The sequence below is a fragment of the Heptranchias perlo genome, chromosome 13 (assembly GCF_035084215.1).
Source record: "Heptranchias perlo isolate sHepPer1 chromosome 13, sHepPer1.hap1, whole genome shotgun sequence".
NCBI classification, from domain to species: domain Eukaryota; kingdom Metazoa; phylum Chordata; class Chondrichthyes; order Hexanchiformes; family Hexanchidae; genus Heptranchias; species Heptranchias perlo.
The window spans coordinates 23,395,636-23,972,351 of record NC_090337.1 but is presented as its reverse complement, the minus strand read 5'-3'; the positions used below and the strand labels follow the sequence as shown (position 1 = coordinate 23,972,351).

The 576,716-nt window shown below is 42.9% G+C and overlaps 5 protein-coding genes and 1 long non-coding RNA gene across 13 annotated transcripts; 4 read left to right on the top strand and 2 right to left on the bottom strand.

Annotated features, from left to right (window-relative positions):
- Positions 1-58,338: 58,338 nt before the first annotated feature.
- LOC137331409 (uncharacterized) lies at positions 58,339-76,480 on the top strand. The gene is made up of 3 exons (XR_010965467.1): positions 58,339-58,449; positions 64,730-64,846; positions 76,375-76,480. It is a non-coding gene; the product is annotated as an uncharacterized lncRNA (long non-coding RNA).
- A 17,212-nt stretch (positions 76,481-93,692) lies between these two features.
- On the top strand, positions 93,693-186,072 carry LOC137331105 (mucin-4-like). Its single transcript, XM_067994709.1, has 53 exons — positions 93,693-93,761; positions 93,874-94,355; positions 94,441-94,656; positions 94,711-94,899; positions 95,170-95,601; positions 95,791-96,434; positions 96,520-96,708; positions 97,195-97,487; positions 97,654-97,815; positions 98,005-98,243; positions 98,626-98,922; positions 99,760-100,130; positions 100,543-101,355; positions 106,938-107,071; positions 108,220-108,384; positions 114,033-114,188; positions 114,998-115,128; positions 117,050-117,138; positions 118,586-118,768; positions 119,325-119,462; positions 119,570-119,689; positions 121,076-121,284; positions 121,476-121,551; positions 122,965-123,135; positions 123,758-123,859; positions 126,601-126,831; positions 127,123-127,266; positions 128,058-128,236; positions 129,814-129,976; positions 138,645-138,764; positions 141,739-142,740; positions 148,579-148,712; positions 149,641-149,805; positions 151,933-152,088; positions 152,896-153,026; positions 154,943-155,031; positions 156,443-156,625; positions 157,182-157,319; positions 157,427-157,546; positions 159,131-159,339; positions 159,524-159,599; positions 160,997-161,170; positions 161,913-162,014; positions 164,771-165,001; positions 165,282-165,425; positions 166,217-166,395; positions 168,148-168,310; positions 168,428-168,526; positions 179,062-179,230; positions 180,709-180,897; positions 181,933-181,982; positions 183,080-183,186; positions 185,238-186,072. Exons 1-53 carry the CDS (start codon positions 93,693-93,695, stop codon positions 185,292-185,294), a joined length of 10,974 nt encoding a protein of 3,657 aa, XP_067850810.1. The 3' UTR covers positions 185,295-186,072.
- Positions 186,073-218,551: 32,479 nt separating this feature from the next.
- Positions 218,552-287,395, top strand: LOC137331104 (mucin-4-like). The gene is made up of 30 exons (XM_067994708.1): positions 218,552-218,561; positions 227,058-227,162; positions 227,541-227,633; positions 230,254-230,349; positions 232,219-235,059; positions 236,779-237,025; positions 242,986-243,009; positions 243,627-243,786; positions 247,119-247,244; positions 248,130-248,315; positions 249,030-249,063; positions 250,543-250,758; positions 252,951-253,181; positions 254,267-254,317; positions 255,190-255,309; positions 257,870-258,081; positions 259,483-259,552; positions 261,975-262,142; positions 264,015-264,131; positions 264,269-264,532; positions 264,938-265,084; positions 266,491-266,675; positions 267,122-267,302; positions 267,829-267,954; positions 268,718-268,840; positions 270,562-270,701; positions 280,437-280,526; positions 282,879-283,014; positions 286,036-286,223; positions 287,315-287,395. The coding sequence occupies exons 1-30, from the start codon at positions 218,552-218,554 to the stop codon at positions 287,393-287,395; spliced, it is 6,768 nt and encodes a 2,255-aa protein (XP_067850809.1).
- A 2,533-nt stretch (positions 287,396-289,928) lies between these two features.
- LOC137331395 (mucin-4-like) lies at positions 289,929-301,381 on the top strand. 2 transcript variants are annotated; one of them, XR_010965450.1, is made up of 5 exons: positions 290,618-290,694; positions 294,033-294,201; positions 296,239-296,418; positions 298,553-298,608; positions 300,859-301,381. XR_010965450.1 is itself a non-coding variant. In XM_067995166.1 (4 exons), the coding sequence occupies exons 1-4, from the start codon at positions 289,965-289,967 to the stop codon at positions 298,605-298,607; spliced, it is 414 nt and encodes a 137-aa protein (XP_067851267.1). In that variant the 5' UTR covers positions 289,929-289,964; the 3' UTR covers position 298,608. The 2 variants fall into 2 exon arrangements, 1 of the variants encoding a protein (XP_067851267.1); XM_067995166.1 differs by lacking the exons at positions 290,618-290,694; positions 300,859-301,381 and adding an exon at positions 289,929-289,974.
- Positions 301,382-306,268: 4,887 nt separating this feature from the next.
- On the bottom strand, positions 306,269-501,803 carry tnk2b (tyrosine kinase, non-receptor, 2b). 6 transcript variants are annotated; one of them, XM_067995162.1, is made up of 16 exons: positions 501,689-501,803; positions 362,917-363,094; positions 360,831-360,901; positions 356,326-356,538; positions 354,797-354,949; positions 353,750-354,027; positions 351,517-351,643; positions 350,791-350,937; positions 349,865-349,959; positions 342,502-342,696; positions 340,473-340,564; positions 337,871-337,990; positions 327,890-329,343; positions 313,735-313,830; positions 311,444-311,571; positions 306,269-310,908 (listed from the first exon to the last, which is right to left on the bottom strand). In XM_067995162.1, the coding sequence occupies exons 2-16, from the start codon at positions 363,077-363,079 to the stop codon at positions 310,902-310,904; spliced, it is 3,339 nt and encodes a 1,112-aa protein (XP_067851263.1). In that variant the 5' UTR covers positions 363,080-363,094; positions 501,689-501,803; the 3' UTR covers positions 306,269-310,901. The 6 variants fall into 6 exon arrangements, with proteins under 6 accessions (XP_067851263.1, XP_067851258.1, XP_067851260.1 ...); XM_067995157.1 differs by lacking the exon at positions 501,689-501,803 and adding an exon at positions 385,337-385,718; XM_067995159.1 differs by lacking the exon at positions 501,689-501,803 and adding an exon at positions 385,337-385,717 and having other exon boundaries at positions 337,946-337,990.
- Positions 501,804-524,085: 22,282 nt separating this feature from the next.
- Positions 524,086-567,731, bottom strand: LOC137331389 (transferrin receptor protein 1-like). 2 transcript variants are annotated; one of them, XR_010965448.1, is made up of 20 exons: positions 567,673-567,731; positions 559,181-559,240; positions 558,491-558,704; positions 555,808-556,018; positions 554,366-554,509; positions 550,752-550,863; positions 548,385-548,507; positions 544,389-544,484; positions 543,813-543,952; positions 542,940-543,106; positions 542,492-542,608; positions 541,348-541,433; positions 540,004-540,067; positions 538,118-538,185; positions 537,259-537,335; positions 535,132-535,216; positions 533,824-534,045; positions 530,799-530,939; positions 528,022-529,997; positions 524,086-527,986 (listed from the first exon to the last, which is right to left on the bottom strand). XR_010965448.1 is itself a non-coding variant. In XM_067995156.1 (19 exons), exons 1-19 carry the CDS (start codon positions 567,673-567,675, stop codon positions 529,755-529,757), a joined length of 2,373 nt encoding a protein of 790 aa, XP_067851257.1. In that variant the 5' UTR covers positions 567,676-567,731; the 3' UTR covers positions 524,086-529,754. The 2 variants fall into 2 exon arrangements, 1 of the variants encoding a protein (XP_067851257.1); XM_067995156.1 differs by having other exon boundaries at positions 524,086-529,997.
- Positions 567,732-576,716: the final 8,985 nt, after the last annotated feature.

Genomic DNA, 576,716 nt, shown 5'->3' with positions numbered 1-576,716 from the left:
GGGAATCAAGGCGGATAAATCCCCTGGACCTGATGGCTTACATCCCAGGGTCTTGAGGGAAGTGGCAGTAGGGATTGTGGATGCTTTGGTAATAATTTTCCAAAATTCTCTGGACTCTGCAAAGGTCCCGGCAGATTGGAAAACTGCTAATGTAACACCCTTATTTAAAAAGGGTAGTAGGCAGAAGGCTGGAAATTATAGACCAGTTAGCCTAACATCTGTGGTGGGTAAAATTTTGGAGTCTATTATTATGTGCATCTGGGAGGAGCATGGGCCACTACCAGCAACCGCTTGCCCTCCCTCCCGATGTCCCGATCGCCCCCCATCCCGGTCACCGAATCAATCCCCCTTCCCCATGTCCCAATCGCCCCACTCCTAATCACGTTCCCTTTTCCAGTCGCCCCCTCCCCGCTCTCGATCGCATCCCCTTCCCCATTAACAATCTACCTGAGGGCCATTGCTGGCAACGCAGCGGTCTGAAATTCAAAGCCTCTTCGCTGGCACGCTGCATGGGGACACCTAGCAGGTGTCTGCAGCTTGCCGGTCTCATTTAAACGAAGACCAAGGCCCAATATTGGGTGTGCCTCGTGCCTACCCATTTAGGTGCAGGGACCGTTCCCTGTGCCCAGTTCACGCCAGCCTGCCAGCACAAAAGAATTTCTAGGCTGTAGAGTCGACAAGTTTTTGAATTTTGAAATCATTTGAATGCTAGAATGACAAATGGGAATGATAGAATGTGTTCGCAAAATATGTAAGCAGGCAGAACAGTGACAGATGAAATTTAATACAGACAGATGCACAAAGTATTGCGCATAGGAAGAAAAAATGGGCAATGCACATAATCCCTGAATGGTGTTGTAATAGCTAAGGATGAAGTTGGATTGGAATTTTCTTCGGCGTACTCCTAATCGGCCACTGCAGCTTTGGCGGGTGATTGGTGGAAACCCTCTTCATGCAGTGTATCCGGGGTTTCTGCCAATCTTCGACCAAAGTTTTGGCAGCCGATCAGGAGAACCCCAGAGGAAATTTCTGGTGTTGGTCTCCTGGTAGTCATGACGACCAACATGTTCAACCAATGAAGAGCAGCAATCAATAAAGCCAATAGAATGTTAAACTATATAGCCAAAACAGTAGAATACAAATCAGAAGAAATTCTGAATAAACTGTGGAGTGCTCTGGCCAGATCACACCTTGAACACTGTGCCCAGTTCTGGTTACTGAGACACAAGTGTTGCCAGCAGTGTTGGCCACAAGGCTGATCCCAGCATTTGCAATATTTTGCATTTGGTTCACAAGCCTGATCCCTAGAGATAGACTGGAGAAACTAAGATTCTTCAGCCTTGAAAGGAGGTGTCTGAGAGGTGACCTTACAGAAACTGTAAATGTTATGGAAAGGTAAAATTAAATTGCATGAAGAGGACAAGAGAGCAAATAGGTTCAAAAACATCCAAAGGAAATTTAAGACTGACATCAGGAACCTTTTCTTCACACAAAAAGTGATCAACTCATTGAATGGACTTCCAGAGAAATGGAGGTGAAATCTCTGGAATCATTTAAGAAACAAATGGTAGATTTTCAAAATGCCGCCCAGGCGAATTAAGGGGTACCGAATGCCCTTTCGTATCCGTAATTATCTCATGACAGCAACTAGAATCATAACAATAAGGTAGATTTCACCTTCAAAAATCTTTGAATGCTAAAATATCATTTTATGTTTTTATATCGGAACTTTTTTCCAGTTAGACCCTTTTCATTCCTTTTTCTGAAAGTAAGTTAGTTAATTATAGAAGCTATAATTCCAAGTTAAGTGTTTGTTTTAACACAATGCAACTTTTAAATTGCAAATATCAAGGTGAACAGGTTTGTACACATTCCAGCGTTATGAAATGTCAAGCACTGGGTGTAGTGGTTACAAACTGAAATCAGTGTTCGATCTCGTGGCAGTGAGAATAACCCCCTCGTGATTTGTTCAAATTACTGTATCTTACAATGTTGTTTTGTCCTTGCTTTATTTTTGGAGGAACACACGTTAGGTAGAAATTCCTTTGAGTGTGTTTTCGTGTGCAGAACGGACGTTGCACTCGGAGCTCGCGCCCAATCACATGGCCAGAAAGAAGACCCCCAACTTCGTGGAACTGATTAATTAAAAGAAAATAGGCAGGTTGCCAGCGCTACTCGTGCTGTTGATCAGCAGTTCGTCTGATTTTGGTGGGGGGGCGGGGTGCGCCAATTTTGCACCTGATGCAATTTAAAGGCAGCCTGCACCTCTTAAAGGGGCGGTGCACCTTGGTTGCTGGCACTTATCACAGAGGACTGTGGGAAATGGCAGGAGCAGGAGAAGCAGCAAGAGCACCCTAGCTTCTGGACATTGCATTAGAAGTTATGGTGGAGGAGGTCAGCAGGCAGAGGGGCATCTTTTATCCAATAGGCGGCAGGAAGATTTCCAGACAGGCTACCCGGCGCGAGTGGGCAGAGATGGAAGAGTGCGTCAGTGCCCCAGCTCTCACCACCCTTCCCTCCCTCAATTACTAATACTCTCCTACAATCACTGCAACACACTTCATTCAGGCTCCTTCAGCTACTACTGCAGCACTCTGCACCTGCTACCCTCCTCACTATTACTTCCTTCACCTCCTCACACTTCTGCTTTCTTACATACAGCACCAACACTATTGCATGCTGACTTGCACGTACTTTAAACTTCTCACTGCTCTAACACTGACACACTTCCTTCTTTCTTGCAGGGCAAGGTGACACACAATAACAGTAGGGAAGGAAGCCACAGGAGGAGGTCCATGCTTCATCCACGTGCTGTCTCCAACTTGAAGAGCAGGTCATGGACATTGTGGGCAGAGGGTGTGTCAGGAGAGTGGCATCTGGCGAGGTGAGGCTGGAGGATATGTCCTGCAGGGTTTTCAACCATCTTCTCCCCCTCCCCTTCTCACAGATTGCAGCTGCTTTCAGAAGCCACTCATCTGTCTCTGCTTACCCATGCCACTAAATGTCAACTCTTCTCCCTTTTGTTACATTTCAGGTTCAGCGGGTGCACACAGCCCTCAGGCAGAAGAAGAAGAAGGGCAGTGCTGCAGAAAATGAGGCGTCACTCGACCTTACACCTGAAAACACCAGTTCAGAGACTGGCACTGTGTGTAGTTCGGAGGGTAGGCTAGAGGGGTTTGCAAATGGAGATTCACTCAGCATGAGTGTGCAGGAGCAAGGGCAGGGGGATAGGACAGCGCAGGAAGCAGCTTGCCAGAGAGAGAATTCACCTCCTAGGCCTTCTGCACAGGATACTGTTGACCGGAGGTCACCGGTTACGGTTACTGGCTTAGTACAAAGAGGAGAAGAGTCAATTCTCTCTTAACTCTCAACTCACTTTATTCACGCCGTTAGATCATATACATATTTTTGTATAACCATAGGATATCGCGGATGTAACATGCCCATTGGGGGACAATGACAACCTCAGGAGTGGTACACAGAAAGGGAGAGTAATGATCCTAAGATAAGCATCTTCTCCTCTTTGTACTAAGCCAGTAACCGTAACCGGTGACCTCCGGTCAACAGTACAGATGGAGATATCAGGGACCAACCATACATAAGAAGACTGATGGCAATCCACTTGGACCTTCTAAGTGCACTGGGCAGCCAGAGAGCTTGCACACAATGTCAGAGAGGATGGAACAGTGCAGCTGCACCTTGTGTGCGATCATTGTGCATGACGTCGAAACCATGCAGTCAAACCTGGAGCGAATGGTCAGCTCCATAAGCACTGCAGGGGCACCCACAGCCATCTGGTGACAGCTCTGACTGCTTTGTTGAAAGCTCAGACAGCTGCCAACTTGGCTCTGGGGTCCAGCATCTCCTCTGGCTTATAAAACATATAGAGAGCATGGAGAGGGGCTTCTGGAGCCTCCCAACATGCCTGCACTCTGTTCACGAGCACTGCAGTGGGAGTACTGAGGCTCCACTCTCTGAGAGTGGCATTGGCTCCATGGAGCAGGCACCTGCTGTCCTCTCTCAGGATGATAGCATGCCTGCACCCCCTGCAGCCTCTCAACCAGTGCTCGTGTGGGTGCCAGACAGCCAGTTGGGCCAGACTGCCCCAGCTGAAGCCAAGTCCCAGCAGGTTGTAGCCGGCTCCTCAATGGTCAAAGATTCATGAGGTCACCCAGCTCAAGTGCCCCCAGCAGAATTTCAGTAGCCTTCCACCTCCCAACCTGTAACCACTGGGGAACCACCTCGTAGGGGCACTAAAGATTTGCACAAAGATGACTTGTAAATAACCAGTTATATAAGTATTTGTCAAGTTAATTTGTAAAAGATTATTTCCAAGTTTCTAAATCAATAACAAGGAGGCATAAATTTAGGATTAATACAGAAGCATAAAGGGGAAGTGTAAAATATTTTTTTTACACAAAGGATTGTGAAATATACCAGCATAATAACTATTGAATCTGAGTCATTCACAATAGAATCATAGAAAGGTTACAGCACAGAAGGAGGCCATTTGACTCATTGAGTCTGCGTCGTCAAATATTTAAGAGGAAAATAGATAAGTACTTAAAGACATACAAATAAAAGAGCGAAAGAAAGTCTGTCTCTTTCAGTTGTGTTGCAACTGGACAATTTGAAAATGAATCCTCTTCACCCATCAGCATCCACGTAATTTCCAGGACGAGGCAAAATTTATTTTTTAAAAACCCTAGGCCAATTCAGGTTAAGGATAATTCTGGGAAACTCTTCTCTGCGACCACCGCCCCCTCAACCCCAACTAAAGGCAATCAGAAACAAGTTCCAGGCAATAACAGCGGTGCATCAGCCAATATCTCACCTACCTTTTGTATGCAGTGATATCAGCCTCCTCCAGCAACTTTTCCAGTTCCCATTTGAACTTTTGCAGCGAAGCCGCTCTCACTGCATGAGCCAGAAACTTATTCCAGAGGTCAATGATTCCCTGTGAAAAGAAAAGCCTTCTGACATCTGACCTAGTCCTTTGCTTACGTAATTTGTACGCATATCCCCTTGTTTTCCCTGATTTATCTAATTCGAATAATTTTTCCACATTGACACAGTCTAGACCCTTCACTATTTTAAATACTTCAATCAAGTCACCTCAAAGTCTACGCTTGTCTAGAGTAAAAAAAATCAGCTTTGATCCTATTGTAAGGATTTAGAAATTGACTTCTTTTGCTGCTTACTTTGCCATCATGCCTTGCGTAGATGGATTGATCTAGTTTAAACCTAAAAACAACGACTGATGCATCAAGAGGGAACAAAGACTGTTGGAACTTGAATACTAGTCAGAAGTTAATCACTTCAGGAGGTCATCATCAGATATGGAAGTGCAAGTATTTGTGATTACCTGAAAAAATGGGAAAAGCAGAGCTGGTAAACAGATGGCCCTGATTACATCAACTGGGTTGTGAGTGAAACATCTCATGTTCTTGAGAGATGCTGAGTAGGAAACAAAGGTTAACTTAATCAAGCAGACAATTGAGAAAGCAGACAGTATATACACTGCCTGATATGGTCAAGTGACTGAAAGGGGTATAAATACACACATGTAGAAGCATCTAGGGCAGAGACGCCAGTGAAGGACATTGAGCTGAGAGAAGCAACATCATGCTAGGTGCGACCTATGCAAAGGCCCTGTGGGGAAAGGCCACCGTACAATGCCACCCCACCTTGTATTGTACAGAATGAAATAGAAAATATGTTTTAAAATTGTAACAATGAGATCATAAGGGCTCAATTTTACCACGGCTGCGGAGGAGGTGGGGGGGTGGGGGAAGGGTGAAGGTGCGCAAGGCAAACCTGCATGAACCAAACTTACACGATCGCATGTTCATTGATGATGATTAACGTCCTCTCCGGGTTTCGCGCCCAGCAGCTAGCCTGATTGACAGGCTGGCTGCCGTCAGGAGCTGCAATGCCAAGGTGGGGGGAGACCGGAGGGGAGAGGAGAAGATCGGGGGAGAGAGAGGAAAATGGGGGGGGTGAAGGGAAGTTCAGGGGTGAGAGGGGAAGATCGGGGGAGGAGAGGAGAAGATTGGAGGAGGAGAGGGGAAGATCATGGTGGGGAGAGGCGAAGATCGGGGCGGAGAGGGGAAGATCGGGGGAGGAGAGGGAAAGATTGGGGGAGGAGAGGGGAAGATCATGGGGGGGAGAGGGGAAGTTCAGGGGAAGAGACGAAGATCGGGGGGAAATGGGGGAAGGTTGGGGGGGACATCGGGGGAAGATTGGGGGGACATCGGGAGGGTGAAGAGGGGGACATCAGGAGGGTGAAGAGGGGGATATCAGAAAGGTAAAGAGGGGGACATCAGAGTGGGAGACATCGGACATTGGAACAGATTTCAAAGGTAGGTTCATTTAGTGTCATCACTTCCTTCCATGGTTTTTTATTTAGTTTATTTAGTTTCTTTTTCCCTGATCCGGCCCTTCACGTCTCCTGTCACAGGTAAAGTTCCTTACGTATCTCAACGCGATACATTTGGCTCTTTAACTGTTATTGATTTCCACGATTTTTGGAGTCCCCCTGCCCCAAACGCACCCGCAATTACCTCCTAAAATCACCCCCATAGTGTGCACAATTTGCACTGTATTGCTTCAAACTGCTGTGCTGTATTTTGTGTCCTTTATTTGAACTGTGTGTAAACTGTGTGTATCTTTAAATTTTATGAAATAAAGTATATTTTGATATTGAAAAAAAGCAACATCATGCACTCTGCCCGGGGACCGAATGGGTAATATGGTTCAGATCTCAGTGTATGCTATTGCTTAAAAATTAAGTATGTCAAATGTTCGGATTAGTAAACAATAATAATCACTGGTAACCATACTGGTGTCAAGACTGAATCAATCCCACACTATTATGATAACTAAAGGTATCAATCTAGTGGTCCTCGTCTGAACTGATGATTTTGAGACCTCCTGCTAGTGGAAATTGCCCAGTAGCGCCCCGAAAATAGAGGGGTATGACTGACTGCCCCGTTCTCGCTAAAGATGTGGCCGATGCTATATTTCCAAGGGCCCACCGCTGTGTGGCCTGGGCGCCCACCTGAGTCAGGTGGCGGGACCTTTTAGTATCCAAATCGGAGTCCTGTGATGAACATAAGCCCTCGATTGCCATTTTAGGACTCATCTGGGTGGAGCTCTGCACAGTTTCAGCTGACAATCCAGCTAAAGAGACGCCCAGAAGGTAAGTTTTTTTATTTTTGTGGAGATGGTGAAGCACTCATGCTCCTGTGAGCGCCAGAAAAACAATCCCCCCACTTTATCCCCAAGAACAATCCACCTCCCCCCTGGACCTATCTTTTTCCAAGCCCAGAGGCTGTCCTGGTGCACTTGTTTTGCACTCGCAGCCCACTCTACTAGCCAGCTGCCAGAAAAATGCATGGAGGGCAAATCTCCCCCTATATCTGGTTGTGAACCTTTAGAGATTCATGAACACCTATGTCTCTTTTCCACTCAACAGATTGTCATCCATTCGTGACAACCCTCGGTCGACGTGAATGTAACCAATTCCCTGTCCAACCCAGGATCTGCTCAATCCCAAAGAACTGTATCTTATATGGTAACCTATTATGTGGTAGCTTCTCAAAAGCTTTTTCAAAATCGAAACATACAGGCCTCGATATTAAACCCCCAGCGACGGGCGGGAGAGGGTGGGAATGGAGGGGGGGGGGGTTAAAATTTTAAAACAGGAACGTGTCCCCAACTCATCGTGTACGCGCCTGCCAACATTTTTATGGTGGTGAGTAGCGAGGCGTGTGAGAGTTCTGCCTCAGAGAGACACATGTGTTTCCCAGGGCTCGGGAAACCCGGCAGTGAGAGGGAGGCTGAAACTGCCGGCTCAGGAAGGTAAGTGCCTTTTACAGCACTCCTGGTGGGGCAGGAGGAGCAGAGTGCTCCTCCCGACCCCTCAAGGAAGCCTTCGGCCTTCCCTCTGCCGATCGCAGCCTCTCTCTCTCCCCCATGCTGCGATCAGCAACCTCCCCTACTCCAGCACCGATCTCTCACTCCCTCCTTCCCGATTGCCGGGGACCGTCACGGAGGGCCTGGTCTCCTGCCACTGGCTTTCCCACCTGGCGGCCGGAGAGCCTGTTAAGCCAGCCAGCTGCTGGGTGGGAAACAGAAGAAAATGATTATAATGAGATCCTGCTCCCGGCTACCCTGGCCCCTCTTCTCTGGCCTCGAGATCTCCCTCTCCCTCGGCCTTGATATCGCCCTCACCCCCGGCCCGGAGTTCTCCCTCAACCATGGCCCCAAGATCTCCCTCATCCCTGGCCCCGAGATCTCCCTCACCCTCGGCCCCGAGATCTCCCTCTCCCTCAGCCTCGAGATCTCCCTCACCCCCGGCCCCGAGATCTTCCTCAACCTCGGCCCCCAGATTTTCCTCAATCGCGGCCCCGAGATCTCCCTCACCCCCGGCCTCGAGATCTCCCACACCCCCAGCCCCGAGATCTTCTTCACCCTCGAGATCTCCCTCACCCCCAGCCCCGAGATCTTCCTCACCCTCGAGATCTCCCTCACCCCCGGCCCCGAGATCTTCTTCAACCTCGAGATCTCCCTCACCCCCAGCCCCGAGATCTTCCTCACGCTCGAGATCTCCCTCAACCCCAGCCCCGAGATCTTCCTCACCCTCGAGATCTCCCTCACCCCCGGCCCCGAGATCTTCATCACCTTCGGCCTCGAGATCTCTCTCACCCCAGGCCCAGAGATCTTCCTCACCCTCGGTCTCGAGAGCTCCCTCCCCCCGGCCTCGAGATCCGGTGCTGGAATGGAAGACCGGGGGTAGGGGGGGAAGAGGGGCAGATAGGGGGAGGGAGAGGGGAAAATGGGGGGAGGGGAGAAGGGAAGTTCGGGGGGAGAGGGGAAGATCGGGGGGGGAGAGGGGAAAATCGGGGGGAGAGACGAAGATCGGTTGAAAAACGGGGGAAGGTTGGGGGGACATCGGGGGAAGATTGGGGGGACATCGGGAGGCTGAACGGGGGACATCGGGAGGGTGAAGAGGGGGACATCGGGGGTACAACGGGAGGGTGAAGAGGGGGACATCGGGAGGGTGAAGAGGGGGATATCGGGAAGGTGAAGAGGGAGACATCAGAGTGGGAGACATCGGACATTGGAACAGATTTCAAAGGTAGGTTCATTTAATGTCATCACTTCCTTCCATGGTTTTTTATTTAGTTTATTTAGTTTCTTTTTCCCTGATCCGGCCCTTCACGTCGGCTGTCACAGGTAAAGTTCCTTACGTATCTCAACGAGACACATTTGGCTCTTTAACTGTCATTGGCGGGTTGGAGCCAGATTCCGAACCCAAATGGGATTTCCACAATTTTTGGAGACCCCCTGCCCCCAACGCACCCGCAATTGCCTCCTAAAATCATCCCCATAGTGTACACAATCTGCACTGTATTGCTTCAAACTGCTGTGCTGTATTTTGTGTCCTCGATTGCCATTTTAGGACTCATCTGGGTGGAGCTCTGCATAGTTTCAGCTGACAATCCAGCTAAAGAGATGCCCAGAAGGTACGTTTTTTTATTTTTGTGGAGATGGTGAAGCACTCATGCTCCTTTGAGCTCCAGAAAAACAATCCCCCCACTTCATCCCCAAGAATGATCCACCCACCTGGACCTATCTTTTTCCAAGCCCAGAGGCTGTCCTGGTGCACTTGTTTTGCACTCGCAGCCCACTCTACTAGCCAGCTGCCAGAAAAATGCATGGAGGAGAAATCTCCCCCTATATCTGGTTGTGAACCTTTAGAGATTCATGAACACCTATGTCTCTTTTCCACTCAACAGATTGTAATCCATTCGTGACAACCCTCGGTCGACGTGAATGTAACCAATTCCCTGTCCAACCCAGGATCTGCTCAATCCCAAAGAACTGTATCTTATATGGTAACCGATTATGTGGTAGCTTCTCAAAAGCTTTTTCAAAATCGAAACATACAGGCCTCGATATTAAAACCCCAGCGACGAGCGGGAGAGGGTCGGAATGGAGGGGGTGGGGTTAAAAATTTTAAAACGGGAAACGTGTCCCCAACTCATCGTGTACGCGTCTGCCAACATTTTTATGGTGGTGAGTAGCGAGGCGTGCGAGTGTTCTGCCTCAGAGAGACACATGTGTTCCTCCCGACCCCTCAAGGAAGCCTTCGGCCTTCCCTCTGCCGATCGCAGCCTCTCTCTCTCCCATGCTGCGATCAGCAACCTCCCCCCCCTCCAGCCCCAATCTCTCACTCCCTCCTTCCCGATTGCCGGGGTCCGTCACGGAGGGCCTGGTCTCCTGCCGCTGGCTTTCCCACCTAGCGGCCGGAGAGCCTGTGAATCCAGCCAGCTGCCGGGCGGGAAACAGAAGAAAAAAATTATGATGAAATCCTGCTCCCGGCTACCCTGGCCCCTCTTCCCTGGCCTCGAGATCTCCCTCTCCCTCAGCCTTTAGATCGCCCTCAACTCCAACCCCGAGACCTTCGTCACCCTCGGTCTCGAGATCTCACTCACCCCCGACCTCGAGATCTCTCTCACCCGAGGCCCCGAGATCTTCCCCAACCTCGGCCTCGCGATCTCTCTCACCCCCGGCCCCGAGATCTTCCCCACCCTCGGCCTCGAGATCTCCCTCACCCCAGGCCCCGAGATCTTCCTCTGGTGACCAATCCGCTCTCAGGAGGTGGGTCAATGAGTAAAATCTTTTAAGGAGGCTGCGGACCTCCATTTTAATAGCTTTTTTATTTTTAACTCCTGATTCCCTGGCCTTCTGATTCTCGCCACGTAAGAGGAGACGAGAAGGCTGTTGAGGCTTGGGGGTCAATTGAAAATTTCAAAACTGAGATTGATAGATTTTTGTTAGGCAAGGGTATTAAGGTTTACGGAGGCAAGATGGGTAGATGGACTTAATATTCCGATCAGCCATGATCTAATTAAATGGAGGAACAGGCTCGAGGTGCTGAATGGCCTACTCTTGTTCCAATGTTCCTTGACCTTCATAAGACCACAAGAGATAGGAGCAGGAGTAGGCCATTCGGCCTCTCGAGCCTGCTCCGCCATTCAATGAGATCATGGCTGATCTGATTTTTACCTCAACTCCACTTTCCTGCCTTTTTCCCCATATCCTTTGACTCCCTTGCTGATCAAAAATTTGTCTAACTCAGCCTTGAATGTATTCAATGACTCAGCCTCCACAGCTTTTTGGGGTAAAGAATTCCAAAGATTCATGACCCTCTGGGAGAAGAAATTCCTCCTCATTTCCATCTTAAACGGGCGACCCCTTATCCTGAGACTATGCCCCCTAGTTTTAGATTCCCCCATGACCCCATGAGGGGTAACATCCTCTCAGCATCCACCCTATCGAGTCCCCTCAGAATCTTGTATGTTTCAATAAGATCTCCTCTCATTCTTCTAAACTCCAATGAGTATAGACCCAACCTGTTCAATCTTTCCTCATAAGACAACCTTTCCATACCCGGAATCAACCCAGTGAACCTTTTCTGAACTGCCTCCAAAGCAAGTATATCCTCCCTTAAATAAGGGCACCAGAACTGTACGCAGTACTCCAGGTGTGGTCTCACCAGCACCCTGTACAGTTGTAGCATGACTTCCCTGCTTTTATACTCCATCCCCCTGGAAATAAAGACCAATATCCCGTTTGCCTTCCGGATTACCTGCTGCACCTGTATGTTGACCTTTTGTGTTTCATGTTCAAGGACGCCCAGATCCCTCTGTACCGCAGCATTTTGTAGTATTTCTCCATTCAAATAATATTTTGCTTTTTTATTTTGCCTCCCAAAGTGCTTGACTTCATATCTTCGCACATTATATTCCATCTGCCAAATTTTTGCCCATTCGCTTAACCTGTCAATATTCCTTTGCAGACACTTTGCATCGCAACTTGCTTTTCCACCTATCTTTGTGTCATCAACAAATTTGGCCACAAGACACTCTGTTCCTTCATCCAAGTCATTGATATATATTGTAAATAGTTGAGGCCCCAGCACTGAGCCCTGCGGCACCCCACCAGTTACAGATTGCCATTTTGAAAATTACCCTTTTATCCCGACTCTTTGTTTTCTGTTCGTTAGCCAATCCTCTATCCATGCCAGTATATTACCCCCAACAGCATGAGTTCTTATCTTGTGCAGTAATCTTTTATGTGGCACCTTATCGAATGCCTTTTGGAAATCCAAATATACTGCATCCATTGGTTCCCCTTTATCCACCCTGCCTGTTACTTCCTCAAAGAACTCTAATAAATTTGTCAGACATGATTTCCCCTTCATAAAACCATGTTGACTCTCCTTGATTGTATTATGAGTCTCCAAATGTCCTGCTACTACTTCCTTAGTAATGGATTCTAGCATTTTCCCAATGACAGATGTTAGGCTAACTGGTCTATAGTTACCTGCTTTCTGTCTCACTCCCTTCTTGAATAGGGGTGTTATATTTGCGGTTTTCCAATCCGCTGGGACCTTTCCAGAATCTAGTGAATTCTGAAAGATTACAACCAATACATCCACTATCTCCGTAGCCACTTCCTTTAAGACACTCGGATGCAAGCCATCAGGTCCAGGGGACTTGTCAGCCTTTAGACCCATTAGTTTACCTGGTACTTTTTCTCTAGTGATAGTGATTGTTTTTAGTTCCTCCATCCCCTTTGCCCCTTGATTTTCTATTATTATTGGTATGTTATTCGTGTCTTACTGTGAAGACAGATACAAAATATCTGTTCAATTCCTCTGCCATTTCCTTGTTTTCCATTATTATTTCCCCAGTCTCATCCTATAAGGGACCAATCTTTACTTACCCTCTTCCTTTTTACATACTTGTAGAAGCTTTTACTGTCAGTTTTTATATTTCTTGCTAGTTTACTCTCATAATTTATTTTCTCCCTCTTTATTATTCTTTTAGTCATCCTTTGCTGGTTTTTAAAGTTTTCCCAATCTTCGGGCTTACCAGCAATTTTTGCCATGTTGTATGCTTTTTTTTTAACCTGACACCATCCTTGACTTCCTCAGTTAGCCATGGTTGGTTCCCCCTTTTTGTGGAGTCTTTCCTCCTCACAGAGATACATTTTTGTTGCGAGTCATAAAATATCTTTTCAAATGTTTGCCACTGCTTATCCACCATCATACCATCTAATCTGTTTACCCAGTCCACGTTAGTCAATTCCGCCCTCATTTCTTTATAATTGCCCTTATTTAAGTTCAATACAGTAGTTTCAGACCCAAGATCCTCGCTCTCAAACTGGATGTGAAATTCTATCATGTTATGATCACTGCTTCCCAAGGGATCCTTTACTATGAGATCATTAATTAATCGTGTTTCGTTACCCATTATCAGATCCAAAATGGCCTGTTCCCTGGTTGGTTCCTCGACATAGTGGTCGAAGAAACAGTCCCTGATACACTCTATGAACTCTTCCTCAGGGCTATTTTTGCCAATTTGATTTGTCCAATCTATGTGAAAGTTAAAATCGCCCATGATTATTGCATTACCTTTTTTACAAGCCCCCCTTATTTCCTGATTAATATTTTGCCCGACAGTGCAGCTACTGTTAGGGGTCCTATATACTACTCCCACCAGTGATTTCTTTCCCTTGCTATTTCTTACCTCCGCCCAAATTGATTCGACATCTTGATCTTCTGAGCCAAGATCATTTCTCACTATTATACCAATTTCATCCTTTATTAACAGAGCTACCCCACCATCTTTACCTTTTTTCCTATCCTTCCGAAATGTTAAATAACCCTGAATATTTAGCTCCCAACCTTGGTCATCTTGCAACCCACATCTCTGTAATGGCCACGAGATCATACCCATTTGTTTCTATTTGTGCCGTCAATTCATCTATCTTATTATGAATGGTACCACCATCTCCAAGTCTGCCACTAACGCCTTGGGGATTATCAGCAACCAGAATTTTAACTGGGCTATCCACATCAACAAATAGCTACAAGAGGAGGACAGTAGCTGGGTATTCTGTGATGAGTGTCTCACCTCCTGACCCCTCAAAGCCTCTCCACCACGTGCAAGACTCAAATCACAAGTACAATGGAATATTCTTCACTTGTTTGGATGGGTGCAGCCGCAACAATACTCCAGAAGATGGACACGATTCGGAACAGAGCAGTTCACTTGATCGGTGTCCCGTGCCACTGGACTCGATATTTAATTTGTCCACCAATAGCTCGTAGTGGCTGCAGTATGTATGATCTGCAGGATGCAATGCAGCAGCTCACAAAGTTCTTTCTACATCACCTTCCTCTTCTGCAACCTCTACCGACAGGAAGGACAAAAGCAGCAATGTCCTGGGAACACCATCGTCTGTAAGTCCTTCTCCAAGTCACACACCTTCCCAACATGGACATATGTTTCTTCATCGTTGCTGTGTCAATATCCTGGAATTCCCTACCCAACACCATTATGGGAACACCATAATCACATGAACTGCAACAGTTTAAGGAGAAAGTCTATCATCACCTTCTCAAGACAACTAGAGATGGGCTAGCTCTGCAGTCCTCCCACAACCAGTCAAGAATGCTGTTGGACAACGAGGCAATTAACTGGAAGAGGAGGCTCTGTGATCATCTCCATCCTCAATCATGGTGAAACCCAGTATATGATCGGAAGAGACAAAACTGAAGCATTTGCATGTTTATTCAGTCAAAACTACCAAGTGGATGAACCTACTCAACCTCCTCCTGAGGTCCCGACCATCATGGATGTAACTATATATTCAGTTCAGTTCAATCGATGTGGTATCAGGCGCTGAATGCACTGGACACAGCAAAGTCTATGGGCCCCGACAATATCATGGCTGTAGTGCTGAAGACCTTTGCACAGAGCTGGCTGCTTTTCTAGCCAAGCAGTTTCAGTACAATTATAACACTCGCCTCTACCTAACAATGTGGATGATTGTGCAGATATGTCTATCCATAAAAAAACAAGATAAATCTAACCTGACCAATTATTGCCCCATCAGCCTCTTGCTGAGTAAAGTGATGGAAGGAGTCATCAATAGTGCTATCAAGCAACACCTACTCACCAATAACCTGCTCACTGATACTCAGTTCAGATTCCATCAGAACCATTCAGGTCCAGACCTCATCACAGCCTTGATTCAAACATGGACACAAGAACTGAATGACAGGTGAGAGTATGGCACCAAGGAGCCCGAGCAAAACTGAGGTCAAAGGGGGTGATGGGGTGAAAGGGAAAACTCTCCAGTAGCTGGAGTCATAACTGACACAATGGAAGGTGGAATTGGTTGTTGGAAGCCAGTCATTGCAGCCCAGGACATCACTGCAGAACTTTTTGACTCACCGTGAACAGTGCTATGGAAGATCGATGGTTTTTTCTGTTTTCAGATGTTGAAGGACTTGCTATGTATTTAGTATTTTTTATTTTTATTTTAGAATGTCAGCTCATTTGTTTGTATTTTTGATAAAATAATTGACATGCATGGAATAGTTTTATTCGTTTAGATGTTACCGTACGAACATACAATAGAAGTTTTGTTACGAGAAAGATCGGACTATTCAACAGGTGTGGTTCAATATTTTTAGCTACTTTTGTTTTCCCAGCTATAGGAATATGTGTTCTGTTATGCATTGAAAGATCGAATGATATAACATAAGCTAAGCAATTTGTAGAAAAGGTCAAATGGGCAGATTCTTAAACTAAGGTGTGCAGTTGACATTGGTTCCTTTCTTCAGCACTGTCCTCCTCTCTTTCACAACTGCCATCATCACCCCTCCCTAAAAAGCCACCCTCGACACCTCATGATCACCCAATCTCCATGCTTCCTTCCCTCTCCAAGGCCCTTGAAAATTTAGACTCTTACTTTCCAAGCAGTATGTGGCCTTCTTATTCTTCCTACCAAAATGCATCACCTCCCATTTATCTATATTGAAATTCATTTACAAATTACAAGCCCATTCTGCAAATTTATTGATATCTTTTTGTATTTTGTCACAGTCCTCCTCAGTATTAACTATACCCCCCAATTTGGTGATGTCCCCAAATTTTAAAATTGTATTTCTGATTCTCGAGTCCAAATTGTTTATGTAAATGATGAACACGAGTGGTCCCAGCACCGATCCTTGCGGAACACCACTTCCCACCTTTTGCCAGTCTGAGTATTTACCCTTAACCCCAACTCTCTGTTTACTGTTTTGTAGCCAGCTTGCTAGCCATTCTGCTACTTGTCCCCTGACTCCACATGCTCTGACCTTAGTCATGAGTCTACTATGTGGTACCTTATCGAAAACCTTTAGAAAATCCAAATCTACTGTAAGCCAAATTACATCTACTGCAGTACCCTTGTCTATTCTTTCTGTTGTTTCTTCAAAGAAGTCAATAAGGTTGATCAAGCATGACCTTCCCTTTTGAAAACTAGTTTAACATTCTAGTGATCATTCACACTGATTGCTCGTGCGGCAATTCTATTCATTTGAACTCAGCAAGGGCCAATGCCAAGTTAGGCTAATGGATTCCACACTTGAAATGGAGGGTAGTCAGTTTGACACAGGAATCAGGTGGACTTGAGAAAACATTGAGAAAACGCATTTACAATTTCACTCTACGTAGTGATCAGAGGAAGTCTTACCCCTCTCAGTATAATTTAGTACTTTGTGTTAGACCATTATAAAAGAAAGCTGCACACGGTGTCAACAAGATGAAAACTGTCACTAATTGGTTATACTGGCAAAGCCATTAACCTTCTATGATTCAATTGCAACAACTTACATTCAAGCTATGAAAAAATTCTCATCCTTGTTTTCAAATCCCTCCATCTCTGTAACCTCCTCCAACCCTCCAACCCTCTGAGATCTCTGCACTCCTCCAATTCCGGCCTCTTGCACATCCCCGATTTTCACTGTTCCACCATTGACGGTCGTACATTCAGCTGCCTAGGCCCTAAGCTCTTTCCTCCCTAAACCTCTTCCTCCTCCTTTAAGACGCTCCTTAAAACCTATCTCTTTGACCAAGATTTTGGTTACCTGTCCTAACATCTCTTTATGTGGCTCGTGTCAAATTTTGTTTGATAACACTCCTGTGAAGGGCCTTGGGACGTTTTACTACTTTAAAGGTGCGATATAAATGCAAGTTGTTGTTGTAACAAAAGGTTAAAGATTTCAATGCTATGGAACTGAGGTAATGACAGGATTAGGTTATGTTACTGAGGTGCAGTCTTGGTGATAGATGTAATATAGTATTTGAAATTCAGCTTGTGGTCTAACAGCACACTGAGCGGTAGATTTAGACTTTGTGCGATAATGTAAAATAAGTGATAGCGAATTGGCAGCCCGTTTTACATCTGTCCCTATTTTTATTTCCATTGAAGTCACCCTTGTGCAACCCATAAGTACCTGTCTTCTGTGCTCGTGTAGCTAACCTAGTGCTCCTACAAAGTGTTGCCACAGAGGCTACAGCTTGGGAGGTGGAAGGCTGCTGACCTCCCATTGAGGATATGTCACATGGTCGTGGCAGATGACCTCGAGCAGCTCTAGGTCTTGAAGGTCTGATTGCACACTAGCAGCATCTCGCCATGGGCTGTGGCATTCTGGCCTAGCTGGCTGTATTGTACTGACAAGGGCACTGGCAGAGTGGGTAGCGAAGGGGCAGGCATGCTGTCATCCTGAGTGAGGATAGCAGGTGCCTCTACCATGGAGCCAAAGCCATTTTCCTGGGACTGCACCTCAGCACTCCTACAGCTCTGCGTGAGAACAGTGCAGTAGTGATGTGACACTCTGGAAGTCCCTGTAAACACTGGTCCCCAAAGCCAAGATAGCAGCTGTCTGAGCTTCTATGGCAGCAGTGCGAGCTGACATGGAAGCTGTCAGAACTGTTGGCAAAAGCTCTATCATGGTGGACGCCTCTGTCTTATTTATGGAGCTGACCACTCGCTCCATGTTGGGCAGAATGGTCTCCATGCTTTGATCGAAGCCCTGGCACAAGTTGGAGCTGGACGTCTCCATGCTCTAAGCCATTGCATGTAAGATCACTAGCAGGCTGCCCAGTGCACCGTGCATTTCCATGGCCATCAGCCTCCTTTGGCAGCCTCGAAGTCTGTATCCAAGTCCTCTGCAGCAGAGCCCCCTCAAACAGGCATGCAGTGATAAATAGTGTGGGTAGCGCCGGCTGCAGGCCTGACTCATGATAATGAGCTGGCAGTCCTGCCTCCTTCATGCCCGTTTTTGGGTGAGATCAAATTTCAAGGCCATTACCGCCTCACACTTGCTTTAGAGTTTGGTGGGGGGGGGGTCTGGGGGGGTACCCCTCCGCCATTTCCCTTCCTCCTGTTTCCTCTATCTCACCTCCCCCACCTCTGCAAGTCGCACGATGCAACACGAAAAGCTGCCGACTGCAGCACAGCTGAACCTGGATGACTTTCTGGCTTTAGTTCATTTGCTCAGATGGTCTTCACCTTGGCAGGAATATTGAACGTGAATTGGCTGGAGTCCCAGATTGAGAGAGGGAAGATAAGGACTGCATCAGCACAAATTCCTATTAGTTTCTGGGCATTGTGGCAACTGTCAACAGCAGCCCTCCGTCCTTCCGGCTTCTCTTTTCTGGCCCACAAAAAAAATTCTAACTAACCTCTCTACAGGTCTGAAAGGGTTGTGGAAGCCATTTTGAGATCCTCCTTCTGAAGGGGCTAGCAACAACCTCTAATGCCTACTTATTCTGGGTGATCCTCTACAGAACTATCTGCCCAGCAGAAATCCACGATAGTGACGCAGGAGGTGTTATGGCATCACCCTGGTCTCATTCACGTTAAAGTTAAATGCCTCCACATGTTTCAGGTGGGAGCTTCCTGCTCACACCAGGCAGTGCCTCCAGAAATGTATGCCAAGTGCAAAGAGATTGGAGGGCATCATAATGGGCTCTGCCCCTTTTTATTCATCAGAACTCCCCAGAATTAACTGCCAGCATGTTGTTCTGACACAGAAAATCAGCCCCAGTTTGTTCTATTGCTTCTTTCTAACCACCATTCAATCTTTTTCACCATAAGAATATCTCAAAAGATTTGCTTTATAGTTGATGGAAATAAAGGAGGTATTTTATTCATAGTCTTTTTTGCTTCAATTGCAAAAGATTACCTTCCAAACCAGAGAAAGAGAAACTAGATTTTTTTCATGGCTGTTTTGTTTCGTCTCATCATGACATCCCAATCTAACCTAAAACAGATCAGAGCAGCAGTAATAGTTTCCTGCCGTGCATTTTTTCAGGATGACCTTTGTTGTTTAGATACTCATCAATCATTCTTAATGACGTATTAGTAAAGAACAAAGCAGTAAATTCCATGACTATAAGCTACTTACTTGGAATGTTTTATGGGTGTTCATAGTATCATAGTAGGTGCAGGACAGGAGGAGGCCATTCTGCCCATCATGCCTGTGCCGGCTCTTTGAAAGAACTATCCAATTAGTACCGTCCCTTGCTTTTTCCCTATAGCCCTGTAAATTTTTTCCCTTCAAGCATTTATCCAATTCCCTTTGAAAGTCACTACTGAGTCTGCTTCCACCACCCTTTCAGGCAGTGCATTCCAGATCATAACAACTCCCTGCGTAATAAAATATTTCCTCCTGTCGCCTCTGGCTCTTTTGCCAATCACCTTCAATCTGTGCCTTCTGGTTATCAACACATCAACCCGTATTCAAAGCTTAACAATCTCCTCATAGTTCGTTGGAAGTCATTCTGTTGTGTTGGAATCTTTGATCCAACTGACCCTGACATAAGAATGCGAGTAGAAGTGCAGTCAAAAGGACACTCCAGCACACATTCTGGTCCTGCCATTGTCCCAGCCCTTCGAGACAGACATTCTTATAACCATTGGATATCAAATATTTCATTCCTCCAACTCCATGGCGGTTTGGCCTGCTACAGGGAGATGAGGAACCCAGCAGCAGCCTAAAGCATTAACCATAGAATCAAGTAGGTGCTTTACACAGTCTTCAAGGAAGTTCAATATCCCCCAAAGGAAACCGGCAAATAAAGCATCTGGAAAACATTTGCCAATCTGAGTGTATGATATATAGGGTGTACTTGGAGGTAAGAAGGCAGCAGAAAATATGGGCTTCCCTTCCTGCAGGCATACTCCACCAGTGCCTACGCAGACCCTCCCTGAGTCCCCTCGTTCACAGGGAGCTGAAGACCAATCAATTTCTTTTTTGGAACCCCTAAGCACCCATGAGCAACACATACTGCCCAAAGCAAAAGCCAAATAAGGTTGGACCCTTATCGTGTCAATCACTAAAATGTAGAGAACCATACAAGACCTTCATTGAATGTTCTTGCAAGTGTCACGCCATTTTAAATTGTAGCATGTATTTACTATGAACCATAGTCTGAGATATTTGTAATTGTTTTTGTTCTGTTATCCAATTAAAAGAATAATAATTTTCTCTGGTAAATTCACATGTTAAAATCCTTTGTGCGTTATTTTATTGCAGTTATTAATCTGTGGGCAGTGCCCTGAATGGTCTACGAGTTTAATTTAAAAGCACAAGATAGGAGATTGAGAATGTAAGCATCTCAGCTCTGCATATTTTCCTTTTTTAAGCTTTTCTTAATTCTGATTATACCATCATATCCATAAGGTAGTCAATCACAAGCTCTTCCAAGATGCTCTGCCTTTTGCTGTGTTGGTTTCATTTCATGAGGAATTTTATTTTCTTTTATTGCTGTAGATTGGGTGTAAAACTGGCTTTGAGGATTGGCGCTTGTTATAGAATCATAGAAGTTTACAACATGGAAACAGGCCCTTCGGCCCAACATGTCCATGTCGCCCAGTTTATACCACTAAGCTACTCCCAATTGCCTGCACTTGGCCCATATCCCTCCATACCCATCTTACCCATGTAACTGTCCAAATGCTTTTTAAAAGACAAAATTGTACCCGCCTCTACTACTGCCTCTGGTAGCTCGTTACAGACACTCACCACCCTTTGAGTGAAAAAATTGCCCCTCTGGACCCTTTTCTATCTCTCCCCTCTCACCTTAAATCTATGCCCCCTCATTATAGACTCCCCTACCTTTGGGAAAAGATTTTGACTATCGACCTTATCTATGCCCCTCATTATTTTATAGACTTCTATAAGATCACCCCTGAACCTCCTACTCTCCAGGGAAAAAAGTCTCAGTCTATCCAACCTCTCCCTTTAAGTCAAACCATCAAGTCCCGGTCGCATCCTAGTAAATCTTTTCTGCACTCTTTCTAGTTTAATAATATCCTTTCTATAATAGGGTGACCAGAACTGTACACAGTATTCCAAGTGTGGCCTTACTAATGTCTTGTACAACTTCAACAAGACATCCCAACTCCTGTATTCAATGTTCTGACCAATGAAACCAAGCATGCTGAATGCCTTCTTCACCACCCTATCCACTGACTCCACTTTCAAGGAGCTGTGAACCTGTACTCCTAGATCTCTTTGTTCTATAACTCTCCCCAACGCCCTACCATTAACGGAGTAGGTCCTGGCCCGATTCGATCTACCAAAATGCATCACCTCACATTTATCTAAATTAAATGTTATAGAAATTGTTATAGAAACCGCTCGATTTTCATTTCAAATTAAATCAATGGATATAAAAATTAGGCAGTTTCTATGCTGTGCGACCGATCTGCTACGTCAGTTTTACACCCTGGTGGCAAGGTGAAAATCTATCCCTCGTTTCTTGTCATTTTTCATCAATATATTTATTTAGCTCTCAGATTACCACTCATATCTTTATTTTTCACCTCATCTGTCTGTGGAGTGATATTGAAAATAAAGGGGGAAGATTTCCTATATTTGCTATGTCTAATAAAATCACAAATATTATGATGAACAAGAAGATACTAAGAAACAAAGTAAAATTAATAAACCTAGTAGTAGTGATTATTCGAATAGTAAGTGCACATGCCTGGCTTCACACAGACATGGTCAGGTATGGGGAGGAAAGAATGGCATGTTGTACGAGAAATGCCTTAAGAATTGCCTTAAATATGTCCTCAAAATGGAGTCAGGAGTCAGACTGAATTCTAGGAAGGGAAAGGGCTAACGGTCATTTAAACATGAAGGCTGATGGCATTGATAAATATTCTTGTCAGGGTATATATCCCAGTGTTCTTACAGTGTTGATTTTTAATTTGTAATAAACTTAAGTATTTCTGTTAACAGAAAGTATGTAAATTTTATGAACAATTGCTAATTACATTTCCAAAACATTTTTTGTGATAGTTGTATGTGTAACATTTGTTTATTGTTGCAAACAAAGTGCAAATTGTTGTGCTGTTAATATTTTCCTTTACTGCAGGGTGCATGCTGCATCGAGTTAAATCGAATCTACAGCACAGAAACAGGCCATTCAGCCCAACTGCACTATGCTGGTGTTTATGCTCCACAAGAGTCTCCCACCCCTCTTCATCTAACCCTATCAGCATACCCTTTCTCCCTCGTGTGCTTATCTCGCTTCCCGTTAAATGCATCTATGCTATTTGCCTCAACGACACCTTGTGACAGCACATTCCATATTCTTACCACTCTTTGGGTGAAGAGATTTCTCCTGAATTCCCGATTGGATTTATTAGTCACTATCTCATATCTTTGACGTCTAGTTTTGGACTCCCCACAAGTGGAAACATTTTCCATATGTCTACCCTATCAAGCCATTTCATTATCTTAAAGACCTCTATCAGGTCACCCCTCTAGAGAAAAAAGCCCCACCGTGTTCAGCCTTTCCTGATAAGAATATCCTCTCGGTTCTGGTATATTCCTTGTGAATCTTTTTTGCACCTTTTCCAGTGCTTCTGCATCCTTTTTATAATATGGAGATCAGAACTGTGCACAGTACACCAAGTGTGGTCTAACCAAGGTTCTATACAAGTTTAACATAACTTCTCTGCTTTTCAATCTCTTTTCAATTCCCTCCAGAAATGAACCCGTGGTTGGTTTGCCTTTTTTTGGCCTCATTAACCTGCGTCGCTACTGTTAGTGATTTGTGTATCTGTACCCCTTTGCTCCTCGACTCCAGTTGGACTCTTATTATCCAAGTTGTACCTGGCCTCTTTATTCTTCCCACCAAAATGCACCACCTCACTTATCTATATAGAAAATGTAGGGTGCGGTAGCATAGTGGTTATGTTACTGGACTCGTAATCCAGAGGCCTGGACTAAAATCCCGAGTCATGAGTTCAAATCCTGCTACGGCAGCTGGCGAATTTAAATTCAATTAATTAAATAAAAATCTGGAATTAAAATACTAATATCAGTAATGATGGCCATGAAACTACCGGATTGTCGTAAAAACCCATTTGGTTCACTAATGTCCTTTAAGGACAGAAACCTGCTGTCCTTACCTGGTCTGGCCTATATGTGACTCCAGACCCACATCAATGTGGTTGATTCTTAATTGCCCTCAACGACGCCCACATCCCATGAACGAATGGAAGATAAAAGAAAAGGCCTTGTTGACTCATGACGAAGTGTGGAGTCAGGGGACAGGTAGCAGAATGAATAGCAAGCTGGCGAGAAAACATCAAGGAGCGGTTAAGGGTGATTACTCAGACTTGCAAAAGGCAGGAAGTGGTGTTCCACACAGATCGGTGCTGGGACCACTGTTGTTCAACTTTTACATTAACGATTCAGACTCAGGAATCGGAAGTACAATTTCAAAATTTGCAGACAACACCAAATTGGGGGTTGAAGCTGATACAAAGGAAGACAATGACAAAATCGAAGAAGACATTAATAAACTTGCAGAATGGGCGTGCAATTGGTAAATGAATTATTTTTTTTATTCGTTCATGGGATGTGGGCGTCGTTAGCGAGGCCAGCATTTATTGCCCATCCCTAATTGCCCTCGAGAAGGTGGTGGTGAGCCGCCTTCTTAAACCGCTGCAGTCCGTGTGGTGACGGTTCTCCCACAGTGCTGTTCGGAAGGGAGTTCCAGGATTTTGACCCAGCGACAATGAAGGAACGGCGATATATTTCCAAGTCGGGATGGTTTGTGACTTGGAGGGGAACGTGCAGGTGGTGTTGTTCCCATGGGCCTGCTGCTCTTGTCCTTCTAAGTGGTAGAGGTCGCGGGTTTGGGAGGTGCTGTCGAAGAAGCCTTGGGGAGTTGCTGCAGTGCATCCTGTGGATGGTACACACTGCAGCCACTGTGCGCCGGTGGTGAAGGGAGTGAATGTTTAAGGTGGTGGATGGGGTGCCAATCAAGCGGGCTGCTTTATCTTGGATGGTGTCGAGCTTCTTGAGTGTTGTTGGAGCTGCACTCAACCAAGCAAGTGGAGAATATTCCATCACACTCCTGACTTGTGCCTTGTAGATGGTGGAAAGGCTTTGTGGAGTTAGGAGGTGAGTCACTCGCCGCAGAATACCCAGCCTCTGACCTGCTCTCGTAGCCACAGTATTTATATGGCTGGTCCAGTTAAGTTTCTGGTCAATGGTGACCCCCAGGATGTTGATGGTGGGGGATTCGGCGATGGTAATGCCGTTGAATGTCAAGGGGAGGTGGTTAGACTCTCTCTTGTTGGAGATGGTCATTGCCTGGCACTTCTCTGGCGCGAATGTTACTTGCCACTTATGAGCCCAAGCCTGGATGTTGTCCAGGTCTTGCTGCATGCGGGCTCGGACTGCTTCATTATTTGAGGGGTTGCGAATGGAACTGAACACTGTGCAGTCATCAGCGAACATCCCCATTTCTGACCTCATGATGGAGGGAAGGTCATTGATGAAGCAGCTGAAGATGGTTGGGCCCAGGACACTGCCCTGAGGAACTCCTGCAGCAATGTCCTGGGGCTGAGATGATTGGCCTCCAACAACCACTGCCATCTTCCTTTGTGCTTGGTATGACTCCAGCCACTGGAGAGTTTCCCCCCTGTTTCCCATTGACTTCAATTTTACAAGGGCTCCTTGGTGCCACACTCGGTCAAATGCTGCCTTGATGTCAAGGGCAGTCACTCTCACGTCACCTCTGGAATTCAGCTCTTTTGTCCATGTTTGGACCAAGGCTGTAATGAGGTCTGGAGCCGAGTGGTCCTGGCGGAACCCAAACTGAGCATCAGTGAGCAGGTTATTGGTGAGTAAGTGCCACTTGATAGCACTGTCGACGACACCTTCCATCACTTTGCTGATGATTGAGAGTAGACTGATGGGGCGGTAATTGGCCGGATTGGATTTGTCCTGCTTTTTGTGGACAGGACATACCTGGGCAATTTTCCACATTGTCGGGTAGATGCCAGCATTGTAGCTGTACTGGAACAGCTTGGCTAGAGGCGCAGCTAGTTCTGGAGCACAAGTCTTCAGCACTACAGCTGGGATGTTGTTGGTTCCCATAGCCTTTACTGTATCCAGTGCACTCAGCCGTTTCTTGATATCCACTCGGCACTTCTGGCTGAAGATGGTTGCAAACGCTTCAGCCTTGTCTTTTGCTCTCACGTGCTGGACTCTGCCATCATTGAGGATGGAGATGTTTGCAGAGCCTCCTCCTCCTGTTAGTTGTTTAATTGTCCACCACCATTCACGACTGGATGTGGCAGGACTGCAGAGCTTTGATCTGATCCATTGGTTGTGGAATCGCTTAGCTCTGTCTATAGCATGTTGCTTCCGCTGTTTAGCATGCATGTAGTCCTGAGTTGTAGCTTCACCAGGTTGGCACCTCATTTTTAGGTACGCCTGGTGCTGCTCCTGGCATGCTCTTCTACACTTCTCTTTGAACCAGGGTTGATCCCCTGGCTTGTTGGTAATGGTAGAGTTTGGAATATGCCGGGCCATGAGGTTACAGATTGTGCTCGAATACAATTCTGCTGCTGCTGATGGCCCACAGCGCCTCATGGATGCCCAGTTTTGAGCTGCTAGATCTGTTCTGAATCTATCCCATTTAGCACAGTGGCAGTGCCACACAACACGTTGGATGGTGTCCTCAGGGCGAAGACGGGACTTCATCTCCACGAGGACTGTGCGGTGGTCACTCCTACCAATACTGTCATGGACAGATGCATTTGCGACAGGTAGATTGGTGAGGACGAGGTCAAGTAAGTTTTTCCCTTGTGTTGGTTCGCTCACCACCTGTCAGGCCCAGTCTAGCAGCTATGTCCTTCAGGACTCGGTCAGCTGTGGTGCTACCGAGCCACTCTTGGTTATGGACATTAAAGTCCCCCACCCAGAGTACATTTTGCGCCCTTGCTACCCTCAGTGCTTCCTCCACGTGGTGCTCAACATGGAGGAGGACTGATTCATCAGCTGAGGGAGGACGGTCGGTGGTAATCAGCAGGAGGTTTCCTTGCCCATGTTTGACCTGATGCCATGAGATTTCATGGGGTCCAGAGTCAATGTTGAGGACTCCCAGGGCCACTCCCTCCTGACTGTATATCACTGTACCACCAATCTCTGGTGAGTCAGGACATACCCAGGGATGGTGATGGAAGAGTCTGGGACGTTGGCTGAAAGGTATGATTCTGTGAGTATGGCTATGTCAGGCTGTTGCTTGACTGGTCTGTGGGACAGCTCTCCCAATTTTGGCATAACTCCCCAGATGTTAGTGAGGAGGACTTTGCAGGGTCAGCTGGCCTTGCCTTTTTCGTGTCCAGTGCCTAGTGGTCCATCCGGTTTTATTCTTATTGTGACTTTTTGTAGCCAGATTTTACAACTGAGTGGCTTGCTAGGCCATTTCAATGGGTTTCGAGTCACATATTCAGCCAGACTAAAGGACATTCGTGAACCAGATGGGTTTTTATGACAATCCAGTAGTTCCATGGCCACTATTACTGATACTAGTTTGTTTTTATTCCAGATTTTATTTGATTAATTGAATTTAAATTCCCCAGCTGCCATGGCGGAATTTGAACTCATGACTCCGGATTATTAGTCCGGGCCTCTGGATTACTCATCCAGTAACATAACCACTATGCTACCGCACCCGTTAAAATCCAAATATATTACATCTACTATGTTACCCTTGTCTTCTCTTTCTGTTGCTCCTTCAAAGTATTCAATAAGGTTGGTCAAGCATGACTTTCCCTTTTGAAATCCGTGCTGTTTATTCTTCATTATATTTTTGTTTTCTAGATACATCTTTGAGTAAAGATTCCATTATCTTTCCTACCACTGACGTTAAGCTAACTGATCTATCGTTCCCTGGACTTGTTCTATCTCCCCTTTTAAATATAGGAATAACATTAGCTATCTGTCAGTCCTCTGGCACTATTCCCTTTTCTAATGAATTTTTATATATATGTAATATTGCCCCTGCTATCTCTTCCCCAGCTTTTTTTAATATTTGTGGATGCAATCCATCTGGATCCTCCCTAAGTTTGATTTGTTTATCAATTACCTCCCCCCTTTCTATCTTAAACTTCTTTAAATCTTTTTTGCTCTCTTCTTCAAATGTCATGCCCACCATGTTCGTCTCCCTGGTAAATACTGAGGCAAAGTAACAATTCAATATTATTGCCTTTCACTGTCATTACCTGTGAGTTTATCTTGCATCCTGATTTTTCTTTTCAAAAGCAAAATACTGCAGTTGCTGGAAATCTGAAATAAAAACTGAAAATGCTGGAGAAGCTCAGCAAGTCAGGCAGCATCTGTGGAGAAAGAAACAGAGTTAACGTTTCAGGTCGAAGACCTTTCATTAGAACTGGAAAATGTTAAAAGAGTTAAAGTTTTTGAGCAAGTACGGAGCCTACTTCCTCGGTATTGATTTTTCTTTTGTTATTTATGTGTCTGTAGAACACTTTACTATTTCTTTTTATATTCCTTGATAATTGAAATTCATAGTTTCTCTTTGCTTTCCTAATTTTTTTTTGACTTCTTTCCTAACCTCTTCATATTCCCTTTCGTCATCCTCTCCTTTATTGTCTATGTACTTAGACTATGCCTTTTTTCTTTAGTTTCATTTTTACCCTTATCTCTTTATTCATCCATGTGTTTCATTATTGGCTAGTTTATTCACGTTTTTTGGAGGAATATATTTCTCCTGAACTCTATTGATCACTGTTTTAGATATTTCCCACTGCTGTTCCATCTCCTTGTCTGTCAATTTTTTTTCCAGTTTACATTCCACAGTTCCATTCCCATCCCCTCAAAATTAGCTTTTTTCCAATCTATTACTTTGGTCTTTGTCTTACTTATGTCTTTCTTAATCATTATTTTAAACCTTGTTATGTTATGATCGCTGTTGCCCAGATAATCCCTTATGCTTACTTCTCTGATCTGCTCCGGTTCATTTTCCATTACTGGATCCAGCAGTGATTCCTTGCTTGTTGGGCTTCTCATATACTGGGTAAGAAAGTGTTTTTACACACTGTAAAAACTCCATTCCCTTTTCCCCTTCACCTACCTCTCTTGCCAGTTTATTTGGGGGTGGTTGAAATCTCCCATGATTATTATTTGATGTTTTTTACTCATTTCATAGATTTGCCTACACATTTCTTCCTCCCCTTCCCTTCCACTATTGGATGGTCTGTACACTATACCTATTAACTCGTCCGATCCCTTCTTATCCTTGGTCTCAATCCATATTTTGTTAAGTTTAGTAAATAAACTAATAAATTGAGGCATGGCAGGGCAGCTCAGACCCGTTAAATGCACAGCCTGTGCCATGTGGGAACTCTAGGATGCTTCCCGTGTCCTTGAAAACCACATGTGCACGTGGTGTCGCCAGCTGGAGGAGCTTGAGATTCGGTTTTTGGAGCTTGGGCAACAGCTGGCGTCACTGCAGTGCATCCACGAGGCTGAGAGCTACGTGGATAGCACGTTTCAGGAGGTGGTCACCATGCAGCTTAAGAGAGTGCAGGCAGAGACTGGGTGACCGCCAGACAGACAAGGAGGACCAGGCAGGTTGTGCAGGAGTCCGCCGGGGGCATCTCGCTCTCTAATCAGTATTCAGTTCTGAATACTGGTGAGGGAGAGGGTTCCTCTGGGGAGTGCAGCCGGAGCCAAGGCCACAGCACCATGGGTGGCTCAGCTGTGGGTGGGGAGGAGGAGAAAGGTCAGGAGCGCACTACTGATAAGCGATTCTATAGATAGGGGAACAGACAGCTGTTTCTACGGCCGCAAACGTGACTCCAGGATGGTATGTTGCCTCCCTGGTGTCAGGATCAAGGATGACACTCAGCGGCTGCAGAACATTCTGGAGGGGGAGGGTGAAAAGCCAGAGGTCTGTTCTCATCTCATTGAAATTTGCCCACCCACTGTCGCAATAAGCAAAACTATACCACAAACTGAAATGCAACATTTTGGTACCAGACTTCAATCACAGACCAGTGTAACAATGATATTAGGAACATAGGAACATAGGAACAGGAGTAGGCCATTCAGTCCCTCGTGCTTGCTCTGCCATTTGATAAGATCATGGCTGATCTGTGATCTAGCTCCATATACCTGCCTTTGGCCCATATCCCTTAATACCTTTGGTTGCCAAAAAGCTGTCTATCTCAGATTTAAATTTAGCAAATGAGCTAGTGTCAATTGCTGTTTGCGGAAGAGAGCTCCAAACTTCTACCACCCTTTGTGTGTAGAAATGTTTTCTAATCTCACTCCTGAAAGGTCTGGCTTTAATTTTTAGACTGTGCCCCCTACTCCCAGAATCCCCAACCAACGGAAATAGCTTCTCTCGATCCACCCTATCTGTTCCCCTTAATATCTTATAAACTTTGATCAGATCACCCCTTAACCTTCGAAAATCTGGAGAATACAACGACAATTTGTGTAATCTCTCCTTGTAACTTAACCCTTGAAGTCCGGGTATCATTCTAGTAAACCAACGCTGCACTCCCACCAAGGCCTATATGTCCTTCCGAAGGTGCGGTGCCCAGAACTGCTCACAGTACTCCAGGTGTGGTCCAACCAGGGTTTTGTATAGCTGCAGCATAACTTCTGCCCCCTTGTACTCTAGTTCTCTAGATATAAAGGCCAGCATTCCATTAGCCTTATTGATTATTTTCTGCACCTGTTCATGACACTTCAATGATCTATGTACCTGAACCCCTAAGTCCCTTTGGACATCCACTGTTTTTAACTTTTTACCATTTAGAAAGTACCCTGTTCTATCCTTTTTTTATCCAAAGTGGATGACCTCACATTTGTCTACATTGAATTCCATTTGCCACAATTTTGCCCATTCACCTAATCTATCAATATCGCTTTGTAATTTTATGTTTTCATCTACACTGCTTACAATGCCACCAATCTTTGTGTCATCGGCAAACTTAGATATGAGACTTTCTATGCCTTCATCTAAGTCGTTAATAAATATTGTGAATAATTGAGGCCCCAAGATCGATCCCTGCGGGACTCCACTCGTCACATCCTGCCAATGTGAGTACCTTCCCATTATCCCTACTCTCTGTCACCTTTCGCTCAATTTCCTAACCAAGTCCGTACTTTTCCCTCAATTCCATGGGCTTCTATCTTAGCTAACAGTCTCCTCTGTGGGACCTCATCAAATGCCTTCTGGAAGTCCATCTAAATAACATCCATTGACATTCCCCTGTCCACTACTTTAGTCACCTCTTCAAAAAATTCAATCAGGTTTGTCAGGCATGACCTACCTTTCACAAATCCATGCTGGCTCTCTCTGATTAACTGAAAATTCTCAAGGTTCAGTCACCCCATCTTTAATTATAGACTCCAGCATTTTCCCCACAACAGATGTTAGGCTAACTGGTCTATAATTCCCCGGTTTCCCTCTCTCTTCTTTCTTAAAAAGAGGAGTGACATGTGCAATTTTCCAATCTAGAGGGACAGTTCCTGAATCTAGAGAACTTTGAAAGATTATAGTTCGGGCATCTGCAATCTGCTCACCTGCTTCCTTTAAAACCCATACGGTCTCTGTTGGCTGCTTACCTCTCGTTATATCCTCCTTTATCATTGAAGTGATTTCATCTCTAGTCACTGAGGCTACTCCTCCCCCTCTTCCATTTTCCCTATCTCTCCTGTAGATCTTATAACCCGGTATATTTAGTTCCCAATCCTGACTATCCTGCAGCCATGTCTCAGTAATAGCTATCATGTCATATCCTCCAATTTGAATTTGAACCTGTAGTTCATTTAATTTATTCCTTATACTCTGTGCATTTGTATATAGAACTCTTAGTTGGGCCACACACCCAGCTTTGATGCTGGGTTAATCGCCTTACACCTTCTAGTTTTCATTTTATCTGTAGTGCCTAAAGTACACTTTCTTTCTGCTGCTCTACGCTTTTCCCTTTCACTTGTTCTTGAACAACTGATTTTACTATTTGTGTTGTCAATTTCCCCTGGGTCTTCCCCTCTCTTGCTGCTCTCAACTTTAATCCCTTCTGACTCCCCGCTCAGGTTCCCATTTGCTTGCCACTCTAGTTTAAACCTTCCCTAACAGCACGAGCAAACTGCTCGGGTGTAACCCATCTCACTTGTATTGAGTAACATTAAGAGCCGGCGGGCGGGCGGGGGTGGCGGGGGGGGGGGGTTGTGGGGTTGTGGGGGTGGGGGGGAGTGGGGTGGTTCCTGTACTAATTAGAGACAACATAATGACAGTAGAAAAAAGGGACATAACTAATATTAAGATAGAAACAGAATCCATATACAATCATAGAAAGGTTCCAGCACGGAAGGAGGCCATTCAGCCCATTGAGTCCATGCCGGCTCTTTGCAAGAGCAATCCAGCTAGTCCCACTCCCCTGCCCTATCCCCGTAACCCTGCAATTTTTTTCCTTTCAAGTACTTATCCAGTTCCTTTTTGAAGGCCATGATTGAATCTGCATCCACCTCCCCTCTGGTAGTGCATTCCGGATCCTAACCACTCGCTGTGTAAAGAAGATTTTCCCTCAGGTCACCTTTAGTTCTTTTGCCACTCACCTTAAATTTATGTCTTCTGGTTCTTGACCCTTCTGCCAATGGGAACAGTTTCTCTCTATCTACTCTGTCTAGACCCTTCATGATTTTGACTACCTCTATCAAATCTCCTCTCAACTGTCTCTGTTCCAAGGAGAACAACCCCAGCTTCTCCAATCTATCCACGTAACTAAAGTCCCTCATCCCTCGAATCTTTCTAGTAAATCTCTTATGCGCTCTCTCTAAGGCCTTCACATCTTTCCTCAAGTGCGGTGCTCAGAACTGGACACAATACTCCAGCTGTGGCCGAACCAATGTTTTATAAAGGTTCATCATGACTTCCTTGCTTTTGTACTCTATGCCTCTATTTATAAAGCCCAGGATCCTGTTTGCTTTTTTAACCGCTATCTCAACCTGTTTAAACTAAAGGGCACAATTCTAAAAAGGGTACAGGAACAGAGAGATCTGGGGGTATACGTACACAAATTGTTGAAGATGACAGGGCAGGTTGAGAAAGCTGTTAGTGGAGGTATAGCCCTCACTATACCTCACTATTTTAACAGAGGTATAGGCCTCCCTCCACTATTTTAGGTGATGTACTAAACCATAGAGCCATGGTCCTGAAATTAGTGCGACACACCACCAAACGAAGGGTTAATGCAATCGTCTGAAATTTGTCTCGCCATTATTTTAACTCATGGTGGGGAGAGAATTTGTGCATTTATCTGCTGGTATGCTACAGTGGAACTTGACATGTTACAAATGATTTCAATTTAACTTTATCGCTTGTAAAATGGAGAACTAAATGCAATTACATCCAGAATGTTTTAAACACAATAAACCTCAGATATAACTTTACACAGCGAGTGGTTAGGATCTGGAATGCACTGCCTGAGGGGGTGGTGGAGGCAGATTCAATCATGGCCTTCAAAAGGGAACTGGATAAGTACTTGAAAGTAAAACATTTGCAGGGCTACGGGGATAGGGCGAAGAAGTGGGACTAGCTGGATTGCCGAACCACAACTCACAGGCCACACACACTGGCAGCTATTCATAGATGACAGGCACATTGCCCAGACCCACATCCCGCTTTCTTGCAGGAGAAGGTAGCGCATATCAGTAGGCAGCAAGTGGCAGCGGCATTCAGCCCCTTGAGCATGTTCCGCCATTCAATGAGATCATGGTGGAGCTGTGACCTAATTCCATATTTCCGCCTTAGCCCCATATCCCTTAATACCCTTGGTTCACAGAAATCTATCAATCTCATATTTAGAATTCACAATTGAGCTAGCATCAACTGCCGTTTGCAGAAGAGCATTCTAAACTTCTCCCAACCTTTTCAGGAGGGCAAAAAGGGGACATGAGATTGCTTTGGCAGATAAGGCAAAGGAGAATCCAAAGAGCTTCTACAAATACATAAAGGGCAAAAGAGTAACTAGGGAGAGAGTAGGGCCTCTTAAGGATCAACAAGGTCATCTATGTGCGGAACCACAAGAGATGGGTGAGATCCTAAATGAATATTTCACATCGGTATTTACGGTTGAGAAAGGCATGGATGTTAGGGAACTTGGGGAAATAAATAGTGATGTCTTGAGGAGAGTACATATTACAGAGAGGGAGATACTGGAAGTCTTAACGCGCATCAAGGTAGATAAATCTCCGGGACCTGATGAAATGTATCCCAGGACGTTATGGGAGGTTAGGGAGGAAATTGCGGGTCCCCTAGCAGAGATATTTGAATCATTGACAGCTACAGGTGAGGTGCCTGAAGATTGGAGGGTAGCAAATGTTGTGCCTTTGTTTAAGAAGAGCGGCAGGGAAAAGCCTGGGAACTACAGATCGGTGAGCCTGACATCTGTAGTGGGTAAGTTGTTAGAGGGTATTCTGAGAGACAGGATCTACAGGCATTTGGAGAGGCGGGGACTGATTAGGAACAGTCAGCATGGTTTTGTGAGAGGTAAATCATGTCTCACGAATTTGATTGAATTTTTTGAAGGGGTGACCAAGAAGATAGATGAGGGCTGTGCAGTAGACGTGGTCTACATGGACTTTAGCAAAGCCTTTGACAAGGTACCGCATGGTAGGTTGTTACATAAGGTTAAATCTCACGGGATCCAAGGTGAGGTAGCCAATTGGATACAAAATTGGCTTGACGACAGAAGACAGAGGGTGGTTGTAGAGGGTTGTTTTTCAAACTGGAGGCCTGTGACCAGCGGTGTGCCTCAGGGATTGGTGCTGGGTCCGCTGTTATTTGTTATTTATATTAATGATTTGGATGAGAATTTAGGAGGCATGGTTAGTAAGTTTGCAGATGACACCAAGATTGGTGGCATTGTGGACAGTGAAGAAGGTTATCTTGGATTGCAACGGGATCTTGATAAATTGGGCCAGTGGGCCGATGAATGGCAGATGGAGTTTAATTTAGATAAATGTGAGGTGATGCACTTTGGTAGATCGAATCAGGCCAGGACCTACTCCGTTAATGGTAGGGCGTTGGGGAGAGTTATAGAACAAAGAGATCTAGGAGTACAGGTTCATAGCTCCTTGAAAGTGGAGTCACAGGTGGATAGGGTGGTGAAGAAGGCATGCAGCATGCTTGGTTTCATTGGTCAGAACATTGAATTCGGGAGTTGGGATGTCTTGTTGAAGTTGTACAAGACATTAGTAAGGCCACACTTGGAATACTGTGTACAGTTCTGGTCACCCTATTATAGAAAGGATATTATTAAACTAGAAAGAGTGCAGAAAAGATTTACTAGGATGCGACTGGGACTTGATGGTTTGACTTAAAGGGAGAGGTTGGATAGACTGAGACTTTTTTCCCTGGAGAGTAGGAGGTTTAGGGGTGATCTTATAGAAGTCTATAAAATAATGAGGGGCATAGATAAGGTAGATAGTCAAAATCTTTTCCCAAAGGTAGGGGAGTCTATAACGAGGGGACATAGATTTAAGGTGAGAGGGGAGAGATAGAAAAGGGTCCAGAGGGGCAATTTTTTCACTCAAAGGGTGGTGAGTGTCTGGAACGAGCTGCCAGAGGCAGTAGTAGAGGTGGGTACAATTTTGTCTTTTAAAAAGCATTTGGACAGTTACATGAGTAAGATGGGGAAAGAGGGATATGGGCCAAGTGCAGGCAATTGGGAGTAGCTTAGTGGTATAAACTGGGCGACATGGACATGTTGGGCCGAAGGGCCTGTTTCCATGTTGTAAACTTCTATGATTCTATGATTCTATGTAGAAGCATTTCCTATCTTCACTCCTGCACGTCCTGGCTCTAAATATTAGGCAATGTCCCTGCGTCTTCATATTCAAGTGTAGGAGACCGCCAAAAACAGTTGTAAATGTGTGGGCAGCCAAAAGTAATAATCCAGCCACTAACCTGTAAATCCTGCATAGTCCCTTTTAATAACAGTGGTAGGGGGTCCTCCTGGCACTCTAACACACGTTCGGGTTAAGATTGTGCGTTGAGTTGAGCATTAAGTCCCAAAATCGTGTGTATCACTTTAAATCAGCGTTGTGCACTGATTGAAGCCATTTTCTCCCTATTTTACATGATTCCAGCGTTCGTTATCTGCGCCTGCGCTAACTCCTATACCAAGATGGCGTCTGGCGCACGTCACGCTGGAAACATGCGTGCGCATCCAAGACGCCATCTTGGATGTCGGAGAGGCCGTGTAGCGCCGAAACAACGGGCGTTACATGGCCCAATTTAGCGCCCCAGGTGTTCAGGAAAGATAGGGAAGGAAAGGAAGGAGTGGGGGGTGGCAGTATTGAGTAAGGAGAATATTGCAGTACTAGAGAGAGAGGATGTCCTGGAGGGGTCAAGGACAGAATCTATTTGGTTAGAGTTAAGAAATAAAAGATGTACCATTACTGGGTGTATTCTACAGGCCATCAACTAGTGGGAAGGATTTAGAGGAGCAAATTAGCAGGGAAATTACAGAGAGGTGCAAAAGCTAGGCACATTCCCATGAGGCAGAAAGGTAGGGCAACTAAAGCCAGAGCTCCCTGGATGATAAAAGAGATAGTGAGTAAGATGAAAAGGAAAAAAGGGGCAACCCGTCTGGCCTGTACAGGTCCCGCCTTCCCCAATGCTCCAGGAATCCAAAACCCTCCCTCCTGCACTATCTCTCCAGCCACATATTCATCTGCTCTATCCTCCTATTTCTATACTCACTAGCGCATGGCACTGGGAGTAATCTGGTGATTACTACCTTTGAGGTCCTGCTTCTTAATCTCTTTCCTAACTCCTTAAAATCTGTCTGCAGGACCTCATCCCTCTTTCTACCTATGTCTACATATGCCAAATGAGGGGCCAGGGAATTCATTACAGAGTATACTGTGATCTAGTGCCTAAACACCTTGAAAAGGAGCCAATGATTTTTGAGCATTGTGTAATAAAATAAATCATATGACAGATGTCAGGTTGATAACACAAGTGAGAACCAAGCAAAATACAGAAAGTTTAGAGGGGAAGTGAAAAAGGAAATAAAAGGGGCAAAAAGAGAGTATGAGAATAGATTGGCGGCCAACATAAAAGGGAATCCAAAAGTCTTCTTCAGGCATGTAAACAGTAAACGGGTAGTAAAAGGAGGGGTGGGGCTGATTAGGGACCATAAAGGAGATTTAGTCATGGAGGCAGAGGGCATGGCTGAGGTACTAAATGAGTACTTTGCATCTGTCTTTACCAAGGAAGAAGTTGCTGCCAGAGTCTCAGTAGTCATGATGTGGAGATGCCGGTGATGGACTGGGGTTGACAATTGTAAACAATTTTACAACACCAAGTTATAGTCCAGCAATTTTATTTTAAATTCACAAGCTTTCGGAGATTAAATTCACAAGCTCCGAAAGCTTGTGAATTTAAAATAAAATTGCTGGACTATAACTTGGTGTTGTAAAATTGTTTACAAGAGTCTCAGTAAAGGAAGATATAGTTGAGATACTGGATGGGTTAAAAATTGATAAAGAAGAGGTACTTGAAAGGCTGGCAGTACTTAAAGTAGATAAGTTATCCGGTCCAGATGGGATGCATCCTAGGTTGCAGAGGTAAGGGTGGAAATTGCGGAGGTACTGGCCATAATCTTCCAAACATCCATAGATACAAGGGTGATGCCAGTGGACTGGAGAATTGCAAATGTTACACCCTTGTTAAAAAAGGGTGTAAGGATAAACCCAGCAACTATAGGCCAGTCAGTTTAACCTCGGTGGTGGGGAAACTTTTAGAAACGATAATCCGGGACAGAATTAACAATCACTTGTACAAGTGTGGATTGATTAGGGAAAGCCAGCACGGATTTGTTAAAGGCAAATTGTATTTAACTAACTTGATAGAGTTTTTTGATGAGGTAACAGAGAGGGGAGATGAGGGCAATGCAGTTGATGTGGTGTAAATGGACTTTCAAAAGGTTTGATAAAGTGCCGCGTGGTAGGCTTATCATTAAGATTGCCGCCCATGGCATAAAGGGGGCAGTAGCAACATGGATACAGAATTGGCTAAGGGACAGGAAACAGAGAGTAGTGGTGAACGGTTGTTTTTCGGACTGGAGGGAGGTGTACAATGATGTTCCCCTGGGGTCGATGCTGGGACCACTGCTTTTCTTGATATTTATTAATGACATGGACTTGGGTGTACATGGCACAATTTCAAAATTTGCAGATGACACAAAACTTGGAAGGGTAGTAAACAGTGAGGAGGATAGTGATAGACTTCAAGAGAATATAGACAGGCTGGCGACATCAGTCGTCGGGAAAATGCTGGAATCCATGATTAAGGAAATGGTAACAGGGCACTTAGAAAATCATAATATGATTAGGCAGAGTCAACATGGTTTTATGAAAGGGAAATCGTGCTTGACAAACCTATTAGAGTTTTTTGAGGATGTAACAAGCAGGGTAGATAAAGGGGAACCAGTGGATGTCGTATATTTGGATTTTCAAAAGGCATTCGATAAAGTGCCACATAAAAAGTTGTTATGCAAGGGCTCATTGGCTTAGGGGTAAAGTATTAGCATGGATAGAGGATTGGTTAACGGACAGAAAACAGAGAGTAGGGATAAACGGGTCATTTTCAGGCTGGCAGGCTATAATTAGTGGGGTGCCAGAAGGATCGATGCTTGGGCTTCAGCTTTTTACAATCTATATTAACGGCTTAGATGAAGGGACTAAGTGCAAAGTTTCCAACTTTGCTGACGATGCAAAGCTAGGTGGGAAAGTAAGCTGTGAGGAGGACACAAAGAGTCTGCAAGGAGATATAGACAGGTTAAGTGAATGGGCAAGAAGGTGGCAGATGGAGTATAATGTGGGGAAATGTGAGGTTATTCACTTCGGTAGGAAGAATAGAAAAACAGAATATTTTTTAAATGGTGAGAAACTATTAAATGTTGGTGTTCAGAAAGTCTTGGGTGTCCTCGTACAAAAAACATAAAAAGTTAGCATGCAGGTACAGCAAGCAATTAGGAAAGCAAATGGAATGTTGGCCTTTATTGCAAGGGGGTTGGAGTACTAAAGTAAGGAAGTCTTACTACAATTGTACAGGGCTTTGGTGAGACCTCACCTGGAGTACTGTGTATAGTTTTGGTCTCCTTATCTAAGGAAGGATATACTTGCCTTCGAGGTGGTGCAGCGAAGGTTCATTAGATTAATTCCTGGGATGAGAGGGTTGTCCTATGAGGCGAGGTTGTGTAGAATGGGCCTATACTCTCTGAGGTTTAGAAGAATGAGAGGTGATCTAATTGAAACATATAAGATTATGAGGGGGCTTGACAGGGTAGATGCTGAGAGGTTGTTTCCCATGGCTGGAGAGTCTAGAACTAGGGGGCATAGTTGCAGAATAAGGGGTCGACCATTTAAGACTGAGATGAGGAGGAATTTCTTTACTCCGAGGGTTATGAATCTTTGGAATTCTCTACCCCAGAGGGCTGTGGATGCTGAGTCGTTGAATATATTCAAGGCTGAGATAGACAGATTTCTGGACTCTAGGGGAATCAAGGGATATGGGGTTCAGGCAGGAAGGTGGAGCTGAGGTCGAAGATCAGCCATGATCTGATGGAATGGTGGAGCAGGCTCAAGGGGCCATGTGGCCTGAAGGGATTAGCAAAATTTCACATGTTCCCCCCACCCCGAAGATTTATTGGAGTTATTAAAGAAACCCTGGTGTGACTGTTTTAAAAAATCCAAGGTCTCTCAAAATGGCTGCAGTCAGACACATGGCCGAGGACCGGCAGATTTGAAATTGCATTCTCAACAACTCGGCAGGCTTCGTGTTTCAGACAGGTTTCTTTAAACAATGCAGCTGCATTCTAGCCCTGAGGCAAGCTATCAACATGGCCGGCCAACACATCAAAATTCGAGCAGGAAGTGATCGCAGGACAAAAGGTGAACCATCAAGGTACATTCGGAACAATGGTAAAGCAGTTAGCGAACAGATCGATACAGGAACCGGCCATTAATGTAAATGGGCCAGAAATTAGGTCCTTTGTCTTAAAGCAGTTATGGAACTCAGAAATACAGGAATTGGCCATTAATGTAAATGGGCCAGAGATGGGGTCCTTTGTCTTACGTTTCGTGCTTAAATCAAACAATGAAGCAAGCTGATGAGGTATGAAAAAAACCTGTTACCAAGAGGGTATAACTGGGGCTGCCCAGTATCTCTCCTTTCTTCTCTCTTCGCCTCTTGGCCCTGTCCTGTCTGTCTGCTAGCACCTAAGAAGGAAGGCCATTCAGTAAACCTCGCAACCATATGTCGACGGCAACAGCAGGCACAGAGGCCAGGCCTTTTCATCTGTTTCACCGGTGAGCATTAATTTTCTGGCCGCCACAAGACAACCTAGCATAAGTGTAAGGGTGGGGGTTAAAGGGGATATTGCTAAACTTGTGATTTTAGAATTTTCCCTCGATGTGTCCGTTTCTTCCAACCCGTTAAGCGTAAGACTGTATTACATCCATAGCGATTTCTTTTTATCTTCTGTATTATACTGTTTACTTTGTAGTTTTTAGTTTTCTTATTAATAAACATTGGTTTTCCTTGTACCAATCCACTGGTCTGTTTGTCTGTCTTTGTTACCACTCGATAAGTCCTCAGCTCAGAATCAGGAAGGGGTAAGCGATTCGCAACCACACTGCGGGCAGGGCAGCTCAGGAAAACATAACTGGCTGACCTATTATAAGCCCGAGAAACAGTAAAAAAAAGAAACCCCTTACAGGCCTACTCCTGCTCCTATTTCTTATGTTCTTATGTTGATAGGCCATTACAAAGCTTTCACCTTCCTTACATGTAGAAGTAGGTGGGGGCCCTGAACGTAATTGCCTTCAGACACGAACAGCACTCTGAATGGCAAAGCTGGCAAGAATAAACTGTCAAAAATGAGAGATTTAGGAAAAAATTACTCAGAACAATTTCCAAACTGCTGGGGTGAGGCTCCTCAGCTTTAATAGTCCCTTTGTTGGCCCCCCAGGACCAATGTGAAATGAGCCTTGGGCCTCCAGCTTGGGGCACTCTCTGTTTATATGTTTGAAAATGGGCCATACCCAATTTCTACCCTGATATTTTTTGAGATAATCGGGCAAGTGGAGTAATGTACAAAAACATTAGGAAGGCAATTGAATTTGTAGGCTGTGATATCCAGTTCAGATCACAAGAAGGTCTGACTGTTACATCCTTGGGTTGCACTATCACATAATTAGACATTGGGCAGTACAGGAACAATACTGGATACAAGACACTCGAACTGCTTACGGGAGTGACCTGTATAACCGAACCCAGGAGTATATCTGGGGCAGACCCAAATTTTGTAACAGCAGTATCCTGTAATCTAGCTCTGTACATAATAATCTGGAATATATATGAACTGTTGTTTTCTGATAATAGACAATACATTATACCTGAATACATTATGGGTGATTACAATTTAAAAAGGAGGAGCTTTTGTGTCCGTTGGGGGAAGAGACATCCGTATTTTTTTTATCATTTGATTGCAATTTGGAACATTTACTATTTAAGAGTGCAGTGATACATAAGGAATTCATCCATGTAACAAATCTGTTAACATGTTTGGGTGAAAATCCTTAATTAGCTACTTCAATGTATTTATCTTTATTTTAAATGAGTTACCAATTTCATTAAAATAGTGAATGGAAGAATGTCACTTGAACATATTGGCCACAAATGGTGCACATGTGATTGTTGTTCTTTAAGCGGCTGTGCCCTTTTAAATTCTAGCTACAACCCTTTAAGGACTGTTAACTCACCAGATATTCTTCCTCTCCCCGACCTATTTGGCTCACATCTGGAGTATTGTGTGAAGTTTTGGTCTCCTTATCTGAGGAAGGATGTCCTTGCCATGGAGGGAGTGCAACGAAGATTTACCAGACTGATTCCTGGGATGGCAGGACTGACGTATGAGGAGAGATTGGGTCGACTAGGCCTATATTCACTAGAGTTTAGAAGAATGAGAGGTGATCTCATCGAAACATATAAAATTCTAACAAGACTAGACAGACTAGATGCAGGGAGGATGTTCCCGACGGCTGGGGAGTCCAGAACCAGGGGTCACAGTCTCAGGATACGGGGTATGCCATTTAGAACTGAGATGAGGCGAGCCGAGCCGAGCGGAGGGAGCGTCCGATAAAAGGCGGGATTTCAGAGCGCTGAGAACAGCTGAGAGGAGCCGAGCCGAGCGGAGGGAGCGTCCGATAAAAGGCGGGATTTCAGAGCGCTGAGAACAGCTGAGAGGAGCCGAGCGGAGCGGAGGGAGCGTCCGATAAAAGGCGGGATTTCAGAGCGCTGAGAACAGCTGAGAGGAGCCGAGCGGAGCTGCGACCGAGTTCGAAGTGACGTCAGGAATCAGATCGGGACGCGACACAGGGGAGGCACCTGATTGGTGAGTAGGTTCAGGTGAGTATTTCTCCTTATCGACAGTAACTGAAGTAAAAGGAAAGGGAAGGTCTGCAGGTCTTATAGGAAGTAGCGTTTATTTTTTAGTGAATCAAGGTCCCTAGTGTAGTTAACATTCTCTAAATTGAGAACAATTTAAAGGAGTAAACTCCTTAAAGGGAGTGGTAAGTAGTTTTTCTTTCCTTTTTTTTTCTCTTGACATTGTAGTTGTTCTTAAGCTAATTTAAGGGTTACGTCATGGCAGGAGATCCCAGCGCCGTGTCATGTTCCTCTTGTGGGATGTGGGAATTCAGGGCTCCTTCCTGTATCCCTGATTCCTTCACCTGCGGGAAGTGTGTCCAGCTGCAGCTATTGTTTGACCGCTTGACGGCTCTGGAGCTGCGGATGGACTCACTTTGGAGCATCCGCGATGCTGAGAAAGTCGTGGATAGCACGTTCAGTGAGTTGGTCACACCGCAGATAAAAATTACTGAGGGAGATAGTGAATGGGTGACCAACAGACAGAGGAAGAGTAGGAAGGCAGTGAAGGGGTCCCCTGCGGTCATCTCCCTCCAAAACAGGTATACCGTTTTGGATACTGTTGGCGGAGATGGCTCACCAGGGGAAGGTGGCAGTGGCCAGGTTCATGGCACCGTGGCTGGCTCTGCTGCACAGGAGGGCAGGAAAAAGAGTGGCAGAGCTATAGTGATAGGGGACTCGATTGTAAGGGGAATAGACAGGCGTTTCTGCGGACGCAACCGAGACTCCAGGATGGTATGTTGCCTCCCTGGTGCAAGGGTCAAGGATGTCTCGGAGCGGCTGCAGGACATTCTGGAGGGGGAGGGTGAACAGCCAGTTGTCGTGGTGCATATAGGCACCAACGATATAGGTAAAAAACAGGATGAGGTCCTACAAGCTGAATTTAGGGAGTTAGGAGTTAAACTAAAGAGTAGGACCTCAAAGGTAGTAATCTCAGGATTGCTACCAGTGCCACGGGTTAGTCAGAGTAGGAATGACAGGATAGCTAAGATGAATACGTGGCTTGAGAGATGGTGCAAGCTGGAGGGATTCAAATTCCTGGGCCATTGGAACCGGTTCTGGGGGAGGTGGGACCAGTACAAATTGGACGGTCTGCATCTGGGCAGGACTGGAACCAATGTCCTAGGGGGAGTGTTTGCCAGTGCTGTTGGGGAGGGTTTAAACTAATGTGGCAGGGGGATGGGAACCGATGCAGGAAGTCAGTGGGAAATAAAGTGGTGACAGAAACAAAAGGCAGTAAGGGAGAGTGTACAGAACATGACCGGACAGATGGTCTGAGAAAGCAGGGCAAAGACCAAGGGAAGTCTAGATTAAACTGCATTTATTTCAATGCAAGAAGTCTGATGGGCAAGGCAGATGAACTCAGGGCATGGATGGGTACATGGGACTGGGATGTTATAGCTATTACTGAAACATGGCTAAGGGAGGGGCAGGACTGGCAGCTCAATGTTCCAGGGTACAGATGCTATAGGAAAGATAGAGCAGGAGGTAAGAGAGGAGGGGGAGTTGCGTTCTTGATTAGGGAGAACATCACGGCAGTAGTGAGAGGGGATATATCCGAGGGTTCGCCCACTGAGTCCATATGGGTAGAACTGAAAAATAAGAAGGGAGAGATCACTTTGATAGGATTGTACTACAGACCCCCAAATAGTCAACGGGAAATTGAGGAGCAAATATGTAAGGAGATTACAGACAGCTGCAAGAAAAATAGGGTGGTAATAGTAGGGGACTTTAACTTTCCCAACATTGACTGGGACAGCCATAGCATTAGGGGCTTGGATGGAGAGAAATTTGTTGAGTGTATTCAGGAGGAATTTCTCATTCAGTATGTGGATGGCCCGACTAGAGAGGGGGCAAAACTTGACCTCCTCTTGGGAAATAAGGAAGGGCAGGTGACAGAAGTGTTAGTGAGGGATCACTTTGGGACCAGTGATCATAATTCCATTAGTTTTAAGATAGCTATGGAGAAGGATAGGTCTGGCCCAAAAGTTAAAATTCTAAATTGGGGAAAGGCCAATTTTGATGGTATTAGACAGGAACTTTCAGAAGTTGATTGGGAGAGTCTGTTGGCAGGCAAAGGGACGTCTGGTAAGTGGGAGGCTTTCAAAAGTGTGTTAACCAGGGTTCAGGGTAAGCACATTCCTTATAAAGTGAAGGGCAAGGCTGGTAGAAGTAGGGAACCTTGGATGACTCGGGAGATTGAGGCACTAGTCAAAAATAAGAAGGAGGCATATGACATGCATAGGCAGCTGGGATCAAGTGGATCCCTTGAAGAGTATAGAGATTGCCGGAGTAGAGTTAAGAGAGAAATCAGGAGGGCAAAAAGGGGATATGAGATTGCTTTGGCAGATCAGGCAAAGGTGAATCCAAAGAGCTTCTACAAATACATAAAGGGCAAAAGAGTAACTAGGGAGAGAGTAGGGCCTCTTAAGGATCAACAAGGTCATCTAAGTGCCGAACCACAAAAGATATGTGAGATCCTGAATGAATATTTCACATCGGTATTTACGGTTGAGAAAGGCATGGATGTTAGGGAACTTGGGGAAATAAATAGTGATGTCTTGAGGAGTGTACATATTACAGAGAGGGAGGTGCTGGAAGTATTAACGCGCATCAAGGTAGATAAATCTCCGGGACCTGATGAAATGTATCCCAGGACGTTATGGGAGGTTAGGGAGGAAATTGCGGGTCCCCTAGCAGAGATATTTGAATCATCCACCGCGACAGGTGAGGTGCCTGAAGATTGGAGGGTAGCAAATGTTGTGCCTTTGTTTAAGAAGGGCGGCAGGGAAAAGCCTGGGAACTACAGACCAGTGAGCCTGACATCTGTAGTGGGTAAGTTGTTAGAGGGTATTCTGAGGGACAGGATCTACAGGCATTTGGAGAGGCAGGGACTAATTAGGAACAGTCAGCATGGTTTTGTGAGAGGAAAATCATGTCTCACGAATTTGATTGAGTTTTTTGAAGGGGTAACCAAGAAGATAGATGAGGGCTGTGCAGTAGACGTGGTCTACATGGACTTCAGCAAAGCATTTGACAAGGTACCGCATGGTAGGTTGTTACATAAGGTTAAATCTCATGGGATCCAAGGTGAGGTAGCCAATTGGATACAAAATTGGCTTGACGACAGAAGACAGAGGGTGGTTGTCGAGGGTTGTTTTTCAAACTGGATGCCTGTGTCCAGCGGTGTGCCTCAGGGATCGGTGCTGGGTCCGCTGTTATTTGTTATTTATATTAATGATTTGGATGAGAATTTAGGAGGCATGGTTAGTAAGTTTGCAGATGACACCAAGATTGGTGGCATTGTGGACAGTGAAGAAGGTTATCTAGGATTGCAACGGGATCTTGATAAATTGGGCCAGTGGGCCGATGAATGGCAGATGGAGTTTAATTTAGATAAATGTGAGGTGATGCATTTTGGTAGATCGAATCGGGCCAGGACCTACTCCGTTAATGGTAGGGCGTTGGGGAGAGTTATAGAACAAAGAGATCTAGGAGTACAGATTCATAGCTCCTTGAAAGTGGAGTCACAGGTGGATAGGTTGGTGAAGAAGGCATTCAGCATGCTTGGTTTCATTGGTCAGAACATTGAATGCAGGAGTTGGGATGTCTTGTTGAAGTTGTACAGGGCATTGGTGAGGCCACACTTGGAGTACTGTGTACAGTTCTGGTCACCCTATTATAGAAAGGATATTATTAAACTAGAAAGAGTGCAGAAAAGATTTACTAGGATGCTACCGGGACTTGATGGTTTGACTTACAGGGAGAGGTTAGACAGACTGGGACTTTATTCCCTGGAGAGTAGGAGGTTAAGGGGTGATCTTATAGAAGTCTATAAAATAATGAGGGGCATAGATAAGGTCGATAGTCAAAATCTTTTCCCAAAGGTAGGGGAGTCTATAACGAGGGGGCACAGATTTAAGGTGAGAGGGGAGAGATACAAAAGGATCCAGAGGGGCAATTTTTTCACTCAAAGGGTGGTGAGTGTCTGGAACGAGCTGCCAGAGGCAGTAGTAGAGGCGGGTACAATTTTGTCTTTTAAAAAGCATTTGGACAGTTACATGGGGAAGATGGGTATCGAGGGATATGGGCCAAGTGCAGGCAATTGGGACTAGCTTAGTGGTATAAACTGGGCGACATGGACATGTTGGGCCGAAGGGCCTGTTTCCATGTTGTAACTTCTATGATTCTATGATTCTATGATTCTATGAGGAGAAATTTCTTCACTCAGAGGGTGGTGAACCTGTGGAATTCTCTACCACAGAGGACAGTGGAGGCCAAGTCATTAGATGTATTCAAGAAGGAGATCGATATATTTCTTAATGCTAAAGGGATCAAGGGATATGGGAAAAAAGCAGGAACAGGGTACTGAGTTAGACGATCAGCCATGATCATTTTGAATGGCGGAGCAGGCCCGAAGGGCCGAATGGCCTACTCTTGCTCCTATTTTCTATGTTTCTATGTGAGTTGTCAGCAGAAGATCTAATTCAGGCTAGGCACAAGTCTTAGCATTTGGACCAGAAAATTTACCTCGGACCAGGATTTATCATTTATGTCCAGTATTTCTTATATAATGCCTTAATTAGCTCATTTGAAGAGTCTTAAGTAATCCAATCAAAGTTCACAAAAAAAAATCCAAATATTTTATTCCTTCCTCTTTTCTACCATTGTGCAAATCACAAGGCCTCTTAACAATGCTATTAGCCCAAGGGCCATGGCACATCGATCTGCCTTTTTAGTTCAGTATTGACAGTTCATCTTTGACAGTAGTAATGGGCTAATGAGTCTGCACCAGGACACATATATAAAATGCAAGAACTAACCTTTAATTTGAGCTTCTCTTACAAGAGAATAAAGCACAGGGAAAATTAGGGTAATGCCAATGGTGAATGGAGATTGCTAAGGAAATGCTCTTTTTGGATTTTGATTGAATAATGTGGATGAACAGAGGACTTGAACATTTCAGCATTTTAACACTTGGCTTGTTACAGACAAGTTTACTTCTCTGGCCATAAGGCCCCTTTTGGGGACTGACAATAAATATATATATGCCCATCAATAGGCCTTTCCTATTTGGATATCATGAGATTTATTTGTTCTTCCATATTTATGATGTGACTGTATCAATCTTGAAATCTTTGCCATTTGATTGGCAGACAAAAAATAGCCTTTGGAGTTTTAGACAATCAAATGGCATTGTTTTTCAAGAGTTCTCTCAAATAATTGATCATTGCAACGAAAAAGAAGAAGAAAGTGAAATATTTTAATATTAGTAATATTAGAAAAAAGTCAGTACAATAGATTAGACAGGGAAAGAGTAAAATTAAATTTGAATATGGAAGTTGAGCCAAAGGATTGGAAGGTTACATCGAGTTACAACGGGTCTACGGCACTGAAACAGGCCATTCGGCCCAACTTGTCTATGCAGGTGTTTATGCTCCACACGAGCCTCCTCTCTCTCTATTTCATCTAACCCTATCAGCACATCCTTCTATTCCTTTCTCCCTTGTGTGCTTATCTAGTTTCCCCTTAAATGCATCTATGCTATTAGCCTCAATTACTCCTTGTGGTGGCGTGTTCCACATTCTTACCACTCTTTGGGTAAAGATGTTTCTCCTGAATTCCCTATTGGTTTATTAGTGACAACCTTATATTGATGACCTCTAGTTTTGGACTCCCCGCACAAATGTAAACATTTTCTCTACATCTACCCCATCATTATCTTAAAGACCTCTATCAAGTCACCCCTCAGCCTTCTCTTTTCTAATGAAAAGAGCCTCAGCCTGTTTAGTCTTTCCTGATAAGTATATCCTCTCAGTTCTGGTATCATCCAGAAGGTTGTCAATGTAGCACCTCTGTTCAAAAAGTGAGAAAGGGATAATCTAGGTAACTTTAGACCAATCAGCCTAACACTGGGAGTTGGTAAACTTATAGAGACCATAATATGGGATAACATTAATACTCACCTATAAAGACACAGTTTTATTAAAGACAGCCTGTATGGATTTGTAAAGACAAGTTGTGTCTGACAAATATTGATAAAAGAAAAGCACTGGATGTTCTTGAAATGGATTTTCAAAAAGCATTTGATATGGTGTGGAATAGGAAACTTATTGATAAAATGAAGACACACAGTATTAAAGGGGATATGGCAACATGGATAGGAAATTAGTTAAAGAACAGAAAAGAGAGTGCAGTGGTTAATGCATGTTATTGGCCCTGAGGGATCTAAAGAGTTGTGTTCCCCTAGGAGTCAGTGTTGCTGTTCTCATATATATAAATTAGCTGTACTGGGAATATCAAAATTTGTACACAACTCAAAAATAAGGAGCATGATTAACTGTGAAGAGGAATGCAAGTGACTTCAAGAGGACATAGACAGGTTAATAAATTGGGCAGATTGATGTCAGATGAAATTTAATGTGGAGAAATGTGAAGTGATATATTTTGGGAGGAAGATTAGGGAGAGGACGTATGTGTTAAAATTTTAAAAGGAGTAGAGAAGCAGAGAGACTTTGGGGTTAAGGCACACAATCTTTCAAAGTGCAAGGACAATTTGATAAAGATGTAAAAGAGAACATATGGGATTCTAGATTTTCTAAATGGGGCACATAAAGAAGTAATGCTAAACCTACACAAATCATTGGTTAGTGTGCAGTCATGATATTGTATCATGGTTTGGGTGCCCTACTTTAGGAAAGATGTCAAGGCCATGGAGAGAAAGCAGAAGAGATTGATTAGGATTATACCAGGCTTTAGTTATGAGGAGAGACTGCAGAAATTGGGGTGGTTTCCTTAGAACAAAGATGGTTAAGAGATCTGATAGAAGTGCTCATAATCATGAGGAGTTTCATTTCGGTAAGTCAGGGGGGTGGGAGGTGGGAGGAGGAGAACTATTTCCACTGGTCAGTGAATTGGTAACTACAAGATTATCACCAAAGAACAAAGTCATTTCTATTACACAGATGATTGTTGAGACATGGACAGCCGTACCAAAAAAACTGGTGGCAGCAGAATCTAAAATAGTTTTTAAAAGGGAAGTGGATAAATATTTGAGAAAGAAAAATTTAAAAGGCAATGGGGAAATGGCAGAGGAATGCAAAGACGTCAATAGCTCTTTTAGAGAGCTAGCACAGGTGCAATGTCTGAATGGCCTCTTTCTCTGCTGTGCAATTCCATGATCCTATAATTTTAAAATAAAAATAGGACTAAGAGGATAGACGGAAAAATTGAACAGCAAGTTAGAATCATAGAATGGTTACAGCATAGAAGGAGGCCATTCAGCCCATCGAGCCTGTGCCGGCTCTTTGTAAGAGGAATCCAGTTCGTCCCATTCGCCTGCTCTTTCCCCGTAGCCCTGCAAATTTTTTCCCTTCAAGTATTTATCCAATTCCTTTTTGAAAGCCACGATTGAATTTGCTTCCACCACCCTTTCAGGCAGCGCTTTCCAGATCACAACTACTCGCTGCGTAAAAAAGTTTTTCCTCACGTTACCTTTGGTTTTTTTAACCAATCACCTTAAATCTGTGTCCTCTGGTTCTCGACCCTTCGAACAATGGGAACAGTTTCTCTTTATTTACTTTATCTAAACCCTTCATGATTTTGAACACTTCTATCAAATCTCCTCTTAACCTTCTCTGCTCTAAGGAGAACAACTCCAGCTTCTCCAGTCTATCCACGTAACTGAAGTCTGTCATCCCTGAAACCATTCTAGTAAATCTTTTCTGCACCCTCTCTACGGCTTTCGAGTCCTTCTTAAAGTGCGGTGCCCAGAATTGGACTCAACACTCCAGCCGTGGCCGAACCAGTGTTTTATAAAGGTTCAACATAACTTCCTTGCTTTTGTACTCTATGCCTCTATTTATAAAGGCCAGGATCCTGTATGTTTTTTTAACAGCTATCTCAACCTGTACTGCAACCTTCAAAGATTTGGGCACATTTACCCCCAGGTGTCTCTGTTCCTGCACCCCCTTTAGAATTGTACCATTTAGTTTATCTTGCCTCTCCTCATTCTTCCTGCCAAAATGTATCAATTCGCACTTCTCTGCTTTAAATCTCATATGCCACGTGTCCGCCCATTCCACCAGTCTGTCTATGTCCTCTTGAAGTCTATTACTATCCTCCTCACTGTTTACTATCCTTTTGTGTCCTCTGCAAATTTTGAAATTGTGCCCTGTACACCCAAGTACAAATCATTAACACATATCAAAAAAAGCAGTGGTCCTAGTACCGACCCCTGAGGAACACCACTCCCTGTTTCCTGTCTCTTAGTTAATTTTGTATCTGTGCTGCCATTGCCCCTTTTATTCCATGGGCTTCAATTTTGCTGACAGCCTATTGTGTGGCACTTTAAAATGCCTTTTGAAAGTCCACATACACAATATCAACCACATTGCACTCATCAATCCTTCTGTTACCCCATCAAAAAACTCAATCAAGTTAGTTAAACATGATTTGCCTTTAACAAATCTGTGCTGGCTTTCCTTTATTAATCCACACTTGTCCAAGTGACTATTAATTTTGTCCTGGATTATTGTTTATAAAAGTTTCCCCACCACCGGGGTTAAACTTACTGGCCTGTACTTGGCGGGTTTAACCTTACACCCTTTTTTGAACAAGGGTGTAATATTTGCAATTCTCCAGTCCTCTGGCACCACCCCCATATCTAAGGAGGATTGGAAGATTATGGCCAGTACGTCCACAATTTCCACCCTTACTTTCCTCAGCAACCTAGGATGCATACCATCTGGACTGGGTGACTTATCTACTTTAAGTACAGCCAGCCTTTCTAGTACCTCCTCTATCAATTTTTAGCCCATCCAGTATCTCAACTACCTCCTTTTTTACTGAGATATTGGCGGCATCTTCTTCCTTGTTAAAGATAGATGCAAAGTACTCATTTAGTACCTCAGCCATGCCATCTGCCTCCGTGCTATTTATATGCATTCCCTTTTATGTTGGCCGCCAGTCTATTCTCACGCTCTCTCTTTGCCCCTCTTATTTCCTTTTTCACTTCTTCTCTGTACTTTCTATATTCAGCCTGGTTCTGATTTGTATTATCAACCTGACATCTGTCATACGCCCCCCTTTTTCTGTTTCATCTTACTCTCTATCTCTTTCGTCATCCAGGGAGCTCTGGCTTTGGATGCCCTACCTTTCCCCCTTATGGGAATGTACCTAGACTGCACCCGAACCATCTCCTCTTTAGAGGCCGCCCATTGATTACAGTTTTGCCTGCCAATCTTTGATTCCAATTTACCCAGGCCAGATCTGTTCTCAACCCATTGAAATTGGCCCTCCTCCAATTAAGTATTTTTACTCTAGATTACTCCTTGTCCTTTTCCATAACTAATCTAATCCTTATGATACTGTGATCACTGATCCCCAAATGTTCCCCCACTGACACTTGCTCCACTTGACCCACTTCATTCTCCAGAACATTTTTTTTTATTCGTTCATGAGATGTGGGTGTCACTGGCAAGGCCAGAATTTATTGCCAATCCCTAATTTCCCTTGAAAAGGTGGTGGTGAGCCGCCTTCTTGAACTGCTGCAGTCCATGTGGTGAAGGTTCTCCCACAGTGCTGTTAGATAGGGAGTTCCAGGATTTTGACCCAGCGCGATGAAGGAACGGTGATATATTTCCAAATCAGGATGGTGTGTGGCTTGGAGGGGAACGTGCAGGTGGTGTTGTTCCCATGTGCCTGCTGCCCTTGCCCTTCTAGGTGGTAGAGGTCGCGGGTTTGGGAGGTTCTGTCGAAGAAGCTTGCCGAGTTGCTGCAGTGCATCCTGCAGATGGCACACACTGCAGCCACGGTGCGCCGGTGGTGAAGGGAGTGAACGTTTAATGTGGTGGATGGGATGCCAATCAAGCAGGTTGCTTTGTCCTGGATGGTGTTAAGCTTCTTGAGTGTTGTTGGAGCTGCACTCAACCAGGCAAGTGCAGAGTATTCCATCACACTCCTGACTTGTGCCTTGTAGATGATGGAAAGGCTTTGAGGAGTCAGGAGGTGAGTCACTCACCGCAGAATACCCAGCCTCTGACCTGCTCTTGTAGCCACAGTATTTATGTGGCTGGCCCAGTTAAGTTTCTGGTCAATGGTGAGCCCCAGGATGTTGATGGTGGGGGATTCGGCGATGGTAATGCCGTTGAATGTCAAGGGGAGGTGGTTAGACTCTCTCTTGTTGGAGATGGTCATTGCCTGGCACTTGTCTGGCGCGAATGTTACTTGCCACTTATCAGCCCAAGCCTGGATGTTGTCCAGGGTCTTGCTGCATGTGGGCACAGACTGCTTCAGTATCTGAGGGGTTGTGAATGGAACTGAATACTGTGCAATCATCATCGAACATCCCCATTTCTGACCTTATGATGGAGGGAAGGTCATTGATGAAGCAGCTGAAGATGGTTGGGCGCAGGACACTGCCCTGAGGAACTCCTGCAGCAATGTCCTGGGGCTGAGAAGATTGGCCTCTAACAACCACCACTATCATCTTCCTTTGATCCAGGACTAGATCCAGCAATGTCTCCACCCTCATTGGGCTGGAAACATACTGATCAAGAAAGTTCTCCTGAACACATTTCAGAAATTCCTCCCCCTCTTTGCCCTTTACACTATTGCTATCCCAGTCTATATTAGGATAGTTGAAGTCCCCATTATCGCTACTCTATAGTTCTTGTACCTCTCTGTAATTTCCCTGCAAATTTGCTCCTCCATACCCTTCCCGCTAGTTGGTGACCTTTCGAATACACCCAGTGGTGTAATGGCACCTCTATTGTTTCTTAACTCTAACCAAATAGATTCTGTCTTTAACCCTTCAAGGATAGCCTCTCTCTCCAGTACTGCAATATTCTCCTTAGTCAATACTGCCACCTCCCCTCCTTTTTTTCCTTCCCTGTCTTTCCTGAACAGCTTGTATCCAGGAACCCTTAGTACCTTATCCTGCCCTTTTTCGAGCCAGGTCTCCGTTATCGCCACTACATCATATCCCCATGTGGCTATTTGCGCCGGCAGCTCACCAACCTTATTTACCATGCTTTGTGCGTTTACACACTTGCACTTTAAACCTATCATAGACCTACTTATATTCCCTCTTAGTCTGATCCCACCTAATACTGTACTATTTCTCACTCTAGTACTATCTGTCTCTCCCAATCCTTTGTGCACCTTGATTTTCCTTTCTAATGCTACATCCTGGTGCCTATCCCCCTGCCAAATTAGTTTAAACCCTACCTCACAGCAGTAGTGAATCTCCCCACGAGGACATTGGTCCCAGCTCTGTTGAGGTGCAACCCGTCCGTCTTGAACAGCTCCCTCCTGCCCCAGAACTAGTTCCAAGAATCAGAAGCCCTCCTTCTTGCACCTTGTCTCTAGCCACACATTAACCTGCCTTATCTTCCTATTTCTGTACTCACTCGCGTCTGGCACTGGGAGTAATCCAGAGATTACTACCTTTTGAGGTCCTGCTTTTTAACTTCCTCCCCAGCTCGTGAAACTCTGACCGAAGGACCTCATCCCTTTTCTTTCCTATTTCGTTGGTACCCACACGGACCTCTACTTCTGGTGGTCCCCTACCCCCCGCAGAATTTTCTGCACCCTCTCCGTGATGTCCTTTACCCTGGCACCAGGGAGGCAACACACCATGCGGGACTCACATTGGTGGTCACAGAAACGCCTGTCGGTCCCCCTGACTATTTTAGGAACATAGGAACAGGAGTAGGCCATTCAGCCCCTCGTGCCTGCTCCACCATTTGATAAGATCATGGCTGATCTGTGATCTAACTCCATATTCCTGCCTTTGGCCCATATCCCTTAATACCTTTGGTTGCCAAAAAGCTATCTATCTCAGATTTAAATTTAGCAATTGAGCTAGTATCAATTGCCATTTGCGGAAGAGAGTTCCAAATTTTTACCACCCTTTGTATGTAGAAATGTTTTCTAATCTCGCTCCTGAAAGGTCTGGCTCTAATTTTTAGACTGTGCCCCCTACTCCTAGAATCCCCAACCAGCGGAAATAGTTTCTCTCTCTCCACCCTATCTGTTCCCCTTAATATCTTATAAACTTCGATCAGATCACCCCTTAACCTTTGAAACTCCAGGGAATACAACTCCAATTTGTGTAATCTCTCTTTGTAACGTAACCCTTGAAGTTCGGTTTTCATTCCAGTAAACCTACGCTGCACTCCCTCCAAGGCCAATATGTCCTTCTGAAGGTGCGGTGCCCAGAACTGCTCACAGTACTCCTGGTGCGGTCCAACCAGGGTTTTGTATAGCTGCAGCATAACTTCTGCCCCCTTGTACTCTAGTCCTCCAGATATAAAGGCCAGCATTCCATTAGCCTTATTGATTATTTTCTGCACCTGAACCCCTAAGTCCCTTTGGACATCCACTGTTTTTAACTTTTTACCATTTAGAAAGTACCCTGTTCTATCCTTTTTTGATCCAACGTGGATGACCTCACATTTGTCTACATTGAATTCCATTTGCCACAATTTTGCCCATTCACCTAATCTATCAATATCGCTTTGTAATTTTATGTTTTCATCTACACTGCTTACAATGCCACCAATCTTTGTGTCATCGGCAAACTTAGATATGAGCCTTTCTATGCCTTCATCTAAGTCGTTAATAAATATTGTGAATAATTGAGGCCCCAAGACAGATCCCTGCGGGACTCCACTAGTCACATCCTGCCAATGTGAGTACCTACACTACTCTCTGTCGCCTTTCGCTCAGACAATTTCCTAACCAAGTCTGTACTTATCCCTCGATTCCACGGGCTTCTATCTTAGCTCGCAGTCTCTTATGTGGGACCTTATCAAATGTCTTCGGGAAGTCCATATAAATAACATCCATTGACATTCCCCTGTCCACTACTTTAGTCACCTCCTCAAAAAATCCAATCAGGTTTGACGGGCACGACATACCTTTCACAAATCCATGCTGGCTCTCTCTGATTAGCTGAAAATTCTCGAGGTGTTCAGTCGCCCTATCCTTAATTATAGACTCCAGCAATTTCCCCACAACAGGTGTTAGGGTAACTGGTCTATAATTCCCTGGTTTCCCTCTCTCTCCTTTCCTAAAAAGCGGAGTGACATGTGCAATTTTCCAATCTAGAGGGACAGTTCCTGAATCTAGAGAACTTTGAAAGATTATAGTTCGGGCATCTGCAATCTGCTCACCTATTTCCTTTAAAACCCTGGGATGGAAACCATCTGGCCCTGGGGATTTGTCACTCTTTAGTGCGATTATTTTCTTCATTACTGTTGCTTTACATATGTTAATTTTATCGAGTCCCTGTCCCCGATTCAATATTAGTTTTCTTGGGATTTCTGGCATGCTATCCTCCTTTTCGACTGTAAATACTGACGCAAAGTAATTGTTCAACATGTCCGCCATTTCCCCATTGTCAATGACAATATCCCCACTTTCAGTTTTTAAGGGGCCAACACTGCTCCTGACCACCCTCTTTTTCCTAATGTAACTATAAAAGTTCTTCGTATTGGTTTTGATATCTTGCAAGTTTCTTTTCATACACTCTTTTTGTAGCTCTTATATCTGTTTTGTGACCCTTTGTTGATCTTTGTATCTTTCCCATTCGCCAGGATCTGTGCCATTTTTTGCCTTTTTGTATGCCCTTTCCTTATGTCTTATACTGTCCCTTACCTCTTTAGTTGTCCATGGCTGTTTTTTTTGGCAAGTAGAGTTCTTGCCCCTCAGGGGTATAAACCGATTCTGTATCACGTTAATTATTTCTTTAAACATTTCCCACTGATCATCAGTCGTTTTACGCATTAACAGATTTTCCCAGTTTACTGTGGACAGCCTCTGTCTCATCCCATTGAAGTCGGCCTTGTCCAAGTCTAGAATCTTAGCAGCTGATTCACTTTTTTCCCTTTCAAACACCACATTGAACTTGATCATGTTATGATCACTATTGGATAGATGTTCGCGTACAGTTAAGCCGTTAACTAAATCTGGTTCATTACTCATTACTAAATCTAGTATGGCTTGCCCCCTTGTTGCCTCGAGGACATACTGCTGTAGAAAACTATCCCGGACACACTCAAGAAATTCACTACCTTTCTGACAGTTGCTCGTCTGCTTTTCCCAATCTATGTGAAGGTTAAAGTCCCCCATTAAGACCACTATGCCTTTCTTACACGCTTGTCTAATCTCTGCGTTTATACAATCTAGCACTTCAGAGCTGCTGCCAGGGGTCCTATACACAACTCCCACTATAGTCTTAGATCCTTTCCTATTTCTCAATTCAACCCATAAGGTCTCTGTTGGCTGCTTATCCCTCATTATATCCTCCTTTATCATTGAAGTGATTTCACTGAAGCGATATTGAATCCCCTATGATGATTGCTTTTCTACACTTCACTGTGACCCCCTGTGCAGTCCTTTGCCCCATGGTGCCATTCTCAGGACTGCATTCCTTCGAGCTGTCGTCACGCTCACTGGTATTCAATGCTGAAAAACGGTTTGAGAGTGCCACACACCCAGAAGATTCCTGCATTGCCTGCCTCTTCCTACCCTTTCAGATGGCCACCTACTTGCTATCCTGAACTCTCTGTGGCTGTGGGGAGACCACCTCCTGGAACGTACGATCCAGGAAACCTTCAGCCTCCCTTACACTCTGCAGTGACTCCAGCCACCCCTCGAGCTCAGAAACCCTCAGCTTGAGCTCGAGCAACTGGAGGTATTTCCTGCACATATGGTCCTCCAGGATACATGAAGCATCCTGAAGTTCCCACATGGTGCAGGAATTGCAGGCAATGGGCCTCAGCTACCCGTCTATTATACTTGGAAACTTTTTTTTTCTAAACGCCCTTCAGACACTCGATTATTATTAATTTACTTACTGTTTACTTACCCCGATTAACCGACCCTTTTATTTCAGGTCTCTCACAGCTCCTCCTCTCTGTTCAGTGTGACTTCACTGTGATGTCACTCTCTGTTTTTAGTGAATGGGAAATGGGGCTCCTCCCCTGGTCTCAGTCCCGCTTCTCTCTACTCCACTCCGCTCCCGCTTTTGTACTGATACCTGGGGCTCCTCCCCTGATGCTCTGCACCACTTCTCTCCACTCTCTAGTCCGTTCTCCCCGCCGCTCCTCTTGTTCTCTCTGATCCGCTCTCCCCGCTGCTCCTGTTTCATTGGTTTACTTTTATTTAAAATTATAGCTTTAGTGTAGTTTAGAGTTGGACATAGTGTCTGAGTATAGCAATAAGAAAGTATTTGTTTGTCAAGGATCACAGTGTATGAGCCAGAGGTATACAAAACAGGTGAGCTCAGGGAAGAATTTCCTTGGTTATGTAAACAGTCACAATATTACTGAAAATCGGGAGGCTTTAATATCAGTTGGGTGAGCCGCTCTGCCAAATTACTGCTCAAGCAGTGAAAGTGAAAGTGAAAGTGAAAATTGTCTTCTATGTCTCTTAACATTGAGTACAACACTGAGTGATATACAACATAACTCTTGCCAAAGAATGAGTCATACACAAACACTAATTTAATCTACTACCTCTATTACAATATGATTAACCTCATTGACCATGGCTTAGTCAATAATCCATATATTTTGGCCAGGGTTTTGTAAGATGTTGCAAAGCAGATTAATTTAAGCATCATATGTGGAAACTTTAGGCATAAGTGGTAAATCCAGATCTAATTTTCATATATAAGTATATATTGCTTGTGTACGTGAGACAGTGAAGGGGAAGATTTGTCCGTTTCTGTGAGTTACATATTGAGATTTTCTGATACAGTATTTTGCGCATTGTGTAGAATTTAGTGTTTATACTTCTTACAGCCTGCACCTAATTCATAAAAATCCATTCATAATAAAATAGCCCATTAATTAACAACATTTTACTTTTCGGCAATTACATTAACCAAATGGCAAACATTAAACCAAATACAATTCAAATAATGTGGGTGAAATCACATTTTTCAAATTATGTTAGGGTTTGCTCACCCTAAACAACTTCAGAGCAAATTATACTTCAAATGAGTTGCTATATCTTTCTGTAAACTTATTTTCTGTATTTTGATAAGTTTTTAGCGACCCTTTTAACTGACACTCTCAGATTCGAGGCATATGTCTGACACAAGATATAAGTTAAGGTTTAATGCCTTAAAAATTCATACACACAAAATAATTTTCAAAATGCAATTTAAGATTGTTTAAATATCCACCCACTTCTCTCCACACACACTTAAGACCATAAGAAATCTATCGCGAACAAGGGAAACCAGTTTCGATGAAGCCTTAAATAAGATGTGACTCCGTGTATCTCCTTTGGTAATTACAACAAATCAAGAACCTTAATATTAGACTTTAAAAAGTTAAGGAGATTGGGGAGTGAGTCCAAATGTTCATCTAGCAGGTAGAGAATCACTCACGTAAAATAAGCCAAATAAAACCGGTCTGATATTGACACACAGATAGGAGTAGGAGATAATGGTATGAATAATACAAAAACATCCAAACTCCGCCTTTATTCAAGGAATATAAATGGTCAACCCGGGAAAAGAAGTCTCAACTCTGGCATAACAGGCAGGTGCACTTGTTAACTCGTTTCAGATGGTATTTACCGTTTCTTATTTTCTAGCATTTCCATAGAAAGAACGTTTGAGAAGAGTTGAAGTATACAGAGGCTGTGGACAAGATGTGGTTTTACTGCATTCTGTTATTTGCCTTGGCTCAGGAGCCATGTAGGGCTCAAAACAACGCTCAGGGTAAGAATTAATTAATTCCTCATCCCTCCCTATCTCTGTAACCTCCTATGCCCCTGCAATCCTTTCCTGGCACTGGCCTAATGTCTATACCCTCACCCCCGATCAGCCCACCATTGGCAGCCTTGCCTTCAGCCACCTAGGTGCTACCCTGCCTAAACCTCTCCACCTCTCTCCTCCTTTAAGACCCTCCTTTAAATTTACCTCTTTGTGAAAGTTTCTGGATAAACCCACTCCGAATAAATTTTCCTTTTTTGGCTCTTGTCCACTTTCCCCCTGCCTCTGTGAAAACCTTGGGACATTTTTCTACATTAAAGGTGTTGTATAAGTGCAAGTTTTTCTTGTTGAGCACATGAAACAAATCTGCAGAACTTGGAACATGTTTTTAAAAAACTGTGATTTAGTTGGATAACAGAAACTCGGATATACCAGGACACTGTGTGTGGATGATCAAAATACCAGGGTATCGATGTTACTGACAGCAAAACCTGTACGGGTAAACTAGAGGAGGTGGAAGGGTGATAATATGGGTAGGAGGGGACACTACAACCATAGATGTAATACAAATACTTTGGCAGCTTCAGCAAGAGTGCAGATAGAAGTCATGAATAGAAAAAGAAAGGTAACAGTGGATGTTGTTTTAGATCTGGATGGGAAAGGGGAAGACAGGGAAATGTAGAAGGATTGTTTCTTCACTCAGTTTGTTGTACAATCAAAATGATACCAGGATGATCACAATAATAATTAAGTTATATGAAAATAAAAATGTAGAAGCAGAAAATAGCTTACTTTGACTTAATGCAAATGTTAAAATAAAGGTTTGTTGGAACAAAATAATGGTTAGGAAATCAACATAGAACTATAAAAATTATAATCTCCTATGACTTGCTGTACTTTTTTATCATTCCCTGTGGCTCGCTGCACTTTTTATCATCCCCTGTGGCTCACTGCACTTTTTATCATTCCCTGTGGCTCACTGCACTTTTTATCATCCCCTGTGGCTCACTGCACTTTTTATCATCCCCTGTGGCTCACTGCACTTTTTATCATTCCCTGTGGCTCACTGCACTTTTCATCATTCCCTGTGGCTCACTGCACTTTTTATTATTCCCTGTGGCTCACTGCACTTTTTATCATTCTCTGAGGCTCACTGCACTTTTTATCATCCCCTGTGGCTCACTGCACTTTTCATCATTCCCTGTGGCTCACTGCACTTTTTATCATTCTCTGAGGCTCACTGCACTTTTTATCATTCTCTGAGGCTCACTGCACTTTTGATCATTCCCTGTGGCTCACTGCATTTTTTATCATCCCCTGTGGCTCACTGCACTTTTTATCATCCCCTGTGGCTCACTACTTTTTTATCATTCCCTGTGGCTCACTCTACTTTTTATCATCCCCTGTGGCTCACTACTTTTTTTTATCATTCCCTGTGGCTCACTCTACTTTTTTATCATTCCCTGTGGCTCACTGCACTTTTTATCATCCCCTGTGGCTCACTGCACTTTTTATCGTTCCCTGTGGCTCACTGTACATTTATCATTCCTTGTGGGTTGATGCACTTTTCCTTGGGAAAGGTGACAATCCTGTTCCCTGCCTATACCAGCAGTCAGTGACTTCCTCTCACTAAGTTTCAGAAAGAAGCTTTACAAAAGCTTATGAAAACAAAAACTCTATAAAGGCAGAACTTTCCAAATTCGAAATGAGGAAAATGTTGCAGGACTGGTTTTCCCACCTTACCCTTCTCCATTCATGCACAAATACATTTCATGCCATCTGAGTCACACTGATTATGGCTGCTGCATTTCACAACTTTAACTGCCTCACCTCCAGGATGAAAGAACTGTGGCAGAAGAAAGCAGGGGAAGATTAAAACAAGTAAGAAAAGCAAAAATATTTTGCAGGTCAGGTAGCCTTGGGAGTATTCCTGTGTAAAACAAATAGCGGAAAAAACATTTTTGTATATCAGGATAATTAAAGGTCCTTTGATAGTTTTACTATATGTAAGGTTCCCATCTGGACATAATCAGAAAGAGTTTTCCTCTCTCATAGAGCTCACATTAAAACAATCATGTTCTAGTAAAGCACATATTGCTCACCACACATTTTATACCAGCTCACCAATGTATTAAATAGATGAACTATTTACCTCACCAGTTCCATTTTTCAATTCAACGGCTGTACATATAGTGTATACAAATTCCACCATTGGGAAATTTAGAGAACACAACTTAATTATCTTTGGGACAATTCTTTATCGCAGATTTCCTTCGTCTTAGTTTCCTTGTTTCTCATTTTGCTATTTCTGCTCTGTAATTCCAGGCTGACCACCATGAAGTTTCTTTTCAGTTCACCAAAATATCAGACTATTACAAAATTATACAAAACAGCAAACTAGAAACCAAGAGGGCGCAGTCATTTGTGACCTTCTTAAACCAACATGAAGCATGACTGATAATAAAACTCTCAAATTTTGATTCCTATAGGATAATCTGATTCAAACTGGCCTTCACTATTTTCAGCTCCTCTTGAAACAGTATTATACAAATTATTCAACCTCATGAGTGGGAATTCATCAATCTCATCACACTGAGGAGAAGAACACAAAGAGTCTGCAAAGAGATATAGACAGGATAAGCGAGTGGACAAGAAGATGGCAGATGGAGTATAATGTGGGGAAATGTGAGGTTATTCACTTTGGTAGGAAGAATAGAAAAACAGAATATTTTTTAAATGGTGAGAAACTATTTAATGTTGATGTTCAGAGAGACTTGCGTGTCCTCGTACAAGAAATACAAAAAGTTAGCATGCAGATACAACAAGCAATTAGGAAGGCAAATGGCATGTTGGCCTTCATTGTAAGGGGATTGGAGTACAAAAGTAAGGAAGTCTTACTACAATTGTTCAGGGCTTTGGTGAGACCTCACCTGGAGTACTGTGTACAGTTTTGGTCTCCTTAAATAAGGAAGGATATACTTGCCTTCGAGGTGGTGCATTGAAGGTTCACTAGATTAATTCCTGGGATGAGAGGGTTGTCCTGTGAGATGAGGTTGAGTAGAATGGGCCTATACTCTCTGGAGTTTAGAAGAATGAGAGGTGATCTAATTGAAACATATAAGATTATGAGGGGGCTTGACAGGGTAGATGCTGAGAGGTTGTTTCCCATGGCTGGTGAGTCTGGAACTCGGGGACATAGTCGCAGGATAAAGGGGTCAGCCATTTAAGACTGAGATGAGGAGGAATTTCTTCACTCAGAGGTTTGTGAATCTTTGGAATTCTCTACCCCAGCGGGCTGTGGATGCTGAGTCATTGAATATATTCAAGGCTGAGACAGACAGATTTTTGGACACTAGTGGAATCAAGGGATATGGGGTTCAGGCAGGAAAGTGGAGTTGAGGTCGAAGATCAGCCATGATCTGATTGAATGGCGGAGCAGCCTTGAGGAGTTATGTGGCCTACTCCTGCTCCTATTTCTTATGTCTTATGTCTTATTGAAGACTTCCTAATATTACTTTATTCAAAGTCAATATTGTGTGAGATCACTGTATGATGACTTATCTGCCAATTTTCCTTTAGTCCTTGGGAAGACCTGCCTTGTTTCTACTTGTAGTCTTCTATTGTCTCACCAAGGTCAGGATCTTCAGTGATAAAATTTTCTCCATTTAAATTATATTTAATAATCTAATTATCTAATTAGTCCATTGAGAGGAAATTTGATTGAGGTATTTAAAATTCATGAAGGGTCTAGACAGAATAGATGGAGAGAAACTGTTCCCATTGGCGGAAGGGTCAAGAACCAGAGGACATAGATTTAAGGTGATTGGCAAAAGAACCAAAGGTGACATGAGAAAAAACTTTTTTACACAGCGAGTGATTATTATCTGGAATGCACTCCCTGAGGGGATGGTGGAGGCAGATTCAATCATGGCTTTCAAAATGGAACTGGATAAGTACTTGAAAAGAAAAGAATTGCAGGGCTACGGGGAAAGGGCGGGGGAGTGGGACTAGCTGGATTGCATTTGCATCGAGCCCAGGCGGACTCGATGGGCTGAATGGCCTCCTTCTGTGCTGTAACCTTTCTACGATTCTACGATTTGTGACAATGGGCATTTGTATAGTCTGGTTATTGGTCATCATCATTAAACCACCTGCCTACAAGAAAATAAGTATAATATGGACCAGTTATAATGCACAATTTTCATCAATTCAATGTTTTTGCACTGCACCAACACATAATCTGTAATTTAATTGAATTTCATCGTTAACTGATTAGAATGGAAATCGCTTTATCAGCAGTGGTGCGATAGCACCTGGAAGAGGTGCTTTGACTTCACACCAGTTCCAGGATAACTGCAATTGTTGTAAAGCCAAACTTTGAAACAGGGCAGTCCGTTGCTTACTAATATTAAAAATGGCTTTTAGACAAACGGACCGAGGCGAACAACGCTCTGCTTTGAGTAAGAAACAATGTGAATAGGCAATATAACTCAGAATTGTCCCTTCACACTGTCAAGCAGTTAGTCGTGCACTAAAATGACAGAATCAAACTAATAAAATTAGAACTGTTCAGAGTAGAATGCATCAAAAATAATCACTAATAACTGGGAATAATAAATAACTGAACAAAAACAAATTCTGAGAATATCTAGGATGAGATAACAGATTGCTACCGCCTTATTAGACGTTCAGATCGTTTCTTTTCATTAAAACGTGTGTTCTCAGTTTGTTCTTTGGTGTATTTTAAACATGATTGGAAACTTTTTAGAACATGTATCTTCGAGAAATTATACCAAAAAAAAACACAAAACTAATGCAAACCGTTGAGAAATCACAGAATTGAGAACTGAGGCTGTTCAATGACTGACTCTGAAGGATATTATTTAATTATTGTCAAAAACGAAAAAAGGTCCGGCTGGTTAAACATTTCCCAGAAATGCTCAGCACACTTAAAAGGCTACAAAACGTGTTGTTCCTAAAGCTGAAGACAAAATATACTTATTCAAAGCATTAATTGCTCAACGATGCTTACAGAATAGGGGGGAGAGGGGAAGATCGGGGAGTGGGGGGAGACGGGAAGATAGGAGGGACGGGGGGGGGGGGGGGGAGAGGGGAAGAGAGGAGGGACGGGGGGGGCGGGGAGAGGGGATGAGAGGAGGGACGGGGGCGGGGGGGGAGAGGGGAAGAGAGGAGGGACGGGGGGTGAGGGGAGGATCGGGGGACATCGAGGGGAAGGGGGGTGATCGGGGTGGGGGGGGGGGGGGGTGGGCTTTCATCCTTCTCTTTCAGACATTGATGAATGCAATAGTAGTTCTACATGTCCCCAAAATGCAGACTGTCTCAATTTAATGGGAAACTATTCATGTGCGTGCAAGTCTGGATATGAAGGGGAGCCATACAGGTTCTGCATTGGTATGATATTTTTTTTATTTCACTGTTTAATAAGCAAACACTAAAGCACATTTGAATGTGTACACATTCAGCTACAAATAGAACATTAAAACAAAATGCATCTGAACTGTGTTTCACTCAAAGGGTGGTGAGTGTCTGGAACGAGCTGCCAGAGGCAGTAGTAGAGGTGGGTACAATTTTGTCTTTTAAAAAGCATTTGGACAGTTACATGGGTAAGATGGGTATAGAGGGATATGGGCCAAGTGCAGGCAATTGGGACTAGCTTAGTGGTATAAACTGGGCGACATGGACATGTTGGGCCGAAGGGCCTGTTTCCATGTTGTAAACTTCTATGATTCTATGATTCTAACAACATTTTTTCACACCATTACCAACAGCATATAATTGTGCCCATTCTGTCCATCGGATGCACAAACCATTCCCATTGTACTTTTCACTCAAGTCTCTTTTAACCAGGAGGCTTTTATCCTTCTATCCTGAGCTCAGTCAAACCAGGTTCCAGAGACGATGTTCAAGTTTGTCATACTGATCAATCTCTCCATCTGAAAGAAAGATTTACATCTTATCATGTCTCTCAAATGTCTCAAAGCACTTCACATAAAACAAATTGCTTTGGTGCACTGATTGTTATTTAGGCAAGCATAAAAACTCTATCTTCCACACTTAGCTTTTAGTTTTCAATTCTACATTACCGTAATATTGATGAGCTCAATTAAGAAATTTATCTTTAACTCCACTGCAATCGCTTTTTTTGTCAATTTTTCACATTTTCGTGGGAGATTTCAGTTGTCAACGATATGTTTTCTTATAATTTAACACTGTACAAACTACTATACCATACTACTTTTCATTGTTTTTCTACTTATTCCATCAGATGTGGATGAATGTCTTGACAATAATGTCTGTTCAGGGGATAATTCCATCTGTACTAATACTGAGGGCTCTTTCAACTGTATATGTCTAAGGGGATATGAAGGAGCCAACTGTTCAGGTGAGGAATATATTTATATATAAGACTGTGCCCCTGGAAGAATTGATCTTGTAACGGCAGTTTCTCGCGTTCTTTCTGCTCTAAATAAAATCACTAGTTTCGTCACTTTTTAATCAAAAAGTATATTTACAACAAATGGTTTCGACGTAATGGGGTAGATTTTCAACTTGTCACCCGGGCGTAAAACTGGAAATGAAAATCATGCAGTTTCAATAACAGCAGTTGAAAATCTACCAAATGTGTTCTCAGCGGTACATATCATTTGCCTTCTCTCATGCCTATTCCATGCAACCTGCTCTGTTTCCTGAGGTTCCTCTATCTGATTCACCCATGTTTCTCAAGATTCCTTCCTCTGCTCTATATGTGCTCGAAATTATTGTTGGCAATGTTATATGAACATTTGCAGGACTGCACCAAAGTTCTCTGTCTGCTATTTTAACAAAGGCATTTATCCATTTAAAGTAAATTAATTAATGCTTCCTTTGCAATAGTGGAACAGGAGTTTGATGTGAGCACAAGAACATTGCAGACTATAATTTCTATCCTTATATCTTTTAACCGCTATTGTTTCTATGGGGGAGATTTTAACTACCAGCAGGTTGCAGCTTCTGTTAGATTCCTACCGCCTGCAGCAGAATGAAGTCATGGCAATTTTAACCATGGAGCCTCATTAGCAGGCTGCTGGCTGACTTCTTGCTCGGAACGGGTGGGAATTGTCTGCTGACCGTGGAAATTCCAGCACTCAGGGAAGTGTTCTGGGGGTCTCACAGTATGGAAGGAGGAGGAGTCCAGGGCAAGGGAGGCCAGAAACTTTCTTTATGGGGCCGGGAGAACTGCTTACCTTGAATGGCCACTTATACTTCCGATCCTCTCCTGTCTTGACTTTAGCTGACGGGAAAGCCACAGCGGCTACCCCGCTCAGGTCAGAGTTAAAATTACGGTCAGGGCCCGATGATGTAATTGGACTCTGATCTGCATTTTTAAAAAGGAACCTGCCTGCTTCAGGCGGGTGCTTTTGCCGCCTGCTCAGAAAAGTAGGTTCAAGTTGAAGACGGCGGGATCCAGGCGAGATATCGGTGGGTAAGCCACCCAGTCGATTTTTAACTGCTTAGACTCCTGGGGCCCGATTTTAGCACCCGCTATCGGGTGCGTTCTCGGCGGGGGGGCCCCGAAAATCCCGAAATCCAGGTGCGGGACCGGATCGCGCCTCGATCCCGCCCACTTCCGGGTTCCACGCCGACGCGCCGGCGTGCGCGCGCTGACCCCGCAGGTGGGAATCCCGCAGGCAATTAAAGCCAGCAGGGTTCCACTTGAGAGTATTTATGTAGCTATTTCAGGTCATTAAATGACCTGATTGAGCTGTTTTTTTAACAAGTGTGGGATTTTATGGTGAAATGAGACTGTTTCCCATACTGGGGGAAACACTCTCACTCCCAACGGACGTGTTGCAGCCAGCAGCCTGTGGCAGCTGCCAAGGTGCATTCCACAGGTTGGGGGGGAGAGCCTTCACCAACGCAGGAGGACACTCCGTAACATTGGGCAACGCCTGCCCTCCACCACCCTCCTCCAAGCAAGAAGATTCACCGACGTGGAACTGCAACCCCTGTGCGAGGACACACTTTTCTACCGTGCACAACCCCGCAGACCTACGCCTGCCAGATGGGGGCTGCGTTGACATCCTCGGAGGACGAACAGCATGACCAGCCTCAGCAGCCTCGCAGTCCACGCCGTCCGCCTCAGAGACGTGCATCCCCACAACACGGTGCTGTGGCACATCCACCTGCACAGCAGGATGGAGGGCAACCGCAGAGAGAGATGCGTCGCAGGAGGCACTACCCTCCGCACAGGGTCTACAGACCGAGGCTCAGCTTCATGGACCTCTCTGAGCAGCAGTGCATACATAGGCTCAGAGTCACTCGCCAGGTAGTCGCCGACATCTGCAGCCTCCTTAATGACGAGCTGCTCCCGGATGGACCAAGCAGCATCTTCTTACCCGTCGCCGTCAAAGTCACCACTGCCCTCAACTTCTTTGCCTCCGGATCCTTCCAGGGTGCCACAGGGGACATCACCGGGGTCTCTCAGTCGTCTGCACACAAGTGCATAAGGCAGGTCACCAGTGGGTTGTTCCACAGGGCCTCGAACTACATCAACTTCGCCATGGATGAGCGCAGCCAGACGGAGAGGGCGGTTGGATTCCATGATGTGGCTGGCTTCCCACGGGTGCAGGGTGTAATCGATTGCACCCACATAGCAATACGGGCACCTCCACACGAGCCAGGGCTGTTCATCAACAGGAAAGGGTATCACTCCATGAACGCCCAGCTCATTTGTGACCACCGCCAGAGATTCCTACACGTGTGCGCCAGATACCCTGGCAGCTGCCACGATGCCTTCGTCCTCAGGGAGTCCACCGTCCCGCCCCTCTTCCACGCACCCAACGCCGGCAACGGCTGGCTCCTTGGCGACAAAGGATATCCCCTGCACACGTGGCTTATGACACCTCTGAGGAACCCCATTACCGAGCCGCAGCATCGATATAATGACAGCCACATTGCTACCAGGTCTACAATTGAGCAGGCTATAGGGCTGCTCAAGATGCACTTCAGGTGCCTTGATCGTTCTGGGGGAGCGCTCCAATACACGCCACTCCGAGTGGGACGAATTATAGTTGTCTGCTGTGCCCTGCATAACATGGCACTACAGAGAGGGGTGCCGCTGGAGGAGGCCCCATGCACACCCGCCACCCACATTGAGGACAACAATGAGGAGGAGGAGGAAGAGGAGGAGTACGAGCGAGAGGAGGAGGAACGACCCATGGGCCGAACACCGGCTCACCTGCGTGCTCGTCAGGCCAGGGAGGCACTCATATGCCAACGGTTCTCCTAACATCACACTGTGTGAGGCGTTCACCTATCATAACGTGCACAGACGAGGGTCCATACAGGCTCCCTCCACAGAAGAGTGGTGCCTGTACACCTGCACCCACTGTATTATGCCCAATGGGTGGGACGGGGTGGTCGTCGTCATGATGAGGCGCACGGAAGGGACATATTGCACAAGCCGCAGAATAATGGACAAGAGGTGGCAGCATTGGTGAGAAAAAGTGAGTTTATTTTGTGGTGCTATTCAAAGGCTAGAAATAAAAAGATAACAAATAGACAAACACCCTGGTGCAATCCCTGTGTGCTCACGGAACTTTGGGTTTTCGTTTCCTGGTACCCCTACATGGTGCTACCCCTGTGGCTCCAGCAGAGGTGGTGGCAGGTTGCTCCTGTTCGTGCCCTGACCTGGTAGAGGCTTTGGGCCGACGCCCCCTGGGTTTCGGTGCCCGTGAGGGCACCTCCACAGACTGCTCCTCCTGCACCTGTGCAGGGGCAGACTCGGCCACCTGGAGAGGAGGGATTATTGCGGGCACTGGTTGAGAGGGGGCAACGGGTGAGACGTGGGGGCGCCTTGAGTAGCATCCACACTTCCATTTCCCCGTTCACCATCTTCCCTCTCATGGCCTAGGCCCACATCACCCCTTCCACCCTGCTGGATGGCAGTTTGGATGACGTGGGTGAGACCTTGCAAGGCCACCTCCAATGTATCAGTCAACCTGTTGATGGCGGCAGAATGTTGCTCACCCTGAATCCAAACAGCCGTTGTGAGGGCCTGGATGGACTCATTGGTGAGCTGTGCGTGACACTCGAGGGAGGCTAGCCTGTCCTCCACCGCAGACATTCCCACACCTACCCGCGACACTATTTCAGAGATGCCTTCACGTCCCTGCGACACTATCTCGGCGATACCCTCCTGCTCCTGTGCCACCATTCCCCTCATGCAGGAGTTGGACTCCTCCATCCTCCGTGCGATTGTGGAGAGTGCGCGTGGCACCTCTGCCAGTACCTCGGCAATGTGCTGGTGCCCCTCGACGACTCTCCTTTTGACTGGTGGCCCCCTGGGTTCAGCATCTGGGTCCGGCTGAGCAGAGCCTGGAGAAGAGTGCTCCCACCGACGCGGACCCTCCGCGGCTGACCCTGCCACCAGGGTCTGCTCATGCTCACGTGTGCGCGGTGACTCACCATGTGCAATCCCAACTAATTGAGGGGGGGGACCCACCGAGGTGTGTGTATCTGCGCTGGTGGATGCAAGGCTCATGTGTGATGATGCACCCTCAGAGACGAGCATGTCCTCTGAGGAATCGCCCTCAACCGAAACGTCGATTGCAGACGGCCCTGTAAGACAACAGAGGGCAATATCAGGCATGTGACCAAATGTGGCGGTGCGGCATATGCCATGTGATGCTAAGATCATTCGTGCTCATGAGTGCTGAGTGCCAGCTTTCCCTTACCGGCCGTTTCGCCAGAACCAGCCTCGCCATCCGCCACGGACAGGCAATGTAGCTTGTGGCTGATCTCCAATGCCTCGACCTCGGCGTCTGTCAGAGCCACCTCGTGTGGCGGGCCCCCTCCGGTGCGTGCCCTTTCGCGTGCGTTCTTGCACCTCTTCTCCTGTGAGGGCAAAACACAAAAACGTTATTGAGTGATGATTGCAATGTGAGACGCTTCAAGCATTGGTGTGAGTGGGTTGAGCGTGTGGCAGATGGATGGGAGGATGCGTGTGCCACATGGCCATCCCATTGTATGGGCATTGGGGTGTGTGGTAGTGGTCGAGTGGGGACAGGGACGGTGGGTACGTGCAGGCACTGTAAGGATGATAGTTGGGTGGCTGTGAGGATTGGTGCGGGAGCGCAGTGCTGTCAGTGGAGATGGGGTTGTGAGGTGTTTGAGGTGATGTGGAAGACGGAGTGACGCAGAGTGCGTTAGTGTACTCACTTTCCCGGACCAGGTGAGGTCATTGAATCTCTTCCGGCACTGAATCCAAGTCCGGGTGGTGTTGCCCCTGCTTGTGACCTCCGACGCCACCTCCTCCCATGCCCTCTTGGTGGCGCTGCCAGGGCACCTCCTTCCATTGGTCGGGAACAGCGTCTCCCTCCTCATACGGACCCCGTCCAGCAGCACCTGGAGGGCATGGTCCGTGAATCGGGGAGCAGCCTTACCCCTGCGCACCTCCATCTTGCATGGACTCCAGGTTGTGGCTGGAGGGGCTTTGGTGGACTGCCCCTTTAAATAGAGCTCCACCATCGCTCAGACGTCAATGCGCATGCGCAGGCCGCCGGCACGCAGCTGAGAAGCGGAGAACCCGTAACTGCTGGCTAATTGCCTCAATTATGCCGCGATCGCGCGCGCAACGCACTCAATTCGGACGGCGCGTTTTTCACGCGCCCGACTGACCACCCGCCGAGAACCTGCACCCCTGGTAAAATCGGGCCCCTGGTCTCCATTAAAATCGGCCCCATGTCACAGAGATTTTCCCACTTATTCTGGGTCCATGAGGTTTTCCCCTCCTTCATTCTCCATGGAGTCAATGGGCTCGATGTTACCAGGGCTGTGCGCTCGCGGCGGAGGGATATTGGACACGTGAGTAACGCGCCCAGCGAAATCAGTCTGCCCCACGTGCGATCGCAGCCTAATTGGATCCATTTACCTGGTCTTCCGGGTTCCCCACTGCTGAACTGCGCGTCGGGCGGACTTCACATGCGCAGTAAGGTCTGTCAGCTGGAGGAGCACCATTTAAAGGGGCAGTCCTCCACTGACAGATGCTGCAACAAACAGCAAAAATTACAGCATGGAGCAGCCCAGGGGGAAGGCTGCTCCCAGTTTAATGATGCCTCACTCCAGGTATCATTAGATGGGGTGAGGAGGAGGGGGAGGACAGAGATATTCCCCCCGGCGGGCGGGAGGAAGCGGCCTGCCTCTGCCACCAGGAAGGCCTGACTCGAGGTGGCAGAGGAGGTCACCAGCACCACCAACATATCGCCCACCTGCACACAGTGCAGGAGGCGCTCCAATGACCGAAGTAGGTCAGCCAAAGTGAGTGCACTTACTCATTCCCCAACACTCCATCTGCCACATCACTGCCCCCACCCCACATCTCCTTCTGCACTGCCAACACTACTCTGTCACATCACCCCTCATACCCACTCAAAGCTCATCCTCATCTGACCTGCACTTACTCACCTCGCCAGTACTCATCCCGCCACTACCACTCAACCCAATCCTCATACAATCTCATGACTCCATCTCATACTCACCCTCTCGTGCATCTCTTTCACGGTCAGCCTCACTCAACCTGCCACCACCTGTGCTGCTGCCACAGGGCATGCATCACATATGTGCAGTAGGCAGCGTAAAGCAAACGTGTCGTGAGCATGAAGGGGATGCACAAGGGTGTTTGAGGGTTTGTCATGGTTTTTACTTATATTGAATTTCTGACCAACTCACATTACATATTATATTGGCACCACAACTGCCACATCTTTGCGAATCTTGTCTGGTTTGTGCAATAATGCCCTTTCCTGAGGATCACAATGAAGACCCACAACTGATGCCACCCATTGTGTCACTGCAGAGTGGTGTAGGTGTATTTGAAGGGCTCTTTTGTGCAGACGACTGAGAGACGTCGGTGATGTCCCCGGTGGCACCCTGGGAGGATGCGGAGGAGAAGTTGTTGAGAGCAGTGGTGACTTTGACAGCGACAGGTAAGAAGATGGTGCTCGGGCCTGCCGGGAGCAGCTCAGCATGAAGGAGGCTGCAGATGTCCACGACTACATGCCGAGTGACTCTGAGCCTCCGTGTACACTGCTGCTCAGAGAGGTCCAGGAAGCTGAGCCTCGGTCTGTGGACCCTGTGGCGAGGATAGTGCCCTCTGCGACGCGTCTCTCTCTGCGGTAGCCCTCCCTCCTGCTGTACAGGTGGATGTGTCACAGCACTCTGTTGTGGAGCTCCACATGTCAGAGGTGGACGGCGTGGCTGGCGAGGCTGGTGAGGCTGGTGATGCTGTTCGCCCTCCAAGGCGGTCATGACTGCAGCTATGGCGGCCCCCATCCAGAAGATGTACATCTGAGGGGGTCCGCAAGGTAGGTACATGTCCCTGGACCCCGGGGTAAGTGTGGACGTTGGTGAAATTTCTTGCCAGGAGGAGGGTGGTGGAGGCCAAACTTTGTCCCAAGTGACAGAGTGGCCTCCTGCAATGAGTGAGGGTCTCCCCCCCCACTCCGCCACCTGTCAAATGGACCTTTGCAGTTGCCACAGGCTGACAGCTGCAACACGTCCATTTCAACTGAGAGTGCTTCCCCCAGTGTGGGAAACAGTCCCAGTTGTGTGTAAAATCCCACCCCTCCTCACATAATCCCTTAATCAGGTCTGTTAATGACCTGAAATAGCAAGGTAAATATTGTCAAGTGGCACCCAGCTGGCTTGAATTGCCTGCAGGAGTCGCACATGCGGGGGCTGCGCGCACACGTTGGCGCGTCTGTGGGGAACCCGGAAGTGGGCGGGTTGGAGCCAGGCTCCGGACCCACTCCAGGATTCCCCGATTTTCGGAGACCCCCGCCAGGAACGCACCCGATAGCGGGGGCTAAAATGAAGCCCAATATCCCTGCAAAATGTTTCTGAGATCCCCAAGTGTTCTGCATATCTCCAATTTCCCCCCTCCCACTCCCCATTTGTGAATCTCCAAGGTTTCCCCCTCCTTTCCTTTTCATGTCTCCTAAAAACTCGATGTCTACAGGCTTCCTCTCTGCTCCACTCTCCTTGAGCTCATTTTGAAATGGTGGTGGGTTGGCAGTGGGGGGTGGGGGTGAAGGTGCGCCTGGCAAACCCGAATATAAAAAACTTACTGTTTCCGACACGATCGCAATGTAATTGATGGTGATTAAAGTTCTTTCTGGGTTTCGTGCCCGGCAGCCCCTGATTGACAGGCTGACTGCCAACAGGAGCTGCAACGCCAAGGTGGAGGGGAGAGAAAGAGAGAGAGACGTCATCCGGGGCAGGAACGTAAGATCAGGGTGGGGGGAGAGGGGAAGATCGGGGGTGGGGGTGTAGAGAGGAAGACGGGGGGGGGAGAGGGGAAGATCGGCGGGGGGTAGAGGGGAAGATCTGGGGGGAGAGGGGAAGATAGGAGGGACGTGTGGGGGGAGAGGGGAAGATCAGGGGGACATCGAGGGGAAGAGGGGGTGATCGGGGGGGCTTTGGGGGGGGAAGAGGTGGAGATCAGGGGGACATCGAGGGGGGAAGTGGGGGAGATCGGAGAGGGAGACATCGGGGGGCTGAGAGGGACACCGGAGAGGGAGACATCGGAGCAGGGTGGAAAAGGAGGTTGATTTTGTGTTTTAACTTTGTGCAGTGGTTTTTTATTTAATTTTATTTTGTTTATTTTTGCCTGATCCGGCATTTCACACCTGGTTTCACGCCCAGGTAAGTTAAAAATCGTTCTAATTACCTAATATGTCACAAGTAAAGTGCCTTAAGTACCTCAATGAGGTACATTTGGTTCTTTAACTCTCATCCTGCCGGTTTTAATTGCCGGCGGGACTTCCGGATTCGGGATGCCCGTGCGTACACAGGTGCGTCTGTGGGGAACTCGGAAGTCAGCAGGTTGGAGCCGGCTTCCGAACCCGCTCTGCATTTTTGCAATTTTCGCAGCCCTCCCGACCCCCACACACCCACAATTTAAGTTTAAAATTGAGCCCCTTGTCTCTGAAAATGTTCTCACCCTCTCCATGTGGATGAAATTCTCCCTCCTGCCACCTGATGTCTCTAAGAACTGTCTTCACCCCCTCCTTGTCTTTCAGGTCTCCTCTCCTTCATTCATGTCTTTGAAGTGCTCTTCCCCTCTCTGACATTTTTGCTTTGCTCCATACGTTTCAAATCCTCCCTTCACAATACCAGTGTCATTTCTCTGTCTCTGTCAAAAGCCCTTTTGCACCTGTTAACCCAATTTCAAATCCACCCCTATTCACTTCATGCCTCTTGCTACCTTTCTTTTCATTGCCATGATCCCTCTCTCATGTTCATACAAGACAGAGATTGTCATAACATTAGCATTAATGAATCCTGCCTTATCCCATCACTGGCACTCTCAATGCTGGGAAATTCCCTTTCCCCATTTCAGCAAACAGCCAAGGACAGGAAAATTGCACTTCAGATACACTGGGCCCGATTTTAGCAGGCCTGCGGGTTTCCGGCGGGTTGGGTTTCGGGTGCGTGGTCAACGTGCCCGGTGAAATTAGTGGGTTTCCCGCGCGATCGTAGCAGGCAACCCACTAATTGGATCCACTTACCTGCTCCTCCGGGTTCCGCGCCGCTGGTCTGCGCGTCGGGCAGGCTGTGCATGCGCAGTAAGATCTGTCAGCTGGAGGCGCTCTATTTAAAGGGGCAGTCCTCCACTGACAGATGCTGTCAGTGGAGGACTGCCCCTTTAAATAGAGCGCCTCTAGAATATAAGAGCAAGGAGGTTATGATGGAGCTGTATGAAACACTGGTTAGGCCACAGCTGGAGTACTGAGTTCTGGTCGCCACACTACAGGAAGGATGTGATCGCTTTGGAGAGGGTGCAGAGGAGATTCATCAGGATGTTACCAGGGCTGGAGCGCTTCAGCTATGATGAGAGACTGGGAAGATTGGGTTTGTTTTCCTTGGAGCAGAGGAGGCTGAGGGGGGACATGATTGAGGTGTACAAAATTATGAGGGGCACAGATAGGATGGATACTAAGGAGCTTTTTCCCTTCGTTGAGGGTTCTATAACAAGGGGGCATAGATTCAAGGTAAAAGGCGGGAGGTTTAGAGGGGATTTGAGAAAGAACTTTTTTACCCAGAGGGTGGTTGGAGTCTGGAACTCACTGCCTGAAAGGGTTGTGGAGGCAGGAACCCTCACAACATTCAAGAAGCATTTGGATGAGCACTTGAAATGCCATAGCATACAAGGCTACGGACCAAATGCTGGAATATGGGATTAGATTAGACAGGGCTTGATGGCCGGCGCGGACACGATGGGCCGAAGGGCCTCTATCCGTGCTGTATAACTCTATGACTCTATGACTCTATAACCAACAGCAAAAATGACAGCGTGGAGCAGCCCAGGGGGAAGGCTGCTCCCAGTTTAATGATGCCTCACCCCAGGTATCCATACATGGGGTGAGGAGGAGGGGGAGGACAGAGATCTTCCACCCGGCGGGCGGGAGGAGGCGGCCCGCCTCCGCCACCAGGAAGGCCGGGCTCGAGGTGGCAGAGGGGGTCACCTGCGCCACCAACATATCGCCCACCTGCACACAGTGCAGGAGGTGCTCCAATGACCTCAGTAGGTCAGCCACAGTGAGTACACGTAGTCCTCCCCCTACACCCCGTCTGCCACAGCACTGCCCCCACCCCACATCTCCATCGGCACTGCCAACACTACTCTGCCACATCACCCCGCATACCCACTCAAACCTCATCCTCACCTTACCTGCACCTACTCACCTTGCCAGTACTCACCCCGCCACTAACACGCAACCCAATCCTCATACAATCTCATGTCTCTCTCTCATACGCACCCTCTCGTGCATCTCTCTCACGGCTAGCCTCACTCAACCTGCCACCACCTGTGCTGCAGCCACAGGGCATGCATCACATATGTGCAATAGGAAGCGTAAGGCAAACGTGTCGTGAGCATGAAGGGGATGCACAAGGGTGTTTGAGGGTTTGTCATGGTTCTTACTTCTATTGAATTAAAGAACAACTCACATCACACATTATATTGGCACCACTACTGCCATGTCTTCGCGAATCCTGTCCGGTTTGTGCAATAATGCCCGCTCCTGGGTATCCCTATGAGGACCCACCACTGATGCCACCCAGTGTGTCACTGCAGAGTGGGTGTAGGTGTATTTGCAGGGCTCTTCTGCGCAGACGACTGAGAGACATCGGGGATGTCCCCGGTTGCAGCCTGGAAGGCTGTGGAGCAGAAGTTCGGGAGGGCAGTGGTGACTTTGACAGCGACATGTAGGAAGATGGTGCACGGGCCAGCCAGGAGCAGCTCGGTATGAAAGAGGCTGCAGATGTCCATGGCTACATGTCGACTGACTCTGAGCCTCCGTGTGCACTGCTGCTCAGAGAGGTTCAGGAGGCTGAGCCTCGGTCTGTGGAACGTGGGGCCCCCCGCCGAGAACGCACCCGGTAGCGGGTGCTAAAATCGGGCCCACTGTGCCTGTCAGGCACCCACCAGACACCCATGGAGAAAATATTATCCTTTCCTCTGCTTGTTTTTTGTAACAAAATTGAAGGCATTCCTTTGCTTGCATTTATGATTTTGTTACAGTTAATGAACAGAGAACCTCTTACCCCATAGTTGAAATCAGGGTTTTGCCATATGGGGAAATCACACATCCAAAGCTACAACTTTCTTCTCCACAGTGTAACTATTTGTAGATCAATGCACTGTACCAGCATACTCTCCTAATATAACTGTTGAAGAAAGTATTGTATTCGATTAAAATTGAAAGGAATGTCTTATAAATTCTACATGTGAAAACACCATAGGCAAAAATTGGACTTTTATCCTATACCATGATATATATCTTACTTCTTATAATGGATGTTTGAGAGGAAAAGGAGGCTATAAAATTAAACACTGTGATAGTCACTGTTTTAATCCTTCTCTTTCAGACATTGATGAATGCATTAGTAGTTCTGCATGTCCCCAAAATGCAGACTGTCTCAATTTAATGGGAGACTATTCATGTGCGTGCAAGTCTGGATATGAAGGGGAGCCATACAGGTTCTGCATTGGTATGATATTTTTTTTATTTCACTGTTTAATAAGCAAACACTAAAGCACATTTGAATGTGTACACATTCAGCTACAAATATAACATTAAAACAAAATGCATCTGAACTGTGTTTCACTCAAAGGGTGGTGAGTGTCTGTAACGAGCTGCCAGAGGCAGTAGTAGAGGCGGGTACAATTTTGTCTTTTAAAAAGCATTTGGACAGTTACATGGGTAAGATGGGTATAGAGGGATATGGGCCAAGTGCAGGCAATTGAGACTAGCTTAGTGGTATAAACTGGGCGACATGGACATGTTGGGCCGAAGGGCCTGTTTCCATGTTGTAAACTTCTATGATTCTATGATTCTAACAACATTTTTTCACACCATTACCAACAGCACATAATTGTGCCCATTCTGTCCATCGGATGCACAAACCATTCCCATTGTACTTTTCACTCAAGTCTCTTTTAACCAGGAGACTTTTATCCTTCTATCCTGAGCTCAGTCAAACCAGGTTCCAGAGACGATGTTCAAGTTTGTCATACTGATCAATCTCTCCATCTGAAAGAAAGATTTACATCTTATCATGTCTCTCAAATGTCTCAAAGCACTTCACATAAAACAAATTGCTTTGGTGCACTGATTGTTATTTAGGCAAGCATAAAAACTCTATCTTCCACACTTAGTTTTTAGTTTTCAATTCTACATTACCGTAATATTGATGAGCTCAATTAAGAAATTTATCTTTAACTCCACTGCAATCTCTTTTTCTGTCAATTTTTCACATTTTAGTGGGAGATTTCAGTTGTCAACGATATGTTTTCTTATAATTTAACACTGGATAAACAAATATACTATACTACTTTTCATTGTTTTTCTACTTATTCTATCAGATGTGGATGAATGTCGTGACAATAATGTCTGTTCAGGGGAAAATTCCATCTGTATTAATACTGAGGGCTCTTTCAACTGTATATGTCTAAGGGGATATGAAGGAGCCAACTGTTCAGGTGAGGAATATATTTATATATAAGACTGTGCCCCTGGAAGAATTGATCTTGTAACAGCAGTTTCTCGCGTTCTTTCTGCTCTAAATAAAATCACTAGTTTCGTCACTTTTTAATCAAAAAGTATATTTACAACAAATGGTTTCGACGTAATGGGGTAGATTTTCAACTTGTCACCCGGGCGTAAAACTGGAAATGAAAATCGTGCAGTTTCAATAACAGCAGTTGAAAATCTACCAAATGTGTTCTCAGCGGTACATATCATTTGCCTTCTCTCATGCCTATTCCATGCAACCTGCTCTGTTTCCTGAGGTTCCTCTATCTGATTCACCCATGTTTCTCAAGATTCCTTCCTCTGCTCTATATGTGCTCAAAATTATTGTTGGCAATGTTATATGAACATTTGCAGGACTGTACCAAAGTTCTCTGTCTGCTATTTTAACAAAGGCATTTATCCATTTAAAGTAAATTAATTAATGCTTCCTTTGCAATAGTGGAACAGGAGTTTGATGTGAGCACAAGAACATTGCAGACTATAATTTCTATCCTTATATCTTTTAACCGCTATTGTTTCTATGGGGGAGATTTTAACTACCAGCAGGTTGCAGCTTCTGTAAGATTCCTACCGCCTGCAGCAGAATGAAGTCATGGCAATTTTAACCATGGAGCCTCATTAGCAGGCTGCTGGCTGACTTCTTGCTCGGAACGGGTGGGAATTGTCTGCCGACCGTGGAAATTCCAGCACTCAGGGAAGTGTTCTGGGGGTCTCACAGTATGGAAGGAGGAGGAGTCCGGGGCAAGGGAGGCCAGAAACTTTCTTTATGGGGCCAGGAGAACTGCTTACCTTGAACGGCCACTTATACTTCCGATCCTCTCCTGTCTTGACTTTAGCTGACGGGAAAGCCACAGCGGCTACCCCGCTCAGGTCAGAGTTAAAATTACGGTCAGGGCCCGATGATGTAATTGGACTCTGATCTGCATTTTTAAAAAGGAACCTGCCTGCTTCAGGCGGGTGCTTTTGCCGCCTGCTCAGAAAAGTAGGTTCAAGTTGAAGACGGCGGGATCCAGGCGAGATATCGGTGGGTAAGTCACCCAGTCAATTTTTAACTACTTAGACTCCTGGTCTCCATTAAAATCGGCCCCATGTCACAGAGATTTTCCCACTTATTCTGGGTCCATGAGGTTTTCCCCTCCTTCATTCTCCATGGAGTCAATGGGCTCGATGTTACCAGGGCTGTGCGCTCGCGGCGGAGGGATATTGGGCACGTGAGTAACGTGCCCAGCGAAATCAGTCTGCCCCACGCACGATCGCAGCCTAATTGGATCCATTTACCTGGTCTTCCGGGTTCCCCACTGCTGAACTGCGCGTCGGGCGGACTTCACATGCGCAGTAAGGTCTGTCAGCTGGAGGAGCTCTATTTAAAGGGGCGGTCCTCCACTGACAGATGCTGCAACAAACAGCAAAAATTACAGCATGGAGCAGCCCGGGGGAAGGCTGCTCCCAGTTTAATGATGCCTCACTCCAGGTATCATTAGATGGGGTGAGGAGGAGGGGGAGGACAGAGATATTCCCCCCGGCGGGCGGGAGGAAGCGGCCTGCCTCTGCCACCAGGAAGGCCTGGCTCGAGGTGGCAGAGGAGGTCACCTGCACCACCAACATATCGCCCACCTGCATACAGTGCAGGAGGCGCTCCAATGACCTAAGTAGGTCAGCCAAAGTGAGTACACTTACTCATTCCCCAACACTCCATCTGCCACATCACTGCCCCCACCCCACATCTCCTTCTGCACTGCCAACACTACTCTGTCACATCACCCCTCATACCCACTCAAAGCTCATCCTCATCTTACCTGCACTTACTCACCTCGCCAGTACTCATCCCGCCACTACCACTCAACCCAATCCTCATACAATCTCATGGCTCCATCTCATACTCATGCTCTCGTGCATCTCTTTCACAGTCAGCCTCACTCAACCTGCCACTACCTGTGCTGCTGCCACAGGGCATGCATCACATATGTGCAGTAGGCAGCGTAAAGCATGAAGAGGATGCACAAGGGTGTTTGAGGGTTTGTCATGGTTTTTACTTATATTGAATTTCTGACCAACTCACATCACATATTATATTGGCACCACTACTGCCACGTCTTTGCGAATCTTGTCTGGTTTGTGCAATAATGCCCTTTCCTGAGGATCACGATGAAGACCCACACCTGATACCACCCATTGTGTCACTGCAGAGTGGGTGTAGGTGTATTTGCAGGGCTCTTTTGTGCAGACGACTGAGAGACGTCAGCGATGTCCCCGGTGGCACCCTGGAAGGATGCGGAGGAGAAGTTGTTGAGGGCAGTGGTGGCTTTGACAGCGACAGGTAAGAAGATGGTGCACGGGCCTGCCAGGAGCAGCTCAGCATGAAGGAGGCTGCAGATGTCCACGACTACATGCCGAGTGACTCTGAGCCTCCGTGTACACTGCTGCTCAGAGAGGTCCAGGAAGCTGAGCCTCAGTCTGTGGACCCTGTGGCGAGGGTAGTGCCCTCTGCGACGCGTCTCTCTCTGCGGTTGCCCTCCCTCCTGCTGTGCAGGTGGATGTGTCACAGCACTGTGTTGTGGAGCTCCACGTGTCAGAGGTGGACGGCGTGGCTGGCGAGGCTGGTGATGCTGTTTGCCCTACGAGGCGGTCATGACTGCAGCTACGGCGGCCCCCATCCAGCAGATGTACATCTGAGGGGGTCCGCAAGGTAGGTACATGTCTCTGGACCCCGGGGTAAGTGTGGACGTTGGTGAAATTTCTTGCCAGGAGGAGGGTGGTGGAGGCCAAACTTTGTCCCAAGTGACAGAGTGGCCTCCTGCAATGAGTGAGGGTCTCCCCCCCCACTCCGCCACCTGTCAAATGGACCTTTGCAGCTGCCACAGGCTGACAGCTGCAACACGTCCATTTCAACTGAGAGTGCTTCCCCCAGTGTGGGAAACAGTCCCAGTTGTGTGTAAAATCCCACCCCTCCTCACATAATCCCTTAATCAGGTCTGTTAATGACCTGAAATAGCAAGGTAAATATTGTCAAGTGGCACCCAGCTGGCTTGAATTGCCTGCGGGAGTCGCACATGCGGGGGCTGCGCGCACACGTCGGCGCGTCTGTGGGGAACCCGGAAGTGGGCGGGTTGGAGCCAGGCTCCGGACCCACTCCAGGATTCCCCGATTTTCGGAGACCCCCGCCAGGAACGCACCCGATAGCGGGGGCTAAAATGAAGCCCAATATCCCTGCAAAATGTTTCTGAGATCCCCAAGTGTTCTGCATATCTCCAATTTCCCCCCTCCCACTCCCCATTTGTGAATCTCCAAGGTTTCCCCCTCCTTTCCTTTTCATGTCTCCTAAAAACTCGATGTCCACAGGCTTCCTCTCTGCTCCACTCTCCTTGAGCTCATTTTGAAATGGTGGTGGGTTGGCAGTGGGGGGTGGGGGTGAAGGTGCGCCTGGCAAACCCGAATATAAAAAACTTACTGTTTCCGACACGATCGCAATGTAATTGATAGTGATTAAAGTTCTTTCTGGGTTTCGTGCCCGGCAGCCCCTGATTGACAGGCTGACTGCCAACAGGAGCTGCAACGCCAAGGTGGAGGGGAGAGAAAGAGAGAGAGACGTCATCCGGGGCAGGAACGGAAGATCGGGGTGGGGGGAGAGGGGAAGATCGGGGGTGGGGGTGTAGAAAGGAAGACGGGGGGGGAGAGGGGAAGATCGGCGGGGGGTAGAGGGGAAGATCGGGGGGGAGAGGGGAAGATAGGAGGGATGTGTGGGGGGAGAGGGGAAGATCAGGGGGACATCGAGGGGAAGAGGGGGTGATCGGGGGGGCTCTGGGGGTGGAAGAGGTGGAGATCAGGGGAGCATCGGGGGGGGGAAGTGGGGGAGATCGGAGAGGGAGACATCGGGGGGCTGAGAGGGACACCGGAGAGGGAGACATCGGAGCAGGGTGGAAAAGGAGGTTGATTTTGTGTTTTAACTTTGTGCAGTGGTTTTTTATTTAATTTTATTTTGTTTATTTTTGCCTGATCCGGCATTTCACACCTGGTTTCACGCCCAGGTAAGTTAAAAATCGTTCTAATTACCTAATATGTCACAAGTAAAGTGCCTTAAGTACCTCAATGAGGTACATTTGGTTCTTTAACTATCATCCTGCCGGTTTTAATTGCCAGCGGGACTTCCGGATTCGGGATGCCCGTGCGTACACAGGTGCGTCTGTGGGGAACTCGGAAGTCAGCAGGTTGGAGCCGGCTTCCGAACCCGCTCTGCATTTTTGCAATTTTCGCAGCCCTCCCGACCCCCACACACCCACAATTTAAGTTTAAAATTGAGCCCCTTGTCTCTGAAAATGTTCTCACCCTCTCCATGTGGATGAAATTCTCCCTCCTGCCACCTGATGTCTCTAAGAACTGTCTCCACCCCCTTCTTGTCTTTCAGGTCTCCTCTCCTTCATTCATGTCTTTGAAGTGCTCTTCCTCTCTCTGACATTTTTGCTTTTCTCCATACGTTTCAAATCCTCCCTTCACAATACCAGTGTCATTTCTCTGTCTCCGTCAAAAGCCCTTTTGCACCTGTTAACCCAATTTCAAATCCACCCCTATTCACCTCATGCCTCTTGCTACCTTTCTTTTCATTGCCATGATCCCTCTCTCATGTTCATACAAGACAGAGATTGTCATAACATTAGCATTAATGAATCCTGCCTTATCCCATCACTGGCACTCACAATGCTGGGATATTCCCTTTCCCCATTTCAGCAAACAGCCAAGGACAGGAAAATTGCACTTCAGATACATTGGGCTCGATTTTAGGGTCGGGTTACCTGCGGGTTTCCAGCGGGGGGGCCCCGAAAATCCCGATCTCCGATCACGTGACCGGATTCGGACGAAATCCCGGCCACTTCCGGGTACCGCGCTGACGTGCGGGGCTGCGCGCGAAAGCCCCGCTGGTGGGAATCCCGCAGGCAATTAAAGCCAGCGGGGTTCCACTTGAGAGCACTTAACTTGCTCGTTGTGGTCAGTTAATGAGCTGAAGCAGCTGTCAAAAGAGGAAGTGTGGGATTTTAGGTTCAACGCAGTCAGTTTCCCACACTGGGGGAAACAGTACCCTTCAAACCAGGCGTGTTGCAGCCAGCAGCCTGTGGCAGGTGCCAAGGTGCGCTCCACGGGGGACAGCCCTCACCCACGCAGGAGGCCACCGCGTCACATAGGGCAACCCCTGCCCTCCACCAACCCCCGCCAAGCCAGAGGACAGACCGACACGAAACCGCAGCCCCAGTCCGAGGACCCACCCACCTACCCTGCACAACCCCTCACACCAACACCTGCCAGATGGGTGGTGCGTTGACATCGTCGGAGGACGAACAGGATGACCAGCCCCAGCAGCCTCGCAGTCCACGCCGTCCGCCTCGGAGAGGTGGCGCCCCCCAACACGGTGCTGCGGCACACACACCTGCACAGCAGGAGGGAGGGCAACCACAGAGAGAGATGCGTCGCAGGAGGCACTACCCTCCGCACAGGGTGTACAGACCGAGGCTCAGCTTCATGGACCTCTCCGAGGAGCAGTGCATACGGAGGCTCAGAGTCAATCGCCAGGTAGTCGCCGACATCTGCAGCCTCCTTAACGACGAGCTGCTCCCTGATGGACCAAGCAGCATCTTCTTACCTGTCGCCGTCAAAGTCACCACTGCCCTCAACTTCTTCGCATCCGGTTCTTTCCAGGGTGCCACCGGGGACATCACCGGGGTCTGTCAGTCCTCTGCACACAAGTGCATAAGGCAGGTCACCGATGGGTTGTTCCGCAGGGCCTCCCACTACATCAACTTCGCCATGGACGAGCGCAGCCAGATGGAGAGGGCGGTTGGATTCCATGCCATGGCCGGCTTCCCACGGGTGCAGGGTGTAATCGACTGCACCCACATCGCAATACGGGCACCTCCGCATGAGCCAGGGCTGTTCATCAACAGGAAGGGGTATCACTCCATGAACGCCCAGCTCATCTGTGACCACCGCCAGAGATTCCTACACGTGTGCGCCAGATACCCCGGCAGCTGCCACGATGCCTTCGTCCTCAGGGAGTCCGCCGTCCCGCCCATCCTGCAGGCACCCAACGCCGGCAACGGCTGGCTCCTCGGCGACAAGGGGTATCCCCTCCACACGTGGCTCATGACACCTCTGAGGAACCCCATCACCGAGCGGGAGCGTCGGTACAATGACAGCCACACTGCTACCAGGTCTACAATTGAGCAGACCATAGGGCTTCTCAAGATGCGCTTCAGGTGCCTTGATCGTTCTGGGGGAGCGCTCCAATACACACCATTCAGAGTGGGACGAATCATAGTTGTCTGCTGTGCCCTGCACAACATGGCCCAACAGAGAGGGGTGCCGCTGGAGGAGGCCCCATCCACACCCGCCACCCACATTGAGGAAGGCGAGGGCGAGGAGGAGGAGGAGGAGGAGGAGGAGGCGGAGGAGGAGGAGGCGGAGGAGGAGGACGCGCCCGAGGATGTTGGACGACCCATGCGCTGAGCCGCGACTCACCGGGATGGTCGCCGGGCCAGGGACGCACTCATACGTCAACGGTTCTCCTAGAGTCAGACACTGCGAGGCGCTCGCATCTCCTCACCTGCACATGCGAGCGGCCATACCAGCCCCCTCCACTGAAGAGTGCTGCCAGTAATCCTGCACCCACAGCAGTGTGCCCAATGGGTGGCAGCAGGTGTTCGCCGTCATGATGGCCTCCACGGAACGCACCTATTGCACAGGCCGCGGAAGAATGGACGAGAGGTGGCAGGAGTGGTGAGAATAGACTATTTAATATCTGGAATGTGACATTATATAAGAAACAAAGTACAAAATAATAAACACCCTGGTGTATTCCCTTTGTGATTATAAGGCCTTTGCAATTCTTCTCCGGGAACCCCTACGTGGTGCTACCCCTGTGGCTCCAGCAGAGGTAGTGGCAGGTTGCTCGTCTTCTTGCCTTGACCGGGTAGATGCTTTTGGCGGACGGCCCCTGGGTTTCGGTGCCCGTGAGGGCACCTCCACAGACTGCTCCTCCTGCACCGGGGCAGGGGCAGACTCGGCCACCTGGAGAGGAGGCACCATTGCGGGTACTGGTTGAGAGGTGGGCGACGGGTGGGACGTGGGGACGCCTTGAGAGGCGTCCCCGCTTCCATGTCCCCGGTCACCATCATCCCTCTCTTGGCCTCGGCCCACATCACCCCTTCCACCCTGCTGGACGGCAGTTTGGATGGCATGTGTGAGGCCTTGCAAGGCCACCCCTAATGTATCCCTCAGCCTGTTGATGGCGGCGGAATGTTGCTCACCCTTAATCCGTACAGACGTTGTCAGTGCCTGCAAGGACTCGAAGTGGAGCTTTGCGTGACGCTCGAGGGAGGCCAGCCTGTCCTCCACCGCAGACAGTCCCGCACCTACCCGCGACACTGTGTCGCCGGTACCCTCCTGTGCCTGCGCCACCAATGCCCACATGCAGGAGGTGGACTCCTCCATCGCCTGCGCTATTGTGGACAATGCACGCGGCACCTCTGCCAGTACCTCAGCAATTAGCTGGTGGCCCTCGACGACTCTCCTTTTCACTGGTGGCCCCCTGGGTTCAGCATCTGGGTCCGGCTGAGCAGAGCCTGGAGATGAGTGCTCCCTCCGTCGCGGACCCTCCGCGGCTGCCCCTGCCACCAGGGTCTGCTCATGCTCACTCGTGCGCAGTGACTCACCAAGTGCTACCCCAACTAGTTGGCGAGGGGGGACCCACCGAGGTGCGTGTCTCTGCGCTGGTGGATGGTTGGCTCTGATGTGACGATGCACCCTCAGAGACCACCATGTCCTCTGAGGAATCGCCCTCCACGCTCGCTTGACCCAAAGACGGACCTGCAAGAGAACAGAGGGCACTTTGAGGCATGTGGACCAACTTGACAGTGCGCCTGATGGCAGGTGATGAGACGGTAACTCGCGATCATGGGTGTTGAGTGTCAGCTTTCCCTTACCGGCCGTTTCGGCAGCGACACACTCGCCATCGGCCACCGACAGGCAATGTCGCGTGCGGGCGAGGTCGAGCGCCTCCACCTCTGCGTCGGTGAGCTCCACCACTTGCGGCGGCCCACCTCCGGTGCGTGCCCTTTCCCTATTGTTCTTGCTTCTCTTCTCCTGTGAAGGCAAAACACAGATGTGTGAGTGGGTGCGTCTTGCATCGTGAGACGCATCGAGGATCGGTGTGGTTGGGTTGAGCGTGGCGCGGAACGGATGGGAGGAAGCGTGGGCCACGTGCCCATCCCATTGCATGGGGATTGGGGTGTGTGGTAGTGTTCGGGTGGGGTCAGGGACGGTGGGTACTTGCGTGCACGGCGAGGATGGTGAATGAGTGGCTGTGAGGATTGCTGATGGAGCGCAGTGGTGGCTGTGCAGGAGGGGGTTGTGATCTGCTTGGCGTGATGGTGGGGACGGGATGTGGGAGGGTGCGTTGGTGTACTCACCTTGCCAGACCTAGTCAGGTCATTGAAGCGCTTGCGGCACTGCTCCCAAGTCCTTGGGGTGTTGCCCCTGCTGCTCACCTCCGCCGCCACCTCTGCCCATGCCTTCCTGGTCGCGGCGGCAGGGAACTTGCGCCCATCTTCTGGGAAGAGTGTTTCCCTCCTCCTCCTCACGCCCTCCAGTATCAGCTGCAGTGCCAGATCTGAAAAACGGGGCGCAGCCTTTCCCCTTTGTTGAGCCATTCTCCCAGACCTCTTGCTTGCAGCAGGAGGGGCTTTGGGAGACTGCCCCTTTAAGTGGAGCTCCTACATCGCGTCGACGGTACTGCGCATGCGCAGCCGGCCGGCACGCAGCTGGGGAGCGCAGAACCCGGAAGCAGGGCTTAATGGGTCCAATTATCCCGCGATCGCGTGGGGGACGCACGCAATTACCCGTCCGCGTTTTCCACTCTCCCGGAGGACCACCCGCTGGGAACCCGCAGGCCTGCTAAATTCGAGCCCATTGTGCCTGTCAGGCACCCAGCAGACACCCGGAGAGAAAATATTATCCTTTCCTCTGCTTGTTTTTTGTAACAAAATCGCAGGCATTCCTTTGCTTGCATTTATGATTTTGTTACAGTTAATGAACAGAGAACCTCTTACCCCATAGTTGAAATCAGGGGCTCGATTTTATCGGCGGTTTTCCTGTGCGTTTCCAGCGGGGGGGCCCCGAAAATCCCGATATCCAGGCACGTGACCGGATCGCGGCACGATCCCGCCCACTTCCGGGTTCCCCGATGACGTGCGGGGGTGCGTGCGCAGCCCCCGCTGGTGGGAATCCCACAGGCAATTAAAGCCAGCGGGATGCCACTTGAGTGTATTTATTTTGCTTGTTCAGGTCATTAACTGACCTGATTCAGGGACTGTGTGTGATTTTGGAGAAACATGGGACTGTTTCACACACTGGGGGAAACAGTCCTAGTTGAACTGGACGTGTTGCAGCCGTCAGCCTGTGGCAGCTGCAAAGGTCCATTTGACAGGTGTGGGGGGGAGACCCTCACCCATTGCAGGAGGCCACTCTGTCACTTGGGACAAAGTTTGGCCTCCACCACCCCCCTCCTGACGGTCAAAGTCACCAACCTGCACACTCACCCCGGGGTCCGGAGACATGTGCCTACCTTGCGGACCCCCTCAGATGTACATATTGCGGATGGGGGCCGTCGCAGCTGCAGTCATGACCCCCTCGGAGGGTGAACAGCATCACCAGCCTCGCCATCCACGCCGTCCACCTCTGACACGTGGAGCTCCACAACACAGTGCTGTGCCACATCCACCTGTGCAGCAGGAGGGAGGGCTACCGCAGAGAGAGATGCGTCGCAGAGGGCACTACCCTCGCCATAGGGTCCACAGACCGAGGCGCAGCTCCCAGGACCTCTCCGAGCAGCAGTGCACACGGAGGCGCAGATTCACTCGACATGTAGTCGTGGACATCTGCAGCCTCTTTCATGCCGAGCTGCTCCTGGCTGGCCCCAGCATCATCTGCTTACTTGTCGCTGCCAAAGTCACCACTGCCCTCCACATCTTCTCCCCCGCATCCTTCCAGGGTGCCACCGGGTACACCGCCGATGTCGCTCAGTCGTCTGCGCGGAAGAGCCCTGCAAATACACCTGCCCCTACTCTGCAGTAACACAATGGGTGGCATCAGTGGTGGGTCCTCATAGTGATACCCAGGAGCGGGCATTATTGCACAAAACAGACAGGATTCGCGGAGACATGGCAGTGGTGGTGCCAATATAATGTGTGATGTGAGTTGTTCTGAAATTCAATATAGGTAACACCCATGACAAACCCTCAAACACCCTTGTGCATCCCCTTCATGCTCACGACACGTTTGCCTTACACTGCCTACTGCACATATGTGATGCATGCCCTGTGGCTGCAGCACAGGTGGTGGCAGGTTGAGTGAGGCTGGCCGTGAGGGAGATGCACGAGAGGGTGAGTATGGGATAGAGCCATGAGATTATATGAGGATTGGGTTGCATGTTAGTGACGGGGTGAGTACTCGCGAGGTGAGTAGGTGCAGGTAAGATGAGGATGGGGTTTGAGTGGGTATGAGGGGTGATGTGACAGAGTGGTGTTGGCGGTGCCGAAGGAGATGTGGGGTGGGGGCAGTGTTGTGGCAGACGGAGTGTCGGGGAAAGACTACTTGTTCTCACTGTGGCTGACCTACTGCGGTCATTGGAGCGCCTCCTGCACTGTATGCAGGTGGGCGATATGTTGGTGGTGCAGGTGACCTCCTCTGCCACCTCGAGCCAGGCCTTCTTGGTGGCAGAGGCAGGCCACTTTCTCCCGCCCGCCGGGTGGAAGATCTCTGTCTTCGCCCTCCTCCTCACCCCATCTGATGATACCTGGGGTGAGGCATCATTAAACTGGGAGCAGCCTTCCCCCTGGGCTGCTCCATGCTGTAATGTGTTCTATTGGTTGCAGCATCTGTCAGTGGAGGACTGCCCCTTTAAAACGAGCGCCTCCAGCTGACAGTTCGTACTGCGCATGCGCAGCCCGCCCAACGCGCAGACCAGCAGCGCGGAGCCCGGAAGAGCAGGTAAGTGGCTCCAATTAGTGGATTGCCTGCTACGATCGCGCGGGCAACCCACTAATTTCACCGAGCGTGTTGACCACGCTCCCGAAACCCAACCCGCCGGAACCCCGCAGGCCTCGTAAAATCGGGCCCCAGGGTTTTGCCATATGGGGAAATCACACTTCCAAAGCTACAACTTTCTTCTCCACAGTGTAACTATTTGTAGATAAATGCACTGTACCAGCTTACTCTCCTAATATAACTGTTGAAGAAAGTATTGTATTCGATTAAAATTGAAAGGAATGTCTTATAAATTCTACATGTGAAAACACCATAGGCAAAAATGGGACTTTTATCCGATAATGGATATTTGAGAGGAACAGGAGGCTATAAAATTAAACACTGTGATAGTCACTGTTTTAATCCTTTTCTTTCAGACATTGATGAATGCAATAGTAGTTCTACATGTCCCCAAAATGCAGACTGTCTCAATTTAATAGGAGACTATTCATGTGCGTGCAAGTCTGGATATGAAGGGGAGCCATACAGGTTCTGCATTGGTATGATATATTTTTTTATTTCACTGTTTAATAAGCAAACACTAAAGCACATTTGAATGTGTACACATTCAGCTACAAATATAACATTAAAACAAAATGCATCTGAACTGTGTTTCACTCAAAGGGTGGTGAGTGTCTGTAACGAGCTGCCAGAGGCAGTAGTAGAGGCGGGTACAATTTTGTCTTTTAAAAAGCATTTGGACAGTTACATGGGTAAGATGGGTATAGAGGGATATGGGCCAAGTGCAGGCAATTGGGACTAGCTTAGTGGTATAAACTGGGCGACATGGACATGTTGGGCCGAAGGGCCTGTTTCCATGTTGTAAACTTCTATGATTCTATGATTCTAACAACATTTTTTCACACCATTACCAACAGCATATAATTGTGCCCATTCTGTCCATCGGATGCACAAACCATTCCCATTGTACTTTTCACTCAAGTCTCTTTTAACCAGGAGGCTTTTATCCTTCTATCCTGAGCTCAGTCAAACCAGGTTCCAGAGACGATGTTCAAGTTTGTCATACTGATCAATCTCTCCATCTGAAAGAAAGATTTACATCTTATCATGTCTCTCAAATGTCTCAAAGCACTTCACATAAAACAAATTGCTTTGGTGCACTGATTGTTATTTAGGCAAGCATAAAAACTCTATCTTCCACACTTAGTTTTTAGTTTTCAATTCTACATTACCGTAATATTGATGAGCTCAATTAAGAAATTTATCTTTAACTCCACTGCAATCTCTTTTTCTGTCAATTTTTCACATTTTAGTGGGAGATTTCAGTTGTCAACGATATGTTTTCTTATAATTTAACACTGGATAAACAAATATACTATACTACTTTTCATTGTTTTTCTACTTATTCTATCAGATGTGGATGAATGTCTTGACAATAATGTCTGTTCAGGGGATAATTCCATCTGTATTAATACTGAGGGCTCTTTCAACTGTATATGTCTAAGGGGATATGAAGGAGCCGACTGTTCAGGTGAGGAATATATTTATATATAAGACTGTGCCCCTGGAAGAATTGATCTTGTAACAGCAGTTTCTCGCGTTCTTTCTGCTCTAAATAAAATCACTAGTTTCATCACTTTTTAATCAAGAAGTATATTTACAACAAATGGTTTCGACGTAATGGGGTAGATTTTCAACTTGTCACCCGGGCGTAAAACTGGAAATGAAAATCGTGCGGTTTCAATATCAGCAGTTGAAAATCTACCAAATGTGTTCTCAGCGGTACATATCATTTGCCTTCTCTCATGCCTATTCCATGCAACCTGCTCTGTTTCCTGAGGTTCCTCTATCTGATTCACCCATGTTTCTCAAGATTCCTTCCTCTGCTCTATATGTGCTCGAAATTATTGTTGGCAATGTTATATGAACATTTGCAGGACTGTACCAAAGTTCTCTGTCTGCTATTTTAACAAAGGCATTTATCCATTTTAAAGTAAATTAATTAATGCTTCCTTTGCAATAGTGGAACAGGAGTTTGATGTGAGCACAAGAACATTGCAGACTATAATTTCTATCCTTATATCTTTTAACCGCTATTGTTTCTATGGGGGAGATTTTAACTACCAGCAGGTTGCAGCTTCTGTAAGATTCCTACCGCCTGCAGCAGAATGAAGTCATGGCAATTTTAACCATGGAGCCTCATTAGCAGGCTGCTGGCTGACTTCTTGCTCGGAACGGGTGGGAATTGTCTGCCGACCGTGGAAATTCCAGCACTCAGGGAAGTGTTCTGGGGGTCTCACAGTATGCTTGCACATTTACCTCCAGCTTGCCGCAAGGTTCCATCCTTGGCTTCCTTCTATTCCTCATCTACATGCTATCACTCAAGGACATTATCTATAAGAATGTGATCAGCTTCCATATGTATATTGATGACAGCCAGCTTTATCTTACTGCCACCACCCTCGGCTCCACAACTGTAATTGTGTCATTCCACTGTCTGCCCAACAATAAGTCATGGATGAATCAGAACATTCTCCAGTTCAACAATGGCAAGACTGAAGCTACCAAGTAACTCCACACCGTAATCCCCTACTCTAAATAAGCTTCTCACTGAGACTGAGCCTGATGGTGCATAATCCCAGTATCCTGATTGGCCCTAAACTGAACTTCAAATCCCACCCGAGCCATCACCAGGAAAGCCTTCTTTCAGCTTTAAAGCATCACTTACCTCTGTGCCTATTTCACCCCACCTCCTTTGAAATCCTCAGCCATGCCTTTTTCACTTCCAGGATCAATCTCCAACATTCCCCTCATTCTTCTGCACTAAGTTCCACTCATCTGTCTTCTCTTTCTTCTAGGACCTCCACTGGTACCCACCCCCAGCATCTTGATGTCTAAATCCTCATCCTCATCTACAAATCCCTCCATAGCCCCTATCTCTGCAATCTCCTCCTGCTCTAATTTCCAGCTTGTACCTTCCTCTCTTGCTTCAAAAGCCTCCTCAAAATATACCTCTTTGACCACGGCATTAACTTCCCTTAACTCTTGCCCTATATTTTGAAATGTTTTTGGGTGTCTCATTATATTAAAGTCATTATATGACTGAAAGCTGTTGTGTTGTTGAAGAATGCAAAGCAGCAATTATGGAGCTATAACTAGCTTATCCCCTTGAAAGGCAAATTGAATGGTAGGTTGTTCTGAATGCTTTCCCTCCCCATTTGCAATCTGTCCTGGCCCCTTCCATGGCACCTCCTGGCAGCTCTTCAATGCTGATGTAGCAGAAAAAGAGAATATTGAAAGGCTGATTGTTGCTTATTTTATTCTTTTGAGGTGGGAATTAGTGCTGTTAATAGACATCTAATTTAGTCTTAGGTTTTATATTGAAGAACATTAAATGAATGTAACTTTGGATGTTTTTTCATAGACACAACTGAATTAAACACCATGTCGACCACAACATTACCGAGTACCAGAAACCATTCCAGCACTTTCATACCAATAATCACAACAACCAATATGAAAAGTGTTAACACAACTTCTACAGGCCTTCCCACAGTCACCGTTTCAACATCAAGTACTTCAAGTGCATCAACCAATCAAACATCTAATCCTACATCAATACTTGTATCCTCAACAGGTAGTACCACAGTTGCACCTACCACTGAAACCTCCACCACTGAAACCTCCACCACTGAAACCTCCACCACTGAAACCTCCGCCAGCGAAACCTCCGCCACTGAAACCTCCACCACTGAAACCTCCACCACTGAAACCTCCACCACTGAAACCTCCGCCACTGAAACCTCCGCCACTGAAACCTCCGCCACTGAAACCTCCGCCAGCGAAACCTCCACCACTGAAACCTCCACCAGTGAAACCTCCACCACTGAAACCTCCACCACTGAAACCTCCACCAGTGAAATCTCCACCACTGAATCCTCCGCCACTGAATCCTCTACCTCAGTACCAGCAGTTGCAATATCAACAAGTAGTACCACAGGTGCATATATCACCAGTTCTATTACTACTATACCAGCAGATGCAACATCGACAGTTAGCACTACAGGCACATCTACCAGTGCTGCTCGAGAAATAAACACTGGACCTTCTATCGCTGCACCAACCTCAACTGTAATTACATCTACTACAATGGCAACATCAGAGAAAACCACAGGAACAAATGCAAATAGGGCAGCAGCTCTTACAGTTACATCATCTACAACTGTAGGCCCTACAACAAGTACAACCGCAGGAATCCCCACGACTGCTCCGACCGCAGGAATCCCCACGACTGCTCCGACCGCGGGAATCCCCACGACTGCTCCGACCGCAGGAATCCCCACGACTGCTCCGACCGCGGGAATCCCCACGACTGCTCCGACCGCAGGAATCCCCACGACTGTTCCATCCGCAGGAATCCCCACGACTGCTCCGACCACAGGAATCCCCACGACTGCTCCGACCGCAGGAATCCCCACGACTGCTCCATCCGCAGGAATCCCCACGACTGCTCCGACCGCGGGAATCCCCACGACTGTTCCATCCGCAGGAATCCCCACGACTGTTCCATCCGCAGGAATCCCCACGACTGCTCCGACCGCAGGAATCACCACGACTGCTCCGACGGCAGGAATCCCAACGACTGCTCCGACGGCAGGAATCCCCACGACTGTTCCATCCGCAGGAATCCCCACGACTGCTCCGACGGCAGGAATCCCAACGACTGCTCCGACCGCAGGAATCCGCACGACTGTTCCATCCGCAGGAATCCCCACGACTGCTCCGACCGCAGGAATCCGCACGACTGTTCCATCCGCAGGAATCCCCACGACTGCTCCGACCGCGGGAATCCCCACGACTGCTCCGACCGCTGGAATACCCACGACTGTTCCATCCGCAGGAATCCCCACGACTGCTCCGACGGCAGGAATCCCCACGACTGCTCCGACGGCAGGAATCCCCACGACTGCTCCGACGGCAGGAATCCCCACGACTGCTCCGACCGCAGGAATCCGCACGACTGTTCCATCCGCAGGAATCCCCACGACTGCTCCGACCGCGGGAATCCCCACGACTGCTCCGACCGCGGGAATCCCCACGACTGCTCCGACCGCAGGTATCCCAATGACTGCTCCAACCGCAGGAATCCCCACGACTGCTCCGACGGCAGGAATCCCCACGACTGCTCCGACGGCAGGAATCCCCACGACTGCTCCGACGGCAGGAATCCCCACGACTGTTCCATCCGCAGGAATCCCCACGACTGCTCCGACGGCAGGAATCCCCACGACTGTTCCATCCGCAGGAATCCCCACGACTGCTCCGACCGCAGGAATCCCCACGTCTAATCCGACCGCAGGAATCCTCACGACTGCTCCGGCCGCTGGAATCCCCACGACTGCTCCGACCGCAGGAATCCCCACGACTGCTCCGACGGCAGGAATCCCCACGACTGCTCCGACGGCAGGAATCCCCACGACTGCTCCGACGGCAGGAATCCCCACGACTGCTCCGACGGCAGGAATCCCAACGACTGCTCCGACCGCAGGAATCCGCACGACTGTTCCATCCGCAGGAATCCCCACGACTGCTCCGACCGCGGGAATCCCAGCGACTGCTCCGACCGCGGGAATCCCCGCGACTGCTCCGACCGCGGGAATCCCCGCGACTGCTCCGACCGCGGGAATCCCCACGACTGCTCCGAACGCGGGAATCCCCACGACTGTTCCATCCGCGGGAATCCCCACGACTGCTCCGACCGCAGGAATCCCCACGACTGCTCCGACCGCAGGAATCCCGACGACTGCTCCGACCGCAGGAATCCCCACGACTGCTCCGACCGCAGGAATCCCCACGACTGTTCCATCCGCAGGAATCCCCACGACTGCTCCGACCGCTGGAATCCCCACGACTGTTCGATCCGCGGGAATCGCCGCGACTGTTCCGACCGCGGGAATCCCCACGACTGCTCCGACCGCGGGAATCCGCACGACTGTTCCGACCGCGGGAATCCCCACGACTGCTCCGACCGCTGGAAACCCCACGACTGCTCCGACCGCGGGAATCCCCACGACTGCTCCGACCGCAGGTATCCCAACGACTGCTCCGACCGTGGGAATCCCCACGTCTAATCCAACCGCAGGAATCCCCACGACTGCTCCGACCGCAGGAATCCCTACGACTGTTCCATCCGCAGGAATCCCCACGACTGCTCCGACCGCAGGAATCCCCACGACTGCTCCGACCGCAGGAATCCCCACGACTGCTCCGGCCGCAGGAATCCCCACGACTGTTCCATCCGCAGGAATCCCAACGACTGCTCCAACCGCAGGTATCCCAAAGACTGCTCCGACCGCGGGAATCCCCACGACTGCTCCGGCCGCTGGAATCCCCACGACTGCTCCGACCGCAGGAATCCCCACGACTGCTCCGACCGCAGGAATCCCCACGACTGCTCCGACCGCAGGAATCCCCACGTCTAATCCAACCGCGGGAATCCCCACGACTGCTCCGACCGCGGGAATCCCCACGACTGCTCCGAACGCGGGAATCCCCACGACTGTTCCATCCGCGGGAATCCCCACGACTGCTCCGACCGCAGGAATCCCCACGACTGCTCCGACCGCAGGAATCCCCACGACTGCTCCGACCGCAGGAATCCGCACGACTGTTCCATCCGCAGGAATCCCCACGACTGCTCCGACCGCGGGAATCCCAGCGACTGCTCCGACCGCGGGAATCCCCGCGACTGCTCCGACCGCGGGAATCCCCGCGACTGCTCCGACCGCGGGAATCCCCGCGACTGCTCCGACCGCGGGAATCCCCACGACTGCTCCGAACGCGGGAATCCCCACGACTGTTCCATCCGCGGGAATCCCCACGACTGCTCCGACCGCAGGAATCCCCACGACTGCTCCGACCGCAGGAATCCCGACGACTGTTCCATCCGCAGGAATCCCCACGACTGCTCCGACCGCTGGAAACCCCACGACTGCTCCGACCGCGGGAATCCCCACGACTGCTCCGACCGCAGGTATCCCAATGACTGCTCCGACCGTGGGAATCCCCACGTCTAATCCGACCGCAGGAATCCCCACGACTGCTCCGGCCGCTGGAATCCCCACGACTGCTCCGACCGCAGGAATCCCCACGACTGCTCCGACGGCAGGAATCCCCACGACTGCTCCGACCGCAGGAATCCCCACGACTGCTCCGACGGCAGGAATCCCCACGACTGCTCCGACGGCAGGAATCCCCACGACTGCTCCGACCGCGGGAATCCCAACGACTGCTCCGACCGCAGGAATCCGCACGACTGTTCCATCCGCAGGAATCCCCACGACTGCTCCGACCGCGGGAATCCCAGCGACTGCTCCGACCGCGGGAATCCCCGCGACTGCTCCGACCGCGGGAATCCCCGCGACTGCTCCGACCGCGGGAATCCCCGCGACTGCTCCGACCGCGGGAATCCCCACGACTGCTCCGAACGCGGGAATCCCCACGACTGTTCCATCCGCGGGAATCCCCACGACTGCTCCGACCGCAGGAATCCCCACGACTGCTCCGACCGCAGGAATCCCGACGACTGCTCCGACCGCAGGAATCCGCACGACTGTTCCATCCGCAGGAATCCCCACGACTGCTCCGACCGCGGGAATCCCAGCGACTGCTCCGACCGCGGGAATCCCCGCGACTGCTCCGACCGCGGGAATCCCCGCGACTGCTCCGACCGCGGGAATCCCCGCGACTGCTCCGACCGCGGGAATCCCCACGACTGCTCCGAACGCGGGAATCCCCACGACTGTTCCATCCGCGGGAATCCCCACGACTGCTCCGACCGCAGGAATCCCCACGACTGCTCCGACCGCAGGAATCCCGACGACTGCTCCGACCGCAGGAATCCCCACGACTGCTCCGACCGCAGGAATCCCCACGACTGCTCCGACCGCAGGAATCCCGACGACTGCTCCGACCGCTGGAATCCCCACGACTGTTCGATCCGCGGGAATCGCCGCGACTGTTCCGACCGCGGGAATCCCCACGACTGCTCCGACCGCGGGAATCCCCACGACTGCTCCGACCGCTGGAAACCCCACGACTGCTCCGACCGCGGGAATCCCCACGACTGCTCCGACCGCAGGTATCCCAATGACTGCTCCGACCGTGGGAATCCCCACGTCTAATCCAACCGCAGGAATCCCCACGACTGCTCCGACGGCAGGAATCCCCACGACTGCTCCGACGGCAGGAATCCCCACGACTGCTCCAACGGCAGGAATCCCCACGACTGTTCCATCCGCAGGAATCCCCACGACTGCTCCGACGGCAGGAATCCCAACGACTACTCCGACGGCAGGAATCCCCACGACTGCTCCGACCGCAGGAATACCCACGACTGTTCCATCCGCAGGAATCCCCACGACTGCTCCGACGGCAGGAATCCCCACGACTGCTCCGACCGCAGGAATCCCCACGACTGCTCCGGGCGCAGGAATCCCCACGACTGCTCTGGGCGCAGGAATCCCCACGACTGCTCCGGGCGCAGGAATCCCCACGACTGCTCCGACCGCAGGAATCCCCACGACTGCTCCGGCCGCGGGAATCCCCACGACTGCTCCGGCCGCAGGAATCCCCACGACTGCTCCGACCGCGGGAATCCCCAAGACTGCTCAGACCGCGGGAATCCCCACGACTGCTCCGACCGCAGGAATCCCCACGACTGCTCCGACCGCGGGAATCCCCACGACTGCTCAGACCGCGGGTATCCCCACGACTGCTCCGGGCGCAGGAATCCCCACGACTGCTCCGGGCGCAGGAATCCCCACGACTGCTCCGGCCGCTGGAATCCCCACGACTGCTCCGGCCGCAAGAATCCCCACGACTGCTCCGACGGCAGGAATCCCCACGACTGCTCCGACGGCAGGAATCCCCACGACTGCTCCGACCGCAGGAATCCCCACGACTGCTCCGACCACACGAATCCCCACGACTGCTCCGACGGCAGGAATCCCCACGACTGCTCCGACCGCAGGAATCCCCACAACTGCTCCGACCGCAGGAATCCCCACGACTGCTCCGGGCGCAGGAATCCCCACGACTGCTCCGGGCGCAGGAATCCCCACGACTGCTCCGGCCGCAGGAATCCCCACGTCTAATCCGACCGCGGGAATCCCCACGACTGCTCCGACCGCTGGAAACCCCACGACTGCTCCGACCGCGGGAATCCCCACGACTGCTCCGACCGCAGGTATCCCAATGACTGCTCCGACCGTGGGAATCCCCACGTCTAATCCAACCGCAGGAATCCCCACGACTGTTCCATCCGCAGGAATCCCCACGACTGCTCCGACGGCAGGAATCCCCACGACTGTTCCATCCGCAGGAATCCCCACGACTGCTCCGACCGCAGGAATCCCCACGACTGTTCCATCCGCAGGAATCCCCACGACTGCTCCGACGGCAGGAATCCCAACGACTACTCCGACGGCAGGAATCCCCACGACTGCTCCGACCGCAGGAATCCCCACGACTGTTCCATCCGCAGGAATCCCCACGACTGCTCCGACGGCAGGAATCCCAACGACTGCTCCAACCGCAGGAATTCCCACGACTGTTCCATCCGCAGGAATCCCCACGACTGCTCCGGCCGCAGGAATCCCCACGACTGCTCCGACGGCAGGAATCCCCACGACTGCTCCGACCGCAGGAATCCCCACGACTGCTCCGGGCGCAGGAATCCCCACGACTGCTCCGACCGCAGGAATCCCCACGACTGCTCCGGCCGCGGGAATCCCCACGACTGCTCCGGCCGCAGGAATCCCCACGACTGCTCCGACCGCGGGAATCCCCACGACTGCTCAGACCGCGGGAATCCCCACGACTGCTCCGACCGCAGGAATCCCCACGACTGTTCCATCCGCAGGAATCCCAACGACTGCTCCGACGGCAGGAATCCCCACGACTGCTCCGACCGCAGGAATCCCCACGACTGCTCCGACCGCAGGAATCCCCACGACTGCTCCGACCGCAGGAATCCCCACAACTGCTCCGACCGCAGGAATCCCCACGACTGCTCCGGGCGCAGGAATCCCCACGACTGCTCCGGCCGCAGGAATCCCCACGTCGAATCCGACCGCAGGAATCCCCACGACTGTTCCGGCCGCTGGAATCCCCACGACTGCTCCGGCCGCTGGAATCCCCACGACTGCTCCGACCGCAGGAATCCCTACGACTGTTCCAACCGCAGGAATCCCCACGACTGCTCCGACCGCAGGAATCCCCACGACTGCTCCAACCGCAGGAATCCCCACGACTGTTCCATCCGCAGGAATCCCAACGACTGCTCCAACCGCAGGTATCCCAATGACTGCTCCGACCGCGGGAATCCCCACGACTGCTCCGGCCGCTGGAATCCCCACGTCTAATCCAACCGCGGGAATCCCCACGACTGCTCCGACCGCAGGAATCCCCACGACTGCTCCGGGCGCAGGAATCCCCACGACTGCTCCGACCGCAGGAATCCCCACGACTGCTCCGACCGCAGGAATCCCCACGACTGCTCCGACCGCGGGAATCCCCACGACTGCTCCGACCGCGGGAATCCCCACGACTGCTCCGACCGCGGGAATCCCCACGACTGCTCCGACCGCGGGAATCCCCACGACTGTTCCATCCGCAGGAATCCCAACGACTGCTCCGACCGCAGGTATCCCAATGACTGCTCCGACCGCGGGAATCCCCACGACTGCTCCGGCCGCTGGAATCCCCACGTCTAATCCAACCGCGGGAATCCCCACGACTGCTCCGACCGCAGGAATCCCCACGACTGCTCCGGGCGCAGGAATCCCCACGACTGCTCCGACCGCAGGAATCCCCACGACTGCTCCGGGCGCAGGAATCCCCACGACTGCTCCGGCCGCAGGAATCCCCACGACTGCTCCGGGCGCAGGAATCCCCACGACTGCTCCGACCGCAGGAATCCCCACGACTGCTCCGACCGCAGGAATCCCCACGACTGCTCCGGCCGCAGGAATCCCCACGACTGCTCCGGGCGCAGGAATCCCCACGACTGCTCCGACCGCAGGAATCCCCACGACTGCTCCGACCGCAGGAATCCCCACGACTGCTCCGACCGCGGGAATCCCCACGTCTAATCCAACCGCGGGAATCCCCACGTCTAATCCGACCGCAGGAATCCCCACGACTGCTCCGACCGCAGGAATCCCCACGACTGCTCCGGCCGCAGGAATCCCCACGACTGCTCCGACCGCAGGAATCCCCACGACTGCTCCATCCGTAGGAATCCCAACGACTGCTGCGACCGCAGGAATCCCCACGACTGTTCCATCCGCAGGAATCCCCACGACTGCTCCGGCCGCAGGAATCCCCACGACTGTTCCATCCGCAGGAATCCCAAAGACTGCTCCGACCGCGGGACTCCCCACGACTGCTCCGACCGCAGGAATCCCCACGACTGCTCCGACCGCAGGAATTCCCACGACTGTTCCATCCGCAGGAATCCCAAAGACTGCTCCGACCGCGGGAATCCCCACGACTGCTCCGGCCGCTGGAATCCCCACGTCTAATCCAACCGCGGGAATCCCCACGACTGCTCCGACCGCAGGAATCCCCACGACTGCTCCGGCCGCAGGAATCCCCACGACTGCTCCGGGCGCAGGAATCCCCACGACTGCTCCGGCCGCAGGAATCCCCACGACTGCTCCGGGCGCAGGAATCCCCAGGACTGCTCCGACCGCACGAATCCCCACGACTGCTCCGACCGCAGGAATCCCCACGACTGCTCCGACCGCAGGAATCCCCACGACTGCTCCGGCCGCAGGAATCCCCACGACTGCTCCGGGCGCAGGAATCCCCACGACTGCTCCGGGCGCAGGAATCCCCACGTCTGCTCCGACCGCAGGAATCCCCACGACTGTTCCATCCGCAGGAATCCCCACGACTGCTCCGACCGCAGGAATCCCCACGACTGCTCCGACCGCAGGAATCCCCACGACTGCTCCGACCGCAGGAATCCCGACAACTGCTCCGACCGCGGGAATCCCCACGTCTGCTCCGACCGCAGGAATCCCCACGACTGTTCCATCCGCAGGAATCCCCACGACTGCTCCGACCGCAGGAATCCCCACGACTGCTCCGACCGCAGGAATCCCCACGACTGCTCCGACCGCAGGAATCCCCACGACTGCTCCGACCGCACGAATCCCCACGACTGCTCCGACCGCAGGAATCCCCACGACTGCTCCGACCGCAGGAATCCCCACGACTGTTCCGACCGCAGGAATCCCCACGACTGCTCCGACCGCAGGATTCCACACGACTGCTCCGGGCGCAGGAATCCCCACGACTGCTCCGGCCGCAGGAATCCCCACGACTGCTCCGACCGCAGGAATCCCGACGACTACTTCATCCACAGGAATCCCCACGACTGCTCCGACCGCAGGAATCCCCACGACTGCTCCGACCGCAGGAATCCCCACGACTGCTCCGACCGCAGGAATCCCCACGACTGTTCCATCCGCAGGAATCCCCACGACTGCTCCGACCGCAGGAATCCCCACGACTTCTCCAACCACTTCAACTGCAACAAACTTCAAAATTACTTCAACCACAGTCCCCACAACGCCGACAACCACAGCAACCACTTCAACTACCTCAACTACTACAACCACTTCAACTGCATCAACTACTACAACCACTTCAACTGCATCAACTACTACAACCACTTCAACTACCACAGCTGCAATTACTACTGTCTCTGGTATTGCATGTAAGTACTTTCATTATCTATGATAAACTGATATGAAGTTTGATGTAAAACATGAACCAAGTTGTAATCATTATCGGGTAAATTTTCATCTTTAGTGCTCCAGGTACAGAAACGCATATCAGGAATTAGGCTGCGTAGCCCTCATCATAGTTTTCCATTCTCAAAAGAGGTGATTTCACAGTCCTGCACTTGCAGCAAGGCACCTTGGGAGTCCATGATTTTCTGTCCAGTGGAGTGCCAGATCTCGAAATGTGTCCCCGCCTCACTAAGCTCTTCATGGGGAGCACAAAAGACAAAGGGAGAGAATTTCCACCAGGTTGTCCCAGTCAACCACCGTAACTTCCATTTTTAGCCACTTACACCATTTCTCTGAGGGATTCTGCCAATCTCCAGCCAGAAAACGTGCATTGAATATCCAGGTGAAAATTTTCAATTAATGGACCGGATTGTGTAGTGAGCGACACCACTGGTTAGACTTGCCTTTGCCCATAAACTTTCTGTGAGATTTTGCATGGCAAGTTACTGCACGTTAGAAATCCAAAAAGCCCAACGCCCTCTACAGGGCATCTGGGACCTGTGTGAACAGGGCAAGCAGCTGTGTATCTCCTGAACCAATCGGATTGAAGCATCATTAATGAGCTGCGCAGAGACTGAACCAGGAAGTGGAAGTTAGAATAGTGAATTCAATGTCAAATCAAGTACAGAAAGCACAATAAAGAGAGGGGAAGAAATATTGAATTCAGAGACAGAGTTGAAAGAGACAGAAAGAAATAGTAAGAAAAAAATGTTAATTTAAATTTTTTTTTAAATGTCCAATAATAATTAACACCTGAAGCAACGAGACTACAGTTGATTTTCAGTGCCAGAGAGGTTGTTTGGCACTAATTAAGACGTATAACGCTCTTAAAATGGTAATTACACTGGAATAGGCAAGCCCTAACAATTTTGGCGAGTTTAGTCTGTACCTATCAGGTACAAGAACTTCACGCTGGTCAATATGGGGAGCCAGACAGCGTTTAACTGCGCGTGTGCGGTCACCGGAAGTTGCTGTCCAATTTGCACGTGAATAACGGTAGCATAGTGGTTATGTTACTGGACGAGTAATCCAGAGGCCTGGACTAATAATCCGTTCATAGTCATGAGTTCAAATCCCGCCATGGCAGCTGGGGAATTTACAATTCAATTAATTAAATAAAATCTGGAATATAAAAAAACTAGTATCAGTAATGGTGGCCATGAAACTACCGGATTGTTGTAAAAACCCTATCTGATTCACTAATGCCCTTTAGGGAAGGAAACCTGTCGTCCTTACCCAGTCCGGCCTATATGTGACTCCAGACCCATAGCAATGTGGTTGATTCTTAATCGCCCTCTGAAATGGCCTACCAAGTACTCAGTTGTACAATCGTGCAACGAAAAGTCACAAGAATAAAACCGGACGGACCACCCGGCATCAGACTACTAGGCACCGGACACGACAAAGGCAAACCAAGCCCAGTCAACCCTACAAAGTCCTCCTCACTAACATCTGGGGACTTGTGCCAAAATTGGGAGAGCTGTCCCACAGACAAGTCAAGCAACAGCCTGACATAGCCATACTCACAGAATCACACCTTTCAGCCAACGTCCCAGACTCTACGATCATCATCCTGGGTATGTCCTGACCCACCAGAGTTGGCAGTACAGTGATATACAGTCAGGAGGGAGTGGCCCTGGGAGTCCTCAACATTGACTCCGGTCCCCAGGAAATCTCATGGCCTCAGGTCAAACATGGGCAAAGAAACCTTCTGCTGATTACCACCTACCGCCCTCCCTCAGCTGATGAATCAGTCCTCCTCCATGTTGAGCACCACTTGGAGGAAGCACTGAGGGTAGCAAGAGCACAGAATGTACTCTGGGTGGGGGACTTCAATGTCCATCACCAAGAGTGGCTCGGTAGCACCACTGCTGGCCGAGTCCTGAAGGACATAGCTACCAGACCAGGTCTGCAGCAGGTAGTGAGCGAACCAACACGAGTGAAAAACATACTTGACTTCGTCCTCACCAATCTACCTGTCGCAGATGCATCTGTCCATGACAGTATTGGTAGGAGTCCTTGTCGAGACAAAATCCTGTCCTCATACGGACACCATCCAACGTGTTGTGTGGCACTACCACCGTGCTAAATGGGATAGATTCAGAACAGATCTAGCAGCTGAAAACTGAGCATCCATGAGGCGTTGTGGGCCATTAGCAGCAGCAGAATTGTAATCCAGCACAATCTGTAACCTCATGGCCCAGCATATTCCTCATTCTAACATTACCAACAAGCCAGGAGATCAACCCTGGTTCAATGAGGAGTGTAGAAAAGCATGCCAGGAGCAGCATCAGTCGTACCTAAAAATGAGGTGCCAACCTGGTGAACCGACAACACAGGACTACATGCATGCTAAACAACGGTAGCAATATGCTGCTGACAGAGCTAAGCGATTCCACAACCAACGGATCAGATCAAAGCTCTGCAGTCCTGCCACATCCAGTCGTGAATGGTGATGGACAATTAAACAACTAATGGGAGGAGGAGGCTCTGTGAACATCCCCATTCTCAATGATGGCAGAGTCCAGCACATGAGTGCAAAAGACAAGGCTGAAGCATTTGCAACCATCTTCAGCCAGTAGTGCTGAGTGGATGATCCATCTCACCATCACAGAAGCCAGTCTTCAGCCAATTCGATTCACTCCACATGATATCAAGAAACGGCTGAGTGCACTGGATACAGCAAAGGGTTTGGGCCCCGACAACATCCAGGCTGTAGTGTTGAAGTCTTGTGCTCCAGAACTAGCTGCGCCTCTAGCCAAACTGTTCCAGTACAGCTACAACACTGGCATCTACCCGACAATATGGAAAATTGCCCAGGTATGTCCTGACAACAAAAAGCAGGACAAATCCAATCCAGCCAATTACCGCCCCATCAGTCCACTCTCAATCATCAGCAAAGTGATGGAAGATGTCGTCAACAGTGCTATCAAGCGGCACTTACTCACCAATAACCTGCTCACCGATGCTCAGTTTGGGTTCCGCCAGGACCACTCGGCTCCAGACCTCATTGCAGCCTTGGTCCAAACATGGACAAAAGAGCTGAATTCCAGAGGTGAGGTGAGAGTGACTGCCCTTGACATCAAGGCAGCATTTGACCGAGTTTGGCACCAAGGAGTCCTAGTAAAATTGAAGTTAATGGGAATCTGGGGGAAAACTCTCCAGTGGCTGGAGTCATACCTAGCACAAAGAAAGATGGTAGTGGTTGTTGGAGGCCAATCATCTCAGCCCCAGCACATTGCTGCAGGAGTTCCTCAGGGCAGTGTCCTTGGCCCAACCATCTTCAGCTGCTTCATCAATGACCTTCCCTCCATCATAAGGTCAGAAATGGGAATTTTCGCTAATGGTTGCACAGTGTTCAGTTCCATTCCCAACCCCTCAGATAATGAAGCAGTCCGTACCCACATGCAACAAGACCTGGACAACATCCAGGCTTGGGCTGATAAATGGCAAGTAATATTCGCACCAGACAAGTGCCAGGCAATGACCATCTCCAACAAGAGAGAGTCCAACCACCTCCCCTTGACATTCGATAGCATTACCATTGCCGAATCCCCCACCATCAACATCCTGGGGGTCACCATTGACCAGAAACTTATCTGCACCAGCCACATAAATACTGTGGCTATAAGGGCAGGTCAGAAGCTGGCGAGTAACTCACCTCCTGACTCCCCAAAGCCTTTCCACCATCTACGAGGCACAAGTCAGGAGCGTGATGGAATACTCTCCACTTGCCTGGATGAGTGCAGCTCCAACAACACTCAAGAAGTTCGAAACCATCCAGGACAAAGCAGCCCGCTTGATTGGCACCCCATCCACCACCCTAAACATTCACTCCCTTCACCACCGGCATCAAGTGGCTGCAGTGTATACCATTTACAGGATGCACTGCAGCAACTCACGAAGGCTTCTTCGACAGCACCTCCCAAACCCGCGACCTCAATCATCTAGAAGGGCAAGGGCAGCAGGCGCATGGGAACGACACCACCTGCACGTTCCCTTCCAAGTTACAGACCATCCCGAAGTGGAAATAAATCACCGTTCCTTCATCGTCGCTGGGTCAAAATCCTGGAACTCCCTACTTAACAGCACTGTGGGAGAACCTTCACCACACGGGCTGCAGCGGTTCAAGAAGACGGCTCATCACCACCTTCTCAAGGGCAATTAGGGATGGGCACTAAATGCTGGCCTTGCCAGCGATGTCCACATCCCATGAACAAATTTTTAAAAAAACAATGAGTGCTGTTAGTCTCACCGTTATTTTTACAGCAAAATCCGGCCCAATGTGTTCTCTGTGGGAATTACCAAGTTCTTTGTAAAATCCAAAACATGTACAAGTTCTGCAAGAAACTAGCTCTGATAATTTAAAAATTATAATGTAGGCAATTTGAATAATGCATGTGAGATTTTCCACTTCAGAAAATTAAAGTGAATGAATGGAAAATCATGGACTGGGGGTGAGCTATTTCCCGTAAGTGCCCTCAGTGTGTGCCAGGAGCACCACAGCAAAAAAATTCCCTTAAGATAAATAACTGTTACAAAAGTCACTATTTTAACTAAATCCAATGAAACAAATATAGAATAGCATAATCTTCATATGTAAAATACTCTGCCCTCAAAGTTATATGCTTGAAATCTAACAGTGACCAGGTTGAAAAGGTTCGCACACATTTGATGGATTTGTACTATTCAGGTGTTCCATTTGAACCATCCACAAGTATGAAATTAATATCAAATCCACAGTCTGAGAAAATGTTTTATCAAATCCGTAAGCTAAATTGTCTTACAGACAATTTACAGTATAATCCACCTGTCCCTCAGACTAGAAAGTGCAGCAATTATCCGCTGACGGCTTAAATGGTTCATCTGATTCTACACATAGAAGAATAAATTCACCAATTCTGGACTCCAGGCAGGACGTACAGGTTGTTGAATCGATACTACAGTGTTGTCGTCTTATCGTCGACCCATAGTCCTTTGGAGCTTGCCTCTTTGCTGAGGAAGAATTTAGAACTCAGTTACTTCTTTCCCCTGTCACTCATAACGACGTAAATTGAAAACATACCTTCCTCATTCAGATTGTTTTCTCTAAGTTAACTCAAATCACCGAAGGGCACCAAACACAAGAAAGCTGAACAAGTGATCATTTAAATTATGGTTTGCCTCCAATGCCCTTTATGTCAATAAAGGAAGCTGATCACCTTGTGGTTTTGATGGTGGATTTAATACAGTGTCATTGTGCCACTCAAGTCTCACATCAACATGGTTGACTATTAACTGTGCTCAGAAGTAGGCTAGCAAGCCACTCAGTTGTATCAAACCAGCTTTGGTTCAAGATGATGTCCCACCACCACCTTCTCAGGACAGTTAGGAATGGGCAATAAATGCCGGCCTTGCCAGTGATGCCCACAACCCGAGAATGAGTGTTTAAAAAAATTAGTTTCTACCTTTTTTGGTGAAAATGTTTCTCTTATTTCATATTCTCATTTATTTTTCTTTTGTTTAGCTGCCAGACTTTTTGAATATGGAGAGAAAGCTGGTGATCAAATGCTGACGTCAACTGAATCTGATGTCTCCTCTCCTATTTTTAAGCCAGAATATTCCTTTCCTTTTGGGAAAACTCTGAACCCTTTACTTTATGTAAGTATTGTAAACAATTTTACAACACCAAGTTATAGTCCAACAATTTTATTTTTAATCCCACAAGCTTTCGGAGGCTTTCCCCTTGCTCAGGTGGTGTGGAAGGGGGAAGCCTCTGAAAGCTTGTGGGATTAAAAATAAAATTGTTGGACTATAACTTGGTGTTGTAAAATTGTTTACAATTGTCAACCCCAGTCCATCACCGGCATCTCCACATTATGTAAGTATTCAAAGTGATTTCAACTATAGCATTAGTTCATCACAGATTGAATACAAGCAGAATGCTAATAAAGTGATTAATATCTATTATAATGGAGTAATCCAGCAGCACGGTGCATAATGTATAATTATGCTTTACCATGCACAATTGAGGACCCGCAACTAAATCATCAGAGAGAACTGCCAAACAAAAGTGATGCACTTTCCCAGGCAGAGCAAAGTAAAGTTATAGGCCCCATTATTCCTCTCCAAAGTGCTTGGGAAATGCTTTCAGAATTCCAGGGCTTCCCCAGCTCGGTGGACCTGGACCTGCGCTTACAACAGGCACAGGATAAGGGCAGTCATGGAAACGAGGTGGGAGGGGATGTTCCCAGCCCTCCTGCCTCAATTTCCTGTGCAACAAAAGGAAATATATCTTGAGGGCTTCTCCAATAGCAGCCAGAAGACCCAGAGACTGGCAGCTAGTCCTGCAATGGCAAGCCTCTCAGGCCTGCAGCTGCACCTATATTCCTGCCCCCAGGCACAAAGCCCTGACAGGGGGTGGGCCTATACCGAAAGAGCAACCTGACCATGCAAGTGACCCAGTGCACCAAATTCGAGTCCTCTGGGCCTGCAGAGACGCAGTGCACTTCATCTCTGCTGTGCCTATCCAGCACCTGGATGGAAAATTAGTGCCTTGGGATATGAGTCTAATCATCCTCACACACCTCCTAATGGTCAGCCAGCCAAATGCCATTTCTTCAATTTTATACAATTTTTCAGATAACTAATATCTGGAGTATTACATGTCTATCAAATTAATAAGGTTGACAATATTGTTCATAATTGGATTCATTAAATTTTGAAATTCATCTGTGTCAACACTCCCATTGTTTATATTACCTTTATACTACTTATTTAAGCCACTAAAAGTCTTTTTTGATTGATAGTTTACAGATAATGGATTGATAGTTTTTCCACCATCAGAGTCTGAGGTCTTCAATTATACCAATCCATTCTTAAATGGATTTACTACAAGTTCTAAACCACCCATGATTGCTGTGTTCTGGAGTGATGCAGACCTCTCAGCTGGTGTTGGAGCAGTTTTTTATCAGGTAGAATTAACATTGAACATTGTTAGTAATTTCTATTGCGAACAGGCTGAATTAAAATGAGATCAATGGAATGCTTAATGATGAAAAAAAACTGATACGCTGGTCAAGGTGTTGCTGGAAAATATTGAAAAATAAGTGAGGTTATTGGTAAAGTGTAGGGTGACTTTTTTGCCAGACTGTAACACGTGCCTGAGTACAGTAATTAGTATACTGGTGAAACAAGATCCATGCAGCAAAGTCAGCAGCAGACAAAATAATTGAACATTTGAAGCTAATTTGTTATGATTTCCCACAGAGTTTATGCACAACCTAAAAAGAAAGAAGTTGCAATTAATATAGTGCTTTTCACTTTCTCACAATGTCCCAAAGCACTTCATGGCCAATGAATTACTTTGGAAAAGTCATGGTTGTAATGTATGGAAACATGGCAGCCAATATGCACACAGCAAGGTCCCACAAATAGCAATGAGATACATTACTAGACAACCTGTTTTAGTGGTGTTGTTGAGGGATGAATATTGACCAGAACACTGGGAAAACTCCCTTAATCTTCTTAGAATAGTGCCATGGGATCTTTTACGTCCAGCTAAAAGGGTTGACAGGGCCTTGGTTTAATGTCTAATCTAAAAGACAGCACCTCCAAGAGTGTAGCTGTCCCTCAGTATTACACTGACGTATCAGCCTAGATTGTAAAAAAACTAAATCTATGGTAGTTGGACCTCACTCTTATCTGAGAGATAATGGGGCCAAATTTCCTGGAACCCCACAGAAAACAGGAGAGACTTAGTTGTGCTACCAACTATTTCACCAAAAATAGTACTGTCTTTTGGCACATTAATAACATTATTTGCATTTAATTATGCAAAATGTTGATTCTTTTTCTGGATGAAAGGAAGGGATTAATATTTAATTGATGAGCAGGGTTGCTGGGAACTGTCAGCTGCACCAAACTCAGCTGGCAGCAATGCAATGTTTTAATCGATCTCCACACCCTCAGTTCAGAGGGTAAAAACCAACTGAGTTTCCTGTTGCTGATTGTTATTGAATGGGCTCTGCCTTCTGAAGCAGAGATTAAAACAGGAGAAAATTGGAAAAAATAGTTTTGCACATGTATTGAAAGGAGGTATAGAAACATATTTAGGAACAATTTTTATTTTCATACATTACAACAGTGACTACACTTCAGAAGTACCTTGTCGCCTGTGAAGCAGTTTGGGTCATCCTGAGGATGTGAAAAGTGCTATATAAATGAAAGTTTTTTTATTCAGTATTATATGATGTTTGCTGAGTTTGATCAAACTATGATTTATTTAATCATACTGCTCACTTTATTTTATGATGTGGAGATGCCAGTGATGGACTGGGGTGGATAAATGTAAGGAATCTTACAACACCAGGTTATAGTCCAACAGTTTTATTTGAAAATCACAAGCTTTCGGAGATTATCTCCTTCGTCAGGTGAGTGAGTGAAAGGTTCTCAAATCGCATATCTTATATTAGGCTGGGACACGATCACACCAATCAAAGGTGTCGTTGGTGTTCAGACAGGTTAGCCACGGAAAACAGTACATCCCAGTATACTGAATACACAATGGGTCAGATTACACAGACAGATAGAGACAGACACCCGAAAGGCAGAGAGAGAGAGAGAGAGAGCGAGAATGTCCAGTTGTATTAAAGACAGATAACTTTTTTATCCTGCTAGTGGGGTTACGTGTAGCGTGACATGAACCCAAGATCCCAGTTGAGGCCGTCCTCATGGGTGCGGAATTTGGCTATCAATCTCTGCTCGACGATTTTGCGTTGTCGTGTGTCTCGAATGCCTCCTTGGAGAACGCTTACCTGAAGATCGGAGGCTGAATGTCCTTGACTGCTAAAGTGTTCCCCGACTGGGAGGGAACCTTCTTGTCTGGCGATTGTTGCGCGGTGTCCGTTCATCCGTTGTCGCAGTGTCTGCAAGGTCTCGCCAATGTACCGTGCTCCGGGGCATCCTTTCCTGCAACGTGTGAGGTAGACAACGTTGGCCGAGTCACAGGAGTATGAACCATGTACCTGGTGGGTGGTGTCCTCTCGTGTGATGGTGGTATCTGTGTCGATGATCTGGCATGTCTTGCAGAGGTTGCCGTGGCAGGGTTTTGTAGTGTCCTGGACGCTGTTCTCCTGAAAGCTGGGTAATTTGTTGCAAACGATGGTCTGTTTGAGGTTGCGTGGCTGTTTGAAGGCGAGTAGTGGAGGCGTGGGGATGGCCTGAGCGAGGTGTTCATCATCATCGATGACATGTTGAAGGCTGCGGAGAACATGGCGTAGTTTCTCCGCTCCGGGGAAGTACTGGATGACGAAGGGTACTCTGTTGGTTGCGTCCCATGTTTGTCTTCTGAGGAGGTCGATGCGATTCTTTGCTGTGGCCCGTTGGAACTGTCGATCGACAAGTCGAGCGTCATATCCCGTTCTTACGAGGGCGTCTTTCAGCATCTGTAGGTGTCCATCGCGTTCCTCCTCGTCTGAGCAGATCCTGTGTATTCGCAGGGCCTGTCCATAGGGGATGGCCTCTTTGACGTGGTTAGGGTGGAAGCTGGAAAAGTGGAGCATCGTGAGATTGTCCGTGGGCTTGCGGTAGAGTGAGGTGCTGAGGTGTCCGTCTTTGATGGAGATTTGTGTGTCCAAGAAAGAAACCGATTCTGAGGAGTAGTCCATGGTGAGTTTGATGGTGGGATGGAACTTGTTGATGTTATCGTGTAGTCTCTTCAGTGATTCTTCGCCGTGGGTCCATAGGAAGAAAATATCGTCGATGTATCTGGTGTATAGTGTTGGTTGGAGGTCCTGTGCAGTGAAGAAGTCGTGCTCGAACTTGTGCATGAAAATGTTGGCGTATTGGGGTGCGAGTTTGGTCCCCATGGCTGTTCCGTGTGTTTGGGTAAAGAACTGGTTATCGAAGGTGAAGACATTGTGATCCAGGATGAAGCGGATGAGTTGTAGGATGGCGTCTGGAGATTGGCTGTTGTTGGTGTTGAGTACTGAGGCTGTTGCAGCGATGCCGTCATCGTGGGGGATACTGGTGTAGAGTGCCGAGACGTCCATCGTGGTGAAAAGTGTTCCTGGTTCAACTGGTCCATGGGTGCTGAGTTTTTGTAGGAAGTCTGTAGTGTCGCGACAGAAGCTGGGGGTTCCCTGTACGATGGGTTTCAGGATGCCCTTGACGTATCCAGAGAGGTTCTCACACAGGGTTCCGTTGCCTGATATGATAGGACGTCCGGGTGTGTTGGCTTTGTGTATCTTTGGGAGGCAGTAGAAGTTTCTCACGCGGGGAATACATGGGATGAGAGCGCGTAGGATGCTTTGAAGGTCTGGATCGAAGGTCTTGATCAGTTTGTTGAGCTGGTGGGTGTGTTCTTTGGTCGGATCTGTGGGTAACCGTCTGTAGTGTTCCTGGTTGTCCAGTTGTCGGTATGCTTCTTTGCAATACTCCATTCTGTTCTGTATGACGATGGCTCCTCCTTTGTCCGCTGGTTTGATGACGATGTTGCGGTTGGTCTTGAGAGCGTCGATGGCGTTGCGTTGTGCTCGGGTGACATTCTGGACTGTCTTGTGAGTGCGGCTGATGAATCTGGCTGATAAACCCCAATACGCCAACATTTTCATGCGCAAGTTCGAGCATGACTTCTTCTTCACTGCACAGGACCTCCAACCAACGCTATACACCAGATACATCGACGACATTTTCTTCCTATGGACCCACAGCGAAGAATCACTGAAGAGACTACACGATAACATCAACAAGTTCCATCCCACCATCAAACTCACCATGGACTACTCCTCAGAATCAGTTTCTTTCTTGGACACACAAATCTCCATCAAAGATGGGCACCTCAGCACCTCACTCTACCGCAAGCCCACGGACAATCTCACGATGCTCCACTTTTCCAGCTTCCACCCTAACCACGTCAAAGAGGCCATCCCCTATGGACAGGCCCTGCGAATACACAGGATCTGCTCAGACGAGGAGGAACGCGATGGACACCTACAGACGCTGAAAGACGCCCTCGTAAGAACGGGATATGACGCTCGACTTCTCGATCGACAGTTCCGACGGCCACAGCGAAGAATCGCATAGACCTCCTCAGAAGACTAACACGGGACGCAACCAATAGAGTACCCTTCGTCATCCAGTACTTCCCCAGAGCGGAGAAACTACGCCATGTTCTCCGCAGCCTTCAACATGTCATCGATGACGACGAACACCTCGCTCAGGCCATCCCCACGCCTCCACTACTCGCCTTCAAACAGCCACCCAACCTCAAACAGACCATCGTTCGCAGCAAATTACCCAGCTTTCAGGAGAACAGCGTCCACGACACCACACAACCCTGCCACGGCAACCTCTGCAAGACATGGCAGATCATCGACACAGATACCACCATCACATGAGAGGACACCACCCACCAGGTACATGGTTCATACTCCTGTGACTCGGCCAACGTTGTCTACCTCATACGTTGCAGGAAAGGATGCCCTGGAGCATGGTACTTTGGCGAGACCTTGCAGACACTGCGACAACGGATGAACGGACACCGCGCAACAATCGCCAGACAGTCGAGTTCCCTCCCAGTCAAGGACATTCAGCCTCCGATCTTCGGGTAAGCGTTCTCCAAGGAAGCCTTCGAGACACACGACAACGCAAAATCGTTGAACAGAAATTGATAGCCAAGTTCCGCACCCATGAGGACGGCCTCAACCGGGATCTTGGTTTCATGTCACGCTACACGTAACCCCACCAGCAGGAAAAAAAGTTATCTGTTTTTAATACAACTGGACATTCTCTCTCTCTCTCTCTCTCTCTCTCTGCCTTTCGGGTGTCTGTCTCTATCTGTCTGTGTAATCTGACCCATTGTGTATTCAGTATACTGGGATGTACTGTTTTCCGTGGCTAACCTGTCTGAACACCAACGACACCTTTGATTGGTGTGATCGTGTCCCAGCCTAATATAAGATATGCGATTTGAGAACCTTTCACTCACTCAACTGACGAAGGAGATAATCTCCGAAAGCTTGTGATTTTTAAATAAAACTGTTGGACTACAACCTGGTGTTGTAAGATTCCTTATACTTCATTTTAAATATTCAAAAAGGTATTTAATAACTACAGCAAGGTTATCCAGATATCAGAGATGCTGCAGGAAAGGGACAACCAAATTGATACCAGCTTAAGGCATCTGAGCAATGAGAAGAGGCTGAAAAGCTTGTGATTCTTTATTCTGGAGCAGAGAAGGCTCAGGGAAAATTATATTCATGTAGTCAAGGTCCTTAAGGGATGGATAAATTGAACCCTGATATATTTGAGCTTACCATAAACTGTAGAACCAAAGGACACAAACTCAAGCTCAAAAGATAGTTCAGATTTAACTACTTTATTCAGAAAGTGGTGAACATGACTGCCCAGAGATAAAATGGAAGCTGATAATGTGGAAAAATTTAAAGGATAATTGGATGGACATTTAAGGGGTATTTGTTTTTGGGACTGGACGAGAGTTTTCTTCAGCCCTGTATTTTCTTACATATCTATTGTAATCATTTAGCATTAGATAATGTACATTCCATAATCACCTGAGGTGGGTTTTATTTGTTAGAATTGTATTTCTTTTGTTTTATAGGAATACAAAACTTTTGGATCTGAATCTCCTGGCCTAATACAGGAAGTAGAAACGACAATAAAAAAGTACTCCAAGCTTCAATATAAGGCAAAATGGACCTTAAAGATAACCTGGGATAAAGTACCTGCGTACCCTGCTGCTGAAACAAAAAACAAGGTATTATTATCTAATTTAAGTATATTAATGTTGTGATTATATCAGCAAGACCCATCATCAGGTTAGCACAATTGAAAAAAAAATTCTGGTTGAATAGGCCAAATATTGGTTATAGGTGGCCATAGTTTTTTTATCCAAATAAAATATTAGAGATTTCCAAAATCTGCAGTATTTTGCTTTTTGTTTTCCTAAATTTTGTGCCTTCTTTCCCTGACTCTTTGTCATCGGGCTTGTAGCATCTGGCCAGTTGGATTGGTGTTCCTTACTCTGTAATGCCCAAATCTACAGCACTTTTGTTGAGTGCCTTCCCAGCACTATTTTTTACATAGAATTTACAGCACAGAAATCCAGCCCGACTAATCTATGCCGGTGTTTATGCTGTACACGAGCCTACTTCATCTAACCCTATCAGCATATCCATCTATTCCTTTCTCCCTCATGTGGTTATCTAGCCTCCCCTTAAATACATCTCTGCTATTCGCCTCAACTACTCCATGTGGTATTTGAGGTGCTTGATTGCAATTCACAGCTGATAAAAAGGATTAGTGCTTCTCCCTTTAAATAAGACTGCCTACTGTGTGGGGGATATTTATAATCCACAGATTGAAAACAGCAAAACCATGCTCTATTATTCCCAAGAACCTTTAGTAACCTACAATTAACCCCTGAAATATGTAACAAAGATTTCTAGCATTGTGTTACACACCTGCATTAATATGTGATAATTTTAAATCATAATTAGTTTCATTATTTTTAATATCAGATCAGAAATCTAACAATTATGTTCAAATGTCACATCTTAATTGTAGACAAACACCTACCAAGCAGTTGTAACTACAGATGGCTATTATTCATTCGTTTTAATGTTGTATGAGTCTGGAGGAATGAACTGGGATGTATCAAGACTTGCTTCTAAAAATGTTGTTATTGGCTTCAACAGGTAGGTTCAGCTCTCTGTGTAGTAAATTACTGTACTCCTTTAGAAACTGTTCAGAGATAGACCATAATATCACCATTGTTTACATTTTTTTATTAATCAGGCATTTACCACCTGGACCAGTGCTGGAAATTTTCTAACAACAATCTTTTCCTTAATCTCATTCAGATTTATTTTTTGCTTATACACAGTACCGGGACAGGTAACACTAAGAATTGCGCTTTTTTTTTTGCACCCTTTCAAAGTGTTTAGAACATACGAATATGCAAAAATAGGAGACAGGAAAAGACCGTCTGGTTAAACAAGGATGTCCATACAGTCATGGTGCAACTTAGCATTTTTTTATTCATTCATGGGATGTGGGTGTCGCTGGCAAGGCCAGCATTTATTGCCCATCCCTAATTGCCCTTGAGATGGTGGTGGTGAGCTGTCTTCTTGAACCGCTGCAGTCCGTGTGGTGAAGCATCATGATCCCCCATGCCCTCCACCCACCAGCAACTACATAATCTCCTGGCAGAGGCAAAAGCACAGATGTTTTAAAGAAAACCTTGGTCAAGTCAGGGGGAAAAATCTGAGAAATTCCTCTCTGACCCCAAAGGCAATCAGAACCTTCAGGAGATCACAGTGATCATAAGGCACATTTCCCAATACCCCACTTACCTTTCACCACATTTATCTTAAAGCATGGCCACCACAAGACGCCCAACTTCAGTGGCAGACTAAGATAACTTTGGCAGCGCTATTCAGAGGTCCCAAAACACTTGAAGAAGTGATTGTTCTAGGGACTGTAAAGGCAGAGGAAGTAGGAATGTGAATATTTGACTCTTCTAGTGCCAGCCAGCAGTTTAAAACAAAATGGACTCAAAACTGTCATTAGACCAGCCAGACCAGTAATGAATGAGAACATGTATCCAATGTTCATTGGAATGTCAGTGGCTGGAGACAACCCATATGAGGCTGTCATTTCTTAGGACAGTCGCACATGTGAGGCATCCAGCCTTCCCACCAGAGCACCAGAAAGGTGACACATCGGACGGGATACCAGGCTACCCATGCAGAAGCTCCAGAGATACAGCCAGCAGTAGCTTCCTCCCAGGAGCTAGCTGCCATGAGAGGAGAGCCACCTCAGTCCCGTCTGCTTTTTGTATCAGAGGAGCAGCCAACCACCTCTCATGATACTGGCTCTTAGGTTGCATCTGGGAGAGGTATTGAAATAGGAGAAATAAGGGCACATTTAGACGTGTGCCTGGTGTGAGGAAAGAATAGGTTGGCTCATGATTCTTTTTGCGTTCCTTGTATTAAAAGAGAATGTGCATTTATTTCATGCTCTGTTATTCATGGAGATTATCATCATACAGGAAAGGCTGCGTGTATTTCGTGCTGAAATATTAAATCTGATGATTAAGATTTGCCTGGCCATATTTGGCCAAAGACATATGATGTGATGTGATGTTCTAGGATAGGTACTGGATGGAGTACATTTATTTGAAGGTGAGGGAGGAGTAATGGCAGTGGTGACAAAAGGTAAACCATATTTAACAGATGAGAACACTGCATTGATAAGTTGAGTCATCCAGTTGATGGTCCTCCTGATCTTCTACTCCATGCTGTTCTACCTCCAAAGCAGCTGGGGCCACCATCCCAGGAATGTCCATGTTCAGGCCCTTTTTGATGTGCAGGGCACAGCAAGCTAAAACCATATCAGATACTCAATATGGATTATATTGCAAAGCCCCTCCTGATCTATCAAGGCAGCTAAAACACTCCTTTAAAACCCCATTGGTTCTCTTGATGACCACTCTGGTAGAGGCATGTGCCTCGCAGTAGCACTCCTCAGCTGCTGTTCTTGCAACTCCTCGATGGGTCATTATCTATGTCAGCAAAGGATACACCTCGTTATGCATGTTTCTTATTTTTATCATAGTGGTGATGGATTCTTTAAGAACGATGAACAAATGAACCTTACTGATGCTGAAAGCTATCGGCCTGATAAATATCATGGAACAAATACAGGTTTATCTCCATTTATTCTATGTTAACAAGAAATGATAGAAAATGAAGAAAATATCTATAACTAAGTTATAGAACACAATGAAGTTAAGGTTTTATGCAAAATAAGTAGATATTTGATGATCTAAAGCATTGAATTGTTCTAAGATACAATCACAATGTGGCACTCAATGTCTAAAGTTTAATAGCCTAACAAATATATTCCAATTTCAAAATTAGATCATATAACTTTATAATACTGTTAATCATTGGCAGCAAAAAATCAGTGGCTCGACAAACACAGGGCAGTCATGGCAGAATCACGTTCACCACTGGCCTCTAGCACTGACCCCACCAAAGTGTGAGGGGTCAGGGGAGATTACCTCACTTAAATATAAATCAGAGATGGTAAAGGGGAGATTTAATAGAGGTGTTCAAAATTATGAGATGTTTTGATAGAGTAGATAGGGTGAAACTATTTCCACTGACAGACTGGATGGAAGTATACAGTGGTGTTCCCCAGTAGTCGATATTTGGTCCACTGCTTTTTTTGGTTTATATTAACAGCCTGGACTTGTGTATAGAGTAGTGAAGCAGATTCAATAGTAACTTTCCAAATGGAATTGGATATATCATTGAAAAGGAAAAATGTTCAAGGCTATGGGGAAAGAGTTGGGGGGTGGGGTGGTTTGTTGGGGCTAAGTGGATAGCTCTTTCAAAGAGCTGGAACAGGCATGATGGGCCAAATGGCCTCCTTCTGTGCTGTATGATTCTAATTTGGCCAGCGGGTGTCGGACATATATCTGATGCCTGCCAGTTAGGGGAGGCCAGAAATCCCAGCAGAAGGGAAGCCAAACTTGCGAGGGTGGAAGAGGGCACCGGAAATGTTCTTTGAAAGGTTGAATTGTACCCGGTATAAGGAGACCAAAAATTGTTGCCCAATTTTTAAAGATCTTCGTGAGTTCAGGCCATGACCCAGGCTTGGACCTCCTTGATCGGCTCCACAACTACCATTGAAGAGGCCAGTACATCTCTTTCTTCTCAGGGAATCAGCCAGGCAAGGGATGTGGGAAATTCCAGCGTAGTGAGTTCCCATCATGGCCCTGCCCCCTCCACATCAGTGGCCTTATTTTGGGCTGGTGGAAGTTCTGCCCCAAATTAAAGGCCACATGAATTCCTCATGTAAGCCTGGGGCCCGGCATATCCTGGTCCCAGTCTAGTTTGCAGCCCTTCCTCTGCACTCCCACCAGAACTATGGCAGGAGTGTGCCAAGGGAACCAAGGATTTTTGGTGCCCAGATGTTTACACCAAAATTTATAATTAAATTTGACTTAATTTAATTTCAATCCAAGATCACGTAAAGAGAAATATATATATATATATGTTAAATATACATAATCATTAATTTTTGAAGAGTAACACTGAAATTTGCTTACATTTAAATACTGACCTATTTTATAATTCTTTTTAGATTTGAAAGGCCTGTGGCAGTATAATCTGACTCAGGGTATTCCACTGAAAAATTACAAAGCAGAATGTCTGAACTGGTTTGCATTAGAGCCAGAGCCATCTCAATGGAACCAAAATTTACTTTCCTGTCCCTGCACCTTTTCCCAAGGAAAGGAGGACAATCGATTCCAGCAATACGAAACAGGTTAGGAATTCTATGGCTGCTGTGGAATTTTTGAATACAAACCATGACCCAGTTATTATTTCTTTTAGATTCGAAATGAACAAAATGGTTAAAATTCAGTATATATATTGTAGTCTACAAGTCAAACAAACTAAGCCAAATAATGCTAATATGTATCACGTTGTATGTTTAGAATGGTTAAGATCTCTCAGGTTTGAAAGTACATTCTTAAGACTTCCTCAAATTCCAAGAAACATTAGGGAAGCTGTAAGGCTATAATGGTAAAAGTAACAGAATTCCCTATTGCTAATACAGCATTTTATGAAGCATTTTATAAGTGAGTGTATCGTCAATTCAAGTTATTTTCCATAAATACATACATATCTGATGCTTTACCTCAATCTTCTTATCATAGCACAGTTTGAGCAATAGAAAGCATGGCTATTGACAAGGAAGTTGCAGGACACCATTTCCATCTTGCACGAGAAGATGGTACTTCCAATTATCAGGAAAACCGCAATGATTTGTGACATGATTATATGATTAATTCTAAGCAATCTTTGTTGAATTTGTACAGCTTCAACCAAGTTTCTTCGTAAAGCCAGTCCAAATGCATTTAATGCTGGTCAAAGGTGTGCTTACAACAAGAAGAATGCACTTTTGGAAGGTTGGCAGGAACGATACTGGACGTCATCCAACTCAACCAAGAACCAAGGTAGGTTTTTATTTGAAATTGTTGCAAAATATTTTTCGACTTTGTTTTCCATTTTCGCAGTTAACACAAGTGCACAATTGACATACTTTATCAATCTTCCCACACAGAATTCGACCTGAAACCATACGACTGGTGCTGCAAAAAAATAGACAACCCAGCATTTTGTGAATATTACAGGCAGAAAAGACCAAGCATTACCTGTGAAAACCACAAGCCACCATCCCGAGGTAACTTACTTTATTCAAGCTACAGAGCTGAAAATCTCCTCTTTAAAGTTACAATATTAAAAGTTATGAGTGGGTTGCAACATTCTGTTCCAGCATACATTGAAAACTCTTATGTCAGACTCTGTGTATGGCAAAATCTATTTTAACAGTGCCAATATGTGGGTGTAGTACCAGTTATGCCTGTAGGTGGTGCTGTGATATACTTTTACAATAGTTACAAATCCAATCATGCAATGTTAATTGCATAACCCATAACTGATATTATGCACTGACCCAGAGTCTGTGGCAGAATTTTAAAACCTGCGTCACGTGTCATCAATACAGAGTCCGAAAGGTAGACATCTTGACCGGATAAAAAAAATAACTTTTATTTAATTCTGTCAGAAATTCAGGCATCACCTGTGCTTGAAACTCAAAGCAATGGCAGCCACAGCGACAGTTCCATTTCTGTTTCACCTGACCGCAGGTCCACAGCGACCCCATCACTGAACTCTGAATGAACCCCCATCAGCAGAGTTTATCACACGCAATAACTTCATTTTAAGAGTTAGCTGCTCCCTCTCCTACCCACTCCCTCCACCTGTCACATATGTACTTTTACTGCCCAAGCATCTTTGCACATAATTCTCAGCCTGGATTTCCCCCATCAGTGGCTGCTCTCACCTGCACAGTACCTTTTTTCCTGAGCCCAATTGATTTGGCTTCTTCCAGGCTGCACCCCTCTCCAACACCAAGCAGAGATTCAAATCTGAGACTGGATTAGGCCAGGTGAGCTGAATTTCCCCCTCCCCAGCCAGCTTGAAATCGGGGAGAGGAGAAGGGAATGGAATCTCAATATGACCCCCCACCCCCATCCCTCACTCTTCCCTCTCTGTCACCCTTCTTGTTCCCCCAACTTTTCTATCTCCTCATCCCCCTCTCCTCTCTCCCAGCCCCCTCCTCTGCCCATCCTCCTTTCTCCCTCTCCCCCCATCTATTTTCTCCCCACCCCACCTGGGTTGACTTATTCCCCCAGTTCTAACTCTGCTTGACCTGACTAATGCACTCGGGTCTTGACTCCCTCTGTGTTACATCACATGAGATCGACTCGTTGATTTTAAAAGCAGCAAGATATTGGTTTAATTGTTTCTTTTGGAAAGTTTCTGCTCTCTTGTATCCTCAATGCAAAACTTTTGCTCTAAATTGTATTTAATAGGAATGAGGTTTAAGATTGGTTCTCATTCTGAATTCAGATCAATTTAGATGATGTAAATAGCTAAATCCAGTTGTAGGCTGTAGGTTGAAACAAGGAGCTACTCTGAAATTTCATTTTGGATAATGTTAATGTTTTGAAGTTTAATACATTGTTAAATCTTCACATGTTCTTTTTGTGTGTTGCTATGATAGCCATGATGAATGGAGACCCCCATTTCATCACCCTTGATGGGCTTTCCTACACTTTTAATGGCCTTGGTGATTTTGTAGTGCTTAATGTTAATGATTCCAATGGGACAACCATTTTTAAGCTCCATGGTCGCACATCCCAAACTGGTACAGCTCAAGCCACACACTTCAAGGCATTCACAGCCCAGCACATCTCAACCAAAACGACCACAGTGAGTAAAGATTTTATATCAAAACAGAAAAGCATAAGAATAAACAAATAAAATTGCATATTCGCCTTGGTATATGGTATATGCACCGGAAATGGCGAGGAAATTCAACCGCCTTGGTATTATAGGTGCTGTGACTATTATAGATGCTGTGACTATTGTTTTAATTGGTGATGTTCATGATTTCTCGGCAGGTCCAGATGATTTTGAACGGCAGTGACTCAATTGATGTACTATTAAATAATAAGAGTTACAAGCCTCTTACTGAAGGTGAGACTAATTTATTCTTCTTACTGTTTCAAAACGATACAAATTTGTTGTAAACTGATTATAATGTTGAAGGTTACAGTGAATCATTTGTGAACTTCGATACAAGTCAAACATTAAATTATAATTAAACATGAGCAATACAGGGGTAGAATTTCCTGCCCCCCCCCAACTTCCGTGCTGTTCCTGCCCTGACCCAGGATCAATCCATTAGACAGGACCCAGGGCAACTGTGGCTAAGGTATACCATCCCTTCCCACCAAACCTCCCCCCCCGCCACCGCTTCCAAACCAGGGCCTAACGGCAGCAGAACGGGCAGGAAATGTAAACGTAGCTAAAGGCCTCCAATTGCAGGTCATTACGGAGAGCAGCAGCCAGAAAGCCTTGATTACCTGAAAACATCCTGGTTGTTGGGGGGTGGGGGTGTGTGGGGGGTGCCGGTGCAGTGGGTGGAGCAGAAAAACAAAAAAAAAACTTCCCTTTCCATCTTCGGTCGCCAGCCAGTAGTGGGTATGGGGGCAGGCCATAACACCATTGCCAGAACTAACTACTTCAACAGAGGTGTAAAACAGGCGATATCAGATTGGCCGCCTGTCACACATCCCACCCGTATTTTGTTTCCATCTGTATTTCCAGCAGACTCTCTCTATAACTTCGGCAGATGTCCGTTGGAATCATGTCGAAGTTTCTGGACTGGCCTTCTGCGAGAGCATTGATGTAAGGAGGGGTGGGGCCAAACATCAGAATTTCCACACCCCAGGCTTTCCTCTGGGCCTGGCGTATGGTCAGCGCAGGTAAACCGGATTGGACCAGATGTACCAGCTGACCAAGGAACCCCACATGTGCCATGCAAATTGTAGGACCTCCCCTTCACCCAGCCAACTTTGACAGGGTCAGCAGTGGAGATCTGGGGTGGACGTATCTCGATCAAGATGTGCCACCCGTGGTTCTTTGGGCCCGATCATATTGCACTGCATAGGACATTGGTCAGAAATAAAGATGAAAAAAGTTTTCTTCCACTTTTTCAGTACTTCACTATCTTGCCTAAACTTGCTTAAAATTCTAAATAAATGTACTATTAAGACAGCTTTCTGATATGGCAATCTAAGTGTAAAATGCAGCAGCCCAGCCTAGAAAGGTAAGTAAGTATAGCCTAGAAATTGCTGTTGGTGATATTAATGGACAAACACTTAAAATGTTCATATGACATTCTTGTGTCCGCTGTTTCAGAGGAGGTGATAACCCATTTAAAATAGCAGAGGAAGGAATGTCATTGTAATGCATTCAGCTTTCGTCTGCTAATATCGTTAGCTATCATTTCCAGGTTTAAATGTTTTTGGAGAATCTTTGTGTCAAATGAAATATAAAAATAAATAATGTCTCCCTGAATATCCACATGTTGTTTTATCCTCACAGATAACAAAGAAATATATCGTGAAGGTACTTTTTATTTGAAGATTGGAAATGCATCAGTGACAGCTTCATTTGGTGGTGGAATTTCATTAACAGTATCAGCAAAATATGGGATGTTATCTGCGATCACCAATTTGCCAGAAGATTATATGAACAAAACAAAGGGTCTTCTTGGTAAGTCACTTTTTGCTGATGACAAATGTGGGTTCCCTTTCCCACCTTTTTAAGAAACAGACAGATTACCTTAGAATGTTTACTTTCTGTAGAAAGAAATGCACCAAATGTAGTTTATCTATTACTTTATCATTCTATAATTCCATCTGAAAGCCATCTGACTTTGTTTTGTTGAGTTGATTCAGCTAAAGGTAATGGAAGAATTAAACAGCATTATAATCGTCGGAAACTTATATAAAGATCCTGAAAACTATCCAAATTTTAACACAGAAAAGGGCCCTGCCTCATATTCTTGCCCATGGTTCCTCCAAGCTCCTCAAGCTGCTTCAGCTTTACAGTTCGACAATTTCCCTTATTCCTAACTTCCTTTACCTACCTGTTATCATCTGGAGCTTTTTCATAACTATACATAGAAATGCAAATTGATTTGGTTGTTTAGTACAATAGATGGCTGCATGGTAAGTTTGTAATTTAAAAATTAAAATGAGTTCATGTTGTTACTGGAAAATTTGCACAGTCTTTCAAAGCAATTCCTGTCAAATTTGACAATTATTTTTGTAACACTGTTAATCAAAATCCAAACCTGTTACCAACTTATTTCTTGTTCTCTATTTGCTTATAGGTGTATGGAATGGAAATCCAAATGATGATTTCACAATGCCTAATGGGTCTGTTATTCCAGCCAATAGCACGGAATCCACAATTTTCAATTATGGACTAACATGTGAGTTCAGCAAAGTTTCTGAAGTAATAGTTTAGCTGTAAAGAATGTTTGGATACAGCAAAAACAACTTACATTTATATACAAGGGGAAGATTTTAACTGTTGTTACTCAAACAAATACTTTGTGGTTTCACTAGTGTTTTGAAGCTTTGCTGTATCCAGTACAGAACTTTGATTGAAATGTGCATTCTGTTCATTGTAAACTCAGATATTGTGAAATGTGATTTGCAGCAAATCATTTGTAATGAACTCATTCACATATCATATAACATAGTCACGTAAAGAATTCTTATGGAGGATACTCTATGGGAAAGAATAAGGTTCTAATGAAGACAGAACACTGATGGCGAAAACCCAAATGGTTTGTTAGTCATTGAACTCTGAGACTAAATTGCTGCTGTGATTCTGCATGATTAGATTTATTAAAAATTTCTGTTGCCCTTGATGCAGCTTTTTGCCATTGGATGAGGCAGCAGTATGATATAGGACCTCACGGATTATCAGGTCATGACACAACATAATGTGGGACCTCAGGAAAAAAATAGTGCTCTTCCAGAAAATAAAATCACTGTTCACTGTTTAATCCATTCAAGGCAATAATTGAAGTCCTAAGCATCCATCATTTAGCCTTTAAGCAATAATTGGGATGTTCCTCATGCTATCAGCAATTATAAACAGGCTTATTATAATGCACCTGTTCTCAGAATGCAGTGTTTAACTTTTAGTTGGTTATTTTGTAACTCAGGAATAATGACATTAGATCCCGCAATAACCTCAGTTATTAAGAGGTAAGTAACTGAGCCTTAATGACCAGGAAGGCGCAGGTTCTATTACCAACCTGTGCTGATCTAGTCAATCTTAGTCAAAGGTAGGGGAACTACAGTTGGCTTTGGAATCACCTGATTGGGAGGAGTGAGAGAAACTGGCTAAGGTTACTGTACCTGATTGTAATCCAACAACCCCCAATGAAAAGTATGTGTGGTGTAACTATTGAGCGAGAACAGGATTGGGTTTGTCGTGTGACGCTCTGCATTGTCAAATAGCCTACGAACACTAAGGGGGTGATTTTCAACCCCAAGAACAGGTGGGATGGGGGCGGGTGGGAGTTGAAAATAGTTGTTTTTTGGGTCGGGTCCCCAACCTGGGTTTAACGTCAGCGTGGAAAAGTACATGCTTTCCATTGGGAATGCCAAGTCCAAAAATTTTGCGGTCGCGACCCAAAAAACAACTATTTTCAACTCCCACCCACCCTTGGGGTTTAAAATCACCCCCTAAGTGTGTAAGATTACAAGTGAAGAATGGCCACTCGAATGAGATATTAGATTTTCTGGATTCATTCACCAGTATCAATCAGCACCTTCAGGAGAGGTGAAGAAGAAAAATAAGGAATAAAGAGACACCGTTTTCCATTCCACTCTCAGAATTTTTTTGTACATCCCATAACTTCTGGCTGTAATTCAACATATCCTGAGCTGGGAACTGACTTGAATCTTTTCTCATTTTTTTTCTAAGTTTGTGTCATTTGGGGAACCAGTTTAAAGCAGCAGTGGAATGATGCCGCTTTAAGCTGAATCTGCATTGGCTCAAGTATGAGTTCCCAATGGTGATATTAGATTTTTTTTGTCATTATTAATTCCTAAATGGGGGTGAAATCCATCTTGGGCAGTAGCACAAAATGGAAAAGAAAATTGGGCTGCCGATTCGCTATCGCCTGTTTTGCGCTATGCCCAAGGCAAATTTGTAATAACTAATAAAAAGCTTATGTAGAAATGTGAACAACAAATGGATTGCCTACCTTTGTCATGTCTTCTTCATTCTTTCGCACACCGCAAGAAACTAACCCTAGAGCTGGTGGTCTTGCAGAAAGCAGATGAGTAACTTGAACAATGTCATGTCATAAAGCAATTGGCTGTTCACGCCCTCTATAAAAGACAATCAATATACTGAGCGTTATTTTATTACAGTATTTGGATAGTGATACATCGTAATTGTAAACAAAAATAACACTTTTCCGAGCTTGTAGGGGTGATTGGGAGGGAGGGCAGTGTGTGAAGAATGCTTCGCTTGAAGAACGAAGATCACCCTACCAAGATAGGTATTGCAACTATTTCCTTTATCTTGCACTTTCCACACCTTCCAGGGGCTTAAATAGGCCATGCCCATCTAGGTGATGGCATCAATTATGATGTTTGAACCCTTTCATCAGGATTGGCAAAGCCATCATGATTAGTTTACTGACTGTAACCTCTGATGCAATTTCAGTTCCTCCTTTTTTCTTGTTCTAAAAAGAAAAAAGTTGATGAGCAGAAAAAAAAACCCGTGAAGAATCAATAATAAGCTTAGCTTGTAATCTCACACAAAAGCTGGGGGAAAATGAACTGACACTCAGGTACACTGTTTACCTTGTATAGAGAGCATGAACAGCTAATGACATATTGACAATAGCTTCAATTTCGTACGAGTGTCCAAGTGATTTTTCAGGACCAATTGAACAAGAGACAGACTCCTGCAGAGAATGCTGAATGAAGAAGAATAAAGAGTTATTCAAACATGATAAATTACTACACAGTGATACTATTACTACATAAACAGAACACTTGTGTCATGTGTTGAATATATGCATGGGAAAAATACAACTTCCTTTATAACAACACAAAGCTCTTATCACAGTTTTGCACATGCAATATGTAGTATCCATCAGCCTAATCCATTACTCATTTCTCTCATTATCTTGACCAACAGGGGAAGTGCCCAGTAACCGTTCTGTTTTGTTAAGAGCTGCAAGCAATTCATTTAAACCTCTCTTTCTGCATGATCCCCAACAACAGAATGAGACCTTGTTTAACATGTTGGCCACTGAGTGCAAAAATAACACTGAATGTATTTTTGATGCAATAAGTACAGGAGAAACAAACATCGGATTGGCCACAGCAGCGGACATCACAGAATTTGCTCAAGTCAATGAAAGACTAAGTAAGCAATTGTAACTCTAAAATAAAGAGCTATTATTTACTTAGAATGTGGCTTAATATCTATCTGTGTAAGGTACAAAGAAAACCTTTCTATTCACATCAGGGCTGACATTTGCTTGTAAACTTAGTATCCTGAATAGATTTTATATAGTTGGAAAGCAGCTAGTTTGTCTGAGAAACTTTGAGTTGCATTGTGCCTGCTTGACATCATTGAGATTACACTCATGAGAATTTAATGTCTGCACACTCAGCAGTATTTAATCATTTGTTTCACATTTTCATCCTATTTTAGACTCATATCCACCTACCATTCAAGGAAAGTCTGTGATTTATACAAAACTGCATCAGCAAATAATTTGTTACTACACAGCAACGGATAAAATGGGAAATACTTCTCTATTTAGCCCTTATGTATCCCCAGATCTGAATGTAACAGGTAATGTTTTATCTAAAATAGTGTTCATTTTAAAACACTGTGGCTTATAAAAACAAACTCATTTTTTGGATTCAAACCCAAAATGAGATGACTGTACGTTCCCTGCAATGATTGCTAATGATTCCGAGTAAATCGGGTCTGGGCAGTTTTAATCACAGTTTCCAAGTAAAGATGAGTTTACAGCACAAAACTTCATGATTTGGACAGTTACACTGCAGAGAATAAAGTAATAGATAGCACAGTGCAAATTGTCACACTGGTGCAGGAGGAGCTGCTTCTCTTCAATGAGGATTAATATTCTTATTATAATGCAATTTTAGGAGTGTTGGTACACAATCATCTGCCAAAATCTAGTCCCAAAAATGTACATATAATAGCACTCGTGGCAGTTAATAAACAGACACAACTATAACCACAAGAACTTATGGAAAATAACTGCCCTGATTCAAAGTATTCTGCTTTGAACAATAAAAGGTTACCACACCAGACAAACTCCACTGTTAAAAGGGAAACTCATTTTTACATTGAGACTTTAATATTTTACAAATTCTGCAAATGAGCTTATTGAATATGGTGTTTATGCCATTTGTGATGAAGACTTGCATAAAATTTACTCCCAGCTGGCTTGAGATCTCCCTCATTCAATGGAATAAACTTCATATTCAACAATTTTTTGTCAAGGTCAATTATTTGTATTGATAAATGTTAATAATGAGTGAGATTAATTAAAACAAGTCATTCCGTCTGTTTTCACACCTCTTTTAATCGACTTTTTTTTTTAAACTCAACAGAAAATGGAACTTTAACCTGGCTTCCAAAGACCACAAATGAAATATCGTTAGAAATTGAAGCAGTTGGGTCCAATAAACTGTTCTCAGTCATTAGACCCCAGTTAGTGGTATGTGACTGTGGTGGGAATGGACAGTGCATTAGAAACGAAACCACTCGCATCAATGGCTCCTCTCTCTATGTGAGTGTGCAAATGAAAAAAATTGATTTAGACATAACTGACCTATAAACAACTTTGGTACTATTGCGATTTGATAAGTTACAACACTAGCAGTAGAACATGAAATGCAATGGAACTGGTGAAACCCAAATATTTACAGGTGTGAGTCCTGGAGCAGCCAGCTCACTCTAGCATCAGGAACAGGGAAAAGTTATTAGGCCTAACAATTCTATCCTTTTTTCATAGATCTTAAATCTATCTTCCCGCCTTCTTACCATATCCCTCAATCCCTCTGTATCCAGAAAAGTTTCAAGTTGCCTGTTGAACCCACTTATGCTATCCACTTCAATGGCCTTCCCAAGTAATTTATTTCACAAGTCTATTACCTTTGAGTAAAAATGTTGCACCAAACTTCTTACTCTTAAGTTCTAACCTATGTTCCCTGTTATTTGAACCCTTCACTGGAATTAACATTTTGCCTGGTTCAGCTTTGTAAGTTGAACTGCACAGAAGAACAGATTTGATGAATTTGTGCTCTGACATGTACTTCATGCACCAAGAGTACCTGTCGGAATTTGGAGCCTTCTGACATGCAGCAAAATTCCAGACATGCATTCCTGGTGCATGAAGCTCCTCACCAGGAGTGCAAATTTGAAAAATCGACCCTAGAGTGTTTTGCATTCAAACTGTGGACTCACCTAGTAAATAAACTTATTTATTAACATGTTCCTCAACTACCCTCTAGATGGACCCTTGTACATCAGAAAAATTAAATTCAGAGTAAAGCAAAACAAAAAGGTGAAACCAATCTATCTCAGAGAAACCGGGGGAAAGATTTCCTACGTGTTTTCAATGCAGCAAACTGTCAGAGTTCTTTCTAACCCCCTATATAACTGCTATATGCACATCAAACTGCTGTTAGTTACTGAATTGTGCTGCATTTTACATTGGCGTACACAATAGAGCTTTACTTGCTAGAACAGTGAAGCATTTTATATTAAATAACAGGAAAATTACAAAGCATATTATTCTTTTAGTGCTCACTGAGATGTTTTGACGCAATTACATCATTCAAGTTTGTACTGAGGAGGAGGAAATCTGGTTATTTTTAAATAAGATGTATTTTCTTCCTTTCTCCTCTAAAACCAACTGCAAAAGTATGTGTAGAATCAGCTCACGTGACTCTCCTTCCATTTTTCCAGGAACACTGGATGTAGAATGACACGGGTAGGCCAGACTTGCTGTTAGCAAAGCTCCAACGGTTGACCCACAGGGCCCCAGATAGTTGCTGTGCGCCACCTTAAACCCGCGAGTCATACATTATTGCCATGGGAAATACCCATACCTGCCCTATCACTTCTGGCACCCGTGTTTTCCCTTTTTCTCTCTGGGAGGCCATCTGGTCCCATCTTGGCACACATTTCCAGTGATACAGCTTAGACGAGGAAATCAGCGTATATTAAATCCCATCACTCAGTCAGAACATTGTGCCTTCTCATAAGCCTCCACTTTGTTTTATTTGTAAATGCTTAACTTTCAATTTCCTCATGAATAATATTTACAGCAACCCAAAGATTTTACTCATTGCTTTTCTACAGAAAACTGCTTGTAAGTGTGCACCTGGATTCACTAGTAGTGACTGTCGATCTACAATTGGACGGTGTCAGAGTGCCAGCTGCTTCCCTGGAATAAACTGCAACTCCTCTTCTGGTTGTGGGTCCTGTCCCGCTGGACTCACTGGGGATGGTACACGTTGCTCAGGTAACCTATCTTTAATTCTCCTATTTCAGAAAGATTGAGCAAAATTTGTAATATCCCAACAGATATAGATGAGTGTAAGGACAACAACCCGTGTCCTCCAAATGCAACATGTATCAACATTGTGAAATGTTATAATTGTACTTGCAACCCAGGATTTTCAAGTAAGTGTAATGTAAATAATATGTAATGTAATCATGTACATGTTTTTGTATAATTATTAATATTCCTCAAGCACAACTTCAGTAAATTCATTAACTATATAGTTCCGCTATGTTGAAAGTCATACCTTGCTCTTTATAATATAGCTAAACTTTATTAAATGATTTTGAATAGGCACAAATTCATTACACTTCCTGTCATTCTTAATCATAGTCAAATTTATCCAAATATTTTCATTTGATTGGATGATTATAATTTTTTTTTCCACTTCAAGTAAGTTTCTTCCAGCTGAATGGATGGTTTGCAAATTTATTCCTATATTAATTTGTTAAAAAGATAGCCAGAGATTAACAAATTGTTAAAAACATTTTTCAAATCCACCATTCTTTTCTGATGTCAAAAATAACATTTTAAACATGACAAAACATTTTTTAAATGATATACTTCACAATAACAGAATTAAATTTATCTACAAGATAAAGACCTGGACTGGTCTTTATTATCATGACTGGTCTTTATAAGAAGTGGATGTACTTTCTCCCTCTATCCTCCCTTGAATCATGTTTCCCAGCTTGTTTCTTTTCTTGTCACCTGCTTTGGTTTGTGGAACAGATGCTGTACTGCAGGTGCGGGGCAAGTGCCATTGTGGAATATGTAGATATTCCTGATGATCTGCTACAATTGGTGAATCACACTTACACTCGACCTATTGGCACCATCATTCCTATCACCTGGTCCAATCCCTACCGCTCCCAGCTGCCATCATTGAGTCTCTCAACTGACCCCAATTCTTCTGTTACCTTCCCAGTGGTTTTCTGGCTGGTTGATTAAAGTTTCCTCCCCATTAATACTACCATACCCTATTCCCCAAAAATACTGTCACACCTCAACACACCAAAACTACACCGAGTTTTCCTTCAATTGTGCCAGACCCTACCTCCACCCCATGTGTTCTACTCCTCAATCCCCCAAAGCCCTTGGATACCCTCTCCCAATCCCAGACCACGACCCAATCACGTTTTCCACGATTCCCCCTACCAATACTTCCAAACTCCAGAATTACCCTGCCAATAGTCTCACTCCCAAAAACCACCTTCCCAATGTTTCCTGACCCTAGCAACCCAAACCCTTCCATTCCTTCCCATTGCTTCCAGACACTCGATACCACTCAGTTCGACCCAACTCACCACTCACTCCCGATACTACCTAACCCCCAGGACCACCCTTGGTCCTGGTAAATCAGGTTTCAGAAAGTGAAGATCCTGCATGACAATCTTCCCAAACTATGTTTAGGAAGTGACAACCCAAGTGGACTGTGGGAAATTCTATAACGTGGTGCACTCAGATTTTCAAAAGGCATTTCACAGAGTTCTATCCCAAAGGTACCAGTTATATTCAAAGCTGAGCGGGTGTTGGGAATGGCTTCAGAAATTTGATGAAATTACCAATACAAACTTTTGTTAACTAATTAGTTGGTCTCCTGCAGCATTGCTCCTTGTAAATCAGATGACAAGGAGAAATTCCACAGGAGACCAACTAATTCGTTAACAAAAGTTTATGTTGGTAATTTCAGGAGTATTACACAATGTAACAAGCAGTGACCCTGAATGCCCTCAAAAGCTGGGGTGTAATTCCAGAGTGCAGGGTTTGACAGAGGACCAGCAGAGGCAGGACCCAGAAATGCTGGGTGTATCTGCTCCAATGTGCAAAAAAAGGAAATTTCCTCTCGGGGCTGAGACCATTCACCCCATAGGTTGCCCAAAGTATTAATTTGAGTGGTCTCCATTCAGGTGCTAGTCAGCATGACTCAACAGTAACATTTTAATAGATGATAAAACATTTTAAAAATGACATACTTCACAATAACAGAATTAAATGTATTTACAGAATACAGACCTGAACTGGTCATTATTACCATACCTGGTCTTCATAATTGTAAACAATTTTACAACACCAAGTTATAGTCCAGCAATTTTATTTTAAATTCACAAGCTTTCGGAGATTTTCTCCTTCCTCAGGCAAATGTTTCAAGATCTCCTTGAAGCCTACGCATTTATACATATTGAACAATAATACATGGTGTTTACAGACTGCCCCTGCAACTGCCCGTTGCCAAGGCAATCACCGTGTTCAGACAGAGAGGTGTTACCTGCAGAACCTCCGAATACACATTCAACAAAAAAACAAACAGGGAAAAAAAAACAGAGAAAAAAAAAACACAGAGAGAGGCAGAAACATCCGGAAGGCAGAGAGAGCCAGCAAATGACCCATTATATTAAAAACAGATAACATTTGTTCGCTGGTGGGGTAACGTGTAGCGTGACATGAACCCAAGATCCCGGTTGAGGCCGTCCTCATGGGTGCGGAACTTGGCTATCAATTTCTGCTCGACGATTTTGCGTTGTCGTGTGTCTCGAAGGCCGCCTTGGAGTACGCTTACCCGAAGGTCGGTGGATGAGTGTCCATGACTGCTGAAGTGTTCCCCGACTGGGAGGGAACCCTCCTGTTTGGCGATTGTTGCGCGGTGTCCGTTCATCCGTTGTCGCAGCGTCTGCACTGGTCTTCATAAGAAATAGTTGTAGTTTCTCCCTCTATCCTCCCATAAATCATGTTTCCCAGCTTGTTATTTTTGGTGTCATCTGCTTTGGATTATGGAACAGGTGCTGTACTGCTCAGGTGCGAGGCAAGCACCATTGTGGAACATTAAATTTATTCCTGATGATTTGCTTCGATTGGTGAATCCTATTTACCCTCTACCTGTTGGCACCATCATTCCTATCACCTGGTCCAAGCCCCACCACTCCCAGCTGCTGTCATTGTGCCTCTCAATTGGCCCCAACTCTTGTGTTACCTTCCCAGTGATTTCCTGGCACTGAGCCGGTTAACTAAAGTGCATGGTGCACTTTTACTGGCAAATACAGTATGAAAAATTAATCTACTAATAGCTGGTTCCCGGATCACTACTAAATAAATAGCTTCAGAATAATTGTAAATTTCCAGGGAAATGGATGAAGGTTCACTTCTCCATTCTTTTGCATTTCCTCCCCCTTAATAACAATATACCCTATTCCCCAAAAATACCGTCAGACCTCAGCACCCCAAAACTACACCTAACTTTCCTTCAATAGTGCCAGACCCTATTGTTCCCCCCCACCTCTCACAATCCCATGTGTTCTTCTCCCCAGTTCCCGCAAGCTCTTGGTTACCCTTCCCCCAATCCCATACCACAGCCCAAACCCATTGTCCACGATTCCCCCTACCAATACTCCCAGATCCCAGAATTACCCTGCTAGTAGTCTCACACCTAAAGACCACCTTCCCAATGATTCCAGACCCTAGCACCCCAAACCCTCCCATTGCCTCCAGACACTCAAGAAACCATTCTCAATGCTCCCAGACCGTAAGATTCCATCTCAATTTTCTCATATCCCAAAACTCCCTGCCCAATCTTCACATACTCTGGGACTCCCAACCCACTTCTCCCAGATGATGTGAACTGACTCCCAGATCACAATACTTCAACATTACAGGATCCCCTCATGTTCTATCATACCGCAACAACTCTCCCAAAGTCCAAAATACTCCAACCTCCACCACATCTATACCTCAGCAAGTTCACGATTACCACATACTACAATCCTCCCCCCAGTACTCCAAGACCTCAGCAGCCCCACTCATTCTAAATCTTAACATCCTCACCATAGTCCTACAAAACCCCTGAACCCACTTCAGTTCTACAAAACACAAGACCGCTCACTCCCGATACTACCTAACCACAGGACCACCCCTAGTCCTGGTAAATCAGGTTTCAGAAACTGCACGACAATCTTCCGGGACTACTTTTAGAAAGTGGCAACCCAAGTGGACTGTGGGAAATTCTATAAGGTGGTGTATTTAGATTTCCAAAAGGCATTTGACAGAGTTCTACCCCAAAGGTACTAGTTATGTTCAAATGATGCTGGATAAATCTTGGGAATGGCTTAAGAAATTAAATGAAGGGTAGAAAACACCGGGTATTTGTTAGAGGAGTTATATTCGGGTGAGGAGAAGGACTGAGTAGGGTTCCCCAGGGCTTAATGTTGGGAACACTACTGTTTCTAATTCACATCAATGACTTAGATTCAGAAACTCAAGGCAAGTTAGTCAAGTTTGCAAATGGGCATCCATGAGACACTGTGGGCCATCAGCAGCAGCAGAATTGTATTCCAGCACAATCTGTAATCTCATGGCCCAGCATATTCCTCACTCTACCATTACCAACAAGCCTGGGGATCAACCCTGGTTCAATGAGGAGTGTAGAAGAGCATGCCAGGAGCAGCACCAGGCGTACCTAAAAATGAGGTGCCAACCTGGTGAAGCTACAACACAGGACTACATGCATGCTAAACAGCGGAAGCAACATGCTATAGACAGAGCTAAGTGATTCCACAACCAACAGATCAGACCAAATCTCTGCAGTTCTGCCACATCCAGTCGTGAATGGTGGTGGACAATTAAACAACTAACGGGAGGAGGAGGCTCTGTAAACATCCCCACCCTCAATCATCGCAGAGTCCAGCACGTGAGTGCAAAAGGCTGAAGATGGAAGCTTTTGCAACCATCTTCAGCCAGAAGCGCCGAGTGGAAGATCCATCTCAGCCTCCTCCCGATATCCCCACCATCACAGAAGCCAGTCTTCGGTCAATTCGATTCACTCCACGTGATATCAAGAAACGGCTGAGTGCACTGGTTACAACAAAGGCTATGGACCCCGACAACATCCCGGCTGTAGTGCTGAAGACTTGTGCTCCAGAACTAGCCACGCCTTCAGCCAAACTGTTCCAGTACAGCTACAACACTGGCATCTACCCGACAATGTAGAAAATTGCCTAGATATGTCCTGTCCACAAAAAGCAGGACAAATCCAATCCGACCAATTACCGCCCCATCAGTCTACTCTCAATCATCAGCAAAGTGATGGAAGATGTCGTCGACAGTGCTATCAAGCGGCACTTACTCACCAATAACCTGCTCACCAATGCTCAGTTTGAGTTCCGCCAGGACCACTCAGCTCCAGACCTTGTTGAAGCTTTTGTCCAAACATGGGCAAAAAAGCTGAACTCCAGAGGTGAGGTGAGAGTGACTGCCCTTGACATCAAGGCAGCATTTGACCGAGTGTGGCACCAAGGACCCCTAGTAAAATTGAAGTCAATGGGAATCGGGGGGGAAACTCTCCAGTGGCTGTGGTCATAGCTTGCACAAAGGAAGATGGTAGTGATTGTTGGAGTCCAATTATCTCAGCCCCAGGACATTGCTGCAGGAGTTTCTCAGGGCTGTGTCCTAGGCCCAACCATCTTCAGCTGCTTCATCAATGACCTTCCCTCCATCATAAGGTCAGAAATGGGGATGTTCGCTGATGATTGCACGGTGTTCAGTTCCATTCACAACCCCTCTGATAATGAAGCATTCCGTGCCCACATGCAGCAAGACCTGGACAACATCCAGGCTTGGGCTGATAAGTGGCATGTAACATTCACACCAGACAAGTGCCAGGCAATGACCATCTTCAACAAGAGAGAATCTAAGAACCACCCCTTGACATTCAATGGCATTACCAGCGTGGAATCCCCCACCATCTACATCCTGGGATCACCATTGACCAGAAACTTAACTGGACTAGCCACAGGTCAGAGGCTGGGTATTCTGTGACGAGTGACTAACCTCCTGACTCCCCTGAGCCTTTCCACCATCTACAAGGCACAAGTCAGGAGTGTGATGGAATACTCTCCAATTGCCTGGATGAGTGCAGTACCAACAACTCTCAAGAAGCTTGACACCATTCAGGACAAATCAGCCCACTTGATTGGCACCCCATCCATCACCCTAAACATTCACTGCCTTCACCACCAGTGCACCCTGACTGCAGTGTGTACCATTTGCAGGATGCACTTCAGCAACTCGCCAAGGCTTCTTCGACAGCAACTTTCAAACCCGCGACCTCTACCACCTAGAAGGACAAGGGAAGCAGGCACATGGGAACAACACCACCTGCACGTTCCCCTCCTAGTCACTCAGAATTCCGACTTGGAACTATATCGCCGTTCCTTCATTGTCGCTGGGTCAAAATCCTGGAACTCCCTACCTAACAGCACTGTGGGAGAACCTTCACCACACGCACTGCAGCAGTTCAAGAAGGCGGCTCACCACGACCTTCTCAAGGGCAATTAGTGACAGGCAATAAATGCTGGCCTTGCCAGCGACACCCACATCCCATGAACGAATAAAAAAAAAGATGGTACCACAGTAGGAAAGGCTATGAAATCAAGGAGACAGCTCAGAAGTTACAGAACAAGGTGGACAAAATATTTATGTGAACCGAACAATAAAAGATGAAGTACATTAGGGCACTTTAATTCCATGGGGGTAACTGCCAGAACCCTCAGGGAAATGGCGTTAATGGCAGTTTTCTACCTTTTACGCTGTCTCCTTGGGCTTTTCGCCAATCTCCTGCCGGAGATTCGGGAGACTGGGAGAACCCCTGCAGAATTTCAGAGCCAATTATTGTGAGAACATGATTACCATATACTTGAAGAAATACTCCAAGACGAAGCCTGCAATTGGCTTATCTTCAAGTATTCACTTGTACCTTTTAAGTGATAACTGATAATTTCTAAGTAATTTTTAACTCGTCATGAGGTTGCGACCTTCTTGAATGAACCACCAATGGCATTATGTTTATTGTGGGGTAAAGCTGCTTCTCTAAGTTTAAAAAACATATGATGGATAAGAATTTATGATTAATACACACTTTGCAGTACTAAAATCCAATGTTCCATTTCTCATACCATTCTCGGCAATGGAACATTCTGCAGTGACATTAATGAATGTGACAGTTCACCGTGTTCGCCCAATTCTGTCTGTAGTAACAGAGCTGGAAATTTCAGCTGCACATGTAATCAAGGATTCACAGTTAAAATAGTAACCAATTCGATGAGCCTTAACATGCTTTAAATGAAACTTTCATATCGAAGTTAACCCAGTCCTAACAGGTGCAGAATTCATAAAATTGCATTCAGGAGAACTTTTTCAGCCAGGAGGTAGCAAGCCCAACAAGGTGGGGGGGCGGGGGGCAGTTCTGCATTTAGCTTTAGGAAATGAAGCTGGGCAGGTGGAAGGAGAATCAGTGGGAGAGCATTTTGATGGTGTAAGATTCTCAAAATTCACAGATCCCCCAAAACCTCAGAGAAAAACCCTAAATAAATTCACCTTTACCCTGAGTATGGGAAAACTTTGGCCATTGACTATAATCCTAAAATGGAAGGATAGTTGAGAGGTCACCAGACGAAATCTCCAACCCACACGTGGAAGGTGGGAGAATTACTGCTTCAGACATGTCTCTGTTTTAATGCAAAACGGACAGCAGGGGGTCGATAAGCACTCCCATTGAAAGAGATAACTGTTTCCAGACTGGTGGGGCCATGCTTTTGTTTTAATGCAAAACCTATCAACACCTAGGATGTTGGATACAAAAGGAAGCCTTATGTGACAAGCTCTAAATCAGAATTAAAAACAATGACACATTGGGAGAAGCAATTTGCAATATGATTGGGACCATCAAAAGGCCATCAAAGAACTTTGTAAGAACTGTTTAAACAGACCATTGTAGAAGAGACAGCCACAAGGCGAAAGCTCTCTCTCTCTCTCTCTCTCTGGCTTGCTGGCTCTGGTGGGCTGCTTGTGTTGGTTCTGCCTGTGTCTGGAAAGAAGAGCAGTTTCCAGCAGACAACAAGGAAAGCAGTTCGACAGGGAAGGACAGCAGCTCTAGAAGCAGGCTGACACACAAGAAGAAACCAGAGCAACAGTCCCAGTGACCATCAGACACCTCGCGGCAACAAGGGCCTTACGAAACAACCAACCGAATATTACCACCAACCAACCGGGTAATATTGAGCCACCGCGACCAAAGAAAACCAACTCAGGAGAAAACCGAAGATCTGCAAAGTTTCCACTCTACAATCTATTTCTGATCTACCTCTGGGTGAATTACTGTCAAGGTTTCGTTTGGTGAGCATTATCCCTGGTCCTTTCGAGTCCAACCTAACTAGTACAGTGGGATTTGGGAGGGGTGAGGTATCTTTCTACTGTAATTTCCCTCGCGTGTACTGTAGTGTTCCCCATTTTATTAGAGTGTTAAGATTGTTGTGTTGTATTTCCTCTCTTGAATAAAGGTCAAAGTTTCTTGCACCAAAACCAGTTGTCTGCTGCACTTTGTCACAACCCCCAAATAAGTCCAAGGTCTAGAACCCAGGGAGTGGGAGCGATTCGAACCGCTCAGTCGTCAGAGGTGAAGCTGACACACACCACCACCCCCTACAAAGTTGGAGCTCTATAAAATTTAACCCAGCCTCTCAGGAGTAACAAATGCAGATGTACCACAAACACAGCATTGTAAAATACAATTGTAACCATAGATCATCCCTGATTTTCTTGGAATGAATAACAATATTATTTTTCTGCTTTATCCCTTCAGATGTGGATGAGTGTATTGATAGTAATGTCTGTTCAGGGAAAAATAATTCCACGTGTGTCAATACTAAGGGCTCTTTCAACTGTACATGTCTAAAGGGATATGAAGGACCCAACTGTACAGGTGAGGAATATATTTAAACACTGGACTGCGTCCTTGGAAGAATTGGTCTTGTAACAGCTGTTGTTCACATTTGCCTTTCTACTCTGTATAAAATCACCAGTTTAGTCACCTTTTATCAAAAACATACATACAAAAGATGGATTAGAATAATGTGTTCTCAATAAGATTTTGCCTTCTTTCATGTTATTGTACAAACATTCAGACCAAATTCCCTTCTCTACTATTTTAACAGAGGTGTTAATCCATTTAGAATGAATGGTTAATAGTTCCTTTATAATGGTTGGAAAAGGAATTTACATTGAGTGCATTAAGCATATGCACAATATCACCAACAGTAATATCTACCTTTATATCTGAGATACTGGCAAATAAGATGTGATGTGGGGAAGCATGGCATGTTCTTTATTTTGTAACATTCTACAAAGATAACTTGTACTGATTGACCCAAGTGAATATTATAATAACTATTCCCTCATGTGAAATGAAGCAGCTTACTGATTTGTATCAAGCCTCACCTCACCAAATGTTTTCTCGGTCCATCTTCGGAGAGATTGAAGAAGTACATGCGTGAAAGAAGTGAATATCTGGTCCAGATCACAAGGGTTGTTTATTGTCCTGCCTCTGGGTTATACTATCATGCAAGTGGATATCGGGTAGCATGAGTCTACTCTCACAAAATTAAGGCACTTGGGTAGATTTTCAACTTGCTGTCCAGGCGTAAAACCAGCGTTGTGGATCCGCCGTTATTGACACCACCCAATTTTCCTTTTTATTCAATTCAATGCAAAAGAAAATCAGGTGGCAAGTTGAAATCTACCCCACTCAGACAATTATGTGAACAACTGATGTCACTGAACCCTAGAAGGATTTGTAATAGATACTCATGTCTTTCTTTCCTCTATTTTACCTTGCGTTTATGTATGAAAAGATAAGGCCATGTGGGAATGGTTGGATTTCATCATTATAAAATAGCAGTCACCAAAGTGCCAAAATGATGGGGGCCAAATCGCCTGCCTTTAGCTATGGAGACCAGCAGGTTCCCTGTACAATGTTCAAAGTACAGAGATGTGTGTATAGAGGGAGTGGACTCAGAAGGTAATGAAATTCTGAGTATATTGCCTGAGCCATTCACTGGGGTCAGCACAGAACCAAAATTAGGCAGTGTGCAATGTAGCTTGAAAACACAAAACCAATGCCAAGATACTGCTACCCTATAAAGATTGCATCAGGGGGAAAAGTTTTATGTTCAACAATCAATGTGGTTTATTATTGAGTGATGGCAGAAAGACCAGTGACTATGAGGAGACCTTTTCCCTTTGTATAAAAACGAGTTAAGAATTGGGTGGGTCAAGGAACAAGTACAAAACTAGTTTCATGAAGTTATGCACTCTATTTTATGTACTCAGGAAGTACAAACACAGAAGGAAATGGTATCCTATGTGACTGTTACTGTAAACTATTATCTCTCCTGGTCCTCCTAAACCTCTCTTTGGCCTTCAGTATTGTAAACCACTCCACCTTCTTTCAATGCCTGTCCGACTCCTGCTACACTTCCATAGCACCATTCTCTCATGGTTCCATTCATATCCCATCAGAGCCAGTACATCTTCTGTAATGATGTCTCCACCCATGCTTGCACATTTACCTCTAACTTGCCCCAAGGTTCCATCCTTGGCTTCCTTCTATTCCTCATCTACATGCTATCACTCAAGGACATTATCTATAAGAATGTGATCAGCTTCCATATGTATATTGATGACAGCCAGCTTTATCTTACTGCCACCACCCTCGACTCCACAACTGTAATTGTGTCATTCCACTGTCTGCCCAACAATAAGTCATGGATGAATCAGAACATTCTCCAGTTCAACAATGGCAAGACTGAAGCTACCAAGTAACTCCACACCGTAATCCCCTACTCTAAATAAGCTTCTCACTGAGACTGAGCCTGATGGTGCATAATCCCAGTATCCTGATTGGCCCTAAACTGAACTTCAAATCCCACCCGAGCCATCACCAGGAAAGCCTTCTTTCAGCTTTAAAGCATCACTTACCTCTGTGCCTATTTCACCCCACCTCCTTTGAAATCCTCAGCCATGCCTTTTTCACTTCCAGGATCAATCTCCAACATTCCCCTCATTCTTCTGCACTAAGTTCCACTCATCTGTCTTCTCTTTCTTCTAGGACCTCCACTGGTACCCACCCCCAGCATCTTGATGTCTAAATTCTCATCCTCATCTACAAATCCCTCCATAGCCCCTATCTCTGCAATCTCCTCCTGCTCTAATTTCCAGCTTGTACCTTCCTCTCTTGCTTCAAAAGCCTCCTCAGAATATACCTCTTTGACCACGGCATTAACTTCCCTTAACTCTTGCCCTATATTTTGAAATGTTTTTGGGTGTCTCATTATATTAATTGTAAACAATTTTACAACACCAAGTTATAGTCCAGCAATTTTATTTTAAATTCACAAGCTTTCGGAGATTTCCTCCTTCCTCAGACATTTGCCTGAGGAAGGAGGAAATCTCCGAAAGCTTGTGAATTTAAAATAAAATTGCTGGACTATAACTTGGTGTTGTAAAATTGTTTACAATTGTCAACCCCAGTCCATCACCGGCATCTCCACATCATTATATTAAAGTCATTATATGACTGAAAGCTGTTGTGTTGTTGAAGAATGCAAAGCAGCAATTATGGAGCTATAACTAGCTTATCCCCTTGAAAGGCAAATTGAATGGTAGGTTGTTCTGAATGCTTTCCCTCCCCATTTGCAATCTGTCCTGGCCCCTTCCATGGCACCTCCTGGCAGCTCTTCAATGCTGATGTAGCAGAAAAAGAGAATATTGAAAGGCTGATTGTTGCTTATTTTATTCTTTTGAGGTGGGAATTAGTGCTGTTAATAGACATCTAATTTAGTCTTAGGTTTTATATTAAAGAACATTAAATGAATGTAACTTTGGATGTTTTTTCATAGACACAACTGAATTAAACACCATGTCGACCACAACATTACCTAGTACCAGAAACCATTCCAGCACTTTCATACCAATAATCACAACAACCAATATGAAAAGTGTTAACACAACTTCTACAGGCCTTCCCACAGTCACCGTTTCAACATCAAGTATTTCAAGTGCATCAACCAATCAAACATCTAATCCTACATCAATACTTGTATCCTCAACAGGTAGTACCACAGTTGCACCTACCACTGAAACCTCCACCACTGAAACCTCCACCACTGAAACCTCCACCACTGAAACCTCCGCCAGCGAAACCTCCACCACTGAAACCTCCACCACTGAATCCTCCGCCACTGAATCCTCTACCTCAGTACCAGCAGTTGCAATATCAACAAGTAGTACCACAGGTGTATATATCACCAGTTCTATTACTACTATACCAGCAGATGCAACATCGACAGTTAGCACTACAGGCACATCTACCAGTGCTGCTCGAGAAATAAACACTGGACCTTCTATCGCTGCACCAACCTCAACTGTAATTACATCTACTACAATGGCAACATCAGAGAAAACCACAGGAACAAATGCAAATAGGGCAGCAGCTCTTACAGTTACATCATCTACAACTGTAGGCCCTACAACAAGTACAACCACAGGAATCCCCACGACTGCTCCAACTGCAGGAATCCCCACGACTACTCCAACCGCAGGAATCCCCACGACCACTTCAACTGCAGGAATCCCCACGAGTACTCCATCCACAAGAATCCCCACGACTACTTCATCCACAGGAATCCCCACGACTACTCCATCCACAGGAATCCCCACGACTGCTCCAATCACTTCAACTGCAACAAACTTCAAAATTACTTCAACCACAGTCCCCACAACGCCGACAAACACAGCAACCACTTCAACTACCTCAACTCCTACAACCACTTCAACTACCTCAACTACGACAACCACTTCAACTACCACAGCTGCAATTACTACTGTCTCTGGTATTGCATGTAAGTACTTTCATTATCTATGATAAACTGATATGAAGTTTGATGTAAAACATTAACCAAGTTGTAATCATTATCGGGTAAATTTTCATCTTTAGTGCTCCAGGTACAGAAACGCATATCAGGAATTAGGCTGCGTAGCCCTCATCATAGTTTTCCATTCTCAAAAGAGGTGATTTCACAGTCCTGCACTTGCAGCAAGGCACCTTGGGAGTCCATGATTTTCTGTCCAGTGGAGTGCCAGATCTCGAAATGTGTCCCCGCCTCACTAAGCTCTTCATGGTGAGCACAAAAGACAAAGGGAGAGAATTTCCACCAGGTTGTCCCAGTCTACCACCGTAACTTCCATTTTTAGCCACTTACACCATTTCTCTGAGGGATTCTGCCAATCTCCAGCCAGAAAACGTGCATTGAATATCCAGATGAAAATTTTCAATTAATGGACCGGATTGTGTAGTGAGCGACACCACTGGTTAGACTTGCCTTTGCCCATAAACTTTCTGTGAGATTTTGCATGGCAAGTTACTGCACGTTAGAAATCCAAAAAGCCCAACGCCCTCTACAGGGCATCTGGGACCTGTGTGAACAGGGCAAGCAGCTGTGTATCTCCTGAACCAATCGGATTGAAGCATCATTAATGAGCTGCGTGGAGACTGAACCAGGAAGTGGAAGTTAGAATAGTGAATTCAATGTCAAATCAAGTACAGAAAGCAAAATAAAGAGAGGGGAAGAAATATTGAATTCAGAGACAGAGTTAAAAGAGACAAAAAGAAAAAGTAAGAAAAAAATGTTAATTTAAATTTTTTTTTAAATGTCCAATAATAATTAATACCTGAAGGAACGAGACTACAGTTGATTTTCAGTGCCAGAGAGGTTGTTTGGCACTAATTAAGACGTATAACGCTCTTAAAATGGTAATTACACTGGAATAGGCAAGCCCTAACAATTTTGGCGAGTTTAGTCTGTACCTATCAGGTACAAGAACTTCACGCTGGTCAATATGGGGAGCCAGACAGCGAGATGCCATTTTCACACGGCTTTTGGAGGAGCACCGCATCTTGGACAGCAACTTTCCGATTTCCACGTTTAACTGCGCGTGTGCGGTCACCGGAAGTTGCTGTCCAATTTGCACGTGAATAACGGTAGCATAGTGGTTATGTTACTGGACGAGTAATCCAGAGGCCTGGACTAATAATCTGTTCATAGTCATGAGTTCAAATCCCACCATGGCAGCTGGGGAATTTACAATTCAATTAATTAAATAAAATCTGGAATATAAAAAAACTAGTATCAGTAATGGTGGCCATGAAACTACCGGATTGTTGTAAAAACCCTATCTGATTCACTAATGCCCTTTAGGGAAGGAAACCTGTCGTCCAGTCTGGCCTATATGTGACTCCAGACCCATAGCAATGTGGTTGATTCTTAATCGCCCTCTGAAATGGCCTAGCAAGCACTCAGTTGTACAATCTTGCAACGAAAAGTCACAAGAATAAAACCGGACGGACCACCGGCGTCAGACTACGAGGCACCAGACACGACAAAGGCAGACCAAGCCCAGTCAACCCTACAAAGTCCTCCTCACTAACATCTGGGGAATTGTGCCAAAATTGGGAGAGCTGTCCCACAGACAAGTCAAGCAACAGCCTGACATAGCCATACTCACAGAATCATACCTTTCAGCCAACGTCCCAGACTCTACGATCATCATCCACCAGAGTTGGCAGTACAGTGATATTCAGTCAGGAGGGAGTGGCCCTGGGAGTCCTCAACATTGACTCCGGTCCCCAGGAAATCTCATGGCCTCAGGTCAAACATGGGCAAAGAAACCTTCTGCTGATTACCACCTACTGCCCTCCCTCAGCTGATGAATCAGTCCTCCTCCATGTTGAGCACCACTTGGAGGAAGCACGGAGGGTAGGAAGGGCACAGAATGTACTCTGGGTGGGGGACTTCAATGTCCATCAACAGGAGTGGCTTGGTAGCACCACTGCTGGCCGAGTCCTGAAGGACATAGCTACCAGACCGGGTCTGCAGCAGGTGGTGAGCAAACCAACACGAGTGAAAAATATACTTGACTTCGTCCTCACCAATCTACCTGTCGCAGATGCATCTGTCCATGACAGTATTGGTAGGAGTCCTTGTGGAGACAAAATCCTGTCCTCACACTGAGGACACCATTCAACGTGTTGTGTGGCACTACCACCGTGCTAAATGGGATAGATTCAGAACAGATCGAGCAGCTCAGAACTGAGCATCCATGAGGCGTTGTGGGCCATTAGCAGCAGCAGAATTGTAATCCAGCACAATCTGTAACCTCATGGCCCAGCATATTCCTCATTCTAACATTACCAACAAGCCAGGAGATCAACCCTGGTTCAATGAGGAGTGTCGAAGAGCATGCCAGGAGCAGCAACAGGCGGACCTAAAAATGAGGTGCCAACCTGGTGAACCTACAACACAGGACTACATGCATACTAAACAACAGAAGCAACATGCTATACACAGAGCGAAGCGATTCCACAACCAACGGATCAGATCAAAGCTCTGCAGTCCTGCCACATCCAGTCGTGAATGGTGGTGGACAATTAAACAACTAATGGGAGGAGGAGGTTCTGTGAACATCCTCTTTCTCAATGATGGCAGAGTCCAGCACATGAGTGCAAAAGTCAATGCTGAAGAGTTTGCAACTATCTTCAGCCAGAAGTGCTGAGTGGATGATCCATCTCGCCATCACAGAAGCCAGTCTTCAGCCAATTCGATTCACTCCACGTGATATCAAGAAACGGCTGCGTGCACTGGATACAGCAAAGGGTTTGGGCCCCGACAACATCCAGGCTGTAGTGCTGAAGACTTGTGCTCCAGAACTAGCTGCCCCTCTAGCCAAGCTGTTCCAGTACAGCTACAACACTGGCATCTACCCGACAATATGGAAAATTGCCCAGGTATGTCCTGACAACAAAAAGCAGGACAAATCCAATCCAGCCAATTACCACCCCATCAGTCTACTCTCAATCATCAGCAAAGTGATGGAAGATGTCGTCGACAGTGCTATCAAGCGGCACGACTCACCAATAACCTGATCACCGATGCTCAGTTTGGGTTCCGCCAGGACCACTCTGCTCCACACCTCATTACAGCCTTGGTCCAAACATGGACAAAAGAGCTGAATTCCAGAGGTGAGGTGAGTGTGACTGCCCTTGACATCAAGGCAGCATTTGACCGAGTGTGGCACCAAGGAGTCCTAGTAAAATTGAAGTCAATGGGAATCTGGGGGAAAACTCTCCAGTGGCTGGAGTCATACCTATCACAAAGGAAGATGGTAGTGATTGTTGGAGGCCAATCATCTCAGCCCCAGCACATTGCTGCAGGAGTTCCTCAGGGCAGTGTCCTTGGCCCAACCATCTTCAGCTGCTTCATCAATTACCTTCCCTCCATCATAAGGTCAGAAATGGGAATTTTCGCTGATGATTGCACAGTGTTCAGTTCCATTCGCAACCCCTCAGATAATGAAGCAGTCCGTACCCACATGCAGCAAGACCTGGACAACATCCAGTCTTGGGCTAATAAATGGCAAGTAATATTCGCACCAGACAAGTGCCAGGCAATGACCATCTCCAACAAGAGAGAGTCCAACCACCTCCCCTTGACATTTGATAGCATTACCATTGCCGAATCCCCCACCATCAACATCCTGGGGGTCACCATTGACCAGAAACTTAACTGGACCAGCCACATAAATGCTGTGGCTACAAGGGCAGGTCAGAGGCTGGGTATTCTGTGGCGAGTAACTCACCTCCTGATTCCCCAAAGCCTTTCCACCATCTACAAGACACAAGTCAGGAGCGTGATGGAATACTCTCCACTTGCCTGGATGAGTGCAGCTCCAACAACACTCAAGAAGTTCGAAACCATCCAGGACAAAGCAGCCTGCTTGATTGGCACCCCATCCACCACCCTAAACATTCACTCCCTTCACCATCGGCGCAAAGTGGCTGCAGTGTGTACCATCTACAGGATGCACTGCAGCAACTCGCCAAGGCTTCTTCGACAGCACCTCCCAAACCCGCGACCTCTACCATCTGGAAGGGCAAGGGCAGCAGGCGCATGGGAACAACACCACCTGCACGTTCCCCTCCAAGTCACACACCATCCCGACTTGGAAATAAATCACCGTTCCTTCATCGTCGCTCGGTCAAAATCCTGGAACTACCTTCCTAACAGCACTGTGGGAGAACCTTCACCACTCGGACTGCAGCGGTTCAAGAAGGCGGCTCATCACCACCTTCTCAAGGGCAATTAGGGATGGGCAATAAATGCTGGCCTTGCCAGCGATGTCCACATCCCATGAACAAATTTTTTTTAAAAACCAATCAGTGGTGTTAGTCTCACCGTTATTTTTACAGCAAAATCCGGCCCAATGTGTTCTCTGTGGAAATTACCAAGTTCTGCAAGAAACGCGCTCTGATAATTTAAAAATTATAATGTAGGCAATTTGAATAATGCATGTGAGATTTTCCACTTCAGAAAATTAAAGTGAATGAATGGAAAATCATGGACTGGGGGTGAGCTATTTCCCGTAAGTGCCCTCAGTGTGTGCCGGGAGCACCACAGCAAAAAAATTCCCTTAAGATAAATAACTGTTACAAAAGTCACTATTTTAACTAAATCCAATGAAACAAATATAGAATAGCATAATCTTCATATGTAAAATACTCTGACCTCAAAGTTATATGCTTGAAATCTAACAGTGACCAGGTTGAAAAGGTTCGCACACATTTGATGGATTTGTACTATTCAGGTGTTCCATTTGAACCATCCACAAGTATGAAATTAATATCAAATCCACAGTCTGAGAAAATGTTTTATCAAATCCGTATGCTAAATTGTCTTACAGACAATTTACAGTATAATCCACCTGTCCCTCAGACTAGAAAGTGCAGCGATTATCCGCTGACGGCTTAAATGGTTCATCTGATTCTACACATAGAAGAATAAATTCACCAATTCTGGACTCCAGGCAGGACGTACAGGTTGTTGAATCGATACTACAGTGTTGTCGTCTTATCGTCGACCCATAGTCCTTTGGAGCTTGCCTCTTTGCTGAGGAAGAATTTAGAACTCAGTTACTTCTTTCCCCTGTCACTCATAACGACGTAAATTGAAAACCCACCTTCCTCATTCAGATTGTTTTCTCTAAGTTAACTCAAATCACCGAAGGGCACCAAACACAAGAAAGCTGAACAAGTGATCATTTAAATTATGGTTTGCCTCCAACGCCCTCTATGTCAATAAAGGAAGCTAATCACCTTGTGGTTTTGCTGGTGGTTTAATACAGTGTCATTGTGCCACTCAAGTCTCACACCAATATGGTTGCCATGATGTGGAGATGCCAGTGATGGACTGGGGTTGACAAATGTAAGGAATCTTACAACACCAGGTTATAGTCCAACTGTTTTATTTGAAAATCACAAGCTTTCGGAGGCTTTCTCCTTCGTCAGGTCCACTCACCTGACGAAGGAGGAAGCCTCCGAAAGCTTGTGATTTTCAAATAAAACAGTTGGACTATAACCTGGTGTTGTAAGATTCCTACCAATATGGTTGACTATTAACTGTGCTCAGAAGTAGGCTAGCAAGCCACTCAGTTGTATCAAACCAGCTTTGGTTCAAGATGATGTCCCACCACCACCTTCTCAGGACAGTTAGGAATGGGCAATAAATGCCGGCCTTGCCAGTGATGCCCACAACCCGAGAATGAGTTTTCTTTTAAATTAGTTTCTACCTTTTTTGGTGAAAATGTTTCTCTTATTTCATATTCTCGTTTATTTTTCTTTTGTTTAGCTGCCAGACTTTTTGAATATGGAGAGAAAGCTGGTGATCAAATGCTGACGTCAACTGAATCTGATGTCTCCTCTCCTATTTTTAAGCCAGAATATTCCTTTCCTTTTGGGAAAACTCTGAACCCTTTACTTTATGTAAGTATTCGAAGTGATTTCAACTATAGCATTAGTTCATCACAGATTGAATACAAACAGAATGCTAATAAAGTGATTAATATCTATTATAATGGAGTAATCCAGCAGCACGGTGCATAATGTATAATTATGCTTTACCATGCACAATTGAGGACCCGCAACTAAATCATCAGAGAGACCTGCCAAACAAAAGTGATGCACTTTCCCAGGCAGAGCAAAGTAAAGTTATAGGCCCCAATATTCCTCTCCAAAGTGCTTGGGAAATGCTTTCAGAATTCCAGGGCTTCCCCAGCTCGGTGGACCTGGACCTGCGCTTACAACAGGCACAGGATAAGGGCAGTCATGGAAATGAGGTGGGAGGGGATGTTCCCAGCCCTCCTGCCTAAATTTCCTGTGCAACAAAAGGAAATATATCTTGAGGGCTTCTCCAACAGCAGCCAGAAGACCCAAAGACTGGCAGCTAGTCCTGCAATGGCAAGCCTCTCAGGCCTGCAGCTGCACCTATATTACTTCCCCCAGGCACAAAGCCCTGACAGGGGGTGGGCCTGTACCGAAAGAGCAACCTGACCATGCAAGTGACCCTGTGCACCAAATTCGAGTGCTCTGGGCCTGCAGAGACGCAGTGCACTTCATCTCTGCTGTGCCTATCCAGCACCTGGATGGAAAATTAGTGCCTTGGGATATGAGTCTAATCATCCTCACACACCTCCTAATGGTCAGCCAGCCAAATGCCATTTCTTCAATTTTATACAATTTTTCAGATAACTAATATCTGGAGTATTACATGTCTATCAAATTAATAAGGTTGACAATATTGTTCATAATTGGATTCATTAAATTTTGAAATTCATCTGTGTCAACACTCCCATTGTTTATATTACCTTTATACTACTTATTTAAGCCACTAAAAGTCTTTTTTGATTGATAGTTTACAGATAATGGATTGATAGTTTTTCCACCATCAGAGTCTGAGGTCTTCAATTATACCAATCCATTCTTAAATGGATTTACTACAAGTTCTAAACCACCCATGATTGCTGTGTTCTGGAGTGATGCAGACCTCTCAGCTGGTGTTGGAGCAGTTTTTTATCAGGTGGAATTAACATTGAACATTGTTAGTAATTTCTATTGAGAACAGGCTGAATTAAAATTTGATCAATGGAATGCTTAATGATGAAAAAAAACTGATACGCTGGTCAAAGTGTTGCTGGAAAATATTGAAAAATAAGTGAGGTTATTGGTAAAGTGTAGGGTGACTTTTTTGCCAGACTGTAACATGTGCCTGAGTACAGTAATTAGTATACTGGTGAAACAAGATCCATGCAGCAAGGTCAGCAGCAGACAAAATAATTGAACATTTGAAGCTAATTTGTTATGATTTCCCACAGAGTTTATGCACAACCTAAAAAGAAAGAAGTTGCAATTAATATAGTGCTTTTCACTTTCTCACAATGTCCCAAAGCACTTCATGGCCAATGAATTACTTTGGAAAAGTCATGGTTGTAATGTATGGAAACATGGCAGCCAATATGCACACGGCAAGGTCCCACAAATAGCAATGAGATACATTACTAGACAACCTGTTTTAATGGTGTTGTTGAGGGATAAATATTGACCAGAACACTGGGAAAACTCCCTTAATCTTCTTAGAATAGTGCCATAGGATCTTTTATGTCCAGCTAAAAGGGTTGACAGGGCCTTGGTTTAATGTGAGAGGGGAGAGATACAAAATGGTCCAGAGGGGCAATTTTTTCACTCAAAGGGTGGTGAGTGTCTGGAACGAGCTGCCAGAGGCAGTAGTAGAGGCGGGTACAATTTTGTCTTTTAAAAAGCATTTGGACAGTTACATGGGTATAGAGGGATATGGGCCAAGTGCAGGCAATTGGGACTAGCTTAGTGGTATAAACTGGGCGACATGGACATGTTGGGCCGAAGGGCCTGTTTCCATGTTGTAAACATCTATAATGTCTAATCTAAAAGACAGCACCTCCAAGAGTGTAGCTGTCCCTCAGTATTACACTGACGTATCAGCCTAGATTGTAAAAAAACTAAATCTATGGTAGTTGGACCTCACTCTTATCTGAGAGATAATGGGGCCAAATTTCCTGGAACCCCACAGAAAACAGGAGAGACTTAGTTGTCCTACTAACTATTTCACTAAAAATAGTACTGTCTTTTGGCACATTAATAACATTATTTGCATTTAATTATGCAAAATGTTGATTCTTTTTCTGGATGAAAGGAAGGGATTAATATTTAATTGATGAGCAGGGTTGCTGGGAACTGTCAGCTGCACCAAACTCAGCTGGCAGCAATGCAATGTTTTAATCGATCTCCACACCTTCAGTTCAGAGGGTAAAAAACAGCTGAGTTTCCTGTTGCTGATTGTTATTGAATGGGCTCTGCCTTCTGAAGCAGAGATTAAAACAGGAGAAAATTGGAAAAAATAGTTTTGCACATGTGTTGAAAGGTGGTATAGGAACATATTTAGGAACAATTTTTATTTTCATACATTACAACAGTGACTACACTTCAGAAGTACCTTGTCGCCTGTGAAGCAGTTTGGGTCATCCTGAGGATGTGAAAAGTGCAATATAAATGAAAGTTTTTTTATTCAGTATTATATGATGTTTGGTGAGTTTGATCGAACTATGATTTATTTAATCATACTGCTCACTTTATTTTAAATATTCAAAAAGGTATTTAATAACTGCAGCAAGGATATCCAGATATCAGAGACGCTGCAGAAAAGGGACAACCAAATTGATACCAGTTTAAGGCATCTGAGCAACGAGAAGAGGCTGAAAAGCTTGTGATTCTTTATTCTGGAGCAGAGAAGGCTCGGGGAAATTATATTCATGTAGTCAAGGTCCTTAAGGGATGGATAAACTGAACCCTGATATGTTTGAGCTTACCATAAACTGTAGAACCAAAGGACACAAACTCAAGCTCAAAAGGTAGTTCAGATTTAACTACTTTATTCAGAAGGTGGTGAACATGACTGCCCAGAGATAAAATGGAAGCTGATAATGTGGAAACATTTAAAGGATAATTGGATAGACATTTAAGGGGTATTTGTTTTTGGGACTGGACAAGAGTTTTCTTCAGCCCTGTATTTTCTTACATATCTATTGTAATCATTTAGCATTAGATAATGTACATTCCATAATCACCTGAGGTGGGTTTTATTTGTTAGAATTGTATTTCTTTTGTTTTATAGGAATACAAAACTTTTGGATCTGAATCTCCTGGCCTAATACAGGAAGTAGAAACAACAATAAAAAAGTACTCCAAGGTTCAATATAAGGCAAAATGGACCTTAAAGATAACCTGGGATAAAGTACCTGCATCCCCTGCTGCTGAAACAAAAAACAAGGTATTATTATCTCATTTAAGTATATTAATGTTGTGATTATATCAGCAAGACCCATCATCAGGTTAGCACAATTGAAAATAAAATTCTGGTTGAATAGGCCAAATATTGGTTATAGGTGGCCATAGTTTTTTTTGTCCAAATAAAATATTAGAGATTTCCAAAATCTGCAGTATTTTGCTTTTTGTTTTCCTAAATTTTGTGCCTTCTTTTCCTGACTCTTTGTAATAGGGCTTGTAGCATCTGGCCAGTTGGATTGGTGTTCCTTACTCTGTAATGCCCAAATCTACAGCACTTTTGTTGAGTACCTTCCCAGCACTATTTTTTACATAGAATTTACAGCACAGAAATCCGGCCCGACTAGTCTATGCCGGTGTTTATGCTGTACACGAGCCTACTTCATCGAACCCTATCAGCATATCCATCTATTCCTTTCTCCCTCACGTGGTTATCTAGCCTCCCCTTAAATACATCTCTGCTATTCGCCTCAACTACTCCATGTGGTATTTGAGGTGCTTGATTGCAATTCACAGCTGATAAAAAGGATTAGTGCTTCTCCCTTTTAATTGGACGGCCTACTGTGTCGGGGATATTTATAACCCACAGATTGAAAACAGCAAAACCATGCTCTATTATTCCCAAGAACCTTTAACCTACAATTAACCCCTGAAATATGTAACAAAGATTTCTAGCATTGTGTTACACACCTGCATTAATATGTGATAATTTTATATCATAATTAGTTTCATTATTTTTAATATCAGATCAAAAATCTAACAATTATGTTCAAATGTCACATCTTAATTGTAGACAAACACCTACCAAGCAGTTGTAACTACAGATGGCTATTATTCATTCGTTTTAATGTTGTATGAGTCTGGAGGAATGAACTGGGATGTATCAAGACTTGCTTCTAAAAATGTTGTTATTGGCTTCAACAGGTAGGTTTAGCTCTCTGTGTAGTAAATTACTGTACTCCTTTAGAAACTGTTCAGAGATAGACCATAATATCACTATTGTTTACATTTTTTTTATTAATCAGGCATTTACCACCAGTGCAGTGCTGGAAATTTTCTAACAACAATCTTTTCCTTAATCTCATTCAGATTTATTTTTTGCTTATACACAGTACCGGGACAGGTAACACTAAGAATTCTGCTTTTTTTTTGCACCCTTTCAAAGTGTTTCGAACATACGAATATGCAATCGTGGGAGACAGGAAAAGACCGGCTGGTAAAACAAGGATGTCCATACAGTCATGGTGCAACTTAGCATTTTTTTTATATTCGTTCATGGGATGTGGGTGTCGCTGGCAAGGCCAGCATTTATTGCCCATCCCTAATTGCCCTTGAGATGGTGGTGGTGAGCTGCCTTCTTGAACCGCTGCAGTCCGTGTGGTGAAGCATCATGATCCCCCATGCCCTCCACCCACCAGCAACTACATAACTAACCTCCTGGCAGAGGCAAAAGCACAGATTTTTAAAGAAAACCAGGGGGAAAAATCTGAGAAATTCCTCTCTGACCCCAAAGGCAATCAGAACCTTCAGGAGACCACAGTGATCATAAGGCACATTTCCCAATACCCCACTTACCTTTCACCACATTTATCTTAAAGCATGGCCACCACGAGAAGCCCAACTTCAGTGGCAGACTAAGATAACTTTGGCAGCGCTATTCAGAGGTCCCAAAACACTTGAAGAAGTGATTGTTCGAGGGACTGTAAAGGCAGAGGAAGTAGGAATGTGAATATTTGACACTTCCAGTGCCAGCCAGCAGTTTAAAACAAAATGGACTCAAAACTGTCATTAGACCAGCCAGACCAGTAATGAATGAGAACATGTATCCAATGTTCATTGGAATGTCAGTGGCTGGAGACAACCCATATGAGGCTGTCATTTCTTAGGACAGTCGCACATGTGAGGCATCCAGCCTTCTCCACCAGAGCACCAGAAAGGTGACACATCGGACGGGATACCAGGCTACCCATGCAGAAGCTCCAGAGATACAGCCAGCAGTAGCTTCCTCCCAGGAGCTAGCTGCCATGAGAGGAGAGCCACCTCAGTCCCGTCTGCTTTTTGTATCAGAGGAGCAGCCAACCACCTCTCATGATACTGGCTCTTCGGTTGCATCTGGGAGAGGTATTGAAATAGGAGAAAGAAGGGCACATTTAGACCCGTGCCTGGTGTGAGGAAAGAATAGGTTGGCTCATGATTCTTTTTGAGTTCCTTGTATTAAAAAAGAATGTGCACTTATTTCATGCTCTGTTATTCATGGAGATTATCATCATACAGGAAAGGCTGCGTGTATTTCGTGCTGAAATATTAAATCTGATGATTAAGATTTGCCTGGCCATATTTGGCCAAAGACATGTGATGTGATGTGATGTTCTAGGATAGGTACTGGATGGAGTACATTTATTTGAAGGTGAGGGAGGAGTAATGGCAGTGGTGACAAAAGGTAAACCATATTTAACAGATGAGAACACTGCATTGATAAGTTGAGTCATCCAGTTGATGGTCCTCCTGATTTTCTACTCCATGCTGTTCTACCTCCAAAGCAGCTGGGGCCACCATCCCAGGAATGTCCATGTTCAGGCCCTTTTTGATGTGCAGGGCACAGCAAGCTAAAACCATATCAGATACTCAATATGGATTGTATTGCAAAGCCCCTCCTGATCTATCAAGGCAGCTAAAACACTCCTTTAAAACCCCATTGGTTCTCTTGATGACCACTCTGGTAGAGGCATGTGCCTCGCAGTAGCACTCCTCAGCTGCTGTTCTTGCAACTCCTCGATGGGTCATTACCTATGTCAGCAAAGGATACACCTCGTTATGCATGTTTCTTATTTTTATCATAGTGGTGATGGATTCTTTAAGAACGATGAACAAATGAACCTTACTGATGCTGAAATCTATCGGCCTGATAAATATCATGGAACAAATACAGGTTTATCTCCATTTATTCTATGTTAACAAGAAATGATAGAAAATGAAGAAAATATCTATAACTAAGTTATAGAACACAATGAAGTTAAGGTTTTATGCAAAATAAGTAGATATTTGATGGCACTCAATGTCTAAAGTTTAATAGCCTAACAAATATATTCCAATTTCAAAATTAGATCATATAACTTTATAATACTGTTAAACATTGGCAGCAAAAAATCAGTGGCCCGACAAACACAGGGCAGTCATGGCAGAATCACGTTCACCACTGGCCTCTAGCACTGACCCCACCAAAGTGTGAGGGGTCAGGGGAGATTACCTCACTTAAATATAAATCAGAGATGGTTAAGGGGAGATTTAATAGAAGAGTTCAAAATTATGAGATGTTTTGATAGAGTAGATAGGGTGAAACTATTTCCACTGACAGACTGGATGGAAGTATACAGTGGTGTTCCCCAGTAGTCGATATTTGGTCCACTGCTTTTTTTGGTTTATATTAACAGCCTGGACTTGTGTATAGAGTAGTGAAGCAGATTCAATAGTAACTTTCCAAATGGAATTGGATATATCATTGAATAGGAAAAATGTTCAAGGCTATGGGGAAAGAGCAGGGGGTTGGTGGGGGGGGTGGTTTGTTGGGGCTAAGTGGATAGCTCTTTCAAAGAGCTGGAACAGGCATGATGGGCCAAATGGCCTCCTTCTGTGCTGTATGATTCTAATTTGGCCAGCGGGTGTCAGGGACATATCTCTGATGCCTGCCAGTTAGGGGAGGCCAGAAATCCCAGCAGAAGGGAAGCCAAACTTGCGAGGGTGGAAGAGGGCACCGGAAATGTTCTTTGAAAGGCTGAATTGTACCCGGTATAAGGAGACCAAAAATTGTTGCCCAATTTTTAAAGATCTTCGTGAGTTCCGGCCATGACCCAGGCCTGGACCTCCTTGATCGGCTCCACAACTACCATTGAAGAGGCCAGTACATCTCTTTCTTCTCAGGGAATCAGCCAGGCAAGGGATGTGGGAAATTCCAACGTTGTGAGTTCCCATCATGGCCCTGCCCCCTCCGCATCAGTGGCCTTATTTTGGGCTGGTGGAAGTTCTGCCCCAAATTAAAGGCCACATGAATTCCTCATGTAAGCCTGGGGCCCGGCATATCCTGGTCCCAGTCTAGTTTGCAGCCCTTCCTCTGCACTCCCACCAGAACTATGGCAGGAGTGTGCCAAGGGAACCAAGGATTTTTGGTGCCCAGATGTTTACACCAAAATTTATAATTAAATTTGACGTAATTTAATTTCAATCCAAGATCACGTAAAGAGAAATATATATATATGTTAAATATACATAATCATTAATTTTTGAAGAGTAACACTGAAATTTGCTTACATTTAAATACTGACCTATTTTATAATTCTTTTTAGATTTGAAAGGCCTATGGCAGTATAATCTGACTCAGGGTATTCCACTGAAAAATTACAAAGCAGAATGTCTGAACTGGTTTGCATTAGAGCCAGAGCCATCTCAATGGAACCAAAATTTACTTTCCTGTCCATGCACCTTTTCCCAAGGACAGGAAGACAATCAATTCCAGCAATACGAAACAGGTTAGGAATTCTATGGCTGCTGTGGAATTTTTGAATACAAACCATGACCCAGTTATTATTTCTTTTAGATTCGAAATGAACAAAATGGTTAAAATTCAGTATATATATTGTAGTCTACAAGTCAAACAAACTGAGCCAAATAATGCTAATATGTATCACGTTGTATGTTTAGAATGGTTAAGATCTCTCAGGTTTGAAAGTACATTCTTAAGACTTCCTCAAATTCCAAGAAACATTAGGGAAGCTGTAAGGCTATAATGGTAAAAGTAACAGAATTCCCTATTGCTAATACAGCATTTTATGAAGCATTTTATAAGTGAGTGTATCATCAATTCAAGTTATTTTCCATAAATACATACATATCTGATGCTTTACCTCAATCTTCTTATCATAGCACAGTTTGAGCAATAGAAAGCATGGCTATTGACAAGGAAGTTGCAGGACACAATTTCCATCTGGCACTAGAAGATGATACTTCCGATTATCAGGAAAACCGCAATGATTTGTGACATGATTATATGATTAATTCTAAGCAATCTTTGTTGAATTTGTACAGCTTCAACCAAGTTTCTTCGTAAAGCCAGTCCAAATGCATTTAATGCTGGTCAAAGGTGTGCTTACAACAAGAAGAATGCATCTTTGGAAGGTTGGCAGGAACGATACTGGACGTCATCCAACTCAACCAAGAACCAAGGTAGGTTTTTATTTGAAATTGTTGCAAAATATTTTTCGACTTTGTTTTCCATTTTCGCAGTTAACACAAGTGCACAATTGACATACTTTATCAATCTTCCCACACAGAATTTGACCTGAAACCATACGACTGGTGCTGCAAAAAAATAGACAACCCAGCATTTTGTGAATATTACAGGCAGAAAAGACCAAGCATTACCTGTGAAAACTACAGGCCACCATCCCGAGGTAACTTACTTTATTCAAGCTGCAGAGCTGAAAATCTCTTTAAAGTTGCAATATTAAAAATTATGAGTGGGTTGCAACAATCTGTTCCAGCATACATTGAAAACTCTTCTGTCAGACTCTGTGTATGGCAAAATCTATTTTAACAGTGCCAATATTTGGGTGTAGTACCAGTTATGCCTGTAGGTGGTGCTGTGATATACTTTTACAATAGTTACAAATCCAATCATGCAATGTTAATTGCATAACCCATAACTGATATTATGCACTGACCCAGAGTCTGCGGCAGAATTTTAAAACCTGCGTCACGTGTCATCAATACAGAGTCCGAAAGGTAGACATCTTGACCGGATAAAAAAAATAACTTTTATTTAATTCTGTCAGAAATTCAGGCATCACCTGTGCTTGAAACTCAAAGCAATGGCAGCCACAGCGACAGTTCCATTTCTGATTCACCTGACCGCAGGTCCACAGCGACCCCATCACTGAACTCTGAATGAACCCCCATCAGCAGAGTTTATCATATGCAATAACTTCATTTTAAGAGTTAGCTGCCCCCTCCCCTACCCACTCCCTCCACCTGTCACAGATGTACTTTCCCGCCCAAGCATCTTTGCACATAATTCTCAGCCTGGATTTCCCCCATCAGTGGCTGCTCTCACCTGCACAGTACCCTTTTTCCTGAGCCCAGTTGATTTGGCTTCTTCCAGGCTGCACCCCTCTCCAACACCAAGCAGAGATTCAAATCTGAGACTGGATTAGGCCAGGTGAGCTGAATTCCCCCTCCCCAGCCAGCTTGAAATCGGGGAGAGGAGAAGGGAATGGAATCTCAATATGACCCCCCACCCCCATCGCCTCGAGTTCAAAATATGGAAAAGGGGAGGAAAGGGGGTTCAATGTTACCCTTTCCCTCACAGAAATTTTAAAAAAACTGCCTGTGGGGGGAAAGCAATCTGTCTGCAGGCATCTCCCCAACCTACTGAGATGCAAATCAAGGCCTATGGAAAGCAAGGCATGTTCTTAGCAACCTTTCCCTCACTGATAGCTTCCCTGCTCTTGCTATCCCCAACCCCCTCACTCTCCCCTCTCTGTCACCCTTCTTGTTCCACCACCTTTTCTATCTCCTCATCCCCCTCTCCTCTCTCCCAGCCCCCTCCTTTCTCCCTCTCCCCCCATCTATTTTCTCCCCACCCCACCTGGGTTGACTTATTCCCCCAGTTCTAACTCTGCTTGACCTGACTAATGCACTCGGGTCTTGACTCCCTCTGTGTTACATCACATGAGATTGACTCGTTGATATTAAAAGCAGCAAGATATTGGTTTAATTGTTTCTTGGATAGTTTCTGCTCTCTTATATCCTCAATGCAAAACTTTTGCTATAAACTGTATTTAATAGGAATGAGGTTTAAGATTGGTTCTCATTCTGAATTCAGATCAATTTAGATGATGTAAATAGCTAAATCCAGTTGCAGGCTGTAGGTTGAAACAAGGAGCTACTCTGAAATTTCATTTTGGATAATGTTGATGTTTTGAAGTTTAATACATTGTTAAATCTTCACATGTTCTTTTTGTGTGTTGCTATGATAGCCATGATGAATGGAGACCCCCATTTCATCACCCTTGATGGGCTTTCCTACACTTTTAATGGCCTTGGTGATTTTGTAGTGCTTAATGTTAACGATTCCAATGGGACAACCATTTTTAAGCTCCATGGTCGCACATCCCAAACTGGTACAGCTCAAGCCACAAACTTCATGGCATTCACAGCCCATCACATCTCAACCAAAACGACCACAGTGAGTAAAGATTTTATATCAAAACAGAAAAGTATAAGAATAAACAAATAAAATTGCATATTCGCCTTGGTATATGCACCGGAAATGGCGAGGAAATTCAACCGCCTTGGTATTATAGGTGCTGTGACTATTATAGGTACTGTGACTATTGTTTTAATTGGTGATGTTCATGATTTCTCGGCAGGTCCAGATGATTTTGAACGGCAGTGACTCAATTGATGTACTATTAAATAATAAGAGTTACAAGCCTCTTACTGAAGGTGAGACTAATTTATTCTTCTTACTGTTTCAAAACTATACAAATTTGTTGTAAACTGAATATAATGTTGAAGGTTACAGTGAATCATTTGTGAATTTCAATGCAAGTCAAACATTAAATTATAATTAAACATGAGCAATACAGGGGTAGAATTTCCTGCCCCCCCCCCAACTTCCGTGCTGTTCCTGCCCTGACCCAGGATCAATCCATTAGACAGGACCCAGGGCAACTGTGGCTAAGGTATACCATCCCTTCCCACCAAACCCCCCCCCCTTCCAAACCAGGGCCTAACGGTAGCAGAACGGGCAGGAAATGTAAACGTAGCTAAAGGCCTCCAATTGCAGGTCATTATGGAGAGCAGCAGCCAGAAAGCCTTGATTACCTGAAAACATCCTGGTTGTTGGGGGGGTGTGGGGGGTGCCGGTGCAGTGGGTGGAGCAGAAAAACAAAAAAAAACTTCCCTTTCCATCTTCGGTCACCAGCCAGTAGGGGGTATGGGGGCAGGCCATAACACCATTGCCAGAACTAACTACTTCAACAGAGGTGTAAAACAGGCGATATCAGATTGGCCGCCCGACACACATCCCACCCGTATTTTGTTTCCATCTGTATTTCCAGCAGACTCTCTCTATAACTTCGGCAGATGTCCGTTGGAATCATGTCGACGTTTCTGGACTGGCCTTCTGCGAGAGCATTGATGTAAGGAGGGGTGGGGCCAAACATCAGAATTTCCACACCCCAGGCTTTCCTCTGGGCCTGGCGTATGGTCAGCGCAGGTAAACCGGATTGGACCAGATGTACCAGCTGACCAAGGAACCCCACATGTGCCATGCAAATTGTAGGACCTCCCCTTCACCCAGCCAACTTTGACAGGGTCAGCAGTGGAGATCTGGGGTGGACGTATCTCGATCAAGATGTGCCACCCGTGGTTCTTTGGGCCCGATCATATTGCACTGCATAGGACATCGGTCAGAAATAAAGATGAAAAAAGTTTTCTTCCACTTTTTCAGTACTTCACTATCTTGCCTAAACTTGCTTAAAATTCTAAATAAATGTACTATTAAGACAGCTTTCTGATATGGCAATCTGAGTGTAAAATGCAGCAGCCCAGCCTAGAAAGGGAAGTAAGTATAGCCTAGAAATTGCTGTTGGTGATATTAATGGACAAACACTTAAAATGTTCATATGACATTCTTGTGTCCGCTGTTTCAGAGGAGGTGATAACCCATTTAAAATAGCAGAGGAAGGAATGTCATTGTAATGCATTCAGCTTTCGTCTGCTAATATCGTTAGCTATCATTTCCAGGTTTAAATGTTTTTGGAGAATCTTTTTGTCAAATGAAATATAAAAATAAATAATGTCTCCTTGAATATCCACATGTTGTTTTATCCTCACAGATAACAAAGAAATATATCGTGAAGGTACTTTTTATTTGGAGAAGATTAGAAATGCATCAGTGACAGCTTCATTTGGTGGTGGAATTTCATTAACAGTATCAGCAAAATATGGGATGTTATCTGCGATCACCAATTTGCCAGAAGATTATATGAACAAAACAAAGGGTCTTCTTGGTAAGTCACTTTTTGCTGATGACAAATGTGGGTTCCCTTTCCCACCTTTTTAAGAAACAGACAGATTACCTTAGAATGTTTACTTTCTGTAGAAAGAAATGCACCAAATGTAGTTTATCTATTACTTTATCATTCTATAATTCCATCTGAAAGCCATCTGACTTTGTTTTGTTGAGTTGATTCAGCTAAAGGTAATGGAAGAATTAAACAGCATTATAATCGTCGGAAACTTATATAAAGATCCTGAAAACTATCCAAATTTTAACACAGAAAAGGGCCCTGCCTCATATTCTTGCCCATGGTTCCTCCAAGCTCCTCAAGCTGCTTCAGCTTTACAGTTCGACAATTTCCCTTATTCCTAACTTCCTTTACCTACCTGTTATCATCTGGAGCTTTTTCATAACTATACATAGAAATGCAAATTGATTTGGTTGTTTAGTACAATAGATGGCTGCATGGTAAGTTTGTAATTTAAAAATTAAAATGAGTTCATGTTGTTATTGGAAAATTTGCACAGTCTTTCAAAGCAATTCCTGTCAAATTTGACAATTTTTTTGTAACACTGTTAATCAAAATCCAAACCTGTCACCTGACGAAGGAGGAAAGCTCCGAAAGCTTGTGATTTCAAATAAAGCTGTTGGACTATAACCTGGTGTTGTAAGACTCCTTACATTTGTCCACCCCAGTCCATCACCGGCATCTCCACATTACAACTTATTTCTTGTTCTCTATTTGCTTATAGGTGTATGGAATGGAAACCCAAATGATGATTTCACAATGCCGAATGGGTCTGCTATTCCAGCCAATAGCACGGAATCCACAATTTTCAATTATGGACTAACATGTGAGTTCAGCAAAGTTTCTGAAGTAGTAGTTTAGCTGTAAAGAATGTTTGGATACAGCAAAAACAACTTACATTTATATACAAGGGGAAGATTTTAACTGTTGTTACTCAAACAAAAACTTAGTGGTTTCACTAGTGTTTTGAGGCTTTGGTGTATCCAGTACAGAACTTTGATTGAAATGTGCATTCTGTTCATTGTAAACTCAGATATTGTGAAATGTGATTTACAGCAAATCATTTGTAATGAACTCATTCACATATCATTTAACATAGTCACATAAAGAATTCTTATGGAGGATACTCTATGGGAAAGAATAAGGTTCTAATGAAGACAGAACACTGATGGCGAAACCCAAATGGTTTGTTAGTCATTGAACTCTGAGACTAAATTGCTGCTGTGATTCTGCATGGTTAGATTTATTAAAAATTTCTGTTGCCCTTGATGCAGCTTTTTGCCATTGGATGAGGCAGCAGTATGATACAGGACCTCACGGATTATCAGGTCATGACACAACATAATGTGGGACCTCAGGAAAAAAATAGTGCTCTTCCAGAAAATAAAATCACTGTTCTCTGTTTAATCCATTCAAGGCAATAATTGAAGTCCTAAGCATCCATCATTTAGCCTTTAAGCAATAATTGGGATGTTCCTCATGCTATCAGCAATTATAAACAGGCTTATTATAATGCACCTGTTCTCAGAATGCAGTGTTTAACTTTTAGTTGGTTATTTTGTAACTCAGGAATAATGACATTAGATCCCGCAATAACCTCAGTTTATTAAGAGGTAAGTAGCTGAGCCTTAATGACCAGGAAGGCGCAGGTTCTATTACCAACCTGTGCTGATCTAGTCAATCTTAGTCAAAGGTAGGGGAACTACAGTTGGCTTTGGAATCACCTGGTTGGGAGGAGTGAGAGAACCTGGCTAAGGTTACTGTACCTGATTGTAATCCAACAACCCCTAATGAAAAGTATGTGTGGTGTAACTATTGAGCGAGAACAGGATTGGGTTTGTCATGTGACGCTCTGCATTGTCAAATAGCCTACGAACACTAAGGGGGTGATTTTAAACCCCAAGAACGGGTGGGATAGGGGCGGGTGGGAGTTGAAAATAGTTGTTTTTTGGGTCGGGTCCCCAACCTGGGTTTAACGTCAGCGTGGAAAAGTACATGCTTTCCATTGGGAATGCCAAGTCCAAAAATTTTGCGGTCATGACCCAAAAAAACAACTATTTTCAACTCCCACCCGCCCTTGGGGTTTAAAATCACCCCCTAAGTGTGTAAGATTACAAGTGAAGAATGGCCACTCGAATGAGATATTAGATTTTCTGGATTCATTCACCAGTATCAATCAGCACCTTCAGGAGAGGAGAAGAAGAAAAGTAAGGAATAAAGAGACACCGTTTTCCATTCCACTCTCTGAATTTTTTTGTACATCCCACAACTCCTGGCTGTAATTCAACATATCCTGAGCTGGGAACTGACTTGAATCTTTTCTCATTTTTTTTCCAAGTTTGTGTCATTTGGGGAACCAGTTTAAAGCAGCAGTGGAATGATGCCGCTTTAAGCTGAATCTGCATTGGCTCAAATATGAGTTCCCAATGGTGATATTAGATTTTTTATTGTCATTATTAATTCCTAAATGGGGGTGAAATCCGTCTTGGGCAGCAGCATAAAATGGAAAAGAAAATTGGGCTGCCGATTCGCTATCGCCTGTTTTGCGCTATGCCCAAGGCAAATTTGTAATTACTAATAAAAAGCTTGTGTAGAAATGTGAACAACAAATGAATTGCCTACCTTTGTCATGTCTTCTTCATTCTTTCGCACACCGCAAGAAACTAACCCTAGAGCTGGCGGTCTTGCAGAAAACAGATGAGTAACTTGGACAATGTCATGTCATAAAGCAATTGGCTGTTCACACCCTCTATAAAAGACAATCAATATACTGAGCGTTATTTTATTACAGTATTTGGATAGTGATACATCGTAATTGTAAACAAAAAAAACACTTTTCCGAGCTTGTAGGGGTGATTGGGAGGGAGGGCAGTGTGTGAAGAATGCTTCGCTTGAAGAACGAAGATCACCCTACCAAGATAGGTATTGCAACTATTTCCTTTATCTTGCACTTTCCACACCTTCCAGGGGCTTAAATAGGCCATGCCCATCTAGGTGATGGCATCAATTATGATGTTTGAACCCTTTCATCAGGATTGGCAAAGCCATCATGATTAGTTTACTGACTGTAACCTCTGATGCAATTTCAGTTCCTCCTTTTTTCTTGTTCTAAAAAGAAAAAAGTTGATGAGCAGAAAAAAAAACCCGTGAAGAATCAATAATAAGCTTAGCTTGTAATCTCACACAAAAGCTGGGGGAAAATGAACTGACACTCAGGTACACTGTTTACCTTGTATAGAGAGCATGAACAGCTAATGACATATTGACAATAGCTTCAATTTCGTACGAGTGTCCAAGTGATTTTTCAGGACCAATTGAACAAGAGACAGACTCCTGCAGAGAATGCTGAATGAAGAAGAATAAAGAGTTATTCAAACATGATAAATTACTACACAGTGATACTATTACTACATAAACAGAACACTTGTGTCATGTGTTGAAGTCATGTGTTGAATATATGCATGGGAAAAATACAACTTCCTTTATAACAACACAAAGCTCTTATCACAGTTTTGCACATGCAATATGTAGTATCCATCAGCCTAATCCATTACTCATTTCTCTCATTATCTTGACCAACAGGGGAAGTGCCCAGTAACCGTTCCATTTTGTTAAGAGCTGCAAACAATTCATTTAAACCTCTCTTTCTGGATGATCACCAAAAACAGAATGAGACCTTGTTTAACATGTTGGCCACTGAGTGCAAAAATAACAATCAATGTATTTTTGATGCAATAAGTACAGGAGAAACAAACATCGGATTGGCCACAGCAGCAGACATCACAGAATTTGCTCAAGTCAATGAAAGACTAAGTAAGCAATTGTAACTCTAAAATAAAGAGCTATTATTTACTTAGAATGTGGCTTAATATCTATCTGTGTAAGGTACAAAGAAAACCTTTCTATTCACATCAGGGCTGTAAACTTAGTATCCTGAATAGATTTTATATAGTTGGAAAGTAGCTAGTTTGTCTGAGAAACTTTGAGTTGCATTGTGCCTGCTTGACATCATTGAGATTACACTCATGAGAATTTAATGTCTGCACACTCAGCAGTATTTAATCATTTGTTTCACATTTTCATCCTATTTTAGACTCATATCCACCTACCATTCAAGGAAAGTCTGTGATTTATACAAAACTGCATCAGCAAATAATTTGTTACTACACAGCAACGGATAAAATGGGAAATACTTCTCTATTTAGCCCTTATGTATCCCCAGATCTGAATGTAACAGGTAATGTTTTATCTAAAATAGTGTTCATTTTAAAAGACTGTGGCTTATAAAAACAAACTCATTTTTTGGATTCAAACCCAAAATGAGATGACTGTACGTTCCCTGCAATGATTGCTAATGATTCCGAGTAAATCGGGTCTGGGCAGTTTTAATCACAGTTTCCAAGTAAAGATGAGTTTACAGCACAAAACTTCATGATTTGGACAGTTACACTGCAGAGAATAAAGTAATAGATAGCACAGTGCAAATTGTCACACTGGTGCAGGAGGAGCTGCTTCTCTTCAATGAGGATTAATATTCTTATTATAATGCAATTTTAGGAGTGTTGGTACACAATCATCTGCCAAAATCTAGTCCCAAAAATGTACATATAATAGCACTAGTGGCAGTTAATAAACAGACACAACTATAACCACAAGAACTTATGGATAATAACTGCCCTGATTCAAAGTATTCTGCTTTGAACAATAAAAGGTTACCACACCAGACAAACTCCACTGTTAAAAGGGAAACTCATTTTTACATTGAGACTTTAATATTTTACAAATTCTGCAAATGAGCTTATTGAATATGGTGTTTATGCCATTTGTGATGAAGACTTGCATAAAATTTACTCCTGGCTGGCTTGAGATCTCCCTCATTCAATGGAATAAACTTCATATTCAACAATTTTTTGTCAAGGTCAATTATTTGTATTGATAAAATGTTAATAGGAGTGAGATTAATTAAAACAAGTCATTCCGTCTGTTTTCACACCTCTTTTAATCGACTTTTTTTTAAAAACTCAACAGAAAATGGAACTTTAACCTGGCTTCCAAAGACCACAAATGAAATATTGTTAGAAATTGAAGCAGTTGGGTCCAATAAACTGTTCTCAGTCATTAGACCCCAGTTAGTGGTATGTGACTGTGGTGGGAATGGACAGTGCATTAGAAACGAAACCACTCGCATCAATGGCTCCTCTCTCTATGTGAGTGTGCAAATGAAAAAAATTGATTTAGACATAACTGACCTATAAACAACTTTGGTACTATTGCGATTTGATAAGTTACAACACTAGCAGTAGAACATGAAATGCAATGGAACTGGTGAAACCCAAATATTTACAGGTGTGAGTCCTGGAGCAGCCAGCTCACTCTAGCATCAGGAACAGGGAAAAGTTATTAGGCCTAACAATTCTATCCTTTTTTCATAGATCTTAAATCTATCTTCCCACCTTCTTACCATATCCCTCAATCCCTCTGTATCCAGAAAAGTTTCAAGTTGCCTGTTGAACCCACTTATGCTATCCACTTCAATGGCCTTCCCAAGTAATTTATTTCACAAGTCTATTACCTTTGAGTAAAAATGTTGCACCAAACTTCTTACTCTTAAGTTCTAACCTATGTTCCCTGTTATTTGAACCCTTCACTGGAATTAACATTTTGCCTGGTTCAGCTTTGAACGGCACAGAAGAACAGATTTGATGAATTTGTGCTCTGACATGTACTTCATGCACCAAGAGTACCTGTCGGAATTTGGAGCCTTCTGACATGCAGCAAAATTCCAGACATGCATTCCTGGTGCATGAAGCTCCTCACCAGGAGTGCAAATTTGAAAAATCGACCCTAGAGTGTTTTGCATTCAAACTGTAGACTCACCGAGTAACTAAACTTATTTATTTACATGTTTCTCAACTACCCTCTAGATGGACCCTTGTATATCAGAAAAATTAAATTCAGAGTAAAGCAAAACAAAAAGGTGAAACCAATCTATCTCAGAGAAACCGGGGAAAAGATTTCCTACATGTTTTAGATGCAGCAAACTGTCAGAGTTCTTTCTAACCCCCTATATAACCGCTATATGCACATCAAACTGCTGTTAGTTACTGAATTGTGCTGCATTTTACATTGGCGTACACAATAGAGCTTTACTTGCTAGAACAGTGAAGCATTTTATATTAAATAACAGGAAAATTACAAAGCATATTATTCTTTTAGTGCTCACTGAGATGTTTTGACGCAATTACATCATTCAAGTTTGTACTGAGGAGGAGGAAATCTGGTTATTTTTAACTAAGATGTATTTTCTTCCTTTCTCCTCGAAAACCAACTGCAAAAGTATGTGTAGAATCAGCTCACGTGACTCTCCTTCCATTTTTCCAGGAACACTGGATGTAGAATGACACGGGTAGGCCAGACTTGCTGTTAGCAAAGCTCCAACGGTTGACCCACAGGGCCCCAGGTAGTTGCTGTGCGCCACCTTAAACCCACGAGTCATACATTATTGCCAAGGGAAATACCCATACCTGCCCTATCACTTCTGGCACCCGTGTTTTCCCTTTTTCTCTCTGGGAGGCCATCTGGTCCCATCTTGGCACACATTTCCAGTGATACAGCTTAGACGAGGAAATCAGCGTATATTAAATCCCATCACTCAGTCAGAACATTGTGCCTTCTCATAAGCCTCCACTTTGTTTTATTTGTAAATGCTTAACTTTCAATTTCCTCATGAATAATATTTACAGCAACCCAAAGACTTTACATAAGAACATAAGAAATAGGAGCAGGAGTAGGCCAATCGGCCCCTCGAGCCTGCTCCGCCATTCAATAAGATCATGGCTGATCTGATCCTAACCTCAAATCTAAATTCATGTCCAATTTCCTGCCCGCTCCCTGTAACCCCTAATTCCCTTTACTTCTCGGAAACTGTCTATTTCAAATTACTCATTGCTTTTCTACAGAAAACTGCTTGTAAGTGTGCACCTGGATTCACTAGTAGTGACTGTCGATCTACAATTGGACGGTGTCAGAGTGCCAGCTGCTTCCCTGGAATAAACTGCAACTCCTCTTCTGGTTGTGGGTCCTGTCCCGCTGGACTCACTGGGGATGGTACACGTTGCTCAGGTAACCTATCTTTAATTCTCCTATTTCAGAAAGATTGAGCAAAATTTGTAATATCATTGTACATAAGCATATTACACAAACAACTACATTCAAACTTTATTATATATTTCCCAACAGATATAGATGAGTGTAAGGACAACAACCCGTGTCCTCCAAATGCAACATGTATCAACATTGTGAAATGTTATAATTGTACTTACAACCCAGGATTTTCAAGTAAGTGTAATGTAAATAATATGTAATGTAATCATGTACATGTTTTTGTATAATTATTAATATTCCTCAAGCACAACTCAGTAAATTCATTAACTATATAGTTCCGCTATGTTGAAAGTCATACCTTGCTCTTTATAATATAGCTAAACTTTATTAAATGATTTTGAATAGGCACAAATTCATTACACTTCCTGTCATTCTTAATCATAGTCAAATTTATCCAAATATTTTCAATTGATTGGATGATTATAATTTTTTTTTCCACTTCAAGTAAGTTTCTTCCAGCTGAATGGATGGTTTGCAAATTTATTCCTATATTAATTTGTTAAAAACATTTTTCAAATCCACCATTCTTTTCTGATGTCAAAAATAACATTTTAAATATGACAAAACATTTTTTAAATGACATACTTCACAATAACAGAATTAAATTTATCTACAAGATAAAGACCTGGACTGGTCTTTATTACCATGACTGGTCTTTATAAGAAGTGGATGTACTTTCTCCCTCTATCCTCCCTTGAATCATGTTTCCCAGCTTGTTTCTTTTCTTGTCACCTGCTTTGGTTTGTGGAACAGATGCTGTACTGCAGGTGCGGGGCAAGTGCCATTGTGGAATATGTAGATATTCCTGATGATCTGCTACAATTGGTGAATCACACTTACACTCGACCTATTGGCACCATCATTCCTATCACCTGGTCCAATCCCTACCGCTCCCAGCTGCCATCATTGAGTCTCTCAACTGACCCCAATTCTTCTGTTACCTTCCCAGTGGTTTTCTGGCTGGTTGATTAAAGTTTCCTCCCCATTAATACTACCATACCCTATTCCCCAAAAATACTGTCACACCTCAACACACCAAAACTACACCGAGTTTTCCTTCAATTGTGCCAGACCCTACCTCCACCCCATGTGTTCTACTCCTCAATCCCCCAAAGCCCTTGGATACCCTCTCCCAATCCCAGACCACGACCCAATCACGTTTTCCACGATTCCCCCTACCAATACTTCCAAACTCCAGAATTACCCTGCCAATAGTCTCACTCCCAAAAACCACCTTCCCAATGTTTCCTGACCCTAGCAACCCAAACCCTTCCATTCCTTCCCATTGCTTCCAGACACTCGATACCACTCAGTTTGACCCAACTCACCACTCACTCCCGATACTACCTAACCCCCAGGACCACCCTTGGTCCTGGTAAATCAGGTTTCAGAAAGTGAAGATCCTGCATGACAATCTTCCCAAACTATGTTTAGGAAGTGACAACCCAAGTGGACTGTGGGAAATTCTATAACGTGGTGCACTCAGATTTTCAAAAGGCATTTCACAGAGTTCTATCCCAAAGGTACCAGTTATATTCAAAGCTGAGCGGGTGTTGGGAATGGCTTCAGAAATTTGATGAAATTACCAATACAAACTTTTGTTAACTAATTAGTTGGTCTCCTGCAGCATTGCTCCTTGTAAATCAGATGACAAGGGGAAATGCCACAGGAGACCAACTAATTCGTTAACAAAAGTTTATGTTGGTAATTCCAGGAGCATTACACAATGTAACAAGCAGTGACCCTGAATGCCCTCAAAAGCTGGGGTGTAATTCCAGAGTGCAGGGTTTGACAGAGGACCAGCAGAGGCAGGACCCAGAAATGCTGGGTGTATCTGCTCCAATGTGCAAAAAAAGGAAATTTCCTCTCGGGGCTGAGACCACTCACCCCATAGGTTGCCCAAAGTATTAATTTGAGTGGTCTCCATTCAGGTGCTAGTCAACATGATTCAACAGTAACATTTTAATAGATGATAAAACATTTTTAAAATGACATACTTCACAATAACAGAATTAAATGTATTTACAGAATACAGACCTGAACTGGTCATTATTACCATACCTGGTCTTCATAAGAAATAGTTGTAGTTTCTCCCTCTATCCTCCCATAAATCATGTTTCCCAGCTTGTTATTTTTGGTGTCATCTGCTTTGGATTATGGAACAGGTGCTGTACTGCTCAGGTGCGAGGCAAGCACCATTGTGGAACATGAAATTTATTCCTGATGATTTGCTTCGATTGGTGAATCCTATTTACCCTCTACCTGTTGGCACCATCATTCCTATCACCTGGTCCAAGCCCCACCACTCCCAGCTGCTGTCACTGTGCCTCTCAATTGGCCCCAACTCTTGTGTTACCTTCCCAGTGATTTCCTGGCACTGAGCCGGTTAACTAAAGTGCATGGTGCACTTTTACTGGCAAATACAGTATGAAAAATTAATCTACTAATAGCTCGTTCCCGGATCACTACTAAATAAATAGCTTCAGAATAATTGTAAATTTCCAGGGAAATGGATGAAGGTTCACTTCTCCATTCTCTTGCATTTCCTCCCCCTTAACAACAATATACCCTATTCCCCAAAAATACCGTCAGACCTCAGCACCCCAAAACTACACCTAACTTTCCTTCAATAGTGCCAGACCCTATTGGTCCCCCCTACCTCTCACAACCCCATGTGTTCTTCTCCCCAGTTCCCACAAGCTCTTGGTTACCCTTCCCCCAATCCCATACCACAGCCCAAACCCATTGTCCACGATTCCCCCTACCAATACTCCCAGATCCCAGAATTACCCTGCTAGTAGTCTCACACCCAAAGACCACCTTCCCAATGATTCCAGACCCTAGCACCCCAAACCCTCCCATCGCCTCCAGACACTCAAGAAACCATTCTCAATGCTCCCAGACTGTAAGATTCCATCTCAATTTTCTCATATCCCAAAACTCCCTGCCCAATCTTCACATACTCTGGGACTCCCAACCCACTTCTCCCAGATGATGTGAACTGACTCCCAGATCACAATACTTCAACATTACAGGATCCCCTCATGTTCTATCATACCGCAACAACTCTCCCAAAGTCCAAAATACTCCAACCTCCACCACATCTATACCTCAGCAGGTTCACAATTACCACATACTACAATCCTCCCCCCAGTACTCCAAGACCTCAGCAGCCCCACTCATTCTAAATCTTAACATCCTCACCATAGTCCTACAAAACCCCTGAACCCACTTCAGTTCTACAAAACACAAGACCGCTCACTCCCGATACTACCTAACCACAGGACCTCCCCTAGTCCTGGTAAATCAGGTTTCAGAAACTGCACGACAATCTTCCGGGACTACTTTTAGGAAGTGGCAACCCAAGTGGACTGTGGGAAATTCTATAAGTTGATGTATTTAGATTTCCAAAAGGCATTTGACAGAGTTCTACCCCAAAGGTACGAGTTATGTTCAAATGATGCTGCATAAATCTTGGGAATGGCTTAAGAAATTAAATGAAGGGTAGAAAACACCGGGTATTTGTTAGAGGAGTTATATTCGGGTGAGGAGAAGGACTGAGTAGGGTTCCCCAGGGCTTAATGTTGGGAACACTACTGTTTCTCATTCACATCAATGACTTAGATTCAGAAACTCAAGGCAAGTTAGTCAAGTTTGCAAATGGGCATCCATGAGGCGCTGTGGGCCATCAGCAGCAGCAGAATTGTACTCCAGCACAATCTGTAATCTCATGGCCCAGCATATTCCTCACTCTACCATTACCAACAAGCCTGGGAATCAACCCTGGTTCAATGAGGAGTGTAGAAGAGCATGCCAGGAGCAGCACCAGGCGTACCTAAAAATGAGGTGCCAACCTGGTGTAGCTACAACACAGGACTACATGCATGCTAAACAGCAGAAGCAACATGCTATAGACAGAGCTAAGTGATTCCACAACCAACAGATCAGACCAAATCTCTGCAGTTCTGCCACATCCAGTCGTGAATGCTGGTGGACAATTAAACAACTAACGGGAGGAGGAGGCTCTGTAAACATCCCCACCCTCAATCATCGCAGAGTCCAGCACGTGAGTGCAAAAGACTGAAGATGGAAGCGTTTGCAACCATCTTCAGCCAGAAGTGCCGAGTGGATGATCCATCTCAGCCTCCTCCCGATATCCCCACCATCACAGAAGCCAGTCTTCGGCCAATTCGATTCACTCCACGTGATATCAAGAAACGGCTGAGTGCACTGGTTACAACAAAGGCTATGGACCCCGACAACATCCCGGCTGCAGTGCTGAAGACTTGTGCTCCAGAACTAGCCACGCCTTCAGCCAAACTGTTCCAGTACAGCTACAACACTGGCATCTACCCGACAATGTGGAAAATTGCCGAGATATGTCCTGTCCACAAAAAGCAGGACAAATCCAATCCGGCCAATTACCGCTCCATCAGTCTACTCTCAATCATCAGCAAAGTGATGGAAGGTGTCGTCGACAGTGCTATCAAGCGGCACTTACTCACCAATAACCTGCTCACCGATGCTCAGTTTGAGTTCCGCCAGGACCACTCAGCTCCAGACCTTGTTGAAGCTTTCGTCCAAACATGGGCAAAAAAACTGAACTCCAGAGGTGAGGTGAGAGTGACTGCCCTTGACATCAAGGCAGCATTTGACCAAGTGTGGCACCAAGGAGCCCTACTAAAATTGAAGTCAATGGGAATCAGGGGGGAAACTCTCCAGTGGCTGTGGTCATAGCTAGCACAAAGGAAGATGGTAGTGATTGTTGGAGTCCAATTATCTCAGCCCCAGGACGTTGCTGCAGGAGTTTCTCAGGGCTGTGTCCTAGGCCCAACCATCTTCAGCTGCTTCATCAATGACCTTCCCTCCATCATAAGATCAGAAATGGGGATGTTCGCTGATGATTGCACAGTGTTCAGTTCCATTCACAACCCCTCAGATAATGAAGCAGTCCGTGCCCACATGCAGCAAGACCTGGACAACATCCAGGCTTGGGCTGATAAGTGGCATGTAACATTCACGCCAGGCAATGACCATCTTCAACAAGAGAGAATCTAAGAACCACCCCTTGACCTTCAATGGCATTACCAGCGTGGAATCCCCCACCATCTACATCCTGGGATCACCATTGACCAGAAACTTAACTGGACCAGCCACAGGTCAGAGGCTGGGTATTCTGTGGCGAGTGACTAACCTCCTGACTCCCCAGAGCCTTTCCACCATCTACAAGGCACAAGTCAGGAGTGTGATGGAATACTCTCCAATTGCCTGGATGAGTGCAGTACCAACAGCACTCAAGAAGCTTGACACCATTCAGGACAAATCAGCCCACTTGATTGGCACCCCATCCATCACCCTAAACATTCACTCCCTTCACCACCGGTGCACCCTGACTGCAGTGTGTACCATTTGCAGGATGCACTTCAGCAACTCGCCAAGGATTCTTCGACAGCAACTTTCAAACCCGCGACCTCTACCACCTAGAAGGACAAGGGAAGCAGGCACATGGGAACAACACCACCTGCACGTTCCCCTCCAAGTCACTCAGAATTCCGACTTGGAACTATATCGCCGTTCCTTCATTGTCGCTGGGTCAAAATCCTGGAACTCCCTACCTAACAGCACTGTGGGAGAACCTTCACCACACGCACTGCAGCAGTTCAAGAAGGCGGCTCACCACCACCTTCTCGAGGGCAATTAGTGACGGGCAATAAATGCTGGCCTTGCCAGCGACACCCACATCCCATGAACGAATAAAAAAAAAGATGGTACCACAGTAGGAAAGGCTATGAAATCAAGGAGACAGCTCAGAAGTTACAGAACAAGGTGGACAAAATATTTATGTGAACCGAACAATAAAAGATGAAGTACATTAGGGCACTTTAATTCCATGGGGGTAACTGCCAGAACCCTCAGGGAAATGGCGTTAATGGCAGTTTTCTACCTTTTACGCTGTCTCCTTGGGCTTTTCGCCAATCTCCTGCCGGAGATACGGGAGACTGGGAGAACCCCTGCAGAATTTCAGAGCCAATTATTGTGAGAACATGATTACCATATACTTGAAGAAATACTCCAAGACGAAGCCTGCAATTGGCTTATCTTCAAGTATTCACTTGTACCTTTTAAGTGATAACTGATAATTTCTAAATAATTTTTAACTCGTCATGAGGTTGCTACCTTCTTGAATGAACCACCAATGGCATTATGTTTATTGTGGGGTAAAGCTGCTTCCCTAAGTTTAAAAAACATATGATGGATAAGAATTTATGATTAATACACACTTTGCAGTAATAAAATCCAATGTTCCATTTCTCATACCATTCTCGGCAATGGAACATTCTGCAGTGACATTAATGAATGTGACAGTTCACCGTGTTCACCCAATTCTGTCTGTAGTAACAGAGCTGGAAATTTCAGCTGCACATGTAATCAAGGATTCACAGTTAAAATAGTAACCAATTCGATGAGCTTTAACATGATTTAAATGAAACTTTCATATCGAAGTTAACCCAGTCCTAACAGGCGCAGAATTCATAAAATTGCATTCAGGAGAACTTTTTCAGCCAGGAGGTAGCAAGCCCAACAAGGTGGGGGGGTGCAGTTCTGGATTTAGTTTTAGGAAATGAAGCTGGGCAGGTGGAAGGAGAATCAGTGGGAGAGCATTTTGATGGTAGTGATCATAATTCAGTTCGATTTAGCATAATTGTGGAAAAGGACAAAGAACAGGAGTAACAGTTCTAAATTGGGGAAAGGCCAATTTTACTCAGCTGAGAAGTGATTTAGAAAAGTGGACTGGAAACAGCTATTTGAAGTTAAATCAGTGTCAGTGCAGTGGGAGACATTCAAGTGGGAGATTCAAGGGGTTCAGAGTAAACATGCTCACACAAAGAAAAAGGGTGGGACTGCCAAATCTAGAGCCCCCTGGATGACAAGGAGCATACAGGGTAAGATAAGGCAAAAAAGGAAGCTTACGTCCGACACCAAGAGCTCAATACTGCAGAAAGCCTAGAGAAGTATAGAAAGTGCAGGAGTGAAATTGAAAGGAAATTAGGAAAGCAAAGAGAGGGCATGAAAAAATACTGGCAAGTAAAATTAAGGAAAACCCAAAATTGTTTTATAAATATATAAAGAGCAAGAGAATAACTAAGGAAAGAGTAGGGCCTATTAGAGGAGGCGGAAGATGTGGGTATGGTTCTTAATGAATACTTTGCTTCTGTCTTCACAAAAGTGGGGGACAATGTGGACATTGTAGTTAAGGAGGAGTGTGAAATATTGGATGGGATAAACATAATGAGAGAGGAAGTATTAAGGGAATTGGTATCTTTGAAAGTAGATAAATCACCAGGCCCAAATGAAATGTAAACCAGGCTGTTAAGAGAAACAAGGGAGGAAATAGCGGAGGCTCTGACCATCATTTTCCAATCCTCCCTGGCTACAGGAGTGGTGCCAGAGGAGTGGAGGACTGCTAACGTTGTACCGTTGTTTAAAAAGGGAGAAAGAGATAGACCGAGTAATTATAGGCCAGTCTAACTTCGATGTGGGCAAATTATTGAAATCAATTCTGAGGGACCAACATAAATCGTGATTTAGAAAGGCACAGGTTAATCAAGGACAGTCAGCATGGATTAGTTAAGGGAAGGTCATGTCTGACTAACTTGATTGACTTTTTTGAGCAGGTAACAAGGAGGGTCGATGAGGGTAATGCGTTTGATGTAGTGTACATGGATTTTAGTATGGCTTTTGACAACGTCCCACATGGCAGACTGGTCAAAAAAGTAAAAGCCCATGGGATCCTAGGGACAGTGGCTAGTTGGATCCAAAATTGGCTCAGTGGCAGGAAGCAAAGGGTAATGGTTGACGGCTGTTTTTGCGGGCCTAATACTGAGCCTTGTAGGGTCCTGCAAGGCTCAGTACTAGGAACCTTGCTTTTTGTGGTGTATATTAATGATTTGGACTTGAATGTGGGGGGGCTTGATCAAGAAGTTTGCAGATGATACAAAAATTGGCCGTGTGGTTGATAGTGAGGAGGAAAGCTGTAGACTGCAGGAAGATATCAATGGACTGATCAGGTGGGCAGAAAAGTGGCAAATGGAATTCAATCCAGAGAAGTGTGAGTCAATGCATTTGGGAAGGGCAAACAAGGCAAGGGAGTACACAATAAATGGGAGGTACTGAGAGGTGTAGAGGAACAAAGGGACCTTGGAGTGCATGTCCACAGATCCCTGAAGGTAGCAGGACAGGTAGATAAGGTGGTAAAATAGGCATACAGGATACTTTCCTTTATTAGACGATGCATAGAATATGAGAGCAGGGAGGTTATGCTAGAACTGTATAAAACATTGGTTAGGCCATAGCTTGAGTACTGCGTACAGTTCTGGTCACCACATTACAGGAAAGATGTGATTGCACTAGAGAGGGTACAGAGGAGAGTTAAGAGGATGTTGCCAGGGCTGGAGAATTTTAGCTATGAGAAAAGATTGGATAGGCTGGGGTTGTTTTCTTTGGAACAAAGGAGGCTGAGGGGAGATTTAATTGAGGTATATCAAATTATGACAGGACTAGGTAGAGTGGATAGGGAGGACCTATTTCCCTTAGCAGAAGGATCAGTGACCAGGGGGCATAGATTTAAAGTAATTGGTAGAAAGATTAGAGGGGAGCTGAGGAGAATTTTTTTCACCCAGAGGGTAGTGGAACTCACTGCCTGCAAGGTTGGTAGAGACAGAAACCCTCAACTCATTTAAAAAGTACTTGGATATGCACTTGAAGTTCCGTAACCTACAGGGCTACGGACCAAGTGCTGGAAAGCGGGATTAAGCTGGATTGCTCTTTATCAGCTGGCACGGACATGATGGACCAAATGGCCGCCTCCTGTGCTGTAACTTTCTATGATTCTGCGCTAAATTTCATCTGCCACATGTCCGCCCATTCCACCAGCCTGTCTATGTCCTCTTGAGGTCTATCACTATCCGCCTCACTGTTTACTACACTTCCAAGTTTTGTGTCACCTACAAATTTTGAAATTGTGCCCTTTGCATCCAAGTCCAAGTCATTAATATATATCAAGAAAAGCAGTGGTCCTAGTACCGACCCCTGGGGGACACCACTGTGTACCTCCCTCCGGTCCGAAAAACAACCATTCACCACTACTCTCTGTTTCCTGTCACTTAGCCAATTTCGTATCCATGCTGCCACTGCCCCTTTTATTCCATGGACTTCAACTTTGCCTTCAAGCCTATTATGTGGCACTTTATCAAACGCCTTTTGGAAATCCATACACACCACATCTACCGCATTGCTCTCATCAACCCTCTCTGTTACCGCATCAAAAAACTCAATCAAGTTGGTTAAACACGATTTGCCTTTAACAAATCCATGCTGGCTTTCCTTAATTAATCCATATTTGTCCAAGTGACCGTTAATTTTGTCCCGGATTATCATTTCTAAAAGTTTCCCCACCACCGAGGTTTACACTGACTGGCCTGTAGTTGCTGTGTTTATCCTTACACCCTTTTTTGAATAAGGGTTTAACATTTGCAATTCTCCAGTCCTCTGGCACCACCCCGGTATCTAAGGACGATTGGAAGATTATGGCCAGTACCTCCGCAATTTCCACCCGTACTTCCCTCAGCAACCTAGGATGCATCCCATCCAGACCGGGTGACTTATCTATTCTAAGTACAGCCAGCCTTTCTATTACCACCTCTTTATCAATTTTTAGCCCATCCAGTATCTCAACTATCTCCTCTTTTACTGTGACTTTGGCAGCATCTTCTTTCTTGGGAAAGACAGATGCAACGTACTCATTTAGTACCTCAGCCATCATTCCCTTGATTTGGTCTTTTTCCCCTCAAATGTGCCCCTTTCCTATGTATTATCATTAATGTCTACTATAATCAATTATCAATACACTATTTGATTTGCTAGACTGGCCCCGATACTTACGGGGAGGCGGGGAGGGAGCAGGGCACGTGTTTACGGCAGGGAAACCTGGAAATGCCGGCGACACGTAGGTCCTGTCGAATTTAACGTCAACATTTTTTAATTCCTTTCCCGCCCGGCAGCCAGCCAGATTGCGAGGCTGACCAGCTGCCAGGCAGGAAAGCCAGCAGTGCAAGGCCGCAGCTCGCGACCCTTGGGGATGGTCGCCGGCAATTGGAAAAGATTGGGGCGTGGTGGGTGGAGCTCGGAGCGCAGAAAGGAGGCATAGTGGTAAGGGTCGGCAGATCGCGGGGAAGGTCGGAAGATCAAGAAGGGTCAGTAGATCACGAGTAGGTCGGCGGATCGCCGCACAAGATTTGCTTGAAGGGCCGGGGGGAAGCACTCCTGCTCCTCCTGTCTCACAAGCAGTGCTGGAAAAGCACTTACCTGCTGGAGCCGGCACCTCCCGCCTCCCTTTAGCTGCCGGGTTTCCCAAGCCCTGGGAAAACCGGCCCGCAGCCGGTAAATTGAAATGTATCCCAAAATCTGAGGAACGGAGTCTCATTTAAATATTGTAATCATGGACCTGCCTCTCCAGAACAGGTTACTCGCTCTCCACCAAACCTGCCAATGTTAAATCAGAAATAGGCGCGTTCGCGGTGGGTTGGAGTTGGATTTCACATATTTACCGATTTAACCCACCCCACCCCGACCATCTCCTGTCTGTCATGGGAGAGGTTAAAATTACCCCCACTGAATCAAAATATTGAATGGTTTCTTTCTTATTACAGTATCATTCAACGAGCTACTGAATCACTTCAGCTGCAATGACACTAAATTTGCTGGTTACGAGCTTCAGTGGGCTGACCAAAGTGGAGTGATTTGCCGATCTCCCTGTTACATCGCTTATTGTCTGAATCAGGCAGAGTGCAAGCATCCGACAACTGGACCTGTGTGCATGTATGAAATACACTTATTCTAAAACGTTGAGCAGTTCCTCACCAAAGTAGAAGGAAATTATCTTTATTTGCATACACGTCGTTACGGCAACATATGCCAACCTCACACTATAAAAAGTGATATCTCAAAATGTGTTCATATCATTTGCATATTTTTTTTTTAAATAATTGCTCTTCTCCTTGAAAAGTACTTCCAAATAAAAGTTGAATGAAAAATCCAACCCACATTCCGCCTTCAAAATCTAATCCTCACACTTTTATTCAAAGTTCTAGTCAGTGAAACCAGTCCACCAAAATAAAAACTGAAAATGCTGTAAATACTCAGCCGATCAGGCAGCATCTGCAGAGAAAGGAAGGTAGGTTTAACATTTCAGGCCTATGACCCTTCATCAAAATTCTATCCACCATTTCTCAGATGCCTCTGGGTTATCTCAGAAAGACTGCCAGACAGTGCTTCAAACATCATTCCCCAGAATACTTCTTCAATTTCAGCAAACTGTGTTAAACTCAAGAGAGTCTCTCAAATTGTACTCACCTAACGAGCCAACAAGAACGACCTGAGATTGTTTCATTTTGCTTTAGTGAACTTTTTGGCTTGGTTTATCAGCTAAGTACACAGATTTGGTGGTTCCAAAAATTTTAAATTTAGCTAACATGGAAATTTAGCTTTGTTGGGAAGGGCTTCTAAAGTTTTCAGAAATGGCCCAGCTGATTGCTACTTTGCTTCTTTGCTTCTTTGCTTCTTTAAATATTGTACAATAAAGCAAAAAGATAGTTAAAGTACTTCTCACATGGACCTCCTGGCTTACAGCAGTCCTTACATACTGGATTAAATGCCATTAAAGTGACAAATTTGCACGTATTCAGACTGCATGTGGCAGGACAACTTTGCACAGCCATGCCCTAAAAATACAGTTCCCTAGAGGCTGGTATGTCCAGTGAAAGGAGGTGCAGTGTCCCCTGGAGCGGCAGTTGTGGGGCCCACCTTGAGGTCCAGGCAAGAATTTGGCCTAGGCCCGAAGAACAGGCCTTTTTAAAAAATTATTAGTTGTGACTCACTTACAATGGGAGCCACTGTTTCCGGGGACTGCAGAAACTCCCGGTCTTGGGAGACCTTACCACCCGCTCAGCCCCACCCACTCTGTGGCAAGTACTTTGTTTGGGGTGGTGGAGACTCCTCCCACAACAAAAACTGCAGTAAATTTCCAGACTTTATATTTCCATATTATCATTTCTTGACTGCTACTTATCTACCCATGGTCATCAAAGACTGAAAATGTAAATAGTAATTGAATTCATTGTGTATCATTATGATGGGTAGATTTTTATGGCCAGTGCCCTTGATATGGTTGGTCTGAACATTTAAAAGTTTTCAAATCAAAAGTTTCCAAAGAGACAATATTAAGATCTATAGTGGTATCTTGCTAGGTAGGATTTCAATGATATCAGTGCCTGATGCTGTTTGGTGTTTGTTTACAGATGTGTTCCAAGAACAATATATTCAAGTTACGGTGATCGCTGTGAACATCTAACCATAAACCTTGGAGCATTTTTTGGCATTCTATTTGGAGCCTTAGCATTCCTGTTCTTACTGATGTTAGCCATATTTTTAATTGTATGGAAATATAGAATACGTGGAAGAGAAAGACTCATAAATGACACATGCAGGTATACTACATTGCTTTATATTCCTAAGAACATTGCAGGGGATTATACAAAATGTTACTACTTTTGTATCTTAGGCTATGTGCAAAATTATAATAAAGTACTCAAACCCATGGTGGGGAATTATGTAATGTTTATCACCAAGCCATGAATCACAAGATTGTGCCCTGAATTTATGCTACACTGCCAATCTAACTGAGTTGCAATTCCAACTGTTGAAAAACAATTGCTACTGAATGGAGAATTAATTTGACTGCTTTGAGCACATTTAGATCTATTTGTGGTTGAAAATGTATCAGCAGTGTGACCTGTGAATTAACTTCAACTTTTGGGTGTGAAATTCTGGTCTGGCCCAAGGCACAACTAGGGCAGATCTCCAATCAAGGGACCAGAAAATGGTGTGGAACCCAGGTTACGTCTGAATTCCACTTTTTTTTAGCTTCAACCATTTTTTGGTTGGGGGTCTTCCGCCCATCCTCCCTATGGAAAGGGGCGTGTCTGGGGAAATTGCCTGGATGCCCCAAGAATTGTACTCTTTACGCCCTCCGTAGACCTCAGTAGAACCAGCTGAGATCTGTGAAAAGGTCCTAAACCTTTACGAGAGTAAGGTAATTGATCCCAGAGGGGATCACTAACTTCCTAAAGAGACCCGCTTGCTCCACTGGGAGCAGATGATGTGAAGAGAATAGGGCCTCCCTGGGCCTCCTTTCTGCTGGCAATTTGGAACAGGCGCTGCTGTTGCGCCTTTGCAAGCACAGCCTGCCTCGGTCCTGCAGATGACCCCATCCCTGAGATTTGGGACGAGATCTCCAGCCTGGGGTAGGGGTTCCAACAGAGTGGACCCCCAAGAATTTCAGGCCCTTTTAATTTTTTTATGTCAGATAGTCAATAATTCTTGGGAATTGAGATTGTTGCAATCATTGCATAAGGCTGAATTGAAAAAAAAATCACTGATTTCTTGGACTGTTTATTAACAATCCAAAGGGTGATATAGTACCACTCAGGTTTACTAACAGCTCAGAGGTTTTTTTTTAACAGCACTGAAAATGCAGAACACCACACAACATTCTCTTGGCAAAAGAGTCCGTGTAAGTGTTATAGTTATAATCTTACATGTTTTATACCTCAGGCTCACCAGACCAAGCATGAGTAATAGTTCTGTGTGTGTTAGATCATCATGTTTAACTCAGCCTTTGTATCGCTGTTGCATTTTTTGAATGTGTATATATTTTTTGTTGCCGATGTAGCGTAACCTTGCGGGATTCATTGAATAGCGGGGTTCATTTCAGTTATGATAGCAAACAAATACAAGTATTTTAGTGCAACACTTATGGCTATGATATTCTTTGTCATAAGACCTGATACAGTACAGCCTCACAAGTTGACCAACCCCTCTAACTTGACCATGATACAAAGCTAACTGTCTATTTCTTTAAATCCTGTTTTAAAATTAATATCAGGAAATCAATTTTGTCCCATTAACTCAACCACCTTCCAATTCGGAGAGTTGGATTTTCTGCCCTGCTTTTGGGCAGTAATTAGGAGGTTGGGACATGAGATGGGACAGGAGTTTTCATTGGCTCCCTGGAATCCGCCACGACGTCCAGGATTTCCTGCTGGAACTAACAGCAAAAATAGAATATATCTGCCCATATTTGGGCAGCACATTTAAATCAGACATTAATGAGGGGACAATGCCATATGGCAGATTTTCCATCATTAGCAGCTTAGCAACCACTGAGCATCAGGAATGCTGGTATGTTTATGGCATCCAGCATTGCTAGGATAGCAGAGGGGGGGTTTCAAATATAAAGAGATACCTTGCTCAATGTAGACTGATCAATTGCACTCGGCAAGGTGAGAAAATCAAAACTCAGCCGGCATCATCAACCACACTATGCTGCAGGAGGCACCACAGCCATTTCCCAGCAGTGGTACAAGTAACATTGGCATAATAAGTGAATCAGTTACGCATTAGTCAAATTGAACATACGTCACTGAACCTCTGTTGTTCTTTTCATGTGCTATGTGCATATTATTAAAATAATTGTGGCAATCCATCATTTAGTGAATTTTTATTTTGATGTCTTGAGTTTACATAACTGTTTGCTGAAGCTTATTCACGTTATTTCAACATGGTACCTATTGAATGTAATTTTTAAATCAAATTTATTTACTCTTTCAGTTTCTTCCAAGTTTCAAGATACCTATGTGTTGCCTTCATTGGACAATAAGAATCTGTCTTCTATGACCTGGAAACCATCTCTTGATAACGTCAGCCCAGCTGCAGAGGTATAAAACAACACATAACTTGCCACTGATTCTCACGGTGATATGGATATTGTAATATGTGAAATATAACAGGCATCGTTCTGTGGCTTACTTCGTTCATATCTGTTCACTAATGGTTTCTAATCCTGGTACAGTAATATTGTGGTAAAACCATTAACCTCACAAACCACAGTATTAATGTCCACTTCCAATATTACACATAAAATGACAAATGTAAGGAATCTTACAACACCAGGTTATAGTCCAACAAATTTATTTTAAAATCACAAGCTTTCGGAGATTATCTCCTTCGTCAGATGATTGAATGAAAAGGTTCTCAAATCGCATATCTTATACGATGTTGGGACAGCATCACACCAATCAAAAGGTGTCGTTGAGGCCGGGATCTTGGGTTCATGTCACGCGACACGTAACCCCACCAGCGAAAAAAGAGTTATCTGTTTTTAATACAACTGGTCATTCTCTCTCTTCCTTTCGGATGTTTCTTTCTCTCTCTCTCTCTGTCTTTGGGTTCGGACCGTTTGTATATTCAGTAGTCCTGTATGTAATGTCTCTCTATCTGATTGCCTTGACAACGGGCAGTTGGAAAGATGATCTGTAATCACCAGGCATTGTTCTCTGACTATATATGCGGTAACCTTCATGGAATCCCACACTCACCTGATGAAGGAGAAAGCCTCCAAAAGCTTGTGATTTTCAAATAATACTGTTGGACTATAACCTGGTGTTGTAAGATTCCTTACATTTGTCCACCCCAGTCCATCACCGGCATCTCCACATCATGGCTCTTTCACTCATGCACACGTGTACATAGACTGCAGAACAAAAAGACTACAGAAGTCTGTCACAGGAGGATAGCTTTAAAATAATTTTGTTGTTATTTAGTAGAGATGTGAATAAACCATTCACTGATCTCAAGAAGTTACTGATTTTTTTTACAATTTTGAAAATTGTGTGCATTTTTCGGATTAGGCCATTTCTCCCCTCGGCCCACTTTGAGATTCCTCTTTCCTGCTTGTTACTTGTCTCCAAGATCCAACCTTCTGCCTGCTCTAATGTCTTTGAGATTTCCACCAACTTCTATCTTTAAGATCCTCCACTATCTCTCTCTCATTGGAATTCTCAACGTTCTCTGTGTCTCTCGAATCCATCACCCTTTCTGTATCTCTGAGATCCTCCACCCTTTCTTTGTCTCTGATGTCTCTCATCCTTACTTTGTTTCTGAAATTCCCTACCCTCTCTGTCTCTGAGATTGTGCCTAGCCTTTTATTACCTCTGACATTTTCCAGCACTTTCACATCACCAAGTTGCGACTCCTAGCTCCATGCTTCCTTTACCCTCTCCTACATCAGCATTTAAAAGGCCCTTTGTGTCAAAAAAATCCTCCTGTGCCCTCCACGGCTCTAAAATGTTCTCTTTAATTCAGATGCCTCATTTGCATGTTTGCTCAATTCATGCAGTTCAGTTTCAAACCATTATAACTAAAGCTTCTCATCCTTGCTATCCTCTTAATGAATCTCTTCTGCACCCTCATGGCTTTGACATCTTTCCTAAAGTAAGGCACTCAGAACTAGACTATTGTAACTGTGGCCTAATCAATGATTTGTACAGATTTAGAATAACCTCTATGCTTTTGTGCTCTATACCCCTCTTTATATAACATAGGATCCCATATACAGTTTTTATACTGCAATATTAATTTGATTTGCCAGATACTTGTTGACTATTGCTGATTCATATAATGTAGTCTTGTTAAATTGTGTTCACAGCAAAAATAAAAATGCACAGAAAACTGCAGCCTCAGTATAGTATAGGAGTGATTCCATGATCCCATCTCAGCAGGAAAGCTGTACTTACAGGGAGCACATGCTGAGGATTTGGCTATATCACTTTAGCTGCTAGTCTCTGACCTAAGATCCCTCTGAGCAAAGCTTCCCATTGGAAGCTCAAAATCATCTCTTATATTCTCTCTCTTACATTTAGCCATTCGTGGTATATTGAAACCTTAAGTACAGTATCTACCATACCTAATGAACATACTCAATTTTTAGATAAAAATTGAAAGACCATCACTCAAGAAGAATGGTATTGATACAGATGTGCCGTAAATCCAGCAACATAGCACTGAAGAATTCAAGGAAGCTTCTGTCTGTAGTTTGCGAAAAGTGACACACTGGCATAAAGGAAGTGCTGCACCGAGAACGTACTATAAATATACGGGTTACTTAGATATGTATACTTGAATCAGTTTTTTGTTATCTATCCTCTAAATCAACAATATCTTCCAATATTATATCATGTAGTAAACACTTTACGTTCAAATTAGTAACTCGTACTCTCCATAACAATGCTGTCAGTAAATTCCATAAAGGTTCATATGAATTAAAGGGGTGTGTTTTGTTCCTGGTGTCTGGTGATATCATCACCTTATCATTTACAGTCAATTGCCATTCATTACTTTGTGAGAGTTATCAATAGAATACCAGCTGTTGAGAATACTGTTACCATAATATATAACATCTCAATATTTCTTCAATGTTGAAATTTACAAATCATATTTACAATAATCATTAAAACATGTATATGTATCATTTTAGAGCACTACTTTTATAATGTTTGCATTACTATATTTGATATATGAATATTTGGTCATCAAATTACACGTAATGTTACTATAATTAGAATCTGATTTTTTTGTGATAAGTAAAATACAGTTTGAGTGTGTAAGGTGTATTTTATTTGGTGAAGGGCAACAAAACTTATTTCTATGAAAAGCACTGGAGACGGAGTCATGTGTAATTTATTCTAAAGCAAATCATTTAAAAATTCTATACAAAATATATATAAAAATTTCAAAGATTTAAATAAAGCAACCAATTGATCTAATCAGTGGAAGATTTTTTACTTGCTCTTGGGCTACGGGTAACACAGCAATGCCACATTTATTTTCTATCCCTCGTTGCCCTGGGGGCATTAAGAGTCAACCACTTAGCGCAGGACTGGAGTCTTGTGTAGGCCAGACCAGTTGGGGGTGGTGAGTTCCAGTTAGATTTCTTTATGTAACTTCAATGGTCATTTTTCCTGGTGCCAGCACACTAATTACCAGATTTATTGAATTCAATTTCACAACTTGCCACGGCGGGATTTGAACCCGCAGACCTTGCTTCATCAGTGACCTTCCCTCCATCATAAGGTCAGAGGTGGGCTGTTCGCTGATGATTGCACAGTGTTCAGTTCCATTCGCAACCCCTCAGATAATGAAGCAGTCCGTACCCACATGTAGCAAGAACTGGACAACATCCAGTCTTGGGCTGATAAATGGCAAGTAATATTCGCACCAGACAAGTGCCAGGCAATGACCATCTCCAACAAGAGAGAGTCCAACCACCTCCCCTTGACATTCGATAGCATTACCATTGCCGAATCCCCCACCATCAACATCCTGGGGGTCACCATTGACCAGAAACTTAACTGGACCAGCCACATAAATACTGTGGCTACAAGAACAGGTCAGAGGCTGGATATTCTGCAGCGAGTGACTCACCTCCTGACTCCCCAAAGCCTTTCCACCATCTACAAGGCACAAGTCAGGAGTGTGATGGAATACTCTCCACTTGCCTGGATGAGTGCAGCTCCAACAACACTCAACAAGCTTGACACCATCCAGGACAAAGCAGCCCGCTTGATTGGCACCCCATCCACCACACTAAACATTCACTCCATTCACCACTGGCGCACAGTGACTGCAGTGTGTACCATCTACAGGATGCACTGCAGCAACTCACCAAGGCTTCTTCGACAGCACCTCCCAAACCTGCGACCTCTACCATCTAGAAGGACAAGGGCAGCAGGCACATGGGAACAACACCACCTGCACGTTCCCCTCCAAGTCACACACCATCCCGACTTGGAAATATATCGCCGTTCCTTCATCGTCGCTGGGTCAAAATCCTGGAACTCCCTTCCTAACTGTGGGAGAACCTTCACCACACAGACTGCAGCGGTTCAAGGCGGCGGCTCACTACCACCTTCTCAAGGGCAATTAGGGATGGGTAATAAATGCTGGCCTCGCCAGCGACACCCACATCCACATCACATGAACAAATAATAAAAAGAAAACTGGGTTTTTCCTTTGAATTACTGCCCATTTGGGGGCAGATTTGGGGTGGTCAACAGAGGAAAGTGCTTTCTTAAAGGCTATCAACTCAAATACCCACACAAAAAAAATTGCACCTGAATTCTCCTCCCAAAAACTCACCAGTTCCCTTCAAAGCCTGCCGCATGTCTATTCTGCCACATTTAATTGCAGTCAAGAGGGTGTGGCTGAACCGTCCCCTCCATTTCTGCCCCAAACCTGACCCAAATAATTACTACTGTGATATCAGTGATGGTAAAAACTACTGCAATGTATGCGAGTTGGATACCACATTGAGGTGGCCATTTTGCATACTGCTACTAAAAGTTGGTGTTTCTTTACCTTCATAGCAACCATTTTACTACTTTGAGTATTGAGTGAAGACCTTTGCAACAACTTTTTCTCAGCACTGCTCAAAGTAATGCTCTGCACTCTAAACATGGATTACTCAATGGAAATACATTTATTTTGATGTTATGAAGATGAGAAGGATGAACACATGAAAGAGGTTAGGTTGGAGGCTCTTAGAGTTAGGCAGCAGCAATGGTGTCTCCTCCCTACAAGTAAACACTCAATTCCATGGTCGACATACCAAGGGGTCTTACTTAGGGATCCCCACAGCATGAAGAGGATTCACAAGAATGAGAAGAAGTGGAACAAGAGAGCCGGCAGCCTGCTGCCAGAGCAAAGAGAGCACAAATTAGAGCCCAAAACTTTCAAGAAGTTACTGTTGACTCAACAAATAAAGTCACTTCACACTTCCTCCCACACACCCTCACAATGTTCTTCACTTTCCAAGACTTCTGCCAAGGTCCTTCATAAGAAGACGACTACATTTCCTCTGACATCATCCAACTCTCAAAAGCAGTTTGAAAGCAGACACAGAAATGAACTCTCAACTCGATCTGATTATGCTATCTTTATCATATGACACAGCACAGAAGGAGACCACTCGGTCCATCGTGGCTGTGCTGGCTCTTGAGGAGAGCTCACCAATTAGTCCCCACTCCCTTGCTCGTTCCCCGTAGCCCTGTAATTTTTTTCCTTTCAAGTATTTATCCAATTCCCTTTTGAAAGTTATTATTGAATCTACTTCCACCACCCTTTCAGCAGCACATTCCATTACTTGACGCAACAACATTCACCAGGAAGTAACAACTAAACATATGCTCACTCTCTACAGATACTTTTTAAACAGTGACTACACTTTCTGGAATCTAACTTACTTATTCTAAGACTACATTTCCCCTGCCATCATACACATCCCAATTCCTTAGACTGAGCGGAGCATAAAGGGGGCCTCGCGAGGAATCAAAAAGTCAAAAAGTGATGTCACAAGACAAGAAGAAGTACCGAGGATGAGGCAGTAAGTATTTAGTTCATTGGTTAGAGTTTTTAGTGGTTATTGTTCTCAATGGTTAGTATCTTTAGTGGCTGGTTAGTGTTTTTTAGTGAATCATAGAATCATAGAAAGTTACAGCACAGAAGGAGGCCATTCGGCCCATCGTATCCATTCCGGCCGAAAAAGAGATATCCAGCTCTTAATCCCACTTTTCAGCACTTGGTCCGTAGCCCTGTAGGTTACGGCACTTCAAGTACACATCCAAGTACTTTTCAAATGAGTTGAGGGTTATTACCTCTACCACCCTTTCAGGCAGTGAGTTCCAGACCCCCACCACCCTCTGGGTGTAAAAAATTTCTCCTCAGCTCCCCTCTAATCCTTCTACCAACTACTTTAAATCTATCCCCCCTGGTCACTGACCCCTCTGCTATGGGAAGTAGGTCCTCCCTATCCACTCTATCTAGTCCTGTCATAATTTGATATACCTCAATTAAATTTGCCCTCGGCCTCCTTTGTTCCAAAGAAAACAACCCCAGCCGATACAATCTTTTCTCATAGCTAAAATTCTCCAGCCCTGGCAACATTCTCATAAATCTCCTCTGTACCCTCTCTAGTGCAATCACATCTTTCCTGTAATGTGGTGACCAGAACTGTACGCAGTACTCAAGCTGTGGCCTGACCATGGTTTTATACAGTTCAAGCATAACTTCCCTGCTCTCATATTCTATGCCTCGTCTAATAAAGGAAAGTATCCCGTATGTCTTTTTAACCACCTTATCTACCTGTCCTGCTGCCTTAAGGGATCTGTGGACATGCACTCCAAGGTCCCTTTGTTCCTCTACAGCTCTCAGTATCCTCCCATTTATTGTGTACTCCCTTGCCTTGTTTGCCTTCCCCAAATGCATTGACTCACACTTCTCTGGATTGAATTCCGTTTGCCACTTTTCTGCCCACCTGACCAGCCCATTGATATCTTCCTGCAGTCTACAACTTTCCTCCTCACTATCAACCACACGGCCAATTTTTGTATCATCTGCAAACTTCTTGATCAAGCCCCCCACATTCAAGTCCAAATCATTAATATATATCACAAAAAGCAAGGGCCTAGTACTGAGCCTTGCGGAACCCCACTGGAAACAGCCTTCCAGTCTCAAAAACACCCGTCAACCATTACCCTTTGCTTCCTGCCACTGAGCCAATTTTGGATCCAACTAGCCACTTTCCCTTGGATCCCATGGGCTTTTACTTTTTTGATCAGTCTGCTCTTGTCAAAAGCCTTGCTAAAATCCATGTGCACTGCATCAAACGTGTTACCCTCATCGATCCTCCTTGTTACCTGCTCAAAAAAATTCTATCAAGTGGTTAGTGTTTTAGTGTTAGATAAACAGTAAATTGCCTTAAAGCTAAACAAACAGTTTAAATAACATTAACCAACATGACAGGACAGCTGGGGCCTGTCGCACGCACATCCTGTGCCATGTGGGAACTCCAGAACACTTTGTGTGTCCTCGAAAACCACATGTGCAGGAAGTGCTGCCAACTGTTCGAGCTGAAGCTCAGAGTTTCTGGGCTTGAGGGACGGCTGGCATCATTACAGTGCATACAGGAAGCTGAGAGTTTTGTGGATAGCACGTTTCAGGAGGTGGTCACCCCGCGGCTACAGAGAGTTCAAGCGGAGAGGGAGTGGGTGGCCATCAGGCAGATTAGGAGGAACAGGCAGGCAGGAGTCCCCTGGGAGTGTGCCACTCACAAACCAGTATTCAGTGCTGAATACCAGTGAGGTTGTTGACACCTCGGGGGAGCGCAGTCACGGGCAAATCCACGGCACTGTGGGAGACTCGGCAAAAGAAATGCAGTTGTTGTAGGGGATTCAATAGTCAGGGGGATAGACAGGCGTTTCTGGAACCGCCGTGAGTCCCGCATGGTTTGTTGCCTCCCAAGGGCCAGGGTAAAGGACATCACTGAGAGAGTGCAGAACATTTTGAGGGGGAGAAGGTGAACAGCCAGAAGTCGTGGTCCATGTGGGAACCAATAACACAGGAAGGAGAAGGATTGAGGTCCTGCAGTCAGAGTTTCAGGAGCTAGGAAGGAAGTTAAAAAGCAGGACTTCAAAGGTAATAATCTCCGAGTGCCACGCGGTAGTGAGTACGGGAATAGTAGGATAAGCCAGGCTGGAGGAATAGTGCAGGAGGGAGGCTTCAGATTCCTGGGGCATTGGGACCAATTCTGGGGCAGGAGGGATCTGTTCAACATGGACAGGTTGCACCTAAATAGAGCTGGGACCAATGTCCTCGCGAGGATATTAACTAGTGCTGTGGAGGAGGGTTTAAACTAATTTGGCGGTGGGTTAGGCACCAGGATGAAACATTAGAGAGGAGAAACAAGGTGCACAGAGGACTGGGAGGGATAAGTAGCACTAGAGTAAAGATTAGTTCAGAAATAGGAGGGATCAGACAGGGGGCAAATGCGAGGCAGTCTAAGATGAATTTGGAGTGCATGTCTATAAATGCACGTAGCGTGGTAAATAAGGTTGGTGAGCTGCAGGCTCAAGTCGCCACATGGGATTATGATATAGTGGCAATAACAGAGACCTGGCTCAGAGAAGGGGAGTTTTGGGTACTTAATATTCCTGGCTATAAGGTATTCAGGAAAGATAGCGAAGGAAAGAAAAGGGGGCCAGTATTGATAAAAGAAACTATTATAGCATGGGAAAGGGATGATGTAGTTGAGACGTCAAAGACAGGATCTATTTGGTTAGAATTAAGGAACAATAGAGGAGCTATTACGCTACTGGGTCTTTACTATAGGCCACCAAATAGTGGGAAGAAGATTCCTACGAGGTGGAAAGGAAGAGCATCCAAAGCTAGAGCTCCCTGGATGACAAAAGATATAGAGACTAAAATGAAACAGAGAAAGGAGGTTTATGACGAATGTAAGATGCATAATACAGTAGAGAACCAGGCTCAATACAGAAAGTACAGAGGAGATCTAAAAAAGGGATTAGGAGGAGCAAAAAGAGAGTACAAGAATAGATGAGTGGCTAACATAAAAGGGAATCCTTAAGTCTTTTATGAACATATAAATAGAAAAAGGGTTGTCAAAGGAAGGGTGGGACCGATTAGGGACAAAAAAGGAGATTTTCTTTTGGAGCCAGAGGGCATGGTTGAGGTACTAAATAAATACTTCGTATCCATCTTCACTAGAGAAGAAGATGCTGTCATTGTAGCAGTAAAGGAGGAGGTAGTAGCGATATTGGATAGGATAAAAATAGAAAAAGATAAGGTACTTAAAAGATTAGCAGTACTCAAAGTAGAAAAGTCACCCGGTCCAGATGGGGTGCATCCGAGGTTACTGAGGGAAGTAAGGGCAGAAATTACGGAGGCTCTAGCCACAATTTTCCAATCCTCCTTAGATGGGGGGACGGTGCTGGAGGACTAGAGGATTGCAAATGTTACAACTCTGTTCAAAAAAGGGGTGAAGGGTAAACTGGGCAATTACAGGCCAGTCAGCCTAATGTCAGTGGTGGGGAAACTTTGAGAGACAATAATCCAGGACAAAATTAATTGGCACTTGGAGAAGTATGGGCTAATAAATGAAAGTCAGCACGGATTTGTTAAAGGCAAATTGTGTTTGACTAACTTGATTGAGTTCTTTGATGAAGTAACAGAGAGGGTTGATGAGGATAGTGCGGTTGATGTGTATATGGACTTTCAAAAGGCATTTGATAAAGTACCACATAATAGGCTTGTTAGCAAAATTGAAGCCCATGGGATTAGAGGGGCAGTGGCAGCGTGAATACAAAATTGGCTACAGGAAAGAAAGCAGAGAGTAGCAATGAATGCTTGTTTTTCAGACTGGAGGGAAATATTCAGTGGTGTTCCCCAGCGGTCAGTATTAGGGCTACTGCTCCTTTTGAAATATATTAATGACCTGGACTTGGGTATAGAGGGTATAATGTCAAAGTTTGCAGATGACACAAAACTAGGAAATTTAGTAAACAATGTGGAGGATAGTAAAAGACTTCAAGAGAACATAGACAGGCTGGTGAAATGGGCAGACACATGGCAGATGAAATTTAACGCAGAGAAGTGTGAAGTGATACATTTTGGTGGGAAGAATGAGGAGAGGCAATATAAACTAAATGGTACAATTTTAAAGGTGGTACAGGAACAGAGAGACTTGGGGGGGTGCACATATACAAATCTGTGAAGGTGGCAGGACAAGAAGGTTGTTAAAAAAGCATATGTAATCCTGGGCTTTATTAATAGAGGAAACGAGTACAAAAGCAAGGAAGTTATGCTAAATCTTTATAAAACACTGGTTAGGCCGCAGCTGGAGTATTGTGTTCAATTCTGGGCACTACACTTTAGGAAGGATGTCAAGGCCTTAGTGAGGGTGCGGTAGAGATTTACTAGAATGGAACCAGGGATGAGGGTCTTCAGTTATGCGGAGAGATTGGAGAAGCTGGGGTTGTTCTCCTTAGAACAGAGAAGGTTAAGGGAAGATTTGATAGAGGTATTCAAAATCATGAACGGTTTTGATAGAATAAATAAAGAGAAATTGTTTCCAGTGGCAGAAGGGTCAGTCACCAGAGGACACAGATTTAAGGTGATCGGCAAAAGAGCCAGAGGCGACATGGGGAAATATTTTTTTATGCAGCAAGTTGTAATGATCTGGAATGCACTGCCTGAAAGGGTGGTGGAAGCAGATTCAGTAGTAACTTTCAAAAGTGAATTAGATAAATACTTGTCGGGAAAAATCTACAAGGCTATGGGGAAAGAGCAGCGGAATGGGACAATTGGATAGCTCTGTCAAAGAACCAACACAAGCTCGATGGGCCAAATTGCCTCCTCCTGTACTGTACCTACTATGATACTGTAATGATACTCCTACAAAATGCTCTCTGAGAGCCATGAGACTGAGCTGTGAGTGACTGGGTTGGTTCCTCTGGAGCCTTAGCGACAGAGGTGAATCTCATCTCAGGATAGCTACTCTCACAGAAGGACCAACTTCTGGCAGTCTGACACTTGCAGTAATGAGGGGTGCCAAGCCCATGTCTGAAGCTCCCTTGTGTGAAGACTTGGTGAGGGCCTTCTCGAGAGAGAGTGAGACAGTGACATCTGTGCCTACTGTTTGCAGCCCAGTGGTGCTAGACACAGACTCAGAGGTGCTACTGGTTGGTGTTATCACAAAACTAATAATCCCAATGAGATCTTGGAAGCCCTGTAAAACTATTCCGTTCAAAGCATCCATTGAAGCATTGGTAACTGCCACTAGAGAAGCCACCGATATCATGAGAAGCACTTCCTGGTATCTTGATGCTCCAGTAATTTCCCAGGCTGTCAAAATCTCCAGGGTGTTCCGCAGTCCACTACCTGCAATATGTAGCAGATGTGGGTAGTGGATTGCTCCCACTTATCCATCATAGAAAGAAAGAAAGAAAGAATTTGCATTTATATAGCATCTTTCATGTCCTCAGCCAATGAAATACTTTGGATGCGTATTAACTGTTGTAATATAGGCAAAAACAGTAGCTAATTTGTGCACAGCAAGAGGCCATAAACAGCAGTGAGATAAATGACCAGATAATATGTTTTGGTGCTGTTGGTTGATGATAATTGTTGGCCAGGACATCGGGAAAACTCCCTTTGTCTTCTTAGAATAGTGCCATGGGAACTTCTATGTCCACCTGAGAGGGCCTCAGTTTAACGCCTCATCTGGAAGATGGCACCTCTGACAGTGCAGTACTCCCTCAGTACTGCAATGAAGTGTCAACCTAGATTATGCACTCAAGTCTCTGGAGTGAGCTTTAGAAGTCCTGATCTTTTGACTCCAGGGCAAGAGTGCTACAACTGAGCTCAGACTGACATCATTACAACCTCAGTGGAGGAAACCACCTCCACTGCCTGCATCAGATTGATGCTCCCAAATCATTGTTCTTTTCAAGACTTGGCCCCAATGATCTGGGTCCCTAGGATCCTTAGGTAATTTCTCCCCTCTACATGGAGAAATGACACTCTCCCTCTCTTCCACTCCCAGATCCTCAATCTCATTTAGTGCTTAGTAAGTGACCTGGTGAGAACCCTTGTAACAGTCCAACTAATTCCTTGCGAGTGGTTGTTTCTGTGCTGGTGCTTGCACAGGTAAGATGCTTCCACAGTGTAATACAATTTTACACATCAGTATTGTCCCAACCTATATACTCGACACTAGTGAACTAACACTCCCCAGTATTTGCAGTACTGCTGCATATCCTTTGCCTTAATTTCTAACTGTTTTGTTCTGGTACTTCCACTATTTTTATTACAAGTTTTAAAAAATTACTGAACTGCTGTATCATTTAGTGACTAAAAATTAATTTAACAACATTTTTTGGTACATTCTGTAGCTCAGATGTAATAGAGATCATAATTCTCAAGGTCCAAAGTAACTTTTCTCTGCATTTTGATCCATTAGGCTGCAGTGACTTACAATTTCATTCCCTTCAGCCGATTCTTTTTTCTGACTACACTAAAATCACTACACTTCTGACAACTTAGTTTACCTCTTTGATTGTTTATATTATGCACGCAAAGCCAGAGGCTTCAGCTAGAAGAGTTGTTGTTGCCCCAAGCACTACATTCAGCTCTCACAATAACTGGTGTTACATAATGCAAGTATGTGCAGGTAATTGTTCAGCCTTTACTGCACTTCAGGCTCAGGATGTTTCTATGGACACATGATCCAATTCCATCATGACAATACACAGATGAACAAGCAACTTGCCACACACAATGCAGAAACAATTGATTGGATAATTATCAGAAAATGTGCTACAAAACTACACCAACACACATTCCAAAAAAATAGAAAGGGAAGCAAATGAACCCCAAAAGAGCCATTATGTAACATACAAACTTCTGCACCATTGACTATCTTGCCCCTGAATCTGTAGAGTTTAACAAATGTTCTTATGTCTACTTCAAAAACACACCTTAAACCACAACACTTTGCCATTATTTTGTGAAATAATAGAACCCAAGGAGCAAGTTTACAGATATTCAAAATTTTTCCAACAGTATCATAACATCCATAAATTTGAGTGGTACGTGTTTTGACATATTATGGTTGGAGGTTATAAAGTCGGAATTGGATTGTCAAAGCTATCAGCAAAACTCGCTTTAACAACAACATGCATTTATATAGCATCTTTAATGTAGTAAAACGTCCCAAGGCGCATCACAGGAGCGTAATCAGACAAAAATTGACACTGAGCCAAAGAAGGAAACTTTAGGACAGGTGATCAAATGCTTAGCTTAGGGCCTCGATGGCTGAAAGCACGGCCGCCAAAGGTGAGGTGAAGAAAGTGGGGGATGCACAAGAGGCCAGAGTTGGAGGAACGCAGAGTTCTCGGAGGGTTGCAGGGATGGAGGAGGTTATAGAGATAGGGCAGGGTGAGGTTATAAGAACATAAGAAATAGGAGCAGGAGTAGGCCATATGGCCCCTCGAACCTGCTGCGCCATTCAATAAGATCATGGCTAATCTTCGACCTCAACTCCACTTTCCCGCCCGATCCCCATGTCCCTCGATTCCCCTAGAGTCCAGAAATCTATCCATCTCAACCTTGAATATATTCAATGACTCAGCATCCACAGCCCTCTGGGATAGAGAATTCCAAAGATTCACAACCATCTGCATGAAGAAATTCCTTTTCATCTCAGTCTTGAATGGCCGACCCGTTATCCTGCGACTATGCCCCCTAGTTCTAGATTGTCTCGCCAGGGGAAGCAATCTCTTGGCATCTCCCCTGTCAAGCCCCCTCATAATATTACATATTTCAATTAGATCACCTCTCATTCTTCTAAACTCCAGAGAGAATAGGCCCATTCTACTCAACCTCTCTTCATAGGTCAACCCTCTCATCCCAGGTATTAATCTAGTGAACCTTTGTTGTACCGCCTCCAAGGCAAGTATAACGTTCCTTAGATAAGGAGACCAAAACTGTACGCAGTACTCCAGGTGAGGTCTCACTAAAGCCCTGTACAACTGTGGTAAGACTTAATTACTCTTGTACTCCAAACCCCATGCCATAAAGGCCAACATGCCATGTGCTTTCCTAATTGTCTGCAGTACCTGCATACTAACTTTTTGTGTTTCTTGTACGAGGAAGCCGAAATCTCTGAACACCAACATTTAATAGTTTCTTACCGTTTAAAAAATATTCCATTTTTCTATTCTTCCTACCAAAGTGAATAACCTCCATTTGCCACCTTCCTGCCCACTCACTTAACCTGTCTATATCCCTTTGCAGACTCTTTGTGTCCTCCTCACAGCTTACTTTCCCACCTAGCTTTGTATCATCAGTAAACTTGGACACATTACACTGGGTCCCTTCATCTAATTCATTAATATAGATTGTAAATAGCTGAGGCCCAAACACCGATCCTTGCGGCACTCCGCTAGTTACAGCCTGCCAATCTGAGAATAACCCGTTTATCCCTCCTCTCTGTTTTCTGTCCTTTAACCAATCCTCTATCCATGCTAATATATTACTCTCAGCCCCATGAGCCCCTGCCTTTTTTAACAACCTTTTATGTGGCACCTTATTGGATGCCTTTTGAAAATCCAAATATTATGGAGGGATTTGAACACAAGGATCAGAATTTCAAAATTGAGGCATTGGTGGACCGGGAGCCAAAGTCGGCCAGTGAGCACAGGCATGGGTGATGGGTGAACGGGACTTGGTACTAGTTAGGATACGGGCAGCAGAGTTTTGGATGAGCTCAAGTTTATGAAGAGTGGAAGATGGGAGGCCAGCCAGGAGAGCAATAAACTCCATAACTGGGTGTTGATCCAATTATAGCAGACAACAAACTGAAGGAGCTTGTATACTTGTCATTTATAAGGTCAAGCTCAGAGCAGCCCCTAAGAGCAAAGCAATATAGAATCTTGTCTATTTATAACTGCCATCACCCTTGCAGATGAAGAGTAGGATGAATGGACGGGAGTTTAGGAAAATTTGATTAACACTTATTTAGGTTAAGGAAATCTCTCATGTGAAGGCAGAAAGGTAGTATGTCAGCATGTAACAGTATTATCTATGTGCAAGTACTGCAAATCAGACAATTTTATCCATAAATCAATCCTTGATAGGTGGCAGTATGTTTTCTAACTCATTGCGGACTTCACTTTCTAACCAAATAATTTTCAACGAAAGCTTTTTTTTGATGGCAATGTTCTCCGACACGAAGCCAACTGCAAACATTCTGTAAAACCTGTCCGGCTAATTCGTACTTATTAATTCACTCCTGGTAGTAAGGCGAACCATTCAGTTGAATATTGAATGCAATCAAACAGGTTGAACAACTCAAGCTTTACTTTTACTTTTAAAAGCATTAAAAGGAGAGAGCTTAAACAGCCATTTACCTACAGGAAGTGGGCATTGTAATTCCTGGGCTAAAAATATCAAGTTAATTAATAAAATTGAAAAAATGAAAAGAAACAGAAAAGGAAACAACTCAACGAACTCAGAAAGGTAGCAGTGTGAAAATAGCTCCAAATAAAGGTCTGCAAAATAGGGACAATAGTGGAATCACCCGTATCGTTCTGCATCATTAATTGGATATTCTGTGAACTTCTGTGTCATTTCCACATCATCCGAAGGCAGAGTGACTGTTACAGGATTTAAGATGAATGCATCAAATATAACAATGTAGATCAAGAGGTAGAGTTAAGGGCAGTAATTCAATCTGAGCCTGCTCAAGTTTCATCTTTGTGGATTATGCAATCTTCTAAATTAGATTAGTTCTTTGTAGTCCATTCCCTCCAATCCTCTATCTTTTGTATTTCTATCCATGAAAAATATATATCAAAAAGAGAAAAAAAGAGAAACCAGGTATTTAGGAAAGATAAGGAAGGAAAAAAAGGTGGGGGGCTGGCAGTATTGATTAAGGAGAATATTGCAGTGCTGGAGAGAGAGGATGGCCTTGAGGGGTCAAGGACACAATCTATTTGGTTAGAGTTAAGAAATAATAGCGGCACCATTACACTACTAGGTGTATTCTATAGGTCACCAAGTAGTGGGAAGGATATACAGGAGCAAATTTGCAGGAAAATTACAGAGAGGTGCAAGAACTATAGAGTAGTGATAATGGGAGATTTTAACTATCCTAATATAGACTGGGACAGTAATAGTGTAAAGGAAAAAGAAGGGGAGGAATTTCTGAAGTGTGTTGAGGCGAACTTTCTTGAGCAGTATGTTTCCAGCCAAACGAGGAAGGAGACATTGCTGGATCTAGTTCTGGAGAATGAAGTGGGTCAAGTGAAGCAAGTGTCAGTGGGGGAACATTTAGGAAACAATAATCACAGTATCATTAGGTTTAGATTAGTTACAGAAAAGGACAAGGAGCAATCTAGAGTAAAAATACTTAATTGGAGGAGGGCCAATTTCAGTGGGTTGAGAACCGATCTGGCCCGGATAAATTGGAATCAAAGATTGGCAGGCAAAACTGTAATCGTACAATGGACGGCCTTTGAAGAGGAGATGGTTCGGGTACAGTCTGGGTACTTTCCCATAAGGGGGAAAGGTAGGGTAACCAAAGCTACAGCTCCCTGGATGACAAAAGAGATAGAGAGTAAGATGAAGCAGAAAAAGGGGGCATATGACAGACGTCAGGTTAATAATATAAGTGAGAACCAGGCTGCATGTAGAAAGTTCAGAGGAGAAGTGAAAAAGGAAATAAGAGGGGCATAGAGAGAACATGAGACTATACTGGCGGCATAAAACATAAAAGGGAATCCAAAAGTCTTCAATAGGCATATAAATAGTAAACGGGTAGTAAGAGGAGGGGTGGGGCCGATTAGGGAACAAAAAGATCTACACATGGAGGCAGTGGGCATGGCTGAGGTACTAAATGAGTACTTTGCATCTGTCTTTAACAAGGAAGAAGATGCTGCCAAAGTCACAGTAAAAGAGGAGGTAGTTGAGATACTGGATGGGCTAAAAATTGATAGAGGAGGTACTAGAAAGGCTGGCTGTACTTAAAGTAGATAAGTCACCCGGTCTGGATGGGATGCATCCTACGTTGCTGAGGGATGCAAGGGTGGAAATTAAGGAGGTGTTGGCCGTATCTTCCAAACCTTCTTAGATATGGAGGTGGTGCCAGAAGACTAGAGAACTGCAAAAGTTACACCCTTGTACAAAAAAGGGTACAAGGATAAACCCGGCAACTACAGGCCAGTCAGTATAATCTTAGTGGTGGGGAAGCTTTTAGAAATGATAATCTGGGATAAAATGAATAGTCACTTGGAGAAGTGTGGATTAATAAAGGAAAGCCAGCATGGATTTGTTAAAGGCAAATTGTGTTTAACTAACTTGATTTGAGTTTTTTGATGAGGTAATAAAGAGGGTTGATGAGGGCAATGCAGTTGATGTTGTGTGTATGGATTTTCAAAAGGCGTTTGATAAAGTGCCACGTAATAGGCTTGTCAGCAAAATTGAAGCCCATGGAATAAAAGGGGCAGTGGCAGCATGGATACGAAAATGGCTAAGTGACAGGAAACAGAAAGTAGTGGTGAACGGTTGTTTTTCGGACTGGAGGAAGGTATATAGTGGTGTTCCCCAGTGGTCGGTTCTAGGACCACTGCTTTGTTTGATATATATATTAATGACTTGGACTTGGGTGGAGGATAGTAATAGACTTCAAGAGGACATAGACAGGCTGGTGTAATGGGCGGACACATGGCAGATGAAATTTAACGCAGAGAAGTGTGAAGTGATACATTTTGGCAGGAAGAATGAGGACAGGCAATATAAACTAAATGGTACAATTCTAAAAGGGGTGCAGGAACAGAGAGACCTGGGGGTATATGTGCACAAATCTTTGTAGGTGGCAGGGCAGGTTGAGAAAGTAGTTACAAAAGCATACGGGATCCTGGGCTTTATAAATAGAAGCATAGAGTACAAAGCAAGTAAGTTATGTTGAACATTTATAAAACACTGGTTTGGCCACAACTGGAGTATTGTGCCCAATTCTATGCACCGCACTTTAGAAAGGATGTGGAGGCCTTAGAGAGGGTGCAGATAAGATTTATTAGAATGGTTCCAGGAATGAGGGACTTCAGTTACGTGGATAGACTGGTTGTTCTCCTTAGAGCAGAGAAGGTTATGAAGAGATTTGATGGAAGTATTCAAAATCATGAAGGGATTAAATAAAGTAAATAAATAGAAACTGTTCCCATTGGCAGAAGGGTCGAGAACCAGAGGACACAGATTTAAGGTGATTGGCAAAAGAACCAAAGGCTTTATGAGGAAAAACTTTTTTATGCAACGAGTAGTTATGATTTGGAATGCGCTGCCTGAAAGGGTGATGGAAGCAGATTCAATTGTGGCTTTCAAAAAGGAATTGAATACTTGAAGGGAAAAAATTTGCAGTGCTACGGGGAAAGAGTGGGAGAAGGGGACTAACAGGATTGCTCTTACAAAAAGCCGGCATGGGTTCGATGGGCCGAATGGCCTCCTTCTGTTTTGTAACCATTCTATGATAGGCTAAAACTAAAACCTGAAAAAGAATTATTGAGGGGTATTTAGGATATTCCTAAAACAAAGCTGTAAGAACAGGTGAATAATTAATTTAACCCAAATACTTGAGAGGTAGTGTGTACATTGGGCAGAGTCTCAATTCATTATATCAAGCAAGGGGATAAGTTAGGATACTTATTTGTATGGCAGTTTATAAAGAATGAGTTCTATGGTTCAGGTTTTTTACACACCGTTTCTCTGACAACAGTGGTACCAAATTCCGATCAGGTGAACCTTCTCCTTGTCCAGAGTTAGCAATTACTTTACTTTGCAGTAACACTACATGCTTGAAATTGAGCAGTATTTAGACTATGTTTTCTGTAATCTGAAAGATGAAAAATATCATACTCAAAATTGACTTAATAAAGGCTGAAACTACCAATCAAATTAATTTACATATAGGGTATGTCCTATGACATTGTCTCACCATGACCAGAGAATGTGGCAAAGAAATTGGACATGTACCCAAAGCGGCAGCAAGTCAGCGAAGCAATTGATGGACCCCAGGGGTCTGAGGCCCAATCAAAATTTGGCCTTGGCCTCATTTGCATTAAACAGGCGAGCTGCAGATGCCAATTGGGAGTGCTAACGCTGCTCTCCGGTCAGGGCTTTGACTAATTCCAGCCATCTCTGATGCTGAGCTGACCCGCAGACAGGTCTAGGAGGGAGGGAGGGAAAGTGAAGTGGAAGGATGCGAGCCTGGGCTGGCAGCAACCTGCAGTATTTTTGTGGAGCCAGGAAAAACACTCTTGCTCCTCCTGGCTCCACAGAAATGTAACTGGCAAAATGTTTTCTGTCGGTTTTTTGAGCGGCCTCCAGAGGTTAAGCTGCTCAAGACACTGGAACAACTGGGTAGAGCATGCGTGACATAAGCTCAGCCCATTTGTACACAAATTTTATTCAGGGTCTTACAACCGGTGTTAGGGCCCTGATTTGCATTTGCAAGGCACTTAACAGCCGTTTTGGGCGGACGCCCTGAACATCCAAAAGTCATCAGCTTCCAATTTAGTAGCCAGCACATTGCCGGGGCATGTCAGGTACAGGAGATCACGACCCAAACTTTGTCCCCAAACCCTTCATTTTATGCCCAAAAATGGATGAAATAATATTTAATTTCTCCCCGTTTCTTCATAATTACAGAAGCATTATACCATGTAATACACAATCTGTTATTATATAATGTTGATGTTCCATGGCCTAGCTTAGGTACAAAAACCTCTTTTACAGTCAACCTAAGAGGGCAGACATGTAGATTTAACATCTCAATCAAAATGTAGGTACCTCAGACAGTGCAGTGCTCCCTCACTATGGCACTGAAGTGTCAGCCTAGATAATGTGCTCAAGTCTCTGGAGTGGGACTTGTACCCACAATCTTCTGACCCAAAGCTGACATGAAAGCTGCCAGATTGTCGTAAAAACCCAGCTGGTTCATTAATGTCCTGCAGAGAAGGGAACCTGCCACCCCTACTCGGACTGGTCTACATGTGACTTTAGTCCCACACTACATGGTTGACTCTTAATGCCCTCAGGGCAACAATGGATGGGTAATAAATGTAACCTTGCTAGTGTCACCCACATCCTGAGAACAAATATAAGTAAATTAAATTTAGAACAATTTAATACTTCATCTATTAGGAAGTAATGAATGAATCAGCTCTGAAAGAGTTTAGGGCTCATCAAAACCCCTTTTAATGAATAACCACCAACATAAATCACCATAACAACTGGATTCAAACAGTTATGTTGCATGCTGCAGGACTACTTACATTATATTGGAAATTCACAATGACCAGTGTTAGATTTCAGGAAATCCTCAGATCACAATGCAGTGTTCTGCGTCAATCAAGAATGATGTAGATGTTTGTGACTATGAAGCCTGGCAACAGATTAGCTATATAATCTAATAATTGTTGGGGGTAAAATTCCTTTTTGCATGCAGACATTGTATTAAAGCAGTGAGAAATTCATGCAAGATCGCAATCACTGCAACAATGATCAACCAGTCAGAATGCATCTGCACTAATGCTGCTAACCCACTCATTAAGTATCAAATGAGCCACTTAGATGGTAAAAAACACGTTTGTAAATCCATATACAGCAAGTGCAATATTAAGTGGTAATAGAGCAGAAGAAGATGCAAGTTTCAATGTTTTTTGTGGATGCAGTGATGGAGCAGCAAAATGTCCCCTTTGGCATGCAAGAGCACCCACCAATAGCAAGGGCAATAAGTCAGGCATAAAAAGAAGTGACAGAGAGGGTGAATGCAGTGTTATGCACCATCGAGCATAGTAGGAAGAGCACACAAACAGACTGTTGATGGGAGGGAGAGCAAAGAGACTGAGGTTGTCAGTCAACAAGAGAAAGGCGAGGCCATGACTAGTTAAATATTTATGAGCGTATTTACTGTTAAGGATTTTGGCTACATTTGTTGTACCTTTGTGAAATTGCTCTCCCTCCACCAAGATTTCTCTCTCTTCTCCATCTGCAAAATGGTCTCTATCTCTCCTATGTCCCCCTCATCAGGGTCTTCCTCTGTCTAAGTTCCAAGTGATAAAGATATTTGGTTGATTAGCTTTATAAACATAACAGTTAATAAAATATATCAAGCAAAGTGTAGCACAAAGGTAGGAAATTAATATCGAACCAGATTTTGCTGTGAGCAGCAAACAAAGGCGCCAGCCATTCATTAGATTTGCACTTGCCCATAGACTTTCTGTGAACTTTTGCACGGCAAGTTACTGTCAACAGGACAGCCAAACAATGTGGCGCCCTCTACAGGGCATACAACTGTGTATCTCCTTAACCAATCAGATTGAAGAATCATTAATGAGCAGCGCAGAGCCTGAACCAGGAAGTGTAAGTTAGAATAGTGAATTCAATGTCAAATCAGGTACAGAAAGCAAAATAAAGAGTGGGTAAGAAAGATTGAATTAAAAAACAGAGATAAAAGAGGCAGAAAGAAAAAAAATTTAAAATTTAAACATTTTTCAAATGTCCCACAATAATTAAAATCTGAAGGAATGAGGCTCCACACTTATAAAGGTTAATTTTCAGTGCCAGAGAGGTGGTTTGGCAGAAATAAAAATTAACCACGCTGTTAAAAGAGTATTTTGACTTGAAATGACAACTTTCTCAGGCGAGCTTAGTCCGTATCTTTGAGGCAAGTACAGGAACTTGAAACTATTCAATATATTTGAATGGTGAGTCAGAGAGCGAGATGCCATTTTCGCACAGCTTTCGGAGGAGCAGACTGGAAAAGCTTTCCTTAGAGCAGAGAAGGTTAAGAGGAGATTTGATAATTTGATCATCAAAATCATGAAGGGTATAGATAAAGTAAATAAAGAGAAACTGTTCCCATTGGCAGAAGGGTCGAGAACCAGAGGACACAGATTTAAGGTGATTGGCAAAAGAACCAAAGGTGATATGAGGAAAAGCATTTTTTACGCAGTGAGTGGTTATGATCTGGAATGCGCTGCCTGAAATGGGTGGTGGAAGCAGATTCAATTATGGCTTTCACAAAGGAATTGGATAAATACTTGAAGGGAAAAAATTTGCAGGGCTGCAGGGAAAGAGCTGGGGGATGGGACTAACTTGGTTGCTCTTACAAAGAGCCAGCACGGGCTCGATGGGCTGAATGGCCTCCTTCTGTGCTGTATCAATTCTATGAGCTGGGGAAGCTAAAATTTAAATGGTTGCTTTGACTGAGGTAATCGATTACCTTAATCAAAGAGGGAATTCTAAGAATTTGAAACTTAAAAAACAATGTTTTTATCTTCAGCTGGCATCGTTGCCCATGCAACATTGCAGCAAGTCACCAAAGCAATTTCCCTCCCTCTCACCTGAGACAGTCACCCCAGCATTGCTGTAAATGGCCCTAGTGCTTGCTTTCAATACGTAATTGCCCCTGATCCCAGAAAATAAGGCAGGGTCAGGAGATCAGGCAAGGGGCAGATGTAAGACTGCGGCCATTGCAGCATCAAAAAAAAATCCATCCTGATGTCTATAAAGCTGCAGCTGCAGCTCGGCGACTCCAAAGGGAAGGCTTCCTTTAACTCAAATAACTATTGTATGATTTGTACCCAAGCGACTATAGCACTGCAGACTACTTGCATGCTCCATACTGATCCTTTCATACCAGGTCGAAGTAAGCTTGTCATTGGGGTGCTCCTTATGTTACATCCTGATACTGAAAATATCCTTTTCATCAGGTTTTAAAGAAGATGTCAGCCCACAACCATGGGCAGAGAACCCACATTGGTGGCAGACCAGCTAACTTGCACCACCCCAAATCAAAAAGGGTAAGTCAAGAAGCAAGGGATTACAAGCAGTAATTCGATCTGGACCTTTCAGTTGGCATTTCAGCTGCTCAAATTTCAATCTTTTTATTCAGCAATACTCTAAACCTCTCAATTAGATTACGTCCTCGTAGTGCAGTCCCTTCTCTCTAATATCCTCTACATTCACACACGGGTACCAAAGGGAAGCATGGTGCTAAGAAACAGTAGGCATGTACACACACTATGAGTTAAAGGAAGAAAGAACTTGAATTTATGTAGTCTTTCCGACCTCAGGACATGGCAAAGCTCAGCACATCACAGCCAATGAAGTATGTTTGAAGTATAATCACTTGTAATGTAGGGAAATGTGATAGCCAATTTGCACACAGCAAGGTCCCACAAATAGCAATGAGATAATTGACTGGACAATCTGTTATTTAGCAGAGTTCCCTAAGGGATAAATGTAGGCCAGGATACCAGGAGAACTCCCCTGCTCTGCTTCGAGTAGTGCCATCTACCTTTTACATCTATCTGAGAGAGCAGATGGGGTTTAACATCTCCTCCAAAAGATGGCACCTTCGACAGAGCGGCATTTCCTCAGTACTGCACTGAAGTATCAGCCTAGATTATGTGGCCAAGTCTCTGGAGTGGAGCTTCGAATGCACACCCTTCTAACTTAAAGACGAGGGTGCTACCATTGAGACAAGGCTGTGTAGACACAAAGCCCTGAAAATTACCTTAAGGGGGGTCCTCAAAATGGAGTCAGTAGCCAGATGGAACTGTGGGATACTAAACAGCGAAGAGCTTGTGCAAACAAGAGATTTTCACAGAATTGAGAGAAGCCATCAAGGCCACCAGCCCAAAGATAGCTCAGTAGGAAATATACTTGTGACTGACTGACTGACAACAGAACACCTATTCTTGATACTGAGGGACTGAGCAGCTAGGGGAATGAATTATCACCTGACATGTCTGGGTTTTGCAGTTACCAGCAACTTGAGGTCACCAGGGGGCACTAATATGACTGCTTGAGATGACTGACACCAAAAAGGTGAACTCTTCTGACACAAGTGTCACTCAAATTGGTCAATGGAATGGAGGGGGTTTCTTTGAAAATCAAGAGTATATAAGAGGGTGTTTTGACACACCTTCAGGCTTTTAGGCTTTTCATGCATTTGTTGGTTTTCTTTGCTTTTTCGTTCTTTTGCTTTGTTTTAGTAATCTTTACCTAGTGTATGTAGAAGGGTGTCTCTAAAAAGGTACATCTATGATAAAGGGGGAGAGATTATAGAAGTCACATTGTACGGCTATACCAGCTAGTGACAGGCAGATATAAGAGTGCCACTCTTACGTTTTACTATATGTTCCTTCCTGTTCACCACCTAGGTGACACTTAGCGCCCAGACGATAAAGACAAAAATCTACCTCAATGTATTTGAGACAAGCTCCCAGTGGGATATTTCTGACTCTGTAATGGAGCTTGCTGGGAGGAGGAGAACACAAAGTGGCTGTGGTGGGCTGCAGCATAGATTCAACATTGGCTTCCAGGGTTGGTCGCAAAGTGAAATTTAAAAAGGAATACCCCCTCCCCAAACACAATAGGGAATGCAATTAATCATCCTGCAGTGGAGGTGGGCTGTAGGTGAATGATATGCACAGAAAGAGGCCATTCGGCCTATCGTGCCTGTGCAGGATCTTTGAAAGAGCTATCCAATTCATTCCACTCCCCTGCCTTTTCTCCATAGCCCTGCAAATCTTTCTGCTTCAAATATTTATCCAATTCCCTTTTGGAAGTTATTATTGAATCTGCATCCACCACCCTTACAGGCAGTGCATTCCAGATCATAACAACTCGTTGCGTAAAAAAATGTCTCCGCACCTTGCCTCTGGTTCTTTTGACAATTACCATAAATTTGTGTCCTCTGATTACTGACCTTTCTGCCACTGGAAACAGTTTCTCCCTAGTTACTCCATCAAAACCCTTCATGATTTTGAACACCTCTGTTAAATCTCCCCTTAACTTTCTCTGCTCTAAAGGAGAACAACTCCAGTCTCTCCATTTAATTGAAGTCCTGCATCCTGGCACCATTCTAATAAATCTCCTCTGTTATCTTCTCTAAAGCCTTGACATCTTTCCTAAAGTATGGTGCCCAGGATTGGACACAATACCCCAACTGGGGCCTAACCAGTGATTTATAAAGGCTTAGCATACCTTCCTTGCTTTTATACTCTACGCCTCTGTTTATAAAGCTAACTCTGCTTTTTTAACAGCCTTCTCAACTAATCCAGCCATTTTCAAAGATTTGTGTACGAACACCCCCAAGTCTCTCTGTTCCTGCACCCCCTTTGAAATTGTACCATTTAGTTTATATTGCCTCTCCTCATTCTTCCTGCCAAAATGCATCACTTCACACTTCTCCATGTTAAATTGCATCTGCCATATGTCTGCCCATTTCACCAGTCTATGTCCTCCTGAAGTCTGTTACTATCCTCCTCACTGTTTACTACATTTCCGAGTTTCGTGTCATCTGTAAACTTTGAAATTATACCCTGTATACCCAAGTCCAGGCCATTAATATATATCAAAAAGAGCAGTGGTCCTAATACCAATCCCTGGGGAACACCTCTAGTCTGAAAAACAACCGTTCATCACTACTCTCTGCTTTCTGTCCCTTAGCCAATTTTGTATCCATGATGCCGCTGTCCCTCTAATCCCATGTTTATCAGCATTGATACAAGTTTTGGGATAGGCCTTGTGGTCTGGTATCATTATTGAAACTGAAGAAAAATATGCCACTAAATTCCTTTATTTGCAACTCTTGTACATTTCCCTCCACATTTTTTCTTTCTTTATAGCTATCCCTTGAATATCTCCCAACCAGGTTCCCAGCTTTTTCTGTTTTCATTTTAGACCTGCACCTGCAGGCTTTTCTGTGTCCTTTTTTCCAATTTTCCCCCATTTGCTCAACTTTGTTCTTGGATGAGCCTTTCACTGTCTTAGATCTTAACACAGTCCTTTGTTTCTTTAATGTACTTAATTTCTTCAATAATAAAAAATAGGAAAAAAAACATTGAACAAATTAAAACGAAAGCAAAATACTGCAGATGTTGAAAATCTGAAATAAAAACAGAAAATGCTGGGGGAAAAAACTCAGCAGGTCAGGCAGCTTCTGTGGAGAGAGAAACAAAGTTAACATTTCAGGTCAATGACCTGTTCTGATGAAAGATCATCGACCTGAAACATTAACTTTGTTTCTCTCTCCACAGATGCTTCATGACCTGCTGAGTGTTTTCCAGCATTTTCTGTTTTTATTTCAGATTTTCAGCATCTGCAGCATTTTGCTTTCGTTTTAATTTGTTCAATGTATTTTTCCTATTGTTTCATTGAGATTATCTAATGTAGGATCATTCAATCGCCTGCTTTTAAGATGGTTGCCAGTCGTTCAACTACTAACTCCATCTCTGTGCTTGGAGGTGCCCCACCCTTTCCATATTTTTCTAATTCAATTAAAACGCTTGCCTATCTTTCAGCTTTCAGCTGTGAAGAAGGGCATTGTCCAAAAAGTTGATTCTACTTTTCTCTCCACTGTTGCCCGTCTTTTGTCATATAAACCTCCCAAGGGCTTGGAATACTGAAAGTATTTCTCTCCTTTCTTCTTTTTTTTAAATGAATCCTTGACAACACATTATAATCGCTTTGAATACTCTAGATGGAATGCTGCTAATTGCAAAATAATTAGTATCTGTTTAGTATTTAGAGCATGCCTGACCAGGTTTCCAAGCACCTCGAATGAAGCATTATGTTTCCTATTGAAATGTACTCTATTGATTACATCTGTTACCTACGTCTGTTCAACCAGAATGGAAAGCAATTTCCACCCTTATTTGCATAAGTTGTTCAAGTCATTATAAGAAAACGGTGCTTGTGATTTAATTCAGTATATGAAGGTTTGGGCAGAAACAACATGTTGTGGATTCGCTGGACTCTCGTATTTGCTTTAGCTCATGGGCAATTTTCGCCAGGTAAGAAACAAATACTTAAATCTCTTCAGTCGGCATTGTGGTTCTCCTACCTTTTTGCAACCTTTGGTTTAAAGTTTTGAAAAAGGCAAGAAAATGTACAAAAAGATTACAAGCATTCAATAAAAAAAGTTGCAAACAACAGAATTAGTATTGAACTCCAAAGCAATTGTAGTTCAGTGAGATTTCAGCTTTATCTCCCTACAGTTTCCCTTGTTGCACAGGTCCTGCTGGGGTACAACCCTCTAGTACTTCACTCAAGCAGCCATACTGCATGCGTGATCTGAAGCAGTGAGTGTCAGCATGTTGACCATGAAAGACATCACAGCCAAGCCTGGTCCTGTCTTCCTCCTATAACCACATATACCAATTTTCAGCAGAGTCAGTGGATTATGACCATGTTAGAGAATCCTGGCTGATACCCTTTCATAACCTGAGGGCAATTATAGTGCACCAGCTGATGCCCTGCAGAAATCAGATAACTCAGCACAAAACAAGAATCATAACTGGGATCCCTATTGGTTTGTGCCTTTCCCCTGCAGACTATTGGGGAACTTCAATCCCAGGAGATAAATAAGGAAATTAAAAAATGTAGATGGCTTTCATGTGCTGAACTCAGAATCTGTCCCTCTTGTCTTCACAGATAAGGGATGAGTGTGTTCCAGGAGTATCAAATGAACCCTGTTTAGGGAAGGAGCTAACAAATGTATAGGCACAGTATGGCCACCCTTAAGATTTTTAAACCCACCACAACAGATCAGGAATTAGCATACTTACAGCCACACCTCAAAAAAAGGAGACCCCTCACAGTGGGGTGAGATGGGATGGGTGCATGGATAAAGGTCTTTGTCCCACTCAAAGAATGGGGTGAGGATACATACCTCTCTAGTCCACTGCCAATTCTCCCAAGCAGGTATCTGGTGAAACTATTATGATCACTAGGGGGCTACGCTGAAGTGCTGAGCCTATTTGAGAAAGGAGGGGTGTAAAGTTTGGCTATTTATTCTTAAGGAGCAGTAGGGAAGTCCATATTTTACACAGCAAATTAATTCCAGAAACATGTTGGTCTTTAATTCATGAAAATTAACTTCATGAGATATCATTTCCCATCAATGTAATTTTTATGTAATTATTAATTCTTTTGCAATTAATGTGCTAGTGTCATCATTAAATAACACTAATATAAAACTTTATGCATGTTATGTACTACTAGAAAATTTTTAATAACTCAGGATTTTTCCTTTATATTTGCACTCCTTTCCAAATCCACTGGAGTGGAATTTCCTTGAAACAAATTACACTGCTGTTGCCCCTTTTAAAATTGAATTGCACCCATTGGTTGCCTGTAGAGGTCGACATATGAGTTTCCAGGGTCTGATCATTTGCATTGCCAGCAGTGAACTCATTGGTGTAAAAGTGGGTATAAGTAGCTAAACTACCTGGAAACTTCTGTGCAGCCTTTAAAAAAGTGTAGCCTATACCCTTCAGCAGCAAACTAGGGCATGGACACGTATCATCGTAGGTGCAGCACAGGAGCAGCCCATTTGGCCCATCATGTCTGTGCTGGCTCTTTGAAAGAGCTATCCAATTAGTCCCTTTTCCCCTCCTCTTTCCTCATAGCTCTATAATTTTTTCCCCTTCAAGTATTTATCTAATTCCATTTTGAAAGTTACTATTGAATCTGCTTCCACCATCTTTTCAAGCAGTGCATTTCAGCCAGATCATTACAACTCGCTGCATAAAAAAATGTTTCTTCATGTCACCTCTGGCTCTTTTGCCGATCACCTTGAATCCGTGTCCTCTGGTTTCCGACCCTTCTGCCACTGGAAACAGTTTCTCCTTATTTACTCTATCAAAACCGTTCATGATTTCGAACACCTCTATCAAATCTCCCCTTAACCTTTTCTGTTCTAAGGAGAAGAACCCCAGCTTCTCCAGTCTGTCCACATAACTGAAGTCCCTCATCCCTGGTATCATTCCAGCAAATCTCTTCTGCACCCTCTCTAAGGCCTTGACATCCTTCCTAAAGTGTGGTGCCCAGAATTGAACACAATACTCCAGCTGCGGCCTAACCAGTGTTTTATAAAGGTTGAGCAAAACTTCCTTGCTTTTGTACTCTATGCCTCTAATAATAAAGTGCAGGTTCCCATATGCTTTTTTAACAGGTTTCTCAATTTGTCCTGCCACCTTCAAAGATTTGTGTATGTGCGCCCCCCTATACCCCCTTTAAAATAGTACCATTTAGTTTAAATTACTTCTCCTCATTTTTCCTACCAAAATGTATCACTTCACATTTCTCTGCATTAAATTTCATCAGCCATGTGTCTGTCCATTTCACCAGTCTGTCTATGTTCTCTTGAAGTCTGTTACTATCCACCACATTGTTTACTACATTTCCGAGTTTCGTGTCATGTGCAAACTTTGACATTATACCCTCTATACCCAAGTCCAGGTCATTAATATTTTACAAAAAGAGCAGTGGTCCTAATACTGACCCCTTCGGAACGCCACAGTATACTTTCCTCCAGTCTGAAAAACAACCACTCACCGCTACTCTCTGCTTTCTGGCCCTTAGCCAATTTTGTATCCACGCTGCCAGCGTCCCTTTAAACCCACAGACTTCAATTTTTCTAACAAGTCTATTATGTGGTATTTTATCAAACATCTTTTGAAAGTCCATATACACATCAACCACACTACCCTCATCAACCCTCTCCGTCGCTTCGTCAAAGAACTCAATCAAGTTAGTCAAACATGATTTGCCTTTAAGAAATCCGGGCTGATTTTCATTTATTAACCCATACTTCTCAAAGTGCCAATTAATTTTGTCCCGGATTATTGTCTCTAAAAGTTTCTCCACCACTGACATTAGGCTGACTGACCTGTAATTGCCGGGTTTATCCCTCTCCCCTTTTTTGAACAGGGGCGTAACATTTGCAATCCTCCAGTCCTCTGGCACCATCCCCATATCAAAGGAGGATTGGAAGATTGTGGCCAGAGCCTCCGCAATTTCCACCCTTGCTTCCCTCAGTAACCTAGGATGCGTCCCATCTGGATCTGGTGACTTTTCTACTTTGAGTACTGCCAATCTTTAAAGTATCTCTTCTTTATCTATTTTTATCCTATCCAATATCGCTACTACCTCCTTCTTTACTGCTACTTTGGCAGCATCCTCTTCTGTAGTGAAGACAGATACAAAGTATTCATTTAGTACCTCAGCCATACCCTCTGCCTCCACAAGATGGTCTCCTTTTTTGTCCCTAATCGGTCCCACCTTTCCTTGGACTATCCTTTTACTATTTATTTGTCTATAAAGAACTTTTGGGTTCCCTTTTATGTTAGCCGCTGATATATTCTTATACTCTCTCTTTGCCCTCTTATTCCCTTTTTTAGATCTCCTCTGTACTTTTTTATTCAGCTCGGTTCTCTACTGTATTATGAACCTTACATTCATCATAAGCCTCCTTTTTCTGTTTCATTTTAATCTCTATATTTTTAGTCATCCAGTGAGCTCTAGCTTTGGATGCCCTTCATTTCCCCCTCATAGGAATATGTCTATTCTGTACCTGAATCAACTTGAAGGCCTCACATTGTTCAATTACTGTTTTGCCTGTGAATTTTTTATTCGAATCCACCTGGACAAAATCCCTTTTTAACTTATTGAATAAGCCCTCCAGTTAAGCATTTTCACATTTGATTGTTCCTTGTCCTTTTCCATAACTATTCTAAACCTGACGAAGTTATGATCACTGTTCCCCAAATAGTCCCCCACTGAAACATGCTCCAACCGCCCGAGATCATTCCCCAGAACTAGATCCAGCACTGTTTCCTTCCTTGTTGGGCTGGAAACACACTGACCCAGAAAGTTCCCTTGAATACATTCAGGAATTCTTCCCCTTCTTTGCCCTTTACACTGTTATTGTCCCAGTTATATTGGGATAATTGAAGTCCCCCATTATCACTACTCTATAGTTCTTTCAGTAATTTGCCTGCAAATTTGCTCCTCTATCTCCTTTCCACTATTTGGTGGCCTATAGTATACACCCAGTAGCGTGATAGCTCCTTTATTGTTCCTTAATTCTAACCAAATAGATTCTGTCTTTGATCCCTCAACAACATCATCCCTTTCCATTGCTATAACCGTTTCTTTGATCAATACTGCCCCCCCACCACCCTTTTTTTCCTTCCCTATCTTTCCTGAATAGCTGTTAGCCAAGACTATTAAGGCCCTCAATCCTCCCCTTCTCTGAGCCAGGTCTCTGTTATTGCCACAATATCATAATCCCATGTGGCGACTTGAGCCTGCAGCTCACCAACCTTAATTACCACGCTACGTGCATTTACATACATGCACTCTAAACACATTCTAGATTGCCTTGCATTTGCCCCCTGTCTGATCCCTCCTATTTCTGAACCATTCTTTACTCTCGTGCTACTTATCCCTCCCAATCCTCTGTGCACCTCGTTTCTACTCTCTAATGTTTCATCCTGGTGCCCACCCTCTGTAAAATTAGTTATCTAAACATCACAATACGGTCAAAAATCCAACACTTTCACAATATTTCTAGTGACAACAGCAATAACCACTTCTGCTCTCCACCTTTGTATAATACAAGTATCAGTAATGGTGGCCGTGAAATTACTGGATTGTCGTAAAAACCCATCTGGTTCACTAACGTCCTTCAGGGAAGGAAACCTGCCCTCCTTACCCGGTCTGGCCTATATGTGACTCCAGACCCACAGCAATGTGGTTGATTCTTAAATACCCTCTGAAATGGGCTAGCGAGTTATTCAGTTCTACAATCTCGCTAAAAAAAAGTCACAATAAGAATAAAACCGGACGGACCACCCGGCATCGGACCACCAGGCACTGGACACGGCAAAGGCAAACCAAGCTCAGACGATCCTGCAAAGTCCTCCTCACTAACATCTGGGGACTGGTGCCAAAGTTAGTCCCACAGACTAGTCAAGCAACAGGCTGATATAGCCACACTCACAGAATCATACCTTTCAGCCAACGTCCCAGACTCTTTCATCACCATCCCTGGGTATGTCCTGTCCCACTGGCAGGACAGACCGACCAGAGTTGGCGGTACAGTAATATATGGTCAGCAGGGAGTGGCCCTGGGAGTCCTCAACATTGACTCTGGACCCCATGAAATCTCATGGCATCAGGTCAAACATGGGCAAGGAAACCTCCTGCTGATTACCACCGACCGACCTCCCTCAGCTGATGAATCAATCCTCTTCCATGTTGACCACCACCTGGAGGAAGCACTGAGGGTAGCAAGGGCACAGAATGTATTCTGGGTGGGGGACTTCAATGTCCATCACCAAGAGTGGCTCTTAGCACCACTACTGACCGAGCTGGCCAAGTCCTGAAGGACATAGCTGCCAGACTGGGCCTGCGGCATGTGATCAGTGAACCAACACGAGGGATAAACTTACTTGACCTTGTCCTCACCAATCTACCTGTCGCAAATGCATCTGTCCATAACAGTATTGGTAGGAGTGACCACCGCACTGTCCTCGTGGAGACGAAGTTCCGTCTTCGCACTGAGGACACCATCCAACCTGTTGTGTGGCACTATCACCGTGCTAAATTGGATAGTTTCAGAACAGATCTAGCAACTCAAAAGTGGGCATCCATGAGGCGCTGCGGGCCATCCGCAGCAGCAGAATTGTATTCCAGCACAATCTGTAACCTCATGGCCCGGCATATTCCTCACCCTACCATTACCAACAAGACAGGGGATCAACCCTGGTTCAATGAGGAGTGTAGAAGAGCATGCCAGGAGCAGCACCAGGCGTACCTAAAAATGAGGTGCCAACCTGGTGAAGCTACAACTCAGGACTACATGCATGCTAAACAGCGGAAGCAACATGCTATAGACAGAGCTAAGCGATTCCACAACCAACGGATCAGATCAAGGCTCTGCAGTCCTGCCACATCCAGTGGTGAATGGTGGTGGACAATTAAACAACTAACGGGAGGAGGAGGCTCTGTAAACATCCCCATCCTCAATGATGGCGGAATCCAGCACGTGAGTGCAAAAGACAAGGCTGAAGCATTCGCAACCATCTTCAGCCAGAAGTGCCAAGTGGATAATCCATCTTGGCCTCCTCCCGATATCCCCACCATCACAGAAGCCAGTCTTCAGCCAATTCGATTCACTCCATGTGATATCAAGAAACGGCTGAGTACACTGGATACAGCAAAGGCTATGGGCCCTGACAACATCCCGGCTATAATGCTGAAGGCTTGTGCTCCAGAACTAGCCGCCCCTCTAGCCAAGCTGTTCCAGTACAGCGACAACACTGGCATCTACCCGACAATGTGGAAAAATGCCCAGGTATGTCCTGTCCACAAAATGTAGGACAAATCCAATCCGGCCAATTACCGCCCCATCAGTCTACTCTCAATCATCAGCAAAGTGATGGAAGGTGTCGTCGACAGTGCTATCAAGCGGCACTTATTCACCAATAACCTGCTCACCGATGATCTGCTTGGGTTCCGCCAGGACCACTCGGCTCCAGACCTCATTACAGCCTTGGTCCAAACATGGACAAAAGAGCTGAATTCCAGAGGTGAGGTGAGAGTGACTGCCCTTGACATCAAGGCAGCATTCGACCGAGTGTGGCACCAAGGAGCCCTAGTAAAATTGAAGTCAATGGGAATCGGGGGAAAACTCTCCAGTGGCTGGAGTCATACCTAGCACAAAGGAAGATGGTAGAGGTTGTTGGAGGCCAATCATCTCAGCCCCAGGACATTGGTGCAGGAGTTGCTCAGGGCAGTGTCCTTGGCCCAACCATCTTCAGCTGCTTCATCAATGACCTTCCCTCCATATAAGGTCAGAAATGGGGATGTTCGCTGATGATTGCACAGTGTTCAGTTCCATTCACAACCCCTCAGATAATGAAGCAGTCTGTGCCCGCATGCAGGACAACATCCAGGCTTGGGCTGATAAGTGGCACGTAAAATTCGCGCCAGACAAGTGCCAGGCAATGACCATCTCCAACAAGAGAGAGTCTAACCACCTCCCCTTGACATTCAATGGCATTACCATCGCCAAATCCCCCACCATCAACATCCTGGGGGTCACCATTGACCAGAAACTTAACTGGACCAGCCATATAAATACAGTGGCTACAAGAGCAGGTCAGAAGCTGGGTATTCTGCGGTGAGTGACTCACCTCCTGACTCCCCAAAGACTTTCCACCGTTTACAAGGCACAAGTCAGGTGTGTGATGGAATACTCTCCACTTGCCTGGATGAGTGCAGCTCCAACAACACTCAAGAAGCTCGACACCATCCAGGACAAAGCAGCCGCTTGACTGGCACCCCATCCACCACCCTAAACATCCACTCCCTTCACCACCGGCGCACTGTGGCTGCAGTGTGTACCATCCACAGGATGCACTGCAGCAACTCGCCAAGGCTTCTTCGACAGCACCTCCCAAACCCACAACCTCTACCACCTAGAAGGACAAGGGCAGCAGGCACATGGAAACAACACCACCTGCACGTTCCCCTCCAAGTCACACACCATCCCGACTTGGAAATATATCGCCGTTCCTTCATCATCGCTGGGTCAAAATCCTGGAACTCCCTTCCTAACAGCACTGTGGGAGAACCTTCACCACACGGACTGCAGTGGTTCAAGAAGGCAGCTCACCACCACCTTCTCAAGGGCAATTAGGGATGGGCAATAAATGCTTGTTTTGCCAGCAACGGCCACATACCATGAACAAATATTTTTAAAAATTTACTGATCCACCAAACTGACATGCTTTCTGAAGAATATCTCAATATATAAAAAAGAGATTCATATGGTTAAAGCTTCATATTTTTAATATTATCGCTGATTTACGACAAACTTCATGACATCATCATTACTTTTAAAATGGAAACAACACAATAAATATCATGACTACATTTTTATAAATTCACCATTATTGTTCTTAACACAACCCTAGTCTAAATATTTGAAATTATGTCATTAATCTTACATTTGCCATTTGTTTCAACTAATAATAAAATGGGTAAGAGATTGGCTTTGTTTAACTGGCATTTCTCTTTGCATCAACAGACACTACATTATCATCTGAAACACCAGAATCGAGCATACCAACAGACCAATTGACAAATGTCACCAAATCTTCAACCAATTTAACACCATCTTCTGACTCAACAGGTATGAATAGTGTCAACATGACTGGTGCACATCACAGCACGATTGAAAAATCACAAATGATAAAATTTAATTCTTAGTGACACGTAGGCCCTGATATTTACGAGGAGGCAGAGAGCATGTGGTGGAACGCCATAGCGTGGGGAAAATCTGGCAAGGCCAGGGACACAGGATTATAATTTTTTTCTTCTGCTTCCCATCTGGCAGCCAGTCAAATTGACAGGCTGGCTGGCTGCCGGGTGGGAAAATCAGTGGGAGGAGGCCACAGCCGGGGACCCTTAGGGACGGTCCCCAGCAATCAGGAGGGGAGAAAGAGAGAGAGAGATTGGGGCTTGTGTGGTGGGAGGGGGGGGGGGGAAGGTGGCATCGTAGGAAGGAGGGAGCAAGAGATCAAGGCTTGCAGAGGGAGGGGGGAAATTCAGCAATCGAGGGAGAAAGGTAGTGAGAGATCGGGGCTTGGGGTGGGGGTAGGAGTCGGCCATCGCGGGAGGGAGGAAGGCTGGAGATTGGGGCTGACGTTGGGGGGAGGGTTGTCTGCGATCACGGCAGTGGGGTAGAGAGGCCCCAATCAGGAGAGGGGAGGATGAAAGCTTCTTTGAGAGGCCGGAGGAAGTGTGCCTGCTCCTCTTGGCCCACAGGGAGTGCTGGAGAAGGCACTTACCTTCTTGAGCCGGCAACTCCCGCCTCCCTTACACTGCCGGGTTTCCCGAGCCCTAGGAAACCCACGTGGCAACTGTTAAATTTAAATCAAGCTCCCAATTGCCCTATGGGAGCCTGATTTAAATATGTTAATGAAATGTCCCGCCTTCACTCACGTCATGAAACCCATCGCCGTAAAAATGGCAACAGGTGCGTACGTGGCGGATTGGGGACGCATTCTCCAATTCCCCCCCCCCCCCGACCCTCTCTCACCCGTCGTGGGGGCTAATATTGAGGCCATAGAGTTGCCACTTATGTTCTTATGTCACTGTTGTTACTTATGAATGTAACATTTACTTTTTCCATTGTAATCTGGATTTTTGTTCATTACAGAAAATAAGAGGAACCTTAGCATCACAAATTTCATCCAAATTCCATTGAATTAATGGATGTTTAGATTATTCTAACCCACACTTCTTCACTGTAGTGACACCACAATCAGCAACAGAAGAATTAGAAACAGGTTCACCAACAGAATCACTGACAACAGAGATTCCTTCCTCATCTATCCCACCAACAGATATCTATTCCGCACCATAGCATGGCAGAATAAAATGATAGACATTGACAATGTTTCTGATTAATTGGTCATACATCTCAATGATGTTTGTTGTATTGCTGTGTGCAAACTGACTCTCTCACTTGCCTACATAACAATATTGACTACACTTGAAAATAATGCAATGGCTGTGAAGCACTTTCAGAAGTTACAAAGGTGTAAAAGGTGCTATATAAATGCACCTACTTTTAATCTTGTTTTTATCGTTCCACAAATTATGATACTATCAGTAAGATTTTAGTTTGTTTAACTAACATTGGGGCAGAAATCGCTCATTAAATAACGGTGAGCTCAACAGCGCTCTCCGTTATTAGTGGCGAAATGGAGGAGCAAGTACCAGCGTTCGCACATGCACAGTGAAACAAAGAAACTTGCTCCTACTGGTTCGCCAGTGATATGACAGCTTCGAATTAAAGGTATATCGCTCGCTGCTATCAGAGAAATCGTTGAAAAAGAACAAACTTGCTTTTCTGCCCAGCTGGAAAGTAACTAATATCGCCACAAAACAGGTGCACTTAAAAATACCTGGTCTAAACTAAGTTTCAACAGTGCATTAAGTCTTGCTGACTGCCAAACTAAAAATGAACTTTTAAAAATGTGGAGTCTCATTACTCCTTATTTTAATAGTTTTTGGTCATTAAAAATTTTTTTTAAGTAAACATTTTTTTTTAACTTTTCCCTTCTATTTTATTTAATTCAGTTATTTCGTGCCCTCTCTTATTTCGCTGTCCATAACTGTTTTTATATTGATTTAAAATGTTGTACCTTTCACTTCCTGGTTTAACAATCCAAGCCGGCAGAGACAGTGAACGCAACTGTCAAAAATGCTGCGATCTGATTGGTCGAGGGAGGAGATCGCTCCTCTCACTTCTCCCAGGGTCCTAGCTTCACCTGAACTGACGCTGGGATTTTTTCCCGCTTCCTATTAGAGGAAGTGGCCGACGAAAAGACCGCGGTAAGTTAGTGGATTAGTATAAGTGAATGGAGTGGCGAGGAGTGTTGGTTCGCCGCTCCAAGCGATTTATCATAGAATCATAGAAAGTGACGGCACAAAAGGAGGCCATTCGGCCCATCTTGTCCCTGCCAAATTCTACCCCATTATCTCAGACAACAGGTATTAATAGTGTTATCCTGATTCGTGCACATCATAGCATGTTTGAAAAAGCACAAACAATAGATGTGTTCTTCGTGACACAGATGCGGGCAAATTATTCAGAGCTGCTGCCACTTCACCAGTGTTACTATGCCGGAAGTGCAGCTGAAACGCCTTTTACGCTCGTAAGCGGGGTTTCTGCCACACTTCCAGGAAAGTAATGCCGGCAGAGTAGGAGCAGCTTCGAGGAATTTATCAGCCACATGATTGCCAGTTATTTCATCATTACTCTTAAAATGTGTCAGGTGTCAGCCTTGGCTCAGTGGTAACATTCTCGCCTCTGAGTCAGAAGGGTTGGACTTGAGCAAAAAAACCCAGGCTGACACTGCACTGAGGGAGTGCTGCACTGTTGGAGGTGCTGTCTTTTAGATGAGATACTAAACCGAGATCCCATCTGCCCTATCAGGTTGACATAAAAGATCCCATGGCACTATTCAAAGAGCATCGACATTCTCTCGGTATCCTGGCCAATATTTATCCTTCGACCTACATTACCAAAAAACAGATTATCTGGTAATCTATTGCATTGCTGTTTGTGGGACCTTGCTGTGTGTAAATTGGCTACCGCGTTTCCTTATATTACAACAGTAATACTTCATTGGCTGTAAAGTGGCTTGGGACATCCTGAGATCATGGAATGCTCTGTACAAATGCAAGTTCTTTTGTTCTAAAATGGAAACAAAAGTAGAAATATCATATCAAGATTACATTTTAATAAAATCACCGCGGCTGTTCTTAACACAACTCTAGTCCAAATATTTGAATTTATGTAATTAAACATGTGTGAATTAATTAAGGAAATCCAGCATGGATTTTTTAAAAAGGCAAATCGTGTTTAACTAGCTTGATTGAGTTTTTTGATGAGGCAACAGAGAGGGTTGATGAGGGCAATGCGGTTGATGTGGTGCATATGGATTTCAAAAAGGCGTTTGATAAAGTGCCACATAATAGACTTGTCAGCAAAGGTGAAGCCCATGGAATAAAAGGGGCAGTGGCAGCATGGATACAAAATTGGCTAAGTGACAGGAAACAGAGTAGTGGTGAACAGTTGTTTTTTGGACTGGAGGAAGATATACAGTGGTGTCTCCAAGGACACCACTGTATATCCTAGGACCATTGCTTTTTCTGATATATATTAATGACCTGGACTTGGGTGTACAGGGTACAATTTCAAAATTTGTAGGTGACACAAAACTTGGAAGTGTAGTGAACAATGAGGAGGATAGTGATAGATTTCAAGAGGATATAGACAGGCTGGTGGAATGGGCAGACACATGGCAGATGAAATTTAACACAAAGAAGTGCGAAGTGATACATTTTGGTAGGGAGAACGAGGAGAGGCAATATCAACTAAAGGGTACAATTCCAAAGAGGGTGCAGGAACAGAGATACCTGGGGGTATATGTGCACAAATCTTTGAAGGTGGCAGGGCAGGTTGAGAAAGCGGTTAAAAAAGCATACCGGATCCTGGGCTTTATAAATAGAGGCATGGAGTACAAAAGCAAGGAAGTTATGATGAACCTTTATAAAACACTGGTTTGGCCACAACTGGAGTATTGTGTACAATTCTGGGCACCGCATTTTAGGAAGGATGTGAAGGCCATAAAGAGCATGCAGAAAAGATTTACTGGAATGGTTCCAGGGATGAGGGACTTCAGTTACGTGGATAGACTGGAGAAGCTGGGTTGTTCTCCTTAGAGCAGAGAATGTTGAGAGATTTGATAGAGGTGTTCAAAATCATGAGGGGTCTAGACAGAGTAGATAGAGAGGAACTGTTCCCATTGGCGAAGAGTCAAAAACCAGAGGACACAGATTCGAGGTGACTGGCAAAAGAACCAGAGGTGACATGAGGAAAAGACTTTTTACGCAGCGAGTGGTTATGATCTGGAATGCACTGCCTAAGGGAATGATGGAGGCAGATTCAATTGTGGCATTCAAAAGGGAACTGGATAAGTACTTGAAGGGGAAAAAATTGCAGGGCGACGGGGAAAGGACGGGGGGGGCGGGGGGACTAGCTGGATTGCTCTTGCATGGAGCCGGAACGGGCTCGATGGGCCGAATGGCATCCTTCTGTGCTGTAACCATTCCATGATTCTATGATTCTATAAACATAGCTTTGACATTTGTTGCAACAAGCCATGATATTGGTACTTTGCTTTGTTTAACTGGCATTTCTCTTTACATCAGCAGCCATTACATAATTATTTGAAGCATCAGAATCCAACACCCCAAAAATGAAGGGTTTTGAGAATTATTTCCCCAATTTAATAACAGGTATACATAGTGTCAACTTGATTAGTGCATATCGTAGCATGATCAATTTAATTCTTGGTGACACAAAGTTGCCACTTATGTTCTTATTGTTCTACTGTTACTTAAGAATATAACACTTACTTTTTTCCCTATTTTATAGCTGTCTGGATTCTTGTTCATGGCAGGAAATAAGAAGAAACTTTGGATCAAAACTTTCACACAAATTCCATTGAATTAATACAAATTAAGAGGAGTAGGCCATTCGGCCCCTCAAGCCTGCTCTGCCATTTGATAAGATCACGGCTGATCTGATTATGACCTCAACCCTACTTTCTCGACTACCTGCTGTAACCTTTGACTCCCTTGTTAATCAGGAATCTATCTAACTCAGCCTTAAAAATATTCAACGACTGTGCCGCCACCACTCTCTGGGGAAGGGGGTTCCACAGACTCACGACCCTCAGAGAAAAAAATTCTCCTCATCTCCGTCTTAAATGAGAAACCCCTTATTTTTAAACTGTGTCCCCTAGTTCTAGTCTCTCCTACAAGGTGAAACATCCTCTCAGCATCTACCCCTTCAAGTCCCCTCAGGATCTTATATGTTTCAATAAGATCACCTCTAATTTTTCTAAACTCCAATGCTTACAGGCCCAACTTGTCCAACCTTTCCTCATAAGATAACCCCCTCATCCCAGGAATCAATCGAGTGAACCTTCTCTGAACTGCCTCTAAAGCAATTATGTCCTTTCTTAAATAAGGAGACCAAAACTGCACACAGTATTCGAGATGTAGTCTCACCAATGCCCTGTACAACTGTAGCAAAACATCTCTACTTTTATATTCCATTCCCCTTGCAATAAATGACAACATTCCATTTTCCTTCCTAATCACTTGCGGTACCTTACCTCGCGTCGGAATCAGTAAGGTTTGTTTATTCGGGTTTGCCACGTGCACTTACACCCCTCCGCTGCCAACCTGCCACCATTTCAAAATTGAGCCCCTTATGTCCTCTTCACAACTTACTTTCCTACCTACCTTTGTTTTTGTGACTCATGTACGAGGACACCCAGTTCCCTCTGTGCCTCAGAGTTCTGCAATCTCTCTCCATTTAAATAACATACTGTTTTTCTATTCCTCCTGCCAAAGTAGCCATTTTCCCACATTATACTCCCATCTGCCAAATTTTTACCCACCCACTTAACCTAACTATATCCCTTTGCAGACTCCTTGGGCTCGATTTTCCAAGGAGATCACAGGTACATTGGGGGGTGGGGGGACTCTGAAAATCGGGGAAATCCAGTTTGGGTTCGGAACCCGGCTACAACCCGCCAACATCCGAGTTCCCCACGGACGTCCCTGTGTGCACGCAGGTGTCCCGAATCCTGAAGTCCCACCGGCAATTAAAGCCGGCGGGATGATAGTTAAAGAGCCAAATGTACCTCATTGAGGTACTTAAGGCACTTTACATGTGACATAGTACGTGGTTAGAACGATTTTTAACTTACCTTGGTGGCTTTCCCATGTCTTCTGATTCATGCCTGGAAGGGCTGGATCAGGCAAAAAGAAACAAAATAAATTACATAAAAAACCATTGCACGAAGTTAAAATACAAAATCAACCTACCTTTCCACCCTGCTCCGATGTCCGATCTCCCCTTCTTGACACCCCGCCTCGATGTCTCCCCAATCTCCCCTTCTTCACCCCCCCCCGATCTTCCCCTCTGCCACCTCAATCTCCCCCTCTTTACTCCCCCGAACTTCCCCTCTCCCTCCCCCACCGATCTTCCACTCTCCACCCACCCCCCCCCACCCCCGAATCTTCCGTTCCGGCGCTGGATGATGTCTCGCTCTCTCTCTTTCTCTCCACCGCTCCCCTCGCGTTGCAGCTCTTGATGGCAGCCAGCCTGTCACTCAGGCTGGCTGCCAGGCATGAAACTCGGAGAGCATGTTAGTCACCATCAATTACAATGCAATCGCATCGGAAACGGTAAGGTTTGTTTATTCGGGTTTGCCACACGCACCTGCTGCCAACCTGCCACCGTTTCAAAATTGAGCCCCTTATGTCCTCTTCACAACTTACTTTCCTACCTACCTTTGTGTCATCAGCAAATTTAGCAACCATACATTCGGTCCCTTCATCCAAGTCATTAATATAGATTGTAAATAGTTGAGGCCCAAGCACTAATCCTTGTGGCACTCCACTCGTCACATCTTGCCAACCTGAAAATGACCCATTTATTTAATAAATTAGTCAAACACGATTTCCCTTTCACAAAGCCGTGTTGACTCTGCCTGATTGCATTGACATTTTCTAAGTGCCCTGCTATAACCTCCTTAATAATAGATTCTAGCATTTTCCCTATGACAGATGTTAAGCTAACTGGCCTGTAGTTTCTGTCTTTCTGTCTCCCTTCTTTCTTGCATAGAGGAGTTACATTCGCTATTTTCCAATCTGATGGGACCCTTGCAAAATCTAAGGAATTTTGGAAAATTAATACCAATGCATCCAATATCTCTGCAGCCATTTCTTTTAAGACCCTAGGATGAAGTCCGTCAGCATCTGGGGACTTGTCAGCTTTTAGTTCTAATATTTTTTTCAGAACTCTTTCCCTGGTGATTGTAAATGTTTTAAGTTCCTCCCTCCCTTTCACCTCTTGATTCACAATTATTTCAGGCATGTTATTTGTATCCTCTACAGTGAAGACGGACACAAAATATCTGATCAATTCATCTGTCATTTCCTTATTCTCCATTATTAATTCCCCAGACTCACTCTCTAGAGGACCAACACTCACTTTACTTACTCTTTACCTTTTTACATACCTGTATCTGTTTTTATATTTCTAGCTAGCTTTCTCCCTCCTTATTATTCTTTTAGTCATTCTTTGCTGTTTTTTTATATTCTGTTCAATCTTCTGACCTGCCACTAATCTTTGTGGAATTGTATGCTTTTTCTTTCAATTTGATACTATCTTTAACTTCCTTAGTTAGCCACGGATGGTACATCATTCCCCACAGTCTTTCTTTCTCACTGGAATGTATCTTTGCTGAGTGTTATGAAATATCTCATTAAATGTCTGCTACTGCATCTTTGCTGACCTATCCCTTAACCTAATTTCCCAGTTCACTTTAGCCAGCTCTGTCTTCATGCCCTCATAATTGCCCTTATTTAAGTTTAAAACACTAGTCTTAGACCTACTCTTCGCTCCCTCAAACTGAATGCAAAATTCAATCATATTGTGATCACTGCTACTTAGAGGCTCCTTTACAATGAGGCCATTAATTAACCCTGTCTCAATACAAATTATCAGATCTAGAATAGCCTGCTCTCTGATTGGCTTGAGAACATGCTGCTCTAAGAAACTGTCCTGAAAGCACTCTATGAACTCATCTTCCAGGCTACCTTTGCCAATCAGATTCTTCCAATCTATATGTAGATTAAAATCACCCATGATTATCGCTGTTCCTTTCTCAGAAACCCCCATTATTTCTTCCTGTAAACCCAGTCCTACAGTGTGGTTATTGTTAGGGGGCCTATAAACTACTCCCACAAGTGACTTCTTGCCTTTATTATTTCTTATCTCTACCCAAACTGATACATATTTTTGATTATTCTAACCCACACATCCATTTATTATCTTCACTGTAGTGACACCACAAACAGCAACGGAAGAATTAGATACAAGTACACCAACAGAAGCACTGACAACAGAGATTCCTTCCTCATCAAGTCCACCAACAGGCATTGGCAAATCCAATCTAATTATTACACACCATAGCTCCGCAGAACAAAATGATGGACATTGACAATATTTCTGATCACAAAAGCAGTACCCACTTCAGCTGTCCAGACTTAGTCCCTAACAGTATAAATGCACACATCCTTAATATTTACTAATCTAGCTAAATTGATAAATATCCCTTATTATTGTGATCCAATATTTTCAAAAGCAGATTTATGTGAGAAACATGGATCAGTTTCTAACGATTATTGTACAATTGTGGCAAACAGTAGGACATCTGCAGTCTAACAATGTAAACATCACAATGGGCAAGAATTCTACTCTTTTCCATGTGTGTCAACATCATGAATGTGTTTCAAAGATTTGTCTGTTCAGTATTTCTAACTAAATCTAGTGTGTTTATGATTTCACTAAAAATAGGAAAGGAAATCATACAAATATATTTGTGATGTCACCACACATAATGATCAGATGAATTCTTACTCTGATAAATATCAAACTAACACTAGAAGTTTTACAAAATCAACATTGTTGTTCTTAAGACAATGATTATAACAGTATTTGAACTCAAATCATTCAGCTGTTGGCTCGGTAGGACCACTCTTGCCTCTTAATCAAAAGATTGTGGATTTAAACCCCATTACAGGACATTTGTCCCTTAACTAACACCACTGAAACACATTAACTGGTCATTTATCTCATTGCTGTCTGTGGGAAGTTCTTGCATGTAAATTGTCTGCTGCATCTACCTACATAACAACAATGACTACAGTTCAAGGTATGCTTATGAAGTACTTTGGGACATTCTAAGGATATTAAACATACTATATAAATACAGTTTTATTCTTTTATTCGTACTTTTATCATTTCACAAATTATGACTCTACAGTATCAATAAGATTTTGGTTTGTTTAACTAACATTCTATGAATATTACCAGAAAAACCATTAGTTCCTCAAACATCAGAATCATTCACATCAACAGATGCATCTGCAACTGCCATTGCTTCTTCAACTAGTTTTGTATTATCAACTGAAACAACAGGTATTGCTAATACTAACTCAATACCAGTTTAACCATCAGAACCAAGCACATCAATAGAACCATCTACAACTATGGTCCCTTCTACAATAATTTTATCATCAATAAATTAAATTCTAGAAATTAACACTTTTAACCTAATATAATTCTGACTTCATTCCTAATGACACATTAAGTGGTTACTTATGCTCTGAATTGCTATTGTTTCTTAAGACTTTAAAATCAGCATTTTTACATTCTTTACCAAACAGTCAAAGGTATATATCCATCTTTTACAACAAAAACAGAAACCTTGTATTGAGAATTTCTCATAAATTCAATTCAATCAAAACAAGTATTTGATTCTTCTCACTCTAACTTTCAAAATGATCTTCCCTTCAGTGACACCACCAACAACTGATGATGAAGAATCCAATACGGGAACAGAACCATCAAATACAGAAATCCCTCCTTCAACATTTCTACCATCAACAGGTATCAACAATTCCAATCTAATTATCACATAGCAAAATATGGCTGAAAGTTCAAAAATCATGGATCTGGACAATATTTCTAATCACTGCATCAGTGGGCACTTCTGCTGTCCATGGTTGGCCCCAAACAATATAAATGCACACATATGTAATATTTACTCAATTAATCAAATAGATATATATTCCTTATAATAATACAAATAATAAATATATTTTCAAATCAGGTTCATGTGATAAACATGGTATAATTTCTAATAATTATTATGCAGTGATGGCAAACATCTTGATATCTGCTCTTTGAAAAGGGAGACATCCCAATGTGATAAGAGCACCTCAGGTTTCTATGTGTATCAACATTATAAATGTGTTTGGAATATTTGGTCTGATCAGTATTTCTAAGTAAAACTAGTATGTTTATGATTTCACTAGAAATAGCAGAGGAAATGGCCACAAAAGTGTTTGTGATGTTACCACACATAGTGACCAGATGAACTCTTAATCCATTAAATTTCAAATTGGCATTAAACTGTTATAGAATCAACATTGTTGTTCTTAACACAACTATAGCCAAAATATATTTATCCCAATCACTGATCTGCTTGGCTCAATTGCAGCTCTCTTGCCTCTGAGTTAAAAGGTTTTGAGTTTAAGCCGCATTGCAGGCCTTGAGCACATAATCTAGGTTGACATGTCAGGGCACTACTGAGAGAAGGCTGCATTGTTCAAGATCGAAATCTTATTGATACTGTAGGATGAGATATTCAACTAAGGCCCTGCCCCCCTGTTCAGAAATGCATAAAAGATCCCACAGCAGTAGTAAAAGAAGGGTGATAGAGCTGCACCACCCTACATTAATCCCTCAACTAACACCACCAAAACAGATTAACTAGTCATTCAACTCAATGATGCCATGTGCAAAATTACTATCTTGTTTGCCTACATAACAATATTGACTACATTTCAAAATAATTCAATGGCTGTGAAGCATTTTCTAAAGAAGTGAAAGGTGCTGTATAAATATAGTTTTATTCTTTTAATCTTACTTTTATAATTTCACAAATTATGATGCTATCAGTAAGAGCTTTGTTTATTTAACGAACATTCTATGAATATTACCAGAAACAGCATTATTTCCTCAAACACCAGGACCAGACACATCAACAGATCTACCCGCAACTGCCATTACTTCTTCAACAAGCTTAGTATCAACAACTGAAAGAACAGGTATTACTAAAAATGACACAAAACTAGTTCAACCATCAGAATCAAGAGTATCTTCTACAACTGTGGTCTCTCTGCAATAATTTTATCATCAATAAATGAAACATCAGGGGCACAATTTTAAAAGGAAAAGCGGGTGGGTTGGGGGCGGGGGGCATTCAAAATCGCAACCATTTCGGATCCGCCCCCAACCAACCTATTTCTGGTTTTCACCGGGGTGGGACAAGGGGTGGGCTCCCAGGAGGTGGGTTGGCGATTAAAACCTTTCAAGGAGGCTGCAGGCCTCCACTTTCTCACAGTTTCTGATTTCAATCCCAGGGGGCTAGGATTCCCAGGCCTTCTCTTTCACGCCCAAGACTAACAGGTAGGTGCCTTTCTGGCACAGCTTGTGGGCCCAGAGGAACAGGAGTGCTCCCCCCAGGCCCAACAAGCCTACCTGCAGCAACCCCACAACGATTGCAGCCCCCCTGATCTCCAACCCCCACAACGATCGCGGAACCCCTCGATTCCCTACCCCACCCTAACGATCGCGGACCCCCACTCCTGATCCCCCCCCACTCCTGATCCCCCCCACAACGATCGCGGCCCCCCCGATCTCCAACCCCCCAACGATCATGGAACCCCCTCCCCCGATCCCCTACCCCACCCTAACGGTCGCGGATCCCCGCGATGACCCCCGATCCCTCCCCCCATGACTGATTCCCCCCCGTGCCAACCCATGCCCCCTGCCAACCCAGGCCCACCCATGACCCCCTCCATCCATACAAACAAAGACTTACCTGAACACGTCCTCACCCTGGCTGCTCTCCCGTCTGACTGAGACCAGCCTGTCAATCTGGATAGTCAGTCCGACAACAAACCAACAAAAAAAAGACTTCCTTATGTCAAAATCATAAGTACATCCGGGTTTCCCGTCCGCAATTTGATCCCCCGCCCCCTTCCCGGCTCGGAGTCAAAATCATGCCCCAGGTATTAACACTGTTAAGCTAATATAATAGATGTGAACTTCATTCCTCATGACACATGAAAGTGGTTACCTATGCTCTGAATTGCTTTTGTTGCTTTAAACTTTAAAATCAGCTGTTACATTCTTTATTCGAAGAAGAGGAGGGGAGTTCTCCAACTATATTGGAGTTAAGCCAATATATATCGCTCAACTAACATCACTAAAAACAGATTATTTATTCAGTTTTCTCATTTCTCTTTGTGGACTTTGTTCTGTGCAAAATGGCTGTTACATTTCTCTACCTATCACAAGTGACTACACTTCAGGATAATTTCATTAGCTGTTAAGTGCTTTGGGACATCCTGAGGTCATGAAAGAGGCTTTGTAAATGCAATGTTGTTTATTTGTTCGTTCTTTCTCCCAACTTCAAATTTGAAAATTACCTTCACAATAGTGACATTAACAACAATAGCCAAACAAGTAGAATCCAGTACAGGGACAGACCCATCAACAGCAGAGATCCCTCCTTCAGCAATTCCACCATTAACAGGTATTAACAATTACAATTTAATTATCATACATCACGTATGGTGAAGAATCATACGCTTTCACAACATTTCTAATCAAAACAGCACTAGCTCCTTCTGTTCTCCAGAAGTGGCCCATAACACTATAAATATACACTTGGAGAAATTTGCTAATCCACCAAATGTATGTGCTTTCAAAAGAATATCTCAATATATAGAAAATGTAGATTCATGTTCCATAAGCTTCATATTTTAATATGATTGCCGATTTATGACAAATATTATGATGTCACCATCACTCTTAAAATGGAAATACATGATGGGGTAGAAATTGGAATGCATTGCGCCTTTTTTTGGGCCTAAAACGGGTGCAAAGCATGCCAAGTTAATAGTGGGACAGCCTGCGCAAGCAATGGGCTCACTACCAAATTTGAGGGGTCCATTTATTAGGCATGAATTTGTAATTTAGGGGCCTAACACCTGTTAAAGAACCCCTTTCACAAATTGGTCACTTCATGAGCAGGCCTTCCCCGCTCTGCATTCTTCAGCAGCCCCAATGACATGTATAGTTGGAGTTATGCTCCATATTATTATTAAGAAAGTAAAATCAGTCCTTTTACAAGCAACTTTACCCTCAGAATTCCATTGAGTCAATACAAGTGCATAATAGTATTTATTGTAACTCAAAAACTTTCAGTTATCTTTAATGACATCATCAGCAGCAATTAGAAAATTAGAACCAATTACAGCAACAATATGTTCTACAGGGGGAGAATCTTTCTGAAACATGTCATTAACAGTATCAACAGTACCACTGAGGGGGAAGAATTCCTTATTGCGTTAATTGTAACAAAATCGTAAATGCACTTACAAGGAACACATTTACAATTTCACTATGCCTCGTGTGCAAATCTTCTCACAAATCATGGCTAAATAATCCAAAGTGATAGATCGTGACAATTTTTCTAAGTCACAAAAGCACGAGCTAATTCCACTATCTACAGTTGGTCCCCAGTTTTATAAATATAAATATTATTTAATAATCTCACCCCAAATTGTTTTTCAAAATATTTAATATGATTTGAAAATATCCTTCTAAGGAAGGATATACTTGCTCTAGAGGTGGTGCAACGAAGGTTCACTAGATTGATTCCTGGGATGAGAGGGTTGTCCCATGAGGAGAGATAGAGTAGAATGGGCCGATACTCTCGGGAGTTTGGAAGAATGAGAGGTGATCTCATTAAAACATACAAGTTTGTGAGGGAGCTTGGCAGGATAGACAGGTTGTTTCCCATGGCTGGAGAGTCTAGAACTAGGGGGCATAGTCTCTGGATAAGGGGTCAGCCATTTAAGACTGAGATGAGGAGGAATTTCTTCACTCAGAAATTTGTGAATCTTTGGAATTCTCCCCCAGAGGGCTGTGGATGCTGAGTCGTTGAATATGTTCAAGGCTGAGACAGACAGATTTTTGGACACTAGTGGAATCAAGGGCTATGGGGATCGGGCAGGAAAGTGGAGTTGAGGTTGAAGATCAGCCATGATCTTATTGAATGGCGGAGCAGGTTCAAGGGGCCGGATGGCCTACTCCTGTTTCTATTTTTTATGTTCTTATGTTTATGCCGTCATTAGAATGAATATTAGATTCATGTGATAATATGCTCGAATTTTTAATGGATATTTCATTTGTGACAAAAATTATAGTTTCTGCTTCACATGGAAAGTGGATACATCATAAGCATCAAGTAAACACTAAACTTTTATAGATTGAACACTGTTGTTCTTAACACAACTACAGTCCAAATATTTGAATTCAGTTCATCATTTTTCATAAGTTATGAGGAATCAGCAAGAGCATTGCTTTCTTTAATTAACATTTCTCTTAACATCAACAGCCACATCATCATCATCATCGTCCATATCAGAGCAAAGCACGTCAACAGAGCCATCTACAACTGAAACTGATTCTTCTATCACATTACTCTCAAAAACTGAAACAAGTATTAACAGAACAAAACCAGTACCAACTAAAATGTCAGAACCAAGCACATCAACAGAGCCATCTACAACTGAAACTGATTCTTCTATCACATTACTCTCAAAAACTGACACAATGAACAACAAAACCAAACCAGTACCAACTAAAATGTCAGAACCAAGCACATCAACAGATCCATCTACAACTGAAACTGATTCTTCTATCACATTACTCTCAAAAACTGATACAATGAACAACAAAACCAAACCAGTACCAACTAAAACATCAAGACCAAGCACATTAACAGAGCCATCTACAACTGAAACTGATTCTTCTATCACATTACTCTCAAAAACTGATACAATGAACAACAAAACCAAACCAGTACCAACTAAAACATCAAGACCAAGCTCATCAACTGAGCCATCTACAACTGAAACTGATTCTTCGATCACATTACTCTCAAAAACTGAAACAAGTATCAACAGAACCAAACCAGTACCAACTAAAACATCAGGACCAAGCACATCAACAGAGCCATCTACAACTGAAACTGATTCTTCTATCACATTACTCTCAAAAACTGATACAATGAACAACAAAACCAAACCAGTACCAACTAAAACGTCAGGACCAAGCACATTAACAGAGCCATCTACAACTGAAACTGATTCTTCTATCACATTACTCTCAAAAACTGATACAATGAACAACAAAACCAAACCAGTACCAACTAAAATGTCAGGACCAAGCTCATCAACCGAGCCATCTACAACTGAAACTGATTCTTCTATCACTTTACTCTCAAAAACTGATACAATGAACAACAAAACCAAACCAGTACCAACTAAAACATCAAGACCAAGCACATCAACCGAGCCATCTACAACTGAAACTGATTCTTCTATCACATTACTCTCAAAAACTGATACAATGAACAACAAAACCAAACTAGTACCAACTAAAATGTCAGAACCAAGCTCATTAACAGAGCCATCTACAACTGAAACTGATTCTTCTATCACATTACTCTCAAAAACTGATACAATGAACAACAAAACCAAACCAGTACCAACTAAAACATCAGGACCAAGCTCATCAACCGAGCCATCTACAACTGAAACTGATTCTTCTATCACATTACTCACAAAAACTGACACAATGAACAACAAAACCAAACCAGTACCAACTAAAACATCAGGACCAAGCACATTAACAGAGCCGTCTACAACTGAAACTGATTCTTCTATCACATTACTCTCAAAAACTGAAACAATGAACAACAAAACCAAACCAGTACCAACTAAAACATCAGGACCAAGCACATCAACAGAGCCATCTACAACTGAAACTGATTCTTCTATCACATTACTCTCAAAAACTGATACAATGAACAACAAAACCAAACCAGTACCAACTAAAACGTCAGGACCAAGCACATTAACAGAGCCATCTACAACTGAAACTGATTCTTCTATCACATTACTCTCAAAAACTGATACAATGAACAACAAAACCAAACCAGTACCAACTAAAATGTCAGGACCAAGCTCATCAACCGAGCCATCTACAACTGAAACTGATTCTTCTATCACTTTACTCTCAAAAACTGATACAATGAACAACAAAACCAAACCAGTACCAACTAAAACATCAAGACCAAGCACATCAACCGAGCCATCTACAACTGAAACTGATTCTTCTATCACATTACTCTCAAAAACTGATACAATGAACAACAAAACCAAACTAGTACCAACTAAAATGTCAGAACCAAGCTCATTAACAGAGCCATCTACAACTGAAACTGATTCTTCTATCACATTACTCTCAAAAACTGATACAATGAACAACAAAACCAAACCAGTACCAACTAAAACATCAGGACCAAGCTCATCAACCGAGCCATCTACAACTGAAACTGATTCTTCTATCACATTACTCACAAAAACTGACACAATGAACAACAAAACCAAACCAGTACCAACTAAAACATCAGGACCAAGCACATTAACAGAGCCGTCTACAACTGAAACTGATTCTTCTATCACATTACTCTCAAAAACTGAAACAATGAACAACAAAACCAAACCAGTACCAACTAAAACATCAGGACCAAGCACATTAACAGAGCCATCTACAACTGAAACTGATTCTTCTATCACTTTACTCACAAAAACTGACACAATGAACAACAAAACCAAACCAGTACCAACTAAAACATCAGGACCAAGCACATTAACAGAGCCATCTACAACTGAAACTGATTCTTCTATCACATTACTCTCAAAAACTGATACAATGAACAACAAAACCAAACCAGTACCAACTAAAATGTCAGGACCAAGCTCATCAACAGATCCATCTACAACTGAAACTGATTCTTCTATCACATTACTCTCAAAAACTGATACAATGAACAACAAAACCAAACCAGTACCAACTAAAACGTCAGGACCAAGCACATCAACAGAGCCATATATAACTGTAAGCGATTCTTCAACCACTTTACTCTCAAAACCTGAAACAACTATCAACAAAACCAAATCGGAACCAACTAAAACGTCAAGACCAAGCACGTTAACAGATCCATCTACAAGTGTAACCGATTCTTCAATCATTTTACTCTCAAAAACTGAAACAAGTATCAACAAAACCAAATCGGAACCAACCAAAACGTCAGGACCAAGCACATTAACAGAGCCATCTACAACCGTGATTCCTTCAACAACAATTCCATCACCAAGTAAAATAACAGGTATTTATAATGGGTCAGATTTTGCCGTAAAAAGTGGTGAGGCTAACAGCGCTCACCGTTATTTATGTGCAAATTGGACAGTAACGTCCGACGACTGCACATGTGCAGCTAACACGGAAATCCGAAAGTCGCTATCTGAGATGCCCTGTTCCTCCAAAAGCTGCACGAAAACAGCATCTCGCCGTCTGACTCACCATTCAAATGTATTGAACGGCGTGAAGTTCCTGTAGTTACCTCATAGATACAGACTAAACTCACCAAAAAAAGTTAGGGCTTGTCCATTCCAGTGTAAGTACCCTTTTAATGGTGTAGTAAGTCTTAATTACTGCCAAACACCTCTCTGGCACTGAAAATTAACTTTACAAGTGTGGAGTCATATTCCTTCATCTTTTAATTATTGTTGGGCATTTAAAAAAAATGTAAATAAAAAAAATGTTCTTACTTTTTCTTTCTGTCTCTTTTATCTCTCTCTCTTAATCCAACCTATCTTCCATTCTCTTTCTTTTGCTTTCTGTGCCTGATTTGACATTGAATTCACTATCCTAACTTACACTTCCTGGTTCAGACTCTGCGCGGCTCATTAGTAATTCTTCAATCCGTGTGTTAAGGAGACACACAGTTGCTTACCCTGTTCGCACAGGTCCCAGATGCCCTGTAGGGGGTGCTGTGCTTTTTGGCTGGTTGGCTGACAGCAACTTGCTGTGCAAAACCCCATAGAGAGTCTATGGGCAAATACAAGTCTAACGAACAGCTAGCACCATTCGTTTGTTGCTCACAGCAAAATCCGGCCTGTTGAGTTCAAGGCCAAGCTTTTAGGAGAGGCTGAGGGCTTCAACTAAAAGCTTAATGAAGGCATTAAAAGGTACAAAAGAGAATACCTTTTAATATTAATTATTTTCTTCTTTCTGCTATTATAATCTCATTAGTCACTGGTTGGGTTAAAATTGAAGGGTTAATCACTAACTTGATTTATACATGTTAAGATATGGATACACGTAATAATTTTACAGATGAGCATTGCACAATCTGATCGGTAAAATTTAAAGTGCTGTTTTAAAATGTATATATACTGTTGATTTTTATTTGACTCTGATGTATCCACTTGCGCCAATACATATGGGAGTTTGATAGCGGAAGCTTTTGGAAATATTTGTTTAATTTTGAATAAATAAGCAGGTCGCACATGCAAACTAAATGCAAAAAGGCAAAGAAGAGCCTAGGAGGAAGTACTTTTTGATCAAAGTAGTCCCCCAATTTATAAAACAAAATATAATCTCCAATTTTTTTCCAAAAATGTCACATTTTCTTGTCTATGTGGAAACCCTTGAGTCAGGTCTCGTTTCTTGCCGTGTTGCTCCAGTGATGTCACCACTGCTTTCAGGACTGGGCCCATTATGAGTATTGAATAGGGGGGAGTATGTTTTCAACCTGAGAGCATTTCTGGAGTTGCCTGGCCCAGGAAATCATACTAGAGACCAGGAATATTCCTTGGAAAAGTGATACTGTTGGGAGATATTCATTGCTGTGCATTAGGGTGCCTCCATTAGCTTCATAAGATCATAAAGTATACAGAGAGGATATACCTGGAGTCCTGGCCGTTCAGTTATTGTGCTGTTTGTGGAAGGTGGGGAACTGCTGGAGCCAAGCTCATTAGTTTGCTTGTGATCTTCTTTTGTGTGAATTTGTTATGCATTTGTTGTGAACTCAGTTTTCTTTTAGAGATATGGATAGCAAGCTTGGCAAGAAACTATCGTGGCAGCTATAACAGAGATATTTTTGACAGGAGAAACCTCTTTACCCAGAGAGCTCTTTTCTCCCGTCAGGCAGCCAGCCTGTCAATCTGGCAGCCTGGTGTGTGGGAAACCCGGAAGCACAAATACTCACCTTCAGTTGAGTTGCGATTGCAGATTGTGACGCACTTGTTTCGCTTCCGGGTTCCCCACGTGAATATCTACGGACACGCAGGGTACCCAGCTCGGAGATAAATTGATGCCCATGGACTTGGTATGCCATACAGGATTTAAACAAAAGGATGAGAATTTTAAATTTGAGGTATGGTGGGGTCGGGTCTGGGCGCCACTGTAGGTCAGCGAGGACAGGGTGATGTGTGAGCAGGACATAGTGTGGGATACGATATAGGCAGCAGAGCTCAAATTTACAGAGGGTGTGCAATGGGTTTTGTTCAGTCTGGAGGTGACAAAGTTATGGAGGAGGGCTTCAGCAGCAGGTGGGCTGAGGTAAGGGCAGAGGCAGGTGATGTTAAGGAGGTGAAAGTAGGCGGTCTTTGTAATGGAGAGGATATAGGGTCAGAAGCTCAACTTGGGGTCAAATAGGATGTTGAGGTTGAGAACAGTTTATCTTAGCTTGAGACAGTGGCGAGGGAGGGGGTTGGAATTGGTGGCAAGGGTATGGAATTTGTGGCAAGGGCCAAAGCTGATGGCATAGGGCTTTCCAATGTTTAACTGGAGGAAATTGCAGCTCCTCCAAGACTGGATGTTGGACAAGCAGCCTAACAACACAGAGGCTGTGGCAGTGTAGGGGTCGAGAGAGGTGGTGGAGTTGTGGGGCTGAGTGTCACCAGGGTATATGTGGAAGCTGACGCTAGGTCTATGGATGATGTCATCAAGGGACAGCATGAAGAGGAGGATGCCAAGAATAGATCCATTACATCTAGTGAAATCATAAACATGTTCTTGATACATTTTTCTTCAAATAGCAAACATAGGAAATGTCGCTAACTGATTATGACCAAGCAAAACCTTTTGCCAACTTTTAACCCAGAGAATGACAAATGGCAGTTCAGCCCATCTGTTTCAGGTCCTGATCTGACCATATTTCAGTTCCTTCCTATTCTTCTATTGCCTCATTTTGGAGGAATCAATTACATAATAGAGCTAACCGCTAGAGGGAAGGCATTAAAGTGGAGCCTTAAACAGGTGGAGGCAGAGTTGATGAGTTTACTGAAAGGATGATTTTTCTGGCAAATCTATTATTGATGTAGCTTTGTTTAGCAAATTAAGAGCTTGTCTAATTTTACTGTTTTATATTAGTCTGATTAACCTTTTCTTCATTTAAATACAGTAACTAATAACTGTGCAAGCAAGCCATGCCAACATAATGGGTTCTGCCAGAACCACATTAATAACTACACTTGCATATGTCCTGACAATTGGGCAGGCAAAGACTGCAATACAGGTACAGTAATGAGAAGTATTTTGTTTTATTTACATCTGATTTAATACAGTAAGTAAAAAAAATATGGAAATCGAGTCAACAAATTGAATATATTAAAGCAACTGAGTATTCAAAGTACAATTATTTTTTTTTTGCTAGTTATATTCAATTAAATTATAATTTTAAGTTAGAATTTGAACCCCAATCTTCTGTTGAGCAATAATCATATACAAACATAACTTAGTGTAAGCCTATGCGATGATGTAACATATTGTTGTTCCAATGCATTAGAATAGAATCACAGAATAATACAGAAAAGAAGGAGGCCTTTTGGCCCATCGTGCCTCTGCTGCCTCTTTGAAACAGTTATCCATTAGCCCCACTCACCTGCTCTTTCCCCATAGAATGGTATGAAATAGGTTTGTGACCAACATTATACACATGTGAGTTTCAAATCGAACATCCGATGATGGGAGGGGAGGAAAGGGAATTTACATTTTTTCCACAGAGACAATGAGAAAGGAAGGGTAGGTTAATGTTTGTGTCACTTAAGTATCTTTTATTAACCTCTCACGCTCATAGTGCACAAAATAATGCACCACCTGAAGAGATCTTAAGAGCAGGAACAAATGGCAGCCTAGTACATTGAGAAATAGGTTATTTCTAATATTTCAATGCTAAATACACCTTGTCACAGACATTACTCATTCTAGTTGCATGTTGATATGTTAGCCCCCTTGCCCTGTAAACTACCAATTGCTATTCCTAATCTATTTATATGAATGCTTGCAGTATACAAATAGCATTTTAGATTGTATAGTGACTATTACTATTAAACAGATGCACAGAGAAATAATTTAATATATTTTTAAACATTTTAAAATTTGTTTTACTGGTCAGATGTTGATGAGTGTTCCTATGGTAAGCACAGGTGTGACCAAAGTGCTGGAATATGTAAAAACACACTGGGATCCTACACATGTTCTTGTATGGAAGGATATGAAGGTGATGGCTTCATTTGTAAAGGTACAGTAATGCATGGTGATCTAGTGCCTCCATTACACAGCAATGTAACGTATGAATGTATTGTAACAGCTACACATAAATATTTTGCAAATAAAATTTATTACATTTGAACAACAACTTGTTGACTTGCCATTGCATTACTCACAGATAACATTTTTAAAGGACATATAAGGTAGCCAAACTTAGTGGGAGGATAGAAGATTGGGAAGTCTTCAAAAGACAGCAAAAAGTAACTAAAGGATTGATTAAGAAAGGGAAGATAATGAAAATAAATTAGCAAAAAATATAAAAACAGATAGCAAGAGTTTCTATAGTTATATAAAAAGAAAAAGGGTGGCTAAGGCAAACGTAGGTCCCTTAGAGGATGAGACCGGGAAATTAATGGTGGGAAACATGGAGATGGCAAAAATGCTGAACAAATATTTTGTTTCAGTCTTTACGGTACAGGACACTAAGAATATCCCAACACTGGACAAACAGGGGGCTCTAGGGGGGAGGAGCTAAATACGATTAAAATCACTAAGGAATTGGTACTCAGTAAATTAATGGGACTCAAGGCAGATAAATCCCCTGGACCCGATGGCTTACATCCTAGGGTCTTGAGGGAAGTGGCAGTAGGGATTCATAGAATCATAGAATCATAGAAGTTACAACATGGAAACAGGCCCTTCAGCCCAACATGTCCATGTCGCCCAGTTTATACCACTAAGCTAGTCCCAATTGCCTGCACTTGGCCCATATCCCTCTATACCCATCTTACCCATGTAACTGTCCAAATGCTTTTTAAAAGACAAAATTGTACCCGCCTCTACTACTGCCTCTGGCAGCTCGTTCCAGACACTCACCACCCTTTGAGTGAAAAAATTGCCCCTCTGGACCCTTTTGTATCTCTCCCCTCTCACCTTAAATCTATGCCCCCTCGTTCTAGACTCCCCTACCTTTGGGAAAAGATTTTGACTATCGACCTTATCTATGCCCCTCATTATTTTATAGACTTCTATAAGATCACCCCTTAACCTCCTACTCTCCAGGGAAAAAAGTCCCAGTCTGTCTAACCTCTCCCGGTAGCATCCTAGTAAATCTTTTCTGCACTCTTTCTAGTTTAATAATATCCTTTCTATAATAGGGTGACCAGAACTGTACACAGTACTCCAAGTGTGGCCTCACCAATGCCCTGTACAACTTCAACAAGACATCCCAACTCCTGCATTCAATGTTCTGACCAATGAAACCAAGCATGCCGAATGCCTTCTTCACCACCCTATCCACCTGTGACTCCACTTTCAAGGAGCTATGAATCTGTACTCCTAGATTGTGGATGCTTTGGTAATAATTTTCCAAAATTCTCTGGGCTCGGCAAAGGTCCCGGCAGATTGGAAAACTGCTAATGTAACACCCTTATTTAAAAAGGGTAGTAGGCAGAAGGCTGGAAATTATAGACCAGTTAGCCTAACATCTGTGGTGGGTAAAATTTTGGAGCCTATTATTAAGGAGACAGTAGCAGAACATTTGGATAAACATAATTTAATAGGACAAAGTCAGCATGGCTTTATGAAGGGGAAGTCATGTCTGACAAATTTGCTTGAGTTCTTTGAGGACATAACGTACAGGGTGGATAAAGGGGAACCAGTGGACATAGTGTATTTAGACTTCCAGAAGGCATTCGACAAGGTGCCACATAAAAGATTATTGCTCAAGATAAAGAATCACTGGATTGGGGGTAATATTCTGGCATGGGTGGAGGATTGGTTATCTAACAGGAAGCAGAGAGTTGGGATAAATGCTTCATTCTCGCACTGGCAACCAGTAGCCAGTGGTGTTCTGCAGGGGTCGGTGCTGGGTCCCCAACTCTTTACAATCTATATTAACGATTTGGAGAAGGGGACCGAGTGTAACGTATCAAAGTTTGCAGATGATACAAAGATGGGAGGGAAAGTAGAGAGTGAGGAGGACATAAAAAACCTACAAGGGGATATAGACAGGCTGGGTGAGTGGGCGGAGATTTGGCAGATGCAATACAATATTGGAAAATGTGAGGTTATGCACTTTGGCAGGAAAAATCAGAGAGCAAGTTATTATCTTAATGGCGAGAAACTGGAAAGTACTGCAGTACAAAGGGATCTGGGGGTCCTAGTGCAAGAAAATCAAAAGGTTAGTATGCAGGTGCAGCAGGTGATCAAGAAGGCCAACGGAATGTTGGCTTTTATTGCTAGGGGGATAGAATATAAAAACAGGGAGGTATTGCTGCAGTTATATAAGGTATTGGTGAGACCGCACCTGGAATACTGCATACAGTTTTGGTGTCCATACTTAAGAAAAGACATACTTGCTCTTGAGGCAGTACAAAGAAGGTTCACTCAGTTAATCCCGGGGATGAGGGGTGGACATATGAGGAGAGGTTGAGTAGATTGGGACTCTACTCATTGGAGTTCAGAAGAATGAGAGGCGATCTTATTGAAACATATAAGATTGTGAAGGGTCTTGATCGGGTGGATGCGGTAAGGATGTTCCCAAGGATGGGTGAAACTAGAACTAGGGGGCATAATCTTAGAATAAGGGGCTGCTCTTTCAAAACTGAGATGAGGAGAAACTTCTTCACTCAGAGGGTGGTAGGTCTGTGGAATTTGCTGCCCCAGGAAGCTGTGGAAGCTACATCATTAAATAAATTTAAAACAGAAATAGACAATTTCCTAGAAGTAAAGGGAATTAGGGGTTACGGGGAGCAGGCAGGAAATTGGACATGAATTTAGTTTTGAGGTTCGGATCAGATCAGCCATGATCTTATTGAATGGTGCAGCAGGCTCGAGGGGCCGATTGGCCTACTCCTGCTCCTATTTCTTATGTTCTTATGTTCTTAAAAATGAAATTAAATAGACCCCAGCAGCTGATACTTCTGCCTAGCTGCTAATAAATTGAGTGCCAAACTGGTCCAACTTGGTTAAAATTTCATTTAGAACTTGAATGTTAAATGCGTATAGTTATTTTGATTTATTTAGTTACAATTTTAGCTTCTGGGCTTTATAAATAGAGGCATAGAGTACAAAAGTAAGGAAGTCATGATGAACCTTAATAAAACACTGGTTCGGCCACAACTGAAGTATTGTATCCAGTTCTGGACACTGCACTTTAGGAAGGATGTGAAGACCTTAGAGGAGATTTACTAGAATGATTCCAGGGATGAGGGACTTAAATTATGTGGATAGACTGGAGAAGCAGGGATTGTTCTCCTTGGAACAGAGAAGGTCGAGGAGATTTGATAAGGGTGTTCAAAATCATGAAGGATCTAGACAGAGTGGCTAGAGAGAAACTGTTCCCATTGGTGGAAGGGTCAAAAACCAGAGGGCATAGATTTAAGGTGATTGGCAAAAGAACTAAAGATAATATGAGGAAAAACATTTTTTACACAGCGAGTGGTTGGGATCTTGAATGCACTGCCCGAGGGGGTGGTGGAGACAGATTCAATCATGGCCTTCAAAAGGGAACTGGATAAGTACTTGAAACGAAAAATTTGCAGGGCTACGGGGATAGGGCAAGGGAGTGGGACTGGCTGGAGTGCTCATGCATAGAGCCGACACGGACTCGACGGGCCGAATGGCCTCCTTCCGTGCTGTAACCTTCTATGATTCTATACAACTTCTAAACAATCATTTCAACTTACTTAAATCAGCATTTGCTGTGGAAATGTAGTGAGTGCTTTCTGTGTTTGTTGTGGCATGTGTTTCTCAGATCTGATTCGTCCCCACAAACCAGGTAAGTGGAAATACCACCTGGTTAGCACAGACCAATCAGAGAGCAATTTGGAATGTTGTACTCATTGGGGGGGAAGTTTTGTCTTCACTGCATTGGCACCAATCTGGCGGTGGGGACTGCCCGCCTGTTATAGAATCCGCCTGAGTTTCATCCCATTGAAATCAATGAGTAGCATCCCATTGAAATCAATGAGTAGCATTGTCCTTTTAACCAAATGCCATGATTCTCCTGCTTTTACACAAAACTGTCCTTTGATTTTTAGGTAAATTCCCCCGTGACAATTCACTAACCTTAACAATGGAAAAGGGTTCAAATAGAAGTTTAAAAATTAGAAAAGAAGAAGGGAGGCCAGGTGGAATATTTTTACACAAGTGGTAATATGTTTGTAGAATACTTTACCAGGGAGAGGCCTTTAAATAGCATTTATATAAACAAAAATGTCTATTTTGGTGGTAAGCTTTGAACACTTTTTGATATACTAATATGTTATCAAGCATTCATCCTCTATTCTCTCTCCCCCCAGTAATTAATTACACAGGTGTTAGCTGAAAATACAGTCTTCTCTTCAATGTAATCTTTGTAAAAAAAATATTAACTGTTTTAGATTTATGACACAGATATGCTAATTATATTTTTTCCATAGAGAAACGGCTATTTAACTATGGACAAGATTTTGGAGATATAAAACTCTTCGGAGTACAACGTGACTTCAACTCTCCGATCATTAACATCCCACAAGGTTTTCCCTTTGATGATGCATTTTACTACAGATTATATGTATGTCTAAGATTTTCCTTTTTCAAAATGAGTTTTACTATAAAATCTTCTTTAGCGCATGCTAGCATAAGCCTTTCCAGAAACCTTATTTAAACCTTTCTTGCTGAATCTATTTTACAATGGCAATGAAAGTCAAGTTTAGTTACTAAACAGTCAAAAAGCTTACCACTATGTAATTGCTATTTTCCCTTGGAATATATCAAGTTAATGATTTTTTTAATATTTAAAATATATGAGGATCATACTCCCCTGACAGCTCAGTTGTTAAGTGCGATGCTTAATATGGATTGAGTCAAACAGACCAGGAGGACTCAGTTTTGATCTCTTGTCTGTACTGACTTAGCTGATTCCAGTCTGGGTGGCAATAGAGTGTTGTGATTGGTTCCCGTTCCCAAGACAAAGGAAGGGAAAAATCAGCAAATACTCCTGCTCCTGGGCACTGCCAATGATTTATGCTGAAAGTGTAAATATGTGCACAAGGAATGAGGATAGGATTCTGATAGCCCCCCATGACAGAATAACTTACGAACGCCCATTGCCTAAAGTGAAGTATGGTCCTTTTGGAGAGGTTTTGACTGGTACCTATGGAACCATGCCTCAGCAGGATGATGCAAAAAACACAGTACGCAGCTATAAATCATAACAGAAGTACAAATTTGTTGTCTCAAGTGTGGTATTTACTTTATAGCAAAATGAGTAGAGCTCTGAGAATAATCAAACAAAAATTATAATAATTGATATTAGAAGTACTGGGGGGGGGGAGAAATTGGATAGGGGCCGTTTTTGGGCGCAGATAGCGTGATGTGCTATTACCCCGCGCCCAATGACCCCTGGGCAGGCAGGATGCAAGTTTCGGCCCACCCGAGGACTCACCTGCAATCAGCGTTCGTTCCATTCCGGGCCTTGCACGTGGAATCAATGCAATTTGCACTTTCCACCACCAGAGGGAGCTCAATCTCTTAAAGGGAGGATGTTACCTGGAAATCTCAAAGGTCGATGGCACCTGTTATTTGCTGAAAATAACAGTCTACTGTCTGCACAGAGTCTGAACAGAGATCAGACATCGCACACGTAAAACACAGATGCAGGTCCCATCCCGATGTTTACACACTGATGAGTTATGTTAATTGTAAACAATTTTACAACACCAAGTTATAGTCCAGCAATTTTATTTTAAATTCACAAGCTTTCGGAGGCTACCTCCTTCCTCAGGTGAACGATGTGGAAATTTCCACATCGTTCACCTGAGGAAGGAGGTAGCCTCCGAAAGCTTGTGAATTTAAAATAAAATTGCTGGACTATAACTTGGTGTTGTAAAATTGTTTACAATTGTCAACCCCAGTCCATCACCGGCATCTCCACATCAGAGTTATGTTAAAACATTGAATAAAGGTTGCGCACTACTAAATCCCGCATCGTCCAATCTGCACACCAGACCTCACCAATCTGCCGATCTGAGTTGGTACCAGGTCTGCGAGAGTGCATGCACCAAGGTTCTCTGCTGACGCTCTGGAGGCTTTGGTGCAAGAGGTGGACAGAAGGAGGAACATCCTGTATCAATGGGGGAGGGGGGGCAAGAGGCCCGCCAGACATATATCCAAAAGGCAGCGGGGGACGAAATCAATGCCAGGTGCACACAACAAGAACACGGATGCAGTGCAGGAAGAAGACATGAGTGGTCAAGTGAGGTCAACTGTCAAGTGGTGTCTCCTACCAATTGCATCATGCACTACACCCCCCATCACCAACATACCAACAAACTCTTTCCATCAGTACTCAACTCTTCCAACCAGATGCTTCTGCTCACCCTTACACATTACCACTGTTGCAAGCCGCCCACTCGCAACTCACAGGCCACACACACTGGCAGGTATTCAACCATGACAGGCACATCACCCAGACACACGTCCCACTTTCTTGCAGGGGAAGGTGGCGCATATCAGGAGGCAGCAAGTGGCAGTGGCATTTAGCCCCTTGAGCCTGTTCTGCTATTCAATGAGATCATGGTGGACCTGTGACCTCACTCCACATACCCGCCTTAGCCCCATATCTCTTAATACCCTTGGTTCACAGATTTAACATTCACAAGTGAGCTAGAATCAACTGCTGTTTGCAGAAGAACGTTCCAAATGTCTCCCACCCTTTGCGTGTAGAAGCATTTCCCAACTTCACTCCTGCACGTCCTGGCTCTAAATGTTAGGCTATGTCCCCACATCCTAGTATTCAAGTCTAGGAGACCTCCAGAAAACAGTTACAAATGTCTCGGCAGCCAGAAGCAATAATCCAGCCACTAACCTGTAAATCCTGCATGGACCTTTTAAATAGCGCTGGTGGGGGGGTCCTCCAGGTACTCTAAGACATGTTCAGATGGTCGGGGTTAAGACTGTGCATTGTGTCTTTAACACAGGTGTGCCATTTTATTCTGGTAACTATAACAACAGAATATAAAACTCAGTATAATGAACTATCTTTATATAGTTTTCAGATAATGGACTGATTATATTTCAAAGACACAACGATTATCGGCAGTATATATATTCAAATCCATTCTGGCGATTCAGTCGCTACTTTTATCGGGGGACTCCACCAATGATTGCTGTTTTCTGGGATGATGCAGACTTGACAAGAGGGATGGGATCCATTTACTACCAGGTATAGAGGATCAGATTTCATATTTGTTACAGAATAAGTGGTTGGTCGGTCATGTATGAGTTTGAGAAATATAATTTAAGAAGTACTAAATTTAATGTTCTGCACAGTGCTGCAGTTACCCTTCGATAGGACAGTCCCACGCTGACATAATGGGGAACTCCCAGGAACAGTAATCAATAGGGAATTAATAACATGGCATAAGAAGAGCAGCACCAAAAAAGCCAGCTCCTCCATGCAAGCCAGGTCATGGACTTTCAACAGCTCGTCAACAAATTCTAGGGTCTAGAGTCAACCCATTCCACTACCTCCAAATTAAGCACTAATTTTGGTAGCCAGGAACACAAACTCAAACGCCAACGGTTTAAAGATTGAAGACTCCCCACCATGTGTACATTAGTGCATCACTCATGGTCGGAAGGTCCACCTCTTGATGTGAAGTGCAATCTCTTGCACAATAAAAGCACGTGAAAAGTAGGTCAATCTGAACAGTGACGTGTAGCCTCCTTTGGAATTGGAGAAACACCATGTAATCTGGGCAAAATTCTCAAATTCTCAAAAGAAAGGATGGCCAGTTCAATGCAGCAGCAAAAAAGAGCAGCACCCCACAGTAAGCTCCCCAATGGGACTAAGTCCAGGATACTTAGGAGTAAAAATTTGCCTGTGCCCGTTTTCCCACCCAGACTCGACGCAACGCAGGCAGCATGTGCCCCAACCGGCCCGAAATTAGGCCTCAGGCCTTATTAACATTTTTTGCGGCAGCTACTGTTGCCTGTCGGGTCACTTGCCTTGTTGGCAGGGGCCTGAAGGTAAGTCCTGTGGTGGAGGTGGAGCGGGTAACAGGACTGGGTGGGGTGGGGGGGGGGGGGCGCTGATCACGACGACCGCGGAGTAAGGGGAGCAGTCCTGCTCTTCCTGGCTCCACAGGAAGGTTTTTGTAAAAATTTCTATTAAATAAAACATTATCTTTAGTTGGTGGTCACTAAAGAATCCTGAGCAAGGCAAGCCCAATGCCTGCCTCATCTCATCGCTGCCCAATTTCTGAGGGCACCTAAAACAGGTGTTAGGCCCCTCATTTACATAGGTAAGGGGCCTAACGCCTGTTTTAGGTGGCTGCCACGGATGCCTGAAAAATCGCCCGATGAAATTTTGAGCCAGACGTTTTTCTGGCGTCCTTGGGGTACCGGGCTTTGGTCACCGAAACGGGCACAATGAGGTCCAATTCCTACCTCTCAACCTGCAGAGCCGTTGTCAATAATCAGCTTCAACTGCTTCTGTGCAGAACATAATTCAAAAAATGTCCAACACCACCAGTACACACTTGTGTAAAGTATAACTGGACGAAGTCCTGTGTGAAGACAGTACATATTAAATACATGTTTAAAAAAAATTGTTTTCTCTGCCTGGAAATAAATTAATAAATAATTAATAAGAAATATAGAACCATATGATCCCTGACTGATATAGTAACAGTTGTTCAATCAGTTGAAAAAATAGAGGACCATAGTTATTAAACCACAGCATTTTGAGGACAACGGTTATTAAACTACATGTATCATTGAACAATGTGCAATTTGTTAATAACCAATTCCAGTACACAGCTAATTTCACAATACAGTCTTTGTAATTGTGCAAAGGAAAGATAAACTAAAAAAGGCAAATTTAAAAAATAACTTTTTTTTAAACCATCTCAGGTGTATGATTTCCAAGTCAGAACTGATGCTCACAGTCAGACTTTTCAGAATGACCTTAAGAAGCAAGTGAATGATTACTATGGGCCAGAACTTAATATTTCAAGCTTCACGCCCAAATGGGCACTCAAGATCACCTGGGAAAATGTCCTCCCATACACTGGATATCAAAACACAGACCCTCAGGATGTATGTATTTATTAATTTCCATTTACTGTACCTTGTCTGCCATTCTACAATTATAAAATGTATACACCTTGCTGCTGACTACTTCTGATTACAGAATGTGATTAATCCTGAACTATGCTGCGAAAGATTGTATTTTCAATGCCAAACTCACATCCATAGTAAAGGAAAAACTAAATTTCTACGGTCCTCATTCTGAATTGAGTTATAGTGACTTTAATCTTTTGATTAATTGAGGATACACGATCAGATGCAACAATAAAAAAGTTACTATTCCATAGTGTTTTTGACTAATATCATGATGATGCAATATATGGAGAATTCTTTGTGCACAAAAATCAGTTCTCAGAACTTTGAAGTTGGCTCAGAATAGAACCAAACGCTGTCTAGTTATTTTAGGTATGAGTTCTACATAGACAAATAGGTAACATATTTGCCTTGAAATCTGATTGCGCATAGCCTGTTTTTCGGTCTCAGTCCGCACTGGAAATGCTATATTGGTTAGGGTGCCCTGTAGACGTCCAGGGCACCCGCCTGAAAATGGTGTTGGGCCTACTGCTTATGCAAATCAGGTTTATTTTCTTTGATGTTTATAGGTTTGACTGAAAACCTGTTTCTCTTGAGTTTTCCTTACCTTGCTTTGAAATTTTGATTGTGCGTTTCCCCCTTAATTTTACATTAATAGATGACAAATGTGACAACATTTTTCTTTTTCAGACCAATACATACCAAGCAGTTCTCACAACTGATGGTATCTTTTCCTTCTGTTTAATTCAATTCAAAGACGGTGGAATGAACTGGAAATATTACATAAGGCCTTACCACAGAAATTATGCTCTCATGGGATATTATAGGTATTTATAACTTACAGTCTGTACTATATTTTAAAACAGATATCCAATAGATAACAGTAGACTAGTTATAAATATTACTATTTATTACTACCCCAAAACAAATGTTGACCTTGCATGAGCTTCCATGAGATCATGTTACTTTGCTTGATTCATGCAATTTTTGCTTTCCCATCCTCCTCCTGTTTATCCAGGCACCACTCCTGAATTTCACTTCAATAGTTGTATTACTAATTAATGTATTTCATTTTTTAAAAATTTATAGCGGGTCCATGCGATCATATCTTGATTCAGGCGGGTTTCCAGCCTTTAATGACCCTCACACCAGGTTTTATGCATCATCTGAAAAAATCTACCAACCAGATAAGTATCCTGGGTTCAAAACAGGTACGTTATCCTTTTTTAAGTACAGCATTGTTCCAAAAGTTATCTTGAACAGATATTATCTTCATACAGTAATGCAAATTAAAATTTTGAAAGGTCTTTAAAGTATTCAGTATACTTCAAAAGTCTTAGAAAAGTTTCTAAATTCCAGTTTTAACATTTATTAAATAAGCATGATTCAATATGGTTAACAGAAAATTAAGATGACTCAATTTTAAAAAAAATCTCAACCCCCTCTTTACCTGAAAGGACTAAATCATACTGTTCCACACCACGAGCAGCTTCCCAATACTTTTCCCACCGGCCATTCTTCATGTGTGATGCTGGACAATGAGCATTAGCAAGCTATTTGACTGTAATGGCCATTACAGATAACCCCAATACTCTCTTCACCCAGTATCCATACATATATCCAGAGATGGTCACTGGATAGCGAGCAGAAACATTGACTAATTTGCCCCCTCTTCAGGCCAGCTGTAGCAATTACATCGGCACCCTGACTGAAATGAGCTAATTTAGCACAAATCAGGAATCAAACCCGAGAGATCCTTCATCTTCAGTCCCACAACATGTGCTGCGCATTTACCCATTGGGGACGAGTCCGCCAAAGGGTTAATGATGGAGAAGCCAATATTAATCTAGTGGAGAAGCCAATATTAATTTCATATTTGAATTTACCTCAATGGGAGGAAAGATTATCAACAGACAAGTTGCATAGTTGCCAAATATTACCTTTTAACAAGAAACTGGCAGAATGTTGTTATCTAAGAGGTGCATTGGTCAGTATCCTTACAGCATTTTGTTGGTACAGCAAAAAATAATTATGGAGAACATCTTTTCTTACATCATGAGCCATTAAAAAATAAAAGTGTCTCTTAAAACATGGATAATAACTACAGCCTTTGCCTTTAGCTACAACCCTTGAGTGGTTAAATGTGCCTTTTGGCGATTGCAGCGTCTATATTTTAATCTCTGTAACCTTATTATATTTACAGGTAAAAATGGACGGTGGGCTTACCGACTAGAAAGAAATGACAATTCCACAATAAACCCAAGACAAAAATGCATGGACTGGTATTTAAGGGAATCTGAGGCATACTGGAGATACACTTCCATTTGTCCCTGCTCCTTTTGGCAGGCTATATTTGATAATGCCTTTGCATGGGGAGACAGTATATATCATTATGGATTTAGTGTTAAAGAACCTCAAGGTAATAGTTAACTTCCTTATTTTGTGATCATATAGTCAGAACTAATAAGTGAGAAGATTCAAAATTATTTCTCTTAATCCAGTGAAGGCTGCTAGGCCTTCCACTTAGTTGACTATAATTATCAGTGGAATAAAAATTACTGTAGGCAACATGGTAACTATATCATTTTGCAGTAGATTCTCAAATAGGATTGTGAGTTTTAATCTCTGCCTCAATTAAAATCGTCTTAAAGGCAATTTTTGTAGCCCAAATTCGGCCAAGATTTTTCAAGTCGATGATCTTACGTTACATAGAATTACACAAAATTTATAGCACAGAAACAGGCCATTCTATGCCGGTGTTTATGCTCCACACGAGCCTCTTCCCATCCTACTTCATCTAACCCTATCAGCTGATCCTTCTATTCCTGCATTCCGTGGATGGTCTGGCTCATATTCTTCATTGTTGGGTTTCACAGCAACCAGAATCTATACAGTAAATTAATTATCAATGCTTCTTGGTCCAAGTGAAACCAGTTTATTATGGAATACAGTCATATTCTGAGGCTACACCTTGAGTATTGTATTCATAACATTCAAGCCATGGAAGTTGCGCTGAGAAGAGCCACAAAGCTATTCCCTAGCATCAAAGGATTAAGTTATGAGGCAATAATGAAAGAGTAGGTTATAAAAAATGTTGAAACAAATAGCAAAGGTGATCCAGAACACTACTTCAAGATATACCAGGATACCAGAACAAGGAGACATAGGTTAAAACTGTGAAAGGAAATTTTAAGACAGATGTCAGGAAAAACACCTTCATGCAAAGAGTGTTGAACATTTGGAACGTCTGTCCAGGTAGGACAGTGGAGACAAAGCGAGTTAAATTGATCTTCATCGGTACCTCGGAACAGGTGATAACGAATCAGCAGTCTGTTTTACACTCCGCCTGATTTTATTTTCTTTTGATATCAATGGAAGAGAAAATCAGGTGAAGTGTAAAACAGGCGGCTGATTCACAATCACCCATTTCACACCATCACCCGAGACAAATTTCACCCCTAAAAACTTTAGACTCAATTCCATCGACGGTTAGATAACATGATGGTAGGAATGTAATTTTTAAAATTCTGGATGGATGAGCTATGCAGGGTTGAATGGCCTCCCTTGTTTGCATATATCTTGCACTTTTGTGAATATGTAATATAGAAGTTCAAACACTGATGGGCAGGACCACTGATTTATAGTGCTTGATTTACATGATTCTTTCCATTTTTCACTAAAAATCACAAATCAGTGACTTTTTTGATAGTCATTGCTCATGTTCCCCAGTATAGATGATGGTACTACATAAGCCCTATTGAGAGTCATTACCTATGCCAAGGTGCATTAGTAGTACTATGGCCATTTGAGGATTTTCTGCTTTGTGTAGTATGATGACAATCAGGAATCAGGAAACAAACCTCTGTGAGATGATAAGATTGTCTGGGTCACAACACATGAAAACCTTAAATTCTTAGACACTTGTTCCTATTTCCCTGGAAGGTGAATCTATATGTCTATGTCAGTTTGTTTAGGAGATAGGGGAAAAGCTGTCCAAAAAGAGGACTGTATCACTGTAGTTACCTGCTAGGTCAAACAAGGAGTGACCTTGATGTCATTTTGGGCAGTGAGTGTTGGCAAACTATCTGCAGCACCATTACAGTCAAGTCTAAACTTGCCAATACTCAATATCTACACTCTTGCATTTCCAGCATATGTCATTGGATAATGATCAGCATGAATAATATAGCAGCAAAACATGAGGCAAAAAAACTAAGCACAACAACTTGACAGACATCAAACATAATTCACTAGACAGTTTGAGAGAAGATGTCAGGCAGCAGAACTATGTGCAACTTCTGTCATGCAAATCGAGGAAAGAGAAAAGAATAAAGTGTGGGGGGGTTGCTGATACCCAACCCCGACCACACCAAACCCCCACCCCACCTTCTGAGCAATCAAGCCTACAGCACTCCAAATGTCTGAACCTAGAGCAGAAAAAGTCAGAACAGGAACCCGAACAAAGCACTTTCTGAATCAAACACAAGTTACACTGAATTTAATGGTAGCGAATTTGAGTATAGATCACCTTATCGTTTTTTTCATTGCAGCAGAGATACCGAGAGGCAAGCTTAAATTAATTTAAATATAAAAGACATTTTTTTTTTCCAGCGTCATATCTCACAATGCAAAGCAGATTCCCTAACAGTGATGGTTCTGGAGTGAGATGTTACTATTCATGGAATGGCGGTTTAGTCTACGGTGAAAAAGAAAAATTCCTCCCAACACCATGGACTCACTTCAACTGGTGGGCTTGGTGGTGGAGAGGATACTTTTATTATAGACAGCAATGGAACAACTTTTGGTACAATGTTTTACCACCTCTGAGAACTGAATACAAAGGTAAGAAAAAATACCTGCTGCTTTAAGTAATGTTTTCAAATCCTACTAAAACAACCAAAGAAAAGTATTGTACTTTCCAGTCATTTTAATATCCATGTTTTATGCTTTGTACATATTTTAATGGGCATTAATTCTACATGCATGCTAAACAGCAAAAGCAGCATCTTATAGACAGAGTTAAGCAATCTCACAACCAACGGATCAGGTCAAAGCTCTGCAACCCAGCTGCATCCAATCTTGAATGGTGGTGGAGACAATTAAGAAGCTAACAGGAGGAGGAGGCTCCATGAACACCTCCATCCTCAACAATGGAAGAGCCCAGCACACGAGTGCAAAGGACAAAGCTGAAGCGTTTGCAACCATCTTCAGCCAAAAGTGCTGAATGGATGATCCTTCTCAACCTGCTCCTGTAGTCTCCACCATCACAGATGCCAGTCTTCAGTCAAATCGATTCACTCCATGTGACATCAAGAAACGGCTAAGTGCACTAGACACAGCAAAGGTTACAGGCCCCAACAACATCCCAGCTGTAGTGCTTAAGACCTGTGCTCCAGAACTAGCTGCACCTCAAGCTAGGGTGTTCTAGTACAGCTATAACACTGGTGTCTATCCGACAATGTGGAAAATTGCCCAGGTACATCCTCCCACAAAAAAAACAGGACAAATTCAACCCAAATCCAATTATCGCCCTATTGGCCTACCCCCAATCATCAGCAAAATGATGGAAGGAGTCAGCAAAGTGCTATCAAGGGGCACTTTCTCACTATTAACCTGCTCAGCGATGCTCAGTTGGGGTTCTGTCAGAACCACTCGCCTCCAGACCTCATTACGTGGAGATGCCGGTGATGGACTGGGGTTGACAATTGTAAACAATTTTACAACACCAAGTTATAGTCCAGCAATTTTATTTTAAATTCACAAGCTTTCGGAGGCTACCTCCTTCGTCAGGTGAACGATGTGAAAATGAAATCCTCGAGGATTTCATTTTCACATCGTTCACCTGACGAAGGAGGAAGCCTCCGAAAGCTTGTGAATTTAAAATAAAATTGCTGGACTATAACTTGGTGTTGTAAAATTGTTTACAGACCTCATTACAGTCTTGCTCCAGGCAATGACACAAGACCTGGATTCCAAAGGTGAGTTGAGAGTGACTACCCTTCACATTGAGGCAGTATTCGACTAAGTGTGGCACCAAGGAGCCCGAGTAAAACATACATTCAAGGTACAAGTCAGGAGTGTGACGTAATCCTGTCCACTTGCCTGGATGGGTGCAGCTGCAACAAACTCAAGTTCAGTGCCATCCAGGATATTTTACTTGATCAGCACTTCATCCACTAGCCTGAAAATTGACTCCCTCCACCACCGGCGTACTGTGACTGCAGTGTGTACTAATCACAGGATGCACGGTAGCAGCTACTGAACTAGGGTTGGGCAAGAAATGCCTGCCTTGCTAGTGACGCCCACATCGCGTGAATGAATAATAGAAAAAAGTCTCTCCTTTGGAAGTTGTGTTTTGAAGAAGATCTATATTCTTTTTATTTTCATCAAGTTTTAAAAACAGCTTAACTATTGTGAGCAGATTATTAGCCAATCAAAATTTCACACTTTTATTTTCATTTTGCAGTCTCTCTGTCTGACATTGTGAGAATGAGATCAATTTATTTTAGATATAGATGCTGTATGTATTTTAGGAATTGATGCTGGAAAGAGGCTGAACCATTTTCAGCAATCAAGGGCGGCAGGTCTGCGATTTCCCAGTTTATGCTCCCTGCAAGCGCCACTCCACGCTGGGACACTAATGTTATTTTTATATTTGTGGTTTAGTTTTAGGATAAGGTGGCCTTTATAGATTTTCATCATCTCCTTTCTTAGCAGGACTGAAACTAGAATTGTTACTTGCCAGGAAATGTCAGGAACCCCCCTATCTAATGCTAGTGTGGAATATGTTTGTTGATCATCCTGTTGGTTTACGTTCATGAAGTTAGTTATTTTCTCTGTCATTGTTTAGAAATGGAAGTTGACCCTTATCATGACTGCTGCAGAGACTCTGGTGATGATTATTACTGTGATCTTTACCGAAGGAAGAGACCTCTGGACTTCTGCTTTGGATACATTCCTCCACGGATAGGTGTGTAATTTTTACTTTTTAAAAATGTTTTTTTTAAACTACTAATATGTAGATTTTACTCATTTAAGCCTGGAAATTTTGTGTGTGATATTACCTTTCAAATAAATGGATTAAAATCATTAAAATTGAAGATTGGAAATTTGATATAAATGTGTTAAGCATTCATATTGTACATCAACATTTCCAAGCCTCATTTCTTAATTAGAAGACACATGATAACTACTGATCAAGAAATCAGAGGAGATCCTAGATCAAGATTGTTTCACTCATTTTAATTGCCGATTGACACATTCAATGAAAATAGCAACATTTCCTGTAATCTGAAAATAACAAGTGTTGTTCATTGAGATTCTCTTATCACACTTGGGAAAGGCAATGCCAGTTTACATTGATATAAGCACTCATTAAATACAACATAATGTCACAGCATTTTATAGAGCAGTAAATAAAGAGAGGACACCAAACAGGAGGAAAAAGAAAAAGGAGTTAGGAGACAAAATCATCTTCAAAAGCAGGATATTAAGGAGTCATTTCAAGGCAGGGAAGGGGGTGACAAGGTAGAAATGCTGATGGAGGGAGTTCCAGAAGATAGCAGTATAGTGGCTGAAGGAGCAGCCACCAATGGTGGAGTCGAGGGAATGGCAAATAAAAAGTAGGCCAGTTTCAGAGGAGTGGAATATGCACCCGGTGACAAAGGGTTGGAGGCGATTGTGGAGGTAGTGAAGAGTGAAACCATGGAAGGATTTGATGGTGTAGATAAGAATTTTAAAAGTCAGTTCTGTGGGACATGGGGAGTCAGTGGAGGATAGGGATGATGGGATGCATGCCGTAGTACAAATGAGAATTCTTTTTTATATTCGTTCCCAACAATTATTGCCCATCCCTAATCGTCCTTGAGTAGGTGGTGGTGGGCCTTCTTGAACTGTTCAAGTCCATGTGGTGAAGGTACTCCTACAGCGAGTTGTTATGATCTGGAATACACTGCCTGAAAGCAGATTCAATAGTAACTTTCAAAGGGAATTGGACAAATACTTGAAGGGAAAAAATTTACAGGGCTATAGGGAAAGAGCAGGGGAATGGCATTAATTGGATAATGTCAAAGAGCCGGCATAGGCATGATGGGCCGAATGGCCTCCTCCTGGGCTGTAACTACAATGATAGCTGTTAGGCAGGGAGGTTCCAGGATTTTGACCCAGCGATGATGAAGGAGCAGTGTAATATGTCCAAGTCAAGATTGTCTGTGACTTGGAGGGCAACTTGGAGGTGATGGTGTTCCCATGCACCTGCTGCCCTTGTCCTTCTAGGTGGTGGAGGTCGCGCGTTTAGTAGACAGTACACATTGGAGCCACAGTGCGTCAGTGGTGCAGTGAGTGGATGTTTAAGCTGGTGTATGGAGTGTCCATCAAGCAGACTGCATTGTCCTGAATGGTGTCAAGCTTTGGATTTGCCCTGCTTTTTATAGACAGGATATACCCAGACAATTTTTCACATTGTCGGGTAGATGCTAGTGTTGTAGCTGTACTGGAACAGCTTGTTAAAGGTTCTAGATTGTGCTGGAATACAATTCTGCTGTTGCTGATGGCGCACAGTGCCTGATGGATGCCCAGTTTTGAGCTGTTATTAATCTATCCCACTTAGTACGATGGTAGTGCCACATGATACGATTGAGGCAGTCGTCAGTGTGAAGACAGGACATGGTCTCCATGAGGACTGTGCAGTGGTCACTCCCCACAATACTGTCATGGACAGGTAGATTGGTGAGAACAAGCTCAAGTAGGTTATTCCCTTGTGTTTGTTTTCTCATCACTTGCTGCAATCCCAGTCTGGCAGCTATGTCCATCAGGACTCGGCCAGCTCAGTCAGTGGTGATATTACCAAGGCACTCTTGGTGATGGACATTGAAGTCCCCCATCCAGAGTATATTCTGCACCCTTGCAACCCTCAAGGCTTCCCCCAAGTAGTGTTCAACATGGAAGAGTACTGATTCATCAGCTGAGGGAGGACGGTAGGTGGGAATCAGCAGGAGGTTTCCTTGCCCATGTTTGGCCTGAAGCCATGAGAGTTCAAAGGGTCAGGAGTCAATGTTGAGGACTCCCAGAACCACTCACACCTGACTGTATATCACTGTGACCCCATCTCTGGTGGGTTTGTCCTGCTAGTGGGACAGGACATACCCAGCGATGGTGATAGAGGAGTGTGGGACATTGGCTGATATGTATGATTCTGTGAGTATGACTATGACTGTTGCTTGACTATGGGACTTGTCTGTGGGACAGCTCTCCCAGTTTTGGCACCAGTCCCCAGATGTTAGTGAGGAGGACTTTGCAGGGTTGACTGGGCTGGGTCTGCCTTTGTTGTGTTCTGATTCAATGCCTAGGTCGCAGCCGAATGGTCAATCCGTTTTTTTATTCTTATTCTTTGTAGCAGTTTGATAGACCACTTCAAAGGTCATTTAAGAGTCAACCATATTGGTGTAGGACTGGAGTCACATATAGGCCAGATATATTTAACCTAAAATAATAAATTATTTATCAGAAATAAATTCTTTCTAACTCACCAGGTTTCTTCTTTGGAGATCCTCATGTGGTGACCCTGGATAGTGTAAAATATACCTTCAACGGTCTGGGAGAATTCATCCTATTAAATGTGAGAGATGACAATGATACACTGACGTTTAGCTTACAGGGACGAACCCTCAGAGCTGGAGAAAATAGAACATCACAGGCGACAAGCTTTGTGGCATTGGCAGCACAAGGATCAAGTGGAACAAAGGTGATTAGTGTTGGTTATAAGAGATTCACAGAAAACTGCGCAATGACTAAGCTGCACAATTTTAGCTGGATAAATGCCAGCAGTACCCCTGCTCACACTTGGAGGCCACTAAGCCTTGACTTTTGCCAACCTGTTCTCTGGGTTTAGAGGTGTCTCATGAAGAGAAAATGTGCACTCCATACCAGGCAAGTAGAAATTCAGCTTGTATGGATTCTGCAGTTGTTTGGCTTAGAGGTGATGGGTTGCTACGGGTCATATACCTGAGACACCTGTTTGGCTTCATAACTCCTTAAGTACATATACCCGAGCGATGCCTAAATCTAAAAGAAGTGTTGCCTTAATGTTTTCCTGTTAATTAAATCTTCTCATCTTATGCTGTTGAATGCAATAATGTACAATATTTTACATGGCTAGGCCTGTTTTTGTTCTAATTCATTGCTTGGTGGAAAGCAGTGAAGCACAGTGACATCAAGCTTTACTCCACATTTGGTTGTGCTATATATGTCTAAAAGAAAATTATAGGCCTAGAAATTTAGCCACACAGCCCCCGTTTTTCAGGCGCTAAACAGCCTACTCAGCTCCCAATATGGCAAGCAGGAAGTGCACGAACATTTCCCAATATCGGGGGCACCTTGGGCCTCACCATTCAGGCCCGATGATTGTACAATGCACCCACCCGCATACCTAAAAATGGGCATTCCCGATTTCTAGGCCATAGTGCCCAATTGCCGAGTTCACTGGAAGAATTGTGCAATGAGATATTTGTGCATTTGTCTACCTGCCTGAAGCAGCTGATCTCTTGCTGAGATATAATGTATCTGGATGTGTGAATACAGGGCTTCAGTTACCTCCTCAGTGGATTTGTACATGGCATGATAACACTGCTGAGTTATTCCTTGTGGTTAATTGGAAGGCCCGTGTGGAATAAAAGTAATGATCTTCACTGTCACTGACAGTACATTGCAAATGGCCGACTGTCCCTTGAGAGCCTTGTTGCCTGGTGACATCCTCCAGTTCCAACCTCTCTGAGCCTGAGCATCTTCAGGCACAGCTCCTTCACCATGCCCAAGTAGCTGACTCTATTGCAGTAGACTTACAGTTCAGGGCAGTACTTTCTGCAATGTGTAAGCCTCCCATGTCCTCTACGTTTCTGAACTACCATCTCTTCTTTCACAGAGATATACCTGGCAATCCCCTGTGCTCATCACGGCCCTGCCTATACTCAAAAATCTTCACATTTGTAAGGGTCACTTGCAACACATCTGAACTTCTGAAAAATGCTCACCTTTTAATGTGCCTCTATAGCTGTGGAATGCCTCCTTACTGTATCTGCAAAGAGTATCTGGAACTTTCTATTTGGTTAACGATAATTACAAGTTAAGAAATTATTTTCTGTTGCAGGTTCAGTGGAATCTCAAGGATGACGATGAAATAAGTTTGATGGTTGATGGCAGGATTGTAAATGTTACAGGTTAGAACAACTGGTTTAATTTTAATCATATCCATTCCTATTTGAGGCATCTACAAGTAAAATACATTAGGGATATTATGATATGCATTTTAATTTAGAAGATATCTAATATGCTAACAATGACGCTCAAAGATATTTTCTATCAAATGAAAATTTGGTGGGATTATTCTTCTCATTTAAATCGGTAGCTGCAACGTTGAAAAGGGTTCAGCTAAAGAAAATGGGGGAACAATTCGATACAGGCCGTTTTTGGACGTAGGTAGCGTGATGTGCTATTACTCCGTGCCCAACGGCCCCTGTGCAGGCAGGACGCAAGTTTGGACCCACTGGAGCACTTACCTGCAATCGGCGTTCCTTTCCAAGCCTTGCACATGGAATCAATGCAATTTGTACTTTCCACCACCAGGGGGAGCTCAATCTCTTAAAGGGAGGATGTTTCTTAGAAATCTCTTAAAGGTAGCTGGTACTTGTTATTTGCTGAAAATAACAGTCTACTGTCTGCAGGTCCCATCCCTATGTTTACACATTGATGAGGTCTGTTAAAACATTGAATAAAGGTTGCGCACTACAAAATCCCACATCGTCCAATCTGCACGCCAGACCTCACCAATCTGCCGGTCTGAGTTGGTACCAGGCCTGCGAGAGTGCGTGCTCCAAGGTTCTCTGCTGATGCACTAGAGACCAAGAGGTGGACTGAAGGAGGGACATCTATATTCGCAGGGGGTGGGGGGGGGGGGGGGGGGGGATGGTGGCAAGAGGCCCTCCAGACATATACTCAAAAGACAGTGGGAGGCAGCGGGGGACGAAGTCAATCCCAGGCGCACAGCATCATGAACATGGATGCAGTGCAGGAAGAAGTTCAATGCTTTGACATGAGTCGTCAAGGTGAGTGAGGTCAACTGTCACACGGCATCTCCTACCAACTGCACCACACACTACACCCCCCATCCCCCACATACCAATAAACTTTTTCCATCAGTACTCAACTCCTCCAATCAGATGCTTCCTCTCACCCTTACACATTACCACTGATTCAAGCCGCCTACCCACAACTCACAGGCTACATACACTGGCAGCTATTCAACCATGACAAGCACATCACCCAGACACATGTCCCACTTTCTTGCAGGAGAAGATGGCGCATATCAAGAGGCAGCAAGTGGCAGTGGCGTTTAGCCCATCGAGCCTGTTCCGCCATTCAATGAGATCCTGGTGGACCTGTGACCTAACTCCATATACCCGTCTTAGCCCCATATCCCTTGGTACCCTTGATTCACAGAAATCTATCAATCTCAGATTTAACATTCACAAGTGAGCTAGCATCAACTGCCATCTACAGAAGAGCGTTCCAAACATCTCCCACCCTTTGCGTGTAGAAGTATTTCCTAACTTCACTCCTGCACGTCCTGGCTCTAAATGTTAGGCCATGTCGCCACATTCTAGTATTCAAGTCTAGGAGACCTCAAAAAACAGTTACAAATGTCTCACCAGCCAGAAGCATAATCCAGCCACTAACTTGTAAATCCTGCATGATCCCTTTAAATAGCATTGGTGGGGGGTCCTCCAGGCACTCTAAGACATGTTCAGATGGTCGAGATTAAGACTGTACGTTGAGTTGAACGTTAAGTCCCAAAATGGTGTGTATCACTTTAAATCAGCGTTGCACACTGATTGAAGCCGTTTTCTCCCTACTTTACATGATTCCACCGTTCGTTATCTGCGCCTGCGCTAACTCCTGTACCAAGATGGCATCTGGTGCACCATCTTGGATGTCGGAGAGGCCATGTAGCGCTGAAACACCAGGCACTACATGGTCCAATTTAGCACCCAATATGTCTGGTGGCTTCAAATCCCAGCATAATATTCCATTGTCTATTAGTCAGTTTCAAAGGGTTTATGACTTTCTACATCTCCTTAATGGAATAAGCATAACAGCACTATGTTTATTCACAAAGTTCCCACAAAGTAACCTTCTTTAAGGTAACTGTGCAACAAATCATTACATGCTTGTGAAGTGTTTTGATAATGTTAACTGATTTGATGTGATAGACTCAATTTGTAGACATGAAATCTTTATTCACACTGAAATTTGATAATGATTTACAGAGCAGAGAAATTGATTATAGTCTTAGATAACTGATCTGAAATAAGATTTGGTCTTACAGTATTGATTACAACTGCAAGCAATAATGCATACAGCATGAATTGATATTTTACATTGTACTCATTTTTTTTTAAATTGTTAATTCAAATACTTTGATTTTAAATGGAATTTATCAGAAAAGCAGAATTTATCCCTTAAGAAGGCTCTACTATTAAATTTATTCATAAAACAGTAAATATTTCATTACCTGAACAGACCAATATAACACTGGATAAAACATGAATTAAACTAGATTGTTGTGATCATTCCTCTTTACAGAAAATTCTACCTATATAAATCAAGTGACCATAGCAAAGACAAGCAACAATGAGACAGTGGCTACTTTTGAAGGTGGAACATCCATTACTGTTTCAGGAACAAAGGGGGCTTTGACTTTCACTACTTCATTAGATAATTCTTTAAAAAATAAAACGGACGGTCTCTTGGGTGAGTAATGACAGCACTTTTAAAAATGTGTCCTTATTACAACTTAAATAATGAACTGTCTACAAAATAATCTGATTGTTACATTTATCAATTCAATGATCTCTTTCTAATCTTGTTATATCATGAATTTATAATACTATAATGTATGTCACCTGGTCTGTCAGTGATTGAAGAGGAGCAGTGACGTTATCCCAGCACTGTGTAAGTAAAATACTTTTACTGTTCGAGTCCTTAATCAAAAGGTCTCAAGGTGGTTTGTTCCAAAGTATAATGGCTTTATTAAGAAGTTGTAACAAGTAACAAAGAGGTTAAAATACAGGAGTACCATCAAAGATGCTGGTCATATTGATACAACCTGACACAAAGTTGATCACTTTCCAAGGCTTCAAAGTGCACTTTTGAAGGTCTTGATCACTTGGGCACTCCAGTCCTGTCCCGAGAACACTCTGAGAAATGTGTGGAAAAGCAGACAACTTTTACAGATTTGAGACAATTAGCTCTGTATGGGTCTCCCATCAATCATCCTCTCTGTCCCGTGAGGCTGCTATTAGTCTTACTCCCTTATGAACACAACATTTTGGTACTAACAACTCCCTAATGATTAGTGGCCTCCAGAATGGCATTAACTCCATCTTCAAGGAAGTCATAACAAAGCTAGGGATGACTCCCCTTCCAACTGATAAACATGGATAGCGCCAAATGCTTAATTGCCAAAGAAGGCCTTCTCTTTCACAAGGTCATAAAAAGCTTGTTTGGACAGACTTTGTTCTCAGCAAAGCTGACATAATGCTTTTCCCTAACAATGATGTGGAGATGCCGGTGATGGACTGGGGTTGACAATTGTAAACAATTTTACAACACCAAGTTATAGTCCAGCAATTTTATTTTACTATGCCTTCAAGGCCCATCTGAAATCGGATACTCTGTGTGTATTTGGACGAATGGGGAAGGCAAGAAACAACACTATAATGCTTCTACAATCTTCTAAGGGTTAAAGAAAGGGGGAAAATACTAAAAGCACAGCTAACCTGCATGCTGTGTCTCTGCAGCTCTCTCACTGGTAAACACAGTGGATTTCATTTACAATTTCCCTAACAAGGTTTACAATATTATACAGAAAGCTTGTATAGTGCTTTTCTTACACACTGTTTCCAAATAGAAAATATACTTAAATTAGTGAGCGAGCAAAGGACAATTACAATGGCTGATCAGCTCTACCACTACAAAAGCAGTGTATACCTAAACCTCCACTAACTGGAACAAAGCAAATGTTAACAGTTTATTCCAGATGGTCATGCAAGTCTGTATTGCAGGTATTTAAGAGTAGCGAATTTGCTTGGATTCTATAGTCTAAAACAAAGCAGTCATGGTTCAGAAATTCAGTTTATCTGCTAGATTGAACACCCTAATATTAAGTCACATCTTACCATTATTTGGGAGATCATATGAAAAAAAACTCAGGTCACAAATACAATTGTAATGATATGCAGCTATCATAAGTCTTAGTAAATTGTAGATATTTATTACCATAAGATAAAAAGTGTTCTTTTCAAAATCATCTTGGATTAGTTGCTGGGCATATTTCAGACAGATTTGAGCAATCCAGACATTTCAGCTCTGAGTGAAGGCAATGCCTAGTCAAGGCTTTGCTTGAGTCTTTGAGCCAACTCAAGCCAGAGCTGAGATGCACTTTTTAAATTACAGTTTGAAGCTAAAAAACATTGGCTTGATTTATCCTGAGTGTTTATTTTAATTTTGAATGATTTCTGAATATATCATTAATTAGAAAAAAAAATCAGAAGCAGAATAAAATGTAGGAATTAATCCTAGCTTTCCATGTACCGCAAGATTATTTCCCATTTCTGTGTCTAGGTGTCTGGAATGATGATAAAACAGATGACTTTAAAGCTGCCAATGGAACGAACCTTGACTTTGATGGAACAAATTTGCCCAATGAAACTCAGATATTCTTTGATTTTGGCCTGACATGTAAGCCACAGCTTTCACATATTTCAAAATATTATTGCTAGGTAATAAGTAATGGATAACTGGCCCAGCATCTTATGAAATGATGACAATATGATTCTTATTACATTTATCTATTTGTTTATGTGTGTGTTTTTTAGGGAAAACGACTGAGAACATCAGTGTATTCACATACAACATGACCTCAGGAGAGACTTGGTATACCTATAACAACAACAGTTTTGTGCCTAAGTTTTATGATGAGCTTTTGCAAACCACAGAAAAAGAGAAAATTGACAAAGCTAATGAAACTTGCCAAGGACACGACGACTGCATTTTTGATGTTTTAAGTACAGATGATTTATCTTTTGGAACAGCAACATTACAAAGTGTGACATCATTTGCAGCACAGAACAGCACAATGAGTATGTATTCACATTTGTTAAATGATGAAGTTATTGTTGACACATAGTCAGTATTAGATAGAGGATTGCTGAAGAGGATTTATTAAATGCAAAGGTGACTGGAAGTATGGGGTGGGGTCCGTTCAATATTCAATATCTGTTTTTATGTTAATTCCTGATGTGTGGTATAAAACATGATACTGAGAGATTGGACTCTGCTTTTTGCTATATCAACTTTATTTTTGTCAATGGTACTGCTAACTTAGAGAATACTTTAAAAGTTTCTATCTCTTAATGTCTTTGAATTTCTAATGTTTAAACAAGAATATATCGTGTTTATTTTGTGTACAATACCTTAAATTTGTTTACAAACTAAAAGTGACTTCAAACTGAAGACTTCCAATAACATTAATGTAATATTCACAGATAATTTCCCACCTAACATCACTGGAGTTTCAACTATTCAAACTCATCTTGATGAACCAGTGTTCATTCTTTTTACTGCAACTGATGTCAATAATGATAAAGTGACATTTTCAGTGTTGACTGATTCTCCAGATATCACAATGACAGGTAAAGTTGGACTACCAATGATTTTATCAGGTGTATTTACAGCTCGAGTCAATTACTATTTTAGCATTCAGTCTGGATCAATTATATTTTGCATTTGTATTAGGAATTCATACTTTGATATTGGGAATACTGTATTTAAATACAATGCTGGAGCATCTGGATTTAAATTGAGAGGTGGTCCAAACACAAGCCCTTTGGAGGAACAGCTAACGACTATGTTGGGAAGGTTTAACAAACTAACCAAGATAATCACCAAATGAATTAAAGGGGAGGTTAGAAAAATATATTCCTTACATGGTTAGCATTTGGAATACTCTGGCACAAACATTAAAGCAGATTCCAAAAATTCTTTTAAAAGGGATTAGACCGTTGCTTTAAAATGAGCAATATTAAAGGGTATGGGTGCCAAGCAGGAAAGTGGAATTAAACTAGATGGCTCATATAGAGAACATCAGTGCAGACTTGATGGTATATTTCTGTGCTATAAAAGATATAAGTAAACTTTGTTTGCAATTCTAACTCTTATAAGACAGTTGGTGGTTTCTGTAAAATGTAGCCAGAGGGCAATCAAGCCTTAGAATGCTAAAACTTTTTCCAATCAGTATGGTGGATAATGGCATAAAAGAGTATCATCAGTAAAGGAAATCTGCAGTATTGTGTGTAACTTGGAGGAGAAATAGTAAAAATGTGATACCAGGACTGCATGGAATAGATTTATCTAAAACAGAGTTAACGTTTCAGGTCGATGATCTTTCAGTTAGCAGTTCTGATGAAAGGTCATCGACCTGAAACATTGGGGGTGATTTTAAACCCTAAGGGCGGGTGGGAGTTGAAACAGTTGTTTTTTTTGGGTCGCAACTGGAAAATTTTTGGACTTGGCATTCCCAGTGGGAAGCCTGTACTTTTCCGCGCTGACGTTAAACCTGGAAATAAAGCCGGGTTGCGGTCGCGACCTAAAAAAACAACTATTTTCAATTCCCACCCGCCCCCAACCCACCCATTCTTGGGGTTTAAAATCACCCCCATTAATTCTTCTTCTCTCTCCACAAATGCTGCCTGACCTGCTGAGTATTTCCAGCATTTTCTGTTTTTATTTCAGATTTACAACATCCATGGTATTTTGCTTTTCTTTAACCCAATACTTTTAGATAATTATCAGAGCTAATTATAGCAGTGTTGTCCTTTATTAATGCTCGGTAAGAACACAAAAGAAAGCAGGCACAGGTAATTGATCATATATCTTTCAATAATGTATTGGCGTCACTGTTCTTTGATATATGTAATATGTTATGGTTGTTTTGCTTTTATACAAATTCATATTGTATATAATTTGAATAAATATATCAGAATAAGAATATACAATATTTCTCAAAAACATGCATGAATTCTTTCTTTTGTGCTTATAGAAACTGGAAACTTTTCTTGGCATCCAACAAGCTCCACTCCAGTGTTTGCCATAGTACAAGCTAATGATTCCAAGGCTGTTTCTGAGATAGGACTGACACTTACATTGTGCAACTGCAGCATCAATTCAACCTGTGACTATTCCAGATCAATTTTAAGCACAGAAAGAAACAATACTATCTTCAAGGTAAGTTCGATACAAGAAATTGTTTACTTTTTAAACAAAAACTTTATATAATTAGATTGCATTATTAAGAAGGGATGTAGATTCACCAGGCAGCCCAAACACCTACAGTTTGATTAATATTTACCAAAATGTTTTCATTTGGAAAATAGGGCACCAATTCAATCAAATATGTTGGAGGTTCATTTTCTGCTTAAGGCTTAAGGAGTACAATTGAGTATCGAATTATTTTCAGGCTCCAATTTCTAGCCTGCAGATGATGCCATCGATCATTGTTAAGGATAAAGTGCTATGATATAGTCAGTAACAAGAGATTTTATGGTAGGGAGTTCTGTTCTGCTGTTACAATACCTGATGCTGGTGGAGACAACAGAGGCAGACATAATGGTCAAAACAAAAACTCTCCACACAAACAATATAAATCCAAAACCTGTCTGTTCATAATTTAGGTCCCAGCATGTAACTGTACTCTTGCTTACACGGGCGATTACTGCGCTGAGGATTTTGATGCTTGTCAAGATAACCAATGCTTCCTGAATGACACTTGCAAAGATCAACCTGCACCACTGGAGGGCTACACCTGTGATCCATGTCCAGACAATTTAAAAGGAGATGGGATAAAATGTTTTGGTAAAGAACACTTTTCATTTTGTTTAGTGAAGTGCATCATCAAAATATGTGCATCATAATGTAAAGTAAAATAAAGACTGATTCCCATTCGTATGTGTACAAAATCAATAAATAAGAAATCTTACCATTAAAATACAGGCCACTGGAATGGTTGTATTGTTTCAGCATTTCTAGTTGTTCGAAGATGAGCCCTGGTTTTGAAAATGAAATGCAGTACATTCATTGGATGGAAACCTATCCTTAAATCACGGGGGGATTATTTTGGAAGTTTCTTCTGCAACCATAAAAGAATTGACCAAATTATTTTAATTTTAGGAAATATCTCCCAGTATAAATAGCATTCTTTACATGTGTAAAACCTCACTAAATGACATTGTAGAACTGTAGAAGTTTTGAAGAAAGGGATTGTGAAGAATTGCACCACTGAAGCAGAGTAAGGAGAAGCTCCAACACAAATGTTGGATGTTTGGTTAGGTACAAAGAAAGTATCTGAAACTAATTTATGTACATTTGTTTGCCATTCTAGACTTAGATGAGTGCCTAGAAAATGTATCCTCTTGTGAGCAGATCTGCACAAATGTGTTTGGAGGATACAACTGCAGCTGTAATGAGGGCTACACAGTAAACACATCAAACATCTCCCTCTGTACTGGTAAAGTACCAACGCTTATTGTTTAAACAAAAATAACATTTTGCAAAAAATAATCTGCTCTGCACAGGCAATGTGACAAAGGTCTAACCACTTTTAAATGTACTTCTGAATTCTACAATAGATGTCACAGTTGTGGTGTGGTGCTGGGACCATAATATTGATCCCAATGTTACATTTAATGAATGGGCTGAAATCGGTCTCACGACATGATGACCTCACAAGCACAAAGCTGCAATCTTCCTTTCCACTATGCCACCAAGCTGTCTTAAAGTACAATTTTTAAACCAAATGTTGGATTTTTTAAAATATTGAAACGAAAGGTCTTAAAAATCCTATGTGAATACACAATAGGCAAAAAGTGGGAATTTTGCTCCTGTAATATTTGTATAATGCACAGATTAGAGCAGATTTCTTTGTATGTGTTGGATTTCAAGAGGTCATCACGTACATATTAGTCAAATACACAACTGGATTAAAGCAGAAGTAAAAAAGCCATAGGTAGAAGAAAAGCTGATGATTATGTTGTGAATGATGGGTATCAGAAAGAACAAGAAGGCTGTCATCTGGGAGAAAGCTTGGGGACAATTTTGATAAAGGAATATTCAATGAAAATATGTCCTGAAGGAGAAATGTATCCCTAATACAGTATGTTTTTTCCATGGATTATTGTTGAGTTACTTTTGAGCAGACTGGGAAGAATTGCAACCAAAGTATCACTGAAGTGAACACCATAATAGTCACCGTTATAATCCTTCTCTTTCAGACATTAATGAATGCAGTAATACTTCTACATGTCCAGAAAATGCAGACTGTATCAATACAGTAGGAAACTACTCATGTGTGTGCAAGTCTGGATATGAAGGAGCGCCCTATAAATTCTGTGTTGGTAGGATATCTTCATTACTTTTCAAATTTCACCACCAGTTGATCCTCTGTGGCATTACCCACAGATAAAAGTAAACTAAAATTGTGTCTCTCCCTCTTTTGGTCTTTCTGTTTGTCTTCCACTCTTTCCATCTCCCTGCTTCTCTATGGATCTCAATCTTTCTCTCGTCATCTGTCACTGTTTTTGCCATTCTTTCATTTATTCTGTAAGTTTCTTTTTAAGTAAGTCTATATAACTTTGCTGCAATCCAGTTAGATGATCATAGCAATGATTGTAAGCAGTGCTGCAAGGGTTTTTCTTTTTGGCAAATATACACATACATCCACAGATTTTATTTTTTAACCTATATTCTTATTTGCCTATATGACAGGTAATGGACTCTAAAGTTAATTAATTCTGTGAAGTGTTTTGAAATATTTTTTCTATCAATCACATTGGGAAATTTGAAACACAGGGAGATCAATTTTTTCTTTCAATATTGAATATGTTTTCCTTTGAGAAAGCAATGTCCTGAGGAAAGGGCTAAGGATCCTTGCTCACTCATGTCACCAAGCAAGATAGAGTGGACAGTCACCAATTCTCCATCCCTCGTCACCTAACTGGAGTACTGAATGCTCTTTGGAGCTTAACCAGTTTTTTTTTCTCTCTGTGCATTGTGCATTCCATTCGACATTAAATAGCAAAATATTCAACCTATTTCAAATGACCACTAATAAGCACAACCTCATTCTTCATAACAAAGTCCCTTGCAGCTTGTTGCTGTATGCAGGACACCACTTGCTTGATGTACTATGCTTCTGTAATGTCAAACTGTCTCAACTTGTTACTGTACCCAGGATCCCACACTCCTGATGTAATATTCTGCTGTGATGAGGGACATTGGGCAGTGAGAGGGATAACTTCTGGCAAATTATATCTCGTAATATAGAAAAGTGATTGAAATCACTCCTGATTCATGGCAAGCACACTCCAAATGGATTTTGTGTCAAGTTTAGAAAATGGATCTTGTGCAAGATTGCCCTGGAACACCCCAAAATATGATTTAATGTTTATAAATAGAAGAAATAAACTGTACTGGTAATTTTTTAGAGATTGATTTTAAGTACTTATTGTGTAAAGTATATCAGTACTGGAGGACTATTTGTACCCAGTGTCAGTATCAACACCTTAGGTCAGGTGTAGCATAGATTAGAAGCAAATTAAAGATCCTCCTTCAATACCTGACAATGTGACTCAACCCAACTCAATAGAGCACTCCTTAGTGTACTTGTGTGAACTTCCTATTTTAAACCTCCTTATGTTATATTTGAGTAAGACTCTCAATTGGTGTCAAACCTTGGACAAATTTAACCTCAAGTCTGGAAAGTGGTTTAAACCTACCCACTCAGGACTGTTCATGCTTTCATTCTGAGCTGAGCCAACCGAAGTCCTAGAAATTTAAAGGAGTGTTGAAATCTACTCACCTATCCAATCTCTACCTTCTATCTCAAAGTTTATATTTTTCTATCTCATCTTCAAGCATAATACTGAATTCAATCAAGAAATGTATGCTTTTGTTTGAATTTCTGAACATCCTTCACTGTAATCCATGTCAATTCTTCATATTTTAATGGGTAATTTCAGTTATCAACGACCTGTTTCCGTCCACAATTTAGCACTGTACAAACTATTATTAAACCTCATAATAAGTAACCTGTTATTTTCTGACATTATTCTTCCAGATATAGATGAATGTCTTGATAGCAATGCCTGTTCAAGTCATCATTCCATTTGTATCAATACTGAGGGATCTTTCAACTGTACATGTCTACAGGGATATGAAGGACCCAACTGCACAGGTGAGGAATACACGTATCCAAGTGTAGGTTCTTGGAAGAAATGGCCTTGTAGCAGTTGTTAATTTATACTCTGTGACCATATCATATTAGTTTGGTCACTCATTCATCAAAAGGTAAAAAATATAGAACAGATGGATTAGAGCAGGGTTTCTCAAACTGGTGAGATGCAGACCTGTCCAGGAGGAGTCACGAGTGTAGATACGATAAAATGAGTCTTTCTTTTGCATTCAATGTGATTTTTTTTGTGTGTGGAATTGTGTGTAAATGGAGCATTGTGCTAAATGAAAATCACACTGGAGTGGATTTTCAACTTGCGTCCCAATTGTAAAACTGACGTTGCAGATCAGCCACCTATTATAGAAACCAATTGATTTTTATTTCTATTGAAACCAATGTACATGAAAATTGGGCAGCTTCTATAACGGGAGGCTGATCAGCAATGTCAGTTTTAGGCCTGGGTGGCAAGTTGAAAATCTACCCCAAGCTATCTGTGGCCTGTGATTCTAATCTTTATCCTCAAAGTAGTAATGAGCTTAATGCGAGAACAAAAAGACATGTCTTGACAGCAATGTCTACCCACTCTGTGACCTCACAATGGCCAGGGTACTGATGTAATTTAAAGGGGAAGGCCAGACGATCCTGGGAAGGGGGTGGGTCCCGCTGAAGATCCATCAGCGAACAGGACAACTTCTGTGGAGGCACAGGAGGAGTAGTAATGCTGCTCCTGGCCCCGCAAAAATCCTTTGAAACACTTATCTTCAACAGTTTGAGCAGCCTCCAGCATCTTTGAAAGCGGATAAATCTCCAGGCCCGGATGAAATGTATCCCAGGCTGTTAAGAGAAGCGAGGGAGGAACTGGCTGATGCTCTGACCATCATTTTTCAATCCTCCCTGGCGACAGGCGTGGTGCCGGAGGATTGGAGGACTGCTAATGTTGTACAGTTGTTTAAAAAGGGAGAAAAAGATAGACCGAGTAATTATAAGCCAGTCAGTCTAACCTCAGTGGTGGGCAAATTATTGGAATCAATTCTGAGGGACAGCAGAAATCGTCATTTAGAAAAGCACGGGTTAATCAAGGACGGTCAGCATGAATTTGTTAAAGGAAGGTCGTGTTTGACTAACTTGATTGAATTTTTTGAGGCGGTAACAAGGAGGGTCGATGAGGGTAATGCGTTTGATGTAGTGTACATGGATTTTAGCAAGGCTTTTGACAAAGTCGCACATAGCAGACTGGTCAAAAATATAAAAGCCCATGGGATCCAAGGGAAAGTGGCTAGTTGGATCCAGAATCGGCTCAGTGACAGGAGGCAAAGGGTAATGGTTGACGAGTATTTTCGCAACTAGAAGGCTGTTTTCAGTGGGGTTCCGCAAGGCTCAGTACTGGATCCCTTGCTTTTTGGGGTATATATTAATGATGGGGGCTTGATCAAGAAGTTTGCAGATGATACAAAAATTGGCCGTGTGATTGATAGTGAGGAGGAAAGCTGTAGACTGCAGGAAGATATCAATGGACTGGTCAGGTGGACAGAAAAGTGGCAAACAAAATTCAATCCAGAGAAGTGTGAGGTAATGCATTTGGGGAAGGCAAACAAGGTAAGGGAGTGCACAATAAATGGGAGGATACTGAGAGGTGTAGAGGAACAAAGGGACCTTGGAGTGCATGTGCACAGATCTCTAAAGGTAGCAGGACATGTGGATAAGGTGGTTATAAAGGCACATGGGATATTTTCCTTTATTAGCTGAGGCATAGAATATAAGAGTAGGGAGGTTATGCTAGAGCTGTATAAAACATTAGTTAGGCCACAACTTGAGTACTGCGTACATTACAGGAAAGATGTGATTGCACTAGAGAGGGTACAGAGGAGATTTACAAGGATGTTACCAAGGCTGGAGAATTTTAGCTATGAGAAAAGATTGGATAGGCTGGGATTGTTTTCTTTGGAACAAAGGAGGCTGAGAGGAGATTTAATTGAGGTATATAAAGTTTTGACGGGACTAGAAAGAGTGGATAGGGAGGATCTATTTCCCTTAGCAGAGGGGTCAGTGACCAGGGGGCATAGATTTAATGTAATTGGTAGAGGATTAGAGGGGAGCTGAGGAGAAATTTTTTCACCCAGAGGACGGTGCGTGTCTGGAACTCACTACCTGAAAGGGTGATAGAGGCAGAAATCCTTAATTCATTGAAAAAGTACTTGGATGTGCACTTGAGATGCCGTAACCTACAGGGCTACGGACCAAGTGCTGGAAAGTGGGATGAAGCTGGATAGCTCTTTTTCAGCCGGCACGCACACAATGGGCTGAATGGCCTCTTTCTGTGCCGTACCTTTCCATGATTCTATTCCATATAGGGACCGTTGGTTTAGCTACTTTACGCAATGCTGAGTGGGCAGCGCTTTTGCAGTGTTGTGGGAAAATCACCACTCGGAGTCAGACTTAAAGATTCAACATGCAGTTTATTGGACAAAGTACTTTGGGAGAAGAACTGGACGCTCCGCAGTGTACGCAGCCACCTTCTCAACTTCAAAATGGTTGTCGCGCTTTTTTATACCTTTCAAGTACAGACTTTCAGCAGCTATTGCATTATTAGTCTTGATTAGTTACACATTAGCCAATTAGGCCCCCACAGCAACAATTGACCTCCAATCACATTAAAACAACTGTTATCAACTTAAGACAGTATGGTCTTTGTCTATCCAGTCTGGTTCTGTAGTTTTTATCAGCTCGTTGTGAAATGTCTTTGTAACTCCAGACTGTAAGTCAGCTTTCTAAACACACAAGCTCAGCATTTTTTAATGTCTTCTCACACAGTCCATCTTGAGCAGAATCCATTTGGTTTAGTAGAGTCCATTTTGTTTAGTAGTACACTAATTTGTCATATGTTATGTTTAAGCTTTTAATTATGGTTAGTCTGGTCTGCGCAAAGCGCATTTCAGTGTGGTCTCGGGGCAGTGACCGCAGCCGGGTAAAGGGATTATTCCTTTGGACAAAATAAATAATAAATGATGTTTTGACAAATTAACCCCTTGGGCTCTCAAGAAGAGCCGCAATGGATTTTCTGTGTTTCTTTTAAAACAGGTGACCCTGGTTTTTGGGACCACATGAGTGTTGATGGTGCAGGATTACCAAGAGTAGTTCTTTGACATAAAATGGCTTTACAAAGTTACGGTGCAACCTTTGCTGGAGAAATTTGGTGCAGGAAACGATCCAGTGGTGTTAAAAAATTTAAGACTTTAGCTGCAGACATCGGCAGATACCAAATGTCACAGCGTGGTGATATCAACCTGATTCTCTTCTTTTGAAAACATTTTGATTTGTTTTGTTTTAACCCATTTATTGTCTTCCGAGACAGAGTGCTTGAGGTGGGAAGATATGGGAGTTACATCCAAAAGTAATTACGAGCACTTCATCTATACTATAAAACCACAAAGCCTGGACATAATTTGTTTCTGAAATTGGAATTGATAAGAAAAATTTATATGAGTTGCTATTCAAGCACTCGAGAAAGAAAATTTACTTGTAATTTAAGGGGATAATCAAATTATATTTTAAAATAGAAGAAGTCCAGTCTAAATGGTTCCCATTGAATGCTGTGTATCAAGAATTCTTTTCGGGAGGGAAGAAAATTTTACATTGACAAGTCCTGTCAGTCCATGCACACAATAGTCACTTCATCTTTGCCTTTAACCCAACAGCTTAAATTTTACTTTAACAGTCCCCCCTTTTGGTCATGATTATGGCTTAATAATCATTTAGACCAATACCGATAGAGTCCATGCAACATTGGTCTGGCACTTAATACACAGCCTTTCGGGTATTCATCTTCCGTGATGTTCTGTGCATATGCCTAACCCGTAACTCACAGGTTACATGTTAGAGCAAAGTGCCCTATCTTTATGCTATTCGGCTGTTGGGGCGGCACATACGCATTTCTGTTGTAAATTATCCCACCCTGTGCTTCTGGCCTGTGTCCAACACTATGTGGACATAGAGTGACAGCATGTCTAGTAACACATCCCTTTAATTTTGTTCCAGCCAAATTCCCTTTAATTTTTTTTCAGCATATGGTAACCTATTGTGATGGGATATGTGCATTCCGTCCTTCACTACCCCAATATTCTGTACTTGTTACACCTCTCATCCCTGGGTTTCGGGTGCCATCACCAGTATTACTAGTACCAACCCTAGGAGCCCTCCTCCGTCAGGTTTACACTCCACTTGAGTGGGGTACACCCGCACCATTGCCCTGAATTGGCAAGGGGTGATGTTCTTGTTTGCTAACAGCCGCTTGGAGGTACCACCTCCATCATGCCCACAGGTCAGGTTCACCCTCAGTTTGTTGATTCATAAGGGTACTTCCCCTGCCTGTATCTGTTCCACAATCCAGTTACCATATGTACTGCAGATGTCATTAGCAGCTGCCTGCTAAGATACGTTATATTCCTCTTTTATTAATTTATTAATGGTTTGGGCATGTGTTTCTAGCACTGTAGCTATCCTTTGCAAATGTATGATCAGTATTTGATCCTCAGACAATTCCTTATCTGTATTTTCATTTATTTTTTAAAATATATCTTTAATGTGAGACCCTAAATCTCTGACCTTTTGATCTAATGTTGCCAAACCAATGTTACTGTCCGATACAATATTTACAGTCAGCTCCAATATCCCAAAATTTGTTTATTTTACGTAATTTCTTCTTGAACCGCTTTTCATTTCCCAAAATATCCCACTACATTGTGCCCGAGTCCCTTCTATCATTTCACAATTATCCCAACTTGAGAGCAGTATTGTTGGACTGACAGGACTTGTCAATGTAAAATTTTCTTCCCTCCCGAAAAGAATTCTTGATACACAGCATTCAATAGGAACCATTTAGACTGGACGACTTCTATTTTAAAATATAATTTGATTATCCCCTTAAATTACAAGTAAATTTTCTTTCTCGAGTGCTTGAACAGCAACTCATATACATTTTTCTTATCAATTCCAATTTCAGAAACAAATTATGTCCAGGCTTTGTGGTTTTATAGTAGAGATGAAGGGCTCGTAATTACTTTTGGATGTAACTCCCATATCTTCCCATCTCAAGCACTCTGTCTTGGAAGACAATAAATGGGTTAAAACAAAACAAATCAAAATGTTTTCAAAAGAAGAGAATCAGGTTGATATCACCACGCTGTGACATTTGGTATCTGCCGATGTCTGCAGCTAAAGTCTTAAATTTTTTAACACCACTGGATCGTTTCCTGCACCAAATTTCTCCAGCAAAAGTTGCACCGTAACTTTGTAAAGCCATTTTATGTCAAAGAACTACTCTTGGTAATCCTGCACCATCAACACTCATGTGGTCCCAAAAACCAGGGTCATCTGTTTTAAAAGAAACACAGAAAATCCATTGCGGCTCTTCTTGAGAGCCCAAGGGGTTAATTTGTCAAATCATCATTTATTATTTATTTTGTCCAAAGGAATAATCCCTTTACCCGAAACAAATCCAGAAAACAAAACAGGAGAGAGAAATTGCCTAGTCCCTCTCTCTCTCTCTCTCTCTGGAGCACGCAGCCTGTCTGAAATAAACACTGTCTCTCCCACATACAGATGTACGTAGGACTGCAGACTGGACTTCCCAACTCCAAGTCCTAATCTCCGTGTTTTCAAGATGTCCAAATCAATGGTGTTAACAACTGAGGCATCTATATTAAAGGCAGTTGCTATATGACTTATCACAGACCTTTACGTCTCCATATTTGTCTATCTCTTTTATGATGTCCACCTCCATTCCATGTCTCGCTTCGTTTTAACACTTGAGTTAGGAGGTGTTGATATAATTGTTGAGATACAATTTGTCAGGGAAGGTTTCCCCTCTTTGGTCAGATCGAACTTCCTTATCATACTGTGGCGGGGTAAAACTGATAGGCGTTTAGTACCCTGTGTCAGTACATAGCTCAAGTAATGGACTTCCAATTGTCTAACCTATGCTTTCTTTTCATACGATTTGTTTTACATTCCTTTCTCATCAATTTTTTTTTCACATAGTTTTAGTGGGTTTGTTTATAACCAACTCTCCGAGCTGTTCCAGGTTTCCGACTTTTCCTATCACAGTGATACCAGATAGCTTTTTTTAATTTGTCCCGTTAATTTTTTAAACCTCTTTTTTAAACCACAGCCAATCACAAGATAAAAATTCAAAATGCCATTTTTTTTTTAGAAGATCCCATGTCTGGGATTTAACATGCTCACATTTTATAAGAACCAGAATTTAATAGGTCACTTAACCTCAATAACTCCAATTTTAATTCAGCAATATCAGAATTAAACACAAGACAAAACAGATACATTACACAAAGGAAGAAAACACGTAAGACGCAGTAAGAAGGGGCGTGGCCCACAACACCGACAAAAAAAGCACTGATCAGTACAGGCTTTTTAAAGGGACAGTACACTGGAACAACAGAACCTCTCTTTTTCAGGTCTCTGTCTTTTAAACATTTTAATTGATTCCTTTTTTTTCCTAATTCCCTTACCCTAGATTCTAATTCCCTAATTTTATCGTTATCTTCGCTCCACTTTCTAGTGGAAGCGCCTACTTGTCCTATTAGTCCAGTTAGTTGGTGGACTAGTAATACCCCTGCCTTTTTTGTTCTGTCTTTCTTTTCCCCATCTACCCACTTTCTCTGTTGTTCTAAGGTCTGAGAAACATCCCAGCCATCCTTTTGCATCTGCTTAATCAACGAGTGTCTGTCTCAGGTTCCCATCTAGTTTCCCCACTTGTCATCTTTACTTGCTCTCTCTCTCACCGGATTTTACTTTTAATTCAGCAATATTCCCGGCCCAAACTCCGGATTTTACTTTTAACTCCCGGTCTCTCTCACTGGATTTTACTTTTAAGTCCCGGCCCAAACTCCGGATTTTACTTTTAACTCCCGGTCTCTCTCACCGGATTTTACTTTTAAGTCCCGGCCCAAACTCCGGATTTTACTTTTAACTCCCGGTCTCTCTCACCGGATTTTACTTTTAAGTCCCGGCCCAAACTCCGGATTTTACTTTTAACTCCCGGTCTCTTCTCACCGGATTTTACTTTTAAGTCCCGGCCCAAACTCTGGATTTTACTTTTAACTCCCGGTCTCTTCTCACCGGATTTTACTTTTAAATCCCACTCACGGCCACGATTACCGTTTTGGTAACGTGTTTCCTCCACCGGAGCCTGGCTCTAGGTCAGGGTGATCAGGTCCTTAACGCAGTCTTAAAACTTCAGACATTAAAACTTCAGACAGTACACATCGTGAATTAACTTATGCTCTAATTATCTCTGCGTTTGTTCGCCACTACAGAGTTTGATACCGGATGGCCCTGACTACTTGTGCTTCACGATCTTGAGTGCCCCTTGCGCCTCTACGCCCACTTCATGGTCCTGACCTTCGTGTGGGGGATCTCCCCTCTTAACAACCGGTCTAAGGCTGCACATTTGAGACAGGCACTCCCTTGTCCTTAGTCGATCAGCACAAGCAATCAGTTCCTGTTTTTACCCAACAGTCCCATAACTTCCCCTAACTTTCCTCCATTTTTAACTGCATTGTTGGCTCAGTCTGACTCCCACAGTTCAATAATCTCTACTCCAGTTCGCCGATCGAGGCCAACCGATCAGCTCACCAGCAGTGAGATCCTGCCGACTACGCCAATTTGTTGTGGGAAAATCACCACTCGGAGTCAGACTTAAAGATTCAACATGCAGTTTATTGGACAAAGTACTTTGGGAGAAGAACTGGACGCTCCGCAGTGTACGCAGCCACCTTCTCAACTTCAAAATGGTTGTCGCGCTTTTTTATACCTTTCAAGTGCAGACTTTCAGCAGCTATTACATTATTAGTCTTGATTAGTTACACATTAGCCAATTAGGCCCCCGCAGCAACAATTGACCTCCAATCACATTAAAACAACTGTTATCAACTTAAGACAGTATGGTTTTTGTCTATCCAGTCTGGTTCTGTAGTTTTTATCAGCTCGTTGTGAATTGTCTTTGTAACTCCAGACTGTAAGTCAGCTTTCTAAACACACAAGCTCAGCATTTTTTAATGTCTTCTCACACAGTCCATCTTGAGCAGAATCCATTTGGTTTAGTAGAGTCCATTTTGTTTAGTAGTACACTAATTTGTCATGTTATGTTTAAGCTTTTAATTATGGTTAGTCTGGTCTGCGCAAAGCGCATTTCAGTGTGGTCTCGGGGCAGTGACCGCAGCCATGCACACAATAGTCACTTCATCTTTGCCTTTAACCCAACAGCTTAAATTTTACTTTAACAGTAGCATGATGCCACATGTTGTCATACAAAAATAGCATTGGGGTCCTAAGTATGTCGTAGCACCCCGACTTGCATACAAGTTTCTGGCAGGAGCCCTGGGTGCCTATTTCTTGGCCCACTCCAAAATTGCTGCGGGCAAAATGATGGCATGAATAGCATAGTAAGTTCAAAATTGCAAGTGCGCTGTTCCTGCTGAAAAATAGTAAAGAAACCAAAATTGGCCGCATTATTCTTTCCAATGTAGATTGGTGAAAAATTCATATATTGTGTGTATACGCGCATATGCACACACACGCACACGTATACACGCGGATATCCACACACATACACACACATACAAAGTTGCCGCAGACTTTTTGGCAGCAACTTACTTCAAATGCAATTTCAAAAAACTGCAACGTTCTTTCCCAGGCTGTGAGAGCGGGAAAAGGTCTCTCTGTCCCCTCCACCAATTAGCTTGAAGCAAGCCACACTGTGAGAACCAGGAAGTGAAGCTCATTCACAAACCGCGAAGACTAAGAACCAGGAAGTGTCAGATAAGATCAGTAAATGAATTATAAAATCAGTTAGGGAAAGCGAAATAAAGAGAAGATTAAAAGACTGAGATAAAAGAGACAGAAAGAGAAAGTAAAAAAATAAAAATGTTCACTATAATTTAAAAAAAATTATTTTAAAACGTCCAAAAACTATTAAAACTGAGCCTCATTTCCATAAATTTTCTCCAATCCTCGCCCAAACCCGGCCAGATCCACTACCTGGCTGGCAGGCAGGAGCACCAGTTCAGGTAGCAGGTGGCCACAGCCGGGGACCCGCGGGATCCAGCAGTCAACTAAGTGGTTGGGGTTGGGGTGCCCTGGATGTGAATGGGGTGAATGGAGGCCCAAGGCTTCTTTCTGGGGCCTGGAGGAGCATTTCTGCTCCTCCTGGCCCACAAGGACATCTAAAGAAAAAGTTAAGACTTACCTGCCTGAGCCTCTTCTGGCCCACGATCCACCTCCTGACAGGTTTTGCTGACAGGGAAGCTATCACAGCTCCCTCGCTCAGGCTTCTAAATAAAATTGCAGATCGGGTCCTGGAGACGGCATCAGGCCTCAATCTGCATATTTAAACAAGACCCCACCAGCCAATGTAGGGTGTCCAGCTCGCCTGCTCAAAAGAGCAAGTTAACATCAGGAGAGGGCAGGAAGACCGCAGGATCGGAGGGGGTAATTCGTTGCCCTCATTTTAACTAGGTAAGGACTGCAATGACAGTCTGGGTGTACACAGTCACATTGAGGTTTATATAGTTTTCTATAGCGGTCAGGCCAGCATGAAGAGCAAGACTTTGCCCATGATTGATAAGATGATGTGAAAAATTAAACTGTTTCGATGACAACTTTAGTCTTCACCTATTACTGTTGAGAACGCAGGTGGACAAACAGTAATGGTTTAGACTCATACAATGTTTTACTTTTACCAACAGGTATCAATGGGTGTAAATCATGCTCTCCAAATTCACAATGTACCTCTGATGGGAAAAGTTATAACTGTACCTGCAAATCAGGATTTTCAGGTAAATATATCCCAATTTTTTTTTGTATAGTCATTAAAAATTCCTTAATTGTGGCTCAGCTAATTAATTAAGCATACAGAGGCAATCATTGTTCACACTTCCATAATATTGAACGTTGCGTTTTGAAAATCTGCTTTTTATATACCTTGTATATAGAAACTATATACTGACAAATCTCACACGGCACTGTTCATGGTAGGTTGAAGGATATTCTGTTTTACAAGCATTATATCACAAAGCGCATATTATTCTGTTGCTAAGTACAGCTGTGTGTAAATTGATATAAATGTTTACGGCCACAAAATGTAATTATTGTACTTGCCCCAGATAAATTGGAGGCTGATTGCTCATAATAGATCCTTGGGTCAGTTGGAGGACACACTGGCCTTTTTCTTTTTTTAAAAAACTTTTTTGTGTGACTCCTGACGTCAATTAGAATGGTGATGGAGGAGGTGGCTCCGTGAACATCCCCATCTTCAACCATGTTGGAGCCTAGCCCATGAGTGCAAGAGACAAGGCTAAAGTGTTTGCAAGTGTCTTCAGCTGAAAGTGCCGAGTGGATGATCACACTCAGCTTTCTCCCAAGGCCCCCAGCATTATAGATACCAGTGTTCAGCCAATTCTGTTTACTCCACGTGACATTAAGAAGCAACCGAGTACACAGCAATAGGCTCGGACAATATCCTGATGACAGTGCTGAAGACCTGTGCACCAGAGCTAGCCAAGGTGTTCTAGTACAGCTGTGACTGTGGCATCCATCTAACAACATGGAAGATTTCTAAGGGTATGTCCTAAGCACAAAAAAGGACAAATTTAACCTGACAAATTACTGCCATATCAGCCTCCTCCCAAATCAGTAGTGATAATGGCATTATTGATGACGCCAAGCAACACTTAATCACCAATAATCTGTTCACTAATGCTCAGTTAAGGTTCCATCAGAACCACTCTGGTTCAAACCTCACCACAGCCTTGATCAAAAAATGGGTGCAACATTTCAAGAAGTGCAAATAGCTGCCCTCAACATCATGACAGCATTTGACCGAGTATGGCATCAAGGAGGGGTCAATAGGGGTCAAAGCAAAAATCCACCAATGTCTGGAATCATACCGGATGCAAAGGAATATGCTTGTCGGTGTTGAAGCCAGTCATCACAACCCCAGGACATCATTGCAGGAGCTCCTCTGAGAAGGATTTTTGCCCAGCCACCTTCAGTTACTTTATTAATGAACTTCACTCCATCATAAGGGTAGAAGTGGAGCTGTTTGCTGACAATTCCATTATGTTCTGCTGCATTCACAAATCCTCTGATGATGAAACAGAACATGCCAATCTACAACAGGACCTGGATAACATCTAGGCTTGGGCTGACATGTGGCAGTTAACATATGCACCACATAAATGCCAGGTAATATCTATCTCAAACAAGAGAGAGCCCAGCCACCTCCCCTTGACCTTCAATGGCACCAACGTCACCAAGTCCCCCAGCATCAACATTCTGGTCACCGTTGACCATAAGCTGAACTGGACCAGCCATAGCAACAGTGTGGCTACAAGAGCTTATCTCGCTGGGTATGCTGCAATGGGAGGTTCATCTCCTAACTCCTCCAAGCCTCACCACCATCTACAAGGCTCAAGTCAGGAGTATGAAGGAATACTCACCACTCCCCTTAATGGATGCAGCTGTAACAACAGTCAAGAAGCTCATCAACATCCAGAAGAGTTTGATTGGTGCCCCTACCACTGGACTCGATATTCACCCCCTCCATCATTGACACACACTGGCTGCAATATGTATAGGATTCATTGCAGCAACTCATCAAGGTTACTTTGACAGTAGCTCACTCCCCTGAGACCTCTATTACCAAGAAGAACAAGAGCCCCAATGTTGTGGCAACACCAACACCATCATCACTTCCAAATTCCCCTCCAAATCACACATCATCCTCACTTGTTCACTATTCGTTGTTCCTCCTAAGTTACAGCAGACAATTGGTGGAACTCCCTGGAAATTCTATCCTATAATTCCTAATAATGATGTGTAAATACTGTAAGAATTCTCACTGTCCATCTCTCAAGGCAGGATTCTTCATATCACCATGCAGGGAGATGCACATAACATTCCTTGCCTGGGCTGTTATATGCAGCACTGCATAGCTATACAGAGCAATATTCTTCCATAATACAGAATGGACATCAATGCCTTCAGTGACCTGGAAAATTGAGATTTTATATCCTAGGGAAACCCACTGTCAATTATATAAGAAATATTAAGAGTATTACTTTAATGGTAATTTAAAATAACCATTGGTATCCTTAGGTCCATAACAATTTGTGCATTTAATACTTTAGGAAATGGTACGACCTGCACTGCATTGCGAATCGCATGTGACTCCTCCCAATGCCCTCCCTCATTCTGCGGTACTGGAGGAACCTGTGTACCCAACCCTGCCGATGGCTGCAAACCAGTCTGCAAATGCTCAAGTCAGTACAGAGGGGAGTGGTGCACAATTGCAAAACTGCAGTTCATTGCAGAACCATTGTCAAGTACGTTAATGCATCTGATATACTGTTATTTTAGAAACATGTTTGTTGCCCAAAGTTTGTTTTTCAGTTTTGTTACTAATGAATTATTGTAAATACGAATAAGACTGCTCTCAAATATATGAATCATACATTTAATATGTACAAAATCTTTATATATAAAATATAATAAGGAACTTCAAAAGTCAATTAGAGAAATGTTATGATTCACTTTTTTAAACTTTGACATATCTTTTTTAACTATTTTATGAAAGGGTAAGAAAATGTAGGGGTACTGTTTGTTCAAGAGAAAATAAAACTGGCCATAAATGCTGAATATTAAAAAAAGTCTATTTTCTAGCCAACATAGAGACATTTGACCAGAGTCTCATTCCCTGCAAGGCCACTCTAGTGACGTCAATTAAGGGGATGACACAGAGCAGCTTCACTGGAAATAGCAGGGGTGTGACTTCAAATCAGCCTAAGAGGCACATTACTGTCTCTTGCCCATGGGAAACCCTGCTCATGCTGGAATATTCCTCTCTGCACCCTCTTCAATTTCTGTATTTGGTTTTTATGGGCAGTGATTAGTATTGAACACAGTAACAACAACTTGCATTTATATAGTGCCTTTAATGTAGTAGAATGTCCCAAGCCGCGTCTCAGGAGCGATTATCAAACAAAATTTGACACCCAGCCACATAAGGAGATATTAGGATAGGTGACCAAAAGCTTGGTCAAAGAGATAGGTTTTAAGGAGTGTCTTAAAGGAGGAGAGAGAGGTAGAGAGGTTTAGGGAGGGAATTCCAAAGCTTAGGGCCTAGGCAGCTGAAGGCACGGCCGCCAATGGTGGAGTGATGAAAATCGGGGTTGCGCAAGAGGCCAGAATTGGAGGATCACAGAGATCTGGAGGGCTGGAGGAGGTTACAGAGATAGGGAGGGGCGAGGCCATGGAGGGATTTGAAAACAAGGATGAGAATTTTAAAATAGAAGCATTGCCTAATGTCTACTAGTCTAAGATCTTACCAATGTATTGTATAGTCCTAGTATAACTTCTAGTGACTTGTAGGGCTACATTTTCTAACCATTACATGTCAATGAGAGTTAAATTTAGCCCTAGTACTCTAATGTTCTGGCTATATATCCCAGCATTCAATTTTCTTTTTTAATTACCTCACCTTATTATCTAGGCATTGAAATTGATGAATCCCTGATGTCTTTCTAAACCTCTGCTTGTGCAATCCCATTCATTTTACACCTTTACATTTTCAACCAATGTGCAATACATTAATCGGTCTTTACTTTTGCTTGCTAAATTGCACAGCTGATCTATATCTTTTGGCATATTGATACATTCTCTGCCTCCTTATTTTAGTGTCAACCACAAATTTTACCAGCTTTTTTGGCTTCTAGATAATTTCTGTCGGTTGGAAACATCAGGGGCGTGAGTACTGACCCCCACAGGACTCCACTGAACAGTTATCCCTAGATTGACACTGCACCTCTTTTGAGTACTCTCTCTTTACTAATCTTTTAACCAACTTCTTATCCATTCCTGTGCTACACCTTGGATTCCTATAACTTTTATTTTAGATAGAAGTCTTTCATGTGGAACTTTATCAAGAGCTTGTTGAAAATCCAAATAAATTATATCAGAGAGAGCTCCACTTTAATTCTTTTAGAATTCTAATTTCTCTCTAGCTACATTCTATTATATAATTCATATAAATCCCCAGTAGACCAATCACTGACCTATTTACCTTAATAAAAATAACTCTCCACAAATCATTCCATTGAATCTCCAACTGCTATAACCCCTTTTCTAAACTACATTTTTCCTCAGTTCCAGCACGCTGTTCTGACTTTTCCTCAATTTCTCCTTCGATTTCCTGAGTAGCATCCTTAGTATTTAAAAACTATTCACACTGATATTTCTTGCATTACTCCACTGTTTTTCTAGCCTTCCTTACCACCATTGTTTACGATAGCTCAGTCCGTGCCTCTGTCAGTCCCTTTTTCTCCACCATCAATTTCCTAACATGCTTTTTATGTCCCTCCTCCAGCTAGACCTCAAACTCAAGAGTATCTTCTATTTGGGCCCATATCATTGATGAAACTTTCACAATCACCAATCATCACGAGCATGTGAAACACTGCCCTTTACATACTGCGGTACATATTCTTCCATTTCCTTGCATAACTAAGGCCCTGATCTAAATGTCTTTACAAAGTTCTTTCAACCTGAAACTATTATTCCAACCACTCAAAATACCTATTAAACACCTTAAACATCAAATTAGCCTTTAAACATATTACACTATCTTTTATTTAACTTAAAATTGTCAGTTTTTTTTTTAAGGAAGTTGATGAATGTAGAGTGAAATCACCAGCAAAAGAGTAGATGGAGAGATGATGAGGGAAGGGTCAGAAAGGGATAGAGAAAAGAGAAGTTAGAAACTGCTGAGGTAATGGAAAACAAGCCAGGTGATGAGCGGCAGCTATTGGTTAAATCTGTAAGTGACACTGATAAACTGGGGTAAATTTTCAACTTCCTGTCCAAGCATAAAACTGGCATTATGGATTGGCTGCCTGTTATCGTCACTGCCCGGTTTTCATTTCTGTTGAAATCCATGGAAATGGAAATCGAGCGGTTTCTATAATGGCCGGCCTATCCGCAACGTAAGTTTTACACCCGGGCGGTAAATTGAAAATCTACCCCACCTGTCCATGAAAAATTGGAGGAAAAACAAGATTTTCATTGACCCATTAAAAGGTGTGGACGAGATCAAGATGTAATGACATAGGTGGCTGGTGAGTGAACAAAGTAATTGTGAACAAGGAATGGAAGGCCCTCTGGAATCCCTGAGTACAAGTCAGATGATAATTCTTTTACTACAGCACAAATAGAGCAATTTAAGAGAAAATTAGATATCCACAACTGTATTGTTTACATTGTTTTAGTACTGTCATTTTATATTTTGACCAGCAATTACACCTGAAAAGAGAAAAGAGAAAATACTAATTATGGGAAAATATATTTTGATGTTTTCATTTTCAGCTATTCCAAAGAGGTCAGTCAATATTACATTGAAACTACAGGGAATCAATTCGAGTGTCTTAAGTAACATAAGCAGCGCAGATTACATCTCTCTGACTAATATCACCTCAGCAAAGGTATGATCTAATTTGCCATTGGTGGCTTAACACTCGTTTAGTGATATTCAATATATTTGTGTCACAGACCATAAATGTAAGTTGTTCTAAAAGAAATCATATGCAACATTTCTCTAATATTATTTAAAAAATGGGAGTAGATTTTCATCTTCACTGTCTGGGCAGTAATCTGGTGAAGCAGATCGCCTACCTTTTATAAAACCCGCCCAATTTTCGTTCCATTCAATTCTAGAAAGGGCGGGCGATCCCATCTGCAAGATTGCCACCCAGGTAATGAAGATGAAAATTTACCCCATGGAATCTAATTGGCCAGTTATACTATTTTGGATCTATGCAAAGTGATTTCAGATGCACAGAACACAAATCTAGAAGCCAGAAATCTGACTGCGGACTACATGAAAAGCAAAAGGATCAAGCATAACCCCTATAGACAGTCTGACACTGCTTGGATTTCACATTGCAACACTACTGGAGTTTCCTCGCTGGCACTGGCAGGCTCCCTCTTTGTGGTGGCAATCTGGCTGGGAGCTTGCTATGTATACATAATGAGCCCCAACACAGGAAATGGGTCGAAGCTGGGGTAGAAATGGAGAGACAAGTGGAAGTCCCGTGACACGGGCACTTTGCATCATGAAGAGGAGAATCCCTGCACCCATATCAATATTTTATCAGCAATATGTTCAATAATATGTAAATTAAAGGTTATATAAACATTGTTCAAATAAGCAGCATTTTCAAAGCATATCCTGCTTTCTAATTGAGATTGAGAACGGAATATTTTATATTCAAATAGTTTCTGAAAACTCAAACATGTCAGAGAGAGAATATGCTTAGTAATATTAATTTAACTCATAATTATTGGAGTTAAAATTACTAACATATTGCATTTGTCTGAAATTCCTTTGTTTACTATTTTAGTAAAGGAATTAATATATTTATTTTAATTAGGTTTTCACCTTACTTTCACATACATGTATCTCCACAAACACGTTAACATGTTTGTTATTAATATCACACAGCATCACTTCAATCCACGGTCTTTTAAAGTTTACCTTGGAAGATTTATTTAACCTTTCTTTTAAATTTCTTAGGTCTTTGGAATTATGTCCAGATTACAAAGGTTTGCCGACAATTCAAAGCCTGTTTTCTGGTTGGTATTTTTGAAATTTTGATCAGTAGATTTGCTTATTTATTTTAAAACCACAAGGTATATTAAAGATATCTTTTAAATTATCTATTATTTATAGATGAGTTCATATTCAACCTGATTAGAATAAATAATAAATATTAAATCATTAAACTTTTAAGTTACAAACCACCGTGAAAAGATTTTGTTGCTATGATTTTCTCACTATTAAGTACGCTTCAGGCTTGCACATTCTCAAATCTTCCTCAACAAGACAGCAGACAGGGTTTCCCGTAACCCCACTCCTATTTTCCTGGGATGAGGTCTATCTCTTGGAATGGTATTAGCATAATCCTGCATGCTCCCAGAATAGCTTTGACGAGGCACCTCTCTTCTTATCATTCTGGGTAGAATCAAATTTACTGGGTTTGTGTTTCTTCTAAATCTGGAAAAACCTGGATGATCCGACAAGATCTTGGCGGTGTATGGTAACAAAGTTCATGGCAAGTGCTATACTTAAAAGTCCTAAAAGACAAGGACGTGGAATTCTATTGTTAAGTGCTACCTGTCCAATAACAGAGATCTTAAAATCTTCCTCTTCAGCCTAGTCCAAGAGGGGCAGCATGTGTTACCACCTGTAGTTTGTGAACCTGACAATACGATGGAGTGGTTAAACACACTCATCTGAGCCTCCTTTTTAGGATTTCAAGATTCCCTACAGGTCTATTTAGAACCATCTGAAATAGCTTATAAAATAGTGTAGTGCTGCGATGTTTCTACAGCATTTGTACCGATGGGAATACTGTTCTTACGACTCTGAAAAATAACCCAGCTCTTGGCTAGTTCTATGGTTTCTTCCAGCAATTACCACAGTCAAGTTTGTGACACATCTGTCCTTGTTACAATGTCTCCAGTTATGCCCTTTTATTGTGGCGCCAGAAGAATTAAAATAAAATATCATATGGAAATTAAATATCAACTATTCAAATAACTTCTGTAGTGGGTAAGTTGTTAGAGGGTATTCTGAGAGACAGGATCTACAGGCATTTGGAGAGGCAGGGACTGATTAGGAACAGTCAGCATAGTTTTGTGAGAGGAAAATCATGTCTCACGAATTTGATTGAGTTTTTTGAAGGGGTAACCAAGAAGATAGATGAGGGCTGTGCAGTAGACGTGGTCTACATGGACTTTAGCAAAGCCTTTGACAAGGTACCGCATGGTAGGTTGTTACATAAGGTTAAATCTCACGGGATCCAAGGTGAGGTAGCCAATTGGATACAAAATTGGATTGACGACAGGAGACAGAGGGTGGTTGTGGAGGGTTGTTTTTCGGACTGGAGGCCTGTGACCAGCGGTGTGCCTCAGGGATCGGTGCTGGGTCCGCTGTTATTTGTTATTTATATTAATGATTTGGATGAGAATTTAGGAGGCATGGTTAGTAAGTTTGCAGATGACACCAAGATTGGTGGCATTGTGGACAGTGAAGAAGGTTATCTAGGATTGCAACGGGATCTTGATAAATTGGGCCAGTGGGCTGATGAATGGCAGATGGAGTTTAATTTAGATAAATGTGAGGTGATGCATTTTGGTAGATCGAATCGGGCCAGGACCTACTCCGTTAATGGTAGGGCGTTGGGGAGAGTTATAGAACAAAGAGATCTAGGAGTACAGGTTCATAGCTCCTTGAAAGTGGAGTCACAGGTGGATAGGGTGGTGAAGAAGGCATTCAGCATGCTTGGTTTCATTGGTCAGAACATTGAATACAGGAGTTGGGATGTCTTGTTGAAGTTGTACAAGACATTAGTAAGGCCACACTTGGAATACTGTGTACAGTTCTGATCACCCTATTATAGAAAGGATATTATTAAACTAGAAAGAGTGCAGAAAAGATTTACTAGGATGCTACCCCTTGATGGTTTGACTTATAGGGAGAGGTTGGATAGACTGAGACTTTTTTCCCTGGAGAGTAGGAGGTTTTGGGGTGATCTTATAGAAGTCTATAAAATAATGAGGGGCACAGATAAGGTCGATAGTCAAAATCTTTTCCCAAAGGTAGGGGAGTCTATAACGAGGGGGCATAGATTTAAGGTGAGAGGGGAGAGATACAAAAGGGTCCAGAGGGGCAATTTTTTCACTCAAAGGGTGGTGAGTGTCTGGAACGAGCTGCCAGAGGCAGTCGTAGAGGCGGGTACAATTTTGTCTTTTAAAAAGCATTTGGACAGTTACATGGGTAAGATGGGTATAGAGGGATATGGGCCAAGTGCAGGCAATTGGGACTAGCTTAGTGGTATAAACTGGGCGACATGGACATGTTGGGCCGAAGGGCCTGTTTCCATGTTGTAAACTTCTATGATTCTATCTAACATAATAAGCTGCAAATTATCATTACTAATTTTGTGTGTGTGTTACCCACCAACAGGTCACAGGGAGGAACAATAACTGCTGCTGTTATGTCATTATTCAATTACAATGGAAACAAGACTGTCATTGATTTCCTAAATAACAGATTATATGCTGCGATTCTGAACGCCTTTAACAATTTACAGCGGTTTAGTCGTGAACTGAACCCTGATGCTATTTCTTTTCAACCTTTAAGAAGAGATGACATTCATGATATGACTAAATGTAAGTGTAAGATTTTAACATGGTGGCCCAGAAATTGCTTAGAAAAGAACGGAGAGCTCAACAGCGCTCACCGTTGTTAGTGACAAAATCGAGGAGCAAGTTCCGGCGTTCGCACATGTGCAGTGAAATGCGGAAATCCGGAACTTGCTTCTCCTGGTTCGTCAGCGATGTGATAACTTCGAATTAAAAGGATATCGCTGGCTGGAATCAGTGGAAACAAGGGACCAGCGCCAAATTGCTCATCTGCCCAGCTGGAAAGTAACAAATAGCACCACAAAACAGGTACACTCAAAAATACCAGGTCCAAACTAAGTTTTAACAGGGCAGTAAGTCTTAATGATTGCCAAACAACCAAAAATTAACTTTTAAAAATGTGGAGTCTCATTTAATAGTTTTTGGTCATTAAAAAAATTAAATTAAAAAATTAAGATTTTTTTTTACTTTTCTCTTCTGTCTCATATTTAATTTGATTATTTCTAACCCTTTTTTTTTGGTCTATAACTGTTTTACAAATGATTTTACTCTTGTACCTTTCACTTCCTGAATTTTACGTTCCAAGCTGGCAGAAACTCTTTGTAGCTTGTCAAAATTGCTGCAGTTGGATTGGTCGAGGAGAGCATGTGATCCTCTCACTTCTCCCATAGGTCCTAGCTTCGCTGGAGCCAACGCTGGGCTCTTCTCTGCTTCCTATTAGAGGAAGTGCACCCAGTAAAGACCGCGGTGAGTTGGTGGCTTATATAAATCTATGGAACGGCGAGCACAGTTGGTTCACCACTCCAAGTAATTTCTGGGCCATTATTCTACAAACAAAAGTAACAAATCCTACCAGAAAGTTTTATGGTCGGATAGCACTGAGCATGTGGTAGATGATACAATGTGATAAAATGCTTTGTTTACTTTCTGTGTGTTTCAAAATTTCAGACATATTTAAAATTGATTCTCTGCTGTCCATCTAACCACAAGACTAATGTAATCAACCCCCAGACGACATGTAAAACCCAATAAGAGCACATACTTGAATATGCTCTGCAACGGCTTAACTTGCAGCAGAGAACCTCTGCTGGATATGCAAATCTAAACCATTTAATCGATAACAATATATTTACGAGAATGTGGTTATGTTAAATAGTTATACTCTGTTACAAGTTAAAAGTATTAGGAGAAAACAAGTGGTTGTCTCCTTTATCATATTCTTAATCTATATACAAGAATAAATATTAAAATTTCTAGTATGAACCTCTACAAAAATATTAGAGATTTTGAACATTTTCTCCATTTAAAAGGGAACTGTAAACTTTGGATCAAACTGTTCTAAAATGTTATATTTAAGTCTATTTGACAATCTTTTGGGAGATAAAATAAAACCTAAATTGACAGGAAAAAAGAGATTGATCAAATGAATTATGGAGCAGGAACGAATTAACCAAAAGAGGTAGGGAGATATAACATCCTTTGTCACCTAATTTTAATGAAAAAGTAGACCAGCATTAGCTATGGCACGATACCAGCAGAAAGAGCTAACCCACTATTCACCCATGTTTAGCAATGTTGAGGGTTGTTCCTGTTGAAAAATATTTTCCATTCATTTAGCAAAAAGAAAAAGAACAGCTTTTTGTTTATTAAGGGATTGCTAAAGGCAACTCAAGGGAAACTTATGCAGAATTACACAGGGGGTATAAACAAAATATGAGCATTGAACTCCAGGCCTGCTTTGTTGGGCTTAATGACAAGCAACATTTCAATTAGCTCAGCTTTCAAAGAAGAGAGTCATTATAGTTAAATTAACATGGTTGTAATGATTAACAATTTTACAAAAGTCAATATTTGTGAAAGCATTGAGCAGCGCCTGGAGTGAGGAGTCGGAGAACCTTGGAGCAGCCTTGCCTCTGGGCTGCTCCATGCTGCCAATTTGCTGCAGGAGGAGAATTGGAAGACTGCCCCTTTAAATAGGGCTTCTCCTGCTGTCAGCCTGTGATATGGGTGCGCAGTGTGCCCGTTGCGCATGTCTGGAACGGGAAACCCGGAAGCATGCGTAAGTACATTCAATTAGGCTGCGATCACGTGCGGAGCACCCCGATTTCACTGGGCGCGTTACCCACGTGCCCAGTCGACCCCCCCGCTGCCAATCCGCCTCCCTTCTAATATCGGGCCCGTTGTGTCTCATATGTCTTCAACCTCATCTGTAGTGCTTTAAATACAAAATATTGGGAATTTTAACAATGTTTGTACTTCATTATGCCCAAACTACCACCTTCACATTTCCAAAAAATGGTTCACTTTTTAACTTTTCCAGCAACATCACTAGATTTTTGTACATTCTTATCCTCTGAGAAGTAGGAGTGACTTTTTTTAATATTACCTTAAATAAACACAATTTGAGAACCCATCCATTTGCCAAACCTACACCCACTGCAATATTCTTTTAGAAATATGACCATTAATCCACCAGGACAAATTGAATATTTAACTTTACTTATGAACTGGCTTTAAGAGTTTCATTGTAGACCAGCAGTCTACCTACAAGATTCCCCCAAGCATACACTGGTCTCACCCCCACCTAACCATCTCTCCATTTCTACCTGTAACCTTTTATTACTCAACTTTGTGGTCAGCTCATTTGTCGACATAAACAGTCATTGTGGTTCTCAAATCAGTTCATTTCGTGAAGCGCCCTTGTGAACCTTTGATACAAGTATTATTATTTATTGTTTCTATTTATGCCAGTACTACACCCCCAATGCTCCTGTCTGTATAGCTATCAGTGATTATTCAAACAGCTGTTTGAATTTACATCCCCCAAGTGTTTGTGGTACTGAATGTGTGAAATCTATTTTTACTTTTACATAATAAGCAATAATGTGCACTTGTGCTGTCAAATTTGAGTCATGGCAAAGTGGTTTTCATTTTGTAGCAGCACAAAACTGACAGTGTAACGTCAGAGGTAGGCACTGATGTGAGTATAGATGCAGCTGTCTGAGCCCTTTGTGGGAGGTTATCTCACATAGTATCAAGTCAGATTTAAAAAGTGTTAAATTAGGCCACTGCACCTCCTGGGCACTTCATAAACTGAAGCAATGCTTTTTTAAAATGTTTTTCAAATATCAAAGTTCCCGTCTCTGCTCTCAAAACAGTCAGAATTTATCAACGTGGAGAGAGCTCTGCCAATGGATGTAAGCAAGCGCAGGGCTCTCTTCTGGCATCAAGGGTATGATTTACAGCCAGGGAGAGCCTGCACTATAATTGGCTGTAAAACAGGGTCTTCCTTTACTGGTCTCAGACCAGCCGCACGATGTAACCCTAGCTCTGTAATATTAACAGTGCTGTCACTCCTGCAATGAAACTTCCAAATATTTCTGTTAAATTTGCTCATGGCTGGTCAGACTAGAAATAAAAGGGCTGATTTTAACCACAGGTGGAGAATTGGCAAGGCGGGGTGGGGGGCAGGCGTAGCATGCCTACTGCCTGCCCGTTCTTGCTGGCATTGCTGGCACGAGGCCCGAGCTATTATTAAGGCCCGAGCTATTATTAAGGCCCAGGCCTCATTTACATTCTGTTGGCGAGCTGGGGGCACCAAATGGGCACCCCGCTGCAGCTCGACGGTTCTGGGAGGGCGGGAAATCAGAAACCTTGAAATTGCAATCGGGGCCCTATGTAAATCAGAGAAGCTCGATTTGCATATTACGTGACCTCCCGCCTGAAGCAGGCAGGCGCTCCAGATGGTGTCAGCCAGAGTGGCTGCGTAATAGGGGTAATAAGTGACCCAATACCATTTTCGGGCTGCTACTGCCCCGTTTACCAGGCAGAGAGGTTAAAATTGGCTCGAAGATACTTACTTTTTGATTTGAGTGAGCAGCTGCAGAACACGACACCTGAATACATGACACAATAAGGCCTGAACAAGCAAACCTCAGCTTTTCTCAGATATTTTTGTTATGGTTAACCTGCTTTTACAAGGGTATGAATCCTCAGCAACACCTTATATTCACATCTACCTTTTTAGTTTAAATTAGTAAAGGAAAATATTGCACAAAACTCAATCTTTCATTTTCTTCTTACAGTATCATATGATGATTTGTTGAATTACCTAAGCTGCAATGACAGTACAGTTGTTGGATATACGCTACAATGGGATGATCAAAGTGGAGCGATTTGCCGATCTCCCTGTGATTCCGATTACTGTCTGAATCAGGCAGAGTGCCAGCATCTGACAACTGGACCTTTGTGCAAGTATGAAATGCATTTATTTTTTAGTACTTTGATAAACAGTCACCAGTTCATTATGAAGTTATAAGGAAATTAATCTTTAGATCTTCTCCTGCATACAGATTTTTGTCAGTGCAACACACTCGAATGATAGAATACTGAATTATAAACAGAAATCTCAAAATGCCTTCATATTATTTACATATTTTTAAAAGTCATTGCTGTTCTCCTTAACAAAGAACTCCTTCAAATTTCCCCCTGAATCTACGCCCTCATTTTTATGAGTCAAAGTTCCAATAAGTCACATCTCATCCACCTTCCGATATCTTAGCAATCTCAGAAAGGCTGCCAGACATTGCTTAGCTATTGCTCGGCAATCTCCTTCCTCCCTAGAATTCTTCAATTCCAGGTAAAGTTCAGTAAATCAAGAGGGAGGGTCTCTCAAACTTTACTCATCTAATAGCCCTATAAAAGGGTAATGCCTGAAATTGTTTCCTTTCTCCTCCAGTGAGGTTAGTTTGGCCTAGTGATGGCAGCTAGGTACATATATGGTGCTTTCAAAGTTCATTATAAATAGATGCTTGAAGAAAAAAAACTTTGTTGGGCAGACCTTCTCAAGTCGAGGAATGGCTGAGGCAGCCTCTTTAAACAGTGAAAAATATAGCAGAAAATATACCAAGATAAAAATGTCATTATATGTAGTCAAAGCGTGGAATGCTTTTCAGAATGCATCCAAGATTGCTTCCTAAATCATTATGTTTCTAGTCCGAGGAAGCATTGCTTGATTTAGTTCTGGGAAAAGAAATGGTGCAAATAAATGACATAAGGGCCAGAATGCAATTGACAAGTAGCAACCACAATGTGCTCTCTTTTGTCTTTCTTCATGGATTTTCCTGCCTGTTCTCTTTACTTTTCCCTCCTTTGGTCATGATTTTCTGACTCCTTTTTTCTTCCTTTTTGTTTTCATGACTTCTTCTGTTTTAGTAATTCATTTAGTTTCTTATTCCTTCATTATTTCATTTATTTCTCTATCATCTTTTCTATTTCTCTTCCCATGTCTCTATCCACTTTATTGTCATTTAAGCGCAGCAAAACATCAGAAATAGTCCCACAAGTGGCCTCATGGGTAAAACCACTGGCTGGTACACCAGTGAGCCACACAGACTGGGAAAGTCCCAGGTTCTGTTCCTGGTTTATTGCCAAGGTGGCTGACCTCAGCTGAGATAGCAGTTGGAGCACCATAATTGGTCTCAATGCCCCCGGGCCAGGAAAGAGAGGGGACAAAAAGCCAAGGATCCGAACCTTGATTGCAATCATTGGCCCTGCTGAAGTGGAGTGAGAAGCAGACCAGGTTCAGTCAAAAAACCTGCCAGAACTGATTGCTCAAACTCACAGAAGATGGTCACAAAGGGCAGTTGGCACCTGTGGAACAGCATCCCAGCAGGAGTTGACATCTTCAAAAACGAGAAAAAAGTGTAAAAATTACCAGGGATATTGTTGAGATGTTGGGTCAGAGGTAGGAAAAAGTTGAAAGTTAGCTGTGACTGAGCCACACACAGGTTAGGAAGAGTTACTAAGACATGGAAGACTATGGTATTGAATTGAGATCCATGTCCGTGATTCTCTAAACAATGAGTTGCCAACTTTAACGATGCCATTAGTGAAGTTACAGCATGATGACCAGGCATTTGCCTATAGGGAGGGATAGAAAATCATCAGGCAGCACCACAGGTCAGCCTCACACACTTCACAGTGTGTAGTTAGAGAGTGACATTGGCAAAGGCCTACAGCATTTACCGTACTTTTTTTTTTGGATAGGACAGAGCATGGTGTAGAGATCTTAAAGAAAGAAAGGAAAATATAAAAATTACAAACTGAAAAAAATAAAGATGAGGCATTACCTAAGTTATTTAAGCTTCATATATGGGTTGTACAAAGATTTTACTGCTACAGTCCTTGGCCAACAGTGAAAAATCTTAGGTTAATTAGACCCTATTGAGATATCTTACCAGGCAGATGCCTGTAATTTCAGTTCCTAATGCTGTTTGTGTTTATTTACAGATGTGTTCCACGGACAATATATTCTAGTTACGGTAAACGTTGTGAACACCTATCCATGAACCTTGGGGCATTTTTTGGCATTTTATTTGGAGCCTTGGGGTTCTTGCTGATAGTATTTTCTTTTATTATATGGAAGTGCAAACCACCTAAAAGGGAAAGACTCATAAATGACATAAGCAGGTATGTTATATGGATTATATTCCTAAAGATATTGCAAAAGAATGTAGGATATTACTATTTTCATCTCTTTAGTGGTGTACAGCATTATAATATGGTTTTCAAAACTGAAGCATGTTATGTACTCATCATAAAGTCTTGAACCACAAGATTGTGGTTTGAACTGAAGCCACACTGCCAATCTATCCGAATTACAATTCAAACGACTCAGAGGCAATTACGTTTTGTTGTTACCGAGTACATCAATGAAATCAAAAAAACTTGCTACAATTTGCATCCACATAGTAACTTTAACATGGCAAAATGTCCCAAATTTTATTTTCTAAATGGCAAGAATCTAGGAACTGTGGATGAGCAGAGAGATTTACAGGTACAGAAATCACTAAAAACTAGTGGGCACGTACAAAAATAATTTAAATGGCTAATGGAATGTTGGCCTTTATCTCAAGAGGGCTGAAATACAAAGGGGTGGAAGTTATGTTACAGCTGTACAGAGCTCTGGTTAGACCCCATCTGGAGTACTGCATTTAGTTCTGGGCACCAGCCCTCAGGAAAGATATATTGGCCTTGGAGGGGGTGCAGCGCAGATTCACCAGAGTGATACCGGGGCTAAAAGGGTTAAATTATGAGGACAGGTTGCATAGACTAGACTTGTATTCCCTTGACTGGAGAAGATTAAGGGGTGGTCTAATTGAAGTGTTTAAGATGATTAAAGGATTTGATAGGGTAGAGAGAGAGAAACTATTTCCTCTGATGTGAGTCCAGAACAAGGGGGCATAACCTTAAAATTAGAGCTAGGCTTTTCAGGGGTGATGTCAGAAAGCACTTCTTCACACAGAGGGTAGTGGAAATCTGGAACTCTCTTCCCCAAAAAGCTGTTGAGGCTAAATCAATTGAAAATTTCAAAACTGAGATTGATGGATTTTTGTTAGGCAAGGGTATTAAGGGTTACAGAACCAAGACAGGTAGATGGAGTTAAGATACAGATCAGTCATGATCTAATTGAATGGCAGAACAGGCTCGAGGGGCTGAATGGCCTACTCCTGGTTTCTATGTTCCTAAATTAAGGAGGCATGGACTGGGGGACTACTTGGATTTAGCTATAATAGATGCATGGGGCTGTATTTTACACTTTAGAGGAAAAGGGACAAATCTTCAGTATAGTGGGACTTCTACTTGTCCCTGACCCCGTCTCAGGGTTATTTGCTTAATTTTGGTCTCCATTGAGGAGTCTGCCTGGAGTGATGGCGAAGAATGACTTTCACTTTTTTTAAATTTAGCACATAAATCTCTGTAATTTTAAATTTTAAGTAGCCCTGTGTTGCCCATGGGAACGTCGGATGCCAGGGACGAAAAGAAATCTCAGGCACTCATTGTTGCTATGGCCAAATGATGAGAAATATGCTGGCTGACTGATTTGATTATAATACACCCAACCATCGAGAAATCTTGAATGCAGCAGTGGCCAGTAGATCAGCTCCCCCTCCATTTCCTGTCCAAGTCCACATGTGTGACTCAAGTGGAAAATTTAGGCCATGAGTTCTATCTGTGGCTGAAAATATGTTATCAATGATACAAGAGAATGTGATCTGGATACTAATTTCAGCTTTTGGATTTTTTTTTGTTGCATTGAATGTCTGAAAGTCTATACTTCATGAGACTGAAATTCATCAGGGCACTATTTTGAGCACACTGATTGACAACTTATTTATTTTAAGTATGTTAACTCCATTAAAATAGTGCAAACAGGAATTTGACACACATTAACGAATGTGCTAAAATAGCACAGAAGCATTTGAACCTCTTAGGAAATTATGATGGTCATAAGCATTACATGAAACTAGATTAAGATTAATCCCAGAAATATATCCTCGAATTGTTGGACTATACACTAATAATTTTGAAGAGTAACTAGTTATACGGTTCCAGTGTCATGAGACACTGTTTCTCAGTAAGTTGCTGTTTACAAGTTGTTTAGCTAGCTCTCTGCTGGAATTAGTTAAAATTCCCATTTGTGGCTCCTGGGAGAAATACACTGCTGTGAGTAAACCATTGAAGCCATCACACACATGGTATGAACTGCTTTAACAGCATTCAAGGACAATTTTCTGATGAAATGGCAATTTCTTTCTTGCAGCACTGGAAGTGGAGAACATAATGAAAGATACTCTTCACAACCGAATGCATGGTAATGTAAGTATTATGGTCACAATCTATGACTGACCTACAGCCCAAGTGTGAGTTGGCTTCACTCCAACGTCAGGCTGCATTTACACTATAGTTGTGAACTGAATGCACCGAGATCCTCTGTGATTCTGAGATACCCTACTCTTTTTCAGTCTTTGAGATTCCCCTTCCCCTTTTTGTTTTTTCCTGGCATTCATCTGCATCTTGACATCTCCAAACTACCCACTCATAGTTTAATGATCTCTCCCTATGTCTCCAGGACCTTGCTCACACTATCAAATCTTCCCATGCCCTCCATGCTTCTAAGATTCCTCCCTCCATCTCTAGTAACTCATGATTGCTCCGCAACCTTTTTCTTTCTCCTACCCAATATCAGCTTCAAACCCCATTCTATCGCTGCCCACCCATCTCAAATTGCTCTACTAACCACCATATCTGGTGATAGTTTCAAACTCTGGCTACCAGGTGCTGCTGCAGAGCAATTCCTACCTTTCAACCCTCACTTTTTCCACCATTTTTTCTGTTCTTCCAGGTTTGCATTTTAGATGACCTGATAAATGTATTTCTCTTATATAGGTTTATCTCATTTAGTAATTTAATTAATTTTTCTCACCCATCACTAGAGCTCTCCATCAGAGCCAATTTCACTTCCTGCATTAGTGGCTTTTGCAAACTGGCTTCAGGCTGCTCGGCCGTACTGGGTAATATTGTTTAAAAAAAAATTGCCGTTTATCCTTGATGCTTCGCCCTCCAGTTTTGTCTTGGTACCTCTGACCCAACTGCTCAACCCACGTTCTCCCAGCCATTGATGTTCCCATGCTGCTCCATAGTCTTTGGGCTCCCCAATAGCACTGCTCTCGTAACCTATTCACGACCCGCACCTCTATGCTACTTTTTCCTACTCCGCTACTCGACACTGCTGTTTGTGATTGCCCACAGCTTTCTTATGAAGAAGGAAACTGTTCCTGCCAAGACTGAGGCTAAAATCAAGACTTAGAAGGCTGTCTTGAAGAGAGTTTATAGTCACAGATAAAAGAAAATCAGGATTTCACCTACCTTCAAAACACCAAAGACAACCAGACTGAGAAGGCAATCCAAGAGGGTCACTATTGACTGAACCAGCCATAGCAACATCTTAGCTACAAGAGCATGGCAGAGGCTGGATACTCTGATGAGTAGCTCACCTCCTGACCCCTCAAAGCCTTTCCACCACTAACAAGGCTTAAGTCAGGAGTTTAATGCAATACTCACCACTTGCCTGGATGGGTGCAGCTCCAATACCCAAGAAGCTGGACATCATCCACGACACAGCAGTTCACTTGATCATTGCCCCTGGCACTGGACTCAATATCCACCCCCTCCATTACCAGCACAATATAGCTCTAGTATGTATGATCTACAGGATGCTCTGCAACAACATATCGAAGTTACTTCAACAGCACCTCCCTCCCCTGCAATCTCTACTACTGAGAAGGACAGGATCAGCATCATTGTGGGAACACCATCACCTCCCAAAGTTCCCTCTAACTCACACACCATCCTAACTTGGACCTATAATCGCCGTTACTTCACTATCGCCGAGTCAAAATCCTGGAATTTTCAACTAAACACTATTGCGGAGAGCAGCATCACCATAAAAGCTGCAGTGGTTCATGGAGAGTGTCCACCGTCACCTTCTCAGGGCAACTAGGGATGAGCAATAAATGCAGCCTTGCCAGCGACGTCCACATCCCGAGAAGCAATTTTTAAAAGTAGTCCAGAGTGTGGGAAACAAGTTGGACCATTACAGTATTAAGTTCCCTCAGATTTTTCATTAACAATTTTTGTACCCCATCATGAGAGCTGTCCAGCGGACACCATTTCGTTTAACATTTAAAAGAAGCACTCCACAAAATTCATTCAGGTTATTCATTCGCTCTCTTCCTTGCATCTTAATTCAGTTCCTCCTCACTTGCTGTCAAGTTGTGTTACCTTTAGCTGTTCTGCCCAATCATTCTCTGATTATAATGGAAGCCAAGTAAAATGTAATCTCCAGACTTGGTTAAATGTACTAACTTAGTTATTGAATATTTGGTTAATCTGACCCAAAATGTTGTTAAATTATTTTTATAGCAAAACTGCAGAAAAGTCCAGGCTCAATACTGTACTGGGTAATTGTACAATCCCATGCTTCTTGGGAGCACAGGATTTCCTGTTACGATACACTAGTAAAGTACTGTATCTATTTTAGTTAAAACATATATTCTTCTTTTCTAGAAAAATAATTGAAATGTCATCGGAAATGGATGCTATTGATTCAGATGTGCCATAAATCCATCAACATAGCACTGAGGAATTCAATGAAGTATTTTGCTAAAAGTGACACACTGGCACAAAGGAAATGCTACACCAAAAATGTACTCCACCTATATAGGTTCAATAAATATGTATACTTATATCAATTTTTTAGTTATTTAGCCTCTAATCAACAATATTTTCCAATATAATATTTGACAATGTTTACATAAAATTGCTATTTCACATGAACATGTAATCAAATCATATGTAAATTTAATATATAAGCCCTTTAATTTGTGAAAAATAAGATAATTTTAATATGGAAGATGATTTTATTTAACAAAGCAAAAATAGAACTTATTTTTTATGAAGGGGATTGGAGGAGTCCTGCATTTAATGTATTCTGAAGCAAATCATTTAAAAGTTCTATACAAAATTTTTATATAATAAATTCTATACCAAAATTATGTAATATATCAAACTTTTAAATAAAATAATTAACAAGTCTAATCAAAGGCTGGTGAATGGATTACTGATACACAGCGTTACATTTATGCATTACAGAAACTATGGCCTCCATTTTAGCACCCGCTATCGGGGCATCCCGGAGCGGGTCGGGAGCCCGGCTCCAACCCGCCCACTTCCGGGTTCCCCACAGACGCGCCGACGTGCACGCGCAGCCCCCGCATGTGGGACTCCCGCAGGCAATTAAAGCCAGCGGGGTGCCACTTAAGACTATTTACATTGCTATTTCAGGTCATTAACAGACCTGATTAAGGGAAAATGTCTGGAGGGATGGGATTTTAGAAACAACTGGGACTGTTTCCCGTACTGGGGGAAACACTCCCAGTTGAAATGGACGTGTTGCAGCTATCAGCCTGTGGCAGCTGCAAAGGTCCATTTGACAGGTGGGGGGGGGGGGGGGGGGAGGGGGGGACCCTCACTCATTGCAGGAGGCCACTCTGTCACTTGGGACAAAGTTTGGCCTCCACCACCCTCCTCCTGACAATCAAATGCACCAACTTGCATTCTTACCCCAGGGTCCAGACACATGTACCAACCTTGCGGACCCCCTCAGATGTACATCTTCCGGATGGGGGCCGCTGTAGCTGCAGTCATGACCTCCTCGGAGGGTGAACAGCATCACCAGCCTCGCTGGCCAAGCCGTCCACCTCTGACACGTGGAGCTCCACAACACAGTGCTGTGACACACCCACCTGCACAGCAGGAGGGAGGGCAACCGCAGAGAGAGATGCGTCGCAGAGGGCACTACCCTCGCCACAGGGTCCACAGACCGAGGCTCAGCTTCCTGGACCTCTCTGAGCAGCAGTGCACACGGAGGCTCAGAGTCGCTCGACATGTAGTCGTGGACATCTGCAGCCTCCTTCATGCCGAGCTGCTCCTGGCTGGCCAGAGCACCATCTTCTTACCTGTCGCTGTCAACGTCACCACTGCCCTCAACAACTTCTCCTCCGCATCCTTCCAGGGTGCCACCGGGGACATCGCCGACGTCTCTCAGTCGTCTGCACAAAAGAGCCCTGCAAATACACCTACACCCACTCTGCAGTGACACAATGGGTGGTATCAGGTGTGGGTCTTCCGTGTGATCCTCAGGAAAGGGCATTATTGCACAAACCAGACAAGATTCGCAAAGACGTGGCAGTTGTGGTGCCAATACAATATGTGATGTGAGTTGGTCAGAAATTAAATATAAGTAAAAACCATGACAAACCCTCAAACACCCTTGTGCATCCCCTTCATGCTCACAACACGTTTGCCTTACGCTTCCTACTGCACATATGTGATGCATGCCCTGTGGCTGCAGCACAGGTAGTGGCAGGTTGAGTGAGGCTGACCATGAAAGAGATGCATCAGAGGGTGAGTATGAGATAAAGCCATGAGATTGTATGAGGATTGGGTTGAGTTCTAGTGGCAGGATGAGTACTGGCGAGGTGCGGAAGTGTAGGTTAGATGAGGATGAGGTTTGAGTGGGTGTGAGGGGTGATGTGATAGAGTAGTGTTGGCAGTGCAGAAGGAGATGTGGGGTGGGGGCGGTGATGTGGCAGACGGAGTGCAGGGGACTGAGTAAGTGTACTCACTTTGGCTGACCTACTTAGGTCATTGAAGCACCTCCTGCACTGTATGCAGGTGGACAATATGTTGGTGGTGCAGGTGACCTCCTCTGCCACCTCGAGCCAGGCCTTCCTGGTGGCAGAGGCAGGCCGCTTCCTCCCGCCTGCCGGGGAGAAGATCTCTGTCCTCCCCCTCCTCCTCACCCGATCTAATGATACCTGGAGTGAGGCATCATTAAACTGGGAGCAGCCTTCCCCCTGGGCTGCTCCATGCTGTAATTTTTCCTATTTGTTGCAGTATCTGTCAGTGGAGGACTGCCCCTTTAAATGGTGCTCCTCCAGCTGACAGACCTTACTGCGCATGCGCAGTCCGCCCGACGGGCAGATCAGCAGCGGGGAACCCGGAAGAACAGGTAAGTGGATCCAATTAGGCTGCAATCGCATGCGGGGCAGACTGATTTCACCGGGCGCGTGGGTAATAGCCCCCCCCGCTGCGAAGTCGCAGCCCTGGCAATATCGAGCCCTATGTGTAGGAGCAAATAGTTTACATTTCTTGATCCCTTGGATGAAATCTAATTTATATTACTTTTTACAGTTCTAGTTATACTCAACACTACTGACTGATAAATGAACTGATAAACTCATCAGTGATTGCACTCAAGTTCAGGACGGTGCAGTTAATAACTTCCACTAAAACACCCTGTATTGTTAAAACAGGAACTTAAAAAGTTGGAATATAAAAATACAATAGTTTTTACTATTCACATTAGTGCTATTATTAATACAAAATATAAATCAGCGACATGATGAATAAATGATAATGTATTTACAGTAATAAGCACAGGGATTGTGCTAGCAGATTAACATGCTGCCCTTTAGTTCAGTTACTCTCCTTTGTTATTTGGTGGATTTCCCGTCCAGGGTTCCGTGGGTTCAGCTTGTTAACTGCATCTTTTTAAACTAACATTCAGTACACTTTTCTGCTAGCATACTGAAACTTTAACTGGTGCTGGAGAAGAGATCACCTCGTACTGTACAGGAAAATTAGAGGGCATTTCTTCCTTAAATATGATTACAAAAATTTATACCACAAATCACCAAGACCATTGGATACCCCACCCCCATCAGAGTTATGAATCAATAAGTATCTACTGATTTTTCCTTGCAAGAGTAAAGAATGATGTATCATCCTGGTTATGGCACTTCCAAAGTGTTAACACCAGTAATATTAAGTGGTATCTTGTGGTACTGAGGTTGGTGGACCACCAATTAGTTTTAAATACACAATTTCAGTAGGTTGCTGCACTGGATTCTTCTGTGGATTTCCCCTCCTTGGGCACGTCACAGAAAAATCAGTTGACTTTTCTACAGAATGCCCCAAAGGGGGAAATAAAATATTATATATGGTTTTCACTCTGCTCTCATTTTTCAGTGTTATTTTGGTGCCACAATAATGTTGAGCCCACAACTTCAAAATCAGAAAGTAAAAATTTTTGGACACTGATCAGCAGCAGGAAGTAAAAACTTAACTGCCTTAATTTACATTAACTCACCAAGGAGAAAACAATTTCTAGCTGTTTTTAACACATTTTTACAAGTAATTCACAATTTTTAATCTTTTTGTGTCCCTGCTTTTTCACATCACACTATTGTAGTTTTCCATCAAATGACAGATCTGTTATCCTGGTACAACAGAATCTGGAACAAAGTCAAATGGCCTAGAAATGTAACTATAAAAAACACATTCCAAATTGAAAAAGGGTTGTATACTCAAGCCAGAGATGCCAAAACCATTGAAGTTGCATTTCTTATGGTCTGGGACAATAGGGATGCTGTTCTATCGACTCAGAGATCCTGGCAAACATCCACACCTAATATTGTTAGGACGACCCCATTCATTTCAAATCAACAGAGGCCAGAGTAGTTCGATGAGAGTCCATTCTTGGATGGGGTGGAAGCTGGTTTAATTGACAGGCATGCTGCCTAACCTCTGGTTTGGAGAGGAGTAGGAGGGATGCTGCTCCCCCACTTTCTGTGATTACAATAAAGAAATAGAAAAACAAAGGGACAAAAGTTAGGTGGTCTGCTGAGAGGAAGGCAAGACCAAACTGTTTACTGCAAGGCCAGTGCTGACCAAACCCATATAAAACTTGGTCTGTTTCGATGCTCGACTGATCCCCTAAATCGCCCTGCTCGTCCGGTTCCTAGCTTCTCGCTATTCAGAAAACACTCTGATCTATCTTTCTTAGGTCCAAAGTGGATGACCTCGCACTTCCCCACACTGAACTCCATCTGCCACAGTTTTGCCTATTCACTTAATCTATCAATGTTCCTTTGCAACTTTCTGCTCCCATTTACACCACTTACTGTGCCACCGAACATAGTGCCTTGAGTAAACTTGGATAAATGGCTCTCTATCCCTTCATCTAAGTCATTGATATACATAGTGAAAAGCTGAGGCCCCAGTGCAAGTCCCTTGGGACACCACTTGTCACATCCTGCCAACTGGAGTTCATACCCATCATCCCTACCTCTTTCACTTCCTAGCCAATTCCCTGCCCATATCGATAGGTTTGCCTCCAGCTCCATATGCTTTCATTTTTGCTAACAGTATCTTGTGTGCAACCTTATTGAATGCCTTCTGGAAGTCCACATAAATAACATCCATGGAGACTCCCTTATCTACCACGTTAAGTGACCTCCTCGAAAAAATTAAACTAGATTAGTTAGACATGACTTACCCTTTACAAATCCACGCTGGCACTCTCTGATCAGTTCATATTTGTCCAAGTGCTCACTCACTCTGTCCCTAAAAACAGATTCTAGTAACTTCCCCACAACAGACGTTAGACGAAGAAGTCTATAATTTCCTGGGTCTCTCCCACCCTTCTTAAATAACAGAGTGACATTGGATAATAAATTAAACACTTGGCTTAAAATTCCTTGGGCTCCATCGCTCCTTCCTCTGCGTTGGCTACAATGTCACTTTTTCCAAATTTTTCCCTCCTTCTGTTTTACTGCTGGCTCTTTGCGCTCATTTTATATCATCTCCAGAGTCTCTCCCGAGAACTTGTTCTCCTCCACAGTCCTAACACTTGCACAAATTTTCATTTCATCCACGAGCTTGCGGACCACTCCCCCCAACACCTATATCTGGGTCATTTATGAAAATGGTAAAAAGCAATGGCCCTTACACCAATCCCTGCGGGCACCACTGGTAACTGGCATCCAAGCAGATCCACCTGAGCCACTGGAACAAGCAGACAGAATCTCAGTTGAACTATTTTGATATAAATAAAAATGAACCCATATAAACATTTTATTTCAGAAATAAATGTAGTTTTTATTTTATGAATAAAACACAATTTATACAATGCTTTAAACATGCTATTGTGTTTCTCCAAAATATCATAGATTCTCCTAGGACTGAGTAAAGCAAATGAATGGCTGATTTGTTGTGCAGCAGTAAATTATTTCCACCTTTCCCCTGCACACATATGGCTGATATTCCATTACCTGTATGGGAGCAGGGGGAAAGGCATGCTGATACCATTATCACTTTTACTATTGAAGTACCAGTACCTATACAAGGATTACCACCATAAGACCTGTATAAGTGCCGCTACTAGGGAGTATCTATATCAGTACAGGACACAGATCACTGATGCCAGTACCTGAACTATAAATATAAGAACAAGGCCTATGTAAATGTATATATTGCGGATGTCTGTGTTTGGGCATCAAAACTGGCAGCATGTCACTGTTGGAATCTGGAATACCATCAAAGGTATGTATATCCATGCCAATATTAAAGGTATTGGTACAGGATTATATTTATTACTGGTGTCTGAGGTATCGATACCAGGTCCATAATTGCCAATTGTATCCTTCTTATCCAATAAATGCTCTTCAAACACATAGACTAGTGAAAAATGCAATCCAAAGAGAAAGAGGAATGGGAGAAACATAGCAGCAATGCACTAACACCCTTTTTTAGTTGTGAGCATTAGTTTCACGTTGATGGATACTACAGTGAAATTATATAGACCTATCGATCACTAATAGAAATCCATGTACAGTCTTTACAAATATTCAAGAAATTCAGAGGAAAACATCCAGACAGCTCTTATATTACAGAGGGAATTACCTCAGCTTTCAGTATACACAACTTTTTTTTGTTTTGCAAGGATTCAACAAGACCTGAGTTAACACTACCATTTTTTCTCAAATGTAGCATTATGACAATGTTGCAATCCAAGCAATGCTTTGTACAAGACATGCAACAACCGAGCTTCTACAAAACAGATTGAAAAATAAACTTTATACAAATGTGCAGCATTCAGTTCTCAGAAATCCCCGGGGTACCCACACAACATCTGTACATAATGTTACTATATCTTATCACTGCTATTTTGTCTGCTTTAAAACACACTCAGAATCGTTCATTACAGTAACAGTAGCTCTTTGATTCACTTACATAGGCCATTTTCAAAATGATTCTGTTAAGCACTCTTCTGACCATGACACTCAGTGGCTTTAGGCCCAGAGCTGCCTGATGCTGTAATTCTCTAGCACCACTTCTGTTGGGAATTGTCAGGTCCAGTTTAACGGGGGAAAATGAGTAAAACACATTGGAAGTGCATGTGCTCACTCACACTACCTACACCATCGGTAAGAAGTCTTAAATCTGGTGGGAGAGAAGGGCATTTTAGTAGCTCCGGCGTTAATGTGCTGACAGTCAGCCACAAATTTGAATCTCAAACTTTTGAGAGAAATGCAAATGAGCTTGGTCAACTTTATTCATTGTTTTCAGTTCCCAGGCAGGCACTGTACTGTGCAGAAGACTGTTTCATCCGGGGTGGATAGTCAGTAGATTACACAACAACGCTTATGGTTCTCATGGAAAAAGTTAGTGATCAAGACTTCCCTGCCCTGACCTCCTAGCTGAAGCACGAAGCACAAAGGCAGGGAACACTAAGGGGGAAACTGATGGTGAGAGAAGCAGGGGAAGCAATTATAAGGGGTGACTGCGTGATGTCTCGCCCTGAATCTCTGATCCATACTGCCTTTGTTCATGGCACTTCGCTGGGACTGTGGAATCACCCCGATACCATTGAAGATTATTCAGTAAATGAATCAAATAATGTTCCCTCAGCCATGCTTTGTCCTGATATGGTAATCCTTTGAATAAGGCAAGACCTTTCCCACTTTCAAAATGCAGCTTTTCTTTCACAGATTAGTTACAAGAATGATTTGCTATAAGTTAATGACAGGTTTTATGAAGTAGAATTACTGAAATGTGCAGCACTATAGAACGTATTTTAATTAACATTATCTTAGAATAAACTAATGGCTGCAATCTTGTTCTAGTTTTGATTCTGATACAGAAATGTTACTGCAGTTCTCAGGAAGAATAGAATGCCACAATCCACAGTTTGAATCCCCATTTCTAACAGACTCTACATGGTTAGCCTCACATTGTCAATACATCAGCTATGTTATAGGTACATTCATACTTGCCTCACCCGAGTGTGGAGTGAAATTGGGATGAGAGTCTGGACAGGAATCTGCGGCCAGTGTATCCACTCTCCCAGCTAAAGGTCGAGCTGCAATGGGATTAAAACTTTGGCGCCTCCATTCTCTTACTTGAGGGTGGAGCTAGATTGGGAATAGAACCTCAGCAGAAGTTTGCCTCTGGTCCACCCAATCTCTCAGTTGAGGGTAGAGCTAGATTGACATCAGTAGACCTTGACAAATCTGAGAATGATCCATCCAATTTCCTGCCCGAATGATGTTTAAAAACAGGAAACTATGAGCAGATCCATATGCTAAACTAGCTGGTTCTTATTGTTTCAGAGGGGTGCATACAGATTACACATATATAATTCACAGCTAATCCCCACCCGTAAAATGCACCTTTATAATGGTGGATTGGTATCAAATTTAAACATCCCATCAGCGAAATTTCAGAACATCCTTCGTGACTGGAACAGGTGTCTTTTGACATTTTTATTGGCTGCCAGGACAGCTTTTGTTGCAGCACCAACTGCAACCTGGATTTTGGGATACTATATATCTTTTCTGCTTTGGGTGGAATTTATCCAAGGGCAGAGGCAGGGCAGTGGGAGAGTACTGCAAGCCTAATAGGTGAAAGGAATTCTTTGAAAGGCAGCTGTACAGGGAGGAAGATCAGTAGCCAATGTAGGTCAGACAGCACAGGGGTGATGGGTGAGTGAGACTTGGTGCAGCATAGGATATGGGCAGCAGAGTTTTAGACGAGCTAATGTTTATGGAGGGTGGAGGCCAGACAGGAGGGCATTGAAACAGTCGAGTCTGGAGGTAACAAAGGCATGGAGAAGAGTTCCAGCAGCAGATGGGCTGAGGTAGGTGATATTACAGAGGTGGAAATAGGCAAGCTTTATAATGGAGAGGATATGGGGTCGCAAGCTCAGCTCAGAGTCAAATAGGATGCGAGTTTGCCAACAGTACCCTTTAATAACTAATACAACTATAAACTATTTGCAACAAACCACTTAATCTACGTGGAAGGACTGGTATCTGATTTGATAAAATTGAAAGCCATTACACTCAGATAGGGGCCTTGAGAAATGTCGCCAGTATTATGCAGATTTGATCTGAATTATAATGAAGTGCCTATGTAACACCACTGTGCCTATGAAAAGAATACATCTGGTCTGATTTGCTCAAATAAATGTAATCTTGTGCTAAGTTTCTCTCTTAACCCAGTTACTCTCTGCTTATTCATAACAAAACTAAATTTATCATCTTCCACCTTCTTCATTTGCAACACAGATAAATTCGATCATCTCTTAAATTTCATCTATGCTCCTCAATTTTCTCCAAGGCTCTTTGTTGCTACTTCATAATCTTTAACCAGTGAGGCAGGACAGCAAAGTGCAGTACAGACTTCTCCACAATCACTGCCAGTTTTTACTTGTATATCTGTGACTGGTTTGTAGACAGGGTGTGTTTCTAGTGAGATAACACCAGTTGTATCAGTTCTTTCTTTGACTCGTCATTATTTGCCCTGCTATTAGGAAGCACCGGTACTCCATCTAGTGAACTAATAAAACTCATCAGAACTTAAGCTGAGAGTTTACAGGTATCAAGGATCCCTGTGACTTGAAATTATGATTCAAAAATTCAGGGCCCACTCATACTGATGGGAATAATGACCAACCCCAGAACTCTAAAGTAATTAAGTCTATCTGTGGTCTTAAATCCATTGTTTTAATTTACAGGTTTGGTCAGAACAGCAGCAAAGGGGAAGAGGCAATAAGTACACTGTAATATTGAGGAGGAGAAATACTTTGACAGATTTAGCGTGATTAGCTTAATACAAACTCTCCTTCAGTAAACTACTGCTGATGGCTTTTAAAAGTCTGCATCTTCTGAATGAATCTAAAATGGATAAAGTTTACCTTGATATGAAATCCAGAACGTTAAACTGAACCATTCAACTGTCTTTTAGGAAAAAAAAATTAAATAATTATTAGAACATCCAATATGACAAATTCAATGCAAAATATAAACACAACTGCAATCTACTGTCAACAAGTTGTCAAATAAAATTTATATAATATAATATATTTATTTATATATATATATTTATATACAGCAGGCTGTTGGATTACAGTATGCGACAAAATTACAAATATTTTCACCAAGAACAAAACAAATAACCTGTTGCTTTTGAAGAATACTGTTATTTCAGAAGCTGACTCCCACCTCCCAGTAGCACCACAATGCACAATTAGTGCGAGGGTGAGTTTGTGATAGTCATTTGATATCCTTTGCTTCAAGAAAATTGTTCTGGAAAATTCTATCCGGAGCACGCAGGGAGAATATTCCGCCATCCCAGCAAGGCAAGAAATATACTGGGGCAATAATCCAGTTAGTCTTGAGTTCCTTCCTCTACCGAGGAGCTAGTCATCGCCTGTAGGTCAACAAAAAATGGTAAGTTTGTCTGCTTGTGTAGCTTGAGCCCTTGGTACACTTTTATGGTTCTCCGGGGTGTAGAAATCACACATATTAAATTGTTGTTCCATTTAAAAGGTCCTGACACCTATTCATTATAACCGACAAGACTGTCATTATGACAGAAAATGCTGCTAAATGAGCATTAATAATCCATATAACTGCATTTCTGGGATTATGGCAAAGTGTGGAGAACAGCAGCCTAGGACGGCACAAGAAGTTTAATAGGCACATTTGCTCACTAGTTCGAATATTACACCCTGTGGACATGGATTCCCTGACTGCTGAGTCGGGGATGTGTAAGTTCATTCTTCCATGTTTATTTTCTATCATGAACAGTATATTGCACCACACACGGCAGAAATATCTTTGATAGCTCACAGTAGCATGGCAAAGAATCAGAAACTAGAACTAATGGGCAGGAAGTCAGTTTACATCTCCTTCCTTATCTCTTCAGGAGAAATCCAAGGAAGCCATATGTCAGTATCATGTACCTGTGTCGAGTTGTACTGTAAGTGTCTAGCAGGTGACAACTGGCTAATTCCAGATTCCAGTCAAACATTTCCAGAATCTTCTGGCATTCATTTCTTGTCTTCAACCCCAGACAGAATAGCTGCTCAACCTAAAAGGTAAACAATGTGAGATGCAGCAGTTAGACTTCACATAGTCACAGATCGTTTCATATTGCCTAGGCTCAGAGCTGGAGGTGCAACAACTCAGCCTATAATACCGGTGTACTGATCACGAGACAAGGTCTACTTACATCAAGACAACCTGTGTCGTACTGAATCAGTGTGAAAGCATCTGAAGCAGCTCTGAATGCCAGGGACAGAAACAACATCATATAACAGCAAAACCAAACCAAATCACTCACGGCAGGAACACAAATGCTGAGCCGGGCTAGCAGGAATAAACTACTCAAGTTTGCTCTCAAGATTTGCAATGTGGGCTGAATGCTCCGGTACCTGTCTGGCACCTTCCCCAGACTCGTCCACCATATCTTTGGCATTTATTGTCTGTTGATCACGACGGCAGTTTTGTGGACTCTCACAGAGCTCTCTACACTCAGTGCATTAGGCTTTATCAGTTCTTTGGTTAAAGCAAGAATCCCAGTAGAAGCAAAACATCTCGTCAGGGAGGGCAGAAAATATAGCAGGAAGAAGAGAGAGAAGAGGATGAGAATCTTGACATTCACACTGATTCACCCAGTCATTTTCCAATGTGGCCTCCCAATTACTAAATTTACATTGTGCTCTGTAGTGCTCCATGTCATCACCCATATCTTTAATTTGAGTAATTTCTACTTTACAAAGATTAGACATTGAAGCTGCTTTGTAATAGCACAGCTGTCAACGTAGCAGAAAAATATTAGGAGCAAAACCGATTACAACATATATGATGGTGTTTACTTTTTGACGTGCAATACACTATGGCCTGTTACATTTTTAAACCAAAGTCAGCCATGGCTCAACACATCTGTCGACGAAGAAATGAATAAGAAAACAATCTGTGCGGCCACATAAAATTACTTTGCTGAATAGAGTGATGATGGTTTTCAACCTTCCAAAGTGCGAGGGCGAGTTTTGTCCATTTGTAGAAAGTGCTTGTAACAAGAGGAAGCTGGGTTGAGCTGGACTTGGCTGGATGCCTTTGTCTGTGATCCTGCTCACATTAATGGATGTGTGGCTTGATTACAAGTCACCATTCACACAATTCAACCTGCAAAGAAGTCCAGCCACTGATGTCAAACCACGGTCAGCAGATTAAGTAAAACACTCCTCCACAGGGACAGCTCAGCTTGTGCAAATCTGTGTGTGTGAATGCGAACATGGCTGACGACCGGTCCAGTATGGATCATGTTGGATTTTAAAATCTGTATCTAACAAGTTCAGTTCCTCTTCTCCATTATCTTCTCTCACGAGGAGGATCCATTAGTTGTGACACTGAGGGTGCTGGCACTGCAAGAGTTTGATCACGTCTTTCCTTGTTGCCTACTTAGATCCAAATCCATTAGTGATTACAAACCATTCCCAGGCAAGCAAGGACAGCCAGGCCCTACACCTGGAACACTAACCCTTTGACTACTGGAAGCTCTTTGCAGCTTTTCAAACTTGTCCTGGTTTCCAACACCATCAGAAAGTAACGTACGCACCAAAGTACAGAATATTAAATAACCAAATGCACTAAGAGTGAAAGGAAGTAGTTTCAACCTACATATACTCCTCAATACCTACTATATTAAAATGTATTTAGAATTCTACTATCCAAGAGGATGAACACTAACCTCCTCAGTGAGAAAGAAACCAGTTGGAAACTTGCCACATTACATCAACCGACTGGTAAAGCAAGGCTATCTACATTAAGAAAGAAAGACTTGCATTTATATAGCGTCTTTCACAACCTCAGGACGTCTCAAAGCGCTTTACAACCAATGGGAAATAACATAGTTTCTAGGGGTTCAACGCAATTAAAAAGTTCAGGCCTGGTTGGTGTCCCAGCAAGTACTTGAATTGTTAATAGCACTGTCACTGGGATCGACATGCAGGGATAGGAAGGAGTTTGATCGCCACTCAACCCAATGAGAACTGTGCAAAGGTGGAACTATCACATACATCACCCAAGAGGGACCTTTCCTGCCAAAACCCCTCAAATGAAGGGCACTCGGCATAGTGCTTTCTGATGGTTAAAAGCTAGAATTTCTCTTATTTTGCAGTGCCTCCACAGTACTGTTCTCATTTAAGGTTGATGCGATTGAGGTAAAGGATGGATCCAAGCTCACGGTTACCTTGAGGTACTGTACGGCTTTTTGAATGTTCCAGGTGTGGTTCTGAAGCGCGGTCTGACATTCCTCCGTCGTAACGCCATGAACATTTTCCTGAACCTGAACATAGAAACATTTCTGAATGTCTGATTTATTACCACACCACCTCTCTGGTGTAAAGTGTGACTACCTCCATGAAAACCACTGTGTTTCTTGTGGAGCAGCCTGATGGAAAGTGTCCTATGTAGTGCCTGTAGTGATGGTACAATGTCATTTTTAATTGCACACAACATTGGAAACTATTCCACCTTCTATTAAAGTAACTTTATTCCTCCTGTTGCATTTTATGTTCACTTTCATAAAACTTTTAATAACTAAAATATTACATGTGGTATAAACAACATACACAACTCCCACCAATGGTTTATTAAGCCTCCTCACTTGTTAGTAATATTCAAGAATGGTATAAGGTAAGCTATTGCTGGCAGCTATGCATCTTCCACAAATTTGTATGTACAGCCAAATCTCGGTAAACTGGGCACATTTTTACAGGTTACCCACGTACACATAACATGCAACTTACAGTACATACAGCAGGAATAAATTACAGGTGACCTTAATGTAATCTAGAGTGGATGTAAGTTTATTTATTTGGATCCATACTTTGATATGCAGAATGAAACTGCAAATTATGTTAAACCCTTGAGTGTGAACAAGAAGGAAGATGCATCAAAACTAACCAGTTGTGCTCTATTAATATATGGAAGTATGACAGCCCTACCATTATTTTAACAATTACTTAGCTAGGCGTCTGTAACAATTTTCATCCATTGTTAGAATGTTCAGAAAACATGCTGTCCATTTCTGTTACACAAGATACATATATATCAGTTATATAAGCAATTATCTAATGGGATATAGTTCTATGGTGAATCAGGCAGTGTTTTCTAAATTGCACAATTATTAGGCAACAAATGGTACATGAACTCTACAGAGCACGGTATCGCCATGTGTAAGTATTTTACACTTTTGGTACTGTGACACCACATGCTGAATTACAGCCACTAGAGATCACCAAGTAATAGAGCTCCAATGGGTGGTGGAATGTAGATTACATATCATTTGAATTTACTGCACAGGCTCCACGTCAATATGTCCAGTAAGTTCGACCCCCACCCCCACCCCCCCCACCCCCACCCCCCCCACCCCCACCCCCCCACCCCCCCACCCCGTACCCCCTCCAAGGCTGATATATCCTTCCTGATGTGCGGTGCCCAAAACTGAACGCAATACACCAGTTGGGGTCTGAGCAAAGCTCTGTACAACAGAAGCACAACTTCCTCCCCTTGGAGGCCCTTTGAGATAAACACCAACATTTCTGCTGTAATTTCCTGCTCCCATCCACACAACTTACTGTGCCCCCTAATTTAGTGTCATCTGCAAACTTGAATACACAACTCTCTATTCCTTCATCCAAGTCATTGATATATATGGTGAAAAGCTAAGTCTCCAGAACAGATCCCTAGGGAGCACCACTGGTCACACCCCGTCAGAAACTTAACTGGATCAGCCAAACTTAACTGTGGCTACAAGAGCAGGTCAGAGGCTGGGTATTCTGCGGCGAGTGACTCACCTCCTGACTCCCCAAAGCCCTTCCAACATCTACAAGGCACAAGTCAGGAGTGTGATGGAATATTCTCCACTTGCCTGATGTGTGAAGCTCCAACAACACTCGAGAAGCTTGACACCATCCAGGACAAAGCAGCCCGCTTGACTGGCACCCCATCCACCACCCTAAACATTCACTCCCTCCACCACTGGTGCACCGTGGTTGCAGTGTGTGCCATCTACAAGATGCACTGCAGCAACTCGCTAAGGCTTCTTCAGCAACATCTCCCAAACCCGCAACCTCTACCACCTAGAAGGACAAGGGTACACCACCTCCTGCACGTTCCCCTCCAAGTCACACACCATCCTGGCTTGGAAATATATTGCCGTTCCTTCATCATCGCTGGGTCAAAATCCTGGAACCCCCTTCCTGACAGCACTGTGGGAGAACCTTCATCACACGGATTGCAGCGGTTCAAGAAGGCGGCTCACCACCACCATCTCAAGGACAATTCGGGATGGGCAATAAATGCTGGCCTTGCCAGCGACGCCCACATCCCATGAATGAATAAAAAAAATTCAAAGGGCATTCCCTTTATCCCTACTCTCTGTCTACCACTTCCCAGCCAATTACCAACCCATGTCACAAGGTTCCCTCCAATTTCATGCGCTTTCATTTTTGCTAATTATCTCTTGTGCAGTACTTTATCAAATGCCTTCCAGAAATCCATATAGACACCATGCATAGATACTTCCCTGTCCACCATGTTAATGACCTCCTCAAAAAATTAAACTAGATTAGTCTTATGATCTACCCTTCACAAATCCATGCTGACTCTCTTTGATCAGCTGATACTTTTCCAAATTCTCAGTAACTAATGGCGGATTCTAGTAACTTCCCCACAACTGACGTTAGACTGGGCAGTCTATGGTTTCCTGGTTTCTGCCTCCTTCCTTTCCTAATGACATTTGCAATTTTCCAATACGAATGCACAATTCCCAAATCTAAAGCACTTCAGAAAATTATGACTAATGCACTTGCAATTTCCTTGCCTGTTATTTTTAATACCTTAGGATGGAAACTATAAGGACCAGGAGATTTCTCTATCTCAGATCCCATTATTTTCTCATTTTTTATTAACTTATATTAAATCCAATTAAGTTCCTCCCCTTAACTTATTTTTAGGTTCCTTGTACTGCTGGTATTTTGTCCTCTTCCTCTACTGTGAAAATGGATGCAAATTATTCATTTAACAAGTCTGCCATTTCCTTATTATCCATTATAGTATCATCTGCATCTGTTTTAATGGGCCCACATCCCCCCTTACCACTAAATTTCTCTTAACATATTCATAAAAACTTTTACTGTTAGCTTTGATACCCATTGCAACTTTTTTTCATATTCCCTTTTTTGCACCTCTTATGACTTTCTTTGTATCCCTTTGTTGCTTTTCATAGCTCTCCCACTCTGCTGGATTTCTGCTTTTCCTTGTATTTGTGTAACCCTTTTCTTTTAGCTTGATACTGGCTCTTAACTCATTTGTTGACCATGGTTGCTTAACTGCACAATTGGAGCTTTTGATTTTTAGGGGTATGTACTAATTTTGTATAGTACAAAAAACATCTTTGAATACTTCCGACTGTTTGCCTGTAGGTTTAGCTATTAACAGCTCAGCCCAGTTTACTGTCAATTTATTTCTCATCCCTTCAAAAGTCTGCCTTACTTAAATTTGGTTTGTGACTCTCACTTCTCCATCTCAAACCAAATATCAAATTCAATGATATTATGGTCACTATTCGCAAGATGTTTCCTTACCATCAGATTGTTAACTAATTCTGGTTCGTTATTCATCACTAAATCTAATATGGTCTTTCTCTCTTGTCAGTTCTAAAACATATTATTCCAGAAACTGTCCTGAATACATTCTAGAAATTCATTGCCTTTACTACTTGGGCTATTCTGCTTCTCCAGGTCTATGTGAAAATTAAAATCTCCCATTACAATCACATTGTTTCTGCTACATGCTTCTCTGATCTCAGTATTTATATATCCCCCCACTTCATCACTAATGTCAAGAGTAAACAACTCCCACCAGAGTCTTGCAGCCTTTACTGTTCCTTAGTTCTACCCATGCTGTTGCCACTGCCTGTTCATCCTTACCAAAGTCCTTTCTTTCCACTGCTGTGATTGCTCCCCCCCCTTCCTTTTCCAATTTCCCTCTCCTTTCCAAAGATCCTATAGCCTGGAATATTTATCTCGCAATCATGCCCAGCATGTAGCCAGATCATTGTAATGGCTACTACAACATATCCTTTAAGCTGAATTTGTGCTTCTAACTCATTTGTTTTATTTCTTATGCTTCTTGTATTCGTGTACAGAACTCTTGTTTTGGTAACTGTTCCCACCCTGCCCATATGCGCTGATGGTGTATTTCTTATGCTTTTTGACCTATCACACTTTTGGTTGTTGATGCTCTGTGCACTGCTACACGGGCAACTTAATGGGGCAGAAATTGCTTGCAAAATAACGGTGAGTTCAACAGCGCTCACAGTTGTTAGTGGCGAAATGACAGCTTTGAATTGAAGGTTTATCACTGGCTGCAATCAGTGAAATCATTGAAAAAGTGCCAACTTGCTCATCTACCGAGCTGTAAAGTAATCAATATCGCCACAAAACAGGTACGCTTAAAAATACCAGGTCGAAACTAAGTTTTAACAGCGCGGTAAGTCTTGATGACTGCCAAACAACTAAAAACTAACTCTCAAAAATGTCGAGTCTCATTATTCCTTATTTTAATAGCTTTTGGTCAATAAAAAAAAATTAAATTAAAAAATTAAGTTTCTTTTTTTTTACTTTTCCCTTCTGTCTCTTTTATTCAATTATTTCTTACCCTCTTCTTTTTTTGTTGTCTATAACTGTTTTTTACAATGATTTTAATGTTGTATCTTTCACTTCCTGGTTTTAACGATGGAAGCCTGCAGACAGAGTGAACGCAGCATGTCAAAAATGCTGCAATCTGATTGGTCAAGGGGAAAGCTCGCTCTTCCTTACTTCTCCCAGGGTCCTACCTTCGTCTGAACTGACACTGGGATCTTCTCTGCTTCCTATTCAAGGAAGTATCAGGAGTGAGATTAGAAAATATTTCTACACACAAAGGGTGGTAGAAGTTTGGAACTCTCTTCCGCAAGCGGCAATTGATACTAGCTCAATTGCTAAATTTAAATGTGAGATAGATAGCTTTTTGGCAACCAAAGGTATTAAGGGATATGGGCCAAAGGCAGGTATATGGAGCTAGATCACAGATCAGCCATGATCTTATCAAATGGCGGAGCAGGCACGAGGGGCTGAATGGCCTACTCCTATTCCTATGTTTCTAAAAAACCGTGTTAAGTTAGTGGCTTAGTATAAATCAATGGAGCGGCGAGCACGGTTGGTTCACCGCTCAGAGCAATTTTTGCCTCAATATGTTTCTATTTTTCATCACTCCTGCTTTATTTTTAACAGGTATTTATTTATTACATCCCCACAACTCAAACTGCCCCTCTTTAAATTGGACAATCAGTTAAATTGGGCATAGAGTGCTACCCATTTGCCATTACCTTTACTGTCAATTACAAAGTCGCTGCTTACAGCATGTTAAGCGCACCGGCTATTTCTAGTAGAAGTAGGCATCCAGTGAGTGGTTCACACCTGGTTACGGTGCAATCAACAATTATACTTCTCTGTTATGGAGCCACACAGGGAATTCAGCTGAAGAGAAGCTGGGCAAAGTTGATCTCTGTGGACTGCATCAGTATGGATGCGCAGAAGAGGAGTTCACAGGTCTTTGTTGTGTCCCCTCAGTGTGAGAATCACGCAGAACATTACACGGTGCACAATGCACCAGAGACAGGTATGAGCGAGTCAGAATTATAAGCTGAGTTCCAGCTGGGGTGAGGGAGGGAAGGGGGAGAAATAATGTCATTCCTTAATGTCAAGTACTCCACATGATGGCCTAACTCAAAATTGCTATGATTCATTGTGTATATAACTGGCACATCCAAATGCCAATCTGCACAGGTTTACACTAGCCTGAGACCAACAAATATAGCAGATTGTAGTAGCATCTTGATAGTTATGCTATCAGACTTGTTCAGAGCTTATAATTAATTAGACAATAATGGACGATTGTGTCCCAATCTGAATTTAGATGTGTTTTCCCAATCTGAATTTAGGTTGCATTATCAAACTTGGATGACATCAGTTTCAGCTTTCTCTTAATTTTCCAAGTACATTAAATCCAAATCCACATCTGAAGTCAATATTTTCTTCAAAAAACACAAAAGTGGACCGTTTACACAGTTCCCGTCTCATCAGTACATTACAAAACATATTATCAACATGTACTTAATTGAGCTCGACTGCCTTTTTATCAATACCACGCATCATAATACAGTCAATGTCCAATTACAACACACTGTCAGCTACCATGCACTGCCTTGTAATTCAGACAGTTACTTTTTAGATGCTATAAACAGACTCCTGTATCATTATTGCAGAAAAATAATTGTTTTAATTCACATCTCTGCTCCAACAATCACCCAATGTTCTCACAAACTTGATCCCATGATAGAAGAACCTCCTACTGCTGAACCAGCAACAATTTACATAAACAACCCTTTCACTGCATATATTGCATATGTAACTGATCCTACAAGAGGGCAAGCAACCTTGGACCTGGTCCTGTGTAATGAGCCAGGATTAATTAATAATGTCCTAGTTAAGGATCCCCTTGGAATGAGTGACCATAACATGGTTACATTCCATATCCAATTAGAGGGTGAGAAGGTTGGTTCTCAAACAAGCGTACTGAGCTTGAATAAAGGAGACTATGATGGTATGAGAGCGGAATTGCTTAAAGTGGACTGGGAAAATAGATTAAAGGGTAAGTCGGTACATGAGCAGTGGTATTCATTTAAGGAGTTATTTTACAACTTTCAAAAAATATATATTTCACTGAGGAAAAAAGGGTGTAAAAGAAATGACAGCCATCCGTGGCTAAGTAAAGAAATTAAGGATAGTATCCGACTAAAAACAAGGACATATAAGGTAGCCAAACTTAGTGGGAGGATAGAAGATTGGGAAGTCTTCAAAAGACAGCAAAAAGTAACTAAAGGATTGATTAAGAAAGGGAAGGATAGATTATGAAAATAAATTAGCAAAAAATATAAAAACAGATAGCAAGAGTTTCCACAGTTATATAAAAAGAAAAAGGGTGGCTAAGGCAAATGTAGGTCCGTTAGAGGATGAGACCGGGAAATTAATGGTGGGAAACATGGAGATGGCAAAAATGCTGAACAAATATTTTGTTTCAGTCTTTACGGTAGAGGACACTAAGAATATCCCAACACTGGACAAACAGGGGGCTCTTGTGGGGGAGGAGCTAAATACAATTAAAATCACTAAGGAATTGGTACTCAGTAAATTAATGGGACTCAAGGCGGATAAATCCCCTGGACCTGATGGCTTCCATCCTAGGGTCTTGAGGGAAGTGGCAGTAGGGATTGTGGATGCTTTGGTAATAATTTTCCAAAATTCTCTGGACTCTGCAAAGGTCCCAGCAGATTGGAAAACTGCTAATGTAACACCCTTATTTAAAAAGGGTAGTAGGCAGAAGGCTGGAAATTATAGACCAGTTAGCCTAACATCTGTGGTGGGTAAAATTTTGGAGTCTATTATTAAGGAGACAGTAGAGGAACATTTGGATAAACATAATTTAATAGGACAAAGTCAGCATGGCTTTACGAAGGGGAAGTCATGTCTGACAAATTTGCTTGAGTTCTTTGAGGACATAACGTACAGGGTGGATAAAGGGGAACCAGTGGACATAGTGTATTTAGACTTCCAGAAGGCATTCGACAAGGTGCCACATAAAAGATTATTGCTCAAGATAAAGAATCACTGGATTGGGGGTAATATTCTGGCATGGGTGGAGGATTGGTTATCTAACAGGAAGCAGAGAGTTGGGATAAATGGTTCATTCTCGGACTGGCAACCAGTAGCCAGTGGTGTTCCGCAGGGGTCGGTGCTGGGTCCCCAACTCTTTACAATCTATATGAACGATTTGGAGGAGGGGACCGAGTGTAACATATCAAAGTTTGCAGATGATACAAAGATGGGAGGGAAAGTAGAGAGTGAGGAGGACATAAAAAAACTACAAGGGGATATAGACAGGCTGGGTGAGTGGGCAAGAGACTGGAAAGTACTGCAGTACAAAGGGATCTGGGGGTCCTAGTGCAAGAAAATCAAAAGTTAGTATGCAGGTGATCAAGAAGGCCAACGGAATGTTGGCTTTTATTGCTAGGGGGATAGAATATAAAAACAGGGAGGTATTGCTGCAGTTATATAGGGTATTGGTGAGACCGCACCTGGAATACTGCATACAGTTTTGGTCTCCATACTTAAGAAGACATACTTGCTCTCGAGGCAGTACAAAGAAGGTTCACTCGGTTAATCCCGGGGATGAGGGGGCGGACATATGAGGAGAGGTTGAATGGATTGGGACTCTACTCATTGAAGTTCAGAAGAACGAGAGGCGATCTTATTGAAACATATAAGATTGTGAAGGGGCTTGATCGGGTGGATGCGGTAAGGATGTTCCCAAGGATGGGTGAAACTAGAACGAGGGGGCATAATCTTAGAATAAGGGGCTGCTCTTTCAAAACTGAGATGAGGAGAAACTTCTTCACTCAGAGGGTGGTAGGTCTGTGGAATTTGCTGCCCCAGGAAGCTGTGGAACTTACATCATTAAATAAATTTAAAAGAGAAATAGACAGTTTCCTAGAAGTAAAGGGAATTAGGGGTTACGGGGAGCGGGCAGGAAATTGGACATGAATTTAGATTTGAGGTTAGGATCAGGTCAGCCATGATCTTATTGAATGGCGGAGCAGGCTCGAGGGGCCGATTGGCCTACTCCTGCTCCTATTTCTTATGTTCTTATGTGCCACTTGCCATTAATTGGTGCCTTACATATATAGCACCAAATGTAACTGGAGTTTCAAGAGAATACAAGGCAATGCAAACTAAGTTGTAAAAACATTTTTTTTTAAAAAGACAACTCTTGTTTGCGACTAAATTGGATTTATCTGTTAGGAACTCTTCATAGTAAACTTCTGTTGTGTAATTCCTTACAAACTTTTTAGCGTATGGAATATTTTGTGTACTGTTGATTTTTTGACTGAAACATAAATAGGAGCAAGAGTAGGCCATTCGGCCCTTCGGGCCTGCTCCGCCATTCACAATTATCATGGCTGATCGTCTAACTCAGTACCCTGTTCCCGCTTTTTCCCCATATCCCTTGATCCCTTTAGTGTTAAGAAATATATCTATCTCCTTCTTGAATACATCTAATGACTTGGCCTCCACTGCCTTCTTTGGTAGAGAATTCCACAGGTTCACCATCCTCTGAATGAAGAAATTTCTTCTCATCTTGGTTCTAAATGGCATACCCCGTATCCTGAGACTGTGCCCCCTGGTTCTGGACTCCTCAGCCATCGGGAACATCCTCCCTGCGTCTAGTCTGTCTAGTCTTGTTAGAATTTTATATGTTTCGATGAGATCACCTCTCATTCTTCTAAACTCTAGTGAATATAGGCCTAGTCGACCCAATCTCTCCTCATACGTCAGTCCTGCCATCCCAGGAATCAGTCTGGTAAACCTTTGTTGCACTCCCTCCATGGCAAGGACATCCTTCCTCAGATAAGGAGTCCAAAACTGCACACAATACTCCAGATGTGGTCTCAACAAGGCCCTGTAAATCTGCAGTAGGACATCCCTGCTCCTGTACTCAAATCCTCTTGCAATAAAGGCCAACATACCATTCACCTTCCTAACTGCTTGCTGCACCTGAATGCTCGCTTTCAGGTGTACAAGGACACCCAGGTTTCGTTACACCTCCCCTTTTCCCAATCTATCACCATTCAGATAATAATCTGCCTTTCTGTTTTTACAACCAAAGTGGATAACCTCACATTTATCCACGTTATACTGCATCTGCCATGTTCTTACCCACTCACCCAACTTGTCTAAATCACATTGGAGCCTCTTTGCATCCTCCTCACAGCTCACATTCCACCCCAGCTTTGTGTCGTCTGCAAACTTGGAAATGTTACATTCCATTCCCTCATCCAAATCATTAATATATATTGTGAATAGCTGGGGCCCAAGCACTGATCCCCACGGTACCCCACTAGTCACTGCCTGCCACCCGGAAAAAGACCTGTTTATTCCTACTCTCTGTTTCCTGTCTGTCAACCAATTCTCAATCCATGCCAGTATATTCCCCCCAATCCCATGTGCTTTAATTTTGCACACTAACCTCTTGTGTGGGACCTTATCAAAAGCCTTCTGAAAATCCAAATACACCACATCCACTGGTTCTCCCCTATCTATTCTACTAGTTACATCCTGAAAAAACTCCAGTACATTTGTTAAGCATGATTTCCCTGTCATAAACCCATGCTGACTTTGTCCAATCCCGTTAATGCCTTCCAAGTGTTCTGATATCACATCTTTTATAATAGACTCTAGCATTTTCCCCACTACTGATGTTAGGCTAACTGGTCTGTAATTCCCTGTTTTTTCTCTCCCTTCTATTTTAAATAGTGGGGTTACATTTGCCATCCTCCAATCTGTAGGAACTGTTCCAGAGTCTATAGAATTTTGGAAGATGATCACCAATGCATCCACTATTTCCAGGGCCATTTCCTTTCGTACTCTGGGATGTAGATTATCAGGTCCTAGGGATTTGTCAGCCTTTAGCCCCATTAATTTCCCTAGCACTATTTTTTTTTTTACTTATACTGGTTTTCTTCAGTTCCTCCCTCTCACTAGACCCTTGGTTCCCTAACATTTCTGGGAGGTTATTTGTGTCCTCCTTTGTGAAGACAGAACCAAAGTATGTGTTTAATTGTTCTGCCATTTCTTTGTTCCCCATTATAATTTCCCCCATTTCTGACGGTAAGGGACCGAACATTTGTCTTCACTAATCTTTTTCTCTTGACACATTCAAAGAAGCTTTTACAGTCAGTTTTTATGTTCCCTGCTAGTTTACTCTCATATTCTATTTTTCTGCTCTTAATCAATCTCTTTGTCCTCCTTTGCTGAATTCTGAACTGCTCCCAATTCTCAGGCTTGCCGCTTTTTCTGGCAATTTTATATGCCTCCTCTTTGGATCTAATATTACCCCTAATTTCTTTTGTAAGCCACGGTTGAGCCACCTTTCCTGTTTTATTTTTGTGCCAGACAGGAATGAATAATTGTTGTAATTCCTGCACACGTTCTTTAAATATTAGCCACTGCCTATCCACCGTCATCCCTTTTAGTAAAGTTCCCCAATCTATCATAGCCAACTCGCACCTCATACTTTCGTAATTTCCTTTATTTAGATTCAGGACCCTAGTTTCGGATTCAACTACTTCACTCTCAATCTTAATGAGGAATTCGATCATGTTATGGTCGCTCTTCCCTAAGGGACTCCGCACAACAAGATTGTTAATTAATCCTTTCTCATTGCACTATACCCAGTCTAGGATCACCTGTTCTCTAGTTGGTTCCTCAACATATTGGTCTAGAAAACCATCACGTACACACTCCAGGAATTCCTCCCCCACAGTATTATTGCTAATTTGGTTTGACCAATGTAGATGTATATTAAAGTCACCCATGATTATAGTTGTACCCTACTTGCATGCGTCTCTAATTTCCTGTTTAATGCCCTCCCCTACATCTCCACTACTGTTGGGGGCCTATAGACAACCCCCACCAACGTTTTCTGCCCCTTGGTGTTTCTTAGCTCCACCCATACAGATTCCACATCGTGATTTTCCGAGCCAATATCCTTCCTCACTATTGCATTGATTTCCTCCTTTAATAGCCACGCTAACATTTTGACAATCTATCAAAATACATGCTGTGCAGTTTACACAGGAGATGATAAGTTTTAATTAGTACTGGAAATAGAAAAAAGTGCAATTGGCCAAAAAAACCTGATGGATCAACACAATGAAAGAAAGAAATACTTGCATTTATATAGAACCTGTCATGGTCTCGTGATGTCCGAAAGTGCTTTACAGCCAATTAAGTACTTTTAAAGTGTAATCACTGTTGTAGTGTAGGAAATACAGCAGCCAATTTGCACACAACAAGGTCCCACAAACAGCAATGCGATAATGACCAGATCATTTTTTTTTAGTGATGTTGGTTGAGGGATAAATATTGGCCAGGACATCGGTGAGAATTCTCCTCCTCTTCTTCGAAATAGTGCCTTGGGATCTTTTACGTCCGCCTGGGAGAGCAGATGGGGCCTCGGTTTAACGTCTCATTCAAAAGACAGCTCCTCCAACAATGCAGCACTCCCTCAGTAATGCACTGTAGTGTCAGCCTAGATTTTGTGCTCAAGTCTCTGGAGTGAGACTTGAACCCACAACCTTCTGACTCAGAGGGGAGAGCGCTACCACTGAGTCACGACAAAACTGGGCTAGAGGTAGAAAACAATTTGGAATTTCCAGTCACTTAACAGGTACTAAAAGAAGTGGAGCTGACTTTAGTATCAATTTATACTACTAATAAATTCTAAAAACATGCTCTGAAAACTGAAGTGACACTTTAGTCAAAGAACACCAGTACATAGGGTCGGGCTGGGAGCGGGATGGGTTTGAATTGTATCTGAGGAGGTGCTCAGAGATCTGTAGAATAAGTTGGATAAAATATATAAGTGGACAGAACAATGGCAGATGAAATTTATTACAGGCAAATGTAGAGTCTTGCACATAGCAAGCAAAAGTGGGCAACGTAATTACTCCACAAATGGTGTTGAGATAGCTCAGAGTGAAGTTGAAAGAGATCTACTAGGTTCAACATTAATCTGGCCAATCACTGTGGAGAAGCAATCAACAAACCAACCAGAATGCTGAATAATAATGCCAGAACAGTACAGTACAAGTTGGAGTCTATCATACTTAAAATTATCAATGTTCTAGTCAAACCACACCTTGAGCAGTATCTTGTTCTGGTTTATGAGTCAAGCGAGGCAGTCCATTGCTGGAGGTGTGCAAACAGCCTCAAGACTGATTCCTAACATCAAGGGACTGAATTATGAGGAAAGGCTGGAGCAACTGTAACTATTTAGCTTTGAAAGAAAATGAATGTAAGGGGATTTTTTGGTCAGTCAGTCAGTGTCTGACACATGTGGAGACCCATCGCTATGTTTAAGTGTCTCCAAATCTACACTGGTAGAGTTTCTGTTTGCTTGATATGAAGTGCACACTCTCTCTCCGTAGGGATACATCCCGCTTACCCAAGTCCAGAGAGCTTAGACACAGGTTAGCAGAGCCAAGTGTGTGCAGAGATACTGCCAGAGTTAACCAACTATAACTAAGCAATCACCAGCACACAGCTCAGCACTTGTAAACTTCCCATTGCTTGTCTAGCCAGAGTTAAGAATTTATTAGCACAGCTGGCTGGAGCCGAGGAGATAATCCCAGCTCCCGTGATCGATTTACCCCTCCAGATTCCATTAGTGAGCCAGCTCGGTTGGTCAATCATTAATGGTACCCTGGAGTATCGCCTGGCTCAATATTATGCAGTCTGCAGCAGGGTTGATTCTGAACAGTCACTGCCAGGAGTCTCATCTTGGAGCCACCTCAAAACCAAAGAAGCCGTGCTGATCTCTGCACAACCGCTCCAGGAGGGCCGTTAATAGTAGGTCATTAAACAACTGATCAGTGCAGATTTGGGTCCTTGCTAGGGAGACAGCAGGTGCCAGGAGCGTCTCATGAGCTATTTGGCAAGCAGTGCAACTCACCATAACTTGTGTGGGGGCCTTGTCACTGTCCTCCTGATCACAGTATAGGGTATGGTGTTTGTATGTACACTATACTCCATCAAACAGTGATCAGTTGGAAGTGTGACGTGTGGCCGGCTACAGCTCAGCAGGACTTCCACATCCCCGGCCTTGCTGTGTTTTCCCTGTGTTACTGTGTTTTCGCGTAAATATTGGGGCCTATGTCACTGTGTAAACTTCCATTATAACAAGAGCTATCAATCAAAATGATGAGCTTTTGTAGGCATATGGGGGAGGGGCCATGGTCCGGAGGTTTTAGCATCAAAATGTGTCTTAGTAGCAGTTGATGGCAGAAAGTAATTTCCATGACACTAATATACAATGCATTGTTAGCGAGACTTTGAACTTGTAGTGCTGGACTCATCCACCACTATCACCCAAAAAAAAAATCAGGTCCTGACCCCATACAACTGAATTTATCAACTCCAACTTGAAAAATGCATTTACTTCATCTACAGAACAGACTGGAAGGAGATCCATTCTCATATCAACCAAGCACACCTCCTGCCATTCAGACTGAGGAATTCAGCACAGACTAAAACAAGGAAAATAATAATTAACATGGTTTTGTTTAGGTTTACATCCATTCTAGCCACTCTTCATCATCTTGTACCAAAAACAATACTGTTCGCTTGCAAGTGCTCACTCTATTCAGCATTTCATCAGTAAATTTATATTACACTACTTACTATTTTAACTTTGTCCAAAGATGTAATACCATCTGCCTTGCCACTTGAGCTCTCAAAAGAGATTTTTTGCAGACTGTGAGAATTTTTCATTGTTGTAATCCCGGGCACTGTGTTGCTATTGTTGGATGAAAAGTTAGCTTTGTACTCAGGATGTTGCACCATAGGCCTCACCGTTGCCGTAGTCACAGATTTTTTGGAGCAGAGTTCATCCATACTCTCGGCCTCTTTGAAAAATTTTTCATATTTGTCCAGGTAAGAAGGTCTCTCTGGAAGCAAGTAATAATGGGTGCTGCTAACTTTCTTTCCATCTTTTACTATTGGCAGGATGCAAGGTCCCTTTGTGTTATCCTTTCCTTGTGCTTGAATGACTTTGGGTGAGGCATATTTTGGGTCAGAGGCGAAGCTCTGAGTGGTGGGCATTAACTTGCTGGGAGATGTTGAGAGGTATGAACCTACAGTTAATGTTGCCATTGAACATGCAGTTGTCCTTTGTTGTGGAGAACTGACAGGAATTGCCATAGGACTTGGAGTTCTTGAGGACGGCTGGGACAATGGATCCCTGGGAGGAATTTGTGGAGGCTTGTCCTCTTCACCTCCAGATGCAGGCGATAACTCGCCCGACCATCGACCTACCTCATTTCTCCTTAAAGGCCGAGGAGGAATGGGAATCCGCGGTGGGATCTGAGGTCTTTCATCAGAAGTAGTTGGAGATACATTTGCTGACAAGGTGGGACTTGGTGTAGAGGCTGGAGTTGAAATAACAGGGACATTAAGTCTTTTCATGCATTCTTGTTGAAGTTCCTCGAATATCTCAGCTGACTGAGAGAAGCTGGTCTGTTTCATCTGCCTTGGTGGTTGAAATAAATTATCCTCCACTTTGAGCTTTCCTTTGCCATCTGTGTCATGTACAAATGCATAATTAGTTTCTCCTGCTTCTCTATTTCTTGGCAACTGAACAGTTCCATATTTTGATACTTCACCAATCAACTCAGTGTCTAGACTGTTAATGGAGGAGACTTCAAAATCATCTTCATCCTGAGCAACATCGTCATAGGCTGGAGGTGGAGGCAGGGGCTTGGAATCCCAGTCAACTATTGGGACAGGGTGCAGGGGCCTGGGCAAAGTTCTGGTTGGACTCTGGGGTGGTGTCTTGTCCAGTAGCGAATAAGAATCCAATACTAGCTTGGCCAGTGTAGGAATAGTGTTCTCCAGTACTGGGGATGGAGTCTGACTTATCTGTTCATCTCCAAAGTCAATCAGAGCCACCTCGTTAGCTGTATGACCTGACGATTTACTCCAGTCTGATTGCTTCACAGCCAACTTTGTGGCGGAAACACGAGCAGCAGGTTTGTTGAGCTTTAAAGTCTTCATCGGGCCCTGTTTCTTCAGACTGAGCTTTTTTAGAGGTAAAGAGACTGCGGCTTCCTCCTCAATCACAGGGTCATAGACAGGCTCTGAAATATATGCAAAAACAGAATTATTCATCTCAGAATTCAGAAATTAAATAATTTTAAAAAGGTCACTACAGCCCATTCCTATTGAGCATTTACCCTATTATTTATATATATTTGTTATAAATAAGCACTTGAGCAGAATTCACCATGACGTATGATGTAGACATGAATGCTTTACCTTTCCCATGACAGAATTTACCATTTACAGCGCAAAAAGAGACCATTCAGCCCATCCCATCTGTGCCGGCTCTTTGCTGGTGCAGTTCAGAAATATTCCACTGCACTGCTCTCTTCCCATACCCTGTATCTTCCACAGCTTCAAATATTAATCAAATTTTCCCTTAAAGTATGCAAAAGTCTCTGCCTCAACCATTTCCTTTGGCAAAGCATCCAAGCTCCCAACAACTTGCTGCATGAAGAAATTTTCCCTAATCTCTCTCTTCATGCTTCGTGATAATTTTAAATTGATGACTCTTCATCACATTCTCCCCAAACCAGAGGAAATAGTCTTTCCCTATTCACTATCATCCTTCTTAATTTTATAAACCTCCATTAAATCTCCTGTTAGCCATTTCTGCTTCAGTGAAAATAGCCCCTGTAGCTCATGTCTTTCTTCATAACTATAGTTTCCCATTCCTGGTATCTTCCTGGTGAATCTATACTGTACATTCTCCAGGGCTGTAATGGCCTTATTGTAATGGGTTGCCCAAAATTGTATGTGGTCTAACAAATGCTTTGCACAGATTTTTTAAATTACATTTTTATTCCTATAATCTATGTCCCTTATTTATAAAACTCAAAATGCTGTTGGTCTTTTTTTTTATGGCTTTATCTACCTGTACTTGTACTTTCAAGGAATTATATATTTGAAACCCTAGCTCTCTCTGTTCATCCACACCCTCCAACATCTTTCCATTGAGTGTGTACTCCCATTGCTTGTCTGGCCATCCCATAAACCTGAAATTAAATCCCATTGTATATTCTCTATTAACAGCACAATTTGATGCACTGCTATGATTCAGTGACATGCAGAACTCTGAATCACTGTGCTGTGGAAGATGGAGATGGTATCCACGTAGTACCTGAAGTGCTGTCCACCATAAATGTACTGATTTAGTGGCCTTTTGACAGCATTGTCATTTTTGTTTTTATTTTTGGAAAGAAAGAACTAGCTTCTATATAACGCCATTATGCCCTCAGGATGTCCCAAATTGCTTCAAAGCCAAAGAATTACTTTTGAACTGTAGTTACTGTTATTATGTAGGCAAAAACAGCAGCCAATTTGCATGCAACAAGGTCCCACAAACAAGAGATAAGTGACCACATAATTTGTTTTTGTTTTGGTCATGTTGGTGGAGGGATAAATATTGGCCAGGACATTGGGAGAATTCCCCTGCTCTTCTTCGAGTAGTACCATAGGGTATTTTACATCCATTTAAACAAGCAAAGGTGGCTTTGCTTTAACTTTTCATCTGAAAGACAGTACCTCCAACAATACAGCACCTCTGCACTGAAATGTCTGTCTAGATTGCCTTATCATAGTATCATAAGGTTTCGAATAGCAATGGAAAAGGACAGGGACCTACTCTGAAGTAAAAATACTTAATTGGAGGAGGGCCAATTTCAATGGGATGAGAACAGATCTGGCCCGGGTAAATTGGAATCAAAGATTGGCAGGCAAAACTGTAATTGAACAGTGGGCGGCCTTTAAAGAGGAGATGGTTTGGGTACAGTCTAGGCACATTCCCACAAGTCAGAAAGGTAGGGCAACTAAAGCCAGAGCTCCGTGGATTTTTTTTTTATATTCGTTCATGGGACGTGGACGTCGCTGGCAAGGTCGGCATTTATTGCCCATCCCTAATTGCCCTTGAGAAGGTGGTGATGAGCCGTCTTCTTGAACCGCTGCAGTCTGTGTGGTGAAGGTTCTCCCACAGTGCTGTTAGTAAGGGAGTTCCAGGATTTTGACCCAGCGACGATGAAGGAACGGCGATATATTTCCAAGTCGGGATGGTGTGTGACTTGGAGGAGAACGTGCAGGTGGTGTTGTTCCCATGTGCCTGCTGCTCTTGTCCTTCTAGATGGTAGAGGTCACAGGTTTGGGAGGTGCAGTTGAAGAAGCCTTGGTGAGTTGCTGCAGTGCATCCTGTGGATGGTACAGACTGCAGTCACTGTGCACCAGTAGTGAAGGGAGTGAATGTTTAGGGTGGTGGATGGGGTGCCAATCAAGTGGGCTGCTTTGTCCTGGATGGTGTCGAGCTTCTTGAGTGTTGTTGGAGCTGCACTCATCCAGGCAAGTGGAGAGTATTCCATCACACTCCTGACTTGCGGAAAGGCTTTGGGGAGTCAGGAGGTGAGTCACTCGCCGCAGAATACCCAGTCTCTGACCTGCTCTTGTAGCCACAGTATTTATATGGCTGGTCCAGTTAAGTTTCTGGTCAATGGTGACCCCCAGGATGTTGATGGTGGAGGATTCGGCAATGGTAATGCCGTTGAATTTCATGGGGAGGTGGTTAGACTCTCTCTTGTTGGAGATGGTCATTGCCTGGCACTTGTCTGGCGCGAATGTTACTTATCACTTATCAGCCCAAGCCTGGATGTTGTTCAGATCTTGCTGTATGCGGGCTCGGACTGCTTCATTATTTGAGGGGTTCCGAATGGAACTGAACACTGTGCAATCATCAGCGAACATCCCCATTTCTGACCTTATGATGGAGGGAAGGTCACTGATGAAGCAGCTGAAGATAGTTGGGTCTAGGACACTACCTTGAGGAACTCCTGCAGCAATGCCCTGAGGCTGAGATGATTGGCCTCCAACAACCTCTACCATCTTCCTTTGTGCTAGGAATGACTCCAGCCACTGGAGAGTTTTCCCCCTGATTCCCATTGACTTCAATTTTACTAGGGCTCCTTGGTGCCACACTCAGTCAAATGCTGCCTTGATGACAAAAGAGATAATGAGTATGATGAAACGGAAAAAAGGGGCGTACGACAGGTGTCAGGTTGATAACACAAGTGAGAACAAGGCAGAATATAGAAAGTTCAGAGGGGAAGTGAAAAAGGAAATAAGAGGGGCAAAGAGAGGGTATGAGAATTGACTGGCGGCCAACATAAAAGGGAATTCAAAAGTCTTCTACAGGCATGTAAACAGTAAACGGGTAGTAAGGAGGGGTGGGGCCGATTAGGGACCATAAAGGAGATCTACTCATGGAGGCAGAGGCAATGGCCGAGGTACTAAATGAGTACTTTGCATCTGTCTTTACCAAGGAAGAAAATGCTGCCAGAGTCTCAGTAAAGGAGGATATAGTTGAGATACTGGATGGGCTAAAAATTGATAAAGAAGAGGTACTATAAAGACTAGCTGTACTTAAAGTAGATCAGTCACCCGGTCCGGATGGGATGCATCCTAGGTTGCTGGGAGAAGGCTGGAAATTGCGAAGGTACTGGCCATAATCTTCCAAACATCCGTTGATAAGGGGGTGGTGCCAGAGGACTGGTGAATTGCAAATGTTACACCCTTGTTCAAAAAAGGGTGTAAGGATAAATCCAGCAACTATAAGTCAATCAGTATAACCTCAGTGGTGGAGAAACTTTTAGAAATGATAATCCGGGACAGAATTAACAGTCACTTGGACGACTGTGAGTTGATTAGGGACAGCCAGCATGGATTTGTTAAAGGCAAATTGTGTTTAACTAACCTAATAGAGCTTTTTGATGAGGTAAAAGAGAGGGTAGATGAGGGCAATGCAGTTGATGCGGTGTGTATGCGTTTGAGAAAGTGCCGCATGGTAGGCTTATCATCAAGTTTGTGGCCCATGGAATAAAGGGGGCAGTAGCAACATGGATATAGAATTGGCTAAGTAACAGGAAACAGAGAGTAGTGGTAAAAGGTTGTTTTTCGGACTGGAGGGAGGTGTGCAGTGGTGTTCCCCAGGGGTCGGTGCTGGGACCACTGCTTTTCTTGATAATATATTAATGACTTGGACTTGGGTGTACAGGACACAATTTCAAAATTTGCAGATGACACAAAACTTGGAAGGGTAGTAAACAGTGAGGAGGATTGTGATAGACTTCAAGAGGATATAGACAGGCTGGTGGCATGGGCGAACACATGGCAGATGAAATTTAATGCAGAAAATTGTAAAGTGATACATTTCGGTAGGAAGAGTGAGGAGAGGTAATATAAACCAGAGGGCACAAAGGGGTACAGGAACAGAGAGATCTGGGGGTATATGTGCACAAATCATTGAAGGTGGCAGGGCAGCTTGAGAAAGCGGATAAAAAAGCATACGGGACCCTGGGCTTTATAAATAGAAGCACAGAGTATGGAATACTATCAAAAGTATGGAAGTCATGATAAACCTTTATAAAACACTGGTTGGGCCACAACTGGAGTATTGTGTCCAGTTCCAGCCACCGCACTTTAGGAAAGATATTAAGGCCTTAGAGAGGGTGCAAAAGGGATTTACTAGAATGATTCCAGGGATGAGGGACTTTAGTTACGTGGATAGACTGGAGAAGCTGGGGTTGTTCTCCTTGGAACAGAGACGGTTGCGAGGAGATTTGATCGAGGTATTCAAAATCATGAAGGGCCTAGACAGAGTAGATAGAGAGAAATTGTTCCCGTTGGCGGAAGGGTCAAGAACCAGAGGATATAAATTTAAGGTGATTGGCAAAAGAACCAAAGGTGACATGAAGAAAAACTTTTTTACACAGCAAATGGTTAGGATCTGGAATGCATTGCCCGAGGGGGTGGTGGAGGCAGATTCAACCATGGCCTTCAAAAGGGAACTGGATAAATACCTGAAAGGAAAAAATGTGCCAGGCTACGGGGATAGGGTGGGGGAGTGGCCTCCTTCCGTGCTGTTACCCTTCTATGATTCCATGATTGTGTACTCGAATCTTGGACCTTCTGACTCAAAGGCAATAGTGCCACCAGTAAGCCAAGCTGACACTTACATTTTTAAATGAAGTTTCACTGGTTTTTAAATGAAGCGTTACAGCCACACTTTCAGAAACAAACTTTCATAGTGATCAAAGAGGGAACTAGCTTTTCAAATTTCCAGCATTCTGTGAGACTATCTTTCAATGATAGGAAACCACAGTATGAATGAACATACAGTATATGAAGTTATTAACTTCATGGCAAGATCTTGTGGGTTAGGTCCACTGAATAATAAAATAAAAATGCTTGCCCCAAGGTACATGGAATTGACTTAAAAGCAAATAATATAGATAACATTTAGCCTCAAGAATGTATTCTGTTAGTGGACTTGCCAAGTTGGACTCTAAAATGATCAAAACTGCACAAATCAAATTTGGAAATTAAGTAATCCGTAAGTTACTGAAGCTTAACAAGTGAACATTCAGTCAGAAATATCATGACAGAGGTAGTGCAGCTTCCAGGTTAAATCTATACTCAGCATATTTTACTGTAATGTGTTATGAATCCTGTGAAACCCAAGCTCATTTAAATTCTACTTTTCAGCCAGTAGATGTCAACTGCCAGCTAATAAACTGAAGATCAATATCTGTTTAGTTACTGCAGCACTGAACATTGTTTTCTGCAGAACAGGCTAAATGACTAATGTAGTGTAGTTCACCATATTGGCTGATGAATGAACTTATTCACTGCTACATTGCTCTCTTATAGCCAGCTATATAGTCAGAAAGAGTCAGGAGCTGCTGTCATCTAGGACCAGGAATTGCAACAAGAATGACACAACACGTACCTCTAGGAGTGGATTGTTTAAATCAGTTATAACAAATTAATAAAGAAAAATGTAAAAACTAAAACAATTCTAAATTCAGTACACCCCTTTAAATATTAAGATCTCTATTAAAAGCAAAAGGATTAAAGAAAGTTAATCAAATTGTGGAATAAGCTGAAAGGCTTTTGTTTTCCCAAAGTCAAGCAATTGACGAGACCGTGTCTTTCTCTTGTCTTGCCTGGTCTGTGCCTTAAAGCAAAGACCAAACATTGCCAGGCTGTCAGTCACTGTAGAATGCCAGAAAAGTAGACTGCAAAGGTTGTCATTGTAGACCTCAGTTTCAGGCAAATGGTATGTGATATGAACTGAGAGATACTGTGAATGAATGCCAGTTAAATGGTCAATAAATTGTGTTGTTTTCTTAAAAAGGTACAAGACACACGCACACATAAAGCATGCAGGAAACGGCAGAGTTATCGTTAGTAAAACTGGAAAACCTGCACAGAAATTTAACTCAATTGAGACACTCAGCTTCACATACTATTTAGAATTACAAATTCACAACAGGAACACAGAAATGGATTGAAAGCCTAACTTTTCAATACTGGAAGTGATAATACTGAGCTTAACTTTTAGTTGGATAGACAATATATATCCAAAAGTAGATTTCATATGTAGAACTAAACAGAAAATAGTTCACTAAGTTATTGTTTTTCTTTGCATACTGAGGAATTTCTAATTTCTACCCAGATCAAACATCTAGTATTCTGCACTGCAAGCCACCTTTCAGTCTTCTAATCAAGAATGTCCAAAGACTAACTCAAGCCCCCTTTGTGAGAAATGCTGTAACCGATTGTTGGAAACTTGATTCCATCAATGGATTATGTACTTCATCGCAGACAGTTATGGTGGAACTGATATAATGTTGTGAAGAGACAGATTTTTGGTGTTGTAAGCATATTAAATACACTTGCCATAAAAATGACAGCGTATATTACATTTGGATATGCATGACAGCATCAAACACGCCTAGATCAGGAACAGCACATTTAGATACAGAGATGCACCCATTATTTTCTTCCAACCTCAGAAGAACACACCATTTCTGAGTAAGACTGCCAAATTAAGGGCAGTTTTGTGTTGTGAGCCTCTGTCCAACGGATAAAGACTCCTCAAACTCATTTCATAGAATCACAGAAAATTTACGGCACAGAAGGAGGCCGTTCGGCCCATCGTGTCCGCACCGGCTGAGAAATGAGATTTCATGTAGGATCCTTGGAGCGAGCAGGCAGATGAGGCTTTGATCTCAACAGTTCACACTGAATTTTAACTTAAATTGCTAAGGTGAAAGGCCAGTGTTTAACCCACTGGCCCACTCAACCCGACAAATTCTCATTATATATGTGCTAGTTGTGTGGTCAATGTTGTTCACTAAGTCTCGTGAAGGTTTGTTTGATTGCCTTAGGGAGTCTGAGAGGAATTTCTCAGAGTTTTTCTTAAATTGGCCTCAGCTTTTTTTGCCTCTCCTAGCACAATGCATGATCAGGTTGGTGGATCAAAAGTGTACGTGGCTGCACCCTGTCTTGATGGAATGGGCTTGATGGACTGGATGGTCTCTCCCTGCCCTTCTCCCTGTATGTTCCTATAATTGTAGCAAAGAAAGAACTTGCATTTATATTGCACCTTTCACGGATGTCCCAAAACATTTCACATCCAACTAATCACTTTTGAAGTGTAGCCACTGGTGCTATGCAGGCAAACAGGGCAGCGAATTTGTGCAGAAGGTCCCAAAAACAGGAAATTATATAAATGGCCAGTTAATCTGTTTTGGTCGTGTTAGTAGTTATGTTGGCCAGGACTTCAGGAGAACTTCACTACTCTTCTTCAAATAGTGCCCTACTCTTCTTATAATTGTTCCATGGGATCTCTTCTGTCTACCTGACCAGGCAAAGGTGTGTCAGCCTAAATTATGTGCTCAAGTCTTGGAGTGGGGCTTGAAGTCACAACTTCCTGACTCAAGAGTTAAGACTGAGCGAAGCTGGAACAAGTAATGTTCTATAAGGAAAAACCACACTTATGTCAGTAACTTTAATGTTACATGATAGGATTCTTGAATTATATTTGTAATTCATAACTTCAGGTTGCTCCCAGCATTACCAGTGGTAGAGCTGCAACATCACATCCAATTGCTATAAAGCTCAAAACTGCCCTCTCCAGATACAATCTAAGTTTGAAAAGTCAAAATCCATAATTGCACTGGTCAACATTTTTCATAGTTGCAGAGGACACAGTACAAAAATTTCACATTATGCTTTATAGAAATACTAGTTTAAAAAAAACATATCTATAGTGCAACTGACAGTGACAGCAGTTAAGAACAAGAGGTGCATGGGCAAAACAGAAATGAGAAACAAAGATTATTAATAAGTAAGCTGGGATTTAACAGCATTGTTTTATTTCAACAAGGATCTAATATGTTTCATGATGCAGAACTCCTGGTCCAATTTTGTCAGGAGTACTGCCAAAGAATTCCAAAAGCTCTTTGGCAGTTGAGATTGAATATTAATGAAATATAACATAGCGTGGACATGAAAGGGAATTTCTGCTTCACTAATCTGTCTATACAAGTGTTCCATTAAGTTCTTTACATTTACAACACAATGCAATGGCCAGACTCTGTTTAAGTGTGATTTAATGATAAATGAGTTCAACAGTATTGACTGTTCAACCCTTAGAGAGTGTCTCAATATCAGTTCTGTGCAGTTCCCCCATCACACAGCAAACCCATGCCTTCAGAGTGATGGTACATCACAAAATACCTTTGAAAAGAGGGGCTAAAATGGAACAGAGTGGGCAGGAACACCTTTTAAACTGGAGAAAACGCCGTAACTTACTCTTGCCAAAGATGGTCGGTTGAGGAGGACGTGGAGGTGGCTCCTCTGCAAATGTTAAGAGAGAGAGGGGGACAGCACAGGAAGAAAAGGCCAAATTCATTAGCACGATCACACCACAGTGCACCAACAGACAACGTGCATAGCACATATCATTTAACCCTTAAAGAGCCATCTGGTAGACATATATTGAGAAAAAATTGGTTGTAACCTTCACAGTGTGATGTTTTCAATAATAGAGCACCAGATTCCTAACTCAGGGACGGCAAGCTCAGATTTCAACTGTGACTGTATTTTTACCTTTATTAAACTTGCTTGTCCTAAACTGGATGCCAGTTTTTGGCCAAGATATCCCTTACATACTGCTCTGCAGTGGAGTTCTCCCTCTACAGCAGAAACACATGTCCCACTAGTCACAGAAATACATGACACAGACCCCTTTGGCTATATGGTCTAAAGATACACACACCCACACACACAAGTGGCAGACAGTGAGAGACAGTTTAACAGATGCCATTAGCAATGCATCAGGCAAGACCCGACCTAACAACTCTGTATTTGCTAGTTTGAGTGCCAAAATAGTTCAGCATCCTCATCCACCAATTACTTGTGAGCTTAGGCAGACCAGAAAGATCAACACCTCATGTAAATAAATTATCTCACGTGAGTGAGAATGGGAGCCTGACCTCGTCCTCAACACACACTAACTTTACGAGCAACAGCGCTGTACTGCTGGTTGTGGAGAAGTCCAGTGTCTCACTAATTAAAGGCGCTGCGACATCCATTTAATGGTCACTTTAGTTCTCATAAACCACATTAGGTGTAATCCATCATAGTTTTCACAAAGTTATGTGCACATTTAAGGGTTAATGATTGTGTTTCACTCAAACAGAAAAAAAAATCCAACTTACAGAGAGATTTAAATAAGACACAATAACTCACAAAAAAAAACAGGTAAATATTCATTGAGTAATTTTATATTTCAATATCCAAACCTAGATTTGTAAAAATATACATGACATATAATGCAAATACGTCCTCAGTGGCAATAAAAGTATTCATGAATATGGTTAGTGCCTAAAATTACTTTTTGACGGGTAATAAATGTGTAATTTCTATACGATTGTTAATTTTGAAGTAGAATGACAGTATAGGAATAGTACTTTCAATGTAAGTACTCTTACCTCTCCATTTAGTTAAGTAAACATGGTCCAAACAGTGTTACATTCCCATTCTACTGGAGACTTTATGGCCCCAATAATAGCGGGGAGGCAGGATGGCAGCAGGGGGGGGCAATTGGGCGCGTGGCAAACCTGCATGAACCAAACTTACCATTTCTGACGCGATCGCACGTTCATTGATAGTGGTTAACGTCCTTGCTGGGTTTCGCACCCGACAGCGAACCTGATTGACAGGCTGGCTGCCGTCAGGAGCTGCTATGCGAGGGGGGGCGAGAAAGAGAGAGAGCCAGACATCATCCGGCGCTGGAACAGAATATCGGGGAGGGAGGAGAGGGGGGCCATCGGGGAGGGGGGGAGAGGGGGGCCATCGGAGCGAGAGACATCGGACATTGGAGCAAGTTTCAAAGGTAGGTGCATTTAGTGTTTTCACTTCCTTGCATTGTTTTTTATTTAATTTATTTAGTTTCTTTTTCCCTGATCCGGCCCTTCAAGAAGTGGTGGGCAAGCTGCCCAGGTAAGTTAAAAATCTTTCTAATTACTTAAACTGTCACAGGTAAAGTGCCTTAAATACCTCAATGAGGTACATTTGGCTCTTTAATTGTCATCCCGCCGGCTTTAATTGCTGGTGGGACTTCCTTTATCGGGTCTCCCGCGCGCCGCAGGTGGGTCCCTGGGAAACTCTGAAGTCGGCGGGTTGGAGCCGGCTTCCGAACCTGAACGGGATTTCTGCAATTTTCGGAGCCCCCTGCCCCCAACGCACCCGCAATTGCCTCCTAAAATCACCCCCTATATATCTATTTCTTCAGTATCACCTCCATTATGGTTCCCCAAACTTGTTAGGGAGCCACTGAACTGACATCAGGCATAACCCTATTAGTGAGCAGCTCCAGCTACTCTTCTTGATCTTGGCTCTTTACCTAGGTATCTCAATATTAGATAAAAAATACCATCCTTTCTGATCTTGTAGAATAGCAAAGATTAAAAACCTCAGTACCATTTGAGTAATCAGCAAGGACCCTCATTTCACAGTGTACACTCAACAGGCTCTTTAAGTGTGTGATCACTAATGTACAAGGATGGTACGACGGAAAGGTCTGAACTGAAGGGTAGGATAGAGCACTTACGCTTTTTAATGTAAATCTCCAAAATAGCAACATTTTCTAAGAATGCAGTGCTAAGCTAAGGATCAGATTGGTAAATTAGATGTAGATAGATGTTCATATTTATTAAGGCACAAGTGCTGCTATAGACTGAAATATTGAAAAAACGTAACAGAGCCAGATAAAGCAGAGAAAGCAAAATGTGTGTAAAGCATGAGACTGGGGTTTTTCTTTACTTGGAGTTCTTACTTTTTGATCTTCCTGGTAGCTGGGTTGGCCTGGTCGGCTTCATATCTAGTCCAAGGACATCTGGAGGATCCATGGGATTGCCCAGGTACAACCTGTGAGAAGACAAACCAGCCACCATAAAATGTGGACAGGTAATAACAGCTGGGGAATCAAAATAGCTTTGCATTGAGTTACAGGGCAACAAATGGGTAAGAAGTGGCCATCTGTATTGGCTCCAGATGCTAAGAGTATACTTGTTCTGTTTATAGTTGCATAGAATGGACCTTGACAAGGATAGCAAGTACCAATGTTATCCCTACGTAGATGAAGTCAGCAACTTTTAATTTCAGCAACCGCTGTGAGGCTTTCACGGTATTTATCTAGCTGGAGCACATATATTATAAGTGCAGCTAATCTGAGGCTGCTGCTGCAAAAAAGGGAGCGGTCACAATGGAAAAGTGTCTCTACAACTTAATACACAGAGGAGTAGCGCAAAATAGGAACACAGGAATGCACAGGACTGAAAAAGACCATTGTAGTCCAACTGGCTGGTACAAGTGTCTAGGAAATAGGATATCCAACAATACCTCTCAATATAGTGCTGGAGTTTTTATTATTTTAATTTTTTTCTTTTTTTAACTGAAATTAAGAAAACTGTACTTAAAACATTTGAGCTGAAGTAGGTCTAGCACTGGCTGCTCCAACAGCTAAACTGATCAATAATTCCAATATCCAGCTAGACAGGGGAGGGTGGATTATGTTTCTGTGTACTCATGCTCACAGAAAGTACAAACACGACATGGAGCTGTTCTGTTGAGTCGTAAACAGACAGATTTATTCAATCCATCCATGCAGGTTTACCACTAGGACATGCATGTAAAATATTAACTTCTAAAACCCAAAACAAATATTTTACAAGAGAAACTCTAGAAAAGCAGTTCAGAAAGCATAAATAAGCTGAAGCTGACCAACAATCCTCAATCATCCTGAGTATAAAAGTCCAATTTTTGAATATAAAGTCAATCATTTTCCAGTCTAATATGCAATCCAGTCCCGCTCTATGCTGGAAATGGTTGTGTTGCATGTAATTAATCTGAAATCAGTGATGACATCACTGCATTTCTCCCCAGCCCCATACACAATAGAACTCATTCATCTCACTAACCTGTTAATCATGTCAGCAAATCAAAAAATAAGACAGCTGCCTCAATAGATTTTATTATACAACTTCATTTTAAATTATAATAGTAGTAGGTGTAATGTTAGTGAATGACTGGCAACAAGATCAAATATTTTGATAAATTTATTATTATTTGTCTGTAAGGAGTATGTGGGGTTAGATTCTAGCATTTAAAGCTGATTTTCAAAAATAAGAAGTGGTAAACTCCCCTGATGGCACACAAATAGTATTCTACTGAGCTAGAGGACCAGGAAGGTCCTCGGTTTATGCCTAGCTTGTGTTGTTAGCTCATGTCGGCCAGTTTGGGGTGTGGGGTGCACTACAATTGTTCCCTGAATACGGGGGAGGGCGGTGAAATCAACAAGAGTTTCTGCTTCTGATGATTAATAAAACTGGAAGCATGCATGTATATGTTTGTGTTGACAGGATGTTGTTAAATGCCTATGGTCAAGTCACTTGTTGAAACGCACTGTCCAGGTTCATACATGAATAGTCGTGGGCAAAATACCAGACGCTGCCAGCACCATAACTCAGCATTAGTCACTGCCTTAAAGAGAAAATAATGAGGTGGGAGGCAGAACAAAGAAACAAGAAGCGTATAAAGGTATAAATGCAAGTTGTTGTTGTTGTAAAGGCAAGAATGGAGGTCAGCAATTTAATGCTCAAGTACGGATTGTGCGTACGGACTGCAAAACAATACAATTAAACCCCCAAATATGGAGTGCGTTTCATTCATTTAAAGAAACAGCCCTTCTCGGAAGAAATTAAAGTGGAAGTGAAACTGTGGCTTTTAAGTATACATACACTTAAACTGGTATAGAGTTCAGTGGAGTAAGGCGTATTCCGGCATATATGCAAACTCCTACGTACTCATCTATTTTGTCAGGAAAGCCCCAGCAGCGCTCAAGTTTGGTATCTCCATGCCCCGTGTGAATAAAGCTGTTCTTGAGCGGATGGCTGATGTCATGGGCTGAAAGGCCTGCGACGGATGTCACTGTGTTTCGTGGGAACTGTCCCACCTTCAATGTGCGTTTGTTCTGACCTCTCCACCAATAATTTTCAGCCCTGCAAAAAGGGAGGTAAAAACGCTTATTAAAATTCTAAGACCCCGATACGATGACTTTTTAGGCAGACAGCAGACAGCCAATTTTGTTAGTAGTTTATGAAAATTCAATCTAATTAGCATTTATGATGTTAATATGTTTTAGTTGTTACCAATAGCAAATACATTCTCCAAGTTTCAAAGGTGAGAAGAGTTTATTTGTGTTTACGTATGCTAAATTAGTGGTCATTAGTACTTAGTTAATATGTTCTTTTTACTATAAGAAAATATACTCTCCAAACTTCACAAAGATTGAGGTGAGGTATTGATAAATGTGGAAATGTTTGTGTTACGAGTGTGCTCCTCACACTCCAACAGGAAATATTTTGTGAAAATTAAATGTGGCTTATAAATGCTTGTAATAAAAACAAATATTTCTGTTAAAATTCTACTCCCCGGTTTGATTTCCAGTCTGTGCGGTTAGTTGTTTTGAACTAGGAGTTGGGTGCTGAAATTGACAGGATTTTCATCTGCTCATGGCAGCTTCCTAAGGTGCTTGCAATGGACTTAGGCCCACACACACACAATCAAGTGAGCCATGCCATGGAGTTGTATTTGACTACAATGAGTTCCAATAGGAGCAGCCCTTCCAACATCTAAAGCAGTGACGGAGCAGACAGGGAAGAGGAGCAGGGAGAAAATAGGTGAAGAGCTAAGATACCAAAGGGTGAACACAGGGTACAGAAGAGATAATGTAAAATTTAAGAGTAAGACTGTAGGAGACATAAGGGGAAGCAGAAAGAGTTACAAAAAAAAATTGCTGGCACTACTCCAGAACACTGGAACACGCTTGTTGGATTCAGTGTCTAGGAAAGGCAATGATGGTATGACCACAGCTGACATGAGAAGATCTACCACTTATTTGTGTGGAAAATTTGTCATCTTCCACGGACTGGTTGAGAAATGGTCCTATGCCTAGCTCAGCGGCCAGACAAGGGACTCTCAATACAATCTAGAAGACAAAGAAAGTCACAATAGGGGAAGGGTTGTGGAGGCCCTTACTGCACAAATGGCAGTGTAAGAAGAGTTGAGACTTAGTGACTGATAACCCTTGAGTCACAGCTATGGTCTCCAGGACTACGTGGAACAAAATCAACATGCTTCGTCAAGTCCAAGTAACTTTTCTACTGCACAATGTTTGACAAAGCGACTCAGGTAGCAGAAGCCTTTCTTGTTTAGCACAGCAGTTGTTCACAGTCATCAACAACAACTTGCATTTATATAGCGCCTTTAACACAGTAAAACGTTCCAAGGCACTTCACAGGTGCGATTATCAAACAAAATTTGACACCAAGCCATGTAAGGAGATAGATATTAGGACAGGTGACCAAAAGCTTGGTCAAAGAGGTGGGTTTTAAGGAGCCTCAAAGGAGAGAGAGGTAGAGAGGCGGAGAAGTTTAGGGAGGGAATTCCAGAGTTTAGGCACCAATAATTCAGCCAAAGCCCCATCTAACTTATGCCAAGTAGCTCTTCTGCTTCCCCTTCCCCTTCCCCTTCAGGAGAAAGGTGCTCAGGAAGCTGTCATCTTCCTGGGGGAGCAGGGAGGATGTTCCCAGTTGGGTGCTAGTAGTTCTGTAAGAGTGCCTTCTAATGGTGGCAAGAGACTCATTTGCTGTCTTTGTCCTCTGGGAAAGGCTATCATGTATTTTTTACAGAATCACAGTACTCTCAACAAAATGAGACGATGCTACTAACCCACAACGACTACTCCACTTAAAAACAAGTCCAACAAGAGCAATGTGAACCTATTGCCAATTATTTCACGTTTATTTTGATCACCCTTCAAAGTTTACTGCATCTTTAAACGATCCTTCAGCAGGTAAAAACCCACATGCAGTTTAGCACACAAAGTTCTATCCCTACACAACTTCACACATTGTCTACTACACATAGCTTTGTCCCTAAACATCACACGCAGTTTAGCATATAAAGATCTGTCCCTGCACAATGTCATACACTATCCAACACATGCTGCTTCCGTATTATCACATTGCTCTAGCATACAAAGCTCTGACTCTACATAATGCAAAGTCAGTAATACAGGTAGATAACCAACCCCATCAATAGTTGATAAAGAAAGCTTTTTCATCCTACAGCATCTATATTTTCATGCAGTGATGTCACTGTGATAGGTCTGAGATTTGCCTTGTTTTGAATGATAAAGTTGATAGGCTTGTAATATTTCTTGAGTTTGACCTGTATAGTGATCATTTTAAATCGGTTACTGGATAGCGGGGAGCAGTCAGTCCAGTTGGAATACACACATTACCAGACCAGGACTCCCACAATCCATGTCTGTTCTCTCCACAGATGCTGACTGGCCAGCTGTGGATTTCCAGCTTCTTCAGTTTTTGATCCATGGGTAATAGCTACGTAAATAGAGTGGACTTTCACTTCCATTTTGCCTCTAATCTCTTTAATCACATTTGAAGAACCGTGAATGGCCATGCACAGGATATGGATTGTGGAAGCGTTCTCACCTGATTGTTCATCACCCAGGTAGGTTGGTTGAAACAGTCTGTTTGATTTGTTATGGAATAGAAGACCAACAGGTAGCCTTTCACACTTTCTCTGTCCAGAAAGATGTAATTGTTCAAAAACTTGATCACTGGGCTACGAGACAGGGACAAAGCTAATTGTTTGGGATTTTTAATCCATCAAGGTGTGAGAGTTTATTGCAGTAGATATTTCAACCAGAATGTCTGGTGTTGCTCCATGCACAGAGCCTGCCTGACAGATAAATATTGGAACCTTTTCTTAGTTCACTAGCTCTTTTCACTGTTCTGGCGAATGGGTGAAGGCAAGCAGAAGATTACATGAGTTTGCCTTTCTCACATAAATGCATTTTTATCAACGACGCAAGTCGCATAAATTCCTGATGAGAACTGCTAGACGATTCTGGACTTTTGTTTTGTAACAGATTTCTCTAAGTTGATATGAACTTCTGTGATTTATCTATCTGCTGTTGTATGATTCTGGCTTCTGCTATATTTATTTCTTGATAAACCTGATTCATAGTTATAGTCTATCAAAGTATTATTTCTCTGTGAAGCAATCAGCAACAATTCACATTTATATAGCACTTTTAATGTAAAGAAAATTCCTACTGTGCTTTACAAATAAATGTAAGGAAATCCTGACACTGAGACAGGAAAGGAGAGATTGGTCAACAAGAATAATCTTCAAAAAGCCTTTTAAGTTTCTAAAGGTGGAGAGAGAGATGTGATGGTTTAGGAAGGGAGTTCCAAAGAGTATGACAGAGGCAGTTGAATTCCAAGGAATAGGACCAGGACAAGATCAACAGCTTATGAAGGAAATCCATATTATTTTCACTGTGTACCTCATCGATATACAAATTTATTTTTCACTGGGCCCACACTAACTCCCAGATTATTTCTCACATGAGATCACATTCTGGTTCATAGCAAGCATGCCCTTGCCTGTTGAAGAAGCCTTTACATTGTGCACAAGATAAGGCATCTGGAGGACACCCAAACGATAATAATCACATTCACTGCATATACTCAACAACACTCCAGGCCAGGGTTTTCATACACCGTGGATTGAGGGAAAACTGACATTATTTGCCACAATTAAAACAGCCTGACATCTAAGGTTATGGCAAAATTTGAGACTCTCAAGATAAATGCCAGATTATGGTTGACACCTATAAAGATTGAGTAATATTAAATTGCCAATCTCACTGATCCGATTAGTGGATTTTCCACAGTAAAAGTAATATTCAGAATAAAGAGAAAATGGCACGTGAACTAACGGTCCAGCTCACATTTCTCTGGAGAACTAAAGTTGTTATAAGGACCAGGTATCTGGTATTTTAATCAAGATAGCCAACCTTTACTTTACTAGTAAATGTGGAACATTACTTTTCAGGAGACTTTTCAATGTTTGGGGGAAGGAAAGAGCCCAGAAGAATTATATCTCATTTTCATCTCAATGAAGTAATGCGCAACACAACAATATTTTCATGTCATGCTAGCGGATCATAATACGACTGTCATCATACTGAAAACTGTTCTCACAATAACAACAACAACTACTCGCATTTATATAGCACCTTTAATATAATAAAACATCCCAAGGCGTTTCACAGGAGCGTTATCAAACAAAATTTGACACTGAAGCACGTGAGATATTAGGACAGATGACCAAAAGCTTGGTCAAAGGCGTAGGTATTATGAAGTGTCTTAAAGGAGGAGAGCGAGGTAGAGAGGCGGAACGGTTTAGGGAGGGAATTCCAGAGCTTAGTGTCTAGGCAGCTGAAGGCACAGCACTCAATGGTGGAGCGATTAAAATCAGGAATGCGCAATAGGCCAGAATTGGAGGAGTGCAGAGATCTGAGGGTTATAGGGCTGGAGGAGGTTATGGAGATCGGGAAGGACAAGGCCATAGAGGGATTTGAAAACAAGGGTGAGGATTTTTAAATCGAAGTGTTGCCGGACCGGGAGCCAATGTAGGTCAGCGAGCAACAAGACCAACAATGCCTCTTTATATGAAACTTTAGGATTTGTTTCTTGTTTGAGGTCATCCTCAAAAAGAGTTGGCATGTTGTAAATAGCCTTTTTCCAACAAAATGTTGTACTGCCATGCATAAACCCAGAGTTCAAATCTCAGTCTGCACTCATTCAATTATTTTTCTACTTAGGGCCACCAGATGGAGCACTTCGTGGGAGAGAAAGATATTGCTGAAAGCAACAGCTCCACTCCACAGAAGAATGACTCTTGCTTGCTAATTGTTAAGTTACATTGGTTCAAATAAAACACCTATTAACTCACTGTGTCCCACCATCTTGACTGAAGCAAAGGAATCGAATAGGGGGTGTGGTAAGGAGGAAGAGACTGGAACAAAGGCACAAAGTTGTCCTGTAAACTTTAAGGATTACAACTTTCTACTGACTTACTGGACACTGATAATTCAAAAAGTATTCAATCATTTTTCATTTAATAGAGAAATCAATATCAATTTGACAACATGCATGTTAGTAATCAAGTTAATTAAGATGCACTTGCTTTTCTACCTCTTTGCACCTTGCACCCTGACAAGGCTTTTAATTAACAGCAAATCGGAACACAGATCAATCAAGTCCCAGTTTATAATGCCAAAGTACAAAAAGCTTCAACTGAGAAGAACTATCAGTTTAAAGGCTCACCCTCAGTAAATTGCTTCATGGAATCTGCTGCACAATTAACATTTCACTTGTTTTTTGTGGGGTGTGAAAGGCACTAAATAAATGCAACTTCTTTCTTTCAGACCTCACATTTCAGTAAGCTTTCCTGGAGGGAGGCTGGAAGAAGGATCAGCTTTGATCTTAGTTGAGCTGATGAGTAGTATCATTCCATTAAACAAACATTATGGCACTTGGGCACTCTCCACTGAATTGATCGGTGTTCCTTCCAGACAGCAATGTAGTGAGAAAAGACACTTCCTTACAGACAGTTGCTGTCTGCAGTATCAGGGACTGGCTTTTATCCTCATTATCTAAATAATATTCTGTGTGGGTTTGTGCCCTGCAACCATTCATGTTTGTGGCCTCACCCACCGGCCAAAACATGCCGCATACACAGAATAACATCCGTGATAGGCGGTGCACCGAAAGGTTATTGCAGGCTCTCGCAGGGATCAGCTAACATGAGGAACAGCACACTATTCAGAAACTCTACACCTCAACCTGTTTCCAGAACATGCCAGAGCCACACAAGTGGAAAATTACTCATGAGTGGGTGGATAGAAACTGATGCCAAGTTTCACTGAGCAACCTCAGTCAAAAAAAAAACAACTGCTGGTGCCGATCTATATTGAGAGCAGTATGGTACCTAATGGAGCTATCAGAATATAATTGACTTATATAAAAATCCCTCTTCAACATAAGTTTTTTCCCTCTCCTCATATCCCAACCATCTGTGAATTTCCAGGATTGTGCTCTGTGCTAGAAGCCCCCCAATTTTCTTCCCTCCTTTCCTGGAGATGCTGATTCTTACTGCAGTACAGCTCCACAAGCAATCGGACCCTTTTGGTACGTTGCACAAGTGGCCATTCTCCACATGTGAGCCTGGACAATGAGGCTTGGCCGGCTATTCAACTGTCAGGGGCTTCACAGCAGGGTCAATTCCTATCCACATCTTATTTCCAAACACTTGCAATTTCCGGCAGTAGTCACTGGACTCCAGTCGGGTAAGTTATTCCTGGCTGATTTAAGGCCAAGAAGGACCAAAAGCTTCCTAGACTGAGATCAGCTATCTCAGCTCAGCTCAAGGATCAAACTTTTGGCCTGGCAGGTCTGCCTTCCTCAGTCCCAAATAAGTTGGTGCCTTTATCATTGTTTCTTCACCAAGGAAGAAACTGTGGTTCAACATACCATGGTGGCCTCCAACCTCCTGTATAGACACAATATGATATCAGCAGAGACTCTCCCCTGGAACTCACTTGGTTGTGTGCAGACATATAATCGGCACACTTGGTGCAAAGTTTAATTTTCAAAAAGGGCACTTTTGACAAAAGTCAGGAATTGTTGACCTCCATTCTTATCATTTAAAACAATGATAGTTCTAACTTTTGTATGCAAAGATTTTTAAAATAATTACTACACTTTATTTGCTTTGCTTTTTGGTAACACAAAAGTAAAGAAAGGACATTATCAAAGGACTTGTTCCTTACAAGTGGAGAAAAACAAAGTTCCCCTTATCCCTAGCTGTGTTGTTGTGTTTGGTTTCATATTAAGAATTTTTTTTTTCTCCCTGCCACTTGTTTCTTCCCCTTCTCCAAAAGGCATTCACTCCTTGCCAGGGTTATTTCATGGGCTCCCACTTGTACCTTGCCCAATTTCACATCAGTTACGTATGAGCCTCGACAGCAAGCGTTGGCGTGCTACTGAACTTCAGGGGCCATCACAGATGAACCCAATCCTGTCCTCACCCAATGGTTAAATGTGTGCTTCCCACAAGAGTCCCTGGATAGTGAACAAAGCAGCATGAGCTTTTGACCACCTAACACAGGACGCCAAGGACAATTATAGAGCCCCTTCTGCTGTGCTGGCAAGGATCAGCAGTATGCCATTGTTTTACGGAAAATAAAATCCTGTTGCAGCTGCAATATGCAGACACATACATACATACCTGCCCTCGATAACTGTGATAATGTCATTCATCTGAATCTGCAGTTTGTCCACTTCACTGAAGTCCTGCAGGGCTCGCATGTCTGTGGGCTGGGCCTGTGCCACAAATACATCTTTTAGCATTGCAGACACAAAACTCAATCTCTTAAACAAGATATTACCTACCAGTGGAGTGATAATTCAGACAATTGAAATGTGAAAACCAGCACACACCAACTCCAAAAGGTAGGACCCATTTCCATCCACACACACAGGACACCCAAAATCAGGCCAGTAGGTTCCAAATAGAGTAGATCTGGGAAGTGTGCTCATTTCCCAGCAGGAAGGATGGACAGACAGGAAGAGTTAACCCAGCGTGCCCATGCTTCCTATAGCAACCACATTCAGCATACAACTGGATTAGGCCTGTGCCTTTCGAGGTTAGGGATTAGTGAAATAAAAGGATGGAGAGGGAGGTATAATTACGCTTCACAAGTTTAAAAAAAATTGAAGTATCACTGAACACTTGGGAGCTAAATTCTATATTTAATTTGAAAGCTATGCCAAGATTCTGAACATCAAACTATATTCTGCAGGTCCATACATTGTGAGCAGCACTCTGTCAGCCTGCAGCCTCTCAGCAGTTTCAAGTTTTGATGGACTCGAGCTGCTTTCTTTTGCCTACAGAATTTTCTGATGGTTGATCCTGTGTTTGGAGTGCTAAACTATTTTTGATTGAATTTTTCAACCTTTTTTTTGACACGAGTTATTCTTAATTATTATCTTTCTTCTGTCTTCTCGTTAATCAGCATGTCTGTGCCTTGTCCCTGCTTCAACTCCAACACAATGAAACAGATTGGAGATCATCCCGAGTCACTTCAGGGCGAGTAGTAAGTGCACCATTACCACAGAGTGCCACATAGATGTGGTATCAGTATGTTAACTCACCTCGATCAGGAAGTCTCGGAGTGCCACAAACGTGGGTCGGTCCTCAGGTTTGTGGGCCCAGCATTGCAGCATCACATTGTAAATATCCTGGGGACAGTCTTCAGGCCTTTGCAACCTCTCACTCTCCTTATCAATCTTGTGCAAAATCTGGAAAGGGGGAAAATCACAAAGTTGTGACATGCAAAAACAGTGGGCCAGGTGGATGGATAAATTCCCTCCATAAATCATCTTAGTCCCACATACAATTCACAAACATAGACACGCACATGCATACACACAAGTATAGACTAACCATTAATAAGTTTGCTGACACAGAGTAAAATAATTATATTTGTAAAACTAATATAAACCTGTATTGTCCTGCACAAGACACAAATATATGCAAATATACACACATGTAAACAAGCTCAGCCACAGATACTCTGAACTACGTATAAAACAGCTGCACATACATATACTCGAGCCAAAAAAAACAGGCAGTGAAACACACACAAGCAGTGAAACACACACAAGCACTTGTACACACATACCTGTAGACACACATACACAGACTAACCTTTAATAAATTTGCTGACACAGAGCAAAACAGACAGATATACCCACTCATACATTTGCCCCCATACATACCATCAACTTTGAGCCACATATAAGGCAAATGCATAGTGAAACATACAAAAACACACTGACATACAGACGCTCAAAATTAGACAAGTTTGTGTCTGGTACCTGACTCCCATTGAGGCCTATCCAAGGCTCCTGGCCGTATGTATACATCTCCCACAGAGTGACACCAAACATCCAGGTATCACTGGCATGTGAGAATGTCCGAGTCTTCAGACTTTCAGGGGCACACCTACCAAAATAAACAGACCAAAGACATTTGATAACAACAGTAAAAGAACAGGCTCCTAAACACATGAGTGAGTCGACTTTTTGGCTTTAAAATCACTGGAAGTAAAATGGGTTATACATTTATTTCTATAAGGATCATACAGCAACAGCTGAATTTATACTCACGTGATAAAATCAAGGCTGTACTATGAAAACTCTGATCAGTGAAATAACTCTGCAGCTCACTATTCTTGGTTGTGTACCACAACTAGAGCAGATAATTAAAACATAAACTTGCAGGGATGACCCAAATAAGTATTACTACTAGAGAAACTGAACGCCAACAAATCCTTTATACTCTATGTAAACTGTTCCTAAAGCACTTTACAAAGTGCAACAGCACCCCCTACAGGTAGAGATCCAGTATGGTATTACATGAACAAAAATTCAGGGGGGTGAATTTCCACAGCTGTACCCCCCAGACTCTTGCTTGGGCACCCTTGGATAGTTAGTGGGCACGAGAGTTTCCAGCAGCATAGGGCAGGCGTTCGATCACGAGGCATCTGAACTGGCGCGAGCGTCCATCAGCCCTGTGAAAACAAGGTGCCCCCCCACTTACTCCCGCAAACTCTGGTGGAGTCAGTGCTATAGGGCAACGGCAGGCATGATCCCAGCGTAACTGCCAGGATCGTGGTCCATGGATTTTTGTCGCCTCATATTTAAACCAAGAAAACAAAAGTGGATACTGATAATGTAAAGTATTTTACTCATCCCAGCAAACTTATGATAAAATTAAATTCAGTTGAACAGTCCCAACAACATCACTGCAACATTGTAGAGAAAGCATTATTGAGGAAATGTATATTATATATTGGACTTATTGGCAAATGGTGCCAAATTATCAATAAACTTACAGTAATAACGCTCATTAGTTCTTCAGTGTGTACATCAAAAGTATATGGTGCTTAAATCTTCCATCAGATTACAGGGCTGTCAATAACCCTAGGTTTATAACAGGGATGTATGGTGCAATAGTAAAATTAATAGTTTTACAGTTATAAATGTTACTGATGGATGTGACTGAAGTTCATGCACCATTGGCACAAAAGCTCCTTCCTCTCAACATCACTGGCGTTACCAAGTATATCAACGGAAAATAACCCACTGCAATTTGTTCTTAAAACAGTTTTGATAAGAATTATCGTGAAGAATTGCATGGGTCCTACCAGTTATTACTCACAGATTTGTGCTACTGTCCACGCTGGAACCATAGACCAATGTGAGATTCCTGCCCTTCTCTGCAAAGTTAGAACAGACCCACACAATGTCACTGCATTATGCGGCATGGTGAGAACAGACACACGCAATGTCACTGCACTACACTGCACAGTTAGAACAGACACATACAATGTCACTGCACCACTGTGTATAAGTAGAACGGACCCACACAATGTCACTGCACTATGCCGTACGGTGATAGCAGACACACACAATTTCACTGCACTACTCTGCATAGGTACAACAATGAACTCACACAATGTCATTGTGCTTCTCTTCACAATGTGGAGATGCCGGTGATGGACTGGGGTGGACAGATGTAAGGAGTCGTACAATACCAGGTTAAGCTGTTGGACTATAACCTGGTGTTGTACGACTCCTTACATCTGCTTCTCTTCACAATTGGAACAATAAATCCTTGGAACAGGCCTGCTGCCGCCCTAAGGGCTTCATGTGTTAGAATTGAGTCATGGAGTTACATGGAGTTATTGAAGGTCCACAACTTCATTAAAAACAAATAAATTAAAACAAATTTCACCCTCCCTCCCGCGCTGCTGTCCAGGACCAAGTAACATTTCTGTTCCATGTAACAGGTCTGTCCCATTGTAATATGCCCACAAAGCACTTAAATATAATAAAGTTGATGGAGTGGAAGAAGCTGTTTCCATTGATTACATCACATTGGTATATATCTTTTTCTTCAGCAAGATTTATCAAAACAGCTGATGTTTAATATGAGGTCTTCCATAGCTTATGGGGGTTCCACACTCTTCCAAGCGTGCTTGAACTGTGCAGGTTCCAGCTCTGCATGGGTGACATGATTGCAGTGCAAATAACATCCCGCACGTACCAGGCAAAGGGGACCTTGCGATGTTCCTGCATGACGTAGTGATCGTCGTTCTGTGGAAGAGCTCTCATGAGTCCAAAATCGCCAATTTTCACTAACTCGTTTGAGGCCAGCAAGATATTCCTGGCTGCCAGGTCCCGGTGGATGAAGCGCTTGGACTCGAGGTAAGCCATGCCATTTGCTATCTGGATTGCATATTGGCACAGTGTCGAGATGAGAAAGTAGCCTTGGTTTTTTCGCAAACGATCCAGTAAAGAACCAAGTGGAGCCAGTTCAGTAACCTGGAGAAAGCAAGATGGATATTGTTCTGTAAGTAGCAAGTGAGTTTGACCTGACAGTAAGTGCATTCTTGATGAAACAATGCAATACAATACTTCAGCTCTGTCCACTCTACCTTTTTCACTTACAGAAGGTTACTTAGAAAAGGAAATGGGTGATGCAGTGTCATTTCACCTCAGAATCGAGCTTAAAATAAGGCCAGACAAATGTTACTACAGTTTCCTCGTTCTAATAGGGAACTGGAGTAGGTGAGGGTGGGAGTGAAAACTGCCCAGTAGGGCCTTGTAACCTTTGTGACATGCCTTTGATTCTAGTCCTAGCAATGAGGATCAATGTTTCCATCCTCTGCTGACTGGTAAGTGAACAAGTTTGGCCCATCTCCATCCAGTTCTCAGTGGGCACAAATCCACAACACAAAACTGCTTCAAATTAAACACAACTGTTATTAATTTGGCAGCTTCACTCAGGGAGACCATAAATGTTGAAAATGGAAACCGTACACTGCTGAACTTCCAGTTACGACACACTATCAGGGTGTATAAGTGGGAGCACAAATTGCAGCTGCTCTATGCTGTTACAGATCTAGGAGTGATCCTGTCAATTCGTGCACGGTGGAAAAATACAGACATTTTGCAGCAGTAGCAGCATCTGTCACCTTATTCAGCAGCAAGCTTAATAAAGCTTACCTGGAGGGAAGAGGATATGAGGTAGAAATGGGGAAAAATATATCAAATCCGACTGTTTCGCTAATCTCTCTAAATTGCTCCTCACCATTTTCATAGGGTGGGTCAGTACGACACCATACAAGCGGATAAGGTTGAGATGGTCAAGAGAATGCATGGCATTGACTTCTCGGATAAAATCATCAAGCGCGTCAGGTTGGTTTAATACATCGGTTTTCAAGCACTTCACAGCCACATTTATCTGGTAAAAAGTAAGTATGAATTAGCTCCAAGTACCAACCACCTGTTTAAGCTGCGATCCACACAAGTCATGTATGCCTAGACCCCCCTCCCTCTATTAACACTGATGATGTTACTTAGGGCAACAAGGGATGGGCTATAAATGATATGATGCCCATAAATGATGGTATAAAAAATGCTGAAATATACAGAGGATGCAAGGTGGGAGAAGGCTTTTGTGGAGCATAAACACCAGCATAGACCAGTTGGGCCGAATGGCCTAGTTCTGTGCTGTAAATACTATGCAATACTCCAGAAAAGCTTTCAGGATAACAGAGCATCAACAACCACCCATTTACTGAATTTATCCTGAACTAAAGGTCACATGGATTCAGTTCCATATTACAACTCGCAGTTTTAACAACATTTATTCCTAAGGCAGACTGATAAAGAAATTCACCCCACCAGTCTTGGCATTTCTGTCGGCATGAACCCAGGATGCAAAAGAATTTGGTGATAAGGGCCACACCACCATTGCAGCGGTTTGGCGGGCGAGTGGTGGAAAGTATAGCTAGGTGGGGAGACTTCAGTAAGGAGACAAGTTTCCATCAAGGTCATGATGTCAATGCAATTATTCATAAGATTGTGAATGGCAAGGGCCTCGTCCACAAGTGAATGGCCATTCTGGAGGTAGACGCGGAGAGGGGCAATAATTTTTGATCCCGCTGGGAGAGCCCAAGGATCAGTGGTGGGAGGGGTGAGTAGGACGGGAAGGAGGTTGGCGAAATTAGCCCCCAATAGGCCCACTGGGACAGAAGGTCAGAGAAGAGAGGAGGATGGGGCAGTTGGGGATGCTGCTTATAAGCAGGCAGTGCCACAATGGGTCCTTCCGAGAATGCCGAGAGGAGCTCAGAGGGGAGCTGTGGGCTTATCCTAGAGAGATTGCAGCCTGGGAGAGCAGCAGGAGAGAAGGAAGACAGAGCAATAGTGAAGGAATGGTGTAGGGATTTGGGGGGGGGGGGGCGGGGGGCGCAAAGCAGCCTAGAGGGGAGAAGTGAAAATTGGTATAAATGGGTGACAGGAAGAGGAGGAGATAGGAAAGAAGGGACAGAGGGGTAAAGAGAAGAGAAAGAGATATAAGTAATGAGCACGGGTTTGGAGCAGCAGCCAAAATGTGCACATGAACAGACACAGAAGGAATTCAGGTTGCATGGGCATGGGAAAGATTAGGATAGATTCGTTCTGGTTATACAATAAAACGACATAATGAGGATTCATCTTAATAATGGTGAGTAGGCAACCATGTATGTCCTGATTAGTTTCAATCAGTGAGCTCTGCTTTTAATTTTAATCTAATTTTTTTTTTAAAGAGTCATCACCCTGTGAATCTAGACTTACAATTTTCCCAGAAGGCGACTGCCATTCACCCCGCCTCACGACTCCAAATGACCCATCGCCTAGTTTCTCATGAAGAGTTAGATCTTTCTCACTGATCAGACAGGTCAATGTCTGGTTCCCTTCAGGTGGTGGTGGTGGAGGAGTTGGCAGTTTGCGAAACGTTGTTCCCGGCTGAGGCTGGAATTCAGATTCAGGACGTTTTCCACTAAACACCTTGAAATATACAAACACAACTGTGAAAAGCCCAGTGCCAGTGTCCTGATTTGAATCTGCACCAACAATATGCCCTAATCAAAATCTAACAAAAGTATCTCTACAGTGCCAATGTGACATAACGTTTTCCACATCAAGCATTCTTGTAAAATCAGGTGGTCAATTCAGTGCCAAAAAGTGGCCTTATTAAAACAATAATACATTTAACAAATGGTCAATTACATTACATTTCCTTTCTCGTTGGTGGCTGTGGGATAATGTGAATGGGATGCAATTCTACAAATTAACAGGGAAGCACAATGAATTCCAAATGTAAGAGATTTAGAACTGAGAAAAGAAACATAGAAAATAGGAGCAGGAATAGGTCATTCGGCCCTTCAAGCCTGCTCTGCCATTCAATATGATCATGGCTGATCCTCTATCTCAATACCATATTCCCGTTTTCTCCCCATACCCCTTGATGCCTTTTGTGTCTAGAGAAACTTCTTCACACAGTGTTGTGAGGCTGCGGAATTCAATTCTTTGGTTAGTGATTGAGGCAGAAACTATGCCAACATAGGTGGATGAAGGCAAAGGGATTGAAGGAAAATGGGAACAAGGTGGGTAAATGAGATTAGAACTATTTGCTCGCATAGTGGGTAAAGGTCAACGCGAACGGGTTGGGCCAAATGTCCTGTTTCTATGTTGTAACTTCTATGTATTTCTATGTAAGTATTAAAAGTATACAACTGCATAACAATATATTGTGCAACAATAAATACATCTCCACTTCTTTTAAAACTGATCCCTGCCCCCACTTGGACTACCGGAAGCAGCTGGGCTCTTGCACACAACAGTGCTCCAGCCACATTTCATTCCCACCTTTTAATGTTGCACAGTCACCCAAAAAGGTCAGTCATTCCCAGTAACTGGGGAATCCCTCCTTTTCATTTATGAATAGTAATTCATGGCATCGAATCAAATTTACTTTGTCTGTTATTAGCCATTTAGGCTACTGACTCATCAATTCTTATAGACCATTAAAATGTGGATAATCCCAGTTAAAAGATATTGGGAATAAAATTCAATATTAGTGGGGGGCACAAAACAGGCAGTAGTGGATCGCCCACCAATTATACACCATGTCCGATTTTCTTAGCCATTGACTTCAATGGAAAGGCAACTCGGATGAGGTGTATAATGGGCAGCTAATCTGTGACCACCCATTTTGCACCCCCTTCAAAGTTGAATTTTACTCCTTTTCAGTCCACCTGCTCTTCTTGGCTTTATTTTAAAATCTATACTAACAATTTTCACATGGCAAAATCACAATTTATTTGTGCTGCTTCTCATCAAGAACAGATCGAGAGCATACATGCTATTCTAGAAAATTAGCAAAAGCCTACCTACAGCTTCCAGAAAACAGACACTGTCCCAAAAACAAGTAATTACACTGAAAGTGGAGTGGGGCACAAGCTTATAACTTAAGTTGTAGATATTTCCAACATTTCTTGACTAGTATTGGAGGGGGGAAAAAAAGTAAGTATATGAAAGCATGAAGGGAAATAAAAGTTTTGAAGGCACAAATTTACTTCTGAAGGGGTCTGGAGGAATGTACCCCATAAAGAAAAAATACATTTTTTACACTTTATTGATGCATTTTCTAGTTTTTTGGAATATATAGTGAACATAGGTATTGCTTTTTTGCCCCATCTTAAAAAAGTAGTATTTGCTCAATTTTATTAAAAACTACCCTCGATTTGCCATTTGGGGATTAATTATTTTTCTTTATTTTTTAAAACTCTTTTTTCTGGATGGTGGGAAATAATCTATTGGAAGAACAAAAAATTGAATTAATTTTCTTTTTAAAAAAAATGCTTAATAGCAAATAGATTCAAATTTGACCTTATTGACCATAGAATTTTTCCAGTCAGAATTTTAACATTCATTCAATCAGCTATTTTTATCCTCACTCTTTTAAATTGGATGTTATATGATTATTCAATTTCTACTGAAAAACAGGCTGCCCAGCTACTCATTGTTGAGATATGCAAAAGAGTTCAAACCCTCAAATGAAACTGGCAGCCCACTCGTAGCATTAAATTTCCTCTGTACTGGGGCTAAGTTATCCATTAGCTAACAGTAATTATAAAAAGGAGGATCAAAAGACTTAAGCTCATTGCAGTAAAAGACTGCTCATTAAAAATAATGCTGCTGTAAATAGGAGACACTTTATTTAAACCTGTTCTTCGCCAAAGAATGTCCTGAGATTTGTGTTCACCCTGAATGATAAAAGCGAGTGTCGGTTTTGTCACTGAGAAGCTGTGATCTGCTGATTGATTGGTACCAGGACCTTGAGCCGCTGATTACACTATCAGGCGCTGCTGCCAAAAACGGCAATATACACATGTAATTTTAGAAGTCACTTAATCCTGGATTTCCTGTTTGTTTGTACTCCTGGCACAGAGAGAGAGACAGAGAGATTTCAACCAAGGGGCCACAGAAGTTCTGGGCCAAACATAATACCGTAAAAGAGCAGTCACAGATTTCATTACAGCCCAGGATGTAACAGCTGATAAGAGTTTGGTACAGAGCACAAACAACCCGCACAAGAATGGAGTCCATTTTCTTTAGATCCAAATCAATTCATATTCCCTCCGGAAACAAATTAAGTTCAGTGATCAACTGGATTGTTAACATTCAAATAGGGCAAAACATCTTAGAAACTGAGTAAAGCTCACAACTGAGCAGTTACTGCAATTCCAAGATATCTGCATTCATAGGTGTGTGTGATGACTAAGAGTAGGGACTCCTTCATCAAAAAAAACCCTAGCAAGTAAAGTAGAAGCCACTTAATGGAAAAACTTCAGCTTTCTGTCAAATCGTCTCTGGATCCTATTTCTATTGAGCTAATACTATTAAAAGTAAGAGTAGTGATCCCAATTGGGTTTCTCACATTTTGTAGTTGCCCAGCATTCAGTCCAGGGCTATGAAGCAGCACTCCTCTAGAGAGCTCAGCAGTATGACATTTCTCTGAAGTGGTTGCAGCTCATTTACAGGAAGCAATCCTCATAGGTCACGAATTGCTGTTCTTTTTAGACACCCCACTGTCAGCAACATTTGATGGAGCAGCTTTAAGAATGAACGGCAATCTCTCGACTGATTGAATATCACATTATTGATCAGTTGACAAACCAATGTCCAGTATCACTGCCTGACTTCATTATGGAGTTTAAATAATGGCTTATGACATGTATAACAATGTCCGAATCACCTGTACCTTTTTGTTAGGGTTGCAAATCATGTAAACTACAATTCCCAATGACAATAAGGAGCTTTGTGAACCACTGCCAATTTAGATTGGCTGCCAAAAAAATTATACCTTAATCTGAGGAAGTGGGAAATAAAATATTGTGTTTGTGGAGAAGTAATGTTAGACACAGAAGTGGGAACTCGACGTACAGATATGGGAGTGCTGCCATATATTCCCTGGTACTTCCTATTCAAAATCAGCTTCTCCTTGCTAGTTGTTACAGAGCCTACTGAAAGCAGCTACTGCCATGGCAATCGAACATCCCTCTCTCAACAGAAACTCTCAGACAAAACTATGAAAATCACTGATCCTTAACACCATTAAAGCTCTACTCCAACTGTACCAGATTAGTCAACTGAGGTAACCCAATCAATACCCTGTGTATATTATCAAGGACATGCTGGTGACTCCAACAATCCAGCACGAACTTGGAAACTACATGAGATAATCCTGAATCATTTTGGCTGCTTGATCATCTATTGCATTCCCCAAAATATGTTTCAAAATGTAAATATCTCACCAGCAAACATCCATCCCACTATTTTACTTTTAAAAAAAAATCAGAGTTTTATCTTCCTCACCAGTTTTCTTCCCTCCTCTCCCCGATGGGATATGGTTCCATGGTCACTGGTTGTCCTTTGCACATTACCCTACAGCTATTATTCATGTGTGAGCCTTGAATGCAAGTACCAGCAGGCTGTTCAACTACAGTCTTCTCAAAAATGAATGGTCAGAGAGTTCCTGAATTTTGAGTTTCTTCATGTCTCAAGGGAAGGTCCAAAGTAGCTTTGAGTCCAGGTACTTAAGAAAATGTGAGTAATTTAGTAATCCAAAAGACGCAGCAAAATTAGTATCTAAATATGACCTTTTCCCTTGTTAAACACAGCATTAGACAGTGTACAGAGGTAATTGTGTGCCTTTTCAGAAACGAAGGATGGAATTTGAAACTCTTTTCAATGCAGATACAGTGACCATATATACATTACAGTCACAGACATACCTTGCTCATCCAGGATTTACGCTTGCACATGGCTCTCCTTCGTTTTACAGCTTCCCATAGCCTCCTCTGGCCTGCGGACACAAAACGGATTCTGTTATTTTCTAATGAACAGCCCTACATATATTACAAAATGATAACTGGTAACCAGAAACACAGCTGCAAGTTGCCAACACTGCCAATCCATCTGTTTAGATGTAATAATGACAATGAATTCATCTTTAACTATCACATATTCAGGCTTAGTAGCCAACTGGCTATTGCAAATGAAATGTTCCTCCAACACATTCCTCCCTCTTAACTGAATACTTAGCAACCCTTCGCTGTAAAACAAACGCCCTGCAAATTAACACATACCTTAACAGAAATCATAGAAAATGATGATTGATCAGACCCGTATTGAATGAGCTAGCTAACCCTGTAAGTGAGACCCCAACCCATTGTATTCTATGTATGAACTATACATGCAGACACCCCAACCATATAGACTTTTTCCATTCTGAATCAGTGCCAGTATAAAGAAAAGCCCCACAAAAATTATTTAAAATTCTTATCTTTAATAATTTCTGAGCAGCCTCCAGGGTCCCTTTTAGGACCGATAGTTCAGCCACTCTACGTTCAATGTGAAAGGCTCTATGTAAGTACAAGCTCTTTCTTTCTAATTAGTAGAGCATCAGGTTAGAAAATGAATTTGATAGCACACCAAATACTCCCCTACTCCAAACCACAAGTGAATCATTCATAAAAGACCATACCAGACGGCGAGACATTTTGGCACGAAGTCCTGTCGAGTGAATTTTCATTGTTATTGTCACAATGTGTAATTTAAACAATCTTCACATGAAAAACATCAATTTCCAGCCAAGCTTAAAGAACATTAGGCAATTCCAATCCCCAACCCCACATGGCCTGAGCACAAATCAGAGACGGAACCTGACATGCACGCCACCCAACGGGACCCGAACTTGCCCGCATTTTGGGAGTTCAGATCTTTTGACATTCCACCGATACAAGAATGCCCCTTGAAGGGAGCTTATGGGTGAGAAACCTGTACCATTGCTGCAGACCTGAGATGATTATAGTATTGCTAATGGTTTCCGGCTTTAAAGTCTAAGGGCTGCTAACCAAAAACAGCAGTCAGAGGGCCTCCAGCCCCATTGCTTGTTCTACTGTCCCTGTAAAAAATAAAGGCACTCATCTTTCTGGTCCCTTTAGGTATTTGCTGCCTGCCCCTTCACAGATCCAGGTGCAAATAAACCTGGAATCAGTCCACAAGGGGTTATAAAAAATTTTCAGAACATATTTCTCGCACTATTGGGTAAGCAACAACACTTTTGGATAAACAGTCTTTTGCAGACTTTCAGGCAATGATGTACCTGGACAATCAGCTCATTCATGGAGTTTGGATCTCCAGCCAGAACTAAAGACTACAGAATAATTCCCTAGTCCTTAAATAGTCAAAAGTTTCCAAAGCCAGAGCTTTTTAATAATCCATGATTAAGGAAACAATGGTTCAAATTATTCCACAGAATGCTGATAAACCGCAGCTCCCATATCATTTGGTTTCCAAAGAACTGTGTATGCCTTCACCAATTACAACTTAATAAGCACCTAGAGCAAATCCCACATGTCCTGAATGATTTCCAGAGCACTCAACTTGACTTTACCCTTTTGTAATCGATCTCCAGGGGTCCATTTTGAAAATGGATAATGGAAGAAAGTTTTTGTTTTAATTCTAGCTATTTCAAAACTAAGAAATTAAATACAAAAATATGTACGATTATAAGATGACCCACAGATAGATGAGACAATATTAGATCAACCAGAAAGAAGTCTCTACTGCTTTTCAGAATGAATATCCAGGTATTTCATGCTACCTTATTCTACCTTATCATCTTATATACACAATGACGTACTGATAATTACTATCATGTTGCATCTAGAAATGTGTCTTATTCCTCTGTAATACTGCCTCTTTTTTAAACTTTGAACACTTGCGCGTCCATGTGGGATTTTTTTTTGCATTATGAAAATCCTACATGGAAAGAAATAAAAAAAGAAAATTAGTACTGCAAAGAATAACACTTACCAGGACGGCCCATTCCGATTTTCTCAAGGTCCTCATTTTTTACATAGTCAAAGTGGGAGAGCCGGGTAACATTGAGGTCGTCACGGATGCGGAGGAAATACTGCTGTAACTGTACCTCAGTGAGGAGTTCAAGAAGCCACTCTGTTCCCTCGTCTGACTGCATGCTCCCACTGAGCTTCTAGAAGAGAAAGAAATGCACAACAGCATCAGAGTGTTGACTGGGCACACAGCAAGAAAAACAGGAAAGAACGGAAAAGGTGCCAGAACAAAATGTCAGAGAATTAATTAATCACCCAGTGAAAAACTGGTTACAAGAAACATTTACAACATCAGAATACCGGATTTACAAACTGTGCATTGTATGCAGGAGTGCGGTTTGAATGCTGCAGGAGGGTGTCTTTACACAAAGAATAAATGTGTCTTCCCCCTGCCACCCCTCTCCTATTTAATTTAAATCCATTTTTATGAGATATTTTTGTATTTTTCAAGGCACAGAATGTTAGTGTGGAGGAATGGAACTGTGGTACACTTTTGGTACTCAGTGCTGATTAGACAGATGCAGAATAAAGCTCCCTCAAAAGCCCCGCGACTAATTAGCATCAGTGTGACATTTCCATTCCCAAACCACTGTCGAAGTGTTCCAAATAAAGGGGCAGTTTTGTGCAGTCGATATGCCAGTAGGAATTGACTTCAGACAGTCGTGAATCACTTCAGATAGGACTCTTACAGTGTGCAGAGAAAGGAGACGATTTGTCCACTAAGCTGAGCTTGAACCCAAGTTCTAGAAGGGAAAGATCAGTGTTTCTACACATTGTGCCATTCAGTGCTTCACAATTTATTATTTATTTTGTGATATTGATAAATGCCCCTCTATATTTTAAACATTTTTACTCCCTTCCTTTGCTGCTTGTACACAAGATATGCCTGGCTCATTCTGAGGTTGGGAAGTCAGCACAGTGTGGGACTGAATCTGCATTTTCGCACTCCATGGTGCCGATCCATTCACAGTGCCACCACATCTTGGTGTCAGGTTCCCCTCTGATTTGCTTCCTTTCCTGAAGCTAATGGCTCATCTGGTGATGTGGTTCTACAGAGCCAGAAATCTTCCAGCACCTTGTCCAAGTATCTATTTTTGTTGTGTGAAGCTAAGAGTGAGCAGTCAACTGTGCTCAATTGCGCCCATCACAGCTACACCCAATCTTGTCAAAACCCAACATCCGCACTTCCAACAGGAGTCACTGGATAGCAAGGCAGCACAGGAAACCTAGCTGATTCATTCACCCACATCCCCCCCTTCACCCCACCCCCTCCAGATTACCAGGATTTCGTTTTGAACAGTTATAATTAGCATTCAATCCCCAGCTCAGCAGCAAACAAAAATAAACAAAGCAAGAATCTTTCCTCAATGCCAAATTTTTCCTCACCCTGAGCATATCAAAGCTGTTTCTTATGGCTCATTTTTATTGAATGACCCCCCCGCCCCAGCAAAGGTAGACTTCTTAATTTTGCATTCATCCACACACACTACCAACATCACATTCAAAGTCAACTTGCAGTAGGGTGATGCCAGTTTCAAAGTGACTCCTTATAAGAAGATTAAACTCAAGACTAATATAACCAGATCCAAAACCCTTGCATATCCAACTGCCCACCACTGTTTGCCCTGTGGGGCATACCAGGACATGTACCTCATTCTAATTTGATGCTAGCCCAAGAATTCAAATCAACAAAGGAGTCCTGGGCCCTGCTGTACACAATCTAAATTTCATTTGCTTAGTGCAAGCTAAGCACAAAAGGAGGTTAAGAATTTTCATTGAACATATCCCAAATCACAACTTGCCTCCAATCTCCCACTGTTCGGAGAATACAGAACCCAGGACCGTGGATCCACGCTTCTTTTGGCTAATACAGTTGAAATGTTCCATTGTGAAAAACAAGCCAAGTTATGACTAACACATTTTTTTAATTTGTTGATGTTGGCACCAATGGCATAAGCTACATTTTCTGCTATGCGGCAGAGTGTTTCGTTTTCTTTAAATATTTTTTGAAAGAATTATTTTTTTTCTCCCTGTAAAGGCCACTCATTACCACACATCCCCCCGCCTCCAGAAGGGAGACACTGTCTGGGCCACAGATACAGCCACAAGAGATGCTCAGTGATTGTTGGCAGGAAGAGTTATTCGAATGTGATAATCAGAGGAATTACTTTCTTAAAGGCACAACCATGGGGGGAAATATATTGTATTCACCGTCACCAGCTGGTTACCAATCTAAAATATTTGATGACCAATCCATTAGGATCATAGAGTTGAGTGACCTGAAAGTTGCTTAATTTTTCACAACCAAAATTAATATTCAAGTCCAACTTATCTGACCCGAAGATCTTGACGTCACTCTGCTGCACTGCATCTTCCTGTCCATTAAACCCAACCAATGTGCTCTAGCAATGTTACCATTTAGCCCCACTATATTGGCCAAGAAATTGCTCGGAGAGGCGAACGAACAGCGCTCACCGCTCCATAGATTTATACTAACCCACCGCGGTCTTTTTGGGTGCACACCAAGCTAGGGCCCATGGGAGAAGTGAGAGGATCACTCTTTCCTTTTTGACCAGCTGCGAATGGTTTTGGCATGCTTCAATGTTAAATCCAGGAAATGAAAAGTACAACATTAAAATCATTTGTAAAAACTGTTAGACAGCGAAAAAAAAGGTCAGAAATAATCGAATTAAATAAAAGAGGCGGCAAGAAAAAATTTTTAAAAATTAACTTTAAAAAAAAAATTTTATAAGTTAATTTTTGGCTGTTAAAACTTAATTTAAGCCTGGTATATTTAAGCATACCTGTTTTGTGGCTATATTACTTACTTTCCAGCTGGGCAGATGAGAAAGTTGGCGCTGGAACGTTGTTTCCACTAATTCCAGCCGGCAACATCCTTTTAATTTGAAGCTATCATATTGCCTACGAACCGGAGCAAGTTCTGGATTTCCGCGTTTCACTGCACATGTGCGAATGCCGAACTTGCTCCTCAATTTCACCATTAATGACAATGAGCCCTGTTGAGCTCACTTTTTTTTTAAAGCAATTTCTGGGACCCTATGTTTTGGTAGTTTTCCATTTTAAGACTGCTGTTGGCAAACTGTTTAGTGCCTTTATTCTCACTCTGAGAAGATGGATAAAATAACTCCAATGGAGGTGAACACATCTAATTAGTAATGGCAAATAAAATAATTGAGAGCGCAGATTTTGGGCTTCAGAAAATCTGCTTTTCTGTTTTTCTTTCCCTGATATTTACCTTTATTTCTCTGGAAACCTGCTGCCTGTCCAACAAGCGCTTTCATCCAAGGAAGTCTGCTTGCCTGACCTCTCCATAATCACTTCTATTTTATGACTGGCTGGCAACAACAGGGAGAGGTGTGTTACACTTTTCCTTCCTATCTCCCTCACTTAAGATAGAACATCCCATCTCACATTGCACCAACTACTGGCCCAGCAAAGGATGGAGAAAGTTACTCCCAAATATAGTGACGAAGTTGGTCAGGCAGCCCAACGACACAAAACCAAGGCTGTGATCCTTTTGCTATACAGTCATGCTACTGCCTGCAGCTATTGGGCTCAATCTTGCAGAAAGGATTACTGATTTTTTTAAATTCTCTTTTTAACCCCCTTCTTATTTTCTCTGCAGTTGCATTTACTCACCATGGTGAGGCCTGACAGCAGTGGGTAAACAAACTTTGAAAGAGTAGTCAGCCACAGTACAATGTCCCTGTCATTATATTACCCAATGATTTGGATGGCAACATGTTGAAATTATGCAAATCTTGGCAAAAAGGTGATTATGTGTCATTCAGAATGGGCTGACTCACTGGCCTAGGTCTATTAGCAGTCTAATTATGAGCCTTACCACATCACCACCGTTATTCATATTGTTAAACATCTCTGCCTACAGGCATAAGAAGATGCAACTACACCTTAATCGACAGCATGCACAATCTAAAAGCTGACAATCAATTTTGTGTGTGATACCGTATGGCTTGTGTGTACCTCCTGCAAATGTAACCTATACTGGGTAATTATTATGCCCAAAATACCCAATGTACAGGTACATCTGTGATAGAGTTAATATAAGACAGAATAAATACTGGCACAAGCATAATGGACCGAATAGTCTCCATTTGTGCTGTAAACTATATGATTCTATGATCACAAAGTGTGAAAGTTTGTGTTGCATCAAATATAGCATCTGCTAACATAGGGACTAAACTTATCAGCAGAGACTGGCATGTAGGTAAAGCGCACAGGTCAAATGTTGGCAATATATACATAATCTGCATGCTTAAATTCTATCCATGGTAGCAGCATATAGGTCAAACTATGGTCTGGTACCAGTTCAGCTTGTTTTTACAGAATTTCCCATCACAGTTAACATGCTCCATAGTCCCATGGGACAACAAGTCAGTTTGTAAAGTGCAAACATGTTTACCCCTAAAAGGTCCAACACAGATCCAAATATGGACTCTACACAGGTTCAGAAACAAAGCTGAATGTGAACCTGCAGTATACTAGAGATGGCACAATATTGGCAGTATGAAAAATATCTTTAATAGAAAATTAATGATCAGTCACAGGGCTGAAAATCAATACTGCTAGACCAAAGCCAGCACATTTAGCAACATAAAGGTGGGAGTGTGAATAGACCAGTTAGTACATTCCAACACCAACGCATGTTCCTGAGGCTGCGCTCTAACATACAGAATGCTTCTTGTACAGGCTCTTTACAAACTGCCTCCAGAAAACATTTGCAAAGACAAGGTACAGCCAGTACACTTTCACTTTCTATTACATTGGAGGACCAGCGTTTTTTTTACTGCAGACCAGTGACTTCTATCAGCTTCAACTTCATGTCCGATAATAACCTCAAAGTTGCAGGAACAGCAGTAAATTGCCACAGTAACTCGAAGTGTTGGTGTCGTTGTTCCAGAAAAATTGTTTCATTTATTCTCCTCACCCATTCGCTATTGATCTGTCACAATTACATTGGCCAATTATCACAAATCAGATGGAAGGAGCCAGATAGTGCAGCTAATTATAGTTTATAAATTGTAATACTTCACATATCAAAAAATTGCAATACTGCATGGTAAAATCCTACATTCCTAAAAATGCTATGACTTACTAACAGTAATAAAGTACTGTAACTTCTTGCATACAATAATGTGCACTCACAATACACAACAGAATAAAAACAGAAAATGCTGGAAATAACAGCATGTCTGTAAGCATCTGAAAAGAGGAAAGATTCCAATCTATCTCCTCTTTTCAAATACTGACAGACCCAGATGGTCTGAGGCATTGAACACTTATCTTCAACAGACATCCTCTTAAAGACACAAGGCCAGGGAATTATGCCTTAATCTGCATTAACCCTTTCTAGCCTGCAGAAAAAAGTTATGCATCAAAATAAAAGGAGGAAGCTTCCTGCTTTTCCAGAATTATCAGGTTTATTTTTCAAATTTCTTGCATTTTGTTTTTTTCTTCCTATCCCTTGCATAGTGTTTTGCATTGATTTTCCAAGGTAAAATTGTGCACATTATAATTATTGATATTCATTTTTGTAAAACATTTTGTATATAATGTCGATTTTTCAGTGGATAATATGTGGAGAAAACAAAAATCACATTGCTAAATATCTAAACATGTTCTGTGCTGGAACATAAGTGATCTGAGGAACAGAGCAGGATTTTCATTTCACACATAGAATTACACAGAATGTACAGCGCAGAAACAGGCCATTCGGCCCAACAGGTCCATAACGGTGTTTACTCCGCTTACTTCTCTTATCTGTTCTGATTCATTTCCCATTATTTGATCCAGCAGTGCTTTCTCTTTTGTTGAGCTTTTTTACATACTAGGTAAGAAAGGAGCCCTGCACATATTGTAAAAACTCCATTCTCTGTTCCCCTTAATCTACCTCTTCTTGCCAGTTTATTTGGAGGTGTTTAAAATTTCCCATGATTATTATTCTATGTCCTTTACTCATTTCATATATTTGCTTACATATTTCTTCCTCCATCTCCTTTCCACTATTAGGTGGTCTGTAGTATATCCCTATTAGTGTGATCGATCCCTTATCTTTTATTTCAATCCATATGGATTCTGTTTCTAGCCTTCTGTTAGTTATGTCCCTTTTTTCTACTGCCATTGTGTTATCTCTAATTAGTACAACTATTCCACCCCCTTCTTCCTTCCCTATCCTTTCTGATTATGTTATAACCTGCAATATTTAGTTGCCAGTCCTGTTCTTTTTGTAGCCATGTTTCAGTAATTCCTACTGCATCTGGTTCCTTGCTACTGATCATTGCCTTCAGTTCCCCCGTTTTATTTTGGACATTGTGTACATTGCTGTACAGGCATAGTTTAAAAATGTTAGAGAGCAGCTATGGAACAGTAAGTTACTGCTGCTCAGCGGGGAGGAAGGGGAGGGGAAGCAGCATTGAGAAAAACAAAAGTCATCCTAGCCCTTTTTGCCTTAGTCAGAGCTGCTTTTCCTACCAAATAAACCCAGAGTGGTGTTGACAGCAGGCATGCCCCCTCCCCAAGTGATCGTGTTAGTGAGCGGTCTGCACTAAGACAAAATAGGAAAGAAAAAGGTGGGGAGGGAAGAGGAAAAGGAGTTGTGAGGAAGGATAGCATGAAGTTGAAGGCCTGATGTGATGCTACAGCTGAAGTAAATGTCACCTCCCTGTAACCAGACTCTGAAGTAAATCACCTGCTTCTATAAATTTAAGGGCCTTGAAATCCGCACAAGCTGACACACAGCAGGAAGCAGGATTTAAGTTTCAGACATGCTATGGAAAGGTCCATTAGATCGCGCCTCGTCAGCAACCCAAATACTGAACACACAACAGCCACAGTAAAGGTCAACCCCTGGGTCAGCCTAAAGGTTTCTGTGAATAGGACTGAAATCTGCATCAACCGTCTTCTGCTTTAAACAGTCACTTGTTTTAAACAGCCATTCTCTTATAGGCATAAGGCCACGGCTGGGAGCTAGGCTTTAATCAAATATTAACCTTTTCTGGCCTGTAGAAAAAAAAAATCATGCACCGAAGGAAAATTTTAAAAATCCAAATTTGTTTGAAGAATATAAGACTTTAAATGTTACCAGTTTTAATTATAATACTATGAATTAGAAGAATGTTGTGTTCACAGATGTCAAAATGTATGAGAGGAAACTGGTGGACTATGGAAAACTGCTGCCAAAAACATTCATCAAAGGACAGAGCAGACTGATTGAACGAAGTGTTGACTTAAAGACCAGCAAACCAGAAACTCTGATAAGGTGCAACAGGAAGGACTCTGTGCTAAAATTAAATTGCTAATATCAAGGAGGATATTGCGAGATGGATCACAAATTGGCTAAAGGAATGTAGACAAAGGGGGATTTTAAATGGGGCTACTCCCCAATGGGGTCTGGTTACTAGTGGGGTGGCCTATGGTTCTGTGCTGGGTATCCTCCTGTGTATGATGTTTATTAACTATATAGATCAGGGCATAGAGAGTACAGTTATTAAATTTACAAATTACACTAAATTGTGCAGTAGAGTAAGGAATTTAAAATAAGGAATTAGATTACAAATGGATTTGGATATTTGTGGAAGTGGGTGCAAGACTGGCAAACGTCCTTCAATGTAGATAAATGTGCAATCATGCATCCAAGTACACAGAATTTGAGTACAGAGTACATGGTTGGGTTAAAGGTGACAGGAAGGGGAGAGACCTGGGAATAGTCATTGACCATTCCCTAAAGGTTCAAACCCAATGTCAGGTGGCTGCAGCTAAAGCAAACAGGATCCTGGGCTCTACTGCCCAGACCATACAGCATAAACCTAGAGCCACAATAATAGGGTTATATAAGGTCTTGGCAAGACCTACTGTCTCTCCCAATACAGCATTCACTTGGTTCTTAAAGGCACTTTTATATTGCAAGGCACTGTTGTTAGTGCCACTCGATTCCCAAAGTGACGATCTTGTACAGCCAGCTTCCAATCAAGTTGAAAGCTGCCAGACTCATCACGGTCAGCTGCTGTGAAGATCCATTTTAAGCTGGATTTCCGGGCCATCAGTCTTAGTTAGTCTTGGTAGTTTTACATTTGGCTCCAAGCCGACTGCACAACACCCAGGCTTCAGGAATCTAGTGGCATTAACACAATGTAAAAATACCTCTAATGAGTCCAGTGTCCTGGTCCCAATCACTCTTTCTAGCAACCTGTCCCAGCAACTCTGCTGACAACACTCCCTTTCCCATAATATTTGAAGTGCAGACATATTTGGCCACCAAAAGGGTTAACCCCAAAAACAAGGAGGGCACACTGAGTACTGGACAAAACATGGACTTCATAAAATAGTCCACAGGGCTGCTCATGATATATTTGAGTTTTCTTTCAAACAGCTGAGAATTGTAACCTGGAGCAGAGTTTTCCTTGTACATGTACATTGAAAATGTTCATAGCTTGACCAATGTCAGAAATTAAACCACAATGAATTTAAAATACTGTATCCAGCAAAAATGCTTCAGCAAGTGTAAAGACTGGAATCCTTGTTAAAGATAGCATCCACTATTCAGACATGGGCACACAAAACCGGAGATGGATGTAAGAAACTTGAGATTAATAAACAGAATGGATCCAATAAACTACAAACTATACAATTCTTATTCATTCAAATATTGGCCCAGGATTTGCTGGAGTGGGCAACGGGGACCCTGGTGAGTACAGGACCAACAGTATATTTCCTTAACCAATGAGATTTAAGAATTGAGAAAGAAACAGACACGGCAGAGAAGGAAATAGGGTGTACTGAGTCAAATCAGGTACAGAAAGAGAAATATGGAGAGGGAAAGATGAAAGATCGATTGGATTAAAAGATAGAGGGAAAAAAAGAGACATAAGAACATAAACAGGAGCAGGAGTAGACGACACGTCCTTCGAGCCTGCTCCACCATTCAATCAGATCATGGCTAATCTTCAACCTCAACTCCACTTTCCTGCCCAATCCCCGTATCCCTTGATTCCACTAGAGTCCAAAAATCTATCTAACTCAGCTTTGAATTTACTCAATGACTCAGCATCCACAGCCCTCTGGGGTAGAGAATTCCAAAGATTTACAACCCTCTGAGTGAAGAAATTCCTCCTCATCTCAGTCTTAAATGGCCGAGCCCTTATCCTGCGACTACGCCCCCTAGTTGTAGACTCTCCAGCCAGGGGAAACAACCTCTCAGCATCTACCCTGTCAAGCCCCCTCAGAGTCTTGTATGTTTCAAGAAAGAAAAAAAAGTTACATTTTAAAAATCTCTAAGAACATCTGCAAGAATGAGACTCCACAGTTTCAATTGTTCCCTTTCTGGGCCGGAGAGGTTGAGCGGCAGAAACCTTGGAGAAACAGCCATTTTTAGCTATTTACACTGTTCCTCCAGGGGTGCGGCTGAAGTTACGGTGGGACACCCGGAGAACCCCTGCAGAAATTTTAGAGGAAAATCTTTTGCTGCACTGTTTTTCTTTGGGTAACTGACACGATTTTTCAGAAGCCAGGGATTTGTGGGAGTGTGTCAATTGTGCAGTAGATCCCCATATAGAAAAGTTTGAAAACCGCTTTTACCCACCAAAAATAGCGGTTTTTAAACAATAATCAAGTGGCCTAACTTTCTTTAGTGCAGTCTTCACTGAGCAGGTTACTCAATTTACAATCACACTACTACCTCCCCGACCCACTTAGAATCAAGCCAACCTTTTGTAAATGTAAAATGCAGCCGTGAAAGGATGTAGCAAGTTTTGAGAAGTCACTCAAACTCAGCAAAATTCTGACTCTGTCAATTCAGTAAGGTTGGATTCTTTCAAATCAGTCCATTTGGTTCAGTGCACATTTAGAAATAATCACTTCTCTGCCCAAATAAGGGGTTGCATGGACAATTTAATGTCTGGATGCAGAGAAGGAAATTCAGTCAATCTACATTGGTGCAAAGATCCATAAAGGTGAAGTCTACCAGAAAGGTAGATTTCAGTGAGAAAGATATCAATAGATATTTGTTAGGTAAGAATATAAAGGGATATGGAGCTAAGGTGGGTAAATGGAGTTGAGGTACAGATCAGCCATGATCTAATTGAATGGCAGAGCAGGCTCAAGGGGCTGAATGGCCTATTCCTGTTCCTATATTCCTAAGAGGTCAGGAAACCTTGGAGAAACAGCCATTTTTAGCTTCATCTCAGAAATCATGCAGCCTTCATTTGTTTCTATAATATGTCATGACTCCAGACAGGTGGAGAAAATGGGAACAGGGCTCTTTTGAAGGTGATTTAGTGGATGCCAGGCAGCAGAAACGACAAAACAAAACGCTGGATCAGAAAACTGAGCAAGCATTATCGGAAGAAGAGCACTACTAAAGAAAATGTGCCCTTCACTCCAAAAACACTTTCCTTTTCTCCCATGTCCCCATAGAGGTCTTTCTGTGTCTACCCAGGAACAAAAGCAGTGAGACCCTTTTCAGATGTTGCTATCCCAGCCTCAGCTCATTCACTCCTAATTGGTTCCTGTAGCCTGAGTTTAAGAGATGATAGCAATCTTCACTTCCTTTCCTCCTTTTTTACGTGTGATTTGTTATTGGTGTTCAGGGGTCAGGAAGGCAGCTCGGCCTGCTAACTAACCTCCGGAATGGGCCCTAAGTTGTGAATCACTGCAGGCAAAAACTTTGTAATCAGCTGTGGTCTTTGTGCAACTTCACAGCTGGTCTATACCCAGACTCTTTACAAAATAGGAACAATACATATCTCCCTGCTCTAACACCAGAGCTTTCAGAAATATAAATCTTTTTACTATCTGAAAGATGAAGTGCTGACTTTTAACCCCTCACACACTGACTTCCCTTTGCAAATTTCACATCAGAAAACTGAAACTTGTACAACAACGTGAAACGTTTAATTGATTTGAACAAAATATTCTAAATTGTGATCAAGAAACTGAATTTTAGTCAAATTAAATTTTGGATACAAGTATGTGCTTGTACCACCCCAATTAAATTTTGTATTCGAGTGCAGCTCATATTCTGGGATACAAGCTAAAGATTTATAATATTTTAGTCAGGGCAATTATAGTGCGACCCTGTGAAGGCGTCAAGCAGCATGATGCCTCCAGACTGACCTCTGGTAACAGCACAGAAATTGTTTAATGGTTCCTCTAAGGATGACCCTTTGTATTAGACCCCATTTATACCCAACTTGGGAACATGTTAATGCAGGTCAACATTTACTTAAAAAAAACTCTCAATATTATGTAAAAGTAAATGCAAGAATTACTATCAACAATACTAATGAGAGCAGAAACTCACAATTTAAAAAGTAAAAATTAGACAACTAATGTGTTGAAATAAGTGATGAACCTTTTTTTTTAAAAAAGTGCTAGATTTAAAAAGTTTAAAGGAGACATTAATTGCCCCCCAAACTGACTGTCCACAAGCACTGAATTCTAATCCCCAATCATGTCTCTATTTTCCAAACAAACTTGTTACTCACTGAGCTATCGTTTTACAGTATCAAACAAGGAAACCAAGAGAGCTCCAACAACTACCAGTAAATGTAGATACTGCCTCTTAATAAGGTTTAAGATTATGAGTCAATTCTGATCAATTAAATTCACATTAAACAGCATAACCTTCAAACACAGCTTTCTGTTTGAAGATCACAAATTCAGCCCTTTTTCAGTCTACTATCACCTCAAATACTGCCAATGGTTATTGCCATAGTTTCTCTGACAGTGCAGACTGAACACTAAACCCACCCATATGCACCATCAATGTGGTGTCCTGACTGCTGACCTGCACAAATCTTACTCCCGCCCATACTCAGAGAGGCTCCACTAAAAGCTGAAATAGAGTTGCAAATAATGACTGAATCAACTGTGTGCAGTCGTTTTGTTCATTGGTGCTGATGAATGGATTTACAGGACTACTTCTATTTAAAGCAGGGGGCATCAGATTCTACTGGTGGATGTATTAGTAGCTGAGGTATTATCAAATATTTGGTGAGTGGGGTCATAGACGGTAAATGTAGAATTGTATGTACTAATTCCAAATATTGCCGTTGTCCTTCCCCCACCAACATGTTCACTTGCAGTGAATTTCCAGAGAAGCCCAGGACATGCTCCCTGGAACATTGTGAACTTCTATTTAAGAAAAAGAAAGACTTATTATGGTTAATATTTAGCAGTTCACTGCTTCACAGTTGCTAGATGTTTATTGCAAAAAAAGGGAAAATAAGTGACATTGGGCTTTAGCCATATTCAACAGGCTAACCACACCAGCGCTTCAATATAAGCTACTTCTCCCATTCACAGTGGCACTCTCTCCCTGTTAGAGACACTATCCAACCCCCTCCCCTCTCACAGAGGTACTCTCCCCCTGCAATCCGTTCACAGACACTCATCCTCCTTAATGCCGGTCCCAGCAACAGCTCCAAGCTAATATTGCTGCTTCACTGTGGGATTGGATTCCGTGCTGCACAAGGGAGTTCCAGAATAATTAGTGGATGAGGAATTCCTGCTTTCCCACTTGCAGCACAGTCCAGTACTGGAATGAAGCGGGTGCAGCAGCATCAGGTATAAGCTGCAGCCATGACCATCAGTAAGGAGTAAGGAGAAGAAGTAAGGAGAACAGTGTTTGTGCAGTGGAGTGATTTCCCAGGCAGATTCGTCGAGGCAGTAAAGCTGCTATTGCAGCGCAAACTTGCACACACTTCCACAGTTGATTTGCCATCCTAAGGCATAAAAGTGGAACGACTATCCATACACTGCGGACACTTTGTTATGCTGCTTGGGAGCGGGTTAGGGTTAGGGTTGGGAAAGAGAAAAGAATCACCAGCCTGTCAGAAATCAGGTTTGGGCCAAAAGTTTGCACTTTGATCAAATTTGTCAAAGCACATTGTCCAACACTGATAAACTAGGCTCAAAATTATTTCACACTGTCACAAAATCCAGCAATTAATTCAATTATTAGGATACCAATACAGTCTACTTCACACCTAATCCGCCACTGTAACGTCAGCATTTTGGATACGCGCAACTTAAATCAAATAAAACATGGTTTAAAATGGCACTATCTGCAAACCCGCAGGAGAAAAATGTTCTTTCAAATACAGTGTAACGTTTGTAATATTATGCAGCATACAACTTCCCATCCTCCCACATTATAAATCACTGTGAAGACGAACCAATGACTTTGGTAAGTATTTCCAGGCATCCCAATTATTACACAACATTGCATCACTTGGAAAGCACATCTTTGCACAATATGTATTCTGTAACGTGTGCAATACTAATATGATGGTGGGACACGCAGGATATAGGAGTCCCAGATGTGATAGATGATTTAAGAAACTCAATCATACCTCCATTTAGAAAACAGGAGAAGTGTTGCATCAAAAGAACGGATCGGATTTGAAAGTGATTAAAACTTACATGAATTTTAATCACTATATTACATATAGTCAAAGCAGATATATCAATACAAATTGATGATTTTGGGAACATTCTGTATAAATGACTAAAGTAATGATCTGCAATAGTGTACTTTCATCAGTTAAAACATTACATTTTATAAGAAAGCATAAACATCTGAGGTGAATGCTCTGTCAGATTGGAGATCTTTCTAGTTTAATTTCATGAAAGACTAATTTTAATATTACTTTTTAAGAATGTGCAGCATTTCAGCTTTGTGTCCATTTTTAAATGACTTCGGCAAGCTGTGTTTTGGGAATAATTCTCTGCAGACTTGATTTCTCTGTGTTGGAAAGAATCTACATTACTGGCTGGTATGCAGACTGCCACAGAAAGCAGATAATCCCTCATCAGATTATTGCCTTTATCTGTGTTAACTGGCGAATTTAGTGGGGGGAAAGTATATGAAAGTTGCCCTGTTTCACAGGTGTAAACATTGTAAAGAAAAAAAGAACTTGTATTTATAGAGCACCTTTCATTACTTAGGGTACCCTAAAGTGCTTTGCAGCCAATGAAGTAGTTGAAGTGTAGTCACTGTTGTACGAGGCAGCCAATTTGCACATAGTAAGGTCTCGCAAACAGCAATGAAATAAATGACCAGATTAACCGTTTTAGGTGTTGGACGAGGGATAAATGCTGACCAGGACACCGGGAGAACTCCCCTGCTCTTCTTCGAAAATTGCCGTGGGATATTTTATGCCCACTTGAGGGCAGACAGGGCCTTGGATTAACATCTCATCCAAAGACAGCACCTCTGACAGTACTGCACTCCCTCAGTACCGCACTCAGGTGCCAGCTTAGATTATGTGCACAAGCCTCTGGTGTGCTTGAACACATGACCATCTGACTCAGAGGCGAGCGTTAGGAAAACCTGTCAGACAGATTGTGTCTTTGAAACCTACTTGTGTTCCATCAGTAGATTCACCAATGGTAAATTGTTGTGTTGCCATGCTGGTCAATACAGCAACCATGGCAGGTGGAATTCTTTAAACAAACTGAGAATCATTAGGACCACAATATTCCTCTTGATCATGGCCAATACAAGTTTACCATTTCATAAGTATTTTAAATTCCAGCCTTCAATATGCATAAAATAGAATTTCACATAAGCTATTACTGAACTAAAAACAGGCATTCTTTCACTCATGAGACAGTCCTTCACAAACTTGATACATCTGCACTACTTGTTCGGGGAAATGAAGCCAAAAGTCACACAAACAGGAAAGGGAAGCTGTGTATCCAACTTTACAAACTGATTAAAAATTCAACCTGAGTGCAAGAGATTAGAATGATTATTTGTGGTGCAATATCCTAGAGATACATGCAGGCACATACTGCTGAATATTACAGATCACAGAGAAAACAACTCTGTACGACAGACAACTGTTAACTCATTCTGGATTATGGATCTCTGCATGACTACTGATGCTTTTCAACAGTCAGCTGGCAGTGAGCTTCATTTGAGGTGTGTGAAAAACACCAGTTTTTTCAAATGTCCCACTTCCATATGCTGCTCATTCAGGTGACTCAGACAAGGGCTCAAAACTCACCCACAACGAGCTCAGTTGGGATGGTTGTAGGGGACTATTCTATTTTGTCATGAAGATGTGATTTTAACAGGGACAGACAGAAGTACTGACAGAAATCTAATAAGATTTGTTACATGTGCTGTTCATTGCTTGACAGACACATATAATTGAATAGTTTCCAAAATAATGAAAGGAGTAGTGCAAATTACAATATGGGGCTACATTACCATAAAGGCATTTTGTTCAAGGCATACATCCACATTAAAAATTCACAGAGAGCAGCAGCAAGAGGAGTGAATGGGAGAACAATATGCCAGGAAACTGAGCCCTGCCCCTTTCCACCATCATTTATATGTAGCAGGCGGGAACGGGGAGGGAAATGAAGCTCAGGGCAGAGAGGCAGCGATAAGCCTTGCAGCCCGATTTTGTCGTTTTAACTCAATTGCAGAGGACAAATCCAGAGAAAAATAAATCTGCAACGACTGAAATCAGCAGGTAACATAACAGAGGCTGTAGAAATCATCCTGCAAAAAGCAAGTGCTACTGTTTCCTGCAGTTTAAATAAATGTTGTACAAGGGGCATGCTGGAACAAATATTGACAGCAGTTTTTAAGCTGCAAATAATAAACACCCTATCAACTACCCCCCCAACCCCCACCAAAATGGATATGAAATCAAATGTGGAATCATATCTTTAGCCTATAACCCACACACAGTCAGTTCTGTAACCTTTGGGACAATAACTTACACTACAGGGCTCATTCACAGTTAGCATTTGTATATAAAAAAAATTACTCATAATACTACATTGACTATCGATGAGTGAAACAGCCACTAAGTCCAAACTGCCATTGGAGTGACAACACAACACTAGCTTTAGCCACAGAGAATAGACTGGTCCAGATGAATAAAGGAAATCAGTGTGCAAGAGTGCAAACACAAGGATTTCATCTTTCTCTATACTTCAGCTTTTGAGGCACTGAACTTGCTCGAATATAATCCACTTTTGTACAGGCCATCTTGAAGTATAAATGATGCAGCTGGGAGTAAAGTGCTTTCCCTCCAAAAACACAGTGCTATTACTGTTCTGTAAAATGGCTTGAAGAAGCTGTGCTCTATGTGGCACATTTCACACTGTGCAAATGAATTTGATTTTGTGAGCATCAACCAAGTTTGTTATCTGCAAGACTTACATTCTACACAAACAAGAGTCAAAAATACTGCTCCAATTACAGTCCGCCCAGCAGGAAACGGAGTGGTCAGAAGCAATCATCTATTGAAGTGGACTATTCAACGCCTCCTCTGGCTAAATATTTTTGATTATGCAGCCGGTTAACAAAACAGACTAACATTGACAGCTGGCGCACTCATCCACAACCTTCACTGCTTCTGAAGCACTCGGGGCAGATGTCGGTAACCATCAGGGAAATTCAGAGTTCATCATCCTCCTGTTCTGAAATGGAAGGCAAATCTAGAGATCGCGTCATAAAGAAGGTAAGTGGCTCTACAGATAATACATGGTTCACGTGATGTCCTGGACTGGTTTCGATTGCCTGAGGGCAGTGGACAGGAATTTTCCAGAGTATTTTTTCCCTTATTGGTCCTGGGTTTTTCTCTTTTTTTTGCCTCTCCCAGGAGGTTACATGGCTGAGGGGGATGGGAAGTGTCTAGTCATGATGTTAAAGCCATCACGAGTGTGGTGCAGGCTTGAAGGACCAGCTGGTTTATCCTGCCCATCAATTCCGTATGTTTCATATGCTTTTATCATATCACATATATCCTATTTATATACAATATGGTGAGGGTAGTGGTGCTTCTGAAATTGCCCTGTTCACATTGTGGAGCCCATTCAGAGTAACAACAAGTTATCAACTGCATACGTCCACTTATTCAAAACTGATAACTACAGTGCATGATCCTGACTTTAAAATTTCTGGGCCCAAACCTTCCTCAATGTTGAGGGAAGGTCCATATACAGACAGCAGCATAACAACTGTGCTGTCCACTCACCTGGACTGGTCGGTCAGCCTCTCAATAGCCAGGAGAAACGGTGGCCAATAGCATCCAATGCTGCCTGTGCCAAGTCATTTACTTTTGACTTTGGCAAGCTTTCCCCACCCCCAACTGCACCCCCCCACCCCCGCTACAAAAGACTGCTTGAAAGTCCAGTACCTCTAGAGTCACCTGAGCGGCCCCTTGTTATATTACAGCACTGCTAACCGAAGGAAAGACTCGTGAAATAAATGCTGCAGAACAGGCTCGCATTCTCAGCTAGGGAACACACATGGTGCACGAGACCTAAAGCAAACATATACATTCACAGGTACATGCATGTGCCAATTGAAAGATTTTCGTTTCATTCCTACTAGCAGTGCAGTGATGGCAGGAGAAGACCGACAGAAGAGGAGAAGCAGTAGATTTTGGACAACATCCAGGCTTGGGCTGATAAGTGGCAAGTAACATTCGTGCCAGACAAGTGCCAGGCACTGACCATCTCCAACAAGAGAGAGTCTAACCACCTCCCCTTGACATTTAACGGCATTACCATCGCGAATCCCCCACCATCAACATCCTGGGGGTTACCATTGACCAGAAACTTAACTGGACCAGCCACATAAATACTGTGGCTGCAAGAACAGGTCAGAGGCTGGGTATTCTGCAGCGAGTGACTCACCTCCTGACTCCCCCAAAGCCTTTCCACCATCTACAAGGCACAAGTCAGGAGTGTGATGGAATACTCTCCACTTGCCTGGATGAGTGCAGCTCCAACAACACTCAAGAAGCTTGACACCATCCAGGACAAAGCAGCCTGCTTGATTGGCACCCCATCCACCACCCTAAACATTCACTCCCTTCACCACCGGCGCATCGTGGCTGCAGTGTGTACCATCCACAGGATGCACTGCAGCAACTCGCCAAAGCTTCTTCGACAGCACCTCCCAAATCTGCGACCTCTACCACCTAGAAGGACAAAGGCAGCAGGCACATGGGAACACCACAACCTGCACGTTCCCCTCCAAGTCACACACCATCCCGACTTGGAAATATATCGCCGTTCCTTAATCGTCGCTGGGTCAAAATCCTGGAACTCCCTTCCTAACAGCACTGTGGGAGAACCTTCACCACACCGACTGCAGCGGTTCAAGGCGGTGGCTCACCACCACCTTCTCAAGGGAAATTTGGGATGGGCAATAAATGCTGGCCTTGCCAGCGACGCCCACATCCCATAAACAAATAAAAAAAAGAGGCAAGACACTGCCTCAAATCCAGCCATAATACGAAGACTAGTTACCAGTTCCAAAATGGACAGAGTTTGAGCATTCTGCAGCACAAAACTCTGAAGTGCAGTGCAAGCAGCATTAGTTTGACAATTTTTACTTGGAGAGACCCTGAGCATACAGTATACAGGAAATGAAATGACACACTGATGGACATGTGTTTGGGGGGGGGGGCGGGGGGGGAGGGAGGGAAAGAGTGCATGCAGGGTTAAGAGTTCAGAATAAAGGGGCCTATGTTCAAAAATTCACACTTGAAATAAAATATCCCCCAAACCCCCCCCCCCCACCTCAACCACCCTGAGAAAAATCTGACATTGTTTATATTCAACACAGTTGTGACTCAAGAATATACACAGAAAGCAACTTTATTAGTATTTAAATAAGATGTAAATGACGTGAAAGCTGCTGGGATGCAAGCTGCACATCAGTGCTGACTCCCTCCACAGGCGTAGGAAGATTCATTGTGCCAGATTGGTAAAATACAAAAATTTCATCGACCCGGTCTAACAAATAACACTTGCAACAGCTGCAGCCTCAACTAGAGCCAGGACATCAAGGGAAACCAGCAGAAGGATCTCGCCAACAAAACAGACAAAAAGAATGTTTGTTAATAAACTGATATAATGTGACATCCTTTTCAACAAGAATGGTCTATTCCCAGGGATTTATTACAGTTATTGATTCAAAAGATGAAGGCCTTAAATTAGCACCATTGGCTGCATTTCTCCCTTTCAATATTCATCTCACATCTGTTATTTTAGAAATAGCCCTCAGATAAAAATGTGCCTGGTCCAGATCAGACACGCTATCAAGCGTGACATAAAGGGTCCTCATTAGTATCTGACCCGGGCTGCACTTAACTTACCAATCCCTAGTGCAGTTACTAGGTACAAAGTGCAACCGTGGAGATACAATGGCACTCAGTGTCTCTCAGGCATTTTACCAACTGTGCACTGGTGATGATGTTGATGCAGAGATTGTGTTCTTTGGGCCTTTTTCGTTGTACTCCTTTTATACTCCAGGTGTGGCAAGAAACAATCAATAGGTATGCATAAATCACTGCTCCATTCCTCACAACCAAAGAAGTCAATGGCATGAAACCTACAAAAAAAAAACCTCAATCCCAAACAGATATAAAAGCCTATAACCATACAATCTTTTCTATTTCTTGCTAACTTATTCTCTTCCAGTTCACTGTCTGCCTCAAAGTTGTTTTTCTATTTATACACTTCCTCCCATCTGCTCCACACCTGACTTAAATGTTTGATTTCCTTCAAACTCCACTTTGTTCTGCTTGCTCTCTCTCCTGCTTTGGTTTTCATTTCCTTTGCTCAATCACCACCCACATCATCTGCATCCCAGATGTCATTGCAGATGTATCACATGACCTCAATGATATATTCATCCGCCAACATAGGACAATTTGAAATTATCCCCTAAACATTACCAAAAATAACTTCACCCTGCATACCTAGTTGGAATTGGGGTCAGGTGACTTCAGGTTGTTTGATTCAAATCAGTGGCCACCATCACAATAAAAACAGTTCTGGAGCACCTCCACATCAGTAACACCACCAAAGAATAAGATGTTACATCGAGTTACATCAAAACTAAAACACAGAAACAGACCCAACTGGTCTATGCTGGCATTTATGCTGCATGTGGTGAGGGGACCTGATGAAGCAGATCTCCCCTGGGGCAAGGGATTTGACGCTTTTAAGTCAACTAATATTTTATAATAATTTCTCCCCATAAACAATGGGAGAATACTTGGCACAAAATGTACTGTAGGAAAAATAATGTGGAAAGCCTGTTACTATAATAAGAATTACTGCGTTGTTAAAATAATAAAGATGTACATGATCTCTCTCCCCTCCTGGGACTCTCGGGACGGCGTACAGGTGTCCGGTGGCTGTGCTGGGTCTGACCTATGGCGGTAGGGGCAGCCGAAGCCAGTTGAAATCGTGCTGTTTTAAAAAACCCACACCCAGAACTTCTCTGTCTTTTCCCTGAATGAGCGGAGTTTGACGAGACCGCCCTCCCGAACTCAGCAAGGAAGTGATATAGCCAAGGTGATTGAAACATGGCTTGACCCGGAAGTGACACAGCCAAGGTGATTGAAGCATGGCTTGGACAGGAAGAGACACAACGAGAACACACCTGAGTGCTTAAGGGGTGCCAGACTGCAGATTAATCTAATCATGGGCCGGCACCAGCTAAACGAGGTACTTAACAAAAGGGACACTATAGGCCAAGGCCTGTACATGAGCAAAGGAACCAATTGAAAGATGGCCATGCAGCTGAGGCCCAATCGCTGGGCCCAAAGGGATTATGCATGAGGTGGCCATGCACCTAAAAAGGTATAAGAGAGGGATGCCAAGTTCAGACCACGCGGCGGAGAAGGATAACGAGCCAGGAAGGATGTGAGGAGGTTTCCTAAAGGCCAGAAGAGGAACAAGAAAAAGAAGTTAAGGATCCCGAGTCAGCACGCTCTGTCGTCCAAGGGAAAAACGGAAAGTAAAGCCTGTATAATATCTGTACATTATTGTCTTGTTTGTTAAACTATATGGATGTATGTGTTTAATAAATCTTTCCAAGTTGTTTTGAACAAATTGGTCTTACTGTCGATTTGTGCCAGTTGCAACCTTAAAAGTAACATAAGTAAAATTCCTTCCACTTTAGTAAGTATGGTTTACACACTGGAGGTGGACATAGGGTTAAATCTTCTAAGTCTGCAGCAAGGAGCCTTGCCTGCCACCAGTGTGCATTGGGAAATTTTGGGCACGTTGCCTGCGATTTTCTGTCCAAGGTTGGAAAATCGTGGGAAACATGCCTGCAATTTTCTAATAATTGCTGGGGGCAGGTGAGGGAGCTTGCTGATATCATGGACATAGACAGCACAGGGGGGTATACAATTGGTGAGCTAGCGAGGGAAGGAGGATTAAAATTTGCCAGGGTTCCTGTTCCTGATCATTTAATGGCTCCTGTTGGAAAGAGCAAGTGCGGAGCTTGGATGAGGACAGGATCGAACTTGGCTGTGATGACATTCATGGTTGAATGCCTGAGGAGAGGGCTGAGGAAATAGAGGAGGAAGTAGATAATCAAACATAACAGGAGCTCAGCAATAAAAACAAATAGCTGCAAACACAAAGAAGGTCCGTCAGCATCTGAAAAGAGAAAACAGATAAATGTTTCAGGTGTAGATTTAACCTGATGCAAGTTCTTTTTAAAAGCGGACAGACCTGCAGTATATTTCCAGCATTCTGTGCCACTTTCAGATTTTCAGCCGCCTTCTTTTCACCAGTAACAAGCTCATCCCAAGAAAGCATTGCTGAAACATGATCAGCACCAATTGATTGGTCGCTGATGAAATTTTGCATCAAATCAGTAATCCACTTCCCATTAGATCAGCTGTCCTCCAGTTGATTATCTTTACAAGAAATGTTCACACTTTAAAGATTTCAAGTGGCTTCTAAAGAAACTATCCTCACCATGAGGGAAAGTCAGTTGAGGTTCAGCTGGAAAACACCTTACAGAAAACAAACAGCAAGTTGTTTTTCAAGTACCTTTTTGTCATTCTTTGTAGTGACTTCTAAACTAAGCCCACATGATGCTATACAACCGCTGATGTGACTTTTATGACACTAGGGGGTATAGTTTCCTTTGGTTGCTAACATAAATGACAAAGTCGGTGTAAGTACAAAACAGAAAAAACTATCTTATACTTCATTAGCGGCCACAGAAAATTGCATTCCTAAATGTGTTAAGCTCCACACCAAAGGTACCTGCACATATTGCACTGATATCTTCACTGAGGTTGCCGTAACAACATACAGCAGATTAGCAAAGATCCAGGTGTGGGATACCGAGAAGGGCATTGATTCACATGCTGTGTGCACACTGATATTCTCTCATGTAAGGTGCATGTGTGACATCAGTGAATTCTCTTTCGATACACACCAGTCTTAAGAAATGCTGCACATTTCTACTTATTAAATCTAGGCCTATCAACAACTGCTGCTCTTAACTAGTATTTGCATTTTTAAAAAAAAATCAAGAACACCACCCAACTTACTTTATAAACATGAAAACGTGCCAGAAAAGGAATGGATCTCTTCAGTTTGTCAAAGCGACGCATGCCTGTGCCGTGTTCTGTTTCCCTTACTTTCTTAGTTGTCAAGATTAAAGTGTTCTCCCTTTAAGCAACTCCAGAATTCCAACTTATCCATTCCACTCTCCCTGGAGTAAAAATTCCTCAACTTCCCATGACATGGAAAACTGCCGCTTTTTCTATGGGGCACAATTCTACATCCCATCATTTTCCGTTTTCTTGGAATTATAAAAGCAGAACTCGTTTTGCATGTTCACTGTTCACGACTCAAGTGATTTTTTTTTGTCGATGGAATAAACAGAAGCTTTCTCCAATAACATTCGTCTCAAAGCTGCCATACGCTGTAGGAGTCGACCGAGTACTGAATGGTAAAACTGTGCTGCTCTGCTATTCAACTGCAGCACAATTTGGACAGAAGCCAGGAGGTCAATATTAACTGGAGGATGGAGAGTTCATTTCCTGTGGGCCCCTCAGCTGATGCTTTAACAAGGCGATTCTCCACGCCTCCACACATACCGCCACCCCCCTCCAACCAGCACAGGAGCACACAAGATAAAGCAGTGCTGTACTCAGGCCCTGTATTTAAGCTGGAGAAGGCTAACCTGCGGTTTCTTGTCTCAATCCCCACCGAAAGCAGGCAGAAACGCAGAAACTCTCAGCTGTGCACTCTCCAATGCCCGTTCAATTTAAAGGGACACTGTTTTTATCAGATGTTTGATGATAATTGCTCTTTATTCTTTAACGAGCCAGCTGTCAAATGTGTAATTTTCATCAAAATGTTATCACATTCAAGTGATACAGTTTCAATGTAACATACACCAAGCCGGGCATTTGTAAACAGATGGAAAAAGATTTGCCCTCCATTTTATCAGGAATGTAGAGCTCCTTTAATGATGTAAGACTTTCAGTGACTCCATTCCTGCGAGAATTCTGCAACAGTTTAAGGCCAATTTCTGTACCAAGTCCAGCCAAGCTATCTAGCAAGAGAATATAGATTCTGCAACAGATCTATCCAGTTTCTGCACTATATTATGGAGTAGACCATTCATATTTATATCTTAAAAAAGTGTAACAGCAGCAATTTTTAGATTAAAAAATAACAGCAAAATTTAGAGCCACTTGATCTATAAACTTATGGTACTTGAAGAAAAGAGGGGAATAGAGCAGGTGCAAGAGCAAGAGCAGCAGTAGAACAGGGAACAGAAACCTGAAGCAGCCAGCCAGCCCCCAAGAGCAATCAAGCAGCCGCTCCCCTACTCCACCACTTGCCAACCTTCAAGAAGGGAAGACTCCAGTCTCATGTAGTATGGGAATAGGAGTAGTGGCATCAGAACAGACAGAAGCAACACCAGGATCGGGAGCAGGAAGGGCAACACTAGCACAATGGGCCTTTACGGTCAGCTTGTTAGTCGATATAAAAGTTTCACAGTAGATTTCCATAACTAACAAAACCATTTTCTTCAAAACGCAACAGAGGAGAAATTCTGAGGCAATTTCCAAGGCTGCAGAACACCAACAGCCCTGATTATAGATGGGCTTTTCTCTACACTAACGGGTGCCGTTGTTAAAATAGATTTCAAAGTCAAGTACAGCAAGCCTCATCAGACACAATCGTAAATTGGTCTGCTGCTGGAGAGATTAAAGAAATACACGTGCTAAAGACATTTGTATCCAGTTTGGATCACAAGGGGATGCTACTGTTACATCCCTGGAATGATGCTAAGTGCAAGGAGTGACAGGGCAGTGAGAATCAACTCCCATAAAAGTAAGACACTCAGACTCCTTCCGAGAGCGACAGATGACAGAACACGAGAAGGTATCTATGGCAGACCTGAATTGTAACAATGATATAAAGGAAGAGAGAAAGCCAGAGAGAGAAAGAGGCGGAGTCAAAGATGGGCCGAGTTCCACAGGACAAACATTTCAATCAGAGACAGGCCCCGATTTTTCCGGGAATGCAGGGAGGGAGTGCGGCAGCATTGGGTAAACCCAGCAAGGCCGGGGACGTGGAGGTCCTGCCGAATTTAACGGCAGGACCTCTATCATTTTTTTCACCTGTTTCCCACTTGACAGCCGGGCCAGCTGCTGGGTGGGGAATCCAGCAGCAGAAGGCCGCAGCTGGGGACCTTTGGGGACGGACCCCGGCAATCGGGAGCAGGGTAGGGAGTGAGAGATCAGGGCTTGGGCCCTCTCCCTCTCGTCGTGGGGGGGATTAACATGGCACAAAGTTCACATGGGGAGATGCTGGACAATGGGAAGTTAGAGAAAAAAAAAGTAGTTTGCCTTAGCAAACAAAATCCTCCTATCCCACCTCCCCCTCCCCTCCCTCTCTGTCCTGTCCCATTCACCCTTCCACTTCTCTCCCCCTTTTCTCTCTCTCCATTTCCATTTTCCCATCCCCCCTCTCCATCTCCACTTCCCCCCTCACCCCATCTTTCCCTTCCCCTCAATCCTCCACCTCTCCTCTCCCTTTTCCTCCTCTCACTTTCCACCCTCTACTACACAGCCCTCTTCTTTCCCCTTGCTCTCCTCTGCACTCTCCCTTTCACTCTGCCCACCCCCACTACCATCTCCCCATCTTCTTCTCACTTTCCATCTCCCCCGATCCAACTTCCCATTTTCCCCTTATCGACTGTTCCCGCTTCTCTTCTCTCTCCAACTCCTACAACCCTCTCCCCTTCCTCCTCCCTTCCCCTTTTCTGCCTCCACCTCCTCACCTCATCTTCCCCCAACCCACTTCCCTTTAGCCTCTCATCTTCCTCTCTCTTCACCTTCCCTGTCTCTCCCACTACCCTCTCGTCTCCCCTTCCCTTCCCCACCCCCTCCTCTTTGTCCTCCCCTCATTCACCCATTCTCCTCTACCCCTTCCCCGTCTCCTTCTTCCCCACCCCCTCTTCCCCTACTGATCCTCTCTCCCCTCATCCTCTGCGCTTTCCCCTACTCCGGTTCCTCATTCCCTTCCCTTTACCTCTCGCCTCCATTTCCCCCGTCTCTCCCCTTCCCTCTTTACACTTTCAATCTTCCCTATCTCTCCAATTCCCTGTTTCTCCCTCCTCCTTCATCGCTCTCCTTCCCTTATCCCTCCTCTCCTCTTCTCTTCCCTTCCCTTCCTCCTCCTCCTCCTCCTCCTCCCACCTGCTTCTCTTTTCAGATGGCAACAGACCTGTGTATGTCTTGTATTTTCAGTTTTTATTTTCAGATTTCCAGCACTTTTACCTCTAAGTAATGCCCCTGTTGTATGGTGCACTCGGCAGAAGTTCATTTCTCAGGCAACTCTGTATCAGCACCAATTGCAAAGACACCAAGATTTTAAAAAAGCAAGCAGCTGACAGACTACTAAAGAAAAGGCCTGGTCTCTTTGTAACTGTAGTGTTAAAGCATTTGGCAGCAGCATGTGACAGAAGGAGTCACAAAGAGAGCATCAACAATGGGGCAACTAAATTAACAGTTTACAAAGCTTCCTTGATAATACGGCATTTGATTAGCTCCCAACAAACTTGTTAGGACAAGGGTCCACTGTATTTAGAACATAAATGGTAAACTTTGTAATTCGGATTATATAAAATATATAATACAACATACATTATACATATTGTGTATGTAGATAATCTTTATTATAAAAATGTTGTATCTTATCTACACCAGGCTTGTCTGTGTGTCAACTGGGTCAATTTTCTTCTTATTGGTCATTCTGGTTATTTTTCTACTTTCTTTATTCATCAACCATGTTATGCAAAACCTCTCCCCAATTTCAATTTTCCTCCCAAACATATTCCACCAAAAAACTTCCTATCCTACCCAACCACATTCTAGTGTTTTGTTGTGGCCCACTCCCTCCTGATCTCTCTATGCGCCTTCAGGCGCTTGTTCCTCTACCCACTCCTGCAGAAAGAAAAAGAAAATGGGAAAATGAAAAGAAATGAGAGAAAAGGAGAGAGTGAGGGTGAAGAAAAGCCCTCTCTCTCTGAGCACTCATCCACCAGGGTGAGGAAGAATTTGAGAGGTGTTTATGGAGTAGGGTACACTTGGAATCGGTCCATGCATTCTGCTGCAAGGAGAGTTTGGGAGGCAGCCTTCACTATTCTTTCCAATTCTTTCTCATCAGTAGGTGGAGTGCAGATACTTCATACAGAGTGTACTTTTAGAAAGGCAGGCATCTAATTTAGTATTAAAGTGAAACACTACTGTACCATTCATATGGTGCCTACTGTATAGTTCTACATAACCCTTGAACACCCACTCAATATTGTGAATATGTATAATGGGTGGATATGAAATGGATTAAGAACCTTGCCCCCACCTAGCTTTTTTTAAACTTTTCTTGAAAGGAAACTTGCTCTCTGCCCCCTCACACCATTGTGAGTCCTCATCCCTGCCTCTTTCCTTTTTCAATCCCTGTTACCAGCTGATCTTTTTTCTCTCTACTCCCTTCAGTTTTTCCCCCTCTTCCACTATTTTTTTCCTCTCCTCATCCCCAACTAATTTTCTTTTCCCCCAGCTCATCACCAATTCCATCTACTCCATCCAATGTGTCAAACCCAACCCTCCCTTGCACTTCTTTCTGGCATCAGCCTCCAGCCCCAACACCCCATTGTCTCTCTCTCATCTATGAATGTTGCATCAGCTCCTGGACAGGCTTTCACTACCCAATCCCAATACCCAACCACAGCCCAGTACTTGCTGGCTACAATCTTACTCGATATCTGGTAAACCCCAGAAACTGAGTACAACAATAAAGGAACATCGTGGGAGGGACAGAGAGAAACTGGTGGACATGCAGAAGAAAGAAGAGACAGAATGCAAAAAAGAATCTTACCGGAAGAGTCAGAGAGAAAGACTGAGAAAAACTGTTGCACGTAGAGACACATGTTAACGTGAAAATAGCATGAGACAGCCATAGAGAGGGAGAACAAAATAAGGTGAATAGAAAGTGAAAGAGGGGCACAGAAAGATTTTAAAAAACAGGAATGAACTGGAAAACTCTTACAGGAAGCAGAAACAAATTTGGTATCACTAAGCAACACCACAGAACATCAACTTAAATAATGAACTGTGTGTTACTGGTTATAGTGCTCCTGTAAGGGGTGTGTGCGGAAGGGAGGACGCGAGCGAGAATGAGAAGGTGAAAGTGAGTTTGCGTGGGTGTGTGTGAGAGAGTGAGAGAGAGCGTAAGAGCGAGCAAGAGTGCGTGTTAGAAATATGTTGTGTGTAACTTGGTATAATGCTCTCCTGTTCTAATGCAAGATGTTCTCCAACTCACTATAAACAGTATCAAAGGTGAAATATTGTTGAAAATGATTGAGAGCTAATTGAAGTTTAAATTTAGTTGCAACATTTGATGAAGTCGCAGTTTCCCTGATGAATTCCAAATGCTGATGAACCCCATTTTCTGAATAAATGGAACACTATACATTTAAGCAGCGTAGCTCCTAAAATGCTTCCTGCTCTACAATATTTAACAAATGCATACTGTCCTGTTAAACTTTGAAACTTTCATTTTAGCATTTACACGCCAATTGACAGTTCTGTGTGAACTTCCAGAAGGAAACGGAACCAATGAATACCTGCCTGCACATAAATGCTAACCTTCCTGTCAGATCACTGGTTCAGTGACCCCACTGTCTCTCACAAACCATCCAACACTAACAAAGCAATGGCTTTAAAGAACACAGGCAGACAAAGGAAAACAACAACTCTCCTGAAGCAGAAAAGTCATTAGGTCCCTCTCCTTCATTTTTCAAAGATCCATGAAGAAAAACTTTTTTTTATATAAACACAGCGAGTGGTTAGGATCTGGAATGCACTGCCCGAGGGAGTGGTGAAGGCAGATTCAATCATGGTCTTCAAAAGGGAACTGGATGAGTACTTGAAAGGAAAAAATTTGCAGGGCCATGGGGAAAGGGCAGGGGAGTGGAACTAGCTGGATTGCTCTTGCATAGAGCTGGCACGGATTTGATGGGCCGAATGGCTTCTTCCCGTGCTGTAACCTATGATTCTTCCTCTTTTAAAAGTGATGGTTTCCTGCCTTTGTTTTCTCTCTTAACAGGTCACTGGCTGCATGTTATCTTCCAGAGCAGACTCTTTGGGCCACAAAGTTTCACAATCACTTGCAGTTCACTTCATGATCACCCAGCAGATGGCAGGATTCTACAAGGCAAACTGGCCAATATCTTTTTCCCACCTTTCAGATGGAATACATCGCTTGTAGATAATTGTTCATTTGCTGAGGAATTCAGGACTGGAACTGAGCTGGGGATGAACAGCAGTCCAGTCATGACTTTGAAGTTGCAAATCATATACTCGTCCATTTGAGTTACAAGGTTATCTCATGACATGCAATGTCTATGACTGCATGTCAAGAACTATAAACTATCGTTTATGCAATCCCAATTACTGACCCTGGCAGCCCCTACCTAGGACTTTAATTGCACTTCACAATATCCAACATTAGAAATCACAGAAAGGGGATTTTACAGCTGTGTCCTGTTGAAGCTGCAAAAAGGAATCTGAGCTCAAACTGTTAAGGCAGGTTACAGAATGACTCTCACTGCCTCGTCAGACCAAGAGCTGCTACTGCTGTTTTGCAGCTGTGCCACAGCGAGATTCGAGGTAAAATTCAACTACAGCGGTGGCCCAAAATTGGAGGCTGATCCGCTACCGCCCGTTTTGCGCCCCTGCTGAAGTTGAATTTTATCCCCCACATCTCGTATTCTGTTTCAGTTGTGTCAGCTTGGCTCTGAGTCACAGGTGTAAATTCAAACCCCCCACTCCAGCACTTGAGCATATTCTAGGCTGACAATTCAGTACAGTACTGATGGAGTGTTACATTGTCAGAAGTTCTGGGATGGTCATCCTGTGAATTTGTAACTTTAAAATACAAATAGTGGGAGAGTGCCTTTTAGATAAAATCAACTCAGTTTGAATGCTGCGCGCAGTGGGAAGGACTGTCTGGTTTCTTTTAAAAACTGGTTGCATTTTGTATCAGTCAAGGCAAGTTCCCCTCTCCAGCACAACTCATGAGTGTTTTTAATTCTAAATTTTCCCTGCCATTTACAACCTAGTGGAAGCCTTGTTGATGTAGCAAAGTTGATTGCATTGCTTACACTTTCTTGATTTAGTGGCCCCACTCTAAGCCACATTCTGGGTCTAGGCAGTTCTGCTCTCGATATTCCCACTTCTTGGTCAGTGGCCCCATCAACTTTCTGACCTACTTTGTTCCTTACTGCTGCTCTCCATGCAGCGGTTCAATGGGCGAGAGAAGTAAGGAAATGTTAGGAGCCAGAGGACCATTAAAGAATGTATAACGCCATTGCTTTTTACCATTTTCATAAATAACCTAGATATAGGTGTTGGGGGGAGTGGTACGCAAGTTCGCAGATGATAAGAAAATACTTATGGTCTTTGTCCTCGGCCACAACTGCATCTGACGCAGTGTAAGGGGCAGAGGTTTCCCCCCTTACTAGGTTCCATGGGAACTCCTGGAAACAGTGGAGACCCGATCAAACGAAAACTGTATACCATTTACCAGAGGAGTCCGCATGTCTTCCACCAGAGTAACAGCAGGAGCCCAGCAGAATCTCTGTGGAATTTAAGCCCCAAAATGTTATATTTATTTAGTTCCAGGACGGATAAGAATGTCTTGATATCAAAATAAAGCCTTAGAGCAGAGGTCTGATGAAGGGCTACACCGAAACAGTAACCTCTCTTTTCCTCACAAATACTGATCAAAGTAAAGTGCACTTCAAACATTTTCTGTTTTTAAAACATGAGATCAGGTTTACTGTTGGTGATCAGTTTGTATGATGTTACTCTGCTAATTTAACAGCGGTATTAACTCATTTAAAATGATCAGGTTAACATCTTCATTAAAATAACGAACAGAGTATGCTCACTACTGTTGTCAACAGTTATTTCTAACCTACATTGCTTATTTTGACAATGTTAAAAAGGTTTATTTTTCCTCATACCTGGAAATAAAAATCATTTTATGCCATACTCAGTAACAAAACAAAATAACAAATAACATGATTTGCAGGAACAGGTACAAAGAAGCAATATTTATGTTCTCAGCTGGACCCGAGTGACTGTCTCTAGTCTGGGTTTTGCAATTAACAACAACAGCAACAACTTACATTTATATAGCGCCTTTAACGTCGTAACACGTCCCAAGGCACTTCACAGGAGTGTTATCAAACAAAATTTGACACTGAGCCACATAAGGAGGTATTAGGACAGGTGACCATAAGCTTGATCAAAGAGATAGGTTTTAAGGAGCGTCTTAAAGGAGGAGAGGTAGAGCAGCAGAGAGGTTTAGGGAGGGAATTCCAGAGCTTAGGGCCTACACAGCTGAAGGCTGGAGCGATTCAAATTGAGGATGTGCAAGAGGCAAGAATTGGAGGAGCGCAGAGATCGCAGCAAGTTGGGAGAGGTTACAGAGATAGGGAGGGGCGAGGCCGTGGAGGGATTTGAAAACAAGGATGAGAATTTTAAAATCAAGGCGTCCCCGGACTGGGGGCCAATGTAGGTCAGCGAGCAAGGGGTGATGGGTGAACGGGACTTGGTGCAAGTTAGGATACCGGCAGCAGAGTTTTGGATGCGCTCAAGTTTATGGAGGGTGGAAGATGGGAGGCCAGCCAGGAGAGCATTGGAATAGTCCAGTCTGGAGGTAACAAAGGCATGGATGAGGGTTTCAGTAGCAGATGAGTTGAGGCAGGGGCAGAGACAGGCAACATTACAGAGGTGGAAGTAGGCAGTCTTGGTGATGCAGCAGATATGTGGTCGGAAGTTCATCTCAGGGTCAAATAGGACGCCAAGGTTGCGACCGTTCTGGTTCAGCCTCAGCCAGTGGCAAGGGAGAGGGATGGAGTCGATGGCTAGGGAACGGAGTTTTTGGCAGGGACCAAAGACAAATGCTTTGGTCTTGTTGATTACTGTCACTCATGTTTCCAGTGAACACTGACTCTAATGTAGATGTGTGGCTCTCTCCCCAGTCACTTCACAGTAACAAATGAACCTGCACCATGGGCACGTGAACGAACTGAAAACACCTTTCAAAGTTACAGAACATAACTAGGCTTTACAACTCACCTACAAATGGGCCACATTAAATTTTATAGACGTACAGTGTAGTAAAAGTCTAAATATGGGGACCTTAGCGTAATTTTTAAATAAAGTAAAACTCAACTCCCTACTTTGTTTCCAAATCCTGGCTAACCACAAGTGCAGCAGCAGAGGCTCAGATAAAGCCAGTTAATATATTTACACCACAGAACACCCTGCTTATCTCAAAAAAGCTTCTGCAACCAATCTTGACAAGAGTAAGGCAACAGCCAGCTATGATCCAGAACGTTGCTTTGAAGGAAATATGTTTTTAAAATATGTTTTGCGCTTTTAAAAAGCAATCTATTTGTTACATGTAATTTCTCTGGGGACAAACACTAAATAACAAGTAAATGTGACCATCAGAAACCATCAGCTTATCTTAAAAGTTTTCTACCTCAAGTTCATGTGCAACTAATAGTAGAAGAAAGTAACAGCTGATTAATTGGTTGTGACAGCCTTCAGTCTTGCCCTTCCACCGATCTGACTGGTTCTGACCACATCAAGTCAGGACTTCCAACTCAACAGATTGGTTAATATTAACAACTTCCAATCCCAGTGAAAATAATGGTCATTTTTCTTGTGAGGAACTATAGACCCAGTTTTTCTGCTGCCAGATAAGTGAAACAGATAAATGAGACTGTCTCCTGGAATCCAAACGAAAACAGCACCAAATTTATCCAATCTCAGTTTCTAACATTACTCTGTCTCTGTTGGTTTATTTGTTTCTTTGCAAATTTAAGTTCACAAAAGACCATCAATTACTGAAAAGTCTGATTCCTTTGCTTTGTATACAGGCTACTCCTAATAACTTGACGTCATTTTTTTGAGCTAAAAACAATTGAATAATCTAATAATTTGAACTAAGCAAAATAAATAACAGCAAAATGGGAATTTAATGCTAAAAATCTGAGTTATCAGGTAATGTGAGTTGATCATCTGTGGATTAAGAGCAGTCTGTATACATGAAAAGGAATGAAGTCTCTATTGCGTTAAATTTCTGAGGTTCTCTTGTAATTATATAATCTTGAGTTCTGATTGAATCCAGGCCTGCAGACGTGGCCATAACTAAGTAAAATTATTTACAGAAATGTCAGATTGGGTTAAATTGTCACTCTTTCCTGTTTAAGAGTGTCTTTGGAGCAAGATCTTCCACAGGTTCCCTAAGTAGTTTTATCATCCACGATAGTCAGTATAAAAGCTGCCCCAGAGAGATAGACAGAGGTGAGATGGAAAGAGAAAAGCAGAAGAGTGAAGGAAGGGGGAGAGAGAAGAGGAAAGGAGGAAAGCAGAGAGAGAAGAGGAAAGGAGGAAAGCAGAGAGAGAAGAGGAAAGAGCAACACAGAAAAATAAATCATGACTGACAGATACAGAGGGAAAGACAGTCAGACAAATGCACACACAGAAATAGAGACAGGAACAGAAAGTACTGAGCATTGGTGACCGAGGGTGGCACAAATGAATAAAAGCAATAGAAAAAGTACATTCATGGTGAGCACCAGATAGAAAGGATAAAAGGAGAGAAAACCAACAATTGGAAATGCAGCTTTTTCCTCAGTAAAGATTCAGAGAAAAACATTTTAAAAAATGAGACATATTAACACTTTCTATATGATTCAGATTTATAGTCATAAACAACTTCACTAGTAAATATTTGCTCTCTATCAAAAAACAGTATCAAACTTGCACTCCAATAATACTTCTCACAGGCAAACAACACAAGCTCACGCAGCTACGATTTTCATGCTGCAGCCAAAGTCATCACATACCTCACTTCAGACAGTATATAAATATTTAAGATGCTTCAGTTTGATTCTGAATAAAAATATTAACCAAGCGAATCCTAAACTCCAGAATAGAACATTCCAGTTACTCCTTTAGCTGTATACATTAAACATTAGAGTGAGTTTATACTTTGGCAGGAAAAACCAGAGAGCAAGTTATTTTCTTGATGGCAAGAGACTGGAAAGTACTGCAGTACAAAGGGATCTGGGGGTCCTAGTGCAAGAAAATCAAAAAGTTAGTATGCAGGTGCAGCAGGTGATCAAGAAGGCCAACGGAATGTTGGTGTTTATTGCTAGGGGGATAGAATATAAAAACAGGGAGGGTATTGCTGCAGTTATATAAGGTATTGGTGAGACCGCACCTGGAATACTGCATACAGTTTTGGTCTCCATACTTAAGAAAAGACATACTTGCTCTCGAGGCAGTACAAAGAAGGTTCACTCGGTTAATCCTGGGGATGAGGGGGCGGACATATGAGAGGTTGAGTAGATTGGGACTCTACTCATTGGAGTTCAGAAGAATGAGAGGCGATCTTATTGAAACATATAAGATTGTGAAGGGGCTTGATCGGGTGGATGCGGTGAGGATGCTCCCAAGGTTGAGTGAAACTAGAACGAGGGGGCATAATCTTAGAATAAGGGGCTGCTCCTTCAAAACTGAGATGAGGGGAAACTTCTTCACTCAGAGGGTGGTAGGTCTGTGGAATTTGCTGCCCCAGGAAGCTGTGGAAGCTACATCATTGAATAAATTCAAAGCAGAAATAGACAGTTTCCTAGAAGTGAAGGGAATTAGGGGTTACGGGGAGCGGGCAGGAAATTGGACATGAATTTAGATTTGAGGTTAGGATCAGATCAGCCATGATCTTATTAAATGGCGGAGCAGGCTCGAGGGGCCGATTGGCCTACTCCTGCTCCTACTCCTATTTCTTATGTTTGTTCTTACTCCTAACATGCAACTCTCAGGCCTCACTATTTCCCTTTTTGTAATCACAAAATTGTCTTCACCTTCTCAGCTCAGACCCTTCCAGTACCTTCTGTACAATGTAAAACCATCGTATCCCCTATCCTGCTGAGAACATACAACGGTATATAGAAGCCACGGGGAGATACAAAATACACACACCGTCGTAAAATTTATCATTTAGTTTGGCTTTCATTTAGCAGATAAGAAACACTTAAGCACTTGGAAGGGCTGTCAAATATTTAGAAATGCGAAGGATACAATATAGCTACTGTAATTATCTTACGCAATGATTTTTAATATTTTCCTACAAAAAACACCAGAAATTACCTGAATATACGATTAAAAAAACTGGGAATGTTTTGTCCTCTATAGAGACTACAAAAGATTAAAGCCCATGTGGTTTATACTATGGCTTGCTCAATCACATTGTCCAAGCTTGAATCAGTGACGATGTATTCGTCACAAAAGGAACACGAGTTTATTATATGAGAGGGACCATACTCCATTTACAAAAGGGACCCACAGCAGTGAACCCAACTATAGCATATAGATTGCCTTGGTCAAGTTTTTGACCCCTTACAGGGGCATCAGTTCTATAATAAGTGAGTCTATGGTGGCCAAGTGTACAGGCTATATACAGGAGGTATGTCTGCCACCCAGGCAGTGGGCATATTCTATAAGGGTTTAATCCCTACATCAATACACCAGATTCACTAAAACTTCCATACAGTTTTCACTAATGAGAAATATTACATGCTTTGGCTCTTTATTCAATATCAACAGGATTCCTGGTGGCAAACAACCGGAAAACTCAGCATGTCTCACATATAGCTCGTATCCAGCTCAGCTCAGGAGTGACAAAATAAAACTATATGATCTACTGCTAGTCACCAACTACATGTTTGTAATAAATTAAATATATCAATAAAGAGTGTTAAATAAAAAGATTACTTGTGATAATTCATGCCATTCTGTAAAGTTACATTTCTATTTGTGCACTTTACCTGTGTTAAATACTTCAACTAGCCACTTAATGAAGGATTAACATGAGCGCAGCTCTAATGATTAAATGTCATCTCGGAGGGGATGGTCCCTTTGCACAAAGGGAAGAATGCCTGGAACTCACTCTAGAAGTGTCACATGCACAAGAGAACACTCTGGATTGTCACATGGGAGAGAGAACATTCCTATGGGCAGTGAAATTACCAATCTGAGCACTGAATAATGCAGAAATGATTTGGAAAATATTTTCTGGTGAACGGTTTCTTGAATTGCACCAGTTTCATGTGTTCAGGCCTGAACCACCACAAAGAACAGAACGGACACAGACTACGGAGCACTATAGACCTGCTCCTGTTTATAGGACTGAATTTTAAAAAGATGGCAATTTAAATTATTTCATAAATTCTTGAGATTAAGGAATGTTGTTGGGTTCTGGACTTTAATTGTACTTAATTAGTGGAAATTTAAATTTTTATAAAAGAAACAGTAGTTACAACAGAAAATGCAAAGGAAGCAGGAGAAGCTACAATTGGACTCTTTGCTAATGTGATTTGTGGGGGGGGGGGATTTTGAACCCAGGATTCCTACTCCTGATCATTATCCATTTGACTTTTGCTGGAAAATGTATGTGTTGGTTGAGGATAGGATTGAGATAGGCAGTGATGGCAACACTAATTGTGTAGTTTCACTGATGAGGTGAGGTATTGTAGGCCCACCAGCACTCTTGTCCCACTATGAATGAATACCTTCAGGAGAGGACAAAAGCATGAAAACTGGGGGGGGAGGGGTGGAAAGAGGGGGCAAGAACACAGAGATATTTAGTGCTCAGATAGGTTATTCTGAGATCTATTTAAATATTTCCCTCTTCAATTTCTCAACACACCAATGCTTTGGAAACAGTGCCTTATTACAGAAAATGTGCATTCATTTCTCAATAACTGAGATGGGGGGGGAACATTCCTGTAGCTACAACACTGGACCAGTAAATTCTCAATTAATTCTATTTGAATCCCAATTCAACTGAGATTCACACTGTAACTTCCCCAAGGATCAGATATGTCAGTGTTGACTGGAAAAAAATCACTTCTCCTTTTACAGGGCAACTAAATTGATGCACTGACCATATCTTTGAAGATTCCTATGTGCTAACCAGGCAACTGGCAAGGTCAGAAAAGAATAAGAAAGCAAAGACTTTTTAAATGATCGTTTCTGGTATTAAGACTCCATTAACTTGTAGAGAAGTTGTTCAAATTCATATTTATCTTATATGTCTACATATAGAGAAAACTGACAGCTCTATGTAGCAATAAGTGTGAAACTATACAAAGCTATCCCTATGTTATTTCTATACAGACTGTGTTACTTTCTGCATAATGCTAAATAATACTGCAGTTGAAGCATGATGGCCACTAGCAGCTTTAAAGAAAAACACATACAAGAGTAGTAAGGGACCAAACAGCATGTTAGCAGGAACAGCTATACCATCTCTGTGTAGGTTGGCACCATCAATAAGCTACTATAACTTCACTTTGCCCCAATATTGAGGTGACTGCACTCTGCTACCCTTGCAGTAAACAATTACTTGCCCCAATTCAATCTCACCCATCCCAGATGTCAAGGAAATCACATCAGATGCAGGCACAGGGCAATTTCATTTATAAACTGGTTTTCTTCCAATCAAGCCTATCTCTACTAATCAGTCTTGATAATCAGGTTCTGGTACAATACTGAAGGAGGGAATTTATTATTCTTCTCCACATTTTTTTTTAAACCTGTCCTGGAAAGCAGACTGAGGATTATTTTCAATATTACAGACTGTCGACAGAAATACCGAATGGAAATGTATGTGTCTGAATTCCAACGAGATTTGCAGTGAGAATTTATATGACAACAGGCTTAATGCTGCCCTGGAGGAATCATTAAAATTGAAACTGAGGGGGGGAAAACAGTTAGAGAAATTTAACAGTTTCATGAACTGATTCCTTTGGACTTCAGCTGTAACACAAATTAACAGAAGACATCTTCCAATGATTTATGACCTACAAAAACCTTTAACTCGTCTACTTATTTTCAATGGAAAATAATATCTTTATTCTATAGGAATATTACTGTCACTAAACAGGCATGTATTTCACTCCAAGAGGTAAATGGGGGAAAACAGAAATTAATCGAAGCAAATCATCACACAATACTCTCCAGCTGTGAACAGAACTTCATAATTAATTTAATTAGAAAAAATCAGTGCAAAATAAAAATAATTTGTTTCTCAAATCACAAAACAAGCCCATCAGAGGACAATGGAAATTGACTCACATGATCTGTTCTTCAGCTTCCCTTCTGCAGAATTCATTAACCCTTTGAAGCACTATGTTGCCAGCCCAAATACATCAAATGACATCAAAACTCAAGCTCCCATTCTATTTGCTGTGCAAAGACAGCATTATTGTGACAAACCAGCCACAAAAAGCGCAAGTTTTTAATTTTGCAAAAGCCAAATAATAGGACCACGAAGAACCAACAGGACACATCTTCAACTGTAATATCCCTTGAATAAAAGATAAATTGCAATTCTGTCCTACTTTCCAGAGCAAAAATGCTTCTGTCCGCAAAAAGAAGAAAAATTTAAAATATATTTTTAGCATTTTGTCAAGCTGGGACTAGAATCCCAAACTGGTGACCTGTTTCAGAAGCGTGAAAGACAAACGGTGTAATGCACGAGTGCCACATTGCAGCAAGATTCTTTATAGTATGTACTGTATGCAAGGGCGAAAAATGTATTTACATTACACAGCTATACCTCCTCTTCTTCGCTTGACAGCCGCTGGTATTCCGACTGGTCGCTCATGTCTGGGTGATTTATTTCAGATCTCCACAATGGAACATGTAAGATGCACTCTCAAGTGAGGGAATATCAAAGCTGTTTTCAAGGATGCTGCATTAAAAATACATGCTCTCTTTCTTGCTGTCCTCAAACACCCCCTTCCCCTCTGGGTCTTTTCCTCTGTGCTGCAATTTGCAAGTCCCCAAATGTTTAGCACATTTAGTGGCACAGCGACACCGCATTAAAAACACAAACACACACACTGTGTATGTGTGCCCCTCTCTCTCCCACACGCACAATCTCTCAGGCTGCATCAGCTGGTTTTAAACCATACAGCCTCTGCTTTACTGGTTCAGAGATGCTGCATTAAAAACACATGATCACTCCCTCTGTCTAACCATCCTTTTGTCGTTCTAACTCACACGTATACTTTCACTATGTATTCCTGTTTTTCATTCTCTCTTTGTCAGTGCCTCAATCGGTCTGCTTCTCTCCTTTTTTAAAAAAAAACCATTCATTACGTATTATTTGCCTCCCACTCTTCAATTCTCTGCATCTGTTTTTTCTAGCTAGTGTGCATTTCTGTGACTGACTCTGTCCTTTGCCAAGCAGCTGTGTGACTGTATGTCTATACACTAGGACACAAATGAACACACAGACAGCAGTGCCACTCAGTGCTGAGTACTGCCTTGCTCACTGGGAAAATTACCATGCTTCATTAATGACTTGGGGGGAGGGAGAAAGAAGGGGGAAAGAGAGGCCATTCCATTGTACACAGTATTAACACTGATTCAATCTGAGCTTATTAAAACCGAAAAGTCACTGCTTACAGTAGGGACTGCTAAAACAGACATTTTTTTTTTTAAGAACAGTGAATTGCTTCTATGCCACCGTTACACTGGAGCCTATTTAGTTTGGATTCCAGGAGGTCAGTGTCTGAAAATTGATTTCTGATGTTGACACTGCTAATCCAGCTCCATTAACCTAGCAGCAGAATTATAGACGCAACAAAACTACTGCTAATGCCATCGAGACAAAATAGAACTTGTAAATTTCTCGACACTGTGAACATTTCATTGGTTCATTTACCGTGGCGACATGATATACAAGTGAACCCGAAACTTAAAATTCCTCCAGTATTTTAACAGCAGTCGCTTATTATTTCACATCAAAACATCACTATCAAACTCCGCACACACACAAAAAAAAATTGTTCCCAACATTATAGCGACAATCAAATTTTGTGGTTTTTCAACGAGACCTGATGTGGACCTGGTGCACAAAACCAGGACTCTGTGCAATCTTTCTATTCAAAAACCAACAACCTTGTGAAAATAAATTACCCAAAAAACAATAAACTTTTCTCTCCTCTCACCAACCTTTAGAATATCAGATGAATGAGATGGAGCAGAAACTCTGGCTAACAACCAATGCCAGATTCAACATGATCCTCTCAGCTCATGTGCACTCTCATTCTTTTTAAAAAAGGCAGCATTTCCAAATTATTACCCGAAAACACGTCAGATTCCACATGTACGCTGATGACACTCGCAAGAAACTCGCAAGGGATATCAAAACCAATACAAAGAACTTTTATAGTTATATTAGGAAAAAGAGGGTGGTCAGGAGCAGTGTTGGCCCCTTAAAAACTGAAAGTGGGGATATTGTCATTGACAATGGGGAAATGGCGGACATGTTGAACAATTACTTTGCGTCAATATTTACAGTCGAAAAAGAGGATAGCATGTCGGAAATCCCAAGAAAACTAACATTGAATCAGGGACAGGGACTCGATAAAATTAACATAAGTAAAGCAACAGTAATGAAGAAAATAACAACACTAAAGGGTGACAAATCCCCAGGACCAGATGGTTTCCATCCCAGGGTTTTAAAGGAAGTAGGTGAGCACATTGCGGATGCCCTAACTATAATCTTTCAAAGTTCTCTAGATTCAGGAACTGTCCCTCTAGATTGGAAAATTGCACATGTCACTCCGCTTTTTAGGAAAGGAGAGAGAGGGAACCCGGGGAATTATAGACCAGTTAGCCTAACATCTGTTGTGGGGAAAATGCTGGAGTCTATAATTAAGGATAGGGTGACTGAACACCTCGAGAATTTTCAGTTAATCAGAGAGAGCCAGCATGGATTTGTGAAAGGTAGGTTGTGCCTGACAAACCTGATTGAATTTTTTGAAGAGGTGACTAAAGTAGTGGACAGGGGAATGTCAATGGATGTTATTTATATGGACCTCCAGAAGGCATTTGATAAGGTCCCACATAACAGACTGCTAGCTAAGATAGAAGCCCATGGAATCGAGGGAAAAGTACGGACTTGGTTAGGAAGTTGGCTGAGCGAAAGGCGACAGAGAGAAGGGATAATGGGAAGGTACTCACATTGGCAGGATGTGATTAGTGGAGTCCCGCAGGGATCTGTCCTGGGGCCTCAACTATTCACAATATTTATTAACGACTTAGATGAAGGCATAAAAAGTCTCATATCTAAGTTTGCCGATGACACAAAGATTGGTGGCATTGTAAGCAGTGTAGATGAAAACATTAAATTACAAAGGGATATTGATAGATTAGGTGAATGGGCAGAACTGTGGCAAATGAAATTCAATGCAGACAAATGTGAGGTCATCCACTTTGGATCAAAAAAGGATAGAACAGGGTACTTTCTAAATGGTAAAAAGTTAAAAACAGTGGATGGCCAAAGGGACTTAGGAGTTCAGGTACATAGATCATTGAAGTGTCATGAACAGGTGCAGAAAATAATCAATAAAGCTAATGGAATGTTGGCCTTTATATCTAGAGAACTAGAGTACAAGGGGGCAGAAGTTATGCTGCAGCTATACAAAACCCTGGTTAGACCGCACCTGGAGTACTGAGAGCAGTTCTGGGCACCGCACCTTCAGAAGGACATACTGGCCTTGGAGGGAGTGCAGCGTAGGTTTACTGGAATGATACCCGGACTTCAAGGGTTACGTTACGAGGAGAGATTACACAAATTGGGGTTGTATTATCTAGAGTTTAGAAGGTTAAGGGGTGATGTGATCGAAGTTTATAAGATATTAAGGGGAACAGATAGGTGGAGAGAGAAACTATTTCCGCTGGTTGGGGATTTTAGGAGTAGGGGGCACAGTCTAAAAATTAGAGCCAGACCTTTCAGGAGCGAGATTAGAAAACATTTCTACACACAAAGGGTGGTAGAAGTTTGGAACTCTCTTCCGCAAATGGCAATTGATACTAGCTCAATTGCTAAATTTAAATCTGAGATAGATAGCTTTTTGGCAACCAAAGGTATTAAGATATATGGGCCAAAGGCAGGTATATGGAGTTAGATCACAGATCAGCCATGATCTTATCAAATGGCGGAGCAGGCACGAGGGGCTGAATGGCCTACTCCTGTTCCTATGTTCCTATGACACCCAGCCCTACCTCACCACCACCTCTCTCAACCCCTCCACTGTCTCTCATCTGTCATACTGCTTGTCCAACATCCAGCACTGGATGAGCAAAAATTTCGTCCAACTAAATATTGGGAATACCGAAGCCATTGTCTTCAGTCCCCGTCACAAACTCTGTTCCCTAGCCACCAACTCCATCCCGATCCTTGGCCACTGTCTGGGGCTGAACCAGACTGTTCGCAACCATGGCATCCTATTTCACCCTGAGATGAGCTTCCGACCATATATCCGCTCAATCACCAAGATCACCAAGACCACCTGTCTCCGCCCCTGCCTCAGCTCATCTGCTACTGAAACCCTCATCGTGCCTTTGTTTCCTCTAGACGCGACTATTCCAATGCGCTCCTGGCTGGCCTCCCATCTTCCACCCTCCATAAACTTGAGCTCAACCAAAACTCTGCTGCTCGCATCCTAACTCGCACCAAGCCCTGTTCACCCATCACCCCTGTGCTTGCTGACCTACATTGGCTCCCGGTCCAGGAACACCTCAATTTTAAAATTCTCATCCTTGTTTTTAAATCCCTCCATGGCCTTGCCCCTCCCTATCTCTGTAACCTCCTCCAGCCCTACCACCTTCCAAGATCTCTACAAACGCCCAATTCTTGCCTCTTGCGCATCCCCGATTTTAATCGCTCCATCATTGGTGGCCATGCCTTCAGCTGCCTAGGCCCTAAGCTCTGGAATTCCCTCCCTAAACCTCTCCGCCTCGCTACCTCTCTCTTCTCCTTTAACACATTCCTTAAAACGTACCTCTTTAACCAAGCTTTTGGTTACCTGTCCTAATACCTCCTTATGTGGCTCCGTGTCAAATTTTGCTTGATAACACTGAAGCATCTTGGGAAGTTGTAGTACGTTAAAGGCGCTATATAAATGCAAGTTGTTGTAGGAAGGCTTCAAACATGTTTAATTTCAGAAACAGCCAAGACAGCCTGCTGCAAAAGTTCAGCTGCAACATTACATCGATTAAATGCACTCCAGGAGTTAAACTCACAACGGCCAACAAGTGTCATGTAACGCAACTTCCCAATGCACAAATGTCCATTGTGAAGGAGATATTTTGGAATAGACGGTATCCACTGCAGTTACAATTCACATAGGCACACCATCTTCCACTGAGAAAGTTGCGAACCGCACAGATGAGGGTCTCAGCTCACCCCTCCATGTTCCTGACATTACCTCAATTCATAGAATCATACAGTACAGAAGGAGGCCATTCAGCCCATCATGCCTGTGCCGGCTCTTTGAAAGAGCTATCCAATTAGTCCCGCTCCCCTGCTCTTTCCCCATAGCCCTGCAAATTTCTCCTTTTCAATAGGTTACTTGGCTGCATGTGTCCTCGCTGTATTACACAGTAAGTGTGCCTAGAGCTTGCCTGAGGGGAGATTAATGGTTTCAGAATTCTCGAGGACTCCTTCCAGCAATATTACTGGTTGAATCCAATTGTTCAACTAAGTTTCCAGTAAAATTTGCCAAGTACAGAAATACCACGGGAGCAACTTCATTTCAATGTGAAGTGCAATTGGAAAAATGTCCTTAAAACATTGCCCTGAATTTAGTTTTTTTTATAACTTATGCCCATTTTATCCTCATCGTTGGCTCTTCTGGCCACCTGCATCCTATTGCCGAGACGGCGAGTCAATGGATTGCTCCCGGACCACTGCCAGTATCATTCTATACAAGCAGCAGAGGGCATACAACAGCGACTCAGTGAGGACTCTCTTGTGGATTCCCTCCCCCATTTACAAGGAGGTATCTCATATTTGCTCAATACTTCTGTACATAGCACAATTCATGTCCAGGACTGAGTAAAGTGGGGGAATTGAACTTGTCATGTGGCATTGCATATTGATGCTCCAAGGGTGGAGTAGTCCTACTGCACTACTCCACCCTTTTGAAGTTTTTATTTAACTTGCTTATACCAGATAGCTATCCATTTTACAAGCCATGTCTTTGGGTGAGTATAATGTAATGTAACTCAATCAACGACATCTGCTTTATGGGAGTTTCATTCAGACCATTACAGTGGGATAAAACATAACTGACAAAACAAAAACAGAGACAGAAATAATTGGCCAGCAGTCCTGGAAGAATCCTACTCCAATCTAAATCTAGGCCTGCACCAATAAATGATAAAAAAAACGATAAACTATCACAAGGTTTTAATACATTCTGAAATTGGAGTCTTCCTTCCATGACATACTTCAACTCAAAAACCTGCAAGTGCCCCTCAGCTGCATGGTAAAAAGGGCTTTTAGTGGCTGTGAGAGTCAACATTTAATCCTGGGTTGTATGCCAACAGAAATACAGAGTCCCTGAAGGCAGCCGACACTGAAATGCATCTGCAGAGGGTTTCTGGAGGTTAATAGGGTGACAGAGTTAGTCATCAAACACAACAGTAAAAATGTCATAGACTCAAAGAAAAAAAAAATCAATGCACATAGTCCTGGCTGAACTCATGGAAGGATAGATTAAGCCAAACATTCTGATCGGACGTGTGGAGACTGTGTTCCGAGAACTGCAGACAGATATTTTTATTTTATTTGTCTACACATATATATGTGTAGACAAATAAAATAAAATAAAATATACACACACACACATATATATAAATAATATAAAAATATCTTCTCAACTATTCTCCCAGTTTCTCCAAACATGTCATGCTCTTTTGGGTGGTTGAGATATTGGAGAACAGTTGTCTCAGTATCAGGGACAGCGACGGCAGCAGTGCGCGGGCTGCAGCAGGTCATTATACCACAGGAAAAAACCTGCTCCTCCAATGGCAGCGTGGGCAACATTTCCAGCCTTCTTGGTCTTGCACGAAGTACCATGCAGTGCGAAAGCCTAAGCTGAACTTTTTTTTAGGTCCTGCATCACTTTTTGGATCCAAGTGATTCTTGGTTGGCCTTGAGGTCGACACCAATCTGGTGGGAACCTGCAAGGCTCTCTTCACATCAAGGTTCTCATCTGACTGGGCAACATGCCCGGATAGTTGCAATCGCCAAAGACTAATGGTTTCAGAAACAGTGGGAAAAGAAAATAGATGGCACCTACAAGACTACTGAGAAAAGCCTTAGACATCAACTGGAGTAACCACATTCCCAATGATACTATAGAGACTTAGACAGAATGGAAACGGTAGGTAAAGCATAGAACGCTGAAACCTGCAGGCCATTCAGAACAAAACAGGAATCGGTTTCAGAACAATTAGTCTGGGAACCAAAACACGGAAAGAAAGAGAGGTTGGCCTAGAATTAAGTACAAAACTCAACTTGTACAGGATACAGAAATTCCCATAAAAGAATTAACATCATGCATAATGAATAAAGAGGTGCAGGGGACAGTCACACAGCTCCGACGAGTCGACCAATGAAGGTTGATGATGATATGAAAGTACAGGGAAGCCTGAAACCCCTGGGTACCAACTCACTAAAACCATCAGCATAATGTTCCCAGGCTGTTAAAAAAGCAAACAGAATGTTGGGATTCATAGTAAGAGGTTGTTGTTTTCATATCCCATATACAACAGGAGGGTTTTATGGGCTCTCACAACCCACAAGGTGAGGAGGAGCCATCCACACCCAGCGGTCACGTGTATCCCGCTGGATGTCAACCCAGAATTCAGAGCCAGAGCTCCAATCTACACTCGCCAGGACAGTCTGGAGCGGGGTTCAAACCCTGCACCTTCTTAGGTGATCTTATTGAAACATATAAGATTGTGAAGGGGCTTGATCGGGTGGATGCGGTAAGGATGTTCCCAAGGATGGGTGAAACTAGAACTAGGGGGCATAATCTTAGAATAAGGGGCTGCTCTTTCAAAACTGAGATGAGGAGAAACTTCTTCACTCAGAGGGTAGTAGGTCTGTGGAATTTGCTGCCCCAGGAAGCTGTGGAAGCTACATCATTAAATAAATTTAAAACAGAAATAGACAGTTTCCTAGAAGTAAAGGGAATTAGGGGTTACGGGGAGCGGGCAGGAAATTGAACATGAATTTAGATTTGAGGTTAGGATCAGATCAGCCATGATCTTATTGAATGGCGGAGCAGGCTCGAGGGGCCGATTGGCCTACTCCTGCTCCTATTTCTTATGTTCTTATGTTCTGATGCAGAGGCAAGATTGCTACCACTAAATAGGAAATGCAGGAAGAACCTTTTTACTAAAAGGGTGCTAAGTATGTGGAGCAGATTACCAGCATGGGTGATGGAACAAGAAACCTTAATTGATTTCAAGAATGAATGAGACAGGTCTTGTCAACAAATGGGATTCAGGATGTTGAGAAATGCACCAAGGGAATACTGTGGATAGGTGGGCTCGATGGACCGAAGGTCTTCTCCTGCCTAAAACTGTTACTATGTGGCAAGCTCTTCCTAGATTCAGTTGTAAATAATGCTGCAATATTTACTAACTCACTGCAGAGACGCAGTATTGCTGACCCGGTTTGATGTACAAATGTGCTGTACCACAGTTTGTCTCTGCAATTTCTCACACAGCTATTAAGGATGTGTTTTGAGTGTTAAGAGCTTCCCTCATCGTCGTTGTCGTCTAGGGGCTTATCCATACTAAAACACTGCTGCTACCAGCTTCAAACCATTACGGTTTAGGGCTCTCACTTGTACCTCACCAGCAGTAAGGCCCATGCAGTTAAGGAGCACATTTATGTTGTCATCCATCTTGTTCTGGGTCTGCCTCGTGACCTCTTCCATGTTGGTGGTGATTTGGTGGTGAATTTCTCTGGCAGAGTCAGATTTGGGTTGACCTGTCTGGATTTTTTTGTAGGACAACTGACCACACCTCCTAGCGGTGCCTCGCGGAATGGGAATCGACCAGTGAAGAGAAACAGAGATACAGTAAGGTGGACAGGTCTGTGAGGAGCTGGCAATGGCTGACATGACTCAGGCATACTGGTGCGTTAGAGTATATTAAAAAGGCCTAAATCGCTGATTCTATAATTATTCTCATCAGTGCAATGGGTTATGGGACCCTTAAACCCATCCACCGCATAGGGCTAACCATCCAATCGGCTGGTAGAAATGGTTACGGAAACTATCAGTAAAAATCATTCCGGACAGATTACTACGGATGCATGACCCAATGGACTGTATCTACGACACAAGAAATGGATACGGATAGGCACATGGAATACTCAGACGCTCTGCCCTACAAGTTCAGTGATCCTTCTGTCTTACCTCATGGAGACGGAAATTGGAGGGAGTCTAATGCTGTCTTGCTCTTGTGCACCTCCTGGTAGACGGTTATTGAAATACAGTGACAAAGGACTAGTAGCTGTCTCAACCAGGAAATGATGTACGGTGCCAATGGAACTAAGAGTGAGAAAACCAAACATAATAAAAAATAGAACAGGTCAGCTCCTGTTGATATGCTTGAGCTTTTGGGTTCAGAGTCATGGCCTTCCACTGTTTGGTCTTCGGCAGTAACGCAAAACAATAATGATAATGAATTGGCAACTCATTTTACACTGAACCCGATAAAAGAAAATCAAGGCCAGGTGTAAAACAAGCCACTAATTCACTATCGCTCAAGACCAATTTCACTTCCATTACGTTTTCAATCTTAGTTGGGTCTTTGAGAAGAGGTGCTTCCTGATGTTGAGAAGGTTCCTCACAAGGAAAGGAAATTTGCGAGTCACCTCAGGGCATTCACCTAGGTATCTGCTATAAAGCTTTACTGGAAAAAAACCTGGAAGTCACCTGGCCAGCTACCTTATCAGGATGGTTGAAAGGGAGGATGCAAATAGAAAAGTAGTGGAATGAATAAGGAAGGGGCATCAATATTAAAGGCTGTGTTGAATTTGAGGGTACTGTTCCATCTGGTTCGATATTATCAAGTATAACTTACTGACAGGTTAAATGTCTGCTCCCTTATTCACTCTTTATATATGGACTTAATACAGACACATATAATCACTTCACTGGCCTGATGAGGTGCTGTTCATGAAGCTGTGCTGGTGGTTACCATGTGCTGATGGCTTATTTGAGTGCCTTTTAAATCTATATTTAGGTTTATGCCAACTGGAGTACATTTTTTTCAAAATTAAATACAGGCTGGTGTCAGCGAAGGGGTTATTATGAGCAGAGATATGTTTTTTTTAAAATAGCAAACTTTTTTCATCTGTAATGTGCAGTACAATAAAATCAGAGCAGTATCCCTGCAGTTACTGAGACAATTAATGTGTAAAATCTTGAAACAACGACTACATATTCCCATTGAAATATCTGCTCTCTGTGTTAACAGTATGCTCACACAAACTCATATTAGTGCCATTAGATTTTTAACCATTGCAAGTCACATACCCATTTTACCTACAAAAGACTAAGAATGCCTCATGGTTTATTGTAAGCATATGGCAAACAATGTGGACAACAGCGTCTGAGCTCACATTGGCAATGTGTACTGCCTGTTACAGTCGCATAGTCAGATAGCTGAGATGACAAGGTCACTATTGGGCTGTTTACACTTTTGATGCTCAAACTTAGTAAGAAAAATTAGCACTGCCTCAAAAAATTTGCCCTGTACAGCAATGCAGCGCTCTGTTAGTGGCTCCTCTGTTCCACACAGACAGAAAGCAGCCACTTAACAGCGCAAAGGGGCAGACTTTGTTAATTACTCCATTTTATAAAACCTGGCATCCAAAACTGCCAGGACAAAGAGTTCATCTACATAGTACAACACATTGAACATTAATAAAATGCTCACAAAGGAAAAGTGTAAAGAATAAGATAAAGTGCTTCATAAAATGAATATCATTTATGAGAATAAAACTGTCATATTTTATCTAATATATTAAATTCAGTACATGAGGCATGTATGTCATTGAAAACTTGTTACAAGTACCTGCAGCACCTGTTACTCCTGTAGATTACGCTGTGATAGATATTTTCAATGTTAAAGGTTTTCGCACTGTGTAACAAATAGCTGGTATTTTATTGTGCACGTATATCACCTTGTGATTGTACACTGACCATCAGGGGAGGGGAGGAGGAGTGAGAGGAAGGGAAGGAGAGGGGAAAGGATGCCTGTTGTGGAACATAGGAACGTGGGTAGGCCATTTAGCCTCTCAAGCCTGTTTCACCATTCAATTGGATCATGGCTGATCTGTAACCCCATTTACCTGCGTTTGATCCATATCCCTTGATACCCTTACCTGATAAAAATCAGTCGATCTCAGTCTTGAAAATTTTAATTGACCCAGCATCTGCAGCCTTTTGGGTCATCTTAGTTCATCCAGCCAGGAAAAAAGCTTGTCCCCCACAACTTCGCATCTATTAAATGATTCCAGGGTTTTACTTCCACTACCCTATCTGGATATCCATTCTAAGTGTGAAGAACTTCCTAACATTAGATGTAAGTTTGCTGTTCACCATTTTGAACCTATGCCTCTTTGTTGCACCATCAAAATTTAATTTGATGCAATGTTCTGGATTTAACTTTTCTATATCACTTACCATCTTATATACCTCTAAGGTCCCTTGCTAGTTATCTCCTTTCAAGACTGAAGAACACTGGCATTCAATATGCTCAGTTTATTGCTTCTCTACAGTGATAAACATATTAAGTGCCTGGTCTACCAACACTGCTAGATCTCCAGGAGAAACTTGAAGCTTCTCAAATGAAAAATGTTATTGGCAAGTGAGAAATTCATGGTAGCACGAGGATTTTTATAGATTTGTATGAATGCAAGCACAATGGCATTTTTGACAATAGGTTATGTCTGTGTAATATGTTCATATAAACAGCAGGTGGCGCTTCTATTCCAGACGGGGCAAACGTGAACCAAACTGTTTCAAATCGCCTCACCAGATGGGTGACATACAAACGCAGATAGAATGAGAAACAATGTTTATCTACGTTGCCAACGTAGATAAACACAAAACAGCCACTGTGATAACAGACATACCACCTTATTTCGTAACCCAATATAAATGGGAGGATATAGAGGAAGTGAGGGACCTTGGAGTGCGTGTCCACAGATCCCTGAAGGTAGCAAGACAGGTAGGTAAGGTGGCTAAAGGAGGCATACAGGATACTTTCCTTTATTAGCCGAGGTATAGAATATAGGAGCAGGGAGACTATGCTAGAACTGTATAAAACACTAGTTAGGCCACAGCTTGAGTACTGCGTATGGTTCTGATCACCACATTAGATGAAAGATGTGATTGCACTAGAGAGGGTACGGAGAAGATTTATGAGGATGTTGCCAGGACTGGAGAATTTTAGCTATGAGGAAAGATTGGATAGGCTGGGTTGTTTTCTTTGGAACAGAGGAGGCTGAGGGGTGATTTAATTGAGGTGTATAAAATTATGAGGGGCCTAGATAGACTGGACAGAAAGGACCTATTTCCCTTAGCAGAGAGGTCAATAACCAGGGGGCATAGATCTAAAGTAATTGGTAGAGGATTAGAAGGGAGCTGAGGAAATTTATTTTCACCCAGAGGGTGGTAGGGGTCTGGAACTCACTACCTGAAAGGGTGGTACAGGCAGAAACCCTCATCACATTTAAAAAGTACTTGGATATGCACTTGAAGTGCCATAACCTACAAGGCTATGGACCAAGTGCTGGAAAGTGGGATTAGGCTGGGTAGCTCTTTCTCGAACGGCATGAATACGATGGGCCGAATGGCCTCCTTCTGTGTCGTACATTTTCTATGAACAAGTAATTGAAACCTTGCTGAAAGATATCTGCATTGTTTTTCAGTAAGGCTGCATCTTTTCATTACAAGGCACACACTTACTGCCTCAAAGTCTGCCCCCAGTCATTACTGCCGCGTATTTACATTTCAAAATTCGCTCTACGTTATTGACTATGGTCTCGTCAACGTTTTGTTCCTGAACAATAACGTGCACTTGCGTAGAGCCTCTCATGTAAAACAATACCTCCAAGTGCTTTACAAGGGGAGAGGGGGATGTCAAGGAGGAGGTAGAAAGTTAAAGGGAAAGCATGGTCTAAAAGAGGTTTCAAGAGGATTTTGAAGGGCAGTAAGGTCAAAAGTTTTGGAAGACAATCTTAAAAAGCTGCAGCATAATTACTGGAAGATCAACCTCTGATATGTGAGTGAAAGAATTGGGGAATGAGCAATTATACAGAGTCGGAGGACCAGATGGTATCGGCTGGGAGATACAATTGGAGAAGATCATTCAGAAAGAGTGGAACGAGATAATGGTAGATTTTGAAAACAAAGATCAGGACTTTAACATCAATAGATTGAGACATCTGGCAAGATGAGGTACCAGAAGGCACTTTGCACTTGTGGAACTGAACTCCAAAACAGCTCTGGGAACTGCTATTTACTGAGATGGAACTTCAATGTTCGAGAACACGGCAGTCCAAACTTTAGCCCTTGGGCCACGTGCAGCCCCTAAACCCCAGCAACCGGCCCTTAACCATACAGGCCAGGAATGTCCCAGATTCGATCCCCAGTCCATGCTGGGTTAGCTAATCTAACTGGGACAGCAGACAGTAGGAGCACTATGATTGACCTCAGCACCACGAGGCTAGGGAGGGAGGGTCCCCAGACCTAATCACTATCCAGCATCCTGTGCTGGAAAAGTATATGTCAACATCACGTGAGTGTCTTAGGCCCAATCATCTTCAGCTGCTTCATCAATGACCTTCCCTTCATCATAAGGTCAGAAATGGGGATGTTCGCTGATGATTGCACAGTGTTCAGTTCCATTTGCAACCCATCAAATAATGAAGCAGTCCGAGCCCGCATGCAGCAAGACCTGGACAACATCCAGGCTTGGGCTGATAAGTGGCAAGTAACATTCGCGCCAGACAAGTGCCAGGCAATGACCATCTCCAACAAGAGAAAGTCTAACCACCTCCCCTTGACATTCAACGGCATTACCATCGCCAAATCCCCACCATCAACATCCTGGCGGTCACCATTGACCAGAAACTTAACTGGACCAGCCATATAAATACTGTGGCTACAAGAGCAGGTCAGAGGCTGGGTATCCTGACTCCCCAAAGCCTTTCCACCATCTACAAAGCACAAGTCAGGAGTGTGATGGAATACTCTCCATTTGCCTGGATGAGTGTAGCTCCAACAACACTCAAGAAGCTCGACACCATCCAGGACAAAGTAGCCCGCTTGATTGGCACCCCCATCCACTACCCTAAACATTCACTCCCTTCACCACCGGCGCAGAGTGGCTACAGTGTGTACCATCCACAGGATGCACTGCAGCAACTCGCCAAGGCTTCTTCAACAGCACCTCCCAAACCTGCGACCTCTACCACCTAGAAGGACAAGAGCAGCAGGCACAAGGGAACAACACCACCTGCACGCTCCCCTCCAAGTCACACACCATCCCGACTTGGAAATATATCGCCGTTCCTTCATCGTCGCTGGGTCAAAATCCTGGAATTCCCTTCCTAACAGCACTGTGGGAGAACCGTCACCACACGGACTGCAGTGGTTCAAGAAGACGGCTCACCACCACCTTCTCAAGGGCAATTAGGGATGGGTAATAAATGCCGGCCTTGCCAGCGACGCCCACATCCCATGAACGAATAAAAAAAAATCAAATGAGTGCAGAATCAAGCTTGGTTGTGGTGTCCCCCATGCTTGAATAGCCCATTGTTTAAGTTCATGCACGAGATATTGGAGGACACATAAGTTTAAGAAGAGCAGAAATACAGGTTGCTAGATAATCAGATTTGGAAACACTGTCCTGCACTTCTGGAAGTTCGGGTTAGTTTATTCCCCACCCCCCCACCTGCCAAGTGAAACGCCAGAATATCTATTCATCCCCACTGTTCAATCTTGGTCAATAGCTTTTGCACACTTGACATTTGCTTGGACCCAGCAGCACATGCACCATCACGTTCCATGAAATGTCTGAGCCAACATGTAAACAAAACATCCAGGCAAACTCTGATTAAGTATGGATTTGTTAAGATTGCCACCTTCTGCGACAAAAAATTACAGAAAATTGCTCACAGCACCTGCACTGTCTGTCCAGCTAAGTCGGCCTGCCAGATATATTTAATGAAAGCCCATTCTAAAAAACAGCTTTGGGCCCTGCTTGATAACTTCCTGTTGTCTCAATAGTGAGGCAAGCGTAAACAGTTTATGATGGCTGTAATGACTGGCCCATCTGACATACCAGCTGGGATCCAACTTAAAATTCTAAATGGGTACCTCTGAAGTTAACTCTTTATAAGCCGAATCTAACTGCATGGCAGGATCGTAACATTAATTAAACCAAAATCCCTTCTAGGTCAAGTAAGTAAAAAGACCAACATATTCCAGTTATGATAGGGTAAGTACTGGTGGGTTGTTCTACTGTTCGGTGAGAAGGCAATGAATTTCTGATAATCACAAAAAGAACTAAAGTGAGGTAAAAATTCTTTGCACTGAGGGTGCTTAGAATATAAAACACTCTGCCATAAACTGTTATGAAAGTAGAGTCCATAAATTCTTCTAAAAGCTAATTAGATTGTTGCTTGAAAAGGAGGAATATTAAAGGTTATGGGGAGCAAAAAGACTAGGTGACAAGTGTGGAAAAAAATCAGCAGAGATATGATGGGCCAAATTGCCCGTTTCTGCACTGTAACATTCTATAATTCAACCCACATGTTTCTCAGTATTTTAAAGATTTAGATTGTGTTATCCCCAAAAAATTGTTGTCAATAAAAATAAGTCCAACTCTTGAGAGTCCCTCCCCATAACTTAAATCACTAAGTCTTGGATCATCCTTGTCACTCTTCTCTGAGCCCTCTATCAATGCTATTTTGAAGGCACGTGCTGGGGATTTCCACTTCTGCATTTGCCAGCCCACAATTTAACTGTCCATTGAAATTTATGAGGGGAAATAACATGCTGGCATCTCACGAACAGAAAACCCTGGCCCAGGTGTCTAAAATTGCATGCAGTACTTCAAATACAGCCTTATCAGTTATCTACAGGAGCTTAGAATCATATGCAGAATGCATACTAAAATTAACAAACTGTAATAGACAAAATTTGTTCTTTTTTTTAATTATTAAAGTAATTTGGTTTTCAAGAAGTCGTTTGGACTGTGATCTATGTCTCTCCCAACATACTCTCTGCTAGTTGGAACCTGAAGTATCTCCACTGGAGGGGGAATCTGAAAACTTTTTTATCCCATCTAAATCTCCCAATATTTGCTCACCCAGCATGGAAATTCTGGATCGGCAGAATAGATCACCCGTCTGAAGGAGAGATTGGAAGGGAGCAAGCTTAGAGACCTGGAGCTTTTTACTTTGGGTGTTAAGATGTATATCTTAATCAATTTCTGAGCAGTGCAAAGAAAAGATAAACTATGGGCAGAAAAAAAAGCAAATAAAAGTTTAAAATAACATCTGCTCTGTCAAATACACTATAAAAGACTACAAAGATAAATATCATTAGGGGGTTTTGTGGAGTGGGCGGCGGTGGAGGGGAAAGAGGAACTTACACAAAATTACAATCTTTTCAAACACTTTACACAGAATAATTGGTAGTGTTGCTGGGACAGCACTAACTTCTAGTTGGTGAGTTATCTTTCAACTGCTGTTTTCCTTTACTGTTAATTATAGAGATGTTGAAACTTTGTTAAGTTTCCTGATGTGTATTTTGTAGTCGCAGAATGCCACCCAGATGTTGGACTAAAGAAGAATCAGTGTTCATGCGAATATCAACAAGGACAGGAAAAAAACAGCTGATCTATCAAGCCCGTTCTATCAGAGCGTGCTGCAACCTACATGCATTATCAATCGAATCCCATCCCATCCCACGCACCCCCCTCAGTCACAATCTCAAGGAGAGGCAAAAAGAAAAAGAAAAAGAAAAACCTTAGGCCAATTTTGGAAAAAACTCTCGGAAATGCCTCTCTAATCCCCAAAGGCTAGAACAAGCTCCAGGAGACCACAGTGACTGATATCACTCGTCCTTCTCGAGGTGTCTTCCACTCGCAGGAACTCATCCAGCTACTTTTTGTACGTCTGAATCAAATTCACACTCACCACACATATTGGCAAACTATTCTGGAGGTTGATAGCTCTTGTGAAAAGGATTTTCTAACATCTAAACCGATTCTATGCTTTTGTTACTTGTACTGGTGCCCCCAGTCCCCCCTGTTTATCTAACTCAAATAACCTAGCCTGTTGGACATAATTTAATCCCTTCATTATTTTAAAGGCCTCAATCATATCTCCTCGAAGTATACGCCTTTCCAAAGTAAAAAGCCCCTGGTCTCTAAGCCTGTCCTGAGAACTAGCTATCAATCAAATGGCCCTGCTATGGACCTTTCCCAGGGCCTTGATATCCCGCATGTAAGGTGACCAAACCTGGACACAGTACTCTAGTTGCAGCCAGACCAAAGCATTGTGCAAAGAAAGGATTACACAGAGTTTTATATTTAATCGTCCTAGATATACACCTTAACATCCTATTCTCTTTTGCAACAGCCTCTTGACAATGGTCACGGGCCTTCAACATTTCATGAACTAAAACTCCCAGGTATTTCTCCTACTCAACAGCCTCGAGTACACAACCCTGCATGGTGTACACATGCTTGGAATTGCCTCTGCCCAATTGCATCATTCTGCACTTGTCTATATTGAAAGATATCTGCCAGACATGGGCCCATTTCCCCACTTTGTCTATTTCCGCCTGCAAACTATTTTATTCATCTAAAAGGTCCTAACTCCAACACGTCTTCAGGTCATATGCAAACTTGTGGATTGTTCCCCCGATGCCTTCATCTAGACCATTAATAAAGATGGTGAAGCACAATGATCCCAACACCAATCCCTACAGGTCTCCACTATTGACCAGCCCCCACTTAGAGCTGGTACTATTAATAACTACTCTCTCTCAAATGCAACCAATGTTCAATCTAATCTAAGATCTGCCCGCCAATTCCACACGACATAACTTTACTTGGCAGTCTTTTGTGCAGCACTTTATCAAAGGTTTTTTGATACACAATATCTACCGGATTTTTATCCTCCTCAAAAAATTCAATCAAGTTAGTGACATGCGGCCTCCTTTTCCAGAAGCCATGCTGCAATCACCTAATAGCCCCTCAATTTCATGATCATACAACACATCTCTTATTATACTTTCTAGCAACATGCCTTTAACTTGAGATTAAACTAATGAGCACGTAGTTTCCTGGTTTTGATTTTCTGCCCTTTTAAAATATAGGGATCTCAACAGTCTCCAGTCCACGGGAACAACCCCAGACTTCAGTAAGCTGCTAAATACGTGAGCCACTACATTAGTGCAGTCTATAAGTAATTCTCTTCATTCTGGCTATAGCATTAACAGACCTCACACAATGAATATATCTATTTAAAAAATAAAATGAATTCCATCTCCGATTTTAAGCTACGAGCTAAACAAATAATGTAACAGAGGTCTTTATAAAAGAGATACTGAAAGTATAACGCATTTTAAACATCATACCTTTCTAGTTGTAGTAACAATGCACCAAAGGGGAACTCTCTGTCTTCAGTGAGAAAGTGCTTTACAGTTGCTACTTTTTGATTTGATTTCCTGTCATGCTGCAGTTTCAGTATTACCCGTACTCCTTTAACTGATTTGTGAATGATGAACGACATCGGCAGATGTGGTTTAGCACGCACAGATCAGTTAAAGGAACAGCATCCGCAAGGAAAAGGCACCCTGAAAGACACTTTACCATGTTTGTAAGTAGAGATGGCCATAATGAAAGCGTGAGATCATATCTGGTATGAGATATGTAATACTTTAAACTATTTTTTGATTGAAAACATGAAAAGAAAACACTGCAAAAGTTTGTACTGGAGACAAATAGGTGTCTTACGGCTGTAAAATTCAGCTTATGGTCAACACTGGGGGCAAGCAGTGGAGTTTTCAGAACAGATTGTTTCTGGGCACAAAACCCCACCACACCATACCCCCGCAAAAAACATTTTTCCCAACAGGACAATATCATTCCTTTAAGGACCTGACATAAGAATGCAAATGTTGGTGGAAGTAAATGCTTTTACCTATTTTGTTTTAATACAAAACAAATCAGCATTGGTGATACCCATTTTCTGAATAGCTGTATGGTAGTGCCAGAGAAGCATCTCATCTCCCAACTGCTGTGGATGTAAAGTAATGGATTAACTGCAATCAACAACAACTTGCGTTTATATAGTGCTTTTAACGTACAAGAAAGTCTCAAGGCCAAATAAACACAGTCCCAACACAGAACTCCAAAGGGTCAAATCCATAGTGCAGATTTCCCAAGAATTAAACTCCATCCCAACCATAAAGAATTCTATGTACTAAATTCCATCCCTGTTATGCCTATTTCATCACACTGCAATTATGCAAATCCTATATAAGCTTAAAACAGCATCTATCCAAGGTAAAACTTGGAGGTGGATCAGGAATCAGGTGAAAGAATGAAGCAGATCGCACTAGTTAGGGGAGTGATGTTTGGTTGCGGAGAGGTATTGAATGGACTGCCTTGGGGCTCCTATTGTTTCTGACTTATAAAAATGATCTAGATTCAGAAACACAGCTAAGTTATTCAAAATTGCACAGGATACTAAACTGAGGGGAGGGGTGAGTGCACAGTTAAGTCTGATAAAGTACCTAAGGAACAGAAGTGGAAAATTGGAAAGAAAGGTGGCAAATGAACTTCAATAACTGTAAGGTCTTAGATACTGGAAGAAAAAATTGGAAGTACATTTAACAAATGATGTTCAGCTCGCTGGGGAAGGAAAGAGGCTGAAAGAAATCAGGAAGTGATAGAAGACTCAAAACTGACCACGTCCAGTCATTGCAAAGCAGCAATTAACAAAAGTAACAGTGTTGAGCTAGAATACCAAATCCGGTTGAGGATAAGTCGGATGCCACCAACATGTTGAAGATCCTGTAGAATGCTTTGCTCAAACTGCACCTTGAATGCTGTATTCCTTTCTGGTTGCTGAGACACATGGGAAACATCTAGCCTCTGGAAGCAATGCAGAGAAGGGCCACAAAACTGATCCTTGGTGTTAGGGGAAGATTAGGCAAACTTGGACAATTCAGACTTAAAAAGAGGAAAATGAGTGGGCGTCATGTAAATGTATATAAAATACTTAGTGGAACAGAAAAGGTTAATTCTGCGCACTGGTTCAAGTTAAATCATGACTGCAGAAGGAAAAGGGTACAAACTGATAAAAGGCAAGTTCAGGACTGATGTTAAGAAGCACTTCTTCACACGAAGAGTGAATAATATGCTTTGTGTGAAGAAGGCAGGTAGATGCTATGATGGGAGATGGGGAAATCATAGGTTTCTACAGAAAGATGAGCTGGATGGGCCAAATGGCCTCCCTCACTTGTATTTATCTTTGTGAACCCCAATCCGTTCCCTCACATTGTGTTATTCCAAGAGCCACTTGGGTGCGATGTCAGACAGACTGTTAGTGCACCAGAAACCATGACCCCATCACCTTCAGCCCGGGAAGGATAACGGGAGAAAATGGGGAGTGAGAAGATCTGGGACACTTGGCCGGGGGGGGGGGGGGTAAGCATTACCAAAAGTTCCCATCTCTAAGTGTAAGCCCTGATATCCAGGATCTTACTTATCCTTCTCAGGAAAAGAATGTTCAAGCTACCATATTACTTCTTTCCAAATTACAAGCAGATGCTGGGGAAACCTGCTTGTGTAAAGTTAAATACAATTTCCTAGTGCCATTCGTTACAAAGCTCAAATTTTCTCAAGCAAAGGTCAATTTCATGAAGGCTTGGACGTTCAGGGCCTTTTTAATGTATTTTATTTCTATTTCTTTTCTCCTCCCCTCGCATTGACCATTCCTCTACAGATGTGCCAGCAGGGACATGTTAATAAGCCCATGCCAAGTTGCTATTGAGTTGGCATCTAGAAATCATAGACATGTGTTATACCATCCAGTGGCACAGCATGTTAGACCACCAACCTTCATCACCAATTACCACACATTATTCTTTCACTGAGTTCATATTCAATGGTGATTTTTATGCTCGAGGCAAGGGATTCTGGTGTTGTGGAATGGAGCACATTTTCCACTTTTGTCACAGTGCCAACATGAAGGTAAATTACAGGCCACATGGAGAGTAAAACTCCATCCACTTTGTCCCTTAAATCCAATGTGACTTAAATCCAGCCTCAGAGGAGCATCAGTATGGACTGTCCCACGTCCCATCCCATGCATCCTTATGATCTCGATTGACATGGCCAAATTTAGAAACAACTTGTCCTGAATTATTGGCAGTTTTGTACTGGGTCCATACCCACTAGAAACTGAATTGATGCCACTACCTTTTACAGCCTGTAGAGAAAGGAAACTTCCATCTCATCAGTTGCAGAGTTGAACTGTGGGTCAAGTCCATCACCAGATGCCAATGACAGATGTCATAAACTGGCACAGTGTTCTAGCACTCAAGCTGTTGATAATGTGCTACGATGGATGGAAATGCTTAACTTTTTAATTGAAGGAAATTTGCAAACATTTATTATGAGTCTTAATTGAAAAGCATGCATTCATTGTGCAATTTCTGTGTTCATCGAAGTAACAAACATTAGTGCTGGGGAAGGTGCAGATCAATTAAAGCTCCCTCCAATGTACATGGACCCAGTACAAAACTGCCAATAATTCTGGACAAGTTGTTACTTCAAAAGAGTGACTTTTTTCCATTTCCCAAATCAGCTATCCCATGGCCTCGAACTGGGATTAATAGTTTAATGACAATTATTGCATATTATTCTTAGAAGAATCTACTTCCCCCATATTTAATACCCATATAGGACTCAATTCTTCAACGTCTCTCATGGGTGGTTATTTTTATTTCAAAACAGAGACGTACCAAGACCAGTTCTAACTGCAATGCTTCAAATGGCGGTGTAATATGCCCATCTGGAGGGGTTGGAATAACAGAAGTGTGGTATGTATTAGCTGTCTCTTGCTGTTCAATCAGCTTTAGCATTCACAGCCTGATTCAAGATCACTGTGATCCTCTTGCTTTGATCTAAGGAAATACACTCACAGTACATGAGCTCATTTCATACCAGACTCTACATCAGATTCAAAGCCAACAAACAGGCCAAAGAAAGAAACAGACCCCGGCAATATCCCTGTGGGATCCAGAACGTCACAGGGCAACCTACACACCATAAGCGCTGTCACTTCAAAGACAGCATAAATTATTCCAGTTTTGATTCAATTCCAAATAAAACTCTTTTATTGTGACAAAACACAGTTGAGAGGAATTCCCTCAATGTAACACTGCACAAGTCATACTGAACAACGACTTTTGATCTTGACCACTGGACTCCAAATCCAGAAGGTTCTGACCGTGAGCCCCCTGCCTGCCTTCAAATTCAAACTCATCTACCCTCATTCAGCAATGATGTGGAGATGCCGGTGATGGACTGGGGTTGACAATTGTAAACAATTTTACAACACCAAGTTATAGTCCAGCAATTTTATTTGAAATTCACAAGCTTTCGGAGGCTTCCTCCTTCCTCAGGTGAATGTTGTGGAAATGAAATCCTCGAACCTTTCGCATTTATAAATCACAGAACAATACTTGGTGATTACAGACAGTCCTTTCAACTGCCCGTTGCCAAGGCAATCAGTGTGCAGACACACAGGTGTTACCTACAAGGTCTCCGAATATATAAACCACCAAAAAAAAGAGATAGAGGCAGAAACATAGAAAAGACAGCAAATGACCCGTTATATTAAAAACAGATAACATTTGTTCACTGGTGGGGTAATGTGTAGCGTGACATGAACCCAAGATCCCGGTTGAGGCCGTCCTCACGGGTGCGGAACTTGGTTATCAATTTCTGCTCGACGATTTTGCGTTGTCGTGTGTCTCAAAGGCCGCCTTGGAGTACGCTTACCCGAAGATCGGTGGCTGAATGTCCTTGACTGCTGAAGTGTTCCCCGACTGGGAGGGAACCCTCCTGTCTGGCGACTGTTGCGCGGTGTCCGTTCATCCGTTGTCGCAGCGTCTGCATGGTCTCGCCAATGTACCATGCTCTGGGGCATCCTTTCCTGCAACGTATGAGGTAGACAACGTTGGCCGAGTCACAGGAGTGTGAACCACGCACCTGGTGGGTGGTGTCCTCTCGTGTGATGGTGGTATCTGTGTCGATGATCTGGCATGTCTTGCAGAGGATACCGTGGCAGGGTTGTGTGGTGTCGTGGACGCTGTTCTCCTGAAAGCTAGGTAATTTGCTGCGAACGATGGTCTGTTTGAGGTTGTCTGCACACTGATTGCCTTGGCAACAGGCAGTTGAAAGGACTGTCTGTAATCACCAAGTATTGTTCTGTGATTTATAAATGCGAAAGGTTCGAGGATTTCATTTCCACAACATTCACCTGAGGAAGGAGGAAGCCTCCGAAAGCTTGTGAATTTCAAATAAAATTGCTGGACTATAACTTGGTGTTGTAAAATTGTTTACAATTCTCATTCAGCAAGTTTTATCTGTCTGGAGCATATGACAGAGGGGCACCATTCTAAGTAGAAGGTGCATGTTACAACTAATCCTGCTTTACTTTGCCTATATGTAGTTTTGCCATAGGGTAGCATTGATAACATCTGCTAGAGAGGTCCACAGACAGGCCACATCCAGAAGAAAAAGCTTGCATTTATAGAGCACCTTTCATGGACATCCCAAATGCTTCACAACCAATGAGTTACTTTTTTGAAATGTAGTCATGGTTGTTATATAGGCAAACACAGCAGCCAAAATTACGCAGAACAAGGTCCCACAAACAGCAATGAGATAAATGACCAGGCAATCTGTTTCAGTAATATTGGCTAAGGGATAAATTTTGGCCAGGATATCGATCCTCTTCAAATAGCACCAAGAGATCTTTTATGTCCAACTTAATAGGCAAGCAGGGCCTCGGTTCAATGTCTCATCCAAAAGATGACACCTTCAACAGTGTAGCATTCCCTCAGTACTGCACTGAAGTATCAGCTTAGATTATGTGCTGAAGTCCTACGGTAGGGCTTGAACCCACAACCATCTGGCTCAGAGCTGAGAGTGCTAGCACTGAGCCAAGCTGGCACTGTCCAGCTGGAGGGTGGGATGAGGTTGTAGCAGTCTGCATCCTGTCTTCCTAACAACAGGGGGTAATGGTAACAGTGGGGAAGACGACAGGGAGCAGAAGAAACAACGGCCAATAATTAAAAGAAAGTTTCAGGATCTCCTTTACTGGGGGATTTTATAAACTCCCTAAATGGTTTGGGAGTTTACAAACTGAATTGCAGTCTGCAGTTTATTTTTGTTTTAAAGAATTCCTTTATCTTATCTGAATATTCCCAGTTTTGAATCACTAATAATTTCATGATAGTTAAAAACACAGAAAAAAACAGAACCTATATATAAAATCAGCAGATGTTCTGCTACAACTTCAGTGAGAAACACTGAATATTAAGTAAACTTTACATACCTCTCAGGTATTATATTTTCCACTGTCAGCAGTGTCAAGGTCAGGCCACAGGAAACAATGAGAAGCTGCGACGGAAGCACCAACACAGATTACAAACTCACTGAGATGATGAGGGCTAGGGTTACGCTACTTATTTACAGTTAGACACACAGAAAGAGGTCATTATTTTTCACCAAAAAACAGTGACTGTGTCCGGAAGTAATTGAGACTTGCAACTTGTACTGTGTTCTCATGTAGCAGTGAAAATGAAAGCCTTTCCTAACCACCTTCTGGTGTAGCTTGTCAGAATACTGGGAGTTCAGTGTAGCTCCACACCATTGGCATTATTAGGTACAAGTTACTGCTGACAATTATATAGCTTCTATCAATAAAGTTGCAACATGCTGAACTAGGAGTGAGGGGGCGGGGGGCGAGATAGAGAGCACAATGTTGCACCCATAATCCCACTGAATACGTTACTGATTTGGGGCATGCTGCCAAGGGGAAAAGCTGACAGGAAAACACAAACTTCCCCGCAGGGAGAAAGGAGAAAACATTGGAAGCATAGTCATTTCTGTGTTTTTAAATAAATTTGTTGGACTATAACCTGGTGTTGTAAGATTCCTTACATTTGTCCACCCCAGTCCATCACCGGCATCTCCACATCATTTCTGTGTATATTCAGGCAGTATTTGCAAAATATGTTACACCAGAGTATGTGCGTCAGGCAGTACAATACCAAACACCAGGTTTTGGCGCATGTTGCTTTGGAACAGGAGCATAGTTCAAAAGCTGATATTCTCCCACATGGCCCAGTAAGTAAAGGCACTGCACACCATCCGGTGTGGCATGAACAATACAGAGCAGAAGATCCCAAGTTCAATTCCCAATCTGTATTGAGTTAGCTAATCTCAGTGAGGGCAGAAGTCTGGACATAACAATTAGCCTCAGCGGAAGGGAAATATTTCTGCCCAATTGCTATCCAATGATTCCTCTGGAAGTTGCATATGTGAGTGTGTCAGGGGAGGACAGAATCACATTCAGCTACAATGCCCTCCACAGCTGAATAGCCTACTCCACAATCACAATCTAGGTTTACCCATCACGAATGGCCAATTGAGTGAGGTATCAGAGGGCTTTCAACACCCAAAGTACCGTACCTCAGCAACGAGTCAACACCTTCAGAAGATAGCAAGAAATCACGATATATAAGCTGAATAAAGCAACATCAATTGAGGTACTCTCAGTGAAAACAGAAGGGGAGAAATCAAAGAATGGTCCAACTTAGGTAGTGATCACAAGATCATAAAATAGTTACAGATGAGGAAGGCCATTCCACCCACCTTAGTTCATCCAGTTAGAAACACCCTGAAGTTCCCCAGCATCCAATTGTTTCTTAAAAGAATCCAGTGTATTCATCTCCACATGATTACTCTTTATGTGAAGAATTTATTTTACTAGTTTCAATCCATGTCCCCTAGTCCTACTCTCACAATTCAACTTGAAGTAATATGCTGTGTTTACTTTTTCCATTTCTTTAACTACCTTATAAAACTATCAGCTCCTGCCCAGCTGAAAAGCCCAACTTTATCCACTCTTTCCTCATAACTCAGGTCATTAGTAATCAGGATCAATCTTGTGGCTCTTCTCTGCATGGTCTCCAGCACTTGCATATCTCCACTGTGCCTCGGTCACCAGAACTGAACACAGTATACAAGGTGCGGTCTGATCAGAACACTATATAGTTTGGTCAAGACTTACTATAACATACTCTACTGTTTCAGTTAAGTGGTTTAACATTCTATTAACTTTCCTGTTTGCTGCTTTGAATTGGTCAAGCAAGTTGAGCTTTAAGTCTACTAAGAGTTAAGTTTCCTTTGGCTTCATCCTCAGCTATTTCAATACAATTCATCGAGTACAGGTGTCGCTGACTGTTTCTTCCTATGTGCAGTACATTTGTCTGCATTAAATTACATCTGCCATTTTTCTGCGCACTTACATGTTCTATTCAACTGATTCTCTAACTTATGAACTGCCTTCTCTGAATCCACTGCCCCTCCTTGTTTGGTATCATCTTCAAATTTGATCATTTTGCATTGAGTTTTTGAATCCAGGTCATTTATATAAATTAGAAATCAGTGGTCCCAACACCTAGCCCTGGGAAATCCCACTCAGTACTCCCCTCCTCGCTCCCCCACCCCAACAACCCCACCCAGAAATAACACTCTAATGAGTACTCATTGTTTTCTACCCTTTAGCCAATTTATTATCAATTCCCAGGGCTTACCCTGAATCCCTAAAGCTCGAGTTTAACAAATAGCCTTTAATGCAGAACTCCATAAGATCCCTTACCACTTCTAATGTTTTTGAGCAGTATTATGAAATTGCACAGTCGTACATGAATGTCTAAGTACGAAACACTGAAATAACTTATGACTGGATACATGTCTGTATTCTCCTGCTTCCACTAGGGTTTTACATACCTGACCACTTGTCTTCCACACTGTTTTTCTTTTCCAGTACGAGTTGATAGCAAGCCTCAAAAGCATTCTCCCACGGAAATAAATTTGACTGTGCGGCACCCAGAGGCAAAGCCTCACTGTTATGCTCTTAAGTCCACAATTAACTTTCAGATGCCAAATGTCAACACAGGCCACCACCCTGCACCACATCTGCAGAAGCACCAATGAAAATACACAAAAGTGACTTCACCACTCTCCCCCTCACAGCACAACACTGACTTAGCTCTGAGGTCACTTTCCTCATTTCCACCCTCTAAAACCAAATATGCCAGGATGATGTCAAAGCAATAAATTTGGGATGTGGAGGTGGAAACTGTCTGGAATATCATTCAGACTGTGGCTAGAAAGCAAACCCTTTGACCAAGTGAATTTTCGCTCAGTTTCACCTGCAACTTAACGTCGAATACTCAGTTCTTAACAGAATTTCTTTAATGTCTCGGGTTACATGCCCCAGTTACATGGACAGGATAGATCCTATCATCATGTTAATTCTGACTTTATATCTGTCTTTTTTGCTAATTAAGCAGCTGTGTAATTCCAGAATGTTCTCTGATTTCCTGCATTTGTAATTTTCCTTTTTATCCAAAGTGTGAATCTTGTAATTTAAACAGTTGAAACTAAAACTCAAAGTTCAAATCAAACTTTGGGATTTACAAACTCAATCACCTCTCCAAAGTTCAGATTGAACCGTATCGGAAGGTGAAGCCTGGGTCACAAAGTTTAAACCTATTATGCGTGGAGCAAATCTGTGGCTAGGGAACATTCAAGATAAATAAATATCATGTCAAAACCTTTCAAGATTGTCAATAGTCTTCGACAATGAATAACAGAAATAAAATGGTTCACTAGTTCTTGCAGAAGAGTTAATGACATCATTTCCTTGCAATAAAAAGAAACGAATATTGCATTAGAATGTGGGCGTTTTCTCTGATTAGTCAAACATTTTACCCAGCAGGCTGTTCACAAACAGCTTCCTGTTGCTCTACTGAAACATAAGTTGTAGTACATGTGGCGGGCAAATGATGTTCTTACGCTACACTCCTGTGTTTACATCGCGAGACTGGCTTACTTTTCCCACTGGTGGAATCATAGACAAACATTTCTGTATGTCGAGAATTTTGCCACTGGGATAAGGAAGCCAATTTTAGTAACATAAACACAGGGAGCTAATGCATGGTAGTTGCTGTCCTGTGATCAGAATTACAGAAACGCCAAATATAAAAGTGCCTCGAGTCCAAGCAACACTACTAATGCTGGCAGCCAGTCCTTTCAGGCAGTTTCTGTTTAAACAGGCACATTCTGAAGCAGGACACACATTTCATTCATCTTCGTTTTGAAGATGTTCAACTATGAATTCAGTTAATTGATCACGTCGATCAAAAATATGAATGACCAAACACAGCGGTGTAGCAGCATGTTGAAGTACATCAGTGCAACTGAGCTTTTTGATTGCCCTGCGCTGCCATTCCCAATCTTAGCTACATCATTATAGGGTGGCACAGGCAGAGCATTTCCCAGCAGAAAGCGGAGGGGGAAGAGAATAATCCCCAAGCCTCTTCGCAACTGCTTCATAGCACCATTGACAGATACAGGATGTCTGGCACCCTGACGACATATGGTATTCAGCCCAGGGAGACTGGGGGGGGAGAGGAGAGGGAGATTACCCTGAAATTTTAAACCTTGAAAATGAGTGAACAGAAAAATAGTTCATTTAAAACTCACCTGAAATGTCCTTCCAGGACATTTCAAGGCCTTCCAATGATCAGAGACATCAGTGTGAGCCATTAGAACATCATCTGACAACTATTTTGAGGGCACTCAAGATGAGGAAAACGTTGTAACCCTGGACCTGAATGCTATAAAGGGGGAAGATTTCCTTTGTGCATAATGAGTATGAAGAACATTTTTATGATTTCACTACACTTAGCACACATAAAGCTAAGGGATACTTGGAAGACTCACTACCATTTCTGGGAAGAATTGTATACTTAAACTTTAACATCAAGTGTTCTTTTAAATGCTTTTACTTTTTAAAAATTGTACAAGAGGGTGTTGAGCTACACCCAACCAGGCAAGTGGCTAGTATTCCATCACACTCCTGACTTTAGCCTTGTAAATGCTGGGCAGGGTTTGAGGGGTCAGGAGGTGAGCCACTCATTGCAGAGTACCTAGCCTTTACCCTGCTCTTGTAACCACAGTGGTGATATGGCTAGAAGAGTTACGTTGATGGTTAATGGTGATCTCCAAGATGTTAATAGTGGAGAACTCAGTAAGGAGCAGATAATTGGGCTTTTTCATATTGAGATGGTCATTTCTTGGCACTTATGCGGTGCAAATGTTAGCCAACACTTGTTAGTCAAAACCTAGATGCTGTACAGGTCCTGCTATAGGCTGGCATGAGCTGCTTCGTTATAGGAAGAGTTGCAAATAGAAATGAACACTTCATAACCATCAGCGAACAGCCCCACTTCTGACCTTAGGACGGAGGGAAGGTCATTGATAAAGCAGTTGAGGATTGTTGAGCTGAGGACACTGCTCAGAGGATCTCCTGTACTGATTACCTGGGGCTACAATGACTGGACTCCAAATATCACAACCATCTGTGTGTGTGGCAAGTGCGACTCATCATTACTAGGTATTTTATTACGCAATACTCAACATGAATGTCTGCCTTCTCGACAAGGACAGCATCATTCCTATTATGAGCAAGGAGCTTGTTCATGACATTTACTTATTTGTTTTTATGTTGGGTTTTACCTCAAGCATATCCAACATGAGCACACTGCTGACATCATACTCTTCCATGCACTATAAGGTTTTGTTTCTGATCTCCTGACACGTTATGATTCATTATTCACCCGTGATTACATGTTGAATGAAAAAAATTAGGAACAGAAATACCATATTGCAAAAGTTTATACTGAAGCCCATCTAATGTCTGTAGCCATGTAAACTTGCACTATTAGCCAATACAGTTTTCACAACGTCCCAGGAACCGAATCTGCCAGAAAACTCATATGCCCTACTAAAAAAAACTTTATAAGAAATGTAACACGATCTGTCTAAATAGGTTCCTGCAGTGTAAACAGAACGTCCAATAGAGAAAAGTCATTCACTCAGTTTAGCTGACTCAAAACACACTCAGCCGTCTTCCTCCCTGTATATCCCACTGCTTCTTATCCTTTATTAATCGAGCGGAACAATAGAAATGAATCACACACATGAACTGATTCAGTTCAACAAAGAGACAAATAAAATGACTGTCAGTCAGTCATACGGTAAACAGAAGGGAACTTGACTCGAGCCATGTTTTTCAAGTCTTATTGCTCTGTTAAGGGACTGTCTCAAAACTATTCACACTTATCTCAAAAATACAATGCTTCCTATCTTTCTTGGTGGAGTGGGAAGAGAATATTTCAGGACATAGAAACAGATTGAAGTGATTAGTTATTCAGGGCACATAATTTTGAAACAGCCAAAATTTGTATGGCAGGGATATTTTAGATAAATTATCTGATTTCCTGGCTTGAAATTTCCACAATAAAAAATATTTCAATGCATCATCTTTCTTTTTTTAATGCAAAGTTAATAAAAACACATTTTATAAGCCTTAATTCTGTAGTCTTTAGATAGATCTAAAGTTTTTTTTAAAATTTGTTTCACTTTTCTGCCCTGTTCATTTTTAAAATTCACTTTCATTTCTTAATCATTGATTAAAGCCTATCACAAGGCAGAGGAGTTGGAACAGACATGTCATTTTTATCACAATGACAATTAGCACAAGTGAAGTAATGTTTTTTGACACAATGATGCACTTTGACACACACTGCACTTGTTTACTGGCAAATAAAAAACTTTGATAGTGATTATGTCTCTTTAATTCCAAACCCTTTCAAAATTTAACCCCTTCAAAATTGTCTTCTGTGTTCCAGTCTAATCTACATCAATCCAGGATCTATTGCTCATGTCTGACTTCAATTTTATTTTACCTAACTTAATTGTCCCATGATCTTTTTAAGTATCCCCTTCACACCCCACTTGTTACTATAGAAAACATGTCCACAATGCAATAGTTAGTTCGTCAGAATGCAAGGACTGACTGGGGAATAGAGAATAATGTACAGACAGACAGATAAAGTACTGAACAAATGAAATAAGAGAAAATAATAATTTTACCTACCTCATTAGAGGCTCAAAATTACTTAGATGAGGGAGCAGCTGGATTTTACATGTTTTCTGAAGCCTGAGTTCCTGCATATAAAATGGTTGCACTGGTAATCCTGATACCTGGTCTGCTGAAGTAAGCTTCTTAAAGGGAGATTAATGTTCCATAATTATCATTAAAAATATTTATGCATTTACAATTACATTTTGCTGCATTTTTGCTTCATGCATTAGTTCTTTTTGCTGAATAGTCTGCTATTTTTGCATTTTTGGGGTATTTTGCTGCCATTGCTTTCCTTGCTGCTGTTATTTAAATAGGACCAGACAAAGTGACAAGGACAGGAATTCCTTTGGGGCTCCCATGGCGCTGCATGATTTAGATGAGGAAGATAGTTTATGAGGGGCCAATCAATACAGGTGCAACAAAACGGGAGGCATTTTGTTGTGTACCTGTCACTACCCAACTCCCACTGCCCCCCCCACCCCCATCCCCAGCACACCCCTCCGAGACTTGCATTTATAGACCCCTTCACATATTCCTAGATGTGTCAGTGGGGACCTGTCTTTGCCACTTCCACTTCACAAGAGAGGTTGTCAGAGTTCTGCAATGTCCTACAGGATGACCTGATGATAGCATCAAGAACAGGGACAGATCTTCCTGTAGTAGTGAAGGTTGCCACAGTATGAAGCATTTCGTGCCATCAGATCTTTCCATGCCACCGCAGGCACTTGTGCCACATCAAGCAGTCCAGTGAACTGACTGACAATGTTTGCAACGGGCAACACCTTCATCATTTTCCCTGTAGAGAGGAGGCATCAACTGTGAGATGGTGCATAGAAGACAAGGGCTAACTTCTGCACCCATTCCTACAAAAGCAGAGCGGCCTTAGGCCGGAAACCTGAGTATACTCAGCAGTTGGGAAAATGTGCTGTTCACCTTTGGCACATTTTGGCAACGATTTGTGTACAATGCTTTAAATGGTTTCTCAGAAGGTGCTGTAGTTGACGGCATAAGTTAGTGCCACGTTTGCTGCACCAATGTTTTCATCGAAAGCCATCTGCAAAAATGCAAACAGGAAAAGCACCAGAAGGCAGCCAGATGCTGCTTCATCTGGTGTGCTTTTTGCTGTTGGTATCCCGGTGTTTCTTTCATTCAAATAACTTTATCGAACTGTACTTTGCAAATACTACCAGGTCAGAGTCAGAAAATAACCTTAGTTTTGCATTTATTGCCACAATGATGCACGCACTTCTACTTTAAAGATTAATATATAAGCCATGGGGCCCCAGAGGCCCCAGCCAAAATTGGGCCCCTGGTAAAACTCACCATAATGCAGAAAATACAATCGCTGGATCAGTTTCATTTAAGGGCATTATACAGTGATATGATTTGTTTTATTAGTAATGTAGTGTGTAAACATTCTACGGGCCAATTTCTTCATGAATTTTGCTACATGTTTGGGTTTTAGTGGATTCGGGAGGTGGGGAGGTGCTTATGCAGAGGGGCCCAAACCGTTCTTCATGCCCAGGGCTCCAAGATTCTTAATCTAGCTCTACTTTTTTTCACAAACCACTTTTTCTACAGAGGAGGAGGGGAGGGGTGCTTACAATAAATGCTGAATTACTTCAAGCGTATGGGCACAGGACTCCATGTTCATGGGGTTAGCAACTCAGTGCTGCAGTAAGCAAATGCATTACATTAGGTAGGATGCAGAGAATTGTGCCAAAGGGAAGGAGACAAAATTAGAGATCAATCATCCCAAGATCTTCTACTGACAGATTACAGAACAAGACAATGGAAGAAGCCACAGATCAGATTATTTTCCTGTACTCTAGGCCAGAAAGTGGTATGTGAAGCAGTTACTAAACAGAAAGGAGAAAAGCTGAGAATTTCTGATATTCCTTAACAGTCGTTCTGAAACATAGTGGACTGGCGAGGAGGTTAATTCCTCTCTGTGGATTCTGTCTACAATTAAAAATAGAACAAGCAGCTCCTCAGAAAAACCTATTGTACCCGTGACTAGAAATGTAAGGTTTTAATCTACTTTGCATAAGGCAAATTGCAACCATATGCCAAGCACAAATCAGCTTCCAATAGCAGCCAGCGACACCACTAAGAAACAATAATATTTGGATTCTAATTCAATCCACCAATTATCAGGATTCCTGGAAGTCTCCAACACAACGGCAAAGGAAAATTCCAGAACAAAAACATATTGACCAAGGACATAAAAGGAAAGCATTCTTATTAGATTCTGTTTCATCTATAACATTGCTTTTATTGCAGCTACTACTGTATGTAACAGTGAACCCTGTACTGTTCGGTCAGGGAAAAGCAAACCTATCAACTCAAAAGCAACAAGAGACTGCACACACCTCAGTCATTATTATTTTAACAGCAACTTTCTTTTAACATTTGTTCATGTCCTTTTAGTTAGTTGTTTGCATCCTCCCCAAACACAAGCTATACTCTGACCAAGGCAGGTGATCTGTGTTCCATTGCCTCTGCCCATTGGCCCAGTGTAACTTGCCCACCGATTTTCACTCCCTTTGTGGCCTCTGATATTATTCCTTTCCTCAGTGACCTAAGGGAAGTTGCTTCTAAGATCTTGGTACTGCAGGTAAAGCCTCAGTACACTACATGATTCCATTTTCATCTCCTTCAGCACTGAAGGGTTTATTTTTTTAAAATTGAGAAACCTATATGAAGGGCCAAGGCCATTAATACTGGAGACCACAAATGCTGAAGGGAGTAGTAGGAGAAACACTGGGTAAATCAGGAAGTAACGATTAGGTCACATCAAATCTTTGGTTTTAAAAGCCTGAAGATTGTAATAGAAAAGGAAATAGTGAGGGATAAGGAGTTTCACAGTTTTGATGTCCTGGGAAAGAATGAGAGTAAAAGATTCCAGTGTGGAACTGAGAGCAATATTGCTCCTCAATATTATATTTATAATAGCAGTTTATAGGCACGACGAGTGTTAAATGGCACTTTTACATTTAGTAATTTCTATAGTCCAAGTTGCATGAGTCCGACACCCATGCATTGGCTCCCCCTGATTATATTGTTAAAGCCAACTCTCTTATCCCAATGGCAGAATCGTAGATTCATGGAACTGTTGGTCTACAATTTTGTTGTCTGGATTAAGAAGCCGGGTTTAGCAAATAAACATGGGGAGTCGGTGTATGGGATTCAGATCCCTGCAACCTGGACTACAGAGCACTAAATGTGCAACTGAACAGTTTAGTGTAAGAGTTGTGTGTCGCACATCAAAGCTCTACTGTGCCATGGAATGATAGAATGCTGGCTCAGACCTATAATTTCCCTAGAATGAGTGAGTTCCCACTATCAGTCATGCCAATTTGAAAACGCACCAAGCACAAGTGGGAAAATAAGGAAAGAACTTTATTCCTGGAGTGCTCTCCTCTCCCTCTCCCCCAGTCTGGCAGCTGATTACAGAGTTGCATTGGTAGAAGTATGAGAGCAAGTCACCTTATCATCTCAACTTTGGGGTGTAAGGTACAGTGCGGTGAGATTTATAAGAGAACTAAATATAAACTGTTTAATATATAAATACAGCTCTGCAATATGAGATCCTGCAATGTAGCCTGTGTAAAATGTTCCATATCAAAGAATTTCTGTATAGCTTGCAAACCTGATCAAGAATAACTTCATCAATTTATGCTAACAAGCAAAACGTATAAAAATCTAACCATGCTGGCATGTGTGGATCACCTTTGTCTCGAGAACAATAGAAATACTGTACTGCACAGAGATAAAGATATGATGGACCAATGCCATATTCAAAACACACACACAAAACACTGTAGAGAACCCAGTGTTTCACTCCATAGAATAACCCTATAATGCCCTACGATCAGGTGATTGTGATATAAACAATGCATGCTTTAAAGGCTTGCAATGTGCATTTACTCATACCACTGTCTTCAGTGTTCTAAGGTAAGCAGCACCACTACCTCCACCAATATGAAGAAGCATCTCGATGTGCTTTTCCTAGTGTTGCCAGTGGCAACAGATCCAGTGGAGAAATGCAGCTGTCGCCAGCATTGCGCTCCAACAATACCTGCCTTTTTTCTGGGCGCAAACAGGCCGACAGCGCAGCCCACCAGTATAGGGTGGCAGAAAAGGGCCAGTAACATGTATCGTATATTATTTAGCAAGACAACTATTTATATTTCTGTAACGGAAGTAAACATAGTTATTTCCTTCAGTTATAGACTGTAATGCTAGAGCCCACAAATGGTTGAATGTTAATAACACCTATTGATGCTTGGAATAGTCCTTGCACTTTGTGTATTGACATCAACAATAGTATGATGCTGGTAAAATAATAAACTACTGTATACAAACGTGCACACAAGTCAATGTAAGTGGAACGGTTCAAACTGAATGCATATGCTGGTCACAACAAATATGGGGAGTCTCCCAGCATTTAATGTCAGCACTACAGCAGCTCATCCAAATATTGCTTGTGTAGCATCTTGATGGACCATTCTTAACATTCTGCCAGGGTTAACTCACATTGACTGAAACTCACCCTGTTTTCAATCCTAACAACAGGCTTTCTAGGGATAGAAAATTCAGTTCATAAGAGTCTTAAGAACTGAGTTAATTAATTTTCTATCGGTTTCAATGACATTAATTTAGTAGGTACAAAGTCACTCCGCATATTTGTTTTCTTTCTATCCCAGTGGCCTTGGTGATCTTTGTTATTGTAGTCACTACCTCCATTCAGTAGACACAAGCAGAAGACATTATTGAACATTACAAGAACACCTTCGAGCAACACAGCTCCCACCTTCTTCTGCCCAACCAACTAATGGTTCAAGTGAGTTATCCAGTAGGTTTTATGAGGCAAAAAGATGCTTTGAGCTATGCGTTGGCTGTTATGACCTGAATGGAAACTTTCCAGGAACAGCCCACCTCAAACATTCCACTGCCGTGGCACCATGTTGGATGCTGCAGCTGGTTTCCATGGAATATTGAGATCAGACATCGGGCTGCGGCCAGTTATTAGTCCTGAATATGCAGAGGAGCTGAAGATACACCATTGTAAACAACAAGATTGCTGAAGCTATCTGTGCTGGTGTTAGTTCAGCTCCATCCCTCCCTCAGGGTCTGTAACCCCTCCCAGTCAGTGTTAGTTAAGAAAACTGGATTATTTCTCTGGATTATTACCTGAGCCACAAGCAAGTTGGCATAGGATAAATAAGATCAGAGAGATGAATGCATGGCCCAAAGATTGGTATGGGAGAAGTGGGTTTCGATTTGTGGGGCACTGGCACCAGTACTGAGGAAAGAGAGAGTTGTTCTGTTGGGACGGACTACACCTGAACCATGCTGGGACCAGAGTTCTAGCGAATTGAATAACTAGGGAGGTAGATAGGGCTTTAAACTAAATAAAGGCAGGGGGAGGGTCCCAGTGGAGAGAAATCTAGAATGCTAAAAAGAAAAGACAAAGCAGTGCAGGAAAGTGATTGGGGTAAGGATAACCAGATTGTGTCAGGAAGGGACAGAGCGTACAAACAAAAGAGTGCACCAACAAATAGGGTCCGGGTAAGAAAACAAATAGGGCCATAGTACAAAAATTGCTAAGATGTCCAAAAATGTTAAAAAGACAAATCTAAAGGCACTGTATCTGAATGCACGAAGCATTCGTAATAAGGTAGACAAATTAACAGCGCAAATAGATGTAAACGGATATGATATAATTGCAATTACAGGGACATGGCTGCAGGGTGACCAAGGCTGGGAGCTGAATATCCAAGGATATTCAATATTTAGAAATAACAGGCAAAAAGGAAAAGGAGGTGGGATGGCGTTGTTAGTAAAGGATGAAATCCAGAGCAATAGTGAGAAAGAATATTGGCTCAGAAAAATCAAGATGTAGATTCAGTCTGGGTGGAATTAAGAAGCACCAAGGGAAAGAAAACACTGGTGGGAGTTGTCTATAGGCCTCGCAACAGTAGTGGTAATGTAGGGGAAGTGATCAAACAGGAAATTAGAGATGCATTTAACAAGGATACTACAGCAATCATTTGTGACTTTAATCCACATATAGACTGGCCAAACCAAATTAGCAATAATACTGTGGAGGATGAATTCCTGGAGTGTGTAAGAGATGTTTTTTTTAGACCAGTACGTTGAGGAGCCAACCAGGGAACAGGCTATCCTAGATTGGGTATTGTGCAATGAGAAGGGGTTAATGAATAATTTTGTTTTTCTTGTTGAGAATTTATAATGGGGAACAAGGAAATGGCAGAGCAATTAAACAAATACTTTGGTTTTGTCTTCACAGAAGAGGACACAAATAACTTCCCAGAAATGCTACGGAACCAAGGGACTAGTGAGAAGGAGGAATTAAAGGAAATTAGTATTAATAAAAAAAAGTGCTGGAGAAATTAACGGGACTGAAAGCCGATAAATCCCCAGGGCCTGATAATCTGCATCCCAGAGCACTAAAAGAGGTAGCCATGGAAATAGTGGATGCATTAGTTGTCACCTTCCAAAATTCTATAGATTATAGAACAGTTCCTGCAGATTGGAGGGTGGCAAATGTAACCGCACTATTTAAAAAAGGAGGGAGAGAAAACAGGAAACTACAGACCGGTTAGCTTAACATCAGTAGTAGGGAAATTGCTAGCGTCTATTATAAAGGATGTGATAACAGGACACTTAGAAAATATCAATGGGATTAGACAAAGTCAACATGGATTTATGAGAGGGAAATCATGTTTGACAAACCTACTGGAGTATTTTTGAGGATATAACTGGTAGAATAGATAAAGGAGAACCAGTGGATGTGGTTTATTTGGATTTTCAGAAGGCCTTGATAAAGTCCCACATAAGAGGTTAGTGTGCAAAATTAAAGCACATGGGATTGACACTAATATACTAGCATGGATTGAAAATTGGTTAACAGACAGGAAACAGAGAGTAGGAATAAATGGGTCTTTTTCGGGGTGGCAGGCAGTAACTAGTGGGGTACCGCAGAGATCAATGCTTGGGCCCCAGCTATTCACAATATATATCAATGATTTGGATGAGTGAACCAAATGTAATATTTCCAAGTTTGCCGACGACACTAAACTAGGTGGGATCGTGAGTTGTGAGGAGTATGCAAAGAGGCTTCAAGGCGATTTAGACAAGTTGAGTGAGAGGCCAAATACATGGCAGATACAGTTAAATGTGAAGTTATCCACTTCAAAAGGAAAAACAGAAAGGCAGAGTATTGTTTAAATGGTGATAGATTGGGAAATGTTGATGTACAAAGGGATCTGGGTGTCCTTGTACATCAGTCACAGAAAGCAAACGGCAGGTGCAGCAAGCAGTTAGGAAGGCAAATGGTGTGTTGGCCTTATTGCCAGAGTATTTGAGTACAGGAGCAAGGATGTCTTACTGCAGTTATACAGGGCCTTGGTGAGACCACACCTGGAGTATTGTGTGCAGTTTTGGTCTCCTTACCTAAGAAAGGATAAACTTGCCATAGAGGGAGTGCAGCGAAGGTTCACCAGACTGATTCCTGGGATGGCAGGATTGTCGTATGAGAAGAGATTGGGTCGACTCCGCCTGTATTCACTCGAGTTTAGAAGAATGAGAGGGGATCTCATTGAAACATATAAAATTCTGACAGGGCTAGACAGACTGAATGCAGGGAGGATATTTCCCCTGGCTGGGGGGTCTAGAATGAGGGGGTCACAGCCTCAGGATACGGGGTAGGACATTTAGGACTGAGATGAGGAGAAATTTCTTCACTCAGAGGGTGGTGAACCTGTGGAATTCCCAACCACAGAAGGCTGTGGAGGCCAAGTCACTGAATATTTTTAAGAAGGAGCTTGATAGATTTCTAGACACAAAAGGCATCAAGGGGTATGGGAAGAGAGCGGGAATATGGTATTGAGATAGAGAATCAGCCATGATCATATTGAATGGCGGAGCAGGCTCGAAGGGCCGAATGGCCTACTCCTATTTTCTATGTAAAATATACCTGAAATTATTAACAGTAAAACCAAAAGAATGTTAAAATCTGTCACTATTCTTAACAAATATTTGATTTTTTAGAAAGCTGTGCTAATGATGAGACTGCCCCCAAACTCTCTGGAGACTACAAGTGGAATTTTTACACCATATATTAATTCTAAAAAAGACAATTGCATTAAAAATGTATAGAATGTGTTTTTGTCCATATATTGTGCACAGAACTGGGAACACTTTAAAAGCTACAAAGGAGTACTCAGTGCTAATATTAATTGAATACATTACAATTCACAGCTGGGTGACATTCCATGGAAAAAATCAGCAAGTGCAATGGAGATTTGGAGAGCCTTGGTGCAAAGAAAAAAATTGAACAGTCTTTCTGTAAAAGCATCTTGGTATCACGGCATTCTCACTGGAACTGCATGGGTAACTTCCAAAGCACCTCTAAGAAAGCAATTAAAATTCTCATGGTGAACAACTGCATCAAAACTCACAATTTTCCTCAGAAACTTCATATTCTTGAGCACGTTGTGCAGTTTGTTGCTTGATGGAAGCATTCTGACAACATGGTGTCCGTCCCTCTCTTGTCTACACAGCAAGGCTAGAGGAGTCTCCACACAGTTAGTGCTGTTGCAAAACAAGTGGGTCATAGATTCTCTTTTCCTATACAAATCAGCAAATACATCTTCACTGTGCAACGTGACACAGACACAGCTGCCACCCAAATTTAATATAATCTTGTCACTAGGTTTGTGGATTGTAAGGAAGCTTTCTCCCTTTACATTTGGAAGAGGGAAGTATTGCATTAAAAATGGGAGATAGGTCTATTGAAGGTATGATTTTAAAAAATGATACTTCTTTTATATTCAAATGGTTATCCTTTAGGGGTTAGGTTTGCAAAAACAGATAACTTGGCTGATGATGATTCTTTTCCTTTACCCTGCTGAATAAACTGGGACATTTTACAATTACTACGATAAGTGCTGCAATAAACACTTACCATTGTAGATAAACAAAAAATCCATATTGTTAGCACTAAATGCTCAGATTAGCTCATTAAGTGTTAATTGGGACCCAAGAGACAGAAATGGAAACATTCGGCGCTTTTCCATTCCTGCTTTTATATTGCAGCTTGGGTTTCAGAAAGCAAACTAATTGAGCAGCTCTAGCATATTTGTGTTATGTGTTTTTACACTGCATTATTGCCACCAGGTCCCGAGGCAGAATCTCAAGCAGATGTCTGCAAAGTATGTATAAAATTGCTGGGACTTATCAAGACCTATCAAGCTCTTAAGATTCTCAGATAAAAAGAACCTCCCAATAGCTTAGAGTGTCCCAGAAGTTTTATATTTGCTTGGAGTTGCTGAACAAGACCTATAGTTAAGGAATTCGGAAACACTAATACTGGTCTTGTGCATATACTTACACAATTTTTCCTGTCAAATGTACCTCAAATAAAGTTCAAAAGTGCATGCTTTCGCATTAATGTCTTTAAGAAAAACAAACTCACTGGCACATTTACAGCTGTCATTCCTTAGGCATCCAGCAGATTGTTTGCACAGATGACACTGAAGCATGCTGGGGGTTGGCTACACATAATCTTTGCACAGACTCGCATGAGGGAATTCTGGGAGTTTTAGTGTGTTACCAAGATTAGCCCTTCAGTTCAGCAGAGACCAATAGTTTGAGGAAGTGTCATGAATTCAAGATTCAAGGTTCTCAGAAGAGGACAGCCTCAGATGGAAAATACTGTTAGACGCATTTTGAACGCATAATATGTTAATAGGGATGAGCAAAAATTTCCTCCAACTAAATATTGGGAAGACCGAAGCCACTGTCTTCAGCCCCCGCCACAAAATCCATTCCCTAGCCACCGACCCCATCCCTCTCCCTGGCCACTGTCTGAGGCTGAATCAGGCCATTGCAACCTTGGCATCCTATATGACCCTGAGATGAGCTTCCGACCACATATCCGCTCCAACACCAAGACCGCCTACTTTCACCTCCAAAACGTCGCCCATCTCCGCCCCACCTCAGCTCACCTTCTGCTGAAACCCTCATCCATGCCTTTGTTACCTCTAGACTCGACTATTCCAATGCTTTCCTGGCTGGCCTCCCATCTTCCATCCTCCATAAACTTGACCTCATCCAAAAGTCTGCTACCCATATCCCAGCTCGCACCGAGTCCCGTTCACCCAACACCCCTGCGCTCGCTGACCTACAGTGGCTCCCGGCCCGGCAATGCCTTGATTTTAAAATTCTCATCCTTGTTTTCAAATCCTTCCGTGGCCTCGCCCTTACCCATCTCTGTAACCTCCCCCAGCCCTATAACCCTCTGAGGTCTCCACGCTCCTCCAATTATAGCCTCTTGCGCATCCCCAACTTTAATCGCTCCACCATTGGCAGCCTTGCCTTCAGCTACCTAGGCCCCAAGCTCAGGAATTCCTTCCCTAAACCTTTCCAACTCTCTACCTTTCTCTCGTCCTTTAAGACGCTCCTTAAAACCTAACTCTTTGACCCAGCTTGTCCTAATATCTCCTGATGTGGCTTGGTGTCAAATTATCTTTGGAAATCACTCCTGTGAAGCACCTTGTGACATTTTACGATGTTAAAGCCGCTATATAAATGCAAGTTGTTGATACTGTAATATGTAACTTTAATCATTTTCTTCTGAATTTTGTAACTTTTTTTGTCTTTAATATGGTACAAGCCTCATTTCCAGTACAAAATACTCAATTCAATAAGAAAGCCAAAAAAAATTTCAAAACAATTTGCAGTGACTTCCCACAAACAGAAAATATGTGAATAACCAATAATATGTTTTTGTTGGTATTGGTTCAGGGAGCAATATTGGCCAGGACCACTGAGAGAACTGAAACATAAACAGAAAATGCTAGAAACACTCAGCAGATCAGGCACAGAATCTGTGAAGAGAAGTAACAAGTTAACATTTCAAGCTTTGGCCTTCAGCAGAATGGAAAAGGAGGGGGGTTAGTCCCGATAATAAAGGACGACATAAGGACAGGGGTGAGAAAGGATCTTGGCTCAGAGGATAAGGAAGTAGAATCAGTATGGGGCAGAAAACACTGGTGGGAGTAGTTTATAGGCCTCCTAACAATAGCTATCCTGTTGGACATAGTATTAATCAAGGAGCTTGTGACAAAGGTAATGCAATAATCATGGGGGACTTTAATCTTCATATAGACTGGGCAAATCAAATTGGCGACGGCAGTTCATGGAATATATTCGAGACAGTTTCCTAGAACAATACGTCATGGAACCAACCAGGAAACAGGTTATTTTAGATCTTGTATTGTGTAATGAGACAGGGTTAATTAGTAATCTCATTAAAGGATCCTCTGGGGAAGATTGATCATAATATGATAGAATTTCACATTGAGTTTGAGACTGACATACTTAAGACCAAAATTAGAGTCTTAAACTTAAATAAAGCCAATTACATAGGTATGAAGGGCGAGTTAGCTAAGGTAGATTGGGAAATTAGATTAATAGGTATGACAGTAGATAAGAAATGGCAAACATTTAAAGAAATATTTCAATATTCTCAACGAATATACATTCTATTGAGAAATAAAAACGCCACAGGAAAAGTGATTCACCTGTGGCTAACTAAAGAAGTTAAGGATAGTATTAGATTAAAAGAAGGGGCCTATAACGTTGAAGAAGAGTAGTAAGCCTGAGGGTTGGGAGAGTTTTAGAAACCAGCAAAGGATGACCAAAAGATTGATAAAAAGGGAGAAAATAGAATATGATAGTAAACTATCAAGAAATATAAAAACGGATTGTAAGAGCTTCTACAAGTATGTAAAAAGGAAGAGGGTAACAAAAGTAAATGTTGGTTCCCTAGAGGCTGAGACAGGAGAAATTATAATGGGGAATAAGGAAATGGCAGAGACAGAAAACAAATATTTCGTATCTGTCTTCACAGTAGAAGACACAAAAAGCATACCAGAAATAGTGGGGAACCAAGGGGCTAACGAGAGTGAAGAACGTAAAGTAATTAATACCAGTAGAGAAAAAGCACTGGAGAAACTAATGGAACTAAAAGCTGACAAATCCCCTGGATCTGAGGGTTCTAAAAGAGGTGGCTACAGAGGTAGTGGATGCATTGGTTATGATCTTCCAAAATTCCCTAGATTCTAGAAAGGTCTCAGCGGATTGGAAGGGAGCAAATGTAACCCCACCATTCAAGAAAGGAGGGAGAGAGGAAACAGGGAACTACAGGTCAGTTAGCCTGACATCAGTCGTCAGGAAAATGCTGGAATCCACTATTAAGGAAGTGGTAATAGGGCACTTAGAAAATCGTAGTACGATTAGACAGAGTCAACACGGTATTATGAAAGGGAAATCGTGTTTGACAAATTTATGAGAGATTTTTGAGAATGTAACTAGCAGGGTAGATAAAGGGAAACCAGTGGATGTCGTATATTTGGATTTTCAAAAGGCATTCAATAAGGTGCCACGTAAAAGGCTGTTACACAAGGTAAGGGCTCTTGGGGTTGGGGATAATATATTAGCATGAATAGAGGATTGGTTAACAGACAGAACACAGAAGAGTAGGGATAAACGGGTCATTTTCAGGTTGGCAGGCTGTAACTAGTGGAGTTCCGCAAGGATCAGTGCTTGGGTCTCAGCTATATACAATCTAAATTAATGACTTGGATGAAGGGACCAAGTGTAATGTATCCAAGATGGCTGACGATACAAAGCTAGGTGGCAAAGCAAGCTGTGAGGAGGACACAAAGAGTCTGCAAAGGGATATAGACAGGTTAAGTGAGTGGGCAAGAAGGTGGCAGATGGAGTATAATGTGGGGAAACGTGAGGTTATTCACTTTGGTAGGAAGAACAGAATAATGGAATATTTTTTTAAATGTTGGTGTTCAGACGGATTTGGGTGTTCATGTACACGAAACACCAAAAGTTAACATGCGGGTACAGAAAGCAACAAGGAAGGCAAATGGCATCTTGGCCTTTATTGCAAGGGGGTTGGAGTACAAGAGTAAGGATGTCTTACTACAATTGTACAGGGCTTTGGTGAGACCACACCTCGAGTAGTCTGTACAGTTTTAGTCTCTTTATCTATGGAAGGATGTACTTGTCTTAGAGGCGGTGCAACACAGGTTCACTAGATTGATTCCTGGGATGAGGGTTGTCCTATGAGGAAAGATTGAGTAGAATGGGCCTATACATTCTGGAATATAGAAGAATGAGGGGTGATCTCATTGAAACATACAAGATTCTGAGGGGGCTTGACAGGGTAGATGCTGAGAGGTTGTTTCCCATGGCTGAAGAATCTAGAACTGGGGGCATAGTCTCAGGATAAGGGGTCGGCCATTTAAAACTGAGATGAAGAGGAATTTATTCAGAGGGTTGTGAATCTTTGGGATTCTCTACCCCAGAGGGCTGTGGATGCTGAGTCATTGAATATGTTCAAGGCTGAGACAAATAGATTTTTGGACTCTAGGGGAATCAAGGGATATGGGGATCGAGCAAGAAAGTGGAGTTGAGGTCGAAAATCAGCCATGATCTTATTGAATGGCGAAGCAGGCTCAAAGGGTCGCATGGCCCACTCCTGCTCCTATTTCTTATGTTCTTATCAGAACCCAAGGGTTCCAGCATCTGCAGTACTTTGTTTTTTCTTCCACTGGGATAATTCCCTGCTTTTCTTCATATAACATAGGATCTTTTACGTCCCCCTGATCAAGCAGATGGAACCGTGGCATCACAACCTGTATGAAAGAGGGCACCTTCAACAATGCATCATTCCTTTAGTACTGTACTGATGTTTCAGCGTAGAAATAAGTCCATAGCGAGGCTTGATCTCATAGCCTTCTCACAAGGGTTAACTAAGCCAAACTGACATTATGGCGGATAAAATGGTCAAATCCTGTCATTCTATCAGTTAGTATCACAAATCAAAGAAGTTGCCACAAGGAACCCTCCCTTTGTTGGCGCTGCATGTGCCTCTTTGTAGGCAGCAGCACCATTTTGTTTACATAACTGTGCTCCGCTCAACTTTGGGACTGTTGGCAACAGCAGTGCAGTATAATAAAGGTGCTATTACTCTAGTTAACGTGGTAATTACTGTACTTCAGTGGTGATAAAGGACCTATTTACTGTTCACAGTGAAGAGATCATTATTGTAATCTACTCTGCTTATATTGTGTTCAAATTACAGAACCAGGCATTTAAACAAATATTACCCAGTTTGCGCATGCTTCCATAAAAATGAATGCAGAGAAAAATGCTACTTTGACCCTTCTATATTGGTTTCAGTGGGGTGTTTGCAACACTGGCTCCGAAGTGCAAGTCCTGCACAGCCAGCAGCAACTCCCTGCCAGACTCGCCAAATCAGGCCTTTGGAAACTAGTGTTCTTTTTAAACAAGTTTTCTTGGCAGCTGGATTATGCAATTCTGGCAGGTTTATATTGCTACTGCTGCTGACTGCACAAGACCTGCACTACAGGAACTGGCAGTGCTACACGCCAATAACTCACATATAAAGAAAACTTAAAAACAGGATACCCAACACTTACAAGAATAATAGATAGCAGCAAAAGGCCTCCCATCAAATACAAGACAATTCCGAAGGATTAAAATCACACTCTTGCAGCTCAATTGCAAAGTGAAAACATGAAAATAAAAACTGAACTCATCTTTCGAGTCCCAAACCTACTGCTATGAACTCTAGCCCACCTGAATCAAATGGATAAAATAAAAAGGGAAAGGGAGAAAATAGGAAATAGATTGAACAGTGGCTGGTAACAGCATCATCAGGGAACCAGCTGGATGGAGTTACAGAGCCTGACAGTCTGAGACTGCAGGATTAACATTAGCACCTACATCCATTAACTCAGGGTCATTCAAGACCGTTGAATTACTGGGCTTAGCAATTTTTCCCAGCTGGTCCCTAAAGATGTCCTCAGTATAGAATGATACAGCACAGAAGGAGGCCATTTGGCCCATCGTGCCTGTGCCTGCTCTTTGAAAGAGCTATCCAATTGGTCCCATTCACCTGCTCTTCTCCCATAGCACTGCAATTTTTTTCTTTTCAAGTGTTTATCCAATTCCCTTTTGATAGTTACTGTTGCTGCTTCGACCACCCTTTCAGGCAGTGCATTCCAAAACCATAACAACTCACTGCTTAAAAAAAAATCTCATCATCTTGCCTCTGGTTCTTTTGCTATCCTCAGTTCAAACAAAAGTCAACTGAAATATACAGGCAAAACAGAAAAAAAAACAAACAACGCAACAAAAGCTGCTTTTACAATGCAGCCTGGATTAAGGAGAGCTAACTGAGCCACTCCCCTGCATTTAGTTTGTAACGTTCAGCTGGTCTTCCTATAAATCGACCACATTGTGGGGGCTCACTTTGAAAACAATGGAAAACTTTGTGCACCCTGGCATTGTGACGGAACTTCATGATGTCACAATCAAAACACCTGGGGTTGTTCTCCTTAAAGCAGAGAAGGTTAAGATAGAGCAAATATGGAGAAACTGTTTCCAGTGGCAGAAGGATCAGGAGCCAGAGGACACAGATTTAAAGTAACTGGCAAAAGAACCAGAGGCGAGAAGAGGAGAAATTTTTTTTTAACGCAATAAGTTGTTATAATCTGGAATGCACTACCTGAAAGGGTGATGGAAGCAGATTCAATAATGAGTTTCAAAAGGGAATTGGATAAATACGTGAAGGGGAAAGAATTGCAGGGCGAAGGGGAAAGGGCAGGGGAATAGGACTAATTGGATAGATCTTTCAAACAGCTGGTACAGGCACGATGGTGCCTCCTTCTGTGCTATATCATTCTGCAACCTCATAATCTGTAACCTCATGGCCCGGCATATTCCTCACTCTACCATTACCAACAAGCCAGGGGATCAACCCTGGTTCAATGAGGAGTGTAGAAGAGCATGCCAGGAGCAGCACCAGGCGTACCTAAAAATGAGGTGCCAACCTGGTGAAGCTACAACTCAGGACTACATGCATGCTAAACAGCGGAAGCAACATGCTATAGACAGTTAAGCGATTCCACAACCAACGGATCAGATCAAAGCTCTGCAGTCCTGCCACATCCAGTCGTGAATGGTGGTGGACAATTAAACAACTAACGGGAGGAGGAGGCTCTGCAAACATCCCCATTCTCAATGATGGCGGAGTCCAGCACGTGAGTGCAAAAGACAAGGCTGAAGCGTTTGCAACCATCTTCAGCCAGAAGTGCCGAGTGGATAATCCATCTCAGCCTCCTCCCGATATCCCCACCATCACGGAAGCCAGTCTTCGGCCAATTTGATTCACTCCACGTGATATCAAGAAACGGCTGAGTGCACTGGATACAGCAAAGGCTATGGGCCCTGACAACATCCCAGCTGTAGTGCTGAAGACTTGTGCTCCAGAACTACCTGCGCCTCTAGCCAAGCTGTTCCAGTACAGCTACAACACTGGCATCTACCCGACAATGTGGAAAATTGCCCAGGTATGTCCTGTCCGCAAAAAGCAGGACAAATCCAATCCGGCCAATTACCGCCCCATCAGTCTACTCTCAATCATCAGCAAAGTGATGGAAGGTGTCGTCGACAGTGCTATCAAGCGGCACTTACTCACCAATAACCTGCTCACCGATGCTCAGTTTGGGTTCCGCCAGGACCACTCGGCTCCAGACCTCATTACAGCCTTGGTCCAAACATGGACAAAAGAGCTGAATTCCAGAGGTGAGGTGAGAGTGACTGCCCTTGACATCAAGGCAACATTTGACAGAGTGTGGCACCAAGGAGCCCTAGTAAAATTGAAGTCAATGGGAATCAGGGGGAAAACTCTCCAGTGGCTGGAGTCATACCTAGCACAAAGGAAGATGGTAGTGGTTGTTGGAGGCCAATCATCTCAGCCCCAGGGCATTGCTGCAGGAGTTCCTCAGGGCAGTGTCCTTGGCCCAACCATCTTCAGCTGCTTCATCAATGACCTTCCCTCCATCATAAGGTCAGAAATGGGGATGTTCGCTGATGACTGCACAGTGTTCAGTTCCATTCGCAACCCCTCAGATAATGAAGCAGTCCGAGCCTGCATGCAGCAAGACCTGGACAACATCCAGGCTTGGGCTGATAAGTGGCAAGTAACATTCGCGCCAGATAAGTGCCAGGCAATGACCATCTCCAACAAGAGAGAGTCTAACCACCTCCCCTTGACATTCAACGGCATTACCATCGCCGAATCCCCCACCATCAACATCCTGGGGGTCACCATTGACCAGAAACTTAACTGGACCAGCCATATAAATACTGTGGCTACGAGAGCAGGTCAGAGACTGGGTATTCTGCGGCGAGTGACTCACCTCCTGACTCCCCAAAGCCTTTCCACTACCTTCAAGGCACAAGTCAGGAGTGTGATGGAATACTCTCCACTTGCCTGGATGAATGCAGCTCCAACAACACTCAAGAAGCTCGACACCATCCAAGATAAAGCAGCCCGCTTGATTGGCACCCCATCCACCACCCTAAACATTCACTCCCTTCACCACCGGCGCACTGTGGCTACAGTGTGCACCATCCACAGGATGCACTGCAGCAACTCGCCAAGGCTTCTTCGACAGCACCTCCCAAACCCGCGACCTCTACCACCTAGAAGGACAAGGGCAGCAGGCGCATGGGAACAACACCACCTGCACGTTCCCCTCCAAGTCACACACCATCCCGACTTGGAAATATATCGCCGTTCCTTCGTTGTCGCTGGGTCAAATTCCTGGAACTCCCTTCCTACCAGCACTGTGGGAGAACCGTCACCACACGGACTGCAGCGGTTCAAGAAGGCGGCTCACCACCACCTTCTCGAGGGCAATTAGGGATGGGCAATAAATGCCGGCCTTGCCAGCGACGCCCACATCCCGTGAACGAATAAAAAATTTTTTAAAAATTCTATGATTCCATGAAACAAGCCACCTGTTTATTAACTACTAAGACTAGCAACAGCCTGGATGGCCAAATAAAAAACAGCGGTCTAAACAAATCTGGCACCTTAATGCTGCTGTGGCAGCTGGCTCTAGGAGACTTGCAACATGGGAGCTATTGATCAAAGAGCGATATGAAAGCAGCTAAAGTGGACTTGAACATCATCACCTATGGAGCCTGTGTCCAAATCAAATCCAGACAAATGGAATGAAAGTCTCTTCTCGGATGGTTATAAGCATCCTAAGTAAAATGACTTAACAGTTTCAATCCAGTAACAGATATTTACACTGAGCTTAAAAAAGTTGAATAAAAAAATCTTTATTTTCTTGGTGCTGACAAATTCACTTTGACAGACAGAAAATCCTCCCTCCAAAAAAAAAAAATCATAATTCCTTGAACCAAATTGAAGAGTGCACTAATGGCAATATTCTCTTCTGGAAAGCATCTCATTGTCAGCCCAAACCATAAGCATCATTGTGAATTCAGATTTGAATTCCTATTAGACACCCAATTGCCTTAAAGGCCTTCTGATTTCAGGCACTTTAGAGTTAATGCTTTCTAATGAGTCTATGTAACAGTGGGTTCAGAAAATACTGGATCTGAACAGGTACTGAAGAACAGCAGAATTAATAAACGGGTCATAACTAAACTCCAAAAATGGGAGCATCAAAGGTCAAACACACATTATAAAAAGCATAGCAATAATTTTCCTGTTCTGAAAAAGGGCCCCAACCCAAAAGTATAACCGATCTTCTCTTTTCAGATGTTGCTGGCCCTGCTGTGTATTTCCAGCAATTCATGTTTTCTTTTGGATTTCCAACATTTGCTGTTTTTTCCTTTTTATCTCAACAGACAAACCTTATTGTTTCGGTTGGATTTGTGCATTTTTTTGTACACAAGTACAGTGCTAAAGATGATTCCACAGATCATGGCTAATGAATTTCCCAGAATACTTTCCTTTCTGTGCAATACACAGAAAATATTAAATATTTTATTGCAAGGGATAGATTAGAGAGAGATCTTTTATAAACTTATGCAACACCTCTGCACTTCCTAAATACACAGCTATATTTCCATCAAAACTGTGCAATTTATTTCTTCAGAAGCAACTGCTGAATCTACCCTTGGAATATTACATTACCAGTCATATCATCAGACAACATTTCTATTGCACTGAGTATGCTCACTGTATAACAACAAGCAACATTTGCCTTATTTAAAATAAAACTATTTATTGTAAATATCATCAGCAGAATCCATCAATAGTATCCATACACCAACTATCCCAAATCATTTTTAAACACAATATGTCTGTCTTTGCCATATATAAATCATACCATCTCCCAAGACCACCTCAGAAAGATCTAAAATAACCCCCACTACCACCAACCTCAAAATTACCTTTCAATATTGCTCTGACCCATTGGGCCCAATTTGTTAATTGTTGAAGCATAAGTGTCTTTCTTGGTGGGAGACGAGGGGAGGGAAGAGACGAGGAGGGCAAAAGAGAGGCCCTAGGTTTATAATTTTGCCTTCTGGGTCCGGTCCATGTCCTAATTGGACATGTTGCGTTACACTGCATGGTTACATTTACACAGCAGTGCTTGCCTGGCAGTGAATTATTTAAGGGCGAACAGTTTTAAATAAGCATCCAAGAACCCCAACAAAAGATATACCTTATTGTTTCAAGCTAGGTGCTCACTGATTGAATCTGTGGTTGATGGCAGATCAGCATGAATCAGGACTGAAATGTCAGGTCTCCACAGGGGTGTGACACAATCCCATATTAAGAAGGAATTATGCAAACTGCTAGGACATGTTTAATAAATTACATCTCTGAGACGCAAGAGAAAGTGATCTACATATGAAGCACTTCCCCCATAAAGTGCCTTTCCAACTCAATTAGATCTTTCTTGCTATGTCGAATGTTGAAAAAACTTAAAAAGAAAATCTGCCAGTGACACCAGCATCTGTCAAAGACAGTGACATGGGGCTCGATGTTCCCAGGAAATTGCAGGTGCGTTGGGAGCAGGAAGGGGCTCCGAAAATCAGGGACATCCCGTTTGGGTTCGGAGCCTGGCTTCAACCTGCCAACTTCCGAGTTCCCCACGGACGCACCTGTGAGCAAGCGGGCGTCCTGAATCCGGAATTCCCGCCGGCAATTAAAACCGGTGGGATGATAATGAGAGCCAAATGTACCTCATTGAGTTACTTAAGGCACTTTACTTGTGACATATTACATAGCTGGAATAATTTTTAAACTTACCTGAGCGGCTTTCCCACGGCTTCTGATTCACGCCTGGTGAAACCAGGGGTGAAGGTCCGCATCAGGCAAAAAGAAACAAAAATAAATTAAATAAAACACCATTGCATGAAGTTAAAACACAAAATCAACCTACCTTTCCACCCTGCTCCGATGTCTCCCTCTCCGATCTCCCCCGCTTCACCCCCCCCCGATCTTCCACTTTCTTTCCCCCCCACCCCGATCTTCCACTCTCTTTCCCCCCACCCCGATCTTCCACTCTCCCCCTCCTCAACCCCCTATCTTCCACTCCAGCGCTGGATGACGTCTCGCTCTCTCTTTTTCTCTCCCCCTCCCCCCACCTCGCGTTCCAGCTCCTGACGACAGCCAGACTGTCAATCAGGCTGGCTGCCGGGCGCGAAACCCGGAGAGCACGTTAATCGCCGTCAATTACGATGCGATTGCACAGAAACGTTAAGATTTGTTTATTCGGGTTTGCCACGTGCACTTCACCCCCACCCCCACCCCCACCCCCCCACCGCCAACCCGCCACCATTTCAAATTTGAGCCCAAGGATGATTTTCACTGCTAATGTTCAGTACAAGGCGTGGAGCTGGAACATACAATTGAATAATCTGATGGTCTCCAGCCTTCTCTGAAATCAGAATCCTGAAGGCTTACAGAGAACAATTTGCTTAAATCTCCTGAATGCTTGGTATTAGGTTGCAGGATACGGATTTCCTTACAATGTTACTCCAATGACTGCCCAGGCCAGCTGAGATCATTATCCTTCAGATAAAGCACCATGGGACCAACTTGCCACAAAAACAGCCATCGATAAAACATTGCTGAATAGCAGCAGCAAGTCACCGGCGATTCCAACCCATGTAATTTAGTCGTGTTAACATCTATATAAACGGGCTAGAAGGAAAATAAAAGTATTGACTGGTTACTGACACAATAATTTACAGGCATCATTCTGTATATGTACAGAACATGACAGGTTACATCAAGTGTAACGACAGTCAATGAATCGGATCAGATTACTGCCTTAAATTCACATACGGATACCCATTATCCAGTGTTCCAAAGCCTCCAAAAGCTAGTTAGTGATGGGATAAATAACATGAATAAAAAAGTAGTACAGAGCCAAAACAAACTGCCTCAACTCTGCTACTATTTTCCATGTAACTGGCCAAAAAAGGTACGGCCAGCCATACCAGCGTACGATTAATCTCCAACAGCTGGAAAAGGCAGTTCATATTCTATCTTTTGGGGCTCCAAGCACAATGGGGTGGTGAGTATTTTAAATTTTTGAGACTGGACAGAGGAAAGAGTAAAAACAATCTGGCGATGTAACTGAATATAAACACCCTTGAAGCTCATCGGCACCTACACACAAAAACACAGGCTGTCTCTGGCCGCGGACTACAACATTTGTGCCATGGTTACCCTATCCTCAGCTGTGGAGAAATCCACACACTAACAGGCTGAGACACAATGGGCTCGATTTTGAATGGGTGGTGGGATCAATGGGCGCGCGGGTAACCCAACTAATAAAATCCTACCGTTTTCCACGCGATCGCAAGTTAATTGGTGGCCCTTTACGTGACTACCAGGTTTGCCATCCGAAAGCTGTGCAGTGGGCGGACTGTGCACCCGCATGAGAGGCTGTCAGCTGGAGCGGCTCTATTTAAAGGGCCATTGCTCCAATGGATTTCGCTGCAGCAAACACCAGAAAACACACAACGTGGAGCAGCACGGGGGCATGGTTGAGGAGGGAGGAGGAGGAGGAGGAGGGAAGTCTTTTACCCCGCGGACGGAAGGAAGTGCCCTGCCTCTGCCATCAAGAAGGCCTGGCTCGAGGTGGCAGAGGAGGTCACCAGCAGCAGCAACATCTCCCACACCTGGATCCACTGCAGGAAGCGCTTCAAAGACCTAACTAGGTAAGCAAAAGTGAGTGCGCTTATTGATTCTCCTGCATTCCGTGGGCACATCAACCACCCCCCCACCCCTTCCATTCATCGTGCATTGCCAAGACTACTCCATCACATCACTCCTCACACCCACTTAAGGCTCATCAACTTACCTGCTCTTCCTCACCTCCCCATTAGTCACCCTACCATTACCAGTCACCCCAATCCTCATCCAATGTGATGGCTTTGTCTCATACTCACCCTCTGATGCATCTCTTTCACGGTCAGCCTCATCCAAAGCAATGCATTCCTCGGCTGACCACTTCACCATCACTCACTCACACGTCTGTACTTTCTCCCCTTCTAAGAGAAGAGAGTTCAGAATGCATGCGAGAGGGTGAGGACTGGAGGAGGGCCACACAAGTAGTGGTCCTTACAGGCGTGGAGCAGGAGGCCCTGCAGATCAGCCGCACCCTCGAGTGCCTGTCCGTCGGGGACACCGAGACTGGCACCCCACAAACGTCTGGTGACAATTTTAACATTCATCTCACACAGTATGAATTGATGTTAACAATGCTTCGTATGTTGAACACCTCAGTATGCTCATCGCAACGTGACACATCTGTGATGATGCTTAATATTGCCTTCTGTTCTCTTGCAGGCCCTTCAACGACCGCAGTGGCAGCAGATGGCGATTCCTCAGAGGAGCTCCAGGCCTCTGAGGTCACATCTTAGCAAGCCATCCACCAGTGCAGATACTCACACCTTGGTGGGTCCTAGGTCAGTTAGTTGGGTTGGCACCTGGTGAGTCACCACTTATAAGTCAGCACGAGCAGACACTGGTGGCAGGGGCAGCTGTGGAGAGTCCGCGTCAGTGGGTGCACTCCTCTCCAGGCTCTGCTCAGCTGGATGCAGATGCTGAACCCCAGGGGCCATCCTTTAAAAGAAGAATGATCGAAGGACAGCAGCACATTTGTGAGGCACTAGAACAGGTGCCACATGCACTCTCCACAATAGCGCAGAAGATGGAGGAGTCCAACTCCTGCGTGAGTGGAATGGTGGCACAGGTACGGGAGGGAATCTCTCAGATAGTGTCACAGGGACGTAAGCAACTGTCTGAGATGGTGTCGCACATAACTGCTGAAACGTCCGAGATAGTGTCGCAGGTAAGTGCAGGAATGCCTGCGAAAGAGAGAAGGCTAGCCTCCGTTGAGCTTCAAACACAAATGAGTCCATTCAGGCCTTGACAACGGCCCTTTGGAGTCAGGGTGAACAACATTCTGCCGCCTTAAACAGGCTGACAGATACTTTAGAAGTAGCCTTCCAAGGCATCTCACATGTCCTCTAAACTGTTGTCCAGCAGGGTGGTAGGAATGATGTGGGCCTGGCCCAGGAGAGGAATGATGGCGAAAGGGGACATGGAAGTGGGGACATCACTCAAAGCACTCCCACGTCTCACCCGTTGCCCCCCTCTCAACCAGTACCCGCAATGCTGCCTCCTCTCCACGTGGCCGAGTCAGCCCCTGCACAGGTGCAGGTAGAGCAGTCTTTGGAGGGGCCCTCATGGGCTCCAAAACCCAGAGGGCGTAGGCCGAAAGCATCTAAGCAGTCAGGACATGAACATGAGCAACCTGCCACTATCTCTGCTGCAGCCACAGGGGATGCACCACGTAGAAGTAGTAGGAAGAGAAAGGCTAAGTTTTTGTGATCACGAAGGGTATGCTCAAGGGCGTCTGACAGACTGTCATGTTTTTCATTTATATTTGTTTTTTGTTATATTCACTTTAAATATTATCATTCTCACCACTACTGCCACGTCTTGCTCATTCTTGACTGTTTTTTGTAATAGCGTCCTTTCATGAGCTTCACCATGAACGGCGGCACTTGATGCCACCCATTGGGTCACTTTACAGTGGGTGTATGTGTAGTTGCAGGACTGTTTTGTATGGGGGTGGGGGGGTGGCGGGAGGGGGCTGGTGTTGGCACTGGTCTTTCCAGGTGGTATGAGGACTGGGCTCTTCACACTTTCTGATGTTAGGAGAACCGTTCACATGAGTAACTCCCTGGCCTCACGAGCAGCCAGGTGAGCCGCTGCTCTGGCCACGAGTTCATCCTCATCCTCCTCCTCCTCCTCAATGTGGAAGGTAGATGTGGATGGGGCCTCCTCAAGCGGCACCCTCTCTGTTGTGCAGGACACAACACGCAACTATAATGTGTCCCACTCTGTCTGGTGCGTATTGAAGCGCTCCCCCAGAACGATCAAGGCACCTAAATCGCATCTTGAGCGACCCTATAGCATGCTCAATTGTAGACCTGGTGGTGACGTGGCTGCTGTTGTACTGATGCAGTTGCTCGTCAGAGGTGTCATGAACCACGTGTGCCAGCCCTTAAGGGGGTTTGGTGTGTGGAAGAGGCCCGGGATGTTGGATTCCCTCAGAATGAAGGAATCGTGGCAGCTGCCAGGGAATCTGGCGCACATGTGAAGGAATCTTTTGCGGTGGTCACAAACGAGCTGAGTGTTGATGGAGTGATACCTCTTTCTGTTGATGAACAATCCTGGCGCATGTGGAGGTGCTCGTATCGCTATATGGTGCGATCGATTGCACCCTGTACCCGTGGGAAGGCAGCCACAGAGTGGAATCCCACTGCCTCTCCGTCTGGCTGAGGTCGTCCATGGGGAAACTGACGTACTGCGAGGCTCTGCGAAACAAGCCATCGCTGACCTGCTTTATGCACTTGTGTGCAGACGACTGAGAGATCCTGGCGATGTCCCCAGTGGTTCCCTGGAATGATCCGGAAGCGAAGAAGTTGAGGGCAGTGGTGACTTTAACAGCGACGGGTATTGAGATGCCACCAGGCTCGGCTTGAAGGAGACTGCAGATGTCTTTGACCACCTGGCGACTCACTCTGAGCCTCTGTATGCACTGCTCCTCAGAGAGATCCAGGAAGCTGAGCCTCAGTCTGCAGACCCTGTGGCGAGGGTAGTGCCTCCAGCAACAGCGCTCCCTCTGTTGTTGCCCTCTGTACTCTTGTGCAGGTCCCTGTGGCGCAGCATTGTGTTGTGGAGCTCCAAGTGGTGGAAATGCATGCCGTCCCTAGCGAGGATAGTGATGTTGCTCGTTCTCAGATGTAGTGGTGAATGCAGCCATGGCGCGCCCCCCCCCCCGCCATCCCGATGGTGTCAGTATGAGGGGGTCCGAAAAGTTGGTAAATATGCGTAAGCAGAAGAATTCTGAGTGTAAACCAAGAACTTTCAATGTAAACACAAAGATCTCCCAGCGAAAAGTTTGTCTGAGACACCTGAGTGCCCTGCTGCAATAACTTACCTTTATCCCCATCTGTCAAACAGGCATTTAAATGTCCAACTGGCTGGTGCCTGAAACACATCTCCTTGAACGTGGAGGGCTCGATTTTCGCACCCGTTCGTGGCGGGGGGGCTGCAAAAATCCAGGATTCCCGGGGCAGGTCTGAAGCCCGGCTCTAACCCGATCACTTCCAGGTTCACCAGTGACGCGCTCACATGTGCGCGCAGCCCCCGCATGTGGGACTCCCGCCGGCAATTAAAGCCGGCGGGGTGCCACTTAAAGTACTGAAACAGGTACTTCAGGTTGTTTACAGACCTGATATTTTAGGAGGGATGGGATTTTGAAATGAACTGAGACTGTTTCCCGTACTGGGGGAGACACTCCCAGTTCAAATGGACGTGTTGCAGCCATCAGCCTGTGGCAGCTGCAAAGGTCCATTTGACAGGTGGGGGATGGAGACCCTCACTCATTGCAGGAGGCCACTCTGTCACTTGGGACAAAGTTTGGCCGACACCACCCTCCTCCTAACAATAAAATTCACCAACTTGCACACTTACCCCGGTGTCCAGACACATTTACCTACCTTGCGGACCCCCTCAAATGTACATCTTCCGGATGGGGGCCGCCGTAGCTGCAGTCATGACCTCTACGGAGGACGAACAGCATCACCAGCCTCGCCGTCCACCACAACACAGTGCTGTGACACATCCACCTGCACAGCAGGAGGGAGGGCAACTGCAGAGAGAAATGCGTCACAGAGGGCACTACCCTCGCCACAGGACCTACAGACTGAAGCTCGGCTTCCTGGACCTCTCTGAGCAGCAGTGTACACGGAGGCTCAGAGTCACTCGACATGTAGTCGTGAACATCTGCAGCCTCCTTCATGCCGAGCTGCTCCCGGCTGGCCCAAGCACCATCTTCTTACCTGTCGCTGTCAAAGTCACCACTGCCCTCAACGACTTCTCCTCTGCATCCTTCCAGGGTGCCACCGAGGACATCGCCGACGTCTCTCAGTCGTCTGCACAAAAGAGCCCTGCAAATACACCTACACCCACTCTGCAGTGACACAATGGGTGGCATCAGTTGTGGGTCTTCATAGTGATCCTCAAGAAAGGGCATTATTGCACAAACCGGACAAGATTTGCAAAGACGTGGCAGTAGTGGTGACAATATAATATGTTATGTAAGTTGATCAGAAATTAAATATAGGTAAACACTATGACAAACCCTCAAACACCCTTGTGCATCCCCTTCATGCTCACGACACGTTTGCCTTACGCTTCCTACTGCACATATGTGATGCATGCCCTGTGGCTGCAGCACAGGTAGTGGCAGTTTGAGTGAGGCTGACCGTGAAAGAGATGCATGAGAGAGTGAGTATGAGATAGAGTCATGAGATTGTATGAGGATTGGGTTGAGTGGTAGTGGCGGGATGAGTACTGGCGAGGTGAGTAAGTGCAGAGAAGATGAGGATGAGCTTTGAGTGGGTGTGAGGGGTGATGTGACAGAGTAGTGTTGGCAGTGCAGAAGGAGATGTGGGGTGGGGGCGGTGGTGTGGCAGACGGAGTGTAGGGGAATGAGTAAGTGTACTCACTTCGGCTAACCTACTTAGGTGATTGAAGCACCGCCTGCACTGTATGCAGGTGCGCGATACGTTGGTGGTGCTGGTGACCTCCTCTGCCACCTCAAGCCAGGCCTTCTTGGCGGCAGAGGCAGGTCGCTTCCTCCCGCCCGCCGGGGGAAAGATCTCTGTCCTCCCCCTCCAATGATAGCTGGAGTGAGGCATCATTAAACCTGGGAGCAGCCTTCCCCCTGGGCTGCTCCATGCTGTAATTTTTCCGATTTCCTGCAGCATCAGTCAGTGGAGGACTGCCCCTTTAAATAGGGCTCCTCCAGCTGACAGACCTTGCTGCGTATGCGCAGTCCGCCCGCTGCGCAGCTTACCAAGGGGAAACCCAGAAGCCAAGGTAAGTGGGTCCTGATAGCCTGCGATTCCGTGCGGAGCACACTGATTTCACCGGGCGCGTTACCCACGCGCCCAGTTGACCCCCCCACCGCTGCGAACCCACCGCCCTACTAATATCGAGCCCGGAGTGTTTCCCATAGCACGGGAAACACACAGAGGTTGAACTGAGGCTTTAATTGCCGGCAGGACTTCCAGATTCATGAAGCACATGCACACACAGGTGCGTCTGTGGCAACCCCGGAAGTCGCAAGGTTGGAGCTGGCTTCCAAACCCACTCAGGATTTCTACCATTTTCGCAGCTCCCCCGCCCCCAACGTTTGATTTTAAAATCGAGCCCTATGTCCCTTTTACACAAGGACATTATTTGCTGTTTTGTTTAATTGTTTCAAACAGTTATTCGTTGAAATATATAATACAATGGCACGAAGTCACAGCCAACAGGTAAGTGATTGGCTGGTGACTGGTAAGTAGTTTTTCTTTCCTTTTTTTTCTCTTGACATTGTAGTTGTTGTTAAGCTAACTTAAGGGTTAAGTCATGGCAGGTGGTCCCAGATCCGTGTCATGTTCCTCTTGTGGGATGTGGGAATTCAGGGATCCTTCCTGTGTCCCTGGTTCCTTCACCTGCGGGAAGTGTGTCCAGCTGCAGCTACTGTTTGACCACTTGACGGCTCTGGAGCTGCGGATGGACTCACTTTGGAGCATCCGCGATGCTGAGGAAGTCGTGGATGGCACGTTCAGTGAGTTGGTCACACCACAGATAAAAATTACTGAGGGAGATAGTGAATGGGTGACCAACAGACAGAGGAAGAGTAGGAAGGCAATGCAGGGGTCCCCTGCGGTCATCTCCCTCCAAAACAGGTATACCGTTTTGGATACTGTTGTGGGAGATGGCTCACCAGGGGAAGGTGGCAGCGGCCAGGTTCACGGCACCGTGGCTGGCTCTGCTGCACAGGAGGGCAGGAAAAAGAGTGGCAGAGCTATAGTGATAGGGGACTCGATTGTAAGGGGAATAGACAGGCGTTTCTGCGGACGCAACCGAGACTCCAGGATGGTATGTTGCCTCCCTGGTGCAAGGGTCAGGGATGTCTCGGAGCGGCTGCAGGGCATTCTGGAGGGGGAGGGTGAACAGCCAGTTGTCGTGGTGCATATAGGTACCAACGATATAGGTAAAAAAATGGGATAAGGTCCTACAAGCTGAATTTAGGGAGTTAGGAGTTAAACTAAAAAGTAGGACCTCAAAGGTAGTAATCTCAGGATTGCTACCAGTGCCACGGGCTAGTCAGAGTAGGAATGACAGGATAGCTAGGATGAATATGTGGCTTGAGAGATGGTGCAAGAGGGAGGGATTCAAATTCCTGGGCCATTGGAACCGGTTCTGGGGGAGGTGGGACCAGTACAAATTGGACGGTCTGCATCTGGGCAGGACTGGAACCAATGTCCTTGGGGGAGTGTTTGCTAGTGCTGTTGGGGAGGGTTTAAACTAATATGGCAGGGGGATGGGAACCGATGCAGGAAGTCAGTGGGAAGTAAAGTGGTGACAGAAACAAAAGGCAGTAAGGGAGTGTACAAAACATGACCGGACAGATGGTCTGAGAAAGCAGGGCAAAGACCAAGGGAAGTCCAGATTAAACTGCATTTATTTCAATGCAAGAAGTCTGATGGGCAAGGCAGATGAACTCAGGGCATGGATGGGTACATGGGACTGGGATGTTATAGCTATTACTGAAACATGGATAAGGGAGGGGCAGGACTGGCAGCTCAATGTTCCAGGGTACAGATGCTATCGGAAAGATAGAGCAGGAGGTAAGAGAGGAGGGGGGAGTTGCATTCTTAATTAGGGAGAACATCACGGCAGTAGTGAGAGGGGATATATCCGAGGGTTCGCCCACTGAGTCTATATGGGTAGAACTGAAAAATAAGAAGGGAGAGATCACTTTCATAGGATTGTACTACAGACCCCCAAATAGTCAACGGGAAATTGAGGAGCAAATATGTAAGGAGATTACAGACAGCTGCAAGAAAAATAGGGTGGTAATAGTAGGGGACTTTAACTTTCCCAACATTGACTGGGACAGCCATAGCATTAGGGGCTTGGATGGAGAGAAATTTGTTGAGTGTATTCAGGAGGAATTTCTCATTCAGTATGTGGATGGCCCGACTAGAGAGGGGGCAAAACTTGACCTCCTCTTGGGAAATAAGGAAGGGCAGGTGACAGAAGTGTTGGTGAGGGATCACTTTGGGACCAGTGATCATAATTCCATTAGTTTTAAGATAGCTATGGAGAATGATAGGTCGGGCCCAAAAGTTAAAATTCTAAATTGGGGAAAGGCCAATTTTGATGGTATTAGACAGGAACTTTCAGAAGTTGATTGGGAGAGTCTGTTGGCAGGCAAAGGGACGTCTGGTGAGTGGGAGGCTTTCAAAAGTGTGTTAACCAGGGTTCAGGGTAAGCACATTCCTTATAAAGTGAAGGGAACCTTGGATGACTCCGGAGATTGAGGCTCCAGTCAAAAAGAAGGAGGCATATGACATGCATAAGCAGCTGGGATCAAGTGGATCCCTTGAAGAGTATAGAGATTGCCGGAGTAGAGTTAAGAGAGAAATCAGGAGGGCAAAAAGGGGACATGAGATTGCTTTGGCAGATAAGGCAAAGGAGAATCCAAAGAGTTTCTACAAATACATAAAGGGCAAAAGAGTAACTAGGGAGAGAGTAGGGCCTCTTAAGGATCAACAAGGTCATCTATGTGCGGAACCACAAGAGATGGGTGAGATCCTAAATGAATATTTCACATTGGTATTTACGGTTGAGAAAGGCATGGATGTTAGGGAACTTGGGGAAATAAATAGTGATCTCTTGAGGAGTGTACATATTACAGAGAGGGAGGTGCTGGAAGTCTTAACGCGCATCAAGGTAGATAAATCTCCGGGACCTGATGAAATGTATCCCAGGACGTTATGGGAGGTTAGGGAGGAAATTGCGGGTCCCCTAGCAGAGATATCTGAATCATCGACAGCTACAGGTGAGGTGCATGAAGATTGGAGGGTAGCAAATGTTGTGCCTTTGTTTAAGAAGGGCGGCAGGGAAAAGCCTGGGAACTACAGACCGGTGAGCCTGACATCTGTAGTGGGTAAGTTGTTAGAGGGTATTCTGAGAGACAGGATCTACAGGCATTTGGAGAGGCAGGGACTGATTAGGAACAGTCAGCATAGTTTTGTGAGAGGAAAATCATGTCTCACGAATTTGATTGAGTTTTTTGAAGGGGTAACCAAGAAGATAGATGAGGGCTGTGCAGTAGACGTGGTCTACATGGACTTTAGCAAAGCCTTTGACAAAGTACCGCATGGTAGGTTGTTACATAAGGTTAAATCTCACGGGATCCAAGGTGAGGTAGCCAATTGGATACAAAATTGGATTGACAACAGAAGACAGAGGGTTGTTTTTCAAACTGGAGGCCTGTGACCAGCGGTGTGCCTCAGGGATCGGTGCTGGGTCCGCTGTTATTTTTTATTTATATTAATGATTTGGATGAGAATTTAGGAGGCATGGTTAGTAAGTTTGCAGATGACACCAAGATTGGTGGCATTGTGGACAGTGAAGAAGGTTATCTAGGATTGCAACGGGATCTTCATAAATTGGGCTAGTGGGCCGATGAATGGCAGATGGAGTTTAATTTAGATAAATGTGAGGTGATGCATTTTGGTAGATCGAATCGGGCCAGGACCTACTCCGTTAATGGTAGGGCGTTGGGGAGAGTTATAGAACAAAGAGATCTAGGAGTACAGGTTCATAGCTCCTTGAAAGTGGAGTCACAGGTGGATAGGGTGGTGAAGAAGGCATTCAGCATGCTTGATTTCATTGGTCAGAACACTGAATAGAGGAGTTGGGATGTCTTGTTGAAGTTGTACAAGACATTAGTAAGGCCACACTTGGAATACTGTGTACAGTTCTGGTCACCCTATTATAGAAAGGATATTATTAAACTAGAAAGAGTGCAGAAAAGATTTACTAGGATGCTACCGAGACTTGATGGTTTGACTTAAAGGGAGAGGTTGGATAGACTGAGACTTTTTTCCCTGGAGAGTAGGAGGTTTAGGGGTGATCTTATAGAAGTCTATAAAATAATGAGGGGCATAGATAAGGTAGATAGTCAAAATCTTTTCCCAAAGGTAGGGGAGTCTATAACGAGGGGGCATAGATTTAAGGTGAGAGGGGAGAGATACAAAAGGGTCCAGAGGGGCAATTTTTTCACTCAAAGGGTGGTGAGTGTCTGGAACGAGCTGCCAGAGGCAGTAGCAGAGGCGGGTACAATTTTGTCTTTTAAAAAGCATTTGGACAGTTACATGGGTAAGATGGGTATAGAGGGATATGGGCCAAGTGCAGGCAATTGGGACTAGCTTAGTGGTATAAACTGGGCGACATGGACATATTGGGCCGAAGGGCCTGTTTCCATGTTGTAAACTTCTATGATTCTACAATGGTAGAGGGAAATTGATTCCTATTTAGCAATTTGTCCAAATTTATTCAGATAACTGCTCAACAAATTCCTCCTCAAAAATTGGACAAAAATTAGCACTGACAAATCCTGAAAAGCAGATGCGGAATTGAACTGAAGTTTTATCTACCGCTGTTAATTTGAGTTTTGCTGGCAATTGGTGTAGGGCAATTGCATAATTAATCAATGTTCCAAACTTTATCAATACATTTTCTTGATGTACACAAAAAAAAATTATGTTTTATCTAGTCAACAAAAATTTCAAGTAAGGGTCACTATAATAGTTTCCCCTTCCCCGTACAGTCATCCCAATACTTGGAGTATAAATCTAAAAGGATGCATGCAGGAGACCCTCATTCTAACACTGACTGTAACAAAACATGTTCCAATAAATATTAAAAGCAATTTAAAAATGTAGTGTGATACTCTTTTACCACAAACTATAATATAACACACTCAGGTTACTTACAGGATATCACAAGGCACCAACATAATTGAAAATTAGAGATTTCAAGATTACCCAATTCCCAATCCTGTGTGTTCAGAAAGCTCCCTCAATAATATTAAAAAAAGATTTTAAAATGTTTTCCATTGCACAACCCTCACCATCAATGTCTGACTTATCACAATCTCTGAAGCAAGACAATTTTATTTTATAGCGACTCGAGAAACCATAACACTCTCTACAGTACGTCTCATTGTAATATATATTTTATACCACAAAGTATATTGTAACAGACTATTTTACGGCTTCCCCACTAACAGAAGAACCATGTGAAGGACATCCGTCTAATAGCATACAGCCTCTAAAGGCCTGCTCTAAGCTGCAGGAAATAATTTTGCATAATGTCTGGATTCATTTACAGTCTCAGCAGGAGTCTCACTCAAACACACATACACAGTCAAGCTGTACCCACCTTAAAGATTAAATCAGGCAAATTACCTATTCACTGTGAAGAGGATATAACTGTTCATGGCAGGCACACTAACGTCTGTTTGAACTCCTGCAATTCCATCAATACCCCCGAGAAGCAACAAGTAGAAAGTGGAGGTGGCAGAAGAAAAAGGTTTCACCCACACATTCAAGAGGCAACATCAAGAACGGGTTCAATGTGACTACAGGAATTGAAACAACATCAGTCTGTCAAATGAAACCAAGCATGAACCTTATATTGGAAATCAATCTCTATTGGATTTCCACTGAAGCTTCCAACAGAAACTTGCAAAATGATTTCTTGAAATACAGCCGCCTATTCGTCTGGTTATTTACCACGCTGTGCACTTACTTATTCTCAGTATAATATAGTAAATATATAAAGAGCTAATGTAGAAGAAGTAAAAACACATTGAGGTTAAATAACATACAGGAGTACAACAATCCAAGAAACCAAGTGCATTGTTTTTCATTTGTTCCTATGACGTGGTACAATCTTATTTTAGAAATTCTCCAGTCATATAATTCAAAACCATACAGCTCTGTAAACATTATAATTTTAGGTTCCACTTTGTAAAACGGTCCTTTTGTTTCAAACCAGGGGAAACTGTGCTTCTGCATTCTCTCATTTCAGACTCTTTAATTCTCATCTACTGTCAGTAAGACTTTGTTTATTGTGAGAAAAGAATTCAAGAGCCATTTAGTTACTATCCATTGGCAAAAGTGAAGAAGAATTTGGGTTGATTTACTGACCATTCGCTAACTGAATTCAGCGAATGCACATCTGTTATCAACAAGGCTAATCAAGTACTAAACACTGCTACCCTCTTCTCCTGACTTCTGTGCCTCCTATCCTCACTCCATCCTATTATTTGCATAAGCTCCCTCACCCATACCCACAGACACCCAGATGACCTCGCCATCTCTTGTGGACTCTCAACCCTCAAGATCTTGATCACTAACAAGGCTATCTCAAATCGCTTCATCATCTCCCTTACCTCCTCCCACTCCCACCACCCTCAGCATCACCCCTAACTCCCTCACTAATTCAATTCCAAGCCCCCAAACCCCACCCCCCCAACTCCTTCCTCTTTAGCTCTCCATCCACCAAGATATCACTGCTGCAGTGGCCCTGCTTAACTATTCCCTTCCCCTTGATACCCATGTTGCCTCCAACTCATTCATAATTTTCCACCCCTGCCGTTCCCCTTGGTACAGTCCCCACCTTAGCTCCCTCAACTCCCTCAGGACCATAAATTTGAGTGTGCCTGGTGGATATCCAATCTGGTCATCCATCATCAGACCTGCCCTGACCATGTCAAATATTACTGTATCTCACTCAGTCAAAATGGACTCATTCTCCCAGATCATCCTGGAGAGGAAGGACAACCCAAGGTCCTCTTTTCTCTGTTGCTAGCCACTTCTTCAAACCCCTTACCCCGCCCTCCCCACCCTCACCTCAACAGCAAGTCCAAAAAGCTGATGGGTTTCTTTGTCTCCAAGATTCAGGTCATCTGTGCAGCTTCCTCTGCTGCTACCTCCCATTCTCTCCCCCCGGCTCCCGACCTTCCTCCAGACCCCACCCATTATAGCCCTGCTCCCACTTCACTTTGCAGTTTCTCCCCCAAGTTATTATTGTTATCCTGGGACAGCTCTCGATGGTATTGGATTGGAAATTAAAACTCATCATTTCAACCTCGTAGAACTCACTTGTAAGGCAAATAAAAGCCACAGAATAAACAGGATTTTTTTTTGCAGGTGATCCTGATGTCATGAGAGACAACGGCATTGGTAATTAGCTTATGCCAGTGGCACTGTTAGATTATATTCTGTAAAAAGGCAAAATACAAACACTTCACTGCTGAGAGAAAACAGACTTATCTTTTTGTTGAACAGAATATAACCATGTCACATAACAAGATTTAACCTTACGACCCCAAATCGATAAAACCTGCATTTTAAAGCAGTAGGATTAATAATGTCTACACAAGCCACAAACAGAGAGACCTCTTTCACTTGGATCGCCAGAATAGAAGTAACAGACGTGAATCAAGTGCATTAATATGGCCACATAGCTGTCTGAACCTGCCAATCTATGGATTATGATTGCTGTAACTTGACTGCAGATCATTAGTCAACTGCCTCAAAATCAGTAACAGCACCCGTACCTGTGATCAGCGATTCCATTTCAGATTAACCCTCTCAGGTTTAGGTGACTCGGAAACAAATAAGATTGTCCACAATAGCAGCCAATCACAATGTCCCGCAATTCACTGTTCCACCAAGTTTGTGCACACGTAATTGTTTGAAAGTCGTAAGATTGGTGTGTGCGTTTAAAAACAGTTACCTCTCTCTGGGAGCAGCAGACTAAGGTGGGCAACAAGTGCTTCAAAATTTGCAACTAAATTATGGTTGGTATTGCCAATGTCAATGAAATGTCACTGCATCAAGGGACAGCAGTGCCTTGATGCAGTGACATCTGCTGCCTTGATATTAACTAGTAGCATAATATTCAAAGACACTTAAGCTCAGATTTAACTTGGGGCGTGCAGTGGGCAGTAAGGAGGCAATTGTAACTCCTGGGTCTCATTTCAATATGATTGACGGGCTGCCCACCCGATTGTGTCAAGAAGCTTGCCCACTTGAGGTGTGCAATTTCTAGCAGGCCTACTGAGATCTATTTAAAGTGGTAATGCACCTCTTAAAGCAAGGTTGAATTCCCTGCTTTGAATTTGATTTCAACAGCGCTGGACACAATTGTGGCACCAGAGATGAGTGAGAGGGCTGCCCCCAAGTGTTCTGATGCCTCCCTGCATTATCAGTCCTTGTTACGCTGATGGCTCTGTGTAAGTTCTATGGGCTGGGGAATCAGCAGATTACCGGAATCACTGAGTAATTAACTCATCCCTCACATCTCTTGCTTCAAGGCAAGACTTTGATAGCCACTGGCAAAGCATGACCCCATGGTCCATCAGGCAGCGGGTCCTGTCACAGGAGACTGCAGAGATTTGCTACAACATGCCTGGATAGACACAGCCTCTGGATAGACACAGCCTCCTGATGCACTGCACTTCGGATAGATCCAGGAAAGTGACTCTTATCTTTTGTGCTGGCTATGGTCTCCTACAAGCAGCCTCCTTCACCTGTTGGCTTCTGATAAGCGCAGCGGCCACTCCTCTTCCTCCATCCAAATGAAATTAGTAATAATAGCACCCCATTATAAGCAGATAAAGCTTACTGAAGATAATAAGGCAAATAAAGCTAGAAAGCAGTATGGAAGCTGAAAACTTACCTGGCAATCCAAATAGCACAAAGATCCTGTGATCCAATAACCTGCAGGTGAGTGTCCCCTTTAAATACTGCTTCAGTGGCTCCGGGAGACTGATCCAGCTAGGTTTTACATGTGGGTTGGGCAAAAGACAGGATTTATATGTATTCATAAGGACCCTGGCTGTTTCTGGCGGGCACCTCGGCCAACTCCAAAAAGTATGCAGTTAAAATGGTGGTGGGCGGGAGCGCATCAGGAACACAGCAGTAAATCCTCTACCTCTATTTTAACCACCATGTTCCCATCATGGCAGGGTTAAATTTGGGCCTTTAGAGTCTTAGCAACTAGTCAGATTAATCACAAATGGCATGAGAAAGAACTATACTGCAAATACATACCACTGCTCAAAATAGCAAATACAATTAAACACTAAAGGAATTGGATGTAATAGCTCATCAAACATTGAAAGTGTTAGCAAAATCATATGATAGCAATTGTTAAACTAAATAGAATCGACTCACACACAAACATTTTCTGAGGGCTGTTTGGCAATTCAGATGAACATAGTTTCCTTTGGTGGAGTAATAGGTTCACATTTAAAAATTAACGTGGAGTTCACTGCCACCTAGTGCAGGGAATGCACTCGGAAGAAAAGCACAGAATCCCACTTCAACAGGGAGTAATCAGATAAGGGTTTGGCATCAAGGCCGTGGAAGCTGAAAGTGGCCTGAACATTTTCTGAATGTGGACCTAAACAGACAAACTAGGGCAACTGGATAGCTGTAATGGTTTTTTATTGTTCCTAACTTCTAATGTTTTGACAGGCAAGTTTTAATGACTACAATGGCAGCAGAAGGAAATACAGGAAGTCAAAACTAATTTAACAACTCACATTTATATAGCATCAATTAATATCAGACAATATATCAGGTTTTTCCAAAGGCTAAGTCGGTAAATGTACAGTACAGTGGGGTACTGAGTCACAGACACCAAGTTAGCTCATCTGAGCCAAGGGTGGAGGGAAATTACTCAGCCACGGTTCACACTCACGGTCACTTATCTAATAATTCCTGCTGGAAACTGCATGTGCTCCTGCCTCCCCCCACCCCCGGAGTGAACAGCCTGGCATTCACTGTCTGTTTACAATTGAAGAATTCCACTTGAGCAAACTATCAGCGGGCTGCTGGCATCCAGGGAGTCACTGCTCTCAGGAGAGGTGTAGCAAAAGAGAATAGTATATCATGAAAAGAGAGAGAGATTTGCATTTATATCAATTATTGGGGGAAAAATAAGACTTTTAACATTGGGTACATTATCAAACCCTTATCATGATAATATACACCCACCACAGGGAATTGGTGATTTGTCAGATGAGACCAGGATTTGACCTATTCCATTTCCCAGCATATCCTCAATTTTCTTACTACACAAGCAAGTGAAATTTTGCTACTTAATAGATGTGTTTGAATAGGAGATAGCTGGTAAAGTTTTTCCTTTTAAAAATATCACCAGTTATCAAAACAAGGAACACAGCCTACCTCACCAGTATGTTTTCAATTGTCTGCACAAGCATTTATGCAGAAAGCAAAAGGCAAACAAGTAGATTATTGATCACGTAACGAGACAAAGGTATTACAAACCTTTATCACAAGCACTGAAAAATAAGCCTCTCCAACATAAGCAAGAACCAGATGTGGGACTAATTGGATAACTCTTTCAAAGACCCGGTATAGGCACGATGGGCCGAATGACGTCCTTCTGTGCTGTACCATACTATGATACTAGATTAGACTTTTTCCTGATTTACCTTATATAATGTAAATTGAAAAACATTTTTTCAACACTTATATCTCCTAATCCTACTGGAAATTTACAGGGTTTTATTTTGTCCTGGAGCATGATAGAAACATAGAAAATAGGAGCAGGAGCAAGAGTAGGCCATTCGGCCCTTCGAGTCTGCTCCGCCATTCAATATGATCACGGCTGATCCTCTACTCAATACCATATTCCTGCTCTCTCCCCATACCCCTTGATGCCTTTTGTGTCTAGAAATCTATCTAGCTCCTTCTTAAATATATTCAGTGACTTGGCCTCCACAAGTCATTGGGGGTAATATTCTGGCATGGGTGGAGGATTGGTTATCTAACAGGAAGCAGAGAGTTGGAATAAATGGCTCATTCTCGGACTGGCAACCAGTAGCCAGTGGTGTTCCACAGGGGTCGGTGCTGGGTCCCCAACTCTTTACAATCTATATTAACGATTTGGAGGAGGGGATCGAGTGTAACATATCAAAGTTTGCAGATGATACAAAGATGGGAGGGAAAGTGGAGAGTGAGGAGGACATAAAAAACCTACAGGGGGATATAGACAGGCTGGGTGAGTGGGCAGAGATTTGGCAGATGCAATACAATATTGGAAAATATGTGAGGTTATGCACTTTGGCAGGAAAAATCAGACAGCAAGTTATTATCTTAATGGCGAGAAACTGGAAAGTACTGCAGTACAAAGGGATCTGGGGGTCCTAGTGCAAGAAAATCAAAAAGTTAGTATGCAGGTGCAACAGGTGATCAAGAAGGCCAACGGAATGTTGGCGTTTATTGCTAAGGGGATAGAATATAAAAACAGGGAGGTATTGCTGCAGTTATATAAGGTATTGGTGAGACCGCACCTGGAATATTGCATTCAGTTTTGGTGTCCATACTTAAGAGAAGACACACTTGCTCTCGAGGCAGTACAAAGGTGGCTCACTCGGTTAATCCCGGGGATGAGGGGGCGGACATATGAGGAGAGGTTGAGTAGATTGGGACTCTACTCATTGGAGTTCAGAAGAATGAGAGGCGATCTTATTGAAACATATAAGATTGTGAAGGGGCTTGATCGGGTGGATGCGGTAAGGATGTTCCCAAGGATGGGTGAAACTAGAACGAGGGGGCATAATCTTAGAATAAGGGGCTGCTCTTTCAAAACTGAGATGAGGAGAAACTTCTTCACTCAGAGGGTAGTAGGTCTGTGGAATTCGCTGCCCCAGGAAGCTGTGGAAGCTACATCATTAAATAAATTTAAAACAGAAATAGACAGTTTCCTAGAAGTAAAGGGAATTAGGGGTTACGGGGAGCGGGCAGGAAATTGGACATGAATTTAGATTTGAGGTTCGGATCAGATCAGCCATGATCTTAGTGGATGGCGGAGCAGGCTCGAGGGGCCGATTGGCCTACTCCTGCTCCTATTTCTTATGTTCTTATGTTCCACAGCATTCTGTGGTAGAGAATTCCACAGGTTCACCACCCTCTGAGTGAAGAAATTTCTCATCTCAGTCCTACCTCGTATCCTGAGACTGTGATACTCATGCATGTTGGAAAAACCAAAAAAGGACATTCATTTCTTAAAGGATTAATTCACTAAGCCCTCCCACCCCCACAGCTGAATTAAGCAGATACCAGGGCTCTGCTGTCACAGGTGGTAGAACAATGACAGATCAACAATTCTGCAGTACTGTTCCCCTCCTGCCAAAATGAATGCTTGTTAACAGTTAACACCAAATCCAAGCTCACCTTTTTTTGGCAATGCAACATCAATCCATTGCCAAGAGTATCATGTTGTTTGGCACGTGGCGCACCAGCTCTGCTGCAACTGGGAGGGGCAGCCCAATTTCAGCAGAGATAACAGGTAAAGCTCATCCGAGTGACTCACTATTAGCAGCAGGATCTTCATATTGCCTAATTTGAGATTTCGTGACCTACTACATGATGTCAGGGGAGCTGAGCGTTGTGCCCTAGCTTGTTCGGATGACATTTGATCTTCTGATAAAACAGGACGTTCTGGCAGTCGGTGGGGTAACGCAGCCTCCAGATGTGGTATAATATTGCCTTTTCAAGGCTTGTTCACTTCGGTCACATTTTGTTTATTGTTAATATTTAGTGGTTTGTGATTTTGAGGCCCCACCCAATCCCTCAGGAATAGTCCTAAAGATATCACATGCTCTAGTTCTGAATCCTACAAGAAATGCTTGTCATTTAAAGGTACAGTCCTCTTAAAATAACTCTTGGTGGCAGAAGGAAAAATAAGCACACAAACTTGCAATTATACCCGGACCTTTCACATTCTCAGGACATTCTAAAATGCTGCACAGCCATGAATTACTTCTAAAGTGTAGTCACTCTTGTTATGTATGAAAATACAGCACTCAATTTGTGCACAGCAAGGTCCCACAAACAACTAGATAAACATCCTGTTAATTTGTTCAGACGGTTTTGATTGAGAGATAAATGTTGGCCAGAACACCGGGAGAACTCCCCTGCTCTTCTTCAAATAGTGCCATGGGATCTTTTATGCCACCTCAACAAACAGGGCCTCAGTTTAACATCGTATCCAAAAGACAGCACCACCTACAATGTAGCACTCCCTCAATACTGCACTTAAGTGCCAGCCTAGATTATGTGCTCAAATCCTGGAGTAAGGCTTGAACCTTCTGAGTCAGAGGTGAAAAAGTGCTAGCACTGAGCCAAACTGACATGATAATATAATTCTGATGAAAGGTCATCGACATGAAACATTAGCTCTGTTTTTCTCTCCACAGGTGCTGCCTGACCTGCTGAGTGTTTCCAGCATTTTCTGTTTTTATTTCAGATTTGCAGCATCCACAGTATTTTATTTTTATGATAATGTAATTACTAATATAACAAAAAAACAGAAAAATTAATTGATCCCCAGACTGTACTGAGTTAGCTAATCTCACCCAGGGCAAGGGTGGAGTGCTCAACATCAATGGACTACGGCATGAAGGGGGCAGGGGAAAATCAGCCAGGGCTCTTACTCCTGATCACCACCCAGTGACTCCAAATGGAAGGTGCACGTGTGCAGATGTCAGGTGAAGACAACATCATGATGCCTCCCACAGTTTAACAACCAACCAGCATTCATTGTCTAGATGGCAGCCACTTGGGTATTGGGAGGGCAGCAGGTGTCCATGGAACCATACCCCAGCATGAATTTGCACCTTCAGGAAAGGAGAGAAGAATACTGGCAGGGGACAAACCCTCCTAGCAACTGCATTGTTACTCTCACCAGGTTTACTGTTTTGTACTCATACCAATATAGGAACACTATTGGCTGTCAATTGCTGCTTCCAATGTGCTCTCACCTCATTTCTGACACCCAGCTATACAGTTACAGAACCTCTTCATTCACTTTATCTAATCCTGGATTACCATAGGACTAGGTGGATTGAAAGTGCCCCACCTAAAAACATTATTCAATTAAAAAATGTTTTAAAAACAAGTACTTTATGCAGGTAAATGCACCATTAAGGAGTTCATCTCTTGTAATCACTCAGGCAGATGGTGAGTAACCATTCATATGAAACCATTTTAAGTTAGATATATTAGTTCCGACTTTAAGCTCCTCCAGCAATTTCTTTTTAAAACATGGTACGCTGCAGTGGCGGGAAAGAATGAGCAGACTCCTCCTGGTCTGAAGTTCACGATGTAAACCTCACCTTTGTCATGAGCCTTTGAAATATAAGATTCTCTGCCTTTTATCAGGCACTTAACTTTTTCACTTTTTAAACTGCATTCGAGAAGGCTAAACTCATTGGAACCAGTAAAATATCTGGTGGCCAAGGACCATTTTATAGTATTGAAGGTATAGTAAATAATTTTGGATTCAGAGCACCGCAAGCGATCAGTGTGAAACCTGTCAAACCAGTGGGAAATGAACAGTAAGATGGAACATTCTGCTCCCACAGAGCCGTGGCTCAGTGGGTAGCACTCTTGCCTCTGAGTCAGAAGGTTGTGGGTTCAAGTCCCACTCCAGAGATTTGAGCACATGATCCAGGCTGACACTACAGTGCAGTACTGAGGGAAAGCTGCACTGTCGGAGGTGCTGTCTTTCAGATGAGACTTTAAACCAAGGCCCGGCCTTCCCCTCAGGCGGACGTAAAAGATCCCACGGCACTATTTCGAAGAAGGAAGTTCTCCCCAGTGTCCTGGCCAATATCTCTCAACCAACCTCACTAAAAAAAAGTTTGTGGGACCTTGCTGTGCCCAAATTGGCAGCTGCATTTCCTACATTACAACACTGACTACACTTCATTGGCTGTAAAGCGCTTTGGGACGTGCTGAGGTCGTGAAAGGTGCCATATAAAGGCAAGTCTTTGATAGTTATCTGACAGCATGTGTACAGATAGTGTTTGATACAAACTCTTCATTCACAAACATTTTTGTTTTATTGTAGAACTCAAATATTGTACAGTAGAGAATTTATTTCACTTGTGAGGAAGACCTTTATAAATCAGGAGCAATTCTTGCTCCATAATCAGCAGGGTTTTCTCATTCCTACAATAAGTTCCTTTTCCCATGTTCCTTCACTGACGCAACTCTCCAGCAACCTCTAGGGTACTGCAACCACACACAGAATAGCCCTTTATAACTTTGGCTAGCAGCATTAACACATTTGCCAGAATATATACTGGAACCATCTGAAGAGAATGCAATCTACCAGCATTTACCAGATTGTGCACTGTGTCACTATTATACCAGGTCCTAATGACAAAATCCAGGCTCATGATTGAATCTGCATGGGGAGATTGAGTGCAGCTGCCCGTGAGAGAACGTGAGGGAAGAGGGCAAAATGTTTCTTTGGAGAATCTCATTTTTGCGACAGTGTCAATGTTGTGGACTGGATTCTAAAAGTAGAAAGGGTCAGTAGCAAAGAGGCTGGCTGCCCTGCCAGATGGTCACTACAAGTTCAAATCCAAAGGCTATTTTTCACTTGAATTCACGTGTCACGGTTTTGCCGAATATTTAATTAGCTCACAGTCAAATCACTAGGAGAGACGTCATGCCACAGCCGTAGTGTTTGTTCCCTCTCAGTGGGAGTGTGAAATAAAATGATAAAAGCCCATGGACCTACTCCAATACTTTAAAACACTGTCTGTGCAGAACCAACAAATAGAAGCTTTCCTCTTTAAACAGAAGAGTGCATCCAGCCACATTGGCTCCACACAAATAAACTCACAAGAGCTGTTACAGCCAGGAGGAATGCAAATGATATTTCTAATTTCTAATTCATAGGCACAACACATTGTGTGGTCAGCAACTTGGAGCAGGCAATGCACACAAAGCTTGCATTGATGAAAAGTCATGAAGGACACTTTCATTTACTTTCTACATTTAATTTGATTAGTGTACAGTTATTTGGAACCTTTATGAGAAGAGAGCGTTAATCATTACAGCACCGCCTTAAATAGCTCTTTCTAATCTCAAAAACAACTTGCACAATACATCCTTCTCCAGCACATTCTTCAGAAAAAGGTTTGCTCAGCTTTCAGAAAAAGCTTTCTACTCTTACTGACAGATCCCAAACTACATATAGTTGTAAACTGCTTAAAGTTATTTGTATTTTGGGAGATAACTTGTAGAGCCCAGAACAGTGCAGTAAACTTTAAAACTAAAAGCAAACGCGACAAGGTGCTGTGTGCAGCGTATTGCCTCTTCAATGATCTGCATCACAGAATGCTAGGGTGCAGGTTCACTCTCATCATTCCCAGCATATTGAGTTAGAAATCTCATCTATGTCGTCAGGAGCAAAAGCTGAGCAGCCCTGGGCCAATTTAGCACAAGTCCTGGCAGAAGACACAAGGGGAACATTGGCACAGGCTTAGGAACAAGTTGACAGCCCTATTGGCCTGGGAACTGCAGATGAATGCAGGCTATCAGCTATATAGCTATTAGGCTCAACAAGTGCACTCCACTCCTTCTTGGTCGATCTCAACCCCACCCGTCTTCTCGCTTTATCCTGCAATCCCTTCCCTTTCCAGGAATACATTTAATTGTATCCACGTATACTGTCTACTTCAATGGCCTTCCCAGTAACTTATTCTGCAATGTAAAATATATTCCACCTAACTTCCCTCCCTACTCTCAACTTTTCAAATTTTAAACTGATTACCTATGGTATTGAACCTTTCCCATGGTCAACTACATTACACAATCAACTTTGTCCATTCTCTTCTAGGGGGTTTCTGGGAGGACTGAAAAGGAACAAAAAAGGCAATTAAAAAAATTGCTCTAAAATGCTACAACTCCCTGGTAAAACAGATCAATGCCATTGAGTGAACTGCAGCTTATTCAAATTCTATTTTTCATCCAATATATGACAAATGGTTAGCTCCAGCAATAAGCTACATTGCAAAACATACTGTTCAGTGTTTGTTTTGTTACTGATACACCATCACTGCTATACTTTACAGAACTTAAAGGATCTGAGCACCTGCATTGACATGTGTATTGTCCTGTGCGGTGCACGTATTTGTTGCCTCAACAGCAACCTGATGAATCAGTAACCTTTAGCACAATGCTTTCAGACTTTTGGAAGGGGAACAAGCCATCTTTCTCCCACTGCCTGCTCCTTATTTTCATTTAAGTGTTGTTTCCCATTTCACCTCAGGTTTGGTTTGCGTTAACTTGCCACACCATCATTTCTAGACAATGGAATGAACCTTGGAAGCTCCATAGCAGCCTTGTTGTGGTGCATTAATATGTTCTTGTTTAAATGCTAGTCATGTATTTATGATCTGCAACAAAGCACCAGTTTGGATGTTATGATCTGCAACATCATAGATAAGACTGCGAGCATTTTAAGAGTTAAGAATTCAGTTTTCATCTTGCTGTGAATTATTCCATAAAGACAAACAGGACTTCAGTCGAACATTGATCTTATAGTGTAGAACCCATTAGGGTGGCTGATGAGTATGGCCCTACCTCTTCCACTTAAAAACATTTTTTATATCTATCGAAAGAATTTTGCTTTATTAGCACAAATTCTAATGTTTTCTGTGGTTATACCAATCTAATTATGCGATCTCTCAAATAATTCGAAAATTCCTGAGAGGTACTATTTTTTCACAACCAGCATCCTGACCACACAACACTTGCGAGACAAAGTCAAAGCTTCTGTTACTAAGGGATCAGGGTCAGGGTTCAGGCTCGAAATATCAGAGGGGATCCTAGAAATCACATTGAAATTTCTTAATGAGAATTGCTCAAATGCACTCGAAAAACCTGCAAGTAATGCAAGCTTCGCAGAGATTTCCTTTGACTCCTGGTAATTAGGTCTAAGTTATCAAATTCCATATTTCTGACTAGCAGAAACTCAATTAACATTTACTGCATGAGAACAGAGGCTATTCATAAGGAAACATGGCATTCAAGATAAACTAACGGTGTCCGCCCAAAATATTAATCTGTCTTTTCTGTTTTCAGATGATGGACCGATTGCATATTTCCAGTATTTGTTTTTATTTAAGCTACAGTAGTATAAGTTGTGATGAAAACAATTATAAGCCTGTGCTTGAAGAGTCTGTCTCTCCAAGACAGTCTGCAGTTTGGACTATTGTATACGAAAACACATAGCTGAAATACTACAAACAGAATTTGAGGCAGAAAAACTGCCCCTGCAGGATTAATCCACTTGGGACTGATTGATCTTTGAAGCTTTCAAAATAATTACACAACTTAGCAGACTGTATCTTTGGTGGAACCAGCCAATCACAATTTTTAATATAGTAGGTAAACTAATCGTTAGTGAAACATTCTCAAAAAAAACACTGTTTATAGTTACCTCATTACCGCACAATTAGTGGATGGCTGACGGATATCATATTTTTCATAGCTAGCAAGCTGACCACACAACTTGCAAGATAAAGTACACCATCCCATTTCTACAATAAATGCCTTGGGAAAAGTTAACGTTTTGCATGCAAGAGTTCACCCACCGACTGTTTTGGATAAACTTTGGATAAGAAGAAAGAAAATTTATCTCGCTCCTTTCACACTGTCATGATGTGCCAAAGCACTGCTGATCTGTTTTGATGGTGATGGCCAAATAATAAATGTTGATTAGGGCACTGGGAGAACTCACCTGTTCCCACCTGAAAGTGATGGGGGTAATGATAAACAGAGTGTGTCAGGAAGGGACAGAGCGTACAAATATACAGAGTACACTAGCAAATGGGGCCGGGGTAGGAAAGAATGGTAAAAAGACAAAATTAAAGGTTCTTTATCTGAATGCGCGCAGCATTCATAATAAGATAGATGAATTGACAGCAAAAATAGAAACAAATGGGTATGATCTCGAGGACATTAAAGAGATGTGGTTGCAGCGTCACCAAGGTTGGGAGCTAAATATTCAGTGTTATTTAACATTTCGGAAGGATAGGAAAAAAGGTAAAGGTGGTGGGGCAGCTCTGTTAATAAAGAATGAAATTGGTATAATAGTGAGAAATGATCTTGGCTCAGAAGATCAAGATGTCGAATCAATTTGGGCGGAGGTAAGAAATAGCAAGGGAAAGAAATCACTGGTGGGAGTAGTATATAGGCCCCCTAACAGTAGCTACACTATAGGGCAAAATATTAATCAGGAAATAAGGGGGGGCTTGTAAAAAAGGTAATGCAATAATCATGGGCGATTTTAACTTTCACATAGATTGGACAAATCAAATTGGCAAAAATAGCCCTGAGGAAGAGTTCATAGAGTGTATTAGGGACTGTTTCTTAGACCAATACGTCAGGGAACCAACCAGGGAACAGGCCATTTTAGATCTGGAAATGGGTAACGAAACAGGATTAATTAATGATCTCAAAGTAAAGGATCCCTTGAGAAGCAGTGATCATAACATGATAGAATTTCACATCCAGTCTGAGAGCGTGGATCTTGGGTCTGAAATTACTGTATTAAACTTAAATAAGGGCAATTATAAAGGAATGAGGGCAGAATTGACTAAAGTGGACTGGGTAAACAGATTAGATGGTATGATGATGGATAAGCAGTCGCAAACATTTAAAAAGATATTTTATGACTCGCAACAAAAATAAATCCCTGTGAGGAGGAAAGACTCCACAAAAAGGGTGAACCAACCATGGCTAACTAAGGAAGTCAAGGATGGTATTAGGTTAAAAGAAAAAGCATACAACATGGCAAAAATTACTGGTAAGCCCGAAGATTGGGAAAACTTTAAAAACCAGCAAAGGATGACTAAAAGAATAATAAAGAGGGAATAATAAAGAGGGAGAAAATAAATTATGAGAGTAAACTAGCAAGAAATATAAAAACTGACAGTAAAAGCTTCTACAAGTATATAAAAAGGAAGCGGGTAGCTAAAGTAAACATTGGTCCCTTAGAGGATGAGACTGGGGAAATAATAATGGAAAACAAGGAAATGGCAGAGGAATTGAACAGATATTTTGTATCTGTCTTCACAGTAGAAGACACTAATAACATACCTATAATAGTAGAAAATCAAGGGGCAAAGGGGAGGGAGGAACTAAAAACAATCACTATCACTACAGAAAAAGTACCAGGTAAACTAATGGGTCTAAAGGTTGACAAGTCCCCTGGACCTGATGGCTTGCATCCGAGGGTCTTAAAGGAAGTGGTTACAAAGATAGTGGATGCATTGGTTGTAATCTTCCAGAATTCACTAGATTCTGGAAAGGTCCCAGCGGATTGGAAAACCGCAAACGTAACACCCCTATTCAAGAAGGGAGTGAGACAGAAAGCAGGACTATAGACCGGTTAGCCTAACATCTGTCATTGGGAAAATGCTAGAATCCATTATTAAGGAAATAGTAGCAGGACATTTGGAGACTCATAATAAAACCATGTTGACTCTCCTTGATTGTATGAAGGGGAAATCATGTCTGACAAACTTATTAGAGTTCTTTGAGGAAGTAACGGGCAGGGTCGATAAAGGGGAACCAATGGATGCAGTATATTTGGATTTCCAAAAGGCATGCGATAAGGTGCCACATAAAAGATTACTGCACAAGATAAGAGCTCATGGTGTTGGGGGTAATACACTGGCATGGATAGAGGATTGGCTAACTAACAGAAAACAAAGAGTCGGGATAAAAGGGTCATTTTCAAAATGTCAGTCTGTAACTAGTGGGGTACCGCAGGGATCAGTGCTGGGGCCTCAACTATTTACAATATATATCAATGACTTGGATGAAGGAACAGAGTGTCTTGTGGCCAAATTTGCTGATGATACAAAGATAGGTGGAAAAGCAAGTAGCGATGAGGACACAAAGTGTCTGCAAAGGGATACTGACAGGTTAAGCGAATGGGCAAAAATTTGGCAGATGGAATATAATGTGGGAAAATATGAAGTCATCCTCTTTGGGAGGAAAAATAAAAAAGCAAAATATTATTTGAATGGAGAAATACTACAAAATGCTGAGGTACAGAGGGATCTGGGTGTCCTCGTACATAAAACACAAAGTCAACATACAGGTGCAGCAAGTAATCTGGAAGGCAAACGGAATATTGGCCTTTATTTCTCGGGGGAAGGAGTATAAAAGCAGGGAAGTCATGCCACAACTGTACAGGGTGCTGGTGAGACCACACCTGGAGTACCTCATACAGTTCTGGTGCCCTTATTTAAGGAAGGACATACTTGCATTGGAGGCAGTTCAGAGAAGGTTCACTAGGTTGATTTTGGGAATGGAAGGGTTGTCTTATGAGGAAAGATTGAACAGGTTGGGTCTATACTCATTGGAGTTTAGAAGAATGAGAGGAGATCTTATTGAAACATACAAGATTCTGAGGGGACTCGATAGGGTGGATGCTGATAGGATGTTACCCTTCATGGGGGAATCTAAAACTAGGGGGCGTAGTCTCAGAATAAGGGGTCGCCCATTTAAGACGGAAATTAGGAGGAATTTCTTCTCCCAGAGGGTCGTGAATCTTTGGAATTCTTTACCCCAAAAAGCTGTGGAGGCTAAGTCATTGAATACATTCAAGGCTGAGTTAGACAAATTTTTGATCAGCAGGGGAATCAAAGGATATGGGGAAAAGGCGGGAAAGTGGAGTTGAGGTAAAAATCAGAACAGCCATGATCTCATTAAATGGCGGGGCAGGCTTGAGGGGCCGAATGGCTTACTCCTGCTCCTATCTCTTATGGTCTTACGGTCTTCTTCAAATAGTTCCATGGGATCTCTTATGTCCACCTGAAAAAATAGATTGGGCCTAAATTTATGTCTCATCCAAAAGACAGCACCTCCAACAATGAGGTGTCAGCCTAGAATTACATGCTCAAGTCCCACAGCTCTCAGGAGTGAACACGCAACTTTCTGACTCAGAGGCCACTAAATCAAGCTGACACTTGTCAACGTTTTGGCAGGTATTTTAAATGTTCTGGAAGAGCCTAGTCACTATTTTTATCATTAAAATGTCATTCACAGTGATAATTTCAGTACAGGACAATGTTTTCACAGCATGAATACTTTTGTAACACAAATGTTCCAATCATATTGCATATTTACAATCAAAAAGAAAAAGCTAACTTGACAGGGATGAAAATGCCCCTTTAACTTAAAAGTGTAGGTACTTGTTTTCGCTAGGGTACAGTGATATTCATAGTAGTTTTGTGCTGTGATGAGGTATGCTCCGTTCCTATGGTGCACTGACGAAACTAATTGAGATTCTTCGATGCTGCATCACACTGGCAGGGTCACATCAGTCACTCAAGTTTTAGGAAAGGTGTGAAGGCCTTAGAGAGGGTGCAGAAGAGATTTACTGGAATGATTCCAAGGATGAGGGACTTTAGTTACGTGGATAGACTGGAGAAGCTGGGGTTGTTCTCCTTGGAACAGAGACGGTTGTGAGGAGATTTGATAGAGGTATTCAAATTCATGAAGGGTCTAGACAGAGTAGATGTAGAGAAACTGTTACCATTGGCGGAAGGGTCAAGAACTAGGGGGCATAGATTTAAGGTGATTGGCAAAAGAACCAAAGGTGACATGAGGAAAAACTTGTTTTTTTACACAGCCAGTGGAATGCACTGCCCAAGGGGATGGCGGAGGCAGATTCAATCATGGCCTTCAAAAGGGAACTGGATAAGTACTTGAAAGGAAAAAAATTGCAGGGCTACAGGGATAGGGTGGGGGAGTGGGATTAGCTGGATTGCTTTTGCATAGAGCCGGCGCTGCCTCAATGGGCCAAATGGCCTCCTTCCATGCTGTAACCTTTCTATAATTCTAAGTTGACCCCAGTACTGCTGTCCTGCCACCTGAGATTTCTCTTTTGTTTGGTGCTACTGCTGGCAGAGTTAGTTGGTCAGCTACACAATGGTTTTCCACCATTGCTGCCATCCAACAGTTGTACTCAAGTCTCTGCAGCAATTCCTGTGTTCTGCAGTTTCATTAAAAGGAATGCAGCCCTGCCTCACCAGGACTTTAAACAGTTTTTTTTTCAGGTCAAATGTACAGCCTGATTTTCACTTCCCATCAGGCATAGAAAATGGCCTCCGCTGCAGTGAAAGTCCACACAGTGGAAATGAATAATCTACTATTGAGGGGAACATGACCATTTTGAGCAGAACCAGTGGCAAAGCTAACATTAAAGTTTAATTATTTAAATTTAGATGTAATATGAGATCCTGCAAGTAGTGGGGGAGGGGTCTCATCTTCACCTGTCCTATGCCTTCAAGGCCCATCTGAAATCGGATACTCTGTGTGTATTTGGACGAATGGGGAAGGCAAGAAACAACACTGTAATGCTTCTACAATCTTCTAAGGGTTAAAGAAAGGGGGGAAAATACTAAAAGCACAGCTAACCTGCATGCTGTGTCTCCGCAGCTCTCTCACTGGTAAACACAGTGGATTTCATTTACAGGGAATCATCTGACTTGTGAACAATTCAATCAACACCCACCACTTTCATTCCTATTTGATGAATCATTTTAATTGGACATTCCTAGTAAACTTACTCAAAATGCACGTCTATTTACAGCCTTTGTAACACATTCCATATGGCTACTGCTGCTAGCTCCCTAACTATTACCAAAATGTTCCTGAGCAACTTCAAACATTTCCTTGCGTACTGTCAAAAACTAATCACAGCCTAAAAAGTGTGGAAACAGAACAATTACAATAATATTCTTTCACAACCAGTTATTATTCAATTAATCTGTATTGAAAACCACCACCCTTGGACTGCAGGCAGTTCATTGATCCTGAGTTATCAAAGTCACATATATGGAGAAAGATCTGAGCAAAGGAAAAGAAGGAAGAGAGCGAGAGAGCACACACGGGACTGAGAAGGAAGGGGAAAGGGTGGAGGAGCAAGAGAATATCAAACAGACTAGGTTCTTTGTACACACAGAAATCCCTGAAATGTTCACAACTTGCATAAAAAAATAATTTAATTAATTTTTCTTTAATAACATTTCAATTTTTTTTATAAGGAAGCATCTATTTCCAAAGCACATATACAATGCACAATAGCTAGTTAGTATTAATGAATGGAACTACTTATGGAAGTGGCGTAATTCACCAAAGAAGAACTCTTATGCCTGTTAACTTCCCTCTCCCTGGCTGCACCAGAGGTGCGTGATTAAACAGGAGCAGCTTATCAGCATTCCCTGCTCCACCTCCCTGACTGGAACAGATGTCTCTTGTTGTTAATAATGTGAATCATCAAAGCGCTGAAATTAAACTGCTAGCAGAGTCCGCCCACGTCAATTACATAACCATGTGAGTGTCAGAGGAGTTTACAGTGGTTCTCATTCAGGGTGCCCAAGTGCAACTGGAAACATTCGATCTCCAATCCCTTTCCACACTACCTGTCCTCACATGCATTTCAGTAATACACCAACCCCACCCCACCAAACCCCCCCCCCACCTCCCCCCATCCAAAACAACCCACACATACCACGAAAACTATGCAACTGTAGGCGTCTTCTGCATGCTATACCACTCAGTGGAGAAAAATCAAATCAAATCTGCTTTGATTGGAATGGCTTCAGGGTACTATTAAGCGCCATTTCATTTCAACGGGCAGTTAACTGTTTAAAGTCCATGGTTCCACAAGTAAGGATACAGTGATGTGAAATAAAAAAAGAAAATGCTAGAAAACACTCAGCAGGTTGGGCAGCATCTGTGGAGAAAGGTCTGACCTTTCATCAGAACAGCATTATCTGTTTTTATTTCAGACTTCCAGCATCCACAGTGTTTTGCTTTTGTTTTAGGGTACAGTGGTGTAGAGGTTATGGTGCTGGACTTGTTAACCAGAACCAGGGTTCATGAGTTCAAATTCCAAAGGTGGCCAGTTGTGAAACTGGATTCAATAAATCTGATAATTCGAGGCTAGCACCACGGAAAAGAAAATGGCCTGTGGTAAAAATCCAACTGGTATTCCTCAGGGAAGGGAACGTGCTACCCACACACAGTTCAATCTTCTCCATTTACACAGATTCCGGTCAGCTTTGAAAGCTGGCATGTTCACAGCAGGAATCAATTACATACAAAAAATAATTACAGTAACAAGTGTTCATTTTTATTTTCCAAAGAAACTGATCTACACAGAAAAGACAAAGCAAGAACTTTGAAGGGAAGTGACAAAACTGATCCACCACCTCGTTTACTGTGGTAAAGGATTCAAATACCAGGAAACACAAGATAAAAACAGGGAATTAAAAAAAACCTAAAAACTGCAAATGCTGGAAATCTGAAATAAAAACAGAAAAGGCAGGAAACTCTTAGCAGACCTGTCAGCATCTAAGGAGGGAACAAACAAGTTAACATTTCAGGTGTAGGCATTTTACCAGAACTGGAAATAATTACAGATAAACAGCATTTAAAAGGAACAGAACAAAAGGGAAGGGAAAAAAAATAGATATACATACGAGTGAGGATGTAGAATGACCTGTAAAGTGCTGAAAAGGGAAAACAGAAAATGGTTAAATGGCTCAATTAATATTAACACGAGACAACAGAAAGAAGCATAACAAAAAGTAATTGAAGACATTTAAAAGAGAACGTGTGAATAGCTGAGGCGGGTGGCGTGAAGGTCAGGCAGGTCTGAAATGGAATGAGGAAAAGCCGGCGAAGTGGAACAGAATCCAGCAGCCTAGGAGAAAGAAAAAGCAGGCCGACACCAGGAGTGCAGACTACCTCTGCCAGCCCTCTGCCTCTACACTCTGGAATTAATCCCTCGATCCCTCTGTCTCGTCAGCTCCCTCTCCAAAACCCTCCTTAAAACTCACTTCTTGATCAAGCTCCACCTCCTAATATCTCTTTCTTTCACTTGTCATCCATTCCTTCCCTTACACCTTTGTGAAACGTCGTGGGTTTTTTTTCTATGTTAAAGGTACTGTATAAATACAAGTCGTGTGAATGCAGGAAAAAATATAGGGTAAATATCAGTTACAGGGCCTATGGTGCTGTATGATGTTTCCAGACAGACTCAGTCCCTGCCACCGCCTGCTCCAAAGCTGGCATTTTGTTATCCCAGATGCTTCCATCTGCTGCAAGATAGAAATAATAATTTGGTACCTCTTGCACAAGGTAAAGTTCCTTGCAAAATTCTTCACCATGGTGACATTACCCCTTTAAATAAAACAACTGTTGAATATCAAACCGATTAAGAGAACTGTATTGAAGTACACAGCACTTCTATGTGTACAGTATGCACTCAAATAAAGCAAACCAATTGGCATTCTGTTTCAAGAGGTCTTGGTAATGCTCCAAGTCATAAAAATATGAAAAGCCAGTTTATTGGCTTTGATTTGCCTTTCCTGTGTTTGTGTTGCAGTCAAGAGCAAAACAACAGAGACAGGATGCTCGAAGTGAAGTTTTCCTCCCAGTTATTGTAGTGCAGATTTTTTTTTTAAAAATTCGTTCATGGGATGTGGGCGTCGCTGGCAAGGCCAGCATTTATTGCCCATCCCTAATTGCCCTTGAGAAGGTGGTGGTGAGCCGCCTTCTTGAACCGCTGCAGTCCGTGTGGTGACGGTTCTCCCACAGTGCTGTTAGGAAGGGAGTTCCAGGATTTTGACCCAGCGACAATGAAGGAACGGTGATATATTTCCAAGTCGGGATGGTGTGTGACTTGGAGGGGAACGTGCAGGTGGCGTTGTTCCCATGTGCCTGCTGCTCTTGTCCTTCTAGGTGGTAGAGGTCGTGGGTTTGGGAGGTGCTGTTGAAGAAGCCATGGCGAGTTGCTGCGGTGCATCCTGTGGATGGTACACACTGCAGCCGCGATGCGCCGGTAGTGAAGGGAGTGAATGTTTAGGGCGGTGAATGGGGTGCCAATCAAGCAGGCTGCTTTGTCCTGGATGGTGTCGAGCTTCTTGAGTGTTGTTGGAGCTGCACTCATCCAGGCAAGTGGAGAGTATTCCATCACACTCCTGACTTGTGCCTTGTAGATGGTGGAAAGGCTTTGGGGAGTCAGGAGGTGAGTCACTTGCTGCAGAATACCCAGCCTCTGACCTGCCCTTGTAGCCACAGTATTTATATGGCTGGTCCAGTTAAGTTTCTGGTCAATGGTGACCGCCAGGATGTTGATGGTGGGGGATTCGGTGATGGTAATGTCGTTGAATGTCAAGGGGAGGTGGTTAGACTCTTGTTGGAAATGGTCATTGCCTGGCACTTGTCTGGTGCAAATGTTACTTATCAGCCACTTATCAGCCGAAGCCTGTATGTTGTCCAGGTCTTGCTGCATGCGGATACGGACAGCTTCATTATTTGAGGGTTTGCGAATGGAACTGAACACTGTGCAATCATCAGCGAACATCCCCATTTCTGACCTCATGATGGAGGGAAGGTCATTGATGAAGCAGCTGAAGATGGTTGGGCCAAGGACACTGCCTTGAGGAACTCCTGCAACAATGTTCTGGGGCTGAGATGATTGGCCTCCAACAACCACTATCATCTTCCTTTGTGCTAGGTATGACTCCAGCCACTGGAGAGTTTTCCCCCTGATTCCCATTGACTTCAATTTTACTAGGGCTCCTTGGTGCCACACTCGGTCAAATGCTGCCTTGATGTCAAGAGCAGTCACTCTCACCTCACCTCTGGAATTCAGCTCTTTTGTCCATATTTGGACCAAGGCTGTAATGAGGTCTGGAGCCGAATGGTCCTGGCGGAACCTAAACTGAGGATCGGTGAGCAGGTTATTGGTGAGTAAGTGCCGCTTGATAGCACTGTTGACGACATCTTCCATCACTTTGCTGATGATTGAGAGTAGACTGATGGAGCGGTAATTGGCTGGATTGGATTTGTCCTGCTTTTTGCGGACAGGAGATACCTGGGCAATTTTCCACATTGTCGGGTAGATGCCAGTGTTGTAGCTGTACTGGAACAGCTTCGCTAGAGGCGCAGCTAGTTCTGGAGCACAAGTTTTCAGCACTACAGCCGGGATGTTATCGGGGCCCATAGCCTTTGCTGTATCTGACAAGGCATAGCTCCCTACACTTCCCAAGTAATATCCCTTTATCCCAATTGCAGATTACTGTATAAAGTACAAATGCAGCATTTCCAATTCCCCAAATATTAATTCACATGGCAGCACTGAATCACCCAGATTGCCATGACTTTTTTTTTCTCCAACCTGGACTATGACAGCCATTTTCATTTCATTTTGGGATCTTCACCTTCGCAATCAATGGAGATGGCAGGCTTTAATCCTTTCAATCTGCACAGCATTTGCATCCAAACCATGGAGGTCAGAGCACGGTGTTGTCTGAGTGAGATGTTTGTTAAAATTGAAATAAATAACCAGTTAATCATCGCCATCTACGTTTACCATATATCAAATGTGATATGCTGTAGCAATCATCAGTGCCCCTCCCAAAGTCCCAAACAACCCCTCTTCCAGAAAAAGCAACAATCTACCAACCTCCAGAGCACAGAAACAAGCAATCTTTCAAGAATAAGGCAGTTAAAAATGAAATGTGTGTTTTGCTAAGTACAACAAACATACCCCATTCCATAGAACCATGCTCTTTGCCCTGAAGCTTTTAAGCAAATGGCCATTTTACCAATACAATTTACAATTCTTGTTTTACAGGCAGGTATGATATGCAATATTCAATTTTATTATTTCCTCAATTTTCATGGTGCATTAGAGAGAATTTCCTCCTTACAGAACACCGCTTTACAAGAGAAAACTCCTGATACGGCAAGGAATCAGTGAGTTATATATGTGTGTCTGTGTGAGCGAGGGAGTGGGAAATGAGAGAGAGTACCAGAAACAGAAAAAGGAGAGAGAGAGAACTTGAGATGATAGTTGGGGGAGGGGGTGGGGGGAACTGCCCTTGGACGTATAGATGCCTATTTGGAATTTTAAAAATTAAATTAAAATTTATTTTCCTCAGTAGCAGTCAACAACCTAGCCAAGGAATCGAACAGCATTTTGCCACACTATCACTCTAGTGTTTGATCAATATTATTGGGCAATGATATTTAAATTACGGGAAAAAATTAACATAAAAGTGTATTAACACAGAAGCCATGATATCAAAAAATAATTTTTCACCACTAATATGTAACGTATTGATTCTCACAGCAATTATAAAAAATTAAACACCTTCATTCTGTGACTGAAAACATAATTACACATGGTACTCTAGCCCTGGGTTTTCCACATTTCATCCCGATGCATAATTTTATGGCTGAGGCTAGCAGCATTATGGTATCTCGTCCAAGTGGCTATTCCTCACAAGTATGCCTGGATATCAGAAAGTTATTTGACTTTAGGGGGCATTACAACCAAGCCCTATCTTGTCTTGTCTTCATCCAACACCCATACAGATGCACTTTCCAGCAAGAGCCATTGGACAGCAACTGAACAAGAACCCTGGCTAATTTTCCCTTTCTTTGTCCAGGGACACCAAGGTCCGATCAGCGATGTTTCCAAAGAACCGAGAGATGTTCCACAATTCCAGTAACGTCATATTATTGTGGTAAACACAAATGAAAACACAGAGGGCTGGGAAAATATTTTGTATATGGTCGACAGAAGACCAGCGAAAGTTTGAAAACTATTTATCCTATGTTCCTATCCCCAGGGCTGTAACTGCACATTTCTTTACATTGTACAGCCCACATAACATTTAACTATTGAACTGAATAGACCTAGAAATAAACAGGCATTCATAACACTTTCACGACGCTGCAAAGTGTAAAAATAGATCCCAAACACCAGCAAGCTACCACTTCCTAATGCCCTGCACTGCATAATTCAAGAGACACTTTTATACTGAATAGAACATTGCACTGCTGAAGATGAATGATTTGTATTTGTGATATTTGCAGCATAACTCATCATTTCCCTTCAATAGTGTAATGTACTAAGCACAATGCAGGTTTACTAACAGTTGACAATCAGAAGCCTATTACTTTTACACAACAAGGATTGTTGTTATTCGTTGACGGTTCTTTCCTGGTAGGATTATCGATACAGTCGTAACTATGACAAGCCGTGTCTATTACTGAGATTGGCCACCCTGCCACAGAAATATAAAATCACACACTAAGTCCACCCATAAAGAGAACTCTCATTAAATCAATACTTAGTTAGCTCCGAAGGTAGAAGGTACTGCCATCAATTACAGCGCACACTATCAAGTGAATAAAATCACTGAAAAAGTGAACAAGAAATCAAAGGAAATAATGACTAGAAAAAACACACATTACTCCACTGCTCTTAACATCAGCTTTATTTTCATGTTCCTCTTCCATTTTAAATTTTTGTTTTTTTGTAATCATCTCTAATTTGCTTTTTGAATTCTGGAAAGGAGCAAGCAGTTACGGTTTTTTTTATTTATAATTACTTCTGGAAAATTTTCCTAGAATTGCGTACTGAACTCTATTATAGGTCAGATAACAGAGCGTGCAGTGTATTACATGGCAGCAACACATTAACAAGTTGAATTGGTTATAGAACCACAAAAGCCAACCAGACTTGCCTGTTATCTCAATCCCATGTGCTACTGCCTTGAAATGTACTCCAGACTGTGTTGTGCCGAGAACATACAGGGATTATCATGGCAGATGATGGATAGCGACCAATGGGAGGCTCCCACGACCCAATCCACATGATTGACATGCAGGGATACTGAGATTTATTTAGACAGGGAAATATCAGTTCTGATCATTTTATAAATATATTGGACACAGAAGTTCCCCATAATCAACCACAGATTACTTCTCCACACATCGATAGTAATATCAGTAATATAACTTCTCTTGTTTAAACATCTGGCACATCAAGGATGTAAAGCACAGTGATCGGGAACAGAATAAACCCCTCCACTTAAGAGAGAAGCTGTGTATATCAGAAACAAAGAGAGACACCAATCAGCAGTTCACAACTGTAATCTAATTTTGTGAGTTGAGGTTAGCTCAGTCACATCATAGTTCACAAAGAGGTTATAAATCACTTCTCCCAGAAATTTATGACATCATCTGAATGTTTCGATTAGATTACTTCCTTGTAATAAGCTCCAAGGTGTAATTTATGTGATAGGAATGCTAATTATATAATTAGTATATATCCTTATGTCTTCAGTAAAATATGGAAACTCTTTTAGACTGTTTCAACTCATTGCCTGGAGTCTTCTTCAGCTTGTTGCTGTCTGAAAACTTGCAGAAAATTGGAACAAGGAATGCCTACCATATTAATGATACCTTGAAGTGATTACAAGTCAGCGATTCCTCCCAGCGTCCTGGCCAACATTCCTCCCATTGTTACCTGCTTATCCCGCCTAATGGAAATCAAGGAGGAGAAAAGTTGGCAAACTGTTCTGAGTAGAAGCTACAGTTCTGTCATAATCCTGCGGAACTTGCGCCATATTTAAAATGAGTAATTTAATTTATGATGTTCCTTAAATGACCGGACATCTTCTAACAAATATGCTTCTGATAAGCTGCAGCTGGCAAGATGCTGGGCTTGACCAATGTCGTGAACAGGCTCCTCCCATGCTAGTTCTGCAGTGCTTTCCACTTTCTCCAGCATATACTTGGGGTATCGATGAGAATTGTGTGGTAAGCCGATTCTGTCTCGCTCTCCTTCAGATTGGGTCTGGGTTTGAATCCAGGCTCCAAGCAGTGCTGCACAGCCATGCATGACCTGGATGTCTGGTATTTCCCAAGAAAGGACAAACTGATGGCTGTAATACGGATGCACACTGGAGTGAAGCTCCCTGAATTATTGAGCTCGGAAGCCTGAGGCATACTTTGCACCCAATGCATGTAGATGCACCAATGCGGCTGACCAGGGCGCAGAGAGCCTACAGACAAAATTATTTAAATTAAGGGGCCGCCCAATAATGAGACTGGAGCACCTCAATGGTACCTATCTACGAAGCGCCTTGGGACACTTTTTTTTAAAAACAGTAAAGGCACCAGACAAATGCAAATTGCTGTTGCCCATCTCTTTCTTTGTTCACGTGTAATTATTTTGCTTTTGCAAGTTTGTTATCAGAAAACATCTCAAAGTTAATCATTTATGTAAGGATCAGTAAATATCATTCTTCACTTGTTGCACCAGCTTGATTGCAAAGGTTACGAGAATAATGAACTCACACTTACTGCTAGTCAGAATTCGTAATTTCTCATTTTCAGAACAAATTACTTTTACTCATAGCAGCAACAAAAAACAATTACACCCGTATTGTTTGGTCAAATCAGCGACAGAGAACAATTCACGGACTCCATCAGTAACTTATTTTTCGGAATCAGCCTTTTAGTTTTATGTATGTGTGCGTGCGTGCGTACACCAGATAAGAGATATTATCTGCTGCACACACAAAAGTAAAAGCTGAATCAGAAATAATGGCTGGAAAGTTACGACATGTTTTAGAGCCTTTGCATTGTTCTTATCCAGTGACTAGGCCACGTAATGTTTTTTAAAAATGCTCAGGGACACCTATTGAAAATCAGAAAATAGGAACAAATAGCACATGAATGAGCTTCACTACATTTCAACAGCCTTCACATCGTTGTCAATCCACTGCTATATAATTCAGAAGCATCATATAAATTTAGTGTTATGCTTTTGTAAAATCCTCTCTTCCTGTCAGCTGGATCCATTATAACCCTGTTCGGACACTGGATGTTGTTAAACTACCAACCCCCCCACATCCCAACCCCCACTACCCCACCCCTCCCCCCCCATCCAATTCCCTCACAATCACACAATGCCGCCCTGCATGGAAAAACCTGGCAGACATAACAGCAATCAGTGTAGCAAACTTTAAAAAAAGAACATCATTTGTGAGCTTAGTGGAGACTGTAACACTCAAGAGTCCAAGCGACTTGAGCTTAGCTCTCAATCGTCAGAATCCCTCAAATATATTACATCCTTTATTATTCATTTTCTATATACAAGTTTAAACCACCAATGAGTACATCTGACTATTGTCCCCCTCTTCTCCTAAAGTCAGTGATTCATGCTGGGGTACACTTCTAATAATGCCAACATGATACTCGTGTGGCACTGAGCCGTCCACTCTCGGAAAATCTCAGCAGCAACCCTCTGGTACCTCACCCGAGTGACCATTCTTCAGTTATGAGCAAAGACAGCGAGTGGACCCTAACAGCCAAGCCAAGTCCACGGACACAAGCTCTCCAGCAGGAATTCTACAAGCACTGGATCATAATCAAAAGTGGGAATTATGGTTGATTTTGTCCCTCCCTAGCCAAGGGACACCAAGACCAATTATAACCCCCACCCCAATTAAGATCAGGGACAGAAGCCAAAACTTTCCAAGTATACATGGCTCAACAGCACACAAGAATCTTGTTTATACCACACATTCAATGACTTTCAGCAGTTTATTTAAATTGTCTTGAAAAATTAAGATAAAACTGTAACTTTCCTTCACAGAAGGATGTTGCATGTATAGCGATTGTAGCAGTGGTGCTGTGATGATAGCGAGTTTCGTGAGAAGGTGGGCTCACATTTTATAGGATGAAAAACTGATGGCAAATGATTCCACTGTCATAAAGTAAATCACAGCAAAAGGCTGAGAGACAATCAAACAGCTTATATTTATGGAGACGTGTTACAGTCAATTGTTAAAAGCTAACACAAAAGGAGGGCAGTTTAAAAAAGAAACTTACATAGGAACAGGAGTAGGCCATTCAGCCCCTCGTGCCTGCTCCGCATTTGATAAGATCATGGCTGATCTGTGATCTAACTCCATATACCTGCCTTTGGCCCATATCCCTTAATACCTTTGGTTGCCAAAAAGCTATCTACCTCAGATTTAAATTTAGCAATTGAGCTAGTATCAATTGCCGTTTGCGGAAGAGAGTTCCTTACTTCTACCACCCTTTGCGTGTAGAAATGTTTTCTAATCTCGCTTCTGAAAGGTCTGGCTCTAATTTTTAGACTGTGCCCCCTACTCCTAAAATCCCCAACCAGCGGAAATAGTTTCTCTCTATCCACCCTATCTGTTCCCCTTAATATCTTATAAACTTCGATCAAATCACCCTTTAACCTTCGAAACGCTAGAGAATACAACCCCAATTTGTGTAATCTCTCCTCGTAACTTAACCCTTGAAGTCCGGGTATCATTCTAATAAACCTACGCTGCACTCCCTCCAAGGCCAATATGTCCTTCCGAAGGTGCGGTGCCCAGAACTGCTCACAGTACTCCAGGTGTGGTCTAACCAGGGTTTTGTATAGCTGCAGCATAACTTCTGCCCCCTTGTACTCTAGTCCTCTAGATATAAAGGCCAACATTCCGTTTGCCTTCTTGATTATTTTCTGCACCTGTTCATGACACTTCAATGATCGATGTACCTGAAACCCCTAAGTCCCTTGGACATCCACTGTTTTTAACTTTTTACCATTTAGAAAGTACCCTGTTCTATCCTTTTTTGATCCAAAGTGGATGATCTCACATTTGTCTACATTGAATTTCATTTGCCACAGTTCTGCCCATTCACCTAATCTATCAATATCGCTTTGTAATTTTATGTTTTCATCTACACTGCTTACAATGCCACCAATCTTTTTGTCATCGGCAAACTTAGATATGAGACTTTCTATGCCTTCATCTAAGTCGTTAATAAATATTGTGAATAATTGAGGCCCCAAGACAGATCCCTGCGGGACTCCACTAGTCACATCCTGCCAATGTGAGTACCTTCCCATTATCCCTACTCTCTGTCGCCTTTCGCTCAGCCAACTTTCTAACCAAGTCCATACTTTTCCCTCGATTCCATGGGCTTCTATCTTAGCTAACAGTCTCTTATGTGGGACCTTATCAAATGCCTTCTGGAGGTCCATATAAATAACATCCATTGACATTCCCCTGTCCACTACTTTAGTCACCTCTTCAAAAAATTCAATCAGGTTTCTCAGGCACGACCTACCTTTCACAAATCCATGCTGGCTCTCTCTGATCAGCTGAAAATTCTCGAGGTGTTCAGTCACCCTATCCTTAATTATAGACTCCAGCATTTACATTTATGTAGCACCTTTCATAACCTCACAACGTCCTAAAGCACTTTACAACCAATGAAGTACTTTCGAAGTGTAATCACTGTTGTAATGTAGGAAACGTGGCAGCTAATTTGCACACAGCCAGCTCCCACAAACAGCATAGAATTATCGAATCATAGAAAATTTATGGCACAGAAGGAGGCCATTCAGCCCATTGTTCTGGGCTGGCCAAAAATGAGCCACCCAGCCTAATCCCACTTTCCAGCACTTGGTCCATAGCCTTGTAGGTTATGGCACTTCAAGTACTTTTTAAAAAGTACTTTTTAAATGTAATGAAGGTTTCTTCCACCACCAGCCTTTCAGACAGTGAGTTCCAGACCTCTACCACCCTCTGGGTGAACAATTTTTTCCTCAGCTCCCCTCTAATGCTTCTACCAATCATTTTAAAATCAAGGGCCCCTGGTTATTGACCCCTATACTAAAGGAAATAATTTTGTATACCTCAATTAAATCACCCCTCAGCCTCCTCTGTTCCAAAGGGTACGATAGCATAGTGGTTATGTTACTGGACTAACAATCCAGAGGCCTGGACTAATAATCCAAAGTCATGAGTTCAAATCCCATCATGGCAGCCTGGCAATTTAAATTCAATTAAATAAAATCTGGAATTAAAAAAAAACTAGTATTGGTAATGGTGGCTATGAAACTACCGATTGGCGTTAAAAACCCACCTGGTTCACGAATGCCCTTCAGGGAAGGAAACTTGCTGTCCTTACCCGGTGTGGCCTACATGTGACTCCAGACACACAGCAATGTGGTTGATTCTTAACTGCCCTCTGAAATGGCCTAGCAAGCTATTCAGTTGGACAATCTCGCTAAAAAAAGTCACAATAAGAATAAAACCAGACGGACCACTAGGCACCGGACACAACAAAGGCAAACCAAGCCCATTCGACCCTGCAAAGTCCTCCTCACTAACATCTGGGGACTTGTGCCAAAATTGGGAGAGCTGTCCCATAGACTAGTCAAGCAACAGCCTGACATAGCTATATTCACAGAATCATACTTTCAGCCAACGTCCCAGACTCTTTCATCACCAGCCCTGCGTATGTCCTGTCCCACCAGCAGGACAGACCCACCAGAGGTAGTGGTACAGTGATATACAGTCAGGAGGGAGTGGACCTAGGAGTCCTCAACATTGACTCCAGACCCCATGAAATCGTTGGCATCAGATCAAACATGGGCAAGGAAACCTCCTGCTGATTACCACCTACCGCCCTCCCTCAGCTGATGAATCAGTCCTCCCCCATGTTGAGCACCACTTGGGAGGAAGCACTGAGGGTAGCAAAGGCTCAGAATGTACTCTGGGTGGGGGACTTCAATGTCCATCACCAAGATTGGCTCGGTAGCACCACGACTGACCGAGCTGGCCGAGTCCTGAAGGACATAGCTGCCAGACTGGGCCTGCGGCATGTGGTGAGCAAATCAACATGAGGGAAAAACCAACTTTACCTCGTCCTCACCAATCTACCTGTCGCAGATGCATCTGGCCATGACAGTATTGGTAGGAGTGACCACCGCACAGTCCTCATGGAGATCAAGTCCCGTCTTCGCATTGAGGACACCATCCAACGTGTTGTGTGGCACTATCATCGTGCTAAATGGGATAGATTCAGAACAGATCTAGCAGCTCAAAACTGGGCATTCATGAGGCGCTGTGGGCCATCAGCAACAGCAGAACTGTATTCCAGCACAATCTGTAACCTCATGGCCTGGCATATTCCTCACTCTACCATTACCAACAAGCCAGGGGATCAACCCTGGTTCAATGAGGAGTGTAGAAGAGCATGCCAGGAGCAGCAACAGGCGTACCTAAAAATGAGTTGCCAACCTGGTGAAGCTACAACTCAGGACTACATGCATGCTAAACAGCGGAAGCAACATGCTATAGACAGAGCTAAGCGATTCCACAACCAACGGATCAGGTCAAAGCTCTGCAGTCCTGCCACATCCAGTCATGAATGGTGGTGGACAATTAAACAACTAACGGGAGGAGGAGGCTCTGCAAACATCCCCTTCCTCAATGATGGCGGAGTCCAGCACGTGAGTGCAAAAGACAAGGTGAAGCGTTTGCAACCATCTTCAGCCAGAAGTGCCGAGTGGATGATCCATCTCGGCCTCCTCCCGATATCCCCACCATCACAGAAGCCAGTCTTCAGCCAATTCGATTCACTCCACATGATACCAAGAAACGGCTGAGTGCACTGGATACAGCAAAGGCTATGGGCCCCGATAACATCCCGGCTGTAGTGCTGAAGACTTGTGCTCCAGAACTAGCCGCGCCACTAGCCAAGCTGTTCCAGAACAGCTACAACACTGGCATCCACCCGACAATGTGGAAAATTGCCCAGGTATGTCCTGTCCTCAAAAAGCAGGACAAATCCAATCCGGCCAATTACCGCCCCATCAGTCTACTCTCAATCATCAGCAAAATGATGGAAGGTGTCGTCGACAGTGCTATCAGCGGCACTTACTCACCAATAACCTGCTCACTGATGTTCAGTTTGGGTTCCGCCAGGACCACTCGACTCCAGACCTCATTACAGCCTTGGTCCAAACATGGACAAAAAAGCTGAATTCCAGAGGTGAGGTGAGAGAGTGACTCCCCTTGACATCAAGGCAGCATTTGACTGAGTGTGGCACCAAGGGCCCCTAGTAAAATTGAAGTCAATAGGAATAGGGGGAAAACTCTCCAGTGGCTGGAGTCATACCTAGCACAAAGGAAGATGGTAGTGATTGTTGGAGGCCAATCATCTCAGCCCCAGGACATTGCTGCAGGAGTTTCTCAGGGTAGCGTCCTAGGCCCAACCATCTTCAGCTGCTTCAATGACCTTCCCTCCATCATAAGGTCAGAAATGGGGATGTTCGCTGATGATTGCACAGTGCTCAGTTCCATTCACAACCCCTCAGATAATGAAGAAGTCCATGCCCGCATGCAGCAAGACCTGGACAACATCCAGGATTGGGCTGATAAGTGGCAAGTAACATTCACGCCAGACAAGTGCTAGGCAATGACAATCTCCAACAAGAGTGTCTAACCACCTCCCCTTGGCATTCAACAGTATTACCATTGCCGAATCCCCCACCATCAACATCCTGGCAGTCACCATTGACCAGAAACTTAACTGGACCAGCCACATAAATACTGTGTCTACAGAAGCAGGTCAGAGGCTGGGTATTCTGCGGTGAGTAACTCACCCCTCCTGACTCCCCAAAGTCTTTCCACTATCTACAAGGCACAAGTCAGGAGTGTGATGGAATACTATCCACTTGCTTGGATGAGTGCAGCTCCAGAACACTCAACAAGCTCGACACCATGCAGGACAAAGCAGCCCACTTGATTGGCACCCCATCCACCACCCTAAACATTCACTCCCTTCACCACCGGCGCACTGTGGCTGCCGTGTGTACCATCCACAGGATGCACTGCAGCAACTCGCCAAGGCTTCTTCGACAGCACCTCCCAAACCCGCGACCTCTACCACCTTGAAGGACAAGAGCAGCAGGCACATGGGAACACCACCACTGCACGTTCCCCTCCAAGTCACACACCATCCTGACTTGGAAATATATCACCATTCCTTCATCATCGCTGGGTCAAAATCCTGGAACTCCCTTCCTAACAGCACTGTCCCTGTGCTGTTAGGAGAACCTTCACCACATGGACTGCAGCGGTTCAAGAAAGCGGCTCACCACCACCTTCTCAAAGGCAATTACAGATGGGCAATAAATGATGGCCTCGGCAGCGACGCCAACATCCCATGAACGAATGAGAAAAAAACAACCCCTGCCTATCCAATCTTTCATCATAGCTAAAATTCTCCAGTCCTGGCAACATTCTTGTAAATCTCTCTGTACCCTCTCGAGTGTAATTACATCTTTCCTGTAATGTGGTGACCAGGACTGCACACAATACTCAAGCTGTGGCCTAACTAATGTTTTATACAGTTCTAGCATAACCTCCCTGCTCTTATATTCTATGCCTCAGCTAGTAAAGGAAAGTCTCCCGTATGCCTTCTTAACCACCTTATCAACCTGTCCTGCTACCTCCAGGGATCTGTGGACATGCACTCCAAGGTCCCTCACTTCCTCTACACCTCTCATTATCCTCCCATTTATTGTGTACTCCCTTACCTTGTTTGCCCTCCCCAAAAGCATTAACTCACACTTCTCCAGATTGAATTCGATTTGCAACTTGCCAGCAATGAAGCAAATGACCAGATTATCTGTTTTGGTTGTTGGTTGAGGGATAAATGCTGGCCAGGACATTGGGAGAAATCCCCTGCTCTTCTTCGAATAGTGCTGTGGGATCTTTTATATCCCCCGAGGGGAGACGGGGCCTCGGTTTAATATCCGAAAGTCGGCACCTCCAACGGTGCAGCACCTGCTCAGTACTGCACTTAATGTCAGCCTGGATTATGTGCTCAATTTTCTGGAGTGGGACTCGGACCCACAACCTCTGACTCAAAGGCAAGAGTGCTACCACTGAGCCACAGCTGACATCCCCATCACTCATCAGGTATGCATGCCCAGACAATGTGTGGTGTTAGATACAGGCCATTACACTTTGAAATATGCCTCATCAATATTCTACTCACCGCCACATAAAATATAGTATGGAGGTGTAAACATGTTAGCAATCATAAAACTAAAACCGAAAATGTTGGAAACACTTAATAGGTCAGGCCGCAGCTGTTGAAAGAACAAGCCAGTTAATGTTTTGGGTGCAGAGCCTTGTTCAAAATCAGTTTTGAAGTTGGGTCTGCACCCAAAATGTTAACTTGTCTGCTCTTTCCACGGATGCTGCCCGGCCTGCTGAGTGTTTCCGGCATTTTATGTTCTTGTTTCATATTTCTAGCATCTGCAATTTTTTTGCTTTTTGTTTTTACACTAGCAATCATGCTGTAGAATGCAGAAAAATATTGATTCAAGAGCCTTGAAGAGTTCTCTACCAGCCACAGTTACTAATACATTCAAACTCAGCACACCACTGTAAACAATTCATCACATAAAAAAATACATTTCAGAAAGTACTCAGGTCTACCCATTCCCAACCGTTGTCTGCTGTCCTTTTAATATCAGAATCTGCATACAAGATACATTTTAAAACAAGTACAAATAAAGTAAAAGAATGATTTTAAATTGAGTTGGCCCAAAATGTTTATTTGAGCGAGTCAACTTGGAATGGGATTTCAGCAATGAAGTGTATCGGGAGTGGGAACAACATCAAGATAGCCTGACGCATGGATTGCAAAGAATTAAATAGAAATTACAACACGCAAACAGGCTGTTCAGCCAAACCAGTTTGTGTTGATGTTTATCCTTCACATGAGCAATAGTTCTAATTCAATGTGCCCGCCCTGCTCCCATATCCCTTTATCCCCCTTTCTATCCTATTTTTAAAGTGTTGACATGGTCTCTGCTTCAATCATTAACTCCGGCGATGGACTCCACAGACTCACAAATCCCCTATGTATAAAAAGTTTGGATGCGGTGCCATCGTGAAACGTGTACACAAATGCACCACCCTAACAACTACCACACCAGCAATTATTTATTGTCTGATTCCTGTCTTGCTATCACTCAACCTTCCTCCATCTAACTGGAGACAGCCATTTTTAAAGAGGGGCTTGTTTCTATAGTTTCATGAGCACTCCAGGAATCCTCCAAAATAAATCAACCAAAAGTCATGACGTATTTGCTACAATGGCATCTAATGGAGTGTGCTATTTTTGATGAAAAAGGGCAGATCATAGAATCATATAGCACAGGAGGCCATTTGGTCCATCATGCCTGTGCGGCTCCTTCAAAGAGCTATCCAATTAGTCCCACACCTTTGCTCTTTCCCCATAGCCCTGCATTTTTTTTTCATTTTCAAGTATTTATCCAATTCCTTTTAGAAAGTTACTACTGAATCTGCTTCCACCACTCTTTCAGGCAGTGCATTCCAGATCATAATGCTGCGTAAAATAAATTCTCCTCATTCCCTCTTGTTCTTGCATGTCAGGTTGCCTGTGTATAATTAGAGTTAAAACATGGCTAGATAGGCACCATCAGGAACACAAATATGTCATTTATCATATTATTGTGCACACATTTTGTTTCAAACCTGGTAATGTATCAGAAGACATGCAGCTGGATGAGTCCTTTGGGCAACACTGATCTGCTCCTAAGCAACATGGCTGATTCATAAAGACAACCTGAACAGAGACGGTCTCTGCTCTTGCAATATTCCACACATTAATAAAACAGAAAACAGGACTGGGTGGTAATATTGCAGAAACCACACTCATAACCCACCCATAAATTTCTCAATAAAGCTTAAGCATCTACCCTGATGTGGAATAACAGTTCAAATCAATTAAGCTTTTGCTAGATAGCCTAAATTTACAAATCACATCATTCATGACCAAAAGCACTAATTAAATTGATTTTGCTCAAAAAAATGTAGCTTCTTCTGGGGAATTGACAAACCATAAAAGCATCAAGAGACACTCAATGAAAGTGTGTGTGAATGAAGTGCAGAATAATTAGACCCTGGCAGGAAACCTGACCACCAAGGACATCAACACCCACCATAAGCCCTCTGTTGCCAGAGCAACCAGCCCAACACGTCAGCCTCCACAGAAGGCTCAGGTGCCCAGTCCAGCCCATTTCCTCCACTGCCAGGGTCATCTAACCATCACTCGCTTTCCCCTGGAGAGATCAACCACTGCCAGAGAACGTGCCCCACCTGCGCCCCTACTGCCAGGGAACGTGCCCCACCTGCGCCCCCACTGCCAGAGAAAGTGCCCCACCTGCACCCCCACTGCCAGAGAACGTGCCCCACCTGCGCCCCCACTGCCAGAGAGTGCCCCACCTGCACCCCCACTGCCAGAGAACGTGCCCCACCTGTGCCCCCACTGCCAGAGAACGTGCCCCACCTGCGCCCCCACTGCCAGAGTAAGTGCCCCACCTGCTGACCCCACTGCCAGAGAAAGTGCCCCACCTGCTGACCCCACTGCCAGAGAACGTGCCCCACCTGCTGACCCCACTGCCAGAGAACGTGCCCCACCTGCGCCCCCACTGCCAGAGAACGTGCCCCACCTGCGCCCCCACTGCCAGAGTAAGTGCCCCACCTGCTGACCCCACTGCCAGAGAAAGTGCCCCACCTGCTGACCCCACTGCCAGAGAACGTGCCCCACCTGCTGACCCCACTGCCAGAGAACGTGCCCCACCTGCTGACCCCACTGCCAGAGAAAGTGCCCCACCTGCGCCCCCACTGCCAGAGAACGTGCCCCACCTGTGCCCCCACTGCCAGAGTAAGTGCCCCACCTGCTGACCCCACTGCCAGAGAACGTGCCCCACCTGCTGACCCACTGCCAGAGAAAGTGCCCCACCTGCTGACCCCACTGCCAGAGAACGTGCCCCACCTGCTGACCCACTGCCAGAGAACGTGCCCCACCTGCGCCCCCACTGCCAGAGAAAGTGCCCCACCTGCTGACCCCACTGGTTGCACAGAAAGGCCTTGCAGCTTCGACTGCCAACTTTAAATGGCCTTCAATGCCGGACTAAAGGAGCGACATTCAGTCGGGGCGGTGAGAGCTCCCAGTCAGCCCGACACAGGGACTGACGGTGAGGCGCCGGTCCCGGTCCGCACGGAGACGGGTAAAGGTGTGTTAACGCTGCAGAGAGGGAACATCCCCATCCCGATCCCCATCCTCACCTGCTCCTCAGGCTCATTCTCTCCAATGGGCCCCAAGCCGCGGCTCTTCGTGCTGTAAACTCGGCCACCGTGCGCCTGATCCCGGCTCCTCTCGGTGTCTCTGGGGCTGGAAGAGGCGACAGCGCGCATGCGCACTAGTGCGTGCAGTGCTTAAAGAAGCAGCCAACTGAGGAAAAACTGTTTGCAAGCGTTAAAAACTGGAAAATCAGGAGAAAAACTCCTATTTCTGGTGGGAATCTTTAACCTCGTTTCAGGATTGTTTTGATGAAAGATCCCACCCCAAGCATTAACCTCCCTCTTCCAAATGTTACATCTAGTCCACAGCACAGAAACAGGCCATTCGGCCCAACTGGTCTATGATGGCGTATAAGCTCCGCACGAACCTCCGCTGACCTCTCTACATTTAACCATATCAGCATTCATAGATCAGCCGGAGCTAAGCGATTCCACACCCAACGGATCAGATCAAAGCTCTGCAGTCGCCACATCCAGTCGTGAATGGTGGTGGACAATTAAACAACTAACGGGGGGAGGGGGCTCTGTAAACATCCCCATCCTCAATGATGGCGGAGTCCAGCACGTGAGTGCAAAAGACAAGGCTGAAGCGTTTGCAACCATCTTCAGCCAGAAGTGCCAAGTGGATGATCCATCTCGGTCTTCCCCTGATATCCCCACCATCACAGAAGCCAGTCTTCAGCCAATTTGATTCACTCCACGTGATATCAAGAAACGGCTGAGTGCACTGGATACAGCAAAGGCTACGGGCCCCGACAACATCCCGGCTGTAGCGCTGAAGACTAATGCTCCAGAACTAGCTGCACCTCTAGCCAAGCAGTTCCAGTACAGCTACAACATGGCATCTACCCAACAATGTGGAAAATTGCCCAGGTATGTCCTGTCCATAAAAAGCAGGACAAATCCAATCCGGCCAATTACCACCCCATCAGTCTACTCTCAATCATCAGCAAAGTGATGGAAGGTGTCGTCAACAGTGCTATCAAGCAGCACTTACTCACCAATAACCTACTCACCGATGCTCAGTTTGGGTTCCGCCAGGACCACTCGGCTCCAGACCTCATTACAGCCTTGGTCCAAACATGGACAAAAGAGCTGAATTCCAGAGGTGAGGTGAGAGTAACTGCACTTGACATCAAGGCAGCATTTGACTGAGTGTGACACCAAGGAGCCCTAGTAAAATTGAAGTCAATGGGAATCAGGGGGGAAACTGTCCAGTGGCTGGAGTCATACTTAGCACAAAGGAAGATGGTAGTGGTTGTTGGAAGCCAATCATCTCAGCCCCAAGGCATTGCTGCAGGAGTTCCTCAGGGCAGTGTCCTGGGCCCAACCATCTTCAGCTGCTTCATCAATGCCCTTCCCTCCATCATAAGTTCAGAAATGGGGATGTTCGCTGATGATTGCACAGTGTTCAGTTCCATTTGCAACCCCTCAGATAATGAAGCAGTCTGAGCCCACATGCAGCAAGACCTGAACAACATCCAGGCTTGGGCTGATAAGTGGCAAGTAACATTTGCGCCAGACAAGTGCCAGGCAATGACCATCTCCAACAAGAGAGAGTCTAACCATCTCCCCTTGACATTCAACGGCATTACCATCGCCAAATCCCCCACCATCAACATTCTGTGGTCACCATTGACCAGAAACTTAACTGGACCTGCCATATAAATACTGTGGCTACAAGAGCCGGTCAGAGGCTGGGTATTCTACGGTGAGTGACTCACCTCCTGACTCCCCAAAGCCTTTCCACCATCTACAAGGCACAAGTCAGGAGTGTGATGGAATACTCTCCACTTGCTTGGATGAGTGTAGCTCCAACAACACTCAAGAAGCTCGACACCATCCAGGACAAAGCAGCCCGCTTGATTGACACCCCATCCACCATCCTAAACATTCACTCCCTTCACCACCGGCGCACAGTGGCTGCAGTGTGTACCATCCACAGGATGCACTGCAGCAACTCGCCAAGGCTTCTTCGACAGCACCTCTCAAACCTACGACCTCTACCACCTAGAAGGACAAGAGCAGCAGGTACATGGGAACGACACCACCTGCACATTCCCCTCCAAGTCACACACCATCCCGACTTGGAAATATGTCGCCGTTCCTTCATCGTCGCTGGGTCAAAATCCTGGAACTCCCTTCCTAACAGCACTGTGGGAGAACCTTCACCACACGGACTGCAGTGGTTCAAGAAGGCGGCTCACCACCACCTTCTCAGGGGAAATTAGGGATGGGCAATAAATGCCGGCCTCGCCAGCGACGCTCACATCCCATGAACGAATATAAAAGAAAAGGCTCAAGGAGCTAAATGGCCTATTCCTGTTCCCATGTTCCTATTTTCAAAAGGGAATTGGGTAAATACTTAAAGGGGAAAAATTCACAGGGCTATGGGGAAAGAGCTGGAGAATGGGACTAAATGGATAGCTCTTTCAAAGAGCCAGCACAGACACAATGGGCCGAATGGCCTCCTCCTGTGCTGTACCTACTATGATACCCTTCTATTCCTTTCTCCCTCATGTTCTTATCTAGCTTCCCCTAAAATGCATCTATGCTATTTGCCTCAACTATTCCTTATGGTAGCGCGTTCCACGTTCTTACCACTCTTTGGGTAAAGAAGTTTCTCCTGAATTCACGATTGGATTTGTTAGTGACTATCTTATATTTATGGCCCCTAGTTCTGGGCCCCCCCACAAATGGAAACATTTTCTCTACGTCTACCCCATCAAACCCTTTTATTATCTTAAAGACCTCTATCAGGTCAACCCACCAGCCTTCACTTTTCCAGAGAAAAGAGCCCCAGCCCGTTCAGCCTTTTTTGATAAGTGTATCCTCTCAGTTTTGGTCATCTTTGTGAATCTTTTTCACACCTTCTTCAATGCCTCTATATCCTTTTTATAATATGGAGACCAGAACTCCAAATGTGGTCTAAGCAAGGTTCTATAAAAGTTTAACCTAACCTCTTTGCTTTTCAATTCGATCTGTCTAGAAATGAACACTGACACTCGTTTTGCCTTTTATTTGGCCTTATTAACCTGCGTCACTACTTTTTGTGACTTCAGTATCTGTACCCCTAGATCCCTTTGCTCCTCTACCCCATTTAGACTCTTATTATCCAAGCAGTATGTGGCCTCCTTATTCTTCCAACCAAAATGCACCACCTTACACTTATCTATATTGAAATTCATTTGCCAATTACATGCCCATTCTGCAAGTTTATTGATATCTTCTTGCATTTTTCCTTTGTATTAACACCTCCCAATTTCAAGTCATCCGCAAATTTTTTAATTGTACTTCCGATTCGTTTATGTAAATTGTGAACAACAGTGGTCCCAGCAACAATCCCTGTGGAACACCATTTCCCACCTTTTGCTAGTCTGAGTAACTACCCTTAACCCTTACTCTCCATTTTCTGTTTTGTAGCCAGCTTGCTATCTATTCTGCTATCTGTCCCCCGACTCCACATGCTCTGATCTTAGTCATGAGTCTACAATGCGAAGGCCTTATCAAAGGGCCTTTTGAAAATCCAAATATATTACATCTACTGCATTATCCTTGTCTACACTTTCTGTTTCTTCTTCAAGTAAATCAATAAAGGTTGGTCAAGCATGACTTTCCCTTCTGAAATCCATGCTGACTGCTCTTTATTATATTCTTGGTTTCTAGATATTTTTCTATTACATCTTTGAGTAAAGATTCCATTATCTTTCCTACCACCAAAGTTAAGCTGACTGGCCTATAGTTCCCTAACATTAGCTGTCCCCCAGTCCTCTGGCACTATTCTGTTTTCTAATGAAATTTTATATACATGTTATTTTTTCCCTATTTTCTTTTAATATGCGTGGATGCAATCCATCCGGACCAGGGGTTTTATCCTCTCTAAGTTTGATTAGTTTATTAATTATCTTCCCCCTTTCGATCTTAAATGTCTTTATATATTTTTTGATCTCTTCTTCTAATGGCATGCCCACCTTGTTAGTCTCCCTGGTAAATACTGAGGCAAAGTAACTATTCAATATTTCTGCCATTATGCTGTCATTACCTGTGAGTTTATCGTATGCATCCCTTAGTGGCCCTATCCCTATCCAGATTTTTCTTTTGTTATGTATGTGTCTGTAGAATACTTTATTTCTTTTTATATCTCTTGATAATTTAATTTCATAGTTCCTCTTTGTTTTCCTAATTGTTTTTTTGACATCCTTCCTAACCTCTTCACATTCCCTTGTCATCAGATGTTGATGGGACCTGCTGTGCATTTCCAGGGAACACAAAGTAATAACCACTTAATTGTCACACAAATGTCACTGCATCACTTGTGCATGATGCCAATATGACAAAAATGATGGGCAGCTATTTTTGCACACTCTCTGATGACAAAGACAGAACCCCTTTAATAAAAACTTGCATTTATATAGTGCCTTTAATGTAAAGAAGATACAGCACTAAGACAGTTGGGCTGGCCAATATGCACATTTCCAGGTCAGGGAATGTCAGATGGACGTGAGCAAAACAGGTCAAATACTTGATCAAAAAGATGAGTTTTGTGGAGGTTTTTTTAAACAAGAGATAGTAGTGGAGAGACAGAGAGGTTTAGATAGGGATTGTAACAAATTAAAGTTGGCAAAAATTAAAAGCATAAGTTAATTAATTAATTTTCATCTTGGTCTAACGTATTACATTTGGACCAATTGATTCCGGGATTCCTTGTATGTGCAGGACCAGGTACATCCCAGGTGAGTACTGATCTCAACCAGAGCAGCAGTTACAGCTGGCCTCATTTGGCAGTGGGCCTTTTTTGATGGACCAATAAAGATGACACTGGGTTGCCCCAGGGTTGCCAAACAAGAATCATCACAAGTTCCCCTTTTAGGGCACCACTAATATAGAAAAGAACAAATGATCCCATCAAACTAAAATAAGCCAAAATAAGCAACAAAGTCCCAACAAAAGCAAAGGGGTACCTTCCCAACAAAATCAAAATGTTGTTATCAGTGTCTATGTGTGGGTGTGGACTCAGTCACGGTAGCACTGCTGATCACTATCCAGTAATTCCTGCTGGAAAGTGTGCATGTATGGATGTCAGAATTGGGATCATTGTGATCTGAATTGTGTCCAGTCAAACCAGTAGAATAATACATTAGTGAGATAATTTACTTAGGACGGTATTAATAACATTGTCTGACCTGGGACTGTGCATATTGGCCAGCCATAATATTTACACCATTGTTATCATGCCTCAAGCACTGTAACCGAACCGTTTTTGAAGTTCTTACGGCTTTGATACTTCATTTTTGGAGCTATCAGTTCTCCCATACCTATTCTGTTTGAACTCTTTGATAGTCTGATGTTGACACAAGAGGTATCAAGTACAGTTGATCCAACATTATATCTGCCAAGCTGGTGGTACTTTACCAGAGTCGATATTATTTCGGCCTCTCCTTCAGTTCTTCAACACTGGGAGCATAAAACTCCCATTGTTTTTTTGTAACCAACAATCAAAAGATCAACAAAGAAAGGAAAGATCTTTTTAGTTTTGAGTGTTTTTTTCTCCAGCAACAATGTCTCATTATGGTATAGCTTAGAAATTAACATATAAGGAGTATAAAATGAATTCTGTGAAACTCAAATTGTTGGTTTAATTTACATTAAGACAAGATGGTGCCTTTTAATCAAATGATCAGATAGGTTTATTCCCGTTCTTTATGAAGGAAGTGGATTATTCAAATACCTAGTCCGTATATGCAAAAAAAAATTGCAAAATATTTTTTACCAGGATGTGTATCATTGTTCTATGTCAATTGTTCCTCCATTGTCAAATCTATATTACATTAAGTTCATCTAAAAATCTGTACTTCAAAGGAAGCAAGAGGTTAAAAGCTGGAGTTTCAAACAGTTCAGGAACTCTTACCAAAATTCTGGTACGTAATCAGGCAACTGCAATTTCAGTCCCAGCCTGAGTGATTACTACAGAATATGTTGTTACAGAAAGCATTAAGTACAGATGAAACCTTTTGAATTTGCTGTTCGGAAACAGAACTTTGTTCAACATCCATTAGAAACTGTTCCTTCAGAAGTCTTTCTTAAAAGGGTAACTGACCTGTGTAATAGGACAGATATCTCTCACAACTCACATGTAATTTTAGGGAGATGCTCCCTCTTGCAATGGTATTGAATGCACTTCCTGTAAACAGACCTTGTATCTTCTATGAACAGGAAGTTACAACCCTGCTGTTTTCTTCCTCTGTTATGCTTAGAACTCACACGACTGACACAATACAATGAATCACTCGTATCCCCTGCACTTTATTTATCTCTGAGCCACTCCAGAATACAGTATTATGTGCACAAGACATTCAAGCTCATGTATTAACTAACTAGATTTATATATAGAAATGAAACAAGTAGGACACATAGAACCATAGAAAAGATACAGCACAGAAGGGGGCCATTCGGTCCATTGTGTTCATGCGGGCTCAAAGAACAACCAGGTGCCCATTCTATCTCACCTTCCAGCACCCGGTCCGTAGCCCTGCAGCTTACAGCACTTTAGGTGCAGGTCCAGGTACTTTTTAAAAGAGTTGAGAGTCCCTGCCTCTACCACCAATTCGGGCAGCGAATTTCATATACCCACCACCCTCTGGGTAAAAATGTTTTTCCTCATGCCCCCTCTAATCCTTCCGCCAATCAGCTTAAATCTATGTCCTCTAGTTCTTGAACTCTCCACTAAGGGAAACAGGTACTTCCTGTCTACTCTATCTAGGCCCCTCATAATTGTGTACACCTCAAGATTCCCCTCAGCCTCCTCTGCTCCAAGGAAAACAATCCCAGCCTATCCAATCTCTCCTCGTAGCTGCAATTTTCAAGCCCTGGCAACATTCTTGTAAATCTTCTCTGCACTCTCTCCAGAGCAATTACGTCCTTCCTGTAATGTGGTGACCAGAACTGCGCACAATACTTCAGCTGTGGCCTTACCAGCATTTTATACAGTTCCATCATTACATCCCTGCTTTTGTATTCTATACCTCGGCTAATAACGGAGAGCATTCCGTATGCCTTCTTCACAACCTTATCTACCTGTACTGCCACCTTCAGGGATCTGTGCACATGCACTCCAAGGTCTCTCACTTCCTCTATCCCTCTCAATATATTCCTGTTTACTGCGAATTCCCTTTTACTGTTTGCCCTCCCTAAGTGCAATACCTCACACTTCTCCGGGTTGAACTCCATTTGCCACTTTTCCGCCCACTCCACCAACCCATTGATATCTTCTTGAAGTCTACAGCTATCCTCTTCACTATCAACTACACGGCCAATTTTTGTGTCGTCTGCAAATTTACCAATCATGCCCCCTACATTCAAGTCCAAATCATTAATATATATCACAAACAACAAGGGACCCAACACTGAGCTCTGTGGCACACCACTGGAAACGGATTTCCATTCGCAAAGACATCCATCGACTTTTACCCTTTGTTTCCTTTTACTGAGCCAATTTTGGATCCAATTCACCACATTTCCCTGTATCCCATGGGCTTTTACCTTTCTGACCAGACAGCCATGTGGGACCTTGTCAAATGCCTTACTAAAATCCATGTAGACAACTTCCACTGCACTACCCTCATCAATCCTCCTTGTCAATTCCTCAAAGAATTTAATCAGATCTGTAAGGCATGACCTTCCCTGAACAAATCCATGATGACTATCCCTGATTAAACCATGCCTTTCCAAGTGACAGTTTATCCTATCTCTCAGTATTGATTCTAATAGTTTGCCCACCACCGAGGTAAGACTGAACGGCCTATAATTGTTCGGCCTTTCCCTCGTACCCTTTTTAAACAATGGTACTATGTTTGCAGTCTTCCAGTCCCCCGGTACCTCCCCTGTATCTAGTGAGGATTGGAAAATGATCCTCAGAGCATCCGCTATTTCCTCCCTGGTTTCCTTCAATAGCCTAGGAAACAATCCATCCTGCCCTCGTGACTTATCAACTTTCAAGGATTCCAGTCCCTCTAGTACTTCCTCTCTCGTTATGTTTACCTTATCCAATATTTCACACCTCTCCTCTTTAACTACTATGTCCGGATCATTCCTTTCCTTTGTGAATACGGAGACAAAATATTCATTTAAAACCCTACCCACATCCTCTGCTTCTACACACAAATTACCCTCATCATCCCTGATAGGTCCCACCTTTTCCTTAGCTATCCTCTTGTTTTTAATGTACTGATAAAATATCTTTGGGTTTTCTTTAATCTTACTAGCTAATATTTTTTTCATGCCCTCTCTTTGCTCTCCTTATTTCCTTTTTTACATCATCCCTGTACTTTCTATACTCCTCTGGGCTTTCTGCAGTATTTAGTTTTCTGTGACAGTCATGAGCTTTCTTTTTCTGCTTTACCTTGCCCCATATAGTTCTAGATAACCAGGGGACTCTAAATTTGGCAGTGCCACCCTTTTTCTTTGAGGGGCGTGTCTGCATTGTACCCGTAGAATTTCACTTTTTAGTGCCTCCTACTGGCTTGCCACTGATTTCTCCTCAAGTATTTGTGTCCAGTCCACTTCTTCCAAATCACCTATTAGTTCTGTAAAATTTGCCTTCCCCCAATTTAAAACATTTACTCCTGATTTAACTCTGTCTTTTTCCATAATAATGCTAAAACTAACTGAATTGTGGTCACTATCCCCAATATGGTCACCCAGTGTCACTTCACCCACTTGCCCATCTTCATTTCCCAGGACTAAATCTAAAATTGCTTTCCCTATTGTTGGGCTTGTCACGTACTGACTAAAAAAGTTCTACTGGACACTGATCAAGAATTTTGCGCCCTCTGTGCCCCTCACACTGTTTGAATCTCAGTTGATGTTAGGGTAGTTGAAGTCCCCTACTATTATTGCCCTCTTATTTTTGCACTCAGAAATTTGCCTACATATTTGTTCTTCTATCTCCCTTTCGCTATTCGGGGGTCTGTAGTACACTCCTAGTAGTGTGACTGCCCCTTTTTTATTTCTTAGCTCAACCCATATGGCCTCGATTGATGATCCATTTAGCATAAACTTCTCACAACTGTAATTGATTCTTTAACCAATAATGCTACCCCCCCTCCTTTTTTATCACCCACTCTATCCTGCCTGAAATATCCAGGGATATTGAGCTGCCAATTATCCCCCTCTTTAAACCACATTTCCGTTGTAGCAATGATATCATGCTGCCATGTGTCTATCTGTGCCCTTAGCTCATCTGTTTTGTTTGTAATACTCCTTGCATTGAAATATATACCCTTTAACCCCGTCAAATTCCTATGCTGAACACTATTTAACCTTTGCCTTTCTGAGTTGCTAACTACGTCACTAACTGCTTTTCTACTTCTCGTTTCCTGGTCTGAATTTGTCCTATCTGTACCTAGGCCTTTGGTTCCCATCCCCCTGCCATACTAGTTTAAACCATACAGTAGTGAATGTAGCAAGACTTTCCTTACCAATCATCTGTAACATGATCCAGCGCACGCTTTTGACTGCATTTTACCGAGGACCACCCTGGTTCCCACACTGCTGAAGTTCAATTTTCCTCTGCCTTTATCAACCATTTAAGTCAGAGGCTTAAATGTCAGTTCTGCCTTTGAAATACCTGGAATGCATGGTGAATTTCAGATAGACAGAAATTAATGCATATTGATGCTGCAGATTTGATAACATAATTGTTCCTCTGATAGACCCATGTCCACGTTGAATGATCCATAGGATGGAATCAATCATACCTCTCATACAAAGTCTTCCTAATAGTTAACACATTAATATTGTTTGGAAGCCAAAGTCAAAGGCTGTCTTCTGGAAGTCAAACAAGCATGAGCTGCACAGACATCTTCGGCCATCCCCAGCCTGAGTTTTATATTTATACATAGCACAAATTAATAATTCATACACAAAACCAGTTCTGCCTCTAACTATCTACACTAACTAACAATACCATGGAATTTGTTAGAACTTATTACAGAATATGTTTTTAATATATTTTACTTTTTGGAATTTCTTGAAATTTTTTGTGCTTCAAATCACTATTGAATTGTAAATACCTATATTTGTTGCTTTAGTCCATTAAATCTCTAATCTGTGTTTAATGTCTGCCATTCTGGATTTGAATTGGATATTATCAATAACAACTTGCATTTATATAGTGCCTTTAATGTAGAAAAACATTCCAAGGCGCATCACAGGAGCGATATCAAACAAAATTTGACACCGAATCATATAAGGAGATATTAGGACAGGTCACCAAAAGCTTGGTCAAAGAGATCGGTTTTAAAGAGTGTCTTAAAGGAGGATAGAGAGGTATAGAGGTTGAAATGTTTAGGGAGGGAATTCCAGAGCTTAAGGCCTAGGCAGCTGAAGGCACGGCCGCCAATGGCGGAATGATAAAAATCAGGGATGAGCAAGAATTGGAGGAGCACAGAGATCTTGTAGGGTTGTAGGGCTGGAGGAGGTTACAGAGATAGGGAGGGATTTGAAAACAAGAATGAGAATTTAAAATCGAGGTGTTGCCAGACTGGGAGCCGATGTAGGTCAGCGAGCACAGCGATGATGCCTGAACGGGACTTAGTGCAAGTTAGGATACGGGCAGCAGAGTTACATAACACGTGACTATGTCAAATCTAGTAAGCTGATTAACTCACATTGGTACTCAGAAACATACCTCTGCTAAAGGCAGCCATGATCTCATTGAGTGGCGGGACAGGCTCAAGGGGCTGAATAGCCTATTCCTGTTCCTATGTTCCTATTTTCAGGATTGTAGGGGCAAAGTCTGCTTATAGGAACTATGATTAAACCATAAAGTGAGAAAATAGTTCAATAAAGGCCAAAATTGCATTCTAGCTCAGTTGGTAACAATCTTACCTCTGGGTGAGAAGTTTGTGGATTTGAGATCTGTGATGCATTCCACACCAGGGCTTGAGCTCGTAATCTAGGTTAATATAGTTCGGTGCTGCATTGTCAGAAGACTGTACTTTGAATGAAATGTTAAACTGAAGTCCTATTCAGGTGGATGTTAAAGATCCCATGGCACTATTTGATGAAGATCAGGAAGTTGTCCTGGCCAACATTCCTCCCTCTATCAATACTGGCCATTCATTTCATTGTCACATAGGAATTGCTAAATGAAAAAAGTTCACGGTCCATCTTATTCGCTGTTTACCATCCTGATTCAATAAATGATAATGGAGTTGTTGACTAATCAAAGGAATCAATCTCTATCAATTAGTCTACAATAGACCCAGACCTGACACGAGGCAAACCCCTGTGGTGGAGAGCTCTGAGAACCATAGGTCCAAAGTCACCTGTTTCTCCCACGAATGCTATTATTACCACATGTCATGTCTCAAATTACTCATATACTGTAAACCAAAATGTTATTTGCTGTGGAACATTACTGGTACAGAATGCCTAAGTAACATAATTATTTATAATGTGAAGCATTTTGATAAGATGATGTGATAAGGCACCATATAAATTAAAATATTATTTTCCTTCAGTAATTCCTTCCAAGAGCTAAATCAATCTTTTATTTTATTGGATCTAATAGGATAGTTAGAGTTCTATTATCATATTGCATTAATTTTCTTATAAGTATATTGCATGGACTGGAGTTACTGAAGAAAAAGAATATGTTCATTTATATTGTGCCTTATAAAATCACCTTATCGGTACAGTGGTTTTGATACTGCACAAGCAACACAGAGGACATGAGTTCAAATCTCACCATGGCATTAATTGAATTCAATTAATTTAGTAATTTGTGGGCTAGCGCTAGAAAAATAGCCACAAAAGCTTGCAGATTGTTGTAAAAACCCAACTAGTTCACTAATATACTTCAGGGAGGGGAGCCTGCCACACCTACTCACTCTGACTTATATATGATTCTAGTCCCACACTATGGCCCCGATATTACCAGGGAGGCGGGTTGGCAGCGGGAGGTCAACTGGGCATGTGGGTCACCCGCCCAGTAAAATCAGTGAGTTCTCCATGTGATTGCGAGTAAATTGAAGCCCCTTACCTTGGCTTCCTGGGAAACCTGCGCAGTTGGCGGACTGCGCACCCGCATCACAGGCTGTCAGCTGGAGGAGCCCTATTTAAAGGGGCAGGCCTCCAATGCTGCTCCTGCAGCAAACAGCCAAAATTACAGCATGGAGCAGCCCAGGGGAAAGGCTGCTCCCAGGTTTAATGATGCCTCAGTCCAGGTCTTACTGGATGGGGTGAGGAGGAGGAGAGAGATCTTCTACCCGGCGGACGGGAGGAAGTGGCCTGCCTCTGCCACCAAGAAGGCCTGGCTTGAGGTGGCAGTGGAGGTCAGCAGCACCAGCAACATATCCCGCACCTTTATACAGTGCAGGAAGCGCTTCAACGACCTAACTAGGTCAGCCAAAGTGAGCACACTTACTCATTCTCCTACACTCCGTCTTCCACATCACCGCCCCCACCCCACAACTCCTTCTGCACTGCCAACACTATTCTATCACATCACTCCTCACACCCACTCAAACCTCATCCTCAACTTACCTGCACGTACTCACCTCCCCAGTACTCATCCCGCCACTACCACTCAACCCAATCCTCATACAATCTCACGGCTCTGTCTCATACTTACCCTCTGATGCATCACTTTCACAGTCACCCTCACCCAACTTCCCACTACCTCTGCTGCAGCCACAGGGGATGCATCACATGTGAGTAGTAGGAAGCGTAAGGCAAAGGTTTCGTGAGCACAAAGGGGATGCACAAGGGTGTTTGACAGTTTGTCATGTTTTTTTTTATATTTGATTTTGGTTCAACTCACATTAATATTATATTGTCACCACTACTGCCAAGTCTTGGCCATTCTTGACTGGCTTGTGCAATAAGTCCCTATCATGACGTTCTCCATGAACACCCACACTTGATGCCACCCATTGGGTCACCCTACAGTGGGTGTATGTGTAGTTGCACGACTACTTTTGTGCAGGTGCCAGTGGCGCAGCACTGTGTTGTGGAGCTCCACGTGGCAGAGGTGGACAGCGTGCCTGGCAAGGCTGGTGATGTTGCTCATCCTCGGATGAAGTGATGAATGCCGCTATGGCGGCCCCCCCCATCCTGACAGTGTGAGTTTGAGGGGGTCCACAAAGTAGGTAAATGTATTTGCACAGCAGAGTTTAGGGTATAAATTAATAATTTTGAGTGGACAGACAAAGGTGTTGCAGCCAAAACTTTGTCTGAAGTGACAGAGTGCCCTGCTGCAATAAATGAGGTATTCCCCCCCAACTGTCAAAAAATCCTTTGCATCTCCCACTGGCTGCTGACTGAAACACGTCTGCTCCAACAGGGAGTGTTTCCCACAGCACAGGAAACACGCTGAGGATCCATGAAAATTGCACCCCTGCCAAAATCTCCTGTCAATGAGGTCTGTCAAGTACCTCAACTGGGTAAGTAAGTATTTAAATTGTCAATCCGCCGGCTTTAATTGCCAGTGGGAGTCCCGCATGCGGGAGCTGCGCACGCACCCGAATGCGTCATTAGGGAACCCGGAAGTGGGCGGGTTGGAGCCGGGCTCCGGACTCGCTCATGGATTCCCCGATTTTACGAGCCCCCCCACCCCCAACGCACCCGCTCGGCCATCCTAAAATCGACCCCTATATAGTTGATTTTTAATGTCCTCTGGCATGGCCTAGCAAATCAGCCAGTTGTAAACAATTGCTACGAAGTCCGGTAATGCAAAATTGGACACAAACCATGTATCGTATCAGTCCTTAAGACTAAGTCAATCTCAGCCCCGTCAAAATTGCAAAGTCCTCCTCACTAACATCTGAATACTGGTGCCCAAGTTGGGGGGGAGGGGCACAGTGGTATACAATTGGGTGGGAGTGGCCCTGGGGGTCCTCAATATTGATTCCAGACCCCATGAAGACTTGTGACTTCAAGGTTAAACAAGGTCAAGGAAACTTCCTGTTGGTCACTACGTACCTGAATCCCTACCCCTCTATACTCAACATCACTTGTCAGCGATGCCTACATCCCGAGAACAAATATTTTAAAAAATGAAAATTTGACTGGCTGGCCAGCTGTGGCAAAGTACTTGGCCTTCGAGATTTTAAAAAAAAATCCATAGTTCTTTAATTCATTGTTTTGAAGTCACACATTTTTAATGAGTGGTTTCCTACAGAATATTCTTTTAACTCTCAGAAAGTGAAAGTTACAGCGGCTACTAGAATCAATATACAGTATGAGATTTATGGCATGTTGATGGAAATTATGAGGGAGGCGAGAGTGCTACCACTGAGCCACAGCTGACATTATAAACAATCCATTATTAACAGTGGACCCTTTGTCTATGCTGATAGTTTAATTATACCCAGTTCAGCAAGTGACTGCTGCATTTCTGGTTACACAGAGTATAAGAACCTGAGATTGAAGGATCGTAAACACGAATAACAATTATTTCAAGTATGAATGACCTATCACTCAGAACAAGTTCGGGGGAAGTTATGTCAATCTTTTCCATGTGGAGTAAAGGGAAAGTAATGCCCCCATAATAATTACTCAGTTTGCACCCCTATTCTAAAGGTAAATTACTCCATTGGTAATTGAGATTCGAACTTCACTAAGAATGGGATGAAATAAAATCTAATTAGTAGCTCCTGAAATTCTTAGAAGAAATTCATTATAAGAATGCAATAAAGATTACTGCACTGACTATTTGTTACATTTGGAATCCACATCCTCAGCCAACACAACACATAACGCTCATTTAATTTGATTGGCACAATTCAAGAAACATTAAAATGATAAGCCTCAGGGTTTTGGAGAGTTCATGTGATATCGTATGATCCTCGAATAAAGCTCGTTCCTTAATTATCTTATCTGTAGGCAGACAAGGACAAGCAAATCTCTCCAATTGTTATTCTCAAAGATAATGTACTCCTAATCTGAATTCAATAAAGCAAATAATAGCTATTATCAGACAGTTCAACAAATAATATAAAATAAACAATTAGGAATAAATAATGGCTTGCTGATCTACATAGTGGGGTATAAAATAAAGGTAGTGACTCAACGGTGTACTTGAAAATACGAGGCAGTCCACCCAGACAATAAGCACAAAGTACCTATATCCTTAACACACTGGCTACGTCTGGCAATCCAAATGTACAGTGGCACTAATGTTCCTTAAAACTCACCCTGCTGAGAGAAGTGGATTTACATGAAATGCAGTTGTGAAATCTAAACCCCGTTTGAGAAAAAAAATCTTGAGAGCAAAGTAGCATGTACGACACCATCCAAGGGAAATGCATACCTTACTTTCTGGCACCCCCTAATGGTCAAATGTAAATATATACACATGTGCAGTCACACAGGGTGATTGTTGTTTGCAACTTTCACCAGCGTAGTCTCAGGACTGAGTGTGGTGGAAGCTTGACTGAAAGATGTTAAACAGGAAATCGTGAGAACGTAATTGCGCTTCAGGAAAGGGCAGGTTGGAGATGGTGAGGCGATTTGGCAGAAGTGGACTGGACACAACTACTTGAGGAGAAATCAGTGGCAAGCCAGTGGGAGGCACTAAAAAGTGAAATTCTACGGGTACAATGCAGACACATCCCCTCAAAGAAAAAGGGTGGCACTGCCAAATCTAGAGCCACCTGGTTGTCTTGAAGTGTACGGGGCAAGATAAATCAGAAAAAGAAAGCTCATGACTGTCACAGAAAACTAAATACTGCAGAAAGCCCAGAGGAGTATAGAAAGTACAGGGATGACATAAAAAAGGAAATAAGGAGTGCAAAGAGAGGGCATGAAAAAATATTAGCTAGTAAGATTAAAGAAAACCCAAAGATGTTTTATCAGTACATTAAAAACAAGAGGATAGCTAAGGAAAAGGTGGGACCTATCAGGGATGATAAGGGTAATTTGTGTGTAGAAGCAGAGGATGTGGGTAGGGTTTTAAATGAATATTTTGTCTCCGTATTCACAAAGGAAAAGGATGATCCAGCCGTAGTAGTTAAAGAGGAGAGGTGTGAAATATTGAATAAGGTAAGCATAACAAGAGAGGAAGTACTAGAGGGACTGGAATCCCTGAAAGTTGATAAGTCACCAGGACCGGATGGATTATTTCCTAGGCTATTGAAAGAAACCAGGGAGGAAATAGTGGATACTCTGAGGATCATTTTCCAATCCTCACTAGATACAGGGGAGGTACTGGGGGACTGGAAGACTGCAAACATAGTACCATTGTTTAAAAAGGGTACGAGGGAAAGGCCGAACAAATATAGGCCGGTCAGTCTTACCTCGATGGTGGGCAAACTATTAGAATCAATACTGAGAGATAGGATAAACTGTCACTTGGAAAGGCATGGTTTAATCGGGGATAATTAGCATGGATTTGTTCAGGGAAATCTGATTAAATTCTTTGAGGAAGTGACAAGGAGGACTGATGAGGGTAGTGCAGTGGATGTTGTCCACATTGATTTTAGTAAGGCATTTGAAAAGGTCCCACATGGCAGACTGGTCAGAAAGGTAAAAGTCCATGGGATACAGGGAAATGTGGCGAATTGGATCCAAAATTGGCTCAGTAACAGGAAACAAAGGGTAAAAGTCGATGGATCTCTTTGCATATGGAAATCCGTTTCCAGTGGTGTGCCACAGGGCTCAGTGTTGGGTCCCTTGCTCTTTGTGGTATATATTAATGATTTGGACTTGAATGTAGGGGGCATGATTGACAAATTTGCAGACGACACAAAAATTGGCCGTGTAGTCGCTAGTGAAGAGGATAGCTGTAGACTCCAAGAAGATATCAATGGGTTGGTGGAGTGGGCGGAAAAGTGGCAAATGGAGTTCAACCCGGAGAAGTGTGAGGTAATGCACTTAGGTAGGGCAAACAGTAAAAGGGAATACGCAGTAAACGGGAATATATTGAGAGGGGTAGAGGAAGTGAGAGACCTTGGAGTGCATGTGCACAGGTCCCTGAAGGTGGCAGTACAGGTAGATAAGGTTGTGAAAAAGCATACGGAATGCTCTCCGTTATTAGCCGAGGTATAGAATACAAAAGCAGGGATGTAATGATGGAACTGTATAAAATGCTGGTAAGGCCACAGCTGGAGTATTGTGCGCAGTTCTGGTCACATTACAGGAAGGACGTAATTGCTCTGGAGAAAGTGCATAGAAGATTTACAAGAATGTTGCCAGGGCTTGAAAATTGCAGCTACAAGGAAAGATTGGATCGGCTGGGATTGTTTTCCTTGGAGCAGAGGAGGCTGAGGGGAGACTTGACTGAGGTATACAAAATTATGAGGGGCCCAGATAGAGTAGACAGGAAGTACCTGTTTCCCCTAGCGGAGAGTTCAAGAACTAGAGGACATCGATTTAAGCTGATTGGCAGAAGGATTAGAGGGGACATGAGGAAAAACATTTTTACCCAGAGGGTGGTGGGTGTATGAAATTCGCTGCCCGAATTGGTGGTAGAGGCAGGGACCCTCAAATCTTTTAAAAAGTACCTGGACCTGCACCTAAAGTGCTGTAAGCTGCAGGGCTACGGACCGGGTGCTGGAAGGTGGGATTAGAATGGACACCTGGTTGTTCTTCGAGCTGGCACAGACACGATGGGCCAAATGGGCCCCTTCTGTGCTGTATCTTTTCTATGGTTCTATGACCATCGCCCAATCCCCCACCATCAACATCCTGGGGGTCACCATTGACCAGAAACTTAACTGGACCAGCCACATAAATACTGTGGCTACAAGAACAGGTCAGATGCTGGGTATTCTGCGGCCAGTGACTCACCTCCTGACTCCCTTTCCACCATTTACAAGGCACAAGTCAGGAGTGTGATGGAGTACTCTCCACTTGCCTGGATGAGTACAGCTCCAACAACACTCAAGAAGCAGCCCGCTTGATTGACACCCCATCCACCATCCTAAACATTCACTCCCTTCACCATTGGCACACCGTAGCTGCAGTGTGTACCATCCACAGGATGCACTGCAGCAACTCGCCAAGGCTTCTTCAACAGCACTCCCCAAACCCACGACCTAGAAGGACAAGAGCAGCAGGCTCATGGGAAGATCACCACCTGCACGTTCCCCTCCAAGTCACACACCATCCCGACTTGGAAATATATCGCCGTTCCTTCATCGTCGCTGGGTCAAAATCCTGGAACTCCCTACCTAACAGCACTGTGGGAGAACCTTCACCACACGGACTGCAGCGGTTCAAGAAGGTGGCTCACCACCACCTTCTCAAGGGCAATTAGGGATGGGCAATATATGCTGGCCTTGCCCACATCCCGTGAAAAATTTTTTAAAAAATGACCGTGTCCTGGCCACCATTCATTTCCTCATTGAAAGCCACTAAAAACAGAATAACTGGACATTCATTAGTTGTATGCAATTGCCTGAATAACACACGATCGCACTTATTTCATTAGTTGTGAAGTACTTTAAGGATGTGAAAAAGGTGCCGTACAAATAGTTGAAGACGTTTGAAGAATCATGCTGGATAGGGGAAAATTGATGTCAGCATATATAAACTAAACAGGAGGAGTTGAATGGTCAGGAGCAGGTCGGGGAGGAGAAAAGTTGAAGGATTAGGTGATGGGTTTAACAGATACGACAGGCTCAATTAGGATGGCAAAGTGAGAAAAGATGAATGCAGCAAAGTTGCTGATATCGATTGCGTACATACAAGTCCACCTGTACTCACACTTGAGGCATGATTTTAACAAGGAGGTGGTAAGATAATCGGACACAAAACCTGGAAGTTGGCGGGTCATGATACAGGGCAATAAATTTTGTTTTCAGGATTCGCGCTCGGCAGCCAGCCTGAGTGACGGGGCCATAGATGTTATCGCAGGTCGGGTCAGGTTGCCAGAAGATCGGAGCTATAGCGGGGTCTCGTCCGTCGGGGTGGGGGGGGGGGGGGGAGAGAGATGGACGGGTATCGGACATGGGGGGCGTCCACCATTGGGTGAGGGATCGGCAGATCGCAGGGGTCCATCATATCAGGTGAGCTTGTTGGGCCTGGAATAAGCACTCCTGCTCATCCTGGCCCACAGGTAGTGCGATAAAGGCACTCACCTCATGGATCTGTCCCTTCCCGTCTGCTTTCACCTGATGTGAATCAGGAATGATGGGAAACCCGAACAGGTAAGGTTAAATTTGTTTAATATTTTGTGTAAAGTGCCTCAACTATCGCAATGAGGTACATTGCCCCTTTATGTATCAGCCCGCCAGCTTTAGGTGGGGACAGGACTTCCGGGTTTCTGTTGCACGTGCATCCTAATACGCCTGGGTTAAACCCGGAAGTGGAGCTGGGATGTGGTCTTGTTCCAAAAATCAACCATTTTTACTACCCACCCTTCCCCAACCCATCCATTTTTGGGGGTTGAAATTACTGCCTTGGTGTCAGAGGTGAGGAAAGAGAATGTTGAAAGTTGGAAAAGTTACATCATAACGCTGGAGTTCCATCACAGCACAATACCATTATAGCTTTACAATTTTATTCATATCGATTGCAGGTTTGTGATTCACATTTGTGCACATGGCAAGGCATCTATTTCATCAATACATTGTTGACGCATATACAGAAGTTGAGAATCAGCATTTGAATTGGATTCATACATGTCAGAATGGTCTAGAGAACTCTTCTATGGAAGTTGACACTAATCAACATTTTGTTTGTTGGTTGTTTCAAACAGCCATCGTCTTTTTCTAGGGGGCTGTTACACACGCATCAGCAATATCATGATTCAATGAGTATTATGCAATGTGTGGGTAAACCATATTTGTTCATTACAATGACATGCACTCCCATCATGGCTGATTTTCAGGCAGATGAGCCTCAATTGCCTGATGATTATTATGCAATTTTGTCTGCTGAGCTCTGGCTGCTGAAAGGTTTCCATGGTTGCATAGGACTGTAGGTTCCTTGATGAAATCATAGATGAAAATATTTACCCTCTGTAGCAAAGGCTGAAGTGAAGATTGAATGTGTTGAACTTGACAATTGTTTCATTTAATCCGTATCTCTATACAAAACACAACTTTCATATTAATCTGAAGATCTGTCACTGCTGTGAAGGATCTCTACAAGTGTACAATGGCCACGATCATGTTATTTTGGGAGTTTCATAGAAATGCTACAGGAAGAGTTCCAGATAATGTTGTTGAGTTAAGAGATTACTCAGCACCTCGATGTCCATTTTATTTCTACTAAAGTTATTGACAATTATTTCACTTGCCTATAGGAACAGCAGGCCATTCGATCCCTCGGGCATAATTAGATCATGGCTGATTTGTATCTTAACTCCATCTATCCGCCTTGGTTCCTTAACCCTTGCTTAATAAAAAAAAACGATCAATCGCAGTTTTGAACTTTTCAATTTACTTCACTAGCCTTTGTGTGAAGAGCTGTTTTCTGACATCGCCCCTCAACAGTCCAGCTCTAATTTTAAGGTTATGCCCCCTTGTTCTGGACTCCCTCACCAGAGGAAATTGTTTCTATCTACCCTATCAAATCCTTTAATCATCTTAAACACTTCAGTTAGATCACCCCTGAATCTATGATATTTAAGGCAATACAAGCCTAGTCAATGCAACCTGTCCTCATAATTTTACCATTTTAGCCCTGGTATCATTCTGGTGAATCTATGCTACATCCCCTCCAATGCCAATATATCCTTCTGGAAGTGTGGTACCTAGAACTGAATGCAGTACTTCAGATGGGATCTAACCAGAGCTATAACATCCCTCTTGAGATAAAGGCCATCATTCCATTAGCCATAATTATATTTGTATCTGTCCACTAGCTTTTATGATTTTGTACTTGGACCCCTTTATCTCTTTGCTGATCTACAGTTCCTAGATTCTCACCATTTAGAAAATATTCTGATCTATCTTTCTTTGGTGCAAAGTGGATGACTTCATTTTCCCACATTGAACTCTATCTGCAACTGTTTTGCCCACTCACTAATCTATCAGTGTCCCTTACAATTTTCTGCTATCAACATTGTCTACTGTGCCATCGCAAACTTAGATACACAGCTCTATCTTCCTTCATCCAGGTCATGTATATAGTAAAAAGCTGAGGTCCTAGTACAGATCCCATGGGGACAGCACCTTTCACATCCTGCCAATTTGAGTACATACCCAGCATCCATCCCTACTCTGTCTCCTACCCCCTAACCAAATTAATAGGTTGCCTCCAATTCCATACTCTCATTTTTGTTAACTGTCTCTTCAGTGGAACCTTGTCAAATGCCTTCAGGAAGTCCATTTAAATAACATTCATAGATACTCCCTTATTTACATTAGTTACCTCCTCAAAATATTCAACTAGGTTTGTTAGACATGATGTACCCATTTACAAATCTATGCTGGCTCTCTGATCAGCTCATATTTGTCCAAATGCTCAATCACTCTGACCCCAATAGCAGATTCATATACGTAACAGCTATCCAACATGATGTGACTTACTATCCATCTGCCACATCAGATAATGATTTACTTTCATGATGACAATTTAGAGGATGTTCTTCATACAAATTAACAATGGGGTTTCAGAGAAAGGCAGTCAAAGAAAACCTTGCAACACTATCTGCTACCAGGACTTTCCAAAGCACTATATTCGGAGTACTTCAAAGACATGGGGGGGGGGGGATTTTAAACCCCAAAATCTTTGGACCCGACATTCCCAGTAGGAAGCCTGTACTTTTATACACTGACGTTAAACCTGGAAATAAAGCTGGGTTGGGGTTGCGACCCAAAACCAACTGTTTTCAATTCCCACCCGCCACCAACCCACCCGTTCTTGGGGTTTAAAATCACCCCCATGGAATCTACGTAAGAGTACTGGTCATGAATCATGTTTATTTGAGGTTGAGGGGGTACAATCTTTGGATGCACTTTAGTAAATTCTCAGCTGAGAGAAACCATCAGTCACTATCATGTGATAGTGTGCATTAGTGTTTCTGTGCCTGATATTAAGGTATCTCTAGTATTGGGACTCGGAGGTTCCAAATATTGTTTCAATTATGTTTGCTTGTTTGCTTTTGATCTTGGGCACATTTTAGTGATCCAAAATGTGGCAGCTGCTAGTACTTCCAATCAATTTCATACCTCTTTTGTATTACAAAATCAACAGTAACACTCAATTAAACAGGAGTCTATTAATAAATAATTAAAGCCCAGGGGTACAGCTTTACAAATAGCTTGTTCAGAAAGGACTTTGAATACAGTTGCAAGAACCATGTCTTTATAATTCCAGTAACTTGAACTAATATAAAGAGCAGTGCTTTATCCTCCTGGAAAAGAAATCACCCATAATAACCAAAATGACCAGAAGAACACTTCTGTGTTAATGTTGAACTCAAAACAACATTGTGTGTTTTTGGATTGAAGATTTATTTGAAGCACATACGCAAGATAGCAGAACAAATTTTATAGTCTTTTCCCAACTAACATTTAGATCAATTCATTCATACAATTATTACTTTGCTTAAAACTATGGCTACACAAGTGCTGTGCTTAAAAATAACAAGACAACTGACAGTTTTCAGAATATTCTGCAGTAGAAAAGAGCAAAATAATTAAAGCTAGGCCCAACTGGCATCAGATGATACAGTGGAAAAGGAAATTCCAAACTGAATATCCAAAACCATTAAGTGTTAGGTACCACAACCGAAATACCCGGGAATAGGCTGCATTTATCAGTGTTTTTAGGGAGAGGAGAGAATGCGCATCAACATGAATACAAGGAGACCGAAAGAACTCAATTCTGGTTACGGATACACATTTTCTCAGTCTTTTAACTTATAATACATGTTTCCTGGAATCACCCATTCCATGTTCTAGGTCAGCCTGATAATTCAGTTTAACATTCCTATTCCTGAGCTGGACCTTCAAACAGAAACAATGATGACAAATGTACATTTCAAATATTTTTAAAACAGAAGCAACATTTCTCTTCTGTTGAACTTGGACTTTTAAAAAAAAAACACTGTATAAATTGGATATCATTCTCACATTGGTAACCCAACAATGCATTTTGCAACAGCCTAACTCAATCGCATCACAATGTGAACTGCAGAACCTATTCAGAAAAAATCATTTACATAACAAAATACTTTGAAAGATACTGTATATAAACAAACAAACAAACAAACAAAACAAACAAAGCTCCCATAACAAACAAATTGATTTGAAAACAACTGCACAGTAATTGGGCAAGTTATAAACATTGATTAAAGTTATACTGACATGTGGGCTTTCTATTCACTGCTAATATTCCAGGAGAATAAAAGAAATATTGGTCTAGATTTTCTGGTCCGCCGTTATGCTGGCAAAAGTGCAATAGTTCTGCCTAGAGTGCACACTCTATAGGAAGGTTACACAGCCATACATAGGGACACAACCCACTTACCAAAGCGAAGTGCTTAGGCGCAGATTATCAGAACCAAAGCTTAGGTTCAGGGATGTGTGTACAGGGATACTGCTGGAGTTTAAGAACTAAAAACACTCAGCCTACCAGCACAGATTAAAAGGTAAGCTTCCTATTGCTTGTCCACCCAGGATCTACCTATTAGGGCACTGCTCATAGGAGGAGCTGGAACAGAGTCAGAAGAATCACAGTGGCCAGACAGGCCTACTTCTAGGTTCCATCAGTAAACCAAACTGGCTAATCAATCAACTGAAGCATTGCAGACCTGTCTGATTCAGATATCGGATTATGGAGCCTGTCACAAACTTTCATCCCTAGGTATGTCATTTTAGAATCAACTTGTACCAAAGAGACTCAGTTTGCCCTCCCACCTGCCCAAAAGAGGTCACGAGACAACCAACAAGCATGGATTTGAGCTCCTACAGTAGGCACCAGAAGCTCCTCACAAGCAAGTGCATTGCCATCATCTTCCTGACCACAGTAAGGGCACACCATACCCCAAAATATAGCACTTCCACCCGTTGATGGTACAGAGCTTCAGAAGCAGCTCTCCTAGAACAGTGTTTTCTCAACAAACAGCAACAAATCAAATGAAATAGCAGCCATTTATATAATTAAAAAAATCAATTATATTAATAACTGTGTTGGATGTGGGGACACTAAGGAACTGTTTTCTCTTGCCCACTTATTATTGCTGGTCACTGGATTTCTTCTCCCTGACCCACGCACCCAAATAGCTATCAAAAGGGACTCAAGTTTTTAAATAATGGTGAATATATACTGTCACAAGGCACAGAGGGCCCCGATAAGAACACAGACCACAAGTTAAGCTACCAAAACACACATTTAAGCAAATAAAACATAATTGCAGTTGATCGGAAGCAAGAAATTAGCTCCCCTACTGCTTTTCAAATAAAATAGTTAAATTATGGGAATCCCTGTTCCCGATAATTTTTATACACCTTAGGTGAAACATATGGAAGGCACTGCTTCCGATATACACCTTGGTAGGCAAAAACTACCTTATTTCATGACATTATGGAAGACACTGCTCCCGATAATGAGGTTTTTACTTGTAGAAATGTCATAGGCTTTCATTTCTTAGTAGCAGATGCTGCTTTCTGGTTGGCGACAGTATAACCGTCATAATTATGGAAGGCACTGCTTCCGATAATTATCTTATTTTAAAAAAGATAAAACACTATTTATAGTGAACTCTGTCACTGATAAATAAAACAAATAAATATCTCAGTGCTGACTGGTGAAAAAAAATGATATTACAACAGGGCTCGACAGATGCTTACCTCAAGTGACTTAAGCAGATAGAACCTGTAGTGAATAGCTGGTAGTTACACAGCCACTTTAGTGGCAACTTCACCATCCTTAAAAGTTTCTCACCAGATAATAATTTAGATACATCATTTTGAAAGAAAAATGATAAAATGTAAGCACTGAGCTCTGTCACTTTGGCCAATGTTCTAGTTTGATAGAGGCAGGCAGCGGTAAAGTACTTGAACAGGTATTAAATGGATTGATAACTAAGCCAAGTATGACGTTTCTTTTCGTACCACTAGTTCTGGGCTTTGAAGATGTTTGCAAATCCCTACACCAGTAAAATTCAGAGATTACCAAGACATAAACTAGTTATACTAATTAAAATGTAATTTCTAGCTCTTCAAGACAGCTTGTAATTTGACAAATTATCCCTTACTCAAAGTGAGATTATTGTTCTTCATACAATACATTGACCCATCAAACTATATTCTGAAATTAGAGAATAGTATGTTTTTTGTCAAGGGACATGCCATTTGACAAGCTATCTTTCACAGCACAGCATAGTTTTGCTTTAACTGCAGTTAATGGAAATAGAGATGAGCAAAGGTTTACTTATCAGTTGAAGTTTGACAATTGTAATAAAGTAGCGCTATTGTACCATTGCCAACAATGTCAAACAATTTGCAAATAGCAGAGTGGCACTGAAGTGGGAGATAGCAAAGTTTTTAATGGTTTAAAAATTCTAAAACAAATGCAGAACGCAAACTTAATTATCCTAATTGCTAGACTACCTATATCTGGAGTATATTTTAAAATCCTTGAGTTAAAATACCAGGGAATCTGGGGCCTGTTCTTGAAGACTCACCATAAACTACCCAATTAGCTCATCAGCCAATCCACAGGCCAGTAGAGGCACCAACCCTAACCAAGTACACAGCCCCCCACCTAAAATATACAATGGCCTCAGAAAATATGTGAATGTACCGTCAATTATAGCTTTATAAAATATGAATGTATTGGAGAACAGAATTTTAAAAATTAAAAAACAGATTTTAAAAAAGTTAGAGTTCGTTGTGTGCATTTTTGTTTGAGTGTCACAATTGAGACATTTGGTACACTGAAATCAAAGGGTAACACTCCCAACATTAAACAGCAACTCCTGCTATTCTTACTTCATCCAGAGATAAAGCAATAACTTCTCAAAAAAAATGTCTGTTATTTTCTCTTGCTTCAGAAGTGGTGCTGTAACCTCAGCCCATTAAAACTAACAGCTAAATGACATACCACTTCTTTAAACTAAGTGTGCGCAAGGCTGAATTGATTGCATCTCTCACAATTATACACATTTTCTGTTCTCGCAATATGGTCACACGTTTGACTCATTTACTAATATGGTAGTATTTATGATAAAGCAATATAAAAAGCCAACACCTTCTTATATTAGTTTTCAATGGGCAAGGCCTGCTTATCCATACTTACTATACTTACATCAGTCCTCCCAACTGCTAGGTAACACTACTACCCTTTCTAAGGTGTGTCTCCCAGCTACCTTCACTACACTTGTAACTCTTTCCACACTGTAGAGGTTTAAGGTATTTTACCCCAATTCATTACTTTTGAATACAGAAAATGTGTATATTTTTGCTTCAAATTTATTTTGAAAATCTTTAAAATTTGGTGTCTGTAATGCAGTGCTGCCATTGACAGTCTCCCCACTCTGCAGGAAACCCTGCTCCAAGTACTGCCTGCCTCTCACCAGCAAATATCTTTCAATTTTTCAAAATTTTCCCCCCGAAGGCATAGAAACACTAACTTGCCCAATGGATTGAAAGTAATTTTTTTTTGCCGCATTACTACTTCTCTATGCCTCACTATTTTTCTGATCTACCCACTAAATTGAAAGCTGTGTTGCCATTACTGGGAAAATTTACTTTTTATTAAAATCTCCACTAATGCACACTATTATTCAAATCTCCCCACTTCCTGCTCATTCATTTACCTTCCACTAGCACAATAATTACATTTCATATTGAAAATCTCTCCACCCCTTAGACACCAGCACCATTATAGAAATGCTGCCTATTACATAGTTGTTTGTTAATTTGTTTTCCATACTACACTGAATTAATTTGCAATGTTCCTCCATTTCCTTTGGCACCCATGCCATATTTCTAGCAGCTTCTGTCCTCCACTGCTTGAAGGAGTTTTGTCATTACATTCTTCCAGGATAGGGAGGCGTTTAACATTATGCAGGTTTTTGCTCCCCATGTGCAATGCCACAGGAGCTTAATTAGTCTCAAAATATTTTGGGAGGAGGAGAAACTTGATGCAAGTGCAATAGCTTTCTTGGCATTTTGCACTGAATGACTGTTAGCTACAATTATTCTGGAAAAATAGGTTTATCAAGTTGTAGTGCAGCATACCAAAAATAATGAATTCCTAACTTGGCTTTGTCACATTAAAGTATTCCTTTTATTCCCCCCACCCCATCTCATTCAGCTACTCCATATCTCATAAGCATGAAGAAGTGTAATGAGAAATCAAAGAAATAAAAGGCATACATCACTGCTGCCATTTAACCATCTCCAGTTTGCCACACACACACATGTTTTCCTCTTGAGTGTTTAAAACAAAAACAGAAAATGTTGGAAAATATACCTTTGCTCACCACTACACAATGCAAGAACAGCACTAGGTCAGTCACCTATGAAAAGGACATATTGCAAAGCTGCTTCTACACTGGCCTAAGAGGTACTTGCACCACTGGGTTTCCGGGTGGTTAAATTTACCAAAACCAGCTGCCAGAAAAACCTGGTGAAACAGGTCTTCCCAGCAGCTGTTCTTAATGGAGAGTAAGTTTACACTGCAGTTGCTGCTGACATGAGGGTTGCTGCCAGGTTCACAAGATCTGTTCACTGGGAACTAGCAATGCAAGCACCCCTCTAAGGCTGGTGTAAAAATAGCTTAAAAGGCAGCATTATAGAATAAGTGCGTAAGATTACAAATGACTTTAAAATATAGCTGAGATATTAGTGTCCTCTCACTTGCACTACTGGAAAGAATGTCTGTTCTTTTAAGGCATCTGAGGAGTATGCATCTGCAAGTTTAAGCCGATAAGTAACTTTTGTATCCCAGATTTTGTAGAATAAAAGGTTTCCAGTTTAAATCATATACAGCATCTATTTTGTAAAGTTAATACAAATGCCAATTCATTCCATAAGAGAATAGTTAAATTTAAGTGACAAGGGTTAAGGCATTAATATATCTCAGCATTCTGGAATTTAACGTGATGCCTGCAGACAAACTAGCGTGAAAGCCTGTAGAGGTCACGTGATCAGAATTCATTGCTGATGGTCCACACTTCTCCGCTGAGTGCATTGGCTGCTCCCTGGATGGTCCAGGTAGCAAAGGCCAAGTCGTTACGGATCATATTGAAATCGACAAGGTCAGGGTTCATCCTAAGATGTTTCAGCTGCTCCACAATACCAGGAAGGGTGTGGTTTCCTCTGCCATACAGCAGGTGTCTATATGGACAACCATTTACAGACACGTAAGGAGAAAGAAAGTGGTACTCCACCTGTTGGAACAAACAGGATATTAATTATAATTCATTCTTTAATCAAGCACAGGACTGGATAAGTTATATTTGTTGGGCACAACCCACTTTTGTGGACATTAATAGATTAGTAGACTTTTTTTTGTCCACTGCATCCTGTAAACTTGTGAAAATGAGCCTTTATGGACCAGAGAAGCAGGCAGAGACCAATTATGCCAAGTTTCTACCCCCTTTATTCACAGCACACAGTTATAAGCAGGTGAACGAAACTCCTGTCTGAAGTGAGCAGGAGCTTAATTATAATATTCAAATGACACAGAAGTGACAATAATGTCTCCCCCACCGTCTTTGCCTGCATTTACATTGGGTCCATGCTGCTTCCACATCACAACCATTTAGATGGATGTCCAGGGTTGCTGAGATGTTTAAAGAGCCTAGTTAGAAGATTCCTTTTTGGCAACATAAGGCGTGTTCTCCTTAATTTTTGTGTTTTTCCCCAATGGAAATCATGAGGACCACCAGAGGGATGTCAGATAAGTGAGGCTGCCCAAGTGGTGCTCTGTGCCCAACCACCAGTACACCTACATCTGTAAAGATGACGATACCTCTACTGATGTGGATTTCTCAATACCTTGGTTTGGAGATTCTTAAATATGGTAATGTGTTTCAGGTCTGATCGGCTGACCAAAACACACCCAAAAGTGTTCCTAGGAAATAATGCACCTCATAGTTGATTATCTCAAACCTTAGTGTTACAAAACAGGAACAGATCAAACACTATACACACTGCAGCAGAAGCAGGGTAAAAGCACAGAAATTTACCCTCATAATCCGATTGTTGTAGGTCCTGCAGAGCAAGACATTGTCCATATCAGAGCTTAGGATTTGGGAACGCAGATCATTGGCAGCACGGTAGAAGTCACCACGTGCTGAAAACAGCCACTGTGTAGTCAGTCCACGTACCTGTAATAAGAAGTTTTAGTTTAACTACAAGTCTATTTCACACTGCATCATCTGAAGGGTATAACCAGTTTTCTATTCATAATAGAAGGCACGAATTTGATTTAAAATGTACGTCTTTCAGCTAGACAACATACAATATCTTTCTTTGGTGTAAAAAATGGTTTTACTTAATGCTAATTTGTTTTCCCAATCTGGATTCTCAAAAGATAATTATAGGTGGGGAGGGAGAAGAGAGCGGAGGAAGGGGGGGGGGGGGGGGGGGGAGCACAGGGAACATAGGCAGGAAACAACCTCGACACAATGGGTCACCCCAGATCTGTATCTGAGGGTGAGGATAAAATGTCCTTCCCTCCACTTCAGACCAAATTGTCTGCACGTGTACTGGCGAGATAAACGTTCCCACCCCAAGCCCCAAATTAGAACTTGGTGACCAGGGGGAGGGAAGGTATGGTACATGAACCACCCTGTCCTCCACTGGTTAGGTGGGGGTCCAGTGGTTAAGGTCTCTTTCCCCTATGCCCCTTTTCGTTTTGCTGGGGTGGGGGAAGAGAAGTGCAAAGAGAACGGAGACATTTACTCTTCTAATTTCAAGGCCAGTTTTGGTCAGAGGGTGGGGAAGGTGGTGCCGATCATTGCATTAGGCAATTAGCTTAAAACTTTTCTTTACCAGAGAAAAAAAGTGTTACATTTGTAGGTCAGCTTGTTGTTGAAGGAATGTGTTGTCAAACATGGAGTGGAAGCTAAATCGTCCCAGAATACAAAAATTGTTTTGAAAACCATAAAATATTATTTTTAAAAGTTTTTCTTTGCCCTATGGATTCATAAAGACACATCTGTATTTAATAATGTTGCATGACATCAGACCCAAAACCTATGCATAACTGAAAACAGCAAGAAAGTGCTGTGGACAGGATCAAATGACTGAAGGTTGGGGGCAACATGTCTGTACCAAACAGACAATGCTGATAAGAACTGTCAGGTGCGTAAATTGATTGTTACCAACTGCCCCCACCACCACACACAGGAACACCAACAGGAGAAAAAAACCGAGCTGACACTAGGTAATTCAATTTTGGATTGCTCTAGCAAAACTCCAGCAGACACAATTGGCCAAATAGCTTCTTTCTGTGCTGTAACCATCTATGGTTTGATAATCATGCAATTCTAACAAATTCATGGCAGATGCCATGTAACAGCTCAAATTTTGCTCCTTGAATAGCAATGGTTGAGGTGTAGGGTGCTAAATTGGACCGTGTAGCGCCTATTGTTTTGGGGTGACACGGCCTCTCCGACATCCAAGATGGCGTCTTGGATGCGCACACACGTTTCCAGCGTGACGTGCGCCTGATGCCATTTTGGTATAGGAGTTAGCCCCGGCACAGTTAACGAACGCCGGCTGCATGTGAAGGAGAAAATGGAATCAGTGTGCAATACTGATTTAAAATGATCAACACCATTTTGAGACTTAACACTCAACTCAATGCACAGTCTTAACCCCAACCATCTGAACATGTCTTAAAGTGCCTGAAGGAAGCCCCTACAAGCGCTATTTAAAGGGACTCTGCAGGATTTATAGGTTAGTGGCTAGATTATTGCTTCTGGCTGCCGAGACATTTGTAACTGCTTTTGGAGGTCTCCTATACTTGAATACGAGGACGCAGGGACATAGCCTAACATTTAGAGCCAGGACGTGCAGGAGTGAAGTTAGGAAATGCTTCTCCACGCAAAGGGTGGGAGAAGTTTGGAATGCTCTTCTGCAAACGGCAGTTGGTGCTAGCTCACTTGTGAATTCTAAATCTGAGATTGATAGATTTCTGTGAACCAAGGGTATTAAGGGATATGGGGCTAAGGCTGATATATGGAGATAAGTCACAGGTCCGCCATGATCTCACTGAATGGCGGAACAGGCTCGAGGGGCTAAATACCACTGCCACTTGCTGCCTCCTGATATGCGCCACCTTCTTCTGCAAGAAAGCGGAATGTGTGTCTAGTGATGTGCCTGTCATGGTTGAATAGCTGCCAGTGTGTGTGACCTTTGAATTGTGGGTGGGTGGCTTGCAACAGTGGCAATGTTAAGGGTGAGAGGAAGCATCTGATTGTAAGAGTTGAGTACTGATAGAGTTTGTTGGTATGTGGGTGATGTAGTGCGTGGAGCAGTGGATGCGGCTAGTGGTGCAGTTGGTAGGAGACGCCACTTGACAGTTGACCTCACTCACCTTGACCACTCATGTTAATGATGCTGTGCACCTGGCATTGACTTCATCCCCTGCTGCCTCCCACTGCCTTTTGGGTATATGTCTGGAAGGCCTCTTGCCCCCCCCCCCGCGGATATAGGATGTCCCTCCTTCTGTCCGCCTCTTGCGCCAAGGCCTCTAGTGCATCAGCAGAGCCTGGTACCAAATCAGATCGGTAGATTGAAGGATGTGGAATTTAGTGGTGCGCAACCTTTATTCAATATTTTAACATAACTCATCAGTTTGTAAACACAGGGACTGGAGCTGCATCTGTGTTTTACGTGTGTGATGTCTAATCTCCAGTCAGAGAGCAGACTGTTATTTTCAGCAAATAACAGGTAGCAGCTACCTTTAAGAGATTTCTAAGAAACATCCTCCCTTTGAGATTGGGGCTCCATCTGCTGGTGGAAAGTGTGAATTGCATTGAATCGACGTGCAAGGCCTGGAATGGAACGCTGGTTGGAGATTAGTTCTCAGGCCGGACGAAACTCTCGTCCTGCCTGCGTAGGAGTCATTGGGTGTGGAGTACTAGTGCATTACGCTACCCGCACCCAAAAACAGCCCTTAATCCAATTTTTCCCATGTACTGTTTACATTTCTGCCTGTCCCACCCTACTAGACGCTAAAAATTCTACATCATTTTTGTTTACCTGCAGCTCTGATCCGTATCCTGCAATTTGATTAATGTAGACAGACAGATCATCAGCATATTTATGATAATCAAGTGGAAGTTGATGGTTTTGGATTAGCTTAATCACAGCAATTCCGATGACTTCAGCCATGGCACGGCCTACAGCCTCTAGATTACCATCGGTAAACTGGGTGAGTTTCTCCAGCGTGTCTTCTTCTGTATTGTACGGGTAAATATCATTCTGCAACCAACAAGATCAATTAGAAATGTTGAATGTATATATGGAATTTTTTTTTGTTCAAAATTGAACTGCGAGTTTTCCCCTCTGGTTTTCAGTTAAGAGAGATCAGAAGCTGTCAAGATTTCTGAAAATAATTGTCAACTGAGTTCTTCAGCAACACTGAAAATCTGATTTTACCATCAGTAATTTGGTCTCATTTAGAAAAATCTCAAGAAAAGGTATAATAAACACTGCGAATTACTGCAGTTTTTTTTCCTACTTAGGACTCCCCAGAAACTGTTCGGCAGACTCCAAAACAATTCTTTCAGAATTCTGAACCCACAGCTTGTTAGCACATGCCTGGTGTTATAGTTCATGGTCTGTTTGAATTTGTACCTCGTTTCACAAAGCCACACTTATACTGTGCAACAGGTCCACAACCCCAAAAAGAAACACTTGCTTAATACTTGTTAAATTTTTCCTTAGTTACCTCCTGTGGTTGCTTTACTTGCCAAGAGCAAAAAAAATACTCCACCTGCATTTAATTTGCAAAATGGACAGAGAAATACCACAGCCTCAAAATTCCTTTGGGAGGGGGGGAAAGCTAGTTTTCAGCACACTGGCAACAAATTGGGGTGGAACCTGGATCCGCCAGGGTTCTGCCCCTTAAGTTCCAGTACTTTCAGAGGTGGGTGCATAACATGCCCACCCACAAATGGGCAAGCATATTATAACACTACACAAGTAAGGGAAATACACCAGACAACACATTTATGCACTTAACAATTCTGGGCACCGGGGACACCTGTACTTCCCTAGCTTTGCTAGGGCTGTGGGGGTAATTAAAAGTTTAAGAAGCACCACAAGATAATTTTTTTTTAAAGTTTCTACTGCCTCCCAAAGCCCTATGGGCTCTCAATGTCAAAATGCCACAGCACAATGTGCCCCCAACTCAGGGACAGGTGCCCCAGAAGGGTCTACCCAAAAGATTTAAATTAACATGACTCCAGCATTTTGGATGGGGTCAGGGACGGTAGGCAAGTGAAAGTTGTGTACCACCCCAGATCTACCCTCAAGGCCTTGCCAGAAATTTCAGGGTCCACTTACCTTGGTAAAACGGAGTCCAACAGCTGGGATCCCACCAATTGCCAAGAATGCATAAACACTGGTATCCACTGGAGTTGGCATCAAACTGCAAGAAGAAAGACTTTATTTGTAAAAGATGGTCGTCACTGGAAGTGGTACTTAATTACTTTCACCATATAGAGTTGGGTTTCTGATCAGATTTATCCCATTTTGTATAGAGATGTCTGAAGTGCAAGCTGTTTTTTCTGGTTATAAATTATTTTTCTTTATTATTAACGGATCTCCCAAGGCAGTGCTGACAGTGAGGTCATCTCCCCTGACCCCACCTCCCCGAATCTTTGTTTGTCCCTACTGATTTCTTCCCCAGCTCTCATCTCTTCCCACCCGCTCTGGATTTCACTCCCTCGCTCTAAGGGAATCTGGAGGGATGCCAGGATAAAATTTTTTTAAAAAATATAAATGGCCAATACAGCTGAAGAAGTGGGAGCAGGCCATCATGGCCTGTGGAATCAGCTGTGGGGGGGGGGCAGACCTGTAGGCTGAAGCAAAAAAAATAGGATGGCTAAACATTCTACAGTATTGTGCCTATTGGTGGAACTGTTAGAATAAAGTTATGTTACTCCAACTTAAGTGGGATCCTGAACGTTACATGACCGTCAATCAACTAATCTTAAACCTCTGAAACCTCAATGTAATTCTTAAAATTTGGCCACTGGGCTACACTGCAATCTTTTCTTTGAAGAATATCAGACATGTTGCTGAAGGTCAATAAAGCAAAGTTCACTCCGTCTCAACATAAAAGGCACAAATAAAATTTCCAACACAAAACCATGCAAGCTCCAAAGATTATGGCCTCGATTTTAACCCCCCACCCCCAGCAGTGGGCAGGAAAGGGGTTAAATTCTTTGAAATCCTGCCTCCAACTGGCCTCCGGAACATTAACGGCAGCGATTCAGGCAGTCACAAGGCTCCCGCTAAAATCAGGTGGGGGCCTCCTTACGATGCAATAGTCACAGCCCGATGACTTCATCGGCACCACCACGTAATATTATCAAGCCAGGGGAAGTGACGCACTGTCTGCTGCCCAGCAGCAGAACCATAGCGGGAGGAGCCGACTGGCCAGAAGAGGCCAAGGTGAGTATCAAAAATGTCCTCTTTCAACTCTTTGTGGACCAGAAGGAGCTGGAGTGCTGCCCCCCACCTCCTGCCCAAGGAGTCCTTGGCCTACCCCCCAACTCGCGAACGAATCCCCAGCTCTGGACTCCACCTTATCGCTGACCTCAAGGGAATCCCAAGCCCTCCCCAATAGCCGACTATACCCTGGAACCCCTCCTCCCACTGTCTGCGGCCAGATTCTCGCCCCTGCCCAGGTTAAGGTTGGCGGGGCCTCCACATCCCTGTCTGAGTGCATCGCCCGCCACTAGGCAGGTGCTTAAGCAACCCGCCACCACCCACCCCCTGTAAAAATCAAGGCCAATGTCTCTGCCTCCCCCCACCACGATTCTTTACAAAAGTAGTTATTGATACAATGGATCGCCTGCCTGACTCCGTTATACACAGCGAACTGCATGAAAGAAAACCACAAAATCCAGAATTTTGAATGAGAATCTTTTGTCCTAGAATTTTGTCAGGCTCACTTCTATTAAACATGAACAGAGGGGCCAACCAGTAGATCCCGTAGCTCAGCAGCAAAGAATTCTGATGTCCACCACATTTGCCTACATTATAGTGATTGTACTTCAAAGTTAATCATTGTATTTGAAATGCTTTGAGATGTGATGAACACAAATCTTTCTTTATAATTCCCAGCAGAGCAAAGCAATTTGGAACAAAAAGTTCACTCAGGTTTAGAGAAGAATTTGTACTTGTATAGCACCTTAATGTATGCATTTTTCCATTAAAAACAAACCAATATATAATTTTTTAAAAGTGTTCAACACACATTCTCAGGATGTCCCAAAGTGCTTCATAGCTAATGAATAACTTTGAGATGGAGTAAAGATTGCATTGTAAGCAAACAAGGCTTACTTAGAGATGGATGGGTTGACCAGGTCAGAATTAAAGTCATCTATGTGGAAAAGGAAAAAAGCATGGAAGAGAAAAAGAATCACAGGTTAAATTGAGCAGATGATATGTAAAATAACTTACATTGCTTCCTGCCAATCTTCGTTACTTGCTTTAGCCCTTTGGGAGATAGTTTCTGTAGGTGACATAGGGCTCATTACCTGTTGGAAAACAAATGATTTATACAAACGTAGCAGTAAAGGGTTCATAACAGATAAAAAACAGCAATTTGATATTAGTATATTCCTGAAATACCAATTTCAGCTCTTATAACGCTGCACAACTTAAAAAAAAATAAAAATCAGCATCTGACTTTATGAAATCGGCTTCAAAACTAGAGCAGCAGCACAGCCACTTCAGTCCCCCAACAGAAAATTCAGAAGAAACTCTTGCCAACCAAATATTTTTTTAAAAATTGTCCTTGGGTCAACTGAAGAACCATATAATACACAGGAGCCTTTCATTCCCCATTTCACCTGAAAATTCTGATAAACACGTTTCAAGCAGATGAAATGGGCAGTTTCATTCAAGAACAAGCAAGAGAGGCTGCGTTAAGTCATCATAATGCACCTTTAGTGTTAGTGATAACTAGATTTCGATCGTGCCACTACCAAAAGTGCACTATAACACTGCAGGCCTTAATTCAGCAACACTGATTTAAATAAATCTTTTAGGAAGTGCTCACGCAACAGCTTTGTGGCAGCAAATAAAAAAAACTATAGTGTTACGGTAGGCTCAACAATCCAAACGCTCTTATTAAATCAGCCAACAACAAAGAAGCAGTCAGGGCCTTGAAGGAAGTGCTTTGCCTTTACTCCGCAGTATTACTGTCAAATTCAGCTTCACAAATGCTAAAGTTTATTTTCAAGGGGCCTCAACTGCCAAAGACAGCAGATGCAGTTCTAAAAATGCTTAATGTAGACTTTTAAAATTGAATTCTCACCATTTTTATCGTATCTTGAATTAGACTGTGTAACATGGAACTGCCAAACATTTTGAAGTCACTTCTTCCTGGAATAGAACAAAGACCATGATTGATACACTTAAGAAAAATCTCTCAGCTTGCACTCAAATCCATTTAAGTAAGATTTTCTTCTAAAATCAATTCAGAGCCACTGGCAAAAACGTAACCCAACAAGAATCTTCCCGAATGCAGTTTTGGTTTTCCCTGATAAAAATCCCACCCCCTCTGTTCAAAAAGTGAACTGGTTCAATGAAATCGATCAATGCACTGCTGGCCAAATCAAGTGAGGAACAAACAGCACTTTTAAAAATTGAAGAAAATTGAACAGTAACTTTGCACTTCAATTATGGTACGGTTGACATCCAGCACAGAGGTTGCAGACCATCAATTTTGCATCTCAACTCCACTAGAACATAGTGTGCCCTTTCATACACAACATCCTAAAGATACCAGTGAAGTCATAAGTCCAGGAAGAGTTTGTTCTCAGTGACCAGGTTCATAATATAAAAACAATAGCCTCAAAGTTTGTAGAAGTACTAGAGAAAAAGATAGAAAAATTATAAGCAAGTCCTATAAGGAGGGCTATTAGTTAAGCACAAAACTGCTGAGATTCAGAGTAATTCTTGAGAACAGATAAGATATTGGCTGACGGGTAGAAAACAAACAGGTGCTGGCGAGAGGAGTTATGTCAGGACGGGGATCGGGGAGTACTGATTGGGGTGCACAGGGCTCGCTGCTGGAACCACTATTGTTTCTAATTTATATCAATGAGTTGAAATCAAACTCAATGCAATTTGGTTAAATTTTAGAATGATACCAACTAGGAGTTCCAGTTGAATCAGAGGAGGCAACTCAGATTACAGAGTAATTTAGATAAAATACATATGCGGGCAGAGCAATGGCAGACAAGTGTAAAGTAATGCAAGTAAAATGGGAGATCCAATTATACCAGATTGATGCTCAAATAGGTGAGCATGAGGATGAATTTGAAAGTGACTGATGGGTCCTACTAGATTAGACACTCAACATATGAAACCAATGCAGAGCAGCACATCAGATAAATAGAAATAAAATCTTCCCATCAGTTAACCGCACCAATTAAGATTTAGTTCTAATCTTGTTTTCCTCCCCCCCCCTCTTATTGTCAAGTGCTCAAATAAGTCTTCCTAGGCATAAGCACTATATAATTTTACGTCATTGAGACTACCTTTTGAGTACTGCTACAACCTCAGTCAATATCTGTATATATTGCATTAAGTCAAGACCCTTCCTGCCACTCCCTCCAACTGTAATAATTGTGAATAAAAAGTCTTCTACTAGCTTCTTTGATGGCTTACTAAGTAAATACACCATGTGGTCTGGTGCAGCATGGTACAGAACCATAATAGAACTGGAAGGTTCAATCATTCGTCTGGGTTAGTTGATTTCAGCCATGACAACTACTCCTGGTCGAAAGTGTGCATGTTCAGCAAGCACAAGATCAGTCACAACTGTGATTCTTGAAAGTCAAGTGGCTGCCACCCAGGTTCAAACATGAATGGCCAGAGATTATTGACGGTCTGCCTATTGAGCCAGTTAATTCATCACAATAAATGTTCTTCCCCCATTGCAGGTTACTTAACATAATTCATTCCCTTCTATACTAAGTGTTTGGGACAGTCTCCACACAATAAATGCAGCTCCAGGATTAACCATTAGGTTTCAATATTCAAGAGTTTCTTCTCGCCTAGCCTCAGTGCAACACTCCATCTAACAACCCAGCCCCTAACGGAGGCAGGTTCAAATGCTGAGAAACCAGAGAAGCTTGCCCATCTCTTTACTGCCACAAAAAAACACAAGATAGTGAAACATCATTGCTGACTTACCTAGCACTGCTTTGTCAAGGCTAAAGTAGGCAGAGACCTTCAAATGCAACACGGACATGTATCCCTGAGAAGAAAGATGATCAGTTAAACTGAGTCACAGTGCAATCTCAAGACTTTTCAGGCCTATTTTTCTGGTTTACATCCTTCTCTCCACCCTAGCCTCAAGATGGACATTACAAAGGGCATACAGGTCTCTTTGAATGCTATTACAGTGGTCATATACCTATCAAATAATAATTACCTGTCTATTCCTCCAGATGGGACTAGCCAACTTAACCCCGCTCCCAGTAGAACATTTGATGGAAATGTCAACTTGTAATGGAGAGGTCAGGTCAGGTCTACTAGTTAAAGTCCAAAGATTAGAGTGCTACAGGACTGTAATGGTGTCACAGACTGGTATAAACACAAATTTCCTTATGTGGCCATCTGTACTACCAAATTGAAAAGTGTCAATCACCACCAGCCACTCATGTACCTTCCAACTATATGGAACCACGTTGGAGGTTGAGAACAGGTCTCCAGTTTGTCATCTTGGCCAAGAAATGCAGGTAGCATAAGACAACCACAGGGAATGCATGATGGATAAAGACTGCTGTCATTTAACATTTTAAAAAGGGCACATTAATCCAGTACAGGAGTATGTGCCTATCTGGTAAAGTGAGCTCAAAAGTTTCTAATAAATAAGGCCATTACACTACGTTAATTTGAAGTTCCTAAAAGGAAAAAAAGACTTCAAACCAATTAGCACAAGGGCATACACTTGTACATTGGTGGGTTATCAACATGTCCCTTAAGATTCATACCTCTGGCAGTGCTACAGTGAAGTTCATTCACTGCTGTTTTACAAAAATAATGCACAAATCCAGTCCAATTTTAATTTTTTGTGCTCAGAGGAGAGAGATTTGTGCATTTTTGGGCAGGGGTGGGGTTTAAAACAGTTAGGGATTCAGTTTCGAGGAAGAGAAGCAATATGCCATTTGTTACATTGGCATTTTTGCAGTGCTTTTGATACATTAAGGTTTAATTTTTGTTATTTGGCCTTACGATGAAGGAGGCATTGGCAAGGTCACATTTATTGACCATCCCTCAGTCCTGAGAAGGTGGTAATGGGCTTTCTTCTTGGAAGCAATTCTGTTACAACTGAGTGGCTTGCTAGGAATGGTGCCCCTTTAAAACACTGACTGAAATCAGACTAAGCACATTTCAGAAGATAATTTTTTTTGTATAAAATGTTAAAGTTGTTTAGGAGTGAGCCGATGTCCAACTAAAATCTTTTTTGTGAATTTGAAGTAACTTATTCAAAGTCAGTATGGTCAAGCAGTTCTTCAATTGTTGAGTTCTTACCTCCAGCCATTCTGTTGCTCCAATTGCTCCAAAATCACCACCACTCCAGCTTGCAAAGATAATACTTCTTCTAGGTCTGAACCCCTCTATATAGCAAAACAGGTAAATAGGCAATTTATTAGTTGACATTTCAAACGTTTTAATGTTTCATGATGTACTTGTAATGTAGCTCCCAGCAGCTTGAACAAACGCACCATGTGACATGGTATTGAAACATGCAAGCAGATACTAGTTTCAATATCTGTCTGAGCCGAGTTAACAGATCTGAGCCAAATTAGCCAAACTGAAGGAAAAAAAAAATGTAGGCAGTTCCCACTCCCAATTACAATCCAGGTGATTGCTGCTAAAAAGTATGCCAGGTAAAGCTTGGCTGTATTACTCTTCTCCCACTCTCAAATGGTCTTAACACTGCCATCTATGGAACCATACCTCAGCACAGACAAGGAGAAATGTAGAGCAAGAAAATGGAGTAACCTAGACTTGTAGCCTTCACTTTGAGAAGTCAAGTGAAGTTTATTTCACTAGAATGAAGAAAAGTACAAGTGGGCACAAACGTGATTTGCTTAAACTTTGCAGTTATAACTTCCAAGTTATATGTTAGGTTTAACTCATTTTCCAAAATGGACAAGTATTCCTGATCTAATAGAAATTTTGATTTTATAACTTCTGTCTATTCAAATTTTATTTCACATGAAGTATGGCATGTTATATAATTTAATTCAGTTAGTCTTTATAATTTTTACACATGATCTGCAATTTGGTATAAAACTAGTTTGAAACTAAAAGCAGACAACTTTCCTTGATAAGCACACAAAGAACTGCAAGAAAATATGCTGAATACATCTATGGTCTGTCCTACACTTCTGAGCTGATAGGCAGTAATATTTTCAAAGTGGACACCAATTATTTGACAACTTTTTTGCCAACGATCTCAACAATGCATGCCCATATCACCTGGGATCAGTATTTTAACATTCAAACATTTAGTAATATTTAAAAATACATATTTGTATAAATTTGCTGCTACTGTATAACTAATTTTATGCAGGCAGGGTATTTTCACCCTTGTCCCTAAATGGTTTGTACTAATCATAGATCCACCGGATTTTCCTCATCACATGCCAGGTATGCTCTATATTCTCACTTTCAACCATCTTGGAAAAGACTCTTGCCAGCTCCAATAGCAATGCAGTTCCCACACCAGACTCTGCTGCACCAGGGCCATAGGAGTCACGCTGAGCGCCAATCACAACATAATGATCTAAGTGAGAGAAAAAAGAAACAAGATTTAAAAAAAGGCAGGTGCATTAAGCGTGGACCTTCATCCCGAACCCCCCATTTTATTTTAACGCATTAACACTATGCTGATCCTAGGTTCTGCAGAATGTCACTTTAAATATTTATCATTTTGCCTTTTAAGAACATTTTTACAGTTATACAATCTCTGGGGCAGGAGATTTATTAGAAAAATTAACAGATCTTTGCTCTCCTGCTTAAGACTTCACGTGGATCAATCTCAGTAACCAATTATTCTTTACCGCTAGACATCAACATTTAACAAATTTCAGTATAAGTTAACAATATCATCTCACCTGGCTCTTCGTTACCCTTAATGACACCAAAGACATTGTGCATTGCTGTCACTTCCTCAACATTATTCACTTCCATCATTACTTGTCCATCACCATTGGCAAACCCTGGTCCAAGTTTGGATTCTTTGTCTTTCCAACCAATTGGAGCATCTACACCACCCATCATACTAAAAACAAAGAGACCTACAGGTCACTAAGAGAATACAGGGTTCAAATTACAAACTTTTTGCATAGTCGAGAGTACGTTAATCCAGATTGGCCTGTTAAGTGCAGAAAACTTGTAGAACTCCAAAAAGATAGCTTACAAACTATAGCCAATTTCAACTTTGATAAGGAGGTCAATAACTGTAAATACACAGCACAAATAGAGAAAGCAATACAAACAGGTTTTTAAAACCATTGCACTCAAATGTCCAAACTGTAAATATCTGCCACATAAGCAAGTAAACCTGGCTCCCGACAGCTCAGAAGGCAGTGCATTGCTGAACCATGCTGACTAGAAAGCTCTGACGTTTGATTCCCTCATTTTTGCCAAGTTAGCTGATCATAGTCAAGGCACCAAAAAGCTTCAGCAACCCTGGATGAAGAAATTGGTAGAAAATAAGTAACTCGGGGGTGGGGGGGGGGGTGGCGGCGGAGGGGATTTCTTTGCATTCTTGAATGTGTTGTCAGAGATCATTCCAGTCACTTGTGTTCAACAGAGAGGCTGGGATAACCACTAAATGAAATCAAGGAGGAAATTAAGTAAAAGACAAAATGAACACCACTGGAATACAAATAACTTATCTCTCCTACAGTTTCCAATACTTCCAAAGCAACAGACAATTCTTGGACCACATGGCTCTCCTCTGTGCACATGGGTTGTGTATTTACCCGAGAAGATGAGAGGCAACATTGGCGCTAATTGAGTGAGCCAAGATTCCAGGAAGTCCCGATGATTTAGTTGGGGGAAACTGTGTGTGGTTGAAGGATGGAAATCCAGGAGTCCGGGGATCACCCAAGCCCATGTGAACCTTTTAAAAACAAAAAAAAACTTGTTAACGATACACAGCCACCAAAACGATCAGCCACTATAGGATAATGGGAATAAACATTTTACAGGGAAATGTGTTGGATTGTACACTAATGACAATATGATTTGTGGATGAATTTTCTTGTATTCTAACTCATTTAATTAACAGGATATTCCATTTCTCACATCAGCCCCCCTTAATGACTTGAAATCTTTCTCGTACTAAATTATATTTTCCACAGAGGACTTGTTCATTTGTAACAAGGTTGAGATTAGATCAACTGGCTCCTCAAGAATTACAAGAGCTTTAGAGATACATACATTGACTTTTTTTCCACACAAATACTTGAAGATAAGGCCATTGGTATATTCCAGCAAGTCATAGCACAGATGTAGATAAAGCTGTAAATTAAACCTTAGACAGCAAACATACTTACATGTCCAAACATAGCTACATCTAGCTGCAGAGCATAATCTCGGTGATCAGGATAGATTAGAACACCTCCAGCTTTCATCTGCTCAGCATTAAAAACCTAAAAAAGAGAAAAAAATATTTAATAGGTTCATCACCACCAGTTAATCTATTTGTAGCTTTTGGTCACCATCTATTTTAAATACAAAATAAGTGGCATCATTAATCTACTACTGGCAGATCTCCCCAGGGCCCAGAGAATGGAATCCAAACTACCATTGGCCCCTTTCAAACCAACATAGCCCCCAATCCCCCCCTGTTTAAAAAGGGAGAAAGGGATAGACAGAGTAATTACAGGCCAGTCAGCCTAACCTTGGTGGTGGGCAAATTACTGGAAACAATTCTGAGGGCCAGTATTAATCGTCATTTAGAAAGGCATGGATTAACCAAGGACAGTCAGCATGTATTTGTTAAGGGAAAGTCGTGTCTGACTAACTTGATCAAATTTTTTGAGGAAGTAGCAAGGAGGGTTGATGAGGGTAGCACATAGTCTTTAGCAAGGCTTTTAACAAGGTCCACATGGCAGACAGATCAGCAAAGTAAATGCCCATGGGATGCAAGGGGAAGTGGCAAGTTGGATCCAGAAATGCCTCAGTGGCAGGAAGCAAACAGTAATGGTCGACGGGTGTTTTTGTGACTGGAAGGCTGTTTCCAGTGGGGTTCCGTAGGGCTCAGTACTAGGTCCATTGCTTTTTATTGTATATACCAATGATTTAGACTTAAACGTAGGGGGCATGATTAAGAAGTTTGCAGATGATACAAAAGTTGGCAGTGTGGTTGATAGTGAGGAAGAATGCTGCAGACTGCAGGAAGGGGTCAACGGACTGGTCAGGTGGGCAGAAAAGTGGCAAATGGAATACAATCCGGAGAAGTGTGAGGTAATGCATTTGGGGAGGGCAAACAAGGCAAGGGAATGCACAATAAATGGTAGGATACAGAGAAGTGTAGAGGAACAGAGGGACCTTGGAGTGCATGTCCACAGATCCCTGAAGATAGCAGGACAGGTAGATAAGGTGATTAAGGCGACCATACAGGATACTTTCCTTTATTAGCCGAGGCAGACTATAACGCGAGGTTATGCTAGTACTGTATAAAACAATAATTGGGCCACAGCTAGAGTACTGTGTACAGTTCTAGTCACTAGAGATGGTAGAGAGGAGATTTAAGAGGATGTTGCCAGGACTGGAGAATTTTAGCTATGAGTAAAGATGGGATAGGCTGGGGTTGTTTTCTATGGAACAGAGGAGGCCGAGGGGAGATTTAATTGAGGTATATAAAATTATCAGGGGCCTAGAATGTGGATAGGAAGGACCGGTTTCTCTTAGCAGCAAAGTCAAAAACCAGGGGGCATAGATTTAAAGTAATTGGTAAAAGAATTAGAGAGGTGTTGAGGAGAAATCTTTTCACCCAGAGGGTGGTGGGGGTCTGGAACTCACTGCCTGAAAGGGTAGTAGAGGCAGAAACCCTCATCACTTTTAAAAAGTACTTGTATACGCACTTGAAGTGCCACAACCTAAAAGGCTACAGACCAAGAGCTAGAAAGTGGGATTAGGCTGGATGGCTCTTTTTTGGTTGGCACGGACGTGATGGGCCGAATGGCCTCCTTCTGTGCTGTAAATTTCTATGATTTCCCTGTTCTTGATCATCAGTTTCATACCCTGATCTATTCACAATGTTTTTGTGCCCTCAGGCACCCCCTACCATTGTAAACTGGTTCTCATCTATATGTACCCAGCTTAAAACACTGAAGTGTTATTTTTCAGCTTCTTAAAAATTAAATTGATGGAAAGATCATGTGTTGGGGTGCACAATATCCTGATCTGTGTCCCTGATGCACGCAGGGAATGCATAAGAAAATTTAGTGCATCATTAGAGTTTGCTGACTGTATATGACCTTTAACAAACTTCCAAACACAAATTACCACATTAAATGCTGACAAGTTCAGCAATGCAGTTTCCATAACTATATTAAAAATATAGAAAGCCTTCCTTCCGAGTCACACTTGTCATATTTTTGCATCAGCTTTTTCCATTTTAAACTTCCACAACCACATTTAGAAACTGCCTATGTAAACTTGTTACACTATTATTGCACTCTACCACCAGTGCTAGTGCTGCAATACCTCAGTTTTGCATCTCCCAGCTTCTCAGCATGTACTGCAGAGAAACTCCTTACATTTCAACCAACTTTACTTCACAAATTGCCTTAAGTTCTGCTTGTTCCTTTTTAAATAGATTGCAACATAAGTTCTTCCAGTTTTTAAACCTGATTATATATAAAATTAAACCCTATTACAAGATCAGTAGGAAGTTAGCAGTTAAAAAGGGAAGTGAAGCAGAACATTTTATACAAAGTCCATCTGCTTATTCAACACAACGAGTTTTCTTAGATACAATTATACCTTGAAAACACATCAGATTCCACATGTATGCGGATGATACCCAGCTCTACCTCACCATCATCCTTCTCGACACCTCCACTGTCTCTCATTTGTCACACTGCTTGTCTGACATCCAGTACTGGATGAGCAAAAATTTCCTCCAACTAAATAGTGCTAAGACTGAAGCCATTGTCTTTGGTCCCTGCTGCAAACTCCGTTCTCAAGCCACCGACTCCATCCCTCTCCCTGGCTACTGTCTAAGGCTGAACCAGACCGTTCGCTACTTTGGCATTCTATCTGACCCTGAGCTGCTCTCCCGACCATATATCCGCTCCATCACTAAGACTGTCTACTTACACCTATAACATATCCCGTCTCCATCCTTGCATCAGCTCAACTGCTGCCGAAACCCTTATCCATGCCTGTTACCTATAGACTCGACTATTCCAAAGCTCTTCTATGTGGCCTCTCATCTTCCACCCTACATAAACTTCAGCTCATCCAAATCTCTGCTGCCCATATCCTAACTCACACCAAGTCCCGTTCTCACATTACTCCTGTGCTCGCTGACCGACATGGCCCGGAGCGCCTCGATTTTAAAATTCTCATCCTTGTTTTCAAATCCCTCTGTGGCTTTGCCCCTCCCTATCTCTATTCTCCTCCAGCCCTACAACCCTCCGAGATCTCTGCGTTCCTCCAATTCTTGCCTCTTGCGCAGCCCCGATTTTAAATTGCTCCACCATTGACGGCCATGCCTTCAGCTGCCTAGGCCTTAAGCTCTGGAATTCCCCATCTAAAGTTCTCTGCCTCGCTCTCCTCCCTTAAGGCGCTCCATAAAACCTACCTCTTTGACCAAGCTTTTGATCACCTGTCCAAATATCACCTTACCTGGCTCGGTGTCAATAATGCTCCTATGAAGCGCCTTGGGACATTCTACTACGTTACAGGTGCTTTTTAAATGCAAGTTGTTATTGTTGTTGCTGCTAAGAGTCATCAACATGAAGGACAACGTAAAGACCTTCACACCAAATAGGCATGATTTTCCTTCTCCTCTCACCAACCCTACTAAAACTGGTTATGTATTTTCACTATTCTGTACAACACAGTATTTTATACATCAAAGGAATCAGAAGTCTACCAGCAGAATTTATCTAAAAAGGCACAAAGCGTCTAGAATAGAAATGCAAAGGACACAGCATGGTAGCCATTTAAGATTTTACCAAGGCCTAATTCAGAATTTGATACAACTAGTATATGTGGTACGGTTTTAACTGCATGGTTTCAGTTATTAGTCAAAAGAGAATGGCCAGTGAATAAAATTAGACAGTCACATTTTCTGCCCTCCACAGAATTCTATTTAGAAACAGAATAGAACAGATCATAGATTTTAATTGACTGAAGTCAAGTCACATCAAAAATCTTTCTATTTCAAGGAATTCTTCTGGCAATTGGAATTCTACCCGTGGGCTTATAATGGTACAAACAACTTTTGAAAATAATAATTAATTTGTAGTCCGGCAGCAAAAAGAAAATTGTAAGAAGTTAACTATGTTTAATTGAATATTCTCCTGAACACACACCTTCTCAGCAAAACTGATCTTTCCTGCACGAACAATGACAACACTGCCATTGACTGGCACATTCATGCTTTTCAAAGTCTTAAAATCTGCTTCAGTTCCATAGTTGCCATATAACAGTTTGCCCTGAAAGAGAGTATGGAATACATTAGTTGAGGCATTAACAGTGTCAGGACTACACCTGTACCCCCCAAACCACCACCCTTTCCCTGGCACAAATTTTACACTTGTTGGCTCAACTCTTACTGACTTGATTTTGCAAAGAATTGTTATGATTCTCAATGTTGGCAGAATTTTCAGGGACAATAGCAAGGAAGAATGTGTCATGCCACTGATTTGCAATATCTGTAGTGAAGAATCAATAATTGTGTAGTATTAATAAGTGTAGTAATAATTGGAAGTTTGATGAATACAGTGACTATTTTTGAAAGTATAATTGGAAAGAAAAATAATTTTAGTATGTTTTAGAATTAATGAACATTTCTGCAAATATAAAGTGAATCATTTGAAAATAGGAGTGAGACACCTATTCAAAACATTGGGTCAGTCCAACAAAGCCCATGGGTTTGAGAGATTAAAATGAGTAGGGCTGGGGGGTACAGCGGGTGCACAAAATTTTAACACCAATACAAAAAAGGTGGAGGGGGAAATTCCAGAGAGGAAATTTTAGAAATTTTTTAATCAATTTTTTTTTAAAACCACTTTAGATCAGCCAGATGGAACTATGGAGGAGTGTGGCAGAACCATTACAGGTTAATGGAAATGTTAATAATGGAATTTCATCTAGAATGCCACCTACTGGCATTACAGGGAAACATGACAGGTGCAGACATGCTAACATTACAATTCCTATAGGAAATGTTTATATTGAGTTATCAATGTAGCGTGCAATCTACATAAAATTTTGAATACATTATAAACATACCCCAGAGCAACCTCGACCATGCCCACTTATGGACAAGATATTCCATTGACTTTTAACTTATATAATTCAATACATTTTCCCCCCCCCCCCCTCCCCAAATGGCAGGCTAGGCTACCTCCTAGTCCTCAATAAATACCTGCTTCAAGAAGCCAGAAGTGCTATAGAATACACATCTATCTCAGTAACTGGAAAACCTATCCCATAGCCTGTGCAATCAATAAGTGACTTTCAAATCTCTTCATAATAAAAAATGTTGGGTGATATGAAACTTAGATACTAAGTTAAAACATTGAAGAAGATAGAGAGTGCACACCCCGCAGGGGTGCAGGGGGGAGGCAGGGGAAGAGGTGAGGAGAGAGCATGAGAGACAGAATGAAAAAAAAAGAAAAAAAAAACAGAAAGACATTAGCATGTCAGTTTATTGAATGTTGAAGGAACAGTGTTGTCATACACGTATGCAAAATCTCAATTTTCAGAAAAAAAACTCATTTGTTATAGTGCCCTTCATGATCTCAGGGTGTCTCAAAGCACTTCACAGCCAATTAATTAATTGTGAGGTGTAGTCACTGTTGTAGGAAAACATGGCAGCCAATTGACATACTGCAGTCTCACAAACAGCAATGAGATAAATGACCAGATAATGTTTGGATGGGGATGGTTGAGGGATAAATGTTGGCCAGGACACCACGAGAACCCCCTTGTTCTTCATGGAATTTTTTTATGTTCACCTGAGAAGGCATACAGGCCTGTTCAATAACCGAAAGACAACACCTCCAACAGTGCAGCACTCCCTCAGTACTGCACTGAAGTGTCAGTCTAGATTATGTGCTCAAGTCTTTGGAGTGGGCCTTGACCCATGACCTACTGACTCAGACAAGAGTGCTACTGTTGAGCCAAGATGGACACCGTTAGCCTACAAAAATAAGTGAATCCCCTTTCACAGGAAAAGAAGCTACAGTCCATACAATTTATTCATGCAAAGTTTTGCAAATAGGAAAAAAGTGAATTTTTATATACAAGCATGATCACTTTTCCATTAACATTTAACAAACATACAAATCTGACATTCCTACGTGGACTACAAAAATTAACACACAGAGCACTATGTACATATTTACTATAGAAAGGAATCTCAGCTCAAGGGATATGGAGATCGGGCAGGAAAATAGAGTTGAGGTCGAAGATCAGCCGTGATCTTATTGAATGGCGGAGCAGGTTCGAAGGGCCATATGGCCTACTCCTGCTCCTAATTCTTATGTTGAGCAAAAAACATGGCTATGCAAAATATCTCACTAGGGGATTTTAAATGGTAGAAGAAATACTGCATTCAAGTTAGCTAGTTTACATTTTAAAAAATCAGTAATAACCTAGGGTAAGCTGCAAATTTACTGGAATACATTTAAGTAACCCACATAAATAAAGATTTGAAAAAGTTTGACCCTTACTGTGAAGTTACCAGTTGCACTGTATGGACAGTAGACCTTTGAATTTTTCTCTTCTAGTTCTATCTCTTTAACCTTTGCACCGTCAACAATCCAGATTCTATTTGGAGATTTGCTAAATGGAAAGAAAGACAGTAAAAAATTTTTTTAGCTACCATTAACTTGTGTTTAGGGTACAGTGGTGTAGTGGTTTTTGTACAGGGCCAGCATCTCAGAGGTTGTGAGTTCAATCTCATCATGGCAAGTTCAGAAACTGAATTCAAAAAAATATTAGGATTTTGTGGGCTAGCACCAAAAAAACCCCAACTCGTACATTAAATGCCTTTTAGGGAACCTGCCGCTCATACAGAGTCTGGAAAAAAACAACTGCCCCTGAACCTGGAATATACAAATGGAATTAATCTGGCCAAAAACCAGGTGAAAGAAAGAATCACTTGAATACGTAAAAAGTTAAACCATACAAAGGTGGTACTTAAGTGCTTCCCCATTTAAGACAACTTTTATGCACCCAAATTAAATTCAAAACAATCTGAATAAAACAGGTTTGTCAGCAGACGACAAGGACATTTCCAAAAAAGACTTGGAAAGGAAATTGCTACTGTTCAGGCATCGCCATTTGTTAAAGCACAAAATAGTTATCAAAAGTACAACCAAAAAGTCTTCCAGCTTATGGAACAAAGCTATATGGCCCTTCACAACAATGTATGGCCCTTACTAATAAGATCAATACAAGAATGCAGTGACTAAAATTGGTCAACTACAGATTCAATCTTCATACTATTCTTTGGATCTTGCAATCTGATCAGTATTCTAATTGATCAACTGTAAGACCAAACTAATAAAACCCCATTTCAAAGCTGGCCATTTTATGCATTACGATCACAATCAAATAATGGAAACCATGTGCCATGTTGCTTTTTTAAAAAAAAGGTTGTTTTAAAGTACATTTATAGAGAATGCTTTGCAGTAATTGTCTTTCAAAAGGAACTGACCTCCCAAGGCTATAGTCACAGGAAATGGAAACAGTAGGATTCACCCATGGACACTTGCAGTGTGGGTTAGCAGCAGCCACTGCATGCATGCACATACAGCAGTAAAGTGTCACAAGCAAAACGAGAATAGACCGGCACAGATAACCTGATAGCAAAGAGCAAGAGGAAGCGCTCTGATAAGGAAGCAAAACACGAGGACCAGCCTGCTGAGAAAGAAAAGGAGGCCGGCAGAAGTGAAGGCTGGTGAACGTATGACAAGATGCAATGGGTAACTGAATTGATAAGCATGCAGAACTTGAGTTATTTAACTTTGTGCATCTTTAGGTTATATATGATGGGTTATAGGCAAGGCATAGAGGTGGGGGGCAGGGGTAGAGAAACAATATGGCCATTAGTAGCTTTTCCTACCTGAAATTATGAGCAAATCACAAGGCTATTTGAGCCACAAAAAAAGACATTTTTTGCACTAAATATAAAGCGTGGTGTGCAATACACAGGCCCCTAATGACGTGGATGAATACCTAATCCAGAGTCTAGCCTCCCTACACTTTAGTTATGGGTACGCAGAGTAAAAGACAAAGGTGAGCCTCATTTGTTCAGCACCAGGTATAACGGGCACACAGAATATCAAATCAGACAGGATACCAACATTGCATATTTTACTTAACAAGTGATCTATGGCAAATCAAACACTAAACAATGGCAAATGAAGACACACCTTCTTCAAAAATCAACTTAGAACTGAAATATTGTGGTAGAGTTTCCACTTTGGGCATAATTGGTAAATTGCACCAAAATGCACTTGAAATTGCTCTGGTTAGGTTACAGTTCAAGTTTCTGCTAAAATTTATTTGCATAATCACAAACGTAAAATCTTCCATGATCCAGCACAGTTGGGTAGCATACTAGAAGGCAATTGTTTTTCTCCCCCCACAGTTTCCATTAAAAAGTTTTCCTTGATGTATTTAAGAGTGGTAACCTGGTGCAGTTTTATTAATACAGCTGAAAATGGGTTTCTCAACAAAAATAAGCATTTTTATTAAGGGTGTCTAGTTTTTCACCTGAGTGTAACTGGATTTAAAATCACTGAAAATGACTTTAAAAACCTACACTGAACCATTTAAGAGTTTCATTGGTGTACGCTAGTCAGTTGCTTAGTAAATTAAATATTTTTCGATGTGAAAAGAAACTTTGAAAACATCCCTCCTAGTGCCTGTGCGCCTAAGAAAAGGGGTGCAATTTGAAGAGCGGAAGGATTAGAGGGGACATGAGGAAAAACTTTTTTACCCAGAGGGTGGTGGGTGTATGGAATTCACTGCCCGAATTGGTGGTAGAGGCAGGGACCCTCAAATCTTTTAAAAAGTACCTGGACCTGCACGGCTACGGACCGGGTGCTGGTTGGTGGGATTAGAATGGGCACCTGGTTGTTCTTCGAGCCAGCACGGACACAATGGGCCGAATGGCTCCCTTCTGTGCTGTATCTTTTCTATGGTACTAAGAGCCTTCCCAAACCTGCACCATCGGTGGAAACTCGCAATTTTGACCTGGGGCACGTGGCCAGGGCCTGATTTGAGCGAAATGAATTTTGAGCCAGCATAAAAGATTGCGGGAAACACAAACGCAGGTGGTTTTTGGCATAACCCACTTACGTTTAAAATTCCCCGAACTTTTGTGCAGGTTTGGCCAATTGTGCTGGAATCTCTACCCCATTATATTGGGTGAATTCTGCACTCCTTCAGCCTATGCACAAGAATAATCTTTCCAGCCAATTTCCCTCTTCTGAAGGATCATCTCCAAAACATTAAGTTCTCTTACTCTTTCAGATGCTGATTAACTTGGTGTTCATTTTTCACTTTTCAGTTTGTGAAATTGGGGAAAATTGAAGCTAATTTCCTGACTTGTCACCTCCTGTGGACTGTTCTTTGTGTACCATAAACCTCTCAGCTGCCACTGGCTGCAAACAATCCAAATTAAATTTTTTCCTCTCCTCTCAAAACCCCAAAGCTTAAGTGCTCACAAATATGGATTGTCAAACCAGCTTCATTTCCTACCTTAAATCTGAAGAATTTAATAGCACCTCACCCAGTCACAAGCTATTACAAGGCTCTATGACCTAGCTGCTGAATGCAACATTTGATAGGTGTTAACGGGTTAACTTTTGGAAGTAAATGCAAATGCTGACCCCTGTCCTGGCTAACTTAACAACAGCAGACCTATCTTGTGACAGACTAGCAACAATCCATTGTGCTTCAGACATAGCAGTATCTGTAAAACCTACACTTTACAATTGCAGCAAATGATTTGAAACACAGAACTGCATTTTCAAGAGATCTTTTCCCATGAGAATCATAGATGGAAAAAAAGGCTTTTTGATAATTCAATCTCCCACTCAAGTTCAAAAAAAATGGCATACTTCACATTTGAAAGTAACAGGAATTGAAATTGCTGTAAAGCAAGCATTCTGTCCAGCAAGCTATACTGAAGGTGAAGATCATACAATTCTTGGTAAAAGCACATCACACTATTTTACATGCTATATAAAGTTTGTAATTATCATGCAGCATCTTCAGCTTATGCAATAAACTCAGTCACAGTTGCTCATTGTGCACTTTCCACAGCACTAACCTGTTAACCTGCAGAGTTACGTAGTGCGTGTCAAACCAGACATTGCGCTGGCCAAGCTTCTCCAAAAACTGTTCTCGGATATACCGAGTGATAGTCAGGTCTCCCTCGGATCCAGTTTCACGATTGCTGGTCTGAGAAACTTTGCTGATAAAATAAGAGACAGATTTGGTCAGCAGCAGTTGCCATTACTAACAACTTGCATTTAGACAGCACCGTTAATGGTTGGAGATGGAGCAGTAGTTGGTACGGACAAATGGGCCGAGGGTGTGTGTGTTTTTTCTTGAGGGGGTGATGATAGCAGTTTTGAAAGAGGGGCTGTGTCTAAAGAAAGGGAACCATTAGTCATGTCAGCTGAAGCCATTCACAATGCTGAAGATCACGAAGATGGCTTGACAACAAATGGGGGAGAGGGAAAATGAATTGAGAGAGCTGATCATCCAAATGTGAGGTCATCCACTTTGGATCAAAAAAGGATAGAACAGGGTACTTTCTAAATGGTAAAAAGTTAAAAACTGTGGATGTCCAAAGGGACTTAGGGGGTTCAGGTACATAGATCATTGAAGTGTCATGAACAGGTGCAGAAAATAATCAAGAAGGCAAATGGAATGTTGGCCTTTATATCTAGAGGACTAGAGTACAAGGGGGCAGAAGTTATGCTGCAGCGATACAAAACCCTGGTTAGACCACACCTGGAGTACTGTGAGCAGTTCTGGGCACCGCACCTTCGCAAGGACATATTGGCCTTGGAGAGAGTGCAGCGTAGGTTTACTAGAATGATACCCGGACTTCAAGGGTTAAGTTACGAGGAGAGATTACACAAATTGGGGTTGTATTCTCTAGCGTTTCGAAGGTTAAAGGGTGATCTGATCGAAGATTATAAGATATTAAGGGGAACAGATAGGGTGGATAGAGAGAAACTATTTCCGCTGGTTGGGGATTCTAGGAGTAGGGTGCACAGTCTAAAAATTAGAGCCAGACCTTTTAGGAGTGAGATTAGAAAACATTTCTACACACAAAGGGTTGTAGAAGTTTGGAACTCTCTTCCACAAATGGCAATTGATACTAGCTCAATTGCTAAGTTTAAATCTGAGATAGATAGCTTTTTGGCAACCAAAGGTATTAAGGGATATGGGCCAAAGGCAGGTATATGGAGCTAGATCACAGATCAGCCATGATCTTATCAAATGGCGGAGCAGGCACGAGGGGCTGAATGGCCTACTCCTGTTCCTATGGTCATCAGAATTTCTAAATAAATATGAATATCTGAGCCCTTACATTTAGTGAATTTAGAGCTGCTGATTTGTGGTGACTGTGCAGCACTTGTACACATTATGTAAATTGGGCAATGCTAAAACACTCTAGCCAGATACCAGAGCTGAGTGACAAGTTTAACTTTCCTGTAACAGGAAGTATCTTACAGGACATAATCATAGCCTGCTTACCGAATGTTAAGCACCAGATTTGATGAATTCAGAACATCCTGTAGCATTTTCTTAAGATCACTGAAATGGAGTGATGAAAACTCTTTATCCACAACATAATCATCATCATCATCATCTTCTTCTGAGATAAATGGATCTGGTGTTGTTTCTGACACAGAAAGGGACTTCCCTGGTGCTCGACCACGAAATGCCAGGTAACCAACTAGAAACCCTAAAGGCCAGAAGAATCAGAAATATACAATTAATGTTTTAACAGTATAATACCCAAAACAGTTTACCAATAAGTGCATTTTGAAATGCATATTAGATAAAACGCATTAACAAAATTGTCAGTTTGCCAGAACAAATGCAAGATGTTTGAAATGTTGGACCCTGTACAAAAATCTAAAATTCTATAAGTCAAATGTTACACTGATGACAATTCAGTGTTCACAGCATTACTCAAAATATAGACCTATACATTTATAGCACAGAAGACCATTCCATTCAACATGTCTGTGCCAGCTTTTTGCTTGAGCAATCCAAAACTAATCCCACTGCCTTGCTTTCTCCACATAGCCCTGTGGCTTCCTCTACTTCAAACATTTATCCATTAAAAGGATGAATAATGTCTCTCAACCACTCCTTATGACCAAGCATTTCATGCTCCAACAATCCTCTACAAAAAGAAACTTCCAAGCACTCTTCTCACTCAGTGACTACTTTAAATGAATGACCTCTCAACACTAACACTCTTTTACCAACCCCCCCACCACCACCACCTTACACATCTCCAGGGAAGCATCCCCTGTCCAAATCCAAGCCTCATCTTAATTATAGCTACTATATTACATCACTCCAGATATTAATGCTTTTAACACTCCAAATTTGTGATAAATGCATGTACATTCATTAATATGCATATACACTCAATCGTTTTGACAAGTTGACCATTATTTCTTTGTGGTTCTGAAATTAATTTTTTGATGTCCATCACCTATTCCACAAGAGAATTTATCTCACTATGTCAGCCTTAACCCCACCCACCCCCCACCTTTCTCCTCCGATAGTGAGAAATTATCAAATTTTAGTTAAGCCTTCTGCTCACGTTTCAACAGCTTTATTAATCCCGCATTCCCTCTCTAGTCAAACGTAGACTCCTCCCCACCCTATTAGTTTAAATCATCCCTCCCACTTCCCTTTTTACCCTTGCTGCAAAGGCACTGATGCAGTTTCAGTTCTGCCAAAGGCTGTCCCTTACATAAAATCTTCCCTTGCTTCACAACTCACGCCAATGCCCCAAGAATGTGAACCCTTCCACCCTACACCAGCCGACTGAGCTACCTAATCTTCTTCTCCTTAACCTATCAGCGTTTGGCACAGGAATCAGATTACAACTACCCTGCGGGTTGTGCTTATCAATCTACTACTTTACTCCTTAAACTCCCTCTGCATGGCCTCAAATGTGCTTCTACCTAGGTCATTGGTTCTAACATGGACCAAGATTTTTGGCTGCTTGTCCTCCCTTCCCAGATGTTTTTCCACCCATTCTGTGACGTCCTTCACCCTGGCACCAAGGCGGCAACATACCAATTGGGACACAGTCACATGCACAAAAAAGGCCATCTATTCCTCTGACTATAGAATTCCCACTACCACTCTGCCGTTTTTGTAGTCTACCTGACTCTTCCTCTCACTCTCACCCCATCCCCAGGCAGTCACTTGCTCCACAATGCCACATGACACTAGGGACCATAAGTCACCGTCCACCTCATACCCGTCCAACTAAGGGGTTGATTTTCATTTTGGACGCTTGATGTCGGCAGGAGGCCTGAAGGATTGTTGTGATTGGGCCTCATTCAAATACGAATGGAGAACTGCCAGCACCTTTCGAGGATTCGCAGGCAGCTTAACAATTGGGTTGGGGGAGGGAGGAAGAAAAGATATGGCATTTCATCCCAAAACAGAAGCAATGGTGTGGACTAAGTGAATAGCTCGGAGAGGTGTGATGGGCTGAAATGGCTTCTTCTGTGCTGCAAATTCTATAATTCTAGGGTCAGAGATAGAAGGGGGTTCAAAAGGCACATTGACCACACCAGTTGCTCCAAAAAAATTCTACCGTACCAAGTCCACTATTAGAGCTTTTGGGGAAAATGTGAAGAGTACAAGACTAATGGATCAACAAGTTTCACTTCTGTAAAGTGGTTGCATGACAAGCTCACATTAAGAACTGCATTATTTCCCCTAAGGGTCTGAGATAGGGTTATGGCTTGAAATTTAACAACTACAAAGTGACTGGACATTGCAGAGATCAGACAACTGCATTATTTCATTTTTTTTTTAAATTACAGAAATAAAGTACGCAGCAGAGCCCCAGCAAAACACTACTGGAGTTGACATCTCAGAAGACTGATAGCTACAATTGCTTCAATGCAATTTAATTGGACCGTTAGTTAAGTATCCAGTAAAAAAAAGTTTAGTGCAATTCAAAACATTATAACTGCATTAAGGTTTACCATCAATCCAATTTTGCAGGTAGGAAATCACCAATCACAAACTTCAATGTAGATATAAAAATTGACTTTGACCTAACATAACCACAGCATCACTAAAGCACAACTCCTCCCCACCCCTCCAGATTTCTGTGACGAACAGAGAAAAGGATGAAAATTGTATGAGTCAGACAGAAAAGGGTCATTCTTACCTATTAGAAAGAGGAGCAATATAGCAGTCATCAAAAAGCACATGCTTTTCCAGTTATTGTGAGGTTTCTCTATGTGAGTCTCCATGCCATCTGCCATTGCATCGCCCATCTCATCATTCTCAGTCTCTGCTAGTTTCATCTCAACTCTGCTGCCATCCCCATCTGTTTGGCGTGTTAGACTGAAACGAGTGTATGATCTTGGCTCACCTCCAAACTAAAAGAAAAAAAAAGCAATGTTACTCTTGATGGCTGCAATACTCGCAACAATAATGGACATTTTAAAAACTATATGCATGTGCAAAATTAATGAACTTAAGTAGATTTTAAACAAGTGGCTAGCTCAACTGACTAACTGTAGAAGAAAAAGAAAAATCTTTTGTCTACTGATGTATAGATAACACAAGTTCAATGAGAACACCATGCAAACGTGAGATCCTCCAACTCACCACCACCCCCGCTCCCCACCCCACGATCGATCTCATGGGGCTCAAATCAAGAGACACGTCATGTATAAAAGACTTGTGATATAGTCCAATTTGCAACATCAATATCACAATATGAAATACCACCTCACCTTCAAAAAAACTTAAGTGACCGTTTGAATCAAACTGCACTACTCCCAGGCCATTAAAATGAGACCAACTGTTTCACCATGCAACAAAACAGGACATTAAAAGAGTAATTTCTTACCAAGTTAGAAATGACTGATCTAGCACTATCCATTTTGGGATTGTGATGAAGTTTAGATACCTGAAAAAAGAAAAAAAGTTACTAGATCAGCAGCAAGCATCAGTACCAACATTCTACTATCACAGAGGTTCAATGTTCTCCATTTATTGTTTTACCTGAATCATAACAGCACAGAAGGAGGCCATTCGACCAATCAAGCCTGTGCCAGCTCTTTGCAAGAGCAATTCAGTTAGTCCCAATCCCCCGCTCTTTCCCTGTAGCCCTGCAAATTTTTATCCAATTCCTTTTTGAAAGCCACGACTGAATCTGCATCCACCACCCTTTCAAGCAGCGCATTCCAGATCATAACTATTCACAGCATAAAAAAATATTTCCTCACATCGCCTTTGGTTCTTTTGCCAATCACCTTAAATCCGTGTCCTCTAGTTCTCGACCCTTCTGCCAATCGGAACAGTTTCTCTTTATTTACTTTATCTAAACCAGTCATGATTTTGAGCATTTCTATCAAATCTCCTCTCAACCTTCTCTACTCTAAGGCAAACACCCCAGCTTCTCCAGTCTAGCCACGTAATTGAAGTCCCTCGTTCCTGGAACAATTACAGAATCATTTAGATAACTTCTCCATCCTCCACAGAAAATTGATTTGAACTAAATATCTAAACCCAATTAGAACTGAGCTGAAAGGGTTGAAAAGCATTCTTCCAAGAATTTCCCTCAAAGTGTTTCATGGATTTAGAAACTGAAGACAATCTAAGAAAATCTTAGATGATCTAAATGTATGGCAATGCCATCAGCATCTTCACCAGCTTCAAGTTTTCCTTTAAGCCACGTGGGGAGAGAGTAAGGACAGAAACAAGAGAAATTCTCCCCAAACCAAATCAGCCCTCAAGCTAGAGGTGCTCAAACCCTGCTGTTGAAGTGCTGAATAGTTTACTCACCACTACTAAAATCACACATCATGCTGCCAGCAGTTAATAGGAGCTTCTGCAGAACAAGTCTAGTTCTACAAGCTTCCTCTCTGAGAAAACACTAAGTGCTCACAGTTCTCATCTAGTTGCCCAACAGTATCCAATTATTAATTGAAGGAGAGTCTGAATGTCAGTTGGCAAATGAACAGATTATTTTCAAACCACTCAAGTTGAGAGTTTATTTTTCTGCCACGAAACCTACTGCATCTTCAGTATTTATTCTAGTGCAATAATATATAATTTTAGAGCAAGAGGCTCTCTGTTCAATGAGTGACTCTTCATGTTTGGTCTATTGTATTGTTAACAGCATGAATGCCACAGCAGTCAACTAGTTCAGTATTTTACCATACATCATCAAATGATCCTGTTTATTCTCATCATGCCTTTGTTCTATACATAGTATATTGCATGCACAGAGGAATTAATGAGAAAAGTTCCATCAAATATTGTGACCAAAGAACTGAAATTCCAGAATGTCTTAACTTGAGGAAAAAGTAAAACACTAAAGAATGCATTCATCAAAGATGAAAACACAATGTGGAAACGAGCTGATAAAGACTAACAATAATTTTTACACCATCCACTAATGTCATTCTCTCCAATAAGGTTTAGTTTGTTTGGCCTTTAACTTGCACAGAATTATTTTGTAATCTCCAGGCATGATTATTAAGGCAACATTTAGGACAGATATTATCAGGTTGTGATAAGGTTAGAAAACAGGGAGCCAGAGATAAGAGTTAGTCAACACTAAAATTAATTAATTGTTTTTGGATGGTATGCAGAGCTTGGAATGGTTTAGTCCCCAGCGACCCATTATCAGAACTCTTGCATGGCTATCAAATAACCCTGCTCATGAAGGCATTACTGTATGTTCTTACTGTACCAAACTGTCCTTGACATTAAGCGGAGTAAAATGCAATTCTGTTTTAGCAAAGACAGACTTTTCCACTTTCAAATAGGTTGAGCTAATTCCAGCACCAATTGTAAAATAACATGGCTATAAAATTAGAGGCTTGAAAATGTTTTGATCCCTTTATACTGTACCCATTGGCTATAACTTAAACAATTCTATAAAAAGAAAAAAACTCATTCATATTTCCAATAAAGCCTCAAGAGAATCTATACTCCTGCACACTCATTTCAAGGCAGATGACTATGCGAAAGGGTTACTTAATCAAATCAGGGCAGTTGGATTGGGACTGCAGCTGTAAACACTCTGAATGGATGCTGGGGGGGGGGGGGGAAGGGGGAGAAAGAGAAACAAAAAAAATTAAAGAAGTCCTACAAAATTAATTGCTTCCCAGTTATTAACAAGTGAACTTTCTTAAACTCTAGTTTAAGAATTGCTCCGCACATCTATTGTTTGGTAACTGCAAATATTAAAGATATTTCCCAATGCTTGGGAGGTGACCATTATTCAGGTGCTGGAACTGGAACTACTTTTATAGGTAAGGAATGGGCATACAGGCTAAATAGTAAAACTTTAAAAGGAGTAGAGAACCTTTGGGGTTCAGATATAGAATACTGTGTCTAGTTTTGGCCACCTTATTTTCAGAGATTTACTAGATTATGCGAAGGATTACAGGTTTTAATTATGAGGAGAGACTTAAAAAAGTGTCTTTTCATTAGCACAAAGAAGGTTAAGAGGAAGTGTTCCAAATTATGAGGAGTTTTAATAAGGCAAAAGCAGGAAGATCTATTTCCAATGGTCAGTGAATCAGTAACTAAAGGGCATAAATTTAAGATCATCACCAAAAGAGCAAAGGAGGAGTTTAGGAGAATTTTGGTATGCAGAGGGTTACGAGGACATGGAATATCCTACCAGACTCAGTGGTGGAAGCAGAATCCATAAGTGTTTATAAGGGAGATGGATAAATATTTGATAAAGAAAAGTTTCAAAAGAGGAATGGGAAGCAGAACAGGACTAAGTGGATAGCTCTGAAAGCCAGCATAGGTGTGAAGGGATGAATGGCCTCCTCCTGTGCTGTAAAATTCTATGAATTTCTACATGTGCAAAGTTTTCAGCAAGGATTTTGTTTACACACTGGAGCAGGAGAAGCACAATGTATATAGTCAGCTTCATAAAATGGCATTTAACTCAGTTGTCATTTACAATAGAAAGTTCACACTGAAGAATAAGAGAGTATTGAAAATTTAGTTGAGTCGCTGGCTGAAAAGCCAATCGTTTCTGAACCAGTGGACTTAATTGTGGAAGTCATTAAAATTTAAACAGGAATCATGATTTGTACTCCATGTTTGGTTATTTGTCTGGCATCTTCTGTATATGAAAAATTATCTTGAAAATGCTAATAAATACACAGGGTCTGAAATAAATTTGAAGTCACCTTACGTCTTGACATTTGGTTTACCTTTCAGAACAAGATAGCTACACCAGATGGTGCAACTGAAATGCAGCTCCCATGGGTGGTAGCACTAAGCACTTTCTACAGTAGTAGCTCAATAATTAATGCTTAATTGAGCTTTACTTCAGAATGTCAATAAATTAAAGCTGCTTGAGGTGGAACCCAAGAGAACACATTAAAGGACTTCTTAAAAAAAAATGTTTCTTCATTATTATGGAGCAGGTGAATGGTGAGCACAATAATCTTTTGTCAAGCTATGACCAAAGTTATGTAGGAAATAAAGGTTTTCCATGTGATGCCACAAACCATCTGCTTCCATGTCAAAATATAATACAAAGTGTTTGAGTAGTGTATTAACATATCGTCACCTTCGTCAGTCATACTAAAGTGGCAAATAGCAGTTTTTTCCACTTTTAAGCATTAGGAAAATATTTGAGGACTAAAGAACTTAAACAAGACAGAAAGACTTGCATTTATACAGCTTTATCTGACCTTACAGAAATGACCCAAAGTGCTTCACATACAGTGAATATTTGAAGTGCAGTGACCTATGCAGGCAAATACAGCAGCTAAGTTGCACACCTTCTAGAAACAGCAAATGGATGAATGAACAGTTAATCTGGTATTGCTGGCTGAGGGAAGAATGTTGGCCAGCACACCAGAACTCTATTCCTCCTTGAGGATTGTCACCTAAACCACATGAACAGGCAGGCTAGATTTCAGTTTAACATCTCACCCAAAGGATGACACCCCCAACTGTACAGCAAGGGTCTGCCAGCCCTGCACCACAGCTGAGAGTCTGTAATTGAGGCTTCGATACAACCTTCTCATTTAGGGATGAATGCTAACATTACATGACATTAAATACATGCACTGGTATCTTCAGAGCTGACTTTTCAGAGTCCCTGTGTTGAGCAACCTTAAGTTGGAAGCCTCAAAATCCAAGCAGGTACAGCATCAAGACATTTTTTGAAATGGGGTACACATTGGAACAGCCGGAGACAAAGCCCCCCACCAGAGCCAGAGCCCTATGCCCAGAGATCAAAGACTAATCAGCTTTAGCATTAATCAGCTAGAACACACTGAATTAGAGCGATTTTAAGATAATTTACCAACCCCACTTCCTTCGGAGAATTTATCTGTCCAGTTGGCACTAACAACGTTCTACACATCTGTTTCTCAGAATGGAAATAAGAACATAAAAAATAGGCGCAGCAGTAGGCTGTATGACCCCTCGAGCCTGCTCCACCATTCATGGCTGATCATCTACCTCAACTCCATTTTATTGCTCTATCCCCATATCCAAAAATTTAATTGATCTTAGTCTTGAATATACTCAACAACTGAGCATCCACAGCCCTCTGGGGTAGAGAATTCCAAAGATTCACAACCCACTGAGTGAAGAAATTTTTCCTCATCTCGGTCCGAAATAGTTTTCTTATTGGGGTGGGGGGGGGGGGTTTAATGGAATAAATGGAGTGCTCATGCCTAAAAGAATTTAACAATCCATAGATAGGTGGATAACAAACTCCATATCCCTATTAAGTAAATGAAAATATTTATCTCCCTCCAGGTACAAATCCCAGCTGAAAAAGTGCATAAGCTACTTATATCGATATATGTGGTCACCGTAGGTAATTGAAATTAAAACGGTAAGATAGTAAACTCTTGAGCGTCTACAAGACGCCACTCCGTGCACTGCAGCTTAAATCACCACCTACCCCTGTTCTCATGCCAATCTGAAATAAAAACGCACATGCTCTGAAAACCCCGCTCTGTGGTGTCGTTTAAGAGGTATTCAAATAATTGAAACTGAAGCCCCTCGTCCTTACCCAGAATCGGGCTTCCAGAGGGAAATGCTTTAAGCAGATTTTAGCTTAAAAAAAAACCGACAACTTTAAACATAATTTCTGTAAACCCACGTTTCCATTACCACCGAATGAATTGAAACTATACATTGTGCGCGTGTTTAATTCAAAGTACGGAGAGAAAGTATTCCATTTCAATAAATCAACACAGCTCAAAACGCTGCGTAAAATCTATTCATGAAATCTTTGAATTTATCACACAGCACATTCCACTTACCTAGTGAAAAATGCAATTTAGAAAAAAATGCTTCCTTCTACGGCACATGGACCAAGACAAAAACTGCTACCCCGGGAAGTAAATCGCATGACCTCGAATTAAGAAATAAGGCGTTTCCCTAATAGGAAATGCTCAGCCTCATTGGATGCAGTGCAAGATTTTCTCTAGTATTAAAGTAGGAGACACCCCCCCGCCCCCGCCAAAAATGATTACCATCTCGAAAATTGTAACTTCGGAGGAGGAGCGCGCAAAAAGAAGCAAACTGGTCTTCTACCAATCATGTATGAATGTAACCAGGTTATGGCCTGAATGTGAATTTTTCATATTAAAATCAACTAAACGTATACATTTCAAAAACATCTCTACCACTTGGAATATGATAAATCTGGCTTTAGCAATGGCTCACGGTTCCTAAGTGACTCATTTTAGTAGATTCACAAATAGATGGCAAATTAAATTTAACAGAAATGTGATTATACATTTTGGGAGGAAGTACAAGGAGAGGTCATATATACTAAATGGTAAAACTTTAAAAGGATTAGAAGAGCAGAGACAGTTAGGGGTTCAGATAAGCAGATCTTAATGGAAGGAGAAGTTGATAAAGCTACTCAAATGTACAAGATCATGGGTTTTATAAACAGAGGCAGAGTACAAAAGTAAAGAGGCAATGCTAAACCTATACATACACTGATTAGGCGGCAGTTAGAATATGGTATCCAGCTTTGGGCACCTGCTTTCAAAAGGTTGTCAAGGCCATGGACAGGGTGCAGAAGAAATTCACTAAGATTATAACTGGATAAGCAGCATAGTTTGTTGCATTTAGTGTAACAATTACCATCTGCTACAAGTGAAAAACCAAGGGTACAGCACTGGAACGCCCCAACAGGCGTGAGTAGTCCCTTCTGCTGGGAAAGTCAATACCTTTGTGTAGTTATCAATGGGTATAAAAGCCAACACTTTTAGCTTTAAGTCTTCACTTGTATGTACCAGCACAGCATCAACCTTTCGGACTGGAGACAGGAAAATCCTCACGTAGTTGTGTGAACCTGGCTAAAATCAGGGAGGCTCAAAACATAAGCGAAGAAATGGAGCTCGTCATCATGAAGTTCAGAAACTGAACTTTTGGCTTCAGCGCCACAGAGAACAAAGCCATGGCAGCTCATTTTAAGTTTTGATGTCTGTCGATGAAAACACTATAATCTAGCTTAAATCACAAGAAAACTTTGGCTACAGGTATTTACTGAACATCATCTAGAGGCAAGATTGGACCATTTGATCACAAGTGACCATAGGGATATCTGATTGGATTACTGGACAAATGCCACATCTAGTTGGAACAGAGCTATAAAACAGCAAAAAAGGCCACAGATCTAATCTGAGCTTTTCAGTTGGTCAAGCAACTCTCACACCCTCTTCTTCCTCCAAGCTAGGGAAACAGATTCTCATTCCTGGGCACAATCCCAATAATAATGCCAGCTGTAAACAGAAACTATTAATTCTATCTGACAGTTGCTATATTAGAGCAAGTGCTCAACTGCCTCACTTGACTAGCATTTGCATTTGCTGCACACATTCTCAGGAACCACCTAGTCTCCGAAGTCAGTCTACATTCATTTCTGATATGTATGGTACCAGAGAATACTCCCATTACTGCATCTTGATAAGCAGGAGCTGGGGGCAATTTATCACAGGTCAATGTTTTAAAACCTGTTCCATAATGCACACAAAGCATTTAGAATAAAGAATGTTTCTTTTAAAACATTTCATATCTTTTTCTTTGGCATCAGCCTTGGCTTAGTGGCAGCTCTCCTCTGACTCAGAACGTTGTGGATTCAAGACCCACTCCAGAGACTTGAGCACATAATCTAGGTCGACAGAGGTACAGTCTTTCAGAGGAGACATTAAACCACAGCCCCATCTGTCCTATTACGTGGATGTAAAAGATCCCATAGCACGATTTGAAGAGCAAGGGCTGTGTCCTGGCCACCCAACAAAACAGGTTATCTAGTTATTTTATCTTATTGCTGTTTGTGGGACCTTACTGCATGCAAATCGCTGTTTGTGGGATCTTGTCATGTGCAAATTGGCTGTGAACCACTTTAGGGGCAGCCTGTGGTTGTGAAAGGTGGAAATACAACCTCTTTCTTTTATATTCCCTTAACACTCCTTACATTATTTCTAATCATGCTCTTATGGAGCTACATAGAGAATCAACTGCATAGAACATGTTCAATGCGGAGAAAATAAATGATAAAATTCAAATTACATCAGAAAAATCAAATCTCCTAAAATTGGCTTCAATAAAGCTGTGGGAGTCAGTAAAACTGCAGGTGATGGGAGTTATTTTATGCTAATCTGATGTAACGCGCACCTTCCTTCAACCGTAACTCAAATAAAATCATATGAAATATACACAATTTCCAACCAATTGGCAAAATTTTAACACTGTAGAAAGCCTTGCACTAGAAGGAACGCTGCTCCAGTTATAATTACCAGTGAAATCCAGCTCATGATTTCTGAGCAACCGGTTTTACGGATCAGCATGCACCATGCTGTCTCCTTCAAATGCGCTGTTGTTCGTCCTTTACCCAACATCAGATAAAAAATATACAACAAACTGGCTTTACAAAAAAAAAAGTTTTAAACCGAAGGCCAATTTCTTCACTATCACTTGAAGCAAGCGGTTAGAACGATCAGGAAGAATTTTGGCATCAGAATTAACGACCAAAAAAAAATAATCTTACAAGTTTAACAGAGGGGATTTGAGACGGCCGTTTGAAGATTTTAAATATCACTAACTGCTGGCGTGTGCTTCCAGTTCCAACATGGCTCTCACTGACAAATATCATCCTACCTCTTTCCTCACGCCATTCCGGCGCCCTGCGGTTAGCCCGCGTTACCCAGGGCCTGACAACCCGCCTCCCGCCATTAACCCGGGGATGGCCCGCGCTCTAACTACAGACAACTGACATCCGTCAGCCGGCGCCCTGCACGTCTCCATCGCAGAACACAGACCCCCTCCGCCAGCCGGAGCAATGACCCAGCGCCCGTTCGATCCTCGCAGCCCGCTCCTTACCATCCGCCAGGCCCCCCGACCTTTCCGAGTGAGCGTCCTTCAACAGCTCAACACAGCTCCGACCGACTCCGCCTCCCGCCAGGTCACTTCCGGAGCCAGATCTCCCACCATTGACCTTTTTTTTTATCAGCAAGTTGATGTATTGCAACATTTTGGCATCAGGTTGGGTCACCTTGACACCCCACTTGGATCTAGGAACAGGAGTCGGCCATTTAGCTCCTCCAGCCAGTTCTGCCATTCAATGAGATCATGGCTGATCTGTGACCTAACTCCATATACCCACCTTAGCCCCATATCCTCTAATACCTTTGGCCATCAAAAATCTATCAATCTCAGATTTAAAATTAACAATTGAGCCAGCATCAACTGACGTTTGCAGACGAGTGTTCCAAATTTCTACCACCCTTTGCGTGTAGAAGTGTTTCCTAACTTCACTCCTGAAAGTCCTGGCTCTAATGTTTAGGCTATGCCCCCTCATCCTAGACTCCCCAACCAGCGGAAATAGTTCCTCTCTATCCTATCAGCTCCCCTTAATGTCTTGAAAACTTTGATCAAATCATAGAAAACATAGAAAATAGGAGCAAGAGTAGGCCATTCGGTCCTTCGGGCCTGCTCCGCCATTCAAAATGATCATGTCTGATCGTCTAACTCGGTACCCTGTTCCTGCTTTTTCCCCATATCCCTTGATTCCTTTAGTATTAAGAAATATATATATCTCCTTCTTGAATATATTTAATGACTTGGCCTCCACTTCCTTCTGTGGTGGAGAATTCCACAGGTTCACCACCCTCTGAGTGAAGAAATTTCTCCTCATCTCGGTTCTAAATGGCATACTCCATATCCTGAGACTGTGACTCCTGGTTCTGAGCTCCCCAGCCATTGGGAACATCCTCCCTGCATCTAGTCTGTCTAGTCCTGTTAGAATTTTATATGGTTTGATGAGATCACCTCTCATTCTTCTAAACTGTAGTGAATATAGGCCTAGTTGACCCAATCTCTCCTCATATGTCAGTCCTGCCATCCCAGGAATCAGTCTGGTAAACCTTCATTGCACTCCCTCCATGGCAAGGACATCCTTCCTCAGATAAGGAGACCAAAACTGCACACAACACTCCAGATGTGGTCTCACCAAGGCCCTGTAAATCTGCAGTAAGACATCCCTGCTCCTGTACTCAAATCCTCTTGCAATGAAGGCCAACATACCATTCGCCTTTCTAACTGCTTGCTGCACCTGAATGCTCGCTTTCAGCGACTGGTGTACAAGGACACCCAGGTCTCGTTGCACCTCCCCTTTTCCCAATCTATCACCATTCAAATCTGCCTTTCTGTTTTTACAACCAAAGTGGATAACCTCACATTTATCCACATTATACTGCATCTGCCATGTTCTTGCCCATTCACCCAACTTGTCGAAATCATATTGGAGCCTCGTTGCACCCTCCTCACAGCTCACATTTCACCCCAGCTTAGTGTCGTCTGCAAACTTGGAAATGTTACATTTAGTTCCCTCATCCAAATCATTGATATATATTGTGAATAGCTGGGGCCCAAGCACTGATCCCTGCGGTACCCCACTAGTCACTGCCTGCCACCCGGGAAAAGACCCATTTATTCCTACTCTCTGTTTCCTGTCTGTCAACCAATTCTCAATCCATGGAAGTATATTCCTCCCAATCCCACGTGCTTTAATTTTGCACACTAACCTCTTGTGTGGGACCTTATCAAAAGCCTTCTGAAAATCCAAGTACACCACATCCACTGGTTCTCCCCTATCTATTCTACTAGTTATATTCTCAAAAAACTCCAGTAGATTTGTTAAGCATGATTTCCCTTTCATAAATCCATGCTGGCTTTGTCCAATCCCGTTAATGCCTTCCAAGTGTTCTGTTATCACATCTTTTATAATAGACTCCAGCATTTTCCCACTACTGATGTTAGGCTAACTGGTCTGTAATTCCCTGTTTTTTCTCTCCCTCCTTTTTTAAATAGTGGGGTTACATTTGCCACCCTCCAATCTGTAGGAACTGTTCCAGAGTCTATAGAATTTTGGAAGATGATCACCAATGCGTCCACTATTTCCAGGGCCACTTCCTTTAGTACTCTGGGATGTAGATTATCAGGCTCTGGGGATTTGTCAGCCTTTAGCCCCATTAATTTCCCTTGCACTATTTTTTTTTACTTATACTGGTTTCCTTCAGTTCCTCCCTCTCACTAGACCCTTGGTTCCCTAACATTTCTGAGAGGTTATTTGTGTCCTCCTTTGTGAAGACAGAACCAAAGTATGTGTTTAATTGTTCTGCCATTTCTTTGTTCCCCATTATAATTTCCCCCATTTCTGACTGTAAGGGACCTACATTTGTCTTCACTAATCTTTTTCTCTTGACATATTTATAGAAGCTTTTACAGTCAGTTTTTATGTTCCCTGCTAGTTTACTCTCATACTCTATTTTTCCCCTCTTAATCAATCTCTTTGTCCTCCTTTGCTGAATTCTAAACTTTTCCCAATCCTCAGGCTTGCTGCTTTTTCTGGCAATTTTATATGTCTCCTCTTTGGATCTAACACTATCCCTAATTTCTTTTGTAAGCCATGGTTGAGCCACCTTTCCTGTTTTAATTTTGCGCCAGACAGGAATGAATAATTGTTGTAATTCCTGCACACGTTCTTTAAATATTAGCCATTGCCTATCCACCGTCATACCTTTTATAAAGTTCCCCAATCTATCATAGCCAACTCGCACCTCATACTTTCGTAATTTCCTTTATTTAGATTCAGGACCCTAGTTTCGGATTCAACTACTTCACTCTCAATCGTAATGAGGAATTCTTTCATATTATGGTCACTCTTCCCTAAGGGACCCCGCACAACAAAATTGTTAATTAATCCTTTCTCATTGCACAATACCCAGTCTAGGATCGCCTGTTCTCTAGTTGTTTCCTCAACGTATTGGTCTAGAAAACCACACTCCAGGAATTCCTCCCCCACAGTATTATTGCTAATTTGGTTTGACCAATCTATATGTATATTAAAGTCACCCATGATTATAGTTGTATCCTACTTGCATGTGTCTCTAATTTCCTGTTTAATGCCGTCCCCTACATCTCCACTACTGTTTGGGGGCCTATAGACAACCCCCACCAACGTTTTCTGCCCCTTGGTGTTTCTTAGCTCCACCCATACAGATTCCACATAGTGATTTTCCGAGCCAATATCGTTCCTCACTATTGCATTGATTTCCTCCTTTACTAACAATGCTACCCCACCTCCTTTCCCCTTTTGCCTGTCCTTCCTAAATATTGAATACCCCTGGAAGTTCAGTTCCCATCCTTGGTCACCCTGCAGCCATGTCTCCGTAATCACAACTATATCATAACCGTTAATATCTATCTGCGCTGTTAATTCATCTAGCTTATTGCGAATTGCTAAATCACCTCTCAATCTTCTAAATTCCAGGGAATACAACCCTAGATTGTGTAATCTCTCCTCGTAATTGAACTCTTGGAGTCCAGGTATCATTCTAGTAAAACTACACTGCACTCCCTCCAAGGCCAACATATCCTTCCTATGGTGCGGTGCCCAGGTCTGAACACAGTACTCCAGGTGTGGTTTAACCAGGTCTTTGTATAGCTGTAGCATAACTTCTACCCCCTTGTATTCTAGTCCTCTAGATATAAAGGCCAGCATTCCATTAGCCTTTTTCATTATTTTCTGTACCTGTCCATGACATTTTAATGATCTATGTACATGGACCCCTAAATCTCTTTGGGCCTCCACTGTTTTGAGCTTTTCACCATTTAGAAAGTACTCTGATCTATTCTTTTTAGTCCAAAGTGGATGACTTCACACTTGCCTACACTGAAATTCATTTGCCACAGTTTTGCCCACTCACTTAATCTATTACTATCTCTCTGTAATTTTATGCTTCCATCTACACTGCTTACAATGCTGCCTATCATTGTGTCATCGGCAAACTTGGATATGTGGCTGTCTATCCCCCCATCTAAGTCGTTAATAAATACAGTGAATAGTTGAGGTCCCAACACAGATCCCTGTGGGACACCACTAGTCACATCCTGCCTATTTGAGTACCAGCCCATTATCCCTACTCTCTGTCTCCTGCTGCTCAGCCAATTTCCTAACCAGGCCAATAATTTGCCCTCAATTCCATGAGCTTCGACTTTAGCTAACAGTCTCTTATGAAGGACTTTATCGAATGCCTTCTGGAAGTCCATATAAACAACATTCATAGACATTCTCCTGAATCATATATTCTCTCCACCCCTGGGGGTGGATGAGAAGGGGGAATCAACTGATCTGACTCTCCTTTGGTGGGGCTGTAGGGCATGGGAATCTTTTGATTTATTGTCTCGCCTCAACCCTATTTGTGTGCATCTGTTATTTTTTCCTCCCCTTGGTAGGGATGTTTTTATTGCAGTTGTCATTAATTTTCTTTGTGATAATGTTTGAGTTCTCTCCATCTTATTTGGTAGCTGCTCTGTTTCTTTTCTGTCAGGTCCTTCCTTTTGAGGAAAGGTATTGATGGTTGTCAGTGCAAGCACACATTGTAAGGAGCAGGTAGTGCAGTATATTGGAACACTAATTTGATGATTGGTCTACTGGCAAAATAAAGACTAGATGGTGCAGCAATTACTTTTGAATTTCAAACCTGGAGTTTGAATGATATTACTAGTGTTAGCTTGGCTAAGTGGGAGCACTCTCACCTCTGCGTCAGAAGGTCGTGGATTTGAGCACGTAATCTACGCTAACACTTCAGTGCAATACTAAGAGAATCTGCTTTATCAGAGGTGCCATCTTTCAGATTAGATGTTAAATCAAGGCCTTTTCTACCTGTTCAGGTTGATATAAAAGATCTCATGGCATTATTAGGAGGAGAAAAAGGGAATTATTCCTGTGTCCTGGCCATCATTCATCCCTCAAAAAAACACATCAAAACAGATTAACTGGTTATTTGTTCATAGGATCTTGCTGTGCTCAATTTGGCGCTGCATTTGCCCATATAACAACAGTAACTACACTTCAGAAGTATTAGCTGTGAAGCACTTTAGGTTATCTTAAGAATTTGAAAGGTGGTATATAAATACAAGTTCTTTCTATTTCTTCCAATTTATTATTTTCCATATGCAAATACTAGGTAAATATGGCATTGAGGGCAGTGCTATAATTAAGGGGGGTACAAGATTGTAATAGGGTTTACTGTATTATTAACCCCTTGAAAGATGGGTTGTTCTGGAAAATTTGCAGTACAGGATATATACCCATTTTTTGGAACACAGGATGGAGATGCATTGTGACATTTGCATTTGTTTGTAGACTTGTTGGCAAGACAAGTTGAGAAGGCTGTTAAAAAGCATATGGGATCCTGGGCTTTATTAATAGAGGCATAGAGTACAAAAGCAAGGAAGTTATGCTAAATCTTTATAAAACACTGGTTAGGCCGCACTGGAGTATTGTGTTCAATTCTGGGCTCCACACTTTAGGAAGAATGTCAAGGCCTTAGAGAGGGTGCAGAAGAGATTTACTAGAATGGTGCCAGGGAAAATGGACTTTAGTTATGTGGAGAGACTGGAGAAGCTGGGGTTGTTCTCCTTAGAACAGAGAAGGTTAGGGAGAGATTTGATAGAGGTGTTCAAAATCATGAATGGTCTTGATAGAGTAAATAAGGAGAAACTGTTTCCAGTGGCAGAAGGGCCGGTAACCATAGGACACAGATTTAAGGTGATCGGCAAAAGAGCCAGAGGCAACATGAGGAAACATTGTTTTACACAGCGAGTTGTTATGATCTAGAATGTACTGCCTGAAAGGGTGGTGGAATTAGATTCAATAGTAACTTTCAAAAGGGAATTAGATAAATACTTGAAGGGAAAAAAATTACAGGGCTATGGAGAAAGAGCAGGGGAATGGAAAGCTCTTTCAAAGAGCCAGCACATGCATGATGGGCCAAATGGCCTCCTCCTGTGCTGTACCTACAATGATACTATGATACATCATCTGTGACAGCCACACAAACGTTAATAGTATATTTTGTTCACAGTGCACATGAGAGATACTTGATTTTTCTTGTGGAATCAATATAATTTCTCCTTAGTGTGGTATTCTATGGACCAAATAGAAAAATAGAACAACAGAAGAATAAATGTAATTCAATTGGATTTATAAGAAAAGCATAACAGAATTCTCAGAAGTAAAAGACCAAAGCAGGAAGGTCAGAATCAATTTACAGCACCATTGAATTTAATGGAGTCATTGAGCATTATTGCAACTTCATATCGATGTTATATCCAGACATTTTCAAAAGCATTGCAAAATATTCAGTTAATTTAAATTTGTTTTATGAATTAAATTCAATAAAATCTGCCTAATGTCCTTAAATCCATTTGTACTTTAACTCCAATTTCTTTTTAAACGTTTGCCTCAGATTATTCAGATACAAAAGTGCAGAAAAGCGAATAGGAACATCAAAGACATTTGTTACAAACCAGAAACTCAAATGTGTTCATGGGACCCAAAGGAAGCCCTTTCTGGTAATGTGAGGGGGGGGTAGGTGGGGGTGGATGGAGGAGAGGGAGTAAATATCCCAGTTAGGTTAAACATATTTCATTTTTTTTTATTCGTTCATGGGATGTGGGCGTCGCTGGCAAAAGGCCAGCATTTATTGCCCATCCCTAATTGCCCTTGAGAAGGTGGCGGTGAGCCGTTTTCTTGAACCGCTGCAGTCCGTGTGGTGAAGGTTCTCCCACAGTGCTGTTAGGTAGGGAGTTCCAGGATTTTGACCCAGCGACAATGAAGAAATGGTGATATATTTCCAAGTCGGGGTGGTGTGTGATATGGAGGGGAACGTGCAGGTGGTGTCGTTCCCTTGTGCCTGCTGCCCTTGTCCTTCTAGGTGGTAGAGGTCGTGGGTTTGGGAGGTGCCGTCGAAGAAGCCTTGGCAAGTTGCTGCATTGCATCCTGTGGATGGTACACACTGCAGCCACGGTGCGCTGGTGGTGCAGAGAGTGAATATTTAGGACGGTGGATGGGGTGCCAATCAAGCGGGCTGCTTTGTCCTGGATAGTGTCGAGCTTCTTGAGTGTTGTTGGAGCTGCACTTATCCAGGCAAGTGGAGAGTATTCCATCACACTCCTGACTTGTGCCTTGTAGATGGTGGAAAGGCTTTGGGGAGTCAGGAGGTGAGTCACTCGCCGCAGAATACCCAGCCTCTGACCTGCTCTTGTAGCCACAGTATTTATGTAGCTGGTCCAGTTAAGTTTCTGGTCAATGGTGACTCCCAGGATGTTGATGGTGGGCGATTCGGTAATGCCGTTGAATGTCAAGGGGAGGTGGTTAGATTCTCTCTTGTTGGAGATGGTCATTGCCTGGCACCTGTCTGGTGCGAATGTTACTTGCCACTTATCAGCTCAAGCCTGGATGTTGTCCAGGTCTTGCTGCATGCGGGCTCGGACTGCTTCATTATCTGAGGGGTTGCGAATAGAACTGAACACTGTGCAATCATCAGTGAACATCCCCATTTCTGACCTTATGATGGAGGGAAGGTCATTGACGAAGCAGCTGAAGATGGTTGGGCCTAGGACACTGCCTTGAGGAACTCCTGCAGCAATGTCCTGGGGCTGAGATGATTGGCCTCCAACAACCACTACTATCTTCCTTTGTGCTAGGAGAGCCACTGGAGAGTTTTCCTCCTGATTCCCATTGACTTCAATTTTACTAGGGCTCCTTGGTGCCACACTCAGTCAAATGCTGCCTTGATGTCAAGGGCAGTTACTCTCACCTCACCTCTGGAATTCAGCTCTTTTGTTCATGTTTGGACCAAGGCTGTAATGAGGTCTGGAGCCGGGTGGTCCTGGCGGAACCCAAACTGAGCATCGATGAGCAGGTTATTGGTGAGTAAGTGCCGCTAGATAACACTGTCGATGACACCTTCCATCATTTTGCTGATGATTGAGAGTAGACTGATGGGGTGGTAATTGGCCGGATTGGATTTGTCCTGCTTTTTGTGGACAGGACATACCTGGGCAATTTTCCACATTGTTGGGTAGATGCCAGTGTTGTAGCTGTACTGGAACAGTTTGGCTAGAGGTGCAGCTAGTTCTGGAGCACTTGTCTTCAGCCCTACAGCCGGGACGTTGTCGGGGCCCGTAGCCTTTGCTGTATCCAGTGCACTCAGCCGTTTCTTGATATCACGTGTAGGGAATCGAATTGGCTGAAGACTGGCTTCTGTGATGGTAGGGATATTGGGAGGAGGCTGAGATGGATCATCTACTCGGCACTTCTGGCTGAAGATAGTTGTAAACGCTTCAACCTTGTCGTTTGCACTCACATGCTGGACTCTGCCATCATTGAGCATGGGGATGTTTGCAGAGCCTCCTCCTCCCATTAGTTGTTTAATTGTCCACCACCATTCACGACTGGATGTGGCAGGACTGCAGAGCTTTGATCTGATCCGTTGGTTGTGGAATCGCTTGGCTCTGTCTATAGCATGTTGCTTCCGCTGTTTAGCATGCATGTAGCCCTGTGTTGTAGCTTCACCAGGTTGGCACCTCCTGGCATGCTCTTCTACACTCTTTACTGAACCAGGGTTCATCCCCTGGCTTGTTGGTAATGGTAGAGTGAGGAATATGCCGGGCCATGAGGTTATAATGTTTAATGGAAAATGTTTTAATAGAAACTGTTTAATAGAAAATAGTCCTTTGCTGAATTGAAAGATTCCGCCAACACTTATTTGGTAGATGAAAGGGTGGGATCAGGATAAAGCATAACCGCTTAGTTGCTTATCAACAGCAGCTACCACTGGTTTTGGAATTTGGCCACAATGACTAAGCACATATTAATCTGTAAAGGCTGCTGTGATATTCTGCTTTTCTTTGTAAAAGGTGGTGTAAGTAGGCTCCAAGAATTCTACATCCATTGGAGGAGAAATGTTTATCCCTGCTCACAGGCTCACACATCATCGCTTATCGTAGTGCCACAGTCAGATCAACTGAAAGTCATACCCACTGAACAGGGCCATGGTAGATTTTAAAGTTGA

Coding starts and splice junctions, on each gene's coding strand:
- LOC137331104 (XM_067994708.1), top strand. Junction 227,634..230,253: donor AACATTTCTACCATCAACAG/GTATCAACAATT, acceptor CCTTCACAATAG/TGACATTAACAACAATAGCC. Junction 254,318..255,189: donor ACAAGACCTGGATTCCAAAG/GTGAGTTGAGAG, acceptor GTCATTGTTTAG/AAATGGAAGTTGACCCTTAT.
- LOC137331395 (XM_067995166.1), top strand. Junction 294,202..296,238: donor ACAACTGGACCTTTGTGCAA/GTATGAAATGCA, acceptor GTTTATTTACAG/ATGTGTTCCACGGACAATAT. Junction 296,419..298,552: donor CTCATAAATGACATAAGCAG/GTATGTTATATG, acceptor TCTTTCTTGCAG/CACTGGAAGTGGAGAACATA.
- LOC137331105 (XM_067994709.1), top strand. CDS start 93,693: ATGACTGCTCCAACCGCAGGAATCCCCACGACTGCTCCGACGGCAGGA. Junction 123,136..123,757: donor CAAAACAAAGGGTCTTCTTG/GTAAGTCACTTT, acceptor ATTTGCTTATAG/GTGTATGGAATGGAAATCCA. Junction 126,832..127,122: donor TCAAGTCAATGAAAGACTAA/GTAAGCAATTGT, acceptor ATCCTATTTTAG/ACTCATATCCACCTACCATT.
- tnk2b (XM_067995157.1), bottom strand. CDS start 385,399: ATGCGTCGCTTTGACAAACTGAAGAGATCCATTCCTTTTCTGGCACGT. Junction 351,644..353,749: donor CGCAAGGTCCCCTTTGCCTG/GTACGTGCGGGA, acceptor TTATTTTGGTAG/GTGTGCCCCTGAAAGTCTGA. Junction 329,344..337,870: donor TTTAGCCCCTCTTTTCAAAG/GTATTTTGTGAT, acceptor CATATATTTCAG/AGCCTGTCTATGACCCTGTG.
- LOC137331389 (XM_067995156.1), bottom strand. Junction 537,336..538,117: donor TTCAAGATACGATAAAAATG/GTGAGAATTCAA, acceptor GTTTTCCAACAG/GTAATGAGCCCTATGTCACC. Junction 530,940..533,823: donor GATACGGATCAGAGCTGCAG/GTAAACAAAAAT, acceptor TTCTTATTACAG/GTACGTGGACTGACTACACA.